The sequence below is a fragment of the Spodoptera frugiperda genome, chromosome 7 (assembly GCF_023101765.2).
Source record: "Spodoptera frugiperda isolate SF20-4 chromosome 7, AGI-APGP_CSIRO_Sfru_2.0, whole genome shotgun sequence".
Lineage (NCBI taxonomy): Eukaryota > Metazoa > Arthropoda > Insecta > Lepidoptera > Noctuidae > Spodoptera > Spodoptera frugiperda.
Genome location: NC_064218.1, coordinates 5,629,018 through 6,205,733, shown reverse-complemented (window position 1 = coordinate 6,205,733; position 576,716 = coordinate 5,629,018). Strand labels below are relative to the sequence as shown.

The window sequence follows — 576,716 nt, the reverse complement described above, 5'->3', positions numbered from 1 at the left end:
CCTTTTCGTCCCAAATGGGATAGGCAGATAACTAGAGATAAGCTTTTTGCCATATACTGAGCACAAATACAGAAAATACAAGTCTGCAATTCAAGATTCGAACAAGCTCTTAGTACTTTGCCCGATCTGAAATCAAACCCGAGACCCCTTGTTCAGCAATTGCGCTTGTGGTAACTTCACAATCACCCACCCCATCTCACACCTTTCATTATATAAAATTTTTATTAGTTATGGGTTATCCTGTTTAAACGATAAAATTCCTGTAACTACAAAATTATTAGAGGATACCCAGCATAATTTTAATAATAGGTCACTTTCTACAGAATAATGTATAATATATAACCTGTAGATATACCAACTTCCCTGACAATAGCATAATTATCGCACTGTGCCAGTTCGTAAGGTCCCTGATCCCGGCGCCCAAGCGTCCTACAATGATATTGTCATAAATCTGGTACTCATATCTGGAGCTTCAATTGATATTTTATTGCTGTTATAAATTAACTCCTGCGTAAGTAATACCCTTGTGATTGGAATTAAAACCTCTGATAGGTAAATAGAGCAACGCATTATTGGGTGTTTTAAACTTTTCCGCGACGTCCTGCGTGAGCGATCTAGACGCGAAGGCGATGCGGTGCGGTGCGAAACCAACAAACTGTCAAAATCTATTGACGTGGTCTACGTGACCACGTGGGATAACTATGGTGAGGTGCGGCACGGTGCGGTGCTAACGCGATTAAATTGGCTTGATATTTTCATGCAAACTGGACGTGGCCGTCACGTTTGGTTTGGTTATAATATCAGAAACGGAAACAAAACGAAACGATTCACATGTAAGAAGGACATAACCGCGTCGAACCGCATCGCATGAAATTCGCGTTTCACCGCTTCCTAATCGCGTTCATTTCTAGATCAATCACGGAAGACGCCGCTTTAGCAGAGCATTTGGATGTAAAGGACTTCGGTTTTGTCCTCACCCGCTGGCTTAAGTATAGTAACAGTATAAGTCATATAGTAACAGCCGAGTAAAATACATTTGTCACCATCCTTACCCTTCTTGGGGGTCCAAGAATAGTTTATGGGACTACAAATTTCACTCCCAACTGGGTAAACCTAAACCTCCAGTAGTTAGAGCCTCCAATAAAACCATAAAGCTTTCCTACTAGCTTGTCGAGTGTAGATATTATGGCAAACCGTCGTCGTATGTAAAGGAGACCTATACTTAGGTACTCCAGCATTAGACTATCAAAGACTATTGCTGCTGTTAATTTTCCGAAAGTCAAAACACATGACAGTTAACACCGTATGCGACAAACACGGCCCTATATGACGCTTATCTAAACGTATCTAGGTACAAATATTAGTAATTGTCCCATAATGTTGATTGTTTGCGTACTTAATCAACTGCCCTCGTGAACTTACAACAATTAGTTGATCTGTTTGACGACCTTATCATACCTAATACCTACGTACAAAACAAGTTAGGTGACTAATGAAATAATTCCTTTAGGGCCAACAGACATGCTAGTTTTGATCGTGACGTTCAAGAGATTAAAGTAAGACCTTGTTGCGTCTAATGGCATATTTATTTTGTAGCCAAATAGGCAAATACAATGGTTGCATATTCCATCAACCGGAATATATCCATATATCCACTGTTGAACAAATGCCTTCTTTAGAGTGGGTTAGCTACGATCCCCATACGAATAAAGAGGGGTTCCTACGTCACCAAAAATTTATAAGATACTGCTTAAACTGCTTTCCACCTCACAATGGGCATTGTTCAAAAAAATTACCTTGTGTTTTTATTGAATTTTTCGATAATATAGATTTTTAATATAGAAGAAATATAGAATAATAAGATAGAATTTCGATAATATAATATAGAAACTAATTTGAATATTTTGATAAAAGGATCAGAAACCACGTCAAAAATATTTTTTAAGATTTTCAAATTTTTGATATGGGTGACGTCATCATAAGGCTCAGAACGATAGTATCTGTGCCATAGTGTGGTTGCATTAAAAAAGTACAACTGTCAATAATAGCTGTCTGAATAGAACTGTCAATAATAATAACCTTAATATAAGCTGTAAACAATAAAACATGTGATAAAACGTAATTTAACATATGATATGGACAATAATGGGACTGATAATATCATAGGAGTCTATTACTTCTGTGGTACTTACATTAAAATGATATTCGCGACAATACATATTATAAACTTTGTAATATTCCGCACCAGCTTCTCGACACCACTTCTCTTGTAAGTCTTCCCTATTGCGAACGAAGATTTTGTTTGGACAATTTTTACAATTACTGCTGCAACTTGGAACAAAGCACTTTCTGTATTCCATTTTCACTTTATGCAGAAGAAACTTAGAATTTGAATCTTTGTATTTTTTGTAAACAAAACCGAAACAAACTGACATGACATTTATATTTGACAGTTGTAGGCTTGACTTAAAACTTTTTAATTTTTGAAACATGAGGCAACGATACTAATTTATACGTCCTATTATGACGTCATTTGAAGGACAAGCAAGGTCAACCGTATTTTAACGAAATATCAATAAATAATAAATATTTTAAATTATTAATTAGTCCATAATGATTAGTAAGTCTATTCCTCGAAATGGTTTTTCAATTACGATATTTTATAAATTATGATCAATGCCCATTGATAATCAATCACAGTTGGGATGGGACCTACCCAACTTCCATAACTTATATTACAGACTCCAATACAAAAACAACTTCTTTATTTGTCTAGTCTAGTAAATAAAATGGCTTATTTGCCGTTATGAAACACCCATAACAGCTATAAAAATACTCGTAGATAACATTTCTAATTAATTTGGCCCAATGGGTATCTATTACGTGAATGGATAAACTTAGATGTAACGTTAATTGAAAGTGCTGTTAATGGGTTTGGAATGTATAAGGGCTTAAGAGATCATTATCTTTAATTCCTAACCTTCAACTTGGCAAATTAAAACCTGTCTCGTTTATGTGTAAGGCAATTTAATCCAGAACATGGAGTATTCGCGGCTAGATTAAGGGCGATAATGGGTTGTACTTGGTTAAAAAGAACGTCAATTTGGCTATGTGTCTGTCTCATTATTTTCCATAGATACGACAGCCAAAATGATTTAGGTAGGTACGGTACTACCTATGCACTTGATGCCTACAGTAAATAGGGTTTAGAACGTTCTTTTTTGTAAGTTTTAAGAAATAAATCAATTAGGTGTATTCAGAGGACTTGGTGCTTCTCATAATGGTTAGCACTGGTGTGTTTTGGTGAGATACGAATTCCACACCACTTAGTCTTTCTCTTAGTCTAAACCACGTAGTTTTTGAAGGAATTGTCCAAAAAGACAAAAAATAAAGGCTTCTACTTAGTTATTAAAACTAGTTATTTTATTTTATCTTAAAATAGAATATTCGAGACACGTCCGATTAGAAACAGCATAGCAGCAGACCTTCCGGTTTTAGCTTAGAGATAGTGGACTTTAGGTACCTATAAATAAGATTATAAATAAAATACAATAGGTCCATTGACCCTCTATTATCGCAGGTCACAACTTTTCTCATACTGACGTATTAAGTACTTCCAAGAAATGATTACTTACACTCTTATGAGCTAAGTTATTAGTTGTATTTCCACATGAATCTTTTTTCTTATCTTATGCTCCACTTGTCTTTATAAAACGACTTCCTCTTTGCTGCAAAGGGTCTCTGGTACCCGGGCGGATTGGAGTTTTCTCAGCTTTTCGAAAAAGTCTCTATCACAATCTATTTGGGGATTCAAAGGCGTTATTATACCATCAAAACTTTTAAAATGTCTTTGCTGAATCGATCTTTATATTTTTACATCAACTGCCTCCTACTTATAGGAGGCAGGCGATTGCTGACCAAAGATTCTTCTCACATGGAGAAGGTTTGAGCATTAATCAACGCGCTTGCTCAATGCGGATTGGCGATTTTAAACTTATAATTAGAAATATAAGCCCAGATTTCCTCACGTTTTCAGTGGTGTATAAATAATCTTAGAAAGTACACACAACTCGGAAAACATCACATTGGTACTTGTCGTTGGTAGGTTTCGAACCTACCCCGCCTGCTTCTCGTACATAAGAGTTTATGCACGAGAAGCGGGCGTATTAAACCTCTGAGCCACCACGACATTTTATATTTTGCCATCTATAATTTGACTGACTGTAACTCTCTAATTATCTAACTTTTACTTTCATTTTCAGTAAGGAACAGAGATATTCGAGGCTGTGCAGAGATCATAAGAAATTGTGAAGTCCTTGGAGTCACCTTGCCATCGAATCAACAAGGGAGGTACATCAAAATGCTGATCGATGACAAAAGTCAGAAGTGGACCAAAGAACCCACGAAAACACCCTTCAAAGACTTCAAACTCAAGTTTTAGAATTTTTATACGATTTTGTGATGTCCAGTGTGTATTTATGTAAATAGTTGTACAAAATAAATTAAGAGTAGTAATTATTGTTTTTTATTTTCTGTAAAATTCTATACAGAGATCACCAATGACTAAGTTGTTGATACAAATATAATTACCAATTACAATATTTTTGTTACCGGTTTAGGTACCTATACCATATAAGCCGGTAAACTAGCCGACTGATCGATCATCTGATGGTAAGCAATCGCCGCCGTCCATGGACTCCCAAAACACTAGAGATAAATCCGAACCTTAAAATCTGCAAATATGTCTCGCGGACAACGTAAAAGGTTACCGGGGCTCCGGCTCAAAGCAGGAGAAGGAACGGGGTGCTTTTTAGTCAGTAAGAGTCTGACACTTCCTCCCGCCTCACCCAAGGCGGGAGAAGTCATTGGATGATTTTCCCCACTCAAAAAAGGCTCATAGCTTAGCTTAGAGTACCATATCTATTCTATACTAATTACTTTACTAATATTATAAAGCTGAAGAGTTTGTTTGTTTGAACGCGCTAATCTCCGGAACTACTGGTCCGATATGAATAATTCTTTTTGTGTTGGGTAGTGCATTTATCGAGGAAGGCTATAGGCTATAAAACATCACGCTATGATCAATAGGAGTAAAGCAGAGCAGGTGAAACCGCAGAAGCAGCTAGTTATCTAGACACACGGCAGTGTGTCCGCCAAACAGTTCGAGCAAAAAAACCGGCACACCGGCCGTGGGTTATATTACACGAACCATTTACGGGAACAAGTAATCGACCCACATATAACTCAAAATGCTTAAAAGAAGTGAGATCTATTTTATCTACGCATTGGTTAGAAACTAAGCTCTTTGTCTTTCAATAAAAACAAGGCTCGAGATTGAACCTTATACTATTGCTTTAAAGTTGATAATCTAATAAAGGTTTTGACAATTTAGGATAGCTTAACGAGCTGGTGTAAATAAACCTACGTGTGTAAATAGGTATTAATATCTTAGCAAGGACTTGGAGAAGTAGGTAAGGTCGATCATCTAGACCAATTTTTAACCGAAACCTGGTCTTTGTTTCGGTAAGATACCAATTACTTATTACTGAAGATTTTTTACTAGATAAATACCTACCTATACCTACTACTATTAACGCAGTGTAAATGTGCTTATAAACATTCTTTTACATAATAATTATGTAGGTATAGATCACACTAAAATTCGAAAAACGCTACGATTTGTAGATCACAAAGAATGCCGTCCGTGCGGGAATCAAACCCGCGATTCATTGCACAGCAGTGAGCAGCTGATTACCCAACTACTGCGCTACGCTAACCGTGCAATCGATTGCAATTTTAGGTAATGATAGTAGGTAGTAGGTAACTGTGATCCGTCTTCTCATTTGTTTAATTTAAACAGTTTAATATTTAGTTAACAGTTTAATGGATTGTAAACATATAGAAACCTAGAGGGCAAAAGGTACTTACCTACCTATGGTCCTACGTCAGCAATGTGTCCCATTCATGTGAAACGTAAGGATACTTAGTAATAGGTACCAAGAATACTTTTCTTTTGTTTTTGTGGAGGCTGCTTGGGCGAGGCGAACCAAGAAGTCAGAACTCTTACTGACTAAAACCAATCCCGTTCCTACTCCTGCTCTTTGAGCCGGAGCAGTGAAAAAGCTCCGGGTTGGTATCACCCCTGCTGGGCCCCATCTGTGGTGGTCTGATGGCTCTTTGAGGCGCGTACGGAACGAAACAATACTAACGTCCCAATCCCGGATTTAAGTAGGTACCTACTTATTTAAATATTTGCTAAATTTTGATAAGGGCTAAGTTCAAGTAAAAAAAAATCTTGCGCCTGAGTTGTCTCCATACACGCCTGTTTCGACTTTTTAGACTGGTCAAGTGCCGGTTGCATGGAGGCTAGGTGCAGCCTGTGCCCAAAAAGGTAGTCGTGCCGACCCTAATACTTCCCATCTTCACGTCCATACTCTGCAAGAGTATGGAACGTGTACTTAACAACAGGCTCCTGGCATACCTTGAAGGTAACGACCTCCTCAGTGATCAGCAGTATGGGTTTCGCCGCAACCGATCCACTGGGGACCTTCTTGCGTATTCCACCCACATTTGGAGCGAGGCCATCGAGAAGCACGGAGAGGCAATAGCGGTCTCTCTCGATATATCGAAGGCCTTTGACAGGGTTTGGCACGACAGCCTTATCGGCAAGCTTCCTGCATATGGACTTCCCGCTGATCTGTGCAGATGGATTGCAGACTTCCTGAGGGATCGGTCAATTCGAGTAGTCATTGATGGCTGCTCGTCTGACCAATTTGGCATCAACGCCGGAGTCCCTCAGGGGTCAGTACTTTCAGCAACGCTCTTTTTGCTGCACATCAACGACCTGCTTAAGCCCGGTATCTTTGGGTATGCAGATGACAGCACAGTCTGTTGAAAGGTATGTGTCCGATGCGCGGAGTAGCGGAACACAGATCCGGTCTCAAAGAGAATCCATGGTCGAACGGTTGAACTCGTCCTTGAAGGCGGTTTCCGATTGGGGTGACGCCAACTTGGTCAAGTTCAACGCTACCAAAACCCAGGCGTGTCTATTCTCTGCCAAACGGAGTCAATTCCCGCTGGCTCCGACTTTCCGAAATGTGTCCGTTCCGGTAGCGGATCGTCTTGAGCTTCTGGGCGTAACTCTATCGCCAACGCTTAACTTCGGCTCTTATATAGAGTCGAAGGCGCATCTGGCTGGTAGGAAGTTGGGTATCCTCTCGAAGGTCAGACGGTACTTCACACCGAAACAACTGCTGAGCCTGTACCAAGCGCAGGTTCGGTCATGTATGGAGTACTGTTCTCACCTTTGGGACGGCTCGGCCAAATACCAGCTGGATGCGCTCGAACACATTGAAAGGCGTGCCAAGAGGCTCATCAATGACGATGCGCTTGTGGAGGCCCGGCTTCAAAGCCTTGAACACAGGCGCAAGGTCGCAAGCCTTTCCGTTTTTTACCGGATACATTTCGGAGAGTGTGCGGGGGAATTGCACAACTTGATTCCCCCTAGTCCTTTTCATCATCGAACCACAAGACAATCGGCGAGGCGTAACCGCTTCATGGTAGATATCCCACCCACTCGCACGAAGCGCTTCGCTTCAAGCTTCCTTGTGCGAACTGCTAGGGAGTGGAACTCCTTGCCGGAGTCTGTGTTTCCTGATGGGTATAACTTGGGTGTCTTCAAGGCCCGAGTGAATAGGTTGCTTATGGGCAGACGTGCTCCACCGTAGGCCGTATCATCACTTACCATCAGGTGAGATAGCGGCCAAACGTCGACCCATTAAATGTAAATTCATGAAGTAAAATCTCGAAGACAATGAACTGACATGTATTTAGGTAGGTATTGACTCGTGGGTTATCGCAAATAAGCAATTAAGTATTGTAAATAGGTAGTGATAATACTGTTTTATAATTAAATATTTTTATTCTTCGATAGATACCTACTTGGTTCGTTTCCGTATCATCACTATTCTGTGTGACCGGAGCGTCTAGCCAAATGTCATTTACCGCTTATCTAGGGACTTGTAGAGTAGACAACTAAATTGTTGGTGTCATCCCTATACATTGTGTTTTTCACTCTCTGTAAACAAGTGCTTTAGTGGTTATCTAACTAACCTGTAGAGGCTTTTTAGCATAATTTTCTCTAATTAGGAAAATTTATAAATTCTCCCTGTGTCGTGAGTGCGTTTACAAACATACGTACTGTACGGAAAAAAACAATTGTTCCATATGGGAATCGAACCCGCACTGCAACAAGTTGTAGGTACAGCAACCAGTTGCCCATAACAAGCCACTTCGCCAACCCCCAGTCAAGTTTTAACTAGTACCTACCTACCCAGCAAACATTTTTGTCATATAATCAAACATTTATATAACTTTGAGTCGTATTAAAGTTATTTTACAGTAGTTTTTATAACTCTTCGTCGTGTACTGGTACCTTATCTGACCGAATAGTCATATACATTTTTGGTCGTATTATAATGTCATATAGACGTTATTACGACTTTTTTATACAATCATCGTATAATAGTGTCTACGACGACATCTTTATAACTTACATACACAACTGTTTCGTCGTGTAAACGTTTTCGTAGTATAAAGGTCGTAATACTGACAATTTTGTCATATAATTACCTTTTACACGACTGCTATACGGACAATTGTTGTTTAAACGTAGTATTAGTAACCATTACATATAAGTCGAATATTAGTCTTAAGAACGACCTCTATACGTCCTAAAGTATCACAAATATGATAATACGACTGTTATATAATTAATAGTCATGTTAAAGGTTTATAATAACCTTGTATACCACTTCCACCATTTTTAAATCAAAATTATAATATTTATTTACAATGAACTCGCAGCTTATTGGTCGGGAAGTTATATAGTTGTCATATAACGCAGTCACATAGTAAATTATTCATAAAAATATGTGATAACATTAAAATTTTGAAGGCGCATTAAAAATTTGTTAAAAACTAACTTCACATTAATCAGTAAACTTGATTGCCCAATGGTTTACAACTGATGGAATGGTTTTATCACCTCAAATAACAAGAAAAAAAAAACAAAATAAATACCGCTGTCAAAAACACTACTCCATTAAAATAATATTTTATAATATTCGTTCTTAATATAATCTTTAAACGACCATTACATACCGATTACATCATATAAAAATCATATTTGTGACATTAAGTCGAATACACGTCGCACCAGCTACCACTACACGACATGTAGTCAAATCGCCGACGCGTATATGACTACTATGCGACTAATTAGGTGTTTTATATGACTGTTATACGAAACTCTTAGCGCCTTAAGTTATATAAAATGGGCCCAAATGCCGTCGAGTAAACGTCCTTATGACGTTTATACGACTAGACTAAATAACAGTAAGTTGTTACCAAAACGTCTACTCGACGTCTTAAATGTTTGTTGGGTAGTGATAGCCTAGTGGTATGACAGCCGAGCTGCAAATCAATGGATTGGAATTCGAAACCAAAGACCAGCTTTCATCAATATCACATAGCCAATAAGTAGGGTTTAAACAAACATTCACATCTTTTTGCCTGGATAAGTATTGTAAAACTTTTTATTTTATAAAAGTACGCATCTATTACAAGTAGATGGCCTAGTAGGAGTTGTTTTATGTTTAACGTTTAACAAGATCGAAACGTTACCGCATTTAGCCCTATGATTGGCTGGTTCTTTGCAGCAAGCCAACCAGGGCGCCAAAAGCGGTAAAGTTTCAAAAAACAGACTCGTACTAAGCATTCTGTTAATGTAGGAACTTAGGTATAAGGTAGAATGTAGATAAATAAAACATCATTTTCTTAACTTATATTTATTAGGCTTAGTCATTCGTTCGGGTAAGTGTGTCAAATTAAAATCCACACGATTCTATACAAACCTTAATTTTATTGAGATTTTTCACAATATAACTAAAATTACTTATTATAATAGTAATAACGCTTAACAATAATAAATATTTATCAAAAACGAGTGATTTCATTTTCCTTCGGTTTTGGTTCAGGCGTTGCTTGTTCGCGCTCGTCTTTTCTTCGAAGGGTGAAAAGTGCTCTGTGGAAGAAAGAGAAAAAAAATTAATAATGGTAGTTACATACCTAAGAAAAATGTCTTAGTAGATACTTAAATTTAGTCGGTTAAAAAGTAAAATTGTAAACATTTGCCACCAACCCTGGTTTTCTAGCTGATGCCATAAGAGCCAACTAGAGGATTATAGATACATGTGACAGATACCAGGCAGCAGCGCTGTCTGATAAACCTCAACATTTTAAACTGCAGACTAATGCAATACAGTTTGGCTTCCATCAGTCATATTTATTGGTACGCGTAGCTTAGCATTGGTGGAAACGTACTCAGTTAAGCTATGTTTTTTTATATGGAAAGATGCTTGCTATGGATGGCTTCCCTACTATCGATACATCACATACTCGACCTACGAATTATCCTCACACAGCTACATATCTTAGTATCAGTGGAAACGATCACATAGTTTCACAGCTTTGCTTTTATATCTTCGTCTCCCTTATCCGCTTGACAAGCGTGACAGTTATCAAACCCGCCTTTAAAGAGGAGTGACTTTTAAGAAAAAGAGGAGAATAGTTCAGTAGGTACTTAAAGAGACGGGTTATTGATAATACTGTATTAAGTTTCAAAAACTTTTATGAAATGTTAGCCACCAAATTCTTTAACAGTCTCCGTACATAGATTAATAATAAAGTAATTTCCACCAAACAAACATAGATAATTTTGAGAAAACAAGAACAATGCCCGCGCTAGCTCTTATAATGACAAACAAATTGAGACACTTAGGTAAGTAGCAGTTATTTGTCACAACTAGAATAACTTGAGTTTATAATAACTTGATTACTTCATATATGTATTCGTTGTTGTTTTAAACTGGCCAGCTGAAGGTGTTTGGTGACGGAGTTTCGTTAAAGGTTGCGTTGATATGGTTAAGTTTAGATTAGCTTAGAGACGTATCAAATGTATGTAGTCTGAGATTCTAAAAAAACAAATTAGAATTCGGCTGATTCTGTAAATGTATCCGGCTAATAGGCACACCCCTATTACATAATATACAGATTAGCGACCTGCTCCAGTTTCGCATGGGTGCAATGGTGATACATTATGCATCTATTATACATATAAACCTTCCTCTTGAAACATAGAGTGCTATCTACTAAAAAAACCATATCAAACTCAGTTGCGTAGTTTTAAAGATTTAAGATACAATGGGAAATAGGGACAGAGAAAGCGTTTTGTTTTATACTATCTAGTGATATAAAATATTAAAAGAACTTATAAAATAATACTTTGTGCCTATTTCTCTCCAAAAATGTGTTTGACTTCAAAAACTTGCTTAAATATCTAAGTTTGTTATTTATATAAAAATCTATATCCTAAAACAATTGCTGTTAGCAACCGTTATTTGAAGATGTATTATCTTCTATATTTATTTGTATTTTCGTAAAGTTCAACATTCGTTAATATAGCATTTCAACGAACAACAGTGACATATGTCAGGAACAACACAATTCTACTCTATATACGTAAAGTCGAACAAGATTGAAGCAGGATTTGATTTCGTTTCCCTCCACCAATCTCTTGATATTTGATGTCATATCGTTTCTATTTTCCTATCATGTTTACGACATTCCCAGTAATATCAAACGTGAGATATCATAATAAAATATCTAGTTGAATAGATATGTAGCTATGTGTAGATAGATACCTCATACGTGGTATTGGTAAGAAAAGATGTTCAATGCAAATAGATTGGGATTATAACTTTAGTTTTGGGTTTCCTTTTATTTTGTTTTATTAATCAGCTAAGGCTATTCTGTAACTGTCAATTCGGAGGATTCAAACTGTCGAAGTAAACTAGATCTCATTCCCGCCTTGCATTGGTCGAGATCTTCTCACTGCCAATGACATGGTGGAAGGCGATCGAGTGCACTTATATTTATCGAATTTAAAGTTACGGAATAGCCTAGCAGTTCAAAATTTCCAATAGGTATATTCTAATAAATATCGTGATCCAAAATAATACAACTAATTTCACACTCATCTTTCTATTAACCTACTCAAAGTACCTATAGAGTTAGAACATCAGATTAATTTGTAGTTATGACTGGAATTGTCATCAGAAAATGTTCAAATATTGGAAGAAGAATAAAAAAAAAACAAATCAAAATAAAAACACAATCCAATGATTAAATTACGTACTGAAACTGTCAAATTTTCCATAAAAACATTAGACACATTTAAAAATATCGTCAACAAACAAACAAGCAAAAAATGGTACCAATTGATCTCACTAACCGTACACATATAGGTACGGTAGGAAAATGAAGTTGATTAATAACAAAAACTTCGATTAACCTTGATGTTTACGGCAGATTAATTAAAGATCGCGTTTTGTTGATTCATTCAATGAAAATTGGCACTTGAATGAGTGTGGGATGACCACCGGCCGCGATAATTGAATTGGATGAAAGTATTAAACATTACACAGTATGGGAGAGCCATGCTTCGGCTCGAATGGGCCGACTCCACCGGAGTGATACAAAACCGACGTGAAACAATTTGCGTTGTGTTACACTGTATGAGTGAGGTTAGCGGAGGGCCAATTATCATCAGTTGATCCGTGTGCTCGTTAACCGGCTTATTCCATAAAAAAGGAATATGGCCTAATATATTAATAGCCTAAGTTAGATAGCTAAGGAGGTTAAGAGAAATGTCAACCTACGCAAGTAACTTGATGATGGAAGATATTAGAAGCTGAATAGCTAATTGATGTAAGCGACAACTCAACGCGATACTGAGTTGTAAGTTTACATTCGATGGAAAAAAATAGCTGATTCCGAACATATTAATAACTCCACAATATTGTAAAAAAATCGCTTAGGTCGCCTTTCAACGGTCGAAATAAAAATATCTCCAATATTTTCTCATCTTGTTAGGTAATGAATAGATTTGCTCTTACTACGGCTAGTATTCATTGTTATAAGTTGATTGTATTTATAAAAGTATCATTAAATTGTTTAGCATATTCATAGTAGATTTTTTACCTGGTGTTATAAAAATATCAATCCTATTACTGGGAATCGTAAAAAGTAAATTTTAAAAACACTGTAATTAAGTTTAAAATACCTACTTACTTTCAAAGTCACCGTAATAACAGAAAGTATAAGTTTAAATTAGTTTAAATTACGTGAATTTCGTTCTAAATCTAGATATACTGACAGCCTTGTACTAGTTTTTATATACACGGTAATTTTTAAATAAATATCATTATTTGCGACAGATTTAGCGAAGCCTACAATTAGGTAGCCGTTGATTGTACAATGTGCATTATACTCATATAAATATAGGTATGACATTAGCTCCATACATGTCATAACTTCACGCCTTTAAAATGAATAGACAGAAATACACATGTAGGTGTAATGTAGCACCCACTTTTCACCAGTTTTATTGAGTCCATAAGGGTGCTTTTCCACCAGTGATGTAGTAAGTAGGTATGCTACGAAGCTGTAATAGCTAAGCTGTGACACTATGTGACCGTTTCCACTGAAACTAAACTAGTAGCTGTGCGATGATGATGCGCAACTCGGGCATGCGATGTATCGATAGTAGAGAAGCCATCGCATGCATCTTTTCATGAAAAAATCATAGCTTAACTGAGTCCAGTGCTAAGCTGTGTGTATCAATGAATATGATTGGTGGAAGCCAAACGAATCCACTGCAACTAAGCATAGCATATCTCTGGTGCATAAGACATCAATAACAATATACATGTATGTCACAATTCCAAACAATGTGTATGTTATAAAATAGCCAACTTAAGACTCAAATACGAAACCTTTCGAACTTCAGAAGTGAGCTCGATCGCATTTGCAACATTGATCGAGATTATTCTCCCAATAACATGGCGGTTCCATCTTTCGAAGTGAAAGTTACAGAATAGCCTAGCTGTCCGTATTGCACTAAATTATCAGTAAATAAATAATTATTATTAATTAGTACGTACTGTTCACACTTTATAAAACCCTCTCTTTATAATCGGTGTGTCAGTTATTCTAACAAGATGGTAATTGGTGCGATAACCTCAAGACTTTCGCTATCATCCTTAGTTCTTTACGGTCAGCCATTTATCATTCACTTGCTCTATTTACATAATAATAATAATGCTCAGACTGTTTCCAAGAGGACTGGGTATACGTGGTATTAGTATAGATTTTATTTTAATTATTTTTTAATATAGGGCCTTAAATTTTCTTTGTCGCCTCCATTTTTTTAATCCAGGTAATATCCCAAAATCTCTAATCTCTAATATCTCCTAAGTCTGAAAAATACTACCTATGTTGAAAACACTACATAAAATTCGATTCAGCCAAACGCGAGATAATCGCGCACAAACATACATACATAAATACATATCAAACTGAGAACATCCTTTATTAAGTTGGTTAAAAAAGAAAACTATTTTCCTCATTTAGGTTATGCAAGTATGGGTAACTATCGACGACGTGGAAGAAAATGAAAAGGGCTCTTGAATGGAAACTATAATAATTGCTTTGTATTTGAGAGATTTGAATGCATCACGAGACAATAATTTGTACAGTGATATTATCCAAAATAGCTTGAAGTAGGTATGTATCACCATACTAGAAAATGGGATTCATAACATTTAAAAATTAATCAATCAAAACCATAAAGGGCGTAAGACCTTTCTCCAGACCCAATCACAAACCAAATTCCAAGTTAAACACAAATAAACAAAAGAAAACGCAATCTTTACAATCGACATTACGACAAGAATAAAACAGTTATTTGCATTGAATTCGAACCATTACTTTTATTTTACGGTACAACGGGCCCAGGGGTAAGAATAGACATTAATTGGTTCACTTAAGATACACCAGAAAGTACCTTTCAAGGTTCACAATAATTCCATTAAAAATAGAAATCTTCTGTCGAAAATCACTGTGAAATTATAGGGCTTTAAGGTCATTCATAGGTGTAAAAATAGAAAATAGGTAAATTCAAGGCTATAGAATCGTGATTAGAAATCGGCTATCGGTGAGAATGACAAAATTATAGTAAGGGCGAACTCTCCAGTTGACCACAAGGTCGTTTTTTGTTTGGATGTTGTAATGTCTGTTGCGAGGCGATTGTACGTGGAGCTATGCACTCTGAAGTACTTGCATTAACAATAGTAGCTAAACTTTAACTGAATGTGTGAACCAGATTTATAAATCGGTTGTTATTATGACATAAGAATGGCTTCATAGGCAACCATTTAATTGGATCAATATTTTCTTCCTCATATTTGACAAATCTCACCAAAGATTGGAAAGGCATTGTCTCATATTTTAAGTCAAAATGGTTACCTCCACAGATTAGTTTTTACTTAATCTTTGGTCTATTTTATAAAGATTTTTCAAAATACAACTGAAAAGCAGAAGTACGAGCTCAGAGCCACAGAGGTTCAGAATTAATTTTGATAAATGAACCCACAAGTAGGCATTGCCTTATCTAAATGGGGAACAAAAGTTCACCAAGGGTGTACTTTACCATACACTTGTATGGAGAGACATGAAAAGCACATTAAAGAAAACTTTGCAGCCTTTTGCTAAACGTTTTAAAACAAACCGGAGTTCAAATGGCTTCAAGGTTTAGGGGTCAATATTCAGCTAACTGTGTCAGTTAAATAAAGCAGATTTTTAACCTAAATATCGGATGATACTAATTAAACGAGTAAAATTATCGTTTATTGGCTTACATTTACAGTTAAGTTAAGTGGTCAAGCAAAGGCAGTTGGCACAGAATTAAAGGCATTTCTGATTTTAAAATCGTTGTTTTTAAGGTCTACATTTCTTTTGGAGTTTTTAAATTCCGAATAGTTAATAAGCATATTATTATGTTTTTGCAGTTTGAAATTCCATCTTATTACATAAGTACATATTTATGTTATGCCAATAAGTAAAAGTAGCTAAGATGCACAGAACATGTTTCGGTTTTTTTTTTCAAAGGTATGACAATAATACTTACAAATATATGGCTATGGCAGGAACGGCGAGTGATGCGCTGATGAGGTAGAAAGCACCAGGCATCGTGGACAGGGTGGTGAGGTACACCTTGCTGTACACCGGCGAGTAGATCACCGGTACCAGCGCCTCAGATATACTTATTAGAGAGCTTGTTTTGCCTGGAACAGAAGAAATAAGTGTTATAGAACGTTCTGGAAATTTCTGGACGTTTGAAGCGGTTCATTTCGACCGTTATCTGTACATATAGTGCAGTTATAACTGGACACAGGATTTTTTATCTTGTCATTGACGCTTACAAACAGAATCACATGTATATTTTTTATGGGATGGGAGGCAAACGAGCATACGTGTCATCTGATGGTAAACGATCAGCGCCGCCCATAAATACGCAATACCATAAGAGTCACAGGTGCGTTGCCGGTCTTTTAATACGGAATACGCTCTTTTCTTGATAATCAAATACATTTATATCTTTGTGGAGTGCAGAAGCTCCATATAAAGTACAGATTGATTCTCGTCATGGTTGTCGATGCTTGGTTTGAAAACATATCAGAAAAAAATATTACAGATATGTTTACTTACAGTCCTACCTCAATACCTATACATACAAAGTGTTTACCCATAAATATTAAAATTTCATACATATATCTCTTAGGAAGTTGCCACTCAATCAGATTGTAAACAAACCTTATTTTCCTATTATTACCTGCCTGATTAACACAAACGTGATCTTAAACTCATTAAAAACTTGCTCTATTCATGTTGATGTTATTACTTATTAAAACGGTTATAAATAAGCATCTATCATTGATATGGTAATAAGCAGACACATACTAAGGGCTCGATTGTCTCGTCGTATTCTTTGCAATGTATTACTTATCAAAGAGTTTTGGTTAGAGGAAATTGAGTGGCGAAGGTGTGAATGTTAAACAAATTTTGTTTGTAAACGCACCCACCCAAAACAACTTTTTAGGGATCATACAAAGAGTTATCTTGTAAATATTAAGTATTTGATGCAGCAGCCTACCGTCCAGATGCAATCTTTTTGGACTAGTATTTTTTGTTACATTTATACATATAATATAATGGGTTTTACATTTTATATACAAAATAATACAGTGTTGCTTGTTGCATGTATTTTATTGAAAGGTTAATATATACTCGTAATGTAAGATGCTGCATTAACAATACAGTGAAATGTTATAAAGGCTAGATTTTGTCACTTTCTACACGAGTCTGCATTAAATTGTGATAATTATACGCAAACCGACCTAATAATATTTGGAAATTATTCCTTGAGGTTATCAACATACTCATGTATACTACGTTTATGTCCGCCTAATATCGCGGTTCGGAGATTAGATGACCTCAAAAACTCCATACAAACGTCAATAGATCAACGTTCGCAGTTCGCACTAAGATGAAACATAAATACGGAAATTATTTTGATTAGAACTAACTGATTATGTTTGTGACGCTTGAACTCCTAAACTGCTGCATCGAATTTAATGAATTTGACTACAGAGATACGTCACTGCAGGGATTTAAACAGTGCAGTGCATTTGAAAGCTTATGGAAGAAAATAAAAAGGTTCTAATATAAAGTATTGAATTCTAATGTTATTATAAAATATAAAATAATATTATAAAATAAAGAGTCCCTATGTGAATTCAATACAGTGTGGGTAGTCGAGGCGAACGTCGCGAAGCCTACAGTAGGCATGATGCAGAGACCATCTGTAACTCAAAACTAGTAGAACTTTTCTCCACTAATGTACGTGAGTAAACCGTGATTTTTTAGTTACTTTAGTATGTCTCACGATAGTTAATATAAAAATATTAAGTATTGAAGTACCAGAATTGAAGTACGGGAAAGTTTTATCAGTCAATATTGTTACTGTAACATTAAGTTAAAAAAAAACATTACATTGAGATAAAGTTAAATCCAAATAGGGTTTATAGGACAGAATCACACTACAACTGTTTACAACCTACTAGTAGTACAGATAACCTCAAAACGGTAACTGACATGCTTTGCCAAATATGTATGTATAATAGACCCATTTAAAAATATTATGAAAACATCAACCCTGACCTAATACGTAATGTTATTCACTTGTTTCTTTAATAACTAAACAATTACTATTTTTTTAATTGAACACCGATTAAGGAAAGATTTAAAAATTATTGGTAAACAATGGTTACAAACATTAAAGGTGGTTGCAAAAAATGTTGGGTCAGGGAAAATAAAATGTAGATAGTCTTGGGGATTTTCAATCCAAAATTTATTATAGAAAAGCTTAAATTAAGATAAGAGGAGACACAAAAGAAATATTAAAATAAGATCAAGCTGTAGAGGGAATAAAAATCCACTTTACATCGCCTACTACTAACAGCAAGGAACTAAGATATTTATCAATCAAAAAGTATAGAAATAATAAAGCATTATATTAAGTCTTTGACTGCTAATAGAAAACTGTTGAAGGCAAATCCTCCACTAACGTCGGTCACCGGTGCCCACCACGGCGTTCAATGTGTTCCTCATTTAGGAAAAATTGTTCCTCTAGCATTTGACCTCTTTGCCTAATCCTATCATTATCATATAATTGAGCTAATTATAATCTATCGAGTCTAGATATAATCGATTTTTTATTTCCTATTATATTACTTATACGGTATTTTCCGCTTAGTACCATAATTAGGTTGGAAAATTTCCTTAAATTTTCCGCTAAACAGCAAATCAACAAAGGTAAGCACAATGAATGGTTTAATGAATTATACCGTTTTAATCATTTATTTATTGTTGGTTAAGTATCTCGTTATGGCAATATATTGCAATATAATGATAAGCTATTATTATATAATGAATAAATTAAAGATCAGGTTACATATTATTAATTGTCAATTAGGTATTTTCCGATATTATTGTTGATGTAGAAGCTGATTATCTTGATGCATAAGGAGTAGACATTTACATACATGTAACTTTGTCCCTTCTTCCTTAAGACACAAGGTATATTATTGAGACAATAATTAATTCAAATTAATCTAATAGATAATCATCATCAGCCAGTTGCTATAGGTAACACCATGAAGCAAATACAAAGAGGAGATGTCATAACTGAATTTCCCTTTAATAAATAGTAATGCGTGACACTTTACGGGGAGCGTGGCGTCCCAAGATGTTACAAGAGATTGCGTTAAGCCAATAAGTTCGTTATTAACTGTCATTTGTATGAATAAGTATAAATAAATAAATATTTTAAAGTATCACTTTGTATCGATTACTCCAATATCCACAATTAAGCCCCAATCTTGAAGGGTAAACGTTTTTTCACCACAAATTAATTGATTATCAAAAACAATGGAACATAATTGGCTGTCAAAGTACTTCCATTGATTTGTTTTGATAAGGTTAATGAAGAAATTAAATTGATTAACGAAACAAAAGATAAATTGCAAGGAAATTAATGTAATTATATTTAAACTGTGGAGTTTACCCTGATTTGACAATGGCTTTCTAAATCATTCGCGATTATAGAAGTCTATCAATGAAACGCGGTCTATTGTTTTATACAGATCTAGTAATGGCCGCTTGGCTGTGGTGTAAGATGACTATGAAATCAATAAAGAGATAATCGTTAAGGAAAACGGTTGTCACATTTCTTCGGATTATGAAATTAATTGTTAGTGTTACTATGGAGTTTGCATCTGAGAACTGTGGTGTTCCATTGATATCATTTATCTTAATTTCATTAGCCATCAAACCACCACAGATGGAGCTGCGGACTACCTAGCGGGTTTACCAGGGACCCGGCTCGAAAAAAAAGGAGTAGGAACGGGGTGGTTTTTAGTCAGTAAGAATCTGAAACTCCCTCGCCCAAGACGGGAGAAGTCATTGGATAACTATCCCCCCTTAAAAAAGCTATGTATTATAACTCCCCATGTATGTTATATCTTCAAATAGTTATCTATATTTAAATTAAAAATAGTCAAAAAGTGCCTTTAGCAACGTTTCCATGAGGTAATTTCAATGTCAACATTAATTTATCTAGAATATAACATAACACAAACTTCATTTCATGACAATATTATGCAAAGATTCAGAGTCAGTTGCGTAGCACTAAGAAAACGTCATTGATTAGATATGGTAGGTATTTAAGTACTATTTATAGAATATTATTGTTTTTATACCTACCTACTGCATTGATTACATTTTTATTATTCCTTGCAGTATATACTTAGAATACTTATATAGTATTCTGAGTATTTATTCGAATTCACAACGCACGTGCGGGCTAAAGATCAATACGAGATTTCAGAGATTTCCAAGTAGGTAAATAGGGAGCTCCATTTGCCAGCAACGTATTCTTTCTCATTTTAGACATACAGTCCGCAGAGGCGGTGGCAACCTAGAAAAGCTGATTGTGGTTAGAAACTCCGAAGGCAAGAGATCGCGCGGTCGTTCCCCAACGAGATAGACCAATTAGGTAAAAGACTCGTCCTCAAAATTTTCAACGGTTGTAAGAGACGCGCTGGACAGAAACCATTGGAAGTAGATCTTCCGCTCCAGACGCAAGCGACATGCTGATCACGATCCTCAGACATGAGGGAATGACCAGAGAGAGAGAGAGAGAGAGAGAGAGAGAGAGAGATAGAGAGAGAAAGGGAGCTAATATCTGGACTTAGATACATTGGGACGATGAGATTTTTAATTAGGTACGTTCTCAGTAGTAGCAAGGAATTCGATATCATGCGGAAAATTTACTTAAATACCTAACAAAATTGGTAAAAATGTAGGAGTTATATACTCAGGCGTTGGCGTCAATTCGTTTTGTTTCAAGACCTTAATTGATTAAATACAAGCGATTCAATCAATTAACGTAGTCAGCTAATTAAAACACAAGAAGCATGGTTTATGTAAGTAGTCAATAATTTTAACGAAACAGCTCTACAATGTGATAGGGGTGAGACTTCTAACCCATTAAGGCTGAGTACTACATCTAATTTTATCGACAAAAGTCGGGGGTCGAAGGGCCTAAAAATTATGGCTATTTTAATATTTTTTTTACTTTTTTGAAATCAGGTCGTAGAAAGCAAAAAAAAAACGACAAACGGTAGCTAATAACCTTGGCTAAGTAATTCATTACTTTTCTCATATGTTTGATAATGTTTTGGTGAGAAAAAAATCATTTGTGAATTATTTTTACCGAAAAAATCACTATTTTTCAATATTTTCAATTGGGGGTTCAACCCCCATATTATTATTTTTTTCGATAAAATAAATGTAGTACTTAGCCTTAACGGGTTAGAAGTCCCACCCCTATCACATTGTATACATTATGTAAGTGATACCAGTATAGTGATAACTAGAATTTCACACGGAGACAAGAATTATACATAGATAGTTTGTACATAATCCCAAAAAAATGCGACAAAACATTAAATACATATTTAACAACAATTTCCTCCGGATGTTTATAAATACGGTAAGTAGGAAAAATCCTACGTTACACACATATTTTCTTTATCTGTATTCTGCTGTAATAACCTCTGAGAACTACGTAGAATAAACAAAAACTCGACGATACGAGTATATACGGTGTAACAAAAAGGGGGTATACATATCAAGTGCACGGTTTCTAGATAACATAACAAACGATACGGGAAGGGTTTTTTAAACTCATGTTTTCATGGAAGAAAGTTATGAATTTTTCAAATACATAAAATTCCAGAAACCGAACATCAAAATTAGGTAGATACAGGTACTAGGCGATCAGATTTACAGAAGAAATATTTCGTAATTAGCGAGTGACCCCTGTGGTGTTGTGATACGTTTGTATGATGATTTAAACCCAAGAACCATACGACACCAAATATTTGGTACCAAATTTTTTAACCGTATTTTAAGCTGAAACTTTGTGTAGAGATTCTATTCAACCTGTATTCTTCAGTGCTTCTTGATGTATATGGATATTTTGTTACACCCTGTATAGTTAGCGCAGTGTCTGTGTCAAAATAAACAAGTGTCATACTACGCTAGTTTTTATCTATACCGTTGACAGGTACTCGTATCAGCCATTCATTTTGCCAAGGGAATTCCATCACAGTAAATCATAATAAAAGTAAACAGAAAACAACCGCAGTGCTAGTTTTTACGCATTGTTTCAGTTTTCCGAATTGATTTTTATAGCGCAATTAGGTGTTGTAAACTTTTATCTCCTTAACAAACGAAATTGTTTTTAATTGTTTGTTCTGTTTTTCTAAATCATGTTGTTCCAATACACGATTCTATAGACTATTAATAACAGCTCTTGGTGATTATACTGAACCTAAAAATAATACAATAAAACTTAAGCTATTGTAAATACTTAAGGTAGATGACCAAATTTTATCTTAATGTCCGTCTTGTAGATTATTTTAAAGAAGAGAGACAAGACATGATTTTTTTTCTTACAGAAACAAATATTTTATATATTGATTTGAAATATCGCCTGACGTCACTTTTAACGTCAGATCATGGCTTATGTGAAAAAGAAATGGGATAAAAGACAGTGAGGTTTCTTTGCATCTTATCTGACTTTATGAAATGCAATAAAACTCGGTGTAAATATGTAAACAATAAACATTGCAGGTAATACAAAACTATGACATAAGCACATAATTTGAATAATGTTGACATAACAACAGTTATGTTATACCTATTTAGGTAAACAGGTGTAGTGCAATGAAAAAGTTTGTTGGCTTGTTTAGAACATTCGTTTAATTTAAGAAGATGTTTAATAATTGTATTTAAGTCACTCTAGGAACTTCTTCTTTTATTTTCTTTAAGAACATCTTCTTTTATTTTTTACGTCAAGTTATATCCCTATCCTTTCCCTAAAACCTTGTCCAAAGTCGAAAAAATACTATGCTAAAAAATTCCTTAAAATCAGTTCAACCAAACACGAGATAATATTGCGCACAAACATACCTACATACAAGTCAAACTGAGACCTCCTTTTTTGAAGTCGATTAGTAAATCATTGATAGAAGATAGAAAAATGAAATTTAAGAACAGAGAATACAGGTAACATCGTAGGAAATGCTAGTTTTAAATAGACTTAATAATAACACGTTTCTGCGAAACTGTTAATACTGTTAACTAACAAATAATTATTTGGAATGTGATATGCGCACAATTTTTGTCAGACATTATGTACACTATGTATATAGAACAAATAGTAATAAATCTTAGACTTTTCCCACAAACATTTGGTTGTACAAATATCAAGTTTGTTCATTCATTGTTACTATCAGTTAATTTTTATATAAGTATACACGTGAATCTATGTACGGTATGTATATCTCGGTATGTATATACATATCTCGACTTTTAATTTTGATTTAGAATTCGTTAGTACCTACTTACTAGGTCCTAGAATACGTAACATATCGCCACGTTTTAAATACTAAAGGAGTATGCAGAAATGCCCTTTAGTAATGTAAGTACATATTTAACATTCACTTTTCACCAGTTTTATTATGAGTACTATAAAAAGGGGGTGATCCTGAGACGAAATCAAATTATATATTTCAATTAGACCAATATAATAAAGCACGTTTGGACGTTCAAGCCTCGTCCCCACTAAGAACATTTGTCGAGCGACATGTGTGTGTGTGACGGAGACATCGGGCGATGTCGCCCTACATCGCTCAACGTCGTCCGATGTCTTGTTTCCGTCAACAAAAAAGAAGAGAAGATGGTTGATTAAACAGACTTAAATATTAATATAAATAATACATAATTAGGCCACACTCTATCACTAATCTTCATCAAGCGTGCGACAAGGAACAGTTTCAATAATGACATCGCCCGTTGTCATCGGGGACACATGTCGCTCGACAAAAATGTTCCTAGTGGGGCTTGTCCCCAAGGGGCTTGCTTCAAGCCCTATATGGGGAACAATTCATTTATCTACAACTAAAAACCATTTCACTAGCATAGTGAACATTTTTCTCTCGACATTCCAGTGAGATTATACCAATCTACGTAAATCGTTAATTAAAAATCGACATTCGTTTTCCTTCAATCAAAGTTTTCTTTTAGCACAGTGCGCCTGAGTTTCGGTTTTTTTCCTTGATTACTTTTTATTGTACCGGATACTGTTTATTTCCAAATCGAGTAGAATGGGACATATTTCTTTGTTCTTACTTTTGCTATTGTGTTGCTATCATGGATCGGAAATTGTGTGTTGCCTGATAGAAAATTCTTGGAAAATTTGCCTTATGATAGATGAGATTGGAATGTATGGAGGTTTATTAATGTATTGTATTGATGTATTTTCTTCATAATATTATTCCCTCGTTGGTCGTCTATTTCTACGTTGGAATTCCAGGTATGAAGAAAGGCTCAATAGCTTAAATTCGTAAGAATACTTATAAATAACCTAAGTACCTATTAAGATTTTATTCTGTTACTAGATTCTGCCCGCGGTCCCGTGAGATAAAATGTGACGTGTGTAATCTACCCCTGTTCCAAATTTCATCCCGATCCCTTGAGCCATTTTGACGTGATTGAGTAACAAACATACAGACAAACTCACAAACTTTCGCATTTATAATATTAGTAACATTATTTAGTTTTCTGAAAACCTTTTCAAAGGTAATCGCCCTTTAAAAATACTTTAAAATATATCGAATAGATGATAATTGTGAAATGACCAATAATGTTATGAAAATAATGTCTACTACGTTCATCACTATTAAGTAGATAATGTTTAAAGAACTCTAACTACATTGTAATAAGAATCATTTTAACAAAACAAGAAACCGTACAATCATTTTCCCAGCCTACTTTAAACAAAATATTTTCCTTCTTTTAACTAAATATTATTCAACTACTGTTCTTGTTTATTTGCTATTTCATAATATAAAGCAATCAAGATTATTTTAATGTTAATTTTTAATGAATCATCGTGGAAAGTTTGTTGAGGGGAGCTGTTTAAATTAAGACAATAATTAAATCGAAAGGAAGTGAGTACTAGTATGTCGTATGATCTTTAACAAATGTTTGCATAAGAAATACCTACTCACTAAATGAAAGAAGGTCGTTGCCGACTGTTTATTTTACTTCTTCAGTTAGTGATAACGCGATAAAAATATCTTCTGAACAATTACTATAGGACTAATTTTATTAGACTGATTATTCAATTTTCCAAATAGATTTCCTTAATTTTTCTTTCAGAGAAATCATAATCCGTCCAATAATGAACACGTTTAAAAAGAGTGATCAAATTCAGTGCAGCCTTTTCGTAGATATGAGCATACAAATATTAAGATTTTCTTTTTTTCATCACTGGAGAGATAATGGATTCTAGAGAATCCATTTAAAAGGAAAAAGGAATGATCAAATTCGATGCAGCCGTTTCGTAGATATGGGCAAATAAACATTTCAGCAATATACTTTTATGATGAAATTTTTTATGTCTCACCCAACGTGTCTAAACGAGCCTATGTACTATGTTCATCATTGGTTAGTGACTCATATTGTAATAACTATTATTTAAATGTTTCTTAGAACAAGTTCTTAGAGATCTTTTCCGTATATGTAATGTGTTATTTATTACGGAATGGAAAATCTACCGTTGACTAGTTAAAGAGTGTGGATACTTGACTGTGTGTTAAAATTTCTAAGTAAAATGAAGCAAATGATTGCATCGGTTAGTGGTTAGTACTCTAACCACTGCTAACCGTGCAATGAAATAAAACATGTATTGTGTTGTGTTGGTTACCTTCTTTTACATTAATCTTGTCAAGAGGTAAATGACTTGACCATTTCCTTATGTATGTAAATAAACATAATTTATGTATGAGTCTTTGCATACTATAATATGTAAAATTGATTCAAAATCATTGATAGTATTTTGAAGTTTGATTATATAGTTTTGGGTTAGTTAATTTTTTCCTAGTCATATTCCGAACTACTGGAGAAAATTTTGAAAATCGTAAGAATTTTAACTTTGTTCAACACTAAAACTGATTCTGAACTCTCTTGCCCAGCCTTACGTCAAACAAGTAGACAGTTAATTATAAATATCTGAATCATTTCTTATATCATGTTACTTCCAGACATAATAGCTACATTATAATAATAACATTGATTAAACAAAGATGATTCTATCGGTTATTGCAGCTTATATCAATATCATTAAGAATTTTAAATGTGTTATTATGGTTAACCTTTGATTCCTACATACACACGTACAACATATATGTAGCGTATATAGGCATGAATGTTATTTGTTTTTATCTCTTTACAATGTAAACTATGAGCGTATTATATTGAGTATTATTGGGTCCCAAGTCTGAACCCTGGGGTACCCCATTTATGTTCACTGAATACATTAGTAAATACTTCTGCCCAATTTTGCAGAGAATTATACTAAGGCTTAATAGGTAATGAAGAGCTAAGATTTGAGATCAATTTAATAGATTAAAAAAAGAATGGATTTCAGTGAAGCGTTCGAAGCAATTGAACAGGGAATTACATGAGCGAAGAGCGTTTCGACAATTAGGAAATAATTGTGGTTTACAAATACTTGGGCAACTGTTTCATTAAGTAATAGATATGAATTAGAATAAAGGCAATATAAATCTAATATGTATTCAAAACAATTTTACTTAAAAGGCAGGCGTGCCTATAGCTAAGCAGGTTAAATGCTCCATTTTTAAACTAGTACATTCACCGTCGTCACACACATCACATCAGGACTATGACCCAAACCCGGAACAACAATTTGTGGATCACACAAAGATAGCGCCAACCGTAAAGTCGAAACAAATACGGGAACTAAAATAACAGTTGGAACTAATCAGACTTGAGTAGCTAATGACACAGTAAAATAGTTACCAATTTACTCTAGTTGTCTAGCTTAATGGAATAATGGCTAACTGGTACATCGTTCACGTTTCCTAGATTAGAATGAAAATCTATGAATGAACGGAGATGATGTAGAGTGCCTATACTGAATTCAGAACAAACATGACTTTTGCAGACAATTAAGTTTTTAGAAATGGACACAATATAATATGGTTCCTATCCAACTTATAATATTCTTATGATATAATTGGGTAAATATGGATTCGCGCAATACTAGAAGACTAACTGCTATGAACATCCTCATCAGCAGCTTGCAACTATTCATTGATAACTATTAGGCTTCTTTAGTGTTTAAAAGGCGACAAATATATTTCACTCTGTCTTTTAAGTTATTGCGTAACCGTGGGATCTGTAAATTGGAAATGTGTTTATAGACAATGCTCACGAATGACTCAAGAAATATCAGAGAGTATCAGACATGCAGGCAGGCTGTACATAGCGTTAGCAACAAGAAAAGAAAAGGTATGACACAAACGTCACTTTAGAATTTACTTCACCAAGCAATTCGTCTATAAATAATTTACATTCAATTGTGCATTTCTCGATCGCCTGCTAGAGTCACCTTGACCGTCGCGCGAAGGAACAACACGTCAGTTTTTGCTGAGTTTCAGCTGCTTTTGAAATCTAGTCCAGTGTTATTGAACTCTGCTTCGTTAAACTCCAATGAACGTTGAAAGTAATCTTGTAAGATCGTCTTGGTTTAAGTAAAATTCAATTTGACTTTAATATTATTGGATTGGAATTTTATGTGTCTAATATAATTTTTATAATTATATGTCTATATCTCTAGCGACTTATTCCCCGAAAAGACTGAGGTTAACGTACTTACGCTTTAGTAATTAGTCTTTACTTTCAAAATGCCATAGATTAAACTTAAGATCAGTCTTATTTGATCATAAAGAGATATGTTAGGTTTTGTGTCTTTGACTGCCAATAGAAAACTGTTGAAGGCAAATCCTCCGCTAACGTCGGTCACCGGTGACCACCACGGCGTTCAATGTGTTAAACATACACAAAATAGTGAACTAAGGTTTGTATAGTTACTGGCATCATTCTCAAATCAGACTAATCAATACAAACACGCTTAATTAAAATCAAGTCAAACAAACAATTCCTTTGTGTTAAGTTTGTCAAATGTCAAACAAGAAACAACCTTTGCACTTATTTGAACGAAATCGACAAAAGCCGACTTATCGAAATCTAATTAGCTCGAGGCACATTAATCACATGTATGTGTACTTACACCGATAAATATTATACAATTAGTAACAGGCTTTTATTTTACTTTCCAAATGCCTCAATTATAAACTTTAACCTCCCTAAGATAAGGTCTGTTTACCAACTAACAAGAACTGCAGTTATTTACATTTTGAATCATCCAAATGTTTGTTATGATCTGTTTTTTCCAAAGTGATGTAAGATGTCTTAGGAAAAGAAAATGGCACAACAAAATCTGCCATTTTGCACGTTTTCGGGATCTTGATACTGTTAACGTGAGGAGATAAAAGAATTAAGATCTTTATAGTTACTGTAATTCATCTTAAGTCGTCATCACAAAAACAGGGCGAATTATGAATAACGCTTCTTGTTATATTTGAGTCATCTACGTAGTTAGTTTTTAAAAACAATGATTAATATATGGCTTCCGGCCTTCTTAGAAAATCATGCAGTTTGTTTATCTAAATCTTCTGAAACGTAAGTTCTATACGGGTTAGAACAGCTCTTTTAAAAATATGGGTCCTTTTGAAACGCAATACAGCTATGGTTGGGTACGTTTTATATGGATATGCAACTAACAAAACGTTTTAAAGATTTTGTTTCTCTTTTGCTAAGATGTGTGGTGTTAGTTTAACCTATTATAAAGCTGCCCTTATCCCTGTCACAGCAAAAGTCGTCTTAAGTGAACTAAGTAAGATTTATTGTTGTAAAATGCAAATTTTCATCATTACAACAGCAATTCAATTGGACCCAACATTTTTCATTGACAGAGCTAAAAATATTTCATTCAGAAACAAATGAGTACAAAGCATTCCACGCAGTGTATCCTAACAGCAAAACATTGCTAACATAGGAAAAATTAAAACAATACAAAAGAAAACTCACCGACTTCATCAGCATCCACCAACTTAGTAGCAATTGATCGGAGAGAGGTAGCACCAGCGGAGCTGAACATATCCAGTACTGGGCCGAGGAAGTATATGGTCCTGTTTGGAGCCATGGCATACACCACAGCGGCCGCGATCCTACTCAGGCAGGCGATCACACCGATGATGCTGTCTTCCATGTTCCATCTTTTGCTGAACAAATATATTGTTATGAAGGAACCTGTGCAAAGAAATGAGGACTTAGAATATGAAGATATTTCATTTAGGCCTAGGTTTCTATACGTCTTGCCGCTTGTGACTGATTTTAATAAGTCTTGATAGTGTTTGTCTTAATACAAGATATTAAGTAATAACTCTAGAATGTGGAAAAAACTATTTGTATTCCTAAAGGTAAATCTATAGATATTGCTCAAGAGATTTGATTTGGTTTAGAACTAAACTGAATTTTGATGAAGGCTAAATTATGTAATTGGACCCGGAGCTACGAACTACCTAGCGGGTCATTGGGGGTCCGACTCGAAGAGCAGGAATAGTAGTTTTCAGTCAGGAAGAGTCTGATATTCCCTTTCGCCTTACCCTACGCGGGAGAAGTCATTAAATGCGTATGATGACACCATCATGAGAAAAGTGGTTAACACAAAGTACTAAATGATAGAAAGTGTTAACATACCCATCTGACTTTTATAAAAGAATATTGTCATTATGTTTTCATTTTACTGCATTTTAGTCATAACAAGGCGGTTGACGCGTAAAGTGTATCACTTTGAACAAGACTATATTTAATTATCTGATACAAAATGGCGATAAAGTAAATATTTGTGCTCAAAATCTTTGTGGGAGTGTTGTTTTAACGTAAATTTACTTTAATATCTTACTCTTTCATAACTCATATAAAAATGTTGGTTTAATTTTATATTATCTCTCTACCTCTTAACAAATTACAGGTGTCAAAATTTATCACGTCATCAGTAAAATTATTGCTATCTCTTTTTAATGTATGTTCTACTCATTATCAGTAAAGGACAGGTACAGTTTTGTAATGTCTGTGAAAATCGACGCCATTTTTCTTACCAAAACTTTTCTTATTAGTCATCATTTAAATACAACTTAAAAGATTTGATTATTTTTATTGTGTATTGAATTTTCTCTGAAACTACTGAACCGTTTTTAAAAAATCTTTCACAATTACAATTAATAGAAAATCGAAACGGCTAAGTCGCTCTAATACCTACCATAATTAATAGTAGTTAGTTTAGTATTGTCTATAAGACTAACCGCCGTACTTAGTCATTTAATGGTTACTTAACCCAGTCCTTAGCAATTATTTTTGGAAGAAAATCGTTACTAAGGAATAGTTTAAGTAACTTCGTGCCACTACTAGAATATAAGTCGGTTGTCTCCGTCCCGTCTAAGATATTCCATGTCATTGTTTAATACTACATTTCTAACGTCTATCTGTCTCATTTTGTTTATCGAGTACTAAGCTGACAGTTTGAAGATAGACGGGGATGTTTTGAGGTCAAACCAGAGTTAGACAGAAGAAGACAAATTACTTGCAAAAGCCTTGTTTACATTAAGCAAGCCAAATGGAAAATAAATCAACTAATAGGTGAACATTGACTTGATTTAGTGGTTAAAAGACAAATAAAGAAAAATACCTAGCGTGCATGTAAATTAATACCTAAGTGTATGTTCTGGACTGGCCATTTTATTACCAACACAACATTTATTTTTGGAAATAACACATTAATTCGTTCCGTAATGTTCCACAAATTAATTGCGTATCTACTAATGTAAATAAGTATCCAGTTTTTGTATCTTATTTTTCTAATCTATGTATGTCACTCTTTAAAACAAGAAAACCAAATCTATCTGACATTTTTCAAGTACAAAAACTACGAAGTAACCTATCTGTGCGAGGTTACTGTGTCATTCATTTTCATCCAGTTGACCCACTAGTAGCAAGTTACTAGGCTCATGTCAACGAGGCTTAGAGCTGTCATTCTGCAAGATACAGTAAACAGACGATGTAGACATATAGGTTATGTTTAACAGAATTAAGTTAATTAAGATTTTAGCTAATTTATTTAGTTCTTGTTTTAGTAATATTCCATTTTGGCCTGCTCTTGTCCAAGACAGGTTAGGTTATGGAATTTTTTATTGTTTTTATATTTAATGTGATTTCTGGCTGAATAGACTCGTACTATTAAAGTGACAATATATATTAATAAGTAGAAGTAATAATTGTATAAAAAAGCAGTGTTATCACATATTATGATACCTATTAAACTTTTTTATTATTGACTAGCCAGTCTGCCAGTGCCTTTGCTCGCTTTGGCGTGGGAAAAAGTATCCTATCATCCAAGTTAGCTCATAATCTGTCTGTATATCATATTTCATCAAAATCCGTTCAGTAGTTTCAGCGTAATTGACGGACAAACATCCGAAAAAAACAAATTTTCACATTAGTGTGAGTAGCTCAGAAGTGTTTTAAATCAATTTAAAGTGGGAGTAGGAGAGAATTCTTATTTTCAAATGTATTTTACTATACGAAATTTAGAGACTTTTATATCCTCTCATATATATTTTTTATCAGTTTTTCTTGTTTTTTAACGATAGGTGCATATCTGAACTGTGAAGTTTTATTAACTTGCGGTTGTTTGATGGGATACTATAAATATGCTTTTTAATTTACTTGATTTTTATCATCTGGTTGATCGAGTTGTCACTAACGCCGAATTCCGAGCAAGGAATTTGTTACCCCTTTCTGTGTTGTTTTTTTAGTAATAGCATCGCACATACTCTAAATTTTATTTTGTATTCGGTATATGGCAATAAGTTTCGCCTACTGCGACCGTTTCTCTCATGTGGCTGACAAATCCACCTTTGTTTATAAATATTCAAACATCAATATACCTATTATGTTAATCTTCTCAATTAATTAATTGGTTTCCGTAAGGGCTTGTCGGTTTTAAAAAAGATCCAATTCTGACATTACCAGGAAGGTCAAATGAAATCAGTCGAACTTGGAACAAAACAGCTATCTACTTATAACGAACTATTTATAAATAAAATTTTAATGTATTGAAAACCTATAAAAAAATTTATGGCCTCATCGCCAAATTAATTTTATGTCATTATAATGTTAATGATTATATGGAAACGTAGAATAATATTAATTTAATTACATTAAAACAGTGTCTTTTTATTACTTAACAGGTTTCTGGAATTTCTAGCCCATTATTGTTGATGCTAGTTCATTATTATAGCCCAACCAGTTCTTGTTACCGACTTATTGTCGAAATACTTACCAGAATATTCAACGAAAACATTTGAAATCTTCTATCATGAATATTCTAACCTTATTCGCTCGATATTGTAGAAAAATCTTGTAAGGTTTCATTTCTAATACAATGGAAAAATTTAAAAATAAAACTACATTTTGCGATAGTTAAGAGCAGCATTGGAATTTCAGATTTATGTAAGTATGTAAAGTTTTGGTTTTAATTTTCAGATATATATTTTTAATGAATGTAATTCACATGCCGGATGTCGGACAAGCGATGGGCTAAACTCACTTCTGAGTGGAGCCCACTCAACGTCAATAGACGTAGCAGGCCTAGAAGATAGCAGATGGCAGATTGAACTTGATGTCTTTGAAAGGGATTGGCTACAGAAAGCTCTGCAAAGAGAAAAGTGGAAGGAGAGTAGGGAGGCCTTTGCCCTGCAGTGGGACGACCATGGCTGAAAATAAATAATTATTTTGCGGAACCCTTCTGCTTATCGCTTCCATGAAAGTAAGCGTGAATAATGAATAATATACTATTATACCATTTACAATAAAATTGATTATATCATAGTGACGATGTGTACTATTGTTTCATCACCAACGCAGTAATAGCTGAACTAATTTTAATGAAATTGGATACACAGATAAGTCACGCTACGAACCTAATATTGTATATAATATACGATCCATGAATAGGGAATAATTGTAGATAATATTTCCCGTATTGACTGGGTCAGGACTTTGTTCTAAAATATTACACCTATTAATTCTACTTTATTTACCTGTTTCTGTAGACAAAAAAATCTGACCAATTTTTCAGACTCAGACGCATTTTTTATAAAAAAATGGGTCAAATACCGACCCATTTTGAATAAAAAAGTCGATTAGAAATGGAGAATCGATGTAAAACACGTCTGATACTACAGATCGTCGATTACTAATTCTTTGTTTTTTTATGACATAACCGATAAATGAACACTTATGATGTATTTGATGATGGTAAGCTATCAGGGCCACCTATGGACACCCGCGACATTAGAAAAATTACAGTTTCTTTGCGTGTCTCAAAGAAACTTCGGCGCTCTGCTTAGCCAGATCGAATAAACCAACCAATCGGAGCCCCATACGCGCTCTTGTTTCGATTACTTTAAACGTAAAGCAAACTCGTACTAATGGTACTGTTATCACTTGACCAAAGAAACAGTTCTAATAACGTATTACCAAAAAAATATAAAAACAAGTTTCTGTTTAAAATAATAAAAAAAAAAAACATTTAGTAAACAAATATTTTTTGTGACAAAAAGACGGCCATGTTTATTTTTAATCATGGCGTCTTTTCGACAATGTCGCGAGTCGAGTGGAAGTTTTATACTGTTTGTCCAAGATCTGATTGTAAACGAAAATGTTAATTGTATTTTATATTGATTTATCGTTGCTACGCTACGCCGAAACTTTTTAAACATCTTCAAGCAAGTGACCTTTCTTGTTATTTATTATTAGGTACTTAAATATCAGCAAAATTTTAAGGTATGTGACGTCGTTTGGAAGTGATAATTATTTATTTATTTTAATAGATTTATAAATACACATGAAATATATGTTGGCACAATTAAAATCAGCATTTTCTACCAGTCTACCTTCGAATTAGAATTTCGTAGAGATTCTATAATTATAATTTTTTATTGCATCCTTGGACTTAAAGATCATATTTTTTCATCTTCGCATGTTATTTTATGAATGGTGAATAGCTACTTAGCTCCAAACTTTAGTATTACTGAGAATCCTTTTTGACAAATTGAAGGTATCCCTGTACTTTTAGTAAAGCTTTAAGACTGTTGTCTTATAATTATAATTATGTACCTATTGTACATACTACAATAGGTACATGGTTATAGTAAGAGTCTTACTGCCATACTCAGAGTCATTGAATGGTTACTTAACCCAGTCCTTAGCAATTGTTTTCACAACAAAATCGTAACTGAGGAATAATTTAAGTACCTAATCATTAAATATCTCTGAGAACGGCAGTTAAAGTTTATTGTTTCGCATATAATTGTGCAAACTCTTAACTGCAATAAATCGGTTTAAAGACAAACCGCAAATGGTAGTACAATATTTGAAAACAATAGATAATGTTCATGTTTTTATTTTGTGGTATCAAAAGCATGTGCACTTGTGCAGAATCAAATAAGTAAGTAGGTTGAGACCACCTCGTGCCGTCGTGCATTACATTGCAAAGAGATACTCAAGGATGACATAGGTCTTTCTAGAGAGGTGGCATAACAGGCGTTACGCCACGGCGCGGCGGCTCCGTAGTTGGTTTACAAAGAGGACCCAGGGTCTCCTTTAGTTGCGGATAGTGGCCACCGGGGAGGTTATAGTGAGGTAAATCCCACACTCCCCACTATTTTCCTCAAAAAGCTAGGCGCCTTTAGAACCTTTTCGTCCACAAAACAAGGTTGAAACCTACTGTTTTAACCGAAAATACAATTGGGGCAGTGAAGAATGTGAAATGTGCATTATATACATTTCAATAAAACCGAAACTAGAAGGTTTTCAAATTGTACGATCCATTTTTTCTTTTTTTTTAAAACGTTGCCCCACATTAGGATTTTCTCCTGTGTTGTGGGTGCGTTTACAAACATACAAGTTCACATGCACATAACACCCAGACCCGAAACAACAATTTGTGGATCACACAAAGAGTTGCTCCGTGCGGGAATAGAACCCGCTACCCGTTGTGCGGCAGCCAGTTGCCCAGCCACCACACCAACCGTGCAGTCCAGTCATTGAAAGTCATAGTGTAAAATTGACTTCGTTTTGAAACTGCTTTATCATAGCTTCTTTGAAACTGAAGTTTAACAACTAAATATATACAATTTTTACGCCAATAAAAAGAATAGTGCTATGGAACGTATTTCGTCAACACAAAGCATATTTTCGTAATTTACTTTTTTGTAACCATCGGCAATTACAGCGTAGTGTTCTTATCTATGGCCACACAACGAGGTTATAAGAAATTTTCAGAACTACTTGAAATCGCACGCTGTCATAATATTTATATAACGCCTTTATCGTGTCATATAATTATGTATATAGTAATTAATCTATTTCACCGTGTACTTTTCCTTAAAATACTTTAAAAGTTTGCTCAAAAACTCTTATATCTTCGGTTACTGTTTATTTTCTTTTATTGGGGGGATTTAAACAAAAATCTATGCGTATTTACTCTTTTTATCGCAATGGTATTCTTGTTTGAACAGGTTTAGTTGGCACGTTGAATTGCGCAAAGATTTGTTTGTAACTGTGAGTCTTTTTGCTTCTTGATTCTAATATTTGCTGATTTGTACAACGAATATTTTACTGGAATTTATTTATTTTTTCTGTGGAACAGAAAAATAAGGCGCATCCTGTGGACATTGCTCACCAGAGGAGTTATATTTGCAATTGTTTTTAAAAGAGTCCTTTTTCTTGGAGGTTTGAGTATATTATATTTCTTTACGTCCATTTAAGTTGAAAAGCCCGATTTCCATAAAACTATTGGTAATTTTTAGGGCAATTGAAAACCATTTATTGAATAACGTTGATTGCTCTTTAGATGTAACATTTTTTCGTGCATCGCAGTTGAGATGTTAGAACGTGCGTGCAACTCAATTTGTTTGCTTCTAAGAAATATGTCTTTATGTAGAAAAATAATTTTCTAACGCGTTTTTGAAGTCAGCAATATTTTCAAAAATGCATTTTTTCATGATTTGTCCAATATGACATAATAACACGTTTGTGTAGCTCTAAATTATAATTAAAATCACGTTTTGTATCATCACATATCAAAATAATATCTATTTTCTCCTAATATTTTTACAGGATTCAATGTGAAAAGAAAAATTCCATTTTCCGCGCGAGTGAACCCGCAGGTGTAAAGCTAGTGTACAAATCTAACAGACAGGTTTCATTATTATCTACTTTATTATTTGTTTGTGTTACCTAGCTACCTAATATTTAATAATAGTATGATATAAAATAAGATTTACGTTCTAATCATAAAATAAAACCAAACCAAATCCAAAAAGCTATTAATTACATTTAAAAAATATCGTAGATATATATTAATTGTTATGCATGGAGCGACTGATAAAAACCCACCTATTGCATTTTGAAATAAACATTATGTCTTGAAAATTATTCCAAAATGAATAAAATAGATTCATTAAAATTCCACAATAAAACTGTTGTTATTTAAATATCTAAAAATCGGAATCATTTACAACAACTGAGCTACCTACACTTTTTGTCCAAAGATAAGAAACTCTATTAGATATTTCTAAGCTCGAAGATAATTGAATATTGTTATATTGATACAATATAACGTAATTATAATGTAATCAATAACCCTGTTAATATCTAATATAATTATCAATTCAATAGAAACTTCATATAGAAATTACTGTAACCACAAATAAAGTGTTGTATAATAATTAGCCAAATAAATATTGATTTGAGAGCTAATAACTGATTTTCCACTCACTGAAAATTTCTTGAGACCTACGAAATATATGAAAACAGAATAAGTAAATTTTCAGTCCCCGTGGACCTTTTGGTTGCTGTGGTCCGCAATTCCGGTTATTCTTTAGTTGACACGAGAATCGAACTCGATCACACTTATTTTACCATCGGATTAGCAATCAATGAAGACTGAAGACTTAAAGAATCTAGATAAACATAAAAAAAAACAAATAAAAAAAAGCCAAAACTTACCAACACTGCCAACTAGGACGGAGTAAGTGAGGTATAAACTGTAGTCCACCTCGGTGAATTTGAACTTGTACCGAGTAAACCAGTACGTCATCTGCGCCTCACCTTTATCCCAAATGAAACAGGTATTAGTCAATCTGCCACCGAGGACGGCAATCTGCAAACATCACCTGTAAAAGGCTCTGTTCTAGCCAACTGCCGACTACCTCACTCATGGGGGAGAGGAGAAAATGGGAAATGCGACAAAAAAGAGAAAAGACCAAGTAATGATTAACTTGAGAAAGTAAGTGTGATATTAAGGAAGTAATTTGGAATATAGAGAAAAACTTAGAAAACCAAATGATGCACAAGCCATAAAGAATGATTATGGCATTGAAGAGAATAATAAAATAATGAAATGTAATAAAATAATAAGTTAATTGAATAGTAAAGAAATTAATATGAGACAGTGGAGGGCAATCAAGGTGCAAAGTGTAATAAATCAATCTTTACATTGTAGGAGTATTATGGAAAATTGAAGCAACGTACGAAGAAAAAGTAAGAGAACATTGAAACTGCACAGTAAAAAGGCAAATTATAATCTGGTTGAATTTTTTTAGAAACGGAAAACTTGGACGTAAATTACACATTTTTTTGTGTGAGAAAAGAAAGTACAAGAATAAGTTTGGTAGGAAAATGTGGGAACATGAAATAAGATGTAAAAATAACCACATTTGAAAAACAAGACAAAGGGGCATTAAAGTGAAATACGTTCTTTAAAATAATAATTGTTGACAAACCTTAAATAAATTAAAATTATAAATGTGTTTACCCAAAAGTAGTTATTATAAAATATCAAATAGTTTAATAGGAAAATTTCCAAAAAACATCTAAAATATCTAATGAATATTGCAAATATCGATCCATTTACTATTTTGAAAAATAAACCGCACATTTTTCATAAACCTTCTATCGTAACTATGAGTTAATTTATTGTGCTATGTAGTATATTGCAGGAACATAATCTTTTTTAATTATTACGTGGTTTATTTCTTAATAGGCAACATTATTTCGAAACTATAACAATGGAAATATAATGATGTAACAATTTAATTTTGTATGACTTTATGCTATATCATTAGAATTCTGACATGACTAGGCTTTTACACTCTGAAAATTCTCCTACGATTTATATTATAGTCATAATCAAACATAACATAACATAGTCAAATCACAGTCTGGCTGTTTGAGGAAAGATATTTAAAATCAAAAGAATTTCTTGGTTGATTTGTTATTAAATAAGTCATGTATAGTCATAATCAGGGGATTTTAAATCAATGTATAAATATGACTCACAATAAGTTCATAAGGTTTTATAATAATATAAATTAAAGAAACTTATAAAAGATGTCGGTTGCCAGATATATTACAAGTTAATGAAAGCTACTCGCATTTAAACAAATTGTTTTTCTTTTTAGCAAAAAATGTGTAACAAATTCACAAAACAAACTTTAGTACAGGTTTACTTAAAGTTTCATACTAATTAATTGAACAAACTTGCTGTAATTAAACTACTTCAAGTTACATGCGGGTTGTCTCACGTAGGTAGAAAAATAAACCGTTTGAAATATAGTATTGCTTAGTAGGTATATTTGTCTAAAGAATACATTTACATGTTTAGTCTATAACTAAACAATAAATTAACCCTTTCTATGATTTACATCCAGTGTCATACGTCATACTAAAATAATTAAAAACCATGCTTATAGCGTAGGATATACTCGTATTTTCAAGATACTTACTAAAGGAAAACGGAACGTCACGCCTTTTATCAGGAGTAGGCAGATGTGCATATTACGGCACATAATGCCGGTATACAATGTACACCCACTTTTCACCATTTGTGTTTTAAGTCCCATGTAATACGGAGTGAGCCTATGGCCATATACTGGGCACAATTAGGAAAAATAAGTACTATTTTGCAATACCTGGAATCTGAACATAATATATTTTGCTCACAATGCTTTTACGATGAATAGTACGCCATACGATTTGGTGTAACATTTTAAAATCATTATTATTCATTCAGGTACTTATCTATATTTGTTTATATTTTATGTTTGTAAATAGTGGATTTTTCCGTAAACGAGACCAGTTTTTTTGTGATTCATATACCTCTATATATCTTAAATTATAATATATTTTGGTACATCTGCATCTGTTTTTAAGTAGATACTTTTGACCTTAATTTTTATAAACATTTTGATGATAACAGTGGTTTTGTCACGAGCAAGAATATTAGTCATTTTAAAATCCAAATTTAACAAAGTGTAATATTGAGATACAGAGAGATAATATCTTATCTCTGCGAGGTATATATTCTATGTAATATGGTTGTTAATTACTTTGTTTAAAAGCTACAATACGGAGTTGTAAGGCATGCGATACAGACATAAAATTGTAGTCAAAACAATAAAAAAAATTGCTACATTTTTCCCAACAATGCGGCCAATATCACTGGCAGAAGATTTTGTTTAATAATATTCTACTTAGAATTAAAACAATAACATTGCTGGGAAAAACTGTGATATCATTTTACAATATTTTAATTGCATACCAATTATACCAGTAATATAAATAAATAATTCAAATAACTGTCACGAGACTAATTAAATTAAACAGAATTTACTCTACTATGGCCGCACACGACAGAGAACGTCGATACTGCTCTTAATTATGAGCCCCGGTTGTAGTTTGAAACTAATCTAAAACCCTCGAAAAGCAAGCTATATATTTTAATTAGGAAATCAAATAATGAATTTATTGATACAGTTTTTTCCTGTGGACACTGTTTTCCTGTGGACAGTAAAATTGTCATTGGGAATAATAGTGAAGTGTCTACCGATGAAAAGCGCCAAAAGTACAATCATATTACAGTTTTGGCTAGACTAATATTGTCATTAAACCACCTCTGTATGTTGATTGCAAATTGTTTTGGCATCAAGTCGTTTTATTTCCTATTCAGACTACTGATAAGGTAAATGGAGCACGGACCAATTTCTAATACATTCGCGAAGTTTCTATTTTTCATTATCTTGAGGTTATTATTCTAGTCAATGTTTTTATTTTTCATGTGACCCTTAAAGTAACTTATGATTAGATTAAAAATGATAATAAATATGAATATTGCCACAACTTTTATCAGAGGGCAGAGATGCACATTATGCCACTTTACAATGTACACCCACTTTTCACGTAAATGGGATGAGCCTAAGGCCATATACAGGGCACATTTCTAGACTCCGTGCTACTACTACTGAGAAATATTTGGAAATATAACTATATCTTAATACTGTGGATACTCCATAATCATATTTGAGTCATAACATAATCATAATGAAAGTGACTATAATTGAATTGCTGCCTATACCTTCGTAGCTTAAATAGCGTGATGATGAGTGGTTATGTGAGCTGCATAATATAATTATTTAATATGAACTTACATAATCTCTCATAAGACACGTTTTACACGTGTGTGACGTGAGTTAAAAGAAATACTATAAAATTTTAGCGAAGATAAGTCACGGTGTGCATTACGCGAGCAACTTCTTTATAATATTAGATAATAATTATTATCTTTGTTGAGATAATTATATATTTTCTTATTTTAGTGATAAGTAACTAACTTCTATCTGACTCTAAAGTAGTCACAGTGTTATTACTGAGCCATGTGTTCTCAGTTGCAATTCCCGGTCGAGTAAAATATTAATGGAGATTTTCAGATTTTTACCTAGTGTATGGTTATGAAAAGAGGGTTTTACATAGTACATGCACCTCTACTAGCCCTTTGAGGGTTAAAAGACGAAGTTTTTTTTTGTGTGATTACTAAAAAAAAAAAAATATCACTAACCTACGAGTAACAACATTTTATGAATATTAAAGATGGTATAAAATTTATATCTCATTAATTTCATAATTATCAGGCTCCTATTTGAACCATAACTTTGTATTTATAATAAATCAAAAACTTTAGCCATTCTCACTTAGGTACCTCAAAAATATTTAAGTATCAAAATTGAAGGACTTTCAAACTCAAAACTTCTGGTATTTTTTTTCTATTTAGGTATTTAGTATGTGGTGATTCGATTGCTCTTTTACCGGTTTATACCATTAAAAATAATGTTATTTAAATTGCGTAAATTTAAATAAAAATCGCCTCCAACCAGTTTTTGTTTAAGGCATTGGAGTAGGCCTAATGTTCAGACGTGGCTGATAAGATGATAATGAAAACCACATTTACGTCTTCATTTTGTGGTGAAAATTAGTAATTATAAATAAATATTTTATCTTTGAAAAAAAAAATACAAAATAAGAAAACGTAGAAAATCCTAGTAATCTAATTAGAGATATTTTATTTTATACACAACTAACTTCTGCCAGCGTCTTTCTACGTATAAATGGGTGATACCCGTATCCCGTTCCATGGCAATTTAGGGTAATCGTCTCTTAGTGCTCCCCTACAATCTTTTAGGAACATACTCGTACATAACAAGTTTCGACTTCCTAGGTCCTTTAGTTTTGGCTGTGCGTTGTCTTTCAGTCAGTCACTCAGCAACGAAAGTTTAATATAATTATACAGAAGATAACTAAAATGATAATTGCAATGAGTCAGCTAATAAGAAGTACGAGTATTATGCAAGAAAAAAAAATACTTTAGGAAACATACGAAATTCTTTAGTACCATAATTCCCTGTCTCAAAACCGAAATAAAGTGAAGCAATGTTACATTAATTTTCAGTAAGGACTCTAAAGTCTATTACAGTACAAGATATTGTCTTGAAATAAACAAGATTACGTCTTGACAAATTGGTATAAATGCACGCCACTAACTAGTGCATCAACCCCTCCTTGAGACATACAGGCTGGATACAAAAAGAGCGGAGAAAAGTTTAAGTTTTATGTTCCTATTTTTATTGACTTAAATGGACATTTATTGCAGTGGCTAGACGAACAAAATACAGGTTTTGTGCAATGTGTCGTGGATTTTATTGAGCAAAATCATTATTGATATTAATACGTATGTTAGTGTATTTCAAGATTTCATAGAAAATTAAAAAAGGAGATTTTTACTTATGGACTGACTGAACGACTTTTGTTTTGAGTCTACTTTCAAATGTGCCTGGTTCTATTTTGACGTGACAAATATGCTTGCTTATGCTTGAATAAATGCCGTAACTATATCTTTAAAAACCTTTACCTAAATCTACATTCAAACATCTAAACCATCCTGTATCCTACTGAAAATAAATGCAACTGACTCAGTACCAAATGACTGAAGCTATTCACTTACCCGACGGTATATCTTCATGTAGTTTAACCAACACATACATATATCATGCAGAATGAGAACAGAACTACTTCTTTACTAAATAACATTTGCATGTTAAACTTACTTATTCAGTTTAGAGTAGGTAATCAATTTAATTCTTGTTTGGACTGCTGTACTGACAAACTTTATACCGCCTCAAACATGTTGTTCATCTTTTAAACCTTCCCTGGACTTTAACAAATAATTCAAAACCAAAATTAGCCAATTTTTCCGGCTGTTCTCTAGTTTTAGCGACACTAACGAACAGCAATTGATTTTTATATAATAAAGAGATGATATTATTAAGTTAGTAATAACTATAACTAGGTACATTGTTGATCGAATGGCTGTGGTTAAATGGAACTTTTTTACTGAGCAAAAGAAATAGTTAAAATAAATTAGAAATTAAATGACTGAATTGAAAAATCAATAAAATTATAAAAATATTGGATTATTTGGTTTCGGTTCGACTTTTTGGCAGTTTTAGTTGGCCACACAAGTTAAGTCAACGCATTTATATCAATGGGAACCATGGACAACTTATCGAGTTGCTGGGGCTCCGGCTTGAAGCAGAAACGAGATTGTTTTTATCTATACCTAATATTATGTAATTGTAAACATAAAACCTGTTTGCTTATATATTAGTCCTAATAAATTACATAAATTAACGCCCTTGAAAAACAATATATCACATCTTTTACTTAATTATATTTATTTATTTTGCTATTACTGAGAATTAAATACCAATTAAGAAAATACATACCTATCAGGTCGGTCAAGTCAAGTCGGTTGAAAAATCTTAGAATTTTATCGAGAAATGGAAAGGTCATTGACATGCGGGTAGCTAAGTTCAATGTGCAAAGCTAATAAGTCTCGCCAGAAAGATAATAAGAAATGTATAAAAGCTTCAATATGATCTGAAGAATGTAGGGGGATTAAATAAAAAAAAATATGACTGCTTTTGCAATGAAAAAACTATCACTAACTTGACTGCGCGGTGGCTAGGTAAGCCTGCCGTACTACGTGTAGCACGCTCGATCCCCGCACGGAGCAACTCTTTGTGTGATCCACAAATTGTTGTTCCGGGTCTGGGTGTCATGTGTATTTGAAATTGTATGTTTGTAAACGCACCCACGACACGGGGAAAATCTTAGAGTGGGGCAACTTAAAAAAATCAACTGAAAGAGCAATTCACCTTCTTACAGTGAGGTAAAAAATTGAAATTAGTAAATTATTTTTACTTGTGCTGACCTAACTATATGAAATAATTAAAGTTTGAGGTACTTAAACACACCAGATATTAGGTATTCTACAGCACCTTAGCCAGACCCGGGCATTGCACTCAAGACCTCGGTTTAGCGGTCACACTTGAATAGTGATGTCAAGTAAATGCAACTTCAAAGATAAAGTGCCTACCTTTATAAGAATATGTCTTGTATAATAAAATTATAATCAAAAGCACTTTTCAAATTAAATCAGATTATTTTAGCTTGAAAATAAAATAAGGTTTAGCACAAAAACCTCAAAATTCAGTCACGAAGTTGAAATAAGTAAAAAACGCGGTATTGTAAATTTAATTAATGATGTAATTGAACTTATTGCAATGAATACCAATACTTAATTTATTGTGTTGAATGCAAACCTTAAAAACTGCGACATCATTATACCTCATTAAATTTATTTTTACTTGTGCTGACCTAACTATATGAAAAAAGTTAAGTGAGTTAAGTAAGTAACTTAAACACACCAGATGTAAGCCAAAATTGTGTAAGGTAGGTGGTGCATCTTGTATTTTAAAATATATTTTTGCGTGTTTGTGTGTATGTTTGTTACTCAATCACGTCAAAATACCTGAAGGGATCAGGTTCAAATTTGGAACAGGACACTTATTATCCCGTAGGTTCTTTATTTATTGAAATAAATGCTTTGACTTTGAATCAACAATAACAAAATAACTAGACCTTCAAATAATATTTGCGCGATTAGCGAATTAAAATCGCGACATCAAACTCTATGAATCAATTAACAAGACATTATTAATATTATGTAATAAATAAACAACAAATTGTGTGATTTTAAGTGATTTTAAGTCATTCTTAACATAATATATTATCTCAAATGACTAACAATATTGATTTTTGTTATACCATAAACTACTATTAAGTTATTTAAATTATGATCAACAGTTTATAAACGAGTTATTTATGTATTATATATTCGTTATTAACTATTCGAAGTATTGCGTTATATTGGAATTTACTGTAAATTAACACTGTTTATCATATGGACTATAGTAATATAATCAGTGGCATAGTGTACCTTGGCGGGATGTACGTAGTGTACCCCATTGGTTGGGGGCCCTTTTTTCAGGGTGAAAGTCGTCTATTTACTTCTCCCGTCGTTGGGTAAGACGAGATAGAGTGCCAGACTCTTACTGATGTTTGGGAAGTTTTTATTTTTTGCCTAAGCCCTTTAGTGTACCCCGTGGCCCCGCGTACCTAATTGATACGACAAATACCGCGCTAGCTATGATAGATAGATGTTCCCACGCAAAATTTGTGCCATTTTTTTTTGTATATGGCAATGCCAAAAATTGCCAACCACAAAAATAGTTATAGTAATTATTGCTATAGGACAGTGACAGTTTTGACATGAAAATAGGCTGTAATGTTTGTTTGCTATACATTTCCGTAGCTACATTATGATAATTTAATTGATTAATCAAATAATTGAGGAAACAAATATATGGGTGACATTGTCTGTCTGTGAGTCTAGCCAGTTTAATGATCGGTCTGAGTCTGAGTCTAGGAAAAGTTTTAAAAATATTGTACCTGAATGACAACTAGCAGATTAATGTATACACAATACATTTGCTAAATGTATAAAGAGCCACATCTTCATCAGTGCTAGGTTAACAGAAAGTCTAGCATTAAAGCCATACAAACTACTGAATTTGTAGTCTTATAAAAATAATCGAAGTACCTATATTTTTTAATTAGAAAGACTATAGTAACAGGATTTTAGTTGCCATGGTAATGATAGCAAATAAATATAAAACAGAACTAGTTTTAAAATAATAATTTCTTGACAATTGTCGTTTATTAAAATGTCGTCGTCGCAAAAATCAATTGCTTTTCGTTAGTCTCACTAAAAGTCGAGAATAGTTGGACTTATTTGGCTAATTTTGGTCTTAATTATTTGTAGATTAAAAGGTGACAAAAAATGTTTGAGGCGGTACGAAGCTTACCGGGTCAGCTAGTTATGGTATAGCTAAATATTGTTTGATAGTACGTCGAACTTTTAAACTGTTCATGTTTATATGAATATATAATATATTTTCCTTTACCTAAGAGTTTTGGAAATTTTTATTTTTTGTGCATGTCTCATCTCGTCATGCTCATTGCATAAAAAACCCAGTGTTTTCCTGTGCCTAATCTAATACTAGGTAAATAAAGCTGACGATTTTGTTTATTTGTTTGTGTGAACGTGCTAATCTCCGGATCTATGGGACCGAATTGAATCAATCTTTTTGTGTTAGATAGTCCATTTATTGAGGAAGACGATAGGCTCTAAAACATTACGCTCCGATCAATAGGATCCGAGGAGAACAGGTAAAATCGCGCGGAAGTAGCTATTATAAAATGTAGAAATATGGCTATCTCACTTGCTGTTGATGATGATATTATTATGTTTTTATCTTAACCAGTTAATTAAACGTGACATTAAAGTCCTGTCAATAAAAGGACGTATCTATGTGACAATTACAATAAATGGCGTAAGCACGTGTGTTATGCACTAAGCATCTATAATAGAATAGTGCTTAGTCACCATTTTTCCTTTATGTTTATACCTAGACATAACATCTCAGAAATGTATTATCATGTACATACCTACGTATGTAAATTCCTATGATGCAATGAGAAGATTTATTTGTAAACAATAAATAATTAAAATGACAGACATTGCATAAAATAGGAAAGACAATAAAAAAAATATTATTACTATTATTTACTAAAAAGGTTTTAATCAATTCGAATTGTGAAACGTGTTGGCTAAGTGCGTAAGCGATAAACTGACTGGCTGGAGAAATACAACTGATTTAAAAAAGTTAAGAATTTGAATGAAGAAGACAAAGTGTTCTTTTTGTAAATATTGTCTTTGAAGAAGGATTTAGGTAAAATGAGTAAGTCTATTGTTCACTGGCTGTAAAGTGACTATGAATGAAATAGTCGTTGAACGATATTTTTAATTATGTAGATCGTCGTATGCCGTGTCACGCCTATTATCCCTGAAGGGTAGGCAGAGGTGCACATGGCACGTAATGCCACTGTACAATGTACATCCACTGTTCACCGTTTTAGTGATAAGTCTCATGTAATAGGGGGTGAGCCTATTACCACTGAGAAATTTTCGAAAATCCGAAAAAGAACCCAGTACTACTTTGCCCGACCCGGGAATCGAACCAGAGACTCGGCAGTCGCACTTGCAGCCACTCGGCCAACGAGGCGGTAATTATGTAAATATTGGTTTAAAAATAGATCTGTGCCAAAATAGTAAGAGGAAAACTTAGATAATTATGTGTATAAAAAGTGTGGTGACTAATGCCTAATTATACTCTACCGGAAGAAAACATACATCAAATGCTAAATTAAAAATGTTTTAGTTAAAACTTCGGTAACACAGTACTCAACATCGGAATCAACTTATAGGTAACTCTGCTTGCAATCACGATTAATGCTTGTTTCAGCTCCTAAATTTATAGCCCATTTCAACTCTCTTATAAATTACAAATTAAATAATGCAAAATTTGCCATTTTGTCTGGTACCTGTTTCTCTAAAAATATCTTGTACATAAAGTACCTGTTTTCTATGAAAACGGATTTGAATAGAATCACAATTACCTACCTACTAATTTGCAATGCCTACTACATATGACGTAAAATACTAAAGTTGAAAATTTTGGCCCAACGTATGAAATTATAGACATTCAACAGTGAACGTCTCTTAGATTATGATGATGATGTATGACAATAAGATCAATATTATGATGATAAGTAGGTAAATAGCAATAGGTAAAAATTGTTCAATAATCCGATCAACAAGACCATTTTATTTCACTTCAAAATTCGTGCGTAGTAATCGCGTTTGACCGATTTTGTTTATATAGTTTAAACTAACGCCTATAAGCAACAGTTCCATATAGAAAAATCACTTAATAGATTTATTAGTGTATAGATTTCACAAATATCTCAGGAAACTGTGTTTTCAAAGCAAAATAACGAGAGCTAGTAATATTTACCTTTGATACAATGGACTGTACCGTAACAATTTATGCAATGGCCGATACACAAATGATTAAACGCAATGAAAACCAAAAGCCTTTGTTCCCTATACATATATTCTCGAGAAACATTCATAAAATTGAAATGATTAATTTAACATAACTGAGAACGATTCTTGCCGTCTTTTTCGCAATGTTATGGATCGGTATTTGCAATATCTAGTAAAAGAAAATTTACATTCGGCTATAAAACCACAATAAAATCAAGCGATCCGAGCACATATGGTGAATTCCATTTCATGTTACGATAGCATTCCTTTTTTTTATTTAAGATTTTTTTTTGACTGACCAAAAGTGGGTTTCTAAAGATCATAAAACATGAAAAAAAATATAGAAGTCTTCACTTTTTGGTCTATATTTTCCGGTGTTATTAAATGCAATGCAATAGGGGCTGTGTACATACTCGTACATTAACATAAATATTATAAGAGAGACAGTGATAAATAATGAAACATAATTACCTAATACGGGTCCAACGATGAACATGTATGCAAACATAATTAGGATAATTTGTACTCTGCGTGAACCTTCGCGCACTTTGAACGCCACATTCACTGTCGCCACAAAGTCCTTCACGGAAAGCACCGAGAGAATACTCGGTGTCTTATCGCTCTCTACTTCTTTCGTCTTTTTCGTTTTCTCTTTAAGTCTTAAGATGATGTAAACAAATCCGAACAAATAGAACACACACGCTACCATGAAAACACCGTAGTATCCGAACCGACGCGTCATTATACCACTGAGTGCCATCCCTATAGGCCTGCTAAGAGTTAATATGGCCGTTATAATCCCTAAACGGAAAGTCCTCTCCGAATCACTAGTGATGTCGGTGATGTAACTGTAGACGGCCATGGTCATGGCAACGCGGCCGCCAGCTAGTGCAGGCGGCAGCCCTTCGATCAACGCGGTTTCGTTCATCCCAACTTGTAGGAAGAACACCGTGCTCAAAATTAGGCCGATAGTCGATATTAATTTCCCTAGAATAGGTAGCACCATAAAAGCTTTCCGATTTCCTGTTCGATCGCTCCATGCTCCTAAGAAGAGTGTCAGAATTCCTGGCAGGGCTGTCTGTAGTGGGAAACTCCAGGCGGTCATCGACGCGACCAATGTTTGTACATTTCTCTCTTGTTCCGAATAATTGTGCGTGCGACCCTGCATTATGTGCGTGCAGGTTCGCTCGTCGTAGTGCAGATTTACTAGACATGATTTCTCTAAAGACAGATTCTGGACAGCCAACCCGGCGAGTACACTAGGCAACACATAACAAATAACAAAAGGTTCCACTGTAACTTTCGACCTAAAAGCCCAGGACTCTTTGAGGAATTGTTTCAGTCTTTTGCTCAATTTCGTTTCTGTCTTCTTGAGCTCGGTGCCGTATTGTTTGCTGCACTTGCATGGTTCCACACTCACGATCTTTTCTCCGGGCACTTCGACCCGTAACGTCATTTTGACAACAGTTTACCACTTTATCGTTCATTTGTTTTTTAACATTCTTTAAAACGAGAACAATTTTATGGAATTATTCTTTGCTTAGTTTGTTTATAAAAGAAAAATAATATTTTCCTAAAATTTTTATTTTATTTTTTATTTCACTAGTAGCACGGTAACCGTTTAACGGGGGCGAGTGTTCAGTTGCGCGTGCGACGGTTGATTGCGTGTGCGCGGCGGGTGTTGCGGGCGACTCTAGTTTTGTTACTGCCTATCAGCTGGCCGTTGGTACAGTTTAATTTGTACTTTATTATGTTATCACGTGGCTCGCTGGGCACTTACTCGCGTGTTTTCAAACTTCAATTAATAATTGTAATTGATCATATGCAACTTTATAAGCTAATCGGATATTTACCGTAACTCCTTCATTTATAAGATCGTGAAGCTAGGAAAATCCGTGACTGTAATTAGAAAGAGCTGTGACGAATTATCATAATTAAAGTTTTCCGTATACATATTATTGGGCAAATGTTATTGGTACTTTTGTAACGCTCATTAATTAAGTATATTATACTTTTATATGCAGTAGTTTTGGATAAATTGGTCTCAAATTGGTGTAAAATTTGTCACACAAATCACGTTGAACAGTAGGTATTGTAATACTACATATTTATCAAAGACCGGGCAGCAGTTAGTACTAAACCTTTTAAACTGCGATTTCTAACCTGCTTGCCACGCGTTAAGATTAAGACAAACCCCTATCTTATAAAAGATGAACTCTCGCTAGTATTTAATGGTTATTCACACGATGTGCAGAAAATACACATTAATGTCCAACACGTGCATTTTACTGTGACATTGATGTATGATAATAATATCGTTTTCTTTTTCTTTTCCTCTAATAATATCTTCTGATTTATTTCGTTGCGGGATCCCAGACAGTCATTCATGTCTCTGGGATGCGCCGGACTTCAGTGTTCCGGTGTTTTCTTGATAGTATCTTCTGTAGATCCTGCTTACAGGAGTTGCAGTGGCACGGGAGGTTATGGCGAGCTTATCCCATTAAAAAAATATGATAATAATGAAAAGTATTTTGTATAAAATTTTTAATCATCACCTTGAGTTAAATTTTACCCAAAAAAATCTAGGTTTAGCTTTTCTGAATTGTGTTTCTCTATTTTAAATCAACGGTCCATTGTCTTTTCTGCTTTGACAAAATAATCAGTCAGACATAATAATTAGTTTACATAAAGCTATCCGTATTAGTTTGTTTGTAATAGATATTATGTTTATGTATTGATATGTCAATAAAATAATTGATACTCGTTAGGGCTTTATTTGGAGTAAATAAGTACGGCTAATCAGTGACATTATTAGTCAATTTGTATGATATGTGGGTAACAATTAACAACCCTGTCGGGCACGCAACTTAAGGACTAATGTCTAATAATAAATATTCAAAGTCAAATCATTTATTCCAATTAAACCATAAATACTTAGGTACTTTTGAAATGTCAACAAATAAATAATAGTCAGTCTTTCCGTCAGTGAAGCTAGGTACTCGTTCCAAAGTGTAGCTTCGTTATTTCATAAAAAAAAGTGTAACCATTTTTCTTGACATTCCTGACTTTGATTTCTTTTACACGTGATCATAACCTATTAGTCATCAAAGTAAAATCCCATCTTTTTGTCAGTTTTAATAAGTCTCATACGATAAGAGTGAACTCATTACTATGCACAGAGCGCCAGTGCAAAAAAAAAATATAATTTTGAATCTTCAAAGATTAATATATTGAATGATCCGAGAAGTGACCACACGATCCCGTGCTCAGCAGTCGCGCTAACAGCCACTCAATTTACTTATTAAATATTTCAATTACTCTTTAAGTCGGCCATTCATAGTCCAACCGAATCATTAATAAATTTAAAGTATAGCACGTATTATATGCGTTCCAATTTTTCCCACAAGTCGGTCAAGAGGACTTGGAAAAGTTGCGTAATGTGTTTGTAGCTTTGTAGGTGTATTATGGAACAAATTAGATGTCTTTGACAATGACCATATTATTTTACAATAGAATGGCTGATTAGGCTATCACTTAGTTTATTTGTTTCAAGGTTTTCTTAGTGGAAATTGTTTAGCAATTAGTTTGAGCTAGATTATTATTAGGTGTTAGAATTTTTTGGTCTACTTTTTTATTGGAGTGTTTTTGTGCGCTATTATTAAATAACTTGGTACAATTTCTCAACTATTTTTGGAGAAGCAGCAGTAAGTAGGACTGCAAAATATTATGAGGTTTTTTATTAAATTCGCTTCTAACTAGTTACTTATGTATATCGTTATGTTATGATATTACCCAAACAGGTAAAAAGGGATGGATGTTAGGTTTTTACTGTATATCTACCTTTTTTGACTTTTATCGACCACACACACAGACACAACTTCACGCCTTTTATCCCCGAAGGGGTAGGCAGAGGTGCACATTACGGCATGTAATGCCGCTATACAATGTACCTACACCCACATTTCACCATTTGTGTTATAAGTCCCATGTAATAGGGGGTGAGCCTATTGCCATATCCTGGACACAATTCCAGACTCCGTGCTACTACCGAGAAATTTTTCGAAACTCCGAAAAAAGCCCAGTAACACTTTGCCCGACCCGGGAATCGAACCCGAGAGTTCCCTTGTTCGGCAGTCGCACTTGTGACCACTCGACCAACGAGGCAGTTTTATCGACCAGTTGCTTAAATATCTTATCTCTCTACTACTGAAAATACAATAAAAATATCCACACTATAACAGTTTCATCAAATCAAAACTGGAATCCCAAAAAGTTTAGTGTGCTTAAAGTTAGTGTGTGTTTCCTTGTAAATAAGGAAAAAAATTGGATGACAAAGTCTTGACGCAAGTTTATCTTAATTTATTAGGTAAAGATACTAAAACTGTTTAGATGAGTAAAGAAATGCGTAACTGATGCCTAGTTGGCGTGTAGTTACTTCCCATTTAACTAAATGATAATTTATTTGAGTCACCTCCACAAAAGTCCCAAGTTACTTCCGTAATTTAGGAATTAAAGTTTAGACTTTTAACTAAGTATATGTGTAGGGATGTAGTAGTCATGTATGTGTAGTCAACTTAAATACAATCCTGAAATATTAGTTAGTATTTGTGAATTAGGTTCTGCCTGCGACTTCACCCGCGTTTCCGAGGGGTAAAAAGTGGCTTTAAATATAATTCCAGACCACAACCACACCACCCCCATTCCAGACCACAGGACTCCTATTCCAAAAATCTTGATCCCTTCAGCCGTTTTAACGGGAAGGAGTAACATAGAAACTTTTATTTATAGGTAATATTAGTAGGATTATCTCTAGAACGGATATACGCATCAGTGATTTATGCGATAAAATAACACCTTTTCGTCAGTAATTTTTCGGTCCCAAATCAAAAGGTGTTAACCTAATTAAAAATTTTCTACCAACCACAACTTTCTTCTTTCCTAATTTAAACCTTGACATAGGTCACTTTACATTCGAGATTTCATTGTCAACTGTACTAGTAAGTACGTACTAATAGGTTCAGTGCCTCTACCACCTGTGAACTGTGATTAAGCTGTTATGTCAGGATTAACAATATTGCAAATTACTGGATGCTATGAGTTTCACCATATGCAAGACGTCACACGTTCCGACTCCGAGGGTCTAAACAACGGTGTATTTTCAATATCACCAATATCATGGCCCCAATTTTTTTTATGGGATAGAGTCCAAAGCAAATGTAGATGGATCATCTGACAAGGGCAATACCGGCCTTATGTGGCCATTGAACCTGCCTTAACTACTGACTGACTTACTATGAAGTACTAAATACTTTTCATTCTTTAGTCGAACTTTCTTTAGTTCCCTGTTATGTCCCAAAAAAATAAGTAAAATAATCAAAAACAAATGATGTTTACCCTATTATTATCCATAAAAATCATCGTAATGTCCAAAAATTGTAGTTTTTTCCCTATTATATTCCATTAAAACAAAATATCCAAAAATGAATACGTAGTCTGACCAGATACCAGATTTTTCCATAGCAGTGCGAAGTTAATCAGACTTGTTGGTAAACAATGATTAATTAATTTCCGACATGTCGTAGTTTCACACATGAGAGTGAGACCCAGCCCCATTACTCACTTTTTATGACCACCGAGAGGATACTTAGTCATTCAGATGACTTAATTTTTAATGATTAATGTTTTATTTACTAGAATTACAAAAAATACTTAAACTGTGTATTCCATGAAGTTACTCTAAGATGAGTGCCAGCGCTGATCCCTAACATAAACACCAGCTTACACAGTCATCCAGACTGGAAAATAAATATTGATTCAGTAAATTTAGCATGAGAGCACCGTGCTTCGACACGAATGGCCCGGTTCGACTGGAGTGATACTTTTTTAAGGGGGAAAATCATGCTGACTAGAACCACCTAATTCCTACTCCTGCTTTTCGAGCCGGAGCCCCGGTAACCCGTTAGGAGTTTACAGCTCCGGGTCGGGCTGGACTGATACTACGGCCTTTTCACCATAGGAGTGAGGGGCACGGAGATCTATTCCTCCCTATCCCCCATCCCCAAAAAGCCATCAACACACTTATAACTCCTCTGGTGATGAGAGTGTCCGTGGTCCGCGCCGATTGCTCACTATCAGGCGAACCATCTGCTAGTTCAGTAGTAATCATATACTTATTCCCTGAAAAAGTGACAGCAGCGGCAGATAGAAATGACTAGCGTTGTAAGTGACTTACTATCTATTGTGTGCAATATAACCATATGCAAACAAGAGGTACAGGAGACAGGTTACGTTAGGCATGGTTTAATGTGATGTATTATCTCAATATTTTTAAACATTGAAACGGTGTACTGATAACTTTTACTCAAAACCGTGGTCATCAGCTAGTTATGAGACTGAATGATGCACTGATCTTCTGAACACGCATCTCTAGAATTTCCGAATTCTCAGATTCGATTTACAATCAATTGTTCAAATCACTCGATTAAAATGTTTAAGGATTTTTTTAAAATTTTACAACGAGAAACAGTCAGTAGTCATTATCACACAATTCGATGTGAGCGAGAGAAGCTATATGACCGGATTTTTCCATAAATACAATAGACAGACTTGAATAATGACCCAAATTCACCATGCACGTGTACTCGAAATGGGGTTCGCAAAAACCGATAACTAGTAAACGTATTAAGATCATGGTAAGACTGTTCTTGAAGTGTGTTATGATATTACAAACCACATACTTCTTGTACGTGATATCAGAAACCATTAAATTGGTTCTACAATAGCTGGTCACGTAATTCTGGGCCCTAAGCTTGGGTTCCTTGACAAAAGGTCGTAGAAAGCGTTACAACCTTCTTTGTGTACAAGTGGTCCAATGACCTGATGGAAGTTGCTGACTATTGCATTGTTGTAGTACTTGAGTACATAGAAATATGGTATATTTCTATGTACTGTATGTAAGAATCTGATAAGGCAAAAATATCCATAGAAATATACCATATTCCTATGGATATTTTTTTATCAATATGATTGAATATTATTGGTAGGTATTTGTAACCCCAGAGTTGCGGATTGCCTACCGGGTTACCGGGGCTTCGGCTCGAAAAGCAGGAGTAGGAACGGGGTGGTTTTTAGTCACAGCAGTTTGAGCGGACCTGAATCTGACAATGAGCTCAGCTGACGGCTGTTGCTGAATGATCCGACGAACAATACCTACCAAAAGAACATTTGGGTAGGCCACACAAATGCTCACACTGTCAGAATATAATTAACTAAAAGTGAAATGATTTTCTCCTTCAAAAAAGGTATTTGTAACAACATTCTTGGATGTCCAGTGTCTGATAAAACAAAACTTTTTATAGCGGTTCACTCCCAAGCCTGACTATCATCTAAGTAGTCTTTAATTTTATAAAAAGCTTTACTATACAGTTTTTCTTTAATAACATTTTTCAGGCTTAAACTTTGAATATCGCTGTGAATTTTATTGAATATGCATTGACATCTGAACGAACCACTTATTTTCTTAAGTCTAGTAGTGGGAACAATATATTTGTTTTTATTTCGTGTTTATATTATGTATATCACAATACTTTTTGAATAAATTAATGTTTTTGTGAGCATACACTACATTTTCATAAATGTATTGAGAAGGAACAGTTTACTATATTGTTTGTAAACTGTCCATCTGTCAAAAGGCTATCTGGTGGTTTTACGTAGTTTTATATTAACCTCGCTTTTTATGACGTAGGTAAATAAATCAGAATGTTTTTATGCAATTTTTATTTAATTTATCATCTTAGCAGTGCCTACCCCGGGAGGCTGTTGAGTCAAGTCGGATGGACCCAACTCCTCAATTCAGGCTCTTAACCATGCTTTTCTTCTATTTCTGACTACATTTTGGTAAGAAACATGTAAATATTTCAGAAACAAAGTATGACAAATTACATAGTAAACTACCGTAAACAGACATGACCGGACTGATATCAGAGTTAAACAAAGCGCCTGTTGCATTTACAATATCAAAAGTTCGCACGTCGAATCAGTATCCGCTTGCAGCAGGCGCTCCGTGATAAATCAATTAATTACACTTCACTCCGGCACAATAAATGTTTTCATTGAATAATTCCTAACAAAACGTATTGTAACATTGAAAAATACAATAGCAGGGTTGCATCATAATACTAGGATACATGACAATGCATTTATTGCATCAAATACTAATCTTACATAATATCTGGGATGTTTTTCATAGTTCATGTATTGAAAATTGTATTAAATCGAATGTTATGTTTCTTCAAAATATATTTATTTGTTTTTATAATAATTGCTAAGAAATAGGTACACAGTGTATTTGATAATTTCATGGTTTATACTCATTGTGAGTGGCATTATGGAAATCGATTAAAATAAAGAAACTCACAATTCTCTACGGAACGAGATTAAGGTTAGAATTTGTTTATTTTTATAATATTTTGTACCTATAATGATTACCATCATAAGAAGCTAAATACGTAGAAAATATTTAGTATCTAGTTGTTGTCTTTACACACTATTTACAAAAAATAAAATTAAACTAACTCTTATAAATGTAGGTACATACTTAAATTACGAAGTCATTCAAAAAGTTACAAAATTGTGTAGATGTTGTTTAGTTTTTAACGCTAATACTTTTCCAAAATATATATTTCCGGTTTTTCTAAAAAACTAATATTGTTATTCAAATTAATATTAATAATGTAACGTGATTAAACTTTGACATTTCTCAGTTCAAGGGCGTATCAAGAAGATCCTACTTCACTAAAAACTCAACAGTGATTATAAGAAACAAGTTTCCGCGATGATTTCGATGACCTACCGCGAAGCTGTCAGTCGTAGTGCGTATTTACAAACAAACACACATAGACGATTATTTAGAAAATATCAAACGCGAGTGCAAGTGACATGAAAGTAACAAAATGAACGGGAAAAGTGAAAACGGTATAGAACTTACTAAAACAAATAAAAACGATAAAGAAACCAATGGAAATGGAGCTGCTAAAAAGCCAAAAGAACCAGTGACTTTTAGAGTCTTGATAAAAAGATTTTTTACCTTCTTCACTGTGGAACCTTTCCTACTATGCTACATTATACCTATAGCCGTATCAGGATTAGCAGTACAGAAGCTGAACTTGGAAAAAGCCTGTCGTGTTGACTTAAATCTAACTGAAGAGATTTGTCTATCAGCAGTGAGCGGGGAAGTCAATCCGAACGACACTTTTGGTCTGGCTGCTCAATTGAATGCCACTAAACTAGTTGCAGATATGACGGCTTGGCAAGGTCCATTGCAAAGCGCTTTTCCTGCCATTATTATATTGAATGTTGGAGCATGGAGCGATAAGACAGGCAACAGAAAGGCGCTAATGCTCCTACCTGTAATAGGTGAAATTATTTCTTCATGCGGTTTGCTCCTAACAACATATATGTTCCTAGATTGGCCTTTATGGGTTACTGCGCTGATAGAAGCATTACCTTCATTAACGGGAGGCTATTCAATCGCGTTGATGGGTTCATACAGTTACATAGCAGATCTAACGACTGTAGAATCAAGAACATTCAGGATTGGATTGGTCGGAATTATTGTAACACTAGGAATACCTTTTGGTACATCAATTAGTGGTTATTTGACAGAAGCTGTTGGTTATTATGGAATATTTTCAATCAATTTGGGATTGTATCTCTTAGGGTTTATCTACACTTACTTCAGGATCAAGAATGTTAGGACTGTGAAGTTGGAAGGAACTTTAGTCCAAAAAGTGTTAGATTTCATTCACCCAAGGAATGTTTGGGATACTGTGTCATTGCTGTTTTTGTCTCGAGGAAAGCAGTTGGCGAAAATTCTTCTTGTGATTTGTGCACACATTGTTATCATGGGACCGGTATTCGGTAAGGTTTATTTACTTCTTTTAATCTCTTACATTTCCTAATCTTCATCTGTTTACTTTTTTACTTCATTTAGCCTTTTGATTTTCTGTTTCAATGAAGTGTTACGAAGGTGTTATTGTTTATCACCAGTAAATAAGGAAGTTTTGATTTAAAATCTTAATTGTTCTGCCAATAATCGATGTTGTATTCAACAAACAACTAAATAACAGAAGTTATAATTGTCCCAATTATTGTCTGACTTTGTTTATCTTAATTTATCAAACGATATTATTATGTTTACAATCCTTGAGAGTAAATTGCTTTTTTTCAGGTGAAACGTCTGTTCTTTTCCTGTATGTTTTGACCAAGTTTAGTATGAGCGTCGTCGACTTCAGTTTATTTAGTACCTACTCAATATTGATGGGCACTGCAGGTGAGATAATATAATCATGTTTACTCTATAAGTTGTATTATTAAATGAGAACTTGTTAATACCAGTTTTCAACAACCTCTCCTAGATTGGAAGGAACCCAAAGGTTATTTAAGTGACACCTACATATTTTAAGTGCTACGTCACGCTTTATAACTTTTAATTAAATGATGGTTTAGGGGCAGTTGTTGAAAGCGGCCAAAAGTTAAATAACACCCTGATTTTTCTTCGTACACTATATTTGTACCTGTTGTACTATCATAGACGTTAAAGATTAATATATTAACAAATACCTTGGTATTCCTTGCCGCAGTTATTTTTTGTGGGATAACAAAATGGTAAACATTAGGTTACTATCTGTAGCTAATGAGACTTACCAATACATTTTTACTGTAAAATGTTACTGAGATACGCTTGGAAATCTACAAAAATCTGCTGAGCTCTTCCTTCGCTGCCAATTCGAACTTTGGAAGTGAGCTCAATTGCATTCTCACCTGTCATTAGTCGAGATTATCCTCACAACCAATGACATGGCGAACCGCGATCGACTTCACTTCAACTTTTTGAATTGAAACTCACAGAATATCCTTCTTACGGTGTGAATGCATGGTTAGCAACAGCTAAGCATTTTGAAATGTAAAGACTTTAGCAGGAAACTAATCTTAGTCTCATTGTTCGTTGCCATTCAGGTGAGGTAATTAATTACATTCATAATTGATCTAGTATTATGTAATACAGTTGATTTGAAATGCAACCTACGTATAAGATGAGGTAAAGCGGTTAGTTATTACATATTATTGAAGTGGATTATACTTTTTCTATGATAATCAACTAGAAGGTACTAAGCCGTACTAACGTCATAGTCATTATACCTAATCATTAACATCATCTATGAGTTTCAACGCAATCCATGTAATAAAGGTACTTCGATACGTAAAGAATTATAATATAAATGTGGTTTTTGACATGCACCTCTACAATTGTAGAAATAAAAAAATGGAAATTTTAAGTGTTTGGCGCCATGCTTTGGCGCAAAAGGGCCGGATTTATACCACTGCCTCACAGAAAACCGAGGTAAAACAACGCTTGTGTTTTATTCTATTGTGTGAGTGAGGTTACTGGAGCTTCAATTCCCTTCCCAACCCCTGATTCTCCAACAACCCTTAAATTCCTAACCCCCAAAAGGCCAGCTTCTTACTTGTATCGTCTCTGGTGTTTTGAATGTCCATAGACGGGGGCGATTGCTTACCATCAAGTGATCCGTGTGCTTGTGTACCGGCTTACACCATAAAAAAAGTTCAATTAGTTGATAAGGACATACGCTTAACAACTATTTTTTTATCCAAATAACAACAACGCTGCCACGAAGCCTGTTAGTGCCTTTAAATACATATACTTTGTTGTATCTCAATTTAATATAATTATAAAAATGTTAACTGGATCTGTAGCAACTTGGCAATGTATTCATAAGTTAATAATTTTGCACGCCGTAAGGCAAAATGTATCGGGACTATACATACCTAAATAACATCATATCTGTACCTACATTTTATGCAAATAAATGATTTCTATTACAGAACAAAGTATGATTTCATTTTCAGTACATTAAACAATGAGATTAACAAAATCCTTGTTATTTCAGGCCTGTGTATCATAATACATATGTACATTACCAGTTAATATAGGCTCGAGGGCTATTGAAATAATTTTCATTGTAATAACAATATCATTATTATTGGGTTTTTGCTTAATGTTCCTCTCAAATTAGATACTGAGCTTCATCGAACCGCAAAATGAGTAGAAGAATACTTGGACAGATTGTTTTTTTTATTTATGTGAGTTCTTGTGGAAATGAGATTTTTTTATGGTATAAGTCCATAAACGAGCAGACGGATCACCTGATGGTTAGCAATCGTCGCCGCCTATGGACACCCGAAATACCAGAGGAGTTAGAAGTGTATTGCCGGCCTTTTTGTTAAGAATTTAAGGGCTGTTGGGGAATCGAAGATTGGGAAGATTAGAAAGGGGGTGATTGGGCCTCCTCACAAAACGAAACATAACGCAAGCGTTGTTTCACATCGGTTTTCTGTGAGGCCGTGATATCACTCTGGTCGAGCCGGCCCATTTCTGCTTAAACGTGGCTAAGAAAAATTTAATCGACCAAATAGTTTTCAATGCAATCGAACACATACGAAAGTTAGATATTTCATTGTTTTTTTTTAATATAAGTCTGAATATTATATAGAACAGTATATCTTAAAATTTGTTAAAAACATACATTTATAATATTAGAAAGTTCCGATTTGCCATATATAATCGTATTAATCACTTCCATATTTGGTATAGCACCTGGCTTTTATAGACAGACAACCATATTTGTCGATTTACTTTAGCAGGTCTGCCCACGTCTCCTTCAATCATTTCTACTCTCTCTTTTCCATTGATATCATCTGATCCTAGCTAAATATGATCTTACACTGATTAGTTAGTACTTACATATATATCTATTAAGATATGTTTTAAGTGTGGGAGAGCCATGCTTCGACACGAATGGGCCGGTTCAACCGGAGTAATACCACAGTCTCTAAGAAAACCGACGTGAAACAACGCTAGCGTCCTTCCCATTTTTCTAAATCTCCGATTCTCCAACAACTCTGAAACTCCTGACCCTTATAAGGCAGACAACGCACTTGTAACGCTTCTGGTGTTTCGGATGTTCATGAGCGGCGGCGGTTGCTTACAGATCCGTCTGCTCGTTTACAGGCTTATACCATAAAAAATATCTATAATTTAACAATACCAACAGAAGTCCTAAGAAATTGTTGTGAATTAAATTCTTGCCCAATCAAGTAATCATTTCGTGTAATCACGGAATTCCTTGCTTGTTCTTCCCTTTACAAACCATTTAGCATTTATCTCAAAGATTAAGTAATGGATATAATCACCTTAACAATGATTTTACAATGGCTTTGCCACTGTGACACGATTATTGTAATAATTATCATATCATCCTTAAGTGTCAATTCTTTCCTTTTTTCAATTGCATCCTTTCGATTATCCATTCAGCACCAAGTTCTGATTTCAATTAACTAGATAGCCAACAGTCAGTGACAATGTATAATTTAGAATTCTAGATACAGTCTTATGAAACAGTGTAGGCTATGTGGTGATAGCAGGGTAGAACACAATAGTTGTCACCACCCCTAGAGTATTATAGGTATTCTTTTCGGGAGAACCGTAGGATGAAACTAAGGGACTACACACTTGAGAACTGAGTAGAAGAGGTCTCCGATAAACTATAAACCTGAATCTTTTAAGCTCTCCAAACCGCCTTTTTTTGAGGGATAAAATCGTCCAATAATGACTTCTCCCGCCCTGGGCGAAGTAAGAAGGGAGTGTCAGACTCTTACTGACTAAAATCACCCCTTTCCTACTCCTTTTTTTCGAACCATAACCCTGGTAACCCGCTAGGTAGTTCGCAGCTCCAAATCTCCAAACCGCGCGACAAACTTAGAGAACATAGCTAAACCCTTCACGTAGAGGAAGCCCATAGTCCAATTGAGGCAGGAGTGGACTGTTTCCAAAAGTGATTGGCAATTAATAATAATTATATCATCTTTTTATTCCAGGATCAGCAGTAGCTGTTACACTGTTCAGCAAAATTATGAAGATGCATGATACTTTACTGGGGATTATCGCCACTGCTTGCAAAACTGTTTCTGCCTTCGTGTATGGGTTGGCTCCGACCAGGAATTGGCTGTTTACTGCTCCAGCCTTTGATTTCTTTGGAAACTCGGGCGCTATCGCCATTAGATCTCTTGGCACTAAAGTTGTGGGGGCAGAAAAAGTTGGTGAGTCTTTTGGTTTACTTATTTTTTGTATAATGGAGATATTTTTATTGTTCTATATAGAAGAGCATTCATTAAAATTATCCGACAAATTGAGAACGTCTTCCTTGTTGAAGTTGGTAAATATCTGAAATGTTGAAGTATTAAAGCAAGTAGATAATTAAATAAAACAAAAAATTATAACATCACTTTACTTAAATTTTAAACCCCTTGAAAAATACGTTTACGAAAAATATTACAACGATTATGAGCTGAAGTTGAAAAGTTGTATAATAAAAACATAAGAATTCATGATAAAACTTAGGTTTCGAATTCGAATTAAAATTTTCTAGTACTTATACCGTGTTGAAACTAAAGATTATACTTATACATTTTTAGATAAAATAAAGAACCCTTTAGTCTAAACTAAATATCAAAAATGTGATTTTAAATATCTGAAAGATAAAATAATTTCGAAATTATTTTATGAATATTTCAAATGCTGCTCTAGAGCAATGTTGTTACAAAAATGCGTCTACTAAAGTTATCATTATAAAGATTTCGATATAACATAATTATATTTTTTTAACAGAACACCATAACTTTTATGTGATGACGAAAGTACAATTGACCAATTTAAAAGTGGACCCGCCATAAGTTTATTTTAATACATTCATCCCGGATGAATTTTGAACTGTTACAGAAATTTGTACTGTTACAGATAAGGCCCTATAATACATTTAATTTAAAATCACTACATAGTATAAAACAAAGTCGCTATTTCTGTCATGTTGTATGTCCCTATGAACGCTTAAATCTTTAAAACTACGCAACGGATTTTGATGCGGTTTTTTTTTAATAGATAGAGTTACTCATGAGGAAGGTTTTAATGTATAATATATCACCATTGCACCCATGCGAAGCTGGGGCGGGTCGCTAGTAAGTATTATAAAGCTATACTTCTTTGTTATCTTCTTCGCAATGTCTTTCTTACTACTTCCTTTTCTACAGTATAAATACTCGTATTTTGACCGATGACCATAGCGGATACAATCCCAAACATCATATTAAAATTAACCACAAGACATAATGATAGAATAACTATTTCAATACAAAAACAGTTTGTAAAAAATATAAAGGAATGTCAAGCGTAGGCGGCTCCATTATTTTGGGGGAAACCGGACCAAAGATGAATAAGTAGATATTGTGAACAGTGTAAAATAAATGTATCTTATTCAATGCATATTGTGTAATCTAATTAAACTACTTCCTCCATTAAATCTTTAGTAATACATATAGTAGACCTTGTTGGTCTGTTTGTTTGTTTGAACGCACTAATCTCCTGCACTACAGAACTGATTTTTTTTTTTGATATTGTTTTTATCGAAGAAGACTACAAAACGCTATGAACAATAAGAGCCGAAGCGAGTAGCATAAGATATTATGCAGATAAATAAGTTTCCAATAGGTATAGTTCGACTGTACCATTTTGTAAAATATAGTTTTTATTTTTGTGGGCGTAATATAGGCTTTTCAACCCCACTCTCCTACGGAATTCTTGCGGGGTACCCCACTAGTGAAAAACATGTGCAATAACCAAATACATATATCCTTACAGAATTTAAAAAATGGAAGGAACTTATGTTATACTTTTTATAATAGTCTGATGTCAGCGTCAAGGTGTGTGAGACTTTATGACTATTAATATAATATTATCCACTTATTTACAAACCGGATTCTATGAGAGATCAAGCAAAACATAATTTGATAGAAAAAAAAAACTAATTATGTTTGTTCATCTTCTTCTTTGTAAAAGGTTAACCGAACTAGTATATGCCCATGGCATTTGACCATGTGTTTCATTCCGTAAGTATGGGAGTTACATATAAACTTATGGGTTTTGCTATAATTACCTAGAAGTATTTTACAATGAATAATGTAATGAAATACCTCATCGGCCGGCCTCATCTAGTCATTTAAGAGATTGACGTGTAAATGAGTTACATTGTATTTGCAAAAATAACAATCATTTATCACTTAATAAAAATGAATAGCTAAAATGTTTCTATGAAATCAAATATTTACATATCAGCAGCCAGTACCTATTATTTCTTTTCTTGGTCACGTTTTGACGAAATTTAATAGATATGTATGTATGTATGTTTATTTAATAATATGTTCATCAAAACGCCTTTAGATGTTTTAATCGTATTTTGATTAGGACCTGATATTTTACAGCAAACAAAATCATGTTTTTGTTACTCGAAAATGCTGTTAATAATTTGCTAAATATACGCGACTTGGAGGAATGTTGTTTTATCAAAAAAGCCTTATGGTTATGCTTATACCTTAGCTTTGTGGTTTATTAATTACATAAATATGTATTAGCTTTTCGCCTACGGATTTGTTTGTCTATTCAAAAGAAATAGGTGATAGCCTATTATCATTATTTAGCTTCCTAACACTTTATAAAAAAACTCCTTTTAAAACATACCTATTCCTTATTTCTAAGTAAAATACCAGCTTTATTCGTTACCTAAATGTACGCTACGTTCTGAATTCTTGCTCCAACAAAGCGCAGCGGACATTGCACAGTTATGTGAAGGAATTTTAACCTTTGCACTAGTAAATTGCATTTTGCTAGAAATGTACGTATGTAGGTCCTGTCCACCTTATATTAGTTACAAGGTGGGCAACTGCTGAAAATATTTGTGGGACAGCGAAATTTAGAAACTACAGTAAAAAATGTCCAGAGGCCTTAGTACGAGTTTGTTTTACGTTTAACGAGATCGAAACGTCAGCGCGTTCGGTGCTCTGATTGGTTGTAACATTCGCGCCGGCCAATCAAAGCGCAGAATGCGCTCTCGTTTCGTTTTCGTTCGACGTAAAGCAAACTTATACTAAGGGTACAGATTTTAAAGTGTAATTATTAAATCTAACAGAGTTTAAGAAATTTTTACTCGATCAGACTAGGCTGAAACAAAAACAAACTAAATCTGTTTGATGTCCATTGAAGATTTAATGCTTTTCAAGCTTTTGAGTATTAATAGTCATTCACCGTTTATTTGTGTTATCTACTTCTGTAACAAACACATTTTCTTGCGGTCTTTGTGCGCCAAGAAAATATAGAAAAGCGATCTTTAAATACCTGGCTTAATAGCTGACGATACGACCCATTATCGAAATCAATTTGAAGCGCCCTCATTCATTGGCCTGCACTCAACTAATTGCTCATTTATCTATCAATTTGGTTGAATAAATCTTGCTTTGCTTCGAAACTGATTAGTATCTTGATTGTACAAGATAATGATGTTTGAGAGGGCATTTTCTTTCACTGATATGTGGTAAAAGACTGATTTTAAATGGCGTTTTTTGTTATTTTAAATCGACTTTAAAATGAAAGAGGTTCTCAATATGGTTGATATTTTTTTCAAGATAATAAAATAAATACTACGGCTTTAGTTTTTAAAAATATAATCTTGAGAATTCGATAAATATCCTTGGGAAATTCCTTGTCCTGTACCATTCGGCACTCTGATTGGTTGGTTTATTCGAACCAGCCAATCAGAGCTCCGAACGCGCTCTCGTTTCAACTACTCTAAACTTAAAGCAAACTCGTACTAATAGCACTGAGTAACGAGCTTAAAAACTACGTAACTTGTGCTAAAATTCTATGAAACCTAACTGAGCAAAGCACACACAAAACCACAATGATTATTTTTAAAACTAACTTAGCAACTGACTAAATACCATTTTAATCTTATTTCAGGTAAAATTTGTTCGCTAATTGGGTTCATTGAGACCTTAATACCGGTGGTATACACACCGCTGTACAGTAAGCTGTTCTCCAACACGGTGGGCACACTACCAGGGGCCGTGTACATGCTGGGAGGTGTTATGACCATACCTGCGTTCTTGATATTCATGTGAGTATATGTATTATACATGGTGATTAGTGTTTGTGATTATGTACAGTCGGTAAAGTCATTTAGTATGTAGGTAACAAAATGTAAATTGATTCAGATTCAGATAGATGTGGTAGACTAATTTTGGTTTGCATCAATATTAACTATTCTGTGATAGAATTAAACATAAATTAAAAAATCCATACGACGTATATTGGCTATATTGTACTTAATATATTATATGCTAAAAGATTTAGGTAACTCTTATGAAACATCGATTAAAATAAATACTCTATAACTTAAATAAACATGGTCCTAGGTGACTAGTATTTTTTTTGTCAGTAAGAGTCTGACATTTTCTCGCCTTACCCAAGGCGGAAGATGCCAGCAAAAACTATTTAATAAACATACGAACAGTTGAACGTAATTCCTAAACAAAAATGAATAAATGACTTACTACTTAAAGCATTAACTGTCAAAAGAAAATTGTAGAAGGTAAATCCTCCAACAAACAAACATAAAACCATTTCCAACATAACATCTAACTTCAAACAAAAATCAATTGATTGCTCTTAAAAAAAAAGAACTCAAATGTTATAAAAGGTCGAGGCTGTTTTCAATCACGTAATCAGTATTATACATGTTGGAATTTTGCCCAGTGTGCGGTTTCGTCGGGCGGTCGATGACAATGTGCACTGTGCTCACGTTACTCTAAATTGATCACGTTGCTGGGCAAAGGCCGGCCTCATGGTCTTTGGCTGTGGATTTCTAATTATATGTGTGTTTTTATAAGGATTTGAGGTTATATATGTGTGTTGTGCAGGGAGGCAGATGGTGATACTATTGATGGGTTTAATTGAGAATGTGACGGAACTTATTATAAAAGAGAATTTTAAAAAACTTGACAATGTAGAGAATTGTATGATCATTACTGGATTATGGAGTTCATAAAAACGATACAAATTATGCCCATAAAAACTTGGCAGACTATTCATTTTCCAACGACTTCCTTATAGTTCTAAATGAACTTCTAAATTTGAATTCTCAGTATGAAAATAATTACTACTTCGTTGAAATAATATTACAATATATGTGATACGATTTCTTGATTTTAGCCTTTATATTATACTCTTTTAAATCTATAGGTATTCTACCTTCAAGAAAAGAATATTTGTGTTAATACACGGTATTTCATATTATTAATCATTTACTCTACACATTAAAATAAAAAATAAACTCACAAATATATTTATTCTATTTCCAGAATCCTGTTCATAATGCACAGACGAGAAGAAAGAGATACAGTGAAGAATCCGACAGAGAAAGAAATGCATGCGCATGACAATGACATCACAGCTTTGTAGCAATAACAACGTAACTTAAAACTTAAGTAATTTTTAAGTACATATTTACAGACACAGCACATCAAAATACCCTAGACTGTCAAAAAGATTTTCATCTTTATTGCAAAGAATTTAAGGTTGATATTTTAATTATGATATTTTACAGAATAGGATAGTTTGATGTGCTAGTGTCTACACCTTAGATGTTAGTGATAGTTTGGTTAAGAAGATTATGTGGACACATTGATCCAGTGTATCAGAAATAGTAGTAAAGTACTAATACAGGGTTAAATTGTCATACCTTAGATTCTATAAGAAAAACAGCTTTCAGTTTGGCACTGGAGTCGGTGACTGACAATGGAGTTTTAAATTCTCTTACAACATTTACAAGTTTATTTTTATATATATCTTTTATTTATTATTTTCACAATTACAAACATGCCTTTACATTTATAGGGTGTAAACGGAAAGCTGAAAGTATGTATTCCAAAAAAAGAATTACCTACATGTTTATTTTATGTAATAATAATCAACTGCTTTAGTCTGATATTTCCAATAACGATTCAAATTTTAAAATAAAGAAGTATCGTTTTTCGGAAGCGTTCTGTTTACACCCTGTATAGAATGGGTCATTAGGAAAACTTGTTGATTGTACATTTCTAGATGTCTTATTCTTAGCATACTTCTGCCTGTCGCTGTAGCAGACGCGAATTGCTAAGATTGGTTTAAATATGCCCGTAAAATATCAAGAGATGCAATTGCAAGAATTTTGTTAAATTCTTGTAATATTAGATCATCACCATTGTATTTAAGTTTGTGATAGACCTGCCTATATATTTTTAATAATAATAAAACTATTTATAAGAATAGTATATTACCAAAATTGCCATACTTTACATAAACATGACAAACAAGTTTGAAAAACCTGTGAGATTAATAATAGATCTATATTATATAATACGTAGGTAATTTAAAATGTTAACGTTGAATAATAAAGTAATAAATATTTTATAGGTTAAGGCCTTTTTCTTTAGTTCACATTTACTATTTTAATTTAGACTAGCTTTTGCCCGCGACTTCGTAAATCGCGTGGAATAGTGACTTCCGGCAAATTTTTGGTTTTAACCACATAGTTCCCGATCTCGCGACTCTTCAAAAATGAGATGTGGAAGATATTCTATCTTCAAAAATCAACATAATGAGCTCTGCGTTTGAATTTAATCTTATGTATACTCACCCCACCAGTACCATACTATAAATACCAACCCCAAACTGTCCTTGAAAACTCATTGTATAAGCTATATTTTGATCGAGCCATTCTCACTGACAAAACCACCCATTACAATAGACCAGACATCACGCTCATTGATAAGGCCAACAAAACTGCACAAATAATAGACATAGCCATACCGAACACACATAATCTACAAAACACTATAGCAGAAAAACTTTCTAAGTATACGGACCTAAAAATTGAAATTTCAAGAATGTGGCGACTTAACAATGTCGCTATCATCCCCATTGTTCTTTCAACAACAGGTGTAATCCCTAAACAACTCCATCAATCAATAAAAACACTCGATCTACCCCCTTACATATATCAAAGTCTTCAAAAAGCCGCTATTTTAAACACATGCCGTATAGTCAGAAAATTCCTAAACGAATCAGATAATTCCTCATACACCCAAACCCAAAATTAGACAACATCCATAAGGGTTAACACTTGGCTTCGTACCAAATTTCAACCCTCAAATCCGTCAAATAGTTGCGGAGATTAATGGTATAAGAAACAAAAAACGTAATTCTTTAATTTGACATAACTAGTATATTTATGAATAGTATATTACATGAAACATTGCACTAAATGTAAATTTAAGCATCCCACAACATATTCGTGAAAACCGCATCCAACTCGGATCAGCCGTTTCTGAGATTAACGCGCACAGACGAACAGACAAACAGACAAACAGACAAACAGACAAAAAATTTAATTACATTTTTGGGTTCGACATCGACATAACAATAACCCCTGCTATTTTTTTTATTTTTATTTTCAATGTACAGACAGCACTTTTCTACGATTTTATTATATGTATAGATATAGATGTAATTTTTGTCTCTTTTCTATGTACGAAGACAAAAGAAGCAGCATACATACCTAGATTATTTAATGCTGATAATGGGCAAAGGGGTTCTTTAACGAAGTATGGAAGAACATTGAGAATATTAAGTAATCATTATGCGTGCACAAAGCGAATTGCGGGATTGCGGATTTCAAACTTATAATAATTTGTCATCATCCCGGTTTCATTACGATGTTTTCTTTCTGTCATCATCATCATCAGCCTATTCTCTTTCTGTACTATTCAGTATGTCGAATTCAATTTAAATTAAATTAAATAACAAAAGAGAGCCTATGCATTATTATAAAATAAAGCAAAAATGCATGAATTATCATCAAAGTAATATTGGGAGCCCACTGAAAATCTGAAAATTATGTTGTCTTTGCATCAAATTAAGTTTGAAATTCAAACAGGGCTCATACATACAGCGTAGATTTCAATGATTTACAAGGCCAAAGATATATAATATGTATCAAGCAATCACCCAGCGTGTCACCCCAATAATGTAAGTGTTACGTGACATCGCATCGATGCAGTTGCCAAAACAACTGGTTCTGATAGAAATATTGAGCTGCAATGCAAGTTTCAACTAAAGTTATGATTCATCTAACGTGATTAGAAATGCATTTTGTTAATTTTCGATTAGGTGGAGAATAAGTCGATATAACTCACACAACAATAATTTAAAAGGCACGGAACGCGCATTAAAGTTGACGTCAAATTCTTCGGACTACTTATCTTGCAGCGGGTTACCGGGGCTCCAGCTCGAAAAACAGGAGTAGGCTTTCAGTAAGTAAAGAGTCTGATACTCTCTCTCGCCTCCCCTTAGGCGAGAGAAGACGTTAGAGACTTTATATCCTCTTACGATTATTTAGACACCACTGACAAATGTTGAAGGAAAACATCGTGAGGAAACTTGGGCTTATTCTATTATATGTCAGATGCCACTTATAGGCAACAGCCTATAAGTGGCATCAACAGATGATGATGTGTGATAGTCTTTATCTAAGAAGTTTATGTGAAGCATAACCTCAATCAATTAACAGCCATTGATAACCAAACATGAAATCAATACGTATTTCTTTTGTTTTCCACGTTCATTGTCATTCATCCTATTATATGTAAGTACCTACATCTCAAATTCTCTATATACGTACTATATAGAGTCGTACACATAAGGTAACTATAATGTCATATTACAATGACAAATAGGACCCAGTATGACGATGTTCCCGTTGACTAGGTCAGTACCGAGATTCTATTACAAATCGTGAACAAAGATGATATTCGTATCACCTTTTAAACTTGATGATCTAATTAGACAGACAACACCGGATAGCTTAATGTGGAGACCTACGTACCTAGATGGTAGTGGTCACTAGCTCAAGGATACATTCCAGAATTCCAAGTATAGGTTTCCAGTGACACCTAAGAAGGTATTCAAATGACCTAGAGGGGGCAATGGGTCGAGCAAAGTTTTGCTATTTGAAACTGTTAGGTATACGTCTCACAAAGAAAGAAGAAATCCTAGAGTAAAATTACAAAAGCAATAAATAAATACACAAATAATAATTGTAGACTAATACTGGAGACAAGTATGGTAATAAGTTGGTGAGAAGTTTAGCCAAAGCCCCTTGTTTGCCGTTTCGTACTACGCTAATATTTTAGTCGAGTAGTGCATATGATTAAAGTATCTAAATGTATCTGAACGCCATTTAATCGAGTAGTTTAGTGATGTCCAACGATTTTGAGACAGTAGCGAGAGAGCGCTACTAAATTACTCAATACTCGACTCAAATACTAGTATTAATATTAATATAGGTATCTTGCACTTTTGTTTACACCTCTGGGAATAAAAAGCGTTATCGATTTGATGATGAATAAATACTCCAGTTAATTCTATTCAACTGTAAAATGGTTTTATAAGAATTTCAGTCGCTACACTACATTTAAGATTGGCAGTGAGAAGCCGACAAAATGAAGTTGAGTGATGTTCCCTTGGGGCTTTTGTGTTTCTACGAAAAATGTTTAACGTAGATTTTTGTTAGTCGGTTTGTACTACCTTATTGGTGAACGCAAAGACTATCGAGATTAAACTCTTGGCTTCAAAACAAAGTAGGTATATATTTATCAAGTTTCTATTAGTTTCCGATATTTCGGCACTGTTGCCAGCGCCATGATCACGGATGAAGTTCTAATGATAGTGTTAGTGACGATTTTAGTTTAAAAACTTAAGTCGATACAACTCAGAGATATTTAATGATTACTTAAACTATTCCTTAGTAATGATTTTGTTCCGAAAACAATTGTTAAAGACTACGTTAAGTAACCATTAAATGAGTTTGATTACGGCAGTAATAATCATACCTTTTAGTTCTAAAATTATCCTAAAGAGAAAACTATTTAATTTCTTTCTATAGTTAGAGCAATATCCATTGACTTCTCCCGTCTTGGCTGATACCAGAGGAAGTGTCAGACTTCTACTGAATAAAATCCACTACGTTCTTACGCCTGCTCTTCGAACGGAGCCCCTGTAACTACCCGCTATGTAGTCTACAGCTCCGAGTCAGTCAGAGCAATACTTAAAGAAACATTATAATTTTGCTGTATTTTAACCAGTAGGCGTTACAGCTTTAGGTTGAAAATATTTTATTTTATTCGTGGTTAAAAATATGTCATCGTATCTATGCCGCTAATTGCCAAAATTTATGAATAAAGTTTCTTTAATTTTCCCACATCTATCCTTCATACTGCTAACTCGCGATAAACAGTTAAAGATAAAGCAATAAAAGGAACCACGTGTAAAACTAATTAACTAATCTTTGCCACTAATGGTAAGCACCTGTTTGTTTATTTGTTCCAATTTAAATGTATTTTTAATTACCACCTCGTAGCGCCACCTAATGTATTGTATAATAACAACAAACTCAAATAACAAAAGACGTCCATTTAACTATCATCGAAATTTGTGTCACGTTAATAGTGTTGATAATAAAGTAATTATTATCAGATTTTAATTACACATAGTGACAAATATTTAGTTCATCCTCTAGTATACTATATTGTAGCTATTTATAGAAGCTTAAAATACAAAAATAAATGTTCAAACTTAAATAAATACATCATTACATTACATAAACAGCCTTAAAGTGAGCCACTGCTGACCAAAGGTTTCTTCTCGCGTGGTAAAGGTTTGAGTACTAAACAACAGGCATGCTCAATGCAAAAAAAAATTGTTTCGAACCCGCGCCTTCTTGCACGAGAAGACACATGATAGTAAGCGATTAGCTCCGTAGTGATAGGTACGGTGGCAGCTTTTCAAAAGGAATAGGTCTTTAGGTTAATTTCTCATCCCGAGAAACATTCTTTAGGTTAATTTCTTATCCCGAGAAAACATACGATTCCCTTAAAAAACGTTACACGAACAACATCATTGGATACAGCTAATACAGCAATAAATTTTAATGCTCCTCATTTCGGTACTGTCGACATTTGCCCCTGACTGATTATACACGGCAACACGCAAGAAACCAAAATAAGAAATAAAAAAAAAATCTGGCACAAGATGTGCAGCCAATAATAATAAGGAATAATGTAACGATGCAGACTCGTGGCCTTGATCTCATTTGTGAAATTATTTTTTGTTCTTGTCGCCATACTGGATGACAAATGAAATCAGGCGCGCCAGAGTCCTTTGCAAAGCTGTTCATTGCAGTTACCTATATAATATGAGTAAACGAGACACCTACATAATTTTAAATTGTAGCTAATAAAAAACAACCTCTAGTTGATTGATAGTAATGCAACTAATACTTATTTGAAAAAAAAATATATTTGTTAGTAAAAAAGTGACATTGTTGGTTGATTGTAATGATTGATCCTTACAAATTAATTAATAGTTATAAAAAAAATCTTATCTATACCATATAAAAATCAATTGCTGTTCGTTAGTCTTTATATAACTCGAGAACGGCTAGACCGAATTGGCAAATTTTGATCTTGAAATACTTGTAGAAGCCAAGGGTTTAAAAGATGAGAAAATATTTTTTGCAGCGGTACGAAGTTACCGGATTAACTAGTATACATATATACCTATAAAATAAATATAAATAGTTTATTTTAACCAAAATATACTAAACAGGACCTTCTATAAGTATCTACTAGTTCGTAGAAAAGGCTTAGTCTTTAAAAGCGATATCTTGTAACGTTACATCTTCACTATCTGTCAGTTGTAAGGGGAACGAAGCTTTTAGCGTTTCCTTTTATTAAAATAGCGCTTTGGGTATTGCTTGAAGCAATCGTCACGTGTTTATTAAGTAACTTTCTTTACGCGTGAATATAGATAGTATATCGCACACCTAGTAATATATTGGCACATTTACGGTTTTCATAGTTTACCTGACTTGTTTAGTTTTTAGTTTACTGACCAATGAACCGTTGTTTTACGTGCGTTTTTTAATGGTATAATAACACTTACGACCTCTTTCGATGAATAATATGGAAATAAATAGATTATTATGCACTTTTAAACACGTAAACCATATAAAGTCAATTTCGCATTTTTTGCAGATGTGCCAATATATTACTAGGTGAGCGATATAGAAGATAGATTGTTCCCTAACTTTATGTCTTCAGACGCAAAATCGTTTTGTTGTTGCCACGTCAGAGAAATACAAACAAACAAACACTATTTTTGTCATCAATTTAATTTTAGTTACACATCACAGTTACGCCCGGAATAACAATATGTACATCACATAAAGAATTTGCTCCGTATCGAACCCGTGATGCACTGTACTGTCTGTAGTCGATTGCCCAAACTTTGCACTAGTCTTGTTTTTTTTTTTAATCTCAATATTAAAATAGACAATTATACTATATCCTGGTAGCACTCACAAAAAAAGTAAATAGGTAGGTACTAGATGCTGTCAACGTCTGCTCAGACAGGCAGACTTGTTAGTGTTTTTCTAGACTATACATGTGCCAAATTTCATTTTAATTCGTTCAATATTTTTTGTATCAAGAGTAACACTAACGTACATAAAAGATAATTTATTTTGCAAATATGGTTACATATAAAATACTGTTCTGCCATATTTTACCAAATTGGCATGCAAAAACAAAATTATTACAATTAAAATTTAAAACACTAAAAAAAGAAAATCTTATCTAAAACACACTTAGAATAAAAAAATACTTATGCCTACTTGGAAGACATACATCTCTGTATCCTTACAAACTTTCGCATTTATAAATATTAGTAGGATGTAGCCGGTCGCTTACATTTAACACCACCCAGGAATCCGGTTTGGAAATTACATAACCAATAAAATATGTATGGATTTTTAATCACCAACTTGTTTTCGAAATCTTTCCAATCCTCTTGAATGGCGTCCTAAAATACAATCGAAGGCGGTCGATTTCTCAAAATATTTATAAATGTAAAAGTACCAACGTACTTACTTAAAGAATAAAATACAACGTCTGACAAATGTATACTTTCATTTGGAATGATAAGATTATTTTTTAAACTAAACTTTATCACATTATAAATTAAGACACACACGAGTTTATTACATTACGTAGATAAATAATGTCAACATAATAATGACAGAAATGAGATTAATTTATGGGAGAAATTCCATTAACTTGATTACTTGGTTTTAAAGAAGCGCCGGTCACTATGACTAGACCATAGTAAAAAATCTCCATAAGCCGTCCTAATAGCCAGCTTAAAACCAAATGACTCCAGACGAGAAATTGTTATTGAATCATAAAAAGGTGAATAACCTCTTCGCGTTACTACTACCCTGACAAAATCCGATGCTTATCTAAGTAAACACACTAGTAAACGGCTGAGATACTAGGTCTCTACAAACACTTTGTTAGTAAGTAAGTAACAATCAATAAAGCAAATCGTAAACTAGTAAAGGCTGTACCAAAACAATATTGCTCGATGCGTGACTCAAGGTACAAGATAAATGAGCTACATATTTATTAAAAGTGGTGTCGTCGACAGTGAGACCTGTGTTATCGTATCGAACGAGATGCGAGCGACTCGTATGCGCCGACGTCGCTCTCTCATATCGCGCTTAATTTTACAACCTGACTATTACTCAGGTTTTTGGAAACTACAGACGAATAACTACGGATTAAACGTATAGTCGCCTGCGGGTGGCGGTGGCGTACAGTGAAGTGTGTGATATAAGCAGTGAGCCCGAGAACTTTTACTGACTCTCACTTTTCTGGGCATAAGTGAACATGATTACGAGTACTGAAAACATCAGCTGTGTCCACGAGTTCACCAGGTCCAATATACTGCTGACGGGCTTTCAGAAGCAGGCAACATGGAAGGAGCAACCGAAAAAAATAATAAAATACGCGAAGAATATATTGCGTGAGACTACAGTCGAACCATGTTTGTTTATTTACATGTTGTGCACCGCTATATCATCTTTAGCTGTCATGAATATGCACCTGGACAAAGCCTGCAGGGTAAATTTCGATTATGGTGATGATATTTGTGATCGTATCGCTAAAAGAAATACTACTGGTCTCGATAAAGAAGAAAAAGAAATTCAGTCACTGGTATCCGCAGTGGTGGCATGGAAGTTCCCTCTTCAGACAGCGATACCAGCAGCAATGGTGCTCTTTGTAGGAGCATGGAGTGATAAATATAAAAAAAGAAAAATATGTATTTTATTCCCATTTATTGGAGAGATTATTTGCAACATTGGTCTATTGTTCGCGACATATTTCTTCAAAGAATTGTCGCTGACAGCGACCGCTTTGATCGAAGCGTTGCCTGCGGCCTTTACTGGCGGCTACATCATCATATTTATGGGAATGTTCAGTTTTATGGCCGATAGAACTACGATAGAAAATAGAACATTCCGCTTGGGACTCGTAACAATATGTGTGACGGCGGGAACCCCGACCGGGACAGCTTTAAGTGGTATATTATTGCGTGCAATGGGGTATTATGGTGTGTTTTCATTGTTGTTGGTGCTGTACACCATATCGTTTGTGTATGGTTTGTTCAGACTTGAAGATGTAGTGCTCCCTGATGAGGAGAAGAGTTTTAATGATGTTGAGAAGAGTAAACAGAGGAACTTGTTGAAGGAAGTGTTTGAACTAGTCGGCAATACTGTGATGGTGGCGGTGAGGCCTCGTGCCTTAGGAGGTCGGGCGCAAATATTCTGTGTGCTACTACTGTACCTGCTTATGGTTGGACCTCTTTACGGTGAGTTTTAACAGTATTACTTTTCTTTTCTGTGATTGTGTAAATGTTAAGATTAATTAATTTGCAACGTGCAGCAATAATGCGAAACATCGTTGCTGTCACAATGAGACATCGAAAGTGGGTCATTAACTCATTACTCCGTCTGGATTTGTTCGTGACTCTCACTTAATCAATTTTTGTTACGAGTTGTGTACACATTGGTCAATGTTGGCCCTTTTGTCAATCGTTTATTTTTATCATGTCCTGGATTCAGTTGATTTTGAAAGTTGCAAGTTTAAGAATACTAGTGGTCGCCTAGTGGCCGAAATTCGACCATATACGATTTAATTTACAATACCACTTAACATACGTTCAAGGATAATTTTTATTTAACTCAAACTTAAACAAACTCTTTTATTTAAACTCTATTCATATGACACGTGAGAATATCATCGCAATGTCTATCGATTTTGACGTTTTGTCAAGTACGATCAGATACTATGCATGTGTGTGTAATGTTTTATTTATTGATTTAATGTACTTTATTAGCATTATTTTTGAAAAATATTAGCGTGGTGCACTTCTCCTACACATAAACTATAAGTGTACCAAATTTTATGCTCCAACGTCCGCGCAATTTTCGTAAAAAGCGGTCCAAAGTTTTTGCATCACGTATTAATATATAGATTTTAAAGCATTCGTATTTTAATCACCATTATTTTAAAGTTCATAGCTGTGGAAAATTATTGCATAAATTAGGTGCGGAAAATTATTGCATAAAATAAATGATAAGTAGCTCAATACTTTACGGTCTTCATTTAGCAAAAACAAAAGAGCGTCCATAGAAAATTAAATCACGTATAATTTTAGTCTAACGATGAACTAAAAGCATTAAAATTAACCATACCTGAAACTTATTAATATTTTACTACATTTTCCGTAATAAAATAATTAATTCACAGTCCCCATTAATAAATTAACACAAAAGGCAACCCCGGAACGAACAATAGCATTACCAATGAAAAAAAAAATTCAAAATGGCTGATTGTAGACGCAATTTAATTGTGGATTAATTTTAATCGAACATTGTAATCCGTCTGTTGATCACGTGACACGTTTTACTAGCCTAGTATCTAGAAGGTAAGCCGGTAAATAACTTGCAAGCCTTGACTCCATTGCTTTCCTGTTAACTTACTTCACACTCTGGGAAAAAAGTGAGCCCTACTTATCGTTGTAAGTACGAATGAAAATCTATGGAGAGGCATTGCGTGTTTATAATGTCCTTGAGTTACGTACCTAATAGTAGATGTTTTTATTAGTTCTTCGTTGATCTAGTTGAATCAAGTGTTAAGTAAAAAAATATATTTCGTTTAAAAAAAAAACATTTGCTTATTTGTATTTTTGAAAATAGACTCATTACAATTAGACTATACTTAGGTAATATGTTACTATTTGACAATCTACATAGATGATTATGTAGGTAACTTTGAACTTTGAGTCTTGTATATACCATAATAATTATCTCTAGCATACCTGCAAAAAAATACAAGTTTTGAATACCTTTAAAAACTGTATTTTTTACTTGTTTATTCAATAAAACCTGCTTTATTTTTTCGTTATATATTATAAATAAATGCAATCTGTAAAGCAGGTATCGACAGCTGAATCCTTTTAAATAGATTTTTTTATAAAATGTATTCTATTTTTAAATTTAAATAACATACGTTTCGGTTCCCAATCGTAAACATACTTCGCTGACATGTTTAATTTTATTTATATTTTAATAATTAAAAAATGCGCTGTTGGCGTATTGGCTGGGCCGCTTTGCAACGAGTCACGAGACTGGGTATCAGGCAAGGAAAAAATATTTATGTGATACACAAATTGATGTTCCGGGTCTGAGCGTGATGTGTATGTGACATTGTATATAAACGCACTTACAACTCAGGAAAAATTCTAGTGTAGGGCAATGTTTTATCATAAAATAAAAAACCAAATAAAAATTCTCCTGTTTATGTTTACGCCTTTTTCTGATCGGGTGATCAGGTGGTTTCGAATGCATTGCTCATTAATAGCGAAATATATAGGAATGTTCAGGTCGTTCACTTATCCTTGAGACAATTCTATATTTTTTTTATTTCTTTGTTTTGCGCACATTTTTTCTCGTTCTACGTAATTGAGTTTACGGATACTAGGGGGCTTTTCGTGATTGTATCAGATCAGATTTAATTATTTTTTTGACGGAAGAAACATCCAAGATTTTTAGTTCCATCTATACGTTGTAGAAATAACTGCCATACTCAGAGACATTTAATGATTACTTAAACTATTCCTTAGTAATGATTTTGTTCTGAAAACAATTACTAAGGACTGGGTTAAGTAATCATTAAATGACTCTGACTGAATACGGCTGACTGAGACTGACTTCATTGTCACACACAAAAAGTATAAGAAATAATTTACAAAATTAAACGAACTTACCTAAGTGAAGTTCTATTGTAATTATATGAAGTGCTTAGTCCTCGATAATTATTTTGTTTACCATGTAGTCCCACTATCATCTATTGTGTGAACGCGAATATTTAGAGAATCCTGCAAAAAAAAATTTATACACGGGCAACACTATTCATCTAATGTCATTCTATTTAGAGCAACCTGTAATGAGAAGATCACAAATATAGTAATTTCCCAACTACCATCTTGGGTAAAACAAATATGAACTTGTTTTGGGCTTGGGAGGGAGTCTAGTATCGAGGACTAAGCACTTCATATAATTACAATAGAACTTCACTTAGGTAAGTTCGTTTAATTTTGTAAATTATATGAAGTGCTTAGTCCTCGATAATTATTTTGTTTACCATGTAGATGTTTAGAGATGTAGTTGGAAATTACATATTGAATGCTATAAAACAATAAAACAATTATACATACAATCAGTCTTTTATTACCAGTGGCTTATAATTTATGCATGTTACACATGTCACTTGGTATATACTTACTATTAATCATATTATTATTAACTAAGTACTTAGTACTGATAAAATAAACTATTTGGTCAAATAATACTTAAGTAAAATGTACTAATGAGATTCAATATTACAAACAGTCTTAGCAAAAATATATTTATCATTACTTTTAATCAATGGTCTATTATAATGATTTGCGAAAACTTTTGATCCAATAGACCAACCAGCTGACCTAAAAATGGTATCTAATGTTACACCTTCTCTACATGCCCTGGAAGTGGCTGCGTGACGAGTAGAGTGAGGAGTAAATCTCTTGATGTCTATACCACTGTCCTTCATTGTTTGTTTAATCCAACGACTAATTGTCTGCCTACTTGCATAATTATAAGGTTTCTTAACACTTATTAATAGCATTTCTGTATTATTAAATTCTACCTTCCTCAAAGTTTTTGTATAATTTATATAATATTGTAATGTGGTTACTGGACAAATTTCAGGTTTCGCAAGAAAGTAAGGTAATGTAATGCACATTTGTTGTTTTCCTGGTTTAGATGTCTTTAACAAATCACTGATCTCTATATTTACTCCTGCCTCAACAAATTGTATGTTATTTAGTCTAATCAATGATAAAGTTTGAATTCTTTGTGCACTAGTAAGGGCTAACAGCATTACCAGTTTTTTAGTTAATTTTAGAAATGACAAATCTTGCAATGGGTACCATTTTTCTATATGATTCAAAACAATTGCTGGATCCCATGTATCATTGTATTTAGGACGACTAGGTCGTAGTTTAAAGATACCTTTAAAGAACCTCTTTATTTGAGGATCTATCCCTATTTCACAACTAAGTATCAAGGACAATGCTGATCTAGTAGTATTTAATGAAGTATAAGAACTTCCTGTTTTAAATTGTTCTGTAAGAAATTCTAAAATCTTCGTGATAGAAACATCAAAGATATTTTCTCCTTTACAAAAAATCCACCACTTATTCAATGCTACTGAATATTGTTTAATTGTGTTCACAGATAAAGAAGATATCATAACCTCTATGGTATCCTCAGGTATCATTTGTTTCTTGAATGCTTCCCTGATAATATGCAGGCCCCCAGGGAAAGGCTGTTGTGCAGAGGATGAAGTTTTCTGGAAGGTGATAACAATAATTGTTTTGAAGGCTTGAACACTTTAATATCTGAAATGGCCATTGATTTAACAAATGGGTACCAAGGTTGTGCCGGCCACATAGGAAAAACTAAAATGCCTATAGCATTATCATCTTTTATTTTTTGAACCGTCTTAGAGATCAAAGCAAATGGTGGAAATGCATAAAATAAGGTATAATTATGCCAACATACTGTAAAAGCGTCAATATTTTCTGCATACGGATCCCTATGCCAGGACAGATATCTACTGCACTTAGTATTGGCTCTAGTAGCAAATAGATCAATGGAAGGATTTCCAAATGACCTCACTATATCTAGAAACGCTGTAGGTGACAGCTCCCACTCACAGTCAATATTGTCATTTCTAGATTCAAAATCAGCTTCTTTATTGTCCTTAGATTTTATATAAGATGCAAAGATCCATATTTTATGGGCTTCACACCATTGCCATATTTCTCGTGCAAGCTGATTTAAATTATTAAATTGAATACCACCCATTCTATTAATATAAGCTATGGCAGTTGTATTATCTATACGTAGTAAAATTTGACAGTTGCTTAAGTCCTTTGCAAAACATTGTAATCCAAGAAAAGCTGCTAGTAGTTCCAAATAATTTATGTGACTTTTCTTGTCTTCTTCTGTCCAAAATCCATTTGCTACCTGACCATCACAAAATATTCCCCATCCAGTGCGAGATGCATCTGAATAAATTTCTAACTTAAATTGACAATTTTTAATAGGGTTAACGGCTGATTCTATACAATTATACCACCACTGTAAATCTTCTTTACATTCATTATTTATAATCATAACTGAATCAAAGTCATTATTATGATTAAATAACTCTACACATTTTTGTTTTTCCAAAACTTTTGTGTACAGAAAACCATAGCTAACAGCTGGACAGCAAGCTGTTAAAGTTCCAATGAGTTGTGCAAAATCCCTAATAGTACAGGAATCTTTGTTTAAATACCTTTTAAGTAATAAAAGGATTGAACATCTTTTCTTATCAGAGACTGATAAGGTCATAGTCCTTGTATTTATTATAAATCCTAAATACTCAACTATTTGTTTAGGGTGCAAACTACTTTTGTCCCTATTTATATAAAATCCAAGACATTCTAGTAGTGACACTGTCTTACTACAATTTTCTACACACTCATTAAAAGATTCTCCAATACATATGATATCATCAAGATAAATCACAGATTTAAATCCCACACTGCGTAGATAAGATATAACTGGTTTTAACAATTTTGTAAACGTAAGTGGAGCAGTACACAAACCAAAGCACAAACAATTAAACTCATAAATATTATTTTTAAAATAAAACCGTAAATATTTCTTATCATCATTATCTACTGGGACTAAAAAATATGCATCTTTTAAGTCAATTGTACACATGTAATTATTTTTAGAAACAAGTTTACAAACAGTTCTCATGTCTTCCATTTTAAAATGTTCCGTCTGGATGAACTTATTTAGGCATTTTAGATTTAAAATAAGTCTGGTACTACCATTAGGCTTTGTAATAGAGAATATTTTTGAACAAAATTGTCCACTAATTGATGTACACTTACTAACGACACCCAATTTTAATAATCTATCAATTTCCTTTGATAAAACTATATTTTCAGACTCTGAAAATGTACAGTTTTTAGGATATATCTGTTGGTATGGAGTTTTTACAAAAGGAATTTTGTAACCTTTTACCCAAGATAAAATAACATTATCTTGAGTGACCCTTTGCCAACAAGGATAAAAGAATTTAAGACGACCTGCAAAGGTCTTTACCTTTATGTCTGACGTACAGACTTGTGTCGATATGCCTTCTTCTGATGCGGTTGTTGCTGCTGCTGCTGCCTCCCACTGTTCCTGGGTTGATACCTGCCCCCCCTCCCTTGTTTGGCTCGATTTGCTTGTGGAGGGGCATTGAAGTTTTCCTTATTTTTAAATTGGGTATAATTTGACTGCCTGGTCTGCCCCATCTTTCGGGTGAAATTGGACTTTTTCAGTATGCTTGGTGCTGCCTTCTTTATGGCATTAGCAGTCTTTACATCTTCATTAAATCTTTCTCCAAACAGGAAGCTGTCCCGTTTAGCGCTTTCTGTTGTTTTAACTATGTCTTTATCCAAATTAACCGCCACCAACTTTTTACGTGTACAAGTGTCGTTATAATGTAAATCACTTAGTAGCCTGGCTACATCTGTCAAGACTTCAATTTTTGCTGGGTTTGGGTCAACTTTAACAAAATTATCTAAACAAGATAATACAGCAGACAATGCAACACCCAATTGCTGCTGTCGCTCTTCGATCCTTTTGTCTCTTTCTTTAATTGGATCGCTTAATAGGCCTTCTAGCTCCCTGTTTAGTTTTGGAGCCTCTAGCAAGGCAAAATTATTGGGAATCAGATACTTTTTTAATAATTCATCCTTGCGCTCCTTTTCCAAGCCACTCGTTAACACATTCTCTACTCTCCTTATTATCTCTGGGTGAATACTTTCACTATAAGATTTGTCAGAGCAGGACGGATTTCCCAGAGCAATCAGCACATCGTCTTGTAGTTGTTGGGTACCTACAAGGTACAACGTAATCATTAGACTAACTTAGTCTGATTACACATGAAATAACTGACTCAGTTATTGTAAAAATTATATTGTATTAAAGAAACAATATTACGCGCATAACATAGAACTTCTATTTATGCTTTTTCTCAACTTGAGATTTTGAAATCCAGTCTCGACAAGAATTGACAAGATGGCGGGTGATAAATACTTTTATACCTAAAAGACAAAAGAAACTTGTCGCTTTGGCAATCAAGGCATCTAATAAACTAACACATACCTGTGTCCTCGATTACTTCAGGTCTCTCATTTGGATCAGGATCGTCTACCGACTCCCGCTCCGACGAACTTAAAGATCTAATTCGTCTACGACGACTTTGACTTTTCTTAATTTTTTCTTCCAGTTTCTTCAGCTTCTTCCATAATTTTTCTTCTCTACTCTTAGGCATTTTACTTTAATCAACTTGAACTCACTAAATACAGTAATCACTTAACAGATAATATTTCTACGAAAAATTCCGTGCGAGCACACAACGCGAAAAATAGTGAATGACATTAGATGAATAGTGTTGCCCGTGTATAAATTTTTTTTTGCAGGATTCTCTAAATATTCGCGTTCACACAATAGATGATAGTGGGACTACATGGTAAACAAAATAATTATCGAGGACTAAGCACTTCATATAATTTGTTTTACATTGATACAAAAAGTAGGGCCTCCTATTATTTCAAAAAGTCGTTGACTTCTGAAATTAGAAACATACGAATTTCAAACGTATCATCCTCAATTTAAGGTGTTTTTTGAAGTATACGTATATCTTATTCTGAATTTATTGTTTCTTAATGACCATGGCGGCTAAAAGTATATAACTAGTTTCCTTATTTCGGCGTACGTGTAATATTTTGTTAATTATGAAATAAAGGATTTGTGAATGATGAAATGAAACAATATAACATTAGGTAAAGGAACGTATAAAAAAAATATCCATAAGTTTAATAACGACTTAAATAAGTAATAATTTAAAGGAAAATAGAACAATATAGACAATTGTAAACAAATACAAAAAAATAGAATAACAATTTAACTTTTATTTCAAAGACATGAGTTTTAAACTAATGTAACGATCACGATGTCACGACTTCCGTTTATGATCGTGAGTCCTGATTAATTGAGGATCGTTTAAAAATATTGGTCAAGTGCAGATGGGGAATCGTACTGAGTCATCAATCATCAGGAATCATCCAATGACTTCTCCCGCCTTGGGCGAGGCGAGAGGGAGTGTCAGACTCTTACTGACTGAAAACCACCCCGTTTCTACTCCTGCTTTTCGAGCCGGAGCCGGAGTCCCGGTAAATCCGCTAGGTAGTCCGCAGCTCCAAAGTAAAAATGCATTACGACTATATTATGCCATATTTATTTTTAAGCAACCTAAGCTTAACAACAGTTGTAGAAAAAATTGTGGTGGCCCTGAGGTTTAAGATGCCTGCTTCTCAGCCCTGAGGTTTAAGATGCATGAGAGTGTGGGTCCGAAACGAAATCTACTAAATGGCAAGTACCAATGTGGTACTTATTTTCCGAGTTATATGTGCTTTCTAATTTACTTAGACATCACTGAAAAACGGTGAAGGAAACATCGTGAGGCTTTATAATTTTTAATTATAATTCTGAAATTGCAAACCCGCATTGAACAAGCATGGTGATTGATGCTCAAACCTTCTCCGTGCGAGAAGAGAGAGGCTTTTGGACAGCAGTGGCCACGTATAGGTTGTTGATGTAATGTGGTTTCGGGATGCCCCTAGGTCTCGCTTTGAGTTATTCGTGTATCAGTAGATTATACTAGTATAGCAGCATATATATAGCAGTATATATAAGGTTTATAAAGGAGGACAAACAGTATTCCTTATCCTTAAACAAGACTACATAAAAAAAGTACAGGTAGGTATGTGATACAATCCAGAAATTACCCGAATTGATTTTTATTGCTTCAGTTAGTCAGATACTATAGAGCTATTTAACCAGAATGAATTGCAAGTCACCCGGTAATGCGTCACTGGCAAGTCAATCTCCTTCAATGCGTACACACAAAACCCAATACGTATATCAAGTACCTAAAGTAAAAACTACCCGCAAGGGTCATTAACACTGAAGTATTTTCCTGCTAAACTGTCTTCAATGTACAGGTGGTCCCAAAAACTGAACGATATGACTTAACCAGGTAGTAGACGTTATTACGAGTGCTCTGGAAAAGACAGGGAAATAACACAATTATGTCGTTGAGTTTTGGGACATTCTCTATACGTCATGCAAGAGCTGCGGACTTCCTAGCAGGTTTACCAGGGCTCCGGCTCAAAAAGCAGGAGTAGGAAGGGGGTGGTTTTTAGTCAGTAAGAGCCTGACACTCCCTGTCGCCTCGCCCAGGGCGGGAGAAGTAATTGGATGATTTTCACCCCTTAAAAAAAATCTACTGGAGAATCTGTGATTAAAAACTAGCTTTTCTTAATATATTTGCATGTCTTACGATAGTTATTATAAAAATACGCCCTGTATAATTTTCTACTTTCAATTCTGAGTAAAATATGGTGACTGAAATTTTGAGTATAACAATGAAGACAATTACGATGAATCATATTGAATCATATTACTATACGTGTTTATCCTTAAATAAACTGTACATCAAATCACATACTTCACGGAGGTACGAAACCTGGACTTTCTTTGAAATTAAAAATAGCCAATGAGTTTTCAAAAGTGTGGTGATTAATGCTCATTCCTTGCGTGTAAGAGGAGTCCTTTGCATAGCAGTGAGATGGGACAATAACAGGCTGATAATGTTCATCTCATGGTAGTTTTTGAATATAGTTTTTTAATATTAATACATAAATACTAGAATTACCAATATTGCACGATTAACGCGGTGGCTGGGCAACTGTCGTGTAACGGAGAGCGGGTTCGATTTCCGCACGGAGCAACTTTTTATGTGATTCACAAATTTTTGCTTCGGGTCTAGGTGTCATGTGTATGTGAAACACAGGAGAAAATCCTAGTGTGGAGTAACGTTACGTCCGCTATACTAAGATCACATTGATACCAACCCATGAGGGCACTGATCTCCGTGATCCAGGTATTTTACTAGTACAGAGGTCAGAGTTTTACTATGACATTATGACTTGTATCGAATTAATGTAGGTGTAATGTAGCTATGTACATTTTTGCGTAATAAAAGATTTTTTTAAGAAAAAGAATAAAAGATTAGACCTTATTATTTTTTGTATATAATCACATTATGATATGTGAGTGACATCATTAAGAATTACAATAGTTAGCTAGTTATCCTTGGTCACAGTACTATTATCTGTAGCAATGTGTAGCGGCCATTAACATTTACTCCACGTGCATCGAGAGGACTCATTTGTGAAACAATACTCGTTGGACCTTGATAGATACACAACCAGTGTTTAGAGGACCAATGTCTTTCTACCATACTCTTGGTTACTCAAGATCTCAATTAATTAATTTACAAAAATAGAAGTGTGTTTTTCCTTTCTTTCCTTTCACCTTCACCGCCAACAAAAAACTGTTAAAGGCTATTCCTCCACTAGTGTCGGACAGCGTTGTCCGACATGACGTCTAAGGTGTTAATAAAGAGATTATTTTTCTAAATCTAATTTTTTTTTGTATTTTTTAATCTTTTGCCATTTCCAAATCACGATTTTCGTTCATTATTAACATAGCAGGAAATTGGAATTCGATTTGAATATGTTTTTTTTTTTGTATTGAATTGTGCATTTATCGAGAAAGGCTATAAGCTACATAACATAACGCTTTAATCAATAGGAACCGAGCAGAGCGGTTGAAACCGCGCGGAAGTAGCTGGTTATTAATAAAATTATGTTTCATTAAGAATAATATTTTATCCCAAATATAAATAAGATTCGATATTTCATCTTTAATGTTCAACGTATCGTTATAACTTCACTTCACCAAATAAGAAGCCAAAAATGAAAGCTTAAATAATATCCATATTTATTTAAAAACTCGTACGCGTAAAAATAAAATAAATAAGTACGAACGGAGTGGGTAATACCTTATTGGTAATCCATTTTTGTATACATAAGTAGGTACGTCAATTGTTTTTTTAATATGTTCCTCAATACTTGTAGATAACAGTTTAACAATATAAAGTTGACATTGAATTAATCTTTTAAAGTGGGTACTCAATACCTCAGTCGTTACCATTAAAAAGTATTTTTAAGTTAAAAAAAAACGTTGCTCCACACAATGATTTTCTCCTGTGCCGTGGGTGCATTTACAAACATACAATTTCACATACACTTGACACCCAGAAACATCAATTTGAGTCATCACATCGTCACATATCAAATTTTGAATCACAAAAAGCTAAAAAGAAGTTTTTTTTAAAATTAGTGATCGTATATTTTACTTCCGAGCGCAGGGTCCCAGTTGGGCGAGGTACCTACGGGAGTATCTTGGCTTTTCGAAAATTGTGTAATAGCAGGGAGTCTAGAATTGTGCTCGGTATTGCATGGCTATGCTTATGTTATTCTTATATATTATGGAACTCATAATATAGCTAATGTAAAATACATACGTTGTATATTAGCGTTTCTGCCAATCCTTTCGAGGATTAAATACATATAATGTAATGTATGCGTGTTACTTTAAGGTTGAAAATCGTATAACGAAAATGAGTTTTCAATTCAGAACTTCAATGGTGTTTTTCGGAAAAACAAAGTAAGTATTGTATCGTAGGTCGTATATTGAAACACTTAACAGTTATTTACATCACAAGCGTTGTTTTATTTTAATTGTATGTATTTATATTTGTTCAGCTTTTTCAATAAAAAGGATTTTGTCCTTTATATTGTGTTAAAAGGACAAACACTACATATACATACATTATATTGTATTGCTATATTGTTATATAGGTACTTAGTTTATAAAAATGTATGGTATATCCCACACATTAAACTCACAAAATTAAAAGCTAATTTCGTAAAAGGTTAAATATTATGTTTTTCGGCTTAGATTTGTTTGACTGCCTCGTTGGTCGAGTGGTCGCAAGTGCGACTGCCGAACAAGGGGTCTCGGGTTCGATTCCCGGGTCGGGCAAAGTATTACTGGGCTTTTTTCGGATTTTCGAAAAATTTCTCAGTGGTAGCACGGAGTCTGGAATTGTGTCCAGGATATGGCAATAGGCTCACCCCCTATTACATGGGACTTTAACACAAAATGGTGAAAAGTGGGTGTACATTGTATAGCGGCATTACGTGCCGTAATGTGCACCTCTGCCTACCCCTTCGGGGATAAAAGGCGTGACGTTGTGTGTGTGTGTGTGTGTGTGTTACTCGTGTAGGTAATTAATTATTTGACGACGAACTCGGTTAGCACTACGTTGCAGCGCGATAGTCGCCGCGCCGTGTGTCGCGGAATGCTGCTAATGAATATGAGCCTCTAGCATGGCTTGAAACTAGTCGAGTATTCCTGAAGCTTACAATATATTGTGTAAACATGTTATACTTTAATATACATACGAGCTATACAAAGCTAATTTATCATGGTCTCGATTTATATGATCTTTCCGCATATTAGACAGTCAGTTTATATTGGTACTCATGTACATAATTTTTGTACATCATTTAGTCAAAATCATAAAATCCTACATGGTAACCGTGTAAGTGTAAATAAAATAGTTCAAGCTCTATTTAACCGTATTTTTGGTGGTTTACACAAAGCATTTTGGTGTAATTAGCTCAGTGGTTTGGTGAATTAATTATTCAGTAACAAAGGCAGCGCTTGATTGTTTTGTGATTAAATTCTAATGAATTTGAATTAGTTATGGACTAATCATTGTACAGTAATGTTATTTCAGTCATAATCATAAAAAACATGAGTAAGGGTCCTCGCAAACAGAAACGGCACGGCGTTTTAGCTTTGAAATCAATACAAAAAGGCTGTAATCGAGCTGCCAGCGCGGGGACGGCGCGCTTACAGCATTTACAAAATATATCATATGACATACAATTCAATGTTTACACCTAAAAGACAAGTTTATAGATGCTGTTAAAGTTTAAAAAAAATGTTTTTTAAATAATTACTGCCTACTAATGGTTCGTCACTAGATATATTAGGTATCACAGGCGAAATTATCGAAGGTCTAAATCTTCCATAAAAATACCTGAAACCTACTTGTAACTCCTCTTGTGTTGGGAGTGCCCATGGGCGGCGCTGATTACTTACCACCAGGTGATCTGTCTGCTTTTTAGCTCTACCAACATCGAAAAAAATATTGTTCTGATAGAGAAGATAAGAAATACATCTGTTGAAGTAAAATCTGAGTAATTGTTTGAAAAATACGTGTTTGACTTATCCTTTAAGATTTAAATAACCATGACATTTTTTTATATTTCACGTAAATAATTATGTTTAAACGCAATATTTACGTCAACATTTTCAGTCAGCTGAAACACAATAAATAATACATACACAAAAACAGTAATTTAAAATAACGACCAAACTAATTAGTATACAAGTCACAACAAGAATTACCTTCCTTTAGTCTTCCGACCTTCTTCAGAGCAAACACATCCTTATCGAATAAACAAACAAATATAACAATTGAGCGCATTTCCCGTAAATATCCTTGTCTTATTTCTTTATTTATTCGTCCGCCATTTTTCTGCAGATGAGAACAAACAAAAGAATAAATATTTCTTTTTCTCTCTTACAGGTGATTCGCAAGTGGCGTATCTCTACGTGATTCGTAAATTCGGGTTCACAGAAGTGGAATACAGCGTTTATGGTACCATAAACATTGTACTGGGTATCTTTGGTAAGTACGATTAGCACTTTTTTATTAGCTTTTATGTATAAGTCTGTGTTTGGCCACCAACCCGCTTTCTGCCAGAACGGCGAAGCGAAGATGTGTCCGAAGATGAAGCACACAGACTTAGATAGTACCTATTTACTCTTTTTTTTGAGGTGGGAAAATCATCCAATGGCTTTTCTCGCCTTGGGCGAGGCGAGAGGGAGTGTCAGACTCTTACTGACTAAAAACCACCCCGTTCCTACTCCCGCTTTTCGAACCGGAGCCCCGGTAAACCCGCTAGGTAATCCGCAGCTCCGAAACCTATTTACTCTTACATTAAAAATACCTGGGTTGTATATACTTACATCTGTTATTTTTTGTAACAAGTAATATTTAAGTTAGGAAGGTTGTCTCAAGTACCTGTATTAAGGTCGTAAAATTTTATCCGTGGTCGCTTTTGTATTTTATTCTTTGGGTTACAATTTATTTATTTGTTGTTTATTACTCGCAATCAAAGGTAATTAAAGTCGAATCTTACTTTTTGTAATTACGATAATAAACTTAAACAAAAAAGAAACATAATATTTTATTCGCCATTTCTGAAGCAAACACAAATAAGATTTTCTCACCTGTGAATGAGTGTGTAAAAAATTCAGAGACAAAAACACGGTTCCCTAATTAAAAAATCCTTGAAGGATTACCTACTTAGGTACATTGCAAAAATATCAGGCCATTTTTTATACCAACGATACCCATGGATCAAAACGTTATTTTCTTGTCACAATCAAATCAGATACGTGATTATAATATCATATTTGCATATGATTAATATTTTTGTATGTCAGTTCAATGTGACCTCTATAATTACCTATATTTGAGTCTGATATACAATGTACAGTGATCAGCTGCAGGTCAACATACTCCTGTAATTATCTATGTCATTGGATTTTCGACTTCATATCAAAACCATAAGAACCAAAAGAAATTGGACAGAAAGGAGTAGCATCACGTGCTGGCATGTATAATGTATGTTGTGATGAATTAAGAAACGCAGCTTGTTGCGTGCGCTCAGCGTAACTCCATCTTTATCAACCTAGGTCAAGGCTTGTGAATCGCGATAGAGACGTGCATTTATCACGCAACCGATCCCCCATCTTCCTAAAATATATTCTACCGCCATGCAAATAAAGTCCGCTCTTCCGTGCTCAGGATAACGTTCATTAATTTACTAATTATTTTTATCAAAACAAGTTTCAAGAAGCAGGTGATGTTCTACAAATTATCTGAAATCATTATACTTTAAAACCTTAATTTTCGGTCGATCACTGGGTATGTTTAATTGTGACTAGTAAAGGCTTTATAGATCCAGTTTTTGAGCCAGTGAACTGTAATTACTGCTTTAGTTACAAGGAGACGAATCGTATCCGATTTTAACCTGCATTTAAAAGTAAACAAAATATTTTAGTTGCGTACAAAAGTACCTGTCTTCTCGTTTTTTACTGATGTCATCACAAAAACGTATCACCGAAATTAAATTATAAACACCTGTTACGCTTCAAAAGTAGAGTATTCTCGGAAAATAATATAGGCTACTTTATGGGTGATTTTCTATCAGAGATTAGCTATGTAGCTATGCAAGGAAGACGTGCAGCTCGAGTATACTATAGTAGGAAAGCCATCTACAGCACACATCTATCCATATAAAAAATATATAGCTTTGCTGAGTCCGTTTCCACCAGTGCTATGTTATGTGTACCATTTTGATCAGTGGAAACGAAACACATCTACAGCGACGTAGCATAGCAAATAATTATTTGGTGGAAAAACACCCCAACAATCCCAATATTTCTTCAAAAATTGAAATTAAGAAAACAGCTAAGTAGCAAAATGCTGGTATAAGATAAAGTTATAAGAAGAGTTTAAACTAGGCATTGTTTGTTCTTTGAAACCTTGGCAAAAATACTACAATAAAGGAATTATAGAATGTAGGTTAGTAAACAGTAATTGAGGCATCACGTGCTAATCTACAAAGAACCTACTTTATACCTAGATACTTGCTGAAAGTGTCAATTATGCGTTTTATACTGTTACCTAAGCCTTAAATTCTAAATTAATTGACCTCCAAATTTGCTAGAAGAAGGTGTTGCTCTTTTATACGTTGTTTGTAGTATATCTCGGAACCGATTTAGAGTATGTTTACTTTTGACATTACTTCTTTCTTTGCATATGCGAGTTTCAATGTCGAACTGGTGTGTTTATCACACTGTATTAAAGAAGGATTAAAGGAGCAAAATCGTCCAACCCGTCTTGGGCGAGAAGAGAGGGCGTGTCAGAGTTTTACTGACTAAAAACCACCCCGTTCCTAGTCGGGCCCGGTAACCCACTAGGCAATCTGTAGCTCCAGGCAGTAGCAGACTAGCAGTAGTTCTTTCTATCTTTAAGTTTCTATATTAATTCTTTTTGTATTCATTGTCTACTTAAAAAAATATAAAAATCTATCGTTATCATCAACAGGCTGTTTTGTTACACAGGTGGACTATGGCCGTTGTCTGCAGATGCGAAGTATTATAATCTTATTGTTTTTGGATATTTGCGCTTTTTCTCAGCTCTAGCCTGGTTTTAACCTGCATTTACGGATTAAAGCCAAGTGAATGTGGTGTGGTGTGTCTTCCTCTAACTGCACAAATTTTCTTATTCATGATTTAGGATTAATCTGCATGATTTATTAATCATTGCTATTATTAATCTCCTCCCAAAATTATTATAAATCGATGATTTGAATATCGATTTTTTAAGTAATAATTTAAATATCATCATAAAGTGCAATCTTAAATATATACGTATCATGAGAAGGTATTGACTTATGACTAGTTGAAGACAACCCTTTTTATATACGACTCGTACTTAAATGAAAATGAAAAGATTTTTTTTTATTATTTATTTGTTACATTTCAATACAGTTTTACATATTATGTTTACACCATTAAACCAGATCTAGTTTGTATCGGTACTCACAAATGTTTAAAACATTAAAGTATCAATAATTGCATTATGTACTTATGTATTTCCAGTAAATGCGTAAATGTCAGAGCAAGTTCAATCATCACTATCTGTTTTCAAGTTATCAGAAAATAAACATTTTCGCGGAACACGCATGAAATGGAAGTTTAACGATAATGAGATTAATTGGAGCCTGCTGCGTTTTATTTGTGTGCATTGATGTCATGATATTCATTATCATTATGTAATTAATGTTCTACTTATTTGTGTTCTACAATCAATATTTTATTTTATTTTTGCACTCAGATAATCACTTTTTGGTAGCATTTACAATGTAGGCCTACATTGCATCACTTGAAGTTTTATTATGCCATTCGCAATTGTCAGGAGTTTTAAAATTATTATTTCATTCTAGCAATCTGTAAACGCAGTAGGTTTTTTTTATGTTATAAGCCGGTAAACGAGCTGATGGTAAGCAATCGCCACCAAACACCAGAGGTGTTACAAGTGCGTTGCCGGCCTTTTAGAGGTTAAGAATTTAAAGGTTGTTGGAGAATCGAGAATTGGGAAGATTGGGAAGGGGGCAATTGGGCTCCCGGTAACCTGACTTACACAACGCAAGCGTTATTTTACGTCGGTTTTCTGTAAAGCCGTGGTATCACTCCGGTCTAGCCGGCCCATTTGTGCCGAAGCATGGCTCTCCCAAAGGTACTAAAACTACTACTAATATACTTTACTAGTAGCAAGAGCAACCTTGAACTTTAAAGACCAACAATATCATTTATGCCCATTGACAAATAAGAAAATAGATATAATTATGCACATGTCAAGATCATACAATAACATATGACATTGTATGTGAATATATCACGTTAACATTACGCAATACTGCAACGTCCAACGTTCGGAAATTCACAACGTTTCTCATGATTTATAGAGAGCATTTCCTTGAACTGAATGCACTTGCATCCAATCAAACGCAGTCCTGTTACACTTGTTGGATGTTAGAAAATAAACCTTAGTGATAAGATAATAAAGTTGATTGAGTAATGTAGGTATTAATTCAGTTTCATTCATGTCGATGTTGATAATATTACATTTCTTTTTTTTAAATGGTCCAATAAACTAGATACAATTTAATCGTTGCGAGATCTATGTATGTACCATAGTTTATCAAATTTAGGGTAAAAATGTATGGCTGAAAATGTTACATAAAGTAGGTAATCTTATAATCATATTGCCATATTGTTGTTGCTTAGTTTATGATGAATGATGGAAATATAAGCTCAAGATGACTAGATACAACACGAAAAATGCATTAGAAAATGTAGTTATAGAATATACCTATAGATAGGTAACTAACTAGATAACTTAACAGGAAAATTATTGAACTAAAAACCTGTTAAAGTTTAAGTCAAATCACAAAACTAACATTTTAATTAAGAGATTAGTATCAGATTTTAGTGATAAACCTAGTATTTTAAACCCTTTCAACAATTACCCTACATACTGGTTGTTAGTCGGCCAATCAAGGCAATCAATTAGAGCAATCTGGTCTAAAACCGTTTCATTTGGAAGTCGTTGCGTAACTAATAATCCGATATTTTATATAACTTTGGTTAAATCTGTACAGAAGGTCCATGTTATGCATAGGTGGTGAATAATACAAATAAAAGTAGATTCATGTGACATTTAAAACTATAAAATAATCAAAGACCTTGTTTACATGGTCGAAAATTCAAATGCATACAGCTTCAGTCTTCACTATTGTTTAATTTTGCAATTAAATAGAAATTAAATTAAATACCTCTGTCAAGGACGTTCTATTTATAAGTCCCGATATGGTTCGAAACTAGTTGAACAGTCATCATTCATAAATAGTGTATACAAAATAATATAGTTCTAATTATCTTACAACATTTCTTTTACAAAAACGGATGATATTACGAAAGGAGGACCTTTAGGATCTTTACCTATGGCTAAAGATCTTAAAGGTCATGCACAGTAGATGTGCTCACGCAAATCTTACACGAGGCGTATGCAAACGTTCCTTCTGCGTCGCCTACACAGTTACCAGTACTTACCAAATACACCGCACTGCATAATACATGAGATAGTGCAGGATCAACTGTTTATTTAGCTGGAAACTGGCTCAATTCACTGTTTCTGGTAGTAGGTTTTAGTATAGAAACGGTATATACTCTAATCGAGTTTTAAATGTTTTCTTTAGAGGTGTAAGATTATGTCTATACTTTTTTTAAATGTTAAGCGTGTATTATTTATAACTAGCTTTTGCCCGCGACTTCGTTCGCGTGGAGTGACTTCCGGCAAATTTTTGGTTTTAACCACATAGTTCCCGATCTCGCGGGATCTCTTCAAAAATGAGATGTGGAAGATATTCCAGGGAACTCTTCAAAAATCAACATAATGAGCTCTGTGTTTGAATTTAATAGATGTATACTCACTTAGGGCATTGAAAAAATTGTTTAAAAACGGACTTAAACTAACTTAAAACTAAAGAAAGCTACGAATTACGAATTTATAACAATTAAAAAAGAAACTATATTACAACCTATCCTCTATGCTATAATAACCAAGCTTTAACTAAATAATTTAAAAGAAACGACTTAAATCTAATCTAATTAATTTATAAATTAGACTTACAATTTTATTAAAAAAACTAACTACAGTAACTACTAATAATCGATATCAAACTAAACCTACGTTAAATAGTTTAACCAGAAAACCAGGAAAACCCAACAAATTAACTTATTAATTGACAAATACAACGAAACCAATTTAGAATATAAGAAACAGCAGGACCACTTTTTTTTTTTTTTTTTTTTTAGGGTGGAAAATCATCCAATGACTTCTCCCGCCTTGGGCGAGGCGAGAGGGAGTGTCAGACTCTTACTGACTAAAAACCACCCCGTTCCTACTCCTGCCCGTCGAGCCGGAGCCCCGGTAAACCCGCTAGGTTGTCCGCAGCTCCGGATTAGGCATCAGCCCTACTGGGCCCCATCTGTGGTGGTCTGATGGCTCTTTGAGGCGCGCGCAGAACGCGACGCGCCGCACGCACGGGTCTGGTTCTGGTCGGGCGGCGAGCTACCCTTGCTCGTCGTCCGCAGACCCGCACTTACGGTGGCCGGAGATCGTCGCGCGATGCCCGACGCCCGGAGTGTCTCTCGCGACGGCTGGGGCGTGAAGAGGTTCTTTCTCTCACGCGCCCCGCCTCCTCCTTAGCTAGCATGACTGCTTCGCAGAAGGAGGAGACGGCATCCCAGTCCCCCTCGCTCCGCACCATGGCTTGTATCAGTGCCGGACGCGAGAGGGCGCCGTCGCCGACCACATCCCTGAGGATACGGCGGTGCTCAGCCCACGCAGGGCAGACCGCAAGCGTATGTTCCACCGTGTCCTCCGGGCGGTCTTCGCAGTGATGACACCCGGGCGTTTCCTCCCGCCCAATCAGAAACAGGAACCTACCGAAGCTTCCATGTCCGGTAAGCACCTGCGTCAGGCGGTAGGTGAGGACGCCGTGGCGCCTCTCTAGCCACTCCTCAAAGAGGGGACTTACCGCTGCAATGACAGCGAGCCCAGCCCTCGGTTGCGACAGTCGCTGTTGCCATTCCGCCATGAGATCGCGCCGGAGCTCGTCCCGCCACGCACTAATCTGGCGCGGCAGCGGAGTTTCGCCCCGGCGACGCGCGTCGGCGCGCAAACTAAAGACGCGCGCGAGCACCTTCGCCTCCAAATCCCACGGCGGGAGTCCGGCAAGGAGGTTAGCCGCCTCTCCGGAGATCGTGCGATATCCGCGGATCACTCGAATGGCCATGACCCTCTGGGACGTGAGCAGCGCCCGGGCTGGCCGCCGCATCAGGTTCGGCGCCCACACAGGGGCTCCGTAGAGGGCCATGGACCGCACGATCCCCGCGTACAACCTCCGGCAGGAGGCATTTGGCCCCCGAGGTTGGGCAGGAGCCGCTTAAGTGCAGCCCCCGTCCGTTCCAACTTAGGAGCCAAACGTCGAAAATGCTCCACGAAGTTCCATCGACTGTCGAGGACGAGTCCTAGGTACTTCATCGTCGTCTCGACGCCGATGGTAACCCCTCCTGCCGTTATTTGGGACCCATCCGGAGGTGGCGCGTTCCCGCGGCCATGAAAACACATGGCCTCGGACTTGTGGAGCGCCACCTCGAGTCCCAATTGCCGGATCCTTGCAACAACTGTCGCAACCGCTCTCGCCATTAAATTGGCCGCCGCCTGGTGCGACCTCCCGTGCGCTAGCACCAGCGTGTCGTCGGCGTAACAGACTACGCTGACGCCGTTCGGGAGGTCGGTGCGCAGCACCCAGTCGTAACCAATGTTCCACAGGAGCGGCCCCAAAACCGAACCCTGTGGAACACCGCGCGACATCTCTCGCCGGTTCCACTCACCTTGGTGACCGGGGTAGGTGACAAACCTATCCATCAGGTAGGCCTCGATAACACGACGGAGATAGGTAGGCACCCGGTGGTACCGGAGTGCCTCCAGTATGCAGCTCCAAGGTAGTGAGTTGAAAGCGTTGGCGATGTCCAGAGACACCGCCACAACGACCTTACCCCCGGAAACTGCATTCCCCGTCGTGAGGTCTCTTACGCGCATGATGGCGTCCACCGTGGAACAGCAGGACCACTACAGACAAATAATCATACGACTGATAAGACACTTTTTCTACGATAGTACCGAAGCGCTCGGCCGATACCCAACCAAATGAATGTAACGAAACCATAGCGCGATCTATTTCGATCCCAACGCCATCTATCGAGGATAAAGACAACTTGGATTATTTATTTATACTCCGTTCGGGCATTTTCTTTGTACTAAAAGTTTAATTATATTGATATTATTTTTTTTATACCTTTTTACTATTTATTTACTATTTTTCGATGAATTAAAACAATAACATGAACCGAAGTCGTGTAACGATCGACATAGAATTATTTATAAATAATTTATTTCTTATTTTTATTTTTTGATTTTTGAAATAAAAATATATCTATGTCCTTTCTAAGGTTCTAAACTATATCTGTACCAAATTTCAACCAAATCCGTCAAATAGTTGCGGAGATTAATGGTATAAGCATAGAATGTTCGACGTGATTCTTTAATTTGACATAACTTTTTTATTTATGAACCGATTGACATGAAACAAACACTAAATGTAAATTTAAGCATCCCACAATATATTCGTGAAAACCGCATCCAACTCGGATCAGCTGTTTCTGAGATTAGCGCGCATAGACAAACAGACAAACAGACAAACAGACAAAAAAAAAGTTAATTACATTTTTGGGTTCGACATCGACATAACAATAACCCCTGTTATTTTTTTTATTTTTATTTTCAATGTACAGACAGCACTTTTCTACGATTTTATTATATGTATAGATAGATAGATAGATAATATATCACTATTGCACCTATGCGAAGCTGGGGCGGGTTGCTAGTCGTATATAAAATAATAATATTTGAAATTAGAAACAATTTCCTTAAACAGTACAATGAACTGTATAGTAATGTGTATAACATAAACGTAAAGAAGATCTCAAACTAAAGTTACTCATACGGAGGAGTCATTAGCATTCAGGCAATACTCTAAAAACAAAACATATTACATCACACATATACTTTCGAAAAAGGTCGATAAACTGACAGGTCGTTTACCTAAAAACGGTAAACGAATTATTAAATGTTAAAATTCAAACATTGGTTTTTCCTCCTAATGTCTAATCGCCTGTGTTTAGCGTGCTACTGGCGGTATATGTACAAATACATATACATATAGAGTGACGATTGCAAACTGATTTCCTACTGGCGTAGGACCCGGCTACCCAGCGAAACTCCAATTTCTTTACTCGGGTACTCCGGGGTTGGTCTACTAAGAGGGCCCGGTGCCTCCTTTAGGTACAGATGGTGACCACCGGGGAGGTGCGGTAAAAATCCTACACTCTCTATTTTTTTCCCCAAAAAGCTAGGCGCCTTTTGAAGGTTTCCCCCGTTAACAAAAAAAAGGGGGGTCATCATCATTTCTTAAGAGGAAGGCCTTTGTTCAGGCTGATGATAACGATGACGATGACATGGAGATCGAATGATAACTTCCTTGCTACTTGCATCCATTATCTCCCCGTGACTCTGATGATGTACTGGCGATTCAGACAAGGGTACCCAGACGCGTAATCCTGAAATCAAATCGAGTGGGATTTAAGAAGATACGTTATAATGCCACACAGCACACACTAAACAAAATCAATAAATTGCACATTTTATGAGAATCCCGAATTTAATCAGGTTTTATGAACGTAAAACGTCAGTCGAATATTTAATTCTCTTGTGTGTTTTTAATTTTATTGCCACCGTGTTATTTCTGTAATATTATCGAAGTTCTTTTTAATGCAGTTTTTTAATTAACATACTAAATCAACCACTTGTCATTCGATGCAAACAAAACAAAATGTGCTTTGAAATTCTTTTTGACGGTTTTCGAAACCAAACCCAACTAGTTTCAAGCTACACCAGGGATCCATAATCACCAGCAGCATAGCACAGATTGCATATATTGATAATCGCCAAGCGAACTCCTTACGTTTAACCATTCAAATTGTACTTTTTCAAATATTTTAAAGACATCTTTTTCTTCTCCAGGTACCTTATTCTGCGTATACATACTTAGTCAAAGACTGAACGTTCAGGACAGTGCCATTGGAGCTCTCGCGGCAACCAGCAGGATAGCCAGCTGTTTCATGTTCGCGTTTGCGCCCACAAGACCATGGTACTACTCGGCGCCTATCCTGAACATCTTCAGTCACACCGGCCTGACTGCTATCAGGTCCATAGCCAGTAAAAGTGTTCCTACTGAAGAAGTTGGTAAGAAACTATTCTATTGAACTATCTCACTATGCATAAGTCATTAGTTTAATAGAAAAATGAAAATCTCCAGTTTTATAATCCCAATAACATTTTTAGCTGGTACCAAAAGTTTAATAAAAAAAGTTAAATTAATTCTTCGTAGATTTTTTCTAATAGAGTGTTAGGTGCAGTGACTTTCAAAAGAATACGTAATAGTCTGAACATTATATAATATTCTATTACAAAGTTACCAAACCGTTATGAAATAGAATTATAAATTGTTTCATTGCAGAGGTAAGCTGCTTCCATACAAGATCTGTTCTGGCTACTTCATTTATAAGCAGCTTACACAGTACATACTGTCCACATCTTATTCAATGTCTTTCAAACCCAGAGAACGAACATTTATTTCACTTACCAAGAAAATAATAGCAATGTATAGCTAAACCAACAAATTCTCTAATTAAGTCTACCTTAATTAAAATGTAACTATTTGTTAATTCCAAAATCTACCCAGTAACAGCAAACTCGTCGAGTTACTTTGTTGTATTTATCTCAGAGCAAACCGTCTAAAAGCGTTTACAGAAAATAAATGACGGAAGAAATTGCTCAATAAAACGTAACGACTTGATAAACAAAAGTTGCTGAGAAGGCCACCAACAGCAGAATGTACAGATAACAGCAGATGAAGCTAACACAAACTGTTCAAAACTCTCAATCAAATTTCAACTTTAAAACAAAATTCTAGAGTTGAAAATCTCTCAGAGAAATCGGTCAGTTTAGGGCAGGTTGATTTGCTGGTGTTTTAGAACGCCGAAGTCTGTTCAAAGGATTAACACCTGTTGCTTTAAGGTCGGAGAATTCGTTTTTGCATAAATTTCCTTCTGGCTAAAGCAACTAAATGAATCGGGAGAAATGTGGAAATTAGAAGTTATTTGTTCCAGTAAGGTTTTCGGACAATTTAGAATTCATAAACTTTTGCAAGCATTTCATTAGATATTTTCATAGTTGAATAGTCTTAAAATTTATTGGTGAAACAGGGTCTATTGAGTAGTGTTTACTTGAAATAAAGTATCAGAGATAATATTGTAAAAATCTTTTTTTTTTTAAAGAGTAACGATGGAGTTTTTTGCTCGTTCTTCTCCATTCGAAGCAACACTTTGGAACGAGCGCCTAGCTTCACTGACGGACAGACTGACGGACAATTCAATTTGACGTTTCAAAAGTGCCTAATTTAGGATTAATTGAAATAAATGATTTGACTTTGACTTTGAAATGGGTTTTTTTTCTAAAAACTCTTTCTTTTTTCCTTACAGCGAAACTGAATGCATTAATAGGAGTGACGGAGGCTATAGCCCCGTCGATATACATGCCATCAACGAGCTACATCTACGTACAGACCATCTCCTCATTCCCTGGTGCCTTCTACATGTTCGATGCCGTCCTAACTGTAGTTGCTTTAGGATTATTCTCGTAAGTTACTTTAATTTTTATTCATATTGATGTAAGGTTCTTTTTCCTCTACAATCCCTTAGCAAAATAATTTTATGAAGTAAGAAACACTGAACGAACACCCAAAAAAGTAAAAAGCCCTTTCAAAGGTGTACTTAAACATGTTTAAATGATAAAAGATCGATTGACACTTTAAATATATTATGGACTTTATTACAAGTAGATAGGTATCCTAATCTAATCATAATATTTATAAAGAATACATATTATTATATTGAGGTAGGTCCAGGTACTTAGACAGAACAGACAATGTTTTATCGTAGATAAAGGTACCTTTAGGCGATTTATTCTTTGCATTGTTATTAAACTTTCGGCTAAAATTAATAGCCAACCCCAATACAAAATATGTGGATTATGTTGATTTTACATTAATTGAGTTACTAATGAAAGCAGAGATCGGTCTAGGAATTTCGGATTAATTTGGTCGTGTGTTGCCATTAAATACGTACAATCAACAAAGTTGGCGGTCGACCACCATTAGGTGATATTAGCATGAACTTGGCGCAAGCGACCAAAGGGAAAACGCTTGGTGGATAGCGAGTTTGCCACAGCATTGTACAAAAAGTGTACAACCGTAGACTTTGCCGATTGTAAATGCAACATTTGCATTTCTCAAAGTATGATCTCTATGATAACATACAAGAAACAATTAAATGTTTCATTCAAACCTACCTGTAATTAGACGAAGATTAATCTATGGATATTTCAAAAGAGAGATGGATAGGTACCCAGTATATTATAGATAGTATAAAATAAATAAGGAATCCCACAAAAACATTTCATGTTAAATGTTGCCAAGACGAGACCATATAGCTCGCACTGTCAAAAAGTAATCAGATCCCGTGTAGAGCCAAGTTTCTAACCCTATACTTTTGAACTGGCGAGTTGGCCGCACGGAAAGAGTTTAGAAGATTGAATAGATTTTTAAGCTCAAGCCCATATGACGAATAGCAAAAAGTCCGTGCGGCCGACTCGCCAGTTCAAAAGTATAGGGTTAGAAACTTGGCTCTACACGGGATCTGATTACTTTTTGACAGTGCGAGCTATATGGTCTCGTCTTGGCAACATTTAACATGAAATGTTTTTGTGGGATTTCATTTCTTTTTGTAGGTTGCTTATGATAGAAAGATAAAATGAGCGACAAATTCACCTACTAAACTACTAAATTTATAAGAAAATTGCAAACGTAATCCTAATACTTTTTATCAATGAAAATTAAAACACTAGTATCTAAACCTTTACCTACTAAACTACTAACAATTAAATATTAGGCAAATGGTTTTTTTCTCCGCGATAGCAAACTTTTAAATCACCGAAATATTCCGAAAACTTTTCATTCAACGAGACAACCGTCAACGACGTCTGCCCTCGCGCGTCTGCCCGCGTTCGGGTGCCGCGCTCGCTGACGGGCCGATTATTTTTAGCTACTGCGCGGGGACGAGGGGGCAGGCGGCGGGCGTTGGCGCATACTATACTTACGATGCTTATGTTCAAAAGTATAGGTTGATTAATAAACACTTACCGAAGTGAAGTGTAGTAATATTATTCATATCTAAGTACTTATGGGTAGGATAATGTTTTGATTTGATGAAAAGTTTGTGTTCTATGTACTTGTGTATAATTTTCAGATCTCAAGCAGGAAATAGGGAATTAAGTTTCCCTATTTCAGATTTTTACCCCTCCGCGGCCGCATTCAGACCTCTAGCGTCAAAAGTTGCGGAAGTCTCGAACAAACTTTCACCCCCTAGTTTAAGGGGTTGGGGGTAAAAGTTCCAAGTTTTAGGATTTTTTTGTTGTTTGGGTACTAATACTAGCTTACATACCAAATTTCAGTTTTCTAGGACTTCAGGAAGTACCTTAAGAATTTTGTTGATCATCAGTGAGTGAGTGAGTGACGAAATCGGGGTATTTTAGATATCAATAAAATCTAAAGTATAAGAGCTATGCAATTGAAACTTTAGAGGTTTATTAAGTCTACCACTGACATTATATCCTGAAAATTTTGTTTATCTGGTATAACCCAAACTCAAGTTATGAAGGTTCAAAAATACGACGAAGCGCTTCGAGAAAAGGTAGGTAGTGCCCTTGCGCTTGCGCTTCGCTTGGCTCGTCTTGGCGGGGGCACTACCGTGCCCCCAGATGACGAAAACATGGTGTAATAATATTGCAAGTATCGTAAAACAATAAGATAAAGATACCTTAGTTTGTTTTGTCGCGACGTAATATACATCTACGCTGTATTTATTGTTTCTTTAAAATCCTATCAAAATATTAGTTGTTTTAATCTTTTATCATTAAAATTTATCATTATTTCTCTCATTAAAATCGCTTAAATAACAAAATGTATAATAGACATCTTCATTTTGCAAAAAGATATAGGTACTTGAAAAATGATACAAAAACAGTATTCGATACCAACACATACACAGAAATACAATGTAGAGACCAGAACTAAAACAATTGAAAACTATGTTACATTCAGATATGTATTACAAAAACAAGAGAACTAAGTATAAATAAAAATAGAACAATTATACTAAATACAAAGAAATAGATCAACTTAAAACAAAACAGCATTTAACATATAAACGCATTTGAAAAGATAACTTATCGTACCGAAATGCTTGGATAGCTTTATCCATTCATATTTCTGTTTCATAAACTGCGATTTAAATACAGTAGCATTTGTTATCAGTTACATAATTGCATACGGGTCGGGTAGATAACATGGTCATATTTTTTCTCTCACGGAAAAAACATACCGCAAAATATGCAAAAAATCGAGGCCATGTGGGTCAATTAGTGCATTACCTACGTCAGTCAATAATTATAATTACTATCAGAAAGAATCAACAAGTTATTGCTATCTTTACGAAATACTAGCTTTTATTGGGTAAGAGGAAGAGCCATGCTCTGGCTCGAATGGACTGGCTCGACCGGAGTAATACCACGACCTTACAATAATTGTGTTTCGTGTTACCGGAGGCCTAATTTCCCCCTTCCTCAATATCTCCAATCCCCAAACCCTGAACAATCCTCAAATTTCTACCCCGCCCAAAAGGCCGGCAACGTATTTGTAACGCTTCTGGTGTTTCAGTTGTATATGGGCAACGCCAATTGCTTACTATCAGGTGATCCACCTGCTCGTTTGCAGGATTGTACCAGAAAAAAATATTTTCGGAAGATAATATACTACAAAATTACTCGTTTAACGAGTGCGTCATTTGTTCTTATCAAAAATTTTAAAAATGTTCTTCAGTTTAAGGTCTCATTTTAATTGAAGGGTACTTCCACATACGGAAATTTAGGAGCAGGTTTATTCAAAAAGAATTGTGAACTCATAAAAGTAAAAATAAATCATGATCACTTAACTCTATTATTTAGTTACGTAGAAAATATTATAGCTTTTAAATTGTAGGAACTTGATCAACTATGTACTTATTATAATGCGACTCAAATTATGGGCTTTGAACAATTTGTGGATCACACAAAGAGTTGATCCGTGCGGGAATCGAACCCGCTACACGTTGCGCGGCAGCCAGTTGCCTAATCACCACGCCAACCGTGCAGTCCCCGAACACTAAAATTGATGTCAGATTATAAAGGTCAATTGCCCAAACAATAAAATTCATGTCAGATTATAAAGGTGATAAAGGTTACATCCGCTATTTGCGTTGGTTTTTTTTATTACTTCTTCATACTCTTGTTATCTTAAGTATTTTAATAATACATGACCTTTACCAAGGTGATATTTGCAATGGTAGGTAAAGTGTATTGTTTGTTACTTTGAATGATCGGCTCGGAAAAACCTACCAATAAGAGCTCCGACCATGCTCTCGTTTCGACTACTTTAAATGTAAAGCAAACTAGTACTAAGGGTTCAGACTTATGCGGGACTATCTCAAGATAGTAAGAAATTAGACTAAGTAAAAATGTATGTCACACTCGTGCCATCACTAGTCTCAGTAGTACCACCTCGTGGGCAAAAGATCAAAAACTCTAATTGAATTAGTTATTCTCGGGATATTTTTTTTATAGTGGGTTGAAAAAAATCTTTGTGGCACAGAATTTTGAGTCATGTCAGATCCGCATCCTATCGATATATCCGTATCGGATATATCGATAGGATGTATTAGTTACACACAATACTGACTAAATTATATTGACTGATTAATATGTTAACTGAATTCGTTCGTTCTGTGCACCTAGTAGAACTAAAGGTGTGATTTTATGTGAACGAATGAGTTAGCATAAGAATGAAAGAGACAAAACTATATCACAAAAACCTTATATCGAAGATTATCAACTACTGACTTAAAGTATATTTCCCATACTCAAATTAACATTTATATTTATGTGTTTTTATTATCTTTTCAGGGTCATTTACATACTGGTGAGGCGAAGGATGCGAATGACCGTCACGGATCCACAGAAAAAAGAAGAATTTGCGCGAACAAATGAAGTTTCACGGTTTTAACCAATGGCCATTGTAATGATAATTTAGGTAGTAAAACAAAATGATCTGAATATGAAACGAAGTATTTAGATTTTTGAGGAAATATTGCCATAAATTAGATTTAAGATGTTAGGACCTGCTACTTAAAGAAAGATTCAACAAGGGATTATTGAGGTCTTATTTTTATAATAACTATCGCGAGACATAGTAAACTTACGTATATTACGTTATATTTCGTTGGCTGCACGACGGCACTGCTCATGATGAAGAGACCCCTGTAACTCGAAACTAGTAGAGCTTTTCTACTTTTTTTCGTTATTTTTTTTTTGAACATTCCTCTGTAATACCACTAAGTTGTGATTGGTGTGTAGTAATAGGCACACCTTCTATTACATGAACTCAAATACGTCTGGTAGGTAGGTTGCATTTAGAATCAATGTGAATTTGTTTTAAATTAACTTTAGTACTTTGCATTTGAATTAAAAGGCAAACTAAACGGTTTACTTCACCTAATATACGAGTCTTCTCATATATTAGTAAAAGACTGAAATTATAAGTAATATCTTTAAAGTAACATTGGAGTAAAATCTACTGATTTGTATTTGAATAAAGAATATTTCCATTTAGGTATGTACTTAACAATGTTAAGATTAAACTTAGTATGCAATTTTACACAAAAACATCTCAACAAACAGGTTATTAGTCATACGTAGTTATACTTATATTAAATGTGGGAGAGCCATGCTTCAGCACAAATGGGCCGGCTCGTCCGGAATGATACCACGGCCTCACAGAAAACCGACGTGACACAACGCTTGCGTTGTGTGAGTGAGGTTACCGGAGGTCCAATTACCCCCCTTCTCAAGCGTCCCAATCTCCGATTCCCCAACAACCCTTAAATTCCTAACCCTAAAACGCAACGCACTTGTAACGCCTATGGTCTTTCGGGTGTCCATGGGTGTGGCGATTGCTTACCATCAGGTGATCCGTCTACCCGTTCACGTTATTTTCAATCAAATGGGTGTTACATTGTGTATTAGCATATCTGCATGTCCACCACTTTGCGGAGTAAAAGGTGTAACATTAAGTTCTAATTATCTTCCTTCAGTAACCCTAATACGAGTTTAGTTTACTTTTGCGCTCTGATTGGCTGACTCTAACAAACCAACCAATCAGAGCACTGAACTCCCTCTCGTTTCGGTACTGATTAGTTGTTTGGAAGATACATACGATGCAAAAACAGTGCTATTACAAGACTGGCAACTATTACTTCTCACGACTAAAGAAAGACGGATTTAAATATGTATCATACGAATAATGTAAAAACCCCAGTGCAATTTTTTTTTGTATACAATTGTATTGTAAATAAGCTATGACTGTACTTTATTACGTTGTACATATATTGTTATTATTAAACAATTTTTATGAAAGAAAATGTAAGGAATATACGTTTTGTTATCTTGTATGTGTGTCTTTTATTTATTTATGTGAAACGGTTCAATGTTCCCTTATCTGCCTGCTAATAATGTGAAGTGTTGAAGATTAGTCAACCTAATGACTGTAATAAGTTTTGGTTTATGAAATTAGTATTTAGTGTGTTTAAGTGAATTTGATGTCATAGATAGGAGACAAATCTATATATTAATACGTGATGCAAAAACTTAGTACCCCTTTTTACAAAAATTGCGCGGACGTAGGAGCATAAAATTTGGTACACTTATAGTTTATGTGTAGGACAAGTGCAGAACGCTAATATTTTTCAAAAATAATGTTTATAAAGTACATTAGATCAATAAATAAAACATTACACACACTACCATGCATAGTATCGTATTTGATAAAACGTCAAAATTGACAGACATTGAGATGATATTCTCACGTTTCATATGAAAAGAGGTTTCTCATTGAAGGAGGTTTGGTTATTCATGATGCGCCGGAATATATTAATTTGAATTTTACAAAACTAATAGCAATTCGTTAAATAAAAATTATCCTTGAACGTATGTTAAGTGGTATTGTAAATTAAATCGTATACGGTCTGGAATTTCGACCACTAGGCGACCACTAGTTAAATATAAATAGTTATTAAAAATGCTATGAAGGAGGCGAGTAATAATTATAACCTGACGATAATAAGGTAGAATAATAATTTTAGATAAAAAACTACGTTTAAAAAAACCCACTTCAATACAAAGTTAAAAGTAAAATCATGTATTTCAATTGAACCGTAAGTAGGTACTTTTGAAATGTCAACAAATAAAGATATAGAAAATAGGTATTTAAAGACGTGTTAAAGAGCGAACTTCCATTTTGTAAGTCGAGTAATATACCTTAAAACTTCACCTAAGTCTGAAAATATTATGCTGAAAACCGGATTAAAATCGATTCAACCAAACGCGAGATAATCGCGCACAAACATACATCAATACAGGTCAAACTCTGAATTACCTTTTATTCTTCTTCTTCTCAATCGTACACTCTTGGCAGAGTGGTCGTGGTTGCTTCGATGATATTAAGAGGTTACGTCGTCGGTCTTTTCAGCATCAATTGCCTTCCTGGCAATGGTTTTCCATTTCTGGCGGTTCATTGCGTTGCGAGAACATTCAGCCATTGAGTTTTGCGTGATTTTTTTTAATACCTTTTATTAAATCTGTTAAAAAGGGAGTAACACGTCGTAACTAAACAGGAAAAAGAAGGAGAAAATGTTTCATAGAGGTATCATACTCATTGTACGAAGACAATCAGTCGCTTCGTCATCGACATCTGTAAACACATTAAAATCTTAATCTACTTCAACAAAAAGAAAAATCCCAAGCACAAGACTGCAATGATTCAACGTAAAGAGAGTAAATATTGTAAACATATAAAATTCCTTTTGAGTCAACTTTTAGATATAGACTCAAAGAAAGTTTCCAAACATGTAGATTTTTGGCATTAAGTATTTATCAAACGAAGATTCTACTAGAAGGGAATCCGGAGCTGCGGACTGCCTAGCGGGTTACCGGGGTTCCGGCTTGAAAAGCAGGAGTAGGAACGGGGTAGTTTGTAGTCAGTAAGAGTCTGACACTCCCTCTCGCCTCGCCTAAGGTAGGAGAAGTCAGTGGATGATTATCCCTCCTCAAATAAAAAACTGGGTAATAAAGTTCAATAGACTAAGCCTACGTACTATTTATTATGTATTAGTTATGAATGCACAGATACGTCATGTCACAAATAAGAAAGTGAATCATCTCAAATCAGGAATGCAAAGTATACGTACATATTTAGTCACATCGGGATTTCCAAAAGTGAATAATGCTTGTTGATATGGATGTTTTTGTTTAACATTGGGCTAATTGCCAAATGGAAGTATTAATCGCTCAACATTTGTGTCTACTTTGTCCAATATTAAAACATATTCGACGAAAACAGCATTGCTGTTTAGCTAATTGCTATTTTGAATCCATACTTGCATACATCACTACATAGTATAAAACAAAGTCGCTTTCTCTGTCGCTATGTCCCTTTTTATGCTTAAATCTTTAAAACTACACAACGGATTTTGATGCAGTTATTTTTAATAGGTAGAGTGATTCAAGAGGAAGGTTTATATATGTAATACATGGATAATATATGACTATTGCACCTATGCGAAGCTGGGGTGGGTCGCTAGTAATATTATAAATGGGAAAGTGTGTTTGCTTGTATATTTGTACGTCCTTTCTTCACGTCGCAAACGGAGTTAATTTATGACATGATTTTTTTTGTGTGAAGTTAATTGAGGGGGCTAGAGAGTGACATAAAATGGGGGGGGGGGTGGAAGTTTGAAACAAGATAGCAAGCTAAAATTGGTACGAGGACTATATTTTTTGTGACTAACAAAAAAAAAATCGTGCAACATGTTTTTTAATGGAACTTGACCCCAAACCAATTAACGAAGACCTTTATAATCAGAGTAATAGCGGTATTTTTTCTTCTTTTTTTATTTTTGCCTCATACTAGTATTTTCCCTTTTTTATTTGATTATAATATTGCACAGCTTCCGCCTGTCCCTTCAAGAAATAATTAATTGCGATAATAACGATAGAATACCCAATATTGACACACCGAAGTCAATCAACCCGACCACATCTCCACAGACAGCTGATATGAGATAAAAAGTAGCAAGCCGATTACCGATAAGTATGTAATGCCCTTACATTAATGGTGTTTTGATGAACAAACTAATTCTATAGGTATACGAGCTTTAGTACCTCTTTCTTATGGTATAAGCCGGTAAACGAGCAGACAGATCACCTGATGGTAAGTAATCGCCGCCGCCCATGGACACCCGAAACACCAGAGGTGTTACAAGTTACAAGTGCATTGCCGTCATTTTGGAGGTTAGGGGAAGATTGGAGAGAAGGGTAATTGGACCTCCTCCAACAATTTGCGCAACTAACTAATTATATTTTAAATGGAGCAAACGAGCATATTCGAATCACCTGTGAGGGAGGGATTATCCGTGACACCTATGGACATCCACAACACCTGAGGAATTACAAGGGCGACCATTTTTGTATTTTATTGGAACAAAATTAAAAATCCTGAATTCTGCCTGAAGTCAATATTCTACGCGGATGAAGTCGCGGGCAACAGCTAGCTTTTCTCATAAAAGTCATCCCAAAAAATATTCCAATAAAGTTGCTACTTCGACGTAAAAATTAGCCCCGAAAAATAAAAGAAGTGTGAAAATATTTCATAACGAATTCTTTTTGAGATACCAAGCAAATTACTTTCACAATTTTATCTCTGGTGACAATAAGATAAGAAATTCTAATCACGCTTTTATATCTATTGACACAGTATTTCATCTCTATATGAATATTATCGCAAGATTTTATGCCACAAATTACGGTCTCAATGACTATAAGACCTCAGATTAAAATTACAATTCTTGCACATGAATGGATTTAACTTTTCTCATCTTGATATTAAATTTAATAAAAATATAACAATTTTCTTAGTTTTTGTAATATCAATTGAGATATATTTGAGTTGTAATGAATCTTAAACATTGAATAGGATTTCGAACAATACCAACTTTGATTATAATTATCAATGACTCAAGGGATTTTCATTTTGCCAGGATTTTCTCCTTAGGAGTAAATAAATGAACAGCAGTCCTAAAATATACCGCTGAACAAATATACTTTTTCCCTATTTGAATCACCACATTTTCAGCTCAGTCTTCTTTTAAGAATCTGAAGCTCCTTACATAGAGTTGTAAAAACCAAAACAAGTGCTAGTCGGCACTGACACGTGCGCAGTGTTCCGTACCATTCTAAAATAACCGCAAATAATTTATTTATTCATTTTGTATGACACTCTAAATGTATTAATTATTTTGCTACAGCGCATCAGATAGTAACACATCATCTGTGAAAGTTTCAGCTGTCTATCAAAGTTTATAAGATTGATACAGCCTAAGCGTGCTTTTCCACCAGAGATGTGCTATGCTACGTTGCTGTGTATGCGTTTGGTTTCCACCAATCATATTCGTTGGTACACATAGCTTAGTACTGGTGGAAACAGACTCAGCTAAGCTATGTTTTTTATATAGAAAGATGCGTGCTATGGACGGCTTCCCTACTATCGATATATCGCATACTCGAGCTGCGCATCTTCCTCGTACAGCTACATAGCTTAATATCGGTGGAAACGGTCACTAGTTTCACAGCTTAGCTATTACATCTTCGTACCACAGCTACATAGCACATCTCCGGTGGAAAAACACTCTTACTATTTAAGCACGGAACTCTAAAACACAGCAAATAAATAATCACGTTCTTTGGCAATGACAAGAGCAAATAAAAGAAATGGCGAAAAGTCATCTATTTAAACTTATCTCTCTCTCTCTAATGTACTGTCGCAAACATAATGTCTGGATGAAAAACGACACATTATGTACCTACGTACATAGGTTACCTTGAATTTAATCTTGATAATGACTAGGTATATTCACAAACATACATTTATGTCTTCCAATTTTATTTAGTACGTTTGCTCGTAAAATCTCTAATGCGAAGGGCGTAATTGGGATGGCAGGTATTGGCCCATTTAGTTTGAAACATTATTGGTACTGGTATTTAGGGACAAACGATTATAGACCTTGTCTATTGGGTGGGCTGCCCGATTTATATCTAGAAAGTTTTTAATTAGAAGAGCTTTGATTTGGACGGTATCTCATCTGTTATTGTCAGGTGACGATAAAGGTGTCTCTTTAGTTAGAATGGTCTATTATCGTACCTAGGTAATCCGAAATTTTAATTTTTATTAGTAACTTTATTAACCGACTTCAAAAAAGGACGTTCTCAGTTTGACCTGTATCTATGTATGAATGTTTGTGCTTGATTATCTGGTGTTTGGCTGAATAGATTTTGATGCGGTTTTCAGTTTAGTGTATTTTTGATTTAAGAAAAGGTTTTAAGGATATCACTTTACTTAAAATATATGGAGGCGTTTCCCTTTTAAAAAAAGGTATTTTATATTGTAAAGTTGCAGTATATCTACTTATCTGTAGGTAATAATAAATAATAGTGTAATAATTCAGCCTAAATGGTATTCCCAGACAAACTTTAACACGAAAAAAACGAAACTGATCTTGAAATTGTTTTAAACCTATATTGCACTCAATTATCGACCGCAAAAGATATAGGTAGTCCAAAAAATATAAATAACGTAATTGAAAAAGACGTATATAATTTGACCTTGCAGCTATTTTTAACTTAAAGGCCAGGTAAGAAGTCCTTTATACACTCGAATGTGTAATTCAAGTACTTCTTGAAACATAATAAATACGTTCATAGTAAAAAAAGTCACTATCAATGTGTATGACGCTCAGTAGTTTTAGTCTACGTTAATCAATTATTAGGAAACTACACCTTACAATATGATAAATGATATTTATTTTGCAAATAGGTTATAAAATAACACTTTTACACGTCAATCTCTTAAATAACTAGATGAGGCCGGCATTTCCTATCCGACTACTCTGAGAAGAAATGCCGAAACAAACTCAGAGGTCATAGTCTCTTTTAAAGTCCAGACAAAATCAATTAAAGATGTCGGAGAACCGTGCATGTTGATTCTGTAGTGGTCTTTTGAGGAAAGTGTAGTGGTCTTTTGAGGATATGTTCGACAAAGTTGAATTTACAATGTTAGTTTTCAATCCCACTCAACAAAACACCATGTTTCATAAAGGAACTCCAAAATAAACAAGTCTTAGTAAACTTACCTACAACTGAACATCCTGTACGTAAAATATTTCAACAATAATAGTATTAGATAATGGCCACCCAGTCTACCCACGTCACGATTGAACAATACTTCGAAGGCATAGTTTTCAAACCGACAAACCTCGTCTATAAATCAGAGAAAACGATAACATAGGTACTTATCGGAAAATGGATATATTCGCTCGTTTACAACATTTACCCATTCAATATAAATATAATTTTAGTACCTTTCGGAAAGTTTGTAAAATATATTTTTAACAACTGTACTTTTCCACCAGAAATGTGCTATGTAGTTATGCTACGAAGATGTGTAGTTATGCTATGAAGGTGACCATTTCCACTGATACTAAGTTATGCAGCTGTGCGAGGAAGATGCGCAGCTCGAGTATCAATAGTAGGGAAGCTATCCATAGCATACATACATAACACGCATTCATAACACGTATCTTTCATATTAAAAACCAGAGCTTAGCTGAGTCTGTTTCCACCAAAGTGCAGTGTCCAAAAGCACCCTAACGCCTTGAAAAACAAAGGTGAGCGCTACCGTGTCGGAGGATTTGCCTTCATATTTCCTATCGGCAATCAAAGGCTTAAGGAAACTAATCGGATTTTAAGTCAGAAATTTATTTTATGAATTTATTTTATTTATGTCAGAAATTTATTAAATTAATGTCATGAAATCTAGGTACCACATTTTTTTTAAATATTAACAAGAGTCAAAATACCTGCAATGAACTTGTACTCTTATTTTATTACGGGTGTCCATGGGCGACACCGATTGCTAACCATCCGGTGATGCGTTTGCTCGTCTGCCGGCCTATTTCATAAAAAAATGGACTGACATACTTCATTCCGTCATAAAGGTACCAGTTAAATCTATTTACGGCGTCACTATAAGTTCATATTCGACATTTAAGGAGTTGCGATAAGAGTCACTACATAGAAACACTCAGTAAAACAACTTGAAAAGATTTCGGAAACAAGAAAGATCAATCAAGTATTAAATAGATTAAGGAATAAGAAAAACTAAAGACCAGGAAAGCAACTATTCTTCAAAATATAATTCTTGGAGTTAATTAAAGCTTATGGAGTCGTTAAAGCTTAAAAGAATCTCTCAAAATGTCGTTAGTGAAGCTTAATATTAGATCGTATTATTCAAATCATTTTAAATCAATATTTATTCTGTAAAATTAAGATTATAAGTAAGCGGCGTGAAAACCTTAATTACTTAATGATTTATGTGCAAATTACATTTGATTGATATTAAAGATGATCACACAAAAAACCGCATTGCAACTTGCAATTAACAAGAAGCCGTTTTAACCGACTACAAAAGGAGGTCCTCAGCTTGACTTGTATGTATTTATGTTTGTGCGTGAATATTTCGCGTTCGGCTGAACCGAATTGATACCATTTCCTGTAGTATTTTTAGATTTAGGAAAGGATGATAGGTATATTACCCGAATTAAAAAAATAAAGTACGCACTTTAACACGATTTTACTGTAGTTAAATATCTCGTTTCACCCGCAACGAGCCCATACAAGTACATACGAAGATTTTTATTTACTGATGTGCAAAGAGAGTGATGTTTACAAGGGCGATATATTTTACGTTCCTATTTTTACTACGCAATAAAATGTGAAAACTTCAGGCCTATAAAGTTCGGTGCGCGTCAATAAAGTGGGTAGACAGGGCAATCTAATATTTCGCCTAAATTATCTTCAGGAACATATCGTAGGCAGAAAAGTTTTACAATAACACCGCCTGTCGAAGACATTCGAATGCCAGAACATGGATAGATAGATACTGGAAGATCACCAAGTACTGACATTTTATTGTCGTCCCTAGATTACTACCACTAAAATCTTATTAGCCTAAGCTTAATTATTATTCTCTATACTAGACAATAAGTGTAAGGTACTCATATAGTACTATATGTGCTGACAAAGTATTGATTTGCTTGCAAACATTTTTATGGACTCATACGAAGTGAAATAGGTACGTTTGTAGGTATTAGGTAATCTCTGTGATGGAATAGATAGGTAGGTATTTAGTCTATTAAGGTAATAGTATGGAGTTCCTATCTAAACTGAAAAAAATCTTCGTTAGATTTCTATAGTTTTTTTTTATGGTAAAAGCCGGTAAACGAATAGACGTATTACCTGACGAATAGGCGGCAATCGCCGCCACCCTAAACACTAGAGGCGTTACAAGTGCATATCTGGCCTTTTGGGGTTAGGGATATAAGAGTTGTCAGGGATTCGGGGATTGGGAAGATTGGGAAGGAGGGTAATTGGGTCTCTGGTCATCTCACTCACTCAACGAAACACGACGCAAACGTTGTTTCACGGTTTTCTGTGAGGTATAGCTCTCCCACATTTCATTAGGTTTTTAATTTCCCTCTATTTTACCTTATCGTATATTTCAATATTTTCAATAGAATTAGAAATAACCTACATCAAATATGAATACTATCCATAGTGCTTTTAGTAATGTCGATGTATAACCACACACCGGAACCTTCCAGTAGATCCTCGAGTGAATTACTGGTGATTGATTGCAAATCTGTGAACGATGACTTGCACAAGTATTACTAGACTAGATAGCATAGATTTTCTTTGCTACTTATTTCTTTTGTATTCAGTAGAAAATCATTCGAGATTCAAGAGGTGAGAGAGAGTATCAGACTCTTACTGAGTAAAAACCACCCCGTTCATACTCCTGCTTTTCTAACCGGAGCCACTTACTTAAAAATCCAGTTCTTTAAAAATAGAATACTTTTTTGCCATTTGTAAAAGTTATTTATGTTATTTTTATCAATTAACTTACTTGCTTAAAACTACAAAATTTGTAGATACATATGAAGGTAATGTTTTAAAAGACCTTTAATAAATAAACAAATTGTATTTTAAGTAAGTTTAATAAATAGATCGGAAAATAATAAATTTTCTATCCGGATATCCATACGTTTTCCGTTGCCAAGACATTTCATTTTAATCTATTTCTGTTACCTCTCGGTCCCAAGCATTTCCTTTGAAATATTTTCGACAGAAGAGAGAATTTAAAATTAAAATGAGTATTATTGATCGCAGATATTAAGTACAAATTAGAAAAATTAAACTTTAATAAAAGAAAAATAAATCCCATACATACATATAGATAGTAGATAGGTGACTGACTGACTGACATAGTAATCTATAGACGCACAGCCCAAATCACTGAACGGTTCTGGTTGAAATTTCGGATGTATGTAAATGCTATAAAGTGGGCATCCGTTAAGAAAGGATTTTGATAAATTCTACTCCCAAGGGGATTAAATAAGGGATGAAAATTGTAATTAAACTTTGTCAATTTTAAACCGTTCGGGTTGAGAATTTGCATGCATAAAGCTACAATGACGTAGGCATCCCCTAAAAAAGGATTTAAATAAATTCCATTAATACTTCTTAACGCGAACAAAACCGCGGGCAAAATCTTGTTACACATATATTCTTCTGAAAGACAGATCTCTTTCTTATCTAAACTTGTACAGCTAGCCTATTCTGTAACTTTCCATTCAAAAGATCGAAGTGAACTCTACCAAGTTCCACCATGTTGTTGGTTGTGAGAAAAATCTCGACCAATAACAGGGGAGAATACGATCGATCTCATTTCGATTGTTTGGAATTTATAATTATAGAATAACCTTTTTTCAGGGGAAAATCATCCAATCACTTCTCCAGCATTGGGTGACGCGACAGGGAGTGTCAGACTCTTACTGACTAAAAACCATCCCGTTCCTATTCCTGCTTTTTGAGCCGGCCCCGGTAACCCGCTAGGCAGTCCGCAGCTCTACAGAAAAACCTAGCAGTACCTAAGCGATTTCATATTTTTTTAGCAATATAATCGAACGAAAATCACCATCCATCAAAATATATTAGAATACCTATAAACCTAGTATCCCTACACATTCCTTCCACAGATTCATTTACATTATGTACCTACGTACCTAGACCTGCATACTTACGTACGTTTGTGTGTGTGTGTGTGTATCTCAAAGAACCTTTTTTCTGTTATTAGTATGAAAAATGAGTTTGCTTATAACATTTATTAAGGCCGTTGCTTCAGGGATTCCTGGATATTAAAGTACCAAGTGGAATATAAGTGAGTTAGGTTTCATATTAGATTATAAGCCTTATAAAACTGTGAGATGCAATATGTGTCAATTTATACGATGATGCGTCTTTTAGTTATAGCATGAAATAATAACTAAATTGGTTTTTAAAGTGAAGAGGTGAAGGTGTATTTTGTTTTGCATGCAGTTTTTATGTTATGTATATTTTTCATCCCTTTGAATTCAATTGAAGGTAGTTGATGGACTAAGGAGTAACTTAGGCAACTTTTATTTAAAAAAAATATATATATATTTTAATTTATGTTATTTATTTAAACACATTGAAAACCAACAGCTGTACAATTTGATTAAAGAATGTGGTAAGTATAATTTGACAAAAAGCTAGAGGTTTTCACGAATTGTACGAATAGAAAACGTGCCGACAGAACTGTACACTATTAAAGTTACTAGTATTAGTAACGATAATCAAACTATAGACAACATCTAACGCTGTACAAATGAATACATTAGGGACCTTATAGGTATTATGAATTAAAGAACTGACGGTTCAGCTGCCTGCGTGTTTCGGTGAGTTTTGTATTAAATAGGTCAAAAGAAAACTCTTTACAGAGTTTATTGAAATCATTGCTTGTTTTTATTTCGTAAGGTTTTTCACCAAAACCCGTAATCCACGCGATAGAAGCCGCGCACATCAGCTAGTCTACATTAAAATTGACTACGGAAACTAGATTCGTTCCACTACACTACCCATTGAAGCTAACTACATAGTAACCATCTCAGTCATTAATTCGCGTGCCAAAAAACCTTCGATATTCATTACAGCAATTTATCAAGACCAGATTTCAGCCCATCAAGCTAGATGATGATACTAAATTGTATTTTGACAGTTCACTAGTCCGCTTCGACAAGCAATAAGTACCGCGGCGACCCGATTTTATACTGACAGGCGCTTAACGACGATTGATAGAATAATTTACTCGATACTGGATATCATGTGGTGATTTTATTGGGTAAATTGATGATTTTATAGGGTACTGATTTGTCGTAAATTCTTGGATATTGGTAGGATGTAGTTAGTTGTAAAGTATACTTTTTTTTAAGGAAGGAATATTAGCTGATGACTTCTCGGGAGTGTCACACTCTTACTGACTAAAAATCACCCCGTTTCCTACTCCTGCTTTTCAAGCCGGAGTCAAGTCTAACCTGCTAGGCAATCCGCACGTGAAGCATACCTGGATTTCGAGTGTTTAAGAAGGGTTTACACTAACGGTAAACTGGGATAATACATATTAATGTACAATGTAAAATGTATGGTAAACATAGGTAAACAAATGAATAATCCTAATGCCTAATACAGAAAGATCGATATCACACAAGGGATGGAAGGGATGTATACGGTAGGTACATATAACCGAGGGGTACAGATTCACCTGTCAAAAACATGATGGCACTTTCAGTACTCGTCCATTTTTGCAATGAACAGCCTCGTATGGGGGCCGTAAGAGATTTGAAATTACGTTTCCGTTCAATTTCGTCCATTAACACCCTTTGCTTTGCATCGGCGTACCTGAATGCTTCTATAGGGGTAGGTCTGACGAAAATAATGTTATTTCCGTGAGTACACATAGGCAGTTTCAAAACCTTTTATTAATGTAATGGAGGCTAGCAGCCTACCACGCTTCGGTTGGAAGATGAAGATAGTCTAGGCCTTAGTATGTCTTCGTATTTTGTATGACTCAATGTCATTCTATTGCATTATGTAGAGAACTAACCCTTATTTTTAAGGGGAGAAAATCATCCAATGACATTTCTCGCCTTGGGTGAGGCAAAAGGGAGTGTAACGGACTGGCTGGACTAGTGTACTGACTAAAAACCACCCCGTTCCTACACCTACTTTTAGGGAACTAACCCTAAGCTGGTGATTAAAGGTAAGTGTCCACAGGCCCGCATTGTACGCATCACACGTAACGGATTTTAGTTTGTGTTGTAAGAAACTCATACAACTGCGTCCACTGATCCGCATCGTACGGACGCAGTCAATCAGTTTGATGCGATCCGCCCGATGCGTATGATGCGGACCTGTGGACATTTACCGTAACAGTCTTGCAAAACACAACACAACTTCAAAACAAGATTGATAGCCACAAAAATGCGGAGTCTTCAAACATTTCTACGAAATTACACTGCCCTAAATCACTTTGATCTGCAGAAAAGTTTTTTCCGATCCTCGTAAAAAAGTAGGACTATTTGCATAGTAAATATTCAACTCCTTTCAAGTGTCCAAGTTTCATGGTTTTGACACATTTCTTGTTCTATTATTCATCCATGTAAGTCGTAGAAAAGTTGAAAGTCAAACTAACAATCTAGATATCTTAGTAAATATTTTGATTTGATTGATTAAACGAAATACCTGGTCGGGCAAAGTACTGCTAGGCTTTTTTTCGGTTTTTCGAAAATTTCTCAGTAGTAGCATGGAGCCTGGAATTGTGTCCGGTATATGGCAATAAGCTCACCACTTATTACATGGGACTTACAACATAAAATGTGAAAAGTAGGTGTACATTGTACAGTGGCATTACTTGCCTTAATGTAAACCTCTGCCTACCCCTTCGGGGATAAAGGGCTTTCTTAACTTCATTGTTTCACTGAATGGCCGAATAAAACGTAAAGGTGCCTAAATGCTAACATGAACTAATAACTTCATGTCATACGTAAAGGAAGTCAATGTAAAATTCATTATCTCCTTCATAAAGACATAATTTCTAACTCCACAGAAAAATTGAAGGCGTAACTTTATTGCCAAGCGTCGATACACACTACCTCCTTTTTAACGGGTCGTGTAACCTACTTAAGTCTTTGACTGCCAATAGAAAACTGTTGAAGGAAAATCCTCCGCTAACGTCGGTCACCGGTGACCACCACCACGTTCAATGTGTTAAGTGTGAGAGAGTTACTACGGAACTCCCGCGCGAGAAAATAAATTCACTCAAATAAATATAAAAAAGTCTGTATCTATTTACACTTAAACAATAATGTTTTTTTTTTCTTGAAGGGCAACCGTGTCTCGAATTCAATTTTGTCAACTAGGTATATTGCCAATGTCACGCGGTAATGGGAGATAGATGAACTTTAACTTTGTGTAGTATATTGGTTAGTAGATGAAAAGCACAATAATGTTTAACAATGCTTTCAGAATCGATACACACTGTTACATTACTATTTGGGAAGTTTGGTTTATGTTACCACTTTTTTTTTTGAGGGGGAAAATCATCCATTGACTTCTCCCACCTTGGGCGAGGCGAGAGGGAGTGTCAGACTCTTACTGACTAAAAACCACCCCGTTCCTACTCCTGCTTTTTGACCCGGAGCCCCGGTAAACTGGCTAGGTAGTCCGCAGCCCCGGATCAGTACCCCAACACTAATATGTGAAATCGACGGCATTGTAATTCTTGGTGTGTGTGGAGTCATCAATAATTGTGAAACATTAAGTAAAATATTAATCACACAAAATCAAGTTGTTTAATTCAAATACTAACAACAATACACACACTACTTTAAATAAAACAAATCGACACCAGCAATTTCTATTACGCTAACTCGAAATTTGGAAAAAACTTTTTTTATGCCAAGTTGCTTAAAATGTGTGTTTACATACGTCATAAAAAATTGAGAAGAAATATGCAAAAATAAGAAAGTTACAAATCTTATAAATCGCTAAGTAAAGGTACTTTTTGAAATCACTCGATTTATATTACGCCAACTATTATTAGCGGAGTGTGCGCGGGGATCACTTTGGTCAAAGTTCGTGCAACACTGCACTAACTCATAGTTAGCGTAGTTTAGTGCGTTCGTGTGTATACTTGTTCGTCTGTAAAATGAACGACTTAGCGACTTTTACATAGTAAATACTTATGTGTTAACGTATTAATTAGTTTATTAATGGTACGTTGACTATTATTTTTGTGAGTAAGTACATGTTCTTTAAAAAATATTGAAATATGCATCAGATGATTGATCATGCACTACGACATCCCGTACTACACTACGCTAACATAAGTTAGACGTGTATAAGATGTAATTTTTTTTTATGAATTAATTGCGCTAAATCAAAAAAATAGAAATAATTAAGAAAATATAAATATGAGATATTACAATGAATAAATTAAATATTAAGCATACCAACTTTCAAAAAAGTATCTTAATTAATGTAAAAGTTATCACGTTTTTCCCTTTAAACGCCTCTACTGTAAAGTACGCTTTTTGAGTTAGCGCAGTATAAATTGCTGGTGTCGAAATGTTTATACATTCAAAAGTTCAGGTTACATGACTTTGTTAACACACAAGTCGTTCTGTAGTCGCCAATATAAATTTCCCAGTACCCAGTGTGGATCGACGTCCGCTCTCGGAACCTTACGGCAGATGCAATATCCACCACCAACTTAGTTATCGTATCGATTGGATATATATTTGCCGCTTCCTAGCTGTACCTACGCTGTATACATAACATGTATATTCTTGTACATTAGTCGAGATAGTCACATTTTGTTAAACGGTAATTGATATTTATTTTTGTAAATCAATGTATGCTATATGACGCAACAATGAATGCGAAAGAAAAAGAAAGTTTGTGTGTTTGTCTAACTTACACACAAACTTTCTAACTAAACGGCTGAAAGGATTGAGATAAAAGTTGTAACAGGGGTAGATTATGGCATCGATAACACCTAGACTATTTTCCCTACAGGGACGCGAGCGAAGTCGCTGGCCAATGTTAGTTTGCCTAGGTATGATGGCACTATAGCCACGATGTTTTAACGGGGAAAACGACAGGAAAGTCAGTGTTTAGGTACATACTGTTAATATAATTTCCCCACTCAGAGACATTTAATGATTACTTAAATTTTACTGTTCCTTAGTAACGTTTTTGTATCGAAAACAATTGCCATTGAATGACTCTGAGTACGGTGGTAAGTGTACTAAATTAATAAAATGGAAATAAAATATTGTACAGGTACTTAGATACCTACTTTTCATCAACATTTGCTGCGGATATTTTAAACCTTATGGGATTCGTTAAGGACACTTTAAAATACTGTTGTGTATGTAAGGAAAAATAAACAGATTGTATATTTTCTAAAATCTCCCACCAATCGAAGACAGTTCAATTAATATTTATTTGAAGTTCAGCTAAGTTAAGAATGAATATTGAAAAACTTTGTTCAGAACTCCGCGTCGGTTTATTTTGGTCCTTAAACTTTCAATTTCAGAAGACGCAGCATTTCAATACTTACTTACAAAAGTTTGTTTAGTATTTCAGTGACATCACGATATTTTTTTGTTGGAGTTTAAAATATCTAGACACACGGCAGTGTGTCCGCCAAGTTCGAGCAAAAAACCGACACACCGGCCGTGGGTTATATTACACGAACCATTTCGGGCCAAGTTCGACCCACCTATAACTCAAAATCTATTTTATCTACGCATATGAAATTTCTAGTATCTATCGAGATCTACTTACTTATCTAAAATACAAAATTTCATTAATGTACCTATTGTAGGTCTTGAGATATTGACGTCAGAAAATCGCTATTTTTACTATACACTCACTGACTGACTCACTCATCAAAAACCTAGACCACTTCCAATGGTCGTATTGACTTGAAATTTGGCATGGAGGTAGGTCTTTAGGTCAAGGTAAAGGAAAAAATCTGAAAATGGCCAAGTGTGAGTCGGTTTTAAAAATAATGAAGGTGTAAATTCATACCCCTAAGGAACTAAAACAAAAAATTTATCTATATCTTCTAATGGTCGTACCGACCTAAAATTCGTTACGAAGGTTTGTATTTAGTCAAAGTAAAGTAAAATAAGAAAAAAAGAAAATAAACCTTACAAAAATAAATGAAATCCCACCCAAAACATAAATGTGAAAGGCTGCCAAGTTCGATAATATTGGAATGCTTCGCCTATAAAAGAAGTGAGATCTAAATAAGTACCAAGTTCCATACACAGACCTCAGTTAAAAATGATATAACTTGGCAAGTTTTAATAGAAAATTATATACTTGACTCATTGCGTTTAGTAGGTTTATAAAAAAGTGTGTGAAAACTTGCCAACTTGTTATATCATTTTTAACTGAGGTCTGTGTATGGAACTTGGTACTTATTTAGATCTCACTTCTTTTATAGGCGAAGCATTCCAATATTATCGAACTTGGCAGCCTTTCACATTTATGTTTTGGGTGGGATTAAAAATGACAGATGATATTTATTTTTGCAAAAAGGTTACAAGATAACACTTTTACACGTCAATCTCTAAAATAACTAGATGAGGTCGGCATTTCCTATCGGACTATTCCCAGAAGAAATGCTGAAAAAAACATCCTCGAGGTCTCTCATATTAACTTATAAACTAGAATAGTGTACCTAAAACCTTACATTCCACCAAGGAGACAGTGAAATAATAGTCTAACTAACTAATATAATATTTAATGTTATTGCCGCCTCCCGCCGTCTTATTTCGCACATATTTGTTAAAGCTCCTACAGTAATTTGAAACGCAATTGTATCGTCGACTCAAAGTAAATATTGCGATTATAATTATTACAGGCGTTGTTGTTAAATTGCTCAATAACGACTCAATGAGGCTTGAGTTTCGCACCTTGTGTACATTCAAAATATTGTGAATTACTTAGAAATAATTTTATAAATGTTTGATTTAGTACCGTCTCTTGTATGTACAAAAAAAATCGAATAATTAACTGGAAATATTTATACATACATCTGATATGTATGTAGATTACCGTATCTGACCTATAACTGCAGAACGCACGAACCGATTTCCACGGGTTTGCATTCGTTGGTTAGGATTAGGGTTCCGTGAGGTTTATAGCAAAGAAAATTCAGGGCCAAACAGGGAAAATCAGTGGTGGCGAAATGGAGTTCGACGGGTTTGCTAGTTACATTTAAAAGTAGGATACCTACCTATAAACAGAAGAAGTTTTCAAAGCAGGATCGTGGTATTTCTTTATCCCGATATTTTTGTCCCGCAAACTTTGTATTATTAGCACTCGTGAGTCGTGGACTAGTATAGTGTCAGTCAGACTACTTTTGTAATGGCTGATCTAACTTCAATGAGATTTCCGTAAACTTACTTTGATGTCTAAAATATTCGAAGAATCTTGCAAACAATATTAAAAGATAGGTAGGACATTTTCAATTCAATAAATTCTTGCTTAAGTCTTATGCCAATAGAAAATTGTTGAAGGCAAATCCTCCGCTAACGTCGGTCACCGGTGACCACCACGGCGTTCAATGTGTTAATAATGAAAGAAGTTAAATTAGTCTCGTAATATATAGGTATAGTGCCGATTAGAATTTTATTTTATTGTCACAACAAATTTCGAACGATTTTTTTTTTAATTAAACGAAGTTATCTTTATGTTTTTCCTCTTGCACCTTTGTCATGCAAATGACAGATATTTTTCAATGTTTTTCTTACAGAATAGGCAACAACAGTGAATTGTGTAGGAAGGGTTGCATCCTCCCCAATTTGTCTTCAACATAGAATGATTAATGGTCACCATGAGCATGCAGGAAAATACGAGCTTTCTGCCTTTTACGGGTTATTAGATTTTTGCCGTAACAAGCCACATCCCACGACCATAATCGAGATCGAGGTTACAAAAATATAGGAACATTTTTTTGGTGACTAAAGATCAAGAATCCAGAGGACATCACACATGAATTCTCTATGGTTAACCCGAATCGGTATAAGACGACCTTGGCAGTAAAGAGGGACGATAAGGTTTTAAAAAGCAATGGCAATTCTGGGGAGCACCAAGGTCTGAAGTTGGAGTCTCTGGCCTCTTCTGGTGCAAACCCTCAGAACTGTGCATATACATATTTTTTCAGCAAAAAAACTAACACTTGATATTACTTCCCTCAAGTGGGCGCCACAATATTTTCGCCCGGGATATCAGTTATTTATGTGTTAAGTTTTACTGCAACAGATTCAACATAATCACATCGGCATCGGTAGCAAGCGTTAAATTGACGCCTAGACAGACACGATAAGAACCTCTAGCATATCGTGGCACAGACTAGAAAATACTACAGAAGGTCCATTGTTGATTTTCGTGATTAAGATGTACCTAGCTGTTAGAATAAAACCATAACAAATAGTGCCTGTTTTAACTATTTTTAGACGTCCGTAATTTTGAATTTCAGATACTCTGCTTGGTTTTATTATTTAATAAAATTAATTAACTTTTGCTTCGAATAGGTACTTCCACATACAAATTAAATCTCATAATACACCATACAGGGACTAAAACGTATATCATCATCATAATCATATCAGCATTAAGGCATGCCGCTGGACATAGGGTAGTGTTTCCGAAAATTGGTCTTGTTCTTGAAGTATTGGTCTGGTTCTTGCATTTGGGCAACACAAACATAGAAACTACGACTTTGTATACTTTATATAATTTAAACCTTCTGTAATCTTCTCAATGTGCGTCTATTTCGTTGGAGACGATTTAAAATTGAGGTCAATTACGTGCGGAGTCCCCAACCAATAATAGCGTGTAGAGAAACCAATACGGGTTAATGTTTACTATCGCAGTCTTGACCTTTATGGGGACTGAAACGCACTTGTTTCAAGGAGTTAAGGGTATATGGTACTAATAAAACGCTATAAATGGTTTGCAATCAACTGACGTTTTATAATAAACAATATACAAGGAGTTTTACTTATCACATAAGGAGTTTAACAATTGATAGGTCTACATACATATATTATTTTGTTACATATATTTAACACCCTGACCTAACAAAATAATCTAAATTCTCTCTAAAACAATATTATAATCTGTTTAAAAAAACATAATATTATTTAACAAAACTCTGGTAAAAACTGGTGAAAAAGTCTCATTAACTGGGTAAATCCCTTAGTCACAAGCCTGACTCTATAATGTACTTCATCTTCACAAAAGATAGCCCTTGATATTTTCACAATATCCAACTAGGAACTTCTTCTTCGCTTTTTTATCTCATTTTTTATTTCTCTTTTTTACGTGGACCATAACTGGACTGCCAAATATTTGCAACTTTGGCTTTCTGCCCGTCCATAATTAATAAAGAGTTGTATTCTCTTTAATACCTGCTGTTGACTGTGTTTACAGGCTCTGCCCATAGACATTTCTCAAACTGAGCATCGAATAGGAAACAACGAGTTTTCTCAACTCAATCTGTTGTACCTTTCACTTACTCCATATTGCTCTGGTGTATAACTGTTTCTTTCTGATGAACTATACCACATTTCCTCAAATAATTTTCCATCTCAGAAAATAAGCTGTGTACATCCTGCTAAAGTCATCTATAAACAATAGGTAATATCTGGCTTTACCTAGTGACATATTCTCCATTGGTTCACATATCAGTGTGAATCAGTTCTAGGACTTCATGACTTTGGCTTACCTACACTTTGAGGGAATGGTAACCTAGTTTGTTTCCTTCCGCAACAAACTGTGCAACTGGCTTTGTTAGAGCCGCACTTCTCATCAAAACTCACACCGAAACGTCTATGCCAAGTATTATTCAATACTTTTACTGCAGCTGTCAACACTTGCTCACTCGTCACTACATTTTAAACTGTATCACCATTCTTTAGTTTTTGCTCGCCAATACAATTATTCTGTGAGTTATAAATCAAACAACCATGTTGAATAAATTCATATTCTACTCACTGATAGTAAATTCCTTATGTCAAAACTATAACTTCCGATTCATGTAATCTGTAAGAGTCTCCTGAGCATTCAACAATCTCCTTAATCTTGAGTTGATAACAAACATTCTGACAAAAAATTCTTGTTGGAAACCATATGAGTACTTGCGCCGGAATCCATGTGCCAGTCAGTTTGACGGAACTCACTTGAATTGTTTTTGTTGTTATATCATTCAGCGATGAATGCACCTTCCGACTTAACTGCAAAACTCATATCCAACACTTTTGTCTTTATAGCGTCCTGAACCACGGATGCCTCACGAACTTCTCCAGTAATCCAACTAACATGAGCGATCCCATCCATTGGTCGTTAATTTCAAAACCAGTTCCTTTCAGTTTCTGTGCCGTTTCAAATAGCTGGCTAACATAGCTGGTCAGTTTAAAATGTCGACTAATTACTTAGTAAACATACCGAAGTTAAAAGTTCGTGAAAATATAATTTTATTTCCTATCTGGGCCCATAACCTAATAAAACGCTATAAATGGTTTGCAATCAACTGACGTTTTATAATAAACAATATACAAGGAGTTTTACTTATCACATAAGGAGTTTAACAATTGATAGGTCTACATACATATATTATTTTGTTACATATATTTAACAGGTACTATGGAGAAGTATATCAAAAGAATACTTCTCCATAGTAAGTATATCAAAAGAAATGAGTGCCATGCTTCGCCGCCGCCCATGGACACCCGAAAAAAAAAACCCGAAACACCAGAGGCGTCACAAGTGTGCCGTTGAAATGTGCGTGCGTATGTGCCCTGCTGGCCTTTTGGTGGTTAGGAATCTTAGGGTTCTTGCGGAATCCGGGATTGGGACGATTGGCAAGAGGGATAATTAGGCCTCCGGTAACCCCACTCAGACAACCGATCACAATGCAAGCGATGTATCACGTCTGTTTTACAGTGAGGCCGTGGTATCATTCCGGTCGACCCGGCCTATTCGTGGCGAAGCATGGCTCTCCTGTACTTATAAAATGTATTCAAAGGTGTTATTTATCAAATCATAAGTGCAACTAATGATCTAGTACTTTTTGATTGAAATATTGCTAGCAGATTAGAGAACGAAGTCTATAATCGTGGCTGGGGCTTAGCATGTAGCTTACGACTAGGAAATAAATATTTGAAATGGAATGTACAGTTCATACACGCCTATTAGTAGTTGACAAAAACTTAGTTTATGAAGTACGAATGTAATACTACTTACAAGAATTAGGCCCAAAACGTAAAGAAGTGACTATGTAAGTGATGATATTTATCCGGAGTTGCGGACAACGTAACAGGTTACCGGGGCTCCGGCTCAAAGCAGAAGAAGGAACAGGTTGGTTTTTAGTCAGTAACGGTCTGAGACTCCCTTTCGCCCCACCTGCCTTTTTTTTTTTTTTTTTTTTTGAGGGGGGAAAATCATCCAATGACTTCTCCCGCCTTGGGTGAGGCGGGAGGGAGTGTCAGACTCTTACTGACTAAAAACCACCCCGTTCCTTCTCCTGCTTTGAGCCGGAGCCCCGGTAACCTTTTACGTTGTCCGCAGCTCCGGATCAGGCATCAGCCCAACTAGGCCCCATCTGTGGTGGTCTGATGGATCGGTCGCGCGGCGAGCTACCCTTACTCGCCGTCCGCAGACCCGCACTTACGGTGGCCGGAGATCGTCACGCGATCCCCGACGCCCGGAGTGTCTTCTGCGGCGGCTGGGGCGTGAGGAGGATCGTTCCCTCACGCGCTCCGCCTCCTCCTTAGCTAGCATGACTGCTTCGCAGAAGGAGGAGACGGCGTCCCATTCCCCCTCGCTCCGCACCATGGCCTGAACCAAAGCCGGACGCGAGAGGTCACCGTCGCTGATCACATCCCTGAGGACACGGCGGTGCTCAGCCCATGCAGGGCACACCGCTACTGTATGCTCCACCGTGTCCTCCGGGTGATCCACGCAATGCCGACACCCGGACGTTTCCTCCCGCCGAATCCGAAACAGGTACCTACCGAAACTTCCGTGTCCGGTAAGCACCTGCGTCAGGCGGTAGGTGAGGACGCCGTGACGCCTCTCTAGCCACTCCTCAAAGAGGGGACTTACCGCTGCTATAACAGCGAGCCCAGCCCTCGGTTGCGACAGTCGTTGCTTCCATTCCGCCATGAGATCCCGCCGGAGCTCATCCCGCCACGCACTGATCTGACGTGGCAGCGGAGTTTCGCCCCGGCGATGCGCCTCCGCACGTAACCTATATACGTCCGCGAGTACTTTCGCCTCCAGATCCCACGGCGGTAATCCGGCAAGGAGGTTAGCCGCCTCCCCGGAGATTGTGCGGTACCCACGGATCATCCGAATGGCCATGACCCTCTGGGATGAAACCAGCGCGCGAGCTGGTCGTCGCCTTAAATTTGGTGCCCACACCGGGGCCCCATAGAGGGCCATGGACCGCACAATCCCCGCGTAAAACCTCCGGCAGGAGGCGTTTGGTCCCCCGAGGTTGGGTAGGAGCCGCTTTAGAGCAGCCCCCGTTCGTTCCAACTTGGGAGCCAAACGTCGGAAATGTTCATCGAATTTCCACCGACTGTCGAGGACGAGTCCCAGGTACTTCATCGTCACCTCGATGCCGATGGAAACCCCTCCTGCCATGATCTGGAACCCACCCGGAGGTGGCGCATTCCCGCGGCCATAAAAACACATGGCCTCGGACTTATGAAGTGCCACCTCGAGTCCCAGCTGCCGGATCCTTGCAACGACTATCGCAACCGCTCTCGTCATCAAGTCGGCCGCCACCTGGTGCGACCTCCCGTGTGCTAGTACTAGCGTATCGTCAGCGTAGCAAACCACGCTGACGCCGCTCGGGAGGTCGGTGCGCAGCACCCAGTCGTAGCCTATGTTCCACAGGAGCGGTCCCAGGACCGATCCCTGTGGAACACCGCGCGACATCTCTCGCCGGTTCCACTCACCTCGGTGACCGGGGTAGATGACGGATCTGTCCGTCAGATAATCCTCGACTATACGACGGAGATAGGTAGGCACCCGATGATACCGTAGTGCCTCCAAAATGCAGCTCCAGGGCAGAGAGTTGAAGGCGTTGGCGATGTCCAAAGACACCGCCACGACGACCTTACCCCTGGACACTGCAGACCCCGTCGTAAGGTCCCTCACGCGCATGATGGCGTCCACCGTGGAGCGCCCTCTGCGGAAGCCGAACTGGCCGTCCGCGAGGTCCGGCCCTGTTCCCGTCAGGTGCGCGACGAGGCGGTTTGAAATTATTCTTTCAAACAGTTTTCCCACCTCGTCGAGTAGCACGATGGGCCGGTACGCGGACGGAGAGTCCGCAGGGCGCCCCGGCTTCTTCACAAGGACCAGTTTACCCACCTTCCATGATAGCGGGAACTGGCCCCTCTCCAAACATGCGCTGAAGAGACCAATTAGTCGAGGCCTGAGAGTCTCCGAAGCCAGGACCCACGCCTTGCCAGGCAATCCGTCGGGTCCCGGGGCGGTGTTCTTGGCGCCCATCCGGCGCACCGCCACTCTCAGCTCTGCCTCGGTCACTTCTGGTGCTGTGTCATCGTCGTCGTCGCTGTGGCCCGCATCGGGCACCGCAGGGAGCGGAGTCATGCACGGAGGGATGTAGCCCCTCTGTGATTGGGGGAACAAGGTGGTGACCACCTCCTCTACTACCTCTGGCCGGAGACTCTGTGTCAGCGGGGGAGCCTGTGTGCGGAGCTTGTCACGCACCATTAGGTAAGGGCGTCCCCACGGGTCTCTGTCCAGAGTCTCCAGCATCTCCTGGCGGGCCTGGTTTTTGGCCCGCCGGATTTCCGTTTTTAGGGCGTCTTTCGCCGCCTTGTACCCCTCATATAACTCCGCCTCTCTAGCTTCCGCGTCCGGTGGACGGATACGAAGCCTGCGGTGCCTAGTGTACTGGCGTCGCGCAGCAACACACGCACTGCGCAGAGCAGCCAGCTCTTGCGACCACCAGTACATCTGGCGCTTCCGCTGTCCTGGACGGACCCGGGGCATCGCCACGTCACAAATCCTGTACATGGCGTCCTGGAGCCACCGTGCCTCCTCGTTAATGTCGGCAGGCCTGTCCGGTGGTATCACCCAGGCCTGCACGATGGCGGCTTCCAGGAATAGCTCCCGGTCCAGTTGCCTCAGCGCCCAACGCGGGCCACATGGGGCCTGTCTGACCGGTGGGTCCGCGGACTCAGCGGAAACATCGAACCGGATGTACCGGTGATCGGAATATGTCTCCACCTCCTCCATGACACACCAGTCGACGACACGCGGTGACAGAGCGGGGCTCGCGAACGAAATATCCACAACCGATTCACCCTGCATCCGCACACACGTGGGGACAGAACCCCGGTTCAGGACGACTAGGCCTGTCTCCAGAGCCCAGTCTTCCACCATCCTACCCCGCGTGTCAGTGATCCGGGAACCCCAAGCCAGATTCTTGGCATTGAAGTCCCCGAGGACAAGCACGGGGAGGGAACGGAACCCGACGACGACGTCAACCAACTCCCTCAGGGAGTTGTGGAACTCGGCGAGAGTTCGGTTCGGAGAGAAATACACGCCCACCACAGCGATCTCTCCGAACCGTGCTGCGACACAACCCCGGCCTCTTTGAGCACCCTCAAGAGTCGGGGTACCGGCGGCGGCCGACGAGATGATGGTCACCGAGCCATCCAAGTCCGCCACCCAGTGATCCCTGGGCGGGACGAAATAGGGCTCGGAGACCACGGCGATATTAATCGACCACTGCGCCATGCTCTGGAGTAGTAGGTCCTGAGCGGCAGCGCAGTGGTTGATGTTCGCCTGAAGGAGGCGTAATGGAGTCACTATTGACAATCCATCACGACCTCTTCGGCGGCATTACAGCCGGCAGCGGCCGCGGCGACAGCAGCAGTAGGGGAAGCGGTTGCTACTGCAGTGGCGGCGGCGGGAACGACGGCGGTGGCGGAGGGCCTAGCCTTGCCCCTGGTTTTGGCAGGAGGGGAGCAGATTCTGCTCCCGGCCCGGTGATTGGCCGGCTTACCAACTGTCGCGCATGCTTGACAGTGTAGCGGGGCGGAGCACGAGCCGGCCCTGTGACCGGGCTGACCGCAGCGGAAGCAGCAGTCACTGCGGTCCACCTCTGAGGTGCACTTAACGCTCACGTGGTGACCCACGTGGCAACGGTAACACCTCATAGGCCGAGGCTCGAGCAGTTTGACCTGCGCCGAGACCCAGCCCACCAGGAGCCTTCGACCCTCCTTTATTTTCTTAGCCGCTGAGACGGGGCAGCTCACGACAACCGTTCGTAGCCCCGAATTGTCTGCACGGATGGTGCCTGCCTTCACCTGGTCTGCAGGGCACCCTCCCGTTCTGGCTACAGCAGCCACTATCTCCTCCGCCGATACGGAGTCGTCCAGGCCCAATATGCGCAAGTCTAGGCACTTGGTGGGCCTGGACACGCGAGCCTCGTCGGTCCCGAGACACGCCCTGAGCCTTTCGGCAAGAGCATCAGCGGATGGACCGCTGTCCGCACCGGGGACCTCCAGTAGGCGGGCTCCAGTCGCCGTGACTTTCATCGAAAACCCGTCTGGGGCCCCGTACTCCGCAGGATTTACCGCCGCCTTCAGCTTGGCGAGGACGTCGCCGTACGTGACGCCCCTTTTAACCGCGTCCGGCTGTAGCGTTATCACTACCGCCGCGGTTTTAGGGGCGACAAGCATTGCCGCAGCGCGCTTCTCCTTGCGCCGCTGCTGCCGCCGCTGCCGCTGTTCCTTTTTGCGGCGCTTTCGTCCCTCCTTGGCGGCCCTCCTAGCCTCTCCAACCACGTGCCATTGGCCGCCATCAACAGGAGAATCTGAGACTGGGGTAGGCTCTACTCCGGTTGGGGCAACAGCCGGCTGATTCACTGTGCCCCTGCGCCTACGACCTATCGGCGCCTTGGCAGCCGGTGCAGCCGGAGCCTGCGCTGGCGAGGCTACCAGCTCTCTCGCCGGCGGTTGGCCTTGAGCAGAGCGGCTTGACTGACCAGAATTGGTCGCCGCTGCAGCTGCAAAGGTTTTTGGTGCTCTTTGACTCGCTGCTAGTGGGGGCGGAGGATCCTGCCCTCCAGCACGTCAAAACGTTGCTGGAACGCAGCCATTTCCCGCCGCACTAGGCCGATCATGTCAGCCTCCGTTGACTGTGAAGGCTGGCCTCGACCTCCGCGAGCAGCGGCGAGCTCGGCCTTAGCCGACCGAAGCTCGGCCTCCATGGCCGCATTGGAGGCTGTCAACCGGGCCATTTCCCGCCGCATCTCCCCCAGCTCTTTTTGCAAGGCGGTCATCTGCCGCCCTGCTGCTAAAGGCGCCCCGTTTTGCCGAGCGGCCTTCATAATAGTCGCCTTCGCGTGTCTCAGCACTCCGTTTCGGGCGTTCTGGGACTTCTGTCCAGCCACCATACGGAGTGCCTCCATAACCGCCTTGCGAAGGCTAACCTCGCCAGTTACACCAACATTCTGGCCTACTGAGTCCTCGCCACCAGACACCTCCATTTCAGAGGAGTCGGCTTCCGTTGGTTCGGCCTGAGTAGTGGGTACCAGCCTTTCACTGCCCTTTCTTTTACCCCTACCCCGCGAAGCCGTAGGGATCTTAGGGGCTGGGGCCTCCTGCTCGTTGGAGGACGGCCCTCGACCCTCCTCCAACCTGGGACGTTTAAACGTCCCCCTTTTCGGGCGCTGCGAGCTCACGCTGCGCAGTGAGCAAGCGCCAGATGCGGATGAGGTATCGGACTCAGAGCCCGACACCCTCCGACTTGGGGCCCGTACGGGCCCAAGGGAAACAGAGCCACTCCGGCTCTCTCCAGCAACAGCAAGCGAGCTGACCTCACTTGCCCTCTCCTCCTCATTCGATGGTTGTTTTAAAAAGGTTTTATTTTTTGACTTCTCCATATAAGTCCCACGAGTATGGGGGAAATAAACGGTCCGCCCAGGCAGTGCCCCCTGTACCTGGGTAAGTGTACATTTAGTACTCAACTAGAGGGTCCACCGGTCCCCTAGCTGGGGGTGCGCTCGCGACTGACTCTACTCCTCAGCCATGCATACCCTCGCCGCGCACCAGAACTTGGTATTGGAGGAATTTTTTATAGAGGTTATCTTCCTCGCGGTCCGGGCGACCAAGCCAAGACCGTCGTCCCGTTCCAAGTCATGCAACCATGAACTCTTCCCGGATTACGAATTCGACGGCTGCAGTCGAGGCACTACTTGTGTCCCGATGCTACTCGTTGGCAGGGTGAGTGCACAACGAGCACCGCCCTTGTTTCTCCACCACGTTCTCTGCTAAACTCAGAGAAACGGGCGGAAAAACGTCCCCACGGAAGCACAGGCCTCGTGCCAACACAAAGCCCGCCGCCTCCAGAACCCATCCTGGGTTCGCCCGCCCCGTCCAGAAGTTAGCTACGGGCAATAGCCACTCCAACCCTATCACCCCCGTTAGGGAGACTATCACCCGTACCCAGGGTGCACCACGGGGAGGTCTTCTGGCACCGCACCCCTCGCCCCACCTGCCTGAAGAAGCCATTAGACAATTTTACCCTTAAAAAAAAAAGGATTTATGATGATTCTCATATTACTCTAATGGCAGAAATCTTGTACAATAGGTAAAGTTAGCGACAAAATTTCATAAGTAAACATGAGAATATCTTCCCAAACCAACTTTTTACGCATGAAAGAATCTTCAATTTTATTTCAACCTTGATTAAAAATCAAGGCCGGAGCCTTCGGATGTCGTATAAGTAGACAGTGACCCGTCAACTCAAATGGTGGCAAATTGGAGATACGACGAGGCTGTGACGTGTACCTAGCTCTTGATTTTGTAATATTGGCTTCGTATGTTCGTCAATATTTTGGCTTAGTATAAGTTACATTTTGAATATCTATTAAATTGAACAATATTTTTACACTTTTGTTGGTCTTGTGTTCGTTATTATAAAATATCACTATTAATTCCAACATGAAAAAACCTAACTATAATTAGTACTTGGAAATATTTATGATAATCATTTAAACTTAAATATGGGTATTGCAAGAGCGTGTCTGTACTTCTAGAAATACTTAATACCACGATACTTAAATCTCTTACCATATTAAATTAAACTTTAAATAGTGATGTCCACCTTACATTTAAATTAGAGACGAGACCTATTTACTCGCTGCTTATAAAATCTTGCAAAGTTGTATGTATCAACAACGTAATAAGCTTTGTATGTAAAATAATAAACTCCCAAATTTTAAATCAACAGTAAAGAATAAAAAATAATATTTTACGATGCATTCATTACTTGACAATTTAAGTTACAATTGCATATCGCGTAAATGGTGTACCCCAAATTGGGGACAACAATAGTTTACTCGTGAACTAGATTTATTTGGGTCAAGTGACATGGGTTGCAGTCTTCATTTGGGGACTCCCTAAGTGGCTGTGTCGCGGATAAAATAAGTAGTTCAGCTAATTTGGGGAAAGTGGTAAGTTCTTCACTCATATAAACCATCTCGTAGAATGTCGAGACAACAACAACTTTATTTTACACAGCAGCCAATAATGTAGTAGATCAAGCTTCGGTTAAGATATATTGAATGTTTTTAGTCCGTGTTTTATTACTAGGAATAACTAATAAAGAACAGTATTAAATATTTTTTAAACGTTTCTTCACACTAGGATTTACTCCTGTGTCGTGGGTGCGTTTACAAACATACAAGTTCACATGCACCTGACTACACAGCACAACACACCTGACAACAGGTCATATTTTGTGGTTCACATAAAGATGTGAACGACAAAAAATGACCTGTTGTTTCAGGTCTCTTTAGTTGCTCCGTGCGGGAATGGAACCCACTACACGTTGCACGGTAGCCAGATAACCAGCCACCCAGCCAACCGTACAATCAAAAGTACTACTAGGTTGTGTACAAGTGGCTTTTTTTCAGTATTTGCAAACAATCTCCACTTAAAAAGGTCTGAATAATACCATAACCAATACAGCGTAGATGGTTTAGTGTCATGTATACCAGACTTTAAATATTTACGTCACAATATTGGAATTCAAAAACAAAACAATTCAAGACGGTTTTCTAACCTTGAAACATTGCTTACTGAAATAAAAATAACGACCCGAAAGTCAGGTCGAAACTTTGGGACCACCTCGGTTCATTTAACCCCAACTTTTGTCCATACTGTTTCGAAAACTCGACCAATAGAAAATCAACAACTTCCCAATAAATTCTAAGAATAGGATTGTGGCTAAAGTTTTACTTTTCAGTCCATAATAAATATGTAAATCTAGTCACTAAAAACTTTTAGTATAACATGGTCAATCATTATCTTTTTCGGCTTACTCACAGAGGAACTCGACTAGTTTCAAGCAATTTTAAAGGCTCATATTCATGAGCAGTATTCCACGGAACACGACGCGGCGATTGTTGCACGATTACTGTAAAAGTGGCTTGAAACTAACTACTTAAGCCAAAAAACATAATAATTAATTTAGTATGCCTCACGAATTTTAAAATACCACAGTTTTAAAAAAGATATTACCGAGAATCTATGTATGTATTAATCACATTATTCACACTATAATCACCAGCCGCAAAACTTCCATTGCGGTAGAGACGTATCATTTAAGAGGAGAAATTGCTATTATACTCCTGAAACATACAGTCAGATTATGTTAATTTAATATCTATGTACCTAAGTAAGTACTGTTGTGCCCTCAGTACTGTCGGAGTTAATTAGAAATAGCAAAATAATTTGGAAACTTGAGATACTCACGACGTATTTGCACTAGCCACTAGCCAGTTGTCTATTAAATGGTTTAATTACAGCTATTAGTTACTATGTCTGTTTGTCATAATGGAAAATGTCATTGACCCTTGGAAGAAAATTATTCCATGAAACTTGATGGTAAACATAGTGCAGGTTTTTTTTTCATTGCGTTAAGGAAAATAAAAGATTTTGTAAATGAGTACCCTTTACCGACGAGCATGCATGAAAAGACTGATAACTGTTAATGAAGCGAAGCAGGTATGTAAAATATAGCGTTCCATTATATCTACCATTTTTTATAAGTGAATTGATCATTCAATTATTTATTTTGATGTCCAAAATATTTATAAAACGACTGAGTTTCAAGTGAACATAATATAATACTGTAGAGACACTTAAATATTCGCTAGGTCTAGTGTACGTCTGAATAAAAAATCACACCATTTACCTCGGTAACCTAATATATGGATATAGCATGGATAATGTATAGACCCTGATATTGTGGTCGAAGAAACGGCTTAGCTTGCACTGTTTTCCCGTAAAAGCTTAGAACAATTAACTGGCAGCAATTAATTAATTAGTAAAGGTAATCCCTAGCCGTGCTCCGGCAACGATGTACTTATAGATTACGGTATCTCACCGACCATCCGCACATTATAGAGCCATGTAAGTATATAATAGTGGTTTTGCTTGAAGCTCGAAGAGAAATGTGTGGAATACTCTAACAGCCCTGAAGTATTACTCCGCTGCCGCGCCAGATTAGTGCGTGGCGGGACGAGCTCCGGCGTGATCTCATGGTGGAATGGCAGCAACGACTGTCGCAACCGAGGGCTGGGCTCGCTGTCATTGCAGCGGTAAGTCCCCTCTTTGAGGAGTGGCTAGAGAGGCGCCACGGCGTCCTCACCTACCGCCTGACGCAGGTGCTTACCGAACATGGAAGTTCCGGTAGGTTCCTGTTTCTGATTGGGCGGGAGGAAACGCCCGGGTGTCATCACTGTGCGGACCGCCCGGAGGATACGGTGGAGCATACGGTGGCGGTGTGCCCTGCATGGGCTGAGCACCGCCGTGTCCTCAGGGATGTGGTCGGCGACGGCGACCTCTCGCGTCCGGCATTGGTTCAGACCATGGTGCGGAGCGAGGGGGACTGGGATGCCGTCTCCTCCTTCTGCGAAGCAGTCATGCTAGCTAAGGAGGAGGCGGGGCGTGTGAGAGAATGAACCTCTTCACGCCCCAGCCGTCGCGAGAGACACTCCGGGCGTCGGGGATCGCGAGGCGATCTCCGGCCACCGTAAGTGCGGGTCTGCGGACGGTGAGCAAGGGTAGCTCGCCGCCCGACCAGAACCAGACCCGTGCGTGCGGCGCGTCGCGTTCGCGCGCGCCTCAAAGAGCCATCAGACCACCACAGATGGGGCCCAATAGGGCTGATGCTTAATCCGGAGCTGCGGACTACCTAGCGGGTTTACCGGGGCTCCGGCTTGACAAGCAGGAGAAGGAACGGGGTGGTTTTTAGTCAGTAAGAGTCTGACACTCCCTCTCGCTTTGCCCTGGCGAGAGAAGTCATTGGATGATTTTCCCCCCTGAAACGGTCCAAAAAAAAAAAAAAAAAGCCCTGAAGTATTAATGTGATCAACATCTGGTTTATAGGAAAGTTGAAGTTTTGTGAAATAAAAATCTGATCATCCAATTTCCTCTATCGTTTGCGAATCTGGTCCAATTCCGTCCCAAAGCTAGATTTGATAGATCGATAGGCCGATAATTTAAATTAGTTCATAATAATAAACCTTAACTACAAGTTCATAGTCAACTTTTGAAACAAATATACATATTGAAGATTTCCTAAATCTTTGCACAATTCGTACTTTCCAGTGAAAATATTTAGCATGCAAGTAGGTTCTCTTTGTTGTAATCGAGTTTGAAGGGAATTGAAATTATCGTGTTAAAGCGTAGCTCCCTCTCTATTTCAATTGTACGATTGTCTAACGATTTCATTTGTTTGTCCCGTTTGTAAAATTATAGGATTTTGTTCAAACACAATTTCTGCTAAGCTTTGCTTAATGATTTATAAATGTTTGGTTAGTAAATATAGGTATTTTTATTTGAAAGGTAAATTCACATTTTGCCTTTCGACGTGTGATTAGAAATTTGTTTATGATCGGTTCTAAACTGTATATAAAAAACACTTTTGTTTCTGAATGTCTGACAGACTGACTGACAGACAGATAGGTCAAGTCCCATTTTGTAAAATATTTATCCCAAAATCTGGCAACGCTCTTTGCAATTCATTTAGTTTTGCAGGTGACTACGGGCGGAGACAGTCACTTGAAGATCAGATACAGCATAAAATATATAAACTATTCTACACTATTTCATTTCACATATAAAAATCTTGACCCATATACAACTAATAATTTATTGCATCTAGCCACATCACTTTACTTGTCTGAACTGTATATTATTTAGGTTACAAAACAGATTTGAATAAAAAACAAAAAATATTCTGTTTTTTATGAAGATACAGCCATCCATAATCATCTCTGTCATCTTAAAAGTGAGTTACCATAACCTCAATTTTTTATGTAAAATTATAAGGCATGGTACACATCCGCAGTGCAAAATAAAATACTGATGTTCAGTGTGTCACCGACCTTAACCTAGTTAGGAAAATGATAGAAGATTGATATTATAATTTGGTAAAATAATAATATGACACTAAACAAGGATGTTTGTATAAAACAATTAATAAATAATAACGTTCTAGATTAGTTCTCCTAGCCAAGTAATGTGCAGTTTTTGGTTTTGAAATTAGTAGAAATAGCATAGAGACTAAGACTCTTGAAACCAATCTCAATATCAATCCAATGTCAATTCTAGAAATCTCTATAATAATTCACTGTCAAAACCAAAAACTATACAACCCCCATCGTGGTTGTGAAAATAAAATTTAGATAACGGAACATAAAGTCAAACATTTAGTTCATTCAATATTTACGCAATACGGATGCAATAGGCGCTAGTATTGCAACTCCAGAATATGAAATTTCACAAGGATTTCCAAAAAGGTGAGAAATAATAATGGTTTCTTGTTATACTCGTTACTTCATACCGCACGTGTCTATGGGCCTAAAATACAAGCGAATAATATGTGGGTTTACGAGAGAAACAGATTCCTACCGTAATAAAAATATGAAATCATTCATTCGCACTTACTAAAATTTGCTACGCCACACATTTAGGTGTACCATTAGGCGCAAAGCAATAAATGTAAAATATATCTCTATTCGAATATTATGGTCGTCTGTCAAACAATATTTAGTAATAAATTCATAACAACACTTATAACAACACTTATAAATATTCAAATATTATGTTAAAAAAAATAAAATTCTGACGACGACTCCTTGGTATTATTGATAGTTCCAAAATTTTATTTAGCGTGTTGCTTCACCATTTCACTTATAATCACACGAACCATAAAGCAATCAGACAAGGTACAGTATTAAAAAAAAGTACTGCCTCGTCGTCTAGTGGTTGCAAGTGCGACTGCTGGACCAGGAGTCTTGGGTTCGATTGCCGGGTTGGGCAAAGTATTACTCGACTGTTTTCGATAATTTCTCAGTAGTACGTACGTACAACTAAAAATTGTGAAAAGTGGGTGTATATTGTACAGTGACATTCCTGTCTTAATGTGCACTGCTACCTAACGTTTCGGATATAAAACGCGTGATGATACAGAAAAATGTGAAAAAAAAAACAGAAAATATTTTTCATAACCGACTTTCATACTAATGATCCCACTCTTTTCTGTGAATGATCCCGATTCTGTCATCAACATTAAGGTACACCACGTGTTGTCAAAAGCCTCTTGGTAACATCTCAGTATTTCCAAGGTTGAGAGGAGGTCCTTTCCTCCGTTTTGATCTCTCAAGAGTCACTCCCGATGTCAATAATAACGTCGGGAGGGGAGAGTGCCAGCTCTCTCAACGCTTGCAAAAATTTGAAAATAATTGTCCGCTTTGTTATAAGCTTCTAAAGTGTAAAGTGGTACTTAAAAAGTGTTATTTGACAGACACGGTGTGAAGATATGCATCTATTTTAGTGGAAGTCCTGTGTGTCTTGATTGCATGGTCGCTAGAGACTGTTTGGTTTCCGTATCGAGTATTTATTGGGATTTAGAAAATTTCTCAGTAGATACTAACTAGCCTGAAGTTCGTAATTGTGCCAGGTATATGGTAATAAGCTCACCCACCCCTAATACATAGGACTTTATAATATAATTCGTAGTCTTAGGTACATTGTTAACCTATATGTGCAATTATATATAATTTAAGAGGTAATGAAAAAATTATTACGTTTAAGTATATTTATTGTTAGAGTATGTTTTAAAATTTAGAAAAAAGTTCAATTTAATTTTATAATTATAGAATAATTTAGATCACTATACGTATAAACTATGGTAGATATGCAGACACCTGTATACGTAAATCGAAGCAGTCGAAACATTTTTCATAATGCTTTTAACCTGTTTTTTCTATATACATATATCATACAAAAATTGTATCTACTCTAATACGGCTGCACGGTTAGCGCCGTGGCTGGGCAACCGGCTGCTGCGCAATGTGTAGCGGATTCGATACCCATTCGGAGTACCTTACTCTTTCTTTGATCCACCAATAATTGTTGTTGTGAGTGTTTGCAAACACACCCACGACACAATAGGAAATAAATCCTAGTGTGCAACGTATAAAAAAATTCAGTTGCATGGAAAAATGTTTTTAGGCACTTTACAAAAGCAAATTGATTTGAAATTGAAAAATAATTCTACTCTTTATGTATATCACGAGTCACCTACATAATATTTATCAGAAAACTATGTATTATTACATAGTTAATTACAAAAGAAAATGTGTCGAAAAAAATAAAGTTTAAATTAATTTCCACCGCGTGACACGAAAATGAGACGAAAATTGTAAACAAAAATTAATTTAAATCAGTATTACCTAAAACTAAACACATGTAAATAGTGTGAAATAGATAAAACAATATCTACGTTTCTTAAAAACAATTTCACTTCAATAAACTATCAAATTAGCCACCATTTAATCTGAACATAATCAAACAATTTTCCCGATTAAAGAAAAGAAAACAGAAGGTGGAAATTTTGTGCAAAGGGGCGAACGGCCAGTGAAACCCCTGTGCGACGAGTGTATACGTCTCAGTGCAATTCGAACGCTCACGGAAAGCGGCCGTGCGCGTCCCGCTCTCCGCTACACACACGGTCTACGCAAACTTGCAAACTACATCGCGGTACTAACTCAGTAAAAACAAACATAAAAACAATTAACAACAAGTGAACAGTGAGTGACAGTGTTGTTCCCAAAAAGTTTACTCAGTGCCATGGACATTTTAAACTTTTAAGGTAAACAATTGTTTATGTAATTTTGTCTTTGAATCTTGAAACATCCGACTATCGAATCAGACTTGTTATCGAGTGACCCCGCGCCGAGATGTTTGTTCAATTTGTTAATACTAAGATTAATAGCCTCATCACTATTTGAGGATGTGTGAAAATTGATTAAAAAACGTCCAAATCATTTGTACAATCAAAACTGTTATGTAAGTAGATTATAATACGAGTTGTATTTAGTTGGCATTGTATTGTAACAATGGGTTATTGCTTTTCTAATGCACTAGGTAGGCGCCGGATAAACAATAAAATTAATCATATAGCTTACACACTCATAAAACTATCATTTGATAACAATGTATAATAAGCGTTGATGATTGCATGATGCAATATAGTAAAAATCATTGATGGCAGAAATTATCAATGAGAAGATTCCCTAATGGAGGATACTACACACTATTTCGGTCTTCACATCTAAATATAACAAACTAATAATATGGACCTATAACAGGAAAGGAAAGTGTCACAGGCAATAAATTGATAGCCCATTAATTTGGCCAGAAATTCTATGAGAAACTTAGTAAATTGAGTCAAACTTAGTACGGTACGGTATTTATTAGAAAGTTGTTCACAGGTCTAAACTTTTATATGGAAAAGTTATGATGTTGGATTAGAGGATGTGTTTAATGGAGAAAGCGATGGGACCGAATTTTCTCACATTAAGTATATAACGTAGATACATAAATAGGACAATTTTCCATCAACTGTTTGGAAAACTATGGCGATTTCCTCGAATGGGAAATTGCTAGGTATTATGTAGATTTGTCTTATAGCTATAAGTTTATGTTTAATATCAATGGAGACTGGTTTTCTTTCTATGACCTAGACATACATGTGGCCTGGGATATTAAATAGATTTAACCCGCATCTTCAGTCGCGTTCCCGTAATAAATGACTTTTTGAATAAATGTATTCGAAGACAATAATATTTTTAACAGTTTGGTATTATTTTCTTAGATATTATCGTTGATTTATTTAAACTAGTTATTTCATTTGTCAGTCTCTAGTTAAGATGTTACTCTTATCAATTTTTTAAACGTTTGTAATGTTATTGTTATATCAATTAATTTGTTTTACTTTGTATGCCTAAATACAAACTTTACAAGCAGTATAGAACACTTTTTCTCATCCTCCTTTGAATACCACAGTTAGTAGAATACAGTACAGTTCACTATACAAGTAACTATTATTATATCTTAAAGTACATAATAAATACATAAGAACTTTCAATCTTTTATCCCTCCATTTTACAATCATTGTCACACACAATAAAGACAATATTTTCTCGCCTTGTTATGAAGTGATAAATGATAATAGCTCCTAAAATGGTCAGCGTAGGTCATCACATCTTGGCTCAGAATTGGCCAACTCGACTGGACAATGTCTAGAACCAATGTACCAATTCAGTCTGAGATTGTACCCACCAGTTACTGCCCAAGGACAAGCATTGTACTAAGCTAGAATTATTTGGGAATGCCATATATAGAGTAGTATATACCACATATATGGGATGATGATGGTGTAAAATTTTATGTCGTATTCAAAAGATTCAAAGATCTCCTTTTAAAGGGGGCAGGTAAATAAGATTTTATAACTAATTAATTTTAGAATATTAATTATATTGATCGTTTTTATCCTAATGACGTATGCCTGCAGAATGACATCCTCATTAAGTACGTGTTGTCGTTGTGTAAGCTGAGTTTTATTGATAGTTAAACAAATTAAATTACGTATGCATTACGATGTGGTTATTAAAGGAAGTATCGTAAGGTTGTTTTATTGTATTGTCTAGTTACAATTATCGTACTTATCTCATATTTTTACTCATATATCGACTTAATGGAATTGCATCTAACAAGTAGTGCTCTATTGATCGATTATGTGATAATTTTTCAGCAAAAAGTGTGCTATGCTTTTTTGTGGGAGGAAAATCATCCAATGACTTCTCCCGCCTTGAGCGAGGCGAGAGGGAGCGTCAGACTCTAACTGACTAAAAACCACCCCGTTCCTACTCCTGCTTTTCGAGCCGAAGCCCCGGTAAACCCGCTACGTAGTCTGCAGCTCCGAAGTGTGCTATGTAGAGTTATATGTACAAAAATGCTGAGTTTTGAATTGTGCTCTGAACTCATTATAAAATTTCTTACAATACTAATATACTACATTTATGATTAATACAAATACAATCTAGTACTAGTACTAACATCGCATGTCTAGCCAAATCACCCACACTAGCAAAACGTTGTTTACAATTCACTTCACTTATCAAATCATTTTACGATCAATCTCCATCATTCTATTAAAACATTATGTGTTCTACTAAAGATACGTGTGAGTAAGCGGACCTAGTGTGGCACTACACCGTAAAAATGGCTATAAAACGAGCCCAGAGCTCGTTAACCCAAGTACTTCCCTGCGACGATACAATAAAGTTACTTATTGAAATAACCACACCTTATTTTATACTGTCACCACTTTGTGGGCACAGTTTATTACCTACTCAGTTGGGCACTGGGCTGGCTAATGCGTTGAGGTGGATTGAAAATTGATATTGTTATTTAATTTTTCCTTTTCCTCGGTCTTTCTTGATTAGATTCGGGGTAGCGAAGCGCGTAGAATTTTACGAAGCAGTAATAATTAGTTTTGTGGTCGCATTTACGGCTGATGAGTAGACTAGCAAAGCAATGAAACTTTATTGCACTTTTTATAACTTTACATTCACATCTTTTTAATATAGGTATCTTTATAAATAATATATGTATGTAACAACTTTAAACATGTATGTAACATGTTTTAAGGTAAACCGGTAAGCATATTCATAATCAAAACATAAATTTTCTTTAACAAATCTATAATTAAATCTCAATTAAATTACTAGAGATATTTCTAAACATACACTGCAACTCGTACGCACGTGTTTACGCACACACCTTTCGAAATAAACAAACATAAGAGCAACATAGGTACATAAATACATATAAATATGATATTAATGAGCTGACCACGTACTTATGTGTGGAGATATAGGCACTAACAGCTGATTATATTATCATTACGTTACAGTCTTCTCAAGGAAATGAATCGTTGCGTAGACTAGCGTCCTTGTCCTATCAAATGCTTATAGTCAAGTGGAATATAGCTTTGGAAATACTAGGTGTTGATACGTTTATCTAGATGTAATAGAAAACTATACACATCAGGCTAGGTATGAGCTGAATTAGATGATAGAATACTTTTTCTTCCACGTGAACGCAGACGAAGCCGCTAGCATAAGCTAGTATCTAATTAATTAAAATCGTTACATAGTATATACCACGCTTAATCACCGATTGTGTAGGAAAAGTGTATCTTCGTTTGTTTGTAGTCACTCTTTTCATATTTTTCAGCTTGCTCTTTGACATAATTTACTAAGAACCGATCGTAAACGAAGATTTACCGAATTTTTTCCCTTCATCATTATCATCAGCCTGGTCTCGTCCATTGCTGGACATAGGTCAATTTATAATTTTTCCCCTAATACTTACCAAACTCGAAACCAACTAAAACAATTAGATATTAATTGAATGTACCTAAAACGGATCATATTAAACTAACATCTCATTGGTCAAGATTTATTTCACCCTAGCGCAAGCACATAATTATATTAATTTACTTCTAAATATTTTTGATGGCATACAATTTAAAATTAGAGAGAATCTATCTATAGATATGATTATATATAGCTTCTACAATTTCTACCCATCTCATCGTATCATCTATTCATACATACAAATAGATACTTTAATACTATTTACATAAATGAAATTAGGTACACAGAAGCAAATCGTAACATTAACGTTGGATTAACAGGACAGAGCAATCAGTAGAAACCATTCCGGCTTCCTACTAGATATTTCAAGATGTGCTCAAGATTTGTCGTGTTAAAGACTACTCCATGGTACATGGAATAATGGGTTGCTTCCCTATTACAAGTGTCACACCATTCGTTATTGGTTAGTCTTTAAAAATGTGTACCTACTAGCGGCCTGTTTCATGTTGCGACATACTGTATATTGCGCCTCTGTTGTTCTATAGAGGGAATTTGAAGATGTTAGTTACTATAACACTAGTATTATAAATGTGAAAGTTTGTTTAGATTTTTGTCTGTCAATCATGCTGAAACTACTGAACGGATTTTGATGAAATTTGGTATACAGACAGCGTGATCTAACTTAGGTTACTATAGTGTCTTTTTATGATTTTCTAATTCGATGAAAGTAAATAAATCTTGACGAATACTAAATATTGTTATGCATAATCTAATACTCTGATTGCTGCTTTGTCTTTAAAATTAGTTAAATGATTATTTCTTGCTACACACAGAGTTAGTTTCACAATTACAGATTTCTGACATGCCTAGCTCACTCAGATCAAGTGAACATATAATTTCATAGAGACGTACAAAAAAATAAGAACTTATATCGAATAGACTTTACATTAAGAATATTCACAAATAAACAACAACATAAACAAGTCACTACGCAGACATGTTGTGATCCCAAAGTTTAAATGTGTCAGCTCGGCCATACTGTTTGGAAGTCCGCGTCTTTTGATACAAGTTGGATACAGATGGTCATGTCAACATGTTTCTTTAGTGCTTCGTGAGTTGGGAAACCAAATTATTATTATGTGGGAAATTTATGTATTTCATGTGTGTAGACTGTAGATGTTACTCTATGTAAGTATCGTTTTGATTATATTTAGAAGATATATAATAGTTCCTAAATTAATTTAAAACGCTATAATACTCATTTTGGTGTCTAAAGATAATTTTATTAAGGGAGTAGTAAGCGAGATGGGATATATATTTTTCCTTTCACCACGCGATTGAAGTCGTGGGTAACCCTTTACTGTGTACCTATTTAAATATAACATAGCTTTACGGATAATTCTTGCGGAAGAATTTCGTTTCCCGTACCTTTGTACCCACGTGTGAGACCGACACTGGGGTGGGTTTTAGTCAGTAAGAGTCTACCAGTCTCTTTCATCCACCCCAGGCGAAAAGGCTCCATGAGGTTTTTCCGGATTCCCCTTTACGGATAAAAATATAATTAAGCGTGACTTATGATGTTGTGTTTATTTGGGTTTATGAAAATCGTTTGTTTTTGTTTCCAATATGTCCTGAAGGCCAAACAAGTGAAACACTCGTAGAACGGATTTCTCGACCTCAATATGTTATAGTAATATCTAAAGACAATGTTTTGTGTTTATAACTATTACATGTTATATTAATTATTATGTTATCGGCTTACTCACGTAAATGTTTGACGAGGAACTCGTTTTAAGCCATGCAAGAGGCTCATATTCATGAGCATCATTCCGCGACACACGATGAATATGAGCCTCTAACATGCCTTGAAACTAGTAGAATTCCTCATCAAACAGTTACGTGAATAAGCCGATAACATAATAATTAAACTGTTACATGGTTCAAATCAATGATCAAAAGAAAAATAAATATCCTATGTTATTCTCTAATCCCTTATCACAAAACATAAAATTCTGCCTTAAAATCGCTTCAATGCTCCAATGCTGCACAACAGAACATTATTATATCGTAACTTAACATTTGGTACCTAACACAACAGTTTCTCGAGAATCAGAACTGGTAAATGCAATTACACTATCTAGTTCCATTTACATGCGAGCAAATTCTCTAACGTATATTATTTACTAGCGTATGTCCGTAGTTTCGCCCGCGTTCCCGTGGGGTAAAATGTTCCCTTTCTTTTGAGGGGGAAAATCATCCAATGACTTCTCCCGGCTTGGGTGAGGCGGGAGAGAGTGTCAGACTCTTACTGACTAAAAACCACCCCGTTCCTTCTCCTGCTTTGAGCCGGAGCCCCGGTAACCTTCTACGTTGTCCGCAGCTCCAGATCGGGCATCAGCCCTATAGGGCCCCATCTGTGGTGGGTAAAATGTACCCTATGAGTGTTATTCTGGACCATAATGTATCACTGTTCCAAATTTCATACCGATTCCTTCAGCCGTTTTGACGTGGATTGAGTAACAAATATACATGTAAACTCACAAACTTTCGTAAGATAGTAAGATTATGTAACAAACGTTTTAATACATTATTTTATGCTAAAACTATGAATAAACGTTTAGTGCATGTAGTGAATAACAATAACCAGATGATTTTTATGTTCCTTTCCTTATGGACAGTTACACTTTCAGCGAAGAATTTCATCTATAACGCATACATCACTCTGAAAAGAGAAAAAAACAATATTTTAAGACCGAATTGAGAATAAAATAACCGATTAAATGATATTAGGATATTTTAATTGAAGATAAACTCATTGTCTATGTAAAATCAAATTACTTCCATGTACTATTAACATATTTTACGTTATAACGTTACTGAAAAATAACTGTTATCCATAACGTTTGTAAAATGTGAAGCACCAAAATTCAATCTAAAAAAGGGTGTTATGTCATAAATCATTGTATCACCTGTTAGCGGTATACAATGTATCAACATTAATTTCAGCTTCTAAATTTCCGATTCTTGACATGCGTAACATGTGTCCATATATCAAACTTTGACATTCCGAGTGCTTTTTGGGACAGGATATATACCTAGTATACGGGTATTTAATTTTAATTTTGTAGCAATTTTTAAAGGATTTGGATACTTCCAATGAAAATATTTTTTGTAAAATCGATCTGAGAATTTAGTACGAGTTCGTTTTACGTTCAACGAGAGCGCAAAATTCGGCGCTCTGATTGGCTGGCTCGAATGAACCAACCTATCAGATCTCTTTTCAATTAGAACGCGCCTCTCGTTTCGATTTTGTTAAACGTAAAGCAAACTCGTACTAAGGGAAGAACAATCTATCTATGTAGTAGAATTTGAATTTAATTTGGACACTAATTATTATTATATTGTTTAAAATATGTTTTCTTATTCTTTTATGAACTAAAACAAAACTAATTTTCGACCTCCACTTAAATTCAAAACAGATCAGTTTTCATCTGTTGCTTTGAAGTGATCTTGTGGTTAGGCAGTAAAACGTAACAAACTTGCACAGACGTAGTTTCAAATATAATACTGCACTGGGTAACTAAGTATACATTACTGGGCTTTTTAGGTTTTTCGAAAATTTCTCAGTAGTAGCACGAAGTCAAGAATTGTGCCCAGTATATGGCAATACGCTCATCACATGGGACTTATAACACAAATGGTGAAAACTGGATGTTCCATTGTATAGCGGCATTACGTGCCGTAATGTGCACCTCTGCCTACTCCTTCAGGATAAAAATTAAAGTTAAACGTTGGATTTTTTATTACAAGTTTTATCACCTCTAAACCCATATACCCACTTAGTATCAACTTACACTTTCACAAAGAATTATTATCGTCACGGTCCACAAGGTTTTAATTAATTAATCTATCGGATTATATTATCAGTACACTTTATGTTATACCGTAATACATATCCAGTATAATATACATAGTATAGTAATACTATAAATGTGACTGCCTTTTTGTTTGTCCGTCTTTCACGGCAAAACGGAGCTACGAATTGACGTGATTTTTTGAGTGGAGATAGTTGAAGAGATAGAGTCTGATATAGGCTATAAAACATCATGCTGCGATCAATAGGAGCCGAGCAGTGGATGAAACCATGTGAGATTAACTAGTATACAAGTAATTACGTTACATCTGGAGTGTCTGTTAGATATCTGTACATCGCTTATGTCATAAAATCGTCCAATCGGGGCCAGAGTTTATCACTCAAACTGCAAAGATATTCCCGCGGTCTTGACATTTGTAGACATTCAAATGATAGGTTTTTTTTATTTGTTTTATTTTTGTATAAATATATTTTTAAATGTATAGATATGTGGATTGTTTTATTTTGTTTTTTATAAGTAGATAGTTGTGTCACGTTTTACTGGACTGTTTTCGATTGTAGGTTGAAGGATTTGTTTTTCAATTCATGGATTTATAATTACTAGTGGTCGCCTAGTGGCCGAAATTCGACCATATATGATTTAATTTACAATACCACTTAACGTACGTTGAAGGATAATTTTTATTTAACTCAAACTCTTTTATAAAACTCTTTTCATATGAGACGTGAGAATATCATCGCAATATCTATCGATTTTGACGTTTTGTCAAATACGATCAGATACTATGCATGTGTGTGTAATGTTTTATTTATTGATTTAATGTACTTTATAAGCATTATTTTTGAAAAATATTAGCGCTATGCACTTCTCCTACACATAAACTATAAGTGTACCAAATTTTATGCTCCTACGTCCGCGCAATTTTCGTAAAAAGAATTACAAAGTTTTTGCTTCACGTATTAATATATAGATTTTATTTGACTTGCGCTTTCAAATTAATAATTCTACTTTCTTACATTAACTCGTCTTGATATATTAAAAATATTTGTATGATTATGATTACTGATAACCAAACAAAAGTCACATATTAACATTTATTTAACTGCCCATGTAAGAAATTACATGAAACCAAATTCATTAAAAGAAAATAACACACAAGACTAACAAAATGTCTTTAGGCATATCTTTTCTTAACCCTGTACAGGGTTTATAGAAACAAAAGCTATATTTGTAGAAATTTGAACTACTATTGAGCCTTTGTTCAGTCAAAGACATCTTTCTAATGATAACAATGGTACAGTCCGAAATAACTATGTGTCAAAATCTCGGCTACTGTAAGACGTATTGCGGAATCGATTTCCGCACGGTACAATTCCTTATGATATCCACAAATGCTTGTTTTTGGGACTAGCGATCATGTCCAAATGTATTTGATTGGAAATGTCAAGAAAATTTGAAAATTCTATAGTACTTATCTTTTTAAAAGAAAATATGTACACCTTTCTTTACTCAGGAATCAAATACAACAAATAGTCCTAACCATTAGACAAACAAGGCAGTCCTCAGTACAAATAACTTTATCTTGAGAATCTATCGTTGTGTGTATCTGGGTCACAGGTTCGATAGCCGGAACGGACACGACACGCACTGTTGAATTCTCACTCCCCATCAACAACCCTTAAGGGTATGAAGTTTGACTCTCGCCGTAATGATAGGTTTTGACGTTATATTTTATTCATTCAGTAAATACATGCTTCTTTATTAAAACATTGTTTATACCTCGACTTTGTAGAATAATGCATTTTTCACTATAATAAGATATACTCATTAGATATGTGAAAGGTTCCAGGTAAAAACTACGTCTATTAGTTAACTAAAATTATAGCCTGCTTGTGGCTTATATACCTTTACTAAAGTATTGTTTTCAGTAATGAATTTACCTTTACTTTGCCATATAGCTTAGCCTCTTTTTTGAGGGGGGAAAATCATACAATGACTTCTCCCGCCTTGGGCGAGGCAAGAGAGAGTGCCAGACTCTTACTGACTAAAAACCACCCCGTTCCTACATCTGCTTTTTGAGCCGGAGCCCCAATAACCCCGCTAGGTACTATGCAGCTCCAGAATATAGCCTAACCTACCATATAAAGTTATATAAACTGAAAAACAAAACTCACCATATAGCAAACAATTTTCAACACCTACATAATGTGTTATCAACAGTAACCTACTTTTAAATACGAATGACAAAACAAATAGAAAATTTAACGTCGAATATAAAAGTTTAATCACTTTGCTATGTTAATGAATTAACGGTTGAACTAATTATTGAGTAATTATTATGTTAAAAGCAATAAATAGTGTCGCGTTAGCTCTCTAATCTAATTAGCCGGAGTAAATTACATATCGCCACGTAATCATGATGTATTTATCATTGGATAGAAATGAGGGCCTTTTAGAAACATGCAAACATACATCAGCTGTGTCCCATGGAAGTAGGCAGACTATGGAACACAATATAATTGCGTACTACGACAAAGGTATAATAGATTGACTTTTGAAATATCAACTAGTAAAAAAATCAAATTATGATAGTCTGTCTGTCAGTGAAGATAGGTGCTCGTTCCAAAGTGTAGCTTCGAATAGAGAAGAACGAGAAAGAAACTCCATTCGTTACTCTTTTACAAAATGTTTACAATAGCTTGCGCAATAGTCGCACTTAAAACCACTCGACTAACGAAGCAGTCAATAAATAACAAATAAATAGAATATTTCCTTTTGAAGCCATATTGTATGTAGAAGTAAAATCAACAATCTCTCCCTTGATGAAGCCACTATGAAAAGCTACAGAGCGGTCCCTAGTTGGCTGCAAGCCAAAACACCGCCCCATCAATATAATCTATTATATTTGCAAATTGCAACACTAGCTTACATAGTTACCCGTATCTAGATTATTTAAATAATGTATTGTATTAATAGAAGTATAGAAATACCACATTCCAATATTTAGCTTCATTATTAGTTGTTAGTGCTGAAATGTGAATAACATACCTACATACATACATATTGTTATATACATACATAGTATGTGGGTATTATTCAGTTTGCCTGGCAGACTACCTAGTTAGCCGAGGGGTCGCAAGTGCGACTACCGGGCAAGGGATCTCGGGTTCGACTCCTACAACAAGCAAAATATTGCTGTTTGCTGGATTTTATTTCGGTTTTATCGAAAATTTGTCAGTAGTAGCGCCTGTTCCAAATTTAATGCCGATCTCTACAGCCATTTTCATGTGATAGGGTTAAATATTTTTTAATAATCTCTATGTAGGTGAATCGACGTTATTCTCAGAAACAGTTTCTATTAAAATGCCAAGAAATTCATGAGTTTCCGTCCCAATAAAATATTTAGATCAAAAATGTATTTTATAGTGGCAATAAAATAAACATTCGTAAGTGTTATTTACCTGGAATAATAAAAAGTTTGATGTGTTTTCATTCTTTTATTTTTAGAATCTAAAGACTACTTTTTATACAAAAGAAAACTGTTCAGTTTACCTATGAAAATAAAAATAATATATGAAAGTATGTATAGATAGTTACAATATTGGTTTATACCTAATATGTTTTTAATTTTACCGTTATTTACATACCCTAGTTTCGCCAACTTAGTTGTGTGAGAGAAATACCGTAATAGTATTTAGTCTGCCTTATGTATCTTTATTTTTGTGTACATTAAAGTGTACATTTCTAACTGCCCTTATGTAGGATTTTTTGCGGTGTACCCAATAGGTATTAAACAAATACGTGACAAATACACATATAATTGGGTAGTTACCTCTACTACTATGTAGTAGAAAAATAGCCTATTCATATCTGCCTTTACCAAACGAATTAATCAAACAAAAGCCGCACAACAAATTGTATATCTTATACTCTATTCTTGTTAATTACGAAGAGAAATGTAGAGGAATTTTGATCATCAGATTCCGGGCGGATTTCCCCACAAAACCCCTAAACGGCTGCTGTACTTACACAGTTATGGTCGACATTAGCACGACGCTATGTAATAACGTTTCCGTGTAGTCCTGGCGGTTTCTCATTAGCTATGGATCAAGTATATGTATGTTTTAAATAAGATAAGTACATAATAATAATTATAAAGGATATAAGAATTGTAAATTAAAGAGCGCCATTATCGCCAACAAACTGGCTCACAGTTTGGCGATTTTTGTATGTATTTTTATATGTTTGTATTATGTGAATAAACGAATTAAAAAAAAATCCTTTACAAAATACCTACTTACCAACTGACGTTATAAATGTTTTTGTTAAGGAACTTTACGCTTATCCTCTTTCTCTTTCTTATTATGAAACGGTGCGTTCTGAAATATTAGCATTAAAAAACAAATGATGACAGTCTCAGTGCACAACAGAATCTAAAGCATGTTTAGAATGGATTAAGAATGTACATATTGTGCGTGTATTTTTAGACTGCTTGGTTATGGAAGCCAGTTTTCTTAAACTGTGTATATTTTTTTTATTAATTCATTAAAGCAACAAAAACAAAAACAAAACTTTCTGTAAACCATCAATAGCCGTAAAACCTTTCTTCTCCTCAAAATAGTAAACAGTTACAAAACATTTTATCCGTATTAGGAATTATCCTCTCAGAATTCTGACGTCACCCCTAAACTAAACCGAACGGATCCCTTTGTCTACATAGCCGCAGGATTTACAAAGCTTATGACGTCACCAGCGAACTTTCCACCTACTTGACTCAAATTAATTAGGCCAAATACCCATTCAACTTCAGTTTGAGTACTATTGCCCAATTTTGGTCCTTAAGTGCCCACATACTGTGTGAAGTTAATTTCCAAATGGCACTAACATTTTCATTCATACAAACAAGAAGAAAAAAGGAACTAGGACACTGTTCCTGTATCAAATTGGTGAAGGGTCAATGACCGTGCAAAATTGCCTGCTCATCTAAGATGCCGTAGTGAGTAAAATGAACCACATATATTATCCCACCGTCGTCACTTTCGTTCCAAGGGAAAAGAAAGATATTTTATTTTCCTTTTTCATAAGTGTTTATTATTCTTAACCAGATTTGGTCGTAAGTCGACGTTTCATATGTGATATAATTTCGTTTTATTTCTCTTTTAACTTACCCATAATAATCGTCATACATCAACATAATTTAAGAACCGTAATCAAGAGATCCACACACAGGACCCAGACCATATCTCAATATTTTCTGACTCCGAACTTAAAATGACTTTTCCAAGCTTTAAAATGCGTTGATAAAATGAATTTATGAACGCTTTATTGGAATAAAAGACACTTTTGCTCGAAAACACCTCATCGGTCACAAGAAACCAGATTTTTCCAGTAACATCGAAGCAATTTCACAATGTTTGGCTATGCCTACGTGCTTCAGACCACACATTTTGATGCCCCATAAAAATATAGTACAAACATGCAAGCTCTGACGCAGGCTGGATACGTCAAGCTGTTAGACCATATGATTGATTACACCTAAAACCATTTTCAATTGTTTTTCGATATTAATTTCATTCTATGTCTATTTTTCGACGCGTATTGATACATAGCGTATCGAATTAATAGTCGTCCAATCATAATTTGACGACATTATGAGAGCTTTTAGGTTAACGAAAATTGGTTATTGATTCTCATTGATAGTTAATAAGTTGTTCGAAATTGGCTTCGGTTAAAAATAATCTTTTACATAACTTTGTCCTAAAAATAACCACCTAATATAGGACCAATGGCTTTATTCCCTTTTAATGACGGCGAGGCCGACATCCCGCTTACTTGCTAGAATATGTTTCCAAGCAAGACATCATGGTCTACGATGGTGTAAGTTCTCAAACCAACAAAACAGCCAATCAAAACACCAAATAAACCAATCAACTTGACAAGAGTAGAAGGAAAAAGTTGTCTTATAGAATTTGATCCCATTTTCTGGACGACAAGCTACCATCTTTATTTCTTTATTCACTCTCAGAGACTTAATAGTCGGATATTATATCTTTGTCAGTTTCCAGGAAAACTTTGGTTCATACCCGTCATATAAGGAAAAACATTGACCCTTCTAACAAAGTGATAAATAACTGACAGTATTGCTTCATATTCGCACCCCGAAAATGGCTCTATGTATACGAATGTATTCGAAGGTTTATTTTGATTAGGTGCGTATGATATTGTATATTTTATTCTATTATCTTGGTATTTCCTCTAGTATTTTACGCACTTACTGTTTAACGTACATTTATTTTGTTATGGGACTAGCCCGCCACATCCTTCCATACCGTTACGACTCCTGTAAGCCAGGATTTACAGTAGATACAACCATGAAAATACCGGAACATTGAAGTCCAGCGCGTCCCAGGGTCATGAATGACTGTCTTGGATCCCGCAACGAAATAAATCAAGATATTGTTAGAGGAGAAGAAAAATAACGTTGAACGTACATATCACAATAAATTAGGATTTGTAGACGCAGTGTACATTATGTTAATTTATTCGGAAGAAACTATAAAGAACTTAAGTTGCGTCTTAACCATGCATTGATTAGTGAACAATATTAGAAGACCAGCGTGAACCGTCTTTAAATGCGATAAAATTATACCACTCTATCCTGACATTTTCATTCACATTCCAAAAAAAAGAATCTGAATATCAAAATAAGAAAAAAACAAATGAACACTCAGTGTTATTTTCGTCATAACAAACCCCACATTCATTTAGAGGGTTATACTCAATACTTGGTCTGTCTGCCAAGTTATAACCCTCCGGCCGGTCCCTATATTGTTACCATTTTCTTGGCAACCCGTGCCAAGTGTTCAAATTCCTCACTCCTCAGAATGGTACGTTCGACCGACGCAACCCCAAACCTTGTATAGCTTTTAGGCCACTTTTAAAAGGTACTTTCATCTTTTCACAATAAAAGGTCGTATTTATGTATTTTATGTGGTATTTATTTATTTGGAAATAAATATGTTGAGGTTTAGGGTAGATTTCAGTTGGAGAAAGTGTTGTTGGATTTTGACTTTAGAAGTTCTCAATGTAGAAATTTTAATTGTGCCCGAGGTTTTGTCACATACACCATAATTATATCACGAAATAAATACGAGATACCTCTGTATACGTTTCCTTACAACAAGCTTTTATAATATATGCATTTATGGCCATGCAAACACAACTTGTTAACAAAATTTCAGCCAAATCGGTAGACTTGCTTCTAAATTTAGTTGCACGATTCCATTTCGCACACATATTGACATACCTACACAACTAAAATTGCTAGTTAAATAAAAATCCTGTAAAAAATAATGCACATCTGCCCACCCATCACGGAGTTAAAAGCATGTTATATACTGTGTTATTTAGCGTTAACCAACGTTGATTAAGTTATACGACTTTTCAAGTAAACCGTAAAATATTAAACGGTAACCCCATTTGCACCGTCTATTTGAAGTCAATTCCTGAGAACCGCAAGTTTTAGGAACTAACACATAGCTATATAGCTATAGGCAATGCTTAGTATTTCACTTCCAAGTAATATAGCAATGTTCATAACTTTATTGACTGTCCGGCTAATGGCTGCCGTGGTCCGATTGTGGTCAGATTGCCTTATAGGTGCAGGTACAAGTGCATATGTCAACTGTAAAGTCACAGGTCCAATCTTCACATCGGATAAAGAATTGGGTTTGAAAACTTAGTTTTTTCAAAATTTGTGTCAATTTTTTCTCTTATCGTTTTCTGGTGGATAAGCTTCCATGGCGCGCGTCTTCCCTTTTTTGTTTGCTTGAATTTTATAGTTATTACTTACTCCTTGTTGTTATGGGTTTGATGTCAAGTGAAAGGGATCACAAGGAGATTAGTCAGCAAAGTGATATGGGATGGAGTGTTGTTTTTATTATGGACTCGTTTTGTATAATATGGTGTGTATTTATGAGCTATTTTCTTCCTCATATTATCTGCATTTTTTATAGATATTGAAGAAAATATCATCCAAACAAAATGCTCTGTTGTTCAATCGATTATCAGACTCACCATCATCATCATTATCAGCACAATACGTTTTCTGCTGCAAAAAAGGCCTTCTTAGAAGAAGGGGGCTTGCTATATTTCCCACGCTTGCGTAGCGGTTTGGGGATCGCAGTTTAGTCAGCGTTTTAAGCAATGCTTGTCTCCCATTTCCCGATGGTTACACACAGTACATACATACATATATATACACGCAAATACATACCCAAATTCTTCATTTTATTTAATTCCAAATCATTAACAAAATATCGAAATGCATTTATAAATTACGTTAATGAATAATCCAACCATTCAATCCAAAATGTCAGTTCTATAAATACATAAACATGGGAGACTAAATGAACATTGGACGTATTTCACTAATCGTTACGTTTATACAGATTTATCAGCCGCGCGTAATGTTTGCAATATCCGCTAAATGCCGCTTTGTATTGCAATATAGGTATTGATGAATAGGTATTGCTGTATATTTGTTTATTTAATCTTTTATGTACACAATATTATTAAATAATGGTAGGTACATAAGGCGAATTTAATGTCATATGGCATTCTCTACCAGTCAACCTTAGAGAGCTTAAAGAGTGAAAGTCTGTGAAATAAAAAATTATAGCGAAAAATAAAAAATTAAAAGTTCGTTACAGACACACTCAATTTCTAAAGAGTATATTGTTATAACGTTTACGGGATTTCAGTGAATAATTTTAATGGTGACATTAGCCATGAATTGGAAGCTCTCAAAGATTAATTGCATTATTGATAAATGCTATATCAAATCACGTTTATTTTTCCTTTTAGCTTTGTTAGACTAGTAGTTTGCATAGTCTATAATCTACATAAATCAAGAGAGAAGCGAACACATATTATACATACAGATAGGTAACACAATACTAGCACTATAACATAGCAAACATTTACCTATTTTAGATAAACTTTTTGGTAGTATACTAAAATAGAACAATACAAGCTTGCTATAAAGAGGATGAATATTTCACCGAGGTAGCCCTGTCTTGTTATTTTTGCTTAATTGGGTGAAGAGAATTATGCGAAACACGTATCGGGTTAGTTACAATCGATATTATAGAGGTAGATAAAGGGTGAGGGTTTTAATCATAACTAAAACTATTTGCTTGGATGGTCAACAATTTGACCAATACTAAATTAGATTATAATGAAACAAAGCCGTACAGAACCAAAAAATAACGTCCTTAATTTATAAGTTTTTAAACTGACATGGTCACTAATATTATCATTAGAACGTCAGATGGGATATTAACCATGTTTATTTATGTCTATGAGTTTCCGATATTTCGGTACTGTCACTGTCAAAACACGAACTAGAAAGAGGGTAGACCGAATTGTCTGCTCATAAACATCCACATATACTCGTTTTCATCTGTGATCATGGCGCTTACAACAGTGCTCAAATATCAGAATCTCATAGATATAAAAAAACATGGTAAATATCCCGTCTCAAGTTCGAATGATGTTTTAATAGAATCTTTAAGCCTAAATTTCTTTATATAAGATATTTGTAGAAGTGTTTTAATATATCATCCATAAAAATTTTCGAAACGAAATAAAAATGTACACAAGTATACATACCTAGACATTTACCTCTGTAGATCGGATGCAAACTAATATTAAGGCATGCTCGAAAAGGTTTTAATATCATTCCAAATATTCGTTGCAGCAGTATTTTCGTTGGATGCACCGAAATGTACGGACTACAAAACAATAAATGAAAAAGCAGCGATGAGCGATTTTCATTTCTTTTTTAATAGATTTGTTTTCCTTGTTTTGGGATAAGCAGAAGTACTGTTACTATTACCTATGTGTACTTAATGAATTTTGTTGGCTAAGTTTAGGAGCTTTTAGGGGAGAATACTAGGGAGTGTGAGTTTTTGAACGTCATGCCTTTTATCCCCGATAGGGATAGACAGAGGTGCACAGTAATGGCAAAAGGGTCACATGGGACTTATAACACTAATGGTGAAAACTGGGTGTACATTGTACGTATCGTATCGTTACGCCTTTAATCCCCGAAGGGGTAGGCAGAGGTGCACATTATGGCACGTAATGCCACTGTGTACACCCACTTTTCACGATTTATGTTGTAAGTCCCATGTAATAGGTGGTGAGCCTATTGCCATATACCGGGCACATTTCCAGACTCCGTGCTACCACTGAGAAATTTTTGAAAAACCGAAAAAAGCCCAGTAATACTTCGCCCGACCCGGGAATCGAACCCGAGACACCTTGCCCGGCAGTCGAACTTGCAACCACTCGGCCAACGAGGCAGTCAGTACATTCTACCTATTCGGTTAAAAATAACCAGCTTAATAAATTAATTGTATAATTATTATGATATCAATGTACGAAATGCATTACACCACCGCATACGATAACACGGTCACGGATCAATTTTGAAATAATCTTAATTTTGATTTTTCATTCTCGAATATTCCTATTTTTTTCAAAATATGCAATAATATTTTTAACTTACGACAGATGGAGGTTATCTGTAATGAGTTAATTGCATAGATAAACATTGTTACTAAGTACCTACGGTATTATAATTTAATACTATAGTAACAAATTCAGAGTACATAATATTGTGTTTGACTATCTAAAAAGCTACGCTTATGTTACTGACCAGTAACCTCCAAATTATTATACTAACCAATTGATACTAAATCACACTAATATTATAAATGTGAATGTTTGTCCGTCAATCACGCTGAAACTACTGAATAGATTTTGATGAAATTTGGTAAACAGACAGGGTATGAGCTGACTTGGGTGATAGAGTTTTTATCACACTGGAACACGGCTGAAGCCACTGGCTGAAGCTAATTATTGTATATAAAAATATTTACGAAAAAACGTTTTAAATACAACACCGGTATTAAATACAGAGCCTCAAAAATCATAGCCACTTAACAAAACAACTTTTTTTGTACAATAGCTCCTCTGTTTTCTGAACACAAAACTTATCTAACTAAAATTAATTATGCTATAAGTAGTATGTTCATCAAAAACTTGTTTCTTCAAAGCCTGTGTTGAGTTCATAAGTTATAAATAAATTATGCAAAAACTTAACGCAGCTTCTTCTGTATTTTCCATCGTCATGATCTCCTCTCAAGAACACACGCTCTGTGAAGAGCTGTTTAAACTTAATTAGTGAAATTTTAATAGGTATGGAGATGCAATAAAGGTTTAATATAAAGTTTTAAACTCTTTCACAATTTTCCAATTTTCCTGATAAATATATCTATTTTTTTATTATAACTTCACGCCTTTAATCCCCGAAGGGGTAGGAAGAGGTGCACATCATGGCACGTAATGCCACTGTACAATGTACACCCACATTTCACACAATTTATGTTGTAAGACCCATATGTGATGAGCCTATTGCCGTATACCGGCCACATTTCCAGACTCCGTATTATCACTGAGAAATTTTCGAAAAACCGAAATAAAGCCCAGTTATGTTTCGCCCGACCCAGGAATCGAACCCGAGACCCCTTGCGCGGCTCGGCCAATGAGGCAGTCAAGTTCTTTTTATCATTTTTTTCTTTCTTACCAAATTACTTTAGTTTTCTTGATAATGGCGAAAATGACAAAAAAAAATGCAGTTACCTAAGTACATTTTATGCACAGCCTTTGAAGTATGTCTGTCAAAAATATTTTGGTTATTAATTTGTATTTGTACGTAGAAAATTGTGTGTATATTTGCATGTTTTATATGCAATGCCACGCAATTTACGCATAGGTAGGGAGAGGTGCACATAAATACTCTACACTAGTGATCTCTACTCACTTTACACACATTACCAAAGGCCTTCAACTGCATTAATATTCTACGAGACTATTAATAAAGGGTATGCATAAATTACTACTGAAATTCCTATACTTGAGAATCCAACATTAATTATTAATTAAATATTTTATGCCCGACATTAGGTGTATGCTGTGGGGATTTAATAGTCAAGATGTTGAAGTTATACGGGGCTTATTATATTACGGATCAAAAGTAGGTACACGGATACTTACTTGTGCCTAATTTAAAAATTTTGGATTTAACCGTAGATAAATAAGATGGAACGCAAATTCATATAAAATAACAAAAACATTTCGTCACTTACATGACGTCGAGTAATTTGGCAATAAAACATGGATCTCTATTTTAGACTGCGTTATTGTTATTATTTTAATTTTGGTTTGCAGTTTAATAAGTCCCCCTTTCTTTAATACGGGAATCGTATCACGAGGACACTTTTAACTGCACGGTAGCGGGTTCGATTCCCGCACGGAGCAACTCTTTGCGTGATCCACAAATTGTTGTTTCGGATCTGGGTGTCATGTGTATATATGAACTTGTATGTTTGTAAACGCACCCACGACATAGGAGAAATAACTAATGTAGGGGACAACGTTATTTAAAAAAAGAAGACGGAGACACCGTTTTATAAATATCAAGAAAAACATCATAAAAATTCTTAAAGTTTCCTTTCTCTAACGAGCCAAAACAGTTAAGGCTGTTTAGGCAAAACACTATTATTTTAAGACATGAACCATTTATCATTGTCCCCGTTCATTAACTGCTGACAAAAACATTTTTCTTTGTCAAACAATCCTCTAGTTCCGTGCTTATGCATCATTTATTCCTGAAGGGTAAGTAGAGGTGTTTAGGAAGTGGTAGGTTTTATTCATTGATTATAATTATTATTCTTGTACTGTATAATTATATCTAACATCCTACACTATTATATAAAGCTGATGAGTTTGTTAGTTTGTTTGTTTGAACGCGCTAATCTTCGGAATTACTGGTCTTATTTCAATAATTCTTCTTGTGTTGGATAGTGCATTTGTTGAGGGAAGTTATAGGTTATAGGTATTGCACCACGCAATGGCCAATAGGAACCGAACAGCGGGTGAAAGTAGCTTGTAGTAGCCACGCGGAAGTAGCTAGTAGTAAAATATTGAGAAAAAAAAAATTAATCAAAAATCCTTTCTTTAGAACATTGTGTCCTAGCAAAAATAAACATAAATTCTTATCCAGCTGTTTAAGAGGTTAGCTCTTAAAAAAACACACTTCTCGATTAAAATTTTCATTTACATAAATCATCCCAAGGCCACTCCAATTTGTTAATTGTATGTTAATTAATTTACGCTCCAATGAATAAACAGTCTTAATTTTCCCTAATATTTTTATATGGACAAGGAAATTTCGTTCCACTTAGTAATTTAATTTTTCATTATGGAAATGCTAAGGAATTTTTGTCTCTCTACTGAACGCGTAAATTGGTGTCATATTTTAAGGATGTACATATTGTTCATAATTTTTGCAAAAATATCCTTGTTTTTTATTTTCACTACACCTACATAAGTATACATATGAAATGAATGAATATTTTTAATACTCTGAATACAAAAGCTATCAAAATCATAATTAGTTGTTCCATATAGACCGGGAAGGCACTTTGTAACGTCAAAGTATAAGGGCGGCTTGCGCATCGTCGCTAAATACAGTTTAAGAGTGACGTAAACGCATTTAGTCTGTTAATTACATTTAGCGTCTTGCACAACAAAAATTTAGGCACTAATCACGTTTAACGAACTGTCAAAGTTAAATACCCAAAGATGGCTATTTAGCTTCGCTAAATACGTTTAGTACCAATCGCGCGTCATCATATTTATGTAGGTTATAGACATTTTACTATTATTTTATAAAAGATTGTAAAGAGGTCGGTAGGAAGTTTGTAAGATGGATTTGTGAGAATTGTATTCTGACGACGATCAGAAGATTATAGAATATATTAATAGACCGAGGGAATTGTTTGAGAGAGCAGACTTATTTGGAATGTATTCGGACCACAAATTCTTCAGGTTTCGTCTAACGAAAGAAACCACTATATTTTTGTTACAGCAAATAGCCCCACATTTAAAAACCAGCAACAAGTAAGGAAATGTACTTTTATTAATGGATATGGACTGCCTCGTTGGCCGAGTGGTTGCAAGTGCAACTCCCGGGAGTCGCACTTGCAAAGCAGTCGAGTAAAGTATTACTGGGCTTTTTCGGTTTTTCGAAAATTTCTTCGTAGTAGCACGGAGTCTGGACATGTGCCCGGTATAAGGCAATAGGCTCACCACACATTATAATATGGGACTTACAACATAAATTGTGAAAATTGGGTGTAAACATAATGTGTGGCTTAAAGGCGTGACGATATGTATGTACCTATTAATGGATATTCAATAAATAGTAATAAATAAAAACTAGCAACAAGTAAGGAAATGTACTTTTATTAATGGATATTCAATAAATAATAGCTATTTTGACCTAGTCATTTTGCTTTTCACTCTGTTTTATTTGGTCAGTCTTTTTGCACTCAATAATATGGGTGTATGGTTCCATCGCTGCAAGCAGTATTATCAGTTCTTCTTTTGTAAAATTAGGCCCCCGGGCCCTAGAAGAAACACTTTTTTTGCCATGGTAATTAGTTATGACTCAACTAAAATAATTATTAATCAATAAAAAATACCACGAGAACAATTCACAAATCACAACAGCACAATGTGTGACAGCTCGGTTGACTTGATGTGTCAGTTGAAAGTTCGTCGGTCCATATTACGCATTTTTGTTTTAAGAAATGCAACAATTTTGCTCTAAGTCAAATCTACAACCCACGAAAGTGTAAAAAGGAACGCAAGAAACTGCATTACCGACTCTCTAACTATGATTAGTTAAATTACCATCCATACGGACATGAGCAAGAGATTTTTAATTGTATTTAGGTTAAATATATTTAGCAAGATAAACACATTTAACTAAATTCTGTTTAGACCAAATGTTGCGCAAGCCGCCCTAAGTTTACTAAATACAATCTATACATATAATAAAATCGTAGAAAAGTGCTGTCTGTACATTGAAAATAAAAATAAAAAAAATAGCAGGGGTTATTGTAATGTCGATGTCGAACCCAAAAATGTAATTAACTTTTTTTTTGTCTGTTTGTCTGTTTGTCTGTTTGTCTGTTTGTCTGTTTGTCTGTTCGTCTGTGCGCGCTAATCTCAGAAACGGCTGATCCGAGTTGGATGCGGTTTTCACGAATATATTGTGGGATGCTTAAATTTACATTTAGTGTTTGTTTCATGTCAATCGGTTCATAAATAAAAAAGTTATGTCAAATTAAAGAATCACGTCGAACATTCTATGCTTATACCATTAATCTCCGCAACTATTTGACGGATTTGGTTGAAATTTGGTACAGATATAGTTTAGAACCTTAGAAAGGACATAGATATATTTTTATTTCAAAAATCAAAAAATAAAAATAAGAAATAAATTATTTATAAATAATTCTATGTCGATCGTTACACGACTTCGGTTCATGTTATTGTTTTAATTCATCGAAAAAAAGTAAATAAATAGTAAAAAGGTATGAAAAAAATAATATCAATATAATAAAACATTTAGTACAAAGAAAATGCTCTAACGGAGTATAGATAATTCTATGTCGATCGTTACACGACTTCGGTTCATGTTATTGTTTTAATTCATCGAAAAAAGTAAATAAATAGTAAAAAGGTATGAAAAAAATAATATCAATGTAATTAAACTTTTAGTACAAAGAAAATGCCCGAACGGAGTATAAATAAAATAGCGTTGGGATCGAAATAGATCGCGCTATGGTTTCGTTACATTCATTTGGTTGGGTATCGGCCGAGCGCTTCGGTACTATCGTAGAAAAAGTGTATTATCAGTCGTATGATTATTTGTCTGTAGTGGTCCTGCTGTTTCGTATATTCTAAATTGGTTTCGTTGTATTTGTCAATTAATAAGTTTATTTGTTGGGTTTTCCTGGTTTAGTTTGATATCGATTATTAGTAGTTACTGTAGTTAGTTTTTTTAATAAAATTGTAAGTCTAATTTATAAATTAATTAGATTAGATTTAAGTCGTTTCTTTTAAATTATTTAGTTTAAGCTTGGTTATTATAGCATAGAGGATAGGTTGTAATATAGTTTCTTTTTTAATTGTTATAAATTCGTAATTCGTAGCTTTCTTTAGTTTTAAGTTAGTTTAAGTCCGTTTTTAAACTATTTTTTCAATGCCCTAAGTGAGTATACATCTATTAAATTCAAACGCAGAGCTCATTATGTTGATTTTTGAAGAGTTCCCTGGAATATCTTCCACATCTCATTTTTGAAGAGATCCCGCGAGATCGGGAACTATGTGGTTAAAACCAAAAATTTGCCGGAAGTCACTATTCCACGCGAACGAAGTCGCGGGCAATTTAAAAATATTTTTGTACACAACGTGAGGCTGGCCCCTGTAAGAGTCTCTTAGACATAAAGGACCAGGATTGACAAAAACTAATTTCACGCGGGCGAAGCCGCGGGCGGAAGCTAGTTATGAAATAAATAAATAAATGAACGTGAAAGAGGAGAGAGAAACTTTTAGAGGCGATAATTTTCGGGATAAGTTTCACTATTTAAAACCTTGTACTTTGTTTCGAAGTACAATAAAATAAATAACTCCTGTCCACTTGCCACTGAAAAGATGAAAATGATCACAAACCAACCCTTTTTTTTTTTTTTGGTGACGGGGGAAACCTTCAAAAGGCGCCTAGCTTTTCGGGGATAAAAGACTAGGGAGTGTGGGATTTTTACCTCACTAAAACCACCCCGGTGGCCACCCTCTACACCTGTAAGGGGCACCGGGTCCTCTTAATAGACCTGCTCCGGAGCCCCATGGTGCAACGCCTGTTACGGCACATCCCTAGGGAGACGTGTGTCTCCCATGAGCCTTGCTGTGCTAGTTGCACGGCAGCACGTGACCACTGTGCCACCGTCTTCCCTGAGGTCACTGGGTGGGCGCCTAGAGTCCCCACTCTATGCGCCCGTGGCCCCAAAGGACCGCTTGCAGTTGATACAAGCGGAATTTCGGCGTATTAGGCGTCAAGGCGGTTGCCTCCTCGACGCCTTCTACGAACAGGATCGGCCCTCTCGCGATCCCGCTCAGCAGCCTCCTTTTGGGACATTACAGTCTCACAAAAGGAAGCCACTTCCCTCCAATTTTCTGTCTCTGCCAACATAGCCTTAACTACTGCTGACAGAGACAAATCTCGCCCGATCCTGGCGACAAGGACCCGCCGCTCAGAGGCCCACGCTGGGCACTCCTCGAGCGTGTGCTGTGCGGAATCCAAGTCACCTCCGCAATGGTGACAATTTGTTGTGGCCTCTCGCCCAATCCTGTTCAGGTACTCACCGAAGCAACCATGTCCGGTGAGCACCTGAGTGAGCCTGAAGGAGACGCGCTCCTCTCTCTTCAGCCAGGCTTCGAAGTGCGGTAAAATGGCTTCGACAACGCGCTTGCGTGAGTACTCCGGCTGTTCAAGCCGCTCACGCCACCGCTCGAGCGCGTGTCGCCTTTCTTGCCGCCTCAGCCTTACGAACGCCACTCCTGGCACCCTACCGCCATTTCGGCGGACAGTGCGGATTTGGTTATACACCTTCGCATCCATATCCGCCAGGATGTCCAACGGCGGAAAGCGAGCCAGGAGAGTTGCCGCCTCAAAGGACACCGTTCGGTATCCTCGTGCGATACGAATGGCTATTTTCCGCTGCAAGCGATAAATTTTTGCTCTACAGCGTCGGACGCCTGACAGTCGCGCTGACCAAACAGGCGCCCCGTAAAGAACCATCGATCGCACGACACCCGCGTAGAGGCGGCGAACTTCTTCTCGAGGTCCCCCAATGTTAGGCAGCAGTCTGTGCAGAGCACCCACTGCCTTCTCGACTCGGGGGACCAGGCGTTCGAAATGCTCTTCGAAGCCCCACCGACCATCCAAGGTTAGGCCTAGATACTTTATGTATCGCCCAACCTGGACATGCGCATCTCCAACGTAGACTGACGAACTGGGTGGCTCCCTGGTCTTCGGGAGCTTGTGGAACCATAGAGCCTCGGTTTTATGAGGCGCTATTTCCAAACCCAGTCCGCGAATAGAAGCCACAACTTTTGCCACCCCGAGCTCTGAAAGCCGGATAGTCTCCTCAAAGTTAGTCCCACTAGCCATTACCAGCGTGTCATCTGCGTAGCAAATGACATGGACATCAGCAGGAAGTTCGACACGCAGGACCGCATCATAAGCGAGGTTCCACAATAAAGGACCCAGCACAGATCCCTGTGGAACTCCGCACGTAATCTCCCTCCGCTGAACGCTACCGTCCCGGCCCACGAAGCGAATGTGCCGGTCGCATAGGTAGGCCCCGATAATATTTTGCAAATAGGGAGGAATTCTGTGATAAACAAGAGCCTCCCTGATTGCCTTCCAGGGTAGGGAATTAAAAGCGTTAACGATATCTAGACTTATCGCCAACGCAACCCTACCCTGGGACACTGCCTGATCCGACAGCGAGCGGACGCGCAGTATCGCATCTATTGTGGAACGCTGCTGCCGGAAACCATACTGGTTTTCAGACAGGTCGGGACCAACCCGCGACAGGTGCCCGACGAGCCTTTCAGCAATTACCCTTTCAAAGAGCTTGGAAATCTCGTCGAGCAGGCATATGGGACGGTATGCAGAGGGTGAATCCGCGGGCCTGCCTTGCTTCTTCAAGAGGACTAATCCGGCTTCCTTCCAACGGGCGGGGAACACGCCTGACTCAAGACAGCTGTTGAACAACCGCCTCAGACGGTCCCCCAGAGCATCTACAGCCAACACCCACACACGGCCATGGACACCATCCGGGCCAGGCGCAGTGTTTCGAGCACTTAGTCGACGCACGGCTCGGTCTAACTCCCCTTCTGTAACTGCCAAGTCAGGGGACCACTCTGACGATGGCGAGGGAAGTGAGGGGCTGTCCCTAACTACTGGAAAGAGTGTATTTATCACCCTTTCCAGTAGGTCCGGATCCATGGTCTCCGTAAGGGGAGGAACCCATGGGCGGAGTTTACCCATGACTAAACGGTATGGTCTTCCCCACGGATCCCTGTTTAGCCCCTCGAGGAGTTCTCTCCAGGACCGAGATTTGGCGTCTGCAATGGCGTGTTGGAGCGCCATAGTTGCCTCTCTGTACGCTCTGTAAGCTGTAGTGATTTGCTCTTCCGTGGCGCTCGGTTGCCTTCTGCGTCGGGTGCGCTGGAACTGGCGGCGGTGCCTCAGGCAGACAGAGCGCAATTGTGCTATGTCTGCCGACCACCAATAAGCTGCTCCAGGACGCTGGCCGCACTTGACTCGGGGCATTGAGGCGTCACAGATTGACGCCATTTTGTCCCGAAACCAAGCCGCCTCCCCTTCTGGATCGGGCGAGATCCCATGGGAACCATCTTCAGGCCAGGCAACGACGTTGGCAGCTGCGATGAGCATTTCTCGATCGAGCTTTTTGAGGGCCCAACGTCGTGCCGGTGGGTTAGCACTGGAACGGCTTCGACTATCGGAGGGACTAGGTGCCACATCGAACACAATGTGGCGGTGGTCAGAAAGCGTGACCATCTCCTCAGCCACTCGCCAGTTAATAATTCTAGGGGCTAAGGAGGGGGACGCCCATGTTAGGTCCACAATTGACTCTCCCTGCCACCGGACACAGGTGGCAATAGATCCTTGATTTATAAGTCGGAGGTCAAGTGAAGCCGCCCAGTCCTGCACTACATGCCCCCTAGGCCTGTCCCGCCTGTTACCCCATGCTCTGGAGTGAGCATTGAAATCACCCAGGATCAATACTGGACGGGGTGAGCATTTGTGCCGAATGCAGTTAGCTACCCCATCCAGGTATCTCTCGAAATCCTGGAGAGAGATGTTTGGAGACACGTAGCATCCCACCACGGCTATTGATCCCCACTCAACAGCTATAATTCCCTGCCCCCTGTCTAATAGGGCAAACACACAAACCAACCCTGATAGTCACATTACAAAAAAAAATGTCCAAACTTAAAGATGTGTACATAACGAAGCGGCCATTACGGGACGCCAAATATTTGCGGAACCCCAATAAACCTTGACATTATGTAAACTAGATATGTGACGTCACCGAGGAGTATTCACCTTGATTTACATAGACAGAAGACGACCATTATATTTTTGACATGTTATTGTATATTCTAGGAAAACGACCTCATTTCTTCATGGAGTACACAGTACATATCGACTTGTACACACCAGTATATCAGAGTCTCGCTTTGTATGCGCTTTCCACACAACCGAAGATCAATTTATACTGGTTTCGCATAGCTTGATGTGTCGCCATCATGTAGATACATCTTTGATTGACAGACAATTTGTTTATGCCTCTTTTGTGTGACTTTTTCGCTTATCTATTATAACAATATCAATTTATAGGGAAATGGAAAGAAAATTGTATGTGGAAAAATCTCGATTTTTCCTAGAAGATACGGCAAATGTCACTTTGTCTCTGTTTTCGCGCAATCTGTTACCAAGAAGGAAACTAGTTTGTATTTTATTGGCAGTATATCAACACCAGTATAGTTCTTTGTATATACATTTGTGTCTCTTTACTATTTATTTAGTAAAGACTAGCGTGTTTCACGGCATTTATCTGCATTCATCAATCACTTAGCCACACAAATAAATATGGCAGGTTTTTATTTTAATCGAATACAAATATAACGAAGATTGATGCTACACATTACACAGAGTACACACCCTTTCTGTCACGTCATTAAATATCTATTAAAAATGTATCGCTATAACCTAACATACGGTCACGCCATTGATTTCCAAAAGGAATAATTCCAGACTGCGTAATTTTATTGAGAAAGCTTAGAAATTTCATGTTGAAATTTCCTCATTGGTGATCACAAAAGCTTCTTTATTCCCTAAACCATAAAGTTCACAACTACACGCAATTGAACGTGCAATTTGTAACAACTGCAAACCTATGAACAATAACCACGTTTATGAAACGTCCATTGGACGTTCTCCGATCATGAAATACGCCTAAACACGACGGTAAAGGGTAACGTGTTGCCAATATGTCCGCCAATGCAATTGATCAGATGTTGATTGAATGGACATGACCGGATTAAATACCTGACAGAGACTAAACGTCGTAGGTTAGTTCGTGTTTAATATTGTAGTTTGGTTTTGCAGGCACATCACGTCTGTTTTGAGTTTGTCAACTACACTTAACATTTATCTTACTTACCGATAAAATTGATCATTTTAGTTTTCTAAACTATTACTATTAGCTCAACTCAAAATTATACCGTAAGCATAAACCTAAGTATAGAAGGAAACCACTGATACTTATCACTTTTTCTGACATGTCTTAATGACAAATTTCAAATTTCAAAATGTTATACAATTGAATAACTATGATTAGAAAACAAAATAATTTAAGAAGACGTCACTACAACAATTCAAATTGACATGCCACTAAAATCAGCCTATTGACAAACGTCACTGACATGTAACCACATCGTGTAGCAAGTTAAGACTCTGTAGTACATACTCTGTTGTTCTTTGAGTCACGTACGACGGCTGCCAATTGACCCTCCTGATATTATTGTATTCACTTATTAGATACCACTGGAATATCAATCGCAAGGCCCATTCATTTCATTGTATGTACCGATATTTTAATAAGTATTATTACTTCTATTATCGGTTTATTTGTTTGTTTGTTATTCAGTTTGCCAGATGTTGTAAGATGTATAATGATTTCTATTTAAGCATGTTTACGTTTGTTCAAGTTCAAGATGCGTAGGTCATGATTCTATTCTGTGGATGTAAACATTCGTAAGATAGATAGAAAAGAATAATGAAAGGTTTACCTTTCATCGGATTAGGTTTACCATTAATTATCAGATTAGATTTATATAGAATTAAATTCCTGTAGATAAATGTATGTATAACTTACCTAGGTCAAGAAGTGAATGACGAGCAAGACTGTTGAGTATATGTATATAATTTCAATAATTCAGTTTAATCGATCAATAAACATAAATACAAAAATGAATAGCAGAATGTTTTGCTGAGCGCAAATCTCGAGAACAGCTGAATCCATTTCGCTAATTCTTTTTTGGATTTGTTATTATTAGGAGAAGGTTCTTAGGTAAGAACAAATTAACAAAGATGCGCAGAAAATTTTCCAAGGCGAAACAAAGTTCGTTGAGTCCACTAGTAGTTAATAGATTGTACAAAAATCTCATACATCACTTAAAAACTTTATTTCTTTTAGTTTACAAACTTCAATTCAATTGATCTAAATTCCTCTCCAGTTTTTCAATAGCAAAACGAATCCCAAAAGACGATGCAACTTGAAAATTAAATTAAGTAAACAAGTTTACTATTTGAGCGACAGGTTCACTTTAAGTTAACTTTATTTACTTTAACTTAGCTGTACAGTCCGTGGATGTCAGTTTTCCAAGTCATTTCACTTGAGTGTTTCACTTAGCTAGTGAAAGTCTGAAGCACTCTCTGTGGTTGGGTTTTTTACAAGTCTTTTTAAATAAATAATTGCGGTATCTATATATGCTATTTTTGTTTATTGATTTTGACGATTGATTTTTTATAAGCGCTATTTTGAATTATGAAATGTGTACTAATTTTTTACGTATTTTATAACAAATAATTGTTCTATTTAATTTTGTCATAGAACAATCCAACGTGGCTTTTTTCATATTATTATGTTACAAACAATAATTTTCATAAATCTTACAGCAATTCAAGTGACTACGTCTCTAAATTAAATGTTTAAAATCCATCTTCAGCAATCTTTCTAATTATAAACTAGCAACCTAACAACCAAATTCATTACAACCACAAATAATTAATGTCGTCATAAAAAAATAATTTATTAATCTCTATACATAAAAATCAATTGCTGTTCGTTAGTCTCTGGACCGATTTGGCAAATATTGGTCTAGAATTATTTGTGGGACTCTAGGGAAGGTTTAAAAAAGGTGAGAAAAAATGTTTGAGGCGGTACGAAGTTTGCCGGGTCAGCTAGTAGCAAATAAATAATATAATATGACTATTCAAAGAAATCTTGAGTACCATTTAAAGTTTGAGGTGAGAATCGGAATAATTAAGTGGTAATCTCTTAATTAAAATATAAACTAAAGTAAACATTTGAGATACTTAGCGAAAAGAGGTCAAAGTACTTTGGGGGTCAATGCAAACGTTCTTATAGATTGTGGGAGTCAATACTTTGTTGTAGGTAGCTTGATTAGTGTTGTGAAGTTATTAAAGCAATAAAAAGTAAGATAAGTGTTGGATATTTTGATTGTCTGTGGCAAGTTGGCCATTTGTAAAGTGAGAGGCAAAAAATATTTAGTGTGCTTCTGACTAGTGTGTTTCATTCGTATGATAACCTATTTCTACTATTTTTATACAGAAAATATATACCAGTAATTGTTTTAAATTTTTCTTATTTCACGAATAAATTTATGGAACGATAACTATACGAAACACTTCCTGCAATAATTGTAATTATTTATAGGCCTTGCATGATTGGAAAAGTTTTAAAAAATTATTATTATTTATGTTAATTGGTTATGTATAGGCTATAATATGACGCCATACAAAAATATACCTATTTACATAACAATATACTGCTTGAAGCTTTTCATTAAACTTAATACATTCTAGTACCATAGATATCACTTAACGTCAACTTGAATTAATAAAAAAAAAATACTTATTTGATAAAACTCAATGAAGAATCTTGAACTTTAGGCTAGCCTTGTCATTTTTGACATTACGTGGTCATTGATAAAGAATTTTGCAACGATAGCTAAATACGTTTTTACTTATTTGTTATATAACTGGGAATATACGACACTCAACATCAATATTTTAACTTGACATTAACACATTGAACGCCGTGGTGGTCACCGGTAACCGACGCGACGTTAGCGGAGGATTTGCCTTCAACAGTTTTCTATTAGCAGTCAAAGACTTAAATGACTAAAGGTCATTTCAGTGGAGCAATTGAAAAAAAAAATATCCTTTTCTTCAGAACAGCTTGTTAACAAACTACTAACTAGGCAATTTGTTAACTAATTCATTTGACAAATTACTGCAAAGAATGTGACTTGAAAGAATAATTTATTCTTCTTTTCAAAAAATGCCTAACTCTTTTATTGGACACCAACAAATATTCGAAACACGAATTCACTTAAACACCATTTACTTTTTAATTTGCGCGGAACCTTTTTGGTCCCAAACACGATCCCTTAGATCAATAGCTCGTAAATACCTGACAGAAACGACACGAGGTATTTTATAGCCAGGAAAGAACATTTGAAAAGCGAATAAAACCGAGCTACCGTGGCGATCCCTTTTATAATCCAAAATCTATAAAAGCTAAACAGTTCGTTTGTTTAAACGCGCTAGCGTCTGAAACTACTGGTCCAAATAAATTGAATAATTATTTTTATAATAGATAGGCCATTCGTCAATGCAGGGTATCACACTAATATTATAAATGTGAAAGTTTGTTTGTTTGGATGTTTGTCCGTCAATCACACTGAAACTATTGAACGGATTTTGATGAAATTTGATATACAGACTGGCTATGGCCTTACTTGAGTGATAGGAAACGCGGGCGAAGCCTCTGGCAGAAGGTAGCAGGCTATAATACATCACGCTACCATTAATAGGAGCCGAGCAGAGAGGGTGATACCGCCTTGGAATAAGTACTCAACTGATAAGACGCATTTAGGTCATCAATTCTTGTCTTACACAGATGCTTTGGAAAAGACAATCCATTACTTCTATCAGATCTTGTCACTCACTTTAAACCATTACTTCCATCCATACAACTTATTTTTAGAATTTGTTATTTCAATTTATTCATAAAACAATTTCAATACTGACTGATGTCGATGTTAGTTTAGATAAAATTTGTTTCGGATTTGCTATTAACGTCAGTTAGAGTTTAGTATAGTTTATCACCGTTTATCAGTGGTGTCTAAATAACCTTAGAAAGTACATTTAACTCGGGAAAAGTCACATTGGGACTTGCCGTTGGTAGGTTTCGAACCCACCCTCATGCATGCATCCTCATGTATGAGAAACGGCGTCTTAAAGCCGGGTCATCATACTGGCATCGTAAAAATCTAAATTCATTGACTGTAAAGCCAAAATGACAGTTTAATATAGAATTTATTCGTCCAAATATATTTTTTTAATAGTTCTATTTGTCATACAATATTTTACAGCAATAAACAATATGGTGATATTAAATATTCTTAAAATTGAATTCGTGGTACACGGTACAGTGCTCGGATGAAACGAAATTAAATTTTCACACCGAACACGACGACACTTTACGACTTTTTGCAGCTTTGCTTCTACAATTTAGCTTGAATGCATTTCCATAGTATTACGTCTCCTTGTTTCTATTCAAGTAAAGTTTTAGTTACGATCAATATTTTTATGTCCTGAATAGTTTACACAAAGAAATCTAGATTCCAAAAGGGATTTCTAAATAATATATTCATAATCATTAACATCATCCATAGTCAATGAGAGTTCACTGTTAGACTGTGAGGATTTCCGGAGCTGCAGACTGCCTAGCGGGTTACCGGGGTTCCGGCTCGAAAAGCAGGAGTAGGAACGGGGTGGTTTTTAGTCAGTAAGAGTCTGAAACTCTCTCTCGCATTGCCTAAGGCGTGAGAAGCGATTTGATGATTTTCACCCCTCGAAAAAAAATGGATATGATATTATATGAATGGTTTTGCCATTACCTTGAGTTGGTATTTTAAAAGTATGTGAGACTATTTCATAGCCTTTCCGAAAATTATACTTCAGTACTATTTTGCAATTAATGGAGACACACAAAGATACTCGTAATTAAACAAGGTTAGATTTTAATTATCTTCACTTCAAATAGAGCGGAGGCTTTATAAAAACCTAATTAAATTCATGTCTACTAAAGAAGTAGATTTAATGGGCGATAAATTATAGAAAAAATGGATACTTTTTTGTCTGAATAAGTTTATGGATTTATGGGTCTCACTTCAAAGAAAGAAAAGCACGCAAATTTGCATTTATAATATTAAAGGTAGTCAAGAGTGAAACCGACAACTCTCAAACTCTCGACTCTATTTAAAAGCCATAAAGCAAGTTCAAAGAGGAGATGCCTTAATGTGATTGTGCACTGTATCAAAAAATATCGGCCCTCGATATTATATCTAAAAAGGTGTACATAGGTTATAAGCGCTCAGAAAGTGGCACATTAAAATGTGGACAATTGGCAACGTTTTTGTAATATGAGACTGCTAGATGGAAAAATAGAGAGGGTTTTAGATTGTAACGTCTCGTGCTCCCCGTAAAATGTAGCGCATTATGTCAAGGGAAATCCAGTTAAGACGGCTCCTCTTTGTATAAATATTTCATTATATAAACACACTCTCAATTACTACACTTATAAATCAGTTGCTAAAAAACTGAGTACATTATAATCCATTGAAAAATGTTTGTATAAAAATCCAAAAAAAAAAATCTATTTATCACTACAGAAACTCATTTTAACTTAATTTTCTAAAGTAACCTATTATAAAATCAATCTACGAACGGCATTACAAGTTTTTCTGAAAAGTTTTTACTTCAAAATAAGTCCATCAAGTCATTTTCTGATTGCATTTTGTAGGCATTTTCTTTTGCAAAATGAAAGTGTTAGACTATGTATAAGAGTTATTTAGATATCTTTTTTATGATATATACGGTATGGTATGAGATATAGGGCCAGTAAACCCACACCAGAGAAGTTACAAGTGCGTTACCAGGCTTTTGGGGTTTAGGAATTTAAGGGTTGTTAGGGAATCGGGGATTGGGAAGGGGGATAATTGGGCCTCCGGAAACCTCACTCACGCAATGAAACACAACGCAAGCCTAGTTTCACGTCGGTTTCCTTTGAGGCCGTGGTATCACTCCAGTCGAGACGTCCCATTCGTACCGAAGCATGGCTATCCCACATGGTTTCAACGCTCAAGTTACTATTATAAATATGTTTTGCAACCTAAAATGTGCCTTATTTTTTCGGTTCTAGACCTAATCTACCCTGATGACCGACAATCTGTAGCTATAAAGAAAACATTATGTTTTATCTAACGTGTGAGATACGGAGGTGTTCAAGCTCAACGCTTTAGAAACTAGATAAAAATATTTTTAAATCTTTATGTTTACTCGTCGTATATGTAAAATTTTATTATCATCTGCACCTTTCTCGTATTTTATACAATGTATTCAAGTAACGTCAAGGTGTATGTAGAACATACCAAAGAAGTACATTATAAAAGTAGTCCGCAGCTCCGAAACAACTAAAGCCTAAAAGCTAAACTGAAACTAATTCATCCTTGTTTACAGTTTTTCAATCACAGCCACTCAATTCCATGTCCGTGTTCATATTTCATCAATTTGAACTGGCAAGTTTAGTCCGTTGAATACGGACCGCACTACAATAGGAACTCAAAGGAAATACCCATATATTCCTCGCGTGACACTCGGATTACTGACAACAGTATATTGTTAGTGCACAAACTGTTATTCCGAACAAATCCGCAACAATATTTTGAAACTACGTTGTTAGAGTTTCGATGTTGACTTAATAAATAAAATATGGCGCTTTTGTTTCATGGAACAAAACAACTATATTTGACAAATGGAGTTTTTTTTGCGTGGTTTGAAATACGTGATATTTTTTTTTTAAATAGTTGTTCACAAATGGAGTTTTTTTTTATATTTTTTTTAAAATAAAAGCTTTTGTAATTTATTTGTATTTGCTTCTTTAGTTATTTATTATTTTTTAACATTTTTAATATGCAACTTCTGGACGTTTTCTCCCGAATTCTCCCTCACTGTTACTTCTGTCTGCTTCTTCTTACTGTTCGTTAATTGAATGATTAGCTGACACAAATAAAGATATCCCAAGCTAACCTAACCTTAAACTTAATGTGGTAAACGATCATCACCTAGTCTTTTATTGATCTAAATTCTAAGTTATGGTGTATACCTACCACAATAATGAACTGTTCACAGTTCTACCTAGCTTCACAAACGGACAGACTCTAACAAACCATTATTAATTTCCTTATTTGTTGACATTTCAAAAGTAATTATGGTTTAATTGAAATTAATGATTTGACTGTAATTTTGACTTCAATTATTATGTTATCAACTTCATCATCTAACTGTTTGACAAGGAACTCGACATTGTATGTCTCACGAAAGTTATAACAAGACTTTGACTTTGTTTCTCCCATCACCACCGTAACAAGATAAATTTGGAGTTGGTAACAGATTCAACTAGACACAACACATTGTACCCCATTGACCTTCACAGCTCGCGCCGAATAACAATTGATTGCACACCGAATATTACGAAACCAATCATATTCATTGGTCTGAAAGCAAATAATCATATTTATTGGCATCTCTACTCATAAACAACACTTCTCGAATATTCTTAACTTTTGTTAAGAGCTGTGTAATATAAAACCGTAACTTTTAGATGTAGGTATAATACAGAAACTTTAGAAATGGCGTTAAATTACTGTATGTATACGTTCTAATTTCATTCGTCTTGTCCAAATTAGGTAATGATCTGTACTTTAAAGCTTTGTTTTTTATTAAGCTAATCTTTTTCGTTTCTTCACTTACAGGTACACCCATTTAACTTACTGCCAAGCATCGCCAAATTGTTTAACAATTTGTTGGCGAAAATAGCGCTCTTCGTAGCTTTGACGGCAGGTACATATCAATATAAGTGCATGGAACATACTGTTCACTTCTTTCAGTCTTTTTTGTTTGATTAATAATTAATTAAGTAGGAACTGAGGCTACATCCCAGTAGGGCTGTTGCCTAATCCGGAGCTTCAGACTACCTAGCGAGTTTACCGGGGCTGCGGCTCGAAATGCAGGAGTAGGAACGGGGTGGTTTTTAGTTAGTAACAGACTGACACTCCCTCTCGCGTCGTCCGAGGCGGGAGAAGTCATTGGATTTTCTCACCTCAAAAAAAAAGCTCAATTTTAACGTATTAGTGGATGACGTGATGGTGGTGGCCAAATCTAACTATTATAACCCCTTTATTGTATACTAACCCTTAATATTACCCATTCTTATACCCATGACTATCACAGGGTTCTAAACCTCATTTATATGTTAACTAGCTTTACACTTACATATTCAAATTTAATCACGATCACAACCAAATTTGATTTTTGCGCTATCATCAAAAGTAGGCATACATTTGCATAGTAATGTCCCGACAGATTGTACTTACTTGGTTGCTCGTTAATCGGTTCATGAATAACCTTGTTAAGTCAATTTAAAACTTTAAAAGAAGTGAGTACTGAAATCTTACAAAAAATCTGCAATTCAACATCGTTACATGTTTGTATAATCTTACTATAATATGAATGTTTGTGTTTATGTGTGTGTGTGTGTTTGTTACTCAATCACGTCAAAATGTCTGAAGGGAGCGGGATGTCATTTAGAGCAGGGGTAGATTATGGTCTGGAATAACACATAGGATACTTTTTATCTCACGTAACCGTAGGCAAAGCTGCTGACAGAGGCCAGTAATGGATTTAAAATTAATTACATCTTCCTGTATCTCTTAAAATATCAGTTCAATACAACAGAGCTTTTTCTTTAAGACCAAATTTTCTCTTTACAGAACAACCTCATTAACAATCACCTAATTAAAAATTCATTCAGTTCAACCCATTCAGCCCTAAACCATATAACCATCTCAATTGTTGAGAGTTGTATAAAATTAGATACAAAAACATAAATCTATTAGCTAATACATAGCCAACCTAGACGATGTTAACAGTCTACCCTGAAATACCTACACATGTATAAACAATGGTTCGCCGCATCCGTTGACCGGCTCTCCCCTTTGGCATATTCGGTCGGACGGCTCACGCGTGGGTAGCTTTCATAGGTGCAGCTTTTGTCTGTACTATTATAAACAATGTCTGGAATGATGTAGGTGGTTTTATACCATAGTAAATGTGAAATTCTTGTTATCTTGTTCGTTATTATTGGAAAGCTGTTAATTAGACACTAGTCCCTTAGGTATTAGTCACTGTATCTGCTAATCATCTGAGAATGAAGTTCAAGGATTCTAGATTCATTAGATTAAAGTTACCTACAATATATATTATTGTAGGTAACTTTATTTAGTTGTTTTATTCATGACAGGACGCATAAATCTACTTATTCAAGCATTTGCTTGATTTTAGTTTGATTTTATTTAACGAAAGTATAAGTAAACATAATTTGAATTTAAAATTACAATAACACTAGCCCTTGAAAATTTAAATACGTGTTTATCTGCTCCTAACGAACAGCGAAAAGGAAAGAGAACAAATAAAGAAAATTAACAATTTCTCAAAGAAAAATAAAAAGGACGTACCTACAATTTATTATTCAAACTCCCCCGAATTTCGGAACATTAAAACAATATTGACGTAAAGCCCAACTTTATACGGGTTTTGTACAACAAGCTTCGTCTATGTTACCGTCGCCACTCGACGTCGACGGCGCGCCGTAATTCCTATGACATTGATTTGTCTTTTATGCCACAAAAATGTCGTACTTTACAAAATATTGAAGGTAAATGAAGGCTTTTTCTATTGATATGTGTGCAAGGATTTTGTTATCCGGAAGAAAAATATGACAGTGATAGATGAATGTTTATTTGCCCGAAATAAGCCATAATTTGATATGCGACTTTTAGCTTCGATGACGTCGCGACGATTTTTTATCAATTACTAGCATACGAACGGGCCCGAGACCTTTCCAACGAATGCAAAACCGTGGAAATCGGTTCGTGCGTTCTGGAGTTCAGCGTCAGGAAGGAAATCCCAACATCTTTTTATATAATAGAAGATATTGGTGAAGTATTAGAATACCTACATTTGGAAATAATCGAAATCTTTACAAAATGCAGTTTATAAAATAAACACATTTTTATTTCGTTTCTTTTCACTTAACTGCGACATCAAATTTTCCAGGGACGATTAGATACAAAAATAAAGTGACTAAATGAACCCCACATTGGATATAAAAATGCATTCGTAACTAGTTAACAGTTGAGATTGAGTAAATAATTAACAGTAATTCAATACGTGACTTACTACATTAAATTGAGAATTATTTACAAGATTTATACGAGATAGATTTACGGGATTAATTTAAAAACTCTTTGTACCCTTTATAGGTTTCGCGACATTTGAACTTTTATGCAAAAGTCGAACGTGCATCGCACACTGAGTCTAGAGATCACGTTTTATTTTTATATTGCTACTATTTTACAACTTCATGCGTGATTATAATATTATAGCTGTTCTATAATAATAATACTTTTAAAATTTGTAAACTTTAAATTGTGATTTATTTTTACCTATAAAATAATATGACTTTTGTAGTAATTATATTAGCATCATCAAGGTACTACCATCGTCGGCCTCAACTAGACAATTTTATAATATGTGTCTATAGAGGTAAGCGTCCACAGGCCCGCATCGTATGCATCGCACGCAACGGATTTTAGTTTGTCTTCTATAGAAACTCATACAACTGCACTGATCCGCATCGCACGGACCGCATCATCGTCAATGCATGCAATGCGTACCGATGACGTCATACGTGATTTCTATCCATTAGAAAATGTCTTTGTTTCATAACGTCCACAGCATTTTCGTTCCCATTGGCTATACACCTCTCTAATAACAGGCTGCTGAGCTTGATCTTTAGTCTATTAACTATATTAAATTAGATGGTTAAGGCTTCGTGGAAAGCGAGTCCCGTTTATAATGGTCTGTGGTTCACTTACTCAAAACAGGGATTGTCCTGAAATTAATATGGGTGACCACAAACGCCACAGGTACAATCAGTTTAATGAAAATTGCTTGTTATTATAATAGGCCGGTACAGTAAGTATGAGGTTTAGGTTCCCTTTTAGGCTACGAGATCAGGAATGTACAATTTTTATACTTAAACGAGCAATTTTTGTGGGTCCTTCACTCACCACTCTTTGTACTATTAAAGTGAATATAAATAAATATTTATATTCACTTTAATAGTGTCTTATTGAGAGTAAATTAAGTACTATATGTATGTAACAGATGACTGTACATAGATGTATGTATTTAGAGCACGTTTCTGTATTTTAAATAGATTCTCAATTTATATGACACTATCTTGCAAACTCAGAGACATTTGATGATTACCTAAACTATTCCTTAGTAACGATTTTATATCGAAAACAATTGCTAAGGACTGGGTTAATTAACCATTAAATGACTCTGAATGCGACGGTATATCTCTTTTAGTTAGTACTAAGCCCATTTTGAACAATTCGGATGTAATAATTTTCAAAAATATTAGATATCCGAAATGCTAAACGAAAACACATGACTAGAAATGCGTTTGGCTCACGTGATAAACATTTCTACTGAGCAAATGTTGCTAATGATGCGTTAATGCATTTTGTTTGCATAGAGTAAGAGTTGCTACGCTCATGAGATATTTTAGTGCAACTCGTTATAAACTTTATGCAAATAATTTTAGGATACAAATTGGCTTGTGTACTTTTAAAAGCATAGACGAGCTGTTTTGTTTACATGTATTTCTTGTTTCAGAAACATATATTATAAATGATAGATGATAAATTATATTTATTTCTGTAAGAAAGTTATAAAATAACACTTTTGCACGTCAATATTTCAAATAGCTAGGCATAGGTAGATAGAAAAGAAAAGAAAGAAAAAAGAGAGCGTACTCCTTTTTAAAAGGCCAGCAACGCACCTGTGTCTCCTCTGGTGTTGCGGGTTTTCATGGGCGCTGATCGCTTGCCATCGGGTGACCCGTCTGTTCGTTTGCCGCCTGTTCCATAAAAAAATGGATCTTTCTAAAGCGATTTGTGTTTTATTTGGAAATCGTATATTGTTGAAAAACACGTTCATGTATGACATTACACTCCTGGATTACGGGCCTCCTGTTTCAATCATGCAGAATGGAGGTCGCAGTTTAAAAGGTTAAGGGTTATTAGAGAACGCTGCTGCCCGGTCAGTCAAATGGATAGTCCCTTTGTCGACATTTGCGACACCCACGTAAAGAGAAGAGGTGGTCACAAAATGTATTTTACTTTGTATGTATTTTACACTGCTCGAATCAATGCCAAACTACCGTTAGTAGGAACAAACCAGGACATAACAATTGTGTAAACAAACAAACTGGTGTAAAATGACTAACATCACGTTAATAAGCTACTGATCGTTTTCTACCATTGTATCTAATGCGGGAGTCACGAGCGCATTCCGACACTTTCCGTTTCTACCAGCCATCCTCACATTCTCCACTTTATAGGCACGTAATGTAAATCTGAGCTTCGTTTTATTACTTATAGCTCCATTTCTGACGTCAAAATCTGCAGTTAAGAGAAGATATTCTTCGTCGAGGTTGAATAAATAGGCGTTTGTTTTTTATATTCAAATTGTTTTTATTGACTGCCACGTCATACTTAGGTCATTTTGTATCAGGGTGACGTCACTCGATATTTCATTGATTCTGTTGATGGAATCTAATAAAAGTCAGGTTAGATCTGAATTTCCCTCATTGCTGAATTACCACAGATCCTAACTTCATGTATCAAGATCGGGATTCAGTAATTGAATACATCAGTTTTAGATTTCTCAGAACTGATAAACCTAGATATTATTATGTTAATTGAAACGGACAATATTATGTCAAAGGGATCTTAATTAACAATATGTCAAAGAGGCCAAGGTAAGTACATATATGTATATAAGCAAATTCCCACGCACTGTAACTCAAACAAACAAAATTGGCGCTGAAACATACCAATGTTTATTTACTTTTTTCACGTAAATAAATTGTCCTATCTCTACATGTAATCAGCACGTATTTTCCTTTAAATTACATGTCCTTATTCGAAACACAATTAGAATAAAAATTGTACATTTCTCGCCTTGGGCGGAAATTTCAAAAATATCCGTCGTGTCACTTAAATTTATTACAGCAGTATGTAAATTTTCCCGACGTTTGCTTTTCCCACTTTTCTGAATGCATTGCTGCACGGAGCTCGCATTTAATCCTATTGCTAGGCGACTAAAGTATGAGAGACATACTCTGTTTATATTTTACGCGAAAGAAGTCCTTGTGTCAATTTCATTTCGTTTGTGTATTGGGTATAAGTTTATGTTGCCATTTAAGGTTGGGATTTAATAAAATACTTTTTACAAAAAAATAAACCGTTTGTACATAATTAAAAATACATGTGATTAAGACTTGATTATCTGACTACTCAATTAGACCAGTGACATAATTTAGTAGCCGTAAAATGGAGCAAAAATATACATAAAAAGTATTAGACTTACGTTAATCACAATCCAAATAATTTTCATTCAAATTTTAAATCTCAGACAAAATATTTGTACGATGCCATTAAATAACTCCAAAACTTTGCAATTTCAATAAGTATTTGTATTAAGTCTGTACGAGACATTGTAAAACGAATAATAGAGAGCTAGTACTAAATAGCGCTGCATTTAAAATACGATGGAAGACAATGAAATCTCAAACTTCGTTGCATAAATAAACTGTTTGAAGAAACTTGATCAATCTAGCCTTAAATAAAGACTTAGATGAAGACTGGCTTAGTATAAAATAACAACAGTACTCGTATTTTCTTAAAGGACATTGCTCTTTAGTAGACTGCATCTTTCATTGAGCAGCTGCAAGCTTGCTAGCAAAGGGCGCCAGTTTACCTGTTCGGAAAAAGGGTTATTATGTCTTTCGATTCAAGAAGCAATTTTATTGTAATAGCCGCCTAAATTTTCGCCTTTATGAAGTAAGTAGTATAAGCATAAGAGGATATAAGTTTTTAAACTGACATTTTCACTAGTAATATCATGGCGCTTGCCGTGATAAGAGGCATAGGTGGTGCCGAAATATCGGAAACTCACAAAAACTAATAAACATGGTAAATATCTCGTTTTCAGTTGTAATGATATTACATGAGAGGATTTCATTATTTCCACGTTTGGCAGATAGGTTGGAAATCGCAGATTAAAAACTTCAGCTATAATTATCTGCTATCCTTTGCTGTAGGTAGTGTCTTTGTTAGCTTCCACTCAACTCTCTATCATTACCACAATTCTAAACAAGACGACAATTGAATATTTAATGTTAATACATTAACAAGTAACATACTCTACAAAATACGAGATTTCCGCAGTATCTACATAATATCGACTAGTTTATATAAGGATTCCGTTTCAGTCTGTCACTAAGTACACGCGTGGGCTGATAAGCCGTTGATAACTCCGCTGATTTACTTTCATTCATAGATAATCATGTAGAATAAGTTATTTATATACTCTCACGCTAGTAGCTGGAGTATTGTATGTACACATGGAAAGATTTTCAGTTTAGCGAAGTTTTATCAGAAGTAGGTCATTGGTACTTTTATACGATAAACTTTTTATGACAGAATCATAGAAAATGTTAGATAGCTATTCAATTTTATTTGTAACAAAATGATATTTATGTGGCACGTAATTTATTTAGTTACATCCTTTATTTTTACTTATTAGTTTTCTTTAATAAGTTTATCGTCACAAAAATAATAACGTCAAATTCGTAATTATATGAACAGAGTTCTGAAACGTTTCGTTAGCACATTTAAAAATAGTAGATACGAAGTAGTACTATTTTTTTACGACATTAACCCTATTAGGATATATTTTCTGTGTCGTGGGTGCGTTTACCAATATACAAGTCCAAGTGCACATGACACCCAGACCCGATTTTCCCAGTTCGATTCCCGCACAGACTAACTGTTTGTTAACACAACAAAACGAATCCGCTACACCTTGAACGGGAGGCCAGTTACCCAGCCACCGCGTCAACAGTGCAGTTTTGTTTACCAACACCCCCATTGTAAAATAAGTATATCACCAAAAATAACCATCAAACCATGAAAAATGATAACCAATAAATCACACTCACGCAAGATCCCCTATAATCCTAATATCTAAAGCCATAAAACCTTATTAAAGGCTAACAGAAAGTCGCCAAAGGATAGTCGGGACAATGGGAGACTCGGTCAATAGGGTATTACGGTCCCCTTTATAGTCTCCAAGTCTCGTTTACAAGTCTCATGGCGCGTGAGATGATTCGACAAATCGTCAATATCCGATATCGAGATGTAAATAAACATGTCAAGCCAATTTTCCTGTTTGTGTTGCGTAGGCGTGGTCATTGGCCGCGACACTGGTTTATTTAAGCGAAAATGGACTTTACTGTATTTGACTGCCGGTATATGAGACACAATAGAAAATACATTGTGTCTCATTAAGATCTGCTATTTGGTAAACCACAGGTTAAAAATTGATCATCCTCCATTAACCTAACTAAGAGATGTGAGACGTTACACGAGTTTTATTTATCGAAAAATATATTGGTTTGGCAACATTGTTAAATGAATCGTCTATATGACCTAATTAGTAAAAAGTGAATGACATTATTACTGGGACAAGCCCTTTATCATTTACAAGCCAGAAGATCCACAGTAGATACAAGCATGACAACACCGGAACACTGAAACAGAAAATCTGAAATTAATCAGAAGAAATAATTAGACGAAAAGAAAAAAACGTTATTTTTTACTATGAATGACACTATTATAATCATAGCAAAAATTGCACTTTGTTATTTCTGTACCAACACACCCTTCATCTACATAGACATAACGCAATGTAATAATTACTTAGTTACACACGCGAAACTATAATCCTACCTCTAAAACATACTACTTCGAGAGTCTAGTTAACACCGCAACCATCCCCTTAAGGCTATGCCATAGACATGCAAGTTAAGTAGTTAATATAGTTTCCTAATAGGTCCCTCTCAAGTAGAGTGAAACTCACTGCCAGTAATTGGTCTAATCCCTCCAACCACTACGGTGTTGTGGTATCCATGGCTAATAGGATGAGAGCAGGCTGCACTATGAAGATCAATTAACTTGAACTTGGCGTTGTTAAGTTTAGTTTACACCTACAGTCGTTGTTTTAAGGTTTAGTTTTGCAACTGAATTTACATTGATAGTGTTATTTTGGACAGTTATTGTAATGGTACTGATAAAGTTATTCGAGTATTGGCCTTATGCAATGAAATTGAATACGATTTCTTTTGAAAATACTTTTATTACAAAAAAGTAGTACAGTGGTTTAAAATGGTAAAAAATTTGTTGAAACACAGATGGCAACTTACACGCCATCTGTGCCTATATTTAGAACTAATTCAAAGACGCCTATACATTTATACATATTCAATTAAAGTTATTATGTGATTATTCGTTAGTCTTAGTTGTTAGACATATTTTTAAAGTAATTTCTCTTCATTTCTTGCTTCTCATTTTTAATGACAAAATACACGTGTAAATTCGAATTGTTTTTGTTCTTTAACTCGATGTGTCTTCAAATAAACTCAAAACATTTCAAAGCTAATTTGTGTAATTTTCTTACAAAAATCATAATCATGTATTTTAACTAAAGACGTGTAAAATTGCTGGAAGCATTTTTCTAGAAAATAAATTAAAAGTCAGTTTATTTTATAAGGAATGAGGAAAATGTTCAAACAGGTGGTTGGACGTTATTTTTTTATTAAAATATTTTAACGAAACGCGCTGGAAAATATACAAAATAAGCTGCTTTAGAAAAATATAATGTTGAGCTATTTTGCTAAGATCATGATCATGTATTATGTTACTAGCTACTTCCTATAATAATTTATGTTTCAAAAGTCTTTTTTAACAGTGGTTGTAATTGTTTTTGTGTCATTTTACATGAGTATAAACTTAGAAACTTAGTAGGTAATCTTATTTTAAAGTCACCACAGTAATGCCACTAGTTACTTTGTCAAAATGTGATACCACTATACTCATAGTCATTTAATAGTTACTTGAACCAATCCTTAGCAATAATAATTGTTTTCAGAACAAAATCATTACTAAGGAAAAGCTTAAGTCATCATCAAATATCTCTGAGTGCGACAGTTAAAGTACTAGCGTATTGAACTACTAGTACCCCCACAAAATCACCATAGTTTCATTCCATCAATCACACATAAAATTATAATCACAATATCTGCAAACAAAAAGCCAGACAGCCAGTAAACCAAACTCACACAGCCTACCACTATGACGTCATCACAGAATCAACACATTAGTAAAAATTAATAGGCAAGTACTTCACCTTTGTATACCAATATACTTATTGTCAAACAGGCGTCGGTTTACCAAACATATAGGTACGTAGGTACCTACCTAATTAATGTCCTTATTAGGTACACATGGCTATACGAAACCAGTATAAGCTGACCTTGAATTGTGCGGAAAAATTACATAAGGCGAGTCCATGATAAACTAGATATTTTTGGCTTGATGTGTGCACTAGGCTAATTAGTAGATGAGGTCCGAAAAATACATAGGTATAGGTACCTATCTATACATACCTATGTATTAATATATTAATTGGATTATCTGCGAAGAAGCGTTCGCAGCTTAATGGATTGGTAAGTGAATTATACGTCTATGTAGTGATGGATTGATGGATTTAGTATACTGGGATGAACAGAATCAAGCTGTGACTGTGATACAGACAGTATCTTTGGAAGTATATATTTTTATGGTATAAGCAGGTAAACGAGCAGAGGTATCACCTAATGTTAAGTAGTCACCGCTGCCCAGTACCCATGGACACCAGAAACACCTTTTGGGAGGTAGCAATTAAAGGGTAATAGCCTATTATTCAAAAATATGACAACCTATTGTTGGTAAGTGTACACTTAAGAGTGTACGGCAGACTGTATAGCTAGATTTAGAAATGTAAAAAAATGCTCCAGAATAAATATATCGATCTACGTCTAACTTTAATCATTGCCTCAATTCAGCCAGTGCATCAGTTACGTTAAAATTAGGATGACATAATAATCGTATAAGTAGCAAAATAATCTTCGCATTAAAAAAATCTCAGTAAACTTTATAAATTCCCACTTAAAATTGTCGCTCCAGTAACTTGACTAGATAATGGATTGGCAAACCACATCGGTCGTAAAGTTGAACACGCGTCACATAAATCGTTCCAAATCCCTCAGCACGGATCCTCTTGTACATAGGATATAAAGTACTACATAAAACCCGCATCTCTCGTCTGTACCACTAATTAAAGATCACACGCTCCGGAAATAAAGTCTATCTAAAAGGCTACTGCGAATTGAACCGCTGATTTCCTCTCCCAAATGAGATTTTCCACTATCAATGAGCCACCCATTAGACTGGTCCGAACTCCATGATAAACTGACATACAGCCTAAAACAAGATAAGCACTAAATATCGTGTACGCGAAAGTTTTATGAACTCTCAAACTTCATTAAGATTATGAAATTATTTATGGAGTTAGTTTGAGAAGATAAAATGTCGTTCGTTCTATTAAATCTGTTTTTATTTTTTTTAGTGTTTCGCTGTATCAGTTGGTCTAATGGTCTGGTTAAGGTTGTCTATCAGTCGCATGATGAAGTGTTATGATGACCAAATAAACATGTAGACTTAGAACTAATACTTTTAAAATAACGTAGGTAGCAGTAGCATAAAAGAGTTTTTACAATAAAATTAAAACTCTAAATACCAGTAAACAATTCTGTTTATTTGTGTCCATTTTCAAATCCATTTTACGAAATCACAAAAAAAAAACGAATAATTTTATACCTTCAGGCAATTTCCGTGCCCAAAACTCGGGCATCACGAACATAATGAATAAAGTATTCCTTTACAGTCATGAAACATAAACTAAGCCTACAAAGGCACAGAGTTTCCAAATAAAAAAAGGACAAAAACAAACTGCTCACCTTCCCACGTGAGTTATAAAAGTCGGAAGAGTTAAATGGGTCAGTTCACCCTGTACGGAGGGGTTAACGACCTGTCACCTCATCCCTCATACACTGATACTACAAAGCTGTGCTGACAAACACCCTGATTGCTTGGAGTACCACTTAACGTACGAATGAGAGGCTTAAGGTACCTGCGCACTGGCGATACCAGCTGATTACATGCGACAGGTAGATTAACACGTAATCAGGACACACGGCTGTGTCAACACTATCCAATTAGAACTAGGACCATATCTTAAGAGGATGTCTCCAGTGAATAGGCAGCTTAAGGAACAGCCTATTCGACCACCACACGCGCCTTATTGCAGTCGTATTGAAATCACAGCTTTAATCTCAAAAGCAATATGGCGGACGAAAGTGATTTTATTTTCTCGTAAACTGGTCACATGTCGTCTAAATTGGAAATACGTGATCGAGTTTCATGGTAATGATCGTCTTTTATGTCGGCTGTAACTTACGCGCCATATAATTGAGTATAAGTTATCATTTACTTAGGAATGGGGGGTGAGCTCTTGGGGCTTGACACGTGTTTCCTTCGTCTATTGAAGATCTAAGGTCACTCTACAATAACTTCCATATCAGATCTTACCGCAATTTGAACATTGGAAAAGTAAATCTTTTGGTTGAGATCCAACAGTAGGGTCTTAATTCAATCTAAACGAACAGTTTCTCTTTGGTTTTGTGCACGGAAGATTTCTAAACAGTACCGGAGGACCAGGAGATAATTTGTGATTTTAGTAATTACTTCTTAAACCTTTAACTGCCATCAGAAAACAGTTGATGGTCAATCCTCCACTAACGTAGGTCACCGGTGACTTACGTGGCAGTTAACGTGTTAATCTTATATTTCATTCAAATTCATACACAGCTACAAAGCATTAATCACGACCTAAAATATTAGATTTTCTATATTTCATAAGTCCAGCTTTAAATCTCCCCGCAATTTCGACATGCCATTAAACTGAACTTCAGAGTCCGGCACAGCGTTCAAGTAGTTCAATAGCGAAGCAGAAAACGGTCCAACATCTGTCATCTAACTTGCATCGTGTCTTGGAATTCCTAATATCGTCGACAAAAGGACTACGTCCATAGTTTTACAAAACTTCCTCGACTTCTCCTCAAGCATGTACCAAGTTCCAGCTCCAGCCTTTAGATTCGAATTCTCAAAGACTTGAACGTCTTATTCAAAATGCATATCTGTATTGTATTGTAGTCTTGCTTCCATTTAATAGAAAAGGGTACGTAGTAAAACCACCAAGATAGCAGTGATTTTAGTTTAAAACTGTTGGGCAAAACATGGCTGCTTTCTAGGACATCTTTAAGAAAGAAGAAATCACTAAGAGAATACTATCATTATCATATAATAAATGTAGATAAATTACCATATCAGTCTGCATTATAATGTAAAATAGACTAAACTACTGACAGTCCCCTTTGTCACCTACGTTCGGGATGTTGCGTCTTCTCCAGACCTACAATGCAATTCACATTGGACACAAATTCTCGAAGTCTTTTGTAATTGTTAATGATAAAGAAAACAAAACATTTAAATTTAATTTGTCATTACAAAAAAATTAAAACCACAATTGAAATATCAAAAAATATTATCAACGAAATTGCAATTATACCTACGCACAATGGTTTATCAAATAAAATTCTCGGTTCAGATTCATTTCTTACTCATTATTTTAATTAAAACCACCTCGTTATTTTATTTTATTGTTAAACGATACAATTCGAAATTCCTGTGAAACTTCACTGTGGATGCAATGTAAAAATTCTCGGAATAGCATTTATAAAATCGCTTGGCATTTTAAAGGTATCTGTAGGTAAATGCCAGTGCTTTATTTATACCGAAATACAAATATTTGGTCATGTATTGATTTTGTGTATTGCAATAATGTTTAAAAACCCACATATAATCTGTATTTTGTATTTATCGCCTACAATTTTACGTAAGCGGATCACATGAATAAAATTATTCCAAAATATGTTAGCTGTATTAATTTATAGAGTACCTACGTTATTGAAGTGTAATCTCAAACTGCGCACTAAAAATAACATTTTACATACAGATTTTTTAACAAACAATAATTATAAGTTTTTAAACTAACATGGTCACTAGTCACATCATTCTTCACCCGCATATACTCCAGTTTATCCGTAATCATGGCGCTTGCAACAGTGCCAAAATATCGGAAACTCGAAAAAACTAAAAAACATGGTAAATATCCCGTTTTGAGATCTAAAAACATTAATTAATACTAATTATTAGTACTAAACTTTTTTAAACAAACAACTAGGTAGTTAATAAATAGGTCACAAATTCACAATACTCCGATCTTATACAGCCAAGTACAACTCTACAAGGAACCAGTAACATTTGTCGTGTAACATTTTATTTCTCACCTCTAGCAACATTTTCCTGTACTTGACATGTTTTCAATCGAGTTGCAGGAAGGAGGTTGTTAGCTCCACTCGTGTATTTTGTTCGAATGATTACCGAGCATTCGATTGTTTGCGTGTCGCTCTCGAACTGTGAATCGTTCTGTTAGCTGTTGTTTAAGAACTCTTGTAAATATTTTGAGACAAAAATAAATGTAAGACAATAAAAATGTCACATTTTTATGTTAAACTTGAAAATAATGGGTTCGGATTAAACGATTTGTTTTATTCTTCAATCTCATTTAATTGTTAGTCGTTAATGGCTGTCAGACATACTCAAATAAATGAAAAGAAAGCGTCGAACTAAAAGCCCACAGCATTCAGTACTTATAATAATTTGAATCTCACTTAGCTGCTCTTAAAAACTCATTTGCAATATATACCTAGACTTTATTGAAAAATAAAAAATACACGTTCTTTATTTGAAATGCGATGTCAAAATAAAATCTGACAGCTGGCATGATAACAAAGGCGCGTAAAAAAAACAACAGCAAAATTCAAAATACGAATTCTCGTTGCATGTTTGTTAGGAAAATGTTGCCATTATGAAAAATGTTTGAATGTATAATATATCAAATGGCAACACCACATTGGTGTTTTGATTTTGAAATGGCGTAAAGTTTGTCCTTAATGACACAGTGTGAAAGCAAAACAACTTGAACTGCTAAGTTGAATGAAGTTCCTATATTGTTTTGTTTACGCCTAAGACGAAATGAGTTGAGACTAATATCTCGTGCTAACAAAACAGAAAACTTTTGTTTACAATATCACTCGTGGAGGCTTCATAAAGGAACTCTGAATAAATAAATTCAGAATGTATTCAAATTCAAATGTCTTTAGATCTAGAAGTAAAGTTTTGATATCAAAGCTGCGAATTTTGACAAATTATATTTGATGTGCAAATCAAAATGATATTTAGACACTAGTCTAAATAAGATTTTGCCCTATGCCACGTTAACTGCCAAGTAGGTCACCGGTGACTTACGTTAGTGGAGGATTTGCCTTCAACGGTTTTCTAATGGCAAATAAGGCTTAAAAAAAGAATGTATCCTACGTACACAATACAAATGTACCTACAAACGCTTGATTCAAAAAACGAAAATTAATGTAACATAACCATTAAACAACCAGTCATGCGCTTCCATTTTTAAATTTCCAAAATGGCGGACCAGAAACCGATTCTAAAGTCCTGTATACAATGACTGTCGATCGTAAAACGTGTTATACTACTTAGCGTTTGTACTGCAACCGGTGCAATGTAAACCTCGTAAACGAACCATGAGAGGCATGGTTGAGCCGTAAATTGGCGATTTAATTACCCTAACCGGCGACTGTCATTGGGTGATTTGAAAATGGAAGCCATCGTAGCGGCTTTTGTTTTTCGGTTACCTATTGTTCTTTCGTGAATGAATTTTCTGCTTGTGTATACTGTGCTTTTTATTGTATGTTTTTTTTTTGTTTTATGTAGTTTAGTGTTGTCTACTAGTTTCAATTATCAAATTGGATAGATAACTATTCGATTCTATCTCCGATTTAGATGCAGTTTAGCAAAATTTACACTTTTTCACAAACTTTAGTATACGTGTTAATTAATAATTAGTTTTCTTTTGCATATATTATGAGTTTTACATAATAAAACAAACTTAAGGAACTAAATATTATGTAGTTAATTACGTATTCTCAATTTATAAAGTTGCTCTTGCAGCGTTGCTTATAATAAGTTATGTTTTTCATACTTAATCTTACAGCTTAAGTTCCTTAACAGTTGTTAGCACAAGCAATATGGAAGAATTATAATATTAAAGTTGTTATTTAGCTCATTACATTGAATTAGATTTAAGAGGATCATGTAGAAAGAAATAATATTATGAAGTGTTTTTAATGTTTAAAGAGCAATGAAGAATGTAGTTTCAGTAATTAATTGTTTTTTGATAATTGACTGCGGCACTCACAGACTTTTTATGATTACTTAAACTATTCCTTAGTAACTCTTTTGTTTAGAAAGCGTTTGCTAGCAACTGGATTAAGTAATCATTAAATGACTGAGTACAGTGGTGAGACAAATAAGGGAAAGTTAAGCTGCTACTATACTGACTGTACATCAAATTGAATCATTGGGGTAGGAAGAGACAATGGACCGCCAATTGCTACGAATCTTACATACCTCTTTTAAATTGAATCTAGGCTGACATATTATTCTGATTTGATTCAAAATTGTATTATTAAACATCTTGTACCATTTTCAAGCCCACCCTTTCACAAAAAATAAAATAAAACAATATTTCGTACAATCAAAACAATAAAAAACAAACTCTAATACAAGTGTACGAAACTTTTATTTCCTAAAGCAGTTGTAACGTGAAATAATTTCCTAACAGCACCCATTAACAAACAACTAAGTCAAAAGATTCACTTAATGTGATAAAATACGTTTGTTTTTATTTCTTGTATATTGTTATGTTACTTTTTATGTATATACTCTATAACTCTTTAATTTATGACTTAAGTTGTTTCGTGTATAAATCGTGTATAAGAAAACGAAGGAAACCAGCTAGGCTGTTCTGTAACTTCCAATTGGAAATTAACTCAATCGCAGTCCGCCATGTCATTAGTTGTGAAAATAATCTCGTCTAATGAAGGACGAGAATGCGATCGATCTCACTTTGAAATTTCGAATTGATAATTTCCTACAGAATAGCCTACCCTTTTTTCAGGGACTTCTCCCGCCTTGTGCGAAGCGAGCGGCAGCGTCAAACTCTTACTGACTAAAAACCACCCCGTTCCTACTCCTGCTTTTCGAGCCGGAGCCCCGGTAGTGGTGGTCTGAACCTGGTATCTACTTATTGTCTCTTGTGTAAATACTTTGATCTACATCGAAATTAGACTACCTACTCACAAAAATGAACTACTAACACTATAAAAAATAATATGCAGATATTACATACAGAAATAACTTTTGACATACACACATACATTAACAATTACTCATCTTTATGTAAAGGAATACATAAAGGTAAGAGGCCATTACTTTATTTGTATTAACCACGAACTATTTTCTGCGAAAGATCAAAAGTCCTTGAAAGGATTGTTCAAAAGGTTTCGGCAAAGGAGGAAGTAAATACTCTCTACTCTCGTAAAACAGAAAATGGATAACGGGATACGTAATATCACTTTTATAGTAAAATATCTTGATTTTCCTATTGTCTGATGTGTATGGGAAAAAAGAATCGTGCTTTCCTTTTTCAAATTCCATTTTAATAAATTATTTATATCGATTTTGACGCTTGTACTCGTAATAATACTATGTATGTATGTATATGTACCATATTATTATCCTTATTTAAAATAACATATTTGATAAATATGTAGTAACATAAAAATAATCTTATTTGACTCGAAGGAAGCACTATTCGATCATCGAACCCAATAGATATAATTTTAATATTTCTATGACCAAACACTAGTGCGACTACCTAGCAATCGGTGTTCCTGTGATCGAACGCAATACCCATTGCTTGGCCGGCAATCGCACTCTACCAGCTACTTTTAGTCTGCGTCAAAATCATAGGTAACCAGTACTTTAAATAAATCATAGCTATCCAACAAAAAGACTACATCTATCAAAACACAGACACAGCACAAAATGTTTACAAGTTAACAATATCTGATATGCAACGGACTGTCGGACTGATCTAAACATCTAGTCGGAATCCTGGCCTGGTGCCAACCTAACCATTGTGCTGAAGGAACCCCAAAATAGGTACATCAACATTAAATAGTTTTATTGTGATCCAATAGATTTCGTTGAGCCAGTTATTATTGATCTATTTTCGTATAGAAGTGATGATCTCTAGTTTGTTTGTTTGGAGATTATGTTCGAGTGTTTCGTGGGTCTGATTAAAATGGTTTTCTTTGTCGGACTAATAATTCATGATAGAGTTAAAAAGAAAGGGTGTGCCTCCGTAACATAGGTTTCCTAATACAATTATACATACACAAAACAGATAATTATATTATAATTCAAAGTCAAGATTATTTATTTCGCTTAGACTAAAGAAGCAGATTTGAATATTAAAAAGTTAAATAAATAATGCAGCAAACATTAGTGTTTTTATTTTTTAAATTACATACTGTGAGTGATACCGTACTATAACTCATCTTATACGAATAGTATCAACTAACAAACTATACATACATTTTTCTTTTGAAAAACCTACTTGAACTGTAAACTCAAGAACATACACGTTTCTTTTAAAATCTTGTACATTTTATAGAAAATGCGACATATGACGTGAACAAGAAAAGTTTTGCTTCAAAATTTTACATTGTCGCAACATGAATAGAAACCCGTCCGCACCGAGGTTTAAATTCTTAACAAAAGATCCACTGGGTGACGTCACTCAAAGTATATGTATTGGAAACTACATGTATACATTTTCTTTATTATATGTTGTACCAGAGTAACACATATACATTTTCAAAAGGCGTTCGTGTTTTTCTCAAAAATATAAAAATAAGCTTAAACGCTGTGTTTCACCACCTTCATATAAGTGCCCGATAAACTTATGTGACATTTATAATGCATGCAAATTACGTTCTTAATTTAAAGTTATCTGATACATAGCGGCTATCTATATAGCGGCGATATTGTGAAACAAGTCCTAGGTGGATTAATATCTACCTAAGTTTGAGCACTTGTACAGCTTACACTTAACTGTTCTGAATCTAAATGTATTTTTTTTTAGCGGGGAAATTCATCCATTGGCTTCTCCCTCCTTGGGTAAGGCGAGAGGGAGTGTCAGACTCTTACTGACTAAAAACCACCCCGTTCCTTCTCCTGCTTTTCGAGCCGGAGCCCGGTAAACCCGCTAGGTAGTCCGCAGCTCCGGATCAGGCACCAGCCCTACTGGGCCCCATCTGTGGTGGTCTGGCTCTTTGAGGCGCGCGCGGAACGCGACGCGCCGTACAACGCGACGCGCCGTACGAATCTATATGTATAGTTAAATTATTTAACATGAAATGTATTCCACTGTGGTTACATATTTAAATCAATATTTATGTTTATAATAACAAATTAATTTATAATTTATTGTTCATTAATTCCAAATAATGACCTGTTTAAACTTATACATAAAAACCACACATGGATTTTGTTATACCAAACCCAACCATGTGTTTAATAATAACATTATATTCTGATATAGTCATCAATTAATTTTAATTGTGGTTTATTAAACAAGTTAAAATGAGAGTCTGCTATCACATTTTCTATCACGCTTTCATGATATTTAATATCACGCATAAATAATTATAATTTACACAAATTATCTAGATTGCCATTTACCATTTTCCCGGAAAATCCATTGCGTGACTTTTACGTCCATCCATATGAAATAATCGATCAATTGTACTGTAGTATAAAAAAAATCTAATTTATCCTTTTTTTTATTTCAGATACCTGGACATCATTGCAGTATCTCCATGACAATATTATAGGTAAGTTATTTAACACACCATAGCCTACGCTTAATCCATGTGATATTTATACACAAATACCCTATTTTATTACTATTACCTCATCAACATCTACAGTGTGCGACAGCCCACTGATGGACTGGACTACTTCAGAAAGTTTGTCATAATTTCTACATTTGGTAGCGGGTTATACAGGGTGACTTTGAATTCGACGTATTCCTCTCGGGAGGTGATAGTACAACTAATTTCCTACAAAAATAGCCCTGAGGTCCTTGGGCGGAAAGTGGCTAGTTTCTGAGATATTCAACATTAGGATTTTAGTAATTTTAGTTTTAATCAGTTGCCAATACATCAATTAGTCTTCTTCCGCCTTAGGCGTGGCGAGAAGGAGTGTCAGAATCTTACTGACTAAAACCCTGTTACTACTCCTGCTTTTTAAGCCAAAGCCCCGGTAATCCAGGTAACCCTGCCTGGTCTTTGTCAAATATGTAATCCCATACATAGCTCTTACGACACCCACGACCAGAGCGGCGGAAAAAATAGAATCTACTCAGCTACCATCGGCAGCCTCAGCCAGCTTTTTATTTTATTACAGTAGCAATCTAAAACGAACATAAATCAATCTTGCTGTACCTACATTGCACAGTTTCCTCGAGGCCAAGGCGTCAGGAACCTAGGAACTCTAATTTAATAACCCTGGAAGTCTATGTAGAGGCCAATAGATCTAGCCTATATACTGACTACATTAACGTAAGTACATTCAGGACTAAGTTCTTTACTATGGAATATTGAAAATATGCCTTTAAAATAACACTTTTAGAGTTTATTTTTAAGTTGTATTTTATAAATACCAAGCCTTATATAATAGCTATTTTTGACATATACACAACAATAATGTATAAACACGATTACATTACAAGATCTTATTATAAACAAACCTAATCCGCGGAAATATATAACATACATACCTAATATATAACGGAACTTACACATAAATGAGAAGATTAACTCCTAATCCCAGTACATGCAACGTATAATTGTAATAATTACGAAACAAGACGTTAATATCAAGTCGTACTATGTGAAATTCTGTGCCAGTATTTGAACAATGAAAAGCAATCTTACTTCGTTGATATAAGGTGCAATTTATATCAAACTGTCACCTCTAACGTGCGGTTTGCTACAAATTGAGCCAATATGTTTGTGGACCAGATAACAATAGTTCTTGTTGTGTACAGAGAACTGCACATCGAGCAATACAAACCAGTATAAACTGACCCTTGAATATGAGTAAAGATCATACAAAACGAGACCGTGTTTAACTGGTTTTGTATAACTTGATTTGTAGTTGTGTACTAGTGTACAATTCTTATCAAATGGGAAATCTTTGTGATTAATTGCGGCCATTAAATACTGAGGACTGTGAGACTAGTAGTTGGTGTAATGATGAAGAGGTTCTTGTGGGTCCTAGAATTTATACAGGGGTTACTGATGGTCAAGACTTGTTTAATTTTCAGACGCCTTAATACCAGCATCGTTAACCAGTAACAGGACTAATAAATTAACTTAGAAAATCTGTGCAATTAGTTTTATTTAACGAGTTGACAGGACATGTTCAGAGAGAAAATTGAGAGTTGACTCGCCAGAAAATAGAGCAGACATCGTGTTGAAAATTCATAGATCAAAGTACCCTTAGTATGAGTTTGTGTTACGTTTAAAGTAATCGATACGAGAGCGCGTTCAGCGCTCTGATTGGCCTGTTCGAATGAACCAAAGCAATACTCGTATAAGGGTACTGATAAAAGATAAATATTATTAGTTGACAATCGTATTCGTAGTAGAAATACGGAGTAGTACTCAAGATACCAAGGAATAGATTCTTCAAAGTATTTCGGTCTATAAGTATGATAACTGATATCATATCAACCATGTTATAAGTATCCAGTAGTCAAACTGTACTATAACTTTATAATAATACCTACTTGAAAAGTACTGTGTACTACTATTTTCAAGTACTTGCCTATGTTATTGTATTAATCGGAATTATAATTTACCTTTAGTATATATATTTAATTATTTCTTTAGAAGATTTTGTAGATTTCACTGCACATTATAAAGTACAAAAACATGCAAAAAAATAAATAAAGAGCTTTAATTATAAAGATTTTTCATTTCGATATTTTTAATAATACGTGTGGAAAAACTCCCAATGGATTTAATACTTACACGACTTGCAATAAATAAGCACTTATTCATAATTAATGCATGGTCATACAAATTAAGATGGGAGAATCCAATATGTCGCCAATTAATTAAAAGATAATTATCTGTTTTATTCGCGGTTTTACTCATGAGACGCGTATATTGGTGTTAAACAATTCTCAGTGGTAATTTTCTTTATAATTATAAGAAAAATGCTTTCATTTAAATACCTATTTGAAGATATAGGGCGATTCGGAGCCAGAGAAAATAATAATTTGAATTTCGATATTTTTTTTAATAATAGCATTATAGGTACATCATACATAATATTATGCAGAACTTAATTTTCTACGACAGTTATAATTTCTTTCTGATTACATTTCTTTTTAAATATAAAAAAAAAACATAAAAACACAATTCCTTTCACATGCGATAGCAAGTATATGTGTATTCGTTTTTGTACCAGTATCATCATACTGGTACGTCTATAAACTTCATAATATCTACTACACTCTCTATACAAAAAGGTACTAACCAAAATTTGAATCTTCATCATCTATCTATGAAATACGGTACCGGTATATTGCGCCCCGTTCCAATTTAAGTGCGGATTCATTTTGGCGAACAACTTTGATAACGACCAGCCGACGAGTACTCGGCCACCTCTTCATAACTCACCCAACATCAAGTGTACACTTTTGCTCGAATAAATATACAACACAAGTGGGGAAAGTAGGAAATTATTTATTTCTTCTCTCAAGTGCGACGGAATGGTTTTACTTGTGTGATAGTGAAAATGTAAAGAGTAATTATGTAATTATAATGTTTTCATGTTTAAAATCACTAGTATTTTTGGGGCAGCGAACTACCCAACGGGTTTATAGGGGCTTCAGCTCGAAATGCAGGGGTAGAAACGAGGTAGTTTTTAGTCAGTAAGAGTCTAACCACAGATCTAACACTCATTGGTTCTGAAGCCAGAATGAATTTCTCACCTTAAAAAAACACTAGTATTAATTTATTCTTCACTTTGTACCTATGTTTTCTTTTTTAACCAAGATTTTAAACCTCGACAAATGTATAAATTAGTATTATAAAAACTAAGTGTTATGTAAACATTGTTTATGTTTTTAATATTTCGCCTTACTCATTATTGTAGCCACAATCGTCTATTACGTGGAAGTGCGAAACCAATTCCGCGTAGTCGTATTACATCCTCTGTATAAAAATTACTACCTATCATTGCTTAGGATGGACAACCCTTCATTTTTATCACTCATTCTTTCAACATCACAATTATTACATTAAAATGTATTTTCGGCATGGTTAAGAATTTTCCGTCAGTTTCTTTATGGTACTACATTCTTGAATATTCCATTGAAAACGTTAGCGATGTCAGTAACAGTCCTAAGGCTGCTCTTTGTGTTACATAATTTACATATCTACTCTTTTAGTTTGAATATTTCCAAATAAATTTGTTTAAAAACGGAATTATATTTGCTGAGGAAACTGATACTCGTAGTAGGTAACTGTTAACCTACGTTTTTTGAAATTTTGAACTCAGCAATTAGTATGATTAACGTCTTATTTGATTACCCAATAACTTTATTCGTCAAAAAGTTTCTTACAAACGATGGAAAATATTTTACTGCTCACTAAAATTTATACACTTTAGTACTTTTACGAAAGTGCCACCGCTAAAGTCTCATCATAATTTTAATACATAAAAAAGTATCTAAGTGTGGGAGAGCCATGCTTCGGCACGAATGGGCCGGCTCGACCGGAGTAATACCACGGCCTCACAGAAAACCGACGTGAAACAACGCTTGCGTTGTGTTTCGTTGTGTGAGTGAGGTTACCGGAGGCCCAATTCCCCCTTCCCAATCTTCCCCATCCCCATTCCCGAACAACAACCCTTAAATTCCTAACTCCCAAAAAGCCGGTAACGCACTTGTAAAGCCTCTGGTGTTTCAAGTGTCCATGGGCGGCGGCGATTGCTTACCATCAGGTAATACGTTTGCTCGATTACCGGCAAGTCCCATAAAAAAAAAAAAAAAGTATGTAAAAACGTGTCAAATTATGTCCTAAACTGATTTAAAGGGCACATTCATCCCTTTACACTTACTTAAACTTTTTTCGTAAATAAAAATAAACACTAAACTAAATTAAGCAGCCATTTGTCATCCATTAAAGTCAAAAGGCCGTTGCACCTTACATGAATAAGTTTAAAAAAAAGACATGACGGATTATGAAGCCCTTAGGCTCCGTAATATAATCAGCCTTCAGATTTTCTCCTACAATCGCCCATTAAATAAATCGATTCATAAAACTGACTGACGATGATTACCTGAGGGGAATATTATCGCGTTTTTACCATCAAATATAAAAAATATTATAGTAACTTGAATTGTTTTGTTTGTGGTATAAAAGATCGAAAATAACTGGTTGGAACAGTCGGTAACGGAATTTTTATGTGATTTTCTTATGAGATAAGAACTTTTGATGATTATAGCTTATTCGATTTTCAACCTTGAAACTACTTCTTTACGAATTGAAATGAATTAAATCTAAATAATTTTCAAGTGGTCTCAGACATAACAAATGTGTCTGTCAACTAAATTTAATACCTAAAACAAACTACTTCAGATTAATGAACGACATTCATCTCACACAGTAATATCTAGCGTCAACATACGAAACAAAACCACTCTGATAAATGAGACAACATAAACATAGCGAAACCGCGACACCGCCAATCAGAGTACACCAAACCACATCGAAGTGACATCTAATGAAAGTCGCATTCGTTCACACTCCACGTAACTACTGACAACTCACTAATACGATACGACTACCGATACCTCTACCATGAGCTTAAAGTAATAAATATTTGTCAATACTCGATAGCGGTGACGTATTCTACACTTTGGAACGAGCGACGAACGAACAAATAGCTTCACTAGAGGACTGACCGACAGACAGACGTTATTAATATATATTATTATATTTGCTTTGACGTTCAACAGTGCCTTCCTGGTCTATTTGCAATAAATAATTTTGACTTTTTTAATGGAATAATGGACAAACGAGCAGACGGATGATCTGATGGTAAACCTGCTGATCGCAACACCAATTTTTTTGTATAACAAATTTTAGTTCCATTAGTGTCCGCTAGAGGCGCTGTTAAATTTTCCATACAAAAAATTACGTAGTCGTTATCGAGTATCGAGAAAATACTGTTCAACTGTTGCTTTAAACTCATGGTAGAGGTACTGACACTATTTTGTAATTACGCCACCCGATCGAACGCAAACATTGAGTACTTTCACAACTGAAAGGGTTATCCAGTCAAAAAATTGATTGGATATCTGGTGTTTGTTTGTTGAAACGATAAACCGTTTTCACTGGGTTTCCATTTCTTGTTCGTAGCAATATCACTTTTTGTTCGACACTGGAATTGATTAACGCTCACAGATGTTGTTTGCAGTCCACTGTTTTGGGTTCCAGCCATAATTTTACCTTATTTATTTCAACGTACCTACATACATAATGGTTGTCTAGAAGAAATCGCCGTGTGTGATGAAACCCATTGTAGGTACTTAAATTACTATTACAATGTATGTATGTATTGTATGTATGTGTTCAATCTATAATATAAAAATAAGTCGGGTTTTCTTTCCTGACGCTATAACTCCAGAACGCACGAACCGACTTCCACGGTTTTGCATTCGTTGAAAAGGTTTCGGGTTTCGTGAAGTTTATAGCAAAGAAAATTTAGGAAAAATTTCAAGGGAAAAGCAATAAAACAGGGAAAAATCACAGGGCAAAACGGAGTTCGCCGGGTTTGCTAGTGAAGTACAAAATAAATAAATAAGAGCATTCTCTTCAAGTCATTTTGGAGGTACACCAACAGAAACCATTTTTAAATTCAATTAAGTCTGTCTCCTTCGCAATATGGAGCTCTGAATGTCATTATTTCTAATAATAGCTGAGTGTAAGTAATGCAGTACAGAAATTTAATTTACCCTGAAGCTCGAAGCAGACGGTGCGGTGTAGCGGATCATCCTTTCTCTTTTATAAATGTAAAATGCATTTTCCTTCGTGTTAAAATTTTCGCATGATATCTTTACTTTTCTTGTTAAATTAAACGTTCTTAGGATCATTGTAGTGGATATTTTTAAATTCTATTCTTATGTCTGATAGACATTTCAATCTTTTTTTTTTTCGGGTTCAGTGGTGATGCATTGACCTTAACATAAAGCATTTCTTGAGTTATTCAGTTTCAAAGGTTTTGACAGATATAAATGTTCCTGCAATGTTTTTGTCCATAATGTATAAGTGGTGCGATAAGCATTTATTTTTTTTTTTTTTTATGGAATAGGAGGCAAACGAGCAAACGAGTCACCTGATGGTAAGCGATCAGCGCCGCCCATGGACACCCGCAACACCAGAGGAGTCACAGGTGCGTTGCCGGCCTTTGTTTTTTAAAAAGGAGTATGCTCTTTTCTTGAAGGTTTGAAGGTCGTATCGGTTCGGAAATACCGCCGACGACAGCTCATTCCACAGTTTTGCTGTGCGAGGCAGAAAGTTGCGCGAGAAGCGCACAGTTGTGGCCTGCCAACCATCTATATGGTGGGGATGGAAATGCTGTCGTGTGGGTCGATGGCGAAAAGAAGCGGCAGGAATAAGACCAAACAATTCCTCAGAGCACTCCCCGTGGTATAAGCGATAGAAAATGCACAATGAAGCTACATCTCTACGCATTGCCAAAGTGTCAAGTCGGTTTGAAACTTCCTGACACTCAACAATCCGAACCGCACGCCGCTGAACGCGGTCCAGAGGATGAAGCTGGTATTGGGGTGCCCCCGCCCAAAGATGAGAGCAGTATTCCATATGGGGCCGAACTTGCGCCTTATATAGAAGCAGGCGATGGGCTGGAGTGAAATACTGCCTCGATCTGTTGAGCACACCAAGCTTTTTCGAGGCTAATTTAGCCTTATCCTCCAGATGACCACGGAACTGGACGTCGCTCGAAATGTTGATGCCAAGTATTCCAATACCGGCTGAGGCAGTCAGAGGGGTACTTTGAAACTGAGGTGAGACGACCAACGGTAGTTTCTTAGCGGTAAACACGCAGACCTGTGTCTTAGTAGGGTTAAACTGGACCAGATTAAGTTCACCCCAATCTGAGATTCTCTGCAAAGAAGTCTCGATTTCTGACACAAGTCTGTTTCGGCTTTCGATGACGTTTTCCCGAGAAATGTTAGCGCGGCCGGTATAATAGGCATCACCTGTACTGTCATCCGCATAACAATGAATGCCGCTGATTTGCAACATATCATTGATATGGATGAGGAACAGGGTAGGTGATAGCACGCAGCCTTGAGGGACACCTGCGTTCACAGACAGAGAGTCGGAGCATTCCCCGTCGACAACGACCTTAATGCTTCTGTCTGTAAGGAAGCAGGAGACCCATTCGCACAATTTCTCGGGAAGCCCATAGGAAGGAAGCTTCGAAAGAAGCGCTTTATGCCAGACCCGGTCGAAGGCTTTCGCCACGTCCAAGCTCACTGCCAACGCTTCCCCTTAGACTCGATCGCCTGTGCCCAACGGTGTGTCAGGTAAACCAGAAGATCCCCAGCCGACCGACCTTTACGAAAACCGTATTGTCGGTCATTGAGTAGTTGGTGATCTTCTAGGTACCGCAAGAGCTGGCAGTTAATAATGGACTCCATTATTTTCGAGAAGAGGGAAGTTATGGCTATCGGTCTGTAGTTGGACGGATTTGTTCGATCGCCTTTTTAGGGATCGGGTGGACCAAGACCGTCTTCCAGGATTTCGGTACTACGCCTAAAAAGTAAGAGAGCCGAAAAAGACGTGTTAAAACTGGTGCCAACTCCGGAGCGCACATCTTTAACACAAGGGGTGGAATCCCGTCGGGCCCACTCGACTTTTGGACATCAAGGGACAGGAGCGCCAAACGTACCGAACGCTGGTGGAATTGGATATCTGGCATATGCCACCCACACCACGGCACGGCAGGCGGCCCACGCCCCCGTCATCCAGTGTCGAGTTGGACGCAAAGATTTTACCCAAAAGTTGGGCTTTATCCCTTGCGCCATGAGCCAACGAATCCCCCATGTGCAGAGGTGGAAATGACGGCCTGCAGAAATTGCCTTCGATAGCTTTGGCGAGTGACCAGAACGCACGAGTTCCCGAAGGAAGGCGTTCAAGCTTCTCGCCAATTCTACCGATGTACTGAGACTTAGCCCCTGCAATAACTCTTTTGAAGGACTTGGAAGCAAAGTTATACTCCTTTTTAAAAGTGCTGGTATTTACATCCCGTGCCACCACCGCATCGGCCCAGGCTCGATAGGCTTCACGCTTCCTGCGTGAGGCCTTTCTGGAAGACGAATCAAACCAGGGCCGATACCTGCCACCGACAGGGACCAGAGAGGATGGGACGAACAGCTCCATCCCCTGTAGCACCACATCGGCGACAGAATCGGCAGCGGCGTTGGGATCATCCTGCAAGAAGCAAACCTGTCTCCAAGGATAGGATGCAAAAAAGGACCGCATCCCATCCCAGTCTGCCGACCTATAGTGCCATACGCGGCGAAGACGTACATCTTCTAGACGCGGCGAGCGCGTCCAAGATACAGAGCTCCGGACGAGACAATGGTCCGATGAGCCTAGGGGAGCAACAACGGACACACTGTAGCCGTCCGGGTGAGAGGTCAGCAGAAGGTCCAACAGTGAAGGCCTCTGGTCTTCCACATCTGGGATGCGCGTAGGCGCGGTAACCAGCTGTGTCAGGCCAGAAGCAAGGGCTAGGTCGTGGACAGATCTCCCCGCGTGGTCAGTTCTACTAGAACCAAGCCAGTCGGCGTGGTGGGCGTTAAAATCGCCAAGTAGAACGACTTCTGCAGAGGGTATCTGCCCTTGTACAGAGTCTACAGCCGTCTGGATGTGTTCCATGAGTCGGTCAGTCTCGCTATCACCACTATGGGACCTGTATAGGCACGCATAGACACGGGGGTGGTCGTCGTTATCTACACGCAGCCATAAGATGGAGAGGTCCCTACCTTCAAGATTTCTGAGGCGACGAAAGCTGATATCGTCTCTAATGTACACGCATACCCCGGCCCTAGGCAAGAAGGAATGCTCCAGTCCATACCCAGGGTAGGTGAGGTACGATGTGTCCAACGGAGACGATATCTGCGTCTCAGTTAAAAAGAGCAAGGCGGGCTTTGCTGTCTCAAGATGGTAGTGGACAGCGTTAAGGTTGGAATGGATTCCCCTGATGTTGCAGAAGTCCACATTCAGCGTGGCAGGGGGCGCCGAAGTTATTTTGCTCTTGCCTCGAGCTGTAATGCGCGCAGTTTTGCCCCCCCCAGAGTACGATGTGGGGCGGCCTAGACGTCCACGCTCAGGGTGGTTGAACTCTGAGTATGGACGTCCAGAGAGGGATTCTCCAGTGTAGTTGGTACCCTCCTGGGGTAATCGAATTGAGTTGAACTGCGCCATTACGTAGGGGGGATGGTGGGCCTCCGGTACCCTCACTCACTCGGTGAAACACAACGTGAACGTTGTTTCACACCGGTTTTCTGTGAGGCCGTGGTATTACTCCGGTCGAGCCGGCCCATTCGTGCCGAAGCATGGCTCTCCCACGGTAAATTTATTATTTGCGATTAACATTTTAAACGAAAAGAAAAGAAATATCGTTGCATATCGATAGGCTATCAAGTGAAAAACATTAAAACAATGTACAAGCATAGTCTGCAATACATATTTATCGTATTATTAATGTAATTTCATTGTATTACATTTAGAAAGAATGCTCTCACATCTTTTATTGGGCCATTATCGGATCTCTTGTCTGATAAATCACTCGTACATGTTCAAATGCCAATGGCTCGCGATCTCTATAAATAATACTTGATATGAATACCTAAATAAAGGCGTTTTTGCGACGGGCAAAGGGCACGAGACATTTCCAATTCGCTCTTGTATTCTCTTTGCCTAAGTAAATATGTAAATCATACCTACACGTGTATGAAACTGAATGTATAATATTTTATAATCCATTGCTCTTTACTTGCTACTTTGTTGAAGTATAATCCTATTTGCTTTGAGAGTTGCATAGAATTATTATTAGAATTTTTCGAACAAAATCTGAAACCTTTGATATTGAAAAATCTAGTATCGAAATAGCTTTTGCAATTTCCTACTGCATTTTTTTACTGCCTCGTTGGACGGGTAGTTGCAAGTGTGACTGCCAAGCAAAAGGTACCTGGTTCGATTCCCAAGTCGGGCAAATATTGATGGGCTTTTTTCGGTTTATCGAAAATTTCTCAGTAGAAGCACGGAGTCTTGAATTGAGCCCAGCATAATAATATGGCAAAAGACTCACAATTATAATATGGCTTATAGCATAAATTTTGAAAAGTGGGTGTACATTGTACAGTGTCATTACTTGCCGTAATATGCACCTCTCCCTTCCCCCTTTTGGGATAAAAGACGTAACCATGCTTTTTTAATTTCAATGCATCTTATCATGACTACAAACAATAAAATTATGCTTTTTTTTTTTTTTTTTTTTAGGGGGAAAATCATCCAATGACTTCTCCCGCCTTGGGCGAGGCGAGAGGGAGTGTCAGACTCTTACTGACTAAAAACCACCCCGTTCCTTCTCCTGCTTTTCGAGCCGGAGCCCCGGTAAACCCGCTAGGTAGTCCGCAGCTCCGGATCAGGCATCAGCCCTACTGGGCCCCATCTGTGGTGGTCTGATGGCTCTTTGAGGCGCGCGCGGAACGCGACGCGCCGCACGCACGGGTCTGGTTCTGTTCGGGCGATGAGCTACCCTTGCTCGCCGTCCACAGGCCCGCACTTACGGTGGCCGGAGATCGTCCCGCGATCCCCGACGCCCAGAGTGTCTCTCGCGACGGCTGGGGCGTGAGGAGGTTTGTTCCCTCACGCGCCCCGCCTCCTCCTTAGCTAGCATGACTGCTTCGCAAAAGGAGGAGACGGCATCCCAATCCCTCTCGCTCCGCACCATGGCCTGAACCAGTGCCGGGCGCGAGAGGTCGCCGTCGCCGACCACATCCCTGAGGACTTGGCGGTGCTCGGCCCACGCAGGGCACACCGCCACTGTATGTTCTACTGTGTCCTCCGGGCGAATAAAATTATACTAGAAGACATTATACCAAGCTAATTAGACAGAAACTTGGGTGCAGCGCATCGGAACCGATTAATCGAGTAAAAAGCAATTACCAACCGATCTGACATCGCCTGCCCGCGCCAATTACGACCTCTGTTTTATACCACCTCACAATGAACGTTTTTTAAACAAGGAATTCTCAGTGACTGGCTGTTTACACTGTATGATTTTAAGAAAAACAAAAAGTCTGTTTCCTTTTTTAAAAAATATCTTGTGAACGTTTAAACAAGGAATTCTCAGTGACTGACGTTTACACCGTATGATTAAAAAAAAAAACAAAAATTTTGTTTCCTTTTTTAAAAATATCTTGTGAGTTTTGAAGACACTTCTATTTCGTATTCTATTTTTTTTCTGTCAATTCCTTTTTTAAAAAAGGGTGTCTCTCTGCGATTCGGCCTAATTAATTTGTCGTCAAAATAAATATTTGGAAAACAAATTCTAGAAAAGTAACTTTTTGTCATTTATATACCCAGTTTTGTTTGTTCTGTTCCTCAGTCAACTGCCAAAAGATAAATAAATTAATAGGAACCTAATTCACTTAATCAATTAAAATACAAAGGAAATAATGAACATATTGTATAGCTTTCCACGAAATCTGTAGCTAAGAGAAGTAATAAAGAATTAATTGTAATTACTGGCTCACAATCGTCATTGTTAAGTATATTTCAAACGCGTCTCCACAATCTATACATATCTATACATATAATAAAATCGTAGAAAAGTGCTGTCTGTACATTGAAAATAAAAATAAAAAAAATAGCAGGGGTTATTGTTATGTCGATGTCGAACCCAAAAATGTAATTAACTTTTTTTTTGTCTGTTTGTCTGTTTGTCTGTTTGTCTGTTTGTCTGTTTGTCTGTTCGTCTGTGCGCGCTAATCTCAGAAACGGCTGATCCGAGTTGGATGCGGTTTTCACGAATATATTGTGGGATGCTTAAATTTACATTTAGTGTTTGTTTCATGTCAATCGGTTCATAAATAAAAAAGTTATGTCAAATTAAAGAATCACGTCGAACATTCTATGCTTATACCATTAATCTCCGCAACTATTTGACGGATTTGGTTGAAATTTGGTACAGATATAGTTTAGAACCTTAGAAAGGACATAGATATATTTTTATTTCAAAAATCAAAAAATAAAAATAAGAAATAAATTATTTATAAATAATTCTATGTCGATCGTTACACGACTTCGGTTCATGTTATTGTTTTAATTTATCGAAAAAAAGTAAATAAATAGTAAAAAGGTATGAAAAAAATAATATCAATATAATAAAACATTTAGTACAAAGAAAATGCTCTAACGGAGTATAGATAATTCTATGTCGATCGTTACACGACTTCGGTTCATGTTATTGTTTTAATTCATCGAAAAAAAGTAAATAAATAGTAAAAAGGTATGAAAAAAATAATATCAATATAATTAAACTTTTAGTACAAAGAAAATGCCCGAACGGAGTATAAATAAATAATCCAAGTTGTCTTTATCCTCGATAGATGGCGTTGGGATCGAAATAGATCGCGCTATGGTTTCGTTACATTCATTTGGTTGGGTATCGGCCGAGCGCTTCGGTACTATCGTAGAAAAAGTGTATTATCAGTCGTATGATTATTTGTCTGTAGTGGTCCTGCTGTTTCGTATATTCTAAATTGGTTTCGTTGTATTTGTCAATTAATAAGTTTATTTGTTGGGTTTTCCTGGTTTTTTGGTTAAACTATTTAACGTAGGTTTAGTTTGATATCGATTATTAGTAGTTACTGTAGTTAGTTTTTTTAATAAAATTGTAAGTCTAATTTTTTTTAATTAGATTAGATTTAAGTCGTTTCTTTTAAATTATTTAGTTTAAGCTTGGTTATTATAGCATAGAGGATAGGTTGTAATATAGTTTCTTTTTTAATTGTTATAAATTCGTAATTCGTAGCTTTCTTTAGTTTTAAGTTAGTTTAAGTCCGTTTTTAAACTATTTTTTCAATGCCCTAAGTGAGTATACATCTATTAAATTCAAACGCAGAGCTCATTATGTTGATTTTTGAAGAGTTCCCTGGAATATCTTCCACATCTCATTTTTGAAGAGATCCCGCGAGATCGGGAACTATGTGGTTAAAACCAAAAATTTGCCGGAAGTCACTATTCGACGCGAACGAAGTCGCGGGCAAAAGCTAGTGTTTAATTAAGGTTGTTTCCGTGAATAGAAATTAATAAAATAAATGAAATTATAATGTAGGGAGAAAACCATTTAAATTTCTGATTAAAATAAAATAAAAACAACATTTTTCTCCGCATTTTACGGTTCTCTTGCTCAATTTCTGGAACAGTCAAAGTATTGTTAGGTTTTTTTTAATATGAAAATATCATACACATTGATAAAGTACCTATTTAATTTGTGTCTTACATTTAGTATTAAACTCGTCTCTTTCGCTTTTACCGATTTTTTTTTATATTGAAACTGATACCTTTTTGTGACATCCTTCTCCCGCTTTGTATAAGGCAAGAGGGAGTATCAGACTCTTACTGACAAGACCCACCTCGTTCCTAAACTTTTACACTGAACACGCTAAACTTTCACAATTAATACCAATAAGTAAGTATTACGAACATTTACTCAGTAATTGGCAGTCACTTATAGTGTTATAAGTTCGACAACTAAAAGGCACGTCCACTCAGCTGAGTTCTTAAGGGCGTTAATTCGCTGAAGAGGCCCACTTTATGTAATTAGCCAAACGCTTACTCTTAGGATTGCGTTATAATTCTTATTAAGCGTTTTATTACATTGTAAGATTAATTAAAACTCGTAATTTTAGTTGTACACTTGACACAGTCTTATCAGTTCAAATTTAAAATTGGTGAACTTTGAAATATTTTCATGGCTATTCATACTATTATTTAAATGATCAGAACTAATTGTCATACAACATGGCAATTCTGTCAACCTTTTGGGCACTTTTCGTATTAATGTCGATGCGGACGAATTTTTTGATGCTTTATAAATAGTAAATATTTTTTAAGTTTTCTGGTTTAATTGTAAATATTATGTAGTAGTATATTGAATGTTCTAATTAAACTAAATAAAAATATGCTATTATTGTAAAGCAACTAAACTGTTGTTGACATGCACAAAAATTGAGGACGTCCTACTTAGTTGAGGTGTCCATTCATACTAAACAGTCAAGTACATACTACAGTTCAGACACACAAATTATTCTCCCGAACTTAATCCCAACATTTTATTGTCACCTATTATAAATCTATTCAGACATAATAATTATGAGACTCGTATCAAACACGTATATTGCCCACACAATATGTATTTGGTACACGAATAGCAATGTAATTGCTTCGACAGAAACAATAATATTCATAGATCATTGGAATTGGCATTCCGTACACAATGAACTTTGATATTAGTTTATATAACCAAATTATTATATCTATTTATTTATTTAATGGAAAACCAACAGCTATACATGAAAAATAAATAGTGACATAATAACGAATATTGTCACACAAATAACAAAGGTTTCTTTATATGTATAGACGTTAACACGAACTGAAATAGGTAATTAATGTCTTATTTAAGGCATATTCTTATTATATATTTCTAGTAAATGTTCAATTACTAAGTAAATGTTCGTAATTCTTACTTATACTTAGGTATTAATTATAAAAGTTCACCGTGTTCTAAGAAAATTCGATTCGAAGAGCGGTAGGAGGAATAGGGTGGTTTTTAGTTAGTAAGAGTCTGACACTACCTCTCGCCTCGCTCAAGGTGGGAGTAATCATTGGATGATTGTCAAATACAACTATATGTGTCTTTTATTAACGCAATAGGTTTGTAAGCGATGTGCACTTGTACACGGTCCATTAGTTAAGTAACCAACTTATTATAAGCACCATTTCAGACTCTACCTATGTTATGCCTTTCTAAAATTAAAAGTTAAATCAATAACTCAAACACAATAAGGCTACACATAGTTGCCATAGATCGATTTTAAAATATGATCCTTAACAAACTTTAACATAATAAATCTCAAATCCTTCGGAAGTTACCCTGTGTAAAGAAGATAAAGCTGCTACTAAACAAATAGAGCCTATACATATTTGTCCAGCAGTAATTGAGCCTACGTTACGAAGCATGGTAAACACTTACTGCACCAATCAAGGAGCAGCACCATTTGTGTGTAGATAGGGAACATGAGATAGTAAGGAAGCCACACATGGCCCACATACATAGCACGCATCTTTGCATATAAAAAACATAGCTTAGCTGAGTCCGTTTCCACCAGTGCTATGTTATGTGCCAATGAATGTGATTGGTGGAATCCAAAACGTATCCATGGCAACGTAGCATAGCACATCTCTGGTGGAAAATCCCCTTAAACTGTACTTGATATTATATTGATAATAAAAAAATCTGTATTAACGGAAACTAATTATTTTCAAATATTAATCAACATTTTTACCTAACATGGTACGGTATATAATTTTCAAACTATTCAATCAATCAAATTCTGTTGTGAATACTATTCATTTACATCAACCAAAAAGAGGTTTTGTAAAAAATTGAAGCCTCATCCAGCTACTTGGAATAAATAAAGAACAAAAAAGCCTCGTGAAGTTTTCAGTGAATTAATCACGGCAGATGAAAGGCTATCCAACGATGTTTCCCATTATTTATTATACATTAAATTGAACTTGTTTTTATGAACAAAACATTCAGCCTTTGATCCTCTTTCAGAACACTATGGATATTGGAGAGGATCGGGTTGAATATGATATTGTTGTTAAAATATTAGCTCTTCTATCTTTCTTTCAATTTTTAAAACGTTGCCCACACTTGGATTTTATCCTGTATCCTGGGTGCGTTTACGAACATATAAGTTCACATACACATGATATCCAGACTTGAAACAACAATTTGTGGATCACAAAAAAAGTTGCTCCGTGCGGTTACAATATAAAGAGTTAGTAGAATATTTTATTTTTAATTTAATCATTAGGAACATAATTCACATTTTAAAAGGACCGATGGATGTCATATTTGAGATTTAAAACCCATAAATTAAGACTGATTAAAAAAGGTCCACGTAATGATAGTGACTTTAAATCTCATTAACAGATACTGTGTCCAATAAATTCTAACATAAATCATAGAAAATTTGCAATTTGCAGGTACTAAAAGGTAAAAAAAAATTCGTCACTAACACCAACATAACTATATCTTAATTAATTTATTACAATTTTGTGAGTAAGTTATTCAAAAGGTAAGAACTTCAATCAAGTAGGAAGATTATGCAAAATTTAATCAAAATACGAGGGACTGGCCCGGAGCATTGGCTTTTAATATTTTAAAGGCAATCTTAAACCTTTATTGTGAGCACCTTGAATACGTCAGAGGTGCTTTACGTAAGGTAAGTTTCCGGGATATTTCACGATAACAGTAATTTAATTCTTTGACTGCAAATAGAAAACTGTTGAAGGCAAATCCTCTGATAACGTCGGTCACCGGTGATCACCACGGCGTTCAATGTGTTAAGGATCATTGTCATCATGAGCAGCCCGTGACAGTCCACTGCTGGACTGTGTGCCTCCTCTACACTAAAGGGTAGGAGATCACAGATTAAAATGTTCAGGTTTATCAGAATGTACTGCTGTTCTGTATCTGTTAAATAAGGAGATGAAATTACTTAATATGTGGGACTGTTTCAATAATTTCATCTATCTACAGATTGACTTACAAGGGTAAGATTTATAATACGATTATGTCAAATTTCTGTCGATAGTTTCAGACTGGCGTATGGCGTCAGTCGATTTTTACGACACTTACCAAAACAATGAGGATAGTGATATAGTAGCCACACGGCTTATGTGGCAGTTGTACCTAACTCAATATAATTCTCAGTTAAACTGCCAATTTTCGGTTAATTATAACGAATGTTCACCTTATTTCTCTTTGCCAAACTTAAATTTTATCCCTTACCCAAGCACTTAAAACTTCAGAACGAAATCCTTCATAAAAAAGATTTTCTTCTAAAACTTTTTAAATAAACCGAAGCTTTCATTTCATTTATAATCAGCCAGGGAAGAAAGCAATTAACTCGGAGGTGAAAAGGCTTCATAATTGAGGTAACTGTTTTATAATTTGTACACAATCAGCCTCAGCTTCCATGAGAATAATTAAAGATACATAAAGTAGAAGGTAATCAATTTTGCTTTGTCGCTGTTTACGCTTATATTAACACCTTTGACAGCTCTTTGTTTTGTTTAAACGATAAATTATTAGGTGGTAATAAACTTCAATCTTGAATGATGGGAATCTTCTGCTACTAATAAGACTTTGTTTAAATTATTTGACTTCAAATTGGCATAATTATTTAATAATACATTTCATACTATGCATTTTAACGTGCATCATTTCTTTTACTGATGATATCGGAATTGAACAAACCACTAATATTTTTGCACGCAACTACAATTATTGTTAAAACTAAACGAAACGCGTAGCGACACTGCATACCTGCTGCAAAAATAACTCATTTTATTATGTACTGCAGATCGTACTTCCAATATCACAATCCAAATAAAGTAAACAGAATGATCAATCTAAAAATAATCAGTACGCATGTTTCCTATTGTGACGTTCCACGATTCTGTCAGAAACAATCTCTGGAGATGTAAGTACCATTCCATTCTTTGAAACGAACTGTCATTTAATTTATTTCCTGTAACGTGATACAAAGGGAACAATGGTACAGCTAATAATGAAAGAATTCTCTTAATATAGATAGAAGACTTCTTATGTTTCAAGTAATTAGTTAGGAGTGATAGCTCGTGTACATATAATTTACTTAAGTGTGTTTTTTGTTAAATACAGGTATTGTGTTTAGTTCTTTGTAATTTGATTACGGAAAATTGTATAAACGAAGTCCACACCTACGTTAAGGGATGCTTGCTATGATTGGCCCTTCTTCTCTTTATAAAGCTCCCAACATTGTTATGTTTTACATATAATAGCTTCAATATTTATTTCTGATAATTGAATTCGAAATCTTATAATCTCCACTAATACTCATAAGTCTAACCCTAGTAATTGTAAAAGAATTACATAAAATAAATCTTCTTAAACAACGATCACGAAACTACCCATTCGATAAACTATCTGTCCTCACAAGGACCAAATTGTTCGAATTACGGTCCCAAAATTGACTCGTAAATAGACCCAGCCTTAAACCAGACGTCAAATTTCATTTTTCTTTAAAAATCTTTCTTCGGCTAATCTTCTAAGCCATTACACACGGCAGAAGTAAATTACTACCCTTTAAATGGATATTTTATTCAACTTGCACACGATTGCTTGACTGGTAATTTAATTTTACTGGAGAAAATTCTGAAGAACAATTCTAAGCTCAATAAAAATTTTCTTTGCTGCCATTACCATGAAAATGATTAGCTGTTATCTTTGTACTTTGAATAAGACGGAAATTCCAGAACTAAGAACGAAGTCTTGAGATTGATCGGTAATAAGACTAGAAAACTGACCGACAGGCAGACATTTTTAATATTATTATATTAACTTTGACGTTACAATGTCTTATTTTGTTGCAGCATATATTAGCTTAATTGACACACAAATTAAAGCATGGGAGAGTTATGCATCAGCATGAATGGGCCAGGTCGACCGGAGTGATACCACAGCTTCACAAAACCGACGTGAAACAACGCTTGCGTTGTGTTTAATTATGTGACCTTAATGATGTGTGTTACCGGAGGCCCAATTACTTACTTACCATATTATTATTACTGAAATAAATATCCCCTCAATTCCCATAGACTTCCGAAATTTTCCTGTTTTGCTTTTTTTTTTGAGGGGGGAAAATCATCCAATGACTTTTCTCGCCTTGGGCGAGGCGAGAGGGAGTGTCAGACTCTTACTGACTAAAAACCACCCCGTTCCTTCTCCTGCTTTTCGAGCCGGAGCCCCGGTAAACCCGCTAGGTAGTCCGCAGCTCCGGATCAGGCATCAGCCCTATTGGGCCCCATCTGTGGTGGTCTGATGGCTCTTTGAGGCGCGCGCGGAACGCGACGCGCCGCACGCACGGGTCTGGTTCTGTTCGGGCGGTGAGCTACCCTTGCTCGCCGTCCGCAGGCCCGCACTTACGGTGGCCGGAGATCGTCTCGGGATCCCCTATGCCCGGAGTGTCTTTCGCGACGGCTGGGGCGTGTTGCTACATTATAATTATTAAGATCCGCTGAAAATGATGGATCGAATTTATGGTTATACATATTTTATTATTATTACATCGTCTCAAAAGAAACACGACCGTAAAGTTAAATAAGCAAAAATTTTCAAATTGTTAAGTAACTTAATATAATTATATGTATTTTCTTTTCAATATTTTGATGTAATTATACTGTACCTATTCACTAGATATAACTGCGATAAATACTCAAATGAAATATAGACTGATGATAAAAAAAGAACTTTGATATCATAGGTACGCTTAGTACCTATCATATCAGCCATAATATGATTCTACTGATGAACCTAGGCCTCCCACAATGACTTTCAGATAGGTCGGTTGGAAGCGACCTGCATCCAGAAGCTTCCTACGACCTTAATCAGGTTGTATGTCCACCTTTGTCAGTGGACGTCCTACGCTGCGCTTGCGGGTCCGCAGTCTTCACTCGAGAACCTTTCTGCCCCAGCGGCCATCATTTATATTTATTTTACCCCTATCACACTATAAATAAATCACACTAATATTATAAATGCGAAAGTTTGTTTGTTTGGATGTTTGTCCCTCAATCACGCTGAAACTACCGAACGGATTTTGATGAAATTTGGTATACAGACAGAATATGAACTGACTTCAGTAATGTGATACTTTTTATTCCACGAGAATGCGGACGAAGCCACTGTCAGAAGCTAGTCTTAAATAAACATTTTTTTTTAACTTAGTCTCATACTAGGCAAGGCACCCTTGGTACAAAAACTAGTAGGAAAGTGTGGATTATATAAACCACTATCAAGAACCCAGACCAAGTTTAAACTGGCTGAACAAACTGGTATTTCTTGTGGATAAGCTCTTAAGTGTCTCTAGCCGCACACTTGAACGATCGCCATTTTTCAAATACATTCTACGATTCAATTTGAGAAATTCAATATCTTTTCTTTTGCTATTTTTTTTTCTTTCTTCATCTGCGATTCGATTATTTTAGCGTTGAGGAATAGATAAGGGAATGCTGAATAAATGATTGAATATTTTAATAATGATTTTGATAATAATATCTTGCGTGAAAGCGGTATTAATGAAGAAAGTGCTTATTGCTTCAGATCCTTATTCTTTTTTTCGCAATAGGTTGCCGTGAGCTGTGTGTAAAGTGCAAACAAATAATGCTGTGTAAATGTAATAAATAAAAACATTTGATTATTACTGAAATAAGTATCTATATCTGAATTTAACACACAATTTTATTTAAATAAAACTCAATCAAATCTTGATTCGTAATTATTATTTGAAAATGAAGCTTAACAAAAAATAGTGGCTGCAATATTACATTACTATAATTTCAATTAAATTAAAATTTCATTCAGAAAACTTAGTAATATACAGACACGTTCTCCGCTCTAATTTGATTATTCCGTAATAATTTCCAAATTTTTTCCGATTTTCCTTTTAAGAAGCGTACCGTACCTAAATTGTAAAAGTTCTATTAAGTTGAATATTACAAGCCAATAAGCAGAATGGACAATTGAATTATGAAATTTTTCCCTCTTTGATAGAAGCGGGGCTTTTATTAAAATCTAATTAAAATGCATAGTTCCATCAAGGACTGTGTCAAAGACAGGCAGGAGCAATCAAATTATACAGGTGAAAGGAACCTACAAAGTTCTTTATACAATCTTTATATAACTACGAAGTTTAATTTTAAATTTCCGACCCTTTGATTTACCTCGATGCTCCTTCTCTCGTGAAAGGCCAGTTAATGGTCTAGTTCTATTTTCTATTGCCATTACGCTAGCTGGCTGTCTATATTAGTACTGCCACTTTTACTTACGTATTTTTATACTACATAGTATTTTTAAAACGGGACTGTACGACATATAGGAAAGTTCCAACGGTTATTCTCTTCGATGACTATATTACTATTTATAGTGTTCTGCAATAATTATTATTAATGAATTAGGAGTACTTCCAAGTGAACATAAGGAATAGCAACAATATAAAAATCTTTCGCAATAAAAACATTGTTACCAAAATAAAATTACCCAACAACATCCAATTACTTCAAAACATCTTCAAATAACATGTCACGCGTTTCGAATAGGTAATTCAAATGTTCTTAAATACATTCCTAACACATTGAAAAGATCTTAGAAAGATGTTCTCACATTTAATAAGCATTAAAGTGGCTGCTTCACTTCAGAACACGGCTTCGATACAGAATAACGACGATGCATTGTGCTTGAGAGCCGCTTCGTGTCCGATGAGCTTCATAAATCATCCGACATATTCAGATCTACTAAATCTATATGAACCCATGACAAGGAAGGTCTTATTATACTGGTCGGATTAACGTTCGTCGTTAACCGTCTGAGTTTTGCACAGTCGAGGGAATCTTTTGATCCCTTCGCATCGCTAACATTTTTTGTGTTGCCGATGATGGGTATTGGAGTTTTAGTAGACAAGCTGTTGTTTTGTTTTTGTTACGTCATGTGAGAAAAATATAAATAAGACTATCTTAGATTGTTATAATGAATGTTTTCCTATACCTTTCAGATTTTAAGTATGTTTCCGAATCCATGAAATTATTTAAAAGCGTCACTCGTTTCTTTATCAATTCAGTGCCCTTAGTACGAGTTTGTTTTACGATTTAAGTAATCGAAACGAGAGCGCGTTCGGGGCTCTGATTAGTTGATTTATTCAAGCCGGCCAATCAGAGCGATGAATGCACTCTCGTTCCAATTTCTTTAAACGTAAAGCAAACTCAAGGTTTATGTTTCCAAATATATGTTACGGTAAATCTGATTAATTGAAAATTATTAATAATTTTACAAAATTATTAATAATAATCACATGATTTGGTAAATGTGAATAATCGGTCGAAATTTATTACTTTTTGTAGTGATTATTAATAATTCACGATACATATTGGTGAAAGTAATAAAATAAATATAAACCCATTGTTTTTTGACCAAGATGGGGCCCAGTAGGGCTGATGCCTGGGGGCCTACTCTAATTCAACGAAAAACGAAGTTTCGTCCGAAACTTCGCAGATTGCATACTATAATTCTATTTATTGAGAACTTTCGTGAACAAAAATAAACGAATGAAATGAAGATAAATAAACAACTTTTGACATGAAATTAAAAATAAAACGTAATTTCAAGTATTTCTATTAGTAAGTAAATCAATAAAATGTACGGCCGAAGATTAAACGAAACTTCGGATTCGAGAACCGGAGTAGGCGGTTTTACCGGGGGTTTACCTACCAACTACGTAGTTTTAGTCAGTAAGAGACTGACACTCCTTCTCGCTTCGCCAAAAAAGGCACATTTATCACAAAATTAACAATAAATTTCCTTAAAAATCAAATCTACCATCAAACTTATGCAAGAAAGTCTTTCGTGGTACATAAAATTGTAACAAAAATATTTTTTTTTCAATAACAAAATCAACACGAATCATAGAAGCAATCATCAACAATCATATTTGGTTTGCCTGTAAATCTTCTGTAGCACCTATAAATTCAACAAATAAAAATTTTAAAAGTATTATCATAGAATTCAACAAATATTTGTTGTGCAAGTACAATATATTGCCGTTTAAATTGAAATAAAAATAACATCTTGGCCACTTATTACATTTATCACTACTAGGGTAAAATTATTAATAGTAACCGACAAATGTGATTAATTTATCACTTTAACCTCGAGTTTCGGTAATTATTAATAATAGTACATAATTATTAATAATTTTCAATTATTCACTCTTACCGTAACATATATAAAATCAAAATTCACAACTATACTATTCAAATTACTCTACTTTCAAAGGTTATCTAGAGTATAAACAAACAAAATATATCCAACATTTTACATTCGAAATAACTAAGTCAGAGAGACAAAACTTGTTGGTGCACATCGAAACTCATCTTGTTTGCCAAACGATTATTCGAGGATTGCGTTCGTGTATTAACTTTGGTGAAATCCGATGACAGTTTCGACAGCCAATTCCCATTTCTGGAAACTTCCGATTTCGACTAGAGATTAATTTAGTTTTATCTGATATTCAAACGACGTTTTGCTATATTTATTCGGAAAGCGTTTGTATTTTATTTATATTGTGAAAGTTTTCTGTTTACCGATTCTAAACTTTAACGTTCACAATATAAATATTGCTTTTAATTAACTACCAACTTTTGCGATCGAAACAATCATAAAAACTAAACTATGTCTATACTTATTTATATAGACATTTTAATTCCATGAATTTCAAAGTATCTCTATTGGTAACAACACAACAACTTTGTAAATTGTCCGATTTCAATCCATTATATACTAGTTTAGCTAGACCTATCTCTGTATAAACTTTCCACACCGTAAGATACCAGCTTATACTAGTCTGTTAACTTAAGTACATAGAAAAGCCACTAGCAATGCCTAATTTGGTTAGAAACGTTCTCTTTGATTGCAATCAGCAGTATCAAATGTCTAAGACAAACATTAACTTCAACTAGATATTCTAGAACAGTTTAATCGGATAACAAACAAACTGATAGATAGGTTCTATTTGCACTAGTATCGCAATGAAATTTCTATGCAGTCTTCGTTCTCAATATATTTGATCATATCGTTTTCAAGTAAACTACATTATAAGAGAACTTTGAGTCAATTTATATTACTTAAGCAATTTATTGACTTGTACTAATGATTGTCGTTTCTGAGCGTAGATTTTAGTACAAAACCATGATAATTTTAACAGCTCTTATTTACCTGATCAATGCCAATAATCACATATTCTTATAATAATAATCGTGAAACACACAAAATTAACTAAAAATAATAATTTATTGACTTAAATACAATAAGAAAAATGCTCTACTAGTTTCGAGTCACAGAGGGACCCCTGGCGACGTCACCACGTTCGCGCACGCTGCACATGATGATGAGTCCCTCTGTAACTCGAAACTAGTACAGCCATTTTTTAGTTAAAAATCCCATCATTTATTTTCGTTAGTAAAAAAGGCTTACATTTAGTAATATTTAACACAACTATGTAATCCGACGAATCATCGTAAAACTGCTCCTTCCTCATAGATGGAATTCAACACACGTACAAGACGTGATAAATTCCTTATTACTTGCGATCGGCGTTTTATTCATCATCCCCAACTGACGGAGGGTATGGTACCCATGATACATCTGCGCCGGCCGACGCTGATAACACAATAAGCCTTTTATACGTCCAAAATCCTTATTCCAGACGCCATACACAGCCGAGTTGATGGGAAACCTTCACTATTTTTAGTTGAAATGTTTTGTGTCTAACTCGCTTTTTCGTTGAATGTTTTCTATAAATAGTTTTATTTTTATTGTAATGTGAAACAAAAATAAAGTGTAAAGATGTAATGCTCTTGAAAAGGCGTATCAATCTACAGAGCTTTTTACGAAAACAAATAAAACTCCAATATCTTAACTTCCATATTTTAGTAAATTGGTGACGGATTAAACTGACATGGCCTTGCCAAAAAGATTTAAAACAACTGCATCACCATTAATCAAGTGCAACATAATTCTGTGAATTTTCTCAAAATGTAGTCTAGATTATGTATTATATTATTAATATTATACAAAAGTATACGATACGATTATGTGTTAAAACATCCAGGAACATCGAATCACTAACATCGAAAGCCACTACGATACTTATGTATCTACATTTGTATATGTGTATATAAGAAGTATGTGATACTTCTTACCCAGAACCTAGCCAACAGCAAGAATGATAGACAGCTAACATTTACGTTCACATTTTTTCTAGAATATAATAGCTAAATCGGTTCTGCGTCTCTGCGTGTAGCTGTTCACAGCTCAGTATACCTTTGCGCTCACGTTTACACCCTCGTCAAACGTAGCGTTATTATATTCCTAGAATTATTGTTTGCGTAAGTGAAACGTGATTTTTATTGCGTAATAATTCCCGATGTTGGCGTTGATATCAAAAGGGATGTATGACAAAAAAAGGGAAACGATAGTATAAAAATAAATTTTGATATAACAATCTATTTTCTGCTCCTATATAAAATGTAGCTCTAATAATGTAACCCAGAATAAAAAAAATACTAGCCAAGTAAGAGAAAGAGTAAGAGAATAAATAATTCGCAAACTACAATATACTTGTGGTAACTTTAAACTTCTAACTATAAAATATCTTGTTGATATAGTTGTATAAAAAAACGTCACGCCTTTTATACCAGAAACAGTACATTGTAAACTATCCAGTATACAATGTACACCCACTTTTCATAATTTGTGCCCACTTTTCACTATTGCCATATATTGAGCACAATTCCAACTGTAACGGTACTGCCCCAGTAGTGGTAGCCCAACCTGGGAATCGAACCTTAGACCCCTTGTCCGACAATCGCACTTGCGACCACTTAACCAAACTCAGATCATAAAAACTTTTATTAACTTTATTTACCATATTTGTGTGGACTTAATCAAAATCTGCATTAAAATACCAACACATTAATGTAACAACTAAACGAGGCACACAAACATTAATCTTAATCTAATTTGATTAAACACAAACATTTTCAAATTAAGCATTTCGTCTATTTGGTCTCCAAAGACAACTCATTCATTTCTACATATAAGACGAACATACAACATTTAGCTTCGAGCACAATTAACATCACGTCACGTCATGTTACGTAGGTGTGTGTAACATAGACGTCAAGATGTTTTATTACATGTTGATGTGTGATAAGACTCTGATTAAATCTGATGTCAGGCAGTCTATTTCCTGTCGTATAAACGCTATTGAAATGTTAACAAAAAAAGAAGGAAACGAAATAAATACAAGGTCGATTTTTCAATTTCCAATTTTCCTTTTATAGGATTTGTTAGATATAGTGGATAGGGATGTGGATCGAGGTGGAAACGAGAATTGTATTTTAACAAGAATGGTGTTAAAGGGGGAAGTTTTAGTTACGTTTTATTGACTTGATTCAACTAAAATATTATGGGTCGTCCTATTTTAGAGACATTTTTTACTAGAATAGACATTAGACACAAGTACTACATACATTATATAACCTCACGCCTGTCTCCCGTGGGGGTAGGCAGAGGCAATGGAAAGCTGCCAATTGTTACGAATTCATACCTCTATTTCATAATATATTTCACTAAATTTAATCTGTCAATTCGGAATAACAATAAACTTCATAAGCTAACAAATACATTTATAAAAATCAACCCGTTCTTAGATATTGAACTTAATACCAACTAGACTAAAAATTCTCAACCGCACGTACTTAATAAAAACGTGGATTCAATACTCTCCTAAAAGACCTCAATATTTGTCACAGTGCCAAGGTCAAACAAAATGAGCCGTGTTCATTTGACAAATGTAGAAAATATTTTTCTGGCAGCCATGTTCACGGCGCTGGTAAATTAGCCTCAAACTCAAACTCAAACTCAAATCATTTATTGCATTCATGTGTACATTTAGATGATACATAATTAGAAGCATTTGTCTCAACATGAAACCCGGTTAGGGTACGGCAACATATGTACATTTCGACACATTTAGTATCCAGTCACTTAGTACTTATTATATCTTAACAATAATGTGACATTATAACAAAAAACTAACAAATATTATTATTATTGTAATTAATATCTATCAATATGTTATCACTATTTTATATATTAATATCTTTTTTATTATTGTAATATCAGTATACATCAATTAATAATATTTTCTTTCTTTAATTAATATCAATATATTGTTAGACTAATTATTTACTTCTATTAGTCCTTGCAATTTACACATTAGTATTTATTTTATTAGTAGTAAATAAGTATTGTATTTTATCATTTTATATAAGTATTATGTTATTGTCATTTTAGTAATTTGTTTTGTTGTTTAAGGTGTATGTACTTGTGTTATTATGTTATTTAACTATATATAAGTATTACTATTGTGGCTATGATTATCTGCATAACTAGTATCTTATTTACCATTTTTCTATTCTAAATATTCTGCGACAGTGTAAAAGCACTTCTGTATTAGATATTCTTTTAGTTTTCTGTTAAATGTATTGAATTTGGGTTCTTCTTTAATTTGTTCTGGTAATTTATTAAATATTTTTACCGCCATGTAGTATGGGCTATGGTGTAGCATTTTAATCCGAGAAGGTGGCAGATACAGTCTATTTTTATGACGTGTGTTTACGTTGTGGGTATCTCTTATTTTAGGGAAAATGTTACTATTTTTAAATACAAATATGCAAAGGTCATGTATGTATATAGATGATAAAGTTAACAGTTTTAATTTGACAAAGTATGGCCTACAGCTCTCGGTATTATCAATATGGGCCAGTATTCTAACACATTTTTTTTGCATTACAAATATTTCACTTGCATTAACGCTATTTCCCCATAACATCACACCATATTTTAACCATGAGTATGCATAGGCGTAGTATGCCGATAGTGCTGTTTCTGTATTTGTGCAGTTCTTAAGCTGAAACAGGGCGTAAGTAAATTTTGATAATTTAGATTTAACTATTTCTATGTGATTTTTCCAATTGAGATGTGTGTCTATGTTTATACCGAGCAAATTAAATGTAGTTACTGATTCTATAGGGGTGTTATTAAAAAATAAAATGTTATTTAGGGGAGGGGCTTTATACGATCTAAATTGTATCATTTTAGTTTTTGTGCAGTTAATTTCCAAATTATGTTCATGTAACCAGCGTGTCACTGTCTCAAGGGTATTTTGTAAGATTACATTTGGGTTAGAAGTTTTGTCACATTTTATAAGTATGGAAATATCATCGGCGAACAGTACTGGCAATGTAGTTTGTTTATTTAGGATTTTTGGCAGGTCATTAATGTATATTAGGAATAATATGCAACCCAGGACACTGCCCTGGGGGATCGAGCATGTGAGATTTCTCACCTCAGACCGCACTGTTGTTGTCTCCCTATCTTCAACGCTATGATACTCGACTTGAACTATTTGCTTTCTGTTGCTTAAATATGATTTAAACCAATTATAAGCCGGCCCACGTACACCAGAACCGTGAAGTTTTGTGAGTAGTATGCTATATGACACTTTATCATAGGCTTTCGTCATGTCGAGAAGCAGGCCCAATGCATATCTTTTGTCATTTATTTGTTGGAGAGCGGTTTGGATATATTTGTAAACTGCAGATGTTGTGGATCTAGTTTTCCTGAAACCATTTTGACAGTCATCTAGAATGTTGTATTTTTCTAGGAAAAAATTTAGTCTGTTGCACATAGCCTTTTCAAAGATCTTTGCGAAGGTCGGCAACAACGCTATGGGTCTGTAATTGCTTGGAGTATGGATATCATCTTTTTTATGTAGTGGTTTTACCAGGGAAATTTTTAGTGAATCGGGAAATTCTCCAAGCTCAAAGCTCTGATTAATCAAGAATGTGAGGGGGACTGACAATTCTTCTGCACATTTTTTAACTAAGATAGGGGGTATGTCGTCTATTCCGCAGCTATGTTTGTTTTTTATTAGTTTTATAATAGTATATATTTCTTTTTGGTTTACTGGGCGAAGGTACATTGATGTGGTAGGTGGGTTCATGACTGGACGTCCGGTTTTTACAGGAATGTTTGTATCTGTTGTTTCACCAACTGTTGCAAAAAAGTCATTAAATATATTTCGACACCAGCAATTTATACTGCGCTAACTCAAAAAGCGTACTTTACAGTAGAGGCGTTTAAAGGGAAAAACGTGATAACTTTTACATTAATTAAGATACTTTTTTGAAATTTGGTATGCTTAATATTTAATTTATTCATTGTAATATCTCATATTTATATTTTCTTCATTATTTCTATTTTTTGATTTAGCGCTAGTTAGCCGTATATAAACGTAATTCATCAAAAAAATACATCTTATACACGTCTAACTTATGTTAGCGTAGTGTAGTACGGGACGTCGTAGTGCATGATCAATCATCTGATGCATATTTCAATATTTTATTAAGAACATGTACTTACTTACAAAAAGAATAGTCAGCGTACCATTAATAAACTAATTAATTCGTTAACACATAAGTATTTACTATGTAAAAGTCGCTAAGTCGTTCATTTTACAAACAAACAAGCATACACACGAACGCACTAAACTACGCTAACTATGAGTTAGTGCAGTGTTGCATGGACTTTGACCAAAGTGATCCGCGCGCACACTCCGCTAATAATAGTTGGCGTAATATAAATCGAGTGATTTCAAAAAGTACCTTTACTTAGCGTTTTATAAGATTTGTAACTTTCTTATTTTTGCATATTTCTTCTCAATTTTTTTATGACGTATGTAAAGACACATTTTAAGCAACTTGGCATACAAAAAGTTTTTTCCAAATTTCGAGTTAGCGTACTATAAATTGCTGGTGTCGATTTGATATGTGTTTAGGACATGAAATGGTAGTGCTGTTTGTTTTTAATGTTATATTGTCATATTGCTTTGTCATAGATTTACCTGTTTTACTATTTATAATGTTCCACATAGTTTTAGTTTTATTATCAGAGTTTTTCATTTGTCTGGTGTATTCTATTTTTTTTGATAGTGTTATGCTACGTTTTAATATTTTGCTAAAGTTGCTGTGATATGTTTTTATGACCTTAGATTTGGATTCATTAAGTAATATTCTTAGTGCTCTCTTGTGTTTGCATGATATTTTTAGTCCTGTTGTCATCCATCCCTTACCTTTTTTAGACTTTAATTTCACTCTTTGTTTTGGTATTATTTTATCTAAAAGCTCTGTTATATTTTTGATAAATATGTTATAGTTTTCGTTAATGTTTTTGTTTGTATTTATTATGTTAACCCAATCAATTTCCTTTAACGCGTGTTTATAATTTATCATGTTTTTATCTGTAAATAGTCTTTTTTGTTTATACCATATTCTGTTATTATTTTTATATAAATCATTTGCATTTAGTTTTAAGTTAATAGATTTGTGATCTGAAAGTCCGTAATCTTCGACATATACTTTCTTTATTAAGGGTTTATGGTTTATAAAAATTAAATCTATACAAGTAGAAGTAGTTTTTATTACTCGTGTGGGTTCACGAATTATTTGTTTAAGATTATGTGAGTGCATGAAGGTAAGAAGGTTTTCAGTTTGTTTGTTTTTTCGAGTATATTAATGTTAAAATCGCCTCCTAGCACGATATATCTATTTCTATCTCTAGTATTTAATCTATTTAATAGTTTTTCCATTTGCTCGTAAAATACATTTATATGACGGTCTGGACGGTATAGTCCTATGAATATACAGTTTAATTCAGGAATTTCAGTTGCACAAATTTCTATTATAAATTCTTTGGAATACTTTACTATGTCTATTCTTTCTATACATTTTATATTTTCTCTTATAATAAGACAAACACCTCCACCCTCTCCAGTTTTTCTACAGAATTGGGATACAATTTTATAACCTTGAAGGGATACAGAATTACAAAAATGTTCATTTCTCCATACTTCTGATAAGGATAGAATATCGATACTTTTTTCTAGTAACAAATGTTCAATTAAATCTATCTTATTTCCTATACTTTGAATGTTTTGATAAGTTATTGTTACATCATTAGAGAAATGTCTTATTTATTACAGTTTTTGACTTATAATTTACTTTAGTAGATGAGATACTGGGGGTAGGTTGTGAGTACGAGTGGTTGGTCGGTGTGTTTTCGCTCTCCATGGAAGGTAGTATGTCTTCTATCACTTTATTTTTGATGGGGCTTTTTATTGGCGGCGTTTCCGTTATAGCTTCATGGTGACTGGTAAATTCTTTTCCATTTATAAACAATTTGTTGTTTCTTATAATCGCATAATCTCCATTTTTACGTGCCTTTATGAGGTTTTGTCTTAGTTCGTTCCGTTCTTCAAGTGCTTTCCTGTCCATATACTTTTCGATATTTATTCCGGTATTCCTAAACAGACCTACATTTTCCAGGATATAGTTAGTCATTCTCTTGCTTATGAGTTCAATAGCAACAGGCCTTTTTTTCCCGGTTTTTCCTATGCGTTTAATATCTTCTATATAAGGATCTATATTTACACCCATAACTTCGTAGAATAGTGTAGACGCACGTTCGTACAGGTTTGTTTCTGTTTCACGATATTCTTCAGTTAATCCGTAGATTACAATTTTCTTGGTATTTTCTAGGTTTTGAAGCTTTTCTTGAATATTTTCTATTTTTTTATCGACTTTATTTATTTCTTCTTGGTAATCTTTATGAGCTGTTTGAAATGCATGGTCAACGCCACACTCGTAATGAAAATTCTTCATAGAATTTTTAATTTCAGCTTGAATTATTTGCTTTAAATCTTCCAGTATTGTTAGTTTAATCTTATCTAATTTAGCATCTAGTAGCAAGCTGATGTTATTCAATGTTAGATGCTCATTTCCCTCAATATTTGTATCAATGTTTATGCAGCCATTTCCAGACTTGATATAATCATTTATAGTGTCGCCAATAATTTCATCCACCGACTGACTGGCATCATTGGGACTATGTAAATCGTATTCTCCTAAGCTCAGATTAGCGGTGGATTTTTTCCTCAGTGTAACATTTGTATCAATTTGGGTGCTACTTTGAATCAGTTCCTTTAAAGGTGTGTTCATATTATTTCCTTTAGGCATTTTGCAGACGCAGGCCTGACATTTCCAATTTGACTTGTGGTGTGCTGTCATAGTGGAGTAAAAGTGGCTTTCTGGGATATTCGTGCATGGTAAATCATAATAAGCATTGCATTGAGCACATTTGAGAAACTCTTCATGTGGAGTTTCTTGGTAGCAGCCTGCACACTGAACCATTTTTGTAGCGGAAATTTATTTTGTGCAATAGGTATATCGATTTGCAACTTTTGGGAGCAATAAACGGCGGAGTTGCGGCGTGATTTATAAGTTGCTTATTTGAACTTAGATAGATAGATGTTTGACGGGTATTAAGCATTTAATCGGTGTTTCTTTCAATACACAGTGTTTGTGTTCTCACCTGATATTTTATAGCAACGATCAAGCAAAAAACATGCGTACCTTTGGTCATGCAGTTTACAAAAAAAAAGCGGTCATTGCAGCGCAAAGTAAAAATGAGCGTTTAGTCTAGCTGAATATAAAGCAGCGATGGAAGCGCAGCAACGTACGACACACGGTGGGCAGTTGGCAGCGCAGCGGCTAGCGCAGCGCTAAGTGAACGCTGACGTCTAGTGAAGCAGGTTGTAGGGCAGCGCTGTAAGCGCGGCAAACACAGGCAAGCGCAGTAACGTACGGCACACGGTGGGCAATTTGCAGCGCAGCGGCTAGCGCAGCGCCAAGCGGACGCTGGCGTCTAGTGAAGCAGGTTGTAGGGCAGCGCTGGAAGCGCGGCAAACACAGGCAAGCGGGCGATTGGGTGCAGTCGTTATTAAACAAAATTTGAATGTTTTTCACTAATAACTTTGGTAATAGTTCATCGAATTTAATTAACTAAATTTCACTGTACAGTTCATTTTGTTAGTCACACTATTATTCGAGTTTCACCAGGTTATTATAACTTTTTACTACTTTTATCGCGAAATAATGACGGAGTAAAACAACCGCGATGTTGCCTTGTTGGCGTCCCGCGACGAACTTCAGCCTTCAGTATTCAGTATACAGTGTAATTTACTCCGTTCGTCCGTCTGTCAATTTCTGAAAGCCCCTGGTAATGACACTGACGAGGAAAAACGAAATGCAGAAACTGTTTCGAATATACCCCTACCTTGCCTACTGAGGTAAATAATACTTTTTGCTGGAGCTCGAGAAATTGTTCTCTATTGACATAATAATATTCGTTTCTATTTATTTCTGGTATGGGCTAATAAGACAATTTTTTTTGTAACAGGTTTAATAAAATTGTCCACGTGTCATTGTTTCATTAGATACCTAGATTGTGTTTTAAAGTTATTTTTTTTTTGAAACTAGTAATAGTTCTATTACTAAAATTATTTTACATGTTTTGTCTTTTATCATTTAATTTTAGTGTTGATTAACCTGTAATTGATGACTGTGTAAACACAGTACTTATTATTACCCCTTTTTTAAATGTTGTAATATGTATGTATATTTATTAATTTAGTAGAACAAATAGGTATAATTTTACAGCTAAAGCCAATACAATATACAGTTTAACTAATATACAGAAGCTGTTGGTATAAGTACCTATAATAATAAATAAACTATTATTTTTCTACGAAAATCCTACCAGGTTTAGACTAAATTCAAACTAAATGAAAGTAAAAAAGAAGAGGCGCTTGACGAAATTCTACTCGAGAATAAACAAAAGTTTTTAAAAGAAAATACAGCTCATACAATGCTCTGCTGAGCTTCACCTGAGCATGAAACCGACTTAACTGCTTAAGGAGGTTTTCATTTTGCAAAGCATAATTTCTTCTACTTTATTAAAGTAAGACGAAAAAAATATGTGACACTTGAAATCTTCAGTATCTTTACCTGTGTGTGACCTTGAGTGTTCTCTACGCTTTTTTTGTAAGAAATATGCGTAATGTGACGCTCCTAAACTTAATTCAGGATGTTGTGCATTTTTGCGTAACTATAATACCTACGTTTAATGTATAAAAGTATTAATACTTTATGGCACATACATTATATATAAATAAATACCTTGATGACTAAATATGGGAATGTAAATAGGAGTCTCGGATTCACTTCTGAAGTCGACTATACAGGAATGCTTGTGCTACTCTTTAAAATTGTTTGATTATCGAATAATTTTGCCGTATGACTTGCGCCTCAAACATCAAACTTAAAGCAAAAATTGCATTTAACATTTCGTGTTTCGATAACTAATATATCAATTAGAAATCACGGCTTACTCTCGTATTATATTACTAATGGAGTAAAGATCTACCAGTTTCGAGCAACAGAGGGACTCTTCATCATGAGCAGCATGCGGCAACGTCACGCAGCCTACTGTAGTCTATTCTGTACAGTAAAGCTTTTCTCCATTATACCATACCATACGAAAGTAAACCGTGATTTTTAGTAAAATATAACTAATATACCGTTCCGGCTCTAGAACACCACCAATAAATTTCTAACGCACGTTCCGTGATCCTCGGTACTCAGAACCAGGCACTTTGAACTAACGAGCACCTAGAAGTTCATACATGTCATTAACGATGCTCCACACAACTTATTATTCACTTAACAAACTATTAAAAGTTACTTCAGCAACTAACAAGAGAATAAGTCAGTTCTAAACTTTGATACAGCTCCTCTTTTACATACTGATTTATTAAATAGTTATGAAAATTATAGCTGTCTCTTTTAGTCCTGAGGGTAAAGTGTATTTTGCTCTCTGTCTTGTACAGGGGTTTTGTATTTAGAAGGATTATACCACGTCCGTGATTCTATGGAGGTTGTTGAGTTTTTATTCAAGAAAGAGACCAGCTTATCATCTAGAGACGACTCTATAGTTACTTACTACACGGGGAATATCATTCAATGACTTCTCCCACCTTGGGCGAGGCGAGAGGGAGTGTCAGACTTACTGACTAAAAGCCACCCCGTTCCTACTTGCCGGTGCCGCTTTTCTAACCAGTAAGGTGCATCCACAATAAAATCCTTCGAACAGACTAACTGATTTTTTTTACTATAAAAATAATGTAGGTTTTACCTATGGCGGAATATATTTTTATATGAATACACGAGTATATTCTGCAGAGTAAACCAAAAATACAACAATGGTGCATGTATTTGTAACATTAAATTACTAACTGTTTTACAAAGTTACTCAACGAATGCTTAGTTTAGGATTCTGTGTACTTTACTTAAAACTAAGTATAGTGCACCGCTTTGTTGATTCTGTTAGCACAATTCTGAGTAGCAGGTCCATGTTTAAGTTCATTTAATTTAACCATACAGAAAACAAATTAAATAAAAGTAAATTAATATTTATTTAGTGTCTCAAATGTGGGAGAGCCATGCTTCGGCACGAATGGGCTGGCTCGACCCGAGAGATACCACGGCCTCACAGAAAACCGACGTGAAATGCCGTTTGCGTTGTGTGCTGCATATTTACGCCCGTTCCCTATCTTCCGCATCCCCGACGCAACGCACTTGTAACGCTTTTGGTGTTTCGGATTTCCATGGGCGGCGGCGGTTACTTACCATCAAGTGATCTGTCGGCTTATTCACCGGCCTATAACATAAAAAGCGTATAACAATTACTATTCATTCGTATGAGACAATTCCAAGTAGATACTTATACTAATAAAGTGTTCAAATTAAATGCAAGCGATACGAGAGCTAATTACAGTTCTTCCTGGTACGCAAGTCTAACGAACGTATGAATATTTAAAACTAAACCTTGTGTCGTGTGATCACATATCAAATTAGTAAGTATAACTGTATGGCACACATATGTTAATATTTAAGCTTGTATTAATGATTATGTAAATAGTGCCTTATTATTCTGTGCTATGGGTTACTATTACAAGAATAATAAAAAATCCTGCAATAACATAACTTTCGAAACGCGAAATAGTACTTTAAAAATATGTCATAAAATTGTGAACTAAAAACCTATAAAATGCAAAAAAATAATAATAGAAGTTTAGCAAACAATATCAGAATATCCTAAAGCTAGACATTAGACATACAAGCTCACTAATGGATGGTAAAAGGCAAATATTATATTGTACGATATTATTTCAGTATCGGAATAGACTAACAATGAAAACACACACAAAAGGTTTCGTAATGAATAACGGTTCTCGTCGGTAAAACATTAGCTTTCCGTAACTGAGCTCATTTACCTATAACAACATTATCCTAGTTTACCTTTTAAGGCAGAATTTTCTACGTCATTATTTTGTTTTGCTTAATAATGAATTGGCTTTATTCATTTCGCATTTATAAACTTTACAAATAAGAGAATTGATCGGTTCCTGAAGTATTATGCATAACGAAAATCCGTCACAAAATTATGTCATGTGAATGTGAATATTCTACTGAACAACAATAAAGGTAAGCGTCCACAGGCTCGCATCGTACGCATCGCACGCAACGGATTTTAGTTTGTCTAGTATAAAAGCTCGTACAACTGCGTCCACTAATCCGCATTGTACAGACGCAGCCAATCCGATCTCAAAGCGGAGATCTGGCGGGCTAAGGAGGAAGCCCGCCGGGAGATGCTGGAGACTCTGAACAGAGATCCATGGGGGCGCCCCTATCGGATGGTGCGTGATAAACTCCGCACGTGGGCTCCCCGCTGACTCAGAGTCTCCGGCCAGAGGTCGTAGAGGAAGTAGTCGGCGCCTTGTTCCCCCGACTACGGAGGGGTTTCACCCCTCCATCCATGACTCCGCCCCCTGCGGTGCCCAATGCGGGCCACAGTGACGACGACGACGACATCGTTCCGGAGGTGACCGAGGCAGAACTGAGAGCGGCGGTGCGCCGGATGGGCGCCAAAAACACCGCCCCAGGACCCGATGGCCTACATGGCAAGGCGTGGGTCCTGGCCTCGGAGGCTCTCGGGCCTCGATTAATAGGTCTCTACAGCGCATGCTTGGAGAGGGGCCAGTTCCCACTTCAGTGGAAGACGGGAAAACTGGTCCTCGTGAAGAAGCCGGGGCGCCCTGTGGACTCTCCGTCCGCGTACCGGCCCATTGTGCTGCTCGACGAGGTGAGAAAAGTCTTCGAAAGGATAATTTCGAACCGCCTCGTCGCGCACTTGTCCGGATTTGGGCCGGACCTCGCGGATGGCCAGTTCGGCTTCCGCAGAGGGCGCTCCACGGTGGACGCCATCATGCGCGTAAGGGACCTCACGACGGGGACTGCAGTGTCCGGGGGTAAGGTCGTAGTGGCGGTGTCTCTGGACATCGCCAACGCCTTCAACTCCCTACCCTGGAGCTGCATACTGGAGGCACTCCGGTATCACCGGGTGCCTACCTACCTCCGTCATATAATCGAGGCCTACCTGACAGACAGGTATGTCATATACCCCGGTCACCAGGGCGAATGGAAATGGCGAGAGATGTCGCGCGGTGTTCCACAGGGTTCGGTTTTGGGACCGCTCCTGTGGGATATCGGTTACGACTGGGTGCTGCGCACCGACCTCCCGAACGGCGTCGACGTAATATGTTACGCCGACGATACGCTAGTGTTAGCGCACGGGAGGTCGCACCAGGCGGCGGCCAACTTAATGGCGAGAGCGGTTGCGACAGTTGTTGATAGGATCCGGCAATTGGGACTCGAGGTGGCGCTCCACAAGTCCGAGGCCATGTGTTTTCATGGCCGCGGGAACGCGCCACCTCCGGGTGGGTCCCAAATAACGGCAGGAGGGGTTACCATCGGCGTCGAGACGACGATGAAGTATCTAGGACTCGTCCTCGACAGTCGATGGAACTTCGTGGAGCACTTCCGACGTTTGGCTCCTAAGTTGGAACGGACGGGGGCTGCGCTTAAGCGGCTCCTGCCAAACCTCGGGGGGCCAAATGCCTCCTGCCGGAGGTTGTACGCGGGGATCGTGCGGTCCATGGCCCTCTACGGCGCCCCTGTGTGGGCGCCGAACCTGATGCGGCGGCCAGCTCGGACGCTGCTCACGTCTCAGAGGGTCATGGCCATCCGAGTGATCCGTGGATATCGCACGATCTCCGGGGAGGCGGCGAACCTCCTTGCCGGATTACCGCCGTGGGATTTGGAGGCGAAGGTGCTCGCGCGCGTGTTCAGTTTGCGCGCCGACGCGTGTCGCCGGGGCGAAACTCCACTGCCGCGCCAGATCAGTGCGTGGCGGGACGAGCTCCGGCGCGATCTCATGGCGGAATGGCAGCAACGACTGTCGCAACCGAGGGCTGGGCTCGCTGTCATCGCAGCGGTAAGTCCCCTCTTTGAGGAGTGGCTAGAGAGGCGCCACGGCGTCCTCACCTACCGCCTGACGCAGGTGCTTACCGGACATGGGAGTTTCGGTAGGTTCCTGTTCCTTATTGGGCGGGAGGAAACGCCCGGGTGTCATCACTGTGAGGACCGCCCGGAGGACACGGTAGAACATACGGTGGCGGTGTGCCCTGCGTGGGCTGAGCACCGCCAAGTCCTCAGGGATGTGGTCGGCGACGGCTACCTCTCGCGCCCGGCACTGGTTCAGGCCATGGTGCGGAGCGAGAGGGACTGGGATGCCGTCTCCTCCTTCTGCGAAGCAGTCATGCTAGCTAAGGAGGAGGCGGGGCGCGTGAGAGAACAAACCTCCTCACGCCCCAGCCGTCGCGAGAGACAGTCCGGGCGTCGGGGATCGCGAGACGATCTCCGGCCACCGTAAGTGCGGGCCTGCGGACGGCGAGCAAGGGTAGCTCACCGCCCGAACAGAACCAGACCCGTGCGTGCGGCGCGTCGCGTTCCGCGCGTGCCTCAAAGAGCCATCAGACCACCACAGATGGGGCCCAGCAGGGCTGATGCCTGATCCGGAGCTGCGGACTACCTAGCGGGTTTACCGGGGCTCCGGCTCGAAAAGCAGGAGAAGGAACGGGGTGGTTTTTAGTCAGTAAGAGTCTGACACTCCCTCTCGCCTCGCCCAAGGAGAGAAAAGTCATTGGATGATTTTCCCCCTCAAAAAAAAAAAAAAAAAAAAAAAGCCAATCCGATCCGATTAATGCGATCCGTCCGATGCGTGCGATGCGTACGTTGCGAACCTGTAGACGCTTATCATTATGCAAACATATTAGGTATTAGGTATGTCATTTAAAAAATCCACTAAATAATATAATGTAAAGTGTGTTATGCTAAATGAAATTCGGGATTTAAAGTTTCTGCCAATTAGAAGGAACCCTACTGTACAATTTTCCGTATTCCAGATCCTTTGTATTTTCTAACATTTTTCACCTTAGCTAACCGCTTGACCGCGGCCCGGTAAAATCTGTTTTTCATGTCACTGAACCCTTTCAAGCTCACAGACCCTACGTCGTAGATTCAAGGTTTGATTCTCTTTCGAAAGGTTTATCTTTACGCCTTAGTTATCACAGGGTCTAAAACTGCGGGCTCTACAATCTACAAGTTAATTGTGTATGAATAGAAAACGTCTATTTTCCTTCCAAACTTGCGGACTGGGGATAATTTTTGCTGAAGCAGGGAAACGTTTGTCGTCAGTTCTGAAACCAACGAAATGCATAAATTTAAGAGAAATGCATTTTAATCGTCGCATTTAGTCTGGCTGTGTTGCCAACTTTGGTACCTGGTGAATATAATTTGAAATGTTTTCACAAGATCTGATTGTAATAAGTTTTAGGTTATTTTTAAGAAAAAACTAAGTTCCATTCAATTTTGCTTTGAAGGTTAACCTTGCTTGTTAGAAATTTTATAATTAACTTTGACAACAATAAGACAATAGCCAGTTTGTGGGAGTCCTCGCCACTGACTTTAGACCCACAACTTTTAAAACAACAAATTATTAAGTTTTTGTTTTTAACAAGATTGTAAGTAGACGGCTTGCGTAGTTTTCAATAATCGACTTTAATAACTTTGAAAGGTATTGCTTAGAAAAATATGAAATTGGTAATTTTATTACGTTTCATAATATCGAAATAGAAATATTTATCTGCTCTATTTCATACAAATGTATGCCATCATATCTACCGTCCCAAATCTCGTTTGCTGCGGGATAGCATTTTAGAAATTCTCGTTTAGAAATTGGCTAAAAGTAGGTGAATCTATTTTATTTCAGGGCGCATCACTTCATATTCTCTTCAATATATCGACACCCGCTAAGTATAAGTATGTATCTGCCAGATACACGAAATGGTTTTTATTGCATTTTTAGCTTCAACGTACCTGTATCTATCCAATAAAAAAATATCAAAAAAATTTTACCAGCCGAACATGGTTTTTTTCAGACGCATAAGTATTTATCTGAATTAGCTAGGAAATAAATACAACGTACAAATATGTAAGTTCCAGTTAAATAGTAGTACGCGGGGGGATCGAGACGCGGGGTGCGGGCATCTGCCGCTCGCTCAGTTCTTCGCGGTAACAGCGAGCGGCACGCGCGAGCGGTGCGTTATATTTTATTAATATAGTGAACGCTATAAATTCTTAGTATCGTTAAAGCAAAATGCAATTAAAAGGCGACAGAATCTCACCATGTCACCACCAAATGAGATTTATTCGTCACCTAGACAAGGTAAGTCCTAATGATAATTATTATGGAATTTTAGCCATTCCCGGTGCAGAAGTGTGTATCTACGTAGTTACACATTTATACACTGGATTCAATTTTAATTGTAAAATGTATCTAGGCACTTAACTACTTATTCCATGGATATCGCGTAAAATTAAGGTAATTAACTAACTTATACATCGTTATACATTGGAATTCAACTAGAATATAAATATTTATCTATACACTTACATAGTTATGCTAATAATTATTTATCGTAAACAATGATGTTTAATCTGATTTTGATTGTTTTCAGATAGTTCAGTACACTACAAATGCTACAAATTGCAAGTGTTTGTGATCATGTGAACAGTTTTACACCTTTTTTAAGGGTGGAAAATATTCCCCTGGCTTCTCCCGCCCCGGGCGAGGCGAGAGGGAGTGTCAGACTCTTACTGACTAAAAACCACCGCTAGCAGTCTGCAGCTCCTGGTCGGAACTTTTTCTGTGGTAGTCTGATGGCTGTTTGAGGCACGCGCGGAACGCGAGGCGCCGTTCGTTCGGGTCTGGTTCCGGAAGGGCAGCGACCTTGGTCGCCGTCCGCAGGCCCGTGCTTACAATGGCCGAAGATCATCTCGCGATCCCCGACGCCAGGAGTATTTCCCGCGATGGCTGTGACATCCGGTTACATCGCCGACTACATCCAGACGTTTCCTCCCACCTTATCAGAAACAGACACCTACCGAAAGTCCCATCCCTGGCAAGCACCTGTGTCAGGCGGTATAGCGTTTCTCAAGCCGCTCCTCTTAGAGAGGACTTACTGCTGCAATAACAGCAAGCCCATGATATCATGCTGGACCTCGTCCCGGAACGCACTAATCTGGCACGGCAGCGGAGATTCGCCCTGACGACGCACATCAGCGCGCAAACTGAAGCGCTTTCGGCTCCAGATCCTACGGCGGTCATCCGGCAAGCTGCCGCCTCCTCGGAGATCGTGCGATATCCACAGATCACCCGGACTGCCTTTGAGACGTGAGCAGCTCCCGAGTTGGGTGCCGCATCAGGTTCGGCGCCGTCGCTACGCCGACGATCGATCGATCTCGATCATACCCTGAGTATGATCGAGCTCGAGAAGAACTGGGATGCCGTTTCCACCTTTTGCGAGGCAGTCATGCCAGCTAAGGAGGAGGAATGAACCACGTCATGCCGTAGTCATTGCGCGAGACACTCCTGGCGTCGGGGATCGCGAGATGATCTTCGGCCATCGTAAGCACGGGTCTGCGGTAGGCGATCAAGCTCGCTGCCCTTCCAGAACCAGAAACCAGGCGCCGTTTGTTCGGGACAAACGGCGCCTCGTGTTCCGCGCGTACCTCAAAGACTACCACAGATGAGGTCCAGTCAAGCCTGACCCGGAGCTGCGGACTGACTAGCGGGGTACTGAGGCTCCAGATCGAAGAGCAAGAGTAGGAATGGGCTAATTTTTTGTCAGTAAGAGTCTGACACTTTCTCTCACCTCGCTCAAGGCGGGAGAAGCCATAGGATGATTTTCGCCACATTAAAAAAAAACAACGAAGCGGGCCGTTTATCCGGTAATCGTTACCGCGTTAAACGTTAAACGGCAGCTACCTGGACCTTCCTATTCAACCTATAACCCTTAATTTTCATTTATTACCTTACTTGTTGATTAGATTTAGAAATATTTAATTAGAAAATTTTAAATAAGAAAAAAGAAACTTTTAAAAATATAAAAAGCAGTAGCCCACCAGTAAATCCAAGCTACCGGCGGTCAGGGCTCAAGAGAGAGGAATTTCTGGACAATACGCGCTGTGTCCAGAAGTACTGCCTTCTGCATCAAGCTCTTGATCCAACCATCTAACTTTAGCCTACTCAGATGTTGGTCGAGGCTTTTAGCTATGAGGCAATTGGCAGATACGACTATCGGCACAATTATTGCCAAATCTATATCCCCCATGTCGACAACCTTATAAACTAAATCAAGATATTTACTGGCTTTATCTTTTTCAGCTTTCGGGAGATTCTCGACTTGTGGGATTGTTATATCAATTATCATTGTGCGACGGCTTGGTCGATCTATCACCACAATGTCAGGTTTGTTAGCAACAACTGTCCTGTCTGTGATGATAGTTCGATCCCAAGTGTGACATCTCCATTTTCAAGAACTGGGTCAGGCAGATACTTATAATTCGGCACTTCAGTTTCAATAAGTTAGTATTTTAAAGCAAGTTGTTGATATGTAGCCAGGAGGCTACAAGATTGTGTCTATGCAAGTACTCTCCGTTAGCTAAGTGAGAACAACCCGAAATTATATGTCGAATGGATTCCCCTGGGCGATGACATGCCCGACAAATGTCAGCCGTTCCATCCTTTATAATTTACCTTTATAATTTACTTTCTTTCCATAACTATATAATATAACTATATACTATAACCCATTATTGTTACAATAATCTTTCCGAAAATGACCGCAAAATGATATATTTTAACCCTGAATAAAACCGAAGTTATTGGTTTCCCAGTTTTGGTGCCATAATAAAAAATGCCCAAGGAGTCAAGTACTAACAGATTATTATATGTTTTCATTTTGGCCGCACTTTCGAATTTGTACCAAAATGACCTTTGTTCATTTTTCTACTTGCTATCTTGTTTTTAATTTGATTCCTAATAAAAATAAATCAAGTATCTTAAGCCTTTTACTTCAAAATAACAAGATTTATAAAAAAATAATTAATAAAATTTAGTTACATTAATAACATTAGTGTTATAATCACGGTGATAAAATAGGTAACTAACCGTTACATAAAATACTTTCATTGTAATATCCAGTCAAAAGTAAGTATCTGGCAGTTAAAGCATTTACAAGGATAAATATTCCATTGAAAAAGTGTGGATGTGGCAGTTAGAGTATTTTGATACATTCTAAGACCGGAGTAAAATTATCTATGTGTTATAAAACAAAACCATAAACCTTTACAAACAAAATTTCCTTGTAAACATAAACTGTACTTAATTTTAAACTCAGTTACCAAATTTCAAACCATAAATCCTTAAAATGACAAAGATATGACAATTTATAATTTTTGCAATCTTAAATTCGCTCTCCTGTAAAATTTAACTTTTTCAGTTACTTACTTATACTTAGGACGTGTCGATATCTGGAATGTTATTCTTATTGTCCATTTTTATGGTATAATAATATCAATGATAAATGGATTGGGTTGGCTGTTTGTTGTCCTTCAAATTTCTATTTATGTTGTAACACGTAAGGTTCATGTGATACAGGTAGTCTGCTTCATTTGTATTCTAGTAGCTTTAGGGCTAACTGGGCTCATGTTATTAGATATGATCCCCTTGTGAGCCCAAATTAAAATGTATGACTTTCCACCAATACTGAAAATTTGAAATTATAACTAAACATAAATTTTGTGTGTATTTCGTTCATTAAAGCGAGTGCAGATAATATCTATAATATGTGTATGTGTAATCTTCAACACTATAAATTATTTCAATTTAAAAAAATGTGTTTTAGGGTCGTATGTATATGGACAGCATTCCACATAAATCAACCAGAGGCCTTAGTACGAGTTGGTTTTACGTTTAACGAGAGCTCTGATTGGTTGGTTCCGTAATCGGCCAATCAGAGCACCGAATTATCCTTAACCGTTTACATTTCAATCATCTTCATTCAAAATGCAACAACATGCACAGAAATCTCCCATATTTTTTAAAAGAAATCTTTCAACAATCCATTCACCTACAGCTACATTGATTCACTACAACAACCCACATCTACGTGATGATGCAAATTGATTTTAGATACCTATTTGTAGCATCAAAGGTTTCCTTTATAAACCTCTCGGCAATCAATCATGTGTTATCTACCAATCGAGCTTCATCTGTAATCGAATGAACCATCACTCAGATACTCCTGTGAAGACGTCACTCAGAATACTCATGCAATGCTTCCATCAATTTCATTGAAAGTTATTGTTTAGGGAGCTATTATACATAATTATTTATTAGCTGACCTGGCAAACTTTGTACCGCCTCAAATATTTTTTTCTCGTTTTTAACTTCCACAAATAATTCAAGACCAAAATTACCCAAATCGGTCCAGCCGTTCTCTAATTTTAGCGAATGAAATGGCAAATATCATAAAACTTCAGTGTTTTAAACAACTAGCCAACGTACATTTTTTGTTAATTATAAAGTTCACTCATTCGTGTCCATTATGGTCCATATATTATTCATATTACAAAAAAAAATCCGTGCTACCAGTCCAAAACCCTGCTGCGTGACTCGAATAACAATAGAAAACGTGTTAACATTACTATGCAAACAAATTCTGTAAAAGGTTAAATAATAAAGAGAATTTTACATAAGGATAAAGTCACAAAAAGCTAAAACTCAAAGAGCAAAAATGTGAATCCCATATTTCCAACATAGCGTAGCATATACGCATATATGTATGTATGTATAGATCTAGTTTCCATGGTATGCGCCGGACTTCGGAATGGCGTACGAGTGCGAATAGATCGGTCCGGCGATTCTTTTCATTCACCGAAAAGTGAAATAAATCCGTCAATCTATCACAGCTTTCAGAACAAAAACCTAGATCGAATAAAGAGATTCTCCCAGCCGAATTACCAAAGAGGAGGATAGGACTCTAATTTGTCTTAAATCAGCAAATTTCCAAAAAATGGATGGTGGTATTCAGAAATGTAACGGAAAGTTTTTTAACATTTTGCTCTTTTACCAACTCTTAGGCCCTTCGTGCTCTCGAAGTTAAGAGCAGCCCTTACGTAGTCTGAGTCAGCAGTATACAGCAAAAACACCGCTTCAGGCAGAACCTTCCAATCAAGTGTTGCTCTTATGAAAGTTTAATAAAGCGATCCTTTTGTCTACATGTATTACGGCAGCCGCCTCTAAAAGATTACATGCGTTTGTACATAATACTTTAGTAGACTCTTTAAGCCGTTATGAGCATTATGACTTTGATGTAAGAGTGTGAATGCTATAAAGAGGTCGTTTGAAGTCCGACACGGTCTGAATAATTTATTCGGTGGTTCGTAACATTTATATGATTTTCGCCCGAGTCCAGGATTAGTGTGTTTAACCTGACCCCTTTAATTTACGTCATGAAGGTATCTGGTACGGAGTGTGCGTAATTAGTAGACAATGTGTGAAAAGCTTAAGGTTTTATACGGACTGAGGGTTTGTTAGAACACAGCATTTTTAGCGTCGTGTAAATACGGGTGCTTTTTCAATGGCTTTGCTTGTAATTTATATTAGCAAAAGATTGTTTTTAATTTAATCTCTTATATTTTCTTCCCATATAAACATTTATATTATTTGAAGAGATGCATTTAATTATTGTTATATCCATTCATAAAATTAAATGTGCTGAGCAGCCTGCGAAAATACCTAAGAAGCATACTTAATGTAAGTTTTTTGTAGAAAAAAATAAGAAAGGAAATTATGAAAATTTAAAAGAAAGCCTTGGTCTTAATCGCTGGTCTCCGTAATCCTTTGAAATGTAAATTAAGAAAACTTTTCATTTAAATATTGTGCAAAAGTTGAGGAAGGAAGAAATACTTTTTATAATTTCATAGCTACTTACCAACGTTCCACCTTACCTAGTTGAAAATTAGCAACAATGTGACCTTTTTACTACTATTATGTGCCTATATAATTATTATTTCTTCTATTAATATTAATTTAACATAATTATTTGACGAGGTTATAGACTAGTTTTAAACCATACTGGTCAGTAGCAGAGCGATAGTCGCCGCGTCGTCTCGCGAAATGCTGCTCATGAATATGAGCCTCTATCATGACTTGAAACTAGTCGAGATCTTCGTCACGTGAGTCAGCCGAAAAACATAATAATTAATATGTCTCAAGAAAGTTATAATATAATCATTAATTTAACAACTAAGTCTCACTACTTCCCTTGCTTACCCAGACGTAAAGTAAGGATAATTTATTATCTTCCAAATTAATCCTAGGAACTAACTGAGGTCTCTACGAGCGGCTAAGCAATTCAACCTTGATTGATAAATAATACCTAAGGTCGTATAACTAAGATTTACTTTATAAAGGTAAGCGTCCACAGGCCCGCATCGTACGCATCGCACGCAACGGATTTTAGTTTGTCTTGTATAGAAACTCATACAACTGCGTCTACTGTTCCGCGTCGTACGGACGCGTCATCGGCAATGCCTACATACGATGCGTACCGATGACGTCATACGGAATGCGTGCGATGCGTACGATGCGGGTTTGTGGACGCTTACCTTTAGAAGACATGATGTAAAGTAAATGACTTTCAAGATAAATCAACACATTATTACGCTTCAATCGCTAAATGGGGCAAAACTCCAACCAAAATTCTCATTGGCAAAATAACTGATCCCTGAGAAACTATACTAAGAAACTATTTGTCAAATTGCCAAATATCGGTCAAATTTTGTTGCAAACAATAACGAACTTTACATAGACAGACACAAAGTTTAAATTGAGAGATAACTAATTAATCATAGCGATGTAATTTCCTTGTTAATCAATACTGTAGTTGACTGACTTTCCGATGACCCAAACGTATTGCATCTGACAATATTGAAATGTTAATAATTGATTCCATCCATGCTGCGGATGTTATTGTATTTTATAATTAAACTTTGTGTAATCTATCTGCCGGTTGATGGCAACGAACTGATCTGGTCAGTCAATGAAAGAGAGTATAATATGTTTAGCAGTAGCCATCTTGTTAGCTGAAATGATGATGATGAATCTGTTTGTGTGTTTTTATTATATTGATAACAATTTTCTTCTACTTATTACCTCTGTACCCTTAGTACGAGTTTGCTTTACGTTTAAAGTAATCGACACTAGAGCGCGTTCGGCGCTCTAATTGGGCGGCTCACATAAACCAACCAATCAGAGCGCCGAACGCGCTCTCATACTAAGGGTACTAGAATCACAATAGCAGTTTCAGATTTCACCATACTGTATTGATGTTGGGCTATTTTTAAAAAGTGTTTGACAAGCTTGTTTTTTATACAAGCATGTACCTAATGCTATTTTAAAAATAGGTTTTCTTTTGTTCTTTAAGAAGTTGGAAGTTATTAACCAAGTAAAAAAAAAAAACAAATAGTTCATCCTGCGGTATTGAAAAAGTGATAAGACAATGCCGGTCCCGTGAAACTATCCCGGGAAGTTTAAATAACTTGAAGTATTGGAATTGAATAAGTTCTTAGTACCTACGAACCATCCTGCACCAGTAGAACAAAATGTTAGGTATTAGTTTTAATTGAATTGTCTGAATACTCTTACTCTTAACTCAAGACATTGTTGGTCTGGTGATCGTAAACATGACTAAAGAACATAAGATTTAGAGTTTGATCTCTGTGGCGATACATGCTATATAATACATGACAGAAGTCGCACATAGACGATCGACGAGTAAATGAATAGATGAAGTCATAAATCTGACATCGCACATACCCAACTAGCAAAATCAGTACTTAAAACGATCTCAAGACTACTTTTATTTTCACTTATAAGAAACTTGTAGCATTCTACAAAGCTGGATTTGGGCGCAGTTATAAGATCAGTTATTTCTATATCTATCTTATAATCAACTTATAAAATGTTACTAAGCCCTATAATATACTTGACTAAGCGCAATAGCTTCTATAATGTTATGAGACTACACAATTACAAGTACAAACGCTCTTGTTAGTATCTGACATAAGTATCTTACTAAAGCAATCTTGTTTATAAGGCACTAGTAATGTACTTAGTTATTAGTTATAAGTATATTTTAAGAGGTTATTTTTGTTGTTGCTTCGGGTCGTGGTGCCGGTTGTTCTGTAGTCATTTATTTTTAAAAAAAACGTAACTATTATTTTGTGTTATTGTAAAATATAACTAATAATACATTTAAAATATAGGGTGTGAACCCGTGGGAAAGTCATATTTACTGTAAATGTGTACCAAAATTTAGTTAATTTCACAATGCCCTCCGAAAAATAGCACATTAGTATATTATTGTAAATTAATTATTTCAACAATGTCATGAATATCCGCCATGTTTTAAAATTGCTCTTCGTTAAGTACTTTATAGAATCATTATAGGTAAATTAGTATTTGTAACAGTTTCTGTCCAGATAACTCTCCTCCATTTTAAAACAAATTAGGGTTCCCTTGAAGTCTGCCTGTTAATGATCGATTTTCCTTTTTTTAGGATTTAATTAACAAGATGGTCGTATTTTCTGATACGACCATCTCTGATGTCGACTGTTTTTTGACAAAATCTTCTTTGATTTTACTTACAAATATAAGATGGCCTTGGACAAATACACATTTTGTGTTATCCGAAAGCTGCAATGGGTGTGGATTTCCAGTTTATATAAACAATATGTATAGACCTACTCATTTCGTTTGTAGTCAAGAAAACATAATAGTTTTATTGCATCAAATCTTTTTTTGGTTCCCGATTTGCTCCCAGTACAGTATATATGACCATTACATCGAGCATGAATGCACAATTTGTTACTGATTTTGTATCCACATATTTTTTAAACACACCCATAAGTACTTAATTTTTTAATGTTAAAATAATTTTATCGGATAATATTTTTTTTGACATTTGTTATTTTTTTATAGTCAGTGGTCTCTGCGTTATTTAAATCGTATTCTTCTTCCCAATTTTCAACTTCTTTACTTTCTGAGTAGTGGGAAAAGGGTGAAAAAATATTATTGATCGCGGAACCCTCAATTACTTCACCTGTGTTTGCACTTGACGCGCTTGATTTATATCCCGATCCTGTTGTTTACTAGTAAAGTGATTGATCTACTATCTTATAAACCTTTTTGATCTTATAGCTCTCTTTTTAAGTACTATTAGATTTAAAAGAGTCTCGAGCAAGACTATGATGGCACAAACTTGTAATCGTTTCAGCTAAGTATGTTATAATATCATTTACTCTCACAAAATGCTACTATAGGATCAAAATATTATTCAGGATTATTTAGTCTTACTTCAAACAATTATAGGAGACTTATTCCTTAAAGTGTCCTAAAAGATAATCTTATAGTTAACTAAAAGACTGAGTTATAAAGGCTATTACTCTTGAGTATATGTATGCTTGTGAAATGCTATTACTAGTAAAAATGTCCTATAAATGTTTTAGAGATCAGTCTTGTAGCGAACTACAAGACCGAGATATAAAAACAAATGCACTTGAGTATGTTAAGGCTTGGCAAATGCTATTATAAGTTAAAAAGTCTATCGCAATGCCTTTACAAGAGCGTTATTAGTAATGATAGACTTATAATATTTCCTTATAGGATTACTTTGCTTGTTGGGTATGCAGTTTACATACGTATAAACATGTATAGAAAATCCCAACGAACCACAGTTGAGTAGAAAGCCCACCAGCCACAATCACCTCGCCTGGTCAGAGGATGCTCCTTTTCTTAGGGAACTATTCTCACTGTTCCCTAAAATGCCATAAAGTTATAAAAGTAGTAAGTATTCTCAATTAGTAAACTAATTATTGAAATTTATTAAAAACGCTGAATAATTAATATTAAGTAATTCTAATTTTATTATAACTTTCGTGAGACATATTAAATTAATTATTATGAGCCTCTAGCATGGCTTGAAACTATTCGAGTTCGTCGTCAAACAGTTACGTGATAATTAATATTCATTCTTTTCAAAAAAACCCCATTTAATAATTAAGTACATGTTTCCTTTATAACTGGATGAAAAGCTTAGTTGTATCAGGGGGACATTATGCATGGTTGCGGCTCAAAGCCATTGCAAGCAATGACGTCAGAGCTATAAAGATAAAATATGCATACACAGGGCGACAGAAGAGTTACTAATTAGGCCAACATGCATGACTGTGTAGGAGTAGATTATAGATTAGATAATGAATATTGGACGTAATTTCTTTATTGCATAGAGTGCAAAGTTCTAAAGCTTTAAATTTCTGTGTCATAGGAATTGTTGGAGAATTAAAGTTTGGGTTTCGTTTCCTAAGACTTAAACTGTTAGCGGGTCTTCTTATTAAAAAAAAAAAACTAAACAATTTTTTTTAATGAAATAAGTATATTTAGTTTCTATTATCAAGAGATGTGTTCGACTGTTCTTCTCTCATTCTTAAAAGACTGGCATAAATTAAAAATAGTCAGATAAGGTGAGACCAAAATTATAACATAAGTAGCTTCTTACAGTGAATTTCTCCGCCTTCCATTAGCATAAAAAATAACTTATCACCCAAGTCAGCTCATACCCTGTCTGTATATAAACATTAAAATCTATTCAGTAGTTTCAGCGTGATTGAAGAACAAATAACCAAACAAACAAACTTTCATGTTTATAATAGGTCTAGTCTAGTCTACAAAAACCAAAGTTTTATAAAATAATAACATTCTTTTACATCGTTAAAAGAGAAAACAACGATTAGTATTGAGAACGGAACGTTGTTTAATCACTGTAAAGAATGTTGCGTGTCATGTTATTGTAACGTCACGTCACTCTCAAGCTGCAAACAACGTCACTTCTGACATTGATGACGTGACCTTGAAAGTTCTTGACATAAAGTTAACATAACTTGAACCGCCTATTAGTTGAACAGTTGCAAACGACTGCTACTGACTGACTGGTGAGCAAGGGAAAGGGTTTGTCGCTTTTCGGATGCGGTTTGTAAAGATGTCACGCTCATACCTCAGGTTATGAACCCCAGTGTGAATTGAAACTAATCGAGCATCCTCGAACGGTTTCTGTTAACAAACCACATGTAACGGTAAAACGGGGTGAATAGATACAGAAGAGGGGTGAATAATTGTTGGAAAAATTTTATAACATCTAATCACACCTAGAATTCTATTCACCCCATTTTACGGTAATTAAGTTTTTGTATGTGTCACAGCAGTTATTATTCCAAATCTCATTAAGACACGAAATTGCACCTAAGTAAATGAAAAATAATACATATATAAAAATCAATTGCTGTTCGTTAGTCTCGCTAAAACTCGAGAACGGCTGGACCTATTTGGCAAATTTTGGTCTTGAATTATTTGTAAAAGTCCAGGGAAGGTTTAAAAGGTGAGAAAAAAATGTTTAAGGCGGTACGAAGTTTGCCGGGTCAGCTAGTAATACATAAGACTTTGCAAATAATGACTTTGAAACTTTGCGAAGAATATTTATTATACTTAATGTATACCTCTGCTTATACTCTCGGGAAATAAAAGACAAAATAAAAATTAGTCCCCAACTTCTTCTAATGTTAAAACCAAGTTTTTCAGTTACTGTAAAAGTCTTAAATATCAACCCAAGTTTCCCGTATTGTCCTCCAGTGACATACTTAGTAGTAATCTGTGACCCTAGTAAGGCATTAGGGAGCTATTACTTAATCTGTGAGAATTAGACATAAAAGTTCTCTGGTTGACTTTAAGTAACAATTTAGGACATCTGTAGAAAGCTGATATACGAGTATTTGTGTATATATACGAGTATATATATTTTAATACCTTGAACTGTACTGTATTGTACCCTTAGTACAAGTTTACTTTACGTTGAACGAAAACAAATTGAGAGCGCGTTCGGCGCTCTGATTGGCCGGTGCGAATGATCCAACCAATCACAGTGTACTACTTAAAAAAGGCCATCAACGCACCAGTGACTTCTCTTGTGTTTCAGATGTCCATGGGAGGCGCTGATCGCTTACTATCAGGTGACACGTCAGCTCTTTTGCCCCCTATTCCTTAAAAAAAGAACACCGAACGCGCTCTTATTTCGATTACTTTAAACGTAAAGCAAACTCATACTAAGGGTACTTACTATACTTAAGACTGAATAAAAAGTAAAAACGCACCCTGTAATCAACCGTGACCCTCACCATCTTTAATAAGCTATTGTCCTAACTATGTAGTGTGAACGAAACGTATAATTATAACTGAAGCATTTTCCCCTGTAATTACACTATTTGGTCGAAGTCATCAACCATTTTGCCATTGAAAACTAGACCATGTATTTCCTCGAAAACAGAGAATTTTATTGATTGATCAGGCAATGTGAGTACTTATTATTCAAATTATCTATCGTATCGTCACGCCTTTTATTCCCGAAAAGGTAGGCAGAGCACATTACGGCACGTAATGCCACTGTACACTCGCTTTTCACCATTTGTTTTATAAATCCTATGTAATGGGTGTGCCTATTATATGGCAGTAGGCTGGGCACAATATCAAACTCCGTGCTGTACTGAGAAATTATCGAAAAACCGGCAAAAGCCCAGTAATACTTTGCCTTACCCCGAAATCAAACCCGAAACCCATTGCCCGTCCGTTGCACTTGCGGCCGCTCGACGAAAGAGGCAGTCAAGTGATCTTTTTTGGATCACACATTTTAGCACTAAAAAAAAACAATACCAAAAAGCCATTAGATAATATTATCCCTTTATTATACTGAAGGGGCGTCCCTAAAATCGTACACTACAACTCTCATGACAATTGCTCGTTACACGTAAGATCATATAGTAATTTCGGAATGTGCCTATCCCTAGGGCTCGGAGCGTGTAACAAAGAGGATATATATTTCATCCAGCTCCCTAAGGATATACCTAAAAAGTAGCCAGTGTAGCTTATATCAAAAACCTGAGTATTTTCTAACATTTCCCTCGACAATAAACCTAGTGTTTTGTACATTTTATTTCTGCTGCGCACCGACCCTGGACTAATAAACTTATTGGTCTTATAGATTTTTTTCTGTTCTATAAATGTAGGTACAGTCGACGCTCGTTAATTCGAATTACCGAATGTTCGGATTATATTAATGGTCCGAAATTTGAATTTAGATGATTACCTTTGCGAACACTGAGTTCTTTGTCTCTTTCTCTTTTCTTCCAAGCGCTTATTTCCGAAATTAATGGTTCTAATGAAAAAAAAAGTTGAGGATAGTCTATTTGTCAAGGAAGGTTATGAGATACAAACATCACACTACGGCCAATAGGAACCTCCAAACTTCTATAGAACTAACCTACAAAAAAATCTGGATTCGGCTAATAATGTGTACTTCTGGACTGTACTTCACACGTAAAGACTTTCATCCTTCAACCAGAAACCACACATTCAGGTTAATCCATTAACCCATTTCAGTGTTACAACTGTGTTAACAACTGTTGGTGACACTCTTTTGTTTTATGGAGGTCCATTAACATTTACTATAGGCACCTGTACTACACATACCGTACAAAAGGTTGCGTACATGTCACTTGGACAATACTCCGGAAGAACAATCGATATCGAATGGATATTCGATGAAAGGGACAATTAGTAGTATCATATTTTGGTCCTTAAATATGGCTCTTGTTGAGTTACTGGGGGCTATTTTCGTATGCGGTATGATTTCTTCATGTCAGTTTAAGTTTGTTTTTTTTTAATGGATATCATTATTACTAAATTTACGACTTCAAAAGCCATCAATTTAAAACACATATTACAGTGCGAACCTCCATTTTTTTAAGTCGTGTAATGTCAACCTTCACCTAAGTCTGAAAAATACTATGCTGAAAACTGCATCAATATCGGTTTAGCCAAACGCAAGATAATCGCGCACAAACATACATACATACTCAAACCGAGAACCTTCTTTTTGAAGTCGGTTAAAGGCTCTATATCATTGAAAATTATGTGTTTTTCGTTAAATTTATTTCCCATTTGGTTAGTATATACTACGTTCATTTACCTAATACATAAATGAGAATGTGTTGATTAGTCTGCCTCGTTGGCCGAGTGGTTGCGCGTGCGACTGCAGAGCAAGGGGTCTCGGGTTCGATTCCCGGGTCGGGCGAAGTACTACTGGGCTTTTTTCGGTTTTTCGAAAATTTCTCAGTGGTAGCACGGAGTCTGGAAATGTGCCCGGTATATGGCAATAGGCTCACCACCTATTACATGGGACTTACAACATAAATTGTGAAAAGTGGGTGTACATTGTGCACCTCTGCCTACCCCTTAGGGGATTAAAGGCGTGACGATATGTGTATGTATGTATGTTGATTAGTCTGCTCTCACTACCCAACTCTCAAATGAAATGGTCCTGATTTCCTACAAAAGTTTGTTTTAGGTACTTGTGAGGTAAGTACTTTAAAAGTTGTTTTCGAACACACTCACCACACGACGAGTACCTTCCCTTCATACATAATGTTATTAATTTTCATCCGGAACAGAGAACACGAACTTTAGGGACACCCTCATAATTTCCAAACTACCCACAACCGGAATAAGGATGGCCCTATCTCTTATTAAAATTCCTTTATCATTTCTCTCGTTAGGCTTAGTTCGCCTGTCTTCTTAGAATTAGCTTTTAATTAAAACAATATCAAACAACTGTCATTTGCAAAACTTGGAACTTTATTCCGAATCAGGGTAAAAGAGTCTTTGGATGTTAGATTGACGAAATGTTTTTTAATGGTTGAACAAAATGGCCTTAGATCGGAGTCTGTCCGGAGATAGGTAGGGGCGATAGAGATAATCCACCTTTTTAAACGTCTCTGTCGATAGGATATCGAAAAGTTCCTCCTGAAAGATGAGAGGATCAATCCTTAATCCACCACGAGAGCCCAGTGCGGATTGATAGATGTCACATGTAAGACACCGGCAGGCTATCCAACAAAAGTAAATCGAAGTTTAGTTTTTGTTTGATGACAAATGGAGTTTCGGTGATCGGAAATCGTCGCTTTACTATTTCTGGACAATGTTATTGAAATCGGAATGGTATGAATGAAACGATTTATATTAAATCTTTCCTTTGAATACCGATTCGTAATATGACTTAAGAGGCAATTTCTACAAATGAGATAAATTCTTGTAGCATTATTGTGTATTAACTGGACGGAACAAATATTGGCACGCCATGTATCTCTATGATCCTGCTCTGAATATTTGAACCCTTTAGAATTAGGCAGCGTCGATTGGTTTCGTTTCACGCCTTAATAATAACTAAACAGACATATTATTTAATATATTAAAGGGTAGTGAAGGTCCTAAGATATAAATTTTAGCAGGAAAATGGCACATCTCTCTTATATTTCCCAGGAGATTCGATTGATTGAGGGTCTTAGGTATTTATTTCCTACTAGCTTTTGCCCGCGACTTCGTTCGCGTGGAATAGTGACTTCCGGCAAATTTTTGGTTTTAACCACATAGTTCCCGATCTCGCGGGATCTCTTCAAAAATGAGATGTGGAAGATATTCCAGGGAACTCTTCAAAAATCAACATAATGAGCTCTGCGTTTGAATTTAATAGATGTATACTCACTTAGGGCATTGAAAAAATAGTTTAAAAACGGACTTAAACTAACTTAAAACTAAAGAAAGCTACGAATTACGAATTTATACAATTAAAAAAGAAACTATATTACAACCTATCCTCTATGCTATAATAACCAAGCTTAAACTAAATAATTTAAAAGAAACGACTTAAATCTAATCTAATTAAAAAAAAATTGACTTACAATTTTATTAAAAAAACTAACTACAGTAACTACTAATAATCGATATCAAACTAAACCTACGTTAAATAGTTTAACCAAAAAACCAGGAAAACCCAACAAATAAACTTATTAATTGACAAATACAACGAAACCAATTTAGAATATACGAAACAGCAGGACCACTACAGACAAATAATCATACGACTGATAATACACTTTTTCTACGATAGTACCGAAGCGCTCGGCCGATACCCAACCAAATGAATGTAACGAAACCATAGCGCGATCTATTTCGATCCCAACGCCATCTATCGAGGATAAAGACAACTTGGATTAAAACTTTATTTATACTCCGTTCGGGCATTTTCTTTGTACTAAAAGTTTAATTATATTGATATTATTTTTTTCATACCTTTTTACTATTTATTTACTTTTTTTCGATGAATTAAAACAATAACATGAACCGAAGTCGTGTAACGATCGACATAGAATTATCTATACTCCGTTAGAGCATTTTCTTTGTACTAAATGTTTTATTAATTGATATTATTTTTTTCATACCTTTTTACTATTTATTTACTTTTTTCGATAAATTAAAACAATAACATGAACCGAAGTCGTGTAACGATCGACATAGAATTATTTATAAATAATTTATTTCTTATTTTTATTTTTTGATTTTTGAAATAAAAATATATCTATGTCCTTTCTAAGGTTCTAAACTATATCTGTACCAAATTTCAACCGGGGTAATCCGTCAAATAGTTGCGGAGATTAATGGTATAAGCATAGAATGTTCGACGTGATTCTTTAATTTGACATAACTTTTTTATTTATGAACCGATTGACATGAAACAAACACTAAATGTAAATTTAAGCATCCCACAATATATTCGTGAAAACCGCATCCAACTCGGATCAGCCGTTTCTGAGATTAGCGCGCACAGACGAACAGACAAACAGACAAACAGACAAACAGACAAACAGACAAACAGACAAAAAAAAAGTTTATTACATTTTTGGGTTCGACATCGACATAACAATAACCCCTGCTATTTTTTTTATTTTTATTTTCAATGTACAGACAGCACTTTTCTACGATTTTATTATATGTATAGATTTCAAATAGGAACTAAATACCGACTGCTGACTTTTTTATAGAGTTCACCTTTTTTATGGTATAAACCGGTAAACGAGCAGACGGATCTCTCATGGTGACTCGAACCACCAGAGGTGTTGGGGAATCGGGGATTCGGAGAATTGGGAAATGGGGTAATTGGGCCTCCAGTAATCTCACTCCCACAACAAAACACAACGCAGGCGTTGTTTCAAGTCGGTTTTCTTTGGTATCACTCCGGTCGAGCTGGCCTTCGTGTTGAAGCATGGCTCTCCCACACTTAATTTCTAAGAATTGGTTGTATCGGAAAGCAGGAGTAGGAACGGGGTGGTTTTTAGTCAGTAAGAGTCTGACACTCCCTCTCGCCTCGCTCAAGGCGAGAGAAGTCATTGGATGATTTTCCCCCTAACGTTTTACTTTAAATGACTAGTAATATTACTTTCTAACCTATGTATCTAGACGACTATACTTTGAGCTTTTAAATTGTTATGCAAGAAATATTTTGATTATTAAAACAATTATTTGTATACTGTACTCGTAATTCGTATGAAAAGAATCTATTATTTAAATCCATGTCATTCTTGTTTCAGGTAAACGATCCCACAATCTGCCGATGTAATCAACAATTTGTAAGCATTTTGTTAAAAAATACGAATCATCTTCTTTAATGGATTCAAATACCAAATATAATTCGATTGTGGTTCAACGACAAAGAAAATAAATTCAAAGTTATTTCTATACCAAAGATTTTTGTTTCAAACTCGATTTATCTACTTCGAACATAAAAAAATATTTATACAAACTTTCAAATTAAGTCTGATTCTAAAATAAAGACCGAAAATAGTTATAAAATGAATAAAACAGTAGAAGATTTTATGTTTTACAAAGTATGAATAATGAGTTTTGTGAAAAATTATTTTTGTATAATTTTATGTCAATGAAAATTCCCTTATTATGATAATTGTAACCCTTTTAGACATATCAAAACTCAGTTGTATTTTTAACTTTCATTTAGTTCGTTTATTTAACCAGAATCTAGGTTATAATACAAATGACAGAGGCTTTAAAACCTCTTCAAACCCTTGGATTGACCCCAAATATTATTTACATTTAAAAACATAATTTCAAATTCATAATTGGAACGTGGCCAGTTATGACCGAACTATAACCAGCCTATAACGTTTAAACATAAAGATTAAAACCTTAAAAGCTTAACCTCTTTGATAAAACCACTATCCAGGCATAAAAATATTCCACAGTTTATACGCAGATCCCGTCATAAACATACGCAACTTTATTGTACGCAAGAAATACCTTTGTTAAACCCGCTACTGAAGTAGGAAACTCTAAAATGAATTCAATAAGCTCTTGTATATAAAAAATGGCTACGACCTGTTATGATTTCAGTTTATACGAGAACTATATGAGTTTTGAAAGATATTACTAGTAATATCTTACAGTGATAACAATGACGGACTTATTTGGTTCACGTTTGAGCTCAAAAGCATAGCAACAAGATTTTCGTGAATAAATAATACCTAAGTGCTAAAATTTCTTATAAGCATTCGCAATATTCACAACCATCATTGCGAAAGGCTTGATCATTTCAAAGGTGTTACAAAATGATAGGCATTTGAAATTACAGACACACGAAACATCGCCATTTATGTGTGACAAAGTCCTTTGACGATTTTAATAGTCACATGCTTGAATGGAGTACCAATTGTATGCCGAAGGAATGATGAGAGGCACTTAGAATTCTAATAAGATGACTATATAACAGACATCTTTGAAGTCTAAATAACGTCGGTTCACGCTCGCCTAATCTGAAGCCACCTGTATATAAAGTAATGGCATTTTTTTATTAATACAACGCGGATCCATCACTTTTTATTATAAGGCGGCAAACATTCTAAAAACTCAATTAAGCCGAGGGTACAAGAAAGAAACAAATATAGGTCTAGAGAAAATAAAAATGGAGGATAAAATTAGACGGTACTCCATCTTCTGACTCCGGTTTCGTAATTTCGGGCACTACAAAACGTGAAAAAGTCTTTACGGTTCGTCTAGAATACGAAATAAAGTTTTACAAGAATTTATGGCTTCATCTTTTACTTGGAGTTTAACTCGTCAACTTATTGGATGTGGAATGTTTTACTTAGAACAGTTGTAAAATAAATTTATTACACTGAAACTAAATACTGTTATTGAATAAGTAAAATTGTAGTAGTTTTTCAAAATGAAAAAGAAGCAATTTCTCCGGATTCTGGTAGTTTTCTTCTTATGGAATTTTTGCGCCTGCAAACAATTAGATGGATTACGGAATGATAATTGATCAAAGTTTCCGATGGACCTGCAAAATCAAAGGTTACAAGTACGTCGCTCGTAAATTCACAAGATGTAATATAACACAAGTAATGTTTTATAAAATTTCGTCAAATACACGAAGCACAGTTCTCACCATTAGAGGAATATAAACTCTATACTTACAGGCAAAAGTATTTAAATCCTTCAGCTCACTAGACCCGGCACATACCTATCTAAATCTACCCTTTATTGAAAATGAAACTTAATACATGAATACCCTAATAAAAGCCCTTTCTATATTCCAAATTGTATTACCAAAATAGTCCATAAAGCTATTAATAACGGTTGTCCCACAAACTTTAAATCCTCATGATAATTGTTACTGGACTTTGGAGGCCCGAAAATCTTAGTGTAATCTTAGAACGATAAATAAACTGTGGTTGTAAATGTAACCCAATAGTTTCTATTGGCTGTTATATAAACTTGTTAAGGTTGGATAACGGTTGGTTTCTCTACGGCCTCATTGTTGTTATTATTTGTATGATTTATTATAGCGAGGCGAGTAATTAAATGGATGCCGGCTGTAATGTTTTGGTCAGCGTATAATACAGTGTACTATGTAAGTAGGTACTAGCCATAATTCATTATTATGGAGCTTTTCCATCAAAGATGTGCCATGTAGCTACTTATGCTACGAAGATGTAATAGCTAAGCTGTGAAACTATGTGACCGTTTCCACCGATACTAAGCTATGAAGCTGTGCGAGTAAGATGAGCAACCCGAGTATCACTCATACTCACTCAAGTCAAGTATCGATAGTACACATCTATAGTAAGCACCTTTCCATATAAAAAACATAGCTTAACTGTGTCCATTTCCACCAGTGCTAAGCTATGTTTACTAATCAGTATGATTGTTGAAAAACACCCTCATTTTTAAAAAAGCTAATTCTAAATACATTATTTGGTGAAGTTTTACTTTTCCGTACCTAAGGAAATCTGAAAGGAAATTAGGACAGGTATTCTAACTACGAGTAAACATGATAAACCCTCTATATAATAAGTGGTCTTTAGAGGCAAGATAAGATCGAGTAGTAATATCTAGTTAACAAGGAAACTGAATTCGAGATCGTGAAGGAAAATGCCTGCGGGACAAGGGTATAAATCTTCAAAAGTATGGAAGGTAACTAGAGAGTCGGTACCTACATAATTAATGGATACGTCCTGGGAATATTGTCAGGAATTAAATCTATGAGGGTACTTCTTTTCGTAGGTGAAATCAATAAAGATGTTGACTATGTTGTTTGGCTACTTATTTCATGAATAATAGTTGAAAAAAGTAAATGTTTGTTACTCGAAATAATTAAATAACAAACGTTTTTTTATATAGATTCTAGTTTTCTAAGTTGTTCCGATTCGATTTGTTTTATGCCTAATGCAATGTCATACTCATACATATTAACGCTTCTCCCGCCTTGGGTGAGGCGAGAGGGAGTGTCAGACTTTTATTGAGTAAAAACCACCCCGTTCCTTCTCCTGCTTTGAGCCAGAGCCCCGGTAACCTTTTAACATATTAACGCCTACAATCTCTTCTTTGCACCAAAATTAATTTCGAAATTTAAAAAAGAATCTTCGACTAAATTAGAAAATAAAGTACCTAGAATCTAGAATTTTTTACTGTCATAATATCTCAAAAGTACCTAGACAGTCGTAACTTAACTTCAAGCCAATAAGACGATTTTAAATTAAACATTGTACCTAATTGGAATAGTAAGGCCGTTCAAAATTGGTCTTTTAAATGACATTTATAAGTTCTAAATTAAATTACATAATTTCGGCTACGTAATTGAAACTACTTTTCCCAATTACAACACAGTCACTATTATTAGAAACTGCTTTAATAGATTTGGAAATTGATTACAATCTTATTCCCGTATTGGGCAAAGTATTCTAGAGGTTTTTCGTAGCACGGAGTCCAAAATTGTTTGCAGTTTCTGACAATAGACTTACCGCCTAATTACATGAGACTTATAACTGACGAAAAGCGAGTATCAAATTGAATATGTGCACTTTTGCCAAATCTATTCAGCAATTATTAGGTAAAACAAGTGGTGTTCATATATTAGCATTATTACTTTTTTAAGCTTTTATAAGTCTGCGTTTGGCCACCAACCCGCTTTCTGGCAGAACCGCTAAGCGAAGATGTGATATGCGAATATCATAATGTTAATGTATATTATGGTAAGTTTTCAACTCTACTACAATATATTAAGGTTAAAAATCTATTCAAGAATTTTGACAGATTGTGACCGGACAACTTATTATGCTTGGCATCTGTACAGTTACCACGGGTTAGGAAATTCTTGGCTTAGAATTTATGAGGCATATTGTAAATGTAATTTATGGATCCGCAATTTATAATGCACGCCAGAGGAAGGAAGACGACGTATGCAGTCGTCAACTATTCTGTACGCCGGAGGAAGGAAACGATGTATGCAGTCGTCAACTATTCTGTTTGAAAGAATGTTTTAGGAAAATTATACATTTTTAGTGTTTGTGAGGTTTTATTGGATTTGTTTGGAAAATTCTTCTCACAAAATAAATCTCTCGTCTAATTTACTTCCTTTTAAGTGCTATTAGTTACTTTTTTTTCACCCAATGACTTTTCCTGACTTAGGTGAGACGAGAGGGATTATTTGCCTATTATGACATAAATTTACCTATGATTTGATTTTGGCCTTTGATTTGACTGCCTCGTTAGTCGAGTAGTCTCAAGAGCGATTGCCAGGTAGGGGAATTGGTTTCAAAGCTCGGGTCGGGTAAAGTATTGCTTAGCTTTAAAGGGTATTTTCGAAAAAAAACTCATTTATAGCAAGGAGTCTGGAATTGTAGCGATCTGGAAAGGTGAGCCTATTGCCTTATACTGACATGGCAAAACAAATAGTGAAAAGTGGGTGTACATTATACAGTGGCATTAATTTGCATCTCTACCTACGCCTTCGGGGATAAAAGACGTGACAATACTTAATAAACTTTTTAATTACGTTAATGAAATAAATAAATCAAAATCATGAACGTAATCTTGAAAAATATTTTTTGACAACGCCAAATTGTACAATAGTAATATCTCTATATGGTAGGTATATAATCTTCTCAACCCTGACGTAGAGGACTATAAAATGCCTTCCCTTTCTTGATAGGCTATACTTATATAGGTTCTACTTACACTACATGATTGCCCAGTTGATAGGTTTTATTAATGTCATATGTATGACCTTATATTAGATTTATTTTAAGAATCTTATAACTCATCCCACCTACATATAGTTTGTGTTTAACCAATGCAATGGTACATTTTTCCATTACTGCTCTATAAAAATATACTCAGCAGTAAAGCAAATAAGACTGTATTTCTTCGAAGGCAGCGTTCAATTTCATTCCACATTAATTTCCTTGGGGCTCCAGCCAGCTACGAAATGAATTTAAAGCCAATATTTGTATTTCTAGTTTCAATTTAAGTACATGAACTGTTTTAAAGTCTCGGTGTGTTTTAAAAATGAGAATTTTCAATCGCAATTGCAGACTAAACATTCATTGGTTCGAAAAAATATGATTTTTGATTTTCAAGAGTATTGTTCATATAAACTCTTTAACAAAACTGTAGCTTTATTATTTTTTTATTCAATTAATCCCTAACAATTATTTAAAGTGTTCTTAAATTATCTGTCACGGCTTTAATGGGAGGCAGTATTGTGTATGCAGATTACAATAGTAAATATAAATTGATAATGAATATTATGAGTATCTTTTTTAAACAAAAAAATCTACGTATGAGTTTGTTATGAAAGAACTATCTCTTTCACTGTCTCTATCGTTTCGTCAATGAAAACAGTTGATAGCAATTGACGGCATTGACGAAACGACGCATCGTGCGTATTTGTCATCGACTTTATGCAGAGAGTAGAGTCAGTGTTTATTCAATTTCTTTATCTTCTCAAATTTAATTAACTGGTCCGAGGTACGAATTTTTTTCATTTTACTCGTATATAAATGTTGACCAAAACGGAATGTTTAAGCTTTTTAAATAATACGGACAGGATGTCCCAAATAATGTTAACACCTAAACAAAATCGAGGCCTGTATAAAAAAGTAACTTTTTTCCCAAATAATGTTAACACCTAAACTAATTTAGCAAAGTTGGGTATAGAAGAAGGCCGAGAAATAGATATTGGGACGAATTATGTAGAACTTTTGCCTAAGTATAAACAAAAATGTCATGAAATTTGGAAAGAGTATTTCAATGAACGATCGAAAGAAAAGGGAATATGGTATAGGTCTATAGTTTCGGAGCCTCCTCATATACCATGGTTTTGTAATACCAGGCTTGGCCGAAAGTTGTTAGTGACGGCTCACAGATTGAGATCTGGACACATGCCGCTCAATGGGTTTGCATTTTTAATGAAAAAGGCTAATTCACCAAATTGTGAGGAGTGTGGCACAGTAGAAGATGTTGTTCATCTATTGACGGAATGTGTCAGATTTCAGTCTGCAAGAGAACAGTTATATAGAGAGCTGGATACAAACAGGTATGATGTTGGACTTTTTCATCATATTTTGTCGACACCTAACTCCAAAGCTGCTCATAGCTTAATTAAATTTGTGTTGCTGCGGTTCACTGTAGAATAATAAGTAATATGTAAGGTATGTAAAATGTAGTGTTTAAGGTATTTACTGTATAAGTTTTGATGGGACTGGCATGTACACCTGTATAAAAGTCCCTAAATTAAAATAAAGAGAAAAAAAAAAAAAAAAAAACACCTAAACTAAATCGAGGCCTGTATAAAAAAGTAACTTTTGTTAAATCAGACAGAAACTGTGACCTTTAGATCAAACCATATCGTCCCTTCCAACAAAACCGTAAGGAAATGTTCAAATAATACAATTTTCCTTCAACAGAATATAGATAAAATGTCCCTAAATCAAATTATACGGCTACTTACAATTACTAAGATCATCTTTATTGGTCCCTTCAATAACTTTTTCTTTATAGAATATAAAATTACTTTTAAAACTTTTACGATCGTTTTCTTAAGATGTAAAATGAATTGAATTTCATAATGGTTTCCTTGTTACGTCAGAAAACACTCAAACGATATAAAAGCGTTGGATTTACGACCATAATTGTGTAATATAGAACTCATTCTTGTCTAAAAATAGGGTTCAAGGTTATTTACCGGTGAAGTGTTTCAACTATCAGATGCGGCATCTAATCTTACTACCTTTTTATATAACTCGTCAATATTCTGTCTCGTAGATTAATCTTATATCATACAAATTTTGTTAGAGCTAACCCCCACAGGTTTATCGTTATTTTTTTGTCCCGTTTTATCCCCCTGAAGGGGTAGGTAGAGGTGCACATTATGGCACGTAATGTCACAGTATAACGTACACCCATTTTTTACAATGTATGTTGTATGTCCCATATAATAGATGTTAGACTATTGCCATAGACTGAGAAATTTTCGAAAAACCGAAAAAAGTCCAGCAATACTTCGCCCGACCCGGGAATCGAACCCGAGACCCCTTGCCCGGCAGTCGCACTTGCAACCACTCGGCCAACGAGGCAGACTGCCTCGTTATTTTAATATGGCAAATATTTTAGGTTACCTAACAAAACACAGGCTACCGGCCCAGCCCAGACATTTTACAACGCGTGTACCTACTAAAAATTTTATTCATCGTAGCTTTCATAATATGATGTTAATATTGGCATAGTTTGAGCTGAACCTCAAAAACCCTTATGTAAATGAATAACAGTGTACGTGGTAGAATAATAAAATTTCCACCTAAATTATTATGTAGTACAAATTTCTCTCGTTTGATTATGTTGAAACCCTCATAATTATGTATTATACGGTAAAATTTATAGGGATAACTTATCTATGTACTGAAGGCTGTGGTCGGATAAATTCGAGAGTAAATGTCGAAATATCTCAACTAAATATTTGTAGGTAATTCCTGCCGGTAAGTCGGTTAGCAAGCATGTAATGTGACTTATACCCGGGAACTTGTGCTCCGAACTGGTTTCACGCAAACATTTGAGAGGTCAACATGTAAATTTACACGTGAACTCTGTTACCGTGGTTACCTAAATAATTTTGAATCAGTGCCACGTTGTATGGGAATGTGGACTTACAATGCATAATAATTATGTAATTTCATACTTGTATCTTAAAATTTTAATGTCAAGAAAATCCGGAGCTGCGGACTACCTACCGGGTTTACCGGGGCTCCAGCTCAAAGAGCCCGAGGAATAGGGTGGTTTTTAGTCAGTAAGAATCTGACACTCCTTCTCAACTCGCCCAAGGCGGAAGAAGTCATTAAATGATTTTCCCCCTTCAAAAAAAAGTGCTAAGAAAAGTCATCACCATCATCATAAATCCATTTCTATCAATTTATATGGGTCTCTCCATTCGTTTTTTTTTCTCAGGACTCACAAAATTACGACTTGGAGCAAAAAATTAGAGAGACCCTGACATATTATATTACAATTCTTTGTTTGTGAGGAAAAAGTTAGGAAAACAAACAAAAACAAAGTCAAAGCTTCGAATTTGAATCGTAAAAATTAAATATAGAAGAATTTTCTCGAATACTTTCGTATTTTACGAAAACAACAACTAGGTACACATGCGGGTTTCAACCAAAATATATACGCTGCGGTCGGTATTCAGTTTCACAAATGCAATGAAATAACAGCATTTTGGACATGACGTGGTAGCCCAAGCATATTTCTACGTTCACGTTCCTGAATTTCGACGTAATTCCAATTCTACATTCTACATAATTTCGAGGTGAGTCACTGTTGAAATATTATCATGTAAGTTTGCTTATATTATTTACAAGCGACCCGCCCTAGCTTCGCATGGGTGCATGGTGATATAATAACCTTCCTCTTAAATCACTATTAAAAACCGCATCAAAATCTGATGCGTAATTTTAAAGATTTAAACATACAAAGGTACATAGGGACGGTATTAAGCGACTTTATTTTATACTATGTAGTGATATGAAATAATGTTTTAATAGTAAAGTTTATTCCTCAACAATTTTATTAGTTTTTACTATTTCATTTGACAAATAATATCAAACCGAAATGGCGTCAGTCCTACAGACTGCAAAGTAAGTAAACTCTAACTGTGCAAACATAAACACATAACGATATCAAAGGTTAAATCTTTATCCCCAATTAAAAGCCAGGTTAATACTTTCAGCTGACCATTCCCTTTGTCTATCCATTAGGTAATACTGATACCTGCCTACGCAGCGCGTGGGTGACGCACAAACATTAGCCGCAACGGCAGGCCTTATGTTTGGCAATCCCACGAATTGATGGCATCGGTCAAATGCCACTTTGTTTTAACATATATACCTACATAATTATGGTTTCTGATATTAGAACTATTAAAATACTATCTGACCCGGCGAACTTCATACCGCCTCAAAAATTTTTTCTTCACCTTTTGTATGATTTATTAAATCAAGAACAATGCGACACCAAGTATTTGGTACCAATTTTTTGAAACTTTGTGTAGAAATTCTATTGAACCTGTATTCTTCAGTGCTTCTTGATGTATATAAGTATTTTGTTACACGCTGTATAGTCAGTTTGAAACTAAAATTCATAACAGAAAACTCTCGTCATTATTAATTCCATACACTCGCAAACAACACTAAATTACTACTGGTGCAGGAAAGTTATTTGAAAATTCCATTCTGTACTAAAAAAATGAAACAAAACAGAGTTCTAAAAAGTTTATGTAGGTAAGCCAATCTTTTGATGTGTTTTTTTAACCGCGAATACTCGTAACGCTTTTACTCTCACCGCAAAAGTAACATTTATACCGGTTGTCAGTTCAATAGAAAGATTAAAGGAAACGTTGGATAATTCTGAGCTCATTTCTGTTACAAACGGTTGTTATTGTTTGAATGAGTGCTGCAGTCTGCAGTAAAAAATTGCCGGTTCTCTAATAATTTTACTAAGGTGAATCATTATTTAATTGCACAGTAAAAACCCAAAGAAGAAATTGGAGACTGAATTAAAAAACATAGCATCATGACGTAGGTCTGGGTATTATAAATTCAAACTAGTTAGAAATTCACTTACTCACCTAACTTGTGATCAATGATATTTGTTCTTGTAAATAGTTTACAAGGTAATACTTTTACGCGTCGATAAAGTGAAAATTCCTAGTTTCTTTTCAATAGCTTTTTTGAGGGAAAAATCATCATCCAATCTATCCAAAACAATCATAAATCCAATGAGTCCTACCGGGCTCATTTTTCCCCTTGTGTGAGTTGAGAGAAAGTATCAGACTTATGACAACACACAAAAACACCTAGTTCCTACTCCTGTTTGAAACTGAAACCTCGGAGTTTGACTTCCAAATGCAAACTTCAGAACATTGTGTTACTTCCCTTTGTTCATCAATCATGAATCAGCAAATTAATTGCTTTATCACCTCTCTCTCAATTTGCTTTGCAGTACGAGTATAGCGAACATTATGGCTAATATTTATAATTGGATACTGTTGATAAATTACGCTACTTATCTTGTGATAACGGTGGAGTACTCTTAGGTTATCATTTTATTATTAGATCGCTTATTGAACTTGCATATACCTTTAAATATGTTTGTACATTACCTACATACGTATTCCTTTTTAAAAGGCTGGCAACACACCTGTGACTCCTCTGGTGTTGCGGGTGTCCATGGGCGGCGCTGATCGCTTACCATACCATAATTTAATTAGAAAACTGTGCGAAAATAATTCAGTTCATTTGGTTAATATCAAATGTGCAAATGCCAACATAGTTGGGATAAAGCGCTCAGATTATGGTAAACCATTCTAAGCCGAAGATGCTTTTAAAGCAAAAACCTACTTCTAACTTTATTTAGCAAAGATTCGAAACATTGCAACCACCATTAAATTCTTTATGATTTAAACCCAGATTCACATTACAACAACAACCAATACGAGACCACTGCTGTCCAAATGCGTTTTCCCGCACAGAGGTTTGAGCATGAAAGCAAGCGTGGTGACGCTTGCTCAATGTGGGTTGGCGATTTCAACGTATAATTTCTAATTGAAAGTAATAACATCCAATTTCTTTTCACAATCTTTCTTAATTTCCTAATCCCGAATCTACTAATATATAGCTATTCGTTTTCATTGAGGAACTAATAAATGAACAGCTTAATTAATTACTATCATTTTCTTCAAGGAATTAGCGAACACTGATTTCCCGCGGGCTTCGTATAACTCGACCGTTCATAAAGCTACGTCAATACTTCTTTTGCAGATACTTTATTTCTGTGATAGTTTCCTCTATGTTTAGTTTAGTTCTTGGTTTAGTTTTTAATCGTTTTATAACTTTTTTATAATAACCAATCCCTTTTTGTTTATATTTTGTTAATGTCTAAAAAATAGAAGGTGTAGGCGAACATTATTTCAATTACTAAGTACTTACTATGCAGTGTAGGTTGTCGTTTTACTAATTATGTGTCATTCCTAAGATCTCCACCAACGAATCAAAGATTATTCTCTAAAAGACTACAGATACAAAGCTAATTACGGACATCATTAAAATAAGTATAAGAAATCTTCAACCATCATTATACGTAAGCACTGAAAAGCAGTCGCCGGGGCGAAACTCCGCTGCCGCGCCAGATTAGTGCGTGGCGGGACGAGCTCCGGCGCGATCTCATGGCGGAATGGCAGCAACGACTGTCGCAACCGAGGGCTGGGCTCGCTGTCATTGCAGCGATAAGTCCCCTCTTTGAGGAGTGGCTTGAGAGACGCCACGGCGTCCTCACCTACCGCCTGACGCAGGTGCTTACCGGACATGGAAGTTTCGGTAGGTTCCTGTTTCTGATTGGGCGGGAGGAAACGCCCGGGTGTCATCACTGCGAGGACCGTCCTGAGGACACAGTGGAACATACGGTGGCGCTGTGCCCTGCATGGGCTGAGCACCGCCGTGTCCTCAGGGATGTAGTCGGCGACGGCGACCTCTCGCGTCCGGCATTGGTACAAGCCATGGTGCGGAGCGAGGGGGACTGGGATGCCGTCTCCTCCTTCTGCGAAGCAGTCATGCTAGCTAAGGAGGAGGCGGGGCGCGTGAGAGAACGAACCTCCTCACGCCCCAGCCGTCGCGAGAGACACTCCGGGCGTCGGGGATCGCGCGACGATCTCCGGCCACCGTAAGTGCGGGCCTGCGGACGGCAAACAAGGGTAGTTCGCCGCCCGACCAGAACCAGACCCGTGCGTGCGGCGCGTCGCGTTCCGCGCCTCAAAGAGCCATCAGACCACCACAGATGGGGCCCAGTAGGGCTGATGCCTAATCCGGAGCTGCGGACAACCTAGCGGGTTTACCGGGGCTCCGGCTCGAAAGGCAGGAGAAGGAACGGGGTGGTTTTTAGTCAGTAAGAGTCTGACACTCCCTCTCGCCTCGCCCAAGGCGAGAAAAGTCATTGGATGATTTTCCCCCTCAAAAAAAAAAAAAAAAAACAAAAGCACTGAAAAGCAGACAATTTTCAAAATGCAAAGATCTTTAATTAAAACATTATCTATCTCTACCTAGTTAAAAAAAAAACGCAATTACAACTGCAAAAGCTTACAACGAAGTCCATTTTCTTTCTACAATTAATTCTGAAGCAAAAGATCAAACGTTAGTAAGATTAATTGAGTTGGGAGTTGGGTCTGACTGGCTCGCGTGCGAGACTACGGAATGGCTTACTGTTCCGCTACCAATGTTTCAACGCCATTCGAACCTACAATTCTGATTGGAGTTAAATATTCAAAGGGGATTTTGTTATCAAACAACCGCATTTTGTTTGTTTATGTATCGTTGTTTTTATAGACGTTAGGAATTGATGTGTTTTGATTTGTGTTGTTGCAAGTGTGATTTTAAATAAGAGATCTCAAAGAAGTTCTGTAAAGATGTCTTTCAGAGATTGAATTTTTCTATAGGTAACCAAAGTCCTCTCTATGAGTTAGCTTATACTGGGGTAGAGACTATATTAGACGGGCGGACCTTCTGACATAGGTACAGTTAGTAAAACGTGGATTTAAATTTAACATGCCCTCTATGTGGCCAATTAAGAGGCGTGGTATTACATTAAATACCTACATATTTGCTAACCGCTCAAATTTTAATTAAATGTACATGACGTGAATATTGTATTTGATGAAAGATACATTCGTTTATTCAGTGTTCATCATAGAGTATTTATAACTGCGTGCTCTGAACTCCGTCATTAATTAATTAGCTCCCACAAATGATATTGGCGAACAAAATATCACGTTTCAACTGAATATGCAGATTATTTTCCTGTACGTTTTAATTTAATATAAATGAAAACGGAACGCGATGAAATATTAAAATTGGTTTCATTCATAAAATTGCGGGAAAGTATCATAAATTGTGAACGTTGGAAAAATGTAAGTTGGAAGCTTTCTTCTAGATTGGTATTCCAGGTGGCTTGTAATACTGTGTCTGGTTTAGGAAAAAAGTTCTCAAAGTGTTAATAATTTTCATGACAAATGCGAGCGATTAAAAGTACGAGTATATTTTAGTTTTTACGAAAAACAGAAAACACTTCTTTTATTATGTTAATGAAAATATACCAATCAATTCAATTTTAGTGAAAACAGAATAATCATCAGCGCCTTATGACTTTTTAACGACATGTTACATCAAGATACCACCCTTATCCATACAGCAACAATCATATTTAGCGTTGTTACATCATATTTCGGAAGTTCAGACAATTTCCCTGTAACATTAATAACAGTATAAACATAGCAACATAAGGTTCATTAGGTATATTCTGTTTCCAACTACCAAATTATGCTAGTAAACTTACCTTTGAGTAAAATGTATTTCCATGTAAAGCTGAGTAACTCCGGTAAACAATGGGATAGCAACAGGTACCAGGGGCTCATAATACGTAGACAGTTATTTGTATGAACAAGACAGCCACTATTGTGAGTAGCGGACATGTGAATTTTCCGCTCATCCGAAAACTGAGCAAACATCAGGTTATTTTTACTCATTGCCGTTTTTATTATCTCTTTGATAAATGTTTATCCGGTAAAGGAGCTTGATCTTTGAGCTAGAAAGATGTTTTTCTTTTAATAGTTGTATTATGCATTCTTTACTATAGGTAACATATGGTTGTCAATATACATGCTCATAACTATTATGTACTACTTAATTGTAGGTTCATATAATTAGAATCTCATAAACAATGGGGTAGAAACAAGTACCAGGAACTCATAATACGTAAACAGTCCATTATTTGTACCGACAAGACAGTAACGGACATTATTGTGGCAAATCCGTGAATTTCTCCTATCAATAAACTCTCTGCGAAAACGTTAGGTTATGTAACCTTTTGTTATGTTATCCCAGTAGATAGGTACAATTATGGTCACATGCGCCTGACCACCACTAAGGTAATGTTTGCTTGCACCTGATGAGATCCACACTTTTCCCGGTGCCAGCGCCGGTGCAAGTAGCCGAACAATATCAAACATACCACTGACTAAGAGATTACACGTGTTGCGTCACCAAGCTGCAACGTTATCGTTTTTTATTAGATGAGACATTTATGGGATATGGCTTAATATTTTAGCTGGGTTCAAGCAATAAAATTTAAAAATGATCAGGCGTATCTGTCCTCCACTGTACATGTCGCGCAAACAAAAAAGTGTTGATATTAAGATTCCGAATCCAATAAAAATCACCCAAAACTGACAGAATGCCGTACTCAAAGCATATTGTTAGTTTTTCTATAAACTTTCTTGTATCTTCTGTCCCCAGGGCGTTGTTCTATTGACTTGTTAGTGGTCTCGGATTGGACATCCAAATCGAGCGAGATTTTGTTCGAATTTCGATATTGAAGTAGTTTCAGTCACTGCCAGTGCATTAAATTTACTCGTAGTCATTTCTCTCAGAGTTTTAAGTCCCATTAATATTACCTATTAATCGGCACGAATGGGTCGACTCGACCAGAGTGATACCACGGCCTCACAGAAAACTGACGTGAAACAACGCTTGCGTTGTGTTTCGTTGTGTGTCTGAGGCTACTGGAGGCCCAGATACTCCTCTTCTCAATCTTACCAATCCCTGATTCGTTAACAACACATAAATTCCTAGCCCCTCAAAAGGCCGGCAACGCATTTGTAACGCGTCTGGTGTTTCACCGTCAACTCATCAGGCGATACGTCTGCTTGATTACCGCCGTGTTCCATAAAAAAAAAACATACATTTTTGCTTAACTTTTTTCTTTTTTATCAATACTGGCAAAAGACTTCATTCTATTTTCAAAGAACACGTGTTACTTTTTACAAAGAAATTATATTTAAATGTACATTTTGATCTCATTATAGATTCATGTTCTTGTAAAATTCAATGTCAACAATCGAGTTACTTTTACTTTGTTATTATTTCAATTGGTTTTGAAAATTATGTATGTTACAGTCAGAGTGATTAAATAGCAATTATTCATAATGACTGGTCATTATGAATAACTGTATATAAATATCAAATTCACTAGACAATGTAATAAATTAATCACTTTATCTGGACATTATTCATAATAGGAAGTCCAAGTTAGTCAAAGTAATAATACATGTGTAACTCAAAATGACACAAGACTCTTACTTATAAGAATACCTTGTAAGAATAAAAATTAGTCTTTAAGATCAAAGACTAATTTGTTTTGGCATAAAATTGAGTCACATAACGTTAGTAGGCCTAATGACTTATGTAGGAAATGGTGGTAGTGAATTTGTAGTGCCCTATACATAATTTCGATCAAACTAATTTGCTATAAGTTTCTGTAACAATTAAATAATAATGTCGTTTAAAAATTTAATATGCTGTGCAACAAAAGTTAGTGACAGAACGAATTGCTACAAAACCGACTCCACGTAGTCTTGTTTGTCCTACCCCTAGAGTGTAATTTAAAATCGAGTAGGCGCGTAGGACCGAGGCGGCCCGCGGGCTGAGGAGCAGGAGGCTGCTAGCGAGCCACCGTGGGTGAGGCTGGCCGGCGAAGCCGGCCAACAAGGCGAAGCTGCGGTGGTGAGCGAAAGCCGTCTGCGACGATTAGCACGCGCCGCCGGAGGACCGCAGCGCCGGAGCCATGACAGAAAACCTGCCTGCTACATGCTGCATGTTTGCTTGCATGCTGCTCGTTTTATTACATTATCCAAGTCTTCGAAGATAGTATATAAAATTGCTAGTTAATGTGATTAATTTTGTGTCATTTATCACTTTATCTAAATTGAGTAGTCTTTATATATAATTGCTAGACAGTATATATAATATCAAGATTTATTACTTAGGCTGTAACATGTATAATCGAGTTTATTCTCTTTACTTTTGTGTGTACTGTGTTTACTGTACTGTGCTTTATGATAAAGTTATTGCTACGATCTATTTACAAAGAATCAAATTCTAGAATGCTTATGTAATTTAAATCATTATAAAACTTTGACTAATTTTGAGGTTGAAACTGAATCACTTATAGATATTACTCATTATAATTTATGGAATAGAGGGCAAACGAGCAGGCGGATCACATGATAGTGAGCGATAAGCACTACCAGAAATGAGTCACAGGTGTATTGCGGGCCTTTTAAACAAGAAGACGCTCTTTTCTTAAGGGTTTGAAGGTTATATCGGTTTGGAAATATCCCCGACTGACAGCTCATTCCACAGATTTTGTGTGCGAGGCAGAAAGTTTCGTGTGAAACGCATTCATTATTTCATTATTACACCACTATTATTACATTTCTAACCACATAAGTTGTTAGTATAGTGTGTATAGACACATGAACAATTCAAGCTCAAATCCTATCTTCCCAACAATATCGAAACTAAACTGGCAAAATGAATTCCATATTCAAAAACAACGTAACGTCAAAACCAAACCAGCCAGCCATAAATAAACGAGCGAAAAAATACTTCACGGAGGCATTTGTGAAAATTATAGCAATTTTTTTTTTTTTGCTGGTTTCCATTCGGCCATATATTTCAGAAACACTTTGAACGTTGAAATGAACGACGGGAGCAAAACAAAGGGTCTGTGGCAATATTTTTCCGGGGCTTAATATCAACAAGTTGGTTTGAATCGCAGAATATTCCAACAATGGAACATTGTACGTAATTCTTGTATGCACATAAAATATGCAGGCCATGTGATTAAGCGAACAAATTGAGAAGCTTTAAGGAAAGAGGGGTAGAAAAATAACAGCCATAGAAGGAAAAATAACGAAAAATATTTTAGGAGACACGCAGTGAGTTTCTAAGTATTACCGGGGCTCCGGCTCGAAAAACAGGTGTACGAACGGAGTGGTTTTTAGTCAGTAAGAGTCTGACACTCCCTCTCGCCTCGCTCAAAGCAGGAGAAGCCATTGAATGATTTTGCCCCTCAAAAAAAAAGTATTTACTTATGTATAAAAAGACTACAATTTTCAAGCAAATAGCAAGTTGGATTTGTATTACATGTTGGGGTAACAAAATAGATAGTAAAACAAAACGTTTCTCACAATACACGTGTAACGTACAAATATACCACTTTTCTAGAAAACTATTAGGATATAATATTACTTAACAATGTTATATTCAGTACAATATATAATTTCTAACTCTACGCCGGTTATAAATTATTCGAGTAGAACGTAATTAACTTATGTAAATCAACTAACTGATAATAGATATACATAGGTAGGTAGATAGGTAACTAAATTCAACGATTTTACCGGCTAAAATATCATTGCAAGTATTCTAGACTCTAGGTAGTTGTTGTGGTTGTTTTAAAGTTTAATTTATAATTGAATTCAAGAACAAGTCAACTAGTAAACTTTACTTAGTATCAGTGTTTGTGGATTTGAGTTAAAAACATTTAATTTTGAAACAAGTTTTGATTATGAGAAAACCTTTTTGGTTCCATTCTTAGATTAGGTAAACAACTGGAAATGGCTGAATTAATGTTTAAAATATGTATACTGTTATTTTTGTTAGTTTACCGACCACTCACAAAATGTTACTACATTTATATAAAGACCTAACTATTGTTAGGTATTCTAGACTTTAGAAGTGGGTTGAGTTATATAACAAACTAGTTACATACAAAGTCTTATACAAAGATTAATTTCAAGTTTTCTCATGTTCCTTAACCAGTTATATTCAGAAAGTTGTTCAACATTTCGCCAATGAATGTTAAATAAGTTTCAGTCTCAAAGTATAGTTTTAAAACAGCTGTCGTTGAACATTCTTTACTGTTGAAGACATTCTTATAGCCGCAAGTTCTTGGTTGTTCTTTAAGCAATTTTATTTCGTAGCTTTAAGAGTGATTTTTGCTTAATACGTTAGATAATGTTAAATACACCGTTGAGTAAAACACATAAACCAAGTTTTGACGTGTAATAAAATTCGTGTTTTTATACCAAAAATTAAAAATAGCAGGGAAAGGTTGCCCCCTGCTTTTTATATCCCGAAACATCCCCAGAGACTTGGCGCAGCCCTGCCATGGCTGATAAAAAGACGTAAAAAATGCGCACTCAGATTGACTTGTCGCAAATTTTCCTTGAAAGTAAACGAGCTGTGCGGAAATCCAAAGACTAATTGGCCAAACACCATGAGAATAAGTAAAATATCTGCGCTCATCAATTTCTTACCAAATCCCGACATCCCGTAACGACCTTAAAAAGTTTTCGACGACCGAATTTTTCTAAATAAATCAGACTGGCGATAGCGTCTCGAAATTAGTCGGAAAAATTGTCTGTATTCTTAATTATGAGATATTTTACTACTTATTTGGAAGTTTTTCCTTATCCTGTTGAGTTGATGGCAACAGGACCGTTTATGTTGGACGTGAGCGCGAATTGCCTTCGGTACTAAAATAAATTTAGGGCCAATAAAACGCACAATAGCTTTGATTTCTTTTTATTATGTCTACCACGCGCGTCATCCGATGCTCTTAACTGGACGAATATCCTGATTGTGATCAGTTTTAGCAAATTGTAGTTTAGGGGATTTTGAACTTTCTTCGATAATACCGACTTTAGTGTCTCAGTAACTGAATAACATCGTTTAAAATATGAATCACAACGTACGCTTGAAAGTGAGGTATATACCTAAACTAGCTGACCCGCGCAACTTCGTTTGCGTGTATCCCGCTACTTCGACAAATACAGTCAACGCACCAACACATATTGGATACTAATTTTCAATTCACAATAACTTCTCTTTCCCTTAACCGCGTTTAAAATATTAAAATGTTTTTTGGTTTCTGTGACTCTTCTTTGATCGCCCCCCCTATCAGTTTTTGGAAAAAATATTTAAGTAATGTACAGATATTTTTTTGTCTTATATGTATAGATCAAAGTCGTAGTACCTACTTTTTAATATTATTTATAGGGACGCTGCCCCCGCCGCCGCGGCCGGCCCGTACCGTGCCGCAATACTAATATCGTGATATCTCCTAAACTATATGTCTAAATAACACACTGTAAACTGCAAAAATAATCTAAATTAAATGCTCGTGATGATGAACTTACTTATTATGATAAGGATATATGTATTATTGGTTATATCACCAGTTAAATATCACCCAACGAATTAAATGTTTTTTTAATACAGAAAAGTAGTTTTTGTGACTTAAATAAAAAAGCTGGATATATGTCATCGCGGACTTTTTTGTAGAACTAATAAAGACCAATGTTTTTGCTATACATTGTTCTTACTTGTATCCAACGGTATAAGCGGCGCACGCACAAATGCAATCTTCAATTAGATTTTTTTCTGACTTCTTGGACATAAATCGCTATAACTCAGCTAATATAGTTTCAATGTATTTCAATTATATAAAAAAACCTGTCGGAGAAAATACTCTTTCTATTAGTGAAAACCGCATCAAAATCCGTTGCGTAGTTTTAAAGTTTAATGCATACGAAGGGACTACAGACAAAATGGGCGACTTTGTTTTATACTATGTATAGACTAGCGACCCCCCCCAGCTTCGCATGGGTGCAATCGTCATATATTATACATGTATTATACATACAGACCTTCCTCTTGAATCACTTATCTATAAAAAATAACCGCATCAAAATACGTTGCGTAGTTTTAAAGATTTAAGCATATAAAGGAACATAAAGACATAGGACAGAGAAAGCTACTTTGTTTTATATTATTTATGTAGTGATATCGCGACTTCTTTACCAAGCTCAACACTTCTACTGGCCTTCAGCGCAACGAGGCATTCAAACATCTTTTCGCTTCTTACTGCTACATCGATTTTTATGACAAACAAACTCAATGGAGTGGACTTTATGATACTGTTTGTTTTTTAATGAGGAATCTAAATATACTCTTAATGCTGCTCAGTGACGTAGGAGGTCACTTATAGCAAGTCACTGAACTGATCCTATTTAGCAAACATACACATTACACTAGAATCCCAAAGGAACCTTGAGTATTACCACGGCTAATTAATTTGCTAAGACCTTAATAAACTTGGTTTTATTGAATTATTAATACATATTCTAGAACGTATTGCCACGGATTATATTTTCTCAACTACTTACTTTATTAATTGTACACTTAATTTATTTTCTAATAGTCCGAAGGTGTGTGATTCGAATATGAATTAGAAAAATAATTCGTCCAAATTATAAACCGAAACTCATGTTGAACAGCAGTGATAGTTACAATGTTACAATCACTCAAAATAACTAGACAGTCAGACAAAGTCTGTAGATTTAAATAAAACAATGCAATATTCGATGTTTCTACGGCAGGGGCGGATCTACTCCATCAGTATAACATTTTTCGGATTGCAGCCCAGTCCTCAAACTGTTTATATTATAACATTGGTGAGGCGTACTAAATTAAATATTACACACGTTGTTTGACGCGAAATGTTTCTCATGAATATGAGCCTCTAGCATTACTTGAAAATAATCGAGTTCCTCGTCAAATAGTTGCGTGAGTAATTCGAAAAATATAATAATTAACTCAGCCCCCAAGATGTTGCCACATCAATAAAATTAATATCATTCAAGAACTATCTACATATAATCAATATGTTTGATCACTCCTCTCCTTCTCTAATACATGATTTTCTGCTGCTCATTTTGTGGACCACTTTAATTTTAACCCAGAACCTCAAAAAGTCAGCCCGTCCCTGTACAAGATACAATGTTCGCAATATTTTCCACGCAAATAGAGCTACACAAGCATTGGTTATTACGTTCGACGGTTATTGCTAGCTACATAACATGTCCTATTTGATATGCAAAGTAACGTACAATATACTAAAGTAAATCTGCTTCTAAGAACTTGATAGTTGGCTAAGTGCGTTTAAAAAGTTGTAATGGTCGTTTACGATGTAGTATTATGTTAGAAGTTTTATAAAATGTTTGTATTAAAATTCTACAATATGATAATAAGTACGTAAGTAGTTGCCTACCTGTCGAATGAAAAATATTTTATTTTCTTTTCGTGCGTTTTTGTGATTCTAGTAAATAGATAGACACTTTTAAATAGACGAGTAGAATGAAGCACTTTCATTCATTCATTACTAATTCATAAGTAACAATTAATTTGAAATTACATGATTATAAAAGCTCTTTAAACACAAATAAATTTAACTTAAGGTCAACGCCTGTCAGATTACCATGTTAACAATAAAATTATACCTAGCTTTAACACCTGTACAGAAAGTTCAGGACAAATTAAAACAAACTAATTACTCTTCCTAATCGCCTTAGTACAACTTGTAATAGAATTATTTAAGCAAGTCATTTAGACAATTTATAGGAAACAAAAGGGAACAATGAATGAACAAATTAAATATACGCTAAACTGTTGGTGGAAACAAAAGAAGGTTGTTGTACTTTAGATACTCGGTCTGTCTATTTTAATTCATCTGTTTATAAAAAGCTTTGCCGACAGAAATCTACGGATTTAGAAAAAATAAGACATACGTACTCCTTTTTCCATTCATACAAAATCTTTGACAATGAGATTTTACTTACTTATGATTTTTCTTATATGCATTTTGCTAAAAGTATTATTTACGTCAGTGTACCTATTAAAAGTAAGGTTACTTTTTACCCGACTGTAGTAAGGTTATTGTTAAGACTTTTTTTTCTAAAAATATAAAACAGTCTCTACAAATATAGGTATTACCTCGAACCCTAACCTTGTCCATATCACATCAAAGCGAGCTCGCTTTACTTGCACATTGGCATGTATGCAGTTAGTTAACATTGACGCAGTAAAATTAAACGAAGCTTGCCATGTAAGATCGCGTTCTATTCCACAAACCACGAGTTAACCTCCCTTAAGACGAAGGTCAGATTGTAATATGTATTAAGTTCTATATGAAAATATTTTATATCCTTCAGTCTTTGTTGGTGCAATGTAGTGACATTTTTTTTTTGTTTAATTCAAAAAAACGTTGCCCACACTAGGATTTTCTCTTATGTCGTGGGTGCGTTTACAACCATATAAGTTCACATACACATAATACTCAGACCTGAAACAACAATTTGTTGATCACACAAAGCGTTGCTCCGTACGGGAATCGAAATAAATACTCGCCAACCGTGCAATATATTTATTACCTTCGCATTATAGATAAAGGTTCGGGGAAATATACCTAATATCACACTATGCCTACTGGAGACTAGAACTGGTCTATTCAAAGCCCTTAATGCTCTTTAATAAACGTGTTCTTGTATATGAGAAACAGATACTTCTTGTAGGTTATTTACTCAGTACTCTCTTCCGACCACACAAAACAAGCAAACAAAACCAAAATAGCATAATACACAACGTATCGAATCCCAATGTAAATCCCGGCCATACGTCATTAGGCCCGTCCCACTTAATTACTTAAACCATGGGCCTAATTAGTAGTAGTGGCCAAACACTGTCCCATAATTATAAGCACAAACAACTAGGGAAGGCATCTCACATATCACTTCATAACATTGGCTGGTGTTAATGGAGATAGGCCCTCTAATCAACGAAGCGTCGAAGCGGTGAGTACTGGCCACTGAGTAGATAGTATTGGGATCTTCCATCTTAAATAATAACGATAAATATCCGAAATTAATAGGAATATGTGCTCTTCATTTCTGCGGTTATTCTGTAGTCTCCTCTAATGATTAGTTTCTGATACAGAGTGATTGCATGTTACATCATGTCGAATACCAAAATAAAAAATAATGGAAATAGATAGCGACAAGAAGAAAACCTAATCAAAGTAAGAATTCAAAAACTGTAAGTTGTGGGAAATGAGCCGGAAAGTTTCAGAAAATTATAGTATCGAATACATTTGAGTATTATTATCTCTTCCGTATTTCATGACATACGATTGATTTTTACTAGATTTATGGATTAGTTCTTTGGTGGTAGAGTATATTTCATAACGCCAGTTTATGATAAAATCGAATGTTACAGAAATGTTGAGTTAAGTCACTTTTATTCTTAGTTAGGTGCGATATTTATTGTTGCGAAATTCAAAATATACAAAAAGGTACATTTTATAAACTTTCTAATCCAATCGTAAAAAAATAGCAACATTGCAAGTCCTATCGATTCTCAGTGACATTATTACGAGTTCATTAGCTAAACACTGATCGTTCGGCTTAGTGCAATGTGCCAGCGACACTGAGCTCCCACTAATTAAATAGTAAACAAGCCGTTATCATTTATTTACTAACATTACCATCGCGTGTTTATTTCTTTGTTTATTTATACTTCAGTATGTTGTGGCATAAAATGTGTTTATAAATAAAATTGGAGTGTTTATTTGTAATATTGAAATAACCGCTTTTTACTTCATGCATATGAATATGCATACACCTTTTTTAATTTTTGTCTGTCTGTATGATTGTTCCAGCTAATCTCTGAAATAGCTGGATCGATTTTGACGGGTATTTTGTACGACGAAATGAATAAATTTCAACCACTGCATGGCTAGACGATCCTAAATACTATAACGTTCCCCAAACGTCCGCTTACAAACCATTTCATTGTACTAAAGCTTCATTCATTTGCTAGTTAACTGAATCAAGCTAGATGTACTTAATTCAGCCTTTGTGTACGAAAATGTTTGAGAATATATTATGGTGCAAATTCAGCCTAGCGATTCAGTATAACTCCTATTCTAAAATAACGATACATAAGGATTTTTTATTCAGAAAGAAGCTAAAATTAGGCCTCCTAAAATTAAGCCTTAGAAAGGAAATGTTGAAGTTCCTATCACCATACTAATTACTTAACAAAAGTTCAATAATCACAGTTGTTCAAAAATTGGAGAGCATCACCGATTTCCCCCTCTACCGATTCTAAAAACTTCGATAATGTCTCCAGCTAATGAGCTACAAAGTTTGTCAAGTCACGTACTTTATAAACACACCTACTTCCAATACTTACCCCCCACGGAAATGTAATATTAATGCTTATAGACATACGTAATAATATTGATTGTCCTGTCCGCAATACGTTCTTCCGCGATATAAGTCATACACTGACTAGGCAGGACTTCACGATGAGTTGATACTAAAAATCGATTTAAGTAGAGAAACTTTAGAAGGCTCGAAATTTTAAATAACATTCCTAAACTTCGATATATCTTTTTCATTCAAAAATGTTCAAAAAGGTTGTGTTTGGAGTTGGACTATGACTAAGCAATGTCTCTAAAGTATCTATATCATTTTTACCAATATATAACCTTTTATAAATTCATCTACTACTAATGTAATCAAATTATCAGAATTATTCTTCTCCATATATGGAGATGAAACAAATATTATACAATGATAAACAGTAACCTTAATTCTCTAAAACTATTTTCTCAATAAATACGTCTAACACTTTATTTCAATCTATTTACGAAAGCCATCTTTCTTTCCAGGGCTGCCAACTGTAATCGGATTGGCGCGCGGAGTCCGCTCAGGTAGTACCAACATTTTAACTAAATAAGCCACGTCCTCTCCAGTTAGTCGGTTCCGTGAACACCGAGCTGAGACTAGCAACAGGTGTCTCTCATTCTTCCTTGTATGATACCGTGAGGTGTTAAAATAAATGTTTATTATAAACAGTCGCGTTTTAAGACCAAAGTTCTACTTTAGAGAGAGTGCTAATTTAAACTGACGAAGGATTTGTTTACATTATTCTCTACTCTTTTAACTAAATTACTACAACAAGACTAAAAGTACAAGATTAAAAGTTAAGAATTATTGTTAAATTTACGTTTAAACGTAAATTAATCTTTCATAGACAATAAACACATTGATCACTCGATAATGGCGGACACGAAAAAGCGCGGCAAATTGTTACCTGTCAAAGTCATGTCGTTCTCATAACTCACCATTGTATATTGTCCTCATTGAAATACGCTATCACTGAGGTTAAGTAAAAGAATTTCATAAAATTCAATAAATATTTGATCTGCCTCCATAAAGTGTACTGACCAAGCAAACAGACCAAGAAAAACAAACAAAGTGCGGTTTGATCTGGCGTTTCATACTAACGTATTGGTCTACAAAGTGCACCGGTATAAATGCTAAGTAAACTCCCTTTGACTGCTACAAACAGCGCAATGGATACTAGAAAAGCCGGTATTTCTCTCCAATTCCGTTGAAATATGGAACAATAACCATAAAAGGTTCTTTAGAACCGCAGAAGTGCATTTGTAAGAAGTTTATTTATTTTCATTGTTTGTTAAAGTCTGGAATTTTCTCTACAATCTTCAATTACGCCTTAAAGCACTTCCCAGCGGCTGTATAAACATTGTTCCTTTCCTACGTACAACAATTTATTTTCATGTTGAATAGAAAGTAGTTTATATTTGAAAATAACGACATCGCCGCGTCACTTGATATTTTCGCGCGAAACGCCATCTATCTTCCAACGTGAATAGTTTCTCTTAAATAAAGTGAGGAGAAAATTATATAAATTACGCTCTTTGTTGTTGTAAAATTAGATTGAAAATTATTACCTATTGTGTTAAATATTTTGCTTTTGTTAGTACTTAGTGAGACAATAATTTTCTCTTTAGAACGAGATCTGGGATGATATTTATCGAGACCTATTAATACCATTTCATGCTAAATTCATTAAAATGTATTGTTTCAATAAACAATATCTTATTTTAAGCTTATACAATTGAGGGCAAGTAAAGGTTAAGACGCAAATTTTGAATGCCAAAAACTTTTTTAGAATTATGTGGTGGTCTTTACTTTAGAAAAACTGTCTGTTCACAAGATAGTGGAATTCTTTACCAGAGCCTATATAATCTGGGTGTGTTAAAAGCCCGAGTGAATAGGTTGGTTATGGGCAGATGTTCTCCATCGTAGGTCGCATCATTGCTTGCCACCAGGCGGATTATCAATTAACCTTCGAAGCTTTAAATACTCTTACCTGCAAATATCAGGAAATCAGTTCCAATATACGTTCTCACTTTTCCATACATGATTGATTTATGTTAATACAATGTACCTTTACCAACTGTTTCACAAACTATACGATACTTACGGACATAATTAGCAACATCTGTTCCTTATACATTATATTCCTTGACCAATCGATCAATTACTTGATTGATGACTGACCCCTCTTAGTTCTAATGTCAGCCAATCGATATCAATCAGACATCTGGATCGATTTGATCAATCAGTTATTAATTTGCTCAAATCGGTACTTTGTAACTTCCTTGTAACATGTTGTTTTAGTTTTAGAAGTAGGTATATGTAACTAAGAAACCCTAGTTTCATGTTAAGAATGTATGGTATTAGAATAAATATTCTAGTTTATATATTTGTTGTTCCTGACCTTTTTCCAACTGAGTTGAGTTCTATAGTAGGTATAACTCGTAAACTATATAAGTACGACTGAATGTCAAAAAGTACTTAAGTATAGAAACAATTTGAATGTCAGATGATAATAAAAATGTCTGTAGTTTATTTTACGAGGTTTTTATCGTTAATGTTAAGTTTTATGTAGAACTTTTTCTAAGACCATCTCATTATAATTCTTAATTACTTACTACACTCACTACTCTCAACTTTCCTTCAGTCTTCCTTTTTACCGACTTCACAAAAAAGGAGGTACTATGTTCGGCTGTTTGTATGTTTTTTTTGTGTGTTTGTTCATCGAATACTCTGTCAATTGTCGACGGATTTTCAAAATTCTTTTTTGTTCGAAAGTAGATAGTTCTGAGGTGGTCCCATTGTCACCAAGTTAGGATCTGATGATGGGATAGAGAAATCGAGGGAACTCCTCCTAATTAAGTGACTGTGACAACTGACAATACAAACAAATAAAGTAGTTATTGAGATAGAGAATTTTAACCGACTTTTTCTAAGTTGCGATACTGAGTCGGTGTAACAAACAAATAATACCGAGAAACATCGACTTCCGAAATTAAAGTTATTTTTAACTTTTTTAGTGAAGTCGGTTTATTTTTTTGTAAAAAGTATTTTATTGTTGGTATTTACATTGTAACTATTTTCATAACTAATATCTCAGCAACATGTCTTTACTTATAACGTCTGTTCTCTTAAACTTAATAGCCAACAGCAAACTAAGACCAACCAAGATTCCTTTCTAGTCAAAAACTCATCAAAGAAACAACAAAACAGTTCAAAACAATGAACGTAACGTTACCCAACGCAGTTGTTCATTGTCTGCTCATAACGTTCAAGTTATTATCTACTTTGATGTCATGTTAGTAAAGTTCAAACTTCATATTGTGAATCCCCAGTTCCCTTTGGCGAACCTGCAAGCAATTATACTGTCTGAGCTTATCTGATAATTTCTCTAGGAAACTAGCTAAGATGAATTCACATACAATTCCACACACAGTTGTACAATTCCAGGATGTTTCGTGTACGTTATTATGATGTGCATTATGGTTGAAGTTTAATTAAGGACCTTGTATACTGGGAAATAGGTCTGATATTAGACTAATTGGATAAAATCGTTTTAAGGGAAATCAGGCTTTGAGACTAATGAGGTAGCTGAAACGCAGCGATGGCCTTGGCTTCACAGAATACCGGCGTGATACAACACTTCAGTTGTATTTTTCCGAGTAAGTGAGGTCACAGGAGGTTAATTTCTGTGTCACTTTACCTGTAAATAAGTACCTAGTTTAGGCAAAAGTTTAATTAAAACTAACCAAATAAAAGAACTTTACTAAAACTATCTCACTAGTCCCAAACTTGACTGTTTTCCTCATAAGCCTAACCTCAGTATGTCGTGCACTGACAATGTGGGTCCCAACCGCACTGCGGTCTCATAACACTCACTTATAATTTCTAGGACAAATCTAATACAGTTCTGGTCGGGAATAGGGTTACCACTAGTCACATACTGAGGAGATAGTTGTTACTATGTACTATTCAAGTCAAGAAAGTCAAGTCAAACAAAAACATACTGTATTCACTCGTAACAAGCGTTATTTTTAGAAGCGTCATGGTATGTTATTAAGGTCATCATCATCAACACCAACAGCCCATGAAAGCTGACTGCTGAACTACGAGATAAGATAAATTTAACCATTTTGGTAGCACTAATATTCCTATTCCTAAAATGTTCCTTAATGAGCTCAAATACTCTAACAAATCCTCAATATCACGACCAAATTCTTAAAACATTACACCTACTATTTACAAAGGCGGTGCCTCCAAGCTCAATGCACTAGAAACATATATGACACGGTAACTACAATACAGCAGTGGGCTCAAACTTCCACGGTCTGCGGTTAGGAACTTTCCATGCAAGGAGTATGTCAATAATGCCGCATCTAACTTTAATAACTCTTCGACGTGTTTACATATCTACATGTATTGTGGCATTTTGATACTGTCAGTATGTTCGGTGGAACTGTTCGGAAAGTGTTTCGTGTGATGTAATATTGGAAAATTTTATGGGTGAACGATTTTGGGATAGAAAGAAAGATTTTTATAAGTCACTGTAAATTCAATTGTCGTGTATGAGATTTTGGGTTTGGCCCCTGGTAGAATAATTAGTAAAATAATAGGTACATAAAAAATAGAAGAAAATCTCAGCCAGATGTTTTTGGACCTCATCAAAAATCACCTTAATCAAGAGTGTATTCACTGACTGCCGCCTTGGTCGAGTTGTTGCAAATGTGACTGCCGAACAAAAGGTCTCGGGTTCTTTTTTTATATGTTTATTTACATTTTTTCTCTCCACGGACTCTTGGTTCGTGCCTTTGTCATACAATTTGTTTTTCTTTTTACAATAAATCTTATCAATATGGTATCTACCTTACACACTACAATTTTAAGGTCTCGGGTTCGATTCCCGGGTCGGGCAAAGTATTACTAGGCTTTTTTCGGATTTCTGAAAAATTTCAGAAGAAAGTTTCAACCAGATATATGTATGAACCTGTACAGTGACATTACGTACCGTAATGTGCACCTCTCCCTACCCCTTCGAGGATAAAAGGCATGTCGTATTCACCGTGTCACACCACTCACCAGCTTTTCATTAACAAAGAACACTAAAGTGCTTTTAATAAAGAAAATTAACTTTCATATACTCTCATCAATGCAAAACCAATTCAATTTATGCACTTCAAAATGAAATCACTGTGAATTGGGTCCAAATAAGCTTCTGCCATCAGAGCCAACACAGCCAATAAAATTAATAAATGTCATTATAATTATAAAGCGCTTTAACATTACATTTATGTGTGTTCTCTCTTCTGTAATACAAACTGATACATCTTTGTTTCATATTAACAAATACAATTCATGACATAATATGTTAAAACATACTTACAACATAATATTTTAATACATATTTTCCTAATAGGTACCTGAATTAGTTTTTTTATGGTATAAGCCTGTGAACCAGCACACGGATCACCTGATGGTCAGCAATCGCCGCCACCCATGGATACCCGAAACTCCAGATGTGTTATAAATGCATTGCTGGGATTTAAGGGTTGTTTGGTAATCGGGGATTGAGAAGGGATGTAATTGGGACTCCGGCAACCTCACCCATACAACGAAAAAAGGCCGTGTTATATACTCCGGTTGAACCGGCCCTTTCGTGCCCAAGCAAGGCTTTCTCACAGTCAATTTAGCGTAAATTTACTTCAACAAAACCAAATAATTAATACATGACGACTGATCTCATTTACTGAGACCCTAATTAACTCAGTAAGTACTTAGTACTTCAGTACCCTAGTCAGCTCGTACAGGCATATTCAAGCGAATATGTAATCCGCTTATGAGATACTGAGTAATCCCAATTGTCTATACTGCTATGTGCTTAATTAATTAATGTAGGAATAAATATGTATAATTAGGTGCAAAGGAATCACCTGATGGTAAGCAACACTCGAGGAATTAGGTACTTGTACGTTGCTGGCCTTTTGAGGGATTTGAGAATTGGGGTTTTGGAGATTGGGGAAGGGAGGAATTAGGCTTCTGTTTACCTAGGTCATACGGTGAAACAGGACGCAAGCAATATTTCATGCTTCCGGAGCTGCAGACTACCTAGCGGATTTACCGGGACTCCGGCTCGAAAAGCAGGAGTAGGAACTGGGTGGTTTTTAGTCAGTAAGAGTCTGACAGTGACTCTCGTCTCGCCCAAGGCGAGAGAAGCGATTGGCTGATATTCACCCTTTTAAAAAAATAGCATTATTTCATGAGCATTAAGAGTATAATTTCTCAACCCGGCCCATTCATGCCGAAATATAACTCTTTTACACTTAAACTTCTAAAATGAGCATCATAATTGTATGTCTGACTTAAGAAAACTATTCAAAAAGTACATTGCTTAAACTAACATTAAAAGTTAAATCTTTATTAATATGAATGCTTTAAATAGAAAATGAGAGTAACTTTCGAAATTAAAAGTTAAACTCAAATTTTACTTTGAATTCTATAACCAATCACTTTGACTTTCTTAGTGCATAGCGTAATAAGATTTTGCTATGTAGGTAAGTAAAAATCCATTTGAAAATTAAATAAGATTGAATATTTGGCTATCATCGTAAAATTATGTCAATCCAAAAAAGTTCTAGAACTTTAAATTGGAATACTTTGAAATTGTAACAAATTCTTTTAGTTAGTGAAGGCTATATCGAGCTACACATAACCAGTTTATCATGGTCTCGCTTCATATGATCTTTCCTCACATACCCTGGTCAGTTTATACTGGATTTGCTTAGCTTGATGTGTGTGTACAATTCCGTCTATGTATAAACTGACAAAGGTCACAGGATTAGTTGTTTTAGGCGCGCCCACAGAATCCACTTGAATTAAAAGGCATTAAGCCGAACCTCTATCCGTTTCATTGTATATTCATTATGTTCTTTGTAGGCCAACGTAAAAGGAAGTTTTGCATAAAGAAACCAAGTACCTAAATGTGAAAATTTTGGTTAAATTCTATACCAAACACGACGAGAAAAATTACCAGTACCAATATTAGCGCTACCGTTTTGTTTACTACAGTGAGAATTTTAATCGACTTGTTTCAAGCCATGCAAGAAACTCATATTCATGACCTCATCGTCGTGGGTTGCTGAATGCTGCCCATGGACGAAAAACATAATAATTAATTTAGCATACTAATGTCTCACGAAAGTTATAACTAAACATTTGGTATAAAACTAAAATTTCATCTTTAATAACTATATCTACAAATAAAAAGACGGTAAGTGTAATTAGAGGCGATTTTCAGACAGAACGGCTTAATTATGCATAACTCAACATAGTTCCATACACTCTTGAACCCACAATCTCGACTTGTTTGAAGACTAAATAATCATTACAATATTTTATGATCAAAAAATTCTTAAGAAATCTTCACTCGACTTGCTAAGAGCTCTTAGCAAATACATAATTTTAAGTTCATTTGAAATCCTGTCTGCTTATGGCTTTTACAGTATAATTTACATATTCCTAGCAGCAAGTTAATATGCATAGAAAGTTGTACCACACGAAGATTTTACAATATTCCGTACTGAATAATAGCAGTCTTGCATCGACTTTATGCTCTTAGCGCTGCTTTCAAATAGTTAGTAGTTTAGCAGTCTGTGGTTCAAGTATTAGTATTATAAGGAGGGAGTACCTATGTATTTTTGTTTTGTTGTTGGTAAAGTGAAGATGGAAGTGATGGCTTACTATTATGAATTAGATATATTACTTAGGTTTATTAAAAGTTTCATCAGTACAAAATCAATTAATCTGCATTCTACGAAATCAAGCTATATCATAGTAAATTCCTTCTTATGCATTTACTTTCATTAATAAAACCCTTGGAATGTAATACACCCCAAATGCAAAATCAGCAAATATGTTTCTATTGGTACTCCACAATATTTTTACAGAATAAAATACAATAAGGATTGTATTCTTACAGAAAAAAATCTAAACGAATGCCAGTAACAGGCCAGAATCAAAGAGGACGTTTGTTCAAATTAAAACGTTTAAATAATGAGCTCTTTACGCTTTATCAATACGAGTATTACTGATTTCTAACGAGCCTTTGTTGTCCAACTTTCTTTACTTTATATTGTTTACTAAGTAAAGATAATAATCATTAGTGAAAAACATAGAATAGTTTTCAAGAATATATTTGTAAATTCAATGATTAATTATTTTCATTTAAAAAAAACGTTCATTTCATTAGTTTATATTTCGACCATCAACTTAATTATGAGCCTCCTTTACATAAATGGCTTTGGTATAATCTCAACACTTGGTTAGGTTGAGATCGTAGTTTTACACATTTTAGCTCGTTCTCTGTCAATGAGCATTCCTTCAGTCGACCCAAGAGAAGAGTAAAGCGTTTTGAAAAAATCTTTTCCATTCGGCTGTCACCAGTCGCCTTTTTTTGAGGGGGGAAAATCATCCAATGACTTCTCCCGCCTTGGGCGAGGCGAGAGGGAGTGTCAGACTCTTACTGACTAAAAACCACCCCGTTCCTTCTCCTGCTTTTCGAGCTGGAGCCCCGGTAAGCCCGCTAGGTAGTCCGCAGGTCACCAGTCGCCTATACTTAGTGCAGTAAAATGTCTTATTAATACAGCCATTTTATATTACTACCGTTAATTTCACTTCCATCACAAAAAGCTCTTGGAGAATATTTCACCAGCATTGTTTGCATATCAGAATATCTAGATAGTAGCCCGAGGCGTAAGGTGGTAGCTAACGCGTTCGTAGATAAGCCCGGCTTAGCCTGTATCGTAACCAACTTCCTAACTGTTTGTGTTTTCTACTTCCATACCTATAAAACTAAATGTAAGTAAGAATCTGTGTTATCAGGGAATGTTACAGTATACCTCTGAGTGCTTTTTAAGTCTGTTTATTTATAGTTTTACAAAATAAAGCTACGCTTCACAGAAACACGTTAAAATTAAATTAAGGATATAATACCATATGTTTTACGGTTCACTTCATTCTTTCGGATATTTACTAAATTATTTTCTTGAATAATTGGCGTCATTTAGTTCATTCTCCTTCTAAAAAACAGTCTTCATTTTAACTATCTAAGGCTCATTTTCATTTTCTAATAGTCTGTATAAACAAAATAAAAAAATATTAGCAACTGACACCTGGTTTAAAAAAAAAACCATACATTTCTAATGCATCTATTCATTTCAATTCCACAACTTTGCAAATAATTCACTCTCCTGTCATAAAAATCGTATCTACATTTTCCATTCAAATAACCAAATGAAAATAAAATATGCAAAATGTCTACCGTGCACCTACATATACAATTCCAATGCGTTACAGTTTTTTTTTTGTCATACAATAACAAAACACTGCCTGTACCTACAATGACGCTGTCATTTCATTCTCATCTTAATACCTTTAAGTTTAAGGTTCAAAATGCAACTAACTAGACATGTAGGATAAACCAAGTAAATAAGTAAAAGTACATACAAACCACGGCATCCTGTAGCGTTTTATTTATTTTTATTTTTATTTTCCACTCGTGTGTAGAAAAGAGTAAAACGTGTCTGATTGTGCATTCGCCGGGGACGCTAACGCTAGGATGATAGGCTTATATCTAAACTCGATGCAATCTCCGTACACTGCAGCAACTAAATGGACCAAGATCTAAATATATCGTTCTATTTCTAGCCTCACTTTGATGTTACTATCTCGGAGTACGGTATTTACATCGTAGATAGTTTAATCAAGTGTGGTAGTCGTGTGTAGATATGCTTTTAATAGAGGATCTAAATAAATCCGGATCAATAAAATTATTGGTGTTAAATGTTTATTGGTGTCGATAATTTTATGGCTTTTTTTTGACGGGGAAAAGTCATCCAATAACTTCTCTCGCCTTGGGCGAGGCAAGAGAGAGTGTCAGACTCTTACTGACTTATAACCACCCCGTTCCTACTCCTGCTTTTCGAGCCGGAGCCCCGGTAACACGCTAGGCAGTCCGCAGCTCAGGGATAATTTTAGGGCTAGATTTCAACCATTCTTTAATTAACTTGTTAATGTGATAGATACAAGAGTCTCAACCAATCTCTCAGGTTTGATATCCGATTAGAACAAAGTATTATAAGATTTTTCGATTTTCTCAGTAATATTATGACATAATTCGTCTCCCATTACCGTCGGCCACTCTGCGGTACAATATTCCAGTTATATTTCACAAAGAGAGTCGTTCATTTACTTGGACGTTCTAATCCGGGAATTATTGTTTTTAAGAAGCTTACTTTTCCCAATACTAAGTACTTATAAATAGAAAATCCTTGAGCCAAGTACTCAGAACTTGGAATGGATTTAATCGAAAGAGAATTTTAATGTTTTGTACAATATTATCTGCAGATTTGTGAACAATATAATGTTGACTTTCAGCATTCCCTGTAGTAAATGTTGATATGATAAGGATAAGCTTACAGGAGTATTCTGTACCTATTTCAGTTTGGCAATATTTGTCCTAAACACAGGATTTTCATAGAAGAATATTTTATCATCATATTTATTTCATAGAACGTCTACATATACACTCAACAGTGCACTTTCTCAAACGAATTTATTCACAAAGAGACCTACCCAGTGCATACTATACTCTCTCTAAAAGGTACTTTATTTATATACAAAATTAGAGTTGCATTTTCAACAACAATGCAGTACATTAGCTCTTAGGATTCTACAAAAGCGATGAAGTTATTCTTCGCATAGCTATTTATTCTCGTTATCCGTAGAATATTGTACAATACCCGCGTTAACTTTTTCACTACAAAGAAAGTACGTGTCGAGAATATCAAGACGCGAATCTTTACTTTCAGTGATTATGTTTGTACCAAACTTGAGCCACTATTTTACGATAAAAAGTAAAAACGCTTTTGTTCATGTTCTTAAATAAGGTTCGTTATATTAGTATTAGACATTATTTTCGTCTCAATTGATTCAGAGATGTTTCTCTTTTTCGGAATTTTTATTGAAAAATTCTATTCTATTCATTCTAAAAAATATCTAAGAAAATTCTATTCATTCTTAAATTTAAATAATTTTATCGAGAATTTGTACACTATTACCATTTACCATTATTATTATTTTCCTTCGTTTTTAATTTAATGCTAAATTCAGTGTCTGTTTAGTGTTCGATTTTTATGAGTAATTCTATTGGCTCAAACACTAAATGAAATTAAACACTACTTCATTAAATTCTTTTCACAAAATGAAATACAAAGTGAAATGGCGAAATGTACAAAGAAAAAGGATTCAAAGCGAAATAGAAAGATAAATAATGTAGTGGAACAACAAGCTTCTTATTTACATTACCAAATAGGACCAAAAGGTCTCCGCACTTTTTTACGAACCAAGAACCTTTAGTTTAAGGTAGAAAAGATCAATTTTCAACTTTAGTGTGTTGGTGTTACCGAATAATTTGGGTTTTTAATATAATTCGTGTAAAACACGGATATTGAATATCAGTTTATAACTGCGTATCTCCTGTTAAAATGGCTGCTCTTCCTAATATGATTTGGTGAGAGCCAAAATATTAAGAGGAAGTTATTTTATGAGTTTTTATCATTACCAGCAGTCCTGACAGATAGTTTCGATGTCGACCGTTGTAGAACCCAAATGCACCGTCACAAGTCTGATTACACATAACCGCCCATCCAGGTATTCATATAAAAATTTACATCAACTGTGCTCCAGCCATTGAGGAAGAGCAACACTACAGTGATATTCATAGAACAGAGTGGTGATATTGATATACACACAGTCAGTCATATTATTTTCAAACGGACTGTTTTAATTATATGTAAAGTCAGACCAAACGAACATTACAGAACATTATGAAGAATCTATCTTCTTGGAATTACAATTTTACAGAGTATTCACTCTGATAGGTACCTTTTGTTTGAACATTAATCGCTGACTCTGACTATTGACACACGTTTCTCAGCTATCAACGAAGTAATTTTCTCTTTGTGAAATGAAGAGCTGTTTAAGTAAGGCATCGAGAATCAATGCTTTATACTTAGGTAAATACCTATATTTATACAGCTGGTATAATGGTGGTTACATGCGCTTAACACGGCACGGCATCTTTTGCTTTGGAAACAATACAAAAATGTTGTCAGCGGGCTGTCCGCGTGCTTACAGCTTTTTGTATTGACGTGGTGATATCTATATATTAATACGTGATGCAAAAACTTTATACCTCTTTTTACGAAAATTGCGCGGACGTAGGAGCATAAAATTTGGTACACTTATAGTTTATGTGTAGGAGAAGTGCAGAACGCTAATATTTTTCAAAAATAATGCTTATAAAGTACATTAAATCAATAAATAAAACATTACACACACTACCATGTATAGTACCGTATAACGTATTTGACAAAACGTCGAATTTGACAGACATTGCGATGATATTCTCACGTCTCATATGAATAGAGTTTTACAAAAGAGTTTGTTTGAGTTTGAGATAAATAAAAAATGTCCTTGAACGTATGTTAAGTGGTATTGTAAATTAAATCGTATATGGTCGAATTTCAACCACTAGGCTACCACTGGTATATCATATTACGTAAGATTTAATGTTCCAATTTAAATGACATGTTAATTGCTGGGTTGGTGCGGCGCCTTTAAAGTGTGATGTGTCCTTTAGAAGGCAATCAATTTATTATTATCATCAGTATCTCTATAAATCACGATTTTACATTGAAATCAAGTAAAACCCAGATTGGTTTAGTGTCGTTTTAGTATTACCCTTAAAATTCATGTTAAGGTAAAACGAGCGAAGGAGTACCTACTTCTACAAAGGTAGCCTAAATTATCTTCTTATAAAAACCCGTCTTAACTTTTATGATTTCGAAGAATCTTTCAAAACAATAGGTTTACCACAAGTTATGATTATATTACACTCAAGTTGAAACCAGTTTCCATGGAATCTCTTGCTTCCAGATATAAGGTTTTCTCAGAAACCTTTTGTAAATAGTAAATTAGTAATTCCAAGAGAAATGTCATAGTGTATACCGTAATTGTTGAGGGCTGGCGAATCTGTACAGGAACGATTATTCTCATCGAGAGCTGCGGTTGAAGCGGGTCGTAATGACGACCGTTGTTCCTGAGGGCTGTATGTATAGGTATATGTATGTATGTAGATCAAATACAATGTTCCTGGTGGGCTATATAGGTAGACACATTTTGGTACATTTGTTGACAAGATTTTGTCGTGTGTTAGCGTGAGTTTAGGTCTTGTGTTCCATCGGTATTCCTTCTGGTATTCCGTCGGTCTATTGATCTTTCATTCGTTTGTCTATCTGCATAACAATAACTACAGATCAAGAAAGCTCAAGTCAATTACTATTGTACCTCAGTTCGACTAAATAGAAACAATATCTTGAAAGTCACCAACAGTTTTTGCGTACAATCTTGCTTAATCATACATCGTCACACCTCTTTATCCTCGAAGGGGTGGTCAGAGGTGTAATACCGCTATACAATGTACACCGCCACTTTTCACCATGTGTGTTATAAGTCCCATGTAATAGAAGGTGAACCTAATCTTGCTTATTATGAACTAAAGTTTTAAATACTGGATCCTATGTAATTGACCCGTTGTTGGCTGCTCAATTTAGAGATGTTAGTCTTTTAAAAGTTATCACAAATAATTACTATATGTTTGTAATTATTATTCGTATAAACAGCTATTGATTGACATTTTCTACAACACAACATCTGTCTTTTAATTACCGTATTCAAGTACTAACATGTTATCAGGCTTTTAACCAATAGTTACCTACACTGGCTAAACAAATCTAGAGATAGATCTAAGATAATGTCCTAAAATACGACCCCTAAACACGAGGTCCAAAGTTGTTTGATAAGGTAATGGGTTTAGGTAGGTTCTTCGATACTTTGATGTCTAGTTTTCTGTCCGATAACCTCACCAGTAAGTTTGTCTTATAAGTATTAAAATAAACTTAGCAAAAGAAGTATGTAAGAATTGTAACAATTAGCGTTCCATATTCACTGTCTTTTTTCATCCCATTAGTCCGAGAGTACCAGACTCTTACTGCCTAAAATCCACCCCGCCTTGGGCCTTGGAGTCGGAGCTCCGGTAAATCCGCAAGGTAGTCTCTATCTGCACTCATGGGAGACAGGGCCGAGGTTATGTATGCATGTCTTTGTAGTCTATAATTTCAAGAAATATATACGATTCATATCTCAGTCACAGTGTACTTTATGGAAACAAACTCAAATTGACGGAATAATTTTCAAGAGAATTTACTAGATAAATTCAATTTATAACCTAGTACATACAATAATGTTCTGGTTAATTCCAATAAAGCTTATCTAATCACTAATACGCATTAGTGTAATAAGCGTAATATAAGCTCAATTGGTAGCCAATTACATAGGTGGTGACGAAGCGCTTTACGCTTGATTCAACCTTGTATCCATATTCAAGCGGGTGAAACTATCGCTTGATTAAATTGTGTTAAGCGCTTTTATTGCTTTTTTATGGAGCACTTGTTCTTACTCAGTATAGTTTTGTCGAGGTGATTTATCATTGCGCATTTAATGGAGGAAGGTTCTGTAAGTAATTTGTTTCGTTTAGGAAATCGGAGAGGTGATGACTAAGTAGATTATTTTTTCTACTCAAATGATTACATTTCGGATGGGATGAAAATGTAGTTTTCCTTGAGACTGATATAATAGTGTAAATAAATGACATTTCGTATTTTTAGTCATTTTCATGTTCTTTTCGTTCATTACATGTTCTTTTAGGTGTAACCATCCTTAGGCTTGTATCTATCCACTTTCTTGCCGCTAGTCTTTAAATATTTTATAAAGTTTATCCACCACATGGTTTCCATTCTACCAACAGCAAGCTATCTTGTCTTGCTATTTAGTTTTGCTTGAGGGCAACATGACCAACCAGCTCCTACTTTAACTTCGCAAGAAATTTCTAAGTTATCTATAAATATCTTAGGTATGTTAATTATAGTAGTAGTTAAATAAATAAATGCTGAAAAAAAACATACTGGCCGAATTGAGAACCTTCTCCTTTTTGGGAAGTCGGTTAAAAATTCGTTAAAATGCTGTACTTCATAATATATAAGTCATCTAACAATTATATGTAATACATTTTTATATTTAAATTTATTAATCAAATTTCTTGGTTAAAATAAGATTGAGATATTTTTATGTTAACTCACGAAATCACTTGTAGGTCCTTGACCTTACTGGAGTTTTAATGTCTAGACTAGTACTTAACATTTTGTTATATAAAATTAATACCTACTTAGATAATATGATTAATATGATAAAATTTCTTGATTAAATAGTAAGATTGAAATATTTTCATGTTAACTCACGAAATCACTTGTAGGTCCTTGACCTTACTGGAGTTTTAATGTCTAGACTAGTACTTAACGAAACGTGTTACCTGATGGTAAGCGATCAGCGTCGCCCATGGACACCCACCAGAGGGGTCACAAGTGCTTTGCCGGCCGTTTAAAAAAGAATAGGCCCTTTTATTGAAGGTTTGGAGTTGTGTGTATTTCGAGAAAATTTTTTTTGGGGTCTACCACATAACTACCAAGTGAATATGCCAAATAATTGCCAAATATAGTATATGGTAAAATCTAGCTTTCTATAATTAGCATGTAGTTTTGATTATTACATGGTCATTAACAAAGAAAGAATTATACATTATTGATTTTATAATAACATTGTTTAAAACCAGACTTCTTGATTACTCTGAACGTAAGCAGAACTAAGTAAACTATTCAATATCAATATAACTTAACCGTAAACTCAACTTGGATCTAAAGCCTCAATAGTTACATTCCCCATTGTAATTAAACTTTGGTGAGCCACGATTCTAATAAACCAGGAATTTAATATAAGACAATGTTCCCAAAGCATACACCTTAATATCCAAGGGGACAAGAGGTACCTCCGAACAAATTTGAATACCTTTACATTTCCATCATACAAAGTGCCACATGTCACTTCGGTCTCATCAACATACCAAAACGAGTTCATTTGCTTTATTAAATTGAGAACATAAGGTTGAATTTTGAGTGCAACCGCGCTGTTGGTTATGGTTGGTTAGTCTTAAGGTGTTATAGCGATAGATGAATGTCGGTGTTATGAAAATTAAGTTAGTCAGTAGTCAAAATTTCATTGTACAACCATATGTTGTTAATTTGTAGTACCGATTATGCTCCGGAACTGCGGATTACCTAGCGGGTTTACCGGGGTTTCGGCTCGATACGCAGCAGTAGGAACGGGGTGGTTTTTAGTCAGTAAGAGTCTGACACTCCCTCTCGCCTCGCCCAGGGCGGAAGAAGTTATTAGATGGTTTTCCCCATCAAAAAATAAACGATTATGAACCTTATATCGGACAACTATATTTATTTTTGTACACTGTAAATCTTTAATTATAATAATCTAATAATAATCTGTTTTTGTTTCAGGTAACTATGCATGAAGACTTCAGTTAAACACAGCCAAGGTAGTATATTCAAAGAGCGTTCTATAAAAAGATAATAAGAATAATAAAACTATTTCTCTTTCCTCAAACCGTCTGCTCAAGAAAGTTTAACCTTAACAGAGGTTACTCTGCTTGAAACAGATCCTCGTAGCTATTTCTAAAAAAGTAATTACAACACTCAGATTAAAATTAACTTGAAAAAAGGAATACTTCACCAAACTTATTTTTTTATCGAAGGGAAACAAAAAGTTTTAAACTGAGGTGGCCTTGTGGTCGTCAAAAGATTGGACAGGCCTGTCGGATAAAGCAATGTTTTTAGTTTTATTTTTTTCTTTTTTCCACAGAAAATAGAGGTTTAGCATGAAGGTTCTTTGTGAAACATCCCATCCGAGAAATTGCCAATACCTATTTCTGTCACTAAATAGCGCAGTTTTGTATCGATTTAGAGGGACTATGGTTGTCACAAAGTTTTCGAAAGACACTGTAACCAAACAATGTCCCAAAACAATGTAAAATATACCCTAATATAACCTAAATTAGTATTCATTTGGCTTTAGGATTATGATTAAGGTTTTTGTACTACCACTGAAGAATAAGGATTAGTGGCGTATTTTTTGTTCTAACATTTATGAAAATGGAAAACCCGAGTCAACAGCACTTCCATTAATCTAAACTATCATAACCTTATTGAGAGTTTGTAGACAATACTTAGGTGTTGCGCTTCAGAAATAGGTTTTTGTTTCAATCCCACTTTATTAGATCATCATTCTTATCTTTATTAGATCATTATTTATCATCGATAGATGAATGTAATCAATAAATATACAACATGTATAAAGCCACGACAGAAGATAATAAATATGAAAATTAATCGAGTACAGTACTAGTAGTAGAAGTAATTTTTCCTGTATAACCTATTGTTTGTTAATTCCGTCACATTATTGAATGATACCAGTTTTAGAAACGTGTTATAAATATTTTTAAGCGTATCATTCAACAAAATTCCTTCGTCAAGTAAATAATACAAAGCACCGAAATAAATTAATATCTAAAATGAAAAACTTTTAACAAAAAGAGATTAATTTCGGTATCCAATGGCAACTAGACGGGGCTCTTCACAAGTCAAGTCAGATTCAAATAAAGTGTTGTGGTGACGTTTAAGGAATCGTTTTAGACATCCTCGTAATTTTCAAGAAGAAACTTATAGAAAGCGTTGTTGAAGAGAAATCTATTACGGTTTTATTTTAGTTCTATTGCAGAAACGGGTCACACTAATTGAAAACTCTTTGTTAAACAATAACATGTCAATCTAATATGCTTCTTCTGTCTATCATATAGAGCATGTTATTGTCTGTGCAGAGATGAATAAAATTTACTCTTATTTGCTTATTGAACTTTCAAACATACAAGCTTTTATGATGTTTATTCGTAACAAATCTGACGAATGACGCCACGGAATACACTTCATAACCTGGTTTTTCCGTAATATCAACAAAGCAAGTAAGCAGCTTTTTCATACTATGCAAAGTACTAAAACTTCAACATTAACATCCCGTAATAATCCACCCTGGACCTCCTATGTAAATGAGAAGGCTTGCCATAGTCTTTACGATTGGCAGACGGAACATGTGTAACACACTGTTTTTTTAAGGGGGGAAAATCATCCAATTCTTCTTCATCAACTCTTGAAACCAGTCTCAATCCAAAGCAATTTCAATACATTAAAATATTAATCTCAAATGATTATTCAATATTATACAGGGGATCATAGCTGTTAAAATAGCGTTATGAGTACGGAATATAAAGCCCAACTCAATAGCATTTAATTCATTCAATATCTACGCAATACGGATACAATGAACGTTAGTGTTGCTAAAGAGTACGAAATTTCACATAATAATAAAGAATTGGATTCAAAAGCAAGCCCCCAGTCCCAACAGTTATGAAAATACACAGAGGTAGTATAACAATGAGAAAATAAATTAACTTTCGTCGTTTGGAATTCAGCCAAGAAACACCCTATCACTTTCAGTCGGTGTCATAAAATACGACTTATGGATTATACTGGAAATTCGCACTAACAAAACTTTCCAAGTACTTTATGGGAGACTAGGTTTTTTCTTCTTCATCTGCATAATGGGGATAAAAACTACCATATACCTTACGCCAGACTATAATCTATCTCCATATCAAATTCCATTTGGATCCTTTGCGTAGTTTTTACATACATACATACGCACATGCATAAATCCTCACAAACTTTCGCATTTATAGTATTAGTGTGTGTGAGTGTTGTTCGGGATATTGTGACCTGATTTCAATCGACGGACCCGTTATACGGCTAGACTCGATGACTAAACCAATTGATGTCTACATATATTCATGTCTTTAAGCTCGTAGCAAACAAGCTCTTCTATTGAAGTATTGAGTTAGTTTCGTATAATATTTAAACCAAACTAAAGTAAAGGAAATTGGAATTAAGTAAAGGATTTCATTGCAGATACGGTAATCATTTTAGTAAAACCTCATCAACCTTAAAAATATAATAGTTCCCAAGTTTTGTCTCGAAAAAATCAGAATCAACGTAAGTTTGATTACAAGATGAAAATAATATTGTTCAATAGATCGGTCAAGCCGTATTAGTTTTGTCTCGAAATAAATTGTATTGTGATCAATCATACATCGTGCAATGGTGATAGTCGTAAGCAGGTCTTTGAAACCTATGCAATTCTTAGATTTCTATCACTAAATAGAAACTTGATATTTCCATTTTATAACATCAGAGACTGTCATAAAGATTTGGCTGTACACTGTAGTGGTTGGCTCGAGTCCAGTCGTACTAAGAACTTTAACTTTCGTTTCTATTTCAACAAATGGAAATATAATACTTCCCTGCTACCCACATTATGCAACATTATATTTCTCTTGAGATTTCATTTGCGATAAAATTGTGATAGTACTTATAAAAGTAGGTATAGCGGTTTTATACTCTGCAAGAAGTTAATGGTCATTGCCATTATCGTAATATTTACATACTATGTTCACCGCATTTTAATATTTTACTTATTTTAGGTATTCTGTTGAATCATTTCACGGAAACTTTTATTGAACGGAATTAATTTTGTATTTGAATGCAACACACTAAATTCTAAGCCAACAATGGATTAGATTTAGATTTCAGCCATGATCGTCCTACTGTAAAGGCCTCCCTACCCTCCAAACAATAACAATAGATACATAAACAATTCTCTTGTCCCTAGGACAAGGCAATAAATTACAAACATACTGTACAAACAGGGTAACTGACTACGTATTTCTTAATTCCTCTTCTTACGTTCAAGCACCACACATCAAGCCATGGAAACCAGTATAAACTGACCTTTGAATGTGCGGAAAGATCGTATAAAGCGAGGCCATGATAAAATAGTTATGTATAGCTCTACGTGCTGCCATGTGTACCAGACATGGAACATTTATACACAAGGTAATGTATCGTGCAAGAGTCACAGCCGTAAATAACATCTTACTAACTCGCCACGTGAAATCTTCTGACATAAATGCTAGCACACAGGGCTACATATGGAGCTAAACAAAACCAGTTTATCTTGACCTCGCATTGTATGAACTATGTCCAAGTTCAAAGATCAGTTTATATTGGTTTTGTATAACTAAATGTGAACAAAACCAGCTACAATAATTCAACAATTTGTCTCGTAAATCTCGGTAATTTCATAACGATTTATTTATGATTTCGCTTTACCGTATTACCGCTGTGCGTAATAGAGGTTAAACGAAAAATTCAATTGTTTTGTTTTGTTTTCGTTTCGAAGAGATAGCTCGGGATTTACGGCAATTATGTGTCCAAAACGAAGTATGGAGCTGCAAACGAAGTATGGCTTTTGTTTATTTATTCGCTTATTTTTGTTTTTCTTTGTTAAAAGCCATTATGTTATTTATTTATGTCGGTTTGTTTGTTGTATAAAAACTAAAACTAGTGCTATCGAAATTTGGAAAACGTTTTTGTAATTTTGAAAAATTTTAATTAGCAATCAGTTTAAGGTCTAACTGCCGCACTCAGAGTCATTTAATGATTACTTAAACTATTCCTTAGTAACGATTTTGTATAGAAAACAATTGCTAAGGACTGGGTTAAGTAACCATTAAATGACTCTGAGTACGGGAGTAACTTGCTAAATTTATTGACGTACATATTTACTTAAAAAAATACTAATTTGAAATAACCACTAATAATATTCAACTTACCGCGTAGTATTTCACCTCAACAAAAAGTACGTAACAATGAGTAGTAGGTATTGATTACCTTAAGTAATGTCTCTGAGACTAGATAAAACCGTCTGCGGCCATCAACCACCACCTACACAGAATTTTGATAATAATGGCCGTCACACCGTCACACTGAAAGTAGTAAATAAACTTTTAACAGTCCATAATTGCGCGTGCCTTCGATTTTGCATCGAGAATAATGTCGAACTTGAACACCGAGTTATAAGAGAGCTTTGAAACTTCGTAATACTTCAAGAATACCGTGTTCTTAGTCGCAAAACTCGTGACGAAGTATACGTATTATAACTCTTTCTGTTAAATGAGGGTGGAAATCATTTCATGGTGCGGTACGCTGAGCTTGTAGCTTTGTGTTAAGTTTAATAATTTTAAAGAAAAGGTAAAATCTCTATGGTTGTTTGTACCGCCGCCGCCCATGCCTACCCGAAACACCAGGCAGAGGCGATACAAGTGCGTTGACGGCCTTTTGGGGAATAGAAATTTAAGGATTGTTGGGGTATCGGGGATTGACAAGATAGGAAGGGAGTAATTAGGTCTCCGGTAACCTCATAAACAGAACGCAAACGTTGTTTTCTAGTGCGACGGATTTCTATGAGACTGTGGTATCACTCCAATTGGTATAAGACGCTTACCGTTAAAGATTTAGGATCTTAGGTTAAGTTATATTTGCTACTGTAAACTATGTAGTAGGTAAATTAGCTTCTCAGATATAAGAGATCTGATAGTTTTAAAGCGTTAACTTATCTTAACGTTACTTCGGCTTAGTTTAGTAAGCCTCAAGTTTTTTGAAGTGTGAAAATGCCCCAAATAATTGTTGAGAAGTCTAAGCGACAATGACATCGTCTAACAATCAAATCTAAAGTAGTTTACTTCGCATCGATTTGTTTAATCACGTTTTAGTAACATATAATGCTTCAAATAGTCCGTTAATCCTATTGTATCAAAGAAAAAAAGAAGAATTTTAATTCTCCTTAGTTAAAAGATTAAAGATTTCTTTTAACAAATACCTCTTTGTAAACAAAGAACCACACTAAAGGTAAGACTTTAAGTAATCCAAATTATTCTTTCGTAGTAAATCCTTCAGATTATAACAGATTACGTATTTGGATAATGTACTAAGTAGACATTCTACGTAATACAAGATGGAGTCCGTCTTAGCTGATATTAATAATGAATTTAGTTCTTTTGGTCAAACGACTAAACCTTGTATTACAATGTAATCTAATTATTTTCTGCGGTTAGCAAAAATATATAATAGGTATAATTAGCTCCCTAGGCAAACTATATTCTTTTTATTTTTCTATAATAAGCACAAAAGAGATAAGCTTAATCCTTATCCTTGCCCATAAACATTTTGAAAAATCATAAATTCTATATCTCGTTTGCATGTCATATAGAATGTTAAATGAATGCGATTATTTTGTCGCATAAATATTAATAAAAAGAATACCTGTAGTTAGAATACAAATCTCCAAAGCATTTGAGTACTAGGCTATCATAAAAGCGCAGAGACGCGCCGGTAGCAGATTGAAAAAGTAGCGGAATGTAACGAGCCGTACCTTACTATAGCACGCCTCTCCTGCCCTGAATAGACAGACAGATTGCCTGTCACGTAAACCATCTGCTAGTAAATGAGGCTAGCTCCACTGACAACGTCACCGGCCAAGATATTTGAATGTAAATCACAAACCAGGTACCTTGTAACGTTGTAATACAGAGATAATGATTTTCTATCCTCTTAAACGTCAAATAAATGGTATACCTATGTATAATCGTTTCTTCCCAAAAATTAACAAAGGAAAAGACGATAACTATGTTAGTCCGAACAAATTAGTCTAAGTTACGGTTTCCTTACAAGTTTTAGACGTGACTATTAAACTTGCCAAATAAATACCCCTATGAAGAAGACGTGTCTAAATACAAGAGCGTCGTATAATTTTTGGTATCTCTGTCTGGTGTTTAGACAGGTAACTGAAGTTTTAATATGTACAATAGGTACTGCTCAATTAATATTAATACTGTAATATAAATGCAAAGTGCTCTCAGACCTTAAAAATCGTTTCGAAACCTTTAGTTTTTGCCAAACCGCTGACAATTCACGCACAATCCATTTTATATCCGCACACCAGCTTCTGTGGTGAATACATGCCAGGTGGTCTAAAATTTATTACCTCGTTCCAGTATAAAACAGGTAACCTACCCTACATTTATCTTTAACTCTTCTTATGTTCCAATTGAAACCACACTTAAAACTTTACCTGTGAACCTTAGGTAAAGTTCATTATGTACCTACGAATGAATTTAATCAATCTTGTTGAACTTCGTTCAAACATATTAATTGAATTTGTGAACGAATGAACGTCAACAGCCGCCTCCTTTCGCCGACGCACTTTACTTTTGTAAGTATAAAAGTTCTACGTGTAGTTCTAGTGAACTGAAACCCTTTATTTATGCCTGAGAATGAGGATATATTGGATAATGTTTTCCAATTTCGATACTCTCAGTACAAAATCAAGATTCATGTCTAATGGCTGCAGGCCTACTGCTCGTACTCATAAATATAAGCCATTATGTAGGATTTGTTTAAGTTAAAAATGAGTGTGTGTCTACTGCCTACACGAACCCACATACATCATTTAGATTCTCTCATTAATGGCTAAACATGACACGTGTCTCGTACAATGTTCGTATCACATTTCTGTTCAAAGAATTTTGTTCTAAAATAAAATCAATTCAATATTTTTCTTCATACAACATTTTATTCTAGCGTTTCATATATACCGCATACCAGAATCAATTACCAGATATTCGCAGTCGAATATCATGATGGCATTCGTGAAAATACTTGAGTGAAACCCACTCGTACAGAGTCGAGTTATTTTTAGAGGGGGAAATATACTTTGCTTATTTCTTTGCAGGAAAATATTCAGGAAATATTCCTGCGGTAAACCTTTCCTGTAGAGTCCGCTCTTAACAGGTGCCAAAAGAAAATACACGAAAAGCCGGAAGAGTTATTTGTCAAGTAGTGTACTCTTATAAAGATACACACCACTGTATTATATATGTTTGATATCTCAATTTAAGTTTGACAAGATTAAAAGAAAACAGGAATTTTGAAAACAGGAATTTTGAATTTGAAAATTTTGAAAACAGGAATTAGTAATATTTGTGGATTACATGATTGTGAAGTTATGTTAGTATCATAAGTAAGTAATTACCCCTACATTAATTTAGTGGTCTAACTGCCGTATCCATTCTGTATCGAAAACAATTACTATGGAATGGGTTAGGTAACCATGAAATGACTCTGAGAGTAGTGGTGATCCCCTTTTATATTAGTAACAATAACAATTGGATCCTAGATCCCATATTATCTAAATACACAAATTACATTTTATAGAACATTTTAGATCATTTTTTAAAAACCATTTCAATATTGAAAGCACATAAAGCAAGTCTATAAACATTGAATATGCAAATTACATTACGAAAACATTTTTATATAAAACACATACTTGTGTTAAAGCATTTTAAGTTGAAGTTAACCTTTAAACGAGAGTCTGGTTTCGTTCAAATATTTGCAGCCTAGAAACAATGTAACACAGGCTTCACTATAATATTCTCATATAAATTTAACATTTGTCTTTTGTGACCTCCCACGGTACCTCCACACTCTTTAATCTGAAACCTACTTGAATAGAGGAGTTGAAATTGTAGTATGGAATAGTTGTGATAATTTTGGAGTTAATAAGTTTTTCTAAATTATTTATTGCAAATATTATTATATCTCTTTGGTCTAGTAGCAAACTTAATGGGACCTATAGACAGGACTTTAATGATTTGATTTCGACGAAATTGTGTATAAATATTTTTTTCTAGTAATCCTATTTACTTTCAAATGAAAAAACCACTCCATACTGCTAAACATTTCATTAAATATAAATTTCCAACCACTAAAACTAATAAACATCAATTTTCCCGGCAGCAAAAGACATCTTAATTTAATATTCAAACATAATTAAAACAGGAATTAATAATATTTTACGAGGTACTGTGATGTTAAAAGACGAAATTCAATTAAGTTCATTGATACCACGCAAACTTTATCAATCTATTGATTGACGTTATTAAATTCGCTGCGGAGTACCGTGACATGCTCCAGTGAGAGACTATACGTACTATGGATGTGTTTGTGAGGAAAATGTAGGTAACTATGTGGTACATTTCACGTGAACAACAATTTGAAACTGGTAATTAATTGAGACTCTATACATAGAAAACTTTTACTGCTGATATTAATTCCTTCGAGAATCTTAGCAATAAATAACTTGAGACAAGTTTACGTTAGCAAAGAATTAAAAAATAAATCTTTCCTTTAAAAATGAAGCAGATATAAGCTAGGTACAGCCCTACAGACAGGACTAGACAAGGGTCGACATCGTTCAACCCGTATGTACTACAATACTAGGGCTGCCAAGTTAAAACTTAAAAGGTCAGACGTCTCTTGCAGTAGTCGCATATCCCCACTCCTTCTGAAGAGTGTTTTGCATAATTTAAAGTTACAAGGAGCGCAGCCAAGTGTACACCATTAGTGCAATTTTAGGATTCTTGTTTTTTGTTCTTCGTTCATCTTTTGTTTCAAAAGTTTCGAAACCATTTGGAAAATGATTTATTCCAAAAGTAGCCAGACTAACGGTTTATGAGTCGGACTGGGAGATTTCTTTGCCAATATTTTACTTTACATTTTGTACAAGGAATATTGAACTTCGCGTTGTGAGGAGTTTCATTGTAATAAATCTTCTAATCGCTTATCGTCTCCATGTTTGTCTATGTAGCAAATCTCATTAGTGTTTAAAGTAAATTGGTCTAGACACTTTGTCTGTGGATGCCAGTATATCTATGGAGACACCTTGGTATGTTGGTGTACGCATGTATTTTATGTAAACCAATTTGTTAATTTATTAGACTGAAAGAGATAAATTATATTCATATTCATATATTTATTTGCATTCCATAATGTTAACAAACATGTTTAATTAAAGTATTACTTGACTAATTGATAATACCTACTAATTGACAAATGATCTGATGTGATAAAAAAATATTGAGTAATGATTCAATAATAACTATTAATTAATTAATAACTAGCTGTCAGTGACTTCACCCGCGTTTCCGTCAGATAAAAAGTATCCTATCATTCAAGTCAGCTCATACCCAGTCTGTATACCAATCAAAATACGTTCAGTAGTTTCAACGTGATCAACGGACAAACTTTCACATTTATAATACGAATGATGATGAATAAAAAAATATTTTTCACAGCATGAAATCCTTTTTACGGAACCAGCAGTTCTTGTTTACATTTTTTTGTGATTATTCAATTATACATGTGTATACCAACCGTGTTTTAACATGAAATGAATATGTTATATTTTCTTCACTTGATTGTATACGTTTGTATTAAAATAAAATATTGTTATAACCAACCGTTATAATGTATTTAACATATTTGTAATGAAACCATATGTTATTTTATTTTCCTTAAGTCACTTGATATGGATAAATGATACCAACTGTTTGATATTAAAATATCTGTCATCAAATACAAAAGGTACTCGTGTGACTGACAGACGGAGTAATCTATTGTGTGCGCTGATGTTAGGGAGACTAGGCTTATATATTTATTATCTGTTATATATACATTTATAATGTTTGATACAGTGTAAAACGCTCCCGATTGTTTATGTTTTTAAATTTTAGTTTTTGTGTTTGTATTATTCATGCTATATTAAAATTCAGCATTAGATACAACTATTATTACTTAAAATAAACATTGAATTTTTTTTTTTTAATAATACACGTTTTTTACCATCACCTGTTTGCGACGTTTGGGAGCGTTCCGCTTACACCCTAACTTCGTAGGTGCTGTCAAACAAGAGATGTTATGTACTAAACACTTTATAAAGTTCATAGATTTTCTGAATTCTCAATAATAGTACTGAATTCAGTCTCAATATTATTATTGAGATATCTACCATAACAGCTCTAAAGCTTTATTATGTAACTAAACTCCGTCCGCACGGATGTCGGTCTTCGCGTACACCATTTTGAGTAACTCTGACAATGACATCTTATAAATAGGTATCTATTGGATAAATACGACGTGTAGTATAAAACTTTAAGATTTTTTTTAGTAGTAAAAAGTTGTGTTCCTTATAATTATATCAAATTTCATCGAAATCGAACAGTTAGTTTTCGCGTGATGCCTGATCATACAGACAGGTAAAAAAAACACATATTTGCTAACTTTCGCTTAATCCCAGAAATATTGAAAAGTATTACCGTACCGGTTTTGCGTCCGGTATTGCGACCCCTAGATTCAGTATTCACGCACGATGTTAATATCGTAATTCATGTGTATATCTTTGCTGTACCGATTTCTATGATTCGTTAGCCAAGTGGCAAAAAACGGAACCCTTAGATTCGTCATTATATCACAGCCATTTATTAAACTGTTGGGCTACATAGCTGAAACTAGGTATATTTACCAACATTTAAAAAAATATAATGTAAAAATTACACTCCATATGGACTGATCAGTAACATATCCGTGAGTGTCTTTGTAGACGCTAACATTTTTCGAAAATCAAACAAAAATGAGAGTGAGAGTTACGTATTTCATACAACAACAAAATTGGTTTGAATGAGATATCATCATTTTAAGAAACAAGTTTCATAGTTTTTTTTAACTTTTATAATTGTCATCTACTTGCTGTTACGGAACCTTTCATGGGCGAGTCGTCGCACTTGGCCGGTTTTTTATTATTAAATAGGTAATAATGTTAACATTTTTTAATTAGGGATGAATGAGAGTGTAATATACGTAAGAGTAGACAAATATAATCAGAAAGCTCCAAACTGCTAAGCTATCGGGAGTTATACGTGTTATTGTGAGTCAACCATAAGAGATAGACATTTGCTGTCGTGGAATATTTTTTAAACAATTTTAAGGAGAACATTTCCGTAATACATTATTTCTGTGTAGCTTTAACCATTAAGGCTGCACACGTTAGTTAAAAAATGGAGCAAGTTCTCCTGTTTTCCCAACATTTCTTCACTGCTCTGCTCCTATTGATCGTAGCGTGATGAAAAATATACTATAACCTGCCCAGGAGTGTGAAGAACAATTGTACCAAGTTTCGTTGAAATTGTCGAGTGGTTTTTATTTCTATAAAGAACATACAGACAGATTGATTGCATGGCGTCAGTATCGATCACTTCACCCGCTGATAGTTATTTTGGAAATATATTTCATTACAGAATGACCTCCCTACATTTATTATAAGATAGAAGATTCTATTAGGATATGAGTAAGTAATAACTTCTTAGAAAAATTTAAGACATGACATTAGTCTAATAAGTGTTAAACACGTCCATGTTTCCGACAGAGTGAAATATAAAACAACATTTCTCTACAAAATAATTACAAACTTCTATAAATAACCGGAATAATAACAAATGCAACCGTAATTTAATAACATAATTATACAATTACCCGCATAAATGCGGTTGGAAAACGTCCGAAACTGCTGATGAACGGATGAACGTGAATAAAGGCTTTGTGTGATAGTCCACCGTGTTATTGTTTCATTTCCCAACTTAACAGCCTAACTGACACGCACTAATGGCTACTGTGAAGTAATTATCTAACGGCCTTTGTTGAATGTCTTTAATGTGGTAATATTAGACATATATCTATTATATAACTATGCCTCACAATTTATCACATACGAGTATACAAAAAAAAAATCTTCAATTATTACTCACTACATCAACTCTATTCGTAGCCTACGCCGTAGCATTGGCGTAGCGGTTTACTACGAAATCGCCGTAGCCCGTCACTTCCCGTAGGCCTCGTGGCCGAGCGTAGGCTGTACTGCTATTTCAGCATAGGTCAATGAAGGGTAATATTACGTAGGTTGGTACCCCATGTTCTAAACCCGTGCTTGTCAGTCTAATAATATAATTCTTGTGGTATTTTAAGTAACCTTGTCTAAAAAATACTATTTTAAGACCAATGTCCTTGAACTAAATTTGAACCATCGATTGAATTTAGTATGTTGTATGTTCGAATAATAACATAGTAAGCAACATCGTTTAGTAAAGAATTCTTCTTCAACTTCAAATCTTAAAATGTAAGCCTTTTGACCTACCATCTCAACTTTCATGTCAATTAAACCTTACTCCAATCATAAAAATCCGCACACACATCAAAGTGGTAATAACACCTCAAACATTTATTACATACAGTGACATCCACACAAGTCTTACAATACATAGTTTTTAATGACTTCATAAACGCGGCCACGCTACCGGCACTGCACCGGTCCGATAACGGCCCGTAGCGTTTAAAGCGTGTAGTGCACACGTCGCTTACGGCTCGCTTACGGTGCGCTCACGGCATTCACTCGACACTAAAACATTTTTAATGTCCCTTTAAAATTTTATGTGGTCTCATATTTTCATTGAGGTGAGCGGTGAGGTATATGTCATTAATTTTTAGATACGTATATTGGACTTGCTTTTATGTAGACTAGGTCTATAGTTCAGTAGTGAGCTGGTACTGACTGTTGATGATAATTATTGCATTCTTGTCTATTATTAGACTCTGCGGACTGTGTAAGCAATAAGCAGCTACCGGGGCTCCGGCGCGAAAAGCAGGAGTAGGAACGGAATTTTTTAGTTAGTAAGAGTCTGACACCTCTCTCGCCTCGCCTCGCCCAAAGCTGCACGTCATTGTATGATTTCCCCCTCAAAAAAAACCATTTAATTAGTCTACTTAGAACTACGCTGCATACTACTGCTACCTGTGATGCAAAGCACCATTCATTTAATTTATTGTGTACCTGTGTTTGTAATGCCACTTGTGTATCGTGGCGTAATAAACGGTTTTTATATTTGTTTTTTCTTTCTTTCAACTACGGAAAATTTTAATAATTTGCGTCAATTTGAATCTTGACTTCACTTAGCAACAAAATAATATAATAAAAAATCTCCGAATATTTCCCTAATAACGCAATATTAAGCTACTTTTGAAATCAAACAAACGTAAAATAACCCGTTCGATATCTCATTAAAATTTCGAAGTAAACTTTCCTTGTTACCGTTGCGTTGTACTCTGGTGCTTCAATGGCCTAAGGGAAAGAAAACATTTTAAATTTTCCCTGGAAAACACTCGGAAGCATTGTAATTAAGATATAAATTATGTAGAGCAAATATTATTTAAATTTACAATATACTGTGTAAGAACACGATTTGTATAAGGTCCTTTGGATGATATCGTATTGACAAAAGAAGCGCTTAAGTTATTCATCCTTGTTTATAAAAAATATTCTCATGTCGAAGTATAAAATATGCTACAGTGCATAACTTTTACATGAATAAGAAAGGCTGAAACCTAATATTAATAAAATAAAAGACTTGAGATATTTTTTATGAGAGAAGCCAGTAAACGAGCAAACGAAACACCTGATGGTAAGCAATCGCCGCCGCCTTTGGACACTTAAAACACCAAAGGCGTTATAAGTGCGTTGCCGGTCTTAAATACATAAGATATTGGCATGGATTTGTGATCCACGTGTTTAATAATTCTGTTGAACAGATACAAATTTGAATCCAAAGTTCATAATTTTCACGAAGGAGTTCATGTGAGTGAAGCCAAAATATTACTTTTGTTTATTCTACAAGAATTCGTCCAGTTTTATTCTTTTGGAAAAAGCCTAGAAAAAGATGTGGCGTAATAAATATTCTCGAACCTAAGCCAAAACAAGGTTTTCTTAAGCCGTTGTTGGTACGTGCAATTGGCCACAAACTTCGTTGAACCCTATTCTGTATTCAAGCATATTTTGGGTCTCGAAGGTCCGAACAGATGGGCCCGATAGTTGTACAATATTCAACCTTACACAAAGTTTACAAGGAGTTACCAAATAAATCAATCCCATCAAAAACATCCTGTAAAAAACCCAAGTCTCGCAGCTCAGTCTTTCTATCGTCAAAAGTTGTGAGATCCATGTAATACCAAGTCGGTTAATCTATTTAGTGTCTACTTGAAGGACCTTCTGTCTTAAGTTATTACATAAGTTATTATCATGCCAATATTAAAAATATTTAACGTTTTAAACAAATAGATCGACTTGGACATCGCTTGATTTGATTATTAGTATGTATCACACTACACAGCACGACGGGCCAGCGACCAACAGGAACGAGAGTTTCAATCGCGTGAGGCGCGAGAGACTAAAGAATCTAATATAATATTGTAATATTCATTTTGTTTTCATGCGATGTCCAAGTCGATCTATTTGTTTAAAACGTTAAATATTTTTAATATTGGCATGATAATAACTTATGTAATAACTTAAGACAGAAGGTCCTTCAAGTAGACACTAAATAGATTAACCGACTTGGTATTACATGGATCTCACAACTTTTGACGATAGAAAGACTGAGCTGCGAGACTTGGGTTTTTTACAGGATGTTTTTGATGGGATCTCACTTCTTTTGTAGAGCCTTTCTTTTTGATACCATCTACTTCTAACGAATTTTGTTAAAGGTCTTATGATATTTTCTTATTTTTATATGTAGTCTTCCTCTTTTTCTTTTCCGGTACTACTTCTTGAGCTTCAGCCACAGTTTTTCTCAAAGCCCACTCCCTGTCTCTATGGGCTTTTCTCGGAGGCTTTGATGTCTCAATTTTTGACAAGTCTGGACGGTAAATTTTACAAGTAATAATGTTGTTCAGTTTCATGGGCTAAACACACCCTTACCCACCCTATACCCCCTCCCTTGCCTCATATGGTAGGTACCTATCTACACCTATTAAATTTATAACCACCACCAACCACCAACTGCATAAATAACTTTGTAATCCCATATATTTATATGGGATCGTAAAGTTATTGATGCAGTTGGTGTATTTGGAAAACTGGACCGAAATTACAAAATATTTAAGTTTTCCCATGATTAAGACACTAAACTCTATATGTATTCCAAATATGAAGCTTCTAAGTCTGCTAGAAGTGCCTTGGACTTTTGATGATCGGTGAGTCAGTGAGTGACAAAATTTAGAAACTTTAACAAGTTGTCATTCTTAAACTACTGGTTCAAATTGACTGAAATTTTAAATATTCCGTGTTTATACAATGCCGGATTAGTTACTGAAGATTCAGGTTTCTTGCTTTATCCACAACCGAATTATAGGGGGTCGAAAAAGGCCCGAATTGCTTCGAGAAAAGGATGGTACGGCCGTGCCGCTTTTTTTTTGCTCGACTTGGCGGGGGCACTGCCGTGCCCCCAGATTTCTGCTACTCGTGTTCGCTATCAAAGCGGTTTGAAATGTTTGATTAATGACGGTTAGAATTTTTGTCGTGGGTGCGTTTACAAACGTACAAGTTCACATGGACGTGACACCTAGACCTGAATCAACAATTAGTGGATCATACAATGACGTTCTTCCGTGCGGGAATCAAATCCGCTATACGTTGCGCAGCAGCCGGTTGCCCAGCCGCCAACTTTGCAACACACAATGCAAATTGACTGCATGTATGCATCAAATACTAATTATAAAATTGTATATAATTGAATTTGTATCTCTAAGAGATCTGTTTTCTTAAAATAACTAACAATATGTTTATACATATCTTTGATATCAGAATGTGGTAAAAAGAAGTAGCAATTAGATTTATTAACAGAAGACATTTACGAGACAATAACACTAGAAGATATAGATAATAACACCTATCAGTAATGATGACAAATGCAGTAGTCTGTAGGTAGCGTTATCAGACACTTGAGTTTGACTCACTTGTTATTGATTTTAATAAATCGTACTGACGGGTACGCACTTGTAGGCTTAAGATGGATACCTGTGTAAACTTATGTTGATATCGCCACTGAATACAAAAACTAGTATATATATTTTTGCCTGGTATAGTGCAATTGAGATAATAATATAATAAATAAGTCCGCAAGGCAGCTTGTGGCGAGCTGTTGGGCAGTGGCGACCCCACGGACCTGACTCCCGGGAGAGGCCCTACTTTTTAACTCCGGTTGGTACTCGTGACTATCCGGAGTGGCCTCTCCTACCTCACTCTTGCCTTAATCGGCTGGTTTGAGTGGAGATTCGCAAGAGTGGAGTTGCCTTCAGCTCCACTTGGGGGAAGGACGTATCCCAGTAAGATGCTGGTAGGGGTCTTGACCGTACTTCCGGGATTGCTCTGATAGCCGTGGGATGCCTCCCCTTCCTCAAGCAGCTCAACGGATGTTGCTTCCCTTGTCGCTACATGCTAGCGGCCGTTTCCGGGGCCCACTATTGAGTTTGCGAGTCACCCCCTGCCTGTTTATCCGTATTTTTCAATATTGGTCAGGGGCAGGGGCCATAGTCCCCATAGTTAACCGCTTAACTATTCCACAGCCACCCACACCCATATCCCTATCATTTCCTTTTACCATATCTCACAATAGTCCTGCATCAACCGGGGATTGTCCTTTGGTGTACTTCCATAGTGCATACAGGGATAATCGCCGGCTGATGTCCCATTACATTTAGATTAAAATTGTTCAACGGGCCTCTGCGAGTTGGCTTCGGCCCCTCGTACGCCTTCCAAAGGTCCGGGACCCTGTGGTCCCGTGATTATGTAAGGAACAAACATAATAAATAATAATATTTATTAAATGTTTCTGTTTTTATTTAAAAACTGTTTGTAATAAACCCGAAAACTTGACTTTCCTAGCTCAAATTGAAGGCAATAAGACTCACCCTCTATAATAATATTATAACTAAAGAATAATGCGTGTTTCATTTAATATGTGTATATTGGCCTAACCACTCTAACGTCCGGCCCGCGCGACCGTTTATCTCTCTAACGTCCAGCCGCGCACGGCATCCGAAACGCGCGCGACTCGCAAGTTCGTCGTAACAAAAAACCTATATAGCTACTGAACCGTAATGCCTAGAATAAAGAAAAGAATACCAAAAAAAAGATAGAAGAATACTAATCAATCTTAACGATTTTTTTAAATCTTTAGTTAATCTTTAAAATACAATAAAACGGGTTAAACATGAAACACAGAAAAAAAAACAGAATTATTTCTACCTTTTTAGAATATACGGCACAACTATTGCATATTTTATCAATAAAATATTTTTACAACAAACTAGACTCATTACCCTTTCTTTTGATGTATATATGATTATATTCGGTTAACTCTAAGTATTGTAATTAAATCGAAAGAAAACACTACTCGTAATTTTACACATCAAAAAACCTGAGGAACACATTGACATTATTATGGAATCTTCAATGAATTTAGTATATTTCTCTTTGAAAAATGTATTATTTTGCTTATTACGAAATGTATTTCGATATTTTATATACTATTGTAATGCAAAGTATGTAAAATATGTATAAACAAAACTAAAAGTGGCCAACACCATACGACCGGCCATTTTTTTCGAAACAATCGTTTGAAGTTAAAATTGGACTAGATTTATCAGCTAAAACTGTGATATTTATACATCATCGTAAAGCACAAATCTTCTAGTTTATTTTAATGTGTTATACATCAAAATAAACTGTAGTATTTACGACATAATTGTTGGAACTCACAAAAACACTTCACAACACGGGCGTAAAACGAGTCAACTAACTTTAAAAATTTATATTTTGTTTGTCAAAGCATATTACAACGCCATGTCTTATTTTTTCGTCGAACAATTTATTCAGCTGTATAGATAATCAGTCAAAACTCACCAAACAAGACCGTATTTTAAACTAGAGGGAGTTAAACAGAACTCGTCGCTTTGGATACTATAGTATCCATGGACGTATGACGCTCCTTTTTTTGGATACCGTGCTATCCATGGACGTTAGAGTGGCTAAGAAGGCCAAAAGAGGTTTATCAACGTCTATTTTCGCATCTACTTTGCTACAAAAGCTTTCTCAATACTGGAGTTTCCAATGATGTACAGAATGACTAGCTAAATCTGCTATAGTAGCTTTAAATTGTATGGAATCAGCAACCGGATCACGTAAACATTTTGGCCAGATTTATAGCTTCTTATATACCGTAAACACTAAATGACTTTCTGTTCAGAATTGTTGCCCAATAACTAAAGGTTCCTGACTTATATTGTTACATATTATGTTTAATGACGCTTTTACCAGTAATGGTGACTACTAGTAATAAGACATTATATCTTACATATCCTACTTTTGAAAAATAAATGTTAGTAAAACATCTTCAGTTCAGTTCTTTAATTTAGGTTAGGGTCTAAATGAAAGCTAAAAAATACTCTGAACAGTCCTTGCAACTTATAAAATATCCTGCAGTATTTATAAAGCATCATCAACATCCTATTAAGGATCATTGCTGACCAAAGCCTTTTCTCACACGGAGAACGTTTGAGCATTAATCCTCACGCTGACTCAATGCGGGTTAGTATTTATACGGTAACCGAGAATCGTGTAGAAAAGCTATAACAATTTCAGTCTAATTTGTGTTGTATTAACAATACTGTAAAACAAATGGTTCGTATTAAATTAAAAGAATGAAAATATGGCCAGAAGGAAGGAACATTTAACTAAAAATATTCCCTAACGTAGCATTTTCATATGAATTCATATCACTATCCAGTACGTTAAACACACAGGATTTTAAAACCCCACCTACCGGAGCTAGATAGCTTTAATACTAAGTTAATGTGCTATCCGGTATCCAGTTTATGTCTAAACGAGACAGTTATTATAACTTAACTTTAATAACGTTATAAATTGAAACTGGTTTTCCACAAACACATTATGGGGAGTGCTTCGCTGGCCCTCACATCATTTATTACCAGTTGGAAATCCCTGATGCACGCTTTCTGTTAGGTCATGGAGGTCAACGATTGCTGTATTAATCTTTATCGTTTAATCATTTACTCTTTAATGTTTGTGCAATATCGGAAGAATGATAATGGAAGATATTGTTATTGATTGTGTTTTAGCTGCAGATCCATATGTTACTTTTCTGGTTCGTTTCTTAATGGTTGCTGGGCTTTGATCAATGATTGTCAAAGACAAAGTCAAAGTCACTTTTGAACGTCAAAGCAAACCATACTAAATGGTTGTACTTATAAATGGAAACCTTATTAGGATCGATGAGTACTCAAGCAAATACTGAGTAAATTGTCATAGCTGTCTACTAGCAATTTAGTCATTGCAATATAAAACTTAAAGCCCTCATATCCGTAACTATTAAAAATAAATTACCGTTCACTTGATATTTTTCCGTATGCAATTCAGTAACCGATGAATATTCACGAGCGAGCGTTGCCGTTGCCGATTAATCGTACGAAATCGTCCGAAACCGGCCGGGACCGAACCGGACAATTGTCAAAACGGAACAAACGTCACGAAACGAAACGATTACGGTTGAATAAGCACAAAACGACTTTAGCATTTTATTTCTATTGTTCCCGCCGCCACTTTACATTTTGTGTTCGTTTCCAGGCCTATTGTGATAGGACTGGTGTGTGTTTTTTGTACACTTCTCCCGGTAGGTTTTATAAATTATCCATGTATGTATATATGTGGGGTTGTAAGTGAGTAAATGAACTTTTAAAACTAAACGATGGAAATGAAAAGGTTTTTAAAATTTGTAAGTATCCACAAATTTTAATTCCATAATAGGCATATAAAATAATAACCTATGAAAAGAAATAAGAGATTCCATAATATCATTTATCACGTTTAAAAATATATTGAACTTGCAACAGTAATGATAATCTCAGTATTGTACTCGATAGATCGAACGACATCATATTATTTTTACGATTCATATTTATATGTACAATGTAGTATTAATTTTTTTTTCGAAATAGTATTTTATACCGAAATGCAATGTAAACAATGAATACAAATTTATTGTAACTTATGTAATATTTTATTAATCGGTCGGCGCAAATGAAGTAACCAACCAGAGAACTGTACCCTTAGTAAGAGTTTGCTTCACGTTGAACGAAACGAGAGCGCGTTCGGTGCTCAGATTGGCGTACAGCGAATTAACTAACGAATCTAAGGGTACAGTTCCCTTCCAAATCTCTGCTTTACGAGTAGAAATAATTAAGGTTATTAAGTATCCCAGCCTGGCACCAAGCCGAGATAATGTTGGGAGGAATATGTAATTAGCAACATGAATAAGCAATAACAAAAGAAAGGAAGCAAGCAACAGCGTTACTAAGAGTACACTGATTAACATTAGAAGTAGATCAAGCATAGAAAATAAATAAAATATTATTATATTCTTCGTCCTAACTACCGAAATACTTAAACTCAGGAAATGCAATAAAAAGTATTGGCGTCGAGACTGAAAGCTCAGGAATTCGTTTCCAAAGGCAGTTTAGTAATACTCGTATAGGTATCTCTAGTAATACGTATAGTAGACTTTTATTACCACGGACATGCTGAACTAAGACGAACACACACGTACACAGCTAACAAACCGCAACATAAATCTTCTTAACAGTACGAACGAAGCTACGTCAAATAATATCAACATCAAACAACAATGACGTCACAATCGTGACCTACAAGTACGTGTTTTAACGAATCAAGGAGTGTCAAATAAAACCAATAAAAGTGAGGATATTTCCATTGTTTGCCGACTTGTGAATGGCAATTTCCTTGCAAATTGACGGAAACAAGACGAAATTTTCACATCGGACCGTCTACACTGTGAATTAGTTATTGTCGGCGTTATATCGTCTATTCCCTTTGTTACGATATCACGCGAACAAATTGTCTCTCGAGAAATGAAATCTTTTTAATATTTGATCGTTTTGCGTGCGTTCGACGTCTGCGCGAACGTTCGTAAACAACGTATTACGTAATAATGTTCTTATTTCTCGCTAATATATTTTTAGTATGACAATTTAACGGAACATGCGAATATTGGAATATTTGATTCTTTGCCTTTGTGATGTGTTTTTTGATATAAACGATTGGCAATCATGAGCCACTCGTTATAAATGTTGAATTGAAATTCTTATTTACTAAGGTTACTGAAATTCGATATTGTATGAGTACTATAAATATATGAAAATAATACCTTTTATCGGCTTGTTTTTTTTTGTAATATTTTTTATGATCATCATCTACGTGAAAATGCGCCAAATAATTGTGTTTATGGTGTTTTCTTTCACGGTCCTCTTGCGACACAAACATAACAAAAAATTGGTTTTTATTATTCGTACTGGCTCAGTCATTATTTCTAGGATTCTATTTCGCCTTGAATTGCGTGAAAATAGTTTTGTTTGTCAAGACAAACAACTTAAAAAAAGAAATTCAATTTAGTTTAGTTCAACAGTGTTTTATATAAAACTACTCGTACTAACATCTAAAAAAACGAAAACTAATTCAATTGCCAAAAAAATATATTTCCCAGAGGCCTTTAGAAAATTACTGGCGAGGGTCGGTAGTAAGTTAAACGGATTTTTTCCAAATCCCGAGGGCATCATTCGACTGGTTAAATCAACATTTTAACTAGTACGAGAATGTATGTACGGGTATTTCGTTTAAAAAAAGAGAGAGAGATATTTTTTTAATTGAAACTGTACCTGTAACTGGATCGGTCGTCCTCTATTCGTTACTGAATTCGGAACTTTTCTCGTTAAAATAACAAGCGTGGTAAAAGGTTGTTTTATTATATACTCGTACATATATTATATCACACACAATTAACTGCCCCATTGACCGAGTGGTCGTGAGTACGACTTTAAAGGGTTGGATTTCAGGGTTGAAATCTAACCTTTTATATGTAGGTATTATATATTTATATATAGAAGATATGCCTCGTTGGCCGAGTGGTTGCAAGTGCAACTGCAGAGCAAGGGGTCTCGGGTTCGATTCCCGGGTCGAGCGAAGTCGGTTTTTCCAGTGGTAGCACGGAGTCTGGAAATGTGCCACGTATATGGCAATAGGCTCACAACCTATTACATGGGACTTCAAATTAATTGTGAAATGTGGGTGTATTTAGTATGTAGTAAAATAAATTGTGAAATGTACAATTTATGTACATAATATGCACCTACCCTTCGGGGTATAAGGCGTGACAAAACATTAGCTCTGTTTTAATAAATCTTGAACACACCATAAAATGTTACCTACATCATATTTAAAAATTAAACACGAACAAACACATTTACACACTTGAGTTTATAGACTCAGTGATTTATGTTGAGTCCCCATTACATTGTTATCTTGCCGTAAATAAATACGTATAAATCAATCAGCCGTATCAGTTGCCAGAATTAAAGTTCTTATGTCATTGAACTTTTTAAATCGTAGTAGTGTATCATTTGTATATTTAGTATTTATTTTCATGATCACTTAGTACGAGTTTGCTTTACGTTGAACGAAAACGAAACGAGAGCGCGTTCGGTGCTCTGATTGGCCGGCGCCAATGAACCAACCAATCAGAGCACCGAACGCGTTTTCGTTTCGATCTCGTTATACGTAAATCTAACTCATACTAAGCCCTGTCTTACTTTAGAGGTTGTGAGTGTGACTATTAAACATTTGGTCTAGGATTAAGCACGGATCAGGAATGATAATTGGGTTGAATTTGGGACTAAACGATTGCGTTCATTATCTTTCTCAACAGATGAAATGACGAAAGATTTGCATAATTTCTAACCTAACAACATTAACAATATAAGACGCAAATGTTGGATGCTTGGATTCATCCATCATAATATTTCAATATTAACGCATTCATTTATTCGTAACATAAAGGTAATTTTATCATATGAACAAACATAATTAATTTTAAGTTGTCGGCTTACTCACGTAACTGTTTGACGAGGAACTCGACTAGTTTCAAGCCATTCTAGAGGCTCATATTCATGAGCAGCATTCCGCGACATACGACGCGGCGACTGTCGCGCTGCTACTCAGCCGATAACATAATAATTAATTTAGTATGTCTCACGAAAGTTATAATAAAATTATGAACATATACATAAATCATAGTTGAAAAATTATATAAAAAAAAATGTAACACAGTTACAGTTTTGTAACACAGCATTAGTTGCACACTTTGTGCAACTATCATTCCGTATTTTCTTTCTATACTTATATAGCACCATTCTAGCCAAGTTAAACGATTGCCTAAGATGATTTTAACCTCATTTCAGTTTAACATCCTTTACAATGAAATGTGGAGAGATAATAATGTAACATGACTATTCATGAAGTTCCTAGAGAATTTTAGAAAAAACATTGTAAAATTATATTATTCTGAGAGAAGATCCTGGTTTGGTTCGTTAAAAAACGAAAGTATATTATATAATAAAAATCTTAACTGCTTCAAGCTATTACTATAATTTTACCTATTCAATTAATATAACCATGAAGCAAGTACAAAGAGGACATATCCTGCCCAATGATATCTATAAATTATAAGTAAAAAGGATAGGCTATAAACGCTCAAAAAGTGGCACATTAAAATGTGGACAATTGGCAACATTTTTGTAGTACGGAATCGCTAGATGGAAAATAAAAAGGGCCTGAGGCGTTTGGCGCGCTACCCATCCTCAGTTGTGACATTTCTTTGCTTCAAAGATATAACAGATATATCATCACATTAAAATTATAAACGACCCAATTACATGCTTCCTAATTACACGCATATGCGCACCTTAATGAACAGCACATTTATTTGCCTTTAAAATTAACTCAGATTAACAAACATACGTCTCTACATCTGCATAGCTCTAATCAGCTATCAGATTTATTTATGCACCTGTCTGCTTTACAATAGTCCACCCTAATTTACCCATAATTAAAGTTTAATATCGCTTACCGATTTAAGACGGTAGTTAGAGGACAACTATTAATGTCTCACAATTCCTCCGTGTTGCAAAGTTTTTCCACTTTGGAAGCGTCTAACTTTCAAACGATTGATTTTGACGAAAAGTGGTTTTAGGAACCTTAATGTCTTTTTAAAGACCTATCCATAGACACCCATCACGGATATGTTAGCTGAAAAAAATTTTTTTTTAATCAGTTCCATGTATGGAGTCCCCCTTTAATTTTTAAATGTATTAATTTTTATTATATACAAAATTCGAATGGCGGTTACCAAAATACACCATCTTACAAAGTTTCAACTATGTAGGCCCAACAGTTTCGGAAATAAATGGCTGTGACATACGGACGGACGGACGGACGGACGGACAGACAGACATGACGAATCTATAAGGGTTCCGTTTTTTGCCATTTGGCTACGGAACCCTAATTAAGCATTTGTGAAAAATGGTAAGAAATATAAAATGATAACTAAAAGATAGATTGAAGATAGATATTAAATATCACAACTTTTCGCAGATTCGTTTTAACAGCACTAATCTCTCAATTTCACCAAAAATAAAAGCGTTCTGAAGGTTTCCTTAACGAAATCCTACAAGTGAATCAACAACTACGGATTTATTTTCCAAATATAGGTAATGAAATGATTTATCCATCGCTGTGAGAGGGGATCAAGTACCGTAAAAAAATTAAAGTACGTTTAAAAATAATTTTGAAAATCCAGTATTATTGACAAAAAGCTCATGGATATGCTAAAAATAGACTAGGTATTTATAAAGAGCAGCTAATTAAACCAGTTCAAACTGGCTTCTAAGATTATTTCTATGTATTTGTGGTTTTGTACTGTAGCCTCTATTTACATGGCAAACGTTTTACCGTCTAGCTTGAGATTTAATACATACTATGTATTTACCCTCTGATTAAAATTAATTGAGCATATCATGTGTATGAATTCCACATTCCTACATAATAGACGTGTAGAGTATACTATATTGTAGGCCAAGTTAATTATCATCGTCGTAATTATGTTATTATACACTCATTACTACGTACATACGTACTTTCATTCAACCTCTGTGTTTAAAACTTATCAGTGTTAACCCAGACAGGTGACCCATATCGAAGTAATTCTATCGCCAGGAAAACCTAATTACTTTTTGGCCGGTCTGACGATCGAACCCATGACCTAAATACCGCGGCGGCAGCAGTTACCGCTTCGTCCAATAATGCGGCCCCATAACGTCGGAACAATTATTTAATTAAATATCTCCGTTGTAGATAAGAACATTGAATTACTGCAATCAAAACACTTCCAGTCCTGTTTAATATTTATGTTACACATGAAACCGTGATACTGTTAGTATTGTTATCTGTAGCACGCTCCTTGAATACTGAGACCGCATTACGACTCCATCAAATAATAACTCATATAAAAATATAATCGTGCTGTGTACTCTACTCTATCTACATGATAACATGACCAAAGGTGTCTCTTTGCAGGTTGCACGGACATCAAGGCTTAAATGGAGCGAAGGAAATTAAATTAAAAACTAAAGTCCCTTGCACGATACGCAAATACTCGCACCGACTGCCGATGTTTGCTCTCGGAACGTTATCACTTGATAAGTTAGAACACAAGCCGCGAGCAAACAACGTTATCATGGTAACGTTCTTACCGGAGACTTGGAGCAGCTCAGACTCCGCTCCGCTCGGCCGCGCCGAACACCACACCTGAGGCCACACTCGCTGCTTGCACCCTCGCCAGCGGATGGCGCGATGGAAGTTGGACACAGATAAACCAGTGAAAGTGACAATTGATGTGACTGTTCAGTGTGATTAGTGTAAATAGATAAACCAAAGAACAAACAAACCAAAGCTAATTAGCTCAAATTCCTAGTCGAAAGAGATTTTACGTCGTCAAACTGGAGGAGCTAAAGACTTTAGATACGGACCTTGTAGACAATGTCAGTGCAAAGGTGGAGAAGTGCCTGGCGCAGAACGAGGGGTTGGCTGAGGAGGAGTTCTGCCCCGCGTACTACGACGGGCTGCTGTGCTGGGACGCGACGCCGTGGAACACGCTGGCCGTGCAGCGCTGCTTCAGCGAGTTCCACGGCGTCCAGTACGATGACACACGTAAGTTAATCTCTAATCCTTTTACTACGCCGCTCTTAACGATATATGTAAACAATGCTGTCACGTGGCGTCGATGGATCTGTTGAAGGATTTTGTTGAAAATCTCTAAATTGTAAGCCGAATTTTTGTGAAAGGAAAATTACCGCTGTTTGTGTGATAGTCTGGGGTGTATGTTTGTTTACGTATAATGTCAATTTATAACTTACCTTACAGTTTTTATGCACTATATTACGTCGTAGTTTTAGAAATACACTCAAGAATCAAATGGCTTATGGCTTAATGATTTCTTTTTCTTTAGTTTTTTATGTCGTTTCTTAGACATTACATACATATTTGCTGAATGTTAAATTATACCTTTCATTCACTTCTATTATAAAGACTTATCTCTAATCTATGAACCAAACTTCTACATGAACACAGTTAATTATTATTGTTTGAATGGGAGTTTCGTTTTAACAAAGGGCTTAGAAGTTTTCTGAAGTTAAATTATTGTTGGTCGCACTCAATAGGGGTCGAGCTTATTGCCTATTATCTTGTCTAATTATTAACCAATAAGTATTTCATCATGAAAATCAAATAGAGTAAATCGAACAAGATAATCGAACAGATTAAATGAGTCGGGTTGTGTAATCCAGAAAACAAAATGTATAGTTGTAGATACTGGACAAAGAATTTCAAGTTCGACTTTCAGGTCAGGCAAAATATTTTTGAGATTTTGGTGATGTGATGTTTATTTTTGTATTGCGATGAAGATGTTTTTACATATTTAAAAAAGCGAAAGGCCTTCAATTTCCTTATCCGCCTCCACTTTTTAAAGGCAGGTCCCTAAAACACTTCTCTTAAGTCTGTACAAACCTATACTGAAAACCGCATCGAAATCGGTTCTGGCAAACGCGAGATAATCGCACACAAACATACATACATACATACATACATGTCAAACTGAGAACCTCATTTTTTTTAAGACATGTAAAACCAGCGAAAGTTCCTGAACCATCGAATCAATTGTTTCAAGAAAAATATAAACAACCTTTTTTCCAAAATAATTTTAATAGGTAACAATTAAAATTATGATCATTATCAAAAGACTCACAACACGAGCAACTAAAAACTTAAAAAAAAAAAGAAACAACGCTTGCTCTCCATTCCTATAATTGCAACAAAATGCTTTCAAGGAGTATCATTGTGAAGCACAGTAAACTATCTTCCAAACAAAAGCGTTACAAAAAATATCTGTTACACCAGTATCGTACTTTTGTTGTGAAACGAATACTTTTGTAGCAACCCTAGTGTTAAATGCAACGATAACAACTGCAAAGTTTGAGTGTTTGAGTGTGAGAGTTCTACGTTGGTAAGTGAGTAGGGATGTGCTTTATTGCAGTGGGAGTTACTTGGAATTGTGAACAATTTAGTTTTTTTTATTTAGTTTTGAAGGTCTGAAGATGTATGTATGAACTTATTATTGAGTTATGTGTTTTAATTACGTAATGTTGTGTTTATGTTATTTTGTCCGTATCATGAATATTTACTGAATGTACATTATTTTTTATTCTAAAGTCTAAGAGTGCAATATTTCGTTCTTAGTGTAAACTCTTTTTTTGAGGGGGAACATCATCCAATGACTTCTATCACCTTGGGCAGAGTTGAAAGGGAGTGTCAGGCTCTTACTGACTAAAAACACCCCGTTCCTACTCCTGCTTTTCGAACCGGAGCCCCGGTATCCCGCTAGGCAGTCCGTAGCAGAAAAATCTTTGAGAGTCAAATAAAGAAAAGTAAAACAAATTAATATTCCGTCGTTTCCATCGCGTCTGAGAAAGGGATTCCTGAAATATTGTTGCGGCTATACTCTTGACATCAACCTAAGAAAAAAATAATACGAAAACACTTAAAAACTTCTCAGCGCGTACACCAGAAAGAAAAAGATAAAAGCATTTGAGATATTAAAAAAAAAAAGCGTAATCTCGCAGAAAATCCATCCGTCTCGTTTTCTGAATAATATTGTTCAAACAAGTCGGTAGAAAATCCTCTTTGATAATCGCTCGAAATATTTCGTGCGCGAATGCATTGGGAATATGATTTTATTTATTGGATATTGGGAATGTGTTATTTACACTTCTGTTACGAACACACGTGTTTACCCTCTATCTTATATCTTTCTCTTCTTTACTCAAGGGAACGTGTGTGTGTGTGTGTGTGTGTGTGTGTGTGTGTGTGTGCAAGTGTGAGCACATTATTATAGTTTTTCAATAGCGATTGAATCCAATATATGTATACAATGCAACCAGTTCACTAACGAAACAGTACATACAATAGAATTAATGTAAACAGGCATAGATGGTAATCTAAATATGAATTGACTCATTGACATGGCAGACAACGACGACCCCTTATTGATTTATGAATAACGTATATACTTAATACAAATCTGATACACTTGATGACAACACCAAAATGAAACAAATTATTGTGATACAGTATAAGACCATGATTGTGAAGAACTTATAACGGGATATTTACTGCAACAGTGCCGAAATATCGGAAACTCGCTAAAATGAATAAACATGGTAAATATCCCGTTATAAGTTCTAATAATAGTGTTAGTGACCATGTCAGTTTAAAAACTTATATCATGATTGTGAAGTTCATTAATAAATTTATTCTTATTCTTATTCCTAAATAATGTATGATACAGAGAACGCATCGCGGATGTGCTTGGACGGCGTGTGGCACAACTACTCAAACTACGCGAACTGCACGGAACGCATGACCAACGTGTCGCCGACTGACGTCACCAGCCTCATCTACCTCGCCGGCTACTCGCTCAGCCTCGCCGTGCTGTCGCTCGCCGTCTTCGTATTCCTTTATTTCAAGTAAGTCAAATTTAAACATAGTATTATTGAACAAGATACAAAAGACTGTGCACATAATATGTATATTCACGAACGAATATGTACCTTATTGGCAGGCAATAGAGTAGATGACTAATTAATTTTAATGTCCGCATGCGGATTATTTTAAAATATTAGACACTATCGTACGGAAACAAATATTTTCGAAGATGATTTGAAATATCGCGTGACGTCACTTTAGAGTAGCCGTTTTTTTATACTAGTGACGTGTTAGCTCCCACTCCTAAACTTTATTTAACTTTTCTAAGTACATATTGTTATATTATATGACAAAATAAAAAAAATACGTGTCTATATTTTTTATTACCTAGCTTACGGACTAATTAGATTTTTAATTTTCATACTCCGTCATATCCCTATTATAGACGTTCTTCGCGAAGCAACTTGTAAATTGTTTGTTTTGTATGTGATAAATATATATCGATATAGAAGTTCTTTCAAGCGACTTGTAATTTTTTTGTTTTGATTTGTGATAAACGGTTTTCACCATGCGGTGATAGAGGTTTTCTGATTTTTTAGGTTTACTTAATAATAAGTTATTATCTTTTTAAGTAAAAAGTATGGAAGTAGGCAATAAATAGCAGAGAAGAAGCCTACATGTTGAGGTTTTTGTTCAGAACGAATACTTTAACTTGAAAAATGCTTTAATCTTCCCCTCTCCTAACCTTTAACACATATTTTTTCCCGGTCGTACCTTCGATGAAACACCAAATGCCCAACATACCTCCTAGACTTTTAATCACATTCTTTAAATTGTTCATGCTCGCCTATCGGAGGTGACCGGTACTATTTTTGACCCTTTTGTAACAATATAGGTTATATTGTTACCGATATTCCTCGTGATATGTGTTTAAACTTATACCTTAATTCCTATAGACATTACAACCTAATCCCTTGTACACAAGTTCGATAGAAATCAACTAGGCCAACAAGACAGCCAAGATATTATACTAACATTGAAAACGTAAATCGAATCCTTAGTCATAATCTTAGAATATAATCCTCGCATCGTTTGGATTATCGATGAACTAGATAAAGAGTAAGTGGGTCACTGAACTGAGATCAGATCATGTGATATTAACATACTACATAATACGTTTATTTGCAAGTAAAACTCAATCACTTTATCTGTCATGGTGCTATTATTGGCCTCATGATAAATGTTTAAACGAAATTAGTAGTGTTACCTTTTTTTAAGGGGGAAAATCATTAAATGTGTCCTTCCGCCTTGGGCGAGGCAAGAGAGTGTCAGACTCTTACTGATTAAAACCTACCCCGTTCCTACTCTTGCTTTACGAGCCGAGGCCCTGTTAAACCCGCTAGGTAGTCCGCAGCTCCGGAGTAGCGTTAAACTACAAATCAAAACCTTAAATAAACAAGAAGCTGAAGTTGCGAAGAATTTCTACATTTTTAGAGAGCCATACTTGAGCATGACATGGCCAGCTCGACCGGATTGATACCACGGTCTCACAGAAACCGACGTGAAATAACTCTTGCGTTGTGTGAGTGAAGTTTCCGGAGGTCCAATTACCAGTCTCTCAAATCATCAATTCCCCAACAACCCTTATATTCCTAACCCTCAAAAGGTTATAGGTATCAAGTCATCCGTCTACTCGTTTAGCGGCTTATACCATAATATAAAATTTTGGCCTCTAACAGTAAAGATATAGAGTAATAAAACAATGATTTATCATAAAATTCTAATGTATTCCACAAATGTATACTTACGATATAATACGTTACATTACACAAGCCCACATTTTTGCAAAACTGCTGAATCAGTAAGTGTAATTTAGGAATCCCTAGTCCTAAACCCAGACTCAATGATCGTTAACTGACGGCAGAGCCAGGCTACAGAATGAATATAAATTAATATGTCTGGTGACTGTCCATGAATATCTTTCTGTTTTATGAACACCCTTGTGATGGTTGAAAAATAAACTAAGTAATATTTTATGAATGACTCCCGCCATATTTCTTTTTTATTCGCATTCCACATTGTTTTATATCGTTCCATAAAGAATAATGGCGGATACGTAAAACTGGTTTAGGTATTATTTATTATGTACTAGGTTTTGCTTATGTCTGATACAGATTTTAGTAGGTACAATGACTAAAGTTTACTTTAATTGATTAGGAAATATTTCAAACGATTGCATTTGATTTATAAGTCTCTAGGACTAAACGAATATTAATTATTATTATTTGTTTTTGTCATCTCAACGAATAGACCTCTTTCTTCCTAATAATAATTTTCAAACATAGTGAAATCTCCCATTAGTTAAGCAAAGCCCGTTATCCACATCTACTCAGTAATTTCTACAATAATTTACCTGCGATAGTCGCATTTTAATATTTCATCTCAAGTATCCTAGACGTCTAGGCTATTCATCTTCAAAGCCTTACAAAGTAAGTATACATACATAATATATGTACACATGAAATATGTACCTTTGTACATATTCAGTTGTATTTATTTACATAGCAAGCCAACCCTAATATCTACAAACGAATATGTTTATCTACAAACTAGTAGCGGCTAGCGTTATCATTACATGGATTTTGGGCCCAAAAGGACCACAATGTACAAAAAGGCTAATCCAGGATTACAAATCTTATCCAAAAATCCTTTAGATAAAAATCCAGTGCCATTTTATGTTGTTCCTTTACATAAGGGTTTACCAATAGAAATTGATACAAGTACCTTGTAGTACCTATTTCTATACCATACGAATTTTATCTTTAACCCTCTGATAATAAAGTGCATTGTTTACTGAAGAATTTTTTGATAACGACATTGTTAGGAAAATTACTTGACTGGCTATACTTAGTTAATTTTGACAACAAGCGCTGTTAGTTTGTTTTTAAGGTTCACTTTTCTATATCTTAGTGCAAATAATTCGTATTTAATAAGTAATACTAAATAGCTTGTGATATGAATACTGTCAAGTGTGTAGATTCTATCAAGCCTTCAAATCTAGACGAAGTATCAGACTGACACAGGTAACCATGGTGATAATGATGTATTTTATTTATAAGTCAGTAATTTTGTGCCAATGATATAATATTTCATCCTCATTTTTCAACATCAAATCCTAAATTAAATCTTATTTCGTACAAAAGGGTATCAGGGAAGACCTTTTAAATAACATTACGATATTTATATCATATCTACATAATATTTACCTTACGCCTGTCTCCCATGAGGATGTTCTGCAGATACAATGGAACGCCAATTACTACAACACTTACATACCTCTTTCGCTTTATCAACTCATGCATGCTCATCGGTTAAGGGTACTTTTTTCTTCTTTAATTTAGCCCTTCTTTAATATATCACCAATATGGGATATCTCTCCGACGCATAAATTGATATGACTATATCCTTACAAATTACTACGAGTACTTTAAGAACATTTGAATGATATACCCAATAAATGTCGAGACTATAAAATTACTGTCATATTACCTACGGCTACCCTTGTAACCCTTACCCAAAACACGTCGCTACATTTTGTTTAGACTGATCTTTTAGGGTTGAAAATTGTTAGGTAATCTTATATATTGGGTACATTACGGACTAGACCTGAGTAAACATTGAAATAGAGTCTATAAACTATAAAATATGGTTTTATTTAGCTATTATTTTTTATAAGTACCTGGTTTACTCAAATCTTCTATGTAAAGCAAACTCGTACTAAGGGTACTGCAGTCAAATCGCAATTAGGTTACTAAAATGTTTGAGTTGGTTATATACTGGTGACTGATCAGTTCTAGGATTAACTCATTCTTGGTCCTGTTAATTATTATTTAGGTGTAAAGATATACATTCACTTATCCTAGAAAATTGTGGTTATTTGCACAATATTAAATGATAAGTATACTATCCTAATGACTCTTAACTTAGATTAGGCTCAGGACATTTGAAAGGAGATTACACTTTCGATCATTCAGTTTAATGTGCACTCGTATCCATTAGGTAAGTAGAGTTAGTTTTGATTAACATTGTTAGAATGTCTGTTAAGAGACTGAGAATTAACACGTAAGGGACTGAGAAATTAACTGAATTAAGAGAGCTTTTCATATCATACTATAATTAATCTATCCCCTAGTACCAATGACACCACAAGTTTAGCTTCTATCTAAACTGCTACTGTACAACGTACGACGAAGACCAACTGACATCTAAAGCAAAATTAGCTACAATACCATTTACAATAACAAAATCTTCGCAATAAAACAGCGGTTATTACTTCAAAATCATAATAAATTAAATGATCACAAAAACAATTGAACGTCACATTTGCTAGCAGCCTACGTTGTCACATTAAAGTAATTTGTGTGTACACAAAATTGTGGCTGCAAATGATATCAATTTTACGCCCAAACGATGTACAATCCCTTGTTTTACAATTTCACAAATTGAATTACGAACGAACGATTTGAACCAACCAGTGATGTTCATTTTGTTCGTTTCTGTCAAGATTTTTATTCTACCTTTACGATTTTTTTTTATTTTATTTTGTATTTAGCAAAAGGTTATTTATTATGACATTTAAAACCTTTTACATACTTTGTGGTTAATTGATAAGTACAAAAACCTAATTAGAGAATTCAATTTGAAATCTTTACACTATGTAATTATTACACTTGTATATCCCGAAATCATAAAAGACACACTCTTTAAGGTAAGTACTATTTCACCCACATATTGACTTATTGTAAAAATATTTGTTTAAAATAAACGTAGGTAAACAATTTTACACCAAACCCTATTCTTAAAGTAGCTCCAGAGTTTGGTAAACATCCCTTTAAGAATACTTTTATAATTTGCGTAAAATTCTTGAAGCCCTAAATCCGTAGAAAGGTTCGTCCAGGCGAAAATTTAAGCACGACAGATGAAGCAAATTGTTAATTTTAACATATTCGGGCGAAATGTGTTAAATTTAACGAATTTCCAAAAACCTTTCCTAAATTACCTCTTAGTCTTAGTTACAAATTATATCGGATATCCAGAACATAACATGTTATAAGGGATCTTCAATTATTATAAATCCTTAAAAAGGTTTGTACTTCGCTATTTCATTAAAGGCCACTCACACATTTACATTCGAAGGTAAAAGTTAAAGATTGAATGGATTTAGAGTAGCTTCTTCTATTCCAAGAAATACAGCTACATATTTTGTTTATGTAAATAAATTTAGTACACTGAACTATTGTTACTCATTAAAAATACAATACAATACTTACTTACATTGTATGTAGTAAAAAATAATACAAGAAAGGTTTCTTGGAACTCTGAATCTATAGTTATTCTTTAAATATTTATTATATTATCTTTATATCAGAAGAAAATGAAAAAAAACTCTAATAATATTTTATTTTAATATAATTATTTTCCACATTTACTCACATTGTTTTATGAAATCTTAAACTTCATACAAGTTGACAAAATGAAATAGCTGTTTTATTATATTTATGTTAAAGGGAAGTCACTGAACCAGTTTTTTTCGTTGTTTTTCTCGTCTGAAGTCTAGTCTAGGTCTAGACTGTGTCCTAAATAATTTGACGGATTCAACGTCAACTTTGTATGGAGGAAAGTTTTAATGATGTAATTTCGCTTGTAGTTTTCTTTTAGTAATCTTACTTACAGTAATATTTTTTAAGTTGGTCTACATTAAATTCGTAGGGTATACTGTTTTATTATTTTACTCATTGTAGGAGAGCGAGTAGGAAGATTCGATAGTGGCGCCAGACAAAGTACCTACCTACTTAAGTAGTACAGTAGGTACTTAAAATTTCCAAGTATCAGAAATCTATGATCCAAACCAACATTTGTAAGTTGCCTTGAGGGAAAACGTTCTGACTGATCTCACGAGTGACACCACGGCCTCACGCAAAACGACGTGAGACGACGCTTATGTTGTGTCGTTGTGTGAGTGAAATTGAAGGCCCCTCCCCAATCCAACATACTTGTAACGCCTCTAGTGTGTCGGGTGACATGAGCTGCAGCGATTGCTTACCACCAGGTGATCCGTCTGCTCGTTTACCGGTTTATATCATAAAAAAATCAAACCTCCTTATTCTATTTATTTACGAAAATCTGTACAAAACAGTTACAGTATACAGTGTGTCAATTTAATGGGCATCTAAAATGTATACTTCCATTTATGGAGCGCCGTGCCAAGATATTATTGCCGCTATAATATCGCTCGTATACGGAAACTTTACGAGCCGGGCTGTATCAAAACATCAACAAATATGATTACTTAGCTATAAGTAAGAGTATTTTGGGTAATATCAATATTTTGAGGCGTGATTTTCAACGAGCACGTGCGAGTATAGTTGATTCTAATCGTCGTAGGATAGTTCCTAAGGTTTATCAGAATCTTTAAAGTTTTGCTATGGCTGTAGATAATTATATTATTTGCTTTCCATGTTTCGATTTTTTTGTTTTAGGTAACAGACATAGAGACATATTTTATTAGAGGCTTCCTAATAAAATATGTCTCTCTTAACAAAGCGAATACAAGTTCATCAACTTGCATCAACAATTATTATTGTATGAAAAGAAGGAGGTGTTCTTCTCCGCCTATTTTTTTGTAGTGGTGAAAATCACTATCCAAGGCTTTTCCCGATGTGAGAAGGAGACTCTCTTAAGCGAGGCGAGAGGGAATGTCAGACTCGTACTGATCAAAAACCACCCCGTTCCTACTCCTGCTTTTCGAGTCGGAGCCTCGGTAACCCACTAGGCAGTCCGCAGCTCCGACTCGGCCTAAATCTAAGAATAAATAATAACTATTGTGCCAAAAATAAAAATGTCCAAACAGTCAATACATTATCGTTACACCAACTTCTCATTACAATAAACAGGCAATATTATTATGTTACAAAGTGCCACAAGCGAAGCTGTCACATTATCCTACACATTATGGCGTTAGCATGGAGAATATCTTGGCAAGACATCTCCGCCATGGATTATAGCCATTAACTAACATCATACATTCAAACGACGCGATCAAATCGTAATAACATCTGATGTCATTCGCAAAATTACTATTATGGCCGACTTATTATTGTTTCCATTAGGGCTATAGTCCTTTGAATGTGTTTGATTTATTGTTATGTAATTATTTATGTTTATTACAAAATTCAAGCACACTATTGTAGGATTGCTAAGTAACTGCCTCGTTGGTCTAGTGGTTGCAAGTGCGGGTGGGCTAAAGGTCTTGGGGTCGATTCCCGGACCGGCAAAGTATTGCTGGGTTTTTTTTCGGATTTTCGAAAATTTCTCAACAGTAGCCTGAAATTGTGCCCAGTATACAGCAATACGATACGACAATTCTATTGAGGCAAATAAAGCCTAAATATCTCTAGATATCTCCGACGCTTCAAAATAGTTTTGAAAGAAAAGTAGAAACTATTTGATAGGCAAAATTAAGAAAGCTATTCAACTTCAACAGCACATTGGTGTAATTGCAAAAACTAAGAAGATTTTCCAATAAAATTTTATTAAATGTTCTATTTTACGACTATAGCACTTCTAAACTTTAATTCTTATACGATAACTGAGAATAATCCTCCACTTTTAACATTACTAGGGTTACCAATCGTACTATATTATATTGTATTGTACTGTATACTTGTGAAATATATACAGATATTTTAGCACTTGATCATTTAATTATTCAAATTATACCTGTAGTTCCAAAGATCAGCGTGTTCAAACCAAAAAATAAAAGCTTCAGTATAGAAGTATACATAAATCGTACGAATTGCAAAAAAATGGTATAACTCGTATAAAAAAAAATATGCAAATCTCCATTTTTTATTGTTCCCCACTAAAATACTATAATTTTTAAGTGTACTATATTATTTTTTAGATCACATTTGAAAAAAATAATATACGAAAAAAAATATTAGCAACCCTAAACATTATTCACATCTTAAAGATGCATAAAAGAGAGTTATTGTTAGCAAGTAAGTAAGTAATATAAGTTGAGAACTAAGTAGTGTAGCAGTGCACTTTGTCACTGCTTGTAACTTACGGACTATTATACCATACTCCATTATAACTTGGAGCTGAGCTCACTACACGTGAGAACATCTTACAAGAACGGGATATTATGCAATCTGTATAGCGTGTTCAAATTAGGATTGTATATAGATTGTAGATAGTTGAACCTTATTAATGTTATATTATGTTTGAAAATAAGGAGCCAATCTATTGTTTTCATCTAGGCTAATAAATAAAATGTCTGTTTGTAATACTGAAATAAGCGCTTCGTGCTACATCCATATGAATATACAAGATATATAGGGCAAGACAATATTTTTTTACAATTTTGTTGGTCTGTGCGTTTGTTCTGGTTAATCTCTGAAATGATTTTGATGGCACTTTTATTGGCAGGTAGCTAATATACTAAGAAGAAACAAGGCTACTTTAATTTTCTTACAATTTTCTTTTAGAAAAAAAAACACCCAGGATTTCATTTTTCAACACGGACAAAGTCGCGGGCAACTGCTAATTTTAAATGAAATTCATAAATTCTTCAAGAAGGTTAAAATCTTTAACCGTTGTATTTTTTTAACATATTAATTTATCCAAAATAATCTTTACCGCGTTCCGCTCAACAATTTTGTCATTATACAGCAATAAACATACAAACACTCATTTAAACATACACTTTAATAATATAGAATTACAGTTTCCATTAAATTAGCATGCTCTAACATACATGTAGTCGACACGTGTCAGAGCCGCACAGATGCTGAATCTAAAGTTACATGCGTATTATCTAGCGCCCGTCTGCCACTCCATACTGTCGGTCTATGTACGATATGATTTGCAAAGATCATAGATAAAGTGTACCGTGATAAATAATGATACATTTCTAGTATTGCTAGTGAATATTTATTCTAATAAATACACTTCAGATTAAATGTTATATTTGCAACAAATTGATAGGTTTATGTCGAGTTTAATAAATGTTTTAGTAAATCTGTTTTAATAACTAAAGTAATTCATAATTAGATATTTAATTGTTTAACTATATAATATGTAGCTAGGAGAGTCAGTCAGTTGTCAGAGTCGTGGGGAGTCAGTGGATGCAGGTGGCGGCTTGTCGTTCTACCTGGAGGACTGAGGGGAGGCCTTTGTTCAACAGTGGTGTGTGTCTCGGCTGATGATGATAATGTAGCTAGAAATCCAAAACCACAACAATCACTGCATATTTTATTATAATATGTTTGAACATAATTACAAGAAATGAGTGTAAAGTATTCACATTAAAAAAACAACATAAATATGGTGGTTGTTATAACCGTACTACTTAAAACCACAAGCCCCAACTTTTCCATATACAAAAGAACTTAACATTGTTAAGTTTGTGAGCTTTACAAAACAGACTCATTTACGGGAGTTTGGACTCTAAGTAATTCTAATCCCAGAGTACTAATTACAGGCCTTTGAGCCACGAAATGAGGGTTGAATATGCCCTAAATGTCATTAGCAAGTTAAGCAGTACACAAATTAGAAGTAGAGGGCTATGTAGGAGTAATTTAGTAAGGCGTGTGAGTTGAAAGTTAGTGAGATAATTGTGATGTCATTTGTAGATACTCGGATTGTTGCTAGGTCTCTTACCTCCATGTGGACAGTGACCTTATGTAGTGAGTCTCAGTCAAAAATGTGTGGTGAAGTTAACTCTCACGGCTGGCTATTATTCTCTTAGAAAGTGCAAAGCAGTGCGGTATATACCTACCTATATTAATTATATCTTGACCATAGGCATGACAAATAAATTTTAATACACAATTGAATTAAAAAAATATAACCTTGAAATCTTCTATCTACACACATATATAAAACTCTTCCGTTAATGAGTGACTGATTGACTGACAGAAAGCACAGCCAAAAGTACTGGATACTAGGGGTACTAGGAATCTGAAACTTGGCATGTATGTCCCTTAGGGAGTATAGGGGAGCACTAAGAGAGATTTCCCTTAATTCCCACACAACGTGAAACACGGGCATCACTAATTTATGCGTACGAAGTCGCTGGCAGAAGCTCGTTCACGAATAAGATATTTTGGTTCTAAAGATCCAGATAATACCGTTCCCCAACCGAGAATATAATAAGGAACCTCATCATCAGCCGAGAGACGTCCACTATTGAACAAAGGCCTCCCCTTTAGTCCTCTATGTAGAACGACAAGCCGCCACCTGCATCCACTGGCTCCCCGCGACTCTGACGATGTCGTCGGTCCACCTAGTGGGAGGTCTGCCCACGTTACGTCTTCCGATCCACGGTCACTTTCCTAGAACCTAACGCTTATTAATCAAGCGAGTTACATCTAGACTAACGACAATCTTCACATCAACTTCTAAGAAAATACCTACACATATTACTTACTAACTAATTAGGAGAGTTCAGGAGAAGTATTCGCACATCATATTTATAGCGCAAAGTAATCATCCATATTTAGTTTGTATGAACATCTTATTATCGTCAGCTCGATCCAGTCTCGACAAATTATGCGGGTGTATGTCTTTATATACACTTGTTTGAGAAACTCAACAAAGCGCCAGCAATTATAATTACTCGTGATACCTATTTATTCAAAAGACGCTTGTATGTTTTATTAAAAGCCTCTGTGCTAATATTATTCTCTCATTTACAGGGACTTGCGATGTCTAAGGAACACAATACATACCAACCTCATGTCGACGTACATTCTGTCTGCCTGCAGTTGGATCTTAAACTTAGCTTTACAAGTAAGTACTGTTATCTATGTTTTATTATCTTGTAGATAGTAATTGTTGACAATGGCTTAACACAGCAGCTAGTATTAGGATGGACTTTGATTTATACGACGTCAGATGCGCGAGGAAAATGGATTTACGGCGTAGAATTTTGACAGGTTTATTTAATTTGAACATTTTTTTACACAATTTATAATCTATATTATACATCATTCTGCGGGTAATTCATTGTATTTTAAATAATATAAATCATCATACATTCAGTTTATATTATTAAAAACTTTTATCTCAATCGCATGCAATCCATCTCGAACCTTTTACATAAATTAGTTACTCGACGAGGTATTTGTCAAAAATGCTAAAAGGGCAACGTGTCAAACATAACTTTTTCATATTATAATCTATTCAAAGTTCAATGGACTAGAAAATATAAATAAAATGCAAAATGAATCGTTGATAATATATTAAAATATTTTCATAATAAAATACAAGATCAAAATTACATTGATAATTCATTTACGTTTTCATATCTAAGATAAGAAAATAAAACGATTTATGATCATAATAATATCTGTTTCAAAGAAATTGGGTTAGAGAGGGCAAATTACGTTGTACATCAAATAAATCATATTTGTAAGAGCTAACATAACACGCTGTTAAATCTCAATCGTTACAATATTAAGATAAACAAATCGACGTAGTAAAGATGAATAATCGTAGTCGTAAAAATAATATTTCTTATATTGAAACAGATTTTTAAAGTACCCTTAGTACGAGTTTGTTTTACGTTTGACGAGATCGAAACGAGACCGCGTTCGGTGCTCTGATTGGTTGGTTCATTCGCGCCGGCCTATCACAGCGCCGAATGATCTTTCGTTCAACGTAAAGCAAATTCGTACTAAGGGTACAATATACCTACCTAATATATCGAGAACGAAATATTCGTGGCCAGTATATACATAGCTTGAATTTTCTAGGAATCAGATAATGGGTTCATTGTACGAGAAATGCTGGATTGCTGTGATTTCAAATATTCACTCCAATTTAATACCAGAACGGAAATAAATTTTAGTAGATTATATCTACTGCTCAAAAAACACCAAATTCATATATACCATTTTGAAGTCAGGTGACTCTACTGATATAGGGATATTGCCTGACTTAAAAAAAATGATTTAGGGAAATCCTTCTCTTAAGTCTGAAAAAAATACTGAATTCGCAACAAAATCAGTTCAAGAAAATCGAGCACAAACATAACAACTTCAAAAAAGGCGATTAAAAATACTTGTGAAACAAACACTGAATACTTTACTAATATAATTCTCTATTTCACTCAGAGTTTCATGCACAAACTAAAATTAATTTTGAATGAATGTTTGATATTAAGTCAACTTTCCAACTAGAATTATTTACACTCCCCCGTGAGCTGTTTGTTCTCACTGTTTATGTTGTTATTGTTTCATTTTGCTATGATATTTTGATATTTTAATTCAATCTCGAGTATTCTAAATATAGACGGGATTATTTTAGGGTTGAAATGAATGTTGAGCTCTAAAATGTCAACGTACTAACCTCCATAACTTATTTTTCTCGTTGTTCTTTCGTCGAAATACATGTATTGTATAAATAATAAAAAATAAAATAAAGTATAAATAACGCTTTAGTTTACGTAATTGTAATGTCTATTTTGTACATAAGTAAATCACTTTTGAGAATAATGTTACATAGTAATATCTTGTTCCCAAAAGAGTTCTTGAAACCTTTAGTTTCATGTCATATTTTAAAACATTTATTACTTGCATTTCAATATGTAATGCACTCTATTTCTACGTCTTATTTTGATGTTATAAAATGAATAAATCGTCCAACATCAAGCAGACTGAACGAAGTGTATGAGTTTATTCACTTCGATAGAAAGGTCAAAGAAACTCTTATTGGGTATTGCTTATTATTTCCTCGCATTTCATCTCGTTCCAAGTTTGCATCCAAACACAAACATTACTCCAAGAATAAACCTCCAACACATTGTCGAAACAAATATTATTTCGTATACTCTACTTCAGAAGTTTCGCAATACAAACTTAATTATTCTACCACCAACTGCTTAAATATGCAAATTCACTCATTTGTGAATAGTGATAAAACGTTCTTCTTGGCACGGCTTGGCATAGGTAGTTTGTATACATAAACAATGCAAAAGAACTATACACAAAAGTTGGCTTAAACAGGAAAGTTGGTAACCAACATGGCTTACACCGTGTAGAATATTCTAGTAGGTACACGAAGGAAGTATTACAAAATGAATTGCTATCCCTTTGGCGGCTAATGAACCAGTCATGAATAAAAATACGTGCTGCAGATAAAAGAGAATCAAAACTCAGAACTTTGATTATGGAGTTACAAATTTAACCGTCGTTAATTTAAAATTTACTGCTGCGAAGGATTTCATTCACGTCTCAAAGTCTTTGAACTTACTTTTATTATCTGTGCTTCAATCGCCATCTTGGAAATGCACGCCGGTTATTTCGTTGACTTTATCTTAAATCTAGATCTAAAAACGTTGTTGAAAGGAAAATATTCGTTGGAAATATTTCATGAAATAACGAAGCAATCACGCTAGATATTTTATTAGTGATAAATAATATCAGCTCAAATCTTTAGACTTAAACTCTCTCGAGTTGAAGTTGTATTAAAATAGTGCATTTTTGTTTGTTTTGTAAACAAACGTGTCATAATATTTTGTTCAGTTTAAACAAACAATATATTATATGACTACCTAGGTACATTGATATGCGCAGACATAAACATAAAGTAATGTTTGTATCAAAACATGAATATATTCAGAGGAACATTCGCAAGGTTATGTGGTAAATGTATTTTCTAAACTTTCAATCTCACAAATCATTTTATGGACAACTTTATGATCCAGGAATCATATTCCGAGTAGAAGCTTTGAGAAAACTTCTTATGTTTGACGTCATGCCATAAGTAGATAGCTCTTGAAAGAAGTAGTAAAAAATAAAATAGAAAACTCGAAACATTAGTACAAGAGTATCTACCTATATATTTGAATACAAAACAATCAATCGATCAAGTCGAACAATGAATATACGGCTTCTAATATAGTACTTCCCATTTAGAACCCAAATAATCACCTAAATAAAACCACTACCCGACGAGAAACAATTAACTAACCAAATTATGTCTAATTCAACAAGAAAGCAAAAAATGCGTAAGACTTCAGACACAAAAACAGCTCATTTAATAAGGAATCATGCGTGGACAAGGGTCGCAATGCCATTAATTAATCTTGAGCACCCTTCATCATGACAACTGGCTTTTCATCCTTCACAACGTAATTGAATCCGTAACAGCCGAGTCGGTATTGAAAAAATGTGTCATTGCTCGTTTCCTACGAGGTTTTGTCTGCTAGATATTACGTGTAGGAAATTCGTCCCGTGAGTAATGTTTGAAGGAAATTGCCTGCTACGTGCTGTACTTATATATATGGTTAGCAATAAGTATTAAGTTGCAAAAGATTTTATATTTCACTTCAACACTATTACCGTAATTGCATTGTACGCAGTGCATTTTAATTTTTTCATTCATATAAAAAGATGTATCTAATGTCAATCACCGCAATCTAACAGCAAACAATTTAAGCTCTATGTAAATGTGCGCACGTACATAATAAGTATATTTGTTTACGTTATCAATGGAACATTTTCATAAATTATGGAAAGGCAGAAAAAAGACGCAAATTCAAATATGAGAATCTACTTATAACTAAATATGAGACCTAAAATTGCCGTTCCAACATGACATTAGTCACGTTTCACATTTTTAAAACCTACATTCGTATTTGTACCTTAGTAATACGAGTTACGGTTTTTATCTCAGTAAATCGAGCCGCTCGTAGGAAATTGCCCACTACTTTTTGTAAAAGTGAAGCTACGGTTAACTACGAGTAATTAATAGGACACTTAAAGCGATTAATGGCCAGTTTAAATATCACATAAATGTGCTTGAACACATCCAGATTACGTCTATAAAGTTCACGTTTTAATCTGCTTATTGTCTGTGTTTCTGAATGTTGGTTTGTTTGAATAAACTCTCAACATATCCAATTATTTTGAATGAAAATTAAGGATCAGCTTAATATAATATTACTAGCTACTTCCGCGCGGTTTCAGCTCTGCTCGTTCCTATTGATCATAGCGTGATGATTTATAGCCTATAACCTTCCTCGGTAAAGGCGCTATCCAACACAAAAAGAATTATTCAAATCGGACCAGTAGTTCCTGAGATTAGCGCGTTCAAACAAACAATCAAACAAACAAACTCTTCAGCTTTATAATATTAGTATAGATGTCAAAGAGAACTTTAATATACGATAATATACATAATAAAATATTATAAAATATACGTATACCGGTTTTTAATCACCTTTTTCTATCATTCAAACATTCCATTTTCAAATAAAAAAAGATTTTTTAACCGGTTTTCTTCAGTATCAGTACAGTCAGTATTTTTTGTATAATGATTTCAGAAATGGAATGTTTGAACGATACCTAACTCTCAAAAAAGTAAGTAATGTGTTAAAAAATACAGGCTGTATGTATAAAATACTCCTATTTTAATTTTACTTAGAAAATATAACTAGTAGTTTGTCTTACAGTCAAAATGTACAATGTAAATAAAGGTTTTTATAACACTATGTCGGCGTGGCTATTCTGTATGTTCACAATATATTTCGCATAATGTACACTAATATAATATTCAATCTAAATAGTCTACAACCCTCTTTGAACAGAAATGTCCAGTCTGTCGTCTCATAGGTCGTAAAACGTACCTCATCTAATATTTTTCATGTATAGACATTTTACGAGTCAAAAAAGAAAGAGTGTTTACATAAATACAGTTTTTTATTAAAATCCTTATCGATAATGTGATTTATGACAACATGAATGAATTGGAAAACGTATTTTAGTCATATAAAGTGTAATAACTATTGTGAGACATCCTAAATTATCTAAAAGTAACGGTTGCGCGTAGCAATAGGCTGTGCGACGGCATCGCGTCTGCTCATGAGGAAGAGTCCATCTGTGACTCGAAACTAGTAGAGCTTTTCTCAATATGTTTACGTGACTAAACCGTTTTTTTTTTTATTTATTTAATATAGGATGTATAGCCAAGAATAGTAATTTAAATACGTACTAATATTCTAATTAACTTCGTTTGATGATTAAAACCCTAATCATATTTATTTTATTCGCAGAATTGGTCCGATGAGGCCCAACAAGATCAAACCTCGTGTACGATTCTGGTCATATGTATGCACTACTTTTACCTCACTAATTTCTTCTGGATGCTTGTAGAAGGTAAGCCATTTTATAAAGAAAACAGCTTCACTAGTTTTAGATTTTGTATTGTTCTCTTTGTATGAATATTGAGATGGCAGGTAGTGTATCTGATTAATTTTAAAAATATGCCTTATTAATGCTCAGCTTCTAATGTTATAAATAAATTCTAATAGTATTATATAAACTACGTTTTTTTGAGGAAGGTAAATCATCCTAGGACTTGTCACACCTTGGGCTAGGCGAGACGGAGTGTCAGACTCGTATTGACTAAATACCAAAAAGCAGGAGTCTGCTTTTCGAGCCGGAGCCTCGGTAACCCGCTAGGCAGTCCGCAGCTCCAGGTCAGCATCAGCCCTACTGGGCCCCATCTGTAGTGGCCTGATGGCTAGTCAGCTATAAAGCTTCTAATATTGAAAGATTTATAAAATCGAACTGTTAATTCTGCAGACTATTCTGCACGTACAAAGTTTTACATATTTATGAGACTGCTATGAAATATAAATAGACGCATAAATCTTATAGACGTCTTCCTGTCGCTTTGTTCCCTAGGCACTTGGCGACGAGCAATCTCCGGATCTAAATTCACAACTCAGTCTGTGGGGAATATACATATCTTGGTCGGATTTGATCGGTAAAGTTAGACGCAAAGTTCAATCAGTATCGAATACTAACTTCTATTCGAATACAAGTGTCCTTTCTTGATAATTTGAAGGTTGATAGTTATCATAGGTTTCTATTTTATTACTTTTATGTTAAATGCTGACATGGCGTTTGATGTTTAATGTCTGTCTAAATGTGAAATATTGGAATAATACTGAACGGATTTCCATACAATATTTACCAATGAATAAAGTAATGAAAACGGTTTTACTATTATAAATTATCAATGATAAATAAGTCCCAAATGTACTACATAAATTTGGACATACCAATTATCAAAACCGACCTTTATAATCACGAAACTAAGATTCAAAATCGAGCTATAACTATACATATGGCATATACATAATTACATTATGTAAGAGGATTTATAAATAGGTTTGTTATCAGACTCGTATGTACCTAACTTTGTTTATCATTACTGAATCATTTCAGGCTTGTACCTGTACATGCTCGTGGTGGAAACATTCACTGCTGAGAATATTAAACTGAAGGTGTACACTACTATAGGATGGGGTAAGTTTGTTTACCTTTTTATTTCTTTACTTTTTTTCCTAAAGAAGAAGAAACTTCTGATGCTGGCCACTACAAAATAATTCGAAGTGCATATAAGAGAAGTTACAGTATAAGCCGCTCAACGAGCAGACGGATCACCTGATGGTAAGCAATTGACATGGACACCCGACACACCAGAGGTGTTACAAGTCCGTTGCCGGTCTTTTGGGAGTTAAGAACTTAAGAAGACTGAGAAGAAAGGTAATTCGACCTCTGGTAACCTTACGTCGGTTTTCTGTAAGGCCGTGGTATCACTCCGGTTGATCCAGCCCATTCGTACCGAAGCAGGGCTCTTCCCACTAAAAGTGAAATATAAGAGAAATTAGTGTTAATATCTGCCTATTTAGTAATGATGTTATGTTAGTAAGACAAAGTAAATTATGTTTAAGGTGCCTCTATACCTACCTACCTACCTACCGACCTAGTGACACACACATATGTAGAAACAAATAAAACGCGCCATTTGTACTTAAGTACCAGAATCTTAGTAAATGACCATAGTTAACATTAACTAAACAGCTAATCGAATTTGAGCTCTATTTCAAGACTATTACGATTGCTTCTTTATCAAACAATCCATTTTGTGTAATACTCCACTTCGTTAAACCCTTTGCAACCCGATTCACTTCGCAACTGCAATGGAAGTTAGTTTATTACCACACACTTCAATGATTGAACTAAATTACAAGCTCGACGTAATTGCTTTTCGTTTCGCTTGTTAAAACTTAACTGCAAGTTCTTCAGAAATACTAGCAATCGATTCCTTTGATATTAATTTCTAAGTATTGAGCGTACTTTACTAAAACTCGTTAGAAACAATTGGATGTTTTTTATTAGTCTTGTACAGTTATTTTAGTCATATAGAAAAAAAATATATTGCATCCAATGTGGCATATGCATGGGAGTAAAAATTATATAGATAATTAGACACAATCGTAAAAGTATAGCTGCTCATTTCTCTGTAATAAGATGTTTGGATTGTGTGTGACTAGGTATTCAGAGTCTTACGAAATAACTAATAGATGTTACATTATATTTATATGTTACATTTTATTATATTTATATGATTAAAAGGTGTCACGTTATGTTTTGTAACGAAATACAACTCAAATATGTACGCGATAAGGAAAATAGTCGCGTGTAAAGAAAGATGAAAGAATATGAATTGTAACATTTGTTGTTGTCCGCAGGTGCGCCGGCGGTGTTCCTGACAATATGGGTGATATGCAGGTGCTTCGTCAACATCGTGCCTTCCAACCCTGCAGATGGGGTGAGCAGCAAACTTCAACTACTACCTATTTACTAACTACCATACTCAGAGTCATTTAACCCGCCATTGGTGACCTATATAAGACCCGGTAATTTAAAAACTAATAATATTTTTTAAACTGTTTATCGAATTAGGTTGCGATTTCGAGTAGCTGCCTTACTACACGCCCTCTACCATTAGTCCACCCCGCAACAGCAATGCGAGCGTTTTATTTTTATGTCCTTTCTATGCCATTTTATCTCAGTAAGACAAATACACGTCACCAATGGCGGGTTAATAGTTGTTAAACCCGGTATTTAGCAATTGATTTCGGAACGAAATCGTTACTAAGGAATAGTTTAAGTAATCATTAAATGTCTCTGAGTGTGGCAGTAAGAAATTAAACGCGTTTAATTGTTGAGTTTTTCTCAGCATCTTCAACATGGGAATTCTTAGTTTGTATTTTACTTTACATTAGAAATAACAGCAATCTGTACCAATTCGAAAAGTAGGTGCGTATGTGAAGATTCAAAAATATCTAGAGTCTGTTTATAAGTCTTGTTCACTGTCTGTTTATTTTATTATTTACTGCAGCAAAATTTCCCTTTAACAGTATTATTAAGACAAGATAATCTCAATTTGTTCGGTATAACGATACCATCGACAGATATTGCAAAGCTTCCAATCTGACGCGAATCCAAGGTCAATTACCCCATCATGGCCGCGAGAAATTTGAAAAGGGCAGCCAATTTCGTTTTATAGCTAAACCAACTCTATTTCCAGCGCAATAAAGGTCGTTATAGCGTCTTGCATATTTAAGAATCTCCGCACGGCAGTAAAGTTGCACATTAGCATAATGTGCTTACTATCATTTTATGTACTTTTTACTACCGAATTTGACTGAAAGACTTTAAAACTTGATAGTGTGCAGATTTTTAATATTTCTATTATTGAGAATAGTTTTAGATCTTATTGCCACATGACGATGATATTATGAGTTTTTAACGATAATATATTATCTATATTCAACCTTCATTATTTATTTATTTAGAAAAACATGCATAATTTTACAGCTTAAGCCAATACATTATACAGTTAATGTGTAAAAGGAAATTATTAACGAAAAATGCATCGTTAAAAATATGTCTTCAGTATAAGGTATATGATTTATTTTTGCTTGCAGCTTGCCCTCGCAGGAGAGGCCAAGATGTGTATTTGGATGTCAGAGCACCAGGTGGACTGGATCCACAAAGCGCCAGCACTCGCTGGACTCGCCCTCAACCTCTTCTTCCTCATTAGGATTATGTGGGTGAGTAGCTATTCACCACCAAGTATTCTACAATGTTATGAAAAGAAATCTATGTATTCGACAGTAACAGTGATGAAAATTAGTACCTACATAAGACATGTGGATTGTACCTATGTAGATTAAATATGAAGTCTAAAATCTTTTCAGTTATTTATACGTTTAATTTCTCGTGCCTAATTTACAAATGTCGTATCTAATCGACCTTTAAGATTGAGATTTTCAGATAAAATCATTTTTTCAATGGAGCTGGTAGGTTCAGAGCTTAGTGCGCTCAACTAAACAAAACGTCCTCAGCTTTATTATATAAGTTGGATAATAAGGCTGATTGGATTTGGACTTTTTCGAACCTAATCCGTAGCTAAATTTTCCTACAAATCAAGACCGGAATCAATTTTGTTCGTTTTAAAAATCCATAAGATTTATTCCAGTAGATCGGTTACGGGTTAAATTAATTTGTAGAATGACCCGGCACAAGTTAAACCTCTCTTGGGAAATTAGAATAGCGAAACGTAATCCAAATTAATTGACAATATCAATTTCCTTCCCGTGTCCCCCTCAGATTTCATGATATTTTGGAAAAAATAAAGGAAAATATTTTCTTTTTGTTTTCCAAAAGATAATAATGCATTGTGGAAGTTTCTTTTGTTTAAGAAACGAGTTAGGCTGCGTAACTTCTCCTACAACGTATTAGAATATATTTAAAGCGTGAATGGTCCCCTTGGGATGAAAACATAGTTTTATCTAAGCAATAAAAGTCATAAAGGTCATCGCAAAAAGCTTTAAACAGAGAGGAGTGGAAGGAAGGTAGGGAGGCCTTTGCATTGCAGTGGGACGATCATGGCTGAAATCTAAATCTAATAAAAGTCATGCGACTATTGTAGTTTCCTTATATCTAAAACTAGCTACTTCCGCGCGGTTTCACCCGCTCTGCTTAGCTCCTATTGGTCATAGCGTGATGTTTTATAACCTATAGCCTTCCTCGATAAATGCACTATTCAACACAAAAAGAATTATTCAAATCGGACCAGTAGTTCCGGAGATTAGCGCGTTCAAACGAACAAACAAACAAACTCTTCAGCTTTATAATATTAGTATAGATTTGATTTTATTCTCCATAGGTATTAATCACAAAACTGCGGTCAGCAAACACGTTGGAGACGGAGCAGTATCGGAAAGCAACGAAGGCACTTCTAGTCCTGATCCCACTCCTGGGCATCACCAACCTGTTGGTGTTGTGTGGGCCCAACGACGACTCCTGGTTCGCACACGCTTTCGACTACACGCGAGCACTCATGCTTTCAACACAGGTAATGAAAATGAACCTTAATACTAATGTATTTATAAGTGTGTTTTGATTGATAGGTGTTGTGGTTGGATTGTTGGTTTTTATTTAATAAATCGTGTGACCGATTTAACGAAACTATTTTTCTAAGCGCAAGTAAAAAAGAACCTTAACACTAACGTCATTATAGATATTCTGTGTCTTTTGTTTATAAAAATCTAGTGTGTACTTCATGTTTGTTTGCAATCAAGTTTAACAAACTATCAGACATGACTTTGTTTGTTTGTACTGTAACTAACCATCAGACATGATTTTAAGTTTGTACATAATTATGTCTTTATTCTGCAGTGAAAAACAAAAAATAAGTTGTTTTATTCCAAGTTAAGCCGTGTCCTAAGTATGTGTATCCTCTAAGTATTTTATCCACAAATTCTACATCTTGCAATCAGTGTGTAATCAATCAAATAATCAATGGCAGTGTGTAACACAGCTAGCAGCGTGTAACACGTCTCAGCTCCCACAAACCCGTTGTAAATCGTCTTCAGAAACCGCAAGATCACTTGAGGCTGCTTAAGTTCCATGTTACTGTTTCTTCGGCAACTGTTTCCCTTTGACTTCGAAACGCGAAGCCTCTTCTAAACAATCAGACGTTGGTCTGAAGTTGTGTCAAGAACAGGCCCGTAATGAAGTTTCCAACTTTACGCCTGCATGTTTCCCGCTCAGTCACGCTCGCTTTTCAAACTGCGATGGATTATACTACACATAACTAAACAAGCCATACAATCCAGTTTATCGTGGTCTCGCTTTGTATGAACTTTCCGCACATTCGAAGGTCAGTTTATACTGGTTTGTATAGCTTGATGTGTAGCGGCGTATACCGCCATATTGGCGTTTTATTAAGTTTTTACTGCGTAGTTCTTAAGTTCTTGCCGAGATATAGGCAAAGTTTAATTGAAGTACTGCTGATCGATTTATAATATTAATTAAGTTTATAGAGATTTTGCTTAATGGCTAAGGCGTAAAGTGTTCTAATTTAGAAATATGTAAAACTCGTTTCGTTTTACTATAAAACTACAAAAAGTGACATAAAACGAGTAAAAAGGGGTGATATTCTATACTTACTTTAACTTAATACCTTACATAGGTTTGACCTTTTACAAATAAAGATAAATTACCCCGTCTACACAATTTCATCTTTTTTCGATAAAATCGACATTCCATCATGTTATTTACATACAACGTTTTGATTAATCGTGTTCATCCAATAAACAAATTATGCGAACAAATAAAAACCGATTGACGTACGAAAACAAATATAATAACATTCTCGACAGCGCAGAAACATTAATGAAAACGATTCGATTCCGACTTCAAAGTATTTCAATTACGATTGTAATTGTTAATTTATTTTCAATAAAAAACGTAATATTTGCAAATCGACCTCCATTTAAAATTATCTTTAACAATGATTAAAGTAAATTCAATAATGTGCTTCGTGATATTTGAATGTAAAATGTTCCTCTTTCAGGGATTCTTGGTGGCTTTGTTCTACTGCTTCATGAACACAGAAGTACGGCACGCGATCAGATACCACGTGGAAAGGTGGAAGACTGGGAGGACCATCGGGGGAGGAAGGAGGAGAGGAGCTTCCTACTCCAAGGACTGGTCTCCTCGATCCCGAACAGAAAGCATACGGTAAGGAGATCCATCAACGCCAAAACCATTATCTCTGCATGTGGAAAATAATGAACACAGTGAGGTCTCTTGCACGCAATAACTCTGGCCACAAATAATAATACTAATTCTAAATCAGTATGGGATAATTAAACTTCCATCAAATCAGATACAAAGGGTTTTATTGGCCAACATTTCATTAATTGGACCACGAAACTTCATGGGCACTGAGTTTTGTATCAAATTAGGGTAAATATTCCAAAACGACCCTTGATTCTTGGATCGATTAATAAGCAGGTGAAGCGAGATACGATATAAGGTAATTGGAACCTTGGAAGTGAGGACTCACCACAGAGGTTCCGTACATACAATATTATATATGTATACGAAAATTAAATATGCCTTTTTATACGACTTTTTGTAGGTATGGACTATTGTTGTAGTTTTTAGAATTCAAAGTAAACACAACATATTATTCCGATTATTTTAAATTTAATTAAAATAAATATTAGAAGTAACAGACTGTCTGATCAATAAATGAATCAATATTTTAAAGCAATTATTAAGAACTTAAATCAAAGAAAAGATTGATTCAGTAAACCTGCCTTTTATGATGTTCATTTTTTACATAAAAATGGTTGAATAACGATACTGTCCACGTTTTTCCGATACTTACAAAGTCAAATACAAAGAAAATCGAAGTGGGTTGTTACCGTACCCTTGCAAGAATATGTAGTGTCATTGACATCTGATAATAAAGCACTGACTTGCAGAATACGAGGTTTCGTTTCCAAAGCGAACAAAAGTCACGATTCAATACAACACAAGTACCAATTTAAAGAATTTATGTACGAATAAAATTTGCCAAGGAACTTCACTCGAAGTAACATTGGAATAGAATATAAAATCTTTGAATGCAGTGAAAACAATTTAGTATCTATTTTGTTGTAATAGCCTTTTGATAGACAAATTAGGTACTATTAAAGTTGAAATGTTTACGGTAGTCGTTTAAGAAGTTTCCATTGAGGGAAAAGGTTTTTTATCTGCTACAGTCATGTTACCTGGTTGCGTAAAAAAGGACGCAAAATGTATTTTATACCGACTTTAAAAATAATGGAAACAACATAAATTATTATAGAATCATGTTTTTTTTTATAGATAAAGTAAACCAAGGCAAATTTTCTATGAGTGTGTCGTAGTCGTATTTAAAATAGTGTCCTTTTCTTTGTGTTAGTATGAAATCTATACATATAATAAAATCGTAGAAAAGTGCTGTCTGTACATTGAAAATAAAAATAAAAAAAATAGCAGGGGTTATTGTTATGTCGATGTCGAACCCAAAAATGTAATTAACTTTTTTTTTGTCTGTTTGTCTGTTTGTCTGTTTGTCTGTTTGTCTGTTCGTCTGTGCGCGCTAATCTCAGAAACGGCTGATCCGAGTTGGATGCGGTGTTCACGAATATATTGTGGGATGCTTAAATTTACATTTAGTGTTTGTTTCATGTCAATCGGTTCATAAATAAAAAAGTTATGTCAAATTAAAGAATCACGTCGAACATTCTATGCTTATACCATTAATCTCCGCAACTATTTGACGGATTTGGTTGAAATTTGGTACAGATATAGTTTAGAACCTTAGAAAGGACATAGATATATTTTTATTTCAAAAATCAAAAAATAAAAATAAGAAATAAATTATTTATAAATAATTCTATGTCGATCGTTACACGACTTCGGTTCATGTTATTGTTTTAATTTATCGAAAAAAAAGTAAATAAATAGTAAAAAGGTATGAAAAAAATAATATCAATATAATAAAACTTTTAGTACAAAGAAAATGCCCGAACGGAGTATAAATAAATATGTAATCCAAGTTGTCTTTATCCTCGATAGATGGCGTTGGGATCGAAATAGATCGCGCTATGGTTTCGTTACATTCATTTGGTTGGGTATCGGCCGAGCGCTTCGGTACTATCGTAGAAAAAGTGTATTATCAGTCGTATGATTATTTGTCTGTAGTGGTCCTGCTGTTTCGTATATTCTAAATTGGTTTCGTTGTATTTGTCAATTAATATTTATTTGTTGGGTTTTCCTGGTTTTTTGGTTAAACTATTTAACGTAGGTTTAGTTTGATATCGATTATTAGTAGTTACTGTAGTTAGTTTTTTTAATAAAATTGTAAGTCTAATTTTTTTTTAATTAGATTAGATTTAAGTCGTTTCTTTTAAATTATTTAGTTTAAGCTTGGTTATTATAGCATAGAGGATAGGTTGTAATATAGTTTCTTTTTTAATTGTTATAAATTCGTAATTCGTAGCTTTCTTTAGTTTTAAGTTAGTTTAAGTCCGTTTTTAAACTATTTTTTCAATGCCCTAAGTGAGTATACATCTATTAAATTCAAACGCAGAGCTCATTATGTTGATTTTTGAAGAGTTCCCTGGAATATCTTCCACATCTCATTTTTGAAGAGATCCCGCGAGATCGGGAACTATGTGGTTAAAACCAAAAATTTGCCGGAAGTCACTATTCCACGCGAACGAAGTCGCGGGCAAAAGCTAGTAAGAAAATAAAATCATAAAGTTGTGTTTACGAAGCGCTTAACTGCACGCTTGTCCCCGCATAAAACTATATGATGCATCCCTTAACAGTTCCCAAATCCATATTTGATCAGATATTTTTATTTCCCAATAGACTCACGGTATGAAGAGGCCCAGGGATTCCAATCTGGATAGACCTACAACGAATTTGCTTACCGGAATGGACTTTATGCATTTAAGAGAAGATGTCCTAAGATATAATGTGGATTTGGATGGAATTTTTATTGTTTTATTTTTGTTACGTATATTTTATTAATTTTACAATAAACCAATGTTTAATCAGCTTTGTTTTTTATCCTCATTAATTTATTTTACCCTTTCGTTTTAACTTTTATTTTAGTTTGACACGACATAACATTTCGCACATCATCCATTAAGTAGCGAGTAGTTTATCATCGTAAACTATTTTGCATGTGATTAATTAATAAGTTAAGGCTTGCTTGTAAACCGTATACTCGTGGGACTACACCTAATTCATTTCTCAAAAGGAATATCTCACTATCCTCTAAACTAATTTTAGAAGGTGCTAATAGACTTTATTTCCCGAGATACCTTTCGAATTTACATTGATATCTTTTCGAAAGGGAGTAAGACTTCAAAAGGGCTCACTTAAAAGGGTGAATTTCCATACCTATTGGCAACAAAGTGCGAACGAACGGAAGGAAAGTGGAATAAATCTTGGTATCCTTTTTACGTTCTCAGATATCGTCGAGTACTATTGATGAGCCCATTTGAAAACTTAATAAGAACATTTATTATTGTCGGTTCATTCACTCTATTTGAAGAGAGAGCCCTAGAAAAATGTAGCCAGCTTAAGTGCCTACTATATTTTTATTTAGATAGGTAACTCCCAAAAAGCGCTTTAGAAAAATAAGCTAAGTGAAATTGTTTTTACTGGCAAACAGAATCCGACTTATGGAATAATATTAAAACATTGTATTCCAGTGCTGTGTAGTTTCAAATGATAAATGATAAATAAATGATAAATGATAAATGATATTTATTTCTGTAAATAGATTATAAAATAACACTTTTACACGTCAATATTTCAAATAGCTAGATGAGGCCGGCATTTCCTATCCGACTACTCTGAGAAGAAATGCCGAAACAAACTCAGAGGTCATAGTCTCTTTTAAAGTCCAGACAAAATCAATTAAAGATGTCGGAGAACCGTGCAAGTTTATTCTGTAGTGGTCTTTTGAGGAAAGAACCACAGCAGTTTGAGCGGACCTGTTCAGATGGCCGCACGCATGTGTCAGTTTACAATGAGCTCAGCTGACGGCTGTTGCTGAATGATCCGACGAACATTACCTACCAAAAGAACATTTGGGTAGGCCACACAAATGCTCACACTGTCAGAATATAATTAACTAAAAGTAAAATGACTAGGCAAACTCTCGCACGGTCCTCAAACTAACAATTTTAAAAATAATATGTGAAAACAAAAAAATATCGAATGATATTAATGTATATCATGTCAAATTGTATAAAAATGTAACTTGTGTTACAAACATGTCAACATGACCTGTGTGGACATTATAGCGGCTCACTCCCAAGCCTGACTATCATCTAAGTAGTCTTTAATTTTATAAAAAGCTTTACTATACAGTTTTTCTTTAATAACATTTTTAAATTTATTCAGGCTCAAACTTTGAATATCGCTGGGAATTTTATTGTAAAAGCGTATGCATTGACATCTGAACGAACCACTTATTTTCTTAAGTCTAGTAGTGGGAACAATATATTTGTTTTTACTTCTAGTGTTTATATTATGTATATCACAATACTTTTTGAATAAATTAATGTTTTTGTGAGCATACACTACATTTTCATAAATGTATTGAGAAGGAACAGTCAATATATTAATTTCTTTAAATAGTTCCCTAAGAGAGTGCCTCGGACTAAGATTATAAATTGATCGAATGGCTCTTTTCTGCAGCACAAAGACAGACTGAATGTCAGCAGCATTTCCCCACAGGAGGAAAACAACTGTAAGTTGTGCCATGTGTGACAAAGGAAACAATGCAGACAGTAGGCGGATTTGTCGGTTGCCAGTGTTTAAAACTTTGTAAAAATAAAAAACAAAAGTACGTTAATATTTTTGCAAACTATATAAGACTCGTCTAGTCATTCATAGTCAGCTTTATTTTTATATTTCAATTGTTTTGCACTTTGCAGATTTTTATAGCATTTGATTTGATGTTGATGTTGTTGGTAATTCAATTATAATTTAATGTTAAATTTCAATTCTAATTGTGTAAAGTAGGTATAGAGTGTTAAGATGTCATTGTGGTACGTAATTCATGTTACTCATTTTAACAATAATATGGTACTTACATAGATTACTAAAGCGCATGTAATGCTTTCGCCGTTTTAATTACTAAATAAATAACTAAGGATTTAATATATTATGAATGAATGGGAATCAAATGTAGATTTTTCTTATTTTAATATGTATCTTGTCTTAAAGGAAAAGAAAAGAAAATACTTCGAATAAAACCGAAGCTGTCACATGTGAGGTCTGTAACTGTCACTAGCTTTTTTGTAATGGCAACTGAGTAAGTTTAATATGTCAAATGTCACAAATTCTTTGAATACATTTTACAGATTCTAAACTTAAAGTTTTCGCCGTTCCATTTTCAAACGAAGTGGTTTTTTTTTCTTTTCTTTACCAAATAGGTTTCATCTTCCCATTTTACATTAAATTTTTTATCTGTATTTTAATAATTGTTTTTTATTATTACTTTATTTTTTCCTGTTTGTCTCCTGGAATGTTTTATGTGAACCTGTCGTTAGAGTTATTTAAATATTAGCGTATATGCACAGAGAGTGTTTGAATACGGATGTTAACAAGAAGACTGTGGGGCAGGTTGTACAGCCACCCATCTAAACGGGAGTCGGCAGCGTCGGAGACCACCACCACGACATTGCTGGTGCCACGAACATCACTACTGCCTCCTCTCGATGGCAGGCATCTGCACACTGTGAGTATTATACCGTTAAGTCCTTAAAGAACCAATTTTAATGTTTTGTATATTATATATTTTTTAAAGTAATTTGTAAAAAAAAAGAAAATTGTGATTCAGTTTACTAATTAAGTGCCTGCAAAATAAATCAATCCTCAAAACCAATTCTGCAATTCGTGTATATTGTGTAATTAGTCCTAGCCAGTTGATTCTACTTCAATAAATAATGTTGACACAACTTGTTTGATTGACCCAACTTATTAATAATGTTGTAAAGTGTGGCTATATAAAACAATTATAGCTACCAGCAAACTTGAAAGTAGCAATGAACTGCGCAGGATTACATCACGAGCGGGAGCGCAAGCGGCGACCAGTCTCCAGTGTGAGGCGGGGGGCGGGGGAGGCTGCCGCGCCTGCGCACCCTGCCCGAGGAAGACGGAGTCCCTGGCCCGTCCGTCCCCGCCTCTCCCGCCTCTCCTGCGTCTTCATCACCGCTCAGCCCCGACGTCAAACAGAACCACGCTACCACGTCAACCATCTCAGTACTTCACAACGGGTATCACAAAACTGAGCTGCATAGTCCTCACACTCCCAATTCTTTCAGCAATGGACCTTTCTCACTCTCTAACAGATTAGACACCGTCTCGAATGCTACCTCGCCAAACTCGGCCACCTCGAGCCCGAACGCAAAACATTTTGAATATTAACTGCACGCATTTAACGTTCCTGTGACTATTGTAATATATTATATAACAACAATATTTATTATGTGATGCATGGACTAGTGATAGCGTATAAAATACATTTTATATTATGAAAAAATAATAAAATTATTACTACTTAAAATTAACATAATTCGGATGTAATTCCTCAACTTAACGTTAAATATATTTTAAAATTAATATAATTAGGAAAGTACACTATGAAACGCTGAGTTTTCTTTAGGATATTAGAAATTGGTATTTGTGTATAATATTAATATAACTATGCGATTTTATAACAAGTCAAAAGTAAATACTTTTTGTACGTATGTCACAGATAATTTAAGTCAGTATATTAAAGTGTTGCCAAAGCTACGTCGGCTTACATAGAATTATTGTTAATGAACTAATTATTACATTATAGCATTTAAGTATATAGTATTAAGGAAGAAATTGGGAAACAATGCGCTATTTGTATCATAAATTTTATAGCATATCGTAAATTTTACATACAAAGACGTTATTTTCTATGTAATTACTATTCATAATGTGTCATCTATGTGAAAATTATGAGTGTAAAAGTACTACCAATTTATAATTAATACATTAGGTCAATAAGGTTGAGAATTAAATAAAGCTAGCTATGTATGTATTGTGTACTAGACAAAGCTCCGTGTGAGTAATCGATGAACAACTTAATAAATGTAAATGTATCTTAAAATGAACATGTAAATTCAAAAGTGATTTAATGTTTGTACATTTATCTGTAATAAAATTTGTGATCGTCAGTGTTCGTGTTTATTTATTCGCACCCATTAATCGCAGAGCTTTTCAAATTAAATTCTCTTTCACTGTTATTTATTTAGTTCGTTTAATCATACGAAATTGCATTTTATAATCCTCATTTTCTAGCTAGGTGAAAAATAAAATTATAATGACAGATAGATGTAACTTTTATTGAAAATGGATGGGTAAATTAAATAAAAGTCTATATAAAGCCCCGGATACACTAGGGAACATTTTGTCCCGCAACATGACGCGCAACACAAAATATACGTGACGCTGCAACGTTGCATAGTGTCCCGCAACATGACCCACAACATTGTACGTGACGCGGGGCATGTTGCTTGCTCCCGCCTCGAGAGCGAGCGCACGTGTCTCGCGTCAGTGTTGCGCCATTTGTCACTGAGTGTAGAATAGAATATTAACTCTTCTTTCTCGTTGTAATAAGAAATTCCGCATCCACCACCTTCTCTTTCTCTTAGGTTTCAACACACTCGATATAATTACTATGTATGCAGCACTAATAGCCACAACCTCCTCGGGCGACATTTCTATAAACACTGAGAAGTGTGGTCGACAAAATGTTCCGCGACATGTATGTCGGCACATTCCACGTAGTTGTTGAGGAACATGTTCAGCAACTTGTTGCTCCAATTGTCCCCTAGTGTATCCGTGGCTTAACTATCAAAAGTTGTCAATAATTTCTACCTATCTGGAAAATAATCTTAATACAAGTGGTGACAATCACAATAAATTAATTACTTATTCAGTATCACATCAACAGCCTATAAGTGGCCACTGCCGACCAAAGGCCTTTCCTCACACGGAAAAGGTTTGCGCATTAACCACCACGCTTGCTCAATGCGGGTTGGCGAACTTTTAATTAGAAATTATAAGCCCAGGGTTATTATGAGTGGAAGGAGAGTAGGGAGGCCTTTGCCCTGCAGTGGGACGACCATGGCTGTCCAAAAACTTGGAGGGTTATTTGGGAATCGACCTACATACTGTCCGTATGTCACATTCCTGTACCTTTAGTACAAGTTTGCTTTACCTTCAACAAGAACGAATCGAGGGCGCGTTCGGCGCTCTGATTGGCCGGCGCAAATGAACCAACCAATCAGAGCGCCGATTGCGCTCTCGTTTCGATCTCGTTAAACGTAAAAGAAACTCGTACTAAGGCCTCTGTTGACCGTTTTAAACAAAGGTTTCAATAAAATTCACTTAATTAAGATGAATTCTCTCTCCATAGTAATATATTGTTTATCCCGTAGCATTAAGACGTAAATTCGTATTTTAAAAGTAACCGTATATGTATAATATCCCGTAACTATCAGCAATTGCTATGTAGATGAAGCAAAGCCTCATTCAGCGACTAATGAACCAGCCCCGAGCTACAAACAATGCAAATAACAATGCCTCGGAAAATTCTCATCTGAAATGGACATTTACATACCTCAACCCCACTCTTGGTATGCTGTTAAAGGTCCACCGATTGATTACCGAAGCCAATTAGGTTCTTGAAATTCTCAATACGTATAGTTATGTTTATAACCTCATTTTTTGTGTCTTTTTTTGTTTTTCTGACAGATAACTTAATTAGGAATGCGTTTATGTATTACAACGATCCATTTACCCGTCATTTCTAAGAACACTGATCACTAATGTTAGAAATGAGTTTTCTGACAAATGAGTTTTCTGAGAAAACTCATTTCTAAGAGACTGCCTCGTTGGCCAAGTGAGTACAATCACGTGTTTAAATATCGTTCACTAATTACCAGTCACCTTAATAACCTTCCCATGCACACTACTTTCAGTTTGATCCATTCTCTTCTTGGGGCATAAATTCTATTCAAATAAGACCCTTAATCCCTGTAAAACCTAGATTAACACGTAAAGAACTAAAGAAAATAAAAAGTAAAAGTAATTTCAAATGTAGATAACATCATCCAGACAGGAGTGACGCGACAGATTTGTAGCTAGAAAGCAATTTGTGACATTACAAGGATTACGGAGATTTATGTAGATTTATTAGACTTACGAAGCAAATACGCAGATTCGTCGACCAAGGACTGTGATAGAAACTTGTTGTTAAACTAGAACACGAGATAGACTGAAATATCACTTTTAAAAGTACGTAGTCATGGTTTTATTTTGAATAGTATTCAATAGTCGAGATAGGAGTGTAACACATTAAAATTTCTTAAAAAGACATTATAGTACATTAAGAATTATGACTGATTCATGAGAGGGCGCAATGCTAATAATGCATCTGTCTCTCTTTAAAGGATTATATTATTATACACACACACACTAAAATGAAAACTTCATACAAAAATAGCATGACAATCAATATACAACGTCACGCCTTTTATCTCCGAAGGGGTAGGCAGAGGTGCACTTTACGCCAATGCCGCTATACAATATACACCCACTTTTCACCATTTGCTTTATAAGTCCCATGTGGGTGAGCCTATTGCCATATACTGGGCACAATTCCAGACTCCGGGCTACTACTGAGAAATTTTCGAAAAACCGAAAAAAGCCTAGTGATACTTGGCCCGACCCAGGATTCAATCCCTTGTCGCACTTCCGACCACTCGACCAACGAGGCAGTCAAACAATATGTTACACAAACAATAACATGTTCATGCAAATTTTTCCCTTGCCATCAACGTGGTTTGTCCTAAACATTTGTTTATACAGTTGAACTCCCAAAACCCACTACTATTACTACATACAAAGTTGAGGAGATCACTCAAGACGAAGGATCAACTAGCTTAAAGTTTGTAATGAGTTTAATGCGTTTGATCCACTCAAATACGGAAGTTAGGAAGTCAGTGTCGCCCGACTGTCACAAGTTAATACCACAAAGTTATAGTTTCCACGGATATTAAGGTCATACTGTTAAATAACTTGTTGCTTTGACACGCCAAATTAGTTCTTATTGCTTTATCAAATAGAGCTCGAGAGTTAATCTGTTATAAGCAGCTTTCAAATGAAAATGTTTCTTTTGAACTTTACTTTATTAAATATTCTGATAAATATGAGTTTCGTTCGCAAAATATTCGCTCAAGAATGAACGGGGAAACTTCATGTAAAATTATTTTTACATAACATATATGATAGAGGGAAAGCGTATCTATATACGCTTTCCCTCTATCATATATGTATGTATAAGTATAGCCTCAGGTTGCAAATTGCCGCCTGTGATTTTTATACAGAAACTAGATCTATTTTTGCGGAATAAAAGCGTTTTGAAAGCTAAATAAGGTCGTGTTTTTTATCTTCTCTAGATTGCCAAAAAACACTAAAACAAAACAAAAAAGAAAGTGATTTAAAAACAAAATAATCCAGAACACAACGAAAGAACTATACAAAACTCTTTGGTCCCATCAACAATAACAAATAATCACTTGAATTTGTTGTTCCGTAAAAAGGACCAAACATTTTCACTTTTATAACAACAGGGATAAGGGTCACTTCTGGCACACACAAGGATATGAAGAGTGAACTTTGCACACTCGAAAAACATCGTAGCAACAAGCTGGACTAACGGACTTCCACACAACGCCTGCAGCCATCCACCCTGAACAAATAACGAACATTTGGTGTAATAAAAAGATAACATGTGCTAAATATACGGATACGGACTCACACACATTGGTAATATGAGTAGGCGTGCTACACATCTGTTACTCTAACTGTTTTAGAGAAATGGACAGTGTTTTCTTTGATCCTCTACTGAAAAATACCTATAGATAGATATACAAGTCAGCCTTATTTGTACAACTTTTAATTTCGTGCGGTTTCACCTGCTCTGCTCGTATTCATTGTAGTGTGATGTTATACGTGATTTCTCGATAAATGCACTATTCAACACAAAAAGAATTATTCAAATCGGACCAGTAGTTTCGGAGATTAGCGCGTTCAAATCCTAGAGCTGTTCATTTCAGCCAAAATAGAGCTGTCATTTCTAACTGAAATTTCCGAAGAAACATAACGTTGAAATATCTAGTTTCAAAGCTTTCTTTCTTCTTTCTTAATATATTTTCTGAATATTATTTTTTCCTCTGGCATCTTAACTACATATTTCTGAAAAGACCAAACTCAGTTAATCACGAAATTAACTGAACATCGGTTTTAAACCAATACCTTACCGTACAAGTAAGAAAATAAAAGATTCATGTATTTCTTATCATTCAATTATGACCCTTATAAGCACTATGTAGGAAGTACTAGATAACGTGACTCATACAGCTTAATATACTCTTCAGCATAAATACAAAGTGCTAACAGATTGAGTACAAATTACGAGCAGACACTTCCTCACTTATATAATTTGCCATAAGCTGGGGCGGAAATTGAAAATAAGCGCGAGCGACCTTTGAAAGGTTCTCACCATAATAGAGAGGGAAATGGGAATCCCATTCAAGATGGAATTACTGAATATTACATCATAACATAGATGTTATTACGGTACTCGCTCGAAATGTATTTATTTGTAAAGCTTACAATTTTGTAACAATTTTTAACAGAATACATGTTTGTTGGAGTGGGTATTATCATTTTATTTCTACTCTTAATCTCTTAATGTCAAATCTGATAGTACTTGTGAGACAAATATAATCAGATAATTTATAGAACATTAATATTTGTTTTATTGTTGAGTCATTAGGCATTTTTTCACTGCATTGTACTTGACATTGACTCCATCACCCAAACAATTTCTTATTACATTAACTCAGAGTTTAATAAAGATAATAGATAAAATAAATAAATAAATAATTTTAGCTTTAATATATTTTAGCGGTAGGTTCGGCCGCAACGTAGATAGATGGAGTGTCAAGTGTCCACTTCAATCAGTCACCGTTGAATAATGTATTACTGCTCGCCCTACAAGGGACATAGGTTGATGGCTCGCTCAGTATTAATCACCTCTCACGTGACAATTAACGGGTTTACTCGTATTTAGCAGGTTACGCCTGACAGATTCATTTACAAGGTTACGTGTGCCATTCAACTTGACAGAATAGTTCGACATAGAAAACGGTTTATTAATCGAATGATCTCGTTGGTGTATTCGATGCAAATCAAAATAAAAATCACCACTATAATCTCAATAAGGACTTGTGGTTATGAATTCGCCATGAGCAGGGTTAAAGATAACTTAAGTCATCTATCCAATGAAATACGGTATTCAATTAACCGAGACACATAATTTTGGGTTACTATGATTGGACAAACAGGGCCTCACACCAGACAGTCAAGTCAAGAAAGATGGCCCTCATTCGATCTTATCAATGAGCGTTATTGGAAACCTATTAACTTCCAAAATCGCTGATATGGATAGACTAATATAATAAGATTGACCTTTGTGAACGTTATCTATACTTTACAGCCTTAATAAGTCTTACTAAACACTTCTTTTATGAAATTATTAAATCATCTCCACAGAAACATCTAAATCAAGTTGAACAAATATAACGTAAGAATAAAGAACACAATCTGTACCGAAAAATAAACATCTAACGAAGCTTAAAGAATTAGCTTTCGGGCAAAATCTTTGAAACGTTCTCACAAAGAAAAAGCAACCTTACAGAATTATACAATGTGATAGGGGCGAGACTTCTAACCCGTTAAGGCTGAGTTCTACACCTAATTTTATCGACAAAAGTCGGGGGTCGAAGTGGTCGAATCCCCACCCCTAAAAGTTATGGCTATTTTAATATTTTTTTTACTTTTTTTAATATCAAAGGTTGTATGCGCCGTAGAAATAAAAAAAAACGACTAACGGTACCTAATAACCTTGCAACTAATTCATTACTTTTTTCATATGTTTGAAATGTTTTGGTGAGAAAAAAAATCATTTGTGAATTATTTTTACCGAAAAAATCACTATTTTTCAATATTTTCAATTAGAACCCCCATATTATTTTTTTTGTCGATAAAATTAGATGTAGTATTCAGCTTTAACGGGTTAGAAGTCTCACCCCTATCACATTGTATGTATATTATCGTGAAAAAACAAATCGTGCAATAAAAATCTCGAATGGCTTCAATTATTTCAGTACAATACAATATCGAAAACACAAAAGTTGTTAAAACACGGATCGACATCCAAAGTAAGATTAAAAGATTAACTTTATTGCCGGCTGAAGTCATAAAAATAGGGACTATGTTTACTTTCCCTTAATCCTATGGTTTTATGGCGTTTGAAGCACATAGCTGTAGATAGTCACTTGAGTACACTTAACGATGTAAAGGATTTATTTGAATTGGTTACGCGTGCCGGTTGGCTCTGTTATGTGTCTCCCAATGTTTTCCATTAACTTCTGAAGTTTAACAAGGTCAAATAGGGTCTTATGTGCGCCAAGGGCACGTAAATTATAGTTGTTTTTATTTCTTCTTCTTGGACAAATCAATAAGGCATGTAATTGAATTCTTAACGAATAAAATAAATAAAAGTTTCCAAAAGTTGCAATTGTTAAAGAACGTGCTACGAAATTCGTAGCAGATTCGTAGCGCGTAGTCTTCGTAGCAGATAAAAATAAGAATGAATTGTGAGATAACCTTAATGATTGTAGCTTTTAATTGTGTCGATATGTTTTTTTATTATTTTGTTACTTATATTATTACCAGCGACCCGCCCCAGCTTCGCATGGGTGCATTGGTGATATATTATGCCTGTATTATACATATAAACCTTCCTCTTGAATCACTCTACCTATTACAAAAAACCGCATCAAAATCCGTTGCGTAATTTTAAAGATTTAAGCATACAGACAAACAGACAAAAATAGCGACATTGTTTTATACTATGTAGTGATTAAGTGACATTCCATAGTTCAATGCCATTAAACTATGTCAAAAGTGCAGTAATGTACCTTTTTTATACATATAAACTTATTCCTAAAGTACAGATGTGCTATAAAGCGGACAATAAATCTGATAATAACTTTTGTTTGCCAGAAACTGCGGTCCATTTTATACCCACTAATGCACTTTAAATGCTCATTTTATACACACATTTGTTGTCGGCATTAAGTCAATAAGCGGATCGTCGTTTTTAACGTATAATGAAATATTTTAATGTACCGGGGTGAAATGGGGTTAGTAGAATTTGAGAGGTGAAAAGATATTATATATAGGGAAATTCTTCATATATATTGCTGACTCTATTTCTATGTAGCTGTTTTACTATACCTTTTAGAAAGTTAATAAACTTTCACTACAAAATTCTTTCCATTTTTGCCATGAAATCGATCTCCCTCCCTGATATCTGTGCCATTAGCATGACAGCCTGCTATAAAGATCGGTGCAGTCATTTTATGCGTCACTGTGCCATAAGATTTACGATGCTATCATATCATTCGATGAGCCATTCGCGAGCAAATGCGCTAGCCAATATATTTCAACAACACACCTAATTTTATTGGGAAAATATAAAAGCATATTTACAAAGTTTCGATATAATAAACCCTCTTTATTTCTTTATTTTCAAAGACGGCATATATATTGATATTTACCAAATAATAATTTAAATCATCAATATCATATTAATTTTACTATTCAATAACACTTAAACTTGACAACAAATAGATATTACTATATCGAAATGACACTAAAATGACAATACCATTTATTCTCGTTCAATAAAGCTATAAAACTTCAATCAAAATATAAATCTATTGTAAAAACTTAAGTACTCACAAATGGGACATTTAAGGGCAATTGCAGCCAAGGGTCGGGGAACGGAATTGAAAACTGGAAACCTTTCAAAAGGACGGAAAGTGAACGGTATGCAAAGCGCAGGAAATGGGTGGCTCGACTCAAAACCACCTCAAAAATAAGATCGGATTCCTTTTCTCTTTGGAAAACGTGCAACGTTTGAGAACCTACGTTATGTTGACTCGACTGTCTGCTGTGTTACAATTGTTGCATTCTGTGTGTTTGTTCAACGATTGTGATATAGAGATTTGTGTTTTCTTTTTCGTTTGTGCAGTATGATAGGGTTGTCTTTTGTTTTTTTTTTCTTTTGCAAATCTTTCAGGTTAGTTTCTTTTGTACAACACTAAAATTCAATTCAATCTCCGTATTCGTAAGTAAACATGAATTTTGAAAATGTTTTGTAAGTTTACGTAGAACAATATATGTTGTACGTATTATCCGATAAAAAATAATATAATAAGTCGACTAATCTAACAACAATGAATGTTACACCAGAGGCTCTTAATTAAAGCAAAGCATTTCAAACAGAAAGCTGGTTATAGCTTATATACGTCAGTTTTAATCATGGCCTCCCCTCCTATGTCACACTGTTGTTCTAATTTTTTCTCGTTATAGATCATCAGACGATCACTCACTCCCGGAGACAATCCCCTTCCATTATAAAACAGAGTGATGGATAACTTCTTGTTCAAGTAAATGAGGTTTAAGTATACATAGTAACATGTACACGCAAGCACATTATATGAGACAATTAATTTTAAGCCTTAAAACACCTACTTAAGGTGTAAAGTAAGAACATGACAATGCACTTCAAATAGTTTACTATCAGATCCCTAAGCACATTAAATAATACATTTATTTAATGTGCTTAGCCAACTTAATGGTGTTACAGAAAGCACCTTGGGAATCTTGGTTGTAAATAGGTAGAGTTATATAAGTTTTTAAACTGACATGGTCACTAACACTATTATTAGAACTTATATAGAATAAACAATAAACATGGTAAATATCCCGTTATAAGTTCTAATAATAGAGGTAGAGTTATATTTTATAGAACATTGTGGAATTAAACTTAATGTAAACTTATTAGTTTTTTATGCAAACAAGCAGACAAGTCACCAGATGGTAAGCAATCAGCGCCGGCCATAGACACCCACAATACCAGAGGAGTCATAGGTACGTTGCCGGCCTTTTAAAACAAACTACGCTCTTTTCTTGAAGGTTTGAGGGTCGTATCAGTTCGGAAATACCGCCAACGACAACTCATTCCACAGTTTTGCTGTGCAAGATTAGTGGTAAGAAAAAAGCCAAAATTGATATATTAAATACAGAAAAAAATAATTGCGTACCTAATAAGTAACTATGTTCCCAAATTAAATATTACATAATCTAAAGCCAAAGAAAATATCCCAAGGTAATGTGAATTCAGCATGCGATTATGACAGTGATTAAACAATAAACCACAATATACCCCATGACTTATGGCTTATAATTCAGAGCCATCACCTGTACCACTGCCCATTCTGAGTTACATTTAAAGCATATCAACGCGTTCCCCTCATAAATCGAAGGTGCGTGAACTGAACGGAGTGAACGAACTTATAATGCTTTTGACATCAATAAGAACGGCCATTACACACGTGCATCAGGGTCCTATTTGTAGCTTGGTCTGTACCTCTCGAACGTGACCGTTTTAGAGCTACCTACGACCGGACTGAAGCATATCTGCGACACCTACGAGCCAGCGACACTTGAACTATTTCATAAACGTACCGCCATTGCACGACTGCTTCGTTACAATTCATAATCGATTGTGTAATGTCAATGCTCTGTGGAGATATTTTGTTATATTTTTGTTACTTAGCGCACTCAGAGTCATTTAGGTTACTTAACCCAGTCCTTAGCAATTGTTTTCCATACAAAATTTACAAAGAATAGTTTAAGTAATCATTAAATGACTCTAGTGTGGCAGTTAGAGACTTAGGATTATGTTTTTTTTTTGTTAATTATAATTATGGGATGATGACGGGATATGAAAAAAAATCTATTTGGTCCGTCAGTTAGGTGCGGTAATGAAAAAATATTAGATACGTATTTTTTTATTTTGTCATTAGTCATCTACTCTCTCAATACTTATGTAAAACGAATCAAATTTTAGGAATGTGTACAATTACGTCATTTTTACGTATAAAATGTACCTAGAAGAGACACGCGATATTTCAATTCAATATATATCTTCGAAAGATATTGTTGCCGTAAGAAAATAAAAAATACGTGCTAATATTTTAAAATAATCTACAATACGGCTATTTAAATAAAAATTAGTCATCTACCCAAATATGAATCTACACAAACTGTGTAAACGCTATTTAAACCCGAACATAAAAATAACATAATAAATTCAGCGTCTTCTTAACAAAATACTTAAGCTCCACTTTTCTTCAACAGCACCTAAATATAAACGAAGTCCTTACAGACAAGACTTACGCGACAAAAATCCCAATAACTGTACTAAGTGCTTCTATAACATCGCAAATGGAATTGTTCCACAAAGGGATTCTGTAGGCGTCTCAATCGGATGTGCAGCTCGCTCCACTACGCTTGCCGGAGAGACATAGATCGCTGACTTATAACTACTACAAGTCTTTCAAAGAAAACGTTTTTGTGATTCAAATACAGATTCACTTCACTACATAGTATAAAACAAAGTCATTATTTTTGTCTGTTTGTCTGGCTGTATGCTTAAATCTTTAAAATTACGCAACGGATTTTGATGCGGTTTTTTTGTAATAGGTAGAGTGATTCAAGAGAAAGGTTTATAAGTATAATACATGCATAATATATCACCATTGCACCCATGCGAAGCTGGGGCGGTTCGCTAGTTTAGATATTATAATGTAGCGTCGCCTTATTCCCCTTGTACTGTGATCACGTTGCATTCCAATACGTAGTGCAATGCAATTCGAAGCTGATGCGAGTGTAACGTTATATCGTTACCACACTCTTGAATATTCAGTTTTTCAAATTAAATTCTTGCTCCGCTCATACGAAGTTCCAACTAAATTAATTTCGTTCGTGTCTAGCTCCGGTGTTTACTACATTTATTTTTATTTACTTTTGTCTTCGAATAAGGTGCACCAAACATTGGCTTTATTAAAAAACATTAGGTGAACAACAAAAAGCTATCGGCAGAAACAATTGGCCAATATTTATTTTCTTTTGTCATGCAAATACGTTGATTGTGAACATTTCGACGGCTGAACGAGTTCATTAAAACAGTTATTTATCGATTGCACATGTTGCGTTTTGACGTGGAAAGAAAACATATTTTTTTAATTTCTGTTTATTTTACCAATAAATAATAATTATTATTATTTACTAGCTACTTCCGCGCGGTTTCACCCGCTCTGCTCGGCTCCTATTGGTCATAGCGTGATGTTTAATAGCCTATAACCTTTCTCGATAAATGCACTATCCAACAAAAAAAAAATATTATTCAAATCGGACCAGTAGTTCCGGAGATTAGCGGGTTTAAACAAACAAACAAACAAACAATCCAACAAACTCTTGAGCTTTATAATATTATATTAGTAATTAGTATTAGTATTAGTATATTATTAGTATATTAGTATAGATGTGAACTTATTTCACCACTAAACATTAAGCACACTGTTGAATTTCTAAGTAAAATACAGTAACTTTGAAATTATAAACAAGCGTGACGATGACTGGCATGCTCGTGTCGCTTAATCTGGAGTGCGACCGTCATTTGTCGGACACCATGGCGTGACTACGTGACATAGCACACGTGTCAAATTTACTTTTCACGTCATAAAGTATTTCACATTTCTGAGAATCAAGGAATATTCAATTATTTCACTACAATTCTTTAAATAATATAACATTGGTATTTATTACAATCGTAAGTAAATTGCCATCTTTAAATTAAAAGTAATAAATAAAATACGTACTCTAAAAAGTAGCTACGAGTTTCTTTCCCAAAACGAAATACATAATAAATCATAATAATATTGTGTCATAAATAATGCCTCACCTAAGTCTTTTTTCCTAGAATAAGTACTTAAGTGTTTCAAAAAGATTTTGTTATACATCTCAAATACAAAACCTTATGAGCTTGACAAAGTCTTAGTCATAAATTGTACTAAAACAAAAATAAGTAAATAAGAAATTACCATCGCCACGCCGCGGTATCTCTGTCTCCAACGAAATTGCTGTCAACTTCAAATACGAGAATATAAAAAAGAATAAACTGCTTACTTGATGCAAATACCGTAGACAAACGACGTGTGATCCTCACACACTTATTTGACACCACATTTATTTCATTTTTCAACGTTCTCGCGTCTTCTAGCAAATTATTTACCTACATTACTTAGAACACTTACAAAAACGTATCATTTTCTCTATGTAAATCAAATGTAGATTGTTATGTACGAGAACTTAAGCACTTTCTAGTCATTTGAATAAAGCTGTCAACTTTGTTTAAATATTTAGCTATATTGCTAATTTGAATTGTCACTAACTTAAAGAGCATAAGGTAAAATGTAAAATATAATTTTGAAAGTCAATACTCTGATTACAAATCTCATTTGAATCCCAAAATGGCAACTTGCCATTGTTGAAACTTATTTTATACTTCACTAGGAATATACATTTAGGTGATAAACGAACGTGAAGTTTAACTTCGAACAGATGAATTTTGTGGACTGTTTTGTACGAATTTATTCATTAGTTAACCACAAAGGTAACACTTTCTGAAAATAGATCGAAACAAAACGTTTTCATTTGATCAGATAAGGGTGAGCGAAACTACTCTAACATAATAAGAGCTACACCTATTTATGACGTAGTATCTACATGTACGATGTATGTTGTTCATTATGAGCGATGCGAAACTTAATTGAAAACAGCGTATATTTTGTAAACAACCTGCGCTACATCGCCGAACGTCTCTCTATTCATAACAAATATGTCGGCAGCGGTTAAATACAGGGGCCGCTGCGATAGACAAAGCATCAGGAGAATTACACGCGCTTGTTTTGCCTCCATTAACTCCCAGCCGCAGCCGTAAACAGATGTGGACATTTCTAGCCCCGCGGATATGAGCATTTCGCCGCCGAAACAATACAAAAACAATGGCATGATACCCGTCACCCCCGTCAGTATCGTGTTCCTCACGTCCCACGCATTCATAGTCTGCAGCGTTGTTACCAGGACAACAGTCATACTGAGGAAGTGTGCTCCAAATATCATCTTGTACAACTCTCGTATCTTGCCGTGGTAATGCATGAGGAACTGGTGATGTTTCACGCAGAATATTATCAATTCGTCGACTGACTTTCTTTCCCTTTCTGTTTCTTCGCCTTCATTTGGGGAACGTTCGTTCTTTATCAAGATTGTATGAATCTCGTCCAGTGCTTCCGTGATTGCGTAGAAGTGCCCCAGCTCGTGACAGATGAGCGTGACGAAGAGCACAATGTAGCCGGTCTGATTAATGGCGGAAAAAGCGGTCGCGACACACGTCAGGACAAATGTTATCTCGTAAAATGGTGTCTCGTATTTCGGACTTAATCCTGGAATAATAAAGTAACAGTTACTCTTTTAATGTTTACTCTAAACCAATAAACGTTTTCTTATGAATATAAATGATCGTTAAACTTGAAAACGGCTTTTGCTTTTCCAAATAATAAAAATAAGACGATTAAAATCTTAACCCCTTGTTGAACCGAGTGTAATATAAAAATATAAAGAGTACGAGAGCGCGTTCGGCGCTCTGATTGGCCGGCTCGAATAAATCAACCAATCAGAGCGCAGAACGCGCTCTCGTTTCGATTACTTTAAACGTAAAGCAAACTCGTACTGAGATTACAGTCTTTATAGTTTTATATTACACAGTGTTAAGAATTTGTAATCTGTAGATTAAATAGGGAATAAAATAATAATAATAAAAAAAATACATATTCTTACCGTAAGTTTCACCAGGAGTCGTGGGCAAATATCGATCGTTTCCAAAAACGGTGAATAAGAATGGCATCAGCAAATAGGTGACATGAGTGAAAGCCTCATTGGCTACCACCAACCAGGACACGTAGCGGGCACGTTGTAGTGTACTGAGCATTCGCTTCTTGGATGCACTGCCTTCTGGTATCGAAGATAGTCCATAGCGACTCAGTTCAAACACAGTCTTTAAACGACTCCTGTAAAACAATAGAGTTTAAAAAATATTGGGTAAGTAAGTTATTCTAGCTTAAAACATGTTTCAAAATATTGGGTAAGTCTTTAGTCTTGCTTAAAATACATAATGTTTTAGTGGTTCGTACTTCTTTCAAGTAACTTATTAAAGATTTTATTATTATATTAAGCGCTTAATTCACCGCCTTCATGTGTCCGATAAATGTATGTGATAGTGCAATACAAATTACACATACAGTTCTTAATTCAGAGTTATTTGATACACAGTGGCTATCTAGACATTGTGAAACAAGTCCTAAGAGAATCAAAGACATAATTAAGTAGATAATAGGGACACATTTCAAGTGATAACTGGTTAAATAACCAAATATTTGCTTTACCTGGCACTCCACATGAAAACAAATTTCGATAAAGGTACAGATGATGCGCTGATGCAGTTCATAGTCTTAAAAGTCTCGACTTTATCAGGAAACACCTGGACTAAGTAGATTAACTGGCTCAGCTGGCCCACGTAGATAAACGATCCAGCAAATAACAACGTAGCAAATACTGACAGAACTGTGAAACCTAAAATTGTAATATTTAAAAGTTTATTTTAATTAAATAACTCAAATAAAATAAAAATATTAAAAAGCACACACAAATACATAAATTAAAATACTTCTAATGTAATAATATCCAAATAATATCCACATATTATTAGTATGTTACAATTAATATAGTCTATGGTAATTTTATTTTTCTAAAAAGGTGACATTTTATTTTTATTACTAACTGGCTGTTTCCTTCATAAAAATATTTCAACGCCATATAATTTCGTAAAAAATTTTATAAAAAAAATAAATTCTAATGGCGTCACGCCAACACAATTTTTTCATACAATTCAGCCAGTATTTTGGTCTTTCAAAAGAGGTTTTAGCAAAATAATACATAATTACAAAAAAATCGTGTAATATTTTACTAGATTTTATTATACATCAAAACATACTATACTTTTATTCTAATGGCGTCAACACAATTTTTCATAAAATTCAGCCAGTATAATACATATAAATTAAAATACTCTAATCTAATATACCTACATATATGTTACTATTGATATAGTCTATGGTAATTTTGTTTTCTTTAAAAAGGCGACATTTTCTTTTTGGTAATAACTGGCTTTTTGATTAATAAAAAAAAATTTCAACGCCATATAATTTCGTAAAAAAAATTAATAAAAAAAATAAATTCTAATGGCGTCAACACAATTTTTTCATACAATTCAGCCAGTATTTTGGTTTTTCAAACGAGGTTTTAGCAAAATAATACATAATTACAAAAAAAATCGTGTAATATTTTACTAGATTTTATTATACATCAAAACATACTATACTTTTATTACAATCCTGGCTTGTTACTAAAATGCCGAAATTATTTCTCCTTTCTTTGATACAAAAATAATAAATGTAACGAAAAAAGGTTTTGTAGGTAGAAGAAAATAAACTTAAACGCCACTGTAACGTTAGTGGTTACAGTGGGTAGATAGAAATAAAAATGAAAAAATATTTTAGTTATAATTTTTATATTCAGGTAGGTAGGTAGTTGTCGGTTGAGCCGGGAGTGAGTCCGAATATCGAGCGTAACGAATTCTAGTTCGCCGGTAGAAACACCACTATCCTGTCAGTAGCCGGTAGAGAGGGTAGGTCGCTCGCAGCTCCGCCGTAGTCCAGCCGTCGGTGATGCAGGGTAGGCCCGCTGACTTGGCGTGAAGGTCGCGAAGGTCACGAGGTCCAGCAGACTCGGATAGTAGCGAAGTAGAAGTGGAAGATGGAGGGTAGTCGGTTGGATGGTAGATGTAGGTAGATGATGAAAGCGGAGATTGGAGGTAGGTGCTTGAAACCGGAGCTTGTAGGTAGATACTGAAACCCTGGAATTCGGTAATTGTCCGTCTTAGAAGGTGTCCGAATCCTTGCCTTGACTGCAACATCCCGATCCCTAACACGGTCTACTAAAAGGGAAGCAGTGTTCCAGCACTAAGCAGCTATCGAGATGAGGCAGTCCAGGCAGCGTGGTACAATAGCAAAAGAAGTTACTTTAATGATTTGCAGAATTAATTAAATTGAAGTTAACAAAAATTAAAAGTATTAAAATAATTAAAACATGTAGGTAGATACACATTACTACGGGTAGAAATTAAAAAATATTAGAACAAAGAAAAATGTATGACCTAAGTCAACCGTCAATTTAGATTAACGGGGCATGTAGATGACAATATAGCATTTAGGTACTATATTAGCCCTTTAAACACATAACACAACACAAAACATTACTAATTACTTTTAAACATTAACTACTGATATAAAACATTATGAGACACATTTACGAACAAAGAACAATGAAAATAGCAAATCATGCAACGATTAGCTAGCTAATAAGCAGTAAGGATTTGTTTTGCAACACTCACCCGATCTGGGGTTAACACTGAATTTAATAATTCACTTAGTAAAATTAGGTACTTGTTTAAATTTATAAATTAAATTAATTAAAATAATCGCAATTATTGACACTGTTACGATGGTGACTATCTTCTGTTCGCGGTTGCGTGGTAGCTGGGATGATTCCACTCGGTTGTCTAATATAGCTTCTCGCCAGCGCCACAGAATACTAAGTACTAGCGCGGCGAGTCGCTGTCTAGGTGGAGGGGATCGTGCCAAACCGGTTACCGTGGCGCGGTAGGTAGCTATCGCAGCGCGCGGCGCGCGGGTATTTAGGTATATTGTAAAGATTATTTTTTTTCTCTGTTTAGATAGGGTAGCTGTGATATTTATTATTTCTTTGTTCACAAAATAACGTGCAACGTTACATAAACTATGGCGGCAACCTAATTTTCGCTATGTAAATAGAGCCAGTAGATGAGCTTGACCATTTTCCCCAACATTTTTTAAAGACATATTTTTGTACAATAGACTATCTGTATTATCTATTATTTAATACAAATAACTTACTACGTTTATCATCGCCAAAAACGTTATGAATTCCGACCAATTTTTGTATAGAGCTGACCATCGCCATAGCAGCACCAATCGGGTCATCCACATAAGATTTTATCTCCAAATAATTTCGTATTTTTTCTTTGAAAACTTTCATCTTCAGGAGTGCCAAAACTTGACTGAATAAAACGACTTTTAGTAGTGTTTATCTATTTACAAAATAAACCAATTAACACTCAATTATTAGAGTGTTGGAGTTCAATTTTGTTTAATAAACAATCCATAATTGCTTCCAATATTGTAATACCGGTAGTTATATGTTATTTGGAGATATTATATTGAGTACAAGACTATTAAAATGATGTGTAGTATAAACACTTGTATGTACAATTCAATAGTGTTGATTGCTTGTAATTGTTAGGCAATTTTAGGCTCATCTAACATTGACGTAAAACAGGCATGAAAAGTTTTTCAGATAGTAATAAAATGATTATTATGCTCGTTTCATCTAAATACAATACCTTAATATATGCAACGTCATGCCTTTTATCCCCGAAGGAGTAGGCAGAGGTGCACATTACGGCACGTAATGCCGCTATACAATGTACACCAACTTTTCACCGTCTGTGTTATAAATCCCATGTAATAGGGGGTGAGCTTATTGCCATATGTTGGACACAATTCTAGACTCCGTGCTAAAAACCGAAAAAAGCCCAGTAATATTTTGCCCGACTCGGGAATCGAACCCGAGACCTCTTGTCCGGCAGTCGTACTTGTGACCACTCGACCAACGAGGCAGACAATAAACCTTAATCCGTTTAAAAACAACGATTTGTAATTGGCAATTAAACACATATCGGCCTTTTCACTGCAAAAACAAACTAGACTATGAACACGTATGCTTAAACCTATACCTACGTAAATATGCCATCCTCACGTAACAGTCACGTCGGCAGGTACCATTTGCCATTCATTTCCTAAATGGATGTACCATGTGATTGATTCTGCAGTACATTTGTTACCTGCGCGCAATGGGTGCGGTGTCTAAATTAATCACTCAATTCAGCGAAGTGCTCGCTCCAGATTCAATGAGGTCATAGGCATGTGTTTGGTTACGGCTGATGTCTTTTTTGATGTGACCTTTCAGGTTTAGGTCGTAAGTGCGACTGTCCGACAAGTTCTTCCTGTGTCGGGCACAGTATTACTGGGTTTTTTTCGGTTTCGAAAATTTCTTAGTAGAAGCACAGAGTCTGGAATTGTGCCCAGTATAAGGCTCAGCCCCTATAACATGGGGTTTGTAACGCAAAAGGTGAAATTTGGGTGTACCTACATTGCATAGCGGCATTACGTGCTGTGCCGTACGCTGGCGAATTTCGTTACTCATTATGTAATATTCCAAATCATTGTCCAGAGTAAATATAGAGCAAAAAAAGCGGCATGATCGTCTCATATAGAACGACTCGGAAGAAAATCGGCAACATTATTACCAGTATAGCGGGATCCCGCGTCATTTTCCAATCGTGCTTAACGCTTTACGATTTGCTTAACGATTACGGGTGCAAGATTCGCAGAGTTTGTGAGACTGAACAAAAACTTACAATCCGGGGTGGATTGTAAGTTTTTGTTCACAAACTCTCTCTCTCTTTTGACTCATAAGCGAGTCATAGTCTCTATGTATCTTTATGTATCATAATTTATTTACATTGACCCAATGTAAATGAATTAAAAGTTTAATAAAACAACTAGAGAAACACACTTTTTACGCAAAAAAAACGCACGTAAAAATAAAAAGTAAATTATACATCGTTCAAGATGTATTTCGGGACAGAAGTGCAAACTATGCATAATTGTGGTCTAAACCAAAGTTTTTCAAATTATGGGTGTCGATCCATTAGCAGGTAGCAAGCGAATTTTTCTGTATTTTTTTATACGTTCTGTATTTTATTTTTCTCCTGAGTTTTCCTCCTTTGGTCCTGAGTTAAGGAACTTAAATTAGATAGGTCGTAATCCAGACAACTTTGAGAACCACTGGTCTAAACAATAATACCTATTTGAATACAATTTCGGATATTGCTTAGAATGCCGTGTTCCGAGTATCATAACAAAGAAAACAAATTAATTCCTTATCTCAACAAGTACCTATTTCCCATTGTTTCGTTGGTAAGCGCCTCTGCATAGATAAGAATTTCGGGTACGTGATATGTTTCACGCGGTGTAATAGATATGTATTTACAAAACTTCATTTTCTGTGGGCTTACTCTTTGCAACGAAGTGTATATTTTCTATTATAAGTTTTCATTCTTATATCTTGCTATTTAATTTTCGTCCTACGTATAAAAGCACCCATTCTCGACCGATCGAGTTGATATTTAGGTACTTAGGTAATATATACATTTAAGTATTCTGTAATTATCTACACTATAATTATGTAAAATGTAAACCAAATAACATTAATTTAGTTCAATTGTTCACGTCTAATAATTTATCATTACTATTATTATTTCAATAAGTGAACCGGGTAGTACTTCCTTCCTTAAAAAGAGGGCGCTGCTTTCTTTATCACCGAGTTCCATAAAGGGGCGGGGCGTAACCCCCTCCACTCGCACCCCGCCTCCCGTCTACGGGTAGACCCTTATCGGCGTACAGGCACAGCGCAGCGATCGGTATTCACTCTTCAGCTTAACAGCTCAGTGTGCAGACGTGCAGTGCAGTGTTCTTTTAATTCTCCGAGTTTAATAATTCATTCATCTTTAAAAATGAGCGCTTTTTACGAAAGTGTCGTGACGATCGCCAGCTCCTTCTGCAACAACGTGTTTACGTCTCCGACAAACTCACGATACATTGGGGTCGGAGCACTCCACTGTGTCGTGATATGGGATATGTTGGAGCAGGTCGAGGTAATCATGACGTCCATATAGAGTTTTCTCATTGTCAAGTGTTTGAAACAAAATTTTCAATTCTAAATTTGATTTTTATTTACTTCCTCAGGTTGCAGTACTCCCCGGCAAAACAGACATGGCTTTCGTAACACGGATAGCAGCCAACCCTAACGGTCGCGAGCTGGCGGTTGGCTACGAAAATGGGGTCATAGCCATATACGACCTCCACAAAAAGAAAGCGGTCTGCGAATTTGCTGCACACCATTCTGCAGTAACTTGCATGCAGTACGATGGCGAAGGCGACTTCCTGGTGTCTGGTTCGAAGGTTAGTATTTAACTCATTTAGAAACTTTTAAACTAATTTTCTGTTTCACGCTTAATCAAATCATTATCGTCACGCTCACTTCATTTACGAGTCACTGCAATGTGTGTGTGGCTTCGACTCTTTTGTACCCGTTGTGTCACAAATAAATCTAATGTGTCTGTAAATTTCAGGACACCCAGATCGTCGTCTTGGACGTTGTCGCGAAGTCCGTCAAGGCTCGCCTCACCGGCCACCGAGCAGCTATCACCAATGTGCTCTTTACGGACAACTGTGTGATCAGCACATCGAAAGACGCATTGGTGAAGTTTTGGGACGTCGAGACAAACCAGTGTCTCAAGACTTTGGGCGGTGATCCAAACGATCAGGTATGTACTCATTGCTTCCAAATTTATCAATTGAATTACGCTTTAAGCAATTTTTCGTGAGCGAACTTTAACAAATTTTATTATTGTTTTAGATATCGTCTGCAGTATTGTGCAGAGACAATAGGTATCTGGTGACGGGCAACCAGTACAAGGAGCTCAAGGTCTACGAACTGAAGTGGACAGCTGATGCCGCCAATGCTGATGAGGTGGGTGCAAGGATGCCAATAATTCACCAACATCGTGCTCTAATCAATTGTTTGACTGAGTCTCATGTGTGTTTCTCTGTTTGTTGTTGCAGGTGTTACAGTGCCACCTCGTCTGCAGCGAAACGCTGGTAGCGCGAGGCCGCCTGGTCGGCCTCTCTACCTACGGCGATGTGTTGGCGTGCTACACAGATCGTGGCCTGTTGAGCCTGTACTCGTTGCGCACGAGGACGGAGGATTCCTGCCCGAGCGAGTCGAAGGAGGTTAAGGCGCAGCGGAAGAAATTAGCGTATGTATTATATGTTTCGACTCGACCGATTTTTATTCGCTTCTAATAATTATATGTGTCTCTTAATACAACATTATATTTCTTTAACAGGAAATTAATAAAACGCGGGAAAGTAGCGGCGGACTATTCGGCAGAAGTGTCGACAGAGCGGCAGTCGTCATCGACGGCATCGATACACCATCTGGCCTCGTTAAAAATGGACGCCAAGGTGGTGTCTACCTCTCTCCGTCAGTTCGCTGACGGGAGAGAACTACGCGCCGCCGTCACACTGGCCGACAACAGCGTCCAATTGGTCGGCTTTGAATTCAGCGAAGATTACAAGCGTGAGTTGTATATTTTGATTTTTATAACGTCACATTCTACATATTATGTTACTAAGCCCATAATTGCAATGTGTGTTCCCATTTTTATTGATACACGTTTTTTCTTGTCTTTGCAGTTGTAGCTCGAACGCTAAGCCGGATCGCGTAGCACCGCCGTCGCTGTCGCCGCCGCCACCGCCCGCCGCCCCGCCGCCTTCGACTCGTCTGTGATATTTTATATGTACTCATCACTAGTTTAAGAATAAACGAAAACACCACATTCGCTGCATTTTCACTTGTATTTGAGTTTCTACTACTCGTACCTACCCATTAGCTACCAGAAGATTAGGCATCTACCTACGTTACTTTGACTTTGACAATTGGTTCATCAGGGTATTTGGCAATATACTCATTAGGTCTGTAGAAATAATCTGAATTAATTGAATTAAAACGTCTTTACGGAAGAACCAACAGTTACAGTATCTAGGTAGATTAAATACATATCTAGGTATGTAGAAACACAATAATGCCCTCGCTACAACATTATGTATCTAATACCCACTGCTGCAAGTTCCACAATTTACGCATTGAAAAACTAAGTATTAAACATTATTATTGTAACTCAGTAGGCTATCGATACGATACGACTCAAAGAAATAAAGTGTAATGGTCTGTTACTGATACTTCAGTGTTGCGATCAAGACAAGTACTTTCATTCAAAGATTTTTTATGAAACTAAAATTGAGAGATGAGCAAACGTTAGTATTTCGTTCATCAAATAGGCAATAGAATTTCATTTCTACTCTTCACTTTTTATTTAATCTGCATCTGTCATTCAGAAACGAAAGTAAGCAATCGTTGGGCAGTATTCACTTATTACGGTATTGCTAATAATTATACCTATTTGATTTGTTTACTAATAAGTTTGAAAACATCATAACATACATTCGGAACCTTGACAAATTGCTACCTGAAACGCATCGTGTCGTATCGACTCTTGTTTAAAACAATTTCGGATATTGCTTAGAATGCCGTGTTCCGAGTATCATAACAAAGAAAACAAATTAATTCCTTATCTCGACAAGTACCTATTTCCCATTGTTTCGTTGGTAAGCGCCTCTGCATAGATAAGAATTTCGGGTACGTGATATGTTGCACGCGGTATAACAGATAACTATTTACAAAACTTAATTTTCTGTGCGCTTACTCATTTTTATATCTTGCTAAATACATTTTCGTCTTCGAGAGAAGGCATTGGATGAGGCATCCCACGGCTATCAGAGCCTTGATCCTGGAAGTACGATCAAGACCCCTACCAGCATCTTACTGAGATGCATCCTTCCCCCAAGTGGAGTTGAAGGCAACTCCCTCTTGCGAATCTCCACTCAAACGAGCCGATTAAGGCAAGATTAAGGCAGGGGAGGCCTCTGCGGTGAGTCACAGGTACTAACTGGAGTTGCAAAATAGGGCCTCTCCTGGGAGTCAAGTCCGTGGGGTCGCCACTGCCCAAAAGCTCCCCATAAGCTGCCTTGCGGATCGCATCGTGTCGTATCTACTCTTGTTTAAAACAATTTCGGATATTTCTTAGAATGCCGTGTTCCGAGTATCATAACAAAGAAAACAAATTAATTCCTTATCTCAACAAGTACCTATTTCCCATTGTTTCGTTGGTAAGCGCCTCTGCATAGATAAGAATTTCGGGTACGTGGTATGTTTCACGCGGTGTAATAGATATGTATTTACAAAACTTAATTTTCTGTGGGCTTACTCTTTGCAACGATGTGTGTATATTCTATTACAAGTTTTCATTTATATATCTTGCTAAATTAATTTTCGTCCTAGGTACCCATCACCCATCCTCGACCGCTCGAGTTGATATTTAGGTACCTACTTAATGTAATACATTTAGGTATTCTGTAATTACTTACACTATATGTAAAATGTAAACCAAATAAACCTAATTTAGTTAAATTTTTCACCTCTAATAATTTATCATTACTATTATTATTTCAATAAGTGAACCGGGTAGTACTTCCTTCCTTAAAAAGATGGCGCTGCTTTCTTTGTCATCGAGTTCCATAAAGGGGCGGGGCGTAACCCCCTCCACTCGCACCCCGCCTCCCGTCTACGGGTAGACCCTTATCGGCGTACAGGCACAGCGCAGCGATCGGTATTCACTCTTCAGCTTAACAGCTCAGTGTGCAGACGTGCAGTGCAGTGTTCTTTTAATTCTCCGAGTTTAATAATTCATTCATCTTTAAAAATGAGCGCTTTTTACGAAAGTGTCGTGACGATCGCCAGCTCCTTCTGCAACAACGTGTTTACGTCTCCGACAAACTCACGATACATTGGGGTCGGAGCACTCCACTGTGTCGTGATATGGGATATGTTGGAGCAGGTCGAGGTAATCATGACGTCCATATAGAGTTTTCTCACTGTCAAGTGTTTGAAACAAAATTTTCAATTCTAAATTTGATTTTTATTTACTTCCTCAGGTTGCAGTACTCCCCGGCAAAACAGACATGGCTTTCGTAACACGGATAGCAGCCAACCCTAACGGTCGCGAGCTGGCGGTTGGCTACGAAAATGGAGTCATAGCCATATACGACCTCCACAAAAAGAAAGCGGTCTGCGAATTTGCTGCACACCATTCTGCAGTAACTTGCATGCAGTACGATGGCGAAGGCGACTTCCTGGTGTCTGGTTCGAAGGTTAGTATTTAACTCATTTAGAAACTTTTAAACTAATTTCTCGCTTAATCAAGTCATTATCGTCACGCTCACTTCATTTACGAGTCACTGCAATGTGTGTGTGGCTTCGACTCTTTTGTACCCGTTGTGTCACAAATAAATCTAATTTACGAGTCACTGCACTGTAGATATGTGTGGCTTCGACTCTTTTATACCCGTTGTGTCACAAATAAATCTAATGTGTCTGTAAATTTCAGGACACCCAGGTCGTCGTCTTGGACGTTGTCGCGAAGACCGTCAAGGCTCGCCTCACCGGCCACCGAGCAGCTATCACCAATGTGCTCTTTACGGACAACTGTGTGATCAGCACATCGAAAGACGCATTGGTGAAGTTTTGGGACGTCGAGACAAACCAGTGTCTCAAGACTTTGGGCGGTGATCCAAACGACCAGGTATGTACTCATTGGTTCCAAATTGTATCAATTGAATTACGTTTAAAGCAATTTTTCATGAGCTAACTTTAACAAATTTTATTATTGTTTTAGATATCGTCTGCAGTATTGTGCAGAGACAATAGGTATCTGGTGACGGGCAACCAGTACAAGGAGCTCAAGGTCTACGAACTGAAGTGGACAGCTGATGCCGCCAATGCTGATGAGGTGAGCAAGGATGCCAACAATTCACCAACATTGTGCTCTAATCAATTGTTTGACTGAGTCTCATGTGTGTTTCTCTGTTTGTTGTTGCAGGTGTTACAGTGCCACCTCGTCTGCAGCGAAACGCTGGTAGCGCGAGGCCGCCTGGTCGGCCTCTCTACCTACGGCGATGTGTTGGCGTGCTACACAGATCGTGGCCTGTTGAGCCTGTACTCGTTGCGCACGCGGACGGAGGATTCCTGCCCGAGCGAGTCGAAGGAGGTTAAGGCGCAGCGGAAGAAATTAGCGTATGTATTATATGTTTCGACTCGACCGATTTTTATTCGCTTCTAATAATTATATGTGTCTCTTAATACAACATTATATTTCTTTAACAGGAAATTAATAAAACGCGGGAAAGTAGCGGCGGACTATTCGGCAGAAGTGCCGACAGAGCGGCAGTCGTCATCGACGGCATCGATACACCATCTGGCCTCGTTAAAAATGGACGCCAAGGTGGTGTCTACCTCTCTCCGTCAGTTCGCTGACGGGAGAGAACTACGCGCCGCCGTCACACTGGCCGACAACAGCGTCCAATTGGTCGGCTTTGAATTCAGCGAAGATTACAAGCGTGAGTTGTATATTTTGATTTTTATAACGTCACATTCTACATATTATGTTACTAAGCCCATAATTGCAATGTGTGTTCCCATTTTTATTGATACACGTTTTTTCTTGTCTTTGCAGTTGTAGCTCGAACGCTAAGCCGGATCGCGTAGCACCGCCGTCGCTGTCGCCGCCGCCACCGCCCGCCGCCCCGCCGCCTTCGACTCGTCTGTGATATTTTATATGTACTCATCACTAGTTTAAGAATAAACGAAAACACCACATTCGCTGCATTTTCACTTGTATTTGTGTTTATACTACTCGCACTTACCCATTATCTACTAGAAGATTAGGCACCTACCTACGTTACTTTGACTTTGACAATTGGTTCATCAGGGTATTTGGCAATATACTCATTAGGTCTGTAGAAATAATCTGAATTAATTGAATTAAAACGTCTTTACGGAAGAACCAACAGTTACAGTATCTAGGTAGATTAAATACATATCTAGGTATGTAGAAACACAATAATGCCCTTGCTACAACATTATGTATCTAATACCCACTGCTGCAAGTTCCACAATTTACGCATTGAAAAACTAAGTATTAAACATTATTATTGTAACTCAGTAGGCTATCGATACGATACGACTCAAAGAAATAAAGTGTAATGGTCTGTTACTGATACTTCAGTGTTACGATCAAGACAAGTACTTTCATTCAAAGATTTTTTATGAAACTAAAATTGAGAGACGAGCAAACGTTAGTATTTCGTTTCTACTCTTCACTTTTTATTTAATCTGCATCTATCATTCAGAAACGAAAGTAAGCAATCGTTGGGCAGTATTCACCTATTAGGGTATTACTAATAATAATACCTATTTGATTTGTTTACTAATAAGTTTGAAAACATCATAACATACATTCGGAACCTTGACAAATTGCTACCTGAAACGCATCGTGTCGTATCGACTCTTGTTTAAAACAATTTCGGATATTGCTTAGAATGCCGTGTTCCGAGTATCATAACAAAGAAAACAAATTAATTCCTTATCACCACAAGTACCCATTTCCCATTGTTTCGTTGGTAAGCGCCTCTGCATAGATAAGAATTTCGGGTACGTGATATGTTGCACGCGGTATAACAGATAAGTATTTACAAAACTTAATTTTCTGTGCGCTTACTCATTTTTATATCTTGCTAAATACATTTTCGTCTTCGAGAGAAGGCATTGGATGAGGCATCCCACGGCTATCAGAGCCTTGATCCTGGAAGTACGATCAAGACCCCTACCAGCATCTTACTGAGATGCATCCTTCCCCCAAGTGGAGTTGAAGGCAACTCCCCTTGCGAATCTCCACTCAAACGAGCCGATTAAGGCAAGATTAAGGCAGGTGAGGCCTCTGCGGTGAGTCACAGGTACTAACTGGAGTTGCAAAATAGGGCCTCTCCTGGGAGTCAAGTCCGTGGGGTCGCCACTGCCCAAAAGCTCCCCACAAGCTCCCATAAGCTGCCTTGCGGATCGCATCGTGTCCTATCTACTCTTGTTTAAAACAATTTCGGATATTTCTTAGAATGCCGTGTTCCGAGTATCATAACAAAGAAAACAAATTAATTCCTTATCTCAACAAGTACCTATTTCCCATTGTTTCGTTGGTAAGCGCCTCTGCATAGATAAGAATTTCGGGTACGTGGTATGTTTCACGCGGTGTAATAGATATGTATTTACGAAACTTAATTTTCTGTGGGCTTCCCTTTGCAACGATGTTATTTATTACAAGTTTTTATTTTTATATCTTGCCAAATTAATTTTCGTCCTATATAAAAGCACCCATCCTCGACCGCTCGAGTTGATATTTAGGTACTTAGGTACCTACTTATACATTTAAGTATTCTGTAATTATCTACACTATATGTAAAATGTAAACCAAATAACATTAATTTAGTTCAATTGTTCACGTCTAATAATTTATCATTACTATTATTATTTCAATAAGTGAACCGGGTAGTACTTCCTTCCTTAAAAAGAGGGCGCTACTTTCTTTGTCACCGAGTTTCATAAAGGGGCGGGGCGTAACCCCCTCCACTCGCACCCCGCCTCCCGTCTACGGGTAGACCCTTATCGGCGTACAGGCACAGCGCAGCGATCGGTATTCACTCTTCAGCTTAACAGCTCAGTGTGCAGACGTGCAGTGCAGTGTTCTTTTAATTCTCCGAGTTTAATAATTCATTCATCTTTAAAAATGAGCGCTTTTTACGAAAGTGTCGTTACGATCGCCAGCTCCTTCTGCAACAACGTCTTTACGTCTCCGACAAACTCACGATACATTGGGGTCGGAGCACTCCACTGTGTCGTGATATGGGATATGTTGGAGCAGGTCGAGGTAATCATGACGTCCTTATAGAGTTTTCTCATTGTCAAGTGTTTGAAACAAAATTTTCAATTCTAAATTTGATTTTTATTTACTTCCTCAGGTTGCAGTACTCCCCGGCAAAACAGACATGGCTTTCGTAACACGGATAGCAGCCAACCCTAACGGTCGCGAGCTGGCGGTTGGCTACGAAAATGGGGTCATAGCCATATACGACCTCCACAAAAAGAAAGCGGTCTGCGAATTTGCTGCCCACCATTCTGCAGTAACTTGCATGCAGTACGATGGCGAAGGCGACTTCCTGGTGTCTGGTTCGAAGGTTAGTATTTAACTCATTTAGAAACTTTTAAACTAATTTTCTTAATCAAGTTTCACGCTCACTTCAATCAAATCATTATCGTCGACTCTACGCTCACTTCATTTACGAGTCACTGCAATGTGTGTGTGGCTTCGACTCTTTTGTACCCGTTGTGTCACAAATAAATCTAATGTGTCTGTAAATTTCAGGACACCCAGGTCGTCGTCTTGGACGTTGTCGCGAAGACCGTCAAGGCTCGCCTCACCGGCCACCGAGCAGCTATCACCAATGTGCTCTTTACGGACAACTGTGTGATCAGCACATCGAAAGACGCATTGGTGAAGTTTTGGGACGTCGAGACAAACCAGTGTCTCAAGACTTTGGGCGGTGATCCAAACGATCAGGTATGTACTCATTGCTTCCAAATTGTATCAATTGAATTACGCTTTAAGCAATTTTTCGTGAGCGAACTTTAACAAATTTTATTATTGTTTTAGATATCGTCTGCAGTATTGTGCAGAGACAATCGGTATCTGGTGACGGGCAACCAGTACAAGGAGCTCAAGGTCTACGAACTGAAGTGGACAGCTGATGCCGCCAATGCTGATGAGGTGGGTGCAAGGATGCCAATAATTCACCAACATTGTGCTCTAATCAATTGTTTGACTGAGTCTCATGTGTGTTTCTCTGTTTGTTGTTGCAGGTGTTACAGTGCCACCTCGTCTGCAGCGAAACGCTGGTAGCGCGAGGCCGCCTGGTCGGCCTCTCTACCTACGGCGATGTGTTGGCGTGCTACACAGATCGTGGCCTGTTGAGCCTGTACTCGTTGCGCACGCGGACGGAGGATTCCTGCCCGAGCGAGTCGAAGGAGGTTAAGGCGCAGCGGAAGAAATTAGCGTATGTATTATATGTTTCGACTCGACCGATTTTTATTCGCTTCTAATAATTATATGTGTCTCTTAATACAACATTATATTTCTTTAACAGGAAATTAATAAAACGCGGGAAAGTAGCGGCGGACTATTCGGCAGAAGTGCCGACAGAGCGGCAGTCGTCATCGACGGCATCGATACACCATCTGGCCTCGTTAAAAATGGACGCCAAGGTGGTGTCTACCTCTCTCCGTCAGTTCGCTGACGGGAGAGAACTACGCGCCGCCGTCACACTGGCCGACAACAGCGTCCAATTGGTCGGCTTTGAATTCAGCGAAGATTACAAGCGTGAGTTGTATATTTTGATTTTTATAACGTCACATTCTACATATTTTGTTACTAAGCCCATAATTGCAATGTGTGTTCCCATTTTTATTGATACACGTTTTTTCTTGTCTTTGCAGTTGTAGCTCGAACGCTAAGCCGGATCGCGTAGCACCGCCGTCGCTGTCGCCGCCGCCACCGCCCGCCGCCCCGCCGCCTTCGACTCGTCTGTGATATTTTATATGTACTCATCACTAGTTTAAGAATAAACGAAAACACCACATTCGCTGCATTTTCACTTGTATTTGAGTTTCTACTACTCGTACCTACCCACTAGCTACCAGAAGATTAGGCATCTACCTACGTTACTTTGACTTTGACAATTGGTTCATCAGGGTATTTGGCAATATACTCATTAGGTCTGTAGAAATAATCTGAATTAATTGAATTAAAACGTCTTTACGGAAGAACCAACAGTTACAGTATCTAGGTAGATTAAATACATATCTAGGTATGTAGGAACACAATAATGCCCTTGCTACAACATTATGTATCTAATACCCACTGCTGCAAGTTCCACAATTTACGCATTGAAAAACTAAGTATTAAACATTATTATTGTAACTCAGTAGGCTATCGATACGATACGACTCAAAGAAATAAAGTGTAATGGTCTGTTACTGATACTTCAGTGTTACGATCAAGACAAGTATTTTCATTCAAAGATTTTTTATGAAACTAAAATTGAGAGACGAGCAAACGTTAGTATTTCGTTCATCAAATAGGCAATAGAATTTCATTTCTACTCTTCACTTTTTATTTAATCTGCATCTATCATTCAGAAACGAAAGTAAGCAATCGTTGGGCAGTATTCACCTATTAGGGTATTACTAATAATAACCTATTTGATTTGTTTACTAATAAGTTTGAAAACATAATAACATACATTCGGAACCTTGACAAATTGCTACCTGAAACGCATCGTATCGCATCTACTCTTGTTTAAAACAATTTCGGATATTGCTTAGAATGCCGTGTTCCGAGTATCATAACAAAGAAAACAAATTAATTCCTTATCACCACAAGTACCCATTTCCCATTGTTTCGTTGGTAAGCGCCTCTGCATAGATAAGAATTTCGGGTACGTGATATGTTGCACGCGGTATAACAGATAAGTATTTACAAAACTTAATTTTCTGTGCGCTTACTCATTTTTATATCTTGCTAAATACATTTTCGTCTTCGAGAGAAGGCATTGGATGAGGCATCCCACGGCTATCAGAGCCTTGATCCTGGAAGTACGATCAAGACCCCTACCAGCATCTTACTGAGATGCATCCTTCCCCCGAGTGGAGTTGAAGGCAACTCCCCTCTTGCGAATCTCCACTCAAACGAGCCGATTAAGGCAAGATTAAGGCAGGGGAGGCCTCTGCGGTGAGTCACAGGTACTAACTGGAGTTGCAAAATAGGGCCTCTCCTGGGAGTCAAGTCCGTGGGGTCGCCACTGCCCAAAAGCTCGCCACAAGCTGCCTTCCGAACCGCATCGTGTCGTATCTACTCTTGTTTAAAACAATTTCGGATGTTTCTTAGAATGCCGTGTTCCGAGTATCATAACAATGAAAACAAATTAATTCCTTATCTCAACAAGTACCTATTTCCCATTGTTTCGTTGGTAAGCGCCTCTGCATAGATAAGAATTTCGGGTACGTGGTATGTTTCACGCGGTGTAATAGATATGTATTTACAAAACTATGAACCGGGTAGTACTTCCTTCCTTAAAAAGAGGGCGCTACTTTCTTTGTCACCGAGTTTCATAAAGGGGCGGGGCGTAACCCCCTCCACTCGCACCCCGCCTCCCGTCTACGGGTAGACCCTTATCGGCGTACAGGCACAGCGCAGCGATCGGTATTCACTCTTCAGCTTAACAGCTCAGTGTGCAGACGTGCAGTGCAGTGTTCTCTTAATTCTCCGAGTTTAATCATTCATTCATCTGTAAAAATGAGCGCTCTTTACGAAAGTGTCGTGACGATCGCCAGCTCCTTCTGCAACAACGTGTTTACGTCTCCGACAAACTCACGATACATTGGGGTCGGAGCACTCCACTGTGTCGTGATATGGGATATGTTGGAGCAGGTCGAGGTAATCATGACGTCCATATAGAGTTTTCTCATTGTCAAGTGTTTGAAACAAAATTTTCAATTCTAAATTTGATTTTTATTTACTTCCTCAGGTTGCAGTACTCCCCGGCAAAACAGACATGGCTTTCGTAACACGGATAGCAGCCAACCCTAACGGTCGCGAGCTGGCGGTTGGCTACGAAAATGGGGTCATAGCCATATACGACCTCCACAAAAGAAAGCGGTCTGCGAATTTGCTGCACACCATTCTGCAGTAACTTGCATGCAGTACGATGGCGAAGGCGACTTCCTGGTGTCTGGTTCGAAGGTTAGTATTTAACTCATTTAGAAACTTTTAAACTATTTTTCTGTTTCACGCTCAATCAAATCATTATCGTCACGCTCACTTCATTTACGATTCACTGCAATGTGTGTGTGGCTTCGACTTTTTTGTACCCGTTGTGTCACAAATAAATCTAATGTGTCTGTAAATTTCAGGACACCCAGATCGTCGTCTTGGACGTTGTCGCGAAGTCCGTCAAGGCTCGCCTCACCGGCCACCGAGCAGCTATCACCAATGTGCTCTTTACGGACAACTGTGTGATCAGCACATCGAAAGACGCATTGGTGAAGTTTTGGGACGTCGAGACAAACCAGTGTCTCAAGACTTTGGGCGGTGATCCAAACGATCAGGTATGTACTCATTGCTTCCAAATTGTATCAATTGAATTACGCTTTAAGCAATTTTTCGTGAGCGAACATTAACAAATTTTATTATTGTTTTAGATATCGTCTGCAGTATTGTGCAGAGACAATAGGTATCTGGTGACGGGCAACCAGTACAAGGAGCTCAAGGTCTACGAACTGAAGTGGACAGCTGATGCCGCCAATGCTGATGAGGTGGGTGCAAGGATGCCAATAATTCACCAACATCGTGCTCTAATCAATTGTTTGACTGAGTCTCATGTGTGTTTCTCTGTTTGTTGTTGCAGGTGTTACAGTGCCACCTCGTCTGCAGCGAAACGCTGGTAGCGCGTGGCCGCCTGGTCGGCCTCTCTACCTACGGCGATGTGTTGGCGTGCTACACAGATCGTGGCCTGTTGAGCCTGTACTCGTTGCGCACGAGGACGGAGGATTCCTGCCCGAGCGAGTCGAAGGAGGTTAAGGCGCAGCGGAAGAAATTAGCGTATGTATTATATGTTTCGACTCGACCGATTTTTATTCGCTTCTAATAATTATATGTGTCTCTTAATACAACATTGTATTTCTTTAACAGGAAATTAATAAAACGCGGGAAAGTAGCGGCGGACTATTCAGCAGAAGTGTCGACAGAGCGGCAGTCGTCATCGACGGCATCGATACACCATCTGGCCTCGTTAAAAATGGACGCCAAGGTGGTGTCTACCTCTCTCCGTCAGTTCGCTGACGGGAGAGAACTACGCGCCGCCGTCACACTGGCCGACAACAGCGTCCAATTGGTCGGCTTTGAATTCAGCGAAGATTACAAGCGTGAGTTGTATATTTTGATTTTTATAACGTCACATCTATACATATAATAAAATCGTAGAAAAGTGCTGTCTGTACATTGAAAATAAAAATAAAAAAAATAGCAGGGGTTATTGTTATATCGATGTCGAACCCAAAAATGTAATTAACTTTTTTTGTCTGTTTGTCTGTTTGTCTGTTTGTCTGTTTGTCTGTTTGTCTGTTCGTCTGTGCGCGCTAATCTCAGAAACGGCTGATCCGAGTTGGATGCGGTTTTCACGAATATATTGTGGGATGCTTAAATTTACATTTAGTGTTTGTTTCATGTCAATCGGTTCATAAATAAAAAAGTTATGTCAAATTAAAGAATCACGTCGAACATTCTATGCTTATACCATTAATCTCCGCAACTATTTGACGGATTTGGTTGAAATTTGGTACAGATATAGTTTAGAACCTTAGAAAGGACATATATATATATTTATTTCAAAAATCAAAAAATAAAAATAAGAAATAAATTATTTATAAATAATTCTATGTCGATCGTTACACGACTTCGGTTCATGTTATTGTTTTAATTCATCGAAAAAAAGTAAATAAATAGTAAAAAGGTATGAAAAAAATAATATCAATATAATAAAACATTTAGTACAAAGAAAATGCTCTAACGGAGTATAGATAATTCTATGTCGATCGTTACACGACTTCGGTTCATGTTATTGTTTTAATTCATCGAAAAAAAGTAAATAAATAGTAAAAAGGTATGAAAAAAAAAATATCAATATAATTAAACTTTTAGTACAAAGAAAATGCCCGAACGGAGTATAAATAAATAATCCAAGTTGTCTTTATCCTCGATAGATGGCGTTGGGATCGAAATAGATCGCGCTATGGTTTCGTTACATTCATTTGGTTGGGTATCGGCCGAGCGCTTCGGTACTATCGTAGAAAAAGTGTATTATCAGTCGTATGATTATTTGTCTGTAGTGGTCCTGCTGTTTCGTATATTCTAAATTGGTTTCGTTGTATTTGTCAATTAACACGTTCGCGGACACTCGACCGGATTTTGCAATGCTACTTTGACACTTAATTTTTGTATGGAATGCTATAGGCGCACCGTCACTGATAAAAATAATTAATTACATACATAAAGTCACAACTGCTATAGCCTTCGCCTGCTTTAGCCGTTTCATCCCCGGTAAATAGATTATAACTGTATACATTGGACGCACCGGCTATAGCATTGGACTGCTAAAGCAGGGGTGTCACTGATGAACAGTTTGTACTACATAGACAGGACGCACCGGCTATAGCATTGGACTGCTATAACAGAGGTGTCGGGGACGAGAAGTTTGTACTACATAGACAGGACACACCGGCTATAGCATTCGCCTGCTATAGCAGCGATGTCAATGGTTAATAGTTTTTAGTACATAGATAGGACGCGCCGGTTATAGCATTCGACTGCTATAGCAGGGCTGTCACTGGTGTATAGATATTACTATACAAATAGGACACAACGGTTGTAGCCTTCGGCTGCTATAACCGCTGTGTCACTGCGGAAACGTATTTATACTAAATTAAAAGGACGCAGCGGCTACGGCCTTCACCTGCTGTAGCTGATGTGTTACTGGTGAATACTTATATTGGTTTGGTTGGGTCTGGGAAAGTCACAACGAAAAGACAATATTACACTAATTAAATTATTTATTTTTATGGTAAGGAAGCATACATAGCGCCAACAACAAAGTGTTGAAGGTGTGTGTTTAAACATAACAAAAAATCTTAAATTTTTTCTTAATTATTTTAATTAAATCACAGTATATAGACATCTTGTTTAAAACAAGTTGTATACCTACCTATTTCAACACATTTTATTATTTTACTTTTGTGATAGCTCGTTCTTGAGACAAAATAATATAACAAAAAATAAATGAACATACTTCTAACCAGAACATAACATTTCTCCTTATTTTAATTATTATATCTAGAATAAAAACTAGATCAGACTTAAGTTAATCACAGTACTGTCGGTAATCAAATAGTATCATCAATAAAAAAAATAACTTTATGTCAGACTTAAATCTAATCAGACTAAATTAACTTTATACTCTGCATTGCCAAGAATTATAATTAAATTTTTAGTCACAGCACAATAGCATTAATAAAATATAAATATAATAAAAATCGTTACCTAAATATTATAATCTATACTATAATAAATCAGTCAATATTTTCTGCTTGGCAATGCCATTGCTCAAAACATCCAGGACATAAAGGTGGTTTACTGGTGCATCCTTTGCACCGAAAACTTGTTTCCTTTTTAATTTTATTTTTTGCACATAGGCGGCATTTTAAAAAAGCTTTGTTACGTTTGCAGTTTTCTGTTTTTGGTATCGGTTCAGGCCAGTGTGTGTTTAACAGTTGCGAAGACGCGCCTTCTTGGGAACTGCCCTGATTACTATTTGGTAGAGTCATTCCTGAATTATTTGAAGTTCTCGGGTTTGTTGGCTTTCTAGAAGAAATAATGTTGGAGCAAGTCAAGTTGTCAAATCCTAATAAATATCTAATGATATGTTCTCTGAAGCCCAACATAGTTTCTTTTTCGTTGCAATGTTTACGGAATATATAATAGGCATTCCAAAATATGGAAATGTCAAAAATATGGAAAAATACTTTTTTGTACCACCTCACTGTCTTTTTCGGGGTTGAATAGTAGGCCAACATCTGATCTGAAAGGTCTATCCCAGACATATATTTATTGTACATTTCGACCTCCTTTGGCTTGGTTATTTGCTTGCCAAATCTGTTCCGTGTTGTGACCATGCGTGGGTGGTGTTGTGTTGTGATCATGGTCACAATTCGTTTGTCTTTCCAAGCTGAAACGTACACCTTTCCTTTCCTGGTCCATACATGCTCACCTTTCTTAAGTACTTTGCGAATAACATTTTTTGGATTGTCTTTTCTATCTTTCCTTAAAGTGCCTGTAGTATGCGTCATGCAACTTAAAAGTTTGTCGGATAAGGCCACGCTATTATAATAATTGTCCATATAAAGCTCGTGACCCAGGTATAAATAAGGCTGCATCAGATTCAAAACAAGCTTTTCAGTCTTTGATTTTGAACTAGTTTCAGTGTCTATGTCAATACTAGTTTCAGTTTTACCCTGGTAAATTTTAAAATTTAAAATGTAGCCATCACTAGATGTTAGTATGTAAAATTTTACTCCATATTTTGCTTTCTTTGATTTAATATACTGTCTGAAAGACAATCGACCGCGAAATAATAACATAGATTCATCTAGAGAAAGCTGTTTATGTGGCTTGTATAAACTCTGAAAAATAGTAATCATGTGATTAGCGAAGTCTAAGACCTTGTTTATGCCTTTAGCATTCCCTTCGTAAACACACAAGCATCTCAACAACTGTTCAAATCGTCTTCCTGACATACAGTGATTGAATATGGGATGGTAATATAATGGATCACTGAATGTGAATAGTTTTCGAATATTTGGTGTTTCGACATGAGACTGTAAAATACATAAGCCCAGAAATCGCTTCATTTCTCCAATGGAAGTAGGATTAAAAGTTCTTTTTCGGCTGTGTCTTGTGTGTGGTCTATTCATATTGCATAATGCAGCCCCGTACTTGTTAGTGCGTTCAACAAGTTGCTCTATTGTAGACAGAGGGAAAAAACGATTAAATATTTCAATTGGCGACGTATTCGCATCAACATAGAACTGAGGTCCAACAGAGCCGTCGTTAAATTCAAACTCTGGTATAGGAGCAGTGGATGTTTGCCATTCTTCGTCTGTGATACGTGGTGACCTAGGACGATGATGAGATACACTAGGTACGTTTAAAAAAGAAGATGTACTAGGCTGCTGATAATCTAGAGGTGTCATAGGTTGCTGCTGATTGTCAACCACTTGCGATCTTGGAACTTGTTCTGTAGCATCGGTATTTGGATAAGATACTGAACCTTCACTGTCCAGCCAGTCAATCTCTTGTATGAGCGTTTGTGATTCCATTGATCTGGGTGGTGTGGTATCGGAATTAAACGAACACATGTTAATAATGTCTAGTGACTGGATTGCCTTATCTACATTTTCCATATTGACTGGGGGCGATACAGCCATTGAATCTGCTGACTCAACTGAAGCAGGAACACGAACATGAATTCCCAGTTCTTTTAACGTTATTGGGGAATCGACTAAAGGCACTTGTTGTTGTTGAACATGGACGCTCTCACCTTCTAAGGTATGTGGAGTATCTATAGAAAACACCTTATTGTGTTTCGACTTAGGTATTAAATTTAGCTTACCATTATCCTCTTCCGAGTCAGATATGTGAGTTGTGGACGATAAGCTGTCTTCATTGGGTATGTAAGTCGTGTCTGAACCATCACAATCCTTATAGGGATCCTGTTCCGACTCACTTGACAATGATTCGCTATCGCTTGAAGTTTCGGGTTTTTCTGAATCAGCAGACAACTCATCTGTGTCCACATCATTGAATAATTTCATAATTCGTTCATTTTCTTTTTCGCATGGGTCATTTTTTCGTTTATTTCCATTTAGTCCTTGTCTCGACATCTGAAAAGTATAATTTAACACTCAAATATGGTACCTAAACATAATTATATGAATGAAAAAGCAGTGTATCAGTAGTAAATCACCTTTAATAGCAATTAAACCCAGGTTTAATAGCTATCCCACAACCATCACACAAAACATTGTCGTTAAATAAGCTTGATCAACCTTATTTTAGTAGGTCAAAACTATGCACAAATACCTACACCAGAATGTAGAAATTCGTAGAAATATTGTATCATAATGTTTGTTTATATTGTCATTATCATAATATCATTAAATTCCATTGAAATATTTGTCTTATTTAGTCAGAAAAATCAAATAAACTCACCGTTGCGGCACAACAAAAATCACGTGCGAAAAACGTCACAACACTCCCGCTCCGCGGGGCACTCGCCGGCCAACACTGAACTGACTGAACCAATCGCCATACAATTCTCGCTGCTATGACCGACGCGTCAGTGTGCGTGCGCACACAAATAGCGACAAGTAGCGACACGTTTGACGGCGTAAAAAGTGATGTTATATGACACCTAGCGATTTGAAACTTTTAGTTTGGGGGCACTTAATATCGAAATATAGGATAACAGTATAGAAAATCGTCTGCTAAAGCCGTTATGCCACTTGAGCGCGCAAAAAAAATACGGCTATAGCCGGCGCGTCACCCTGAGTAAACTACTGATTACTGCTATAACCGTCGCGTCCGCGAACGTGTTAATAAGTTTATTTGTTGGGTTTTCCTGGTTTTTTGGTTAAACTATTTAACGTAGGTTTAGTTTGATATCGATTATTAGTAGTTACTATAGTTAGTTTTTTTAATAAAATTGTAAGTCTAATTTATAAATTAATTAGATTAGATTTAAGTCGTTTCTTTTAAATTATTTAGTTTAAGCTTGGTTATTATAGCATAGAGGATAGGTTGTAATATAGTTTCTTTTTTAATTGTTATAAATTCGTAATTCGTAGCTTTCTTTAGTTTTAAGTTAGTTTAAGTCCGTTTTTAAACTATTTTTTCAATGCCCTAAGTGAGTATACATCTATTAAATTCAAACGCAGAGCTCATTATGTTGATTTTTGAAGAGTTCCCTGGAATATCTTCCACATCTAATTTTGAAGAGATCCCGCGAGATCGGGAACTATGTGGTTAAAACCAAAAATTTGCCGGAAGTCACTATTCCACGCGAACGAAGTCGCGGGCAAAAGCTAGTTCTACATATTTTGTTACTAAGCCCATAATTGCAATGTGTGTTCCCATTTTTACTGATACACGTTTTTTCTTGTCTTTGCAGTTGTAGCTCGAACGCTAAGCCGGATCGCGTAGCACCGCCGTCGCTGTCGCCGCCGCCACCGCCCGCCGCCCCGCCGCCTTCGACTCGTCTGTGATATTTTATATGTACTCATCACTAGTTTAAGAATAAACGAAAACACCACATTCGCTGCATTTTCACTTGTATTTGAGTTTCTACTACTCGTACCTACCCACTAGCTACCAGAAGATTAGGCATCTACCTTCGTTACTTTGACTTTGACAGTTGGTTCATCAGGGTATTTGGCAATATACTCATTAGGTCTGTAGAAATAATCTGAATTAATTGAATTAAAACGTCTTTACGGAAGAACCAACAGTTACAGTATCTAGGTAGATTAAATACATATCTAGGTATGTAGGAACACAATAATGCCCTTGCTACAACATTATGTATCTAATACCCACTGCTGCAAGTTCCACAATTTACGCATTGAAAAACTAAGTATTAAACATTATTATTGTAACTCAGTAGGCTTTTTTTTTTTTTTAGGGTGGAAAATCATCCAATGACTTCTCCCGCCTTGGGCGAGGCGAGAGGGAGTGTCAGACTCTTACTGACTAAAAACCACCCCGTTCCTATTCCTGCCCGTCGAGCCGGAGCCCCGGTAAACCCGCTAGGTAGTCCGCAGCTCCGGATTAGGCATCAGCCCTACTGGGCCCCATCTGTGGTGGTCTGATGGCTCTTTGAGGCGCGCGCAGAACGCGACGCGCCGCACGCACGGGTCTGGTTCTGGTCGGGCGGCGAGCTACCCTTGCTCACCGTCCGCAGACCCAACTCAGTAGGCTATCGATACGATACGACTCAAAGAAATAAAGTGTAATGGTCTGTTACTGATACTTCAGTGTTGCGGTCAAGACAAGTATTTTCATTCAAAGATTTTTTATGAAACTAAAATTGAGAGATGAGCAAACGTTAGTATTTCGTTCATCAAATAGGCAATAGAATTTCATTTCTACTCTTCACTTTTTATTTAATCTGCATCTGTCATTCACTCCACGGTTTTTGACTGCACGGTTGGTGCGGTGGTTGGGCAACTGGCTGCCGCGCAACGGGTAGCGGGTTCGATTCCCGCACGGAGCAACTCTTTGTGTGATCCACAAATTGTTGTTTCGGGTCTGGGTGTCATATGTATGTGAACTTGTATGTTTGTAAACGCACCCACGACACAGGAGAAAATCCTAGTGTGGGGCAACGTTTTTTAAAAAAATAAATAAATAAAAATAAAAATAATTCAGAAACGAAAGTAAGCAATCGTTGGGCGGTATTCACCTATTAGGGTATTACTAATAATAACCTATTTGATTTGTTTACTAATAAGTTTGAAAACATAATAACATACATTCGGAACCTTGACAAATTGCTACCTGAAACGCATCGTATCGCATCTACTCTTGTTTAAAACAATTTCGGATATTGCTTAGAATGCCGTGTTCCGAGTATCATAACAAAGAAAACAAATTAATTCCTTATCTCGACAAGTACCTATTTCCCATTGTTTCGTTGGTAAGCGCCTCTGCATAGATAAGGAATTTCGGGTACGTGATATGTTGCACGCGGTATAACAGATAAGTATTTACAAAACTTAATTTTCTGTGCGCTTACTCATTTTTATATCTTGCTAAATACATTTGCGTCTTCGAGAGAAGGCATTGGATGAGGCATCCCACGGCTATCAGAGCAATCCTGGAAGTACGATCAAGACCCCTACCAGCATCTTACTGAGATGCATCCTTCCCCCGAGTGGAGTTGAAGGCAACTCCCCTCTTACGAATCTCCACTCAAACTAGCCGATTAAGGCAAGATTAAGGCAGGGGAGGCCTCTGCGGTGAGTCACAGGTACTAACTGGAGTTGCAAAATAGGGCCTCTCCTGGGAGTCAAGTCCGTGGGGTCGCCACTGCCCAAAAGCTCGCCACAAGCTGCCTTCCGAACCGCATCGTGTCGTATCTACTCTTGTTTAAAACAATTTCGGATGTTTCTTAGAATGCCGAGTTCCGAGTATCATAACAATGAAAACAAATTAATTCCTTATCTCAACAAGTACCTATTTCCCATTGTTTCCCTTCGACTCGTCTGTGATATTTTATATGTACTCATCACTAGTTTAAGAATAAACGAAAACACCACATTCGCTGCATTTTCACTTGTATTTGAGTTTCTACTACTCGTACCTACCCACTAGCTACCAGAAGATTAGGCATCTACCTACGTTACTTTGACTTTGACAGTTGGTTCATCAGGGTATTTGGCAATATACTCATTAGGTCTGTAGAAATAATCTGAATTAATTGAATTAAAACGTCTTTACGGAAGAACCAACAGTTACAGTATCTAGGTAGATTAAATACATATCTAGGTATGTAGGAACACAATAATGCCCTTGCTACAACATTATGTATCTAATACCCACTGCTGCAAGTTCCACAATTTACGCATTGAAAAACTAAGTATTAAACATTATTATTGTAACTCAGTAGGCTATCGATACGATACGACTCAAAGAAATAAAGTGTAATGGTCTGTTACTGATACTTCAGTGTTGCGATCAAGACAAGTATTTTCATTCAAAGATTTTTTATGAAACTAAAATTGAGAGATGAGCAAACGTTAGTATTTCGTTCATCAAATAGGCAATAGAATTTCATTTCTACTCTTCACTTTTTATTTAATCTGCATCTGTCATTCAGAAACGAAAGTAAGCAATCGTTGGGCGGTATTCACCTATTAGGGTATTTCTAATAATAACCTATTTGATTTGTTTACTAATAAGTTTGAAAACATAATAACATACATTCGGTACCTTGACAAATTACTACCTGAAACGCATCGTATCGCATCTACTCTTGTTTAAAACAATTTCGGATATTGCTTAGAATGCCGTGTTCCGAGTATCATAACAAAGAAAACAAATTAATTCCTTATCTCAACAAGTACCTATTTCCCATTGTTTCGTTGGTAAGCGCCTCTGCATAGATAAGAATTTCGGGTACGTGATATGTTGCACGCGGTGTAATAGATATGTATTTACAAAACTTCATTGTTTGTGCGCTTACTCATTTTTATATCTTGCTAAATACATTTTCGTCTTCGAGAGAAGGCATTGGATGAGGCATCCCACGGCTATCAGAGCCTTGATCCTGGAAGTACGATCAAGACCCCTACCAGCATCTTACTGAGATGTATCCTTCCCCCGAGTGGAGTTGAAGGCAACTCCCTCTTGCGAATCTCCACTCAAACGAGCCGATTAAGGCAAGATTAAGGCAGGGAGGCCTCTGCGGTGAGTCACAGGTACTAACTGGAGTTGCAAAATAGGGCCTCTCCTGGGAGTCAAGTCCGTGGGGTCGCCACTGCCCAAAAGCTCGCCACAAGCTGCCTTCCGAACCGCATCGTGTCGTATCTACTCTTGTTTAAAACAATTTCGGATGTTTCTTAGAATGCCGTGTTCCGAGTATCATAACAATGAAAACAAATTAATTCCTTATCTCAACAAGTACCTATTTCCCATTGTTTCGTTGGTAAGCGCCTCTGCATAGATAAGAATTTCGGGTACGTGCTATGTTTCACGCGGTGTAATAGATATGTATTTACAAAACTTAATTTTCTGTGGGCTTACTCTTTGCAACGATGTGTATATTTTCTATTACAAGTTTTTATTTTTATTATGTCTTGCTAAATTAACTTTCGTCCTTCATATAAAAGCACCCATTCTCGACCGATCGAGTTGATATTTAGGTACTTAGGTAATACATTTAAGTATTCTGTTATTGCCTACACTATATGTAAAATGTAAACCAAATAACCCTAATTTAGTTCAATTGTTCACGTCTAATAATAAAATTTATCATGACTATTATTATTTCAATAAGTGAACCGGGTAGTACTTCCTTCCTTAAAAAGAGGGCGCTACTTTCTTTGTCACCGAGTTTCATAAAGGGGCGGGGCGTAACCCCCTCCACTCGCACCCCGCCTCCCGTCTACGGGTAGACCCTTATCGGCGTACAGGCACAGCGCAGCGATCGGTATTCACTCTTCAGCTTAACAGCTCAGTGTGCAGACGTGCAGTGCAGTGTTCTCTTAATTCTCCGAGTTTAATCATTCATTCATCTGTAAAAATGAGCGCTTTTTACGAAAGTGTCGTGACGATCGCCAGCTCCTTCTGCAACAACGTGTTTACGTCTCCGACAAACTCACGATACATTGGGGTCGGAGCACTCCACTGTGTCGTGATATGGGATATGTTGGAGCAGGTCGAGGTAATCATGACGTCCATATAGAGTTTTCTCATTGTCAAGTGTTTGAAACAAAATTTTCAATTCTAAATTTGATTTTTATTTACTTCCTCAGGTTGCAGTACTCCCCGGCAAAACAGACATGGCTTTCGTAACACGGATAGCAGCCAACCCTAACGGTCGCGAGCTGGCGGTTGGCTACGAAAATGGGGTCATAGCCATATACGACCTCCACAAAAAGAAAGCGGTCTGCGAATTTGCTGCACACCATTCTGCAGTAACTTGCATGCAGTACGATGGCGAAGGCGACTTCCTGGTGTCTGGTTCGAAGGTTAGTATTTAACTCATTTAGAAACTTTTAAACTAATTTTCTGTTTCACGCTTAATCAAATCATTATCGTCACGCTCACTTCATTTACGAGTCACTGCAATGTGTGTGTGGCTTCGACTCTTTTGTACCCGTTGTGTCACAAATAAATCTAATGTGTCTGTAAATTTCAGGACACCCAGATCGTCGTCTTGGACGTTGTCGCGAAGTCCGTCAAGGCTCGCCTCACCGGCCACCGAGCAGCTATCACCAATGTGCTCTTTACGGACAACTGTGTGATCAGCACATCGAAAGACGCATTGGTGAAGTTTTGGGACGTCGAGACAAACCAGTGTCTCAAGACTTTGGGCGGTGATCCAAACGATCAGGTATGTACTCATTGCTTCCAAATTGTATCAATTGAATTACGCTTTAAGCAATTCGTGAGCGAACTTTAACAAATTTTAATATTGTTTTAGATATCGTCTGCAGTATTGTGCAGAGACAATAGGTATCTGGTGACGGGCAACCAGTACAAGGAGCTCAAGGTCTACGAACTGAAGTGGACAGCTGATGCCGCCAATGCTGATGAGGTGGGTGCAAGGATGCCAATAATTCACCAACATTGTGCTCTAATCAATTGTTTGACTGAGTCTCATGTGTATTCCTCTGTTTGTTGTTGCAGGTGTTACAGTGCCACCTCGTCTGCAGCGAAACGCTGGTAGCGCGTGGCCGCCTGGTCGGCCTCTCTACCTACGGCGATGTGTTGGCGTGCTACACAGATCGTGGCCTGTTGAGCCTGTACTCGTTGCGCACGAGGACGGAGGATTCCTGCCCGAGCGAGTCGAAGGAGGTTAAGGCGCAGCGGAAGAAATTAGCGTATGTATTATATGTTTCGACTCGACCGATTTTTATTCGCTTCTAATAATTATATGTGTCTCTTAATACAACATTGTATTTCTTTAACAGGAAATTAATAAAACGCGGGAAAGTAGCGGCGGACTATTCGGCAGAAGTGTCGACAGAGCGGCAGTCGTCATCGACGGCATCGATACACCATCTGGCCTCGTTAAAAATGGACGCCAAGGTGGTGTCTACCTCTCTCCGTCAGTTCGCTGACGGGAGAGAACTACGCGCCGCCGTCACACTGGCCGACAACAGCGTCCAATTGGTCGGCTTTGAATTCAGCGAAGATTACAAGCGTGAGTTGTATATTTTGATTTTTATAACGTCACATTCTACATATTTTGTTACTAAGCCCATAATTGCAATGTGTGTTCCCATTTTTACTGATACACGTTTTTTCTTGTCTTTGCAGTTGTAGCTCGAACGCTAAGCCGGATCGCGTAGCACCGCCGTCGCTGTCGCCGCCGCCACCGCCCGCCGCCTTCGACTCGTCTGTGATATTTTATATGTACTCATCACTAGTTTAAGAATAAACGAAAACACCACATTCGCTGCATTTTCACTTGTATTTAAGTTTCTACTACTAGTGCCTACCCATTAGCGACCAGAAGATTAGGTACCTACCTATGTTATTTTTTTTTATTTCCATCAAAATCGGTCTAGCCCTTTCAGAGATCAGCTAGAACAAAAAGACAGAGAAAAATTGAAAAAATATCATGCGTTTACCAAGACACCGACTCAAAGGTCAATACCTCATTCCAACTAACGGGTTAGTTTTTAGTTTGTAAGTAAGGAGTCTGTTCTCCCCTGCCTCATCCAGGGCAGGAGGAATCATTTGATGATTTTCGAGAGGAATCATTTGGTGGCCAAAAAAATATCGGTATTTGCACGAGGGCTCTCAAACAGCTAGAGCGGCGGCTCTGCTTTCACTTCTTAGGGAATTAATGAATGAATTTAATTGAAATTCTTAGTAATATTGAAACCGGGTACTTAACAAAACATCTCAGAATTCACAAACTAATTCACTACTTCACAGGAAAAGACATGAAGGGCGTAAGTTTAAAACTAACTATAAAAATAACTATCCATAAAATATATACTTTGTTAAAGTGACTATTAACATCTATAGAATTTCTATTACAGTCGTTTGATTTTCGCTTTATTTTAGGTAGTTCTCGGAGAAGTAAGTTACAATAGCTAATAAAACGTTGGCTAAAGATGTCAGGAATAATCAAAAGTTTGAATGTTTACTCAGCCTCCAACGTTCTTGAACTGAAATCACCTGAGTGGCTCCATTGTTTACCGTACGATTTAATTTCAAATAAACTTTGTTCGTGGCTCCTAAAGTCAGAACTTTAAAGGGCAAATGAAACTCCAAGATTGAGTAAACCTCGTTGTTTTGTAAACAGCATCTAACTGATAAATAAATAATTATGTGTATTTAAGAAACTCTTTCACGTGCTCGTTTAGTAGTTATAATGACGGTTCTTGAACATATCTCACGGCCTCTGGATTGGCTAATTTATTACAGTATGTCCCACAGCACCTAGTACTAATTCAATTCTTAGTTGGTGTTTTTCTATTTAAGAACTTTACCTCTTCAGGTTCAGCTAATTATTGCTGAAAATACAGACACGTAGACGGATAACGGATAACGGACGGTAATAGATACCTAGAAACTTGGGAAATTCTAACAAAAATAATACGTAAACAAATATTAACACTGACCAATGCAGAGGTAGAATGAAACGAGAACACAGGAACGAAGCGAGAGAAAAAAACAAACAAAAATAAATAAACCAAACGAAGTTCCCCCATAGCTGCAAAGGAAAAATATTTTTATCTCATTCAGCACTTGGTCGAAAATAAGTAAACAAATATTGACATTGGAAACAGCCACATCTTACTTTTGAGTTTGTGTCAAGGTCAAAGTTGGTTCGACCCTTGTTAGGAGTAACCCTGACAAAATATTATGATAATCCCGTTCTTACAACATCTACAAGATACGAGGAAGTGAAAGGTTTATGGATTCTATGTAGTTCATCATTTATGTAATAGAATATTTTAAGGTAAAATTCACACATAGGATCACGAGGCCTTTCATTTAGGTAATATAAGGGAATGAAAAAAAGGCATTGTACAAAATGTTTCTCGGTATTATTTGTTTGTTACACCGACTTCCGAAATTAAAGTTATTTTTAACTTTTTTAGTGAAGTCGGTTTATTTTTTTGTAAAAAGTATTTTATTTCACACTTTTTAGTTAAAAAAGTCGGTTAAAATTCTCTATCTCAATAACTACTTTATTTATTTGTATTGTCACAGTCACTTAATTAACTTTATTGTGATTTCCATGTGAGTATGAAGTTCCATTGGCCATTTCTGGTCTTCTTCATCAGTTCCACCTCTTCAAAGGTTACTTTTTGACTGTAAATGCTTCAATTCTAGATGAATATACCAAAATCACTATATAGTTCCCTATAATATTTGAGGAGTTCCCTCGATTTCTCTAAGATCCCATCATCAGATCCTAACTTGGTGACAATGGGACTACCTCAGAACTATCTACTTTCGAACAAAAAAAGAATTTTGAAAATCTGTCGACAATTGACGGAGTATAACTTTATTGTGATTTCTATGTAAGTATGAAGTTCCATTGGCCATTTCTGGTCTTCTTCATCAGTTCCACCTCTTCAAAGGTTACTTTTTGACTGTAAATGCTTCAATTCTAGATGAATATACCAAAATCACTATATAGTTCCCTATAATATTTGAGGAGTTCCCTCGATTTCTCTAAGGTCCCATCATCAGATCCTAACTTGGTGACAATGGGACCACCTCAGAACTATCTACTTTCGAACAAAAAAATAATTTTGAAAATCCGTCGACAATTGACGGAGTATTCGATGAACAAACATACAAAAAAAAAAAAAACATACAAACAGCCGAACATAGTACCTCCTCCTTTTTGTGAAGTCGGTAAAAATTCACACATAGGATCACGAGGAAATGAAAGGCATTTAGGTAATGTAAGGGAATGAAAAAAAAAGGCATTGTACAAAATGTTTATCCAAAGTTTAAGCTATATGTACTCATAATGAATGAAAAAAATAGACTCTGACATACTCATACAAATCGGCGACGTGAAGTCGGGTCACCAACAAATAAGTTTTTAATTTGATATTTGGGAACAGAGTACCTACCTACTTTTTACAAGACAAAGTAACATTTTGTAACTAAATCGTTTTGAATGAGAAAGTAAATACATTATTTCGTAATTGTTCAAAATTAATTTAATTGATGGCTTTATACATAATATTTTATAACAGCCGTTATCCAGAGCAGCCATTGTTATGTATAAAATAGTAGATAAGATTACCTAGTATTTAAGTAAATGTAAGTTTTAACTATGTTTAGGGTACGATGGGTCTGGCATGGTCTTTGTGTGACCAAAAGACCTTAAATTAATAAAGATATTAAATAAAAAAATATTGCATAATATTATTATTGTCTGCTAACCAGCAAATTTCATACAACAATTCGAAACAAAAAATAAATAAAATTAAAGCACTAAAGATGAAATCTACAAAATTCTCGCGAACATGGGCGGCGCTGATCGCTTACCATCAGGTGACTCGTCTACTCGTTTGTCACCTATTCCATAAAAAAAGAACAAAGTCACGGAAACAAAGGTAACACGTTTATAATTTCCCCTTGTGTCGTAAGTATACTTTGCTTCAGTAAACATTCCACATCCTTTCATTTCATCCCTCGCAAAAATGTAGAGGAGCTTCGTACGCCACCGGGCTGTGGACCAAAGGTATTTAATTACTTTTAATCGCCCGTTTCGCTTACTCCGGATAAATACGGGCAAGCGGCCAAATTGGAACATATTTTTATTACGTCTTTTACACTGAGGACAGAAGTAGGTTTATATTGTAACATTAACAGGTTGGCTTACAATTTCTCGTTACCTTTAACAACGTAATTATATTTTGTTTGTGCAGATCAGTAAAGAGTCTATTAGCATTTTTTTATATCTAAGTCTGGTGCTACGTGTTACGTTGCTACGCGGATCGTAGTCACACGTAGCACTTACTACGACAGACGTAGTAGTACTACAACGATCGTATCAGTTAACATGGTTTCGCTATTTTCTGTATTTTTACGTTGCCAACTGCAAACTACAAAATTAATTATTATGTTTTTCGGTTTAGTCACGTAATTATTTGACGAGGAACTCGACTAATTCCAAGCCATGGTAGAGGCTCATATTCCTCATTCCGCCACACACGACGCGACGACTATCGTGCTGCTACTTGCAGTAGCACCACTGTATGTCTCACGAAAGTTATAATATAAACTGCTTTCCGCGCGGTTTCACCCGCTCTGCTCGGTTCCTATTAATCGTAGCGTGATGTTTTATAGCCTATAATCTTCCTCGATAAATGCGCTATCCAACACAAAAAGACATATTCAAATCGGACCAGTAGTTCCGGAGATTAGCGCGTTCAAACAAACAAACAAACTCTTCAGCTTTATAATATTAGTAAGTATTAGTATAGATAAACTTATTTGAAGCACTAAACCACTGAGTTCAATGGTAAGTACCGTCCAAAGGAAATCTATCTCCATTTATCATTATACAAAAAAAAATAAGAACCATTTTTCTATGAAGAAGCAGTGCTTCACGACGTGTCTAGTTTCTATAGAAAAGGCTTTAATTTCCGCTCCTGAACGAGCGGTAATGGAATGAATCGGGTGGGGTAATTACCTTCTACAGTCGTTAGTCTGCTTGAAGTGATATACGTATGCCGTGTCAATGTGAAGCAGCCATTTCTTATTGTTGCCTCGCCTCGTTATGGGACACTGGTCTTTTTCCACCTCGTTGGTCTACTAAACATGATCCTATCTTAAAATACTGTACATCACTTTGCTCTGGACCTTATTGGGTATGTCATATTCAAGGTCCCTATTCAAACATTAATTGGACACCACTGACGAACTGTGAAGTGTGAAGTAAAACATCATGAGGAAACCTAAGCTTATGAAAGAAAGAAAGAAAAAAAAATTAATTTGCACCGGGCACGATGCACCAAAAAAAACAAAACGAAAATTAAAACAAATATAAAAGTAATAAAAACATTAATGATTTTTTCTTGTATAAATACAGGAAAAAAAGTACTACACAATATGAGAAAAAAATACTTATAATTTCTGATTATAAGTTTGAAATCGCCAAGCCGCATTGAGCAAGCGTGGTGATTAATGCTCAAACCTTGTCCGTGTGAGAAGAGGCCTTTGGTCAGCAGTGGCCACTTATAGGCTGTTGATGTGATGATGTGATTCAAACATCAGTCATGTTCCAAGAATAGTTTTCAATTTTGTTTTTCTTCCAAATTAAGAGCTGTGGAAATAATCGAAACCATTTCGAGGCAAAATGAAAGCAGTAGAGACATTAATCTCGCCAAAAATAAAACGATCACGCTCGAAACTGTTCCTTCAAGCTTACGTGGTGATCCGCAATATAAACATTCTTGATTGTTTTTTTACACTTCTTTCCATTCAATGTTTCTAAATTCGGAACGCGATTTCCGCAAAAGGTTTTTTTTAAGAGGGGAAAATCTTCCAATTCCTTCTCCCGTCTTGAACGAGGCGAGAGGGAGTGTCAGACTGTTACTGACTAAAAACCACCTCGTTCCTACTCCTGCTTTTCGAGCCGGAGCCCTGGTAAACCCGCTAGGTAGTCTACAGCTCCGGATCAGTTCCACAAAAGGTAACATCACTTTCGTCTGTATACCTCAAATAAATAAACAGAAATGGTAATGGTAAGCAAATGTAACCACGTTTCAAGTACTTAGTAGATATAGTATTACCGTATTAAGTTAATCAGACAGAAAATACGTCGACGTAGGTAAATGTACCTACATACTATGTTGTACGTTACCAAATTGTGGTTGTAATATTACCTATTCCTAAGTTTTGAATAGTAACTTTAATAGCAACATGATTAAGAATATTACATATTACAAACTTTGCATGCTGTACGATTTGAAACAAAACGAATACGTTTGAAAAATCTACAAGTACCACCCTAGTTAATTTAGGAGACAGGCTATCTATCGCATATGCCGCACTAAGCCCTAGAATGTAAGTACTACAATAGATTTCAATTAAGCAGCGCAATTGTTAGACTGATGAACGACCGAATATCTACACACATTGTCCAATACCCTTAGTATGAGTTTGCTTTACGAAACGAGAGCGCGTTCGGCGCTTTGATTGGCCGGAACGAATATTCCAACCAATGAGAGCGCCGAACGCGCTTTCGTTTCGATCTCGTTAAACGTAAAACAAACTCGTATTAAACCCTCAAATCACTGATTGATTTATTGTGTACAGAGACTATTCAGCTCGTCGAGGACATACATTAGCTGTGATTTAGATTACAACCAGCTGCATCTAACATTTATTTATTAATGTAACACACATGTGTATGTGTAATTAAATTTATTAGCCAGAGGGAAAGGTAAAGTTGCACTTACAATTAATAGTAGTAGGTAGGCCTACTTACTTGTTATAGGATAGGTAGGTCCTAGGTGACTGAGTTTGTGGAAGGTGTGCAGGTTCCAAGGCAGGTCTATTAGAGGACTCTGTGTCCATTACAGGTGCTGAGAGTAGCCACAGCCGTGGTTTTAGTGAGGTAAAAATCTCACACTCCCTAGTCCTCCACCCCTAAAAACTAGGCACCTTAAGAAGGTTGCAGTCCGTCATCAAAAAAAAGTGTGACCGCGTCTAAGATAAACAAACTATGGCAATTATTTAAGACTTTGTATTTGAGCCTCTCTACCCCCACGGGAGACAGCCGTGAGGTTATGTATGTGTATTTTATATTAAACCCCTTTATGTTTTAGCTAATAGGTTATTGAATCCCTGGTACGTTCAATTCAGTACCTATTCTGACACAATAGGTAGGTACCTAGTTACCGACTTATACATAGGTAATCCTAATATGAATAGATAACATATCAAGTCTATTTTCAGACGAATACTTGGCTTATAATAGTAGCGACGTAAATACTGGTATGTAATAAATCCCAGGTTGGAATCAGACCTGTCTATGTTACCTACTTATGTGAGCACATGTTCGCAGTCGTGGGTGTTGCACACAGGGCCCGATGCAGCTGTTTCGCCGCTCTGGGCATAACAATATTTGCCACCTTTACATTATTCCACCGCCTTTACGCTATACCATTTTTGTCGCGATGGTAATCCTCATGGACTTCCTACGTCGTGGGGACGATGGGAGTGGGGCGTGTCTCTTACCGGCAAAACCACCGCGGTGCTTTTCCACTGTCTGTAACCGTGACCCGGGCTACCCATTACGGGATCACCACACCCGGCAAGCTTTAACCTACCGCTATGTTTGCGGCCGGTCCCGCCACGTTAGCGGTAGATTGGAAGTGTTGGGTTAGGTTTGGGTTAGGTTGGGTTTGGGTTAGGTTTAAACACCCAAACCTAACCCAACATCTACGCTTTCGTATGATACTATGATGCGGCATGTTGCGACATACGACAGTCTCTATACACCAATGTTTATCTACTCTCACTATACCATTGGTACCGACTAAACGATTGACGCGGTGGCTGGGCAACCGGCTGCCGCGCAACGTATAGCGGTTGCAATACCCGCACAAAGCGACTCTTTGTGTGATCCACAAGTTGTTGTTTAATGTCTAGGTGTAATGTGTATGTGAAATTGTATGTGTAAATGCTCCCATGACACAGGAGAACAAACTTTAAACTTCTTAAAAACTAAGCCTTGGAAACTTATTTCAAATTGTTTAGCTGATATGATCCTGTGAGTCGCGAGACGCGATAGATAGTAGATAGCTGTAATGACAGTAACGTCATCAAGCCTTCTCTTTTTTAGATACAAGGAAAATAAAATAAGTAAGTTTCAACTTTTAATTTTGTTTTAATACACAGACTCAACGAACATACAAAACAACAGAATGTGAATAATAAAAAACCTTTTGAAAATGCTTTTTTTACCTCATTGCACTATTTTAGGTGGATCTCATCATTTATAAGTTCATATTGTGAATATAGCACCGTAAAATTTTGTACTATGATGTCAATATTTCAATGTAAATGAAAATATAACACAAAAATGCATTGCAATTATCGACCATAATACCATTACTTTAAGGTACATTATTCACTTACAATTTGGTTGTAAAAACAGCCTTTTATAAACATACTTTCACACAATCACAAAACAACTATATACAGTAACTATCGTGAGACATACTAAGTTAATTTAATTATATAGCTCACTCACGTGGTCTAATGAATATAGGTTCCAATCTGACTTGAAACTAGTAGAGTTTTCCTCGAAAAGTTCACACGAGTGAGCCGTCTAATTAAATTAAGTATGTACACCAAATATACTAAGAACAGACTACTTTATGGACTTTGTATGACATAAGTTGGTTGCGCTATACAATTCGCTTCTTATGGCGCGGTCCGAGGTTAATTCTTTTCTGTGAGAAGTTTGATTGTCCCCTGTTCTGGTCTGACGTCCTCGGTCTGTCTATCTCCATGTTGAGCAGCTGGTCCAAGGTCTGAATTTAAAACAAAAAAGGAATTAGTAGGTATATTCCGGATTATTACTTAAGACCATGAAAGGAGTACTTAGGTACATTCAAATTGAAACTTGTACCTAAAAAGGATTTGTTATTTCGTAACGAAAAGTAAAGAAAAATGAGCACGTATTTAATACATATCTAGCAATAAAGAGCATAATTAAATAATTATAGAAATTATTCTCTTGGAAATTAATTATATAATTTTGAAATAAATGAGTGCTAATCACTCTTCTGCCCAACTTGGGTGTGGAATCTGATATTTGAACTTAACAGACGTCGGTATAACGTCGTAAATCGAATGTAACAATAAAATAAAGTTCACAATTACCTTGCTGCTATCAATCAGCCCTCTATCTTTCAAGGCGTATGCAATTTCATCGAATTTCTTTTTTATATCTTTATTGTCGAGTTTCTCTGCGGCTATTCGTACTCGTTCGACCTAAAAGGTTGAATAAAAGCGCTTGAAATAAGTAAACAGACAATATTAGTACTAACGCATTCAGAATCTACTATTTTTGATGAATCCAAATCAACCCGTCTGTACCGGTTTGCAAAAATTCACCCCTGTCCGATTTTGAAACCGGTTTAAAACCTGACGAAGGAGTACAAAAAAAGTTAGAAAAATAAGATAAATGTTGCTATAGTGTTCTCTGTCGTCGTCCTAACAAAAGAAAATAATACCAAAAAGTTACAATACAGGTTTTAACTACAGCAAAAATAATTTTGCAAAGTTTTGTCCTTCTAGGAATAACTTTATTATTATTACTACTTACGGCTTCTTCAAAGAATGTGTGTTTGTCGCTCTGAGCGGGCGTATCAATTTCCATAACCGACCTCAGTATTGGAAACGTATCTTCAACTCGGCCCATATCTGCTAACGCCATTACCTAGTATAAAGCAATATTATTAATTAGGGATCTTACGTATTAGGGTCTATGCACACCACGTTTTTCTCCTGCACAGCAGTTTGTTGTCGTTTGTATCAAACGCGCGGCACCGGCGCGTGTGTATCGCGTCTGTATCGCTACAAACGCGCGTTTGCATCGCGTCTGTTTCGCTACACGCGCGTCAGGTGTGCAAAGGTCTACAGGCTGCGTCTAACTTGCGTGCGTATCGCGTCTGTATCGCTACAAACACGCGTCGACGGCGCGTTCAAAAAACGTGGTGTGCGTAGGCCCTTAGGGGTCACAGGTACAGTGTTAGCGGAGGATTTACCTTCAACAGCTTTCTATTGACAATTTAAGACTTAGAACTACATAACACTGAGGAACATTAGAGAATGCAGGCATTTTAATTTATTGATCTTTTAATCTATGCAAATACAATTAGCAATTGTTTTCGGTACAAAATCGTTACTAAAGATTTGTTTAAGTAATCATTAAATGTCTCTGAGTATGGTAGTTAACTTATTATTATAAAAAAGAACTTACTTTGATATTTCTTATAGAAACATAATGCTGTTTTTGTGATGTTATTGATTCCATCGCTATGTGTGGTGCCCCTTGTTTTAAAGCCAAACCTGATGACAAAAATAGTTATAATGTATTAGGTAATAATATAAAACTTACGAATACGTAATTAAGTCAGCAGGTCGTTTTCCTTTCTGCCCGGTTGAATACATTTTCAACTTTATTCATAAAGTCCAAAATCTAATAAAAATTAATTGACTAATGGAAGTAGGTTGACCAGAGGGCTTAGTTCGAGTATGTTTTACGTTTAACGAGATCGAAACGAGAGGCCGTTCTGAAATCTGATTAGTTGGTTCATTTGAGCCGACAAACTCGCACTAAGGGCACTGGTAGCTTCTGCAGTTATAATAAAATAGCACAAACCAGCGAAAAATGTGCATGCTCTTCTGACTGGTATACTGCCAGAGCTAGCCATATCAGACCATAGTTTTGATGCATACTCCAAACTCTTTGGTGTGTTCTGAAAAAGGGTTATATTAAGCAAATTGATTATACTATAAAAACTTGTTTTAATCATCATTTATCAAATGTTTTTTTTTTTTGTTTTAGGATATTTATAGCACTAGTAACAATCCAAACTGGACTTCAGCTGTATACATTGCAAAAACACCATTTGGTAACAGTGTACTTTTACATACTTAAATAAATAAATATTATGACATATATTTAAACATGCTATTTAAGCAGCTATTATTGCTCTAATACATAGTACAGGTATAACAATACAATACATAATCTTTATTGCACACCATAATTTATATAGAGGATACCAACATTTAAAAAAATTAATTAATAGAACAATGGGTGGTCTTATCTATAATCACTAAAAAAATATCTCTATCTGACAACCATTGCATGGATAACATGAAAAAGATATAATGGTAAATATTCCATTTTAATTTCTAATGATATTACTATTGATCATGTCAGTTTAAAAACTTATAACATGAAAAAGAGTTCCAAATTCAAATTAACTTATAAACAACAAAAAGTCCTATGTTTTTTTTTTCTTTCCACAGATTAACAAACACTCACTTGTTTGTAGCAAGCAGCCAATACAAGGACCACACAGTATTTTGGGAACTTGATACTTCCAATCTGCTTCTCCTGTGATTTATCAAACACTTGGTACATTTCATCATACATCTCATGACTGTACAACAAGTCTAATAGGATCTGGTGACTGATCATCTGGTCAAAGAAGCCTTCATTCTTTGGATCATTGAAGCACTGGAAATATAAAGTTTATTATTAAGGTAAGTTTTTTTTATGTGATATTTTTTGGTTGGTGTTGCAGGGAAAAAAGGTATATGATATTGATAATATTGTGAGAATAATTCTAAAAGCAGAAAGTTGTGTGTGTGTGATATTATCTAAGATTCTAAGGTTCAGTTCAAAATATTATGTAATTATTAGGATATTGCTGGAAACCAAGATTTTTTTTCTACTCAGGTAAAAAGGAAATTTTCATATGAAAGGCATATAAGAAATAATTTATCAATATAATCCTGAAGCAGATTATTGTGAAATCTTCTTAGCTTTTCATTTAAGCAACACTTTCTCACCTGTAATGCTTCTTTAGGTGCATCAAGAAAATGGAACATTCTCATAACAACAGGTCCAAATACATAGGAACCAAATCTCAGTTCAGTGTTTTGGGTATTGAACCTGAAAATGAAAAACAGATAAAAATACTTGCAAGTTTGATAGAATATAGACTTATATAGGTAATATTTTTATTTAATATTTATAATTTACACTATTTTTGTATTCTCCAGTAAAGAATAGTTGACTGGAACTTACTTCTGAATCATATTTAAAATGAGTTTCAGGTCTGTAGGTTCTGCTAAATGTACCATATTCTTCAAATCTTCCGTAAATATCATAGCATTGTCGCTTGACACAAACTCACTCATCTTCGTCCTGAACTTCTCAGAATAATTTGTAAATTGTTCTTTACACCTCTTTCTTGATAGTAGGAACCCATCAATACCGAGCGTGGAAGGCGAATAAAGAGTTTTGACTGAAAATTAAAGAAATTCTTCATAATATCTACACACGCAACACAATGAAAGAAGACTTTGAACTACCAAAGCCAAATCCTAACAGATAATCACACCAAATCATAATTTAGACTGCTTTTCGATAATGTAAATCTAATTCTAATAAATGAAATAAGATAACATACTTTGTGTCATGCTCACGTAACTTGATGGCGAGAGTAAACGTAGATTTGAATAGAAACATGTTCTTGCTATAGAATTCATTATTAAAGCCATTTTAATAACAATACAATTAATTTTAAACGCCGATGAACAAATTAATTTGTAGGTTAGACAAAGGGCTGACACTTGACATGACACTAAATTCAATCAACACATGACAATGACATTGACATATGTGAAATTATAATAAAATCTGTAAGCAAAAGCAAGGTGAAATAATTTTAATGTGGTTTTAAAAATAATTAATGCTCAACGTTGAATATCTGCAAAAATATAGATATTTTTCTGTTATTATATTTATGTCGTTTCTTTTAGTTTAGCTACATTAGGTGCGATAGGTGAGAATAACAGTAAAATGTTTGCGCGTCTCTACAAAAAGTGACGTAAAATTACAAATGGAGGTGTTTACGTGAAAATGTAAATTTTTGGTTATTTTTGTTTTAATTTTTCTGAAATGTTTGGTTGTTAGCGTGATAAAACTGAGAATCGGCATCACTATAGTGAAACTTACGTTCAAGTAATTTAATTTACAATATTAAGAAGATTTGTGTGTAATAAATGGCAAGATATTTGAGTGTGGCATAAAATGCATTCGTAAATCTATTGATTGATGAATCATCGAAGACGAGATTATGAACTAAAATAATTCCCGTTGTGAAAGCTAATAATTACTTGTGTAACGCAAGAAACCACTGCAATTCGTATTAAGTGTACGGTTTCCTCTGTTACACAACTTTACTTACAGTATTCATATCATGATCTTGTTTGAACTTCTATTTACATATTTTGTTTTCAAACATTTTAATAATACAAATACCGACTTTGTGTAAAATAAAATAGGTTTCAATTTCCATTCCATGTTTGCTAGCTTATATTTGGTTATGACATCATCCTATGAATACTGTAATATGAATGTAATTTTCTTAATATCTACATGTTTACCAAACTAAACATGTTTATATTAAGACCTGAAACCCTAAACTGATATACTACTATTATTACAAAATTGTATAAGTGTAATTATTCTATATTTGAACTAATTAGCACAATTTTTTCTAGCTAGCACATAGAAATTATGATTTGAAGTCCATTACAATAGTATTATCATGGACGGAAGTGTTAAGTGACACTGATCACTGGACTTGATAACTGGACAATGTAATATGATGGAGGCATGTATGAGATGAGGTCACCAATCAACATGAAAAGTAACGACTGAGTAATGTTGGACCTGATGATAGTGGCAGGGTGGAAATGTAATCAAAGATATAGTTAACAATACTTAAGATAGATATGCAAACAGTCAACTTCATGAGGGTTGTACAATTTCCTTCATACACTCGTTACAGAAACCTAATCACAGGCTCTTTGAACAACATTCATGAAAGTGACACAAGGCTAATGCTTTTAATACACACATGTATTTTTATACTTCTTCAAACCATTTTTAAAGTTGGCTTCCGTAGTTCTACTATAAATTGTTATGATTAATAATTATTTTGTATCTTTACAGATAAGTGGTGCTGTTCTTACAGAATCTATTAGTGCTAATTCAATCAACAAACAGGAGTTAAAATGACGGACGCATACAACAGATATTCACAGAGCAAATCATTAAAATATCAAAAAGAAAGAGACATTGTAATGAAGTCAAAGTCTAGGAGGTCTAAATATTCAGATCAAAAACATCATCATATGGAGTCAAAAACACCTCCATTGCCTGCCAAAAGTACCTCATCATTGGAAGAATTATTAAAAAAAAGGGAATCTCTTAAACAAGAATTAAAAAAAATAGTAAAAGATCCTGACACTGCACCAAACATTGATTACAACAAAAAACGTAGGCATTCCAAAGAAGACTATGCTTATGAAATAGTGATAAATAAACGACATGTTCGCAATGAAACCAGATCTGGTAAAGTTTCCAAGACGAGAAAATCTAATCATGAATCTTCACCAGAACTAGAACATATACAACCAGAATCAGAAGATGAAGAGACTATTATACAACAAAGAAGACAACAACGTAAACAACTCTTAGAAAAATTTAATGTTTTAAATGAAAAAAGCAATGAAAGTACTGAAGATGACAACAAGGCCAGCAACAGTGAGGCTGAAAACACCACAGGAATTAAGAAAACTCAGGATAATCAAATTATTTCAAAACAAGTAACAGACATGTTCTCAGAGAAAGATGAATTTGAATCTAACGGTGCAACAAAAAATGCAACACATAGTGAAGATGCTACTAATTTAAACCTTACCGATAATTGGGATGATGCTGATGGATACTTCAATATACGTATAGGAGATACAATAAACAATAGATATACCATTAAAAGCATTTTAGGTCAAGGAGTATTTGCAAATGTGGTTCGAGCTCAAGATAACATGGAAGGAAACGACTATGTTGCCATTAAAATTGTCAGAAACAATGATCTTATGTATAAAACAAGTTTGAAAGAAATAGAAATTCTAAAACAAATACGAGAAGCAGACCCTGACAACAAATACCACTGTGTTCAGTTCCTTGGACATTTTATGCATAAAAACCATCTTTGTCTTTTGCTAGAGTCTCTACACATGGACTTAAGAGGAGTCATAAAGAAATACGGGAAACACTATGGTATCAACATGAAAGCTTTAATGAGCTACAGCAGACAACTACTGCTAGCTTTGAGACTTCTCAAAAAACTTGGTATCATTCATGCTGACATAAAACCAGACAATATCTTAGTAAATGAAAAGAAAAATTTATTAAAGCTATGTGACTTTGGTTCAGCTGCCAAATGTGATGACAATGAACCCACCCCCTATTTAGTTTCAAGGTTTTACAGAGCGCCTGAAATTATTTTAGGGGTGCCTTACAAACATGGAGTGGATGTCTGGTCAGCAGCATGCACCATTTATGAAATGGCAACGGGAAAAATTTTATTCACAGGAAGCTCCAATAATAAAATGTTAAAATGCTTCATGGATTTGAAAGGACGATTTTCTAGCAAACTCGTAAAGCGAGGGAAATTCAAAGACCAACATTTTAATTATAATAATAATTTCCTTCTTCATAAAAAAGACGAATTCACTGGTAGAGAAAAAGTGGTTGAAATGAGTAATATCAACGTCAGCAGAGATTTACTGCAAGAACTGAAAAAATGTAACAAGAGTATGTTTATGAATGAAGAAAGGAAAATAACACAGCTCAAAGATTTACTAGATAAGATGACGATGCTAGATTCTAGTCAGAGAGCACAGGTAAACGATTGCTTGAAGCATCCTTTCATTTTAGAAGAACTGGATAAATGTTAAATTGTTTATTTTGTTACAATAAGCTAAAAGGTTTAAATAAAACATTTTTTCAATAAAAGTATTTACTTTATTTAACTTCTAAGAGACGAAAACAACAAAAATATATGCCATCAACCAAAATATCACTTAAGGTTTCATAATTATAATTTATAATATGGACTATCACAATTTAAAAGGAAAAAATTGACTTGGTCCTCAGTGGTGATAAAACTGTTGAAGAGAATTGACATGACCACTTCAGACCCATTCTGATTGAGTATATTTTAAAATCACTTCCTCAAAATAAGTGTACAACACAAATAAACAAAAATCAATAAAAGTTTGTAAAATAAACAGGCTTATTATATACAGCGTGCCTTAGAAGTGTTTTTGTACGAAAAATATATTCGATTACTCTCCAGTAAAACCATTTTGGAATATAGTAAAATTTATTTGAGGTGGGAAATGTAAAACAATTGTATTGGTAACGCAAGTGGTGTTGACAAGAACATATTTATATAGTCAAAACTCTATCTTAGATAAATTATTGATACAATTGAAATAAAAATTATCAATAGGATCATCCATCAGATAATGATCATAAATTGTATAATTGTCTTTCTTTATTAATCTATTTAAAACATTGCTTGTATTCCAATTTCTGCCACGTCTTTACTCACTCTGATTCTCATAAAAAAAAAATAACAAAAAAGTAAGTAGATTAATGCATCACAGTACAATAACATATAAACAAGCCTATATGTAGGTATCTATTACTGGCAAAGCCTGCAAATGAGTGCGGCAATTGTCTCCAAACTATTTCTTGATCAACAGACTTTACCCGTAACATATCAATCACACTTAAAATACAACTCATTACTTACAATTAACATCTGTAGCACAATTCACAGAACAAAAGAAATATATTTTACAACAGGTCGCTAAGATTGGGCGCCGGCAGCTAGCTGCAAGAGGTTACATTCATGACCCTTAGTTGATGCGTGCGAGAAATTTGTGCTTAAATTTCTCGCACGATAAATTCGAGAATAGATAGCCCAAACAACTCAAGATAGGGATAACTCTAGAGGTTATTTTTCTAGTAGCTCATTGGTTTGGAATAGACCCGCTTATTATCAAGCTGAAAGTTAAAGTTTCTTTGCGATCGGCCGTACACTTGAGCTGAAATGCAAATGCACCTCACTAAAAACTAATCCTGGCGACGCCCATCTCTCTAATACTTGAAGTATGAATACTGTAGCATTATAAAGGACTAAGTTAGGCGCAGACTGCATTTAATTACATGAGTTCATTTAAATCTAAGGACAGTCAACACTGAACTTGTAAATGAACACTACTTAGTTCCGAATGATTGCTTTGTATCGATAAATTGTTTAGTTCAGATATGTTAAATTTTATGAGTTACGCTTATGTACTTTAATAATAAACGATATGGTCAAATTAAAGAGTCATTTCCATTCACTTTGTCCATGTTACTCAAAATAATCAATCCTTTCCATACTTCAAATCTGACGTAGTCATAACCAATAGCTTACAATCACGAGTGCTGCAGAGTTATTTCCGTGTTAATTATATTACTTATTTCGAGAATAGAGAATCTATCTTAATATTCGCCCAACCTGCACACAACTTTTTAAGTTTCTTTGCTGCAATGTCATAAACTGAACAAGGCAACTAAATATAAAATCACAAGACAAGTCACTACTGTCACAGCAACTTTTATAATAAATCTACTCATTAACCACTATTACTTTAATCTAATGTCAAAATCTTATGGATGGAGCCATTACACGATGAATTAGGTAAGTATAATAGTTAGCAGAAATGGGATGAAATGCAGTCTCAATAATTCGATTTGATCACTGGCTTTACTTATCACAAAAGTAATGGTACGCAAGACAACATGTTGTGTTGGTAAATATAAAAGAGTTACCTATGAGATTCATTAAAGTAGAAAATAATATCAACTAGCTATAACCTCTCTTTATCTATCGCGACTCTAATAATATAGTTAATGTTTTTTTCTTTGGATGTGTGGAATTGGATAACACAATGACGAGCGTTTATGGTGCCGTGATTGTTGTTATGTTGAGGGCATGTTTTGGCTTTGGAAGCCGGAGTTGGGTACTCCGATCTCTATGGACTGGCCGGACGCTATCGAGTCGGGGCTCTGTAGAGACGCGCTGTACACCGGGTTCATGGGCGTGGTCCCGCCGGCCTCGAACAGTGTGCTGTCGTATACGCTATTACTCTGCTGGAAAATACAAATGTTTGTATCTAACCACATCAATTGCATTTAAGTTCTCAATTTTAAGATACAGGTCATTTTTGTAGTATAGAAGGGTTCTATACAAATATCACAACATTACCTGATAAATGTAATCCGAATCTGTCTTCAAAGAACTGAAGCTCTGTTGGTGCGGCAAGGATACTTGGTCTTCGTCCATAGGCTCGTCCATCTGAGCCTTGTACGAGAACATGATGCTCGGTTGAGATACGCTGAAATCAAACACAAAGGAGTTAAGTAGGTATAAATGTGATTGCAAATGTCTCCACAGTGATAACGACAGAAATTGTCGCTTAGTCAGTTTCATTACATTTTCAACTTTATTGCAAAGGGATAAGATTGAAAATGTTTTAAATAAATTTCTGACTTACAGAACATATTTTTATTGTTATCGGAGTCGAGACTGCTGTCTATTGTGATGGACAAATCCTTAGATACTACTAAAAAAAATTTTTAACCCGCTACTGGTGACGTGTATTTGTCTTACATAGTCAGTGACCCTGGTCTCCTGCACCGTGATTTTGTGGTTTATGTATTATTTTTTTATTATTATTAGATTTTTAAGATAGATATTTTGAATTAGAAACGATATAAAATAGGACATTGACATTGGAAGTGACACAAAATGAAATAAATATACAAATAGAAAATAAAAGAGATAAAATTTCATAGAAAGGACATAAAAATAAAACGCCCGCATTGCTGTTGCGGGGTGGACTAATGGTAGAGGGCGTGTAGTAAAGCAGCTACTCGAAATCGCAACCTAATTCGATAAACAGTTTAAAAATTATTCTTAGTTTTTAAATTACCCGGTCTCATAGACATATAGGTCACCAATGGCGGGTTAATTTAATTAAATTAGAGGTTCCGTTAAATAGAAATGTTAATAAATTCCTGATGATTTAAGTTACAAGCAAAAAGTTAGTCAATATTAAAACTTACCTGAAAAATTCGCTTAGGAATGTGTGGTAGACAAGGGGAGTGTATAAGGAGAAGTAGAGCCAGGTGGTGACATCGACGACACAGAGACCAGACTGCATGTTGCCCCAGGCTAGGAGTCCCGCGCCGACAGCCTGTGTGGTGTCCAGTAGCGCCAGTAGCAGCACATACAGGTAGAATGACAGTTTCGCTGTAATGGAAAAAGGTTACAGTTTAGTTTAGCTGTATTTGATAAATAAACAACTTAACTATCAAAAATTTACGTGCAAAAATCATTAATTATAAAGATGGTTAAAAAGGAAGATTCATTATAATTAATACAAATTAATAAAAGTTAACCTTTAGCCTTTGCCCCGTTAATGATAACAGCCGGAAATAAATACAGTTTACAAAAACAGTCATCATTTCAACTAAGAGGTCTAATCATAATCTCATGGAATAAAATCTAGTATAGTAAATGTTATTTGGTATTTGGACAACATTTTCTTTATTTTAATGTTGTTCCGTGCGGGAATCGAAACCGCTACACGTTTCACGACAGGCAGTTGCCCAGCCACCGCGTCAGTCGTGTAGTCAAGAAGTCAATGAATCATTACAAAAATCCTTGTCCTATTTAGTATTTTTTAAATTTAAATTAATAGAAACATTGAACATGCATACTTAAATACCAGTAATTCAGTCAAATTACTGCGAAACGAAACACATTAGTTTTAATAAATCATCATTGTGCTTGTTGTATTTCTCGCCATCGTACTCTGCGAGTTATTATTGAAGTCTTAGAAATGACGCGTGGAGTGAAACAGTGCATAAATATAATAACTGGTTACAATACCACTGTACTAATGAATGACTACTGAGCAAGAGGACATGGGCCCGATTCTCATAGTACTGTACACAATGTGTATGTATGTAATTTGTATAATGACAAAATGCTTTTTATTGTGTTTTTTGAAGGGAGATAATCATCCAATGACTTTTACCGCCTTGGGCGAGGGGAGAGGGAGCGTCAGACTCTTATTGACTAAAAACCACCCCATTTCTACTCCTGTCTTTTGAGCAGCCCGGTAACCCGGTAAGCAGTCTGCAACTCCTCTCCCTATTGCCTAGGATTTATACCACAATTTATTCCATCTACACACATCTCAGTCCTTGAGCAATAAAGGAAGAGTATTGTGTTGCTTGTCATAAATTCAATTACCATTCCATGGGTATACAACCAACAGTCTATTTATTTATTAGTCTGATCCTTAAGAGAATACAAGTGTGAATATTATGACATTGTTATGTATTACTGTGAAACATAATATTAAGATCATTGAAACTAGAATCAGATTGCATGGTCAAGGAACCTAGATGAGATCTTTACTATTTTCTATTATTAACTATGAATAGATACTAATCAATATTAAAGTTATCCTTGTTAGAACAAAATATTATATATCTTTATAATGTGGCCAGTGGCTCCTTGTAAAAACCAAACCCATTTCCCAAATTGTTAATTAATAACTAAGACAATTCAATACTAATTAGAAAAGTAATAACATTGGATCATTAGCTATGATGTTTTTGTGGAATCGGTTGCCAAGTCATTTGAGATACATGTCCAACTATCCAATAATAAACATTACTATCTCTAAGCTATAAATCACTAGCAAACTGCTTAGTTCCACAATTTATTGTTGTAATTATAAATGATAACAGAAATAGGGAAACTATTGTGAACATTAAACTCCTATCAAGAGTAATACTTATTGCAATTTGATGAAGAAACAGAACAATTACAACTTGTTAAGTAATTGTTATTATAGGATTATTCTCTAATTTTACGCTTCATTACTTCTGTTAAATGGTTATTACAAGAAAAATATCTAATTCTCATTAGCGTGTACAAGTAACTGTCTTTATTATTAAATTAATTGTCAATTTAAGAGATCTTAATGATCACAATAGAGTAGTAATTTGTGCCATTAATATTTAATTCGATTTTTATCAAGCTAGCTTACTATTCCAATTATTTCCAACATGTACCTCTGCTTGATAAATACAACTATACTAAGATTTTATTATAAAATTCCCACACACAAATTATCTTTAGAAAATTTTGACATGTACCTACCTCATCTGCAAATTCATTATCCTCCTAGCCTGAGTAAGTTACTAAGATTCTTACTCATATTTAAAAATAATTTCGATAAATCATCAGATCATAAAAATAAAATTAGAATTTCAAACATCCAATTTAACTTTGTATTGAGTATTTGATACAAATTTTTAGAGGAATCACAAGTCTAAAACACAATTACAAACAGATACTCACTTGGTAAAGCTAGATATTCTCTGAGTGGAATCCATGGCAGTAGCAGTATTAAGAAGTAAATTAGTGCAAAGACTAATGATGATGTAAACCAGAACAGCATCCCACCATGTCCAAACAGGTCATAATCTCTGGTGTCCACATGAAACATGTCGTCCGGCATGACAATCTCAAGAGTACCTTGTGTCACAGTGAATGCAAGGGATAACAGAGATGTTGCCAGTAACACATATCTAATACTGCTGCGGCTATCCAAATGGCCTGAAACACACAATCATTAATTAGAATTTATACAAACTCTGCTGTTAAATATAGTTCTGCTTTTATCAACAATAACAATTAGGTACAATTTGAACAATTAACCAGTGAAAGTCTGTGGCAATGACTTTGATGCCAAACAAAACAAGGTAATGAGACAAAAAACTATGAAGGTCAATGGATAACTCACCAAAAGCCAATCCAAATATGACAACACTCATCTCGGTTGCAAGCAGAAAAAATCTCACCATGACCCACAACACCTTGTCCACCATGCCACCCAGTGGCATGGCAGCATTTACAGTCATGGACACCGCACATCGCACCAGACTTATGATCACATTGCCCCATACCAATGTGTAAAACGTCAAGAATATAGGGCTGCTGGTAGCACGCAATTTTAACTGAGCTTTGTTAAACCTTACCACTAAGAAAAGCACAAACAAGGCGTTTGGTATCAAAATAATTAAATCCCAAATACGGACCCTGCGAAAGAACAGATAATGAGCCACAATAACGCAACAAAAAGCACCAAGGACGAAGAATATTAACATACCTTGAATTATTTATTTCGTAGTATAAAACATATTTACAAAATGTGTCTTCCGTTACAGGTGGAAAATCTGAGCCATTGGTACCGTACATCATCTTTACAATCTACTAATGTTTTGCCATTTAGTTTGTTACGAAAGCGTCTTGAGCCCGTGGCAGCATTACTCCAATAATCAAGTTATTGGAATAGGCCACTGTTACGTCAACTTAATCCTATCATTATAAGCATACGCGCTTAATTCTGCACCAGTAGAGACTAGCTTTCTAATTCTAAAACAATAATGATGACACTATTAAACGATCACACCACGAGATAAAATAAAATTATTGGGAAAATAATTCTTAATCATTCATTCGCTTCTGCGCTTTACTATCTTCCTAATATGACAGTGACAGATTTTTGATAGAATAGACATTATTTACAAACTCAGTCACAGTAGAGCTGTACCACAGCCCAGCCAATTTATAAACCTTACGTCTTACTCTTAGTCCAGCATTAAACATAAAATGAAAAACTTACTTTTAAATTACTTTATATTAAAATATTATTATATTATGTAAAGTAAATATATTCTGAGGTTTGGTAGTAACCCTTTGTTGAGTGAAGAAGTCCGCATTAAAATACTGGACTGTATTCACTTTTACGAATTATCTACCTATGAACTCTATGGTTATCTTCTACTTCCATCAAGTTCCATCATCAGTGTCACTGTCAATCCAAAAAACAAATTTTTAAAAGGCAAATTGTAATTTTGTGAAAAACAAAAAAAAATGAAATAAAATTTCTCTAATCACCTATCTAACCATTTATGTTGAGCCAAGCAATTCAGTGCAGGACATTAAAGAAACCTTCACTAAAATTTGTTAACTAGGCAAGTTCTAGCGTTTTACTAGCCTCATAGCGCTATACTCATTTAACTCGTGTTTATGTAATACATTTTATCATCAATATCTCGTTTAATCTGAACCAAATAATGACGAGTAGATACAGATTGCTGAGGAGCACATTTTGTAGGGTATCTGGTAGTTTTCGATCAATCCATAATGCATCAGTTAAAGTCTACAACATTCGTAAATCTACAAAACCATGTGTACTAGCTTTTTCCTTATTCACTTGGCTCGGATTTGAAAAGAAATTGACTGCTGAGGATGAACTTGTACACACCATAAAACATTGCATCTTGTTTATTCAAAGAAATGAATATGAGAAAGCTGAACAGTTACTTCATGTAGCGTTGAGACAGGCTCAACAAATTCGTCACGAACTTGGTATAACTTATGTTTATGACGTAATGGCGAATTTGGCACTTCAGAGGGAAGAATTAGATAAGGCTAAACAATTATTTATTGCTGTTACACAAAGAATTATGGCAGATGGTGCACAAGAAGATGATCCGAGAGTCATTCATCTCAGCGTGAAATTAGCAAGAGTTAGCCATCTGAAGAAAGATTATTCTACAGCACAATTGGGTTATGACTGGTGTATAGAGAAATTAAATAGGTTATTGGAGACAGACCCATCAGATGCAACACAAAAACTTCTAGCAATGGCTGAAGATTGGTATGGCAGACTGTTTGTAGACCTCAACAAATGTGAAGAAGGCCTGAAGCTCATGAAGAGTTCCCTGAATAGGATGAGACTAGTGCCAGATATGGATAAAGAAGAAATTGTGTATCAATTAAATGACATTGGTACAGTATGTGATAGCCTTGGACTTTCCGATGACAGTATAACGTATTTCAAGGAAGCCATTGAATTAGCAAAGTCCGCAAAGATTGAAGATGTAGGCACTATGTATGTTAATTTAGGAAGGGCCTACATCAATACACAACTATTAGATGCAGCAAGAAAATCATGTGGGTATGCTTGGAAGTTGGGAGTTATGTCAAAAAATCAAGATGTAAAGCAAGAAGCGGAACTATGTATCAAACAAATAAATAACCTAGTGTAGATAACTTTTTATTTAAGAAAAATAGTGTTGGCATGTTTCACTTACATTAACATTTTATAGAAATAATAATGTGAACTAAATTAATAAAATCTCATGTCCCCCCTGTGACAAAAAATTGTGGCACAAAAGTAATACAATAGTTTTTTTATTATTAATAAATTCATTGCAAAATGAACTGGTTGCTAGTTACATACAAATGTTATACCTATTTTTATTAATAAATATATTTATTTTATACAGCACTCTCTTTTGTGACACTGAAAGGTTCTGACACAACTTCTGTTTTGGTGTCCACAATAACCACATCCTTGACTGGGCGGTCATTGGCAGCAGTCACAGTTTTCTCAATCTTACGAACAACATCCTGTAAACAAATATTTATGTTATTTAGAATCTAAGAAAGCTTTATAGCTATGATTGACAGTTCCCTGAAATGTTATTTGTTTATACTTCAGTCTCTTTTGTAGCTCCGTTTTCAAAGTGTAATTTTTCACACAAGAGAGAACAACACAATGCAGTAAGTGCATAATTACTTGTGTTTAAACAATTGGCTGTGAAATTTATTACAATACATAATTTCTGCATTACATACAGTTACACATTAGAATTATTTTTTTAAATAAAATGTATTACAACAGCCAATTAAAATCTAGTTTTCATGATATTACTGCATAGTAATGATTTCCCATCCTAAGCTTTGAACCAGCTGTGTTAATATAAACAAAGCTAATTTATTATTGCTATTGTTTACACAGCTACACTATACAAAATACAAATAAACTACTATGAACTTATTAGACATGAATTACTTACCATGCCTTCCAAGATCTTTCCAAAGACGACATGTCTGCCATCTAACCAGGGAGTCTTAGTAGTGGTGATGAAGAATTGAGATCCATTGGTGTCTTTACCAGCATTGGCCATGGACAACCATCCAGCACCGTAGTGGCGGAGCTTGAAGTTCTCGTCTTCGAAACGTTCGCCGTAAATACTGCGGCCTAATAATCAAACAATTGAAACATTTATAGTCATGTTGACAATATAACATAATGTTCATTAGAACTTTTAATCAAAATGTAATGTATGATACACATTAAACAATAATTGAAAAATACGATAATAATAAATGTAAAAAAAAACAAGTAGGTATACTATACATATACCAACTAGATAATGTTTATAAAATAAAATGTTTATCTTATTTTTTCACACACTTCCACTTCAACATGATAACTTCAGTTACAAGATAAACAACAAAAATATTCTGAAAGCTGTAGAATCTTGCTTCAAATGATAAGGATTTAATATGTCGAATCAATTAGCTATTTTCGACTAGCATTCAGAAAAGTGAAAGTAAATCTAATTGGAAGTTTAATCAATTGAATCTTTATGGGTTAGGTACAGTATGAAAAGATTATTTTCAATCTGAAAACAATAGCCAGCTATGTTTTACAATTTCACTGTTTAAGGGGTATTGTACTGGACTTAATGTATTTTTAAACAGCATTGTGTGAAGAATTATTGGCTGCTTTGTAAATGTACACCAGTCTCACTCACCACCAGTGCCGTCTCCCTTGGTGAAGTCTCCTCCCTGGATCATGAAGTTGTCAATGACTCTGTGGAACTTGCTGCCTTTGTAGCCCTGGCCTTCTGGTTTCTGAGCCAACTGGACGAAGTTTTCTACCGTCTTGGGGACTGTCTTACCAAATAATCCAATAACAATGTCACCAATATTTTCATCACCCATTTTCATGGTAAAAGTGACCTAAAAAGTAAAAATATAATTGAGTATTGCATTATCAATTAGTAAGTCACAGTAATGAAAAAGGTCATGGAAAAGTTATTTTACAACTTGAGATGTTTATGTATCAAATGATGAGTCTTCTTATCAATAGAAATTATCTAGCTGTAAGATTAGGTAGTAACAACTTACAAGGGTAGTTGTAATAAAAAACATAATAACAAAGGAATATTAATTTGAATTTTGTATTGGGAGGTGGCACAATTTTCTGGCATCCTATAAGATTCCAATAGGAACTCAATTGCTTTAGTGTCCATAAATAGAGATTTTTTCCTTGTTGTGAAAACGAGTTAAATGTCCTTCAATTTGCTTGAGATGTGTAGACCAATCATAGGCAGGCACATCATGTAAAACAAAAACAAATATCCTGCCAGTAATGATTTTAATTTTTCCTCAATAAAATACAGGAGTATATTCTTCAATTTATTTATAATTAGAAACTAGGCTTATAAAAGAACGACACGTAATTTCTAAACAGGATACAGGAACTATAAAAATAATTGGAATATGCATTGAATGCTAAAGTGCTTTGTAGTTACTTTGGCCAACAAAAACTTGTAGCGTCATCACAAAAGGTCACCGACCGATCATCGGAAATCACGAATCTTAGTTGGCACACCGTTATGTGATAGTTGAAGATGCTCAATTGAATGACAATAACCAAGCAAGTGGACAACAATACGTACCTTATGAGTTACTTTAGGTCCTTTGGGAGCATCATCTGATCGGGCTGCGGCAATTAATAGGAGGAAACCAAGAGCTGCTGCGAAAGCGCCCATGATTAAAAGTTTTACCCTTTTTCTTATTATTTTTGCGAATTAATCCTAACTAGTAGGATAGTTTTATAATATTTTATCGGGAGGAACTAAAACCGCGTGTTGCTCCTTCGCCGGCAAACGAACAATAGGTCGCTCACCCAAGACGTAGCGCAACAAAAACGAATGAAAAATGATCGCGTTGTCGAACGCTCACTCGTCGGCCTTCCTGACGACAACACTTGCTTGTCAAAATCACAACGAATGTCAAATCAAATAATCACACGTCATTACAAAATTCAAAACGCACAGATTAAAATAGATATTTTCAAGGAAGCAGAGGAAATTAAAAATACAAGATATCTAGAGACTCAGAATCTAAAAATTGATTTATATAATATTTTAAGCGGCCCAGAAGGAGATGGCGGAACAAACTTGACATTTATGATAGGAATTGAGGATTGGCCGCAGAATGCTCTGCACAGAGGAGTGAAAGGAGAGTAGGGAGGCCTTTGCCCTACAGTGGGACGATCAAGGCGAAAAAACAATAAAATAAAATATTTTAATTTTATATTCCTATTTTAACAGAGATATCTATTAATAGTATCAGTAAGGCCATTGTGTCCAACTTAGACATTTATTCCCAAGTTAATCCCAAAGACTTTATTATAATCCAGCTCTCCAATCTGGAACACGTCTAAAACAAGAAAAGGTTTAATTAAAAATACTAAAATACTTTAATCGATCAAAATTCATTTAAACAGGATCGTTCGACCAAAATCTTACAGTTTTTTAATGTTTTCAAGACTATTTGTGTTCATTTTTGTTTCAACTTCTTTACTATTAAGTCTGTCACACCACTGCTTTGTTGCTTTTTGGAAATGCCTTATTGTTTCGTCGTCAATGTCTTTATGATCTTTAGATATTTGTTTTACTAGATCTTCTCCGTTTTTCATGTCTTGACTGTAACATTTTCTTATGAAGCTGAAAGAAGGAAATTAGACAATTAGAATAACTTTATTTATTTGTAGACCTGCAAAAAGCTTAATTTCATACTGAATTACTCACCCCATTTTATCTTGACTTGTAGAATGCGGGAACGAATCTCGTTTACCTGAAACTTCAGTTATATAAAAATCTAGAATTAGGTAACATATATGCATATCTATCTAACTGCTGATAAAGAAGTATTCGTGTTCTTACTATTCTTAGGGCCTTATCATACTAGCGGATTTTGAGCATTTTCAAAGGGGACGGGTAGGCAACGAATAAGTTACCGAAATACACCGTACACGCCACGACTGCGCAGCGGATGATACAAGCTCGTAAAGCTGTCGTACTTACTAATGTCGTTAGCACTTTTCCTTCTATTATTCTTTATTTTATCATTTTCATTCGCCATGTGTGTTGGCTGTTCCTAAAAGATAGAGACACTTTATTGATATCCACATTCACATTCATGGCATAACTATAAATTGTAGTTTGTAACTTATCTTACCTTTGTTACTGATTTCATGATTCTTCTATTGGACCGCCATTGGTCAATAGCTTTTTGCTGTTGCTTCTTAAGATAAATGTATTTTAAATACCATCGAATGTGACTAATAACATCTTGTTCGTGAATTCCTAAAACAATATAAGTGCAATAATTAATATTTAAAAAGATCCCCTATTCAATATTTTTAAGCGATAATCTATACTAATATTATAAAGCTGAAGAGTTTGTTTGAACGCGCTAATCTCCGGAACTACCAGTCCTATTTGAATAATTATTTTTGTGTTGGGTAGTGCATTTATCGAGGAAGACTATAGGCTATAAAACATCTCGCTATGACCAATAGGAACCAAGCAGAGCGGGTGAAACCGCGCGGAAGTAGCTAGTATTCTATATACCTTGTAATTTTGGTAATAGTTCACTTAAAAACGTATCATATCCTGGATAATGTTGAATATCATGAATGTGCTCATCATGGGAACCATCAATTAGGGCACCTAAGTATTTTTGCCAGTGATTAACGAATATGTTATGATGATATTCGTTCCATCCTCCATATCGATTTGGACTGTTCATCATAAATTCTTGGAATTGTTGAACTTCCTGAAATCAAACTAGAATTGCTTAGTACCTTAATACATTTACGCCTTAAAAGTTGAATAGAAACTTGTTAAGAAAAATACTTACCACACACTTAAACGGCGACGATATCATAGTTTTTACAGGACTAGGCACAATTTCGTTGTATTTCGCAGTTTGAATTCTAACATTCTTTTTGAACTTATTGACTGAAACCAGATCTTCTTTCACCTTAAAGAATACCAAAGTTAATGGAGGAACACAATCGTTTTTTTTTTATTTTACTAAGTAGGACTACGAGTACTTACATTTTGATTCAATTCCACTTCAGCGGCTTTAAGGCGGGCTAATTCAGATTGTAAATACGATTTAAATGCTCTGATACGGTTTTCTAATTCAAGTGTAGATTTCTTAACCTCATCGATATCTGAAAATAAATTTAAATAAACAAGCAACAAGTGTAATATAGTAAAGTAGGCAAAATATAAATGAATTTATTATTTACAGTTATCACAAGTAGATACACAGTAGGTGTACTAACCAAGGGTTTGTAACAATTCTTTCGAAGAAATGCCTGTTTGTATATCTTGAAACAGCAACTTTATTTCCCGATATTTATTTTTAGCTTTGTCAGTAAAATATTTGAATTCGTTAGGTGACGATGAGTTTAATGTATCATTCTCTTGTGACGCTTGTGAATTTTCATTAATACATTTTGTTATACTCTGAAGAAGTAGGCTTTCTTCTATTTGCAATCTCTTTATTTTAGCAGACACGCTAGAAGTATTTGATATATCAGATACACTATGACTGGATTTTGTAGATGTTAAATCCATTATACTTCTTTCTTCTTACTGTTACATTAAAAACCACTTTGTAATATAAAATTACACGTGTACTTTACTCAATGTAAGATTATATTGATCAAACTTTCAATCATTTCAAATTACCCGCTTGACAACTAAATTACAGATTATACACGACGGTTGTGTATGAATAATTGCCATTAGAAAAATTATAAAAATCGACTAAAATCATACATTATAGATAACATCCCTTTAATTAGAAAAAAATAAATGACATTATGTCATTGTCTCTGATTCTCTGTTTCTGACTGAAGACGAAATTCTGGCGAAAAAAGGAATTTTATGGAATGGAAAGTGAAATTACAGGGGAATATACTTCAAGCACATAAAAATGTTCACTCGATCCAGATTGTTTTTCTCCAGGACCATCCCATTGCGCGTCAGTTTTGTTTATAAAACATTTATTTACATAATAATTTCCAGTTGGAATATACATACTTAACCTTAATATTAACTGTTTTCAGAATGTTTTTAACGTGGATTACCAAAACAATACACACAATAATGCTCGGTTTTTATACAGCATAACGACTACAAGAAGTCGGTCTACTACTCCGCTCAATACCATTGTCATGTTTGTTCCACAACAAGAGGTAAGTTGAATTTTATAGAGCCTTATACCTTCCTATAAAAATTGTATCAGGGCTTACAAGCTTTACAAATTACATAGCAAAATATTTCCCTAATTTCACAGTAAAGAAACAGTAAATTTGCATACATTGTATGTGATGATTAATAAAATTTCATCATATTCTTATCATAAAATTCCTAAGTACCCTTTTTAAAATATATTGTTTTTAGGCATGGATCGTGGAGCGTATGGGTAAATTTCACCGGATTCTTGAGCCAGGACTGAATCTGTTGTGGCCCATAGTAGATAAGATAAAGTATGTGCAGAGCTTGAAGGAAATTGCAATTGACGTTCCGAAACAGAGTGCCATCACATCAGACAATGTTACATTGAGCATTGATGGAGTGCTTTATCTTCGTATCATTGATCCTTATTTAGGTAAAGTATATTTTTTTCATGAGAGCCCATGATAGACGATGTTAGTCAACAAACAGTCGCCTTAGACAAAACCAGCTTGAAAGGCTTAGTTTAATTTCAATAAAAAAATCTCCTATTTCATGAATAATCAAACAGCTCTATGATTTATTTTTAACACAAGACTTTATTTCATCTTTTTTTTACTGCATAAATTTTGAACTAGTTTATTTATATTCCAGCATCATACGGAGTTGAAGATCCTGAGTTTGCTATCACACAGCTGGCTCAAACTACTATGCGTTCCGAACTTGGTCAGATTTCACTGGACAAGGTATTCCGGGAGAGAGAATCACTGAATGTAGCTATTGTTGATGCCATCAACAAAGCCAGTGAGGCTTGGGGCATCACTTGTCTGCGATATGAAATTCGTAAGTTTTTATGTTTATAAATTAGGTAACAGTTGTAGAATATATGTGTATGTTTTAGGTATACATTAACTATTTATTATTAATTGATAAACTATTGGTTATTACTTGATTAAAACCTTATTAGAGTAAAATAGTATCAACATTTCACTAACCTCTGACCTAGAGGCTAAAGTAATAATATTTATGTGTAATCACAATCAATAACAATATTGTAATTTACAGGGGATATCAAACTGCCCACTCGTGTGCATGAGGCTATGCAAATGCAAGTGGAGGCCGAGCGGCGGAAAAGAGCAGCTATCTTGGAGTCTGAGGGAGTGCGCGCTGCTGACATCAATGTCGCCGAGGGCAAGCGACAGGCTAGAATATTGGCGTCAGGTATGATTCCCCCATTGCCTTAACTAAGAACTTAGTTTTTGATCTTACTATAAATGCAAAAGTTTGTGAGTTTGTTTGTATGTTTTTTATACAATCACATTATAGTTTTGACCAAGCCTGTAGAGAAAATATAATTTGAATTTTCGTTTGTATATTTCCAGAGGCTGAAAAACAAGAACAGATAAACAAGGCATCTGGTGAGGCACAAGCTATGCTAGCTGTTGCTGAAGCTCGCGCTAGGGGACTGAAGCTTATTGGGGGTGCTCTAGCTCAAAGGGTCTGTAATTTTACATATTATGTATAATATGTCTATTATACATAATATCATGTTTTATATTCATATAATATATTAATAGTAATTAATTTATATAACAGACGTGTTATATAATTGAACTATTCATTACCTATGAGCATTTATTGCTTACATTTATTTTATTATTCAAATTATGTTTTTTCACAGGATAGCAAGCATGCCGCCTCTTTGACTCTGGCTGAACAATATGTGTCTGCATTCAACAAACTAGCGAGAACCAATAATACCCTCATTCTACCGGCGAACGCAGGAGATGTATCCAACTTAGTGGCTCAGGTAACTAACTTTAAATTGAATGCTTCTCAGATAAACTTATTTGTTTGTATTTTGTTTTTACCCGCAACACTTATTTTTCCAGGCAATGTCAATATATTCAACAGTGACAGCACACAACACACAAGGCAAAACACAGCCTGAAATCTCAGAAAGTTATGAGGAGCCTCTAGTCAAACTTAATGCTTTAACAGAAAAGGGGTCCACGTTGGCTGGCCCAGCTATTGCCAATTATGATGACACCTTAGCAGAATACTTCTCAGACGATGAAGAAAGGGAAAAAGCATTAAGGGGTCTTAAAGAGAAAAAAGACTTACAATCACAACAGCAAAGTAAACTAGAAAAGGACACATAGAATTGTTATTTAGTGCCAGCCTTGTAAACCTTTCAAACACCAGCATACATTAAAAAAAGAATTCTTTATGGTCTTCCAAAATTATTTTTCATTGTTTTCTTGTAAAGTAATATTGGCAAATTGGGTACTATCCTCGGTCAAAAATAAATTATTACAACTTTTCAATACAATAAAATATTTAAAAATAATCACACTCTCATTCATAAATTTGATGAACTATTTAATTTTCGATTTTTTCTAGCTAAATTTCTAGAAATAAGTCTGCTATTTGACGTCATAACGCACTATTTCATACAAAGTTCATAGAAAATATCGTTTTTGACGTTTCGAAAAAAGTATTGAATTTGACTAGTAGGAAAGTAGCCTATTGCAATAATAATTATAGTTTCTAGTTTTATGTGTTGAAGTTCTATGAATACAATGCATGTTTTTGAAAAAGTAAATTATATTTCTTAGGTTTAGTTATGTGGTGTTAAAAAGGTTTCAAAAACCATTTTCTCTGCATTTCAATATGTAGCTGTGGAACTTTGTTGTGTACCTCTGTGCATTAGGAACTAGTTCTGAAAGAAAAACGTAAAACAATTGCAATGAAATGCATTTATTTTAACACATTGTACAGTACAGTCAGTTCCAAGTGTAACAAAATGTTAATGTACAGATATGCAATATTTTTAAAATAAATCATATCTCATTAGTTGGTCACCTTAAGTTATTTATTGTGAAATAACTGGAGAAAATTAAAATAAACTATTACAAAAAAACATACAAAAATAAATCTTTTCATCTCTACTTTGACCTTTTATTCTCGACTAGCCACAAATTCGAATTTAGTTGTCGCATAAGCTTATTATAAATTGCTACATTAAACAATAAACTAATAAAAAAGAAAATACCAAACTAATTAGTACTCTCTCGCTTTTAGCATAACCAATGTAAAAATTATAATTATTTATAAATAATTATCAGATAACCTTATTGGAATGTTGTCTGAGAAACTCTCAATAATGCATTCTTGGAATCCTTACAAAAATTGGCTTTATAGGGGAAAGCCATTCAAACCTATAACAGCCTTGAAATACATATAATGGCTGAATATTAATTAGGTAAAGAAAAACAAATAATAATAACATTTATATAAAAAACCTAAATTATTTCACCCTTCTATCCTAAACATAAATATTACACAAATTCCGCGTAACCATATCACACCAATTTTTCTCATTATCCCTTAAAAATGGGCAATGTTTCAATTTCATTATAAAAACTTCTAAATATCATGATCATAATATTCAAGTGTTAAAGAATGAAGATATGATTTGATTCAAATCTAAATTTAGATTATTGATATTTACATATTGGCTATTATATTCAAATAATGTGTTTAAAAAGTTGATCAATATAAAACAAACAAGTAAAACCTGTACCATTAGTAACACAGGTGTTTGGCATGCACCTTCTTATGATATCTTCACGACTTTTTCTCTCTGGTTGAAGTAACTGACTGTGCCTTCCTCTGGTTGGTTTGTAGGTGCTGGCATTTTGTGCAAACTGATATACGACGCCGATAAATCTGTGCCGTCGAATTGTCGCAAATGAATCTAAAATAAGAACAATATTTTTAATCAATACGAAAAAGGAACTAAATGTATATCATGATGATAACATTTATTTTTTCATTCCACAAAATATCATGCATGACTGACTATAAATTAAAACACCACTTGTGTTTACATTTCCACCTGTTAATTAGTTTTTTCGGAGAATACAAATTTACATGAAATGTTGCAAATGAATGTTTTGATACTCACTAGTAAATGGAGGTTGACTTCATCACTTCTGCTCAAGTAAGGGAAGTTGCCACCACTTTTTAAATGAGCTAGTTTTGCATGTGGGTATGATTTGTACAGGTCCTCACGAACTCTAGAGCTTAAGGCACATTCATCCCAAACATCCATTACTGTGATGGGCAGATGAAGCAAAGCTTGAGGTTTTATGTAACAGGGCGTACAGTTCAGGGTCAGTCTTGATGCTAACTCTGACTGGTTTAAAGATTCAAGCTAAAACCAAAAAAATAAGTTTTAATAGGACAAGTTTAGTGTTATCTATCTAAGATTAATGTTCTAAATATTTTAGATAAGAGTCAGTAAATCTGATCGCTATCTTATTGGAACTGGTTGTTACAAAACTACAATATTATATTTCAAGATTGTTTGTTGTATAAAGTTACATGATTGCTCAGTGGAGTGTGAGAAATTATTATTGCTTTAGTAGCAAGTTTGTCATTTTTTATGAAAGGCCAATCAATACTTACTCTTTCAACCATGAAGTCGATAGCTTCGGCCATTCTTTTGTCCAGTTTGTCAGTTGTAAAGTTTCCCATGAGCATTCTTTTCAATACCAAAGAAGGTAAGAGCCAGAAAAGGGCTGCAGAGTCATGGTACTCAAACACAGATGTGTCTGTGAATGTGTTACAGAGTACAAGAGATGCAACTCTGGGACAGTTGCTTGTTACTTCTGCAAACTTCTGTGCTATAAATCCACCTGAAAATAAACTGTACATTCAGAACCAGTAGCTGCTGTTCAGTAGTAAAACATTCCCAGCATAATGTTTGATATGTTTATATATAAAAAAAGTTACTGATAACTTATCTACTGTTTGTCATTTTGCTTCTGTATGACCAACCAACTAGGTAATTAAAGTAATGTACCTAACTAACATTAGTACTGATTGGAATTTGAACCTCATAAATTAATGACTTTGTGGACACAGCACAGTAACTGCTTGAACTTTCTATTGTCAATACTAACTGATACAGGAGATAAGTAGGTACATACCTAAGGATGCTCCAAAAACATGTACTTTGTCAAGTTCTAGGTAGTCGATGAGTCTTTTGAAGCCGTCGCACCATTCTTTCATGTTCCAATATGGTGGAGGTTCAGCAGCAATGACTCTCACTCCTCTAGCAGCAAGTCCCAAAACTTGTTGGAAGAACACGTCTGCCGTGCCAGACACTGGCGGTAGGCATATCAATGGGCAGCTTACGGATTTTGGCCCACTGTCGAAAATCCTCCAAGCCTATATAATTTGTAAACAAAAGAAAGTTAATTATCATAAAAACAATGTGCAAAAGATAAGTGTCGTATATAAAGTAGGTCAGGTAACCAACACAATTGGACGAAATTATTCATTCTGATAGATAATGTTTGATCAAGTTTGTTTACCTTGGATCCATCTGAGTCAACCACGATTTTTCTCAAGGGAATGCTGCTTCTAAAACTTAGATACTCATTTGATTGTGACAATTCACTGACGCAACTCATATTTATTTTATTAATATTTGCATAAAATAAAAATAAACTTCACGATACAATACTAAATTATTCAAGAACCGTCGTCGTAGAAGTATTCCAGAATTCGAATTAATATCTAAACTAGTAATCGCTTCTTTCGCTCGCTGTTGACGAACCTTGTAAATAAAATGACGTATGACGTCTTGTCTTTGACACTCTTGACGTTTCTTAAACGTCGCACTGCTTCTGGTTCCTTTTACGCAGAAATTATTTCTTAAATCACACGTTTTCGTCAGCTTTAAATTCGTCTTAAGTGGACACGTATTCTACACGTACCTACGTTGTATGTACGTAGCCTGTAGTACTTGTTCCAGTTATTTATATTCGATTGATCGCCATTATAATTATGTTTTGAGAGAAGTACGTGTGTGATAGATAGATCCTTTCTTCTGGAGGAAAGAGTTGTATTCTTTGGCGGGCATCGTATAAAATAATTGTATTGTATATTGGGCACCATGCACTTCCACTATACTTATTATACTCTTTGCCATGCACCTTCACAAGCATGTTTAAAACGAACACATGAGGATCCGAATTTGAATCTTGATTAATTCAGAAGCAGGTGATGTATCTAACTCCATATCTAAATGCTACGGGTATCCACTAAGGTGCCTTTAGCATGAGTTTTCAGATTTTCATATATGTACTTAAGTACCTAACGTAACGTATTAGGTTGTAGTAAAATAGTAGCTTTGCTTAATAAACATTCTACACTCGTGATTGTAGAACTACTACAATAGTAATGTTAATCTGATGACGACGTACCTACATGTTTTTATGAAACAAAAGTTTATCTAATCCAACTGCGTAACTTGTCGAAAATTATGGGTCTACGCAGTTGGAAGTTTATTGTTTAGACATTCATTAAATCGCTTAAAATACGATGTTACAAGTATTTTTCTCTACTGAACTTTTCAAAAATAACTGCATCACGTTCTGGTACCTAATATATATTTTTTTCCCTGAAGGGTTGGGTAGAGGTGAGCTAGAACCAGAAGTTCAAAATTAAATACTGTTGTTAGATTGTAATAAGATGAATCGTTTGAAATATACTGCCCACTTACTAAAGAGAACTTCGATTGCGAAAACTCAATTGCTAACCGTGAGCCATACATGTCCGTATCGTGGTACTATAAGTGCCACCCATAGGACCGCTTTTTTTTTTAGTGGGAAAATCATCCAATGACTTCTTTTGCCTTGGGCGAGGCCAAAGAGGGTTATCAGGCTCTTAATGACTAAGAACCATCTCATACCTACTCCTGCTTTTCGAGCCCGAGCCCAGGTAAACCCGCTTGGTAGTCCGCAGCTCAGGATTGTGACCCTCTAGTGTCTGTTTAGGTACCGCTGTCTATTGAGAGGTAGAGGTAGCATTTTAAGTGACGGTAATGAGCCGTCGAACTTATTATTTCATACAATGTATTTCTATTCAGGCAACTGATTATAATTTTTCTGAAGTTTTAACTGAAACTTTTACTTAATCAGTATTGAAGTCAGGGAGCAATAAAAAGAAAAAGCAGGTTCTCATCCAAACACATTCTGTTTATTATATACGTAATTAACATTCTCATCGTGAATTTTCCTACGATAAATTTCCAAACCATTTACTCTAACTTAAAACTAACTAATGAATAAGTTTTGGACGATTTTAGCAGGATATTCGAAAATATTTTTTTTGTTCTGACTGACAAATGATTAGGTAAGTAGTTGAAACGCATTAAATGTTATGAAGTAGCATCGCGTTCGGAGATAACATTGTTACAAAGTAGCTTTAGGAATTTAGAAGCCAAAGTCGCAAGTAATCTAAGTCTTAAAATTACAAATCATACAATTATTACATTACAAATCTATATAAATTTAACTTAGTGCACACTAACCATTAAAATTCATTTATATCTTAATATACATTACAAATAATTTCGTTCGTGAATCACTAAACATTCTTATTAATGTACTGTATCATTCTTTAGTATTATCATAATATGATTTGAGCATACACCAGAATTATTGTTGAGTTCTAAGTATTAGCATCTTTGTACACACAATTTTGTAGGGGCAAATGAATGAAGCTGGGATTAAAACCTATAGTACATTTACAACACAAACAGGTGAATACATAACTATACTGACTTGCGAACTCCTTGGTGTTATATTCCATTTATTAAAAAATAGTTACATTATGAGATATTTAAAGTACCAGAAATTAAAATGCCAGATATCATTGTTATTACCTTTTAATGATTCTAGTATTAAAAATAATAAAACTAAACATCAAGACAAACAAATATTCGGGCAACAATGTTTTAAAATCACAGAAGTGTTGTTGCTTGTTGCACATAATAATATTAAACAAAACTAATTGTATAATTGTCTATTTCAGAAAGATTCTAACATTTACATAATGGCCTTGTGTGCCATTGAGATATATTAGAAATAAGAATGACTCATTCACTGTTATTACAATAAAATTAATATTAACTATCCAGTTCAGGCAAGCGGTACGGACAACTGAAAATAATAAATGTTATTAACAAAACAAATGCAATAAATCATCTAATATATTTATGCAATTGTTTAGGATCATTTATTTATGTGTCATTTTCAAAAATATTTTTCATATTCTACTGTTAATATAGACGATATTTCATCATATTATTATGTATTCAATTTTTTATTGATTATTATTTAGAATTATTAATCAGAGACAAATAATCAATAATTTATACCACATGATTTTTTTTCAAATTGTTATTATTATGATTTTTAATATTATAATTAAATTACTTTTTTGAGTGGCACTCATTAAAATATTGAGATGTTCAGAATAATTATGAAATGTGAGATTTGTCCAACATTCTTTGTCCACATGTTTTTTAAACTTTGTTAATCTGCTTAAAGTATGTATTGTCAACGCCATATGGACTTCTAACAACTATTCTGAATATCCAAATACCATTAAGGAATGCCACATTGCCAAACATAATTCGTCATTTTAATAAAACAAAAGTATGTTAAGCAGACATTAAAATTAATATCAATACGAGTGACACTAGTAAAATATTCGCACAAATTATAAAAATAATCCTTCCATTCATTATTATGGAGAATTAATTAAGTATATATTTTTTTTCGTTTTGACACTACGTAAAGCACTTAAAAACAAAGACTAATGCGGGAAATACATACGAATAAAAAAGGGGAGGAGAGGGGCAATATGTAACGGGATACTAATTACCTGCACTAGTGTAGTTGGTTTATCAAATTCATTTAAATTGAATGTGTAACACTGCAACGGCGTGTAATAACATCGGTTGTATAACCCCACTGTATAACTACGGAAGTGGGCTGTAGCACGCATGGGCAGTCAGTCGTTAAATAAGTCACAACTCACGACTATGCAGCCTGTAGCCTTGGCAATACGTAATTGTAAGGAAACTGAATATTGCCAATTTTGCATATTGAAAAAGTATGCATGTCACGTAAAAAATGTACGACGCTATTCAATACTGATTGGTTTTCAGTCAATTTATTAAAAGGAACTACGTTTTTTAATGTTTGCGTTAAACGAGGCGTCGTTTATTAGTTTTTCTCGAATATGTTTGACTAAAGCGAGTATCGGGTAAGAAGCACTTAGTTGTATGTATGTAGTAAGAATGTTGCAGGCCGGTAGCAGGTATCGGTGTGAGAAGGAGAGTTACCGGTGTGGGCGAGGTCCGTCCGCCGCGGGGGGTGTCGGGCAGGGCGCGGGGCGCGCGGGGCGGGGGCGGGGCGCGGCCTCACGACTCGCCGTTGCCACTGTCATCGCCGTCCCCATCTCCTCCGTCCACTTCCTCGTCAGAGTCTGTGTCGAGGTCGTCATAGTCGTCGTCGTAGAAGTCCGTCATGTCCAACTGAAAAAATACAATAAAACAATATTAGTTACAAATAGACCACTTTCAATTTGCTTCCATTCTAGTAGAAATGCGACACAAGTCACTGAAATTTTCTTGATCTTTATGGTCTAAGGTTAGGATAATAGCGTTTATTCTCATCATCATTAGCCTGCGACATTCCACTGTCGGATATATGCCATGGGTGCCATCGGTAAATGAAACATTATTTTACAATATAAAAACCATATAAGCCCAGTTTATCTTGAGGATAATGACACAGTCATCATACAGTGCTATATTGTTTCAAAATCTATATACTAAACCACGTATTTCATTTTATTCAAAGGTACATCCATAGGATGAGCGAATAAAATAATTACAAGTATCTATTGGGAATTTCTCACGTGTTGTATAAAGAGTTTATCGTCTCCGGTAATCAGAGCTACAGCTTCTCATTTACGCTTGCGAAGTTGCGTCAACAAGCGTATACACGAAGTCCAATGAATCAAGAGGTCATTTTAATTTATACAGTTTATATCGGAGTTACTGATAGTGTTATCCACACTCATAGAATAGTTTGCTCAGATATCACTACTCATTTTAAAAACATCAGTAAAAATGGATTTATAGACAGAATGCCAGTAGATACGCCCACTATTGTATTGCACAAATAAATTATCCTTTTATGCACTACGGGCAACATGCTGGTGAAAAGTCAGTTTACTATAATTACACCTCTTTCTAGTTCTTTGGGTAAAAAAGTAGTGGAGAAATAGAGTACAAACCTGTGGCTCCTGCGTCGTCGACTTGACTTGAGTCTTAATGCAATAATCTTCTAATGTAAGTGGTACAACTATGCCCTCTTTCTCCGCCTCCGTGCGAGCCACCTGGGCCTGCTTTCTGTAAATACAAAACAATTAACTAAGTCATGTTTCTGCAATAACACAACGGACGATAGCAGTTAAAGCACTCGTGACCACATTATCTATAATTATTTGTAACAAAGGCATTGATTCTCAGTTTTTATGTAATACTTTAACTAGGTATCTTACATTAGCTCACGAGTGTGCCATGGTATTGCTTTCAATTCAATACTTATAAAACACAATATGTCGACATAGATGATATGAATCTGAGTATGAATCTCTTGCCACCACTAATTAAAACGAAACCAATTAAAACTCATTAATGAGCAATTATGAACGAATCATCTGTTTGAAAACCATTCATTTTATAGATTTGTCTGATGGTTATGAAATGCTTTGTCTATGTTTATGTGCAAAGGGTTTGGGTAAAGTTGGCGTCGTTTTGAAGTTGAGCGGCCAGTAATGAAACTTAAATATTATGAAAGAACAGAATACAGCGATCAAAAGCTATTATGGCCATATTTCTCTAAACCATATCGGAACTGAGATATTTGGTTTTTGAAATCGAAGAAGTTATTAAATGTTATTGCACTCTTTTGGGTGTCTGCCATATTATTTTAGGAATGCTAAATAAAATAATTCCAATACAGTGACGTAGATGAATCGAACAATGTCTTTTATCTATGGGCCGATGGTGTTTAGTAACAGTAATAGTAACAACTCGTCCCTTACTGTTGTGTGTTACATTTTACGCTTCTAATCTCTTGTGGACTTGTGGATAATTATAACGACTTGGCATTTCATTGGACGTTTCATTGACTGACCCAGCATACAAAAAAAAAAAAAAATACGGTGCATTTTGTATCTATTGCCGACGCAGCTTAAATCGTGTTGGCGGCACTCGTCGTAGATCGTATAATTTGACAGGCTGCTGTTCGCATATAATGTCCATTATATGGTACATGGGATGGGGCAGATATCAAAATAATCTGACTCCGCCGGCACAATTTTTAGATACCATTATTCGACATGACATTGAGAACGAAATGGACGAAGAAAGTTAATATTATGTAAATGTGTTTTTAAAAATCATGTAATAAATGCAATAAGGTATAATACTGTGTTTTTTTATTATTTCCTAAGGCCCAATACTAACGTCACATTGACAGACGAGAGGTCGAGAAACAGTAAAGCCAATAACTAATATCAATCTTCTAATAATATACAATAACTAAGATATTTTTCACACAGGACGGTATTTGAAGTATTTATAGAGACTACATTTTTAAATTCTTCAAACTCAAATATCTCAGCTTTGATATAACTTAGGATAAAAATAATTGAACATATATGTGTAATGAACACAGCAGAACAAAGTAACATGAAAATTATAGGTGGCCGCTGAAAAAAAAAATGACGCCACAAGTCCATACAAAGTTACTCAAACCCCTTTATAAAGTTTTTATTATCGTTACGAATGTAGGTAATTCGTTTCCCTAGAACTAGTTTAAGGTTACCAATTGTGTTGTCAGTATTTTACACGTCATCTTCAGTGCTCAAAATTTAAACCGACTTAGTTACAAATTCCGTGAAACGGGGACGCGACCGAATAAACTCATTGTGTTAAATTACTTTCACCGAACGGCGGACGAAAACTGTATTGTCGTGTGACAACAAATGAGCTGGGATGAGAGACTAGAAAATGTCACCTAAGGGTATGAAAATAACCAGCGTCGCAGTTTGCATACAGGAGGAAGGGACTGGACGTCAATTTTTAATCGAGGACAGATGGGACTTTTTCATTGTACAACATAAATCATCTCTTCAAACTTTTGTACACAGGATTGTCTCTTAATTTTATATTTTCAATACCAAACCGTATTTGTTGTAAGTCTAGACTAGATTAGATTAGTCCGCTGGCAAGGACTGATTTAGAAATCAAAATATTTAGGTATTTTATGTTAAACAATAAAATGTAAATTTCAGTCAATGTTGCTGTAGCACCAACGTCTGTATGAAGATTGTCTTACTCGAGCACTGAGCAAGCGGCGCGGCGCCTCACCTGATAATATTCTCGTATTCCTTATCTTTGCCTTTGGAGTCGCGCCAGCGGCGGTACATGACGCTGGCGTCGACGTTGGCTGGGCTGAAGGTGTTGGGCTCGTTGAGTAGTGAGATCACGGAGAGCAGCACGGTGCGCACTGACTGCGTAGGGTTCCAGCGTTCGCACGGTAGCTCGCCCGATTGTGGGTCGTCAACCGGCGGGTGCAGGATCGATATGCAGAGGTCACCATTCTGGAAAATTTTAAAGGAATACTTAGTCGTGTGTGTGAGACAGCTCTTACTTTTATATCGAAGAAGATAGCTATTATATTGCCATATGCCATTAACTGAATGTCAGACTTTTATTGTCATGTTACATTTATGTGATCATTGTCCAAAGTTACATTGCGTTCAGTATCTTCAACAGGTACGTACTTAATGTTATTGCTACATTACAGTTTCATAACATATATTCTTGCTGCACTTTTATGACAGATAAAAAATATCGTAAACGATGGAATGGATGTTTAGGTACATATTTGCTTGACCCCCTCTTTAGAGCAGGTCAAGTAATCGAGTGTTAACTGGTTTGCGTCAAAATTAGCTGCTTTCCCTAGCTCTCTCTTGTTAACTAGCTTTACTTCATATTTTTTGTGGCGACAATACAAAAACTAAGCCATCGTAATACGATCACCCTCTATTCGAAGTGTACAGTGCAGTAAACCACAGGCTATACAACAAAACCCACAAAAAAGAAAACTTGATAGCCAACTTGTGTTTCTTTACAAGTCCGGTGGAATGAAACTGGTGGTACAGTATTAAAATAATGTCAAGTGCTTGTCACTTTAACCGCAGCTCTATTGAATACCTATAGCTGTTCTATTTGTCCTAGGATTTCCAAGATAGTTGCGATTTGACCGTGAATAGAGATGTCATTGCCAAATAATTAATAAACATTTGATACGTAGGGTGCGTGACGTAGGAGCGCACAGATAGCAGACTGTGCGTCTCTGCTATCTGTCTATCAGCAAATCGAAGTTTGCACAATAAACTGCGGAGGCCAGAGTTATTAAATCTTGATACGATTTAATGCTTCACGGTTAGGAAGACAGATTTCGTTTTCGTTGCGTTATAGTGAGCGTAATACAAGGTGTTATATAAAATTCATTGTTGCCTCGCCTCCTCGCAGACTACCAGCAGCCTTCATAACAATACGTGTTCAACTGTTCACTACACGCGCAACGAGAAACTGGAATATCGAATTTACTGTATACCTTCACAGATATTGCAATTTATCTCGTCTTTACTATTCTTATATTATAACAAAACTTGTACCACTCGAATTTCCAAATCTAGTAAGGTTTACCTCAAGGGACCTTCAAAATTTAACTTGATTTTCCAAATAACCTTACCGCAAAAATGTCCCTATCAAATAGAGGTTATCATAAATTATAGTTTAATTAGACATAGGTAATTTGAATACGCAACGGTGATTAATTAATGATAGATGTGCGCAATATGTTTTCCGAAAATGGAATATTTCTTGTGCGTGGCTAATTTAATTTATTGACATTTTCGGAATATTAATATTTTTGATATTTGTAAACATTTAGCATTTTTTTTGTGCGCAATATGTTTTCCGAAAATGGAATATTTCTTGTTATCTACCCAGAAACCTTACAACTGCCGAAGAGTTAAAAATCAGGGATAGCCAACTGCAATCAATGAATAAATAATAATGAAAATGGAAGCAGCTGTCGCAGAAAAGACTGAGTAATGGCAGTAGTTACGAGTTAACTACGACTAACTTTGTACCTAGGTAGGTGCGTAGTATAGAACTAAACAAGAGTTACCCACGGTTATGGAATCAACCGCTTACCTGGAAGTTACTTAGTTACTGGTGTGTATCATTACCGATATCGTTAATCAGGCTCGTTTCCTGTTCTTATGAATTCATATCAATTACATCACACGTCGAAGTAAAAGAAAAATGCTTTGCATTGCGCTGGTCTGTTGCATTTGTAATGCATTTTTTTTGTATTGTTAGGTACTCATTATTCACATTGGAGCTCGCAATTTAGTATTGAAAACACTGTAATTCGTATCTTTCTATTTTTTAATTAAATTTTTTAGGATACATAACAATATAAAGACATGGTTTAGTTTTAAGCATTGGAGGTATAAATGATACGAATACTAAGGCTAGTACTGGCATCAGTTTACCCCTTCACCCGACAATAACCGCTTTATTACTCATCAATTCGCAGCGCAGCCTTCGGCAAGGTCTTCCATACGCCATATGTATTACGCATGGTATCTAGCTACACGTCTTTCTAAGGAGATAGCGGAAGGAGGTAAGCGACACGGAACGGGCAAGAGGCTTACCTCCGCAATTTACCCTTGACGATCTCGGTAAAACAGCATATCGAGACCCACCCCATTTACATTGTAATCTGCTCAGCGAATCATGAAGGTTGTGTTATCCGATTTATCGAATGAACTTTGATGTTGTATGCAACTGAGCGGTAAGATCACCCGACGCTCTAACATACATAATGACAGATAATACCTATATTAAGTGGTGGTTGAAATCGTTCATTTACAACCAGTGGCCTACTACTCTAGTATTCGTGACCTAGATACATTTTGTTTAGCGCGATAACTACGTTTTACTTATTCAATGTAATATTAATAATAAATCAATTTTTAGATACTTAAAGTACTATGATGACTGCTGAAATATATGAAACCTTATTTGAACAAGTCATAAAACATGAATACTAATGATGAGTTGCAACTATCAACTGTAATATCAAGTATGAATAAGTAGTTGTTCATAGTAGATTCAGCCTTGCCATTTGACCCAACGATGTATCTGTATTTTCTGTATAGGCAACACAGGGACATTAAAATATGAGACAACGAAGAAAGAAAGCTTCATTGGAAATCGATTCCAATTATCGTGCAAGCTATTCAGCTATTCCGTCGTACTGAACATTTTCTAGTTCTAAGTTACAATCTACTTTTAGTTTTTATTATTGCCTATAAACAAACATGGCCTTTTAAATACTTGTTATAAACCTAAAAATATTATAATGAGAGTGTAGTGAAAGTGTTCCGTTCTAACGGTCCTGTCTGACGCACTCAAAACGGAGTCTGCGCCTGCGATCAAGCTTTTGCGCACAAGGATTTGAATAATAACAGCGTAGTAGATTATTTATGTGAATCGAATATATGAAATCTGTACATTTGAAATTCATGTTATATATCAGTAAACAGTACATGTAAATGTACAATGTGGGGCTGGGACTTTTTAGAATCTTATTATTTTACAGGGTTCCTTACAGCTTTGGTTGAAATAGACTAAATGATCGGATATATGCAAGTGTAGCTCTTGTTTTTGTGTATTGAAGTCATGATGATAGAGCATAAAGGCGCGGACATTACGGCGATGGCGTGGTGCGTCGCCCTCGGCTAAAAATATGCCACCGGTTCACTGCGCGCTTCCTCACAAAGAAAATGTGTGTGTTCTGACCTCCAAATCGGGAAACACTTGAAACATATACACAATGTTTATTTACATCACTCACAGATACATCTAGAAAAGAGTACTAATCTCCAAAGTTGTTATTCCGAACCATGTCAAGGTGCATGGCCGAGAATAAGTTATCAGTGCGGAAAATCAATCACGAGTTCGCATGCCGAAGGAATATCAAGAGCCGATTTTCTGTTTTTCAGTTTAGGCATCAATTGCTAAATCATCAATCTGGTTTAAATTTAATCTGCTGACAGAAAACATAGTGACGAGGAAAATGTCACTAGGTAATATTGCCCTAAAAATAATGGTGGAAGCAAGGTAGAAGTAGGTATATTTGTAAATCAGCGAGGGGCTTTAAAATATAAAAACTAAATATGAATACAGCGTCAACAACAAGACACCATCAGTATTTCCATGTGTTAAAATTCATTGAACGGAAATGTATTCCACATTGACTTTCCGATAACTAAGTAGAATATTATATGAAGACTAAGCGGCTAGTCTGGCTCGTGAGCCGAGGACCTTGGTGACTCGGCCGCGGTGGGTTGAAGGCCCGGTGACGCACGTCATTGTCCACGGAAGCGCCCCCACCTTATTACAAACTCACCTCCACTTATCTTGCATTACAATTTAAGTTCTTCAATAGCATGCAAACTGAATTGCTGAACCGCAAGCAAAATACTAATTGTTATCGCCTAAATACTTGGATATTGAAACTGCAGTCTGTTGCATGTTTATTGTTTCAATGTTCGGCAAAGTATTGAGCGATTGATACACATTATCAGGCGTCCGGACAGCGCGTGTGCCGGTGCAGGTAACCACGTGGCCAGTATTAAAAGAGTGTGATTGAGATGTTGGCACTTGCTTCCACGGTTCGGACGATCACGTCTCGGGGGCGTTATTTAAAGAACCGCGTGTGAATGTAGCACAAGTTCAAAGCGGCCACCGCGACGCAGGTCGACGGGATCGGGAATAAGGTTAATTACCCCAAGGCCGGGGAGTGCCAACTACGGTCGGGATGAACCTCAAGGGAAAGACCTTTCTACTGGGAAATAAAAACAAATTAATTCTCCTTGACATTCTGCCAAATGACTTGTTTAGAAAAACTTTTTGCAGCAATCAGTTTATCACACGGTCAAAACACGAGTCGGTTACTTCGTCATCAGTATTGTCATTATTGAAACTTGTTTAAAAATATTTTCATTTAGGTTCTTCATTTCGTCTAATAGATTTCTAAGAAACGTCGAGTCTAATCGAGGCAGAATATTTTTGGATAACAAGTCATTAATATCTACTGTCTGTCTGTGTCACGCCGACACGCGACGAGCATTTCTGTCTAGATGAACATTTGATTGGAACCTGTAAAAGGAAATTACCAATAGGGTGGTAGACGTAGCAGTGTACTTGTTTGTCGATAAAATTGGTCGTGAACACGGGAAGTTGGTACACATGATTTTCGTGAGCAAGCATAAAATATGTACAACGAACAAAACTGCTGGCTGAAGCTAGCTGACTACAAAGTGATTCACAGGCGTTTAAATTAAATATGTTGGTTACCATCGTCGGTGGCTTCATGCAAAAGGTCGTTCAACTTCTACTACATCCTGTTTAATGTAGATCTTTTTGTGGTCTCTTTGACAAAAATCCATATTTTGTTATATTATCAGAGATGCCTATTATATCTTTATAGTATTTTACAAAAGAACCACATTTCGTTACGTCATTACTCAGTACTATAAATAAGTATGTATTCCCTAAATTTAGATTCTCTCCAAGACAAGTCTGTCGTGTTTGTTTAGTTTATGAGAGCGAACTGTGAAAGTAGAATATGGAACTAGTTTACTAAAACTTTACTTGCATACATTACAATATAATGGGCTACATTTCATTATTACAGCAAACACATTTGAATGTAAATAAAGAATAATGAAGAAACAATTGCGCGTTACACTTGATCTAATTTAGAATGATTTGTTACGAGAATATTTAAAATAAGGCAGGTAGGGCTTGAATGCGTCACAGCGTCTCGGTGTGATTCAGCCAATCGGACTGATGACCCCGCGGTGCTTCACTACTATACATGCTACATTATTTTGTATGGCGACGACTCACAGTTGACTCTTCTAAAAGCTAACGGTAACGTGCAGACGACGCGAAAACTGTACAACCGGCTGTGAGTTGAGTTTTAAGAAGTGAAATGTACTACATCATTGTACACAAGAATTATAGCATAAGGTTTGTAAACACTGCGTATTCGCTGCCGCTGCTGGCGTAATAAGCTTACCCACCGAAAACATTCTGTAAAAAAACTAGCCAAGACTCGATGGAGCTGCTTGTTTATCTCTAAAGAATAATGAAATCTAGACAAAGTCGTGCCAAGTCAAACGTTCTTTACTGCGATTTCTTTATTATTATAGTTAATGTTTTATGGCTAGCCTTTGAACATTCTTTATACGTTAGTGGTAGAACACAACGGTCAAGTTCTTTACTTTACTTTTTACAGATAAACAAGCAGCTCCATCGAGGCTTGGCTAGTTTTTACAGAATGTTTTTGGTGGGATTTCAGTTCTTTTTGTAGAAACGTGGGGTTCAGCTGAGACCAACTGAAGATTCGTCATCAGATACTTTTTTTCAGACTTTCGAAATGGTTCCAGTAAAGGATGGTACGACAGTGTTTGCTTCGCACTTGTCTTGGCAGGGCTTGCCGTGCCCCCAGATATAGGTGATGTTCTGGTTGAATGGCGCAGGAACAAGAAGTCGTATGTGACACGAAAGCCACAGGATCGTGTCGGAACCAAATTGTGTGCTGTGTCCCAGTTACTCCAATATTGATCTACCGCAATGCAAATAGTAATGTCGTACGGGTCAATCTGAGAGATCCGTTGTCAAATTGATTATTATTCACGAAATAAAATTTAATTGAGATGAGGAAAAAGTCCGCCGTTTTTTAGCAGATCAAATGAGTCATTGGATGACGTGTTCTTAATAAAATAGACCAGGATACTTTTACTTTACATATTTGAGAAAATTCCAATTATAGTACAACGTCTTATTTGATTATTTCTATTAAGTAGGTCAAAGTATGATACAGTGTGAAACGTTTCGCAGTCCCGGGGTCAAAGACGCCAAGACTGTGTTGCAATTCGCGACTAGATAACTATGAGAGCTAAGATAGTTGGTGAATTGTCTACAGTAGTCTACACAGCTTGTGCGCTTGTGTCCAATACACGTAGATAGGAAATTAGTTAATATTTTTACGTGTTAGATTGTCAAGTATTTGAAGACCCTTAATGGCGATAAGGTTGGCTTTTCCGGATTCGCAGAAAGAGGTCGTTGGAAACCACTTGCCCTTAGAGCGACTCATTTTCATTGAAACTTTTTTCTTTAGTAAACTTTTTGCTGAAGCCACTGTTGCTATGAACATTTTAAGTATTCCTTACAGTTCTTTATACAACTGGTTTCATTACCACGGGATTTTAACGTTTGAAAGATCTCTGGCTGTGTGCTTGGAAATTATAACCACAGAGAAAATCCTTACACATCTGAATATCTTATAGTCACGTACGAATTCGCGCAAATATCAGCGTTTTTATTAATTAAATTTAAAACGTTTGTAACAATGAGGAAGTAAAAAGTACGAATAGGTACTTATGTTTGATTTTCTGCAAACTTCTATATTTCCAGCAATCACACGCTTCCTGTTTGTGTTGATTGATTAATGGCAAGTGTAGCAACATAGTTACCAAGATCGAACTGATTCAGTCTGGTATGTGTTCTTACTAGCTTTAGCTAGGGATATCTCTAAATAATATCTAGCTAAATCTAGCCTGTAGTACCAAGAATTGGTAAAATCATGAACAGTTATGTATGAATTTTACTCGGAAAATCTTATGTATTCTGTACACAGAAAATTTAGATCGAAACTTCTAGCAGTCTTTGTGAAACGGTTACCTATGTCGGCTAGCTGACAATCTTTGCTGTTATGATCAATCAGTGTTTTATTGATATCAATTGCAGCTTTGAGGTCAGTGCATACGCGGTCTGCTAGTGTCAAGCAATTCTAGTGTCAGTAGGCAAACAAAACTAATAGATACAGTACCTAGTTTCAACTTTAATTTTCAATTCTGGAATTCTAGAAATTCTGCGTCATTGATATACGTGGAAAGAATTTACATATCATCGTAGGTGTAGGTGTGATATCGTACTCAGAATTTTTTATTTCGAATTAATGACTTGGCCCAAATTAGTAAGAAATGTTATTTTCCTTAAATCCCTGCTGTTTACAAGAAATGTAAGTCCAAGCAATCCTTATACAATTATACTTATTTTGTGAGAAACAAGCATACAGAAAGTATGGTTGGGCTTGGGCCACAAGTTTATTTTAAATGTCCATTTAGGACCGATCTCAATAACCGAGCTTAATCCAAAATCTTTGACTCAAAAAATGTATGTCAAAAATCAATCTTAATCCAGAGATTTAGTAAATTTAAATGTGTATAAAGTACATTTAGCACGTTTTTATTTGGTATTTGTTATTTCTTCAATCAGGGAAATAGGTTACTGTGTTCTTATTCAGTGTTGCGACAACAATTGCCCATTGTTCAATGTTTTTCCCGTAAGTATTCGAGTTCATTAAAAACTATTGTGACTGTATAGTGCTCTGCGCTATCCTGGCAACATAGACGCATTTAATTTTATAGAACTAAGCGCTATGCTGGCAACATAGACGCATTCAACTTTATACAAGTAAGAGCTATTCTGACGATATGAACGTCGTTTTAAATACACAACTAAGCGCTATCCTACCAATATTAGACAAGCAAGGGCTATCCTGGTAATATAGACGTATTTAATTTTTATACACTTTAGAGGGCGTCAGACTTTTACTGACTAATCACTCCGTTCCTACTCCTCTTTTTGAGCCGGAGCCCCGGTAAACCCGCTAGGTAATCCGCAGCTCCGGAAGAGGGGTATCCTGGCAAATTAGACGTATTTAATTTTATGCAATTAATAAGGCTATTCTGGCAATTTAGACGCATTTAATTTCATGAGGCAATCCTACTTTAAAGCATGATATTGATGATGATATGACATCTAGGCCTATAACAGTAGCTACGCATGTATGATACGTTAGACATTCTTTTATTGGGTCAACTTCTCAATCATAAGAAGCCACAAATTCGTGAATATTGGTAAGTTTTATAAGGAACTGAATGTTGAGAAACCGATTGAACCAGCTATCAATATCAATGTTAGTCAAATGATATCGATTGCGTATAATGCCTACTTACTAGATACAAGCGTGTTTGTTTTTCATACAAAACATGTTCTCCTGACGTAGGTACGATTAGTGGAAGAATTATCAAAACAGATCGTCGAGCATCTAAATACATTAGAAGCACAGCCGAGAAACAATACATTATTGGTAAAAAGAACAAAAGATCTACCTATAACGCTTGCATTTGGCATTATGATGGAAAATGTTCCTATTTCGCATCCTATAACTGTCAAATCTCTAAGAAGGCGTAGGCAGGACCGTTAAACAGTATTTGTTACACTTAAACGATTCTCTACCAAGAAATTGCGGAATAATAATGGAAATTATTAACTAAGTACATAGCAACAGATTACATTTTGTGGAAACGTACCTATTAGGGAGTAGGTTATTTAGAGATTTGTATTTTGGTCGACAGTTTTGGAATTCAAAACCAAATATTCATACCTAAATCAGATTGTATCTGGGACCTCGATCTTTGGTGTATTCATAAGAGTTTATAGTTAGGGTCTGTTTTAAGGGATCTTATTTAAGTTTCTGTTGGTCTAACTAACTGGACAGTCGAGTGTATTTGATGTATTTTCCAAATGTAATGTGTATCAGTCGTTCTCCAATCCGCTAAGCGTGGAGTTTGTGGCAAACCTATATTATGTAAGGAACCATAGTCCAGCAGGAGAGTTCGAGAGATAGAGAGAGGAGAGAGCCTGTTGTTGATGATGAAGAATATGTATCAGTCAGTCAGACATTGTGAAACAGATGCTTTAACTAATAATATTTAGGTACTCTTATTACATCATAACTGTAGCTGTCAACTTGTCTTGTGCAGAAAAAAACCTTTCCTTGTGTAGCCATGCCAATATTCAGACTGTACGGCTTCGGGCCTTCGGCCAAAATTACTTGTGCTCGCACTCTCTACCTCGCGATAAAGGCAACAGAGTATAGCTAACTCTACTTAGCTACAAATCTCAAAGTTAAATAACATTATCTACGCTACATGACTCATATAAAAATGTGCGTTCTTCTTTAACCTGGCTTAGTTTGTAATACAATGCATGCGGTTGAGGTAACACGTAATTATAAATTATTTCATTAAAAACAAGTTTAGTACCTAGTTCCTCTTCCTAGTGATCTATGAATATCTGGTCAAGTATTCGAACGATTACGCTAACCCACGTGTTGTGTAGTAAAGATAAGATGCGCCTTACTAACGTGCGCTTATAATAATAATTCGCCACGCCAAAACAGGGTGACACGGTTTAGGTACAACCAATCTGAGTTAATTGGCAAATATTGGTATACAAATAAGGATAATAATATACTAAATATTGCCACTTTAACTCTAAGCGACAAATATTTAATAAATAACTAGTATTTTCACTTACCTCATATACATTTGGATGCCATACTTTTGTTAAAAATCTAATGGAAGGTGGTGAATAAGGATAGTCTGGCGGGAATTTCATATGTGCCTGAAACAACAAAACATAATCTAATTAATAAATATACCTGTCCATAATTTAGCATATTTAAAATCACTATCGATTTTTGGTTAGGTTGGATCTTAGTAGAGTCTAATAAAGACCTTGCTTTATTTTAATTGTAGCAAGCAGAAATTGACATAACTTTTTTTAAACTAACTACTTATTTATTAACGGAGTTATAAATAACTTCTTTCACTATATTTACTAGGCTTACAAAATGTTAAGTAACTAATTTTGGCTAACACAATGCATGTTGTTGCACAACCAGTTAACAAAAATATAATTATTATTTGATCATCAAAATGTTTAATTGATTATCTTGAATATTCAAGATTGAGTAGGCAGTTAGGCATCTACAATTACAAGTTTTGTAATGACAATTAATTATTTCTGTGATTAAGTAGATAGGTTTGTAACCCAAGACCTGAGTTTCCCAATAGTTTGGGCAAAACTATTATACATCATTATATGTCGTGATGGGCAAAAGTGTGTGATTTTGGGTTCTTTATTGGTATAACCTACTAATTATTTTCTGAATAGCATTAAGGTACAGAATTTTCATTTCTACACTTTTATTTGTGTAGATACATATACCAAACTACGTTGAGAGTATCATGATAAGGATTATGTTTGTCATTTATGTACACCCAACATGGGTTTGTAACACTTATAATGGAACCTCTTTAAAGATAGGATTACAAGAAGCAGGGCAGGAGATAGATAATTAATCACTTAATTATCTAATAAAGAGGTCTTATTTGTGTTAAATAAACATTGAGTAAAGTTAAACCATTTTATGATAGTGATAGCAAGTACGATAATTACTTTAATTCATTTAGTGAGTCCTGGATAGCGGTAGGTTATTCATATTTATTTATTTTATAGTTGACATTAGTGTGGTTTTGACCTAGGTAAAGTACGAGTGTACTAGTTTAAAATTAAAATTAATAATTAACACTTCATGTTATTCAAATTGAATGTAGCTATTATATCAAAAGTAAATGACTTACAATTGTTATTGTATGATATTCAACTATTGTTTTAATATCATACACTCGTAAACATAATTAATTTACTAGCTTCAGATATTGATTGATATTTCATATCCATTCATGTGATAATTTGATAAATTTTAAGATATACCTATTGTGTGTTATAAGACATGAATTATGTACTATAGAGGTTTTATCAACCTGTTATCAGTGCTTAATTGCTACTATTGACCTAATACAAACAATAATTTTGAAACAGATAATTAACAAGTCCTACAACTGCTTCATCATCAGACACTTCATTAGGATACTTTTACACCAGAAATGTGATATGCTACATTGTTGTGGATGCGTTTGGCTTACACCAATAATATTAATTGGTACACTTAGCTTAGTACCGGGGAAAACGGTCACAGGAAAGCTATGTTTTTTATATGGAAAGATGCATGCTATGGATGATAAATCACATACTTAAGCTGCACATTTTCCTCACACAGCTACATAGCTTAGTATCAGTAGAAATGGTCACATGGTCTCACAGCTTAACTATTACATCTTCGTAGCATAGGTAGATAGCACATCTGTGGTGGTAAAGCACCCTTACACTCTAGGAATTAATCTAGGGCACAAAGGAGTTTGTTGGATTGAAAAAAGGATTTTATACTAGCCTGAAGATTTAAAATTGATAGATTTTTACTATTGTTTCTTTTCATGTTTATTGTTTATTGTAAAATTCAGATTTACTTCTTTAATAATAACTGATATATTTATTAAATTCCTTCACAGTAAATTAAAATATTTAAAATGCACCTATAGAAGTAAGAACAAGAGCATTAAGAATAAAATACAGAATACAGTGCATGGTATTATAAACCATAAGATCTGTCAATAAAATTGTTACTTGTTTGGAATAGTTATTAAAGATTTGTAGGCATTTTTTCTAAAGCTCAATAAAATAAATAATAACTAGTAACCTACATAACTACATAGTGATTGTGATTCTATGCAAGTATTTTGTTGAAAAAACATGGTATTAATGATGCAAACAATGCAAAAAATGCACCAAGCCACTCATTTATGGACACATTTATGAACTATGTATAAAGATAAGAATAAGAATAAGAATAAATTTATTAATGAACTTCACAATCATCATGGTCTTATACTATATCACAATAATTTGTTTAATTTTGGTGTTGTCATCAAGTGTATCCCCCCAAACTAGGATAATCCTGTATCTTGGGGACTTGAGTTGAGACATCTTGAGTACATTATTAGGTAGGACTATTGAGTGAATCTAAATTACAGCGAAATTGATAGGTATTAAAGATAAACTAAGTTATGTGTTTCTATTATAAAATAGGTACAGAACAAGTGGTTTTGTAAAATGTTTAACCCCACAAATACCCACATGCAGCCAATAATTTTAGTCTGTCTCTACTTTTTTTGTTACATTTTTTAGGCACAAACATTTTTTGTATAGAATGCCAGGTCATTGTTAATGCAGTTACGTATCTAATGGACTCACCTTGAAATATCCACCTTGATATAACGTGTCTGGGGGACCAAAAATTGCAACCTCCCATTCAAATAGATTGTCCTCCCCTAAAAGTTTCACTCGGAACCCTTCCACGGGCTCCTCTTGCAGACTCTTATATTCTAAGGCCAAAGCCCTCAGTGCAGAACTGGTCGGGACCGTGTTAGACATTGTCAAGAACTAATTTTACTAAAATCACTATCTAAAAGAGATTCTATTAACATAACACTGCGGAACTCTCCTCGCGGTCCACGTATTCACGAGGCATTTCAACTTGAGTCACAACAACAACGAACGAGGAATTTTGGTAAACATAGCGCCAGTGTAGCTTACGGATTTATGATTCACACACTTCAAACGCCAATACTGTATTAACTTGCACAGTAATAAACGATGAAAAATGAGCGAAAGAACAGTCCAAACTACACGGTGATTATTACAACAATGAGAAAGCAACGTCCAAACAATCGCGATCCCAAGGAAAACGGCTGCGTGGTACAGCTGCTGCCTGAGTTGCCCGAGCGAATATTGTAGAACAGCTGTTATTTTATTTCCGTGCTTGATTGCGCAGTGGTGTGACGCACGCGGCCATTTATCGACGTTTGCAACCACTACTGCCCTCTATCAAACGAATATATTATCTATTGTAACTTGCGGACATTCCAATCCAATAATGAAGTTCAGTTTTTCGTTGTTAGATGGCAGTACTGTACAGTTTCGTGCTATTTAAAAAATAACTTTTTTAGATTTTAACGCCATCTACACGACTGTTTAATTTATGTTTTCGTTTATTTTACTAGATGGCAGAACAAGTCTTATTCTGCTTATTTCCCGGCTTTTCTGATGAAGTAACTCTAAACTCAGTGAAGATCTGGAAGAACGTTTGTTTTAATGTTGACGACTTTACTCCGAATCTTAATTGAATGTGATGCAAATCACAGAAGATAAGTAAGTATTGAACCGTAATAACTGTAGATAGGTGGCGTTCTGAAGTTTATGCTTATATTATCTCCATGGGAGAAAGGCGTAAGTACATGTTCAAATAAAGGTTAGTTTTTTTATGGAACAAAATAATAATTTACCTAATTACAAACAGGCAAGCTGACAGCGACGGCACTCAGTACCTTATTTAAGAAATTAGGTAAGTACTGTGTGCATATTAATCAAGAGAAATGAGATCAGGATGTAAACACAAATAGGAAGGTAGGTACCTATTTACCTAAGTCTTAAAAAAGAAGGCGTGCGTGTGTCGTATAAACTGGTTTATTCAAAAGAAATGAAATAGGTACTGTAGTAGATAACTTTTTACATTCATATTTTAAATATATAATTAGTCAACTGCCTCAAAGTAACGGTTTGGAGCAGAGATTAAGCGTATATTGGTGAGCTAGTTGCATTCAGACAAGACAATTGGTCCGTGGGCGCGTGATTCAAAGACAAGTCGCCCACCCACTGCCATGTATAGGCAAAGGCAACGGGCCTTGCGCAACCCACGTCTGGCGCGGGCATTAATGCCTTTACTTGATCAGACTTGGCCATCGATAATTCGGTAATACTTTTTATACATTTTAGCACAATTAAAGAAACAAATAATATAAAATTGTTGTGAAAGACTTGTTTGATTGAGTCGTAAATGTGGCCGTTGAGCATTGAGAATGAGGGTTCGATCGACTTCGATCCAGTCGAATATATTTTCTTAATTTTAATTTTTTTTTAGGGGCTTTTTACTAGCACTCTATTGTTTTTGGTAACCTCATCGGTATTTGTTATCTATGGTAGGAGATTTGGAATTTTGGACAGTGGAGGTGATGGAGGTGTACGACTCTACGTAATGGAGAATAAATGTTTATTTAAATAACTTATTCTTATTAATAATGTTTATTTAAGTAGCTATGATATTCCTGTTCCCGTCCCGTCAGTCTTTTTCAATCAGCATCTTTTTTGAGTGGTCTCGACTGTCTCGAGCCACTGGCGCTTCCAAGAACCGGCGCGGAGGGATGATGATACTCACAGCTGAAATAAAAGGTGATTCATACATGTCCTTATTTATGCTCTTGACCAAATATCGTTCTCGAATATTCCCAGATTTTGCGTCTGAATTTCAGTGACTTTCTTGAAGGTTATTATTCAAAATATCAAAATAGTTTGTGTACAGGTTTACCTAATAGAATCATTAGTCCCAATAGTTTTAAGAATTCATGACATGCCTTTAAGTCGATAAGTTTTTCCTTATAAGAGCATGTTTATTCAAATGGCACCTAGGTATCAGAGAGTGACCTACACAGCGTTAATCAGCTTCAAAACAAATTACAATAAAACCTTAGTAGGCAAGTACTAGGTATATGCATATCTGTTTACATAAGAATAATAAATGATTCACTTGAACTCGACCCATATACTTTTTCCTCTTATTAACTGTGACTGGACCATCGAGGTCTTGCGAGATTTTTAGTGAACTGTTCATAAGTTAAAATAAAACTACAGTCATAAATAAAAACAAATAATATATGTAAGTACCTAGGTTATCAAGGTTTTCTCAAACGGGTGGGTAGAAATATTATATCTATACCTAACTAAACTCTTTTCTAATTGCACCAAAAAAGGCCGTGTCATTAGGTATATTGGGAGAGAGAAATATCTGTGGCACAATAATTGGGTAGTTTCTTAGGTCAAAAATAAATGATTTTGATTTTTCAATATAATAAAATATCCCAAAATAATCTTACTTTCATTCATTAATTTGACGCTATACTTATTTATTAAATTTTTCTATCTAATTTTAGAGAAGAAAGTATGTTATTTGACGCACAAAATTATGACGTCATAAGTTACGTTCTCCTACAAAATTCATAGAAACGTAACGTTTTTGACATTTCGATAAAAGTATTGAATTTGACTAGTAGGAAACTACCGTATTCTAGTTTCCAACCTCTATAAAATTCACAGTCTTCCAAAACAAAAGCTAATCGGTTTCTATCACAATCTATAAATACAACCACCTACATACCTACTAGGGATTGCAATCCGGTATGATTTTCAATCCGGCCGGAATTCACCGGATTGATGCTAATCCGGCCGGATCCGTCCGGATCCGGCCGGATTTTAAAGTTACTTAGGGCCTAGTATTTAGTGGTTTATAGTTTTGATAATAATGTATAAAAAGAAAATAAAATACGTATTTATGGAAAATAAAATCACTTTTAATTATATTTTTTGGTATTTATTGTAATTTTTGGTACTATTTGTACTAAATCAAATTATGAAACTATTTTTAATAATAAAGTAATCAGTCTGACTCTCACTTATTGCTGTACCTATTTATGTAAGTATCTGAAAGTACTTAAGTAATAATAATACTATTAAACTCTTATTAATAATCTACACAGTTATATAACAAAACAAGAAGCATTTATTTTCTACAATGCAAAATTCAAATTAAAATTATTTCTGTGCCTGAAAAAACGATCTAAGAAAACAAATAGTGTTTATAGTACTGTCTCCTAGTCTGCTTCTGATGGCACAAATATAACCTGCGGCAGAAAAGGCCCTTTCTGCCTCAACACTGATTGGCCTAATCGCCATCAAGTAACTGTAGATCAGCGAAATGTGTTTTCCATTTTACTCCTTCTACTTCATACGCAGTCATTCTTTTTTAAGTATTTTCTCATAATCTGTTTCTGTTTTAGCATTAACTTTCCCTCTATACCCTAGATACATAAACATTTCCGTTCTGAATTTAACAAAAAAAAGCAGTAAATATTCTGACTGAACAAGTAATAAGTTAATAATACACGACTACACAATCGCATTGTGAACTTATATTGAGCTCAGAATTTTATTTCGGTTAGGTATTGAAATCGTGTATTTTTGCTTTACATCCGCCACCGGATCCGGCGCCGACTCACCGGATCCGGTAGGTCCAAAGACACGCCGGATCCGCCGGATTACCGGATCCGCCGGACCGGATTGCAAACCCTAATACCTACATAGGTATTACTCGTTTGCATACACATTTCATTGTTCATTTCACAAAATATCGAATTTCTTTCAAGTGTATCTGTGTATAGCTAGTACATGTTCAATGTTTGCTAAAAAATCCAGGTCATTCGAATGCAGTGGGCTCCGATCGAAGCGCATTGCATCGCTTGCTGGGCCGACTACCGAATCTGGAAGTTGCACTGCACCAAAATATTATGCAAATATCTGTGTCACATAACCAGCCCGTGCCTACCCTGAGATCAGTTCACTTGTATCATTTAACATAGAACTGTGTGGGCAGCTTAGCCTTATGAAGTTATTCTTTAACGAAGGCGTACAATATTTTTATGAATGAAAACATGTATGAAAAAATAATCAATGATTGTTCGACAGATAAAGTTTTTTGTCAAACCTTTTCGTCACTTGCTTCAATGCATTTTCTTTACGAAATTCGAGTTTTAATTTCGTGTGGAAATAATATACTTAATAGTTCAAAATGCAGAAAATTACTTAAGTATATGTAAACTAAAGTCAACTAACGTTATTAGTCAACATAGGACCTACAGAAAGGATAGCTATAGTTCTTAAGTCTCCACTAAGTTACAGCCAAAGTTACATAGGTTAAATATTTCTTGTACGACATCAAACAAAATGTGACCCTGTGCCACTAATGGCTATGATTTTCATGAATAAAGAGAAATGTATAAAACTAGGTCATTTTCACGTAAGTTACCCACTTCGCGCTCGCTTTTCATAGGATTACCGTCGGTACGCGCCTGAAGCCATGTAAGTCTAGTGTATTCAGAGATTCCACAATCACGAGTCTCTCTACAAGTACGGAACTAGCAGGGAACATGACATGTGTTGTTGAAAATATAATAATTGTATTAGTGTCTTGATGAATACTTAGTGCGCAAGTCTCTACTGAAGGAATATTCAATATTTTTTATTCATTGAGGAGTGGTGCTTATGTTGTGTTGTGGTTGATATTTAAAACATCAGTGGCTAGCTAGCTACTTGGAACTTATCGATCTGTGGGATTTGTTCGGCGACACAGTCAGATCAAGGTGAATTGATATTATTGTCGATCGTTTAATTATTGTGTAGCGCACTATTGGTGACTAAGGTTCGTGATTAAGTAAGCAGTGAGTTTAGCAGCTTTTACGCCATTTTTGGTATGAGTCCAACAGTGAGATGTAAGCGCTTACGTGTCGGAGAACTCTGGTGGGCGCGATGCGCGGCGTCAAGGTGTGAGGGGCGCACGCGCAGAGTACCACAATCCGCGAGTCAGTTGCGAGGAGCGCGCGCGCACTCAGCGACACACGACACGAACGACTCTCGCGACCAATATTTACTTTGTACATGGCAAATGTTTGACGATATTTATATTATGTGATTAGTTTTTATTTAAAAAATATTTTAACGTGGTAATTTAAGAATCTCCTGTACAATTAATTTAAAAGTTTGCATGTTAATAAGTTACGTTGTGGGACCAAAATGACGATAAAAAATAAAAAGACTAAACAATCAAAGACGTCAGAAGTGACCTCTTCTGGTAGTGCATCGACTAGTGTTCAGAAGACAAGTTCGACTACTTCGGTGCAAAGCAGTAGTAGTAACACGGTGCAGAAGGTCAGCTCGTCGGGTAAGAAGGTCCGGTACATTGAAGTTAAGGTCGAGGAGGATGACCCGCTTATGATAACTGATATTTCGGACCACACTTCAATAGCCGGCTCCACTATATCGGAGCATTACAATAGCCACCCGCACTACATTATTACGGAAGCTCCTTCCATTAGTGACCTTTCTCAGACGCGCGCGCTGGAGCATAATGTGAGTGACATGGCGCAGTCAACATCGGGAGAATATGTCTCTAGTTCGGTCCTCCAGGAGTCTTCTTCATCCCATCAGAATTCTAAAACTGAAACATTCCAGACTTCATCAACTTCTGTTCAGCAATCAGGCTCTAGTCACAGCCAATCTTTTGACAGAACGACTGATTCCTCAGCTCCGAATCAAACTCTTAATACAGGCTTCATCGATAACTCTTCGTCTAATGTTCACAACTCTAACACGTATGTGAAACGATCTCAAAATGCAAACGCCTCAAATTCGTTTCTCCAATCGGAGCGTCAGAATTTAATTAATCAAACAAAATCGAATACTAACGATCAAAGAAACACAAAACAAAACGAGAGAGTGACCTACCGCAACTCTCCAGAGCCCTCTCAAAGGACCCAAACGGTTCGATCTGACTCATCTAACTTCTACGGAGGTGAAGGCAGCTTGGATAAGAGAGGTAATACTAAAGAATATACTAGTACTTCGCAGACAAGTGAAACTAAGAGCAGCAATGTCACAAAATCCTCATCATCCTCGTACGTAGTCGAGATTGTCGACGGCAAGGAACGTATCGTAGACAGTTCTAAGAGGGAGTGGGGAGATGCACAAGAACACTCATCTAAGGAGGATTATGCGAGCATAAGTGGAACTGGCATGAAGCCCCAGTCCGCTCACAGCGTCCAAAATTATGACATGAAAGCCAATTATGACACAGGAAAGGATGGAAAGAGACCCACTAGTGAATTGACTGTAAAACAAGACTCAAAATTCATAAAGGATGGAAATCAAATGACATCTCATTCAAGTATTACAACGGAGAAAGATAATGTTGCTAAGCATCAACAGTACATAACAGACCGCGAGCATTTAACTGATGATCAACAATACTTAACAAACCGTGATCAAGTAACAACTGATCAAAAGTACGTGACAAACCGCGATAACCTAACATCTGACCAGCGGCACAACACAAGTCGTCAGTATGTAACATCCGACCAGCAGCATGACATTAATCGTCAGTATTTAACATCTGACCAGCAACATAACACAAGTCGTCAGTATCTAACATCTGATCAACAATACACAACAAGTGAACAATCAACAACTGATCAACATTACACAACTCGGGAACATTTAACTTCTGATCAACAGTACACTACTCGTGAACATACAACATCTGATAAACAAACTTCATCAATAAAAGATGATCACTATCAGACAAGAAATGTTTCTAACAACACAAACCAAAATCGAAGAGATGTTGTTGACAACGTCACCACAGTCAATAAGGAAATGGTTGATGATCGCCGACGTAATATGAATCAGACAGATTCATCCAACTTTTATGGATATGACACTACTATTCAAAATGAGCTAAGGAAAGTGGGTAATATATTACAAGTGCCGAATACTGAAAACATAAACTTTTCAACGAAAATCATGAAAAGTAATACAAGTAGTGCTCAACAAGCATCGACGTCTTCTTACGTTGTTGAAATTGTTGACGGAAAAGAACGTATCGTGGACACTTCTCATAGAGAGTGGGGTGATAACAAAGAACATTCCACCTACGAGAAGAGTCATAATGTCAGTGGTACGGGAATAAAACCGGAACACGAGTATACACGACATGTACTGGATAAAGAATCTCACTATGACACTGGTAAAGATGGAGTTCCTAAAAGTTCTCTGCAAGTATCAGAGGAGTCATCTTTATATAAGAATGGAAAAGAAATTGCTTCTACTAGCAACCGCTATGGAGGTGATTTCACCAAGAAGAAGGCAATAACAGAATATGTCACTGATAGAGACGATGTGCATGACACCCGCGTTCGTGATACGACTGATCAGACAACGACATATAAAACTACAACTACTGACACTCAGTCAGTAAGAGACATAAAAGATGTGAAAGACACTACTGATTTCGTGACCACAGAGAAAGAAAACCTGACGAAAGAGTCCACATCCAAAACTACTTCTCAAACTAAAGATACTTTGACCACATATGAAAGGAGCACCGGGACATGGAATGGAAAATTTGTTTATGAAACAGACGACGACAGGCCTAAGAGACCTAAGGAGATGTCACCATTCGGCAGGCCTGAACAACCAAGACATCACTTAAAGCGACAGGACACAGAAGAAAATATCATTTTATCATCTAGAGATATTAAAGATTTTACATCCATCAGTGATTTGAGAAAAATCATTGAGAGTTCTAAGTTCAACAAAGATGTACGAGTGAGCAACAAAAACATAGTTATTAACAGAAACATTGACGACCGTATCCTTAAAGAAATTATAGATACGGTGAAAAAGTATCCTTTTAAGAGGATTGAGAAAGTCACATTTGGAACTAAGATTAATGAAGATGTGAAGGACCTATACGAAGGACTTGATACAGAAGAAACTACTGTCGTAAGTACCACTACCGGCGAAACGACTAGAAAGGCATTTGAAGTGGAAAAGAACAGGAGTCAAATTGAAGTCACTCGTTACATCACTGAAAATGGCATTACGAGAAAAATAACAACTTACGAAGATGCTAAGGAAGACGACAAGATCAGGACGGACGTCTACGTCGACAAGAGCGCGTTAGACTTCAAAAACTTGGTAAGCATTTTACAATATGTAGATACTAGATACCTACTCTATTTTGAAAAGTGTGTTTTCATTCGTAATCTCTATTGACATCAAACTAAACTTGGCATACTTAGATAACGAGACATTTTGTACACCAAAGTATCAATCACAGTAATGCACTGATTAAGTGATATTCTAATTGTTTTATCAGTTTGGAGAAAGTAATTGATAAAATATATGACAGTACAAGAAATCTGAAGTACATAAGATATTAACACATTAAATTAATTTCAGCGCGATGTCCAAACGACCGAAGACGTTATTCGAGAATACGACGTGGTGGACCGTGCCATCACGGACACTACGAGGAAGGATACTGTCAGCACCGTCTACGATGAGACCATCATCGACGACAGGAGAACAATGCGAGACGACAGGACTACAGTTGAGGAGACCGTCATCATCGACGAGACCAGGCCCAAGGGCCCCGGTCCCAAGAAACCAGAGAAGATTGTCACTAAGGAACAGTGCATCTGTGAAATCTGCACCTGTGGGTGAGTGATCTGTGCCTTTTACTATCTAATTTCTATTTTTATAATGACACCTTTTGACACGACAACGTTTTGCATTTGTGTAGGATTCCGCGCATCATAAACAACTAGGTCACATGCTGATTGTCCCTAACTGCTCACTATCCTTTCGCACAAATACGTACGTGGCTGTATACCTATACCTGTACCTGTATTGCTGGCAATTGTCATTCTGACTGCAGTTAAATTGATGAGTGCGCATCGCCATTAGCGTGGTTTGCAAGAACGTTGAACGATTCATGGCGTCATTTCGTTGTAGTCAGGTGTTTTATTTTAAAACGTTAAGAGATATCTTATTTAAAACTTTATTATAACTTGTATACAAAATAAACACAAAGCTAAGATTAGTTACTGATGACGCAGCTTAATTACAAAAATAATTGGGTTATTAAAATGATTCGGTTTTAGTGGGTATCAATCAAGAATATTTAATGCACTGCTCTGCGTTTTGCAAAAATATTGTTTGATCATACATTCTCTTGTCCTTTAATTCATGATGTTATTGCACAAAAGAACATTTCGTCAGGTGTGCCACTGATATTGAGATAAATTTTGTAGGTTTTACACTGATAAAGCATGACAATATGGGTCATATAACGCATAACGCTACGCAACGAGCATTGTTTCATTATAAACTGTTTAGTTATGAGTGACAGCGAATTGTTTAGGAAATATTTGCGCATAAAACTAAGCGATTTTAGTGAAAACAGAAAGTAGTAGTAAGTGTATTAAAGTTGATGTTTCGTTGAATCGATTGATTTGAGTAGAATGATAAATAGAATAGACAATTTGACGTCACATTACGTCGTTTGTTACCAAAGAGTTGACGTAACGATGTATTTTGGTAATAATTTCTTTGTAATAGCGTCTATAGCTACACTCGTAGCTATGTTTATCACTTTTTATATTAAGGTAGAGTGAGTGAGCACGACGTTGACCGTGAAATTCATCCGAGTAACCGCTCGCGACGTTGTCGTAACTCGTTTGTTTTTTTTTACAAAGAAATTCAAAGAATATGGTCAGCAGATCATGCAACGATGATTCAATTTTATTAACGTCTTTTACGTCAGTTATTTTTCAACGTCATACTTGAAATATTTCTGTGATTTATGCTTTTTTTTTATGAGAAGCATACGTTTTGTTTCACGCCACGACTTTTGAAGATACAACGAAACTACTAGTTTGGTGAATCTTATTACAATGTACAATGTGCGGTCGTGGCCGGGCAAACGTACTGTTACGGTCTCCGACATTGTGCGTTACGGTGATCTGTGACACGACACAGTCTGCCTAATGAAGTGTTACGCAACCACTTGTAACTTTACTAACCGAATGTCTTGTTGCTGTCGTAATGTCTAAATAATATCACTTTGCCCTTCTACCTACAGCTGATATTAGACGATTATAGATTGTTACTACTGAAGATAATAAATAATCTACTAGATAGGTTGGCTATTGGTAAATATAGGCAAGTGTACAAACCATGATTGCTGCTTTAAGTAAATTATTTAATTGAATTTAGCGTGGACATTGACTCGGTGACTTGTAAATAGGAATGAAGAATTAAATTAAGATTATTCATTGTTCAACTAGACATCTGTTTGACCCTAACACATGGCGAGTTCAGTTTACAATTTGGAAGTATTTTCCCAATGTTTGAAATTGATTGACGATTGTCTAAAGAACGTACTCACTCTCGTCTGGCAGAGTGCCTAGTCGAAGTAAATATTTTTGTTATCGTGTGTGTCTGTGTATCTACAATGTCACGGCTATGCGTCCACGGCCATGTGACTTTACCCGATGAACTCTGTCAAATCAAATTATTTCTCAACTTGGTGAGAAGTTAGTTATAAGTATAAATAAGTATGGTAATATGTGAGTCACGCCGCCACCTCTATCGGTTTAGCAACAGCCTTTTATTGCTTGCTTCACTCGCGTGGGCCGTATATCGAATAATACAATTAGTATCGCCCCCGATCTGAAATATGTTTACTTATAACTTGTATACGACTACTTACCTTCATCCTATGTAGGTAGGACATTAGTTCTACCGTCTACGTAAGCCTCTCCCAGACATGTCATTAGGAAACTAATGCATTCTTATAGCTTCGTTTATCTTTAATTTTGTGTCTCACTCAGACTGTTATTAAGATAAAATTCCATTACCTACCGTATGCTGAGATTAATCTCTCTGTTTGTTACCAAGTTGTTTTTGTTTTACAGTTGACATTATACTTTATCATTATTAGAGCCGAATGTGGCGCTGTAAACGTGCAATGATAATGATTACTGCCAATTAGTTTTAATTGTGCGCCCCAAATAGCTCTTACATTCTGAAAATTTATTTTTATCGGAATAACACTTTACACTCTTGTTTGAGCCGCAAATTAATAAAAATTTAAAAAGATTAAGGTAATAACAACAACTGTTTAGAATAAAATAAATGATTAGTTATCAGTTCCGTATTTATCGCTATCAACTTGATTGATAGCGTTACATAACGTAGGTACATTACCTGTGGTTGCGTTGAATAAACCCTTATTACATAGATACGCTAACGTGCACAGATAATGTAGAAGGTTATAAGAAGCATAAATAACTGGCTGGTGATTTATTGACATTACGTCAGGCGGGAAACAAGCGATTGTTTGGAGACAAAAAGTACGTACAACATAGTAGCACTGTGTCCTATGTAGGCGGTACGTAGGAACAGAGATGGTACAGGTAGACATCATGATTGTTCTTATGACTGATCTTATAATCGTCTAAGACACAAGTGTATTGTGTTGGTAGGTCGAAATTACTCGACCGGATCACTAGTTCCTCGGTTGACGGTTTACGCTGATGATAATAATACGGCCATGTTAACATTCTCACATCTGATCAAACAATGACTTTAATACAATAGCTTTTACAGCAGTTCGATACTTTTGAGGTCTCCTTTGTTTAGAGAATGTGTGTTAGCGACAGGTGTGGAATTCCTTAGAAATTGATCAAATCAAGTATCGGGTAGCTGCTTTATATTTATTGAACGTTATGAAATTCATTCATTAGAATTGGTTGGATCGTACTGTGTATGGAATACAAACAAGGTATAAGTACGTACACATTACACAACTACAAAGATACTTCTGTAGATACCTCTATGGTCAAAGAAGGTTCGTTCCTGTTTTTCGTGTAGTTGCGAACAGTAGTTACTTTTCGAGGGACATAAATACTATTGACTTGATTTTTTACATTTGGTAGAGCACCATCAAATGTCAGTCTAACCTTCATTACTGACTTACAAATATGTGTGTAAATGTAGACTAGAGACCTAATTTAAACCATAATGGGCAGCAATAAATTAAAGTTTTGAAATAGTTGTACAGAATGTATCTCGTCGGCTACCCGCGATGGCGTTACATCACGCCACATCGTGTGTTCCGTTCCCAGTGACCGAGCACGAAGGACACTTTTAAAATTAAAACCAAATAAACCGCTGACATTAATGTATGTCGAACAATGTCACCGGAATATAACCTTAAAGTTGTAACAGTTAGGATATATTTTTGGTAAAAAGTTAATTTACTGCAAAATGTTCTTTCGGTTCCTAGTGTAACGTGTAGGAGTAGTAGTGGTACCGAACCGCGCCAGGCACCTCTATCTATCCTCGCCTATCGCATTCTGCGTATCTTACTTAAAGACTGATGATCTGGTTAATTAACTTCCATTCATTTCAATCAGACGTATAAATTAACGTTGATTGAGTCTGGCAAATCGTAAAATTAAATGGCGTCGTTTTGTTCAACCGACGCGACTACTGCTCAGTCATTGTGAATTTTGAATTGCATTATGAAGACTTTATTCAGTATTTAATTTGATATAGATATACTAACAAAGTTATATTGAGTTAATATTAGTAGTTTAAACTTACTTATAGATAGGATTTTTGAGAATTTCCCACGTTATCTAAAACTACACTAATGTAAACTCAAAATGTTGCAATATTTGCCAAATTTCGGCAAAATTGGTTTAGCAGTTTAGTGTAAATTCACGAGTAAACTGCACATACTTTCGGTCAGACTTCTTCACACAGAGAAAAAGAGAATGGTTTCACCTCCCATTATTATTAATTAATTTATCGGCATCTTGGAACTTTTTCCCAGAGGTTGTGGGCATAATTAGAGTATGTTCATTAGTGTAGCTTAATTATTTTGTACGAACACGCATTCGTGTCATAATATTATGTACATAACTTATATTAGGGAAAATAAAACTCCGTGGCGCCCGCACCTTTTTTGGCGTTACTGGAATTTATGTGCTGTAATGTGCTCTATATATGTTCCAAATCTGTTAAGCAGTTTAGTATGACCTTACAGACAACTATAAAGATAAAATATTGATAGGAAAAGATATTTAAACAATCTATTAGGTTTAGAAAGGGGACGATTGGAATGGAAAGAAATAAGCGGATAGAGACGTAAATATTAAAGTGAAGACTAAAGACAGTGTACCCATTAATTTACCTTGTACATTGTCAATTTATGTGGCCGAGTGGCTCGTGTAATTTGCAACGTTTTGTTACCATAAATCCAGTTTTTATTGGCAGTTCTCTAAAGGTAGGTTTGAAGAGATCGGAACAAGTTTTGCGATAACTCTCGTGAAAGCAACTAGTTTCTCCTTTTCTATTTTATACCAACTTTATTGACATTTCTGATTGTCAACTGTCAATGTTTAATTGATTTAATTAGTAGGTAACTAAGTATTGATATATTCAGTAGACTTTTACAATTTATTGAAGAGGTGCTATTTTTGATTTCTTTTCCGAGTATATGGAATTGTTAGTCTCAATTTTTACATATTTAATAATGGCTGATGACCATAAGGTACCAGAATAATGATGTATAGGTAATTGTATATAATCAACCACTTACGTTAAGTGGTATTAGTCCGATTCGGAAACTTTTCCATGCGTATGCAAATCTTAATACACCTAGGAACTCGACTACTACCTACGCCTGCAGTCATTGTTACGCATTCTTTGTATAATTTAATTATTTTAGATATAATGATACAATGTACTACGGAATGTTAAGTAAATTGGAATCGAAGATACGTAATCTTCTTTATTGTAGAAACATTTGGTAATACCATTCGATATAAGTAATTAGGATATCCTGCTAATCTTATAATTTTTCAAAATAAAAATATTATACTGTAACAGATAAGATTCGTGTAAGCATGTCATGTTTATCTATGTTGCAACTAATTTTTAATCTGTGGATATGATACGAAAAGTTATTTATCTAATAAGTAGATAGGTACATTGTTTTCTTCGATTTTGCCTATAGATAGCACAATAAGATATTGCATTCTCTCTCTATCAGTAAAGATTAAAGAGATTTTTAACAAATATTCAGTACCCTTAGTATGAGTTTCCTTTACGTTTAAAGTAATCCAAACGAGAGCGCGTTCGGCGCTTTGATTGGTTGGTTCATTCTCGCCGGCCAATCAGAGCATCGGACGGGCTGTCATTTTGTTTTCATTTAACGTAAAGCGAACTCGTACTAAGGGTACAGAGCTGCTCTCATTTCAATCTTATACTACCTATACTTACTACATTTGCGGGTCGGGCAAATGGTAATAAGGGGACGTATTGTTGCACGAATTTATTTTATCATGTTTTACAACAGTTTTCAATGACACCTTGAATATAAATAAGTAAATGATAACTGAAGGTAAAGCGAATTATAAACGCATTAGTGATTTATACCCACCTGCCATGGTTTTCACATTTAACCTTGACGTTACGAAGGTAAATAAAGTAGTTCCATAAAGATAATAATGCTTATAGAATTAAGGTGCAATTGTATTTTTAAAAAAATCAGAATAATATTTTAATTTATAAAATACAATAATTAGACCCATTAGCGTTTTTTTTAATTTTAAACAACACTCTATAACTTAAAAAAGAAATGTTCGTTTTACAATAAAATACACTCATTTTAAAGGAAATGTAATTGCCTTTCATACGACATACGTAATCAATTAATGAACACATACATACATACGAAATAATTAATAGATATTAGAAAATATTTATCAAGAAATGAAAAAGAAAAACAGCTAGTGGCTCCATTGCACCCAAATTGTACGTACACAGCTTCTTGAAATTGAACACCAAAATCAAACTCAAACATTGCTTGCTCAACTTACATGAAATCATCGCAGAAATTAAACTGTTGTACACAATAATATGAGTACCTAATCACAATTCATTGAAACAAGTACATAAATCAAACGAGGCGAGGTGTGATACAAACATGCAATAATGATATACGAGTATTTATATGTATATGTATAGTAAAGCATGCTATCTGAACACGTGTGTTGGGTAAAAAAACATACATTAAATTTAGCATTAAATTATTAGTGCTGACGCATTATATGCTGACGAATCTCACGATTCTTTTTGTCTGGATATTAAAGAAAATATTTCAATTTTCCTGTAAGTTTTCCGCATTTTTCCGTTACTCCTGTAGCAAGCAATTTATGGAAATGACTCTCACATCAACAGCCTATAAGTGGCCACTGAGGACCAAAGGCCTCTTCTAGCACGAAGAAGGTTTGAGCATTAATCTCCACGCTTGCCTAATGCGGGATTTCAAACGATGTTTTACCTACGGTTTGTCAGTGGTGTCTAAATAATCTTATAATGAAATTAAATAAAGGAAATGTCTCTAATTAAGGCACACCATATACATATACAGCTCATGACTAGCAGTTTTGTATGTATCATCATCAATCAATCATTCATCAAATAACAGAAGAGTTTTCCCCATTATTTTGATTAGTTTAACGATGACGTCATATACTGCATAGGAAGGAGATGCAATATTTGATGAATATATTTAAATGATTAAGCAGTAAAGCATTACGTAGGCCTCTATTATTAGTTGCGCCAGAGTGGCCTTCTGCTGACCTTTCTGTCTCGGATATAAGTGCATTATTCACTTGCAACAATCCGTATTGCATTTATACATAGAGCTTCTCTCATTCGATTGTTGTACTTGTGACATTTTGTTATTGAAACTAAATAGCGAGTAATCGATTAATTAATTCGTCAGTGCTCATCACTATTTATACCATGTTTACTACAAAATGAGTTATTAATTTAATGTTGTTTTAGTCATCTATTGTTCTCAGATTTATCGGTCTTACCTACATATTTACTTCACTTTATTCGGACGACGAGGAAAATACGAAATATTCGCATTTATTGCAGTTCAATTTGAAGCTAAACTCGTGACTAGAACACGGAATGACTTAGTCTACTGTCTAACATTTCAATTAGATACTGAGTGTCTGTTGGTCGATGATCTATCTTCGTCTGCAATACAAAGAACCGATCGTTCGTCCCAGATCGGTTGCGTCATCTCACCTGTCCTTGCACGCGTGCACGGCTCATGTCAGTCCAAGAGATAAACCCCGACAATGTGATTTCACATACCGCGTTAATTAATCTGAGTACTGATAGTGTAATGACACGGCTTTTGAGCTGTAAAATAATTGCATCTGGTGGCAGAGAAAGAGATAGAAGAGTCTGGCTATTTTCTTGTTTAGTTACTTGCTTCAATGATAAATATAATATTTTTTTAAGTAAATAGATCCTAGAAGTTTGTTGATTTGCTCTGCTTTATAGTTTTGCTTCAATTGATTTCCTTCTTATTCTAAACTCTTTCCAATAGTGTAGTCTGGCTGGACTGAAGCCATTCTTCTGTGGACCCAATAGGATGCTAAAAGTGCATTAACCTGCATGGTTAAACAACTTCGAAATACGAATGATTAACAGTTTTGAATGAATTTTGCAATTTCATGGAATGCACAAAGTATTTAAAATGAAGAATTTGCTCAATAATAATTATGTCCTGCAAAACATAAGTTAATAACATGACTATTGAGTATAGTCGTATAGTCAGCTGTTTCCTAGAAACGGCTCAGCATACTAATACACAGCTATTTTTAGCAATGTTGACAATAAGAGAAAAATGTTGCTACTCACTGTTCCTTGAATACGTGTCTATTTATTTAAATAAATATAAATCATTTCAAATAAAGACGCGCTTCTTTGAATTTGATAGTGTATACAGATCACAATTTTATACAGCTGTATTATTGCCTGTCAGTATCTGATCTGATCTGATTATAAGTTTGAAATCGCTAACCCGCATTGAGCAAGCGTGGTGATTAATGCTCAAACCTTCTCCGTATGAGAAGAGGCCTTTGGTCAGCAGTAGCCACTTATAGGCTGTTGTTGATTCTGTGTTAGAATTTCGTATTTCAAAATATCTCACAGATGAAAAGCACCAGACTATACCTATCTAACTAGCAAAATGTATAATATAGAACACCTCTACCAACCCCTTTTCTATACATATAACATAGGTACTATAGATACAATATAAAATTTCATGCTAATTTCAAAACAAAATATTTAAACGGATAATTTGTTTAGCTACTGATATAACCTTGGTACAATACGTCCGTGTTTATTGATTTCAGTTGGCTCACTTTTGAATAATGAAACTGTAGGTGGTAAGACAACGGACATGACAGCGGTAGCGTGTTAAATAGGTCGTTTGATTCTGTGTTATATTGCCGTGTTCAGCAATAGTTATATTACCTACCTACACGGTGTAATAGTCCTGTGGAGCCATTAGCTATGATTTACTTACCCAACTAATATATTTTGTAAATTATCGTTCGTGGCTGGTGATGTGATGACGAATATTTATTTTACCTATGTTGACGCTATATAGGAAATACCTACTTGTATAGTGATGATGACGATGACACACGTGTATAAGTAAATAGATTAGGCACCTATATACATATGTATTTTATTAAACACTTACTTTAACTTGCTGATCATCAAGTACCTGACGTGTTCAAACATACATCAAATTCCGTCTAACGAATAAATGCATATGCGTCATAGCTTAGGTAAAACAAACTTAAAAAAGGAAAGAAGAAAATCCACAGAAATGTCGTGAAAATAGCTTTACCCCAATCAGTACATATAGTCGAAATATCTAAGGAAGGAAATATCAATTTAAATAGAACACAAACAAGATTCTACGAACCAGTCTTCTCTAGAGACATTCATTATAGGTACCTAGACTAGATCATTTGTGTAATGAGACTTAATGTTTATTAAAGGAAGCTAGTATAGGAGTATAGTAACTTCAATTAAACCGATTAATTGCCGCAAATAAATTACACGGATTTAATTAGCAGTGTCAACGATTTACTGCTCCGCTGGTTGACAGTCATGGTTAGTCTGTGAAAGCGGACGGCGACCGTCGAAGAACAGCCTTAGTCTGCTATTACAATTGTGTCAGAATGGTCGATCATTGAGCAGTGCGAGAGGGACGGAGCTATGTAGGTTGTATAGCTCCATCCCTCTTGCACTGCTCAGTGATCGACCATTCTGACACAATTGTAATAGCAGACTAAGGCCCCAGTTTGTCCGTAGCCCGTAGATCGTAGATTCGGCGTGCGCCGGCGCAGCGTACTCGAGTGTGACACGTGAGGCTTACGTGCGCGACCACCGTGACTGAGAGAGTTTTGTTATGGCTTGCAACACTCTGTTGTTGACTATTGTGGAGCAGAAAGGGCAATTTATGGTCGCTACTGTATCGTGCCTCTGTGCCGGTGTTTATACGGCAACATGTTTGCAACTGGGTCCACAGTACACTGCTTCAACAGTTAACGCTGCAACGACGAATTTTTTGACACTTTAATGTATGCAGTGTATCCAAATTAATGTGCTTAACAGGAAAATAACATTAGATTTCAATGTTTTCTTGTGAGTTAAGTAAACAAAGTTAATTTGTCCTTAACATTAACCTTGAAATAATCATGTAAAGTACTTTACTATAATTAAACATTATACAATTAATATTCATATTTATATACTGCAGTTACATATGTATGGAATAAGGAAAATGATTAGAATACGTCCTGTGAAGTGACCTCAGTTTCCGGTAGCCTTTACGTAGAATGCAGTGGGTTGCATAGATTACTCATAAATTGTAAACTGTCTGTCTTGTTCTCTCTTATCTAAAAGGAGAATCGATAACGAAGCAGAAGTAGTAATGATATGGTTTTTAGTCAGAAAGAGTCTGAATTTCCTCTCGCCTCACCCAAGGCAGGAGAAGCCATTGATTGATCTCAAAGTCTGTCTTGTTCTCTCTTATCTAAAAGAAATAAATAAAGAAGAATCAAGAATGAAACAGACGTAGGAATGGGGAGATTTTTTGTCAAAGTCTGTAAGTGTGTAAAAGTCTGACACTCTCTCTTGCCTCACCCAAGGCCATTTGATGACTTCCCCTAAAAAAAGCCTGTTTCTAAACGCGTCGTTGTGTAAAATTCATTTTAAACTCATTTATATAATGGGGACAAGCATATTAAATGACACTTAATATGAAACACAAATCTAAAATCCGAGCACGTTATGTAAACTACCTCATACCTGCCATAACATTGATAAAAATCAAGGGCAACTTGCCAGATGGAAATAAAAGCAAAAGGCAACTATTTACCATCAACAAAAAAATTTATTGAAACATTTTCCGTATCAAATACAAAAGCGAACAAAAATCCAATGAAATTGTATGTGAAACATAATATCGTTTTTTTAAGGGTTTTTTATAAGAGGAATATCATCCAATGACTTCTCCCGCCTTGGGCGAGGCGAGAGAGTTTTTGTTAGGTAGTATGTACCTACAGTAGGAAGATTTTTTCCTTATTCTGGATTATTTTATAGCCATAGTGTTGATTCGTAGTCCTTTTATGTATTTGTCACGTTATTGATCACGTTTGTTCGGTCGGCTGATGTCATCTGTGGTTGGACTCACGCGGGCATCGGGCATCATCATGTAGGGTCGCGTGTAGCGTGTCTCTCATCATTTGAAACAGGAATGTACCTAATGACTAAAGAGCTTGACTTGAAGCTCGAGGTTAGGTTAGGTTTTTTTCATAATGGGGAGAAAATCATCCAATGACTTCTTTCGCCCTGGCGAGGCGAAGGCAGTGTCAGTCTCTTACTGACTAGTATCCACCCCGTTCCTACTCCTGCTTTTTGAGCCGGAGCCACGGTAAGCCCGCTAGGTAGTCCACAGCTCCGGAGGTAAGGTTTGGTTAGTTTAATTTCTAGCTTTTCCCAAAGTTGTTACGCTTGTGTGCTTTCTACTTCTGCAGTTTGGTTATAACCTAAATGTTTTTCTTTAAATTAAAATTATTTCGCATAAAATATCATAAGTTTCTATTGTCACAGGTTATGTCTCATTTATAATACCATGCAACAGGGGGTGAACCTTTACCAAACACAAGGTAAGGTTCGAACCTAGTTTCATTATGTCACCAGTCGTGCTCAATAACTCATACTAGGCCAAGGCAATATATCAGAAACCTACGATTAGTCTCCTGAAACTCAGTTTGTTTCTTAGAAGTCATTGTGGGTATGATTAATGCTTGTTTTGGTTCTACTAACTGGTGAATGAAGTAGTAACCAGTAATGCAGATGTTTTATTTGTTTACTTGTTATAGCGGTTTTAATAAATGTTTGTTAAGTATTTTTTAATCATAGGTAGGTACTGTTTGGTTTGCCCATATGGCTGCCTTTGTAAAGCCATTATAAATATTCCTTAAGACAGAGAAGCAAATAATTTAAATATGATTCATAAAAATGATAAATAGCAGCTATTACAATATTAATAACACAATAATAATTAGCGGTACATAGCTTATTACATGTATCATCGAACGTGACCCGATTGGCGCCTGCGCGATAAGTAGGCTCGTCCTTAACATTCAGGGCACGTCTAGACCACAAGATGGGTTGACAAGCAGGATAGCCATATCGGGTATCCGCACTATACACATACAATGTTCGATGAACAACGGCAAAGGAGACCACAACCCGCAGATAATTTAAAGTCAAAGTCAAAATTATTTATTTCAAATAGACCAGGACTTTTGAACGTCAAAGCAAATATAATAATATTAATAACGTCTGTCTGTTGGTCAGTCCTCTAGTGAAGCTATTTGCTCGTTCCAAAGTGTAGATTTCTATGGAGAAGAACGAGCAAGAAACTCCATAGGTTACTTGAATCAGATTCACAATATATTTTTTGGTTACATTGTTTTTAGTTAATTACATGGTAACCTGCATGGCTACATTGGTCTTTTTTGCTCAGATTCGGCGCTAACCTTCACCGTCTGGAATGAAGAACGTTTGTTATACATTCATACTTAAATTATATGCGAGCTGTACATAAAAAGTCAAAACCAGTTTCGGTTGTTTCCAAGGAATTTAAATGAGATGTATGGGTTCTTTTACCTAGCGAAATTGTTATCATTAATGTTCTAAGCATTCTGTGTTCAATTTAAACGTAGCATTTATTACATTGAAATGAATACGTATTTGTTATTTAATGTTAGAATTGTTTATTTAATTCACGAGTTTACAGCACTTATACAAAGTAACGTTTCCTTTGAATGTAGAGCTGGTATTGTTAAGTACAAATTCAGGTTTTGTATGAAAATGGGTTTGATAGATGTGTGTTGAAAGACATTAGTACCAGGAATGCACAAACTGTACGTGAGCTAGTAGTATTGTATGCAAATCCCAGGTGGGAGCTCATACTGAGGGCTAGTCGGGCCTTCGGGCCATGCCACACATGAGTGACATCCATAGAATCTAGGGTACAACTTTATAACTCTGTAAGCTGTACGTTACTGTGCATTGCAAGACAACGAAACACGACGAGTCGTTAATGCTATATTTATTACAATACTTACATAATATAGGCGTTGTTACTCGATCTTATCATACGATGTAATACTACATTTTTGTGATATTTTAACAGCTACACACATAGTGATGTCACCTTCTGATATCAATGGTCCGATTCACGGATAATACTTACTAAAAATATGTACGTTGCACTAGCTACAGTCAATTGCATTCGCCTTCAGATGGTAGTAAAGCTTAATTTGAAATTGCATAATGATCACCTGTCGTCTGGTGAGATGGTGATTGAGCGACAGACAGCATCTAGCTAACGAGAATAACAAGTAAAGTGCTCCTCCGTACATTAGGCGCCCACTCGTCACTAGATCCTCAATTGAAAAATATTCCTCGTCGCTAAATTGACCTTAGAACGTCCTACATCTCGTCTCGGTATAGGTAGGAACAGTAGGAAGCGTTGTCTTCTGACACACTGTCAATGTTTGAGTCTCTAACCAAATTTAGAGCTGCGCCGGTCAATTATATGATGCCTCCTACATTCTTATTCTCAGAAATTCAATTCAGTGTGTTTTTCAAATTATCTGCTTAATGTAATCCTGACAAATCGAAATACATTAGGTGAGCATCTTGTTGCTGCTTGCCTACGTATTGTATGTTTGTGTTGGGACGGACTGCTTTGCGTCGAGTGTTGCTTTCTTCCACTGATACATGGCATTCTCATGTATTTTATTATATCGTGAGAGTGATTTAAAAAGCCGGGTATTGTATACAAAATCGGCGCGCCAATTAGAAAGATACGTGACGTGTAAAGTGGTGCAGGCTGCGACCTCAGGCGGCTCTATTCGCGGCGATGATCTCACCGACTCGGGCCCACGTCCTCGCCTCACTCAAACTCGTTTGTTGTTTACTCGTGTCGATGTAAGAACTTAACGTTTTCGAACACAGGACGTTCAGTATCAACTGAGACGAGGTTTACGTCATGCAAACACAAAATTTTGACATTTATAGCCAGAAAAATGCCTTACATCCTTATTTAACTAGCGATTTTGTCATCCGGCGTGCACAGTTATGGTGGACCACGACCACGACTTTGCTTTTAATCTTTTTGCGAATCTGTTTTGTTGTGTTTTTGTACATCCTAATAGTTGATAACTATTATGTTGAGATGAAGTGATTTTTTGTGATGCATAGGAAGTTAGCAAGGTAACCAACTATTTAGTGGTGGATTTCAAGCGCAAAATCATTAGGCACAGGAAGCCAGACAGTCAGATTTTGAAACCAATAATAAACTATTGTAACCACAAGCGCCATTTAGACTAGTCAAGGACATAACTCGGTTTGATGTTGTGTGAATGTTCATGATCATATTTCAAAAAGAGATCATGATTGGAACACAGGCTGTGTTGCGTAATTTTGAGAATTACATTGCGTGCTAGCTTAGTGTACAGACAGGTAGGCCATATGGTCGACGACCTTGCCTAGCACAGTCGGTGACTGGCGAACTGTTCCTACACCTACACGCAAATAATTTCCGATTCTTCACACCTTTTTTAAAATACCACTATATATTTTACCCATGTTTACTTAAGAATATAATGAATAGCAGTGAGATTAGATATGTTATCTATGTACGTTTCAAAATATCAATGACCTTTTTAAAGATTTCTGTGAAGTCATAATATGAGCACTAGGTATATAACATTTAAGCGTTCGTTTCTAGATTTCATACAATAGAAGTATTATTTAGTAGTTACTTGGAACGTTGCGGTATAAATACAGCCGGTTCTCCAGAACTTTTGTTTCAGCTAACAGTTAAATAAATCAGGTTTACATCATACAATGTCGGTTCGGGAATTTATTTCTCGTCAGAATAAGTCAGATGGCCATTTATAGTGACGCTGTAAATTACACAGCTGTAGGGGAAAGTGGGGTAAACGCGAACGCGAGGTAAACCCGAACCCAATAGTTTTAATATGTTAGAAAGATATAGTCGTGTATCAATCGCCAGTAATTCAGAGATCACGCCACCACCAGCGCCAGTCAACGACACGGGAGACACGGACGCACGTACTTTGCAAGGTATGTCAATTTTAATATTTTCAATGTTTTCGATGTAAGTTTTTGATAAATTGAACTTGGTGTAGCTTTATTTCTATTGAGAATAGTTATTTAACCTTTACGTAGTGGGAAACTTACATACTAAACCATTTAAATGACAGTGACGCATTTGGTAAAAGTTTTATAACTTAAAATATTTTTTCCATTTTATTTTTGTCGACCCGGTGGTGTAAAGGCGAACGCTGCATGTCGGGTAATCTCGAACGTTCGGCATTACTCCTCTCTCCTTTTTTTGTTAGTTCCCTGTTCATAATTTTTTCCAACTAGCCATTGTCAAATAGGGTATAGTGTTTTCCAGTCTATGTTGATTTCTTTGTGGCACTAAATTATGTTGTTGGGTGATTTTGATAATGGTAAACATCAAATAAATTGTTTCAGATGCCCCGTAATTATAAAAGAAAAACTGAAACTAAATACAGTTTAGAGGATCTCAAAAAGGCTATAGTCGATGTTCAAACCACGAAACTCAACATTGGCAGAGCAGCAAATACTTGTGTTCCAAAAACTACAATTTACCTTAGTAATGTTAGTACGTGATTACCCCACTTGGTGTTCGGCTTTACCCGACATCAGTTGGGTAAAACCGAACACTAAGGGTTTTGTTTTTCGGTCATTTTGTTATATTTTATTAAAAAAAATAATTATGTTGATTATTAATAAGTTAGCTAGATAATTAAAGTTTATAATTTAATAATTAAAGAAACTCTGTGATTTGATTCCACTGTTTTATTAATATTTTCCCTTAGGTGTTCGTGTTTCCCCCACTTTCCCCTACAAGTTTGGTGTCGCGCCGGTTTTGGGTGGCTTCTTAAGGCAACTTTCCAACTCCTGCGCATTGGGGACGAGTTTTTTGACAACCACCAAAATTGTATGTTAAGAACTCAGCTTGAACCGTTTTCAACCAAATTCGTGCATACAATAGGTGCATTCAGTGTTTGTTTTGCGAAAATGTATTTGGAATATGTAAATGGGATTTACGTAAATGTATATTAGGTAGGTACTTAAATATTCGAAAAAGTGCGATCTGCTAAAAAATTATAGCTATATTCTTATCAAAAATGTAGTCAACCTAATTTCATTCCAGATTGTCGAATTTACAAGGAAAATATGATATTTGTTCACCCATCCACCTTAGAATTAATAATTTTAGTGGTAGCTATGAAAAGTACTACAGTGAATGGAATGCTAAATTATAATTATTTTTAGTATAGTGAACATACAGAGATACGTGTTCGGATCCCACGGTGGTCTGTCCACCATGACTGATTCTGGGGTAGATAATGCCATAATTTGTTTTAGCAGGTGGACTGGTCTGGTAATGAAGTAATAATAAACATTTCCAACACCTAGAACGGTGTGCTTTATTAAAGGGACATTTATTTTTTATAAGGACAATACCTAGCTAATAAGGCACGCACTGTAAAAAAAAAAGATTTTGCATTAGGAACCATGCATCGACACTAGTTTCCCAGATTATTTAGACTTACCTAACCTACTTTAAAAACAAAATTAGTCGTTCAGATACTTTTTAAACGTACCTAAAATGATTATTATTTAAGAAAAGGGTATGGCCATTAGCAGTAATATCACCTCATACTTACTTTAACGTAGTTAACTCAACATAACTGCATAGTACTGCTCTTTTATTCTTTGGAAATGTCGTAACAAGCTAATTGCAGCGTTGGAGTGTTTCAAAACAATCTCGTTAGTCAGAGCTCTGAGCTTAGGGCGAAGCTCGCCTCTAAGTGGAATTGAGCACATTCGAAACGTTGGTCGTTGAGTAACCGTCCCGATATAGCAAGACGGCACCAACCCCGTCATCTGATGCTCTCTCTGTGACTCACGATTTAACATATGTGCATGTGCACTATGCAGCTTGAATAGTAAATTACCGATGCACTGACAACTGTTTAGCTTAATAGTTCAAGCAAATGCAAACATGACTTTCTTGACTTGTAAAGTCTAAGAATAGAAATAAAATGTCTTTAAAACACTGTTCACAATGTCTGTGTAGATAATAAATATATACAAGTTAGGTAAGTACATTTAATCTATCTAATAAACTTGGGTTACTGACCCCCGTGACTTCGGATTCCAACTAAATTCTAAACGATTGTGCTCAAACGTGCGTTGATTTTTCAACCGGATTGCTTTGAGCTATTCGCAAACTTTGAAATGTTTGACAACGAAGACCTTTCGTTATGTGAATACCAATATGAAGATATTGTGTTGTTGCTGCAATATTAAATACATACAGGCTACTTTGGTACGTGCTTTGCCTGGGAGCTTTCACTTTAGATGTCAATTACTTATGCAATAACAACTGCTTAGTGTTTTGAGGTTTGAATAAGCTAACAGCTCTAGGTTTTGCAAATATTTAATTACATATGCTGTAAAGTAAGATACGAAAAATTTACGTGTACGTATTGTGTTATAAGAATAACCTAAACCTAAGTAGGTTTCAAACAACGGCATTTTTTTTTTATTGGTAAATCGTAGCTATATTTTCTGAAGAAACCGCATTAAAAATAAATAATCGTCTGTGAAAAAGTGTTGACTTGATCTGTTCGCAGAATAACCATAAATAGTATGGACAACATGTTAACTCGGGGAGTGGTGAAGTCATAAATATTTTTATGCACTTATGTCAGGGTCTGTTTCGCTTTAACCCTTCATTGCCACTGATTCACGAAATCTCATTCATTGCGGTCCGCGTAGGCCTTTTGCAGTGACCTCAATTTAAAAAGATAAATAAAACTTATTTATAAACAACAAATAGCCATTTATCATCCTTTAAAATATCCTACAACCTTCAGCATTTTGTTCAATTAAGTATAAAAAGATCGTGTTTTATGAACGGAACACTTTGCATCAAGTTGTATGACGTTATCGAGCGGCTATTTCCTGATTACTTCATAATAAATCTAGTTTCTGCCTACTTAGTTTATTTCCCTGCGGTGGGTTGGTAGGAAATGAGGAATAGCCTTCAGTTTTAGTCCCTAGCTAGTAGCTTCTGAAACAGTTTCAATAGGCAGGGCGCATATATCGCAACTATAATGTTTTAATGTAGCCTTTGTAGTTAAATAACATTTTATCTTTATAGTTAACCAAGGACCAAGAGAGATAGCTAATGGATTACGATTTATAGATACCATGGTTCCATGAAATATCAAACCAAAGTAAGAAATCCAATGAAATAAAAATGTTCTTCATATCGTAAAACCTTGGCACTCCTCCACAATAAACACTTTAACTACAAGCTGCATTTTCACGCATTCCATTAAAATTGAAACAATACGAGTGGCACTTGTATTGTGTAAATGTACGAGTTATTAGTATGACAAATTAGTTGCACTAGCCGTGGTAACTACTTACTTTAATTACAACTATTCGCGATAATCCGTTGAGGTGAAAGTGTGAACTCGGTTGATAAGAGTTGTTGAGGCGACACGGTCGGCAGCTAGCGATCGTGAAATTATTGTTAGATTACGGAGTATTTCTTAAATGAACAACAGTATTTATATCTAAAAAGAACGTTTTATTATAATAAAGATATACATAGCAAGAATGACACAGTTACAATGACAACCAAAAACAATCATGCCAGCTAGTTAAATTTTCAGGAACAAATATTAAAACTAAACTCGTTTGTGTTACTCAACACTCCCCCTAAAATTTAACTACAATAAAAAATAAATCTCCCACTGAAACTCACATATCAAACAGTGGGAAAAGAAAACAAAATCTGATCTCTTAAATAGATAAAAGATTGAGTTGGTAATGCTTTAGTCAATATGTCAGCTAATTGACTATTACTAGGAATATAATTTATCTTAATTACACCAACCTCAACCTTTTCTCTTATAAAATTAAACTTTATATCTATGTGCTTAGTTTTCTTGTGATAAACAGGATTATTGATCAGCTTGATCGCACTCTGGTTATCAACATACAACGGCACAGATATAATATTTTCACCTAGGTCTAACAATAATTGTTTTAACCACAATATCTCCTTTGCAGCCTCACATGCAGCTACAAATTCTGCTTCTGTCGTGGAGAGAGCAGTAGTCTTTTGTTTCTGGCTACACCACGTTATTGGTCCCCCATTCAAAATGAAAATGTAACCCGTAGTAGACTTACGCGTATCAATATCGCCTGCAAAATCTGAATCTGAATAGCCAGTAAGATCACTACTTCCTCCATAAGTTATACATAAGTCCTTGGTATTTATTAGGTATCTAATAACACGTTTAAGTGCATTTACATGTTGCTGACTTGGATTGTTTACATATCTGCTCAAAACATTTACAGCAAAAGATATGTCAGGCCTTGAAACAGAACTTAAAAACAATAAGGAGCCTATAGCCTCCCTGTATGGAAAATTAACAATATCTTCATCAACTTTCTTTGAAATAACAACATTTACATCTGCCGGGGTATTGACAGGATTTGAATTACTCATACAAAACTTCTCTATTATTTGTTCTATGTAATCCCTTTGACAAATATAGATACTATTATTTACTCTCTCTATTTCCATTCCCACAAAATATTTCAATTTTAGTTCCCTTATTTTAAATTCTTGTTTCAAATCTTTCATAATTATTTTAATCATTGAGGAACTGGAAGAAACTAAAAGTACATCATCAACATAAATTATTAGAATTACTTTTACCCCATTGAAAATACCTACATAAACACAACAGTCAGCCTGAGATTGCACAAAACCATACTTAACTAAAAATTCAGTGAATCTTCTATTCCAACAACGCGATGCCTGTTTCAGACCATACAATGATTTATTAAGTTTTAAGATACAATCATTTTTAAATGTAATTCCTTCTGGTACTTCTATAAAAATATCCTCATCTAAGTACCCATTCAAAAAAGCAGTTTTTACATCAAATTGTTGAATTTCTAATTTATACTTAGCTGCAATAGAAAGAACAATTCTTATAGAGTCGAATCTCGTTGTTGGAGAGAATATTTCTTGATAATCTATACCTTTAATTTGATTAAAACCTCGTGCGCATAAACGAGCTTTGAATCGTCTTACCTGATCATTTTCTCCCTTTTTAATTGCAAAAACCCACTTTGTAGTAAGTGTATGTTGACCAGACCTCTCGACTGGAGTCCAAGTATTATTTTCTTCATGCGCAAGCAATTCTTCATCAATAGCTTTCAACCAGTCATTTCTTTGTGGACTCTTCATTGCTTCAGCATATGTCTGAGGCAGTGACAGTTCAGCAAGATTTGCTTCAAATCTTCTATTAATTCTAGGTCTCAAATTTATATTCCTTGCAATTAATTCATCATCTAATTCTTGAGACGGTTCATATGTAGGGTCACTACTACTACTACAACTCAACATGCTATTGTCATTCTCTGATGATGATATTTCTAAATTAGTATTCTCTAGATTGTTTTCTTGCATTTGATTTTCTTGTTCTAATGTCTTCTCTTCATCATCAATATATATTTGTGCAATATTTTTCCTTCTCTCTGGAACATTATGTTCTTCAAAAATAACATTTCTAGATATTTTAATCTTCTTGGTTTCTGGATTGAACATCCTATAATTGTTGTTATCATACCCAACTAGTATCATTTTCTCACTCTTCTTATCAAGTTTTGTTCTTAGTTGATCAGGAATATGGACATAACCAATGCTTCCAAATACCTTCACATGTCCTACATGAGGTTTGATGCCATTCCATAGTTCATATGGTGTTTTCTTAGGAGTCTGGCTGGAAGAAGTTCTGTTTAATAAATAAACTGCACAATTCACAGCCTCTGCCCATAATTCCAGTGACACATCTCTTGCATACAACATGGAACGTGCACTCTCTACAATGGTACGGTTCTCTCTTTCAGCACGCCCATTTTGTTCAGGTATATAAGGTGCAGTACACTCATGAACTATACCTTCTTTGCTTAGATACTCTTTGAAGGATTTATTTACATACTCTCTTCCGTTATCAGTATGCAATATTTTGATACTATGCATGTATTTATTTTTGATAATAGCATTATATTTCTTGAATATATCAATCACATCACTTTTATGCTTTACAAAATATACATGCCTGAAGCTTGTTGCAGCATCCTTGAACAATACAAAGTATCTTGCACCTTGAACAGATGTATGACTCATTGGACCACAGACATCACTATATACAAGGTCACCTGGCTGTAGTTCTCCTCTTACAGATTTGTGAAATCTAAATCTGCACTGCTTTCCATAAGCACATGCTTCGCAGACAAAATCAGCTTTATCATTGTTGTCAAAATTCAAGCCTTCTACTGTATTTTCAGCACTCATATTCCTGATATTTTGTATGTTAATATGTCCCAATCTTTCGTGCCAAATTTTCATGTTACTTTTATCATTTTGTACCAAGTTACATGTATCTGAAATTACAGCTTTTATTTTCAATTCATATAGATTATTTTCAGTCATTGTTGCATACAATACTAACTTCTTATCTTTGTAAATGAATGCATTGGAGTTTTTCTTAACAATGGTGTATGATTTTCGCATAATCACACCCTCTGAGAATAGATTTCGTCGCAAATTCGGAACATACAATACATCATGTAGTTCACTGGACTCCCACTGTCCATTGACATATCTCTTTATTAAAACCTTGCCTATGCCAGCTACTTCCACTGACTGCTTGTTTCCTAATGTCAATGATTTCTGATTGCATTCAAATAGTTCTGCAAAGAACTCCTTTCTGTAGGTCATATGTGCGGAGGCACCACTATCTAAAATCCAAGCATTCTGTTCAGCTTCATGTAAACCTTCTTCTACATTGAACGCTAACATATTTGCACCTTCTTGTTGAGGTTTTCTGTTCTTGGATTTCTTTGGATAACGACATTCTCGAGAAAAATGTCCTCGTTTTCCACAATTATAACATTCAAATCTATGTTTAGTGTTGTTATTCTGATTTGAACTACAAGCATTTTTATTTGGCTCACTTTGCTTAGAGCTCTTCTTCCAACTTTTGTTGGCCACAAGGAGAGCAGTTTCTTGCTCTTCTTCACATTGCAAACTAGCTTCTTCATCTAACAATCGTGCAGTGAGATTGATAAGAGTCTGTTGTTTTGGATCCAATGACATCCATGCTTGACGAAGTGATCTGTACTTCTGTGGCAGTGTTCCAAGTATTTTTGTAATCACAGCCATTTCACTGACATTTTCACCACTTTCTTTCAACTGTTTGGCTAACGATTCTACTTTCGAAATATGTTGAGCTACGCTGTCAGTCGGTGACATTTTGTACTGATAAAATTTTTCATGGATTAACATTTTACATAACTCACTCTTTTGTTCATATATAGATTCTAGTTTCGTCATAATTTCCTGAGCTGTTTCACAATTTTCCACCAGAGTAATTTGCTTGAGTTCCATCGAAGATGTAATGATGAACATCGCCATGCCATCGTTCTTTGTCCATTCAACACTATTTTCAGACGGTTTCGGCACTGAAATATCAATCCCTTTTGCTTTCAGGGCACATTTTATCTGAAACTTCCATTGTCTGAAGTTATTTCCGTCAAATTTATCCATGTTCATACGCGTGGACTCCATTTTGAGATTATTTCTCAAAATACGATTGTAACTTTTTCTTTGCTATTTTCTTTTAGATATCAATTACAGAACCTCCTGGGCCCATAACCTGTTAGATTACGGAGTATTTCTTAAATGAACAACAGTATTTATATCTAAAAAGAACGTTTTATTATAATAAAGACATACATAGCAAGAATGACACAGTTACAATGACAACCAAAAACAATCATGACAACTAGTTAAATTTTCAGGAACAAATATTAAAACTAAACTCATTTGTGTTACTCAACAATTATCAATATGTTAAACAAAAATCCAATTGTTATCTCTCTAATAACGTATTCCGTTCAGTGCAAGCAACGTAAGCGGTGGAAAGTCAGTTGCCGTCGCTCAATGCTTCATAGTTTCGTGAATCGTGATATGGACGTATATTTAAATTAATTATGTGACCTTTAAAACGTATTGGAATTTTGTGATTTGCAACCATGGTCTTGAGGTAAAGCTTAATTGATTTGTCTCATTGTAAATCGATTTCAAACAAAGCGTAAAAATTCTAACCTAATCTTTTTGTATGATTTGCATAGTTAGGATTATTTATTATTGTATGTATATGGCTTACCAAATACAATAACATTAGATAGATATGTGTCAGGTAACTTAGGAATTGGAGAAAAGAGAATGTTTTTGGTACTGAGTTGCAAACAGAAAAAACAAACATACATAATATACCATGTATGACGTATAAACTACTAGATTAGTTTGTGAATACATGGCTGTTTTGAAATATCCATATAAATGTTGGTACTGGCTTGGTAAACTGTAGAAATAGAAATAGAAATAGAAATATATTTATTTGCTTCAAAACATGGTATATAAAGGTCTTACAATTAAAATGGGATTCACATGTTTTGCTTAAATTATAAGCATGCAAATATTTCAAATTATCACAGAAATGTGAGTTTGTATCTATGGTAATACAACATGCAAAATACTGCCTAATTAAAAAACTAAAACTTAATCTAAATATTCCTTAAGACTATAAAAATTATGTTGGTTGAGCCATTTGTATAGTTTTTTCTTAAATAGACTAGCATTAAGGCACTTAAGCTCTGTGGGTAGTTTGTTATATACGCGTATACACATGGCCACACAGTTTTTGCTATATTTAGTACTATTAGGTCGGTTTATAACTAGTTAGCTGTATCACATTAAAATGCAGTCGCGCCTTATTTTGCGAAAGATATCCCACACCGGTAATTTTCGCCCACACATTGTATCGCATAAGACTGATTTCGGTTCAAGATATCGGCTGATAACAAAATAGAATAATCAGGCATTGATAGATTACAATATTTTAAACGATAAAACTATAAAAAATAAAAGATTCTAAGGTACAAACAAAGAATTAATATATCAACATAGACCGCGGAAAAAATTGAAAATGCTGCTTATTATTTGTGGAGTAGTTTGTTCCCAAGAGACACATTTTCCCGGGACAAAGTACTATTAATAATATCCTTATCTATATAGGTATAGGTCCATATTATCTAAATCTAGATCATATTATTACAGATTCATTCCAGCTACCAAACCCTTTTCAGTCTCTGAACTGATTACTTACACGACCTTTGCCACGCTTTTCTTTTATTTTCAATGGCAGCCTGACTTTACCTGGCTAACTATTAACTACATGGTTCATCGATCAGTCTGAATGAAATTACACGGTAAATACATTGGAAAAGGTAAATAAAACTATGACACTAGTGTCACATGTGAGGTCGTGTGAATACTGACCTTTATAAAGACAGCATATTGATCGGAACAAAGGCGTAAGGGATCAGGGATGTGTTTGTTCGCCATCGCTAGGCGACTATAAAAACTGGAGCAAACCTATTAAACTGTGAAGAATACCAACCCTTAATATTTAAGGGACACGATATCTCCAAGTATCTGGTTACTTGTTTCGTATTTGAGCAGTTACATATTGATATGAAAGAAAAGTATCGTCGTTTTAGTTCCTTTAATGGAAAATATACTAAAGTAACATATACTTAAAATAAGTTTTCTTGGAGGAAAAGTTTAATAGAGATGTTTTAATATAGACATTTTCAAGTACATATATAAGCAGGAATAATCTTCTTCATATTTAAAAATCAATTGCTGTTCGTTAGTCTCGCTAAAACTCGAGAACGAAATCGATTTAGGAAATGTTGAGTTCAGGAAAGGTATAAAGGTGAGAAAAAAATGTTTGAAGAGCAAGAAGTTTGTCGGGCCAGCTAGTATTAAATAATTTTACGAACATAAGCACACATTAAGACCTCGTGCGTCTTCTATCTCATAATCTCGTGAAATTGTAAAAACGTTTTTTCCTTATAACAAATCTGGGACCTGATAATCAATTCATTGAACCTAATACACAGACAAAGCTTTATTTATACATACTGTATCGTATGCCTTACATACCCTTGCCATCGAAGAGGTTACGTGGTTCTCCTTGTGAGTGGAAAGGGGGTCGCCATATTCGCGTTCCATTGACTCATTGCTATATCTGGATTGCCTCTTGCGAACTGCAGCCTACACTCATGCACTCTGTAGGCCTGGTTGAAATAGCTTGATTTGAACAGTGAACACTGTAATTGAGTTTAAGTCGACGGTGACGTCAACGCTTAATTTAGCGAAGCGATGAAAGAACAGTGAAATGAATGAGTGTGTGAGCTCGTGAGCTCGGAATGTTGATGCGGCAACTTAAGATTGACTGATTCTTTGTTTTGGGCTTTAGTCAGATTTATAAATGTTTGATTGGATTAGCGTGAATAATCGTAAACTTGTGTGAGAGGAGAGTTGTTTGATAAAATTGTATTATTTATAAACAGGAATCAATAATATGTAGAAGATTGACAAAATATAAATGAATTAAGGTAACTCTAAATATATCTTTTGTCGTACGTTACTGTTGTATGTAGTTCGAGTAGTTTCATCAAAGGTTCAGTAGCCGTTGCTATGGCAACAGTAACGCGGTCACTCGGCCTATTCGATTGTGTCAGATTTCATGAAAGGATTACATTGACAATGTAACATTATGTAGAGTTACATGTAGACATGTAGGTTTACGAAGTACGCCAATACATATTAAATATTCACGTTTATAAAGCGGATGATTGATAAAATAGCTTGAAGAGTATGATTCTATTGAATTCAAACGATCTATGTTGATTTTTATGACACACATACCTAATTGAGTACTGATAGCCTTCAGTCCACATTGCTTAGAACTTAGACGTCTCAATCAATACCATTAATAGTTTATGGGTACCTAATCAATAACTAGGTAAGTGGGTTAAGCTAAATTACATTTTTAGAACGTCTCTTTCGTTTTATGTCAGACAGCCATTAATTGTTGTGTGTTCTATACATACGTACCGACTTGTTGATAGGAGAAGCCGTTTCAGTTTCATGAGCCGGCACGACACGGCAGTGCGCGCTGTGAGCTCGAAGCCGCTGGGTTCTATAAACAAACACACTTCCATGTCCACAAATCACGCTAAATAATAAATGAAATTGAAGTAAAAAAAGTTCTGGGTGAAATATTCTTTTGCTAGCAATAAAAGTGTGATTCAAATTCAAATAGCGAAAGGTTTCTGCTGTAGCCAAATTAATTCTATTTAACGTCAACTTTAGTTTGTTATTCAGTTAATGTAAACCGCTTCGTCTGTGCCAAGATTTCTAAGAGTCCAGTTTATATTCGTTTCCTTTGGTGGCATTTTGAACTGTTAAGTTTTAGGGTCGTAAATATTAATAAAATGTATCGTAGAAAGATCAACCGGGTAATGAGTACGCTGAGCCAGAATAGAGAACAGACATGCAGTGCTTCCGGCACCATAGTCTAGTGTCTCTGTAAGGGAGGCAGGCGAGGTGAGCGCGATGGCCGCGTGTGATGGCCAACTCACTGACGCTGCCACCTTTGCCGCTGCCCAGAAGATTCCCACTCTCTCTTCACCCATATCGTGTCAAAAGGTGTGATTTTAGTTAACAAGTACATTAATGTCACATACTCTAACTCTTATTAAATATCTTAAATTATAGGTATATCTTTCGTGAATATAAATTTCGTGTTTTTGTATTTGCAGGCGTCATCGCTGCCCACACAACGATGTCCCGGAGCCATTGTTCGATGTGGAGCACACGACCAGCGTGGTCTCCGCGTACAAACGCGACTACGACGAGAAACACGTGACTCGTACTACTGCTGTCCACCACGAGGACCACCTTCGTCTTGAAGGTGATTTCCAAGAACCAGAGCGTCCTCAGTGGCAGCCTGCTGAGCGACCTAAACAAAGGAAACCCGAAGATAATCTTAAGCCAGAAGGAGATTTTGAAAGAAGGCAACCTGAGGAATGGCGTCCGGGTGATCGTGCACCCGTCCGTAGGCCTCACGACAACTTGAGACCAGAAGGCGAATTCACAACTCCCGAAAAAGAACCATGGAGACCTGCTGAGCGGGAAAAGCCTAAAAAACCCGAGGATAACCTGAAACCTGAAGGTGACTTTGAGAAACGACGACCTGAAGAATGGCGTCCCGGTGACAGAGCTCCTACTCGCCGCCCAGAAGATAACTTGAAACCAGAGGGTGACTTCGAAAAACGACAGCCCGAAGATTGGAGGCCAGGTGATAGGGCACCGGTACGTCGTCCTGAGGACAATTTACGTCCAGAAGGTGATTTTGAGAAACGTCGACCAGAAGAATGGAAACCTGGTGACAGGGCTCCCGTCAAACGTCCTGAAGATAACTTGAAACCTGAAGGTGACTTCGAAAAACGACGACCTGAGGAGTGGCGTCCTGGAGATAGAGCTCCTACACGTCGACCAGAAGACAATTTGAAACCTGAGGGTGACTTTGAAAAACGGCAACCGGAAGACTGGCGGCCAGGTGAAAGAGCACCTGTTCGCCGTCCTGAGGACAATTTACGCCCAGAAGGAGACTTTGAAAAACGTCGACCAGAAGAATGGAAGCCCGGTGAAAGGGCTCCAGTGAAACGCCCCGAAGATAACCTGAAACCGGAAGGTGATTTTGAAAAACGTCGGCCAGAAGAATGGCGTCCTGGTGACAGAGCTCCTGTTCGTCGACCTGATGATAATTTAAGACCAGAAGGTGAATTTACAACACCTGAAAAAGAACGCTGGCAACCAGCTGAACGCCCTAAACAAAAGAAGCCTCAAGATAACTTAAGACCTGAAGGTGATTTTGAACAACCCAAACAAGACGAATGGCGTCCTGCTGAACGTGTTACACAAAAGAAACCTCAAGATAATCTGAGACCAGAAGGTGACTTTGAACAACCCAAACAAGACGAATGGCGTCCAGCAGAACGAGTTACTCAGAAGAAACCTAAAGATAACCTTAGACCGGAAGGTGACTTTGAACAACCGAAACACGAGGAGTGGAGACCTGCTGAAAGGCCAGTTGCAACAAAGCCTAAGGATAACCTTAAGCCTGAAGGCGATTTTGAACAACCTAAACATGATGAGTGGCGTCCAGCAGAGCGTGTTACCCAGAAGAAACCTAAAGACAATCTCAAACCAGAAGGCGAATTTGAACAGCCAAAACACGAAGAGTGGCGTCCCGCTGAAAAACAAACGCCAACAAAACCCAAGGATAACTTGAAACCTGAAGGAGATTTTGAACAACCCAAACATGATGAATGGCGTCCTGCAGAACGCGTTACACAGAAGAAACCTCAAGATAATCTGAGACCTGAAGGTGACTTTGAACAACCCAAACATGATGAATGGCGACCTGCTGAACGTGTTACACAGAAGAAACCTAAGGATAATCTGAGACCTGAAGGTGAATTTGAACAACCCAAACATGATGAATGGCGACCTGCTGAACGCGTTACTCAGAAGAAACCTAAGGATAATCTTAAGCCTGAAGGTGACTTTGAACAACCGAAACATGACGAGTGGCGGCCAGCGGAGCGTGTCACTCAGAAGAAACCCAAGGATAATCTACGACCAGAAGGTGAATTCGAACAGCCGAAACAGGATGAATGGCGTCCTGCTGAACGTGTTACACAGAAGAAACCTCAAGACAATCTGAGACCTGAAGGTGACTTTGAACAACCCAAACATGATGAATGGCGGCCAGCGGAGCGTGTCACTCAGAAGAAACCCAAGGATAATCTAAGACCAGAAGGTGAATTTGAGCAACCGAAACATGACGAGTGGCGTCCAGCAGAGAGGCAAACACCTAAGAAGCCTCAAGACAATCTTCGTCCTGAGGGTGACTTTGAAACACCAAAACAGGATGAATGGCGTCCCGCTGAACGTGTTACACAGAAGAAACCTCAAGACAATCTGAGACCAGAAGGTGAATTCACTACACCTAAGAAGGATGAATGGAAGCCAGCTGAAAGACCTCAACAAAAGAAACCTACTGACAATTTGAAACCAGAAGGTGAATTCACGAAGCGCCAACCCGATGAGTTTGTTCCTGCTGAAAAGGCGGTGGTGAAAAAGCCCGAAGATAACCTACGGCCTGAAGGAGATTTCACAACTAGACGAACTATTACAGAAGATTACAAAGTCGTTATTGGTGAGCGAGCCGAAATTATTCGTCGAACTGACAACATTATTACAGAAGGAGAATTTACAGGTAATGTATCATTCTTTATTATTTTAAAAGTATATAGATTCATGATATAATCCTACGTTTTACATAAAACATTAATTTGTGATCAATTGTAAAGTTCAAATTGAGGCTCTAACTACAGTTAGCAAACAGTATTATCAATAAGCTTTGTGCCTTGTTTATCTAATGAATATAAATCTCACATTCCAGATACTACAACTTCTCGCACGGAGTATACTGAGAAACCAGTGGAACGAACAAAACCAGTTCGTCGAAGAACGTGGACGAAAGAAGATTTTGAAAAGTTTTATTCTACAGAAGAGCTCGAAAAAATTACTACTTCTCAAGAAGAATATAGAACATACGAAGAAATTGATGTAAGGCAACAGAGAATAATAAGAAAAGATAATTTACACATGGAAGGCACGTTTGACAGTCATACTGTTTCCCACGATACTTATGGACCTAAACATTCAGAGAGGCCAAAACAAAAGAAGCCAATTGATAACTTAAAGCCTGAAGGAGATTTCGAGCAACCTAAACAAGATGAATGGCGACCAGCAGAGCGTGTCACACAAAAGAAACCTAAGGACAACCTTAAGCCTGAAGGCGATTTTGAACAACCTAAACATGATGAGTGGCGTCCAGCAGAGCGTGTTACCCAGAAGAAACCTAAAGACAATCTCAAACCAGAAGGTGAATTTGAACAGCCAAAACACGAAGAATGGCGTCCAGCGGAAAGACAGACACCAACAAAGCCTAAAGACAACTTAAAACCTGAGGGAGATTTTGAACAGCCAAAACACGATGAATGGCGTCCTGCAGAACGCGTTACTCAAAAGAAACCTAAGGATAATCTTAAGCCTGAAGGTGACTTTGAGCAACCGAAACACGAAGAGTGGCGTCCTGCTGAGAGGCAGACACCTAAGAAGCCTCAAGACAATCTTCGCCCTGAGGGTGACTTCGAAACACCAAAGCAGGATGAATGGCGTCCTGCAGAACGCGTTACTCAAAAGAAACCTAAGGATAATCTTAAACCCGAAGGTGACTTTGAGCAACCGAAACACGAAGAGTGGCGTCCCGCTGAGAGACAAACTCCCAAGAAGCCCCAAGACAACTTACGTCCTGAAGGTGAATTTGAAACCCCTAAACAGGACGAATGGAGGCCAGCGGAGCGTGTCACTCAGAAGAAACCCAAGGATAATCTAAGACCAGAAGGTGACTTTGAACAACCGAAGCATGATGAATGGCGTCCAGCTGAGCGTGTTACCCAAAAGAAACCTAAGGATAACCTTAAACCAGAAGGAGAATTCGAACAGCCGAAACATGACGAATGGCGTCCCGCTGAGAGACAAACTCCCAAGAAACCTCAAGATAATCTTCGTCCTGAAGGTGAATTCGAAACACCAAAACAAGATGAATGGCGTCCAGCAGAGCGTGTTACACAAAAGAAACCTAAGGACAACTTAAGGCCAGAAGGAGACTTCGAACAACCGAAGCATGATGAATGGCGCCCTGCAGAAAGAGTCACCCAGAAAAAACCTAAGGATAACCTTAAACCTGAGGGAGAATTTGAACAACCAAAACAAGAAGAATGGCGTCCAGCAGAAAGACAAACTCCGAGAAAGCCAAAAGATAACCTAAAACCTGAAGGTGATTTTGAACAACCTAAACATGAAGAATGGCGTCCTGCTGAGAAGCAAACGCCAACCAAACCACGCGATAATTTGCGGCCAGAAGGTGAATTTGAGACGCCTAAGCAAGAAGAATGGCGTCCAGCTGAAAGAGTCACTCAGAAAAAACCTAAAGATAACTTAAAGCCTGAAGGTGAATTTGAACAACCTAAACAGGAGGAATGGCGTCCAGCCGAGAGACCAGTTCAAAAGAAGCCAAAAGATAACCTCAAGCCAGAAGGGGAATTCGAACAACCGAAACATGATGAATGGCGTCCAGCTGAGCGTGTTACTCAGAAGAAACCTAAAGATAACCTTAAACCAGAAGGAGAATTTGAGCAACCGAAACATGACGAATGGCGTCCCGCAGAGAGACAAACACCCAAGAAGCCTCAAGACAATCTTCGTCCTGAAGGTGAATTCGAAACACCAAAACAAGACGAGTGGCGTCCAGCAGAACGTGTTACACAAAAGAAGCCTAAAGATAATCTTAAACCAGAAGGAGAATTCGAACAACCGAAGCACGACGAATGGCGTCCCGCTGAGAGACAAACTCCCAAGAAGCCTAAAGATAATTTACGCCCTGAAGGTGAATTTGAAACCCCCAAACAGGACGAATGGAGGCCAGCGGAGCGTGTCACTCAGAAGAAACCCAAAGATAATCTACGACCAGAAGGTGAATTCGAACAGCCGAAGCATGATGAATGGCGTCCCGCTGAAAGACAAACACCTAAGAAGCCTCAAGACAACTTACGCCCTGAAGGTGAATTCGAAACACCAAAGCAGGATGAATGGCGTCCAGCAGAGCGTGTTACACAAAAGAAACCTAAGGACAACCTTAAGCCCGAAGGAGACTTCGAACAACCAAAACATGATGAATGGCGCCCTGCAGAAAGAGTCACCCAGAAGAAACCTAAAGATAACCTTAAGCCTGAGGGAGAATTTGAACAACCAAAACATGACAAATGGCGTCCAGCGGAAAGACAAACACCTAAGAAGCCCCAAGACAATTTACGCCCTGAAGGTGACTTTGAACAACCCAAACAGGACGAATGGCGGCCAGCGGAGCGTGTCACTCAGAAGAAACCCAAGGATAATCTACGACCAGAAGGTGAATTTGAACAACCGAAACATGATGAATGGCGTCCAGCAGAGCGTGTTACCCAGAAGAAACCTAAGGATAATCTTAAACCGGAAGGAGAATTTGAGCAGCCAAAACATGACGAATGGCGACCTGCCGAAAGACAAACTCCAAGGAAACCTAAAGATAATTTGAGGCCCGAAGGTGAATTCGATACTCCTAAACAAGAGGAGTGGCGTCCAGCTGAACGAGTGACTCAAAAGAAGCCAAAGGATAATCTTAAACCTGAAGGTGAATTTGAACAACCGAAACACGATGAATGGAAACCAGCTGAGCGGCAAACCCCTAAGAAACCTCAAGACAATCTCCGTCCTGAGGGTGACTTTGAAACTCCCAAACCAGAAAAATGGCGACCAGCTGAGCGACCTAAGCAAAAGAAACCTCAAGACAATCTCAAACCAGAAGGTGAATTTGAACAGCCTAAACAAGATGAATGGAGGCCTGCAGAGCGCCCGGTTCAGAAAAAGCCTAAAGATAATCTCAAACCAGAAGGAGAGTTTGAACAACACAAACCAGATGAGTGGCGACCAGCTGAGAGACCCATTGCAAAGAAACCTGAAGATAATTTGAAACCAGAGGGTGAATTTGAGAAACCTAAACCTGATGAGTGGCGTCCTGCTGAACGACAAACGCCTAAGAAACCTCAAGACAATTTGAGACCCGAAGGCAAATTTGAAACACCTAAACAAGACGATTGGCGTCCTGCAGAAAGGCCCGAAGTTAAAAAGCCGAAAGATAACTTGAAGCCAGAGGGTGAGTTTGAAAAACCAAAGCAGGATAAATGGCAACCCGCTGAAAGGCAAACACCCAAAAAGCCACAAGATAATCTTAAACCCGAAGGTAAATTTGAACGACCTGAGAAACCAAAACATGTTGTTGGTGAAAGACCTGTTCAAAAGAAGCCAGAGGATAACTTGAAGCCTGAAGGAGACATGGAAGTAGTACGAAGAACTGATTACACTGCAACCAGAGGAGACAGAGTAGAAGTAGTTAAACATGAAGATCATCTCAGAATGGAAGGAACCATTGATACTCATCGTTCACGAGATGATTACAAGCGTATAGAGAGAACCGAAAAGGTTGTCATTCAGAGACACGAAGATAACTTGAGAACCGAAGGTGAGTTCATTGACCTAACTGTTCGAAATGACTACAGTGCTACGAAAGGTGAAAGGGCTCCTGTTGTGAAGCCTCAAGATAATTTGAAACCTGACGGTAAATTTTACAAACCTGAGGTTGTTCCATCTAAACCAGCTGAGAGACGTAAACCATTTAAACAAGTCGATAACATCACTATTGAAAGAGATGTTGATTTACGCCAACGTCAAAAGATTGAGCGACTTGATATAATTAGAAGAGAAGATAACTTAAAGATTGAAGGAGAATTTATCGATATGAAACAAAAAACTGATTACAATAAGGTCGTAGGTGAACGCGCTGCTATTGTAAGACATGAAGATAATTTGAAAATGGAAGGTACAATGGAAAATGTCCGTTCATCTGATACGTATCGTGTCGTTAAAGGACAAAGAGTGAAATTGACTCGACGAGAAGACAACCTGAAAATTGAAGGAGTCTTTGAAGATCACACGCGAAGGGATGATTACAAGGTGACTAAGGGTGAAAGGTCTGCTATTGTCTACCATCGCGATAATTTAAAACCCGAAGGTGAATTTGAAAAAAGACCTAAGGAACAGGTTGAACCTGGTGAAAAACGAACTCCGATTAGACAACCTGATAGTTTGAAACCTGAAGGTGATATTGAAAGGCCATCAAGACCGAAATGGGAGCCATCTGAACGACCTGATTTAATTAAACATCCGGATAATTTACGTCCAGAAGGAGATTTTCCAAGTCGCCCAAAAACGCAATGGCAGCAAGGAGAGACGCCAGAACAAGTACGGCCAAAGGATAACTTAAAACCTGAAGGAGATTTTCCAAGCCGCCCAAAAACTCAATGGCAGCGAGGAGAAACGCCAGATCAAGTACGCCCAAAGGATAACTTAAAACCAGAAGGAGATTTTGATAGGCCCTCACGGCCGAAGTGGGAAACGTCTGAGAGGCCCGAACAAGTGAGACCTAAAGACAACTTACGGCCTGAAGGTGAATTTACAGATAGGCCTAAGACTCAGTGGCAGCCTGGTGAGACACCAAGTCAAGTTCGGCCTAAAGATAATTTAAAACCTGAAGGCAATATGGATTCGCGTACTCCTCAAAAATGGGCTCCAGGTGAAACACCAGCACAAGTTCGACCAAAAGATAACTTAAAACCTGAGGGTGACTTTGATCGTCCTTCTAAACCTAGATGGGCACCTGGTGACAGACCTGAACAAGTAAGGCCAAAGGACAACTTGCATCCCGAAGGTGAGTTCACTGATAGGCCTAAAACTCAGTGGCAACCCGGTGAGACACCAAATCAAGTTCGTCCTAAAGACAATTTACATCCTGAAGGTGATATGGTTTCACGTACACCATCTAAATGGGCCCCAGGAGAGACACCTTCTCAAGTTCGTCCTAAAGACAATTTGAAGACAGAAGGTGATGTTAGTTATCCGTCACGGCCAAAATGGGAGACTGGAGATAGACGAAGTCCAGTTAAACCAAAGGACAACTTGTATCCTGAAGGTAGCATGGATTCACGAACTCCAACAAAGTGGGCTCCAGGAGAAACTCCAGCTCAGGTTAGGCCTAAAGATAATTTGAGGCCAGAAGGTGATTTTGAACGACCAGGACCTCAGAAATGGAGCCCTGCAGAAAAGTCAGGACCTGTAAGACCAAAAGACAACCTTTACACCAATGGTGATATAACAAAGCATGATACCAGCAAAACGCAAACAAATGAGACCACAAGAAAGACTACAGAAACTAAGTCTGTCACTGGTCGTGATGATCATGATGTTAAATCTCAAACAGTGTCTCGTCATGACACTCATGTACATCGCGATGATCAATCTCATACATCTCACTCGGAGACACACGTGAGGCGGTCCCACATCACTACCGATCATTCCACTACAAAGCATACTCATTCTGGTACGCACGGCAAACATATTATTACATCACACGATGTGGTTGATCGTAGCGGGTCCCCGAAACCTGTCGAACGGGTGACGACACCCCAAGATAACATTCCTGACAAACATAGAACTGTTGGTGTAACAGATCGTTCTGTGTCTCGTAGTAGTACAGATAGGACTGTAGTCAATAAAACTGACACTAAAAATCTGAAAACTGTCACTACTACAACAACAAAAACTATTAAGCAAATAACAGAAAAGAAGCTTAGAGGAGGTAAATGGGTGAATGTAACACGAAACGTTGAAGTGGATGTAATTGAAGATTCCGGAAAATCCACACCTCAGCAATCTGCACCGAAGAGAGATGTCGAAGATCGTACAAGCCGCACTCGGCAAGTAGGAAACGACACAAACACGACGCAGCGAACAGTGTCATCTGATTACGTCACAACGTCTTCTACTAACGAAGTTAATAATACAACACAAGGGCCAAGAGGTACGCCAGGACCAAGAGGTACACCACACGGGTCATCTATTCTTGTGGATCAACAACATTCTCGATCCAACCAACAACATATTATTGATAACACTCAAAGAATACATTCATCAGCACAATCTGTTGTATCTTCGTCTTCAAGTCAAAATATAACAAATCAACACCACACAACACAAAGAATTGTTGGCAGTTCAAATATTTCTCGTGATCATGTTGGTCAAAATACCCAACACTCAACCACTGACAGTCACATAACTAGAGGAGGTGACTCGACCCAGAGAATCACATCATCTGATTATTCTGGCAGGCAATCCAACCAAGGACACGTATCAGAGAGTCACATCCAGAGAAACGTCACCTCGTCAACACAAGTCCACAAAGGGACTCATTCTGAACAACACATTTCAAGATCATCTCAACATTCGACGAACAGAAATCAATTGAGTGACAGCGTTACAAAAACGAGTATAGAATTCCAGAGAGCTATGCACGGTGGTGGTAATGATCCTCCGGCCAACGTAATCGATAGCTCTTCGCGTAGCGGACATCATAAACGCACCTCTGACTTGGTATCCGATTCCAATTCATCGAATGCAATTTTACACCGCAAAGGCGTCCATTCAAACACAGAAGCTCATCATTCGATAAGTTCCACAGCTGCTGCACAGAGAAAGAGCATCGGTAATCTCTGCGAACGAGGTGAATACATTAGTAACTCCACGCACAGCACAGACAGAAAAAGCATTAGTTCTATGCACAGATCAACAAGAGATAACATGGCTGTCATTTCACAACATGAAAGTTCGGACGCTCGCCGCAATCAAACAAGAAGAGATGGGCAGTCTACTTTGGCGACTGACCGTCAGAATACACGAGTTGTTAGAGATAACTTGAGAGTAGGTGGTGATTTCTACGGTCAATCAGAAGCTCGATCTTATGGAAGTTTTTCGCGTTCCGAACATGCTCAGAAAACGGATAGAACCGAACGAGTTGAGCGCGTGGAACGCGTAACACGCCACGGAAATGCTTCTCATTTTGTCTTGGGAGACGGCAGCACTAGTTACAAGCGAGAATTCACATCCCACGTTCATGGAACTTGTCCTGCTACATTGATCGAATCTGGACGCACTCCTTTTAAACACACGCGTGATTCTCGCGAACATAAGTTTTACGCGACAAAAATAACGCAGCAGCAATAAATACTTGTTGTAGTATCAGCCTAGAAAAGGCTAAAAATATTTCATTCCTTATTATTAATTATTATGAAGCTTATTTAATGTAATCCTGTTAATGTTATGTTATTTACTTTACACGCATTCTAACCTGCTAGTCTTAATTAACCATGCCTTACTATTATGCATAATGTAATAATTTGTTAATTTAACAAGTTTCTATATTGTTTTGTCAAACATTGCCATGCAATAAACTTTTATATAATTAAGGGAGTTGTTTTATTTGAATCTGTTTTAGGGACTGTTTCTGTTGTATTTGATCAACCAACATACCGAATATAGTAATAAGTAATAATTATGCTGGACTTGCTTTCACTATTGACCTACGGTATCTGAGGTTCTGTACTACAAGTGTCCCCAACCCAGTTCTAGAGAACGGCCACATCACATTGTACTGGGGTCGGTCTTTCATTACTGATAAGACTATTTTTTTATGGAGGTGTAAACGACAGACGTGTCACCTGATGGTAAGCAATCCCCGCAGCCCATGGACACTTGAAACACCAGAGGCGATACACGTGCTTTGCCGGCTTTTTGTATGTTAGGATATATAGATAGAATTTAAGGGTTTGGGGAAATGGGGATTGGGAAGGGGGAATACTATTGTAGCCAATAAACCTGCTATAGTGGTAATAGACCGACAAGTGCGATGATAATCGACGTCGCCATCCCCCATGACCTTGTGAAAGCTGAGAAAGATAAAAAAGCTCACAAGGTTGTCAGCACGTGCGACGATTCGGCTATCATTTTAGTCAGAGTCTGACACTCTCTCTTGCCTTGCCCAAGGCGGGAGAAGTCGTTGGATGATTTGCCCCTCTTAAAAAAGGGGAGACAGTAAGATTAATATTTATTAATAAAATAAAAAGCTCACATATTTAGACTATTTATTTATAAACGTTTACATAACAGTACCTAAAAATTATACATGGTTATTTAAAATTTGTTAGTTTAATATAGGTATCGAAACACTTTAGCGACTTTAAAATGAATTATATAGCATAACGTATGCCTTACATATTAAAGTTTTAGAAATTTATATTACAATTTTGTACGATAGAAAAATAACTTTTTTTAAATAACCTTAATATTTGAATACTTATAAACAAATACGTAATACAAATAATGTAAATTAAAGTTAAGTACAAACTAATGTATTGAACGCAAACATAATTACAAAATACTTAAAAATTATTTAATGTCACCTTTTACCTCTCTGCTAGCCATCAGAAGGAGCAGCAAGTTCTTGGGTATTGTGAGACTGTTTCACCCGTCTTATTCTCTTGTATCTGGCTAAGTCACCATCATAGTTTCGTGGGAGAGCCCCAAATGCATCATTCTCTTGGTAATGTGGAGCATTGAAGTAATTTTCTGAAACAGATTTTAATTCACTTTCAAGTAATGAAGTAGACGGCTCTAACTTAGCCTCCGCCGACCCATTAGGACCATCTTTAGCTGTGCGCCTGTTTCTTGTCCCGCTACTAAACATAAGATTGTCATCCACGCCCTCCACGCCAGATAAAACACTGTCAGTATCCGAGCCGAGGCTCATCGTGTCACTTTCTAGATTTTCTCGTGGGAGTTTTGAGTTATCAATAGTGTTTTTAGTTGGTATAGCGTTGTCAGCATTTTCGACCTCGTCTTCTAAAGCTTTGTTGCCATTGGCGAAGTTAGAAGTGCGGTCGTAGAAACCTTCATCGTCGAATTCATTGCCCTCATCGTTATCCTCATCCTCATTTTCTGCTTTGTACGGAAAATACCCTACTTTAGCATCTGGCAAAAGACCAGCTGCTCTTTTCTTAATGATTTGGTCGGAATTTTTTCGTTTTACTCTTACTAGTGGACCAGAGTAAGGTGCTGAATCTTCATACGAATTTGAGTTCGGGAACGATTCCTCCAATGATTTCATAGATTCTGATAAATCAGGTTGCTTCTCAGGATAAGCTTCTCTTTTATAAGCTTTACCTTCTTGGTGAATTTGTTGATCGTCATCTAATTTAGATAAGCTATCTTCCTGAGGACAGAAGTATCCCTGCTCACCACCATAGTCTTGTGCGTTTTGAAGACTCAAATCATTTTCCAATACCTTGGGTTCATCGAATGCTTCCAAATCATCTAAATTGACTTCTCTCTTATTTTCTGTTTTCGTTGTAACTTGGACATTAGCAACAATCTCGCCTTGATTCTTCGGGTCTAAATTGATAGTGAATGTATTTAGACTACTGTCTGATTTTTTCTGTTGAATAGCTTCATCGTTACGTAGTTCTACTTTATTGGCGGAGCTAACACTGGTTTCAGCGGTCTTTGGAGTGGATAAGTCTACAGATTCAGTTGGTCCCCCTTCTGGTTGTTTATTGTTAATTTCTGTGGTTTCACTGTTTGTCACTGGGGATGGTTCGGTATTTAGATCTGAAACAGGACTACCACCTTGTACTTTACTCAGATCCGATTGACAGTTTTCAATATAGTTATTTTCTTCAACAGCGCCCGCTTTCTTAGTTATTTCTCGTTTGTTTATGAATGCATTGTCGCTTCCATCTACGTCATCGATTATCTTCTTCAGTAGCTCTCTTTTTTCATCTGTGAGAGAATTTAGAAGTTGGTCTAATTCATCTCCAGACAGTTTTTTAATATGTCTTTTGATCGCAGTCTCTTCATCCTCGCTGTCTGTTTTCTCATTGTTTTCCTTACTGCCTGGATTATTGGATACATTTGGAGTATCTACTGGGTCAGCTTCTTTTATATCACGTCTATCTCGAGAGGCGTAAGGCACATTGTCACGATTCTTGTCCTCGATCATATTATCTCTATTTTCAGTTTGCAAGGTGTTGTAGTACCGCTTATAATACCGTGACTGATCATTAGGGTCAGAAGCGTCACTGTTACTGTATACGTTTTTGTCAGCTTTGCTTATTTGGTCCCTATTTTTTTCAAACAACATTTCACCTTCTTCGTTGGATTGGCCTTCAAATTCAACAGTTCTTTTATTGATCTGGTTGTCTGCTGGGTCCTGTATGACACGATTGGATTTGTTGACATCACGATTGGTCAGATGCTGTGTTGCTTCTTGCTGATCGTCGGTGGATTCAATATATGTATTTGATTGGCGGCTTCTGGGAAATTGTTGGAGGGGTTCGTTGAAGTGAGAAGCTTCAAGGCTGTCCTCACGAGTTTCTCGAGTTCGGTCGAGTTTAGCATCTGTAAGCTGTAAAAAGTAACATTCAATTATTAACTTTATTGAATGTCAGCAATAAAATAGTGGTTAATTACGTTGTTGAGCATTTGACATGAGAGAAATATTTCATTATAGTCCGCACAATCTAAGAAGTCAACTCTGACAGTTTTCATCTAGTGTGAGCTGTGAGGTAAATAATATCGGTTGCTGTTTATGACCGATTACAAAGTCATATCTTGTAAAAATAATTCGTTTCTATACGATAGATCTGACACGTGACATCACTATGGTAACCAGCCAGAAGGTTTGAAATTGTAATGGCAGCCTCTTATTCTTCGAATACTTCCTGTATTTAAATGCTTTTCTATAATATAAAGATAAAGATACTTATAAATATCCTTTATGAAAGTGTATGAGTAACGAAGTAATGAATTAATATTATGAATTAGATATTTTCATTTTTTACGTTGCGGTTCCAGGATGTTCAAAACAAGTTATAGCGTTACATAGCACAAACGTCCGAGTTGACCTCTTAGATAATGCCAACTATAGTTACTTATAAGATGAAAAAATAGCAACCAAAAATAAATGAAGCTTGTGTTGGTTATCGAAATAACATACGTCATTATCAGTTTTGGTTCGGGCGAGGCGGTCATCGGCGGTGTTGCGTTGTAGGTACCGGCTCTCTGTTAAATCAAGCAGGTGTCTACTGCGCGGCACCTCCGCCTCCTCTTGAACACCAGGCTCCTGTAAAACATGTAACAAACATGTATTGAACTGTGATAGGTATAGAGACAAAATAAAAAATTGGGAAACTTCAATCCTATATGGTGAGCTTATTACCATACTACAGGTACAATCTCACGACTTCATGCTGTTGCTTAGAAATAACGAGAACCTTAGTAACAGGTACTTTGACCCACTCGGGATCAAACCTGAGACGCCTTCCTCTTTGGTCGCACTTGCCACTCTATCAAAATCGAGACATTGGTCGATAGGTGTCAAATTAATATTAACTGTTTGTTTTTCTGTCAATCACGCTGAAACTACTGAACGGATTTTAATGAAATTTTGGTATGAGCTAACTTGAGTGGTACTTTTTATCCCACGGGAAGTGCTACAAGTACTAAAATATACACCTACATCTATGGCCTATAGGCCATAAAACAAGACGCTACGGCCAATAAAAACGCTTGCTAGTATAAGTTTATAAAAGGTGTAACTTACATTCTCAGTCAGGCGGGATTCATCTTCTTCACTCAGAAGGTCTTCGGCAGCCGGTTCACTCTCTTCTTCTTCCTCTGCCTCATCGACGTCACTGCTGTAATGAACATGTACTGAATGCTCAACCATTGACCTCCTACTTAGTAACCTACCATTATCTCCATGATGTATCAACACATCATGGAGATAATTGGTAGGTTATGAAATATGTGGAATATATTGCCAATACTTTCTGAACAGGTACTTACATACAATTATATCATGACGTTGTTGGTGTTTCGTACATTATGTAGTGCTGCTTAGCTACCCTTTTCTAGTAGGTACTAACCCGGAATGAGGAACCCAGCTCATTTAGACTTAGGTTAGTCATCATCAGACTATCGAGTAAATTTAACGCTGATTTCGTATGAATCTTAGTATGCATAAATAAAAGTATGGACTTTCTATCGGCATTCTATTTGTTCCCTTTACATTTTACTTATCGAGAAAAATAGTTTAACATGTAAAAACCAATGTTACCTGTCATTACTGTACTCGGCCTGTTGCGGTCTGCTGAGAATCTGTACGAGTAGACTCCCAAATAATACCAATACAAACCAAGAACGCATTTTTGCAAAGTCACACAAAATTCACTTAAAAAATATGAAATTTGACAATTAAGCGCAAAATTTGAATTAGTTTGACAGTTGATTTTATTTTTCCAGCCAGTTGGAATCTATTTAAAAAAACACATCCAAGCAATGAGGTTGAATTAATTACAAAGCCGTCTATGTGATAGGTACCAATAGTCCAGTCAATTTAGGAATTCACCTCGGAATTCGAGATACCCAGCTGTAATTTTGTATATACTTGTATATTGACACCAAAACTTGTCTCAAAACCTACATATGGTAGGGTGTAAGCAACTATTAAATTTTAAGGTCCAAAGGGCCCAGAAATCGTTTTTTTGCGCTTTAGGAAATGAGATATTTCGAAAAAACCGCAAAAATACGATTTTTGGGCCCTTTGACCCTGAATTTTAAGGGTTGCTTACACCCTACCATATGTAGGTTTTGAGACAAGTTTTAGTCAATATACAAGTATATACAAAATTACAGCTGGGTATCTCGCATTCCGAGATTCTTACCTAATTTTGCCTTATTTGACTGGACTACAAGGAGTTGTCGTGGCTGGCCATGTCCAATAATATTGTACTGAATAAATAAATTAGGTACTTTAATACCATTTCAAAGCCAAAAGACAAAAAGCGTAAGCTACAATCCCAAGTAAAGACCTGGCAGGTTGAGGGCACATCGCGAGGCCTCAATATCTTACAAATATTATTATGTGCGGGGCTTTTCAATTCTGTACGACTGATATTTCGATTTATGATATTCAGATGTGTCTGGAAATTGATTTTAAAATAAATAGCTTCCAGATACTAATCATTGAGACTTGAACCATGTAAGCAAATCTGCTAATGGATGGGCAAAGATGAGTTGCTCAAAGCAGAATGTTATGATATTTATGTGTTCATAGACAAGGTAGACGTATTAAGGTAGTGATGAAAAATAAACAAATACTTACAACAACTTTATTTTAAATGAGACCGTTTCATCTCTATCACACTTATGTACATTTGGTTTAAATAAAACAAACCTTTGAAACATTTTACCGCAAAATCTTCATTAAGTTTGTGCATATTTGAGAAAAAACATATGTCCTATAATTAAATGTCGTATGAATTCATAGATTTAAGAATTGTAGAAATACTCGATCACACAGATTGGTGTCTCGTTGCTTCCAAGGGCATCGAATACATTCTCATAACTGCACATACATTTTATCCTATTACTATTTATAACTTAACTCCAAAATGCAAAAGGTAAAAAAATCCAACAGGTTTTATAACTATGAGTACTTTTCAAATGCGTGGTGTTAGTAGAGCGGGCGGGCCACGCAGTCACATAGTCATACAGTCGCAGTCACCCAGTCGCATAGTCAGACAGTCAGTCACATGTCCCGTCGCGCGCCCGCCCTACTACGCACGGCATCGTCACGCACAGTCGCAACTGAACATTCACAATTTAGACTTTGTACTTTTCGAATCGAATAAAAAAATAACATGGACATTATAATATTCAATGAACAGTGTCATGACAGTCGAAACATTCCAACACATACTCCATTTATTGCACCTGACTCAAACTCAAAATCAAACCCGACCGATATTCGTAAACTTCTGCATTTGGCAGACACTAGCTTATATAACATGTACATAATGTATCTAAATTTAGAAAACACTATTTAAAATTTAATAAGAAAAGAAACTTACTTTAACGTCAGATTAGGCTTCACAATGAATTATGTTGTGCTTTTTACTTTATCACAATTATCGTACATTAACTATTTATACAGTACAAGTATATCATCTGTCATACAGTACATACCTCTATGGCGGAATTTTAAATAAAACTTTAAAACCATAACAACACGAACAGTCGTAAACCTGCGTACACTGTACACAACGTAAAGATATACAATACATACTTATGTTGCAATAGATATGACTTTTGTAAACGAGCAGGTATCAAATAGCCGCGGGAGGCCCGCTCGTCCCCGCTCCGGTACTTTCTATACACATATTGTTACTAATCACTGTATTCAAATTGTCTCATTATTGTAATGGAATGAAAACTGTACATTTATAATCAGTTGAATTGTATGAATCTGTTAAACTTCCTGAACATAATTTGATGACTAGACTCTTAAAACATAATATAATGAGCATTTACAAAACAGAAAAACACAAATGTCTACTTGTATGTCAGTGCACTCGTAATATTAACTGGACGTCCGTATTAAAATAATTTCAATGTCATATATGTATTATAAAAATTATAGAATTATAAGCTCATATAAAGAGAGAAAATATATAGAAGAATTAATGTTACGAGTGCAAGGTGTATTTAACAACTAAATATATCAAAACTTAATAACTATATAAAGTTTAACTTCAGATAGTTACTGTTCTATTAACAGAGAACAAGGATATGATCTAGCATCGAGTATCTGTCGGAAACTAACTGCGAACGAATGTGTAACTTAGTCACATGGGTATAGAGAACTATTCACGTTTACGTTGTCGTTTCTTTATTTAGATGCTAGAATATGGCTGCGGTGAATAAAATCGTTATTTTCGAAAGGCGAAACGTAAACGTCAATAGTTCTGGAGGAAACTGCTGGCCAGATCGAATGCGGGCTAGCTACATTAAAACCGCAGCTTATAATGATAAGTTGCGATGAAATCGGGTAGCCAGTGATGGGATGTCGCGCTTCTCGTGCGAAGGTACGGTCCAACCGTAAGAATAAATTGACAACTATTCAGTAGAGACATTTCCGTAAATGCTAAATCATACATTTAGTACGATTAAAGTACATAGGTAAGGTGAGGAATGCCATAATAAGAAATCGTTGCGGTATAAAGATTGGTTTAGCGACAAAAGTCGGTAACGTTGATAGAGCCCGCTCTAGAAGGCATTCATGGCATTCCCGTAAAAGGCTAGAAGAGGTAATCTTTACCTGAGCTCGTAATTGATTGGAAGATTATTTATTTACAAAAAATATTTCATGTCATAATAATAAAATTGTACTTTTATAATCAAAGTAAATAACTAAAATGTGCTCGTGGCACAGGAAATAATCCGATTCCCAATACTACAGTATTGTCCTAGACATCTGTACCCATCGTTGGCTATCCGATGCATAGATTGTACAATGACGTGTTTACAAATACAACACGGAAACAAATTATGTTTGTGTAAAGACTAGAGCATACTCACAAAAGTATTGAATGATAGTCTTACAACGATTTACTGTCAGCATGTCTACTGTAATGATACTTGAACTGTGACGTAGATCATAAGACAATAAATCCTTACAAAACAAACTGTGAGCACTGCTACCCTTTACCTACATGATTAGACCAAGTATAATAAAAAAATAAAAAATCGAACTTACATAATCGATGTATACAATTCGAGCCGCGCAACCATACATACGCACATATTTAGATATGTTTGCGACAAAAGCTTATTAAAAACCTCATAAACAGCATCCCTCTTATTTACAATGGCTTAGAATGTTTACACTAAACAACTATATTCAGAAAGGAATAGGAGATTGAGACACAATGTACACATGCTACATAACGGAGGAAAGCTCGTGCTATACCAGTGTATCCGTGTACAACTGCAGACTGCTCGCTCTACTCAGTCGCTGCTTGACGCTTGAGCAATCTCTGAACGACAACATTCATGTCTAATAGAAATACGGTGCTCTCAAGTATTAAAACCAGTTAACAATTCGTTAAACGACGCAACCAAGGATTCGTAGTTATACTAGCATGCAACATTAGCGATTTAAATGCAATTTCATCAAAAGTTAACACTTTTAGTTTTTTTATGTACAAAGAAATCACTGTCAAGAATTTGACATAGAACAGTAATAATAAAAAACTCGATCGAATCCGAATCAATTTCCTAATGATATTCGAGTAAATTATTCACAATACTAATAAAATAATCACCTCGGGCCGCACACGAATCGTCCACAAGTCGATCGTCACCGTTTCGGAACTAACTCTACTTACCTACCCCTTCGACATAGAAACATGAGTAAAACGCTTAACCACAATGAACACTTGGATCCGCAGCGGAATGTGCAGCGACGTCGGCGGAGGGGGCGGGGGCGCGGGACGGGGGCGCGGGGGCGGCCTACTACAAGCGGTCCAGGCGGAAGCCGTGCTCCACGTCCGAGTCGGGCACCAGCGCCGTGGGGTCCTCCAGCAGGCTCAGGTCGTCCAGGTCCAGCCCCGCGCGCAGCTGCGCCTCCTCGCCGCCGAACATGCCCGCGTCCAGCTCGCCCGAGTAGTCTGTACACACACAATGAACATGCTTAGCATAAAGCAGTCTCGATACAAACAAGCGTTGGTTATCTTTGTACTATGATTAACGTAAGTATTAATGACTCTACGACACTCCCCAGTAACCTAGAGAGCTAAGGGCTGTATAGTTAGTCTGCCGTACCAGTGAGCACGATGTCGGGTATGCTGGCGGGCGTGGCGGGCGTGGGCGGCGCGGAGGGCGAGGCGAGCGGCTGCAGGCCGCCGGCCACCGGGTCGCGCGCGTTCCGCCGCCCGCACCCCATGCCCACGCCGCTGCCGCTGCCGCAACTCGTCGCCGTCGACTGCAACGCAATAAACAACTAATTACTATCAAATCTTAATAAACCATTCCTTTTTCAATTTCTATATCTTTATTCTACTTTAAAAACGGAATTATTCTGTTAAATGGTCTGACCTGGGGATATGATAATGACGAATTCGTCGTCTGTGGTGAGTGCGGTGACCCGTGGTTGAGATACGTCGTATTGTAGCTCGATACAGGGTTGTCCAGCTGTCGACACAAACAAAACGTTATCACAATAGTATCCCACAGACATCGGCACGATTGGCAAGCGAGAGAAAACAACGAGAAAACGCAGCAAAGTTCTGAAAATAAAATAAACACATGACGTCACTACCGCAATATCCGTTCCATGGTAACGTTAAGTACAATGTCTAATGAAGTTGTAAAAGGAAGCGATACAGCCACTGAACAACATTTCAAAATAAAACACTGACTGTATTACAAATAAGGTCGGTCAAAATAATAACTATTTAAATTATAAGTATGTACTTACTAATTCATCACAAGCATAATGGTGTATGGCTTATGCACAAGCAAAACAAAATAATTATTCATAAATGTGAGAGTTATTTGGAACTCTATTTATAGCATATACACATTATGCTTATGAATGTATCTGGCACGACTAGGGTGCGGTAATCATGCTCATGTCAATACACAATGATTGATACCTTCTTGATTACAAAATGTCATTAACATACCGAAACAACTTTAACTAAGGCTATGGAAATTAAAATACCATTAACTGACTAGATTCTTTCTTACAATAAAAAACTACTATAATATATTTACTTGCAAAATCAAGTTGTAGAGCATGCCTAAAACTGTCAATGTTACTCTTTAGAAAAAAATATGCAAAATAAAAGTATTTCGTCCCAATAGTACTATACATAAAATATAAAGTACATATAGCAATTAGATGTTATCTTAATTTTTTAAACTAGTTTAATGTTAATTACGGAATAGTACTATTTGAGACTTTAATTAAAGGAAATGAACCGGTTCTCAGGTAATTTCAAATCTATAGAAACAAACTACAGAAAATAAACTTGAAATACAACAATTAGAATTTATTATTGCAAAATCGTGTTCATTTCCTCTAGTAAAGGAGATCGCGATAATAAAATGAAACGTGAATAGAGCTCCAGATTATTTTAAAGGCTAAACTCGTAAAGGTACGTGCGCTAATAATATAATCTGTGGGAATAAGTGTTACGACACTTAAAAATAACTCAATATTTAATTTAGTGAGGGGTGTACGATTTCAATTTCGGACAAATTTCTCTGCATTACGATATAAAGAGTATCTTTATGTATTTTAATGGTAAATGGTGTTATTAATAGTTAAGTTTTAGTTAAAATCGCGCACCCATCACGTAAGAACGTCACTATGAATGCGTGAGGGGGTAGTGTCGTACATTTTCCGCCACTTGGACGTGCGCGGTCCAGCCTGACTCCACGAGGCTCTGCACCAGCTGCGCCCAATCCTTGGCCAACATCCACCAATATTACACATATTACACACTAGCACACTTATTTAGTTACAGTCTGTCAAATATTTCAAATCTATACTAATATTATAAAGCTGAAGAGTTTGTTTCTTTGTTTGTTTGTTTGAACGCGCTAATCTCAGGAACTACTGGTCCGATTTAAATAATTATTTTCGTGTTGGATAGCGCATTTATCGGGGAAGGTTATAGGCTATAAAACGTCACGCTATGACCAATAGGAGCCAAGCAGAGCGGGTGAAACCGCGCGGAAGTAGCTAGTATTACATATAGTAGTGTAAGAATACCGATTCAAATAAAATAGCAGTTTTATTGCTATTTTCCAAGGTTAAGCTTTAAGTGGCATTTACAAAAATAGATGTTTGGTTTATCACCTTTTCGATTTTTATTATGCAGTTGTTATTTTAGCCGTATTGCGGACTTTTTGTAATTGATGAGACTTATACGATATCTTTATTTAATTAGTGTTAGTTTATCATTTAAATCAATCTTAATTAGGCCATTGCACCAGCTTTTACGATTTGGTATTAAATAGTGCAATCCATCTAGTATGCATATTTCACGCGGTTCGGTTATTCAAACTTCAAGTAAAACGTAATTACGCTGTACTTTGCATAGCTATCGGCGTAAAAGATTACAACTAGGCATGAAAAGTTACAAGGGTTTTTGTTTACGGTAACACTGTGAAAAACAGTAAATAATAAGTTCTTCGTGTAGGTGATTTATTGGATTTGAAGATTAGATAGAGTACGAAAAATACTTTTTACTTGCGCACATTAGATAAGTATGCGGTAACTTAGATAACATTGTCTTTAAGATTAATTATAACGGTGACATTTAATTATTATTAATACACACGCCCAGTTTATGCCGGTTATGAAAACATTAACATTTTGACTTCTACTATACTTTTATGAAGCTTAAACAGGTTTCTGCTTTTGAACTATGTAGATGTAGACCACTTTATGAATAATTAACAACTGATGTAGGTACATATAAGTTTTTGTTTAGCGTTTAGTATTAACACAAAATATAAATTTATGTAGTTAGCATAACGGCGCAAATAAAACCTGTCTTATCTCTTCATCGCCCGCATTCTACAGTCCAAGATTTCCTTCCAATCCAAGAAACGTTTTAAACTAACATTAGTAGACAACAAAAACATTTTTTATTATGTGAATACTATTCTTTGGAATGCAGATAAACCTGTTGTGGCGGGGAAATAAACAGTTTACTAACAAGTAGACTGTACAGCCTAGACATGTAGCAGTCTGAAGTCATGACTACTTTAGGAGTGCATACGTAGCTAGAATACTGATGACAATAAATACATAATGTATTTGACAGACAGTAACTTCACCGTTGCTATTGTTATCACAGCATCAGGCTCAACACATGACACTAGTTTCGCTGCGTAATAAATGTTCAGTCGAAACTAGTGCCACACACCTGTTTATATATTTATATTCACTTTATAAATATCGCATTAGGTACATCTTCTATGTGCTGGCTTTAATTTAATGACTGATGATGTGCAGCTTTATATTAGTGTGCGTTTAAATACTTTATTCTTTTCCAATGTGCCAAAATTATTCTAGTCTCAATAAACCTTTGTTGTAACGTTTGTAGCTACATCTCTGATGATATTAGATATATACCAGTGTGTTTAACATAACATTTCAATTGCATATTTTTTATTTACTTACAATTCCTTGCTGTTCCATTGAAGCATAAGTATAAATAAAGTGATATTATTGTTATTTAAAAAGTTACGTCATGTACGTAACAAGGGCGAATTACAAACAAGTTTCACTACCGAACAATTTTATTTAAAATACCTTTTATTTCCTTCATTTATATTTAACGTTGTAAAAATGCGAATGACGCAAATGCAACTTTTGTTAGATTAAAGAAGTATTATGAATAGAATTTTGATAATATATTTGTTTCTATTTCCGTCTATTTAACATACCTATGTATATCTAGTACATAGTATATATTTTATTGAACTTATATTTTTAAATTGTTGTCATTAATAATGATCGTCTTTGTTAGTCTTGGATAATGTATTGCATGTTATTAGAATTCGTGAATAAATAATGTGTGACTACATGCAAATGACACCTCTGCTAACCACTTCAGAGTAAAACAGGGGTGAAGTTAAATTGATGAAATACACAGTACGATTAGTAATTTCCTTCCATGATAACATTTAGGGTAGAAGTTTTTCTTACTAATGACATTACGGTCAAGGTCAACCGATTATGGTACCGCAAGTCACGCGTGTAATTAAATAGAATTATTAGTAGCCAGCGTTAAATGATTGACTTATTCATAACTGTTCAACTATGGCCTTGAATATTAATATTTAATACGTCATGTACGGAAACTAGTTTGATATAAGAACGTGTGTATCACTCACCATTGTGATTTGCTCGAAAGGTTGTAACAACGCTTGATGTAGGTTGTTGTAGTCTGTTTGTGGGGACTCCACAGGACTACCCGGACTGTGCACCATCTGGAATTATCGACAACTCCTGTTAACAACATGGGATCGAAAGACAACCTTTAAGAAGTGCTTTAGAGTCTATTATCAAAAAAAAAAAAATTGATAAAACATGCGCAAATTCAGATTTCGAAGACATTTAAGAAGTGCTTTAGAGTCTATTATCAAATAAAAATCAGTAAAACATACGCAAATTCAGATTTCGAAGATAAGATCAGAGATAATACGTCTTACACAACATCTTTTGTTCACTAATAAACAAAGAAAATAACATGTTATGTTTTCTTTATATTTTTGAATTTTATAAATACATGTATACTGTACCGTTGGTGAAGGTATGTTTATGTTCGACGTGGAGGAATATTGTGAGGGCGGACTACAGTGCGTCTGGTATCCGGACGGTATCCAGCCGTGGTCCAGAGGCGACATATTCTGTAACCAGCCGAAACACGCACTTTACTCAACTAAAACACCCTTCCAAAAAGTTTTTATACAAAAACAGTGTGATTAACATTCAAAATTAATTAAACACTGGCCGTTTTAATTAGAGCATTGGCAGATTGGCACACGTCATTTTGTTTATTCAAATATAGAATAAATAATTTTATTATAATGTGATGCAAATTACATTCATTATGCACGGATTAAATGGAAAAATATGTTATTCTTCCATTTAACTTTCATTTAGATGATAGATGAGATTAAACTCGCGGTTTTAGATTAATTTGTAGTTATGAAAGTTGTGAAAAAAAGTTGTTGGACTTGAAAGAAATTCCACTTATTAATATTTTTTATGGTTACCAAAATACTGCCAATACTTAGCTGTAGAATGATTCATTATAATAATATTGTATCACACTGTTTTTTAGCCAGAAGCCAATTTGTACATGCAGTTAGGACCGAATTAATTATGTAGAAGCTAGTATAAAATTAAATATGAAGTAAACCATTATGTAGATTGACAAAATGGCAATAAAATAATCTCACAGCTGTATGTGGTCGATTCTTTAAATAAATAGCGAACGTAAGCAATAAATCAATCCCATTAATTATCGAGTTTAACGTTTTAAAGAAAGGACCACATTCTCGTCAGTATAAATCAGAAAAATATATTCATAAACACTGAGAATTGCTGTAAAATATATACAAGTAATCATGCCAATTGGTAATATAGTTTAAATTTTGAATCAGCAAGCTTACGTAAAATATTATAATATATTTTGTGTCATATACTACAGTTTTAATCATTAGTAACAAACCAATGTTAGTAATAGCATGTTATAATCAATTAATTTTGATGTATTTAGTCACAATTGTCATAGGGATATTAATAGATGATATAGAACTATAGAAATATTTATCAAGTGCAGTTGTACTATTGCAAAGTTAGATCAATGCTGGTAGTTGAAGTAAATATATGAAATTCGTCGTCGCCACTCATCGGTCGTCACTCATTATTCGCATTTGACACAGCTATACTATATGTTGTATTGCTGTGACAAATGCTAACTGTAACTTATAGCTAATTGTAACTTATTATACGAAATGAACGTCATCGAGTCTACAGCTGGCGTTCCACGTGTTAAGTCCCCAACAATACTCTTGTATACCTATGACCTCATATTAGCTAATATACCAATGAGACGAGTGACGACCTCTATTTGTATAAATATTTATTTATGATTAACTATTCGTTTTTTGTAACGTCAACAGCGTAGCCGTGTCGTAATTGTCCAATGTATAATTAACTTTTGAAACCGTTTAATAAACAAGCCAGTTGCAATTTGTTAGTCGTCCTATAAATACAAATGTATAAATAAAATATAGGTGCGTTTGGAATATATAATGATAAAAGGAAACGAAGGAAATCGGTGTCGTTTAGTGCAGAGGTGCCGAAATAAGCATTATATTGCTTAGAAAATGTATTAGTGTACGAGTACATGTTTAGCTGAACACAATTTATAACGATCCATGCATGAAGCACCCATGTGATGTATGAACAAGACGAAATATAGAATGAATGTCAAAGACATAGATAAAACGTAGGATATTAGCGAGACCCAGCTCTGTTATAGATAATCAAAAATATTGGCACCAACAATAGACAGCGTTCAAAGCATTCAAGCGACTGCCGGTAAATAATGAGCGGGAGTAAAATTTAAGAGGAGGTTAAAAAAGAAAACGAACCTTATTATGATGAAGATAATTATTTGTGTTTGGTACAGATAAGTGATTCTGAAATAAACAAAAAATGATTTGTGTAGAAAGCAAATAAACACAAACATAACAAAAACAACAAAAATGTTAAAAGTTCCTAAGAGAGTGGTCACTGGTGACTGTGAGCCACATGTTAATGTTCTCCAAGCCAGTGTTAGAGCTACTGTACACACTACCGGCGCTAGCTTCCAGTAGCGCAGACCTACATTATGTATCGCGGGTACCATTCCGGTAGCGAACTACACGCCATTTTTGATAAACAATACTCGTTACTTAGATTGATTCATAAATTCTTGCATAGTAATGTCCCGACAGCCGCGATGCAATAGTTTTTTAATAGCATACAGATTTGGTTTGTAATGTAAATTGATTATTGTGCGATTTTCGCGGCGTTGATTATGAGTCATATGGGCCGAGGTAACAATATTGAAGAAGTCAATATACGGTATCAAACTGAACGCTTTAACGGTCTAACTTAAAACACAGTAATAAATCGGTTTATTTCTGTCTACAAGACTTTACGCGTATCTATAAATCATACCTATTATTTAAATCCTATAAAAAGTAAGTTCTAGGGTAAGTTGATATGCAACAAGTTTCTACTGCAAAATCGAGCAACTAGATGTATTTAGTGAATCGACATTGAACATTTGTTTGTAGTACATAGCGGTGCGGGTGCGGGGTGCAGTGACCGACCTGCGCGTCGTAGAGCGGCGCGACGTGGTCGAGCGCGTGTTGCTGCGGCAGCGGGACCGTGGCGCCCACCGGCGACCCCGACGCGGGGGACAGCCCGCCCGTCGCCGGCGACACGCTGCCGCCGCCCGGCGACACCGCGCCCGGCGACGTCGGCGACTGCAACCACCACACTCATGCACTACCCAACCCACATCTTCTTCCTATCGCTTACTACCTCTTCCTACCCTAACATCGCTGCCGTATTCCAGCCGCCACGAGTTCAGTCCGAGACTACCTACTACTACTCAAGCGATTAATTAATATTTTTGCTTAGTTACACGTGTTTACGCCGGCGCAAATGAGAGCTACTATCACTTTTACTAAACCTATTATTAGTATCACGCGAGTGCGGCGTGCGAAACACGTGAGATGCAGTCGAGGGCCTTATCGCTGCGCTCGACGGACCAAGACGGATCGGCGATCAGTAAAGTTTTATTGCAACACAGATAGAAGACAGAATCCCTCGCAGACGAGACACAAACACGGCGAGATGAGGATGGGCGGCGGAGTACCGAAGGGCCTGTCTTACTTGCGGCGGGTAGTGGTAGTGACGTACATAGCGCGGCTGGTAGTCGGTGTCGTTGCGCGGCGTGTGCGGCGCGTGCTGCGGCGGCGCGGCGTAGTGCGGCGGCGGGAAGTGCACGGACGTGAGGTCGGGCAGCGAGCCGCCCGGCACGGCCAGCTCGCAGCCCAGCGCGCCGCCCAGCCCGCCGCCGCCCTGCCCGTCCGCGTACACGCTGTCGAAACAGTCATACGTGCTAGACAGAAAACGTACATTATTACATCACATTCAGTTATACAACAATTTTTTGATTACCACCACCACATAAATATGTCCGTTGGAATCCAGATGCAAGAAAAGTAATATTTTACATTAGTCAATGAGATTTATACAAAGTGACGATATTATAGGTATCTAACGTAATGCATCAAAACTTGTTTTTTCTAAGTCATTCAAGTTTCCGAGCTTAGGGATAAAACAACATTTTCCTCCTTCAATTAAGCACTGCAAGTTGAAATATAGATACTCACTTGTTGTTGTTCGGTATTCTGGGGATTTCACATGACGATCTCGGCCGGTTTGCGGGATTCATTGCTGATATTACATCTAAATGTATGTCACCTGTAAGAAACATGGGAAAACATAGAAATAAGTAAAGCGAGTAATGCATAGAACTTTATTACAAGTAACTAGCATAATCTACATTTTTTAGCTTTAGTTTTGTCTCTGTAGGGAGAGTCCCTAGAACTTCACACTGACGTATCATAAAAATCAGACCAATGACATTGAAAGGTACACAAAACAAAAGATGAATAACTATTAATAAAGTGTAACGGCTCACCTCTCCGATGGTTCTGGTGTGGATGTAGATGTGGGTGTGCATGTGAGTGCATGGTCCGGTGCGGCGACAGCGGCTGCACGGCCGCCTGTTGCTCGCCACACGACTGGTGCAGCGCGGAGTCCGAGTGCGTGCGTCGCCAGTTACTGTCCGGGGGCGGACTGCAAACATACGCAATTATATACTTTTACTTGTCATTGTAATCCTATTCATACAATTAACCCCAATACAGAATCGCGGCAGACTTAGGGGCTCCGGTTCGAAGAGCAGGACTAGGAATGGGTTGTTTTAGTCAGTAAGAGTCTGACTCTTCCTCTCGCCTCACCTAAGGCGAGAAACAGTTATTTTATTTTTATTATTATTTATTTATTTATATAAAAGAAATACAGCATTATATTTATGACAATTTCCCACAAAACCGGTTTAGCGGTTTGACTGTGGGTGTTGCGCCGCATTGTTATACAAAGTTATTATCTACTGTTTAATTATTGAAGTTATTGAATTTTAGTTATTGAATGGATATTTTTAATGGGTACTATACATGAAACTTTAGATGTACATTTGTTTCCATTTCACGCAAAAGCTACTGAACATATAAGAATAAAATTTTGAATAGGAAATGTAGTATTATAACGCATGTTCTTTGTGTCGTGATAATGCGGATGAAGCTGCCGTCAGCTGCTGCTGTCTAGTGATTTCTATAAAGCTTTTTAAAAATATCAAAATGTTATTTAGTTTTTGACTTATAACACAATGATATTTACAATAATAGGTACTGGATGCTCTATCAAAACAGGAATTTCTTGTTTGAATAAATGTATAAGATTATTTTCTTGGTATTGTGTCATTTAGATAATTAATCAATAAAAACGAGACTGTCTTTGTAAGTTATTACAGAGACAATCAAAAGTTCGTATGTATTAATAGCCTCAGTAATGTGCTACGTCGATATTTGGTAATTATAGGGCTAGGTCTCGTGAACTATGTATTGTTATACATCTCTGCACACAATAAAATTATAATAACCACGTATATTTTTCATACAAGTACATATTTTACAAACCAGCGTAACAAGTTCTTCGCACAGACGTTGAATATTACGCATTTTAATTGAATTGTAATTTCCAGAAGTGACGTAATATTTTTAAACATCGCCAAGACAGCGACTTGAATTCATAGATATGTATAAGCAGGAAAACAGTTGCAGAGTCTGATTAATAAACAATCGATACTTAGTCATCATACGATATTTTTTATTTTGGTTTCATTTTTGTTTCCTGCACCTACAAAACGTTGCAACTATTTTTTTTTATTTATGTGGTTTTTATACAGTTACATTGTAATTTTGTCGTAGCCTACCTGCATGGACCTTTCCTATATCCTTTCGAATCAAGACTTGTTAATCGTAGTAGACGGAATAAATTATGTCCATACGAGTTCTACAGTTTATATAACTCGCAGACGGAGCGTTTCGTAGAAAGGCAAAACTTAACTAGTTTTATAATATTTTTCGAAATCATATTCACAGAACCATGTTTAAAATGATTTAAAAATAAAACGATTTTGTTGTTCTTTTTTCCTGTAACTACGTACTAGAGTTATGTCCGCGTGTCTTATAGTAGCGTTGTTTCCTGATCTTTGTTGATAACTTCTATTAAATAACAATTATTATTATACATGAATGAGGTTTCGTGGAACAAACTTGAATTAACATGACATGTACTTAAATGAATCACATTTACCTCGTGAAGTTGGTAATTAATAACAATTATCAACACGTTCGTAGTTTAAATTGGAATAAATTGTACGTCGGCGTCGGCTGGCTTCTTGCGACTCATATTTTAGATAATAATTCAGCATAACTGCCGTGATTAAAGAAGTGACGTAAGTAAGGAGTATAGTAGCGACTGATTTAATTGTTGTAAGTTGTAACCTTCAAGGATAAACAGCAGGATTGTTGCTTTGTTATTTTTAAAAAATTGGCCTATCATACCTATATTTTCGTTTTTATCGCTTAATGATACAAACAAAAAGTCATCTACAGTAAGCGGCCATTTACTGTAAGCCGTAACGTAACGGGTTTTACATTTGTTTTATTTTTTGTATACGAAATACCTACGTCATTACTGTTATGACGTACGTTTATAATAAAGACGTGATGCCAAACTGTAAACTACGTCTGAAGGATTTCTTATAGAATGCCGGTTTACGGTACTTCGTTTAAAGTTGGCGGGAAAACTTCTGGTCAATTAACTTGAGTAGGTAGTATTGATGAGACCTCAGTCGTTAGTCATTGTGGTTTTCTTAATGCAAAACAGATTTACCTCAAGTATACAGTGCTCCCATAGGGGCTGGTGTCGTGTTTTCTGTCAGCAGGGCGGCGCATCGGGCCCACCGAGGAGGAGGCGCGGCCCCGCTGCCCCGCCGGCGAGCGCGACGGCGACGTGCCGCCGCTGCGGCCGCCGGCCATAGCATACTGGTTTGCTAGCGGTAATTCCTCCGGCTAGGACAAATAGACAACAAAATGTTACTCAGAGAAACTCAACCAGGAATGGCTATGGCTGGCTTTTCCCGCCTAACTAAGGTTGCGTGTGACTCGTGCAAGACACCGGTTCGGCTTGTTTGGCGGGAAATACCAGCGACGCGAAGTTGCCTTTATAAATTGCTTTTCCCTATACATACATGACATATTTTTGAGGAATAATATCCAATTGAATGCATGTAATATCCCAAGATATAATGTATAACATACCACTATTAAAGTATTAATCATTCAACAATTTACTCATACATTTATGATGGACAATACTATAGTAAACAACATTTAGCACATTAACTGTATATTCTTGTAATGTGTGGGACTATATAGCATGGCAAATAAATATATTTTTCACTACTTTTTGAGTGCAGGATTATTTTAATTAAAAAAATCAACTAACTATGCAGTACTTTATATGGACATTTTTATACAAGGATGCAACATGCCATTTCACTAGTCACTAGTTTCTAACATCATATTTATGTTCTGCAAAATAATATAAATCTAGGAACTAAATTGTTTACTTCTAGAGCAAACAATAAAGGAAAAAGGCAATAAAAAAATCTTAGCTTTTGAATGATAAAAAAAATGTAGGACATTGTAATAAAATATAACATTCTTAGTTAAACCTGTTTATAGTATTATAGTGAACAGATGACGGAGTTAAGTTTTGTGAACAAGAAAACTTATTAGAACACATGTTGTAATGTAAATATGAGTCCAACACAGTTTTCTGTTAACAAGAGTTACTCTACACACTTTGTTTATTATTACAGGCATTTGATTATATTTATCAATATTCAAGTAAGTTTTTACAAGGTGATAAAGCAATTAGCACCCATTTACTTCATGAGATTGTTTCATTTGTTCATTAACTTTCAATAGTTGTTAATTATTTTTTTAATATACATAAAATAAAAATTGCATAACAATCTATAAGGAATGAAACACAAGTTTAAGAAAAAGAATGCAAAATCATTTCAGCCAGCTACAACTGCACCACTACCGAACAAAAGAAGGTATAGCAAATTCTACCATAAATTACAGAGGCCATCAAGACGTAGCAGGTAATTATCAGTTATCAATAATAATAGTTATGTCACAAAACAATTAAGAAAGTTATGTTATTTTAAGAAAATACAACCAGATTGTCTTTGGAATATTCTAAGTATTAACTACCTGCAAGGTCATAAAATGGTAGATTTACGCTATTAGGGATTTTAATGATCAGATTCCAAAACAAAGGAACCTTAATTGTTTCCAGCTCATTGGCGGTAGCTTGTGGTGCAGCCACATTTGGCAGGGAGCCACTGCGGTATGTGCCCAAGCCCTGCTGAGTGGGCCGGAGAGACGACTCAACATTATCACTAGGCTCGGGGGGCGGTTTGACTCTGGCTACTTTACTTGAATTAACCTGTAATCATGATGCCTGAACATCTCTTTACTGTACTCTAACAATTGACAACATTTTTGTTAATGAAAACATCCTACTATTTCCACACAGTCCAATAATGATGTGATTTCCACTACATATAATCAACTCTTTGATTATAACAAAACATTGTTAGTCACAATATGTCTGTATCTAGCTGTGTTAAATTATTTCACTGGCAAGCAACTATTGTTATCAGTTATGATTAAGAAATCAGACTTCATATTTCCTTAGTTTCATTAGGAGATGAAACACTCATAATATTCTAACTAGCTATTGTGTAGGATACCAAATAGACTTACAATTCATTTTGACAATGACAATTGTAACTATACACACAGAACTGAGTGGTATTTTGCTATTGACATAAATAAAAAAATATGTTCACTTTGTTGTTTAGGCGCAATAACTATTTTGTAATGGATTATTGTTTACGTCGGCGGGCACATTTGACGGCCAGGAAGCGACTGCCTGAGTAAATAGGCGACATACCCTTTGGGTTGCGTCGGAAACTTCGCGCATAATCTGTTCAAAAGCAGCTGTTTCCTCTGCCTGTTTTTGATGATGGAGGGCAATTTTCTCACTGAATTTCCGTGGGTTCGCCATGTTGGCCAGTAAACATTTATTTTTCTCGTTTTTACATCACAATTTTTAGCGTTCAAAGATCCAAAACGCGCTTGACTGTCAGCCACAGACATGTGTTGCCATTTTGTAAAAATATAGTCATGTCCATAATTTTTAGTAACTTAGTCGAATAAGTGTGAAAAACTTTATATTACTAAATTAATTTCTTCAAATCTAACTAGTTCTTACTTATGAATTATTTAGAAAATGCCTAAATACTTTCCTAAAATATTACTCAGTAAAAACTGTCATTTTTATAATAGGTTACTGCTTTTGAAAATATACCTGTACAACTTAAAAAGAGAAAAAAGTAAAAAAGAATAATAAGGAAAATCGCTTCGAATAGTCGAATCCACCATATTTTACAAGTAACCATTCTGGTTATAGATATGAAATAAAACATATTTTAATTGAAAAGAGCCTTAAAATTATAAGATAATATTCATTTAAATAAGGACCAAAGTTTCGATAACGCCTTCTCTAATACATAAATAATGCGTGCGTGCTAATAATGCGTGCGTGAAACTGATCGTATCAATTTTGACCGACATTGACAAGACAAATTGACATTGACATTTGTTGACAGACTTAGTAAAGTCAATTCGATTGTATTGTATTTTTTCAAATATAAATGAGTGCGGACGAATACAATACGGTTGCGATATTATTAATTTAATTTTCTTATTAAATTACTAACGTGGAAGTTTAAGTGTTTTAGAAACCATGGAAGAAAAATATATTTTAACTTTAGACATAGGAACTAGCACTATTCGGTCTTTTATTTATAATACTAGAGCTGAAATAGTGGGAAGAGCGGTTGATCAGGTATAAAATAAAAAAGAAAATCTTTTAATAGAGTATCCAATAACAAATATAATATTCGCAATATTAAAAAAAATAGTAATGATATAAAATAATATTTATTAATATTTATAGAACCCATTTATGTGTAGTGCATCAAGTGATATTATTATATTTTTTAAATTAGGTGGTGTTGCATTATCCGCATCCTGGTTTCGTTGAAATAGATCCAGATGAACTATGGGCCTCAATAGTTGGTGTAGTAAATATATCATTGAAGGGTAAGTAATTTTAAAATAAGTACATTACTTTTCACTGTTTTATTGATAACTCCACTTCATCATATATTTGTTTTTAAAATAATAAACTGCTTACTAAAGTATAACATGTGATATGTCTCAGTTTGATCAATAGTTATTTAGTCCCATACATGTAACTGAATAGTTCTGTTGTTCCAGTTCCTAAATAAAACATGATAAGATAGCTTATCACTTAATGCATAGCAATGAGAACAACCAAGTCTTGTCCAATAGCTGTTGTTTACCATTACAACAGTATCATAATTATGATAATACACTCATTAATGGAATAAATATATCAATCAATATTATAGAATTTGGTACTTCCCTATTCTTGCTATTGAAAATTATTGTTGTAGGGCCAAATTCCAATTATATGTAACATCTAATTATTATATTTTGGTTGGAAAAATATATTTACATGTGTAACAAATTCATCTCCGATAAATCTCTATATGTTTCAAATCAATAAACAATTATTGTAAGGGATAAGACCATTGAGATTAGAGAAATGTGGAAGACATCTATGTGTATTATAAATCAATAGTAGTTATTATGTACCACATCATTATGTTCATACAATATTTTATTTTTATCCATTTCTCAAGTGTGGCTATGAATATGTATGAACTTATAATATATTAATTATATTGTTATCAAACTCATTTAAAAAAAACACACACATCCACAGAAGTTCTGCCTTAAGACAAATTCTTATTTCCTCTTTAATAACTCCATTGAAAAATCTGTGGTCATCAACAATCATGTTTGTTTTATTTTTAAATATGGAATATTGTCCACAGATGCTCAATTAACAGCTGGTCAAATGACCGCCATGGGTATCACCACCCAAAGAGGTACATTTATAAACTGGTCTCGTAAAACTGGCAAACCATTTCACAAGTTTATTACATGGAAAGATTTGAGAGCTGACAAATTAGTGAAACAGTGGAACGCTTCATATGTGTGGAAGGTATATGTACTTCTTTTCAGAGAATTTTCTAATTTATAAATCCCCATTTTCTAAAAGGTTTAGCAATATACTTAGGGTTTTTTTTCTTTCGTAAGTGATCTGTGTAGTAGGTACCTAATTATTGATTTATCGATAGCTATTGCATTTTGACAGTAGTTTTCCCTTTAGTATGATGTAAACTGTACAGTTCACAGCTTGATTTTACTACTATTTCATCATAAATAAATTTTATATTAGTCCTACCTAAGGGAAAGTTTGTCTCACTTTAGGCATATATTCAAACTTTGTGCTACTAAAATGAAATTACGAAAACTGTGTAGCATAGGATTGGAAATTAAGTTTACATTTAAATATTAAGTCGATTGAACCAGCCTATCAGACATTGGCTAATGATTACACAGTTCAGTATTGTTTTCTAATTACATTTTTTGTTTTTAGCTATTCAAAGCAAGTGCCTATGTATTGTACCTTATTCTAAGAAGCAAAAGGTTCAAAGCAGGAAGTGTGTTCAAATTTATGAATACCCAGGTGAGTTTATTTATTTTATATCACTAATCTGGTGTCCTATTTCCATATTCAGCCTATACAATAGTATAAACTAGTAGGAAATGTTTGTAAAAACCTGTTCTGTTTGTTATCATTTCCTAAATGAATAAACTCATTGGTATGCTAATTTATGTGATTTATATTCAAAAGCATGATTAAAGTAGACTTCTGAATAAAAATATTGACTGAAATGATGTATTAGGAAGTGCAAAAAAGATATATTTAACAACAAACAATGATTGATTAAGTTTTTATTCGACCTTTTAGATTTACGCGGAACATTTGACAACAGCGATCGTGAAATATAGCGTTAATATATTTGCGTTTATTTTGATAAATAGTTTACTGACGGAGTATTCGGACAAAAAGTTCTGTGTTGTTTTTATTGAGAGTTCAAAGATTATTTTAGGTAAAAACTTAATAAACCCTCATTTAAGACAAATAAAGGAATATTAAATGAAATAAATATAATTAGGTAATTACTGCTTCGTTGACCGATGATTCGTATTCTCGGGTTTGATTGTAGGTTGGGCAAAGTACTATGCGATTATCATCGCTGATATTATTAAATTCAAACTAGTGGAACGGAGTCTGGAATTGTGCCCAGTGTATGGCATTTACATGGCCCTATTACATACATCTTATAGTATTATAATACCTACTGCCAGTGAAAAGGAAGCGTAACATTTAATTTTAATATACATCTCCGCCTACTAATTCGGAATGAAAAGGCGTGGTATTACGTTACGTTATGTTAATCACTTAGGTACCTGCGCAAGCGCAATGACGCATTGTTTATGATTTAATCGCTCGATCAACCATCAACCATAATAAATAGTAGGTATAGTTACGATTGAACAATTTGGAAAAACAAAACAAGGACTTTGTCTTGTGTTTTGCTTTTATATGGACAGACTGAATAAAAAAGGTTTCCTCGTAATCTCACTAGGAGCTCGGATTCAATTTCTGAGTCCGACAAAAATTAATTAATAACTAGCTCATATTGTTTTTACCTTTTATACGTTCCCTGGACTTCCGCAAATCATCCAAGACCAAATCTAGCCAAATCGGTCCAGCCAATCTCGAGTTTAAGCGACACTTACAAAAAGTAATTGATTTTTGTGTATAGAGAAGATTAAGGCGATTCCTCTCAAGCAACACGTAATTCCGTTATCCTACCATAGGTTGGTAGGTCAGGTCAGGTGTCTATGGGCGACATTATTTTTTTAATTCCCGTATAACTAAGTCAGTTTATTTGATCTCATAGCCCATAACATTCTCAACATCATCATATCAGCCACGAGACATCCACTGTTGTCCCCAAAGACTTCCAGATAGGCCAAAGCATTCTACGTAGAACCAAACATCGCAAATAAAATATCATAAAGTCTGTACAGTACATAGGTACTCTGACAATAATCTAGATACATCGAGACGTCCTGACTGTTGTCGAGTACTGTTCTAAATATAGACGCATTCTTGTCGGAAGCGTGGCGATACATTGTTGATGATTGTTGATACCTTTTTCTTTATTTACTCTGTAAGTCACTTATATTTATAGACTATTGATTCGATCATAAACAACGCAGACGGAATAGGTACAATCGATCTGAAAACTATACGCTTCTTATTACGTACATACATACATACGTCAATAACCTCATGCCTGTCTCCTATGGGGGTAGGCAGAAACTGTCTACGTTTCATTAGTTGTGAATCCCTTTTAATAGGGAATGAGCTTATTGCACCGAGCACGATCCTGTACTACGTGCTTGTTTGTTACGTTACTTGAAAATTTTTTGGAAAGCTGAGAAATGTTCAATGGTATTTCGCTTAATTTGGGAATCGAACCCGAGCCCTCTGGTTCGGTTGTCGTAGTACTTTAAACCCTTATACCAACTAGGCACTCATTTCTACATTAAACACTGTTGACTATCAATAATTACACCTAATTTTCTTCATCATACTACCTAAGGTCATGATTCAATTTTGTCGACTGTACAACTGAATTTATTTCAGCGAAAGTTTAAAATCATTTGGCATTAAGTGACAAGACGTAAATCAAAAACATTTATTAATATACATAGTACTGAGAACTGATGGTGCATTGCATCTTAGAGGCATCGGCATTTAGAGCGCCGGCGTCCGCGTACGCCCACGACACTCAGACTCGCAATGAAAAGGTCAAAGATCGTAGATACAGTACATTTGACTTCAATTTCGTGATATAAAAGTCTACCAGTAGTACAAAGACTTATTTAAACATGCCTTTTATACTTATTTGTTTTAATAACGACACGCCTTTCATCCCCGAAGGGGTAGGCAGAGGTGCACATTACGGCACGTAATGCCGCTATACAATGTACACCCACTTTACACCATCTATGTTTTAAGTCCCGTGTAATAGGGGTTAGCTTTTTGCAATATACCTGGCAAATTTCTAGACTCCGTGCTACCCCTGAGAAAATTTGGAAAATTCGAAAAAAACCCAGTAATTCTTTGCCCGACCTGGGAATCGTACCTGAGATCTCTTGCCCCGTCGTACTTGCCACCACTCAACCAACGACGCAGTATTATACTTATTTGTGTACTTACTTTAAATTCTATTCAGTCAATGTCAGAGGTCAAGGTACTGAGTAGGTACCTACTTTAAATGGACTCTTTACAATATACTTGCATATGTATACCTATGTGCAATATGTGCTTACGTACATTATAGCTACACAAAGTGCATAATAAGGCCGTTTCTTTGTTGGTTTATGTTTATGTTAAATCTTTACCCAAGTGATTGACATTTGCATGTGATTTTTTGCGTAAATCTCGCGTCTAAATGATTTTATGCGTTTGCCAAAAATGACATTGAGGAAAATTGCGCGCGCATTTATTTAATTCCAATTTTAATAAGTTAAAATGCTTAATCTGTGCATAAAGGAACTTGGTTTTTGTAGTTATTTAAAACTATTTTGTCTTCCTCTTCCTCATGTCGTATTTCCTAATACTGAGATTTATTTGTTCATCTACCTATTGACACAACGCGAAAATATTTTTCTCTCCTTCCTATATTGTGATCATTGTCTTCTTGTACAAAGCCTAGGGGAGGACGCAAAGCCTTGGTCCAGGTTTATTCGATTGCATAATTTGGGTTTATTCCATTTGCAAGCCAGAATTCATTCGTTTCTTTGTCAAACTTTGTAATCTACTCCAAATTAATTTAACCTAGCTCAATCAAAACTTGTTCATTTCATTACTGACTGTTTACTCAAACCAATTAGAAAAAGTTCTAAAAGGTAACAACAGCGATGTTTAATGCTGTATGTAGGTACTAGATCCACTTTAAAGGTAATAATTTTTTCAGACATGTTTAAGATTAAACTGGGCTTTCCACAACGTAGCTGCCTTCAAGAGCGCCGTGCAAGAAGACGACGCTCTCTTTGGAACCTTGGACACATGGCTATTATACAAATTGACAGGTAATTACATACTATCCATAAACATTATACTGATTTATACGCGAGTTAATGGGAAAATAAAAGGATTGAGTTTTTACTTCTCGTAATGGTAATGTTTTTATGATTGTTCAAAAATTTTCTTTGCAGTTTTATTTTGATTGTCGCTAGTTTGACGAAATTGCCGAAAACTCAAGGATTTTAACACGACTTAAGATAGACATTCAGTATAATTTGGTTAATAAAAAAATCATATGTCTAATTATAATGATGAAGAACTTAATCCTTTAACTCTTAATCCTTTCTTAGAAATTAACTCATATCTGTGCTTAATAAATGGTAGAAGTAGAAACTAGTCGAGTTCCTCGTCAAATACGAGTAATTACGTGAATAAGCCTAAAAACATAATAATTAGTTTACCAAATCATTTTGAAACAACTACAAAACTTTCATTATTGTCGCATAGCGTAAAAATATCGATTATTTAAAACAGGTGGAAAAGTTCACATGACGGACGTGTCGTCAGCGTCGGCCACGGGTTTTTACGACCCGTTCACCATGCAGTGGGCTGGCTGGGCCATGACCATGTTGAAGATACCCAGAGCAGCGCTGCCCGATGTCGTTGACACGGCCGGGGACCATTTCACTAGTACCATACCATCTATATGGGGACATCCTATCCGAATTGTCAGTTGTGTGAGTATATTTTGTTATAAACTTATTTGTTACTATTGTACTGACCATGAAGCAAGTACCTACAAAGAGGAGTGGCCATTATTGCGATTGTGCATTGGGATAAAAAATATCGGCCCTGCCCAATGATATTGTAAGTAGAAAGGTGTAGGTAGGTTATAAGCGCTCAAAAAGTGGCCCATTTTTTACCTTTAAGTTGGTAAACGAGCAGACGAGTCACCTGATGGTAAGCAATCGCCGCGCCGCCGCCCTTGGACACCCGAAACACCATTCGCGTTACAAGTGGGTTCCCGACCTTTTAGGCAATAGCAATTCAAAGGGGAATCAGGGATTGGAAAGATTGCGGAGGGGCCTCTGGTAACCTCACTCACACAACATAATTAATAAATTGTGGACCGCTTTTGTAGTATGGTAAAGATCGACCGCATGATGGAAAATAGAGAGGGGCGTGGTTTGTAACGTCCAGCGATCTTCGTAAATTGTCACGCATTATGTTAAAGGGAAATCCAGTTATGACATTTCTTTGTATTTGCTTCAAGGTAGGTACTGACTGACTGCCGAGTAGAAGGGGTCTCGGTCATAAGTGCCTTTTTAAGGAGGGTAAATCATCTTATGTCTTCTCCCGCCTTGGGCGAGGAGAGAGGGAGTGTCAGACTCTTACTGAGAGCATTGATTTAAAATTGTAAGCAATCGGTTATAGTATAGCCGTGTTAAACGGGCTAAAGTCTAGGTATAGACTTTTAGGCATTAACACAATTTATTTTTGGAATGTGCTAAAAGTATGATAGGTAGATTTGAGTTCTAATATGTATATGTTAATGCTTTACGCGTTGCCTTGTAATAAGTACTAGATTACTAAATGATGACGTAAATTGCACAATAAAATAGTTTCCTGATTTTTTTCCTAAATATCCGTCTGGTAGATTAATTTAAAACATTGGACATGTAATTTTTCTTTTCTTAAAAAGTTTAATACTTTTTTTAAAATTCATGTGAAAATGAAATCACGATTTACCTACCTAATACGTTTTATGGGGTACGGTAATGTAGCTCCCACAGACTCCCACTCCTAAACTTAAATTCGTTTTGACTAAGTACCTATTGTTTTCTAATATGACAAAATATAAAAATACGTGTCTAATATTTTTTATTGTCTAACTGACGGACTACCATGTAAAAAATATAAAGTGACATAATGTTACATACATGCAATAAAGGATTGAGTATTGAGTACATAAGATGAATTAACACATTTATTATTTCGTTCCGACATTTTTTATCTGCATTCTCCATGTATTTATATTTAAATAGTGATTTTATCGCCTTTTATTATTCATGGTCAATTGCCAAGAAGGATATTCTTTTGTTTAAACTTTTAAACGGAAACTGAGAATTGCGTAAATTAGTTTTTATTTTAATATTTACTTGGATCTTATTTAAACAATACGGGGAAAATGTTCTAAACTTCGAGGTAAGAAGGTTCAATGCCAAACTTACTTACTTATTGGATATTTAAGGAGAATGAAGCATGAATTAAATTTATGATTGTTCTTAGAATTTTGACGTAGGTAGGCGGGTACCTTCGCTACGCAAGAATACGTAGTTCCTTTTTAACCAAATAATATGTCAAGCTGAAGAGTTTGTTTGTTCGTTTGAACGCGCTAATCTCTAGAACTCCTTGGTTCCATTCGAAAAAAATGTTTTTGTCCATTACTGACGAAGACTAAAGGCTATAAAACATTACGCTATGACCATAAGGAGCCTGTGGACTTTAAATTTTACATTATGCCTTGTTCGCATTACACAAGTATTTTAGTCCAGTAGAGAAGTACATAAAAAAAAGTAGCGAAGTACATAGTCTCTCTTGCTTGTGTCCCAAAATCGAAGCGAGAGAGTACTCGCTACTTGATTAAAATACTAGCGTAGTGCATAACAAGGCATTAGGGTTAGACAGAGGTGGTATGTTAGATGCATCACCAAATTTTCACCAAGTAGGTATTAAGTATTATATTGTTGCATAAAGTATGACCCATTGTGCAAGTTACGCAGTGTAACCACTCAATCCAATAAAAAAATATGACATACATTTACAATTCGCAATACATATTACAAACATGTTTTAAGAAAAGACATGTTGCGTAAATAATGCAGTAGTTACACGTTACGATTCGTGGAAGTACACAATGGCGTTGTCAGTTGAACCGCTGTTTAACAAACAGTCTTGTAATTAACACAATAACTGGAATATTCTATTGTCCAACACTTGCTTACGATTTTAGATTCCAAATAGCTACTCCACTTCCAAATAGCACGGTTTTATCCGCTCTGCTCGGCTCCTGGTAAATGGACTATCCAACACAAAAATAATTATTCAATAGACTGCACGGTTGGTGCGGCAACGGGTAGCGGGTTTGATTTCCGCACGGAGCAACTCTTTGTGGGATCCACAAATTGTTGTTTCGCGTCTGGGTGTCATGTGCATATGAAGCTGTATGTCTGTAAACCCATTATGCCACCCACAACAAAGGAGAAAATACTAGAGTGCGGCAACATTTAAAAAAAAAACTACTTGTAGTTCCGGAGACTACCGCGTTCCAACATACAGACAAATTCTTTAGCTTTATACATTAGAATAGAATTAGTATAAAAGTATATACAGGGTGTCCCTGAAGTCGACGTCCAACAGGTACCAGATGATCGGCAAGGTCCCAAATGTTATCAGAAAAATATAAAAAAAAATCTAAGTCCTACAGTTTTTAAATTACAGTGACTTATGTGTTATCCACAAAAAAGTACACCCTGTGCCAGTCTTTTGACTCTTGTTGCTACAAATCTTTATTTTTTCGTCTGCAGTCTTCCTTAAATTATCCTGAATAGTGCTCCAGTAATATGGAATCATAAATTCTTAGCCAACTGCTTTAGATTGGAAAACATTGTTAGTTTTAGAGGAACCAAATACTCTGAATAAATTTTTCACCTTACTTTCAGTGACTGTACTGAATAAATTATGTATTGCGCTAGTAGTGGCAAATTTCACCAAAGTTGGCGCATTTAATAGGGATTCTAAAATGGTATAGCACTTTGCACATTATTTCTTAAATTCGACACAAAAAAAGATTTTTCAACGAAACTCCGTTTCGATGAATTTATTTGAACTTACTAAAAATTCTTCTAGTGTACTCAAATCATACGTTGTAACCTCGTATGCACTAGACAACACTTTGAACGCGATTTGTTATCATCATGTTGATAATCAGCGAGGATCTCTTGTCAAACAACATTGTCTGTTTACCCGTGATTTCGCTTGCAGCATTCGTCGGCAATATTTTCGCTAGAAGAACTGGTGTTGTACATCTCGAGCCATCGTACCCGGGCTTCGGCATTTTAGCTGAGCACTGGCTTTTTTGAGCCGTGTTGATTATTTCTTTTTTAAATAATTTTTTAGCTTTACTTGCAATTCCTTGCAACGGTGCAAATAACTAAAGAATATTTGATGCTTCATCCCGCATTTGATCACAAGGCATGAACACGTAACTTAATCGGAGGATTCACCCATTTCTTTTTTTTTATGGGGATATGACGAGTAATTGTGCGTAAGCTCATGTACACCATACCTGCCGCGTCCGTTCCTTTTGATTTTACTACACATTTGATAATGTGTTTGATGCACTATGAACATCATATTGCAATCATTCAATATTATTTAGTGAAACGTGATACACAACATCAGTTCCTCTAGTAAGTCTATTAATATTGCCAACGAAAGCTGCAAGCGAAATCATGAGTAGACAGACAATATTGTTTGACAAGAGATCCTCGCTGATTATCAACATGATGATAACAAATCGCGTTCAAAGTGTTGTCTAGTGCATACGAGGTTATAACGTATGATTTGAGTACACTAGAAGAAATATTAGTAAGTTCAAATAAATTCATCGAAACCGAGTTTCGTTGAAAAATCTTTTTTTGTGTCGAATTTAAGAAATAATGTGCAAAGTGCTATACCATTTTAGAATCCTTATTAAATGCGCCAACTTTGGTGAAACTTGCCACTACTAGCGCAATACATAATTTATTCAGTACAGTCACTTAAAGTAAGGTGAAAAATTTATTCAGAGTATTTGGTTCCTCTAAAACTAACAATGTTTTCAAATCTAAAGCAGTTGGCTAAGAATTTATGATTCCATATTACTGGAGCACTATTCAGGATAATTTAAGGAAGACTGCAGACGAAAAAATAAAGATTTGTAGCAACAAGAGTCAAAAGACTGGCACAGGGTGTACTTTTTCGTGGATAACACATAAGTCACTGTAATTTAAAAACTGTAGGACTTAGATTTTTTTTTATATTTTTCTGATAACAGTTGGAACCTTGCTGATCATCTAGTGCCCGTTGGACGTCGATTTCAGGGACACCCTGTATATAATGCTGTTTTGTTACGACTATGGTGTAAAAAAGTCGGCAACGATATTGACATATTTCCTCACTAAAAATAAATTATTTCCACTTTGTCATTCTACGGAAATGTTTTTAAATAATTATAATTTTTAATTAAATGAATTAAGCATTTAATTATATATTCGTTACTAAATTTCTGCTCAGGTGATTTATGCGAAATAAGTAAATAATGTAAGATAATATTATGCTAAGCTGCCTAGTTCACCTTATTAGTTCAATGTTAAATTAACTAAAAATCACGGTTTTCTCACGTACATTAATGGAGAAAAGCTCTGATAGTTTCGAATCATTCGACGTCGCGCACGCTGCTCATGAAGAAGAGTCCCTGTCATCCCTTTTTAGAAGACGTCTGACGTTCAAACGTAACTTCCTGGTCTATTTGAAATAAATAATTTCGACTTTGACTCGAAACTGGATAAGCTTTTCTCTATTAAAGTACACGAGTAAACCATGATTTTTAGTTAATTTAGTATGTCTCACGATAGTTATTATAAAAATATAGTGCAATGTTATTTTACAATGGCCTTTGCCCTTCAGTGGGACGACCATGGCTGAAAATAAATAATGTTATTTTGATAAGTTATAATATTTGACTACATTTTGGTAAGATTACATTGTTAGGGAGCTAAATATCGACTTGTTCTGTACCAGTATAACTAAAACTAGACACCTATTGTCACAATAATACATTGGTTATACTGACACTTACCTAAGCTTTGCTTTTCTTAAATTCAAATTGTTTTGTACATTTATCTTTATTTACTTCTAAAACTAAATTATGTGGAGGCTTGTAATTCTTTATGGCTATCTGTTATTATCATATTTTAATATAAATAAATTTCTTTGTTTTTCTGTAATACTTCTTTGAAATGTAACAAATAAAATAAAAAAATAACTTAAGTACCTAATTACTTATTTATTATACAAGTTATCTTGTTTTAGAATCAGCCACTACGTGAATACGTGAATTAATTGCTTTATTTAATTTACATTGTTTGTTTCGGTAATTTTATATTTTCTACGCAATATAACATTGAACCTGCATTTTGAAGGACACCTTTACCCACGTCATAAAACGGAATCAGTTTTTGCACGTCAATATTAATATGAAATTGTTTTATTTTAGTTTATAACAAGTACTTACTTATGATTGTATTTTAGTTTATAATACTTACTTATAATTGTATTGCATTGAGCCGGAGCCCCGGTAAACCCGCTAGGTAGTCCGCAGCTCCGTAATATTAGGTATAATACCTAAAATATGTAGGTATAGTGCCTAGTATAAAAATCTTGACTATTCTTCTTTCAGATGGCTGACCAAACAGCTTCAATGTGGGGCTCATGTTGCTTCGAAGTCGGTGATGTGAAGCTGACAATGGGTACCGGGACCTTCTTCAATATCAACACGGGCACGGAACCACACGCCAGCGTGTCTGGTCTCTACCCCATCGTAGGCTGGAGGCTCGGAGAGGAACTCGTGTATTCTGCAGAGGGAGCGAATAATGACACCGCTTCTATCATCAAGTGGGCGCAGAATTTAGGTAAATGTCAATCTGATAGATTAAATTTAATGTTAATGTAATAGGTATACTCTACCAATTTCGATAATGGACATACTATGGCCAGCTAGGTCAAGCTTTATTAGATTTTCAATTTTATTGTTTTGGTATAAAGTCGAAAATTCAATTAACAAAATTGACAGAAAGTAATTTCACCTCCTGGCCAATTGTATTCCTTGAACTCATTAATCACGTAATTCTGAGAATCTCGAATTTGATCACCAGAAGAAGAAGTATTGTATTGAACATTTTCATAATTCTGATGTTTTATCTTATTTCTATTCTAGGGTTGTTCGATAGTCCAGAAGACACAGCGGATATCGCCACCTCGGTGCTGGACACAGACGGAGTTTACTTCATACCGGCGTTCAGCGGGCTTGGGGTAAATATCACCGATTTGTATTACTGTAGTTCTTGGAGAAACCTCTAAGTTAAGATAGGTGACATTTAACGATATGTTGTTTTTTACCAATCTATAAATGATGCTTATCAGTGCAAGTAAGGAGTTAGTTTAGGTGTTACGTTACTCTAAGTAACTTTTATTTAACAAATGGTTTAGGGGTGGTTGATGAACATGGCTATAAGAGTAATATTTATCATCGTATCATCATGCCTTTTATCCCTGAAAAGGTAGACAGAGATGCACACTCGCCCAACGCGGCAGTCATATTTGTTGAATGTAAATTTTAAAGTAGCAACTTTAAAACGAATACAATTTTATAGTATAGTTAAAAATAGGCAGTAATTTCGAGTGTGAAAACAAGTATTGTAATTTATATCACTTTCACATTGCCGACAATTCGTATGGATGTCTCGAATTTATTGTGACTTAATACTCTCGTCACACGTAATGGAAAGTTGCATTGTTACTCGCTACATTGTTGACTCAATGTGTTTAACAAAATAATAAATAAGATATTGTTTTTAATAAAAAAATCTAAATATATAAGTAAAATTTTTCACACATTCTATTAAAAGCATACGTAATTGGGTTTTTAATTTTTCTAAAGTATTACAACTAACTGCTAATTTTAATAACGGATCATAATGAAAATCTTTGGATCGATCTTAATTTTTGACGGAACACTATAAAACTAATCTCAAAAATCGATTCTTAATCTAATGAATTTGGATTGAAATCGATTATTCAACGAATGTAAGAAATTGATAATTGAATGGATAAAACCCTTAACATATGAAAGTACGGAAGCACTATTGCAATAAGTAAAATGAAATTGACCATCTATGACACACCCACACACAGACACGCACCACGCACACACACCCCACCACACAAACGCCGCACACACACCATCATACACATACACTGACACACCATCACACATAAATTCTAAATTGAAAAATAAAATATTAATATTAATTTAAATTGTTAACTATAGGTAAATAGTGAAAACCAAAAAACTATTGCTACATTGTTAAGTTATGGAAGAGCGGAGTCTCCTAATACAGGCATTAGTTGCCTAAAAGGAGGCTCCAATCACTAACAATTGTTATATATATTTGGTTCTGAAATAAACATTTTGTATTTGTATTTGTATAAATCGACAGGCCTTAGCTAGCAGTGCAGTTTTGCGTTAGTCCTGTTACATGATTGTGTATGTGTATGTATGATGTGTTTTTGACCAACTTCCATCCTTTCTATGAAGTGTTTTAATAATTATGACACAAAGTCAATGTCAAGACTATTAAAAATAGTTTCTTGATTTACATGTCATTATTAATCAATGATACAAAAATCTTTTTACATAAGCAGAGCGAGATTCTTCGTATAAGTAGGTAAACACGTTTGAGGGCCACCAATATAATTATATTACTTATAAATCCAGTGTATTGGGTTATCCGCGGCCTTGTAACACATTTTTAAGGTAACCACAAAACATGGCGAATTATGCAAGCTATGTAATTTTGTATTTATTTTGCTTATTTATGTATATTCATAAGATTATATTATAACTAGCTTCATGCCTATAGCTTCGCCCGTGGTAGAATTTTGATTTGTCCCCAATGGCTTCTGATCCTGTGATAATGTTTTTGTTCTATTCTGTTTAACAGTTTTAGAGCACAAAACTACCAAACAAACTCTTTGTAATATTGGTATCTGTGCATTTAGTATTATTTATCAAAGGCATTTTTTATAATTTAGTTTTTATTATTCTATTCCGTTTTACTGTGACTTTGAATTTTGGGAAAAGATAAACAAGTCATTTAAAGTTATGTTTTTGTTTTTCGACTAGACTCAGTCGCTGCCGTCATCGTCGACGGTTTATAACTGAGCTATAATAAAATATAATTGCTCACGCAATTCCGACGCCATAATAGCAAGTTATAGCGGCCATAGAATAACACATAAAATATTTTTTCCTGCAATTATGTTGTTTAATACACTATAACCTTTGCAATAAAACTCGTACTAATCATACCGAATATCTCTTGCTTAGTAATTTACATGACAATGAGGGTCTTTAGTAGTGTTGTCCATATTAAAATGATTTTCAAAATCCGCGAAGAGGTCACCTCTCTAAGGCTATACAACATTTACATTACACTAAACAATACAAAACTGTTTATTATAATAAACAGTTTAAGAAATGATAAGTAGATAATTAATAATGCTTATTATAAACTCAATGAAATAAAATGATAGTTTCGTGATAATACACATCGCATCTGCAATCACCCTTTATACAAGGTTGAATAGTACTATTATTCACTCAATTCCAAATAATTACAATAATATTGTGCACCTTTATAATTACTACATTAATTTCGCGAAAAATGTTGGTCTTTGTATTTGCCCTACGTAAAAACTGCTGCAGGTTATAAATAATCGATTCTAAAAATTGCTATTACGATACCAAAAACGTAGGACGGACGCAGAGCGTCTGTAAGCATTGTATGTTGTATGCGTATAATTTAAATATTGTACTCGATATCACTATATTTTTCCCTATCTCCATGGGATAAAAATCATTTGTATTTCTTTTAGTTATATACCAAACTAGCGACACCGGCGCGGTATTACCCGCTCCTATTGAAGGTAACGCGTTTGTTATGTTTTATAGGCTATACCTTCCTCGACAAATAGACTATCCAACACAAAAAAAAATATTATTCAAACCCATCAGTAGTATCGGAGATTAGCGCGTTTAAACAAATTTTTCAGCTTTATAATAGTGTAAGATAATAAAACATAATAATTAAATTTCCAGCCCCCTTACAACGACGGGTCGGCAGCCTCGGGCTTCATAGGCATGAAGCCGTCGACGACGAAGGCCCACCTGGTGCGCGCCGTGCTGGAGTCGCTCGCCTTCAGAACCGCGCAGCTGTACAACTGTGTGCTCAACGAAACCAACTACTCCTTCCATACTATCAGGTAACTAATACTAGAAATAATAATAATAGTTATCTGTGATTTTTTAATAAGAACGACGATAAAACGCAATGAATGAAAGGCTATGCTGTCAATAGCCATACACTATTATCATGTGAATAGAGTGCTTATGTTCCTATTCCTAGCTCCTAGTTGTGTCAGGGTCTTCTCTGTATCAACCAGTCAGGTCAACCAGTACTAATACTAGGTACCAACCAGTGTCAAACAAATAGTTAAACACTAACGATAACAAATAAATAAAAGATCTTTTTACCCGACTGCCAAGGAAGGGTTATGTTTTTCGCGCGTATCTTGTATGTATGAGCCTAATATTCTTTATTACCTCATTTCCTCGAAATGGCTTGATGGATTTGGACAATCAGGGTATCGTTGGATTCGTCTTAATTACCCAAGTGTTCTTAGATATGCGACGTAAAACAAAAACCAACATGGCGGCCGTGAGGCGCCCTAGATAGGAGTAAAAAAAAAAAAAAATTATTTGCTACAATATGGGTATCAAATTAAAGAGCTCATCATGAGGATTCCAAAATGGTATATCACTGACATATAGAAAAAAAAATACTATGTGCAATTATGTTCTTTATTATCCAAACTAAATACTCGTATAGGTAGGTACTACGCGACGCGATTGACTAGCGGTGTCTGAACTTAAAAGTGAAAAGTGATAATAAAAGTACGTCTTAACTAAATTATTTACAATGAATTTATTTATAAATAAAGGACTAGCGACCCGCCCTCGCTTTGCTGAACGTTAAATAAGGAATCTATCTACATAGTCGTTTACCTATAGCCCATGCGACGCGTCAACTGTAAAGACCGTTTTTTGTCTAAAACTAGTAGATATTTTGAAACAGTGTAAAGAGCAAATTTTATCTTCATTTAATGTAGAAAATTAATAGACTATTTAAAAGGATAAGGATTAATACTATTACGGACAAAAACCCCTCACAATAAAAGATCCAAAAAAAATATTAAATAGTCCACACGACGAAAATTCTTTTAAAGAATTAGACCGTTTACGAAATTTGTAAATAGTAATTTCTACTGCCCTTAATCCTTCTTCTTTTTCTAATTCCTTTACTCCCTTTGTGTTACGCAATCAATCTAAAATAACTGGATCGACGTGTGTTATTTTTTTATTATCTTGGTATTGGAAGTAGTTCTCTCGTGTCGCGGGTGAAATCTTGAGAAACACATAGCCGTATTATAACTAACTAAAAAGTGTTAAATAAAAATAAATAAATTTAAAAAATTAAAAAACCCGACTGCATAAAAAACACTTTAAATAAAATCTGAAAAGTAAAAAACAAGCTTAGTCTAAAAGTGTAGATAGCAATGCTATTACCACAAAATTAAATAATTTCATAATCAATACACAAAAAATAATAATCTTATGCGAAACATAATTGAGTGCAACAGTCGGGACCCTTTTACTTTTCAGTATTTATTTAAAGTGTTTTTTATGCAGTCGGGTTTTTTAATTTTTTAAATTTATTTATTTTTTAACAGTCCCCACATTGAAAACAACAGTCATGGTTTTTTTATCATCCAGTCCTTTATCGTTCACTACAGCATGGAGGATCCTCCAATAGCATGTCACTGAGCCCAATTTTGTAATTGGTTTCATATTCGTTACTGTGTGACTTCCAAAATATATGAATATTTTTTGTTATGATTACAGGTTAGACGGTGGTGTCTCAAACAATGATTTCATTGCTCAGTTAGTGGCCGATCTCACAGGGTTGCGCGTGGAACGACCAGTCCACGTAGAGATGTCCTCGCAAGGATGCGCTCATATAGTCGGGTACAAATTAGGTAAATTGTTTGACATTCTTACTACCTATAGTTATTTACAACATGTGTTAAACTGTCTTATTTCCAAGCTAAAATTGTCTAAATTAATGCCAGATCATTGTAGCCTGTTTAATTTGTACAAATTGAAATTTTCAGGTATATGGAAATCGAAAGACGAGCTGAGAAGGTTACGTAAAATCGAGTGCGTGTTCACGCCGCGGACGTACATGAAGAAGTCGTACGAGGTGACGTTCGCGCGGTGGCAGGACGCGGTGCGGCGCATGTGCGGCTGGTACAGCGGCGGGTACAGCGGCGCGCCCGACGCGGCCGGCGCCAACGACTGCGCCGCGCCGCTCACGCCGCAGCCCAGCTTCAAGCTCCTCCCCGCGCGCAAGAAAAACGGCAGTATATCCAAATAGCGGTGGCTTTACTGCCTCCTCGCCGCCTGCGCCGCGTGCCTCCCCCTATACAGATGATACACGTCCTCGAAACACTTACTCCAAGTGCTCCGATACCTCCTCTACGTGTTACAAGATTTCCGACGCAGCATATAGTGCAAGTTAAACTCAGCTCGTCCGGTCAACTTGGTAATCAAATGAACTTTTTCGATGTACAGTCAAACTGCACGTCGGTGATATCACTAATCTTGAAGTAATGTACTTTATTTCGTAAGCAAAAAGATCGAGTTTTGTATTTCAAGTGTAAATATTGAAGTGACGTTAACCGTACTACTCAAAGTGGTAATGTGAACTATCGTTTTAGTGCCTGTTAAAATATTTAGATACTGAAATACTGTTAAGCTATATCAAAGATTTATAATCGTTAAAAGAATACTTTAATATGAAATATGATGTAAATAGTTCGCCAGAAGTTACGCTTTATTGTACGTAGTGGTGGTGCACCCGGTGTGTTTCTGTGCAGTTGTCACGAGCGCGCGTATACGCGCATTTACGTGCGAATACGTGATATCGACACAGAAAATATGCCCGGAGTTAAAAGCCCTTAGATATCTATAATATGCAATATTCCCGCTCAAAGGTTGGTGATTGGTGTTAGTAAACGTATATAAAATTACGTCTTATGGATTATTCTTTCTTAATTTCCACGTTGTAATGAAAATCTACTAAAACACTCTTTCTTACAAAGCCATATGGTTTGGCAATACCTTTATCTGGTTCTTGACACCAACAATCAAATGTTTGTGGCTATTATATTATAATAATTGATGTTATAAACAATGCTGATGAATAATTTATTTCATCTTAATACGGAATATGTATAAAACTATAAGTATGAAATATAATTATCAAAGTTCTATGTCTGAGCTGTTACTCTTTATTTTAATGACATGGGTATCTAATAAAATTGTCAATACTCTAATGTTTGTCTAACTCTTAAAATTGTTAAACTATGTTTATTAGTATTCCTTAATTATAATACTCAGAAACTGATTAAAATTTTGCGCTACTTTGCGCATATACATAAATTTTATTATTAAAACATTGACATTATAATTTCGAAGATGACATTTATTGATATTGAATAAATTTTAGGATATAAATATTTGATTTATTCGGCTATTATTTTAATTGAACTTCTATCTTGCCAACCGGCTAACTTGCCTTATAATTATTTAAGTTTGTTAGAAATAAGAGTGCATTGTCTTGCGAAAACGTTGTATGTGTGTTGTGTATGATGAAATGTCTTCATCTAGTGATTCTTCCTGCTCATTGTATAGCTATATGGTTTACATAGGTATCCCCAGGCTGTAATCGTGAATATTAGAAAGACAATATTTTATATTCCTTTGTAAGTAGATAGATAGTAATTACAAATTGTTACCTCGGTTATGTAGCTAAATATATCGTTCCTAATTACGTTATTTTATTCTAATTGAAGGTTTTTGTACGAAATCATCGTTTTTTATATGCTTTCTGCCCTTTACGTGATATTTTATTGAGTTATTTAGCACATAGCATATTTAGCATCTTAAGTTTTCATGCTCATGGTATTGCGAGTTAAACTGTTGATCGGATTAATCGCATATATTTATATTGCGCGCGTTTTCTAAACGTCAAGAATACTGTACCCTTAGCACGAGTTTGTTTTACGTTGAACGAAAATAAAATAAGATCGTGTTCGACGCTCTCATTGGACGGCTCGAATAAACCAACCAATAAGAGCGCCGAACGCGCTCTCGATTCGATAACTTTAAGTATAAAGTATCGTACTTTGGGTACAGATTCAAAATAAATGTGATTCAGCAGACGTGCTCCATCGTAGGCCGCATCATCACTTACCATCAAGTGAGATAGCGGTCAAACGTCGACCCATTAAATGTAAAAAAAAAATTAAAAAAAAAAGCCAGTCATCAAACTTTTTTTAATTATTATTAGAAATAGGTTTTAATTCATCGATTTTAAATGTAGACTAAGTGAAACTATTCGTAATAATTTTGTATGAACTATCTCTATTAATGTAGTTAGTGAATTTGTTTTAGACAAACAGTACATTGTCTTTCTTCAAGTATTTTTTTTTTTATTATTTTCAAATTGTATAGTGACCTTTTAATGCAATATGTGGACATCGAAACCCTGCCATGTGGCAGCTAGTTTAATAGACAGAACTTTTATTATTTTATTTAATGTGACATTGTAAAAAAATACTTAAAAAGTAAATTCTATAAAATGCCAAGTTAATAAAATTTTGTTTTTGATTTTTTCCTTCCTTTACTATGTCTTGTGTGTTGTTTATTCTTATTTTTTAAGATAATAAATACAGTACAAATAAATAATTAAATGTCTAATGAAGTTTCTGTTAGTGTACCTAACGGATAGTGTGACTTAGTTACGTACAAGCAACTTAATCAGATTGTGTGAAGCAAATCCTTCAGTTATCATAAGAAAATATTTTAGAAACATATTTTATCTTAGAAATAATCTGCTTACACCATGTTCCCTAAATATAATACGAACCTACCACCTGTGTTAAGGTCAATGATCGAAATGACACCAGAAGAAATAAGTAGTCCATTACCATAATTTATTACACGCTTTTAAGTAAAATATTAAAGATCTGTGTTAATTCTTGAGAAACTTACCAACACACTATAAAAGCAATCTTACAATCACCATTATTACCAAATTATTAATCCAGAAACAAGCAAGGTTTAATATACAAAATTCTATTTAAGATTTATCTTCGTTCTTCACCCGTGATTCTTCATTTTGTCGTTTCCCTTTCCATATTTCAGCTGCGAAAACTGCGAGTGAACTTAAGGAACCAATGAATAGTATCCCAAAAGCAACGTATTCGTCCCTCAGCCTTATTTTAAAGAAAGGCCGTGGAACGCTGTGGTTGTCGTCTGTGACCAAGCTGGGAATGTCAAGCATCTGCTGGGTCCACTTGTAGTACATGCTCGGAAGACCAGATTCTTGTAGACGCTCCGTGAAGTATTGGACGTCTTCGAAGAATGGGAAGTCTAGAAAAATAAATACTCGCATTAGTTGTTGAGGTATGTTAAATTATTCTCTTAATTTGACACGCCACAGTACTTAAGTTTTTGACTGCCAATAGAAAACTGTTGAAGGCAAATCCTTCGCTAACGTCGGTCACCGGTGACCACCACGGCGTTCAAAGTGTTAAGTATGTTTTATGGGATTAGAGGGCTAACGAGTAGACGTATAATAAGATAGCAAGCAATCAGCGTTGCCCATGGATTCACAAACACATATGTAATTAATGCCAAAGGGGTACTTAATGAGTGCGTTGCTAGCCTTTTTTGGGACATTAGGGGGTGATTGCGCAGCGAAAGGAGTGAGGTGAGAAGTGGAGGGAGGGGAGAAATGTATCATTTTTGCAATGAATATCTTTCACTTAGGTACCTGATCGCGCAACGTATGACAAGTAATAAGTGTAGAAACATTCGTCCACTATGTCGATCATCGGCGTACCAAAACGGTCAGTGTAGTTCTGGAGAATCTGCATTAAGGCGTCGGATTTTCTGTCGATTGTCGCTAAGTCTGGACGATGCATGAGTGTGTCTGGAAACCACAGAAGAAACGTCACGCCTTTTATCCTCGAAGGGTAGACAGAGGTGCACATCACGGCACGTAAAGCTAGTGTACAATGTAGGTACACCGACTTTTCACCAAAAAACATATCAGGTACTAAATAGTAGTTTGCTACGATGGACCAATTTTGTATAGATGGAAATATACACAGTTTTGTCAGAGATAATGAATAAAGCGTAAGTGTAGCGTATGTAAGTCATGTTCTATTTTAAATTCTAATACTCGCCTATTTTCCCGTTGGATGTCACGAGAACGCGATCAAAGTACTCTTGTTGCAGCTTGTCCCCAGGGTTCTGTAGTTGTTTCATGAATTGTTTCATTGCAGGAGAAGTATACATGGTAGTCTTAGAAGCGTATAGATCTCGGAGCGTCCTAATTTCACGAAAATGTTTCACCGTTGTGAACACCCTGTTCATATGACCCTGAAAGAATGCGTGGATTAAGATTAGAAAACATAGAACTTATTCTTAGGTCCTCGTCTGTATGTAATTGTCTGTGCTTTGGGAGTAAAAAACGATGTTATGATTTAATTAGGTACACTTACTTGATATAGAGCTAATATCAGAATTGATCCCATTAAACACGCACTTCTTATCATCAGAAATGATTTTCTTTTCATCGGCGAATAGCCAGTCATAGTCGACAATACGCTGGTGTACAAATATCTCCAGAATGTTTCCGTCTCTGAGCCGGTCAGAGTTTTGTTGACCATCGCAGTGGCCCACAGGATGCAAGCAATGACAACTAATACCATACCTGTCAGTGCCCACAGCTCTGGCGAAAGCATATCAAACGCCCCTTGCCAAATTGGTATGATGGAAGGTTTTTTGATTAAGGCACACAATTTTTCAGTCTTGACATAATGCAGGTAATACAGATGTTCGTCGGAGTACAGTGTCAGGAATCTAGAATTGAAGGATATGTCCACCTCGTTGCGGATGATACATCCCAACACGCCACTAACGTTGCCAGGCGCTGCGTACCCGTAGTTGTCGCAGTTTTCATTTTCCGGCATGGTCAGATTAAACCTCAGATGTGTGAGGATGTCGTGCATCACCATTCCGTCTACGCCGCAGTGGCCGCCAGTTAACTTCAAATTGAAACACGAGTCATAGTAGCGCATATTCTTACAGTCCTTCACAGATGTAGGATATCTATAAAATATACTCCCCCGCATAGGATAGTCATCAGCCAACTTCTCACCGCTCTTCCTTATAGCCAAATACGTTTTATGGGAGTTAGAATTGTTGTATAACTTAACCGATCTGTCATATAAACCCTTAGATGAAGGCCGCTTTCCGTGGTAAAGAAGGATTTTTTGTTTGCATGTGAAAGGAAATAATATAGCAACACGCATGATTTGAAACCTATGCCACAGAACATTCATCATTCTCTCGAGCAATGACAAGTTCTTCGTATCCATTGTGCCATTCTCGCATTTGAACTTGTCTCCAGTGATGACAATGTACAGTATAGACCACCTGGATCTAAAGAAGAACTTCCAAAGCGAAGAGTCCATCATCGCTGGTGTTAAATATTTTGTCATGATTATCACATTGGGGTTATCACTGGTTTTTATAAAGTTTCTTGTGACATTGACTCTAATGTCTATTTTTGTGCCGTAGATGCTTATTAAGACCCGCGAGAGATCAGAAAGACTGTTTTTCAAGATACATGTCTTTAGTTCTGGTTGGCCGTGGATGTCCATATCGAAGAACACTGTCTGCGAGTAATATTCAACTGGTAATAGTATGTTGTTACAATCTACTTCAACTGGTAAGAGTTCGTGATTGAGAGAGATAGAGATCGCGAGAAAGGTGGTCATCATGAAGAGGATTGAAGTCTTCATTTTGACTGCTATTTATCTGCACTTCGCTGTAAAACTAGATACTTGTAACCATTGCAAGTTAAGCTGTTCTATTTCGTAAAGTATTTGGTAACGAGTGACAGGAATCTTAATGTACTTGTATAGGTACTTGATGATTACTTTTCGGTGTAAACATAAATCACCAGAAAATGTTTGCTTAGTCCATCTGATAAAGTGCCATTACGATTATTAAGGTTGAAGATTTTCATATTGATGATGACATTCTTGGACAAAAGATATTTGATTTGTCGGCAATCACAAACACAATCTCGTAATCGGTCCTCGAGACGTCAAATTGTGATATGTAATAATTTCTAGATCAATTTTAAATGAGCCTTTAACACGCGACCATTTACTTTTAGGTGGCTAGGTAGACAAGTATTGTAAATGTAGGTACCTAGGTACATAGTAAATACATTTAAAATGCTTTTTAATTTATTTGACATGATTTCTGAATATTCGTTGATACCTCCTTACCTACTACCTAATTTGAAGATCCCGGATTAGCCTCTGATTTTGAAATTGTATGCCATAAAAAGTTATTTTTTTTATTTTCCAGGTGTTTTTGTTGGAAGGCTGTCATCTTTAGATAATATATCACATAACATTATTTTATTAGGGATTGATTTGCATTTTGTTCAGGACATGTAAGTGACTAAATTCCTTCTTGCTATGTTTCTCATTTCAGATTATTTTATATCTATGCTTCAGATCATGCATTATTAGATTAAAAACGAACGTCGGTTACATTGGCTGTCTAGATAAGTAACGTATGCGTCTGCTGCAACTCTGCAAGGTTCGGAGGCAAAAAGTTATCCCCCCCCTTATTTCATCCAATCTATTTTAGTCACATTTTTATAATTTTTGCTCTAGTATTTGCTTTCAACTTGTTGTTTGGGTGCTACGTACTCGGTACTTCAAATAAAGTTCAACTTTATCGCCGTTTGAAGATTATAGGTTCTTTACTTTTTTAATATTCTAATATTATAGGCGGGCAATGCAACTGTGACTGCTCTGGTGTTGCGGGTGTCCATGGGCGGCACTGATCGCTTACCAGGTGACCCGTCTGCTCGTTTACACCCTATTCCATAAAATAATACGACTGTAATTAAAATTAGTTTGCCAGGTGGTTTCAACAAGATGATAAGGTTCAATAAAACACTAATTGCATTCCAATCGTTTTATAATTAAAACATACATTGCATTTGACTAAATTGTACACAAAGTGCTATCTATGTATATAAGTACATAAATCTTGTTACTACTAAACTACTAACTTAATTAAAGTAAATATATCTAAGTATCTACGGATACTGGTTTCAATTTCAATGAAATCTATTAAGTGTAGTAGATTCATTCATATTTCTACGAATAGTTTTACGTTTTCCATTCCACATTTCAACTATGAATAAAGCTATAGAACTCATTATACCGAGACCTAATATAGCGAATGCAACACTTTGATCAATCAACTGTATTTTCGAGAAGGGTCGTGTCTGGCTGCGGTAGTCTGGCACAGAGCTTGGGATGTCCAGCATCTGCTGGGTCCACTTGTAGTACATCGCCGGGAGACCTGCTTCTTGCAGATGCTGCATAAACCTTTGTACGGTTTCGAAAAATGGAAAATCTGAAACAGAAAATGTTACTGTGTTAGAAACAATGTTCCTTTTCCTTAGACTACGTTTTATTTTATTTACAACATTACATGTTACCTGATCGTGCAATATAAGACACGTAATAGGTTTTGAAACATTCTTCCAATATGTCTATAAGAGGCATGCCATAAGAATCTGAGTAGTTTTTCAGAATTTCCATTTCAGCGTCAGATTTTCTATCTATTGTGGCTAGGTGTGGATTCTCCAGAAGTTTTCCTGCAAATATATTATTGTTTTGATTATGTTCATAAATTATAGTCGGAGTATAGTTCAGGACTGTCATCCCACTCACCGAGTCGTTCCCCAGTAGTCAAAGATGCCTTATTGAAGAATTCGCTCTGCAGTTCGTTATCTGGATTCTGTAATTGCCTCATGAATTCTCTCATTGTAGGAGAAGTATATAAACTTGCTCCAGAACAGTATAGGTCTTGTAGAGTTTTCAGTTGAGGAAAATGTTTCATTGTTGTGTACACTCTGCTCATGTGACTCTGAAATACAAATCATTTATGAGACATGTAATGCTTTTAGTAACATAGCTGATTAGTGTTCAAACACTAGGAAAATATGTTTTTATATATGTGTGAGTTCACTCACTTACCTGATAAACAGCTAAAAATAAAATAGACCCCATTAAGCACGCGCTTCTAATCATAAGATACGTTTTGGTTTTCATCGGTGAATATCCGATCATCGTTGATATCACACTAGAGTACAGATAGCTCCAGAATGTCTCCGTCTCTGAGCCAGTTATCGTTTTATTTACCAGTGCAGTGGCCCACAGGATACAAGCTATCACCACTAACACCACTCCCGTCAGTGTCCACATCTCCGTAGAAAAAAAATTATACACTCCTTGCCAAAGTGGTATTACGTCAGGTCTCTTTGTTAAAGCACATAACGTATCGATCGTAACGTAATGCAGATAATAAATATGTTCATCCGAGTACATCGTCATGAATCTAGAATTGAACGATATATCCACTTCATTGCGGATGATGCATCCAAGCACACCACTCACGTTACCAGGCAGGGCATACCCGTAATTTCCACAAGATGGATTTTCTGGGACGGTAAGATTGAATTTTAAATAAGTGAGAATGTCATGCATCACCATCCCATCCAAACCACAGTATCCGAGCGTCAAATTCAAATTAAAATGCACATAGTAGTGCATATTGTCACAAAATTTGATTGATGTAGGAATTCTGTGGAATATACCTCCTTGCATGGGATAGTCGTTTATCAATCCGTCACCACTTTCCTTAATAGCTAAATGCGTGTCATGGTTATTCGAATTATTGAATACTTTAATAGATCTATCATATAAAATATCAGAGGATGGTCGTTTGCCGTGATACAGGATGATTTTCTGTTTACACGCGTTAGGAAATAACACAGCAACACGCATTATTTGTAATTTGTGCCATAGATTGTTCATAGCTTTCTCGAGAATTTGGAAATCCTTTGTTTCCATTGTGCCATTAGTACACTTGTACTTTTCTTTGCCAGTGACGATCACATAAAGTACAGACCATTTGGATTTAGAGAAGAATTTCCACACTGGAGAGTCTTTTACCTTCCTTGTCAAATATTTCGTCATGATCAGCACGTTGGGATTATCATTGGTTCTAATAAAAGTTCTTGTTACGTTGAGTCCTATGTCTATGTCTCTACCAAACACGTTTAGTAAGATCACAGTGTGATCAGTGAGACATTCTTTCAGGATACATGTTTTTAGCTCCGGTTCACCGAATACATCCATATCGAAAAGCACTGTTTGTGAATAATTTTCAATCGGGATTACTATATTGCATTTCCTTTCAAATGGAACGAGTTTAGGATTGGGTTCAGAGAAAGAGATTGCGAAAAAGATCGACATCATGAGCAGTATAAAGGTCTTCATTTTCACTGCAAAAATTGTCTACTTATTCGGTATTTCGGTATTCGGTAAAATATGATTCTTATTCGGTTAAATCTTCTTTATTAAACATAACTAAAAAGAGTTAGGACGACTTTCTGGCTTTAATATACACGAGTTTCTATTGATCATTATCAAGTGTCACACAAAAATCACTTGGAACATGTTTGGCAAGTCCATCTACCTGATAACATTGGAGCTGTCAAGAAACATATTAAAAGTTAAAGAATCCAGTGTAGGTACACACTTTAGTAATCACTTCTTAGGACATATATTTGATGTTCCATTTTATGAATATAGGTAGATACATATTAATCTTTTTTAAGGTGTTTTTCCTACAAATTCTGGTTCTATCATTATTCGACAGCATTAGATCAATCCATTACGTACTACAAAAGAACATTAGATATATAGGTATAGGTAACTATCTCCGTATTTCACAATATTAAACACAATGAAGTTGAAAAAACATTTACTTTTTATGTTAAAAGCCAAGATTTACACTCCATATAGATTTACAAATTAGCGTGTTGTTAAATCAATAGTGTACTATGGTATATAAAGTATCTTCGCTGTAAATTGTAATACCATTGTTAAGAACAAGCCGGGAATGGCAAAACTCTTAATATTCTTGATATTTGTGACAATATTGGCGATTGCGAGTGGAAGAAGTTCGGATGGACTGCTGCTTAATCCAGAATTTTTGAAGAGTGCTATAGAAATTCGGGTTGGAAACGACTACATGGATTACAGTCCCTACCATTCGTTTTTGTTGAGAGAAGTGGCTGAAATACCCGTCACTCCTGGCAGTATATTGGATATAATGGAAAGTCATGTTTAAAGTGAGGACTTTTAAGATACAGAAAAATGAAGAGAAAAAGACTTTTTCATGATCGTGTGAGCTTAAATAGGACTGCCCTCATATCACGTCGAAACCGCAACGTTTTTTGATGCATTGCTATTGTTTTAGTTTACCTATTTATTTCTAATTGTATGTAGTTCAATGTAATATTTCCTCCTTTTTGTTGTAAATTGTATCTTTGTGTTAGTAAAATTATTACTTAAGTGACGATGTTATTATACAAAACAATGTTTGTAACCAACTGAGTAATTTTAAAGTATTGTTAAGATAATAAAGACATTCAATTTGACATGTTGTATGATTGATTCTCTGTAGTTTCCAATTCATTATGGTGCCACCTAGATGATTAATGCTTTTATATTAGCTTCTATACTTTTAGTCATTTTAATGAAATTACAATTTATGAAACTGGTATTTTTCACACGCTGTATTTTCAATCACGCTAAAACTACTGAAAGGATTTTGATGAAATTTGGTATACAGACAGGGTATGAGTGGACTTGGGTGATAGGATACCCTTTTTATCCCATGGGAACGTAGCCGAAGCCGCTGGCAGAAGCTAGTACATATATTATATACACACATAAACTCATCTTTTTCTTCTATAGAGGTACGCAGAGTAACCCATAGAAAGCGGATTAATTTGATAATAAAATTGTTATTGTACGAATACTTTTTCTTACTTATTTTATGGTTGGAAAGCTGTTTGCTAATAAATATGTCGCACGTTCTCCATCAGACCACCACAGATGAGTAAAATAATTATTTAAAAGTTAGACGAGAAATGCAACAAATGTTCATAATTTACAAGATTATTCACGGTCATATTGACGCTCCTAAACTGCATAACGAGTTCCTTCAAATTTTTGCTCCAGACAATTACTGTCGCAACAGAAAGCACCAGTTGTTCGCTATACCATCTTGCAGAACAGTCAGTAGAGCTAAGTCTCCTTTACCGCGCAGTATGAAACTTTTAAACCGATTCTTGGATTCAAAGCTAAAGTATAGTAACCTAACCAAATAAGGCCTATGCCCCAATAAAGCCTATTTTGAAAATTTCCCTCTTCCCGATTTCAAATGGTCGCCAAAGTTTGTAAAAGTGTGTATGCACATTACTTAACTAATTTGAGCACGGCAAGCAACCCGTGCTGCGATTATGTTGGAACCTACAGTCGAAAACAATCACGACGTGGAGCGCACTTTAGTTTTTATAAAATTCGAGTAGCGTAAACTGTTAGTATTTTTATATTTATCAGTATACGACGTGCCGTGTTTTGTCTGTATGACAATTATACATTTAGCCATCTCCTCACATAAGTGAAATAGCTATAATATCGGTGTATTTCATATAATCGTTGTTTTGTTTACCTATGTGCTATGCCCTAATAAAGCCTACAAAAAAAACGTGTAGGCCTTATTACGGCATAGTCGTTTTTCAGTAATTTCATAGAAAACGGATTACCAGCTTATGTTAAAAGGAAAGCCAATGGATTTTGCAAAAGATGGAAATCGCTGTTAAAATGGTAGAAAGGGGTAAACGGGGTGAATAGATACAGAAAAGGGGTGAATGGATATCGGGAAATTCTTCATAGTATCTATTCAAACCTTGAAATCTGTTCATCCTGTTTTACCTGGTATGCTGTTGCAGCCAGAAGAAGAAGAAGTACGCACCATATAAAGAGTGGTTTCCACTACTCAAAAGCTAGGTCGGTGGCTAAATTGGCTACAGAACAAGAAGTTGTTCTCATTCGTTTGACTGATGCTGGGGTACCGATGAGTTCAAAGATGTTACATGGGTATTGCATGATGAGAAACTCATAAAGTCTGATCTCTAATAACCAAAAGTCATTAATAAGATCTCATTAGATTTAATAAAAGAAGTGACAAAGTTTTGTATTAATTAATAGGTTGAATATTTACTTGTTTTTATTTAGGCCTTATTGAGACATAGGGTTCCCAATAAGGCCAAAGTGACCTTTGAGCTATTTGTGTTAATAAAAGTGTATTTCTTGTTTTTAAAGCCATTTTGTTTTGAATATTACAAAGTTTATTAAATAAATATAAGATTTTGAAATTATCAGCGCATTTTCATTTTAAACCTACGAGCTAGGCGGTAATAAAAATAAGGTAGGCCTTATTTGGTTAGGTTACGATAAGATTATTTTTGTCGGAATGTTTGAAGTTTTGCGAAAGAGATGGCTGAATGAATATTAATATTAATTGTCTAAATTTTAAATATCTTTACTTCTTCTATTGTAAGGAATTGAGTAGTGTCATTGGCTTTTACCGTTCTATTCAAATAAATAAATAAATAAATAAATTGTTTTACATTTTTTTTGATGTGCTACATATGCCATCAAAATAATAAAGTAAAATTCATGATGAATTGGTGTTTGTGTTACTCTAAATTATTGATGTAATTCACGTGCCTAAAATATGGTGCTGCGTAGCATCAATGGCACGTGTTACAAGGGTTGGCCATGCCTGTTCTAGTGCCTTCAATCAGTCACATCAGAGAGCCAATCACTTTTTTTCTTAAGGGAGAGATCATCCCATGGCAAGGGAAAAGCCATTGGACGGCGGCTTGTCAGATTCTTACTGATTAAAAACCACTCCGTTTCTACTCCTGCCCATCGAGTCTCGGTAAGCCCGCTAAGTAGTCCGTAGCTTCGGATCAGGCATCACCCAAACTGGGCCCCATCTGTGGTGGTCTGATGGCCTTTTGAGGCGCGCACGGAACGCGACGCAGGGCAGATCGCCACCGTTCTGTTCCACCGTGTCTTCCGGGACGAACCAATCACTTTGGCGATGTTTTTTAGGACATTTTGGTCAGTCCCATTGGTGATGCTTATGTTCATTTTTAGCAGTTTGTGTATATAGGTATAAACGGGCTGATATGGATGATGATGAGTAGATAGAAACTAGTATAGTACTAGGAACTCCTAATACTACATAGTCCTAAAACTTCTAATTGTAATCTAAATGTAGTAGTAGTTACTAGCTAACTCATGTATTTGGTAATACTACTTCTGGTAGTAGTTCAAATAATTAATTTTCAAAGATGCTTTGACCCGAAGAATCCACCAACTTCTTGGTCGTCTATTGATGCTATAGTAGCTATAGCTAACTACAGAGGAGTAATATTTATACACTAAACTTATGGTTTGCCAGAGATCTAAACAAGATCTATTCAATGGTTTTTATTTAGATTTGTGAACATATTAAATTTGGAATCCTTCTTTAAACATCTATCATGATTACCATAAAATTAAATAAATTGGGAATAAAAGTGAAGCAACAAACACATTCAAATACAAAAATACTTTTATTTCATATAAAAAATATAATACAATAGATAATTGGACATAATATTACGTAAAATTCAGTGTCAGTTTGTGAATTCCAAAATTATTTAAGGTACAATAAGTTGCCAATAGGGACATTGCCGATCAATAAATAGTCACGTTACAAAACGCACTACAAAATTACAGCAAGCCGCTAGTTGGAAGCAACCTGTTATACCATAAATAAACTATTGCTATAAAATATTTAGTTGATTAGCCTACCCAGGTGGGGAGGAACTTGATCCTACGACCGTCGAGTCCCGCCTGACCGTTGTCAAACAGGAGACCGTCGTAGTTAGCCAGCAGGTCGTTGCTTGGGTTGTCTCCACGAAGAGCGGATCTCTTCACCACCGAGTGGGCAGGCTCTTTGGTGTCAACTGCGGGTGTAGTCGCATCGTCCACGAGGGCCACCACGGCTGGTACCTCTTCGATCACCTCTATCACTTCAAGAACTGGTGTGCCATCGTCAGATGTCGCTGCGGTCGTCTCAGCCAGCTGCTCGGTAGTCGCAGGAGCAGCGTACGCACAACTCAGTAGTGCAAGCGAGAGAAGAATAATCATTGTTGAAGCCATGATCTTGGGTGCCTCTAAGTAACTTCTCCGCGATGATTTGGGAATAATTCCCAGTTGATTGTATACGTTGAGCGTCTTCCGATGCTTACTTGTGTTTATGATTTTTCAGCCTGCATTCTGGTTATATACTATTAATGAAAAGGTGCTAACAAAAATTATCCAGAAATGGGCATCATTGACGCGTATCGTACCTGTGTTGTTAATAGGAGGAGCAAATATTCTCAATAACATAATGGCCATGAATACCCATTGTTGTGCACTATATTGAAAACCGATGACAAACATTTGGTTTGCTTTAGTGATTTGTGAGTAAAAACGCATTTTGTAACGTGACACGCGCATCCTTCCGATTAATGATGAGTAAGGCTGAATGACTTGTTATATTTACTCAAGTCTTCTTATTGCATTGTAATCTGTGTAAATCAATAGTAATATATAGTTTCTGATAAAAAATATTGAATCATATTTGTATACTTTGAAATTGATTCACGCTACCGTAAATATGATTGGGTGTTTATCTGTTCTTAGAATATGTTGTTATTTCAATGTTATTTTATTTATTTATTCGATTATGGGATGATACTTATTAGTAGTTTTTTATAAAAATTAACTGTTCCTTTTGGATTAGCTGTTGATGCTAGTTGTTGTTTAGACATAATTGCATTCTTTAGTGTAGATTGCAATTTAAGTTTCTACTTGTCCTCCATGGACAAGTAACGTATGGGTACATTGGTACAGTATAGCCAATTGTGATGTTAAAATCTCACCTTAACTACGTAATGAGATACCTAGAGACTTTAATAAGATATTGTATTTAATTTAGGTAATAGAACCTAAGTATTGTATATCAACATAATCCTATCTGCCAAATTGAAAATTAACTAAGGTTTAATAGATTGTAGTAGGTTGATCTGATGCTTGAGGCAAAGTCAGGCGTCCACGTTCATGGGTTGCACTGGTCATTTGTATTACTTACTTACTACATGCTAGATCGTCTCCTAATTGTGTATCGGTTACATGCTTGATTAAAACCCATTAAGTAAAGGCAGAAGGTCTAGACTGTCAATAACTACGATTTTCTTACATAATTCCTTGACTTCTATAACATTAATGCATCTGGTCATACACACATTAAGATTACTGTTAACTGATTATGTTAACTGCACATCTACCTAGAAAATCTCATTAATGAAGTCAACATTGGCTATTATATTCCCTAGCAAAGTTACCACTCACTTTCCTTTCCTATGGTTCTGTCTCTCTCGTTACCTCCAAATCCTTTTATTGCGACCATATTTTTTACCGCAAAGTTCATCATCAAAGATTTCATCTTAGATCAAAGCCTTTAAGTGCCATCAGACTCTAGATAGACAGATATCTAGATTGCATATAGATGGTGCATACTCAAACATCAGGTTTATTAAAAGTATTTTAGATGCTAGGCATGTTAGGACTAGCTAGCTGCTAGCATCCTTTCGAGGGTTTTGCTACATTTATCAAAATTGTAACATGTCGAAATCAATTTATTTAACTAGAGTATAACACACATTAGCGTACAACATAACCAGAGCGTAAGGATAATAAGGTAATATGGAATCTGGCCAGTATTTTTTGAAGTTTCTTTGTAAAGTTTTTACAAATAAGTACTTATAGGTAAATAACTAAAGGTGTATCAAAGTTAACAAATAAGTTATGTTTACGACTTGTTTCAAATGTACCTACGTGTGAACTTGCTTTGTTGCTCTTTATTTTTATCAGTTATCAGTATCGTTTGGCGTCTCGTTAGCATGTTGTCCAGAGCCAAGGCTCATAATGAAAGGATCACTAACGTGTGTTTTCAGCTCCGTTGTTGTGTGATCGTGCGTCAGTACTGTTCTAAAAATAATAGCGCGCATTATCTGAGTGTGCACTTTCAATAAAACATAATAATTTCTGTCAGCAATAGATCCACATATAAGGTGCTTTGAAGTCAACGAAGGCACAGTTCACATTTAAGTTAATCCAAGAGCAAGATAGGATCTTTCGGAAATGCATTCGACACTATTTTTCGTCGCGTCGCTGGCGCTGCTGGCGCTCTGCGTGTGCGCACCCGCCGATCAGGATGTGATCCAGCACATCCCGCTAAAACCCGAACAAACACCATCAGTTACAGGAAAAGACGATGCGGTATCTGGTGCTTCGGGAAAGGTTGTTGGTGCGTCTGAGCACGCGCCGCAGAGAGCTCGCCGTGACCTCGCCGGCCAGGAGAGCGACCTGCTGCCCGCCATCAACGATGTGGACGTCTCACCCTTCGGAGAAACATCGCAACTCGAGGGCCGCGGCCGCATCAGGGTACTGCCTGCATACCTCGGTTAAATAAACAAATCGCCTGCAGATGACACTACCACCACATCGGAATGATCAAGTTTACAGTATTTTATTTAAGGTTGTATAAATGTATCATAATTATAGGACTATAAACAAGCTTTTTGTTTACAAATGTGCCTTACATTTTGTATGTACATTTTAGTTTAGATTCTATCAATAAAGATTAGTTAAGAATGAATGTCTGTTTTTTATTATATTCCTGGTATTTAAATGATATAGGTACCTTCTAGTCATTTAACAATGAAGTGGTAATGTTCAAAGTTAATTAATAAAATTATCACGAAGCCACTAAGTTACTGTTAGAACTATAAAATGCAAGACTTCCTGTTGAAGGTGTCTAATTATTATTACCCTTGCTTTCATAATGTTAATAATTTCAGTAACGTTAGTTGTGAGTGTGGCCAACATAGTTTTATCTTTAAGTGTTCTAGAAACCAATAATGAACAAGATATTTCAAATATGACTGTATTTGAGAATGGCAGTAAAATATCTGAAAATGAAAATGCAGAATTGGTTACTAAAAGAGATATAAATGAAGAAGACGATAATATAAGTGATCTGAATGATAATGATAAAGAAATATTCGAAGCCGCAGAGAGCAGCAACTTAGTCTATCGACCACTCTTTGTATACAGGAAGATACAACACAGTAAACGAAGAATCACCATGTTTAATTCGTTCGCTGGATAGCTTATAAGGTAAATTAGGAGTTTTAGAAATACTATAACCTCGTTATTTTCCAAGCAATAAAATGCTTTCCCAATTAAGTTAGTTAAAACTAACAAGTCAATAAAATAATAACGATCAAGTGACTAATTGAAAACAGAACAATATTGCCATTTAGTTCATTCTTTGCAGCTGCAGAAGTAAGGAACATGGTTTTGTTTCGAATTTGGGCCGTGATTTTATTACTATTTGTAAGTTGTTTTAACGTTGTACTCGGTAGATATACTCGTATGTAGATTGGTACTTCACTACACAGTACAAATCAAAGTCGCTAGTTTTGTCTGTTTGTCTGTATGCTTAAATTTTTAAAATTACGTAACGGATTTTGATGCGGTTTTTTGTAATAGGTAGAGTGATTCAAGAGGAAGGTTTATATGCATAATATATTACCATTGCGCCCATGTGAAGCTGGGGCGGGTCGCTAGTTATTTATAATACTCAATTTAACTTATTCCTTTTAGGTTCCTGATTCGTACGAAGGAATATCGCCAGTGCATGATTTCAAGGAAAAGCTTGCTAACAGTCCCAAAGGGTTTACTGACAGATTCTTATTGACTTCTCCTCACAATGCTTTGAAACATCTTGATAATTCTATACTAAAAGCAACTAAAAATGTTACCCAAAACCCAGAAATGGATGACAATCTTTACCAAATTGCAAAGGACATGGTTTCCGCTATACTATCAAAGCTAGAAATACAGGATAAAATAACCAGGATTACCAGGGAGGCGTTAGAAGCTCCCGGTAAAAATAAAGGGATAACTGCTATAGAAACTAGACGTATTCTGGACTATATTTCTAGGACATTGTCCGGGCATATACTTAGTATAACCAGAGCTTCTACTGAACCAGAACTACATCGATTGGTATACGGGCTAGCTCAGATTGCAGCAGAAGTGTCAATTGTATCAGCGTTGAAAGATATTACGTACCCTGCAGCGTTATCTAAAAAGCAGTCTGTTGATTTATCTCTACGTCGAAAAAGGGCAATATCCAGTGGAACAGAAAATGCACTAGCAACACCACCTCCGGCTGCTGCAGTTTCAGCTACTAACGCAACCCCGAATAAAAGTGTCAGTAATACTACTGATACTTCATCTATGATACCTTCACCATATTCAGTTCTTTTCAAGAGTGACAAAAAACCTGTTCATGTCCTTAACACTAAACCAAATAAACCTATTTCGATGAAAGGATTTTTGAATCAAACTGTCTTAGATATGGAAAACAAAGAACAAGAAAATAATTACACAGATCCCATTGTTATGGAGAAATCAATAAATGGAACTCATTATGTGAAAGAATCACAAACATTAGACACCCAAGAATTTAGTGCTCCCGGTCTGATTGATGACTGGATGGATAACAAGGAAACTGTTTATAAGCCAATCAATCCTGAAGTTGTTGCTGACATGGAAATAGATCAGCCTGAATTTGAAGATGAAAATGGTAATGACAAGAGAACGAAACAAAAACAAGAGAGGCTTGAAGTGAAAGCCAAGAAAGCTATATTATATGCCGGTGATGTGGCGTACTTAACTGCAGCAAGCGTTGTTGCTCTTAGACGAGCTTTGACTGCGTCTATTGAAGTACAGATGTCCGTGCGGTACGCGAAAAATGGTATGTCGAATCATCAGGAGTTAATGATGAACTTGGCAAAGACAGCTGCTCAACAAGCAGGAAAACAGGCGAAGAGCGCTACTTCCAAATCTTTGGCTTGTGAACGAGTAATAAAGTTGGCACTCAAGTATACGGCGCAATCACATGGAGCCAATTTGAACCACGTTGCAAACAGAATTGTAATGGATACTTTATCACTGGCTACACTGGCGAAATCTATGGCATTTGTCTCTTCTGATATAGCAATCAATTCGTTGTATCAAGCTACTGATGTGAAACCACCTACGTAAAATAAAATGCAAATCATAACACTACTTACTAATAATCTTCATCTCATACAAACAGTTGGGTTACTTAATGTAAAATTGTAATTTCAATGTTAAATGCTCTAATAAATGAAACAGTAAACTTCGAAATGAATGATTTATTTTTTTAAAAGATTACATTGATTTTAAATTTTGGTTACATTATAATTAACTTAAATTTTAAAAAAGTTAATAAGTCTTACTTGTGCTGAATATACTTAGTAATGAGCAGGATAATCCTATTGATTCTAACTATACTACCAGGAAATCAGTCTTCAAGTTAGAACGTTCAGGGTTCGGAGATCTTAGTAAATCTTCAAACTTGAGTGGTTCTGGTTCCACTGGCACCACTCCAGCGGCTATGTCACCTCCGAAGGCCTTTCGTTCTTCCACCGGGATGGAGTAACATAACCCGAAGAGAACGGTGATTATTACTAGTTTTGCAATCTGTGAAAGATAAATTGGATGTTAAGTATATGTATAGAACTAGCAAACCCGGCGAATTCCGTTTCGCCACCAGTGATTATCCCGGTTTTCCTGCTTTTCTCTTATTTTTTTCCTGAATTTTCTTTGCTAAAAACCTCATGAAGCGGAAATCGGTGCGTGAGTTCTGGAGTTATAGCGTCAGGAAGGAAAACCTGACTTATTTTTATATACTGTACTAGCTCACCAGGCAAACGTTGTTTTGCCTTCCCAATGTTATATCTATACATATAATAAAATATTAAATACTAGCTGACCCAGCGAACTTCGTACCGCTTTCGCGTAGCAATGATGCTCTACTTTATTTTGTATAGCTGAGTTATGTATGAGTCCCTATTCAATTTGAATTGGAATCTATAAATATCCTCCATTTAAAAATGAATCAATAACTTCCTGATCTCACTATACCTCAAAAGGGCTTTATGAATTTAAAAAAAAAAAACAAAATATATTTTCATAATAGTGTTTATTTCATAGGATTCAATCATTTCACTGTCCTGCAGGCGCCTTATCGGCTCTGATGACAATTTTGTGATTATCTGATGGCATGCGGTCTAATGCATTTGTGAATGTCTAATGCATCGGTCTAATGCAACTAATTCATTGTGTTGAAGGAAAAATGTTTGAAGTTGTTCATCACAATGGATCTCTTTACTGAGTTGTTGTGTGCGCAACGCTGATCGACTTTTCTTGCTGAATTGTCCATAAAATATATTTGCAAAAATGTATAGTCTTCAATAGGCACTGGCAATAAGGAACCTGTTTGATGATATATTTGAATCCCTGAATCTGCAAGAATATAAATATGTATACAGGCAATTGTATAGCAAATTGTACCACCATGTGGCTCGCAAAATACTGCCACAATCTATACTTTACATCATTTCAAATTAAAACTACTTTTAACCTCGACATTAAACAGCCTACCACGGCAGCTTTAGGTAGTAGGCTTTACCAAGAACATCTTGCTCATGCCACTATAAAATACAACATGTTATAAATGTTGCTGATTAAGTCTTCGGATTATAGACTATTATTAGTAATTTGATTTATTGTTTACAAAATAAACACATCACTGACTCGACATATTTTGCACCAGCTACATGGTTTTAAAACTAAAAAACAACGTTTGCCATTATACTTACTTGCTAAAAGTGGGCAAAAAATTGTCTCGTATAACTTTTGTTGCCCCGAATGATGTCATTTGAAAGCAATTATTGTACTGCTGGATATGAGTCAAAAAATGAACCAATGAATGTAGTGGCTCTGGTGGCGGTACCAATGGCGTCAATTTGACTTGGCCGCTGGCGCAACACAATCCAGAGGCTTAATTTTTTAATTTCAATCCCAATGTGGACACACAATGTTCATTAGTCCAATAGCAACAATTTGCTCTGAACTGTAATCAATTGCCACATTATAACTGAATGCAGCTTTGTGGGGATTAAACACAACATTTCTATCTTGATATCGATTCAGTTCAAGTTCATTTCGCGCTTCGCGATGCTCATCAGTTTGATTTGCTCTTATATTTCTTTGACTTGCCGTATTTCGAGTTCTGCGGCCTAAGCTTGTACGTCTGGTTGGTAGCATTGTTAAAAACGAAATTCCAACTGAAAATAAAAAGCTCTCATAGATTTTCTGCGTAACCGTGTATACCAAATTGAAGTATTGTGTAGTCACCAAAAGTTACTAAAAAGCAATAATGAAGATGTGAACTTACTTTGATTAACAAACACTTATTAGCAAATAAAAATCTTCTTAGTCTTTAAAACTCGAAGAAATATTAAGATAATCTCTCAGAAATATTGAAAAATATACATTTAATTTTGCATATTTTAAAAAACGCGCAATACGAATGTCAATGTCATTCACACCAATAGACTATATTGAAAGAGTATCGTTTGTTCGAAAACGTGAATAGAAACTTTAATTTACACAAAATAAATTTCTGAACACACGCGTAACTGTTGATAATTGTCATTATTTCTGAACGCACGCATAATTAATATTTGAGGAATTTCTATTAATGCTTAATGCAGTTTTCAACATTTTCAATAGACTAAAAAAAATACAGACAATTGTTTATTCACCCTTTTCATAGTTTATGCATAAATGTCAATCATTATTTACAGAATTTGAATTTAGAAACAACAAATATTTGACATGTACAAATGAAAATTTATCGAATCTAGCTTTTGCCCGCGACTTCGTCCGCGTAGTGGTGTTAGTGGTCAAAATGCTGCCGTATGTCATCTCAAATGTGAATTACTTGAGAATATGTTACTGTTAGCATTTTTAAAGATATGTATTCCAAAGAAACCACGACCGCCGATTCATTATTTTATAATCATGATGAAAAGTAGCCAAGGTTATCTATATTATTATCCTTTAATTTCCTAAATATTGCCTATCAATAAAAAAATACATTGTTTCGTTGTTATATTCCAAAATAAAAAAAACATTCGTGCAAGCGTAACCTCAACACAAACAGGATTACTTTCGCATTCATAACATTAGTATGGTAGTAGGGATATTGGCGATTTAAATAAGTATGTGTGTATAAGAATCGAACGCGAGTGAAGCCACAGGCAACGTATTAACGAAAATGACGAATTTTCAAGCAAACATTAATCTCCTCTATCAAACATAGGCTACTACGCCTTCTACCCTTTTTATTAAAAAGTAGCCTATGTTCTTTCGCTCCTCATTAAGTGTCTAAATACAAAATTTCACTGTTACAGCTTTAAAAATGACGAATTTCCATATGACCATTCATCCCCTATTTTTACCCACTCTCCCCTATTTTTTTGCAATAAAAAGTAGACCATGTGCTTTCGTTCCTCATTAAGTATCTAATTACAAAGTTTTACTGTTACAGCTTTTAAAATGACGAATTTCCATATGACCATTTATCCCTTATTTTTACCCATTCTCCGCTATTTTTTTTGCAATTAAAAGTATCAAGGTCTATTCTATCTCAGTACTAAATTCCATCAAAATCGGTTCACTGGTTTAGGCTTGAAAGCGTAATTACAGACAGACAGAGTTACTTTCGCATTTATAATATTAGTAGGGATTCTGTGCTCCAAGTCTCCAACGCACACTTATTCAATAGCATTTGTTTTTTAGTATCCAATAGCATTTATCCAACAATGAACTTTATCCAATAGCAATAAAGCTCAATTTGACTCTACGTATTAGTTAGAAAACGTTTGTATGGGATAAAGGAAAGGGCAGTTTTTAGGGTTTTTCCGTCAATTATTTGATATTTTCTCACCTTTTAAACCTTCCCTGGACTTCTACAAATAATTCAAGACCAAAATTTGCCAAATCGGTCCAGCCGTTCTCGAGTTTTAGCGAGACAAAGGAATAGCAATTGATTTTTATATATATAGATTACAGTAAAGATGTATAGGAGCATTAATTCTTGATTAGATGAGGCAGGAGCCATCCGAAAGGATGGTCAATCATGGTTAATAAAATAAGTAATGTACAATGAGGGTAATCAGTGCTCTGTCCACATTAACTGAATGCAAATATAATAACATTTATAGAATCTGTAAACACAGACAAAAAATAACTATATTGGACAATATATGTATGACTCTGCTACTATTTACGCAATTCACATTACACTGTACTATGAGTGTTTGACGTTCCATTTAGTTTTCAAACTTACACAATGTATGCAGTTGATATAATATGAGGTAAGTAGCTGTATGATAACTCGTTCTAATTGCATTTACCCTCGCAAACCTGACACTCTAGTGTCAATGTAAGAAGCATCAAAATGAGATATACTAGTACATACTACAAATAACCAGTATAGTACAATTACTGGTACTTTTTCTACAATAAATTAAATGTAATCATGCCATGTCAAGTTCAACAGTCACATGTTTCATACACCCTATATGGTACTGATAAATTGACGCTAAAACAATATGACATCCTGTATAAGAGGGCTGCTAATTGTTAAAGTACGTTAAGTTTGGTATATTGTTTTGCCTTTTGTGGCTATCGAGGTGATAATCAGAGGCACAAATCGATCAGTTATTTGTGAGGAAAAATATTGTAGGTATTTAATCTACTTATAATCATATAATCGTTACTCGAGTGGTCGCTATGCAAATCGAGTATGAGATTTCAAGTTTGATGTTCTCTTTTAGAGCAAATTGTCTCCCAGATAGCCTTTAAAATGTTTGTAATTCAAAGTAAGTATTACCATAATCATAGAGTTTCAGATATTTTCATAAGGGTGCTTTTCCATCAGAGATGTACTACGTGCCCGTGAATGCGTTTGGCTTCCACCAATCATATTCATTGGTACACATAGCTTAACACTGGTGGAAACGGACTCTGATAAGCCATGTTTTTTTTTTTTATATGGGAAGATGTGTGCTATGAATGCGTGCCATGGAAGTGGTACAGTAGTGGAACAGTAGTAAAGTAGCTGGCCTTTTCATAGTAGTTAAGATATAAACATTAACTTAATTCGTATTTTATTATATCTTAAAGTCCACTAAGTAGGTGTTCGACTAAGTCTAGACGCTCTCTAGTCTACAGTCCAAGAGTATGTCGAATTGAACAAAAATATTAAAAATTGTGCTTACCATTTTGGATATTTTGCTTGTGGTCAGTAAAGTTGAAACTTTATAAAAAGGTTTTAGGTTTATGTGGGTCCCTGCGATGGGTTCACTTTATATATCCCCCATTTTTTTTGTAAAGACGAAATCAAAATATCTTTTTGGCATTCCTGATCGATAAACTAAACTTTTTCAACAATACTGCTGTTATCAAATTACAAAACACTTTATAAAAATGTTTTCTTACTGTCGGATTATGCAAATTCAAAGGTAGAGCCCATTTGTTGTTCGGTTTATATTAAGATGTAGGTAATAAACATTATTGGAACAAGCATAATTTTGGTTTTTAGGGTTTTCTAAATATCTTAGTAGCTATGTAAAAACACGGATGGTGCTTGGAATTGTGATTAGTGTATGACAAAAGACTCATTCCCTACGCGGAACTACGGACAACCTAACAGGAATAGGAACGGGGTGGTTTTTAGTCAGTAAGAGCCTGACACTTCCTCTCGACTCACCTAAGATGCGAGAAGTCTTTGGATGATATTGCCTGTTAAATAATCCCATATAATCAGATCCCATGGTACTATAACCTGAACGTCTCAGGTAAACTGTGATCTCCAATCTACACGCAGAGCATGAAGAATACGGTAAGCCCCTCTTTAATAAAGCTGTGAACTATCACAAGCTGTTGATGATCAAAACAAACTGGTATACAATCTGAATACTACCAGGTGTTAGTATTAGCTTATCGTATTACAATCTTTATCCATGTTGGGTAAACTAGTTAGGTACTAAGAGGTAAAACTCGACGGTACAATATTTGAACAGCGATTACTTGTAATAATAGAGTAAATCCACGTGCATCATAGTCTTCTGCGAACTTTAGTTACTTTGTATGGTACCCGGAACTAGGTAATCTGGGATCTCCGTAAACATCTATGTAGTAGGTAGGTGACTAAGATGAGTGGCCCCTTTTTTAATTAGTTGTTGTTGCTCGTAACAGTTTTTGATTAATGTATTTATTTTATCTTACGAACAAAGGGAGCCGAGCAGAGCGGCCGAAACCGCGTGGCAATAGCTAGTAGCGTATAAACGCTTTTTCTTTCTTTCCATGTTATTGAATAATTTAATAGAACATTTAGGGTAATTTATGCAGTATTTTCAATAAAATACATAATTTTATCCTAAGAGGTCACAGAAAATTTATACAGGCGTAGTATGCACTACGCCGCTACGTTTTCCCGTAGCGTATTTGGCGTAGCCGTGCTACGAGAATTCCATGAACGTCCTGTTACGTCTACGAAACTTTTTTAGCTACTTTGATAGATTGGGGTAAATAAAAGTTGCTTTTAGGTACCTATAAAATGGAATCATGAAAAATATATGCACTTATTTTCAGGGTAAATAAGTAAAAGAAGCAATAAATATTATTTTTTATATTAGAAGACTTTCTGAAAAAATGAAGAAAAATCTTCTAGGGATAACAAAAGAAGTAGTTCAATTAGTACATTATAATTTTATTTGTATGATACAAGGATTAAGGTAAATAGGTTCTAAAGTCTCTAAAACTACGTTCCATCTGTCCCACCATCTAACACCTCTGTCTACCCTTAAGACGTGGAAAGCGCCATCTATGTGAAAACCTATAAAATATAAGGCCATGTACCGTAGCCGTTACATAGTATGTACTTCTTTGCATGATATAACGAGTTAGAGGCAACAAGATACAACATAGTAAGGGTTCTTAAAGCTGCCGCTACTTTCGCGTAGATGGCGCTAAAATATAAAGTGAGTATTGACTAAATAACGAAGTACATACTACACTTGAAACTAGATGTCGTTAGTGTTTGATCTTATATTTCATACTGCGTTAAATGCTTTAAAGCAAAACGAATATCAAGAGACAAAAAAAATATAAGTTCCGAGTTGTTAATTAGTAAGTCTCTAATTTTAGCAATATATGGACAAATATCTTATTTTAGCTTTCATTTACGTAATACTTAAATAGGATTTCCATACATTTGTTCAGGTATAATTAAATTGTATGGTAAACGATAATTATGAGTTGAATAAAACTCTGAACATTGTAATATGTACTATGACGACTGCATGTGCACACGAGCATTTAGAAAATTGCGTCTACTGCAGCGTTATCGATTTCACTTTTATCGAGATGGTTTTGATATCAGGAACATTACTTATCAGTTTTTATATCTTATCAAGAACCGATAGTGTATGTACTATTACAGGGCATCCGGTATCTCAAGTGGCCACTCAAAATAGTTTTTGAAAGTAGGGCAATAAAAAATCTGCAGATAAAGTCTACGTTACCTATAATAAACCTACCCACAGCTCGTTTGTCTACTCTTCTTTGTTTTGATGAAAAACACAAGGATTTTCCGACTCAACGCGCATTCAGAAAACAAAGCCAATCATTTTGATTTGAGTGAATTTAAATTACCCTAAATGAGGTTGTCCTATTATTAAACGCAAATATACATTCCAGTCGCTTTAGGAAACGCAAATTAGCATTAGGACTTTGGTCATATAGTTTGATGATTGATTTTTATATTATTTAACGGTGAAATGGATACGGTTTATGGAGAAATCCGAAAGCAGGTCTCTTGAAGCAGGTTTTAGGTTGTACGACCGTGGTCCAAAGTCCAAGTTTGCTCAACGCACTGTGATCTCACATGACAAACTGCCTCCACCCACACTACGTCACGCAGCCGTGACTTCTTCAATACAATACGCTGTTAGTACCTATGTACTACGTGCTTATCGGTTTAATACGTGGTCAATTAAAGAGGTGTGTTGAAACGCCTCAAATTGATAAACTTACCTCGAGACGTGACCTTTGTGTGCATTCGACTCGATCGCATAATTTATAACATTTTTATTACTTTAAATTGTACATGAACGAATTTAAAGCATTTTGCTTACTATGTAGCTGTTTATAGATACAGTTGGCGAGGTTTAAAGAGTTGTGCGTGCGCTCAAGTTTGTCTTGTCTTGAGTAATCTATGGGTGTGTCAGTCGCCGTCTACGCAACTGCAACAAGGTGGCATTTTGCCGCGTCCTTGTGCGCATTTTGTACTTCTTCTGCTTTTTAAGAGGGAGGTCGTAAACTTCTATCTACAGCGGTCAATGCCCTTCTTAGAAACTACAACGTCCGCCAAAGTCTTTGTGAATACAATTATACATAGTTGAAGGTGATCATAATGAAGGAAGGTTCATAGACATGATTGAGTTTTTAAGCGCATCTATTTATATCCGGGAAAATTGATAGTAACAAGGCGATACCCGACTCACACAATAGACAGTTAAATTACAAGGCCAATAACTGCACTTGAAAAGAAATTATAAGTTTGTACACATATTGCTTTACTTATATCTTAACATTGACTTGTGATATGAGATAAATAAATGTCTAACAATCATACAGCAGATTTAAATACAGGGTCAGACATTGCGGAAATAAATATTCATGTTCAAACTGACATATTTTACTAAAATTTGCATAACCGCTAGTCGCTTATGTCGTTCTGGTTCCAACCGGTTCACCTGTAGTATGTCACCGGACAAGGTAATATTGTGTATGATATAAAGAACGGCGTAAGTGACGGAACGTCGCAGAAGCCAGTTGTCTATGATTTGTCATACATGCTCGGTAAACTAGACGCTTTGTCGAACTTGTTTGCTATGCGATTTATATCGCAAACAGACAATGGCAAATACATTCAGCTTGAACAAACAAAAATTAACGATCACTTTCAAGGGTTTCAAGGACTAAAGGTAAAGTGTAAAGGTACCAATTGTGGATCGAGAGTTCGTTTTACCACTGCAGATTTCTGACGCTTAGTGCGTTTTCTGCATGGCACTGCAGTTGCAAATCCATCAGAACATTCTAGAGACGAAAGCAGGGTCAATGCCCCTCTACATACTGTATTACATTGATTCTGTGTTGGGTGGGAGAGTTCCCCCTTTAAATATATCGTTAAGTAATGCTAGCTGGCTATTGAAACTGCAATTAATTCTCGAATACGTAATTAATTTCGGCCAAGGTTACATGCGCTTTCCGCTCCAAATTGTTTAGCGGACGATCTGAACATCTAAATTCAATGCCTCAATGCCTAATTGTCTAGTACTAGTTTAAATTATATTATTTTGTACAAAATTATGTGTATTTGTTACTAGAAATAAGACTAGGTTCTGTGCCACAGGCTAGAAATGTCAAAACATACTTATTTCTACAATTTTAGGACCGATTTTTCAATAATATTTATAGAAAAATATGACAGTCTTACAATTTTTGTATGGACGAATGTCAAAAATACAAAAAAATACTACTGATTAAGTTACTCAACGTTAGAAAAATCACCCTTAAGCATATGAGACGCAATGAAGTATTTCAATAAACCTTCTGTAAAGTAATAACTGTTCAGTTTTATTAAATTTACAAGGATGAATGATTAATAAATGATAATCTGTAAAAATATCTGCTTATTCATTCAGTGTCAGTACTCAAAATGACGTTAGTTTACACATCTGATCTGTGTTGTGCAGACATAAATAATATTGAGGCCACTCATTGTATGTACCTAGTATTTACTTTACATTTACGAATTTATAATAAGTATAAGTGAATTATAGAGATCTATAAAGTAGGTAGACAGAGGTAAAATAGTACATTTTTAATACAGAATTAGGCTCTATGTATTTAAATTAATATAGGTTGGTAGGTAGCTATACATTTTATAGCTACAATTTACTATTTGCCTAGCCAATTTAATTAGTAATACCTAGTAATTATACATTTTTATAACTTAAACAAACGTGTATGTGATATAATAGTATTGTCACGAAATTCCATTTTATTTACATAAACAATCATAGGTGCTTGCGCAAATGTATCTTAATTACGAGCTCATTAAAACATTATTAGTTAACAATTAATTAATAATACCTAATATACATTAAAAATTATTATTTAAGTATGTATGCCATGACAATACTTAAAAACATTTTTTAGTTATGCAAAAAATATAAGTCAGCATTTGACTTCAAGATATCTGCAAACTTATTGCTGATGTATAACATTTTATACACGTGTTAGGTTAATATATTACTTACTGAATAAGTGATGGCATAATTGAATAGAAACACACCAATCAATAAACATTATAAAATATAGGTCGTACAGTCCTACTCAGCTATAACGACTCGACGACTCGATTTAGAAATCGATTTGTTTATCAACGTCTGTAACTCGTTTATTAAGCTTAATGCTTGAAGATATCCGGATTTGGTCAAAGCAGTAGGCTTGGGATTTACCCCACTAAAGATATGAAGTGTCAATCGAACTTGTATCTTATCATGAAAGTTGTTCAGTTTAAAACTGGTTAAACTGCTTTACTAGACACAAGTTTGCAGAGAATGTAGAATCAATATGGGATTGCTTATAGTTCCTTCTCGAACATTCCACCCATGTTAAGGATATCGAGAACTTTAGTAATCGATAATCGATCGGTATCGATATTATATTCATATAAACATGTTATGAAATGAAATGATAGTGTTGTATGTAGGCATGGCATTGTGCCAATGTCGAACTAATGTTGGTGTTATTGACACAACTTTCACTCATTTTTGGCAGGACAAAGGTTAAAAAATATTATGTTTACTATTCTCAAATTGCAGCTTCACACATTACAAAGAACATTGCAATTATTTTGCCCTTTACTCATACGACATCCATGAAATGTTTTGGAATATTCTCGATGGTTAATTAACAAAGATGATAAATCAATGAATCAAAACATAGCAGGTAATAAACTAGTTCAAACTAGTTACGTTGACAAAAGCGTGCAAACGATTTGGTGTAGGTATGTTCATCATCTAGTACATATTATTGTGTTTGTACTGTAGATATATGTACACAGTACACAGACGGACAGCCGGTCGTTGTGAGACGCAAACTGAATTTGGACTTTGGCCGACCTTGTTTGAACTCGTGAGAGCCGTTCTGCGTTGTAGATTATTTTTTAATGCAAACCGCATTTTTGCACTACACTTATTTTTATGTGGATAGCAAATTATATGCGAAAGTCCGGGTTTGTCCGAGTAATCATTATATTATTAAAGCTGATTTTTGTAAAATAATTTTGTTACCTTATCTTATTAATAGGAATTATTGATATCTTTAAGAGGCTTTGTATAAAAGTCTTTTTTTTGTCATCCAATGACTTTGCTTGCCTTGGGCGAGGCGAAAGACTTACTGACTAAAAACCACCCCGTTAAAATAAAATATATAGCTCCGGATCAAAAATATCTATATTAGATAGCTGCTTCATTTTGTTTAGAGCAAAGAAAGAAAAGTCGTTAACTTCATAAGTGGCGAATGGTCGGTGTCAACGTTCGACGATTACGAAAATGAAGTTATAGAAATGTTTCCAAATTACAGTAACAGTGTTTCGTCATTGTGTGCATAAGAACTGATTAAATTAACATCTTAAATGTACTGTTTATTTATTTATTTAACTTCATGAACTAAAATGTGTACAACGGCTTGAAAAGCAGGAGTAGGAACGGGGTGGTTTTTAGTCAGTAAGAGTCTGACATTCCCTCTAGCCTCGCCTAAGGCGATAGGAGTCATTGGATGATTTTCCCCCCTCAAAAAAAAGGTGGGCTTAATGCCGTAGGCATTATTAATTACAGACTTCTTTCGCATTTTGGAACTTATAACATACCTTAGGTTTTCTTATATTTAATTCAGCTTAATTCTCATGCTTTCCTCGGTGTTGTTTTTAAAGACAATAGATTAAAAGTATGAATGACAACATAAAAATATTCATAAAACAACAAATTCATGAATCATTGTTTTATATTTCAATGTCTACACGTGTAACAGAACCGCAGTAAATAGAAAATTGCTTTTTAATGTAACTTGAACTCTGTGATTACTCGTATAATGGGTAGCTGCGCACGAGTTGACAAGTTCTACTTGTTTTATCACTAATTATAATAACTGCAATTATTATTATACAGGTTGCAAGCCATGACCATAAACTGCATTAAAATATTATTTATACAGATTTATTCTTATAAAGAAGAAAAATATCATGAAAAACACTTCGGTTGTGATAAATGGACAAAATAGTCCAAAGTTTTCCTATTACTTATTTAAACGTACATTTACAAACATACAATTTCACATGCAACGTTAATTACATGTAGGTAATTAAGCTTTAAAATAAAATAAGTTTAAATATTAATTGGGTGCTAATCTTTTTAATATTTAAAACAATCGTATACGTAAATAAATATTTACTTTGTTAGTTTACTCTAGTAAGTATCTCTCGCCAAATAAATTCAAAGTCAAATTCTTCGTTAAGTGCCTACTTCATTAAAATTCGTTCATCATTATTTATTTCCAGCCACGAACGGTATTAATTTAAGGAGACAAGCAAATTTAGAAATATTGGAAATATCATTTACTCTACTAATTATTCTTCGAACAAAATAATTTAGTGTCGTACTTAGAGACAGTTAATGATTACTTAATCCAGTCCTTATATAGCGGCATTACATGCTGTAATGTGCACCTCTGCCTACCCCTTCAGGGATAAAAAGGCATGACGTTGCGTTAATCCTTCCTTAGCAATTGTTTTCAATACAAAATCGTTACTAAGGAATAGTTTAATTAATCATTAAACGAATCTTAGTGCGGTAGTTAGACAAATTTATTGTATTCTAGAACAAAAATTCTAGAAAAAAATATAAAGAAATAAAATTGCACATGCAATTACTGTGTATCTATCTAGAAGCTTGCACTCGGGTCAACGACTTTTATTGACGCAATTGGTCCCATGATGCTGCAGTTGGTTTAAAATAACTCGCAGTTTATTTATAGACTTGTGTAGTTCCGAAAATAAAACTTTGATTGCAGTCTTAAGTTTGAATTAGGAACCTTAATTTGCACCTTCCATTATTACCCATGATAATTGTAGTGCCTCCAATGTAATCTATTTGGCAGGAGTTAATCAAGAAATTATTAACGAATCAGTAGAAAAGTAGTAGTTAAAAAAAAACCTTTGGTATCCTTTATTAAATCTTATGCTAAATAATAGGCATAACCTTTTTACAGATACCACTAAAGTTGGCTTTAGCATGAGTTTGCTTCACGTTGAACGAAAACAAAACGAGAGCGCGTTAGGCGCTGTGATTGGCTAACTCCAATGAACCAACCAATCAGAGCGCCGAACACGCTCTCGTTTCAATTACTTTAAACATTAAGCAAACTCGTACTAAGTTTTGTAGTAGTGGTTTATAAAACACGATTCTATAAAAGCGGTTGGTATACTATATCAAAAGAAAGACATTGATTTACTGCTTATAGATAGATTGTTTGATATCAAATCTCCAATTTACGCATTGGCTGTGGGAGGCCGATTAATCATAGCGTAACTACTTATTTGATAACAAGTCTAGACGCTAACTGAAACTAGGATACAAGGATACCGTAATGATAACAATATTGCGACATTTTGTGCAATCTAATAGCAGATTTGTATCAACAAAATGCTACTACGCAGTATCTCTTGTAGTCATTTTAAATGCAGTTTTGATAAAGTTTTTGCTTTCAAAGTACACAGCTAATCTACATACTAGATATTGAAATGGATTATTTTTAATGTCGATAGATATGTAGTGTCTTGTGGACCCGGATGCGTCTGCAAACTGTGACCAATGACCGATAGACGGACAGCAATATCCAAAAGACGACGTAATTGAAGATAAAAAGACAGTTTTTTTAGTAGGTAATGAACATAGTTCTCTGGTATATTTTTTGGTATAAGTCGGTAAACGTGCGAAAGGATCAATCGCCTGATAGTAGGCAATAACCGCCGCCCATGAACACCATATAGTGTCCAAGGGGGCGGCGATTGTTTACCATCAGATGATACACCTGCTTTACCGATTTGTTACAGTTTGGCGCAGTCGGGTAAAAAAATCATACCCTAATACAAGAGACCAGGAGATAGGTAACTTTAAAGTTGTAATAATAGCATCTAATTATATTATAAGTATTCTTCTAAATTATTTTACCTTTTATCGCATTAAAAATAAACGTTGAATTATTATGTCCAAAAATATATTTTGGTATATTCTCTCTTGAACTCTGACGTACACAGACGTTGTTTACATTGGTTTTCCACACATAACTTGACCTTCGCGGGTTTTGCGTAATTCGACCTAAGAAGGCTTTGGATTTTGTTATTAATATTATGTTGGTATGTAGTGTGATTTTTTTTATAAGTCTTTAGCTTGAGATATTTATGTAAGTATTAACGTATTAATAAGAGAATTGGGATGTTTGCTGGCTTGGAGAAGTCTAATTCTGTTGTGAATTTCACATAATTCGGTTAGATAATTTTGATATTTCTTCTGGTATCTCCTTCAAAATTGATAATTGTTTTGGGTTTCATAGTTCGAAACCCCAAAAATCTTCGAACACCGTGTCGTCACCAATTTATTAAGACCAATTCAATATAAGAAAATTTGCTTCTGATATAATTAACCTCACTGTAAAATATACAAATGTAGTTTTCAGAAATTGTACCTAATATGTACTTACTTTAAAAAAAGGTAATTTGAAAAACTAAAAAACCCGACTGCGTTTCTTTATAATATTAAAATGAAAAAAACCCTAAAACAAGAAAGTCATCGCAAAATTTAAGCAGTCGGGACCCATTCTAAATATGAAGACTTTGTGAAGGCACATACGGCTGTCTTTCTGGGTCCGACTGCTTAAATTTTGCGATGACTTTCTTGTTTTAGGGTTTTTTTCATTTTAATATTATAAAGAAACGCAGTCGGGTTTTTTAGTTTTTTAAATTACCTTTTTTATTTTTATTTTTTTAGTTCTATTATTTTTGTATTTTGATATATCTAGTGTCACTCTCATAGTAAATACAAATCAAAAGACCCCTATCAAGCGGAAATCCATCGAGTCGTTCAGGCTAGAGAGTGAGAAATATTCAAATGTTATTATTTTGGTATATCCAGTGTCCCTCTCACAGTAAATACGAATCTAACGACACCTCTCAAGTCAAAATCCATCAAGCGGTTTAGGCAAGAGAGTGAGAAATATTCGAATTCGGCGCCAAAAATCCGCCATTTTGTTTTTTTATTATTTTGATATATCCAGTGTCACTCTCACAGTAAATACGAATCTAACGACACCTCTCAAGTTAAAATCCATCAAGCCGTTTAGGCTGCAGAGCGTGCCAAACAATTATACATACATACATACATACATACATACATACATACATACATACATACATACACTCGAAAAACATAACCCTCCTTCTGGCGCAGTCGGGTAAAAAATAATAAAACTGAATTTACAATAGCAAACATCGTTCAGCTTATGCATTCACATGCAAATATTCCAAAACGGATTATTCTGAAAATCAACACAATAATATGGACTGGTCTATTTGTTCCCATCAACGTCATCTTTAGAGCATTGCAGATGGACTTTTGATGAGGTCATAAGTCATCGACCATTGCAGAAAGCATATTACGTTGACTCGTATGTTACTTAACAGTCCTTTTATGGACACTTTCTAACTTTCAAACTCGCTTTTACTTGAATTGAGAGCCCTTTGTTATAACTGACCAGTCTAGGTATTAAAAAAGTTATGGTTTATTAAACGGTTTTTATTATATTGACCTGTTTGTTTGTTTGGGTCTTTAATCATTGGAAATTAAACCCCTTTCTTGTTCTTAGTACAGACTCTTAATCTTGATGACCATACAATATAAGCCGTTTAATATAAAACATTATTTTTATGTATTTTTAAATATTGTGGCTTTTGTTTTGTATTTACTTTAATACCGAGTACTTTCTGCCCTCAGCATCGACTAAGTAAAAGATAAAAGTTAGTTATGTAACTCTCTAACCTCCCAAAACATATGCGTTAAAATCTCTCCAGTGCGACGTGAAAGAAAGACAAAAATAAGAAGTATCTAGGTATAAGGTACATATTTTAAATATTCATTTACATACTTTGTATATAGATATCTTGTTATTTATATTGCGACGTATCTATAAATGTTCTAGAAGTGTTCCGATCTATTTATAAAATACGGCAGTTTTATAAGCGGACATAAAATAATAGGCTATTATTTATACGGTCTACTGGTTTTAGTATGGTTTAATATTCTAACATCCAAATGCGTACTGCTCGGCTGGACAAATAGCAGAAAAAAATCTGTGAACTATTCGTGAGATTTACGAATCAAGTGATTCTTTCTTTAACTTTTTTGTTTCAT

The 576,716-nt window shown here is 35.8% G+C and overlaps 25 protein-coding genes and 1 long non-coding RNA gene across 122 annotated transcripts in view; 11 read left to right on the top strand and 15 right to left on the bottom strand.

Moving 5' to 3' along the window:
* The window catches only part of LOC118266507 (uncharacterized), a 6,387-nt gene extending 1,872 nt beyond the window's left edge, over window positions 1-4,515 (top strand). The window contains exon 3 of the mRNA XM_050694640.1: window positions 4,263-4,515. Coding sequence (XP_050550597.1) covers window positions 4,263-4,441 — 179 coding nt within the window. The 3' untranslated portion in view covers window positions 4,442-4,515. The remainder of the gene's footprint in view (window positions 1-4,262) is intronic.
* Window positions 4,516-9,902: 5,387 nt separating this feature from the next.
* On the bottom strand, window positions 9,903-49,611 carry LOC118265965 (proton-coupled folate transporter). Its single transcript, XM_035579278.2, has 5 exons — window positions 48,302-49,611; window positions 37,156-37,257; window positions 29,110-29,331; window positions 16,088-16,244; window positions 9,903-10,084 (listed from the first exon to the last, which is right to left on the bottom strand). Exons 1-5 carry the CDS (start codon window positions 49,284-49,286, stop codon window positions 9,997-9,999), a joined length of 1,554 nt encoding a protein of 517 aa, XP_035435171.1. The 5' UTR covers window positions 49,287-49,611; the 3' UTR covers window positions 9,903-9,996.
* A 7,057-nt stretch (window positions 49,612-56,668) lies between these two features.
* LOC118265959 (proton-coupled folate transporter-like) lies at window positions 56,669-68,245 on the top strand. The gene is made up of 5 exons (XM_035579271.2): window positions 56,669-57,748; window positions 58,059-58,160; window positions 61,787-62,008; window positions 65,754-65,910; window positions 67,154-68,245. Exons 1-5 carry the CDS (start codon window positions 56,782-56,784, stop codon window positions 67,251-67,253), a joined length of 1,548 nt encoding a protein of 515 aa, XP_035435164.2. The 5' UTR covers window positions 56,669-56,781; the 3' UTR covers window positions 67,254-68,245.
* Window positions 68,246-75,256: 7,011 nt separating this feature from the next.
* On the top strand, window positions 75,257-107,412 carry LOC118265958 (proton-coupled folate transporter). The gene is made up of 5 exons (XM_035579270.2): window positions 75,257-76,598; window positions 90,017-90,118; window positions 99,776-99,997; window positions 101,296-101,452; window positions 105,869-107,412. The coding sequence occupies exons 1-5, from the start codon at window positions 75,617-75,619 to the stop codon at window positions 105,966-105,968; spliced, it is 1,563 nt and encodes a 520-aa protein (XP_035435163.2). The 5' UTR covers window positions 75,257-75,616; the 3' UTR covers window positions 105,969-107,412.
* On the bottom strand, window positions 79,037-83,950 carry LOC118272887 (uncharacterized). 5 transcript variants are annotated; one of them, XM_050694632.1, is made up of 3 exons: window positions 83,548-83,950; window positions 82,498-83,278; window positions 79,506-80,683 (listed from the first exon to the last, which is right to left on the bottom strand). In XM_050694632.1, the coding sequence occupies exon 3, from the start codon at window positions 80,609-80,611 to the stop codon at window positions 79,658-79,660; it is 954 nt and encodes a 317-aa protein (XP_050550589.1). In that variant the 5' UTR covers window positions 80,612-80,683; window positions 82,498-83,278; window positions 83,548-83,950; the 3' UTR covers window positions 79,506-79,657. The 5 variants fall into 3 exon arrangements, with proteins under 5 accessions (XP_050550588.1, XP_050550589.1, XP_050550590.1 ...); XM_050694631.1 differs by adding an exon at window positions 79,037-79,169 and having other exon boundaries at window positions 80,588-83,278; XM_050694630.1 differs by having other exon boundaries at window positions 79,506-83,278.
* A 34,662-nt stretch (window positions 107,413-142,074) lies between the features above and the next one.
* Window positions 142,075-355,659, top strand: LOC118265921 (diuretic hormone receptor). Of its 4 annotated transcripts, none has more exons than XM_050694635.1 (14): window positions 142,075-142,282; window positions 197,656-197,697; window positions 280,454-280,495; window positions 322,212-322,844; window positions 325,537-325,714; window positions 336,434-336,527; window positions 341,794-341,896; window positions 342,974-343,054; window positions 344,284-344,363; window positions 345,526-345,651; window positions 346,770-346,958; window positions 348,462-348,628; window positions 354,074-354,188; window positions 354,509-355,659. In XM_050694635.1, the coding sequence occupies exons 5-14, from the start codon at window positions 325,551-325,553 to the stop codon at window positions 354,554-354,556; spliced, it is 1,167 nt and encodes a 388-aa protein (XP_050550592.1). In that variant the 5' UTR covers window positions 142,075-142,282; window positions 197,656-197,697; window positions 280,454-280,495; window positions 322,212-322,844; window positions 325,537-325,550; the 3' UTR covers window positions 354,557-355,659. The 4 variants fall into 4 exon arrangements, 3 of the variants coding, with proteins under 3 accessions (XP_050550592.1, XP_050550594.1, XP_050550595.1); XR_007705396.1 differs by having other exon boundaries at window positions 142,076-142,282; window positions 354,031-354,188; XM_050694637.1 differs by lacking the exon at window positions 197,656-197,697.
* Window positions 355,660-368,290: 12,631 nt separating this feature from the next.
* LOC118266112 (odorant receptor 10a-like) lies at window positions 368,291-372,778 on the bottom strand. The gene is made up of 4 exons (XM_035579488.2): window positions 372,583-372,778; window positions 369,976-370,162; window positions 369,371-369,600; window positions 368,291-368,976 (listed from the first exon to the last, which is right to left on the bottom strand). The coding sequence occupies exons 1-4, from the start codon at window positions 372,722-372,724 to the stop codon at window positions 368,300-368,302; spliced, it is 1,236 nt and encodes a 411-aa protein (XP_035435381.2). The 5' UTR covers window positions 372,725-372,778; the 3' UTR covers window positions 368,291-368,299.
* Window positions 372,779-375,185: 2,407 nt separating this feature from the next.
* Window positions 375,186-400,152, top strand: LOC118266405 (WD repeat-containing protein 3-like). 16 transcript variants are annotated; one of them, XM_050694931.1, is made up of 8 exons: window positions 375,241-375,267; window positions 383,056-383,246; window positions 383,338-383,553; window positions 383,742-383,936; window positions 384,030-384,143; window positions 384,236-384,429; window positions 384,520-384,752; window positions 384,869-385,011. In XM_050694931.1, the coding sequence occupies exons 2-8, from the start codon at window positions 383,106-383,108 to the stop codon at window positions 384,898-384,900; spliced, it is 1,125 nt and encodes a 374-aa protein (XP_050550888.1). In that variant the 5' UTR covers window positions 375,241-375,267; window positions 383,056-383,105; the 3' UTR covers window positions 384,901-385,011. The 16 variants fall into 16 exon arrangements, with proteins under 16 accessions (XP_050550891.1, XP_050550890.1, XP_035435519.2 ...); XM_050694932.1 differs by lacking the exons at window positions 383,056-383,246; window positions 383,338-383,553 and adding exons at window positions 379,144-379,334; window positions 379,426-379,641; XM_050694930.1 differs by lacking the exon at window positions 375,241-375,267 and adding an exon at window positions 379,111-379,137.
* Window positions 390,020-393,640, bottom strand: LOC118264577 (piggyBac transposable element-derived protein 4). The gene is made up of 2 exons (XM_035577133.2): window positions 393,252-393,640; window positions 390,020-392,923 (listed from the first exon to the last, which is right to left on the bottom strand). The coding sequence occupies exon 2, from the start codon at window positions 392,921-392,923 to the stop codon at window positions 390,554-390,556; it is 2,370 nt and encodes a 789-aa protein (XP_035433026.2). The 5' UTR covers window positions 393,252-393,640; the 3' UTR covers window positions 390,020-390,553.
* A 7,470-nt stretch (window positions 400,153-407,622) lies between the features above and the next one.
* LOC118265653 (pentatricopeptide repeat-containing protein 2, mitochondrial-like) lies at window positions 407,623-412,171 on the bottom strand. Its single transcript, XM_035578655.2, has 9 exons — window positions 411,977-412,171; window positions 411,592-411,811; window positions 411,354-411,456; window positions 410,824-411,018; window positions 410,152-410,248; window positions 409,750-409,838; window positions 409,093-409,206; window positions 408,648-408,758; window positions 407,623-408,295 (listed from the first exon to the last, which is right to left on the bottom strand). The coding sequence occupies exons 1-9, from the start codon at window positions 412,065-412,067 to the stop codon at window positions 408,170-408,172; spliced, it is 1,146 nt and encodes a 381-aa protein (XP_035434548.2). The 5' UTR covers window positions 412,068-412,171; the 3' UTR covers window positions 407,623-408,169.
* A 119-nt stretch (window positions 412,172-412,290) lies between these two features.
* LOC118266392 (serine/threonine-protein kinase PRP4 homolog) lies at window positions 412,291-415,377 on the top strand. 7 transcript variants are annotated; one of them, XM_050694922.1, is made up of 3 exons: window positions 412,291-412,430; window positions 413,073-413,269; window positions 413,527-415,377. In XM_050694922.1, the coding sequence occupies exon 3, from the start codon at window positions 413,589-413,591 to the stop codon at window positions 415,317-415,319; it is 1,731 nt and encodes a 576-aa protein (XP_050550879.1). In that variant the 5' UTR covers window positions 412,291-412,430; window positions 413,073-413,269; window positions 413,527-413,588; the 3' UTR covers window positions 415,320-415,377. The 7 variants fall into 7 exon arrangements, with proteins under 7 accessions (XP_050550879.1, XP_035435728.1, XP_035435725.1 ...); XM_050694923.1 differs by having other exon boundaries at window positions 412,393-412,723; window positions 413,073-413,185; XM_050694921.1 differs by having other exon boundaries at window positions 412,394-412,723.
* Window positions 415,364-422,066, bottom strand: LOC118266396 (transmembrane protein adipocyte-associated 1 homolog). Of its 2 annotated transcripts, none has more exons than XM_035579842.2 (6): window positions 421,671-422,066; window positions 421,305-421,600; window positions 420,860-421,117; window positions 418,546-418,732; window positions 417,686-417,815; window positions 415,364-417,570 (listed from the first exon to the last, which is right to left on the bottom strand). In XM_035579842.2, the coding sequence occupies exons 1-6, from the start codon at window positions 421,760-421,762 to the stop codon at window positions 417,400-417,402; spliced, it is 1,134 nt and encodes a 377-aa protein (XP_035435735.1). In that variant the 5' UTR covers window positions 421,763-422,066; the 3' UTR covers window positions 415,364-417,399. The 2 variants fall into 2 exon arrangements, with proteins under 2 accessions (XP_035435735.1, XP_035435736.1); XM_035579843.2 differs by having other exon boundaries at window positions 415,364-417,567.
* A 282-nt stretch (window positions 422,067-422,348) lies between these two features.
* Window positions 422,349-423,853, top strand: LOC118266397 (tetratricopeptide repeat protein 19 homolog, mitochondrial). The gene has a single exon (XM_035579844.2). The coding sequence runs from the start codon at window positions 422,641-422,643 to the stop codon at window positions 423,616-423,618; it is 978 nt and encodes a 325-aa protein (XP_035435737.1). The 5' UTR covers window positions 422,349-422,640; the 3' UTR covers window positions 423,619-423,853.
* LOC118266399 (peptidyl-prolyl cis-trans isomerase B) lies at window positions 423,611-426,257 on the bottom strand. The gene is made up of 4 exons (XM_035579845.2): window positions 426,106-426,257; window positions 425,176-425,383; window positions 424,432-424,616; window positions 423,611-423,982 (listed from the first exon to the last, which is right to left on the bottom strand). The coding sequence occupies exons 1-4, from the start codon at window positions 426,196-426,198 to the stop codon at window positions 423,851-423,853; spliced, it is 618 nt and encodes a 205-aa protein (XP_035435738.1). The 5' UTR covers window positions 426,199-426,257; the 3' UTR covers window positions 423,611-423,850.
* Window positions 426,170-429,210, bottom strand: LOC118265986 (coiled-coil domain-containing protein 112-like). Of its 2 annotated transcripts, none has more exons than XM_035579308.2 (9): window positions 428,790-429,210; window positions 428,557-428,675; window positions 428,357-428,479; window positions 428,068-428,272; window positions 427,673-427,800; window positions 427,519-427,591; window positions 427,243-427,294; window positions 426,961-427,158; window positions 426,170-426,871 (listed from the first exon to the last, which is right to left on the bottom strand). In XM_035579308.2, the coding sequence occupies exons 1-9, from the start codon at window positions 429,082-429,084 to the stop codon at window positions 426,841-426,843; spliced, it is 1,224 nt and encodes a 407-aa protein (XP_035435201.2). In that variant the 5' UTR covers window positions 429,085-429,210; the 3' UTR covers window positions 426,170-426,840. The 2 variants fall into 2 exon arrangements, with proteins under 2 accessions (XP_035435201.2, XP_035435202.2); XM_035579309.2 differs by having other exon boundaries at window positions 427,243-427,288.
* A 115-nt stretch (window positions 429,211-429,325) lies between these two features.
* LOC118266393 (stomatin-like protein 2, mitochondrial) lies at window positions 429,326-432,638 on the top strand. The gene is made up of 8 exons (XM_035579837.2): window positions 429,326-429,493; window positions 429,579-429,707; window positions 429,916-430,123; window positions 430,342-430,530; window positions 430,753-430,908; window positions 431,070-431,185; window positions 431,369-431,497; window positions 431,580-432,638. The coding sequence occupies exons 1-8, from the start codon at window positions 429,446-429,448 to the stop codon at window positions 431,847-431,849; spliced, it is 1,245 nt and encodes a 414-aa protein (XP_035435730.1). The 5' UTR covers window positions 429,326-429,445; the 3' UTR covers window positions 431,850-432,638.
* On the bottom strand, window positions 432,432-435,334 carry LOC118266109 (maspardin). The gene is made up of 5 exons (XM_035579482.2): window positions 435,072-435,334; window positions 434,685-434,925; window positions 434,161-434,390; window positions 433,658-433,906; window positions 432,432-433,447 (listed from the first exon to the last, which is right to left on the bottom strand). Exons 1-5 carry the CDS (start codon window positions 435,168-435,170, stop codon window positions 433,307-433,309), a joined length of 960 nt encoding a protein of 319 aa, XP_035435375.1. The 5' UTR covers window positions 435,171-435,334; the 3' UTR covers window positions 432,432-433,306.
* Window positions 435,335-436,718: 1,384 nt separating this feature from the next.
* LOC118265950 (ubiquitin-conjugating enzyme E2 R2) lies at window positions 436,719-455,382 on the bottom strand. 2 transcript variants are annotated; one of them, XR_004782795.2, is made up of 6 exons: window positions 454,793-455,382; window positions 452,174-452,260; window positions 441,998-442,230; window positions 439,855-439,969; window positions 438,896-439,087; window positions 436,719-437,705 (listed from the first exon to the last, which is right to left on the bottom strand). XR_004782795.2 is itself a non-coding variant. In XM_035579252.2 (5 exons), the coding sequence occupies exons 1-5, from the start codon at window positions 454,970-454,972 to the stop codon at window positions 438,974-438,976; spliced, it is 729 nt and encodes a 242-aa protein (XP_035435145.1). In that variant the 5' UTR covers window positions 454,973-455,382; the 3' UTR covers window positions 436,719-438,973. The 2 variants fall into 2 exon arrangements, 1 of the variants encoding a protein (XP_035435145.1); XM_035579252.2 differs by having other exon boundaries at window positions 436,719-439,087.
* A 4,681-nt stretch (window positions 455,383-460,063) lies between these two features.
* Window positions 460,064-500,689, top strand: LOC118265809 (titin). 50 transcript variants are annotated; one of them, XM_050694954.1, is made up of 7 exons: window positions 460,064-463,237; window positions 463,502-463,761; window positions 490,421-491,616; window positions 492,226-492,312; window positions 492,487-492,529; window positions 492,617-492,945; window positions 493,132-500,689. In XM_050694954.1, exons 1-7 carry the CDS (start codon window positions 460,277-460,279, stop codon window positions 500,445-500,447), a joined length of 12,192 nt encoding a protein of 4,063 aa, XP_050550911.1. In that variant the 5' UTR covers window positions 460,064-460,276; the 3' UTR covers window positions 500,448-500,689. The 50 variants fall into 50 exon arrangements, with proteins under 50 accessions (XP_050550911.1, XP_050550934.1, XP_050550929.1 ...); XM_050694977.1 differs by lacking the exon at window positions 492,226-492,312 and having other exon boundaries at window positions 490,421-492,138; window positions 492,400-492,945; window positions 493,132-494,052; window positions 495,184-495,270; window positions 495,706-500,689; XM_050694972.1 differs by lacking the exon at window positions 492,226-492,312 and having other exon boundaries at window positions 490,421-492,138; window positions 492,400-492,945; window positions 493,132-494,052; window positions 495,184-495,270; window positions 495,619-500,689.
* A 658-nt stretch (window positions 500,690-501,347) lies between these two features.
* LOC118266439 (enolase-phosphatase E1) lies at window positions 501,348-505,579 on the bottom strand. 2 transcript variants are annotated; one of them, XM_035579902.2, is made up of 4 exons: window positions 505,396-505,579; window positions 504,880-504,970; window positions 504,274-504,399; window positions 501,348-503,682 (listed from the first exon to the last, which is right to left on the bottom strand). In XM_035579902.2, the coding sequence occupies exons 1-4, from the start codon at window positions 505,482-505,484 to the stop codon at window positions 501,697-501,699; spliced, it is 2,292 nt and encodes a 763-aa protein (XP_035435795.2). In that variant the 5' UTR covers window positions 505,485-505,579; the 3' UTR covers window positions 501,348-501,696. The 2 variants fall into 2 exon arrangements, with proteins under 2 accessions (XP_035435795.2, XP_035435794.2); XM_035579901.2 differs by having other exon boundaries at window positions 504,880-504,973; window positions 505,396-505,577.
* Window positions 505,580-506,435: 856 nt separating this feature from the next.
* LOC118265806 (CREB-regulated transcription coactivator 2) lies at window positions 506,436-523,084 on the bottom strand. Of its 15 annotated transcripts, none has more exons than XM_035579011.2 (13): window positions 522,874-523,078; window positions 522,199-522,363; window positions 520,735-520,913; window positions 518,414-518,571; window positions 518,103-518,193; window positions 517,600-517,828; window positions 517,032-517,187; window positions 516,306-516,353; window positions 514,443-514,550; window positions 514,035-514,130; window positions 510,216-510,311; window positions 509,943-510,102; window positions 506,436-509,788 (listed from the first exon to the last, which is right to left on the bottom strand). In XM_035579011.2, the coding sequence occupies exons 1-13, from the start codon at window positions 522,985-522,987 to the stop codon at window positions 509,634-509,636; spliced, it is 1,755 nt and encodes a 584-aa protein (XP_035434904.2). In that variant the 5' UTR covers window positions 522,988-523,078; the 3' UTR covers window positions 506,436-509,633. The 15 variants fall into 15 exon arrangements, with proteins under 15 accessions (XP_035434904.2, XP_050550552.1, XP_050550551.1 ...); XM_050694595.1 differs by having other exon boundaries at window positions 517,627-517,828; XM_050694594.1 differs by having other exon boundaries at window positions 517,600-517,807.
* A 508-nt stretch (window positions 523,085-523,592) lies between these two features.
* On the top strand, window positions 523,593-543,691 carry LOC118266115 (putative glycerol kinase 5). Its single transcript, XM_035579491.2, has 11 exons — window positions 523,593-523,830; window positions 523,994-524,087; window positions 524,909-525,078; window positions 525,517-525,606; window positions 528,980-529,094; window positions 529,564-529,766; window positions 535,532-535,763; window positions 536,069-536,163; window positions 539,012-539,175; window positions 540,875-541,008; window positions 541,144-543,691. The coding sequence occupies exons 1-11, from the start codon at window positions 523,729-523,731 to the stop codon at window positions 541,404-541,406; spliced, it is 1,662 nt and encodes a 553-aa protein (XP_035435384.2). The 5' UTR covers window positions 523,593-523,728; the 3' UTR covers window positions 541,407-543,691.
* A 484-nt stretch (window positions 543,692-544,175) lies between these two features.
* LOC126910885 (uncharacterized) lies at window positions 544,176-546,909 on the bottom strand. Its single transcript, XM_050695086.1, has 4 exons — window positions 545,605-546,909; window positions 545,287-545,482; window positions 544,872-545,030; window positions 544,176-544,468 (listed from the first exon to the last, which is right to left on the bottom strand). The coding sequence occupies exons 1-4, from the start codon at window positions 546,907-546,909 to the stop codon at window positions 544,176-544,178; spliced, it is 1,953 nt and encodes a 650-aa protein (XP_050551043.1).
* A 1,257-nt stretch (window positions 546,910-548,166) lies between these two features.
* On the bottom strand, window positions 548,167-550,679 carry LOC118266223 (uncharacterized). The gene is made up of 4 exons (XM_035579620.2): window positions 549,181-550,679; window positions 548,875-549,070; window positions 548,640-548,798; window positions 548,167-548,554 (listed from the first exon to the last, which is right to left on the bottom strand). The coding sequence occupies exons 1-4, from the start codon at window positions 550,483-550,485 to the stop codon at window positions 548,253-548,255; spliced, it is 1,962 nt and encodes a 653-aa protein (XP_035435513.2). The 5' UTR covers window positions 550,486-550,679; the 3' UTR covers window positions 548,167-548,252.
* A 7,348-nt stretch (window positions 550,680-558,027) lies between these two features.
* LOC118265689 (uncharacterized) lies at window positions 558,028-560,409 on the top strand. 2 transcript variants are annotated; one of them, XM_035578758.2, is made up of 2 exons: window positions 558,028-558,345; window positions 558,835-560,409. In XM_035578758.2, exon 2 carries the CDS (start codon window positions 559,006-559,008, stop codon window positions 560,281-560,283), a length of 1,278 nt encoding a protein of 425 aa, XP_035434651.1. In that variant the 5' UTR covers window positions 558,028-558,345; window positions 558,835-559,005; the 3' UTR covers window positions 560,284-560,409. The 2 variants fall into 2 exon arrangements, with proteins under 2 accessions (XP_035434651.1, XP_035434650.1); XM_035578757.2 differs by lacking the exon at window positions 558,028-558,345 and adding an exon at window positions 558,407-558,564.
* Window positions 560,410-561,230: 821 nt separating this feature from the next.
* LOC126910902 (uncharacterized) lies at window positions 561,231-562,498 on the bottom strand. The gene is made up of 2 exons (XR_007705501.1): window positions 561,927-562,498; window positions 561,231-561,570 (listed from the first exon to the last, which is right to left on the bottom strand). It is a non-coding gene; the product is annotated as an uncharacterized LOC126910902 (long non-coding RNA).
* Between the last annotated feature and the right edge of the window lie 14,218 nt (window positions 562,499-576,716).

What these genes read in the sequence shown, in the direction of transcription:
- LOC118265965 (XM_035579278.2), bottom strand. Translation starts at nt 49,286, where the DNA reads ATGACGTTACGGGTCGAAGTGCCCGGAGAAAAGATCGTGAGTGTGGAA. An exon ending in CGTCCTAGTTGGCAGTGTTG is followed by an intron (nt 29,332 to 37,155) that starts GTAAGTTTTGGC and finishes TTCTTTGCACAG; the next exon opens with GTTCCTTCATAACAATATAT. An exon ending in CCTGCCATAGCCATATATTT is followed by an intron (nt 10,085 to 16,087) that starts GTAAGTATTATT and finishes TTTCTTCCACAG; the next exon opens with AGCACTTTTCACCCTTCGAA.
- LOC118265959 (XM_035579271.2), top strand. Translation starts at nt 56,782, where the DNA reads ATGAACGGGAAAAGTGAAAACGGTATAGAACTTACTAAAACAAATAAA. An exon ending in TGTGGGGGCAGAAAAAGTTG is followed by an intron (nt 62,009 to 65,753) that starts GTGAGTCTTTTG and finishes ATCTTATTTCAG; the next exon opens with GTAAAATTTGTTCGCTAATT. An exon ending in CCTGCGTTCTTGATATTCAT is followed by an intron (nt 65,911 to 67,153) that starts GTGAGTATATGT and finishes TTCTATTTCCAG; the next exon opens with AATCCTGTTCATAATGCACA.
- LOC118265958 (XM_035579270.2), top strand. Translation starts at nt 75,617, where the DNA reads ATGATTACGAGTACTGAAAACATCAGCTGTGTCCACGAGTTCACCAGG. An exon ending in TGTTCCTACTGAAGAAGTTG is followed by an intron (nt 99,998 to 101,295) that starts GTAAGAAACTAT and finishes TTTTCCTTACAG; the next exon opens with CGAAACTGAATGCATTAATA. An exon ending in GTTGCTTTAGGATTATTCTC is followed by an intron (nt 101,453 to 105,868) that starts GTAAGTTACTTT and finishes TTATCTTTTCAG; the next exon opens with GGTCATTTACATACTGGTGA.
- LOC118272887 (XM_050694631.1), bottom strand. Translation starts at nt 82,155, where the DNA reads ATGGAAGACATGAGAACTGTTTGTAAACTTGTTTCTAAAAATAATTAC.
- LOC118265921 (XM_050694637.1), top strand. Translation starts at nt 325,551, where the DNA reads ATGTGCTTGGACGGCGTGTGGCACAACTACTCAAACTACGCGAACTGC. An exon ending in GTACACTACTATAGGATGGG is followed by an intron (nt 343,055 to 344,283) that starts GTAAGTTTGTTT and finishes TGTTGTCCGCAG; the next exon opens with GTGCGCCGGCGGTGTTCCTG. An exon ending in CACTCATGCTTTCAACACAG is followed by an intron (nt 346,959 to 348,461) that starts GTAATGAAAATG and finishes TTCCTCTTTCAG; the next exon opens with GGATTCTTGGTGGCTTTGTT.
- LOC118266112 (XM_035579488.2), bottom strand. Translation starts at nt 372,724, where the DNA reads ATGAAAGTTTTCAAAGAAAAAATACGAAATTATTTGGAGATAAAATCT. An exon ending in TTTTGGCGATGATAAACGTA is followed by an intron (nt 370,163 to 372,582) that starts GTAAGTTATTTG and finishes TTACAATTTTAG; the next exon opens with GTTTCACAGTTCTGTCAGTA. An exon ending in GACTCCTGGTGAAACTTACG is followed by an intron (nt 368,977 to 369,370) that starts GTAAGAATATGT and finishes TTATTATTCCAG; the next exon opens with GATTAAGTCCGAAATACGAG.
- LOC118266405 (XM_050694936.1), top strand. Translation starts at nt 383,106, where the DNA reads ATGAGCGCTTTTTACGAAAGTGTCGTTACGATCGCCAGCTCCTTCTGC. An exon ending in ATATGTTGGAGCAGGTCGAG is followed by an intron (nt 383,247 to 398,572) that starts GTAATCATGACG and finishes TTACTTCCTCAG; the next exon opens with GTTGCAGTACTCCCCGGCAA. An exon ending in ATGCCGCCAATGCTGATGAG is followed by an intron (nt 399,358 to 399,449) that starts GTGGGTGCAAGG and finishes TTGTTGTTGCAG; the next exon opens with GTGTTACAGTGCCACCTCGT.
- LOC118264577 (XM_035577133.2), bottom strand. Translation starts at nt 392,923, where the DNA reads ATGTCGAGACAAGGACTAAATGGAAATAAACGAAAAAATGACCCATGC.
- LOC118265653 (XM_035578655.2), bottom strand. Translation starts at nt 412,067, where the DNA reads ATGGCTTTAATAATGAATTCTATAGCAAGAACATGTTTCTATTCAAAT. An exon ending in TTACGTGAGCATGACACAAA is followed by an intron (nt 411,812 to 411,976) that starts GTATGTTATCTT and finishes TTTAATTTTCAG; the next exon opens with TCAAAACTCTTTATTCGCCT. An exon ending in CACCTAAAGAAGCATTACAG is followed by an intron (nt 411,019 to 411,353) that starts GTGAGAAAGTGT and finishes TTATATTTCCAG; the next exon opens with TGCTTCAATGATCCAAAGAA.
- LOC118266392 (XM_050694922.1), top strand. Translation starts at nt 413,589, where the DNA reads ATGACGGACGCATACAACAGATATTCACAGAGCAAATCATTAAAATAT.
- LOC118266396 (XM_035579842.2), bottom strand. Translation starts at nt 421,762, where the DNA reads ATGATGTACGGTACCAATGGCTCAGATTTTCCACCTGTAACGGAAGAC. An exon ending in TACGAAATAAATAATTCAAG is followed by an intron (nt 421,601 to 421,670) that starts GTATGTTAATAT and finishes GTTCTTTCGCAG; the next exon opens with GGTCCGTATTTGGGATTTAA. An exon ending in ATTCGGATTACATTTATCAG is followed by an intron (nt 417,571 to 417,685) that starts GTAATGTTGTGA and finishes TGTATTTTCCAG; the next exon opens with CAGAGTAATAGCGTATACGA.
- LOC118266397 (XM_035579844.2), top strand. Translation starts at nt 422,641, where the DNA reads ATGACGAGTAGATACAGATTGCTGAGGAGCACATTTTGTAGGGTATCT.
- LOC118266399 (XM_035579845.2), bottom strand. Translation starts at nt 426,198, where the DNA reads ATGGGCGCTTTCGCAGCAGCTCTTGGTTTCCTCCTATTAATTGCCGCA. An exon ending in GACCTAAAGTAACTCATAAG is followed by an intron (nt 425,384 to 426,105) that starts GTACGTATTGTT and finishes TTTACTTTTTAG; the next exon opens with GTCACTTTTACCATGAAAAT. An exon ending in CAAGGGAGACGGCACTGGTG is followed by an intron (nt 424,617 to 425,175) that starts GTGAGTGAGACT and finishes TTTGATTATTAG; the next exon opens with GCCGCAGTATTTACGGCGAA.
- LOC118265986 (XM_035579308.2), bottom strand. Translation starts at nt 429,084, where the DNA reads ATGGATTTAACATCTACAAAATCCAGTCATAGTGTATCTGATATATCA. An exon ending in AAGTGGAATTGAATCAAAAT is followed by an intron (nt 428,480 to 428,556) that starts GTAAGTACTCGT and finishes GTATTCTTTAAG; the next exon opens with GTGAAAGAAGATCTGGTTTC. An exon ending in TCATGAAATCAGTAACAAAG is followed by an intron (nt 427,592 to 427,672) that starts GTAAGATAAGTT and finishes TCTATCTTTTAG; the next exon opens with GAACAGCCAACACACATGGC.
- LOC118266393 (XM_035579837.2), top strand. Translation starts at nt 429,446, where the DNA reads ATGTTCACTCGATCCAGATTGTTTTTCTCCAGGACCATCCCATTGCGC. An exon ending in TGTTTGTTCCACAACAAGAG is followed by an intron (nt 429,708 to 429,915) that starts GTAAGTTGAATT and finishes TATTGTTTTTAG; the next exon opens with GCATGGATCGTGGAGCGTAT. An exon ending in TTGTCTGCGATATGAAATTC is followed by an intron (nt 430,531 to 430,752) that starts GTAAGTTTTTAT and finishes TGTAATTTACAG; the next exon opens with GGGATATCAAACTGCCCACT.
- LOC118266109 (XM_035579482.2), bottom strand. Translation starts at nt 435,170, where the DNA reads ATGAGTTGCGTCAGTGAATTGTCACAATCAAATGAGTATCTAAGTTTT. An exon ending in TGTTTTTGGAGCATCCTTAG is followed by an intron (nt 434,391 to 434,684) that starts GTATGTACCTAC and finishes GTTTATTTTCAG; the next exon opens with GTGGATTTATAGCACAGAAG. An exon ending in TCGACTTCATGGTTGAAAGA is followed by an intron (nt 433,907 to 434,160) that starts GTAAGTATTGAT and finishes TTTTGGTTTTAG; the next exon opens with CTTGAATCTTTAAACCAGTC.
- LOC118265950 (XM_035579252.2), bottom strand. Translation starts at nt 454,972, where the DNA reads ATGTCTAACACGGTCCCGACCAGTTCTGCACTGAGGGCTTTGGCCTTA. An exon ending in ATCAAGGTGGATATTTCAAG is followed by an intron (nt 452,261 to 454,792) that starts GTGAGTCCATTA and finishes TTGTTGTTTCAG; the next exon opens with GCACATATGAAATTCCCGCC. An exon ending in CGACGACGCAGGAGCCACAG is followed by an intron (nt 439,088 to 439,854) that starts GTTTGTACTCTA and finishes GTATTTTTTCAG; the next exon opens with TTGGACATGACGGACTTCTA.
- LOC118265809 (XM_050694937.1), top strand. Translation starts at nt 460,277, where the DNA reads ATGACGATAAAAAATAAAAAGACTAAACAATCAAAGACGTCAGAAGTG. An exon ending in CGTTAGACTTCAAAAACTTG is followed by an intron (nt 463,238 to 463,501) that starts GTAAGCATTTTA and finishes AATTAATTTCAG; the next exon opens with CGCGATGTCCAAACGACCGA. An exon ending in TACAGAAGGAGAATTTACAG is followed by an intron (nt 492,946 to 493,131) that starts GTAATGTATCAT and finishes CTCACATTCCAG; the next exon opens with ATACTACAACTTCTCGCACG.
- LOC118266439 (XM_035579901.2), bottom strand. Translation starts at nt 505,484, where the DNA reads ATGCGTTCTTGGTTTGTATTGGTATTATTTGGGAGTCTACTCGTACAG. An exon ending in AATCCCGCCTGACTGAGAAT is followed by an intron (nt 504,400 to 504,879) that starts GTAAGTTACACC and finishes CATGTTTTACAG; the next exon opens with GAGCCTGGTGTTCAAGAGGA. An exon ending in GAACCAAAACTGATAATGAC is followed by an intron (nt 503,683 to 504,273) that starts GTATGTTATTTC and finishes TACTTTTTACAG; the next exon opens with CTTACAGATGCTAAACTCGA.
- LOC118265806 (XM_035579011.2), bottom strand. Translation starts at nt 522,987, where the DNA reads ATGGCGAACCCACGGAAATTCAGTGAGAAAATTGCCCTCCATCATCAA. An exon ending in AGAATACCGAACAACAACAA is followed by an intron (nt 517,829 to 518,102) that starts GTGAGTATCTAT and finishes TTTTCTGTCTAG; the next exon opens with CACGTATGACTGTTTCGACA. An exon ending in CGCCGCTCTACGACGCGCAG is followed by an intron (nt 516,354 to 517,031) that starts GTCGGTCACTGC and finishes TGTTTATTTCAG; the next exon opens with AATCACTTATCTGTACCAAA.
- LOC118266115 (XM_035579491.2), top strand. Translation starts at nt 523,729, where the DNA reads ATGGAAGAAAAATATATTTTAACTTTAGACATAGGAACTAGCACTATT. An exon ending in GCTATTATACAAATTGACAG is followed by an intron (nt 529,095 to 529,563) that starts GTAATTACATAC and finishes TATTTAAAACAG; the next exon opens with GTGGAAAAGTTCACATGACG. An exon ending in TACTCCTTCCATACTATCAG is followed by an intron (nt 539,176 to 540,874) that starts GTAACTAATACT and finishes TTATGATTACAG; the next exon opens with GTTAGACGGTGGTGTCTCAA.
- LOC126910885 (XM_050695086.1), bottom strand. Translation starts at nt 546,909, where the DNA reads ATGAAGACTTCAATCCTCTTCATGATGACCACCTTTCTCGCGATCTCT. An exon ending in TGATATTAGCTCTATATCAA is followed by an intron (nt 545,483 to 545,604) that starts GTAAGTGTACCT and finishes GCATTCTTTCAG; the next exon opens with GGTCATATGAACAGGGTGTT. An exon ending in GTCATACGTTGCGCGATCAG is followed by an intron (nt 544,469 to 544,871) that starts GTACCTAAGTGA and finishes TTATTTTTCTAG; the next exon opens with ACTTCCCATTCTTCGAAGAC.
- LOC118266223 (XM_035579620.2), bottom strand. Translation starts at nt 550,485, where the DNA reads ATGAAGACCTTTATACTGCTCATGATGTCGATCTTTTTCGCAATCTCT. An exon ending in TATTTTTAGCTGTTTATCAG is followed by an intron (nt 549,071 to 549,180) that starts GTAAGTGAGTGA and finishes TTTGTATTTCAG; the next exon opens with AGTCACATGAGCAGAGTGTA. An exon ending in GACTACTGGGGAACGACTCG is followed by an intron (nt 548,799 to 548,874) that starts GTGAGTGGGATG and finishes ATATATTTGCAG; the next exon opens with GAAAACTTCTGGAGAATCCA.
- LOC118265689 (XM_035578757.2), top strand. Translation starts at nt 558,523, where the DNA reads ATGGTTTTGTTTCGAATTTGGGCCGTGATTTTATTACTATTT. An exon ending in CCGTGATTTTATTACTATTT is followed by an intron (nt 558,565 to 558,834) that starts GTAAGTTGTTTT and finishes TATTCCTTTTAG; the next exon opens with GTTCCTGATTCGTACGAAGG.